This window comes from Carcharodon carcharias, chromosome 13 (genome assembly GCF_017639515.1).
Source record: "Carcharodon carcharias isolate sCarCar2 chromosome 13, sCarCar2.pri, whole genome shotgun sequence".
Classification (NCBI taxonomy): Eukaryota; Metazoa; Chordata; class Chondrichthyes; order Lamniformes; family Lamnidae; genus Carcharodon; species Carcharodon carcharias.
The window spans coordinates 103,168,606-103,625,621 of record NC_054479.1 but is presented as its reverse complement, the minus strand read 5'-3'; the positions used below and the strand labels follow the sequence as shown (position 1 = coordinate 103,625,621).

At 40.9% G+C, this 457,016-nt stretch overlaps 3 protein-coding genes across 27 annotated transcripts; all 3 read right to left on the bottom strand.

Annotated features, from left to right (window-relative positions):
* Positions 1–44,945: 44,945 nt before the first annotated feature.
* apaf1 (apoptotic peptidase activating factor 1) lies at positions 44,946–261,427 on the bottom strand. Of its 19 annotated transcripts, none has more exons than XM_041202763.1 (31): positions 261,295–261,427; positions 254,514–254,691; positions 249,501–249,690; positions 238,618–238,815; positions 232,468–232,651; positions 231,476–231,588; positions 225,101–225,232; positions 221,104–221,180; positions 219,656–219,782; positions 213,476–213,714; positions 208,179–208,346; positions 205,709–205,840; positions 198,975–199,088; positions 181,016–181,200; positions 178,510–178,636; positions 177,349–177,474; positions 177,053–177,184; positions 171,879–172,004; positions 160,192–160,359; positions 154,000–154,128; positions 151,718–151,843; positions 145,953–146,072; positions 144,045–144,170; positions 139,349–139,456; positions 133,352–133,477; positions 116,833–116,952; positions 109,029–109,157; positions 97,701–97,826; positions 94,650–94,793; positions 50,244–50,418; positions 44,946–45,799 (listed from the first exon to the last, which is right to left on the bottom strand). In XM_041202763.1, exons 2-31 carry the CDS (start codon positions 254,649–254,651, stop codon positions 45,753–45,755), a joined length of 4,152 nt encoding a protein of 1,383 aa, XP_041058697.1. In that variant the 5' UTR covers positions 254,652–254,691; positions 261,295–261,427; the 3' UTR covers positions 44,946–45,752. The 19 variants fall into 19 exon arrangements, 11 of the variants coding, with proteins under 11 accessions (XP_041058697.1, XP_041058698.1, XP_041058699.1 ...); XR_005944817.1 differs by lacking the exon at positions 50,244–50,418 and adding an exon at positions 92,406–92,481 and having other exon boundaries at positions 45,684–45,799; XM_041202764.1 differs by lacking the exon at positions 50,244–50,418.
* A 3,981-nt stretch (positions 261,428–265,408) lies between these two features.
* ccdc87 (coiled-coil domain containing 87) lies at positions 265,409–374,949 on the bottom strand. Its single transcript, XM_041203112.1, has 20 exons — positions 374,877–374,949; positions 362,228–362,423; positions 355,593–355,741; positions 354,587–354,837; positions 352,120–352,360; positions 351,932–352,025; positions 331,539–331,630; positions 331,049–331,218; positions 324,283–324,412; positions 321,420–321,626; positions 319,438–319,554; positions 313,602–313,738; positions 305,584–305,689; positions 296,525–296,625; positions 295,544–295,659; positions 293,829–293,836; positions 291,059–291,229; positions 276,797–276,911; positions 265,970–266,112; positions 265,409–265,570 (listed from the first exon to the last, which is right to left on the bottom strand). Exons 2-20 carry the CDS (start codon positions 362,406–362,408, stop codon positions 265,409–265,411), a joined length of 2,691 nt encoding a protein of 896 aa, XP_041059046.1. The 5' UTR covers positions 362,409–362,423; positions 374,877–374,949.
* A 13,227-nt stretch (positions 374,950–388,176) lies between these two features.
* LOC121285947 (T-complex protein 11-like protein 2) lies at positions 388,177–429,971 on the bottom strand. Of its 7 annotated transcripts, none has more exons than XM_041202911.1 (11): positions 429,887–429,971; positions 425,714–425,777; positions 424,015–424,181; positions 421,188–421,320; positions 409,370–409,490; positions 405,184–405,404; positions 404,814–404,950; positions 403,786–403,976; positions 399,952–400,133; positions 392,072–392,244; positions 388,177–390,395 (listed from the first exon to the last, which is right to left on the bottom strand). In XM_041202911.1, the coding sequence occupies exons 3-11, from the start codon at positions 424,172–424,174 to the stop codon at positions 390,154–390,156; spliced, it is 1,560 nt and encodes a 519-aa protein (XP_041058845.1). In that variant the 5' UTR covers positions 424,175–424,181; positions 425,714–425,777; positions 429,887–429,971; the 3' UTR covers positions 388,177–390,153. The 7 variants fall into 7 exon arrangements, 6 of the variants coding, with proteins under 6 accessions (XP_041058845.1, XP_041058844.1, XP_041058846.1 ...); XM_041202910.1 differs by lacking the exon at positions 429,887–429,971 and adding an exon at positions 428,535–428,793; XM_041202912.1 differs by lacking the exon at positions 429,887–429,971 and adding an exon at positions 428,408–428,504.
* Positions 429,972–457,016: the final 27,045 nt, after the last annotated feature.

Sequence of the window (457,016 nt, the reverse complement as noted above, 5' to 3'; positions counted from 1 at the left end):
GTTGAACACTTTCATTTTGTTTCAATTTTACTGTGAAGCATTGTAAAATGCATTAGTAATTCAGAGGACAGCATACCTGGTTTTGAAATGAACATCCATTTCCAATTTTATATATTTTTTTAAAAATTCATGTCGACAATTGTTTGGTCTTTTCTGCACGGATGTGATTTTCTGCTTTTCTCGCATGTCCCAATTCTTTGTTACACAACATGACTGCAACAGGAGTTATTACTGGTTATTTTAAATGCATGTATTTAATCAAAGGAGTGTTAATAAAGCCAGTTGATAATATAAACATTAAATAATTTACACACTCCTAGTTCAGCCATTTAATTTTTTATCCCTAGCACATCTTTCAGCTATTTCCATCTCTTTTACCTTGCCCTTCCTTTCCAATTCAGAAAGCGTTACCATTCCCTGACTGACTGTCAGGAAGATATAATAATTTTCATAATGCTATTTGGAATTTATTGTAAAGTAGAGTAATAATGGGGTCTGTGTCTATGTATGTGTGAGTGGTGTGTTTGTGTGTGGGGGGGACTTAATTGAATCAGAGAGCTGGTCTGAAGGCTTTGATGTAAGAAGAGGAGCTAGGTTTGAAATGCTAAATAGGTAAACATGGGTGAAGTTTTAGAATGTGAGGTGTAAAGGGAATATTTGCAGTTTAAAATGAACTAGAGGAGCTTGAATTCAAAAGAGGGGGTGAAATATTTTACCTAGCCAGGAGAGGTTAAGAAACAGTGTGTTTATTTTTCCCAATGATTACTGGTAAAATTGGTACTATGATAGATTTTTATTATTAGAGAGATAAAGTCCAAAGACATAATGCAACAATAAGAATTTGCACTCCAAGTGGAAAATATGATTAAAGGAGAGAAGGCTATGTGCAAGGAAAAGCATTTTTAAGATCAAACGAGTGTGAAAAGCCTCCAGCCTCTAAAGTCTCAAGTTGCTGTCTACATGAACTAAAATGAAGAAAACACACTTTGAATTCGACTGTTCAGGGTAACGTGTTACTTTGCAAATCTATGTGCATACTTTTAAAATCCATGTGTTTTACTGTTGTCTTAACAGAGATGTAACTGAGAGTTAGGTTAACGAGGAGAGCTGTGAGTTATTATAATAGTAATTTGTAAACGTTTGTAGGTGCTTAAAATATTTTTTTTTATTAATAAAGGTTTAATTTAATTTTATAAGAAGCCTATAAGACTCGGTAATCTTGTTACTACTGAATGCAAGGCGCGCATCTCGAAATAAGTACAAATTGCAAATAGTTGTGGCAGCTGCTTCAAAGTTTCCCTCTAGGATTTGAGCAGCTTGGGATTCACCATCCATCTGCCATAACACTGAGACAGTGGGAATGTGACCGGATGGCCTGTGCTATTTGACTGGTCTTAGGAGTTGCTTGATCTGCAGAGTGGGGAAGTGCTTGATAATTCCTCTCATGGAGACTGAGAGTTCATTGAGTAGAGAAACATGGAGCTAACTCATCACTGTATTCAAACAGGTTTGAATCTAAAGAAAAAAACATTGTCTGGAATTGTTAACATAAAATGGATGGAAATAGGTGAACCTGAAAATCAGATTAGAAATCACCCAATTTGTCTTCTGACGTTGCAAAACCTTGTTCGTACACATTAACTCTAATTTACTTTGGAAATTAATGCTTCTCCATTTTTTCTGGTCTCTCCATTCCTCTCCCAATGCACCTATTAGGAAGTAGACACATTATGAGTGCAATCTTGTGGTGGCTCCATTATTCATGTTTTCCTGCCTACCTCTTTGCCTTTTCTGTACAGTGATATAGCTGAGCCTAGGAGTCCAGCAGTGTGGAGTGGGGGTGAAATAGTGGTCATGTATCAATACCCATGGTGCTGAAAATCAAATAGAACTAAAATGAATGACTAAATATTTATAAATATGTTTTTGTTTATGTGTGTGTGTAGAATGTACTTTGTAACCCCATGAGACCCCTATTTTCACAGAGTAGTAAAGTAATTGGTTCTGATAATTGTTCTCTGAGCAGTAATAATCAGTGATAACATGCCCCATTTGATATATGGTCATACACATTGCAGAAAGAAATGTGAAACAAGGATAGATGATCAATGACTGCCATTGGCTGAGGTAATTAGCTGTGATCATTGGTCATTCACTGAAGTTATCAATGTGAAGCAAACATCTCAAGAACTCTCAATTATTAGGTTGAAACTACTTAGTTTAACCCTGTGTGACCCATTCATAAAATCACATTTGGAATGTTAGCCTAAATTTTCCAATCAGCAATACTTGATCTTTGGACATAAGGGCGGGGGTGTGGTGGGGTGGAGTGGGCTGTTAGCGGTGGGGGAATGGCTGTTTAAATGGGTTGTTGGGTGGACAATATGGCCGAGAAATGTCTATTTGCATTTTGTGCATTTTCAGTGAGGGAATTGATGGGCACAGGAAGCTTTTGGGCTGAATTTTTCCCCTGTCAGGGGGGTTGTGCGAGGGCAGGTGGGAGCGAGCGTGAACCCAATTGGGTGCACGCCGCCATTTTACGTGAGTGGGCCAATTAAGGCCTGGAAGTGCTGAGCGCTCCCTGTGCAGGCAGGGAGATTAGTTTATGTTATGAAAAATTTAATTAAAGAAATTCAGTGATGGTAGTGCCATTGAACATCAAGGAGCGATGGTTGGATTCTCTCTTTTTGGAGATGGTCATTGCCTGATACTTGTGTGGTGCGAGTGTTACTTGCCACTTGTCAGGCAAAGCCTGGATATTGTCCAGGTCTTGCTGTATTTGGGCATGGACTGCTTCAGTATCTGAGGAGTCGCGAATGGTGCTGAACATCGTGCAGGGGCCCATTGTGAATTCCCACAGATTGCAGAATCAAAGGACCTAGCAGGGGTGAACAAAACACAGTAAAAAGACAGAAATTACCTTTTAAAGTCGGCAGCAATCAGGATCAGCATGAGCATTCCAGAACACAGCTGGAAGAAAGCTGCAGATAGGGTCCACAGCCGATGCCATAACATGTAGTGGCCGAGCTTGAATGAATGCAAAATGTTTTAAAAATGAACGCTGAGCTTAAAAATCACCTTCCAAAATATTCCTCCAATTTAAAAGTTCACTAGATGCCTCAAACTTCTTGTTTTAAAGGTTTTCTGCAGAGAGAATAAGTTTTAAAAGACGACCCTGTCACGGCAATGGGATCCTTCTGAAAGAGATAAGTGTGGAAGAACAAAGAGAAGAAAAAAAATGGTTACTGCGCAGCCATTTTTAAAGGGGCAACAACATTTAAACATATCTACCAAAACAGACTTGGATAGCAAAGTAACATTACCAGGCCAATTTAGGCTAAGACAAGAGTCAAACCAGACCCAAAATTAGGTGTCGTGGAGAAGAAATTTTTTTAGGTTATAGGAGTACATCATGATTAAGTAAGAAATCAGAAGAGACACAAGTTAATATCATTTTTATAATTGCTTAGTGTAATTGTGGATGAAGTACCCAAAGACAAGGTAAAGATGAATCCTCAACCACATTTGATGAGATATTAAAAGCCATTGATAAATATCTTAAACTCTGAGTTGTGGAGAGTACTGACCTTAAAAAGGTCTGGAACACTCCCAATAAAGCACCAAAAGAGCAGAGATACCCTAGGGCCAGGGAGACAGGAGATCCCAGGGAGGATGAGACAGGAGTCCCCAGGTGAAGGGAAGCAGGGGACCCCAAAATGAGGGAGACAGGAGATACCAGTGCAAGGGAGACAATACCTAAGCAAACCATAAGATGGTCACAGATCATATCAGTGCAATGAGGTGCACAGGTTTAATGCAGAAAGAAGAGGCTGTGAAGCAGCTGAAAGGCTTAAAATTGAGCTTTTGAAAATGCCAATATATTACCAAACTGCAACTGCAGGGGGCAATGCAAAGTGAAGAGATGGCTGTGAATGAAGGAAAGCTATCTGATGTAACCCAAAAGAAACAAGGCCTACAAAAATAAAATGAAACCATTCCACAGGAGAATGTTTGTATCAAAGCTGAGTTGGAAGAACTCAACCAGAAGTACAGCTAGGCACAACAGCAGTTAGAAAAGGTACTCAAAGAAGTCACTGCCCTGAAAGACTCTTCGAAGAATCAATATGTGGCCCTGGAAAAACATGCAGAGTTTAAAAAGATATTAAATACTACCTCAGAAAAGCTGCTTTGGAACTATCAGTAGTGACAAAGCAACGCACTGAAGCACAGTGTAAATTAACAAGATGTCAAATGCAACAGGAGTGCATGAGCCTTCAACAGCATGAAGAAATGAAGACTGTCTGGAACAGCAGATTGGAAGAAAAGCAAAAGAGGAGACTGTTGAATTACAAGAAACCTCAAGATGAAGCAATTGAACGTCACAAAACAAAGCCAAGCCTGTTGAAGGACCTTCAGAAACTACAAGGATCCCTCAGATCAAAACTTTTCTTCTGGAAAATTACAAAGAGAAACAAAATGTATTTAATGTCACTCTGAACGAACTGAAGAACCAGTTGGCAGAGAAGACTCAGCAATATTTGATATTCCAGAAGGAAGCCAAGAGTTACAAGAAAGAGACTGAAGAGCTGAAGAACCAGCTGAATAGAAAGGAGGAAGCATTGAAAGGAAAAGCCATAGAGCTTTCTAAGCAGCAATTGGATAATGAAGCCACAAGTAGCACAATTATAGAACTGAAAAAGTTAAGACTTCACTGTAGACAGACCTGACCAACAGTGAAACCAAAATGAAGGAAAAGGACAAAGCTTTACTGCAGATGGAAAAAGAAAAGGCAGAAATAAGATTGGCAAATGTAAATCTGCTGCTGAAGATCAAGGAACTAGAAGGAAAAGCATTGGATGCCTCAAACTTAGAGAACAATTGAGTTGTTGAGAAATGAAATTACTGAAATGAAAATCAAGAACCTAGAATGTCAAGAAAAATTTGAACAGTTGCAGGAGAAAATATAAGTAATATAAATATAATACAAAGGAGCATGAGGAGTATCAGATACAAATAGCAAAATTAAAATTAAAGAATGTGAGCTTGAAACACAGGAATTAGGCTCTGCAAACAAAAAACTGTTCACCAACTTTCCACGGATGAAAGATGAGTTTGCTAATGGAAACAATAACAAAGGAGAACACTGGAGTGTCACTCACAGGAAGTAGAACATGTTAAGAAGAACATGGAAGATGAGATGCTCAGTATGGAAGAGTAATTCCAGACTTTGAAAGCAGAAAAGGAAAATTTTAAGAAACAGATTGAGGATCTAATGAGTGAATTGAAAGAGCTGAGGAGCAGCCAGAGACCATGGAAGAAATATCCTGAAAGAACTGAATGCCCAGGTGAGGGTTATTAAGCTTGTATAAGGTTTCCACAGAATACTCTGAAACAAAGACAGCTGAAATCACCAGAGTAGTTGTTGAACTGAATGAAAAGATTCATGATCTTGAAAAAGAATTGGAAAATAAGAGAATAAATAAACATTTGGCTAAAATTGTGAAACAAATGGAAATGAAGATTCCATTTTTGAAATGTAAACTTCCAAGGAGAGTATGATGGACTCCACAGAAAAAGAAAACCTGCGTCCACTCTATGAGTGAATGGAGCAAACATCCCCTTTGGAAGGAACGTGATACGTCCATGGTATCCAATCAAAGAAGACGGATTGAAAAAGAGAAACGCAACTCAAAGGAGTGCAAAATGCAAATCAAATGGTGACACCCAGTGCCAACAAAGTCAGCCCAAAGCAACTGAGACTGCCACTCCTCCAAATGTGAAAAGAATGGGATCTGGAACAATCGTCAAGCCTCCAAACTACCTGAATTTGTAAAGTTGGAGACTTGAGGTGGGGAGAAGGGGTAGCAAGTAAGGAAGATTGTATTGTAAATAATATTGGGTAACAACTTGGGAGGAGGGGACAGCGTGCTTTTGGAGCAACATGATCAGCATCATATTCCTTCATTTGTTCTTTTCTTTCAGAAAGCACAGTTACGGGAGGATTTTTGTGGAAAAAACCTTTTTGGTTTTATCACAGGTGTTCGAAAACAAGGGGGCCGACCACATAGTGATGTAAAGAGTCACATGATAATAGACTTTGTGTAGAAGAATCTGGAAGAAGCTAGCATGGAGACAACACCCATGCAGGGTTATACCTTGGAGATGTATATAGTTATGAGTTGTTAATAAACACTTAATGTTTAACCATGCAAGCCTCCAGACCTCTCATGAGACACCAAACAACTCTTACAGCAGCTTTTGTCTGAAATTAGTTGAAGGTGAAGTCCCAATGATGTAACTTGGATGTCTGCAAAATTGTTGTGTGTGTGTATGTGTGTGCATGTATGTGTGTCCAATGCTGACTCACTTATCCAAGCAAACAAAAGAACCATCTAAGATTGCTTAGGAACTGAATACATGCTTATTTAAAGAGCAATTTAAGAAGATTGTTTTTCAACATTCTAAGACAATTCTCAATGAATTTTCTTGTTTTTTTAGTAATTATCATTTAAGTGTGTTCATGAGCCAACTGTTCTGATGCAACCTTTTTTTCAAACATCTGTGATAGAACTGCAAAGGTTTTTTCCACAGAAATCCTCCCATAACTGTGCTTTCTGAAAGAAAAGAACAAATGAAGGAATATGATGTTGATCATGTTGCTCCAAAAGCACGCTGTCCCCTCTCACTGTTACCCCTTAGTGCACTTGTACTTTTGGTCTCTCATGCTCGCTACCAACTGATCCATGAACCATATTTCTAGATGCAGGCACATGCACTTGACTATGTCTGAGGAGAGCTTTCTTTTATCAATTCTGCTTGATGAGAGGGGCTGTGACAAAGGTATATCACCCAATGGAGCCTGAATTGTGGGCAGAATCTAGGGTAGGAACAGCCCTGTCTGGTGCCATGAACCTTGTCTTGGAACTTTTACATGACCAAACCCTTTCAAATCACCATTGATTCCACATCAGTCAGAATATGGTCCACCCAATATTTCAAGCAGGTCGTGGAAACTCTAACAACTTGGTGGTATTAGATAGTTTTCACTTCATCAATATACATGTGATGACTGTCACTTTAAGATCAGTTCAACTGAGTAGGGTCACGTGATTTGTTCAACTAATGTGTGGTTAGTGCAGGGGGAATAAATTCTAGGGAAGGGTTTCCTAGGAAAAAGATGGCTAGACGAGGGGCTGGCTGGATGCAAGCAGCCACGGAAGCTCTCTTGTAAATAAAGTTCATTTTGTTTGACAAATAAGCTTCCCAGAGTATGTTTCTACAATACAGATGGTGTGGGACTACAGGACTAGAATGATGCAGGTGAACATGTGCCATCCAAACAGCAGCCAAGACGTCTTCACTTTTCACCAGCCGCAGGTGCTAACATTAATTAATGTAGAAACTTAAACCAGGCAATTTAAACCAAACAATTCTTGGTAGTTAGCTGTCAGTCACCATCACTGATGCATTCTCCTTGGTAATACCACATGCCAACCAATCAGCACTCTCTTCACATACAGTATAAATTGTTCTTGTCCCCTTATATTAGTACTCTTCTGAAGTATCCTGATGAGTGCAAGACAAAAAGCTTAGACATGTCTCTTTTCCAGCAACACTCAAGTTCTGTACTGCCAAACAACTATATAAACAGTACTTTTGATTCCCTTTAACCTATAACACCATATATATTATATATCCTATTTCAGATAGTTCGTATCATTAATATAAATCACAATGAATCAGTGCTTCTCTTATATGGGTTTCAGAAATGAGAATTGAAATTTAAAAAGCCCTTAAAAAAATCGCCTGGTGTGACAGTTATCTCCTGCAGGAAGCTCAGAAAAATTCCTGTGATTCACTTAATCTGACAGTGTGCTTGACTCTAATGTTATGTAAGAAAGTCTACAGTTCTAATTTACAATTCCAAAATACAAAATCACACTTCCTGAATCAATTACTCAGCAGGGAGAAGCAGGAATATCAAGTACACATGAAATGATTAGTACCTTTCCTTTACTCGACATTTCATTAATTTATGGGACCTTCACTATAATTTGATAATATTGAACAATTGTAATATATATTTTTTGATTGGAGTAATATTAAAAGATTACCAGCTACATTTAGTGAAAATAAATGAAAGGTTATGTTAAATGAATAATGGATTGTGGTGAGCTGTCTGCACAGGAATAGATAAAAGTTATATCAGAATGCTGTCATTTGAATCTCCATGAGGACTTATTTCAAGCAACGAATAGCTACTTAATGTTTAACTCTCTGTGCTGCCAAATGCTGCCTAATTGCCAGAGGTCCTCAGTCAAAATAGTTAATATATATAATTCAATCAGAGCTGCAAAATCAAAATTAAGTATGATAGAAGCTGAACTATTGAATTATTTCAGAAACAATGACACTGGGGAGTTTGCAGATCTAATCAAAATGTTAATGTTGAGAAGTCTAAGTAAACAACACACATTTGGAAGTTAACATTCTGAAATTGAGTTTCTCCCTGAGCTACCAGATGCGTCAAAAGGTATTTTTTGGCTTTTCATGTGGTCTGTGCATTGATTTGTTCATTAAAATTTGAATAAAACCCTTCGAGGTCTGAATTTCTTTCATAGCTTTTCACACTTATCTGTCAGCAGACAACTGCAAAAGCAATTCAGTACATTTCTATTTTGTTCTAATATTGTGAAGGTTGAAACTGCATGGATAGCCAGAACCATTTCTTCATTGAATGATTATTTGGGATTTTAGACTTCAAACGATCAGATTTAACTTTGGTTCATGATACCGATATATGAACTATTAGCCATTGGCCATATTACATTGAATTACTTTAAATTTGTGACAGGCCATCAGCCTAAATGTTTACGCTCCACTTTCTTCCACAACAGAAGTTCTAACCATGGGTTCACAGCCCCCTTGAGCTCCATGACAAGATTTCAAGGGTCTGCCGAAACTATGACAGTTGTAAGTGGAAAGTCCTATCAACGAGTCACAGATTATGGAATCAAGACCGTGTCTCACTCTGGCTGCAGGAACTGTTTCTAAATAACCTGCCAACCTACATTGCCCTTGGTGATCTTTCTCCAAACATCAGAAATTTCATCAGCAAAGCTGTTCTGATTCGTTAGTTGAAAACAGACCTTCACTCCTCCTCACAGGCTATATTTTCTATTTTCTGTAAGTTTGCTTCCACCTCTGTTTTTATAACAGATGAGGATTGGATTAGTTGTACCTCCCTCTAAAACTTGCTTTTAACATGTAATAGTAATTATGGTTTTATTTAGTGTGTAATGTATCTTTAAGAATAATACTTATCAGGCAATATCACATGATCTGTAGTAACCAATAGGAGAATAGTGTGGGCTACCTCAGCAGCCAGCGTAAAGATGGAGTTGGAGTTGAAAACACATGTGTAGTTGCTGCTGAGTATATTGTAAGTAAGCTTAAAGTTTCCACCCAAGAAGTGTCTGCACATTAATTCTATCATTAATGGTACAACTCAGCCACCCTACAATAAACTGGCGATGAGGATAAAACAGGATTGAACAGAAAAAATCAAGTTAAAAAGAAATTGGCGCTGTACCTCATCCAGTGATTTTAAGTAGCAAGCTCTGTTAAAATTGAAGAGATTATCACCTCTTAAAATGGCAAAATTTGGAGAATTAATCCTTTTGAACCAGCCACAAGATGATTGGTCTTGATACATAAAACGCCTCACATTCTTTTATTAAGCGATCGAGATTATGGGGGAAGAGAAGAGGCAAGCGATCCTCTTGAGTACTTGTGGGAGCAAAACTATGGTTTGAATCAAAATTTGATGGCACTCAATGCCCCAGATTCAAAGAATTCCAAAGAATTGGTAGACCTCATTGACCTCACGGTCACTTTCAATCTAAACCCTCAATCATGATGCAGAGGTTCAGGTTTAATTGGCGAAATAGGGCCCTGGGTGAGACAATTAAATGCTATCTGGAAAATTTGAAGCAGCTAATGGAACATTGTGAGTTTGGTATGACTCTGAACAACATGCTCAGAGATTGTTTAGTACGTGGAGTGAAAGAGGACTCTATTCAGAAAAGATTATTGTCAGAAGTGAATCTGGATTTCAAGAAGGTGCTAGAGATAGAGCTGGCCATGGAAAGCACAGGAAGAGATTCAAAAGTAATACAGGGTGCGCAAAATGGAACTGTCCTCCACGTTGGGTGGAAAACCTCAGTCGCAAGTGGCACAAAAAAGCAAGACTCTGCCAAGAAGTGTGAAACCCCTGCTAGCCAAAGAATGAAGAAAAATAACTTAGCAGCAAAATCAAAGAATAATTTTAGTATAAGTGGAAGCAAGCAGTCTTTTAGTGATCGACAGTTTAAAAAAATTGAATGCTACTATTGCCATAGAAATGGATATATGATGAGGCAGTGCAAGGAAAGATTCAAGCAGGCTTGTAAACAAAAGAGGAAACCCAATGAAGTCTACAATGTAGAAGAGCCTGAAACAACAAATTCAGACATTTACTCATTGTTTAACCTGAAAGTTGGAAAGACAGAATCAATATTTGTCACAGTGGAAAAATGGCAAACCTGTTAAAATGGAAATGGACACGGGAGCTTCCATTACAGTAATTGGAGAACATACCAACAGATACTTGAATAATGATGAACATTAATTAAGTTTAGAAGAAACAGCCGCCAAGCTAACAACATATATGGTGAAGACACTCAAGTAAAAGGCATATGCAGAGTAACTGTCCATTATGGAAGCCAATCAGCAAAGCTACTCTTGATGGTGGTAACAGGTGAAGAGCCAAACTCTTGGGACAAAATTGATTAAAGGAGATTAAGTTAGAATGGGCTGAAATTTTCCAGTTGAGAGCATGTGGGCTACCAAAGCTATTTAGGAAGTACACCACTGTCTTCAAGGACGAGCTGGGGAAAATCCAGACTTGCAGGCCAAGACTGATTGTGGATCCAGAAGCAACCCCTCGCTTCATGAAGGCGAGACCGGTGCCATATGCCCTGCGAGAAAAAGTTGACATTGAACTGAACAGACTAGAGAAACTGGGCATTATACAACCTGTTCAGTTTTCAGAGTGGGCAGCATCCATAGTCCCCATCCTTAAACCCAACCAAATCATCCAAATTTGTTGAGACTACAAACTGACAGTTAATAAAGTAGCTAAGCTAGACAGGAACCCCATTCCAAAAATTGAAGACCTGTATGCCAAGTTAGCAGGAGGAACAACGTACACAAAGCTTGAAATGATTCATGTTTATCAACAACTAGAGTTGGATAATGCCTCCTGGGAATTTGTCACAATTAAATACCCACAAAGGGTTGTACCAATATACACGATTGCCTTTAGGTGTCTTCTTTGCTTGTGTCACCTTTCAGAGAACAATGGAAAGCTTACTGCTGGGACTGCCCCAGGTTGTAGTCTATTTGGACAATGTATTGGTGACAGGATTCACTGAAAAAGATCATTTAACAAACTTAGATGAAGTCTTAAAATGTTTGTTGCAAGCTGGAGTGTGTTTAAAAAAAAAGTTCACATTCCAAGTGAGGGAAGTAATCTATTTGGGTCACTGAGTAGATTCACAGGGCCTCCACCCAGTTGAGGAGAAAGTGAGAGCCATAAGAGAGGTATCTGCTTCAAAGAACACCTCAGAGCTCAAATCATTCCTAGGAATGATCAACTATTATGGGCGATTCTTACCAAATTTGTCTACAGTGCTGGCCCCCCTGCATTCTCTACTCAGAATAAACCAATATTGGTCTTGGGCGGCACCCCAGAAAGAAGCTTTCATAAAGGTGAAACAATTATAGCACTTGTCCAGTCTATTAGTGCATTACGACCAGACAAAAGAGTTGATGTTGACATGTGATGCAACTCCCTATGGAGTGGAGCAGTGCTCTCTCATCGGATGGACAATGGCACAGAACGCTCACCACAGCAGAAAAGGGATACTCACAGATAGAAAAAGAAAGCCTGTCCATCATCTTTGGTGTCAAGAAATTTCACCAGTATGTACACGACCGCCATTTTACAATCATTTCAGACCACAAACTATTGCTAGGATTGTTTAGTGAGGACAAGGCTATACCACCCATAGCCCCACTTTCATACCTAGGCCTGGCAATCAAATAGCAAACACTAATACCCTTAGTCGTTTGCCTTTATGAGAAAATGATGAGCACATCCCAGTTCCACAGGAACTTGTTTTACTCTTAAATTTCTTAATTCCTCTCCGGTTTGTGCTCAACAGATCAGAGATTGGACAGGTTGGGACCCAATCCTATCTCAAGTACGAGAACAAGTGCTATATGGTTGATCACAGGAACCCATATCTGACTAAATGAAACCATACTTCAATACAAGACATGAAATAACCAGCCAGGATGGCATCTTATTGTGGGAAGCAAGAGTGATAATTCCTCCAAAGGGAAGGGACCCACTTTTAACTGAATACACAGTGCCCATCCAGGAATTTCCTGAATTCAGACCATAGCACGGAGCTGTCTATGGTGGCCTGGAATGGATGGTGAAATAGAGTTTAGTAAAGCACTGTGTGCAATGTCAGCAACTACAAAAGTTGCCAGTGACAGCTCTATTACACCCCTGGGAGTGGCCAGGTAGACCCTGGATGTGGTACACATTGTTGCCAGGGAAGATCCAATGTAGCCAATGTTTCCGCTCATTGTCGATGCCCATTCAAAATGGTTGGATGTATATGAGGTGAAGTCATCAACGTCGGTTGCTACAATTGAGAAACTACGTCAGAGTTTTGCCATTCACGGACAACCAGAAGTAGTTATTTCCGATAACGGCACGGCATTTACAAGTGTTGAGTTTCAACGGTTTATCAGCCTTAATGGTCTCACTCATGTAAAAACTGCACCATACCACCCTTCCTCAAATGGACTGGCCGAAAGGGCGCTTCAAATGTTCAAGGCAGGCTTGAAAAAGCTAACTGGTGATTCCTCTCACATAACAACAGGTGTCACACCTGTGGAATTGTTGATGAAACGCCGTCTCAGGACAAGACTGAGCTTAATAATGCCAAATTTAGAGGGGAAGGTGGAAAGGAGTCAGGGAAGCCAGAAAACCAGACACGAGTAGCATAGTCACGAGACGAAATTTACCATGGGAGAGCCGGTATACGTGAAAAATTTTGGGGAAGGACCAAAGTGGTTACCGGGTGAAATAAGTGCAGTGACTGGACCTCTATCTTACCATGTGGAGATGGAAGGCCAGATCATTTGTAAACATGTGGACCATTTAAGGAAGAGAGAGACAAATCACCAAGATTTGGTTCCACCATTGACCATGACTGCGTCTGCGTTTCCTGTTGAGGATACTCAACCCATGACTGACATGTCTGATGTTCCTGTAGGAGTTGAGGATACAGAACTGCAAGTGCCCACCAAAGCACCAGGTGTTCAGGCAACTCCAGAAAAGGAGGTTCCTGACAAAGAATCCGAAGTTGTGGAGCTGCGACATTCCACATGTATTAGGAAACCACCTGAAAGACTGAACTTGTAAATTCCTTACCCAGTGTAAATATTGTGTGTCTTGAAAAATATGTACTTGTAAATATTTGTATAGCTGAGTTAAAGGGGGAGTAATGTAGTAATTATGATTTTATTTAATGTGCAATGTACCTTTAAGAATAATACTTGTTAGGCAACATCACATGATCTGTAGTAACCAATAGAGAGTAGGGTGGGGCTACCTCAGCAGTCAGTGTAGAAATAGAGTTGGAGTTGAAAGCATAGTTGCTGCTGAGTATATTGTAAATAAACTTAAAGTTTCCACTCCAGAAGTGTCTGCAAATCAACTCGGCTACCCTACAATACATGTGCTGATTTTTATCAATCATTTTCTTTAGGAGGGAAACACAAATTTTCCCCTCCATTTATTTATTCTTCTCACTGCCGATCATTTCTACATGTTTAATCTCTGTGTTCAGCATTTGGTCGTCACTGATATTTCTCTGTTGAAGAATCTGAACACTGTGTCAGGATTTGCCTTCACGAAAAAAACACGTGCTTTTTATTTTTCAATTGATTTTAGCTTCTGTCTCCTCAATGTCCAACTCTTGTTATATATTCAATCTAATCACTTGTTCTTTTCCTAGGTTAAACAATCTCCCCTTCTTCCTCACATTGGATGTTCTATTTCACTGTGTCTGAATAGTTTAGAAAACTGCAGATTTATCTGAGTTTGCATTTGTACTAAGATGTATCCATTAAACACAAATGGCTCCAAAAAATATATGAATGGATAATAAAGTCATGGCATATTACAAGTGCAAACAATGCTAGGTGTAGTACAGGAACTCCTGGCTTGATGGGGAATCTATATAATGATTTCTGATGAAAGGTCACCGACATGAAATGTAAACTTTGTTTCTCTCCACAGATGCTGGCTGTCCAGCTGAATGTTTCTAGCATTTTCTGTTTTTATTTCAGATTTCCAACATCCACTGTATTTTTTCCTTTGGCTTTAGTTTTCTTTCTTAGGTGAGTGTATGATTAGACATATATGGTTGCATAACCTTGGAAACAAAAACCAAACCTGTTCTGATGTGATGGTAGAACAACATGGATGTTTGGCAATGCGCCCTGTTAGACGGGATATTGACAATGCTTGCTGTGCAATACAATGATGAATTGCTGGGTAAATCCAGAAACTCAGTATGATTGGGATTGTTGCTGTTATAGATTCCTGTATTATGCTCAGTTAACTGCCCTGCAGAATTGAGTGGCAATACAATAGCTCCAACATCTGATGGGAAAAAATAAAATTGGCCAGGATATGCACTCCTGATTGCCGTCCAGTTGACCCATGCTCGAAAGGGTGTATGTGTGGATATCACATGAAACAAGATCATGTTGGCTATGGTGCAACTGAATGCAGTATGTACCTTCTGGAGCATTGGCAGCATTGGTCCTTTTTAGTGTAACTTACATAGACAAGGCTGGATTTTTAGTAATGGCATTGATGAAAACAAACAGCCAGGTCATGATGAACATTGGTCATTTCATGCTTATCCGATTGTCAAAGATATCTTCATGTCTTGCCAAAATTGTTCCTTAGCACCAGCAATAAGTTTCTTATTAACTAAGTAAAGCAAAGATGATAATACATGTTTAATTACATAACTAATTTCTATAGAGATAAAAGACATCCTTATGTTACAGGAAGGTCCGTAGAATTTTTGTAACATGGGAAGGAGATGTCAGCAAAAAAAAGTTGAGAATCCTGCTCCTCATGGGCTTCCTCCCACCCTACTTCATCTAACCCTATCTGTATATCCTCTTTTTATTTCTCCCTCACATACTTAGCTTCCCCATAAAGGCATCTGTGCTATTCTCAACCACTTATGTGGTAATAACTTTCATTATCAATTATCATTAATAGGACAGTGAATGTGGAGAATATCTCTTGCAAGGTTGTGCCCGCAGGCACCTTGATGACACACGTGGGCTCACCGCACTCATATCATACAGGGGTACCGACGCCCACTGGAAAATTCAACCCAATGTTTCCCTTTGGTGGAGTTGGAAGGGACTGGTTGGGCCTCTGTTCATGGTGGGCCTGGTGGTATAGAGGGATTGGATGTCCATGGTGAAAAAGAACAATTAAGGCCAGGAAACTGGAAACTGTTTAAGTAGGGGAGGGCATCAGAAGATTTGTGCATATAGTTTCGAAGAGGACCAGGAGAGAGAAAAAAAAAGGAAGAAATAAAGACCATGGGGCAAGAACGGGCTAAGACAGAGGTCTACCTACAGTCCAATTTGTGTATCAGTGGAAGGAGATAGAAGCGGATGTCTGGGACTAGGGGGTATATGATTGAAAACCATAGAGAGGTGAGAAGGGAGGAAAAGTTTCCAGTAGACAGTCACTAATCTTATCTCATCTCTTTAATCAGTTTGAACAACATCAAATGCAATTTTTTTCAACACTTCAGCACATTTTTGATAAAGTCTTATGCTCCTATTGTGTGACTAGCTGGGATGTTTTGTTTCAGTAGTAATTAATGTTATCATCATTTAATGTAACTTTTATTTATTATTGTAGAAGTTGTTGAAATGGGAATTATCTAGTTAATAAGAAATAGTGATTTTATTCAGGAGTTGCAAAGTTGCACTTACTGTGGAAACCATTCCCTTTGTGTTGTGGCACCTCTTTGTCAGTTTTTGAATGTAAACAAGAAATTAGAGAGCTTTAAGTACAAAGGTTCATTCTGCTGCTGCCCACAATGCATTGGAGTGTTGCATTATTCACTCCGTGTTTTTCATTATACACAAAATTTAACACAGCTGGCAGCTTCTCCACTCTGCATAAACCAAGACAGGCTTCTTGAATTCTAATTGACTAAGTACAAAGCTAGAAAAATGTAGTGTTGGTGAAAATTGGAAACCCCTTGATTTTGTTCAGTTCCCCACTGCCTCCCCACCACCCACCCCCAGTGTTTTCATTTAAAAAAAACACGGGGCAAAATTTTATGGCCCTGCTGCGGCGAGGGCAGGGCTTTAAGATGCGGCGAGCTGTTCAAAAGTCCATTGACTTCAGCGGGACTATAAAATCCTGCCAGCGTAAAATTCCGCCCCATGGAAACATGATGTTTACCTGGATAATTATAGAATTTGATTTGTCCAGCACAGGCAAGTTATCTAATTGTGTGCTAAGATGTTGGGTATTTTGTGAATTTGCATTAACAGAGTGATCATTAGTTTTTTTTCTTGTTAATTGTTGTGAAGCAGCAATTGATGTGAATTGTGCCAATTTGTACCACATTGCTTTCATTTTTCCCAATAAAAACTAGTGCTGAAGTATTAGTGGGAATTGGAATGATTAGGGACACTGTTATGGATACTGCCCAAAGGAGTCTTCCAGTAATCTCTGTAGCATGAGTGTAGCATCAAGTCTCTCCATGCTAATTATTTTGTAAGAAGGGGAGCAGAAATAGCACGTAGCAAGCGAATTGATGGCAAAGGACACAGACTTTCTGAATTTGCTGCTAACCAATGTATCAATAATGCCGCAGATAACCCTAAACTTCAGCAAGAGAGTATGCACAGATGCTGTACTTGGATGCAGATGTGATCACTGACCTATATCAGCTCCTAGACTCTGACTTTCGGTCAAAAACTAATATCTAGCTGATACTTGGTGCACATCTTCCCACTACCTTAAATATTTATTGTGTTATGATCCCTTTAGGTAAACCGTTAAGTAAAATAATGAACTTTACTTGAATGACGTCCAACTGAAGAAATTACCAACAAGATTCGACTCTTTGTAGCTTTTACTTTAACACAAATCAGAACTAATGCAGATTAATGATGAATTAATAGACAAATGATACTTCAAATAAAAATGCAAATTTCACTACAAATAGTTAATACAACAAAAATATGTCTTACAGAATCTCAAGCATTTGCACCATTCCCTGCACAAATGTGGTGCCATGTACAATCTCACAGTCTTTCCAACTTAGGATCTCTCGCTTTACCACTCAATTGATTTGGCTCTCAAGTCGTGTCCTCCACCTGCACTTTTCAATCCAAGATCCCTGGACACAGTTAAAACCAATAAGACTCATGTCTATGAGCCCTCTCTCACTCAGGTCACATCAGTCCTGATGACATGATTTTCCAGAGATCCTTTCCAACTGACCAACCAACAATACCCGGTCCATGAACTGGTCCTGTGATATAAACTCTCAGCTCTTTTGCATACCTGAGCTATTCACACCGCTTTTAGGATTCAGTCCCTTTTAGCATGCTTATACATCACTTCCACATGAGCTTCTGGAATTCTATTTTCTTCTTACTGCCAAACAGAAAACTAACCTTTTTTGCTTGGCTGCTCCTAAACACACCAGAAGTTTGATAACTGTGGCCTGATGCAGTAGTTCTCTGTGTCTACATCTGTGTGCTGATCATCTTCTGCCTCCAGTTCTTCTTTGTGTCTGCCAGCCATATAGCTTTCATGTGTTAACTTCCTTCCTGTGGGTACTGATTGCTGGCCAATGGTAACCAGGTCACATGGACCAGTATTTCTTATTATTCAAGAAAATTACAATTGATCCCTTTACAATTGATGCAAACATTCTTAAAAACAATTACAAATTCCACAGACAATTTTAAGAAATCACACATTTTCCTTTTCTACCGCTTTTGGGTCAAAGAGTCTAGATAAAGTCTTATCAATGTTGGTTTGAAAAAAAACCACTGATGAGATATCTGGATGTTTGTCCTTTTTGTTGTAGTCAGTGACTAAATTTCCACTGATTCTGATTTCAATACAGTAGAATAGTCTGTTTTGCACACTTTTGAAAACCTGAGTGTATGGTACAAAAATAGAGACTAAAGTAGGAAGGATGGAGGAGAAGTCACTGTTGTTATTAACAGAGGACTTTTTCAACACATTTGTGCAAAGCAATTTACGAACGTACAAATATACGAACATATGAATTAAGAGCAGGAGTAGGCCGCTCGGCTCCTCAAGCCTGCCTTGCCATTCGATAAGATCATGGTTGATCTAATTGTAACCTTAACTCCACATTTCCATCTTTCCCCGATAACCTTTCACCCCTTTGTTTATCAAGAATCTACCTAGCTCTGTCTTAAAAATATTCAAAGGCTCTTCTTCCACTGCTTTTTGAGAAAGAGACTCATGACCCTCTGGGAGAAAAAATTTCTCCTAAACTCTGTCTTAAATTGGTAACCCTTTATTTGTAAACAGTGACCCCCTTGTTCTAGCTTCTCCCACAAGAGGAAACGTTCCTTCTACATGCAACCTGTCAAAACCCCTCAGGATCTTATTTCTTTCAACTAAGTTACCTCTTACTCTTCCAAAGTCCAGCGGATATAAACCTAGCCTGTCCAACCTTTCCTCATAAGACTACCTTCCCATTCCAGGCATTAGTCCAGTAAAACTTCTCTGAAAAGCTTCCAACGCATTTACATCCTTCATTAAATAAGGGCACCAACACTGTACACAGTACTCCAGGTGTGGCTTCACCACGTACAACAAAAGTATAACCTCTCTACTTTTGTATTCAATTCCCCTCACAATAAACAATAACATCCTATTAGGTTTCCTAATTATTTGCTGTACCTGCATATTAACCTTTTGTGATTCATGCACCAGGACACCCAGATCTCTCTTCAGCTCAGAGCTCTGCAATTTCTCACCATTTAGATAATATGCTTCTCTTTTATTCTTCCTGTCAAAATGAACAATTTCACATTTTCTCACATTATACTCCATTTTCCAGATCTTTGCCCACTGATGTAACCAATATATCCCTGTGTAGCCTCCTTATTTAATTTCCTTCCTATTTTTGTGTCATCAGCAAATTTAGCAACCATACTTTTTGTCTCCTCATCCAAGTCACTTATATAAACTGTAACATGTTTAGGCCCCAGCATTGATCTTTGGGGCACATCACTCTTTATATCTTGCCAACCAGAAAAAGACCCATTTATGCCGACTCTCTGTTTCCTATTATCTTGCCAATCTTCCTTCCATGCCAGTATGTTACCCCACTATACCATGAGCTCTTATTTTCTGCAATAACCTTTGATATGGCACCTTATCAAATGCCTTCTGGAAATCTAAATACTGTGTGTCTACCAATTTCTTTTATCCATAGCACATGCTACTTCTTCAAAGAACTCCAATAAATTAGTTAAACATGATTTGCCTTTCATAAAACCATGTTGACTCTGCCTGATTACCCTGAATTTTTCCAAGTGCCCGCTATAACTTCTTTAATAATAGCTTCTAACATTTAAGCTAACTAGCCTGTAGTTTCCTACTTTCTGTCTCCCTCCCTTTTTGAATAAAAACTTGCATTCACTGTTTTCCAATCTAATGAAACCTTCCATGAATCTTGGGAATTTTGGAAAATTAAAACCAACGCATCAACTATCTCACTAGCCACTTCTTATAAGGCCCTAAGACCATCAGGACCAGGGAACAGTCAGCCTACAGCTCCAACAATTTGCTCAGTACTATTTCCCTGATGACTGTAATTTCCTTGAGACCCTCCTTTCCTTCCATTTCATGATTTACAGCTGTTTCTGGGATCTTACTTGTACCCTCTATAGTGAAGGCCAATGCAGATTCCTGTTCAATTCATCTGCCACCACCTTATTTTCCATTATTAAATCCCCAGACTCACTTTCCATAGCACCAACATTCACTTTGTTGAAAACAAAAAATAAAAAATACCTGGAAAAACTCAGCAGGTCTGGCAGCATCGGCGGAGAAGAGTACAGTTGACGTTTCGAGTCCTCATGACCCTTCAACAGAACTAAGTACAAATAGGAGAAGGGTGAAATATAAGCTGGCTTGGCGGGTGGGGGGGTGGTGGGGTGGTTGTTGGGACAAGCAAGCAGTGATAGGAGGAGATAACCAAAAGATGTCACAGACAAAAGAACAAAGAGGTGTTGGTATTATCTAAAAGAATGTGCTAATTAAGAATGGATAGCAGGTCAAGCAAGGTACAGATAGCTTTAGTGGGGGTGGGGTGAAATAAGACTAAAAGGGCATAAAAAGTATAGATTTAAAAATAGTGGAAATAGGTGGGAAAAGAAAAATCTATATAAATTATTGGAAAAAACAAAAAGGTGAGGGAAGAAACGGAAAGGGGGTGGGGATGGAGGAGGGAGTTCAAGATCTAAAATTGTTGAACTCAATATTTAGTCCAGAAGGCTGTAAAGTGCCTAGTCGGAAGATGAGGTGCTGTTCCCACCCCCTTTCCATTTCTTCCCCCTCCTTTTTGTTTTTTCCCCCTCCTTTTTGTTTTTTCCAATAATTTATATGGATTTTTCTTTTCCCACCTATTTCCATTATTTTTAAATCTATACCTTTTATGCCCTGTTAGTCTTATTTCACCCCACCCCACTAGAGCTGTACCTTGTGTGTCCTGCCATCTATTCTTAATTAGCACATTCTTTTAGATAATATCACCACCTTCAACACCTCTTTGTTCTTTTGTCTGTGACATCTTTTGGTTATCTCCTCCTAACACAACTTGCTTGTCCCAACAACCACCCCCCCCCCACCTCCACCACCTTTAAACCAGCTCCAGCTTAAATTTCACCCCTCTCCTATTTTTACTTAATTCTGTTGAAGGGTCATGAGGACTCAAAATGTCAACTGTACTCTTCTCCGCCGATGCTGCCAGACCTGCTGAGTTTTTCCAGGTATTTTTTATTTTTTGTTTGAGATTTCCAGCATCCACAGTTTTTTTGTTTTTTTCACTTTGTTGACTTTATTCTTTTATAAAATAGAAACAGTTCAGTTTTAACTTTTTTAAACCAGAAATTCTTACTGTCTGCTTTTACATTTCTAGCTAGCTTTCTCTCATACTTTAATTTTTCCCTCCTTATTAATCTTTTAGTCATACTTTGCTTTTTTTTAATATTCTGACAATCTTATGACCTGTCATCCATCTTACCCAATTATATGCTTTTTCTTTAAGTTTGATACTATCTTTAACTTTTTAAGTTAACCACAGATGGCGTGTCCTCCTCTTGGAATTTTTATTTCTCATTGGAAAGTATCTATTCTGTGTATGCTGAAATATCCCTTTAAATGTCTCCCACTACATCTCTGTTGACCTTTCCCTCAACCTAATTTGCCAGTTCACTTTAGCTAGCTCTGCTTTCATGCCCTCATTATTGTCCTTATTTAAGTATGTAATACCAGTCTTGGACCCATTCTTCTCTCCCTCAAACTGAATATAAAATTCAATCGTATTATGATCGCTTCTCCTTGGGGCACTTTCACCATGAGGTCATGAATTAATCCTATCTCATTGCACAATACCAGGGCTAGTATAGTCTACTCTCTGGTAGGCTCCAGAATGTGCTGTTCTAAGAAACAATCCTGAAAACACTCTGTGAACTCTTTCACCTAGGCTACCTTTGCCCATCTGATTTTTCCAGTCTATCTGTAGATTAAATCTCCCATGATTATCGCCATGCCTTTCTGACAAGCTCCCATTATTTCTTCCACTATACTCCATCCCACCATTGAGTATGTGAGGGAACCTGTACACCAGCCTCACAAATGACTTCTTGCCTTTACCATTTCTCATTTCTACATAAACCACTTCTACATCGTGGTTTCCGCAACCTAGGTCATCGCTTTATATTGTGCAAATACCATAATTAATTAACAGAGCCACCCTTCCAAACTTCCTGTCCTTCCTAAATGTCATGTGCCCTTCAATATTCAGGTCCCAATCTATGTAATCCTGTAGCTATGTCTCTGTAATAGCTATCAGGTCATATTTACTTATTTCTATTTGAACTTCAGTTCATCTGTTTTGTTTTGAATGCTATGTGCATTCAGATACAGAGCCTTTAGTTTTGTCTTTTTTATTATTTTTGTAACCTCTAGCCTTATCTGCTGATTTACTCTTAAATTTGTACTCTCTATCCCTTCCTGTCATGGTGTGTTTATTATTTCCCATACTAGTACCTTGCTCCCTTGCCTTGTCTCTACTCTTTGATTCACCACATCTTCCCAAATTTGATCCTTTGCACCCACTATTTAATTTAAAATCTTCTTTACTTCCCTAGTTATGTGGCTCACTAGAACACTGGCCCCAGGATGGTTCAGGTATTGACCGTGCCAGCGGTCCAGCCCCCACTTCCCCAGTACTAATGCCAATGCCCCACAAACCGGAATATTCCAGAGATTACCTCTGAGGTTCTGCTTCTTTATTTAGTACCTAGCTCCTCATAGTGACTATACAGAACCTCTTTTCTTGTCCTGCCTATGTTGTCGTTACCAACATGGACCACAACGTCTAGACCCTCCACCCTCACTCCAAGTTCCTCTCCAGCCCTAAGCAGATGTCCTGAACTTGAAATTTATCACCATTTGGGTTCCTGTGACCATTTTATTTTGTTTCCTGATTAACATCTGGATGTGCTATCTTAAAAGCGGCAGAGAGGTTTAGGGAGGGAATTCCAGAGTCTTGGTTATGTGCTTTGAGAAAGAATTGATCTCATCTGTCCCTAGAAAGCCACCATGCTGGGTTGTGCAGGTACAAGTGAATGAAAGGTGATTCAACTATGTGATGGGCAATTATTTTAGCAGCATCAAGTCATTTAGGATCACCTACTTCCTTGGTATAGCAGCTACAATGCCAGATCTCAGTAAATCAGTGTTCAATATGGTGATGAGGCACTAAGCTGGTAAATTAGTTTTCTCATTTGAAGCTTGTTCATAAAAAGGCACATTTGTGTTGCTTTGATTAATAATGAGGTAAATTTCTAATGCCTTTATCTTTCCAAATTTGTTCACCAGCTCACAGAGGGGAAAAAAAATTGAAATATGGCTCCTCACACGAAAAGGTTGGGCACCGTCTTATCTATGGGATACACCTGCCTTGTGTAGATCAGGGGCAAAATTTTACAGCCCCTCCCGCCAGTGGGATTTTCTAGTCCCATGGTAGTCTGTGGACTTTTGAATGGCTCATCGCATTTTCCAGCCGCTCCCCACTGTGATGTGGCTGTAAAATTCTGCCCCAGATGTGATAACAAAGCCTTAAAGTTAAATGTTTTTAAATGAAGGAACATTGTAGCTCCAATAGGACAGAGATGATATATATCACAATTGATCATTCACCATATCTTTGTTCTCTCAGCAAATAAAAACACACCATTTGTCCAATCACTGCCCAGTTCTAGTGGAGTGATTTAAGTACCTATTGCCTTTTGAATGAGGAGTCAAAACGATTGCAAAAGTGATCAGCATGGAGAAAGGTTCACCAGGAATAATGAAGATTTTAAGCAAAATTAGGACTCAGTCTCTCCCCCAAGGTGTAAATAAAAAGATAAAAGATTTCACATATTCATATAAAAGATTAGAGTGAATTGTTTGCCATTGCTGAGACTGTGATTCAACACTGAACCTACACTTGAACTGAACCAGTTGAAAATAAACTCCATATGATGCATATTTTCTTCAGTTATGATTTTGATTTACAATAAAATCATCAGAAAATAAGTCTGGCTTTTTTTGCAGAATTTTTTTCTGGAGATTGCCTACTTGCTGAGAGCTGAGTCTTTCAAAAACAACTTGCATTTATATGGCACCTTTAATGTAGTAAAATGTCACAAGGCTCTTCACAGGGCCATTATCAAACAAGCTTTGGCACCAAGCAAATTTTGACCATCAAACCACATATGGGAATAGGAGAACAGACAGCCAAAAGCTTTGCCAAAGAGATTGGGTTTAAAAAGCATCTATAAAAGAGGAAAAAGGTAAAGAGACAGAGAGATATAGGTTGGGAATTCCAGAGTTTGGGTTGTTGTGGCATTTTGGATACTGTTTGGTAGGTCTTAATGAAGTCTTTGTAGTTTTAAGTATGTATTTATTAACTACAAGAGCTATGTACATATTTACAGCAAAGGGTTAAAGCTAGGAGCTGTCTCCAAGTTTTCTTATAAACATGTCTCTGTCCCCTATGTGCAAGTTATGTGTTCTCTTACATCACTGTGTGGGCGGTACCTCGTTAGCCCTATATGTGCCAGACCCTTCTACTACAGGGTCTCAGCAGTTGACAGCATGACCAACAATGGTGGAGCAAATAAAACCAGGTAGGCAGTGTGACAAATCAGAGACAGTGGTGGTAGAGAAGGTGAGCAAGGTGATGGTGGAGCTGGATAGCATTGTCCGTATGAAACCTGACATTGTGCTTTTGATGTTGTTACATGTAGATGAGGAATAGGAGAGGACCAAGGATAGATCCATGAAGGACTCCAGAAGTAATGGTGGAGGGGTGGGAAGAGAAGCCGTTGCAGGTGAGTCTTTGGCTGCATTATTATTGGTTCTCAAATCTGTTAAGCTCTAGTTTATTTGCGTTTTTAGCAGAGCAGTGTCTGCCGTATCCATTCTCATTTTTAAAGCTGTCGCTACGAAAATACTTCAAGGTGGATCAGACAACATGTAATCTTAACAGCTATTTCATATCTGTCAAAACACTTAACATGGTATTATTGAGGTATGTTGATCTGCTATAATTTAATACTTCCTTTTATATTGTACATATCACATCAAGCATCTCAATGGGCTTCACACAATTATTTTTGAAATTGTTTGCAGTTGTTATGTGGTCAGGAGTGCTGTCACAATGTTTATTCCTGTAACATTTGCTAATACATCAAAATCAGATACCACACTGTCAAGAAATAGTCTGGGTTCTGACTCACTTTGCCTACTTTCTTAATAAATGCCTCTCAGTGAATGCAGATTTCTTCGCTGCAAAAACAGCCACAGGCTAGTGTCAGTTTTATAAAAGAATGACTTAAAAAAAATAAACTCCAAGCTGAAAAGTGTCAATAAAAGGTTGGTGGTATCATGGCCCACTCCAGGACTTCACATAATTTAAGCTGATGTCTCATTGAAGCACTGAAGTAATGCTGCATTGCCAGAGGTGTTGACCTGCAGATGAGACATTCAAAACCCAGGGCCCCGTTTGCCTTATTGGTGGATGTGAAAGATCAATGGCAGTGTGAAGAGAGCAGGGAATTCTCCTGTGTCCAGGCCAACACTCCCCATTTAGGGAACACTACAAAAACAAATTGATGTGTCCTTCATTTGATTGCTGTTCCTGGGATCTTGCTACTTACACATTATTAACAACCATTCATTGACTAGAAGTTACCTTTTGACTGTGAAGTGCTTTGGGGTACAGCCAGCATAAAGGTACCTATATAAATTCCATTCTTCCTCAGCTAATTCTGCTTTGAAGGGATCAAATTTCATAAGCAATTGCAAATCAACATGCCAACCACTAGTTCAAAAGGTGATTCTAAATCTGTTGTGCATCTTTATTCTGTGTGCTAGACAGATTAAGAACCCCACTGAGAAGGTTGACATTACAATCAGCCAGAGAATCAATGACAATGTCAGGTTTTTTGATGTATTGCCTTGTGATAAAGTGCATCTTCCCATGTCAGCAAGTTAACTACTATGGACTAGTCAACACATCCTTATGGATTATTTCATCCTTTCAATTAACACCTTACTCAACCCAACTCAATTCTGTTTGTTTAAATGTTTCCGAAGGGAGCATTGCACAGCTCTGGTGATGCAGACCTGATGTTGCATGTCCCCAACAATGTTCTTGTTCTGATTCAGCCTCTTCTCATTTTTGACCTGTGTTTATAGCAAAAAGTGGGTTATCGTAATGAAACTTGGGATTTAATGCCTGCATCCTTATTTGTGCCATTTCTGGATTGGGCTGTTTGGGTTTAGTGATTAAGTCCCTGATTGTGTTATATAGAAATTAAGTTGGAGGCCTTCCATGTTCTCTCTCCCAAATGGCAAAAACTACAATACTGACCAACCAGTATGCACAGGGTAAAACAACTCTCTTTCAAAATTATAACTAGTTTTGACATGGGAAATAATTAATTACTGATGCATGGTAATAAGGATGTTATCGTTACAAAAATCAAAGGGGAAGTTTGATGATTTTTTAACCCCACATAGTGCCACTATTAGAACACAGGATGCTTTATCACAAGCAGCTATTAAAGAGACATTTCTGATGCCTTCAATGTCCTATGGCACCCTTGCATTATTAAGTTAATATTGAGGCATTTTTAAATAATACAGGAATGTGGGCTTGGACAGGGTAAATAAGTTTGGAACAGGTTTTGGTTACTTTGTAATTGTTAACTATAACCATTTTATTATCTAGGCTTAGAGAGCAGTTAAAATAATGGTGCAATTATATGTAAAAGCTTTGCAGTGGAAGTGCTGATGTAGCACTCTCTGCTATTGAAAAACTTTTCTCCTCTTCCAAATCAACCTTAGCATCTGGCTGCATGTGAATAAGTGTTGTGCAGTGTTCTGAATTTTTGAAATTCAAATAGCATACATTAAAGTGTCTTCCTTCTCTCAGAATATTTCATTCAGCCTTATGAACTGTCAAGTTCTCTTTAATATGTTTTTACATTGAAAGAGTGAAGAAGGTAAACTTGTGGACTTCGCTGTCATGATCTAATCAATCACTATAATGGATTAAGTGCATCTTTCATTACCTGCACTGTGCAACTCAATATCTATGGGACATCTGTAAAACCCACAAAAGATTAAAAAGGTTGATAATTACATAAATAAAAGGACACGTTCGGATGAAAAGATAATTTGTATTAGAAACTGCAGTTAAGCAGATGAATAGCAAAATATTTGGATTGAATTAATTAGATGGAAATCTCTTGAGTCTCAGGAGGTCTTGTGGTGCAGTGGGTAGTGTCCCTGCCTTTGAGCCAAAAGTTCCAGGTTCAAGTCCCACACCAGAACTTGATGACCAAGGAAGGTGCATTCATGATGTGGCCAAACAGGTTGAGTATCAATCTGCAAATCCTTCCAATGCACACCAGTTGCAGGCACTAAGAGTGGGAGAGATTCCTGGTCAGCCATATGATGGATGGAAAGAAAATTGGAGCCACTACCTTCAGTATTCATAGCTCCAGACTACAACATGCATGTAAAAGTGCCATGGCAACTCAGAGTGAGTATATTTGTACCACACCTCTTGGACCTGAGCATCACCTTTTACCAAAATGCCATTTGCATACTCTTCCATAAAGAATCAAGATATGTCCCCATGCCAGTCATTCCTCAGTTACAGGTGAAAGTGAACAGTGGCCAGGGAACAAGAAGCACCTGGTGGACTGCCAGTTGTACCTCAGTTAAGAGGAAAGCAGAAGACAGACTCCCAGGTCCATGCCATTTGGCATCCACTCTCCAACAGTAATGCCTAAGTGGACCTGAAGGTGTGCCAAGTGGCTGCTAAATAATTTTCCTCAATAACATTTATTTCCTATTGGTGATTGGGAATTTACCATGTGGAAAATTACAGATGTAATCCTAACACTCTTGTCATATCAATTCTACTCTTTCTTCCTTTTTTTAAGATAAAATATTTTCAAATACAGTGTTTAAAAAAATGCCACATAAGCTTGGTCACTGACTTTTTCAACATCTGCCTGATCAGACACATTGTACCAGCCTTAGTTGAATGAACTGGGCCTATCTTCTGGAGCCATGAAAACCACCACCAGGTTATAGGAAGCCCTTGATATATAAAGCAGGATCACTGCAGCACCCACTAGAGTGTCCTGACAAACAGAAGTTCCCTTTGACTCAAGATATACATTTGCTGATGATATCTTTGCAATTTTGAAGATGCATACTGCTAATGAAATGGCATAAAGCACAATGAGACTGTTATTGATGAGTACTCGAGCAAACACATTCCATTTCAACTGGTTTTCTGGTACATTTCCTTGGACAGGCTCTGCACACGTGAAGTTCGTCACCAGAGGTTGGTGCAGTTATGTTACAGGACCAACACAAAGAAGGAGCCCTGATCACAGCAGCTCCCCTGCCATTTCAAAAGAAAACATCAGGATGTTAATCTATATTCTTAAAAAGAAATTAAACCTTTTGTTTCATCTCCGAGTCTAGTGGCAAAAAAATTAAATTAATCCTAACACAGTTGATTGAATTGTTACAGGAGTAATTACGTAAATGTAACCTAACAGTCAAATTCATGTTTTTACATCTAACTTCATGATTCTGATTTCATCGTCTGTTTGGCTGTTTTGGTGACTGTAAGTTAATAAGGTATCATGTGATTGTGGAGAAATGCTGCAGTGATGTATAACCCTCTCTGAAATTAATTGTGTGTCTGTGTTGCTTCTTTATTATGTCAATATGTATCAAATTTGTTTACAAGATATCTGGTTATGTCATCAAAATGCTGAGCAGTTCAAAAAAACAAAGGCAGTTTTTCTCATATGGTGCCAACTACCATTTCCAATGCAGTTGAGGCCTTTCTACTGATGCGAAAATATAAGCTAGTCAAATCCTCCAAGTAAAATTCTTATGTTTGTACAGTCTTGTGCTTAAATGCTTGGACAACATAAAATAAATGGATATAATTAATTTGTTAAATTGCAATTTGTACAAATCTGGCCTGGGCTTTCCAGCCTGGAATCACCTGTTTCCTGGTAGATCCATGGTGAACAAAGCTAGAAATGTACTTGCTGGCCGTCTCCGGCACATCTCTGTCCCCCTCCCAAGATCCATATGGGAATATTGGTGAAGTTAAATGTGCCCACTGTTATGAATATTATTAATTTTAAGTTAAATTAATATATGTATTTGTGTGTTAAGAAATGTAAAAATGGTTTCAGTTTAATTTAGGTTTTGCTTATGAACCTTGGGTGACTGGGAGTCTGGATAGACTCTGGACAAGGCTTCATGTTTTTTAGGTTTGTTTATTTGTATATATACATTTTTAATGAGGTCTTACAACCCCTAATGTTAAAGAGATAGGTTCAAAAGGGTTGAAAGTTCAGTGATCCTGAAAAAGAAAGTGGAAAAGCTTTACTGTTGCCTAACGACAGTGATCCAGTGACACAGGCACAGAAAAGACAGGAGTTGAGAGAGGGGGTGTTCAAAATGTGTGTCAGAGAGAGAAGACGGGGATTTTAATGTCTCCGAGAATAAAAACTGCAAGGCCAGTGGGACAGTAGTCAACTGAATAATCAGTTACAGGACTCAGTAAAGCGATCAGTTTAGCAGAGGTGCTACTGGAAAACTAAGTAGGGAACTCATTTATTTGCTCTGCAGTTGAAGAAAAGTGAATTTAGAGAGTGGTTTTTGGGTGTCTTGAGGAGAGATACGAGTTGGGTGAGAAGCATCAAATGAATGCTCAGGAATTCACCAGAAGAAAACCATTTGCAACTGTGCCAGTCCCAAACAAGAAGCCTTTGTATCAAGCTAGTGGTAGCTCTTCACTGGTTTATGTATCTGTAGAGATATTGTTGGCGTAGGAATTTGAATCCTCTTGTGTTTGTAGTGACATCTTTCCAACATTTTTGTCTGGTATAATATAGTTCACTTTTCTTGTTTTAATAAATGTTTTATTCTTTGCATTAAAAGTTCATCAGCAGACTCCTGTGAATTTTTCAGTAACTTTCCTCCACAGTTTCTTAAAAAAAATGTTCAAATCTATCAAGCCAGGTTTCACTCTGGGATCAGACTTGTTCAGTATTAACAGCAGCTGGGATTATAACACCACCCAATTTGTGAGTGAGAACTTGCAAATCTCAAACTAATGAGGAAAACACAACCTCCCATGGTCAGGTATTGGCCATAGGGGCCTCAGGCCTAATGGAGAAGAGGTGTCTGGCCAAAGATTCCACCTAAGAGAAAGTTTAAAAATATATCCACTGGCAGCGGGCTGGCTGCCTTTTTCCTGCTGCAGTAGGTTCCAAGACTTCTCAAAACACATTTCTACCTCTAACTGGCTGCCAGATCACTTGGGTTAATGGCCATGGGCTGAAAACAAAGCTGAGGTTGAGAGTGCAGCTTGGACAGTGCAGGATTCCTGTATTGCTGAAGATTAACCCAAATTGGTTGGAGGGGCGAGAATCTTCTTGACCTTCAATAAAAATAATCAAAATACTAAAAGTATTTTAAACAAAATAACATTTATTAAATTAATAACTATTACTCTACCAAAATGCCACCAAGCGCTTCAGACCTTACCCCGCCGCACCACACCCGGGTCGTTTTATTCACCCGCTACCACACTTAGTGCAAATCTGGGAAAACTCTGTCCATTGTGTCAGCACCGTTATAGGTCAATCCGGATGACTCTGAAATGTTTGTCTATGAGACAATGAATGGGCAGAAAGTTTGGAGATATATGAGGAATAGACAAGATATGAAGATAAGAAACATGCTGCATATAAACGTTCATTATCAAAAAAAAATGTTGTAAGTATTCACTAAAAGTACTGGCAACACTTCTGTTAATAGGGCTGATCAGACAGACAAACAAAACCAGAAAAAAACTGCAAACACTCAGCAGGTCAGGAGCACAATTGCTGCTGTCTTCTGATTGGCTTTTCAATTATGCATCTATTCCAATGCATTTAAATACTCATAAATCCAACCAAGTAAAATAGCACATTGCAAAACATGAGCTAATGGAAACCAAAAACATATTTGGAGAACAAAGAGGAACTTCTATCCAACAGCAGTTTTTCGGGGGTGGGTGCAGAGGGCAGTAGGGGGTGGGCAACAGCCTATTGTCAATTTGGCACGTCCTCTGGATAGTTTAGCTGAAACCGAAACTGAAATGAGAGTGAGGATTTTATTTCAGAACAGTTATAAAAAACAAGGAATCAATATGACTTTGGTGTAAATGGGAATGTGACAACGAGTTCAAGAGAAATCTCAGATACCACAGCTAAGAAGAAAAAGAACAAGAATAGTAAGGACATTTTAACATGGGTCTGTCACTACACAATAGACTGACATTTTGCTTTGACACAAATTGTTGAGAGGTTCTTTCTAATGGAGAAAAGTAGCACCTGCTTCTAAGAACTGTGTAATGTATTCATCTGGGGCTAGAGGCTTTGTGAAGCATATTCCAATGACCTCTTGAACACACACATTAATATGTGGAGCATTAATTTGTGCCAGTGCAAACCAAAATGCAGTAAATGTATTCAAATTACTTGCTGAATCAATTGCCAAAACAACCAATTAAATGTTCTTGTAAAAGAAGTAGCCGATTCCCTATGGATACATTGGAAACATAAAAGAACACGGAGGCTAAAATCTCTCTCAATGTGAAGTAAAATAATTTAATGAGCTGAACAAAGTGTGATTAATTGTTCAGAAATGTTATTCCCAAAGTTAGTGTCATTAGTTAGTGAAATTGAGCTTCACTCTGCTGCACTAGCTCTCGTCAGTCACAAGCACCAGCAAATTGTAGTCATTTTTCAAATCAAATTGATAGTCAACAATGTGACCGTTACCAAAGGAATATAAAACTATCTTGCACTGATTTCTGTGCTGTAATGATAAACTTTTAAAAAGCAGATATTGTGATTAGCTTAAGATTTAAATATTGCATGTTAGGTAACTAGGAACATTTATGTTTTGAAATTTGTTCTGGACTTCATGCAATTTACCATTGTGCAGATCAGTCAGTAGGATTTGTTCTTTTTAAAAAGGACAGTAAATAAGTTAATTTTAATTTCTTTTAAATCAATTGTTTAAATAAATGTTTAAATAAATTGTTGAATAAACGGTAATAATTACATCTTAACTTAAAACAGCCATTTCTGAATTAGAGTGTTGATATGAATTTGTCCTTGGTACTTGATACAATTGCAACATCATTGTCAGCACTGTTGTCAGACTCCAGAAAAGTATGAGTGGTCCAATGTTTATACCCCTGTCATTCATTAGTGAAATTAACTTGGAGAATAAAATTTATAAACAATTAATCACAATGTATTCAGCTGATTAAATTATCTTTCTTAATTTTTAGCTTCTATGCTTCATGGGTAATAGGTTACTTCTCCTGTGAGAATATGTAATTGTATTTTTTTTAATGATCTTTTGGATGAAATCAATTTAGTAACTCAAAACTTTCCACAGCACGATATATGGCTGGATTCAAAATTAAACTTTGAAAATTGTAATTTATTAAGACAGAGAATTAAGAAGTAAGATCTTGTTAAATAAAAACTGGGGTGCAATACCTAGCTTTGAAGAGCTGAAACAAAGTTCCTATTTTTAAATAATCTATACTATTTAATTTACTGAATGTTGTAATTGTTTCATCATTTAAGGAAAGTTTATATTTTAAAACTTTTCTGGCATCAACCTATGCATTTTCCAATTAAACATAAATTAGAAATTAATTAAAAGACTGATTACTGCCTAGTGGTGTAGTAATGACTGCATTTGGACATATTTATTTGGATGGGGAAAACAAACGCTTTTGAAGCATTGATGTTACCGTCACATTCGCGGTCCTGATTAGAATATCAAACAATCATGTCTCGCATTGTAGTATAATTTGCATATGGCACTTTGATGTACTTTTCATTTTCAGCTGTTTAAGAACTAGTCAGAGTTAACAGATTCGATATTGCTTCTTTGAATTTACAAAACTCATTTGCATTCCGGGGACAATTAATACAGGAAACTAATTTCTGCCACAGTTAAATCTACTAATTAGCACGTTGAGTTACAATTATTCCCATCATTCTTGGATCCCAACATACAAGGCATTTTTTTTTTTTTATTTAGACCCAATTTTCCTTCCTAAAATGAGGTCTGGGCTCCAGTGGAAATAGAGTTCACAAACTTGAGTGTGATTGAAAATGTGCTTAAAGTTTGAGGTCATTGTCCTGTGCCTTCCTTCCTCTAGAATAACAAAGGCAATAGATAAATCAAGCTGACATGAAGCTCCAAATAAATTAATTTCTTAGCGTCCATTTTGTTTCCTTTGCCATGCCATATTGCATTGAGTCCACTCCAATTCCAAGTGTCAAAAGTATATTTTTTAAGTTGCAGTTATTAATTCAAGATTTTTTTTCCGACTGCGAGCTGGAATTTACAAGCGCCTATTAATTGAAGAACCTTTCTCGCACCAACAATCAACCTTAGGAACAGGAGTAGGCTGTTTAACCCGTTGAAGCTGTTCAGCAATTCAGTGAATGAGGGCTGATCTTTGGCCTGAACAATTAGAGTCCATGCCCTTAAAGGGACAGGCCTCACTAAACACAGCTGCACCTTAGAAATAATGTGTGCACTACAGCTTTCAAAAGCACCATACCTGAAAGAGTTACAATTTGGCATCTCGACTCAGCATTGGCAAAAAATGATGCTTTTTAAAAAATGAGGACTCATGCTAATTAAAATGTATCTGGTACCAATAATCAAAGCATTGGTCAATTGGCTTTTTTTAGTGTAACTACTGAGTTCAAACTGGCAAGTACCAAAAATGACCAAATTACTTTAAAAAAGTTAGTTGGGGATTGATAAAAACTTAACAATAAATTAATACAAGTTCATTGAGAATTATATAATTATATTATTATTCAGAGTTACCTGCACAATGCTACAAATTGCTGGGAAATATAATCTTGGGGAAGCTATTGGTTGGGAGCCAAGGACTCAATTTTCAGTCCTTAGCTTCCATCTTATAATCTTTATCATGACTTTTATTGGCCTTTACAGCACATGTACATCCTGGAATCATATGGCTCTTGCATGCATACATTTTAACCTTTTTTTAGTTAGTTATTAGACATATAATTCACTATATGTTTTCACATGCAATTTTCGGCCAAACATAAAATTTCATCTTGTCAGGAATGGGCAATTTATATCTGTAAAAAAGAACTTTAGCTCAGTATGCTTGTAGAAAATGCATATATTTCTTTTGGCTCTAATTTTGGCACAAACCTGCATGCACAGTGTCATAGATAGTCCAAGAAATTGCATTCAGATGGATAAGATTGTTTTATCTAAGACTCATTGAGAACCTGAATTAATTATTTTTTCTCTTTGTCGTATTTCTGTATTTGTTATTTAAAAACTATGGGTATGCAAATTCACGCACACTTTGTGTCGGGTCTAACCAAGGAGTTTTATTATGGTGCGTCACGCAATGAGCTTGGGCATAGCAAAATCTAACTGGTATACTGGCAATTTCAGAGAGGGTACACAATTAGAATTTTTTTCAAATTTATTCCTTCATGTGATGTGAGCATTGCTGGCTAGGCTAGCATTTATTGCCCATCCCTAATTGGCCTTGAAAAAACTGATAATGAGCCACCTTCTTGAACTGCTGCACGCCACGTGCTGTAAGTACACCCACATTGCTAGTAGGAAGGGAGTGGATTTTGACCCTGCATTAGTGAAGGAGTGGTGATACAATTCCAAGTCAGGATGGTGTGTAACGTGGAGGAGAACTTGCAGGTGGTGGTGTTCTCATGTGTCTGCTGCCCTTGTCCTTCTAGGTGGTAGAGGTCATGGGTTTGGAAGGTGCCATTGAAGGAGCTTTGGTGAGTTGCTGCAGTGCTTCTTGTAGATGGTACACACTGCTGATACTGTGTTGCTTGTTGAGTTAGTGAATGTTTAAGGTGGTGGATGGGGTGCCAATCAAGCGGGCTGTTTTGTCCTGAATGATGTCGAGCTTCTCGAGTGTTGTTGGAGTTGCACTCATACAGGCAAGTGAAGAATATGCCATCACAGTCCTGACTTGTGCCTTGTAGATGGTGGACAGGCTTTGGGGAGTCAGGAGGTGAGCTACTCTTCACAGAATTCCCAGTCACTAACCTGCCCTTATAGTCACTAACCTGCCCTTATAGCCACAGCATTTATATGACTTGTCCAATTCAGTTTCTGGTCAATGGTAACCCCCAAGATGATGACAGTGGAGGATTCAGCAACAGTCATTGCCATCTGAATGTCAAGGGAAGATGGTTAAATTTTGAAAATGCAACATTTGTCACATTTATAATAAAAAAGGTAATGATTAGCTTGTTTTGGCTTAAACACGTTAGAATCAGTTGAAATTCTGAGTAATTATCATTTTAGAAACTCATCTGTCCTGTACAGTGATGATTAGCAGTTTTGTAAAATATGCAATTTGTTCACAGCATAAAAGAACAAGTGTCCACACTCATTACAATTAAGCAAACAGCATGTCATTACAAAACTGATATAAGTTAAACAAATCAACAAAACTAAAACAGCATTTTCAAAACTGGAAGGGGTGACATGCTGGCAAACGCCTTGCTGTACCATTTCACAATTCGTAATGTCCTTGGAGGTGTGAACTGCAGATATACTAAAAACCACTACAGGGAAAGGAACTCTGATCTGATGTACAGGAACTCATACATAATCCATCCTATTCACACTTTAATTTATTAAAATATATAATTTTGTTGGTAATGTTTATGATTGAGAACCTTTTGGATGCTACAGGCCATGTGCTTAATTCTAGAAAGTGGGCATCCAATGAGAGAAAGACAAATAGTGGTACATCTATGAAGATGTTAACATAAAACCCAAGTATCTTTATTGTTAGGAACATGGGAACAGGAACAGGCCATTCATTTCCTCAAGGCTGTTCTACCATTCAGTTAGAACATGTCTGATCCATAGCTTGACTGCATTCACCTGACTTGTCCCCACATCCTTTAATATTCATGCCCCCAAAAAATTCATCAATCTCAATTGACACTTTCAAATGACCTACCCTCTTGTTAACTAGGCACAATCTTTCTCCTAGGAAGGAGCCTAACACTGATGGAAACAATGCCCTGGGGGTTGTTCAAAGTAGTAGGAAACAGTCATTACTCTGTTCAGAACATGGATGGATTTCTTTTAGGTGTGGACGCACACATATTCCAGAAAGATGTAGAGAGGGTGGGGGTGAATACAATCTGAAGAGTGATTTCAGAATCAGGAAAATGAATACTGGACACATTTATTTTGTAACTGGTGAATCCATGGGTAAAATTAAATTAGGAAATGGAAGCCATTGCAAATATTGTTGTACAGAAAATTACCAATACTGGCTTCACAGAATCTCAGAATTGTTACAGTGCAGAAGGAGGCCATTCAGCCTATCGTATGTGTGTGTGTGTGTATGTGTGTATATCCATGTGACTATTAACTTTATCCTGAATAATTGTTTGTTTCCCCATCACCGAAGTTAAACTGACTGGTCTGTATTTGCAGGGCAGATTTTTACAATTTATTTTGAACAAGGGCACAACATTTGCCATTCTCCAGTCCTCCGGCACCTCCCCTGAATCCAGGGAATATTGAAAGATTACTGCCAGTGCCTCAGCAATTTTCACTCACTTCCTTCAATATTCTTGGATGCATCTCATCCGGTCCCGGTGCCTTATCAACTTTAAGTACCAACAGCTTATCCAATATCTCCTCCTTATCAATTTTAAACCCTTCTGCTGACAGTTTCCTTCTCTGCCACCATGGTCTGAGCAGCATTTGCCTCGTAGGTAAAAACAGATGCAAAGCATTCATTTAACACCTCAGCCATGCCTCTTGCCTCCATGTGTAAATCCCCTTTTTGGTCTTTAATTGCCCCTACTCCTCCTTTTACCACCCTTTTACTATTGATGTGCTTATAGAATATTTTGGGATTTCCTTTTATGTTTTCTCACAATCCCTCTTTGATTCTCGTGTTTGCTTTTTCCACATCCTTTCTGAACCTTCCATATTCAGCTTGGTTCTCAATTGTATTTACCACATGACACCTGTTGTAATCACACCTTTTCTTCTTTAACTTAATTTCTATATCCTTTGTCATCTAGGGAGCTCTGGATTTGTTTGTCCTACCCTTCCTTTTTGAGGGAACATACCTTGATTGTGCCCAAACCATCTCCTCTTTGAAGGTAGCCCACTGTTTGGCTACTGTTTTTCCCACAACCTTTGGTTCCAGTCTATCCAGCCCAGCTCCATTCTTGCCCCATTGAAGTCCGCTCTCTGCCAGTTGATTATTCTTACTCTGGATTGACCAATGTCATTTTCCACATCATCCTAAACCTTATGATATAATGATCGCTGTCCCCTAAATGTTCTCCCACTGTCTCTTGATCTACTTGGCCCACCTCATTCCCAAGAACCAGGTCTAGCAGTGCCTCCTTTCTTGTTGGACTGGACACATAATGCTGTAGGAAATTCTCCTGAACACAATCTAGGGACACTTGTCCCTCACTGGCCCTTACACCACCACTATCCTAGTCTATATAACAGGGGACTTAAATTCCCCCATTATAACTACACTATGACGTCTACACTTCTCTGTAATTTCCTTGCAGATTTGTTCCTCTATATCCTTCCCACTAGCTGGTGGTCTATATATTACACTGAGCAATGTAATTGCACCCTTCTTATTCCTTAGCTTTAGCCAAATTGATTCTGTCCTTGAATCTTCTGACACATCCTCTTTCTCCAGTACTGCAATACTCTCCTTAACCAAAAACGCCACCCCCTCCTTTTTTCCCTTTCCTACCTTTTCTGAACACCTTGTAACCAGGAATGTTTAACACCCAGATCTGCCTTTCCTTAAACCAGGTCTCCGTTATTGCCACAACATCATAATCCTACAAGGCAATTTGTGCCTGTAACTCCCCAATTTTATTAACTACACTCCGTGCATTCACACACACGCAGTGTAACCCTGATTTAGACTTCATTACTTGTTTCCTTACTCTGAGTCCATCTATTAATTTACTATTCTTTATTTTAGTGCTATCTGCCTCTCCCAGCATTCTGTGCACCCTGGTATTACTTTCTAATATTCTCCCCTGGTACCCACACCCCTGCTGAGTTAGCTTAAACCCTCCCCAGTAGCATTAGCAAAATGCCCTGCAAGGATCTCAGTCCTGGCTCTGTTTATGAATAGTGTGACAAACACAATATAAGACCCAGAAGTGGATAGAAAATCATTTGAAATAGAATTTTATACTAGACTTGGAGTGTGGATATTTCAGCAAAGAGTTTCAGTGGCTCAAATGGCCTTTTATGGCCCCTTGCTTTTCTTAAGTTCATAGACCGTGCTTATAGATAACACTTCTCATTCAGCGCGATGTGACAAGGAAATTTACTAATAAAATAAAAATAAATTACTGCAGATGCTGGAAATCTGAAATATAAACAGAAAATACTGAAAAAACTCAATAGGTCTGGCAGTATCTGTGGAGAGAAACAGTTAACGTTTTGAGTCCATTTGTTCTTATTCTTACTCAATTTAGTAACACATTTGTATACTTGTGGGCAATTTCTGTTTCATTGCATAAAATGGGGAATCACTTCGAAATAAAATTAACTTTATATATCGTGTCGTAATTTAGACAATGTTAGCTGACCTATAAAAGGGCATTACAAGCTGTTTTTGTATCAATGTTGGATACCCTCTGGGTATTTCTTCCAAATGACCATTCTTTCTGTCGCAGGTCAGATAACAACAATAATTTGAATTTATATAGTGCCTTTAACATTGTAAGAGTTCGCAGGATGCTTCACAAGAGCATTATCAGACAAGTAGATATTAGGACAGACCGCCAAAAGCTTGGTCAAAGTCGTAGATTTTAAGGACCATCTTAAAGAAGGAAAAGGAGGGAATTCCAGAGTTTAGGGCTTAGGCAGCTGAAGAAAAAGTTCCCAAATGTGGAGTGAATAAAATCCAGGGTATGCAAGAGTCCAGAATGGGAGCAGTTCAGAGATCTTGGAAAACTGTAGGGCTGAAAACGATGATAGATATAGAAAAGGCTGAAACCATGAGGGATTTAAAACCAGGGATGAGAAGTCAATGTAGGTCAGCAAGCAAAGGGATGATGGGTGAACAGGACATGGTGCGAGTTAGGATCCAGACAACAAGGTTTTGGATGAACTCAAGACCTGAGAGGCAGCGTGTTCAAGGACTTTGGAGATGAAAAGGGAGGTTGGAAAATGCTGTCAGGGTATTGAGATTGATGCAACATCCCTGCACATGCAGTTTCTAATAGGTAACATCAGATACCCTGACTACCTCTAGCCCAGAGATGCTAAAGCCATCAGTGCTTTAACAGTGCTCCAAATGTCGTGGGCAGCTGACTTGGCAAAGATCTACAATTGAAATTGGGGATTTTGTTCGGTGAGGCTTAATAGTGCACAATTGCCCACTAGGCCATGCTAGAAAGTCAACCTAGATTCCTGCTTGCACAGGAGAAAAATATAATTCATACACAGCTGCAATGATGCAACAATAATGAACTTAAAAGGAGGATGGGATAATTTAAACTATACATACCACATTAATTTGTTTTTCATCAACTCTACAAGTACTAATAATGGCTGAAAACCAATAAAAGTTGTAGATTTTTTTTTAGACATTAAAAAAAACCTGGTCTCTGTTGAGGTAACACATTTCTAAGCACTCATTAAAATGCTGTCAACTTCCACAACATTTAATCACCAAGATTATATGCAGGAGTATTAGTGCTGATTAAAGCACAAGGCAATAGAATGCTCATTCCCTGCATGCTCGTTTGTGAAATAATTTGCTGCAGGATATAAGGAAGGAATTAATGAAAGTTGGTTAAAATCTGGCTGGGCATTTTAAGATATTGCTCAGAGACAGGTTTAATGTAATAGAAATTATAATAAAACATCTCATGGTCAGCCCTTAATATTAAGTGATGAACCTGTGTAGTGTTCTGCAATTAGGTAATGTTGGTTCTTTTATAGTTTTAAAATGTGTTTAAATAACAAAAAGTCCAGTTTTCATTGGTGTGTCATGGAGGAAGAACGTGGCAGTTATATGCAATGATAATGCAATTTATGCAAATTTCTGGTAAGGGGCAATAAGTAATGAGTTTGAAAGAAGCTATTATCTTCAATTTGTTTTAGCCATTTGAGAAGTCTTAAAAATGCTTCTTCAAACATGAGGTTATTTGTTTATCTCATGGTGTGGTTGCTTTGAGGCCTCAAACTGACGACAGAGATGTGAATCCTGTTCACATGGCACTTGTGGGTGGAAGTGGTACCACTAAAATCTCTCATTAGGCATTGCTTCTGCAGGCACACTCACTGCATTAAAACTTCAGCTCTAAACAGTAAAATCAACAACTGTAAACCTGATATGGATAAATATAGCTTGTACTTATACATACTATTGCAGGCATAAATTGTCCATGCTGTAAGGCCATTCTTGTTGCACACCAGTGGGAATATAGGTAAAAATTTCATCTGCCTCAACTTTCTGAATGTACCACAATTCCACTGTTAAAGAACACATCTGCAAATTTAAAAAGTAAATTTAAAATGGAATTATAAGAAGTTAGAGGAGCAGTATCTTTTAATTTTGACATAAAACATTTTTTAAATGAAAAACCTAGCTGAAATACAAGCATTTTCCAGCAGTTCACTTTTTCCTGACCAACTCTGTGATCATTAAAAATTGACAGTATAGTGTAATGTGAGATAGTACTGTGGAATAAGGTAACAAAGGAAGGATTTGCAGGACTATGAGGAAAAAGCAGGGGAATGAGATTAACCTGATACTGCATCTCTGTCAAAGAGCCACACAGGCACGATGGGCTGAATGGCCTCCATCTGGGATGCATGATTCTATGAATTGAGTTCTGAACAATGTTCCTGACAGGTTTCAAAGGATAAAAGATCAATGAAAGTACAATAAACAATATTTCTCAACATCAATTGTCCAGGTATGGAGCATGAAGCAATTTCTAAGCTTTTTCAACTGCTTGAAATACTCCCACAAGACATATTGCTTGAAAATGAAGCGGAAGAAAACCAATCAATCACATAGGGTGCCACAGTCCTCATCTGGTTATAAGTTTGATCAAATGAGAACAAACCATATGGGGGCCATTTTTTAATGTCTCTAAGCATTCACCTACAATATCTAGATTATGTATCAAAATACTGACTTTATAAGTATGATGAATGTAAATATCAGTAAGGCCAACTCCTATATACCCATATGCTTTTTGTATGCAACATACAGACATACCTCTCTAGCCTCTCTTTACACAGATGTAATTTGAGAGCTTTGAGTGCATATATTCATAAAGTGTGGTCACAAAAGAGGATGTTCCAGTAACTTAGAACTATAGTTTGATAAGCCCCATAAACACCTGTAAGGTCTCCATAGCAGTTTACTGATGAACCTGAAAACTTCAGGAAAAGCAGATTACTCTAAGGGAGCAAATTAAGCAAAGTTCAGTGAAATGTGAGCTTGACTGAAGGAAGTTGCAAGGCCAATGTTGTACTTTTAGTTAGAAAAAAAATTACAAAAACTATTCAAGTTTCCAGCTATACTGTTCACTTACCTATACTTCTTCGTTAATTTTGTACAAAATTCTTGCTTAAATGCAAATTTTATTGGTCCCTTCAACTAGAATAATGGCACGGATCTCAGCAAATTGTGGCGTCCTCTTTTCCAGAGTGAATCTTTCAATGGTTTAGAAAAGGTATGCATTCTCTGAACATTTAAATCAACTCTGCTAAGTTTAAAAAGTATTCAGCAGGCCCTATAGACTCTCCTAAGACTTAGGAGAAACAAGGTTTGACACTGTTCTGGTGTTTAACTGCCTGTGACTTGTAAAGGAAATATCAATTTTTCCCCTAATATTGCTGTGGGGTACTGAAGCAGGCTTATGGTGACTGTGTGTATGTTTGTTTGTGCATGTGTCTAGTTTAATTAAACTGCAATCAGACTGCAAGATTGGAATTATCAAAAGGGATTAGGTGTAAAACAGGCATTTGAAATAGAGATGGGTAAGCTAAAATAAAGGCTCAGTAGATACAGTGTGATTGGAATTTGCATTTTTAGATAAGTTGAGAGGCTGTTTGATTTTCAAAGGGACATGATAAGATGTTTATAACTGGCAAGATAAATAAGAAAAAATTATTAAGTTAATTTTTCCCGCAAGTGCTGGTTGTAATGACATGCAAGATTTCTATGCTCTGGGAAAAACAACTTCCAAAGACAGGTTGAAACAATGGAATTTACAGACCAAAAAGGAGGGAATATATTTAAAGAAGGATTGAAAGGTGTGGCCATGTGAGATCTTGAAAGGTACACTGTGTGAAAGACTTGTGGGAAAAAGCCTCTAGTCACCCTGGAGAAGTTTGCTGTTCCAGTAACCAAGGTTTTGTTAAAAGCCTTTGGTGTTCCATTGTCAAGTAAAAGGGAGAAAAAAAACTGCGAAATACCTCCCTTATAGCAATAGTGGGTTCTTGTGCTAATATTGCTGCATGTTTTATAGATTAAGAATCTATTTGGACTGTTGCCTGAAAGGGGTGTGTAGTTGGGAATCTAGTTAAGTAGAAATCTTGTGAGAACTGTTATAAAACTAAGTGTAATTGTGTAACTGTGGTATTGTGTTTTTTAAGTTTTCTTTTATTATGTTAATAAAAGTTTTAATTTAATCTTTAAAATCTCTAAAGGTGGTAGTGGACTCATTACTTCTGACTTCAGTGCACAAACCTTCTCGTGATAAATGCAAATTACAAAATTGTTGAGCTAGCCTGGCCAAGTTTCCCTTTGGGATTTGGTCAGCCTGGTAAATACCACCTGCCATATCATAACAGATGCTAAATCCAAGTGCCATGAGACAGCTTTTTCTGGGGTTCTCAAACAATTTGCTTATAATCAGTTAGTGTTCAGCCAATTCCACTGCCTTTTCTACTTACAATGGATACTTGTTTCTGTATACCAGCATATTACATGTTTTTATATGGAAGTCTCTCCCAAAATATAATACAATTTAAGAGGTTTATTTTTCAATGCTATGAAAGTTGATCTACACTGCAATCTCACCATTACTACAAGGTGAAAATTCTAAAATTTAATGGATCTAAAAGATAACAGCACATTGAACAGCCACTTTCCAAATAGTTATGGAAAATTTGCTGTTTCAGGTTATTCTGGCACTTATTTAACTTTCTGAAGAATACTATTAATCAAAAGTACCAAATGTAGGATCTTTTGCTTTCCTCATTTATCCATGCACCATAAAATTTTACCAAAATACAACCAAAAAATAATATCCAGGCTTGGGCTGACAAGTGGCAAATATCATTTGTGCCACATAAATGCCAGGCAATGACCATCTCCAACAAGAAAGAATCTAATCATCGCCCCTTGATGTTCAATTGCATTACCATCACTGAATTCCCCATTATCAACATCCTTGGGGGTTACCATTGACCAGAAACTGGACTGGACTAGCCATATAAATACTGTGGCTACAAGAGCAGGTCAGAGGTTAGGAATCTTGCCATGAGTAACTCACCTCCTGACTCCCCAATGCCTGTCTAACATCTACAAGGCATAAGTCAGGAGTGCGATGAAATACTCCTCACTTGCCTGGATGAGTGCAGCTCCCACAACATTCAAGAAGCTTGACACTGTCCAGGGCAAAGCAGCCTGTTTGATTGGCACCCCTTGCGCAAACATTCACTCCCTTCACCACCAACACACAGTAGCAGCAGTGTGTACTATCTACAAGATGCACTGCAGGAATTCACCAAGGCTCCTTAGATAGCACCTTCCAAAGCCACAACCATTACCATCTAGAAGGACAAGGGCAGCAGATAGATTGAAACACCACTACCTGGATGTTCCTCTTCAAGTCGCTCACCATCCTGACTTGGAAATATATCTCTGTTTCTTCACTGTCGTTGGGTCAAAATCCTGGAACTCCCTTCCTAATAGCACTGTGGATGTACCTACATCACATGAGCTGCAGCAGTTCAAAAAGGTAGTTCACCTCCACCTTCTCAAGGGCAACTAGGGATGGGCAATAAATGCTGGCTCAGCCAGCAAAGCCCACATCCTGTGAATAAAAAAAAGCACCAGGCCGCCTTTGTGGAATGGGGTTTTCCTTTAGGCTGTGAATACAGTTGATGGTACTATATTATCTACTAAAACTCATCATTTATCTGAAGTTAATTTTCTCCCACTTCAGGAATCCTCCATGTCATGCATTTTATTGCACCTGAGGCAATGATTTACTACTGAACCAAACATGTGGTGCTCCAGGCTCGAACTCGTTTTTTTTCATCATTTCTTTCACTCAGATTAGGTGAACAACTGAGGGAGACTGTGGTGTGATGGTAATATCACTGGATTGGTAAACCAAAGGCCAATGCTAATGCTCTGAGGACATGGGTTCAAGTCTCAACATGGCAGCTGGTGGAATTTAAATATAAAACTAGTGTCAGTAATAGTGACCACGAAACTATCATCATTGTTGAAAAAAACCCATCTGGTTCACTAATGTCCTTTGGGGAATGAAATCTGCCAACCTTACCTGGTCTGGCTACATATGACTCCAGACCCACAGCAATGTGGCTGACACTTAACTGCCCTCTGTAATGGCCTAGGAAGCCAGTAAGTTCAAGGGCAATTAGGGGTGGGCAAAGTTATTCCAAAGAAATATCAAAACTCAACAAAAAAAAAGTTACTATACCCTTACTATATCATTTTTACAAATAAAGACAGCATAAATATCTTAAATAGTCATGAAAATTTTAATTGCATGAAGTATGAAAATAAAATCGGTAGAAACAGGCAATTGAAATTGAATTACAAATATGAACTCAATATTCTATGAATTAAATACTGATATCATTAATCGTAGACCTTTTATTCAGGACTGAATTATAACAACCCTCTGAACACTGTTTCTGAAGACTTATTGAAAAATTTCAGAAATTTAACAGAACATCCTTTTCTAACAGGTGAAAAGATGCAATCATGGTCTGCAGAAAAGTCAGAGGGTTTTTTTTTGAACAGTACCAAGCACATATCGCAAGCCGCTTAGGTACTCTAAATCTTTGTAAACTGATCATACTCTCAAAATCTCTGTAAACTGCTTATTGTGCTCCAAATTTTAATGTGCACTGCCACAGAGTCTCAAAGCAATAAAACACCAGCAGTGGAATCACAGAACCCAGAGCTTGTGAATAACAGAAAGAAACATCACACACTGTTCTTGCATGCGGTGCCCTTACGGCACACTTCCCATAAAGCTGAAATCTCCGACAAATTCCAGTGGCTCAGTAGCAATTTTTGTATGAAAAATTAGAAAATACAAAAGGTTCTCATTCCATATCTTGCTTTGTCTGAATGTTTAAAGAAAGAATTTTTAAGTGCAATAAGTTACAACCTCTTCCAGTGGTACCACAAAGGTTTTTTCTTCTGTTTTTTCAGAGTAAGGAGTTTCAGTTTATCATTTTCAAGATGTAGAGTATTCCAATGTTATCAATAGTTACATAGGTCTTGAAGTCAGATGAAACATGTATGGACTTCAGGTTTGTCCCATTAGTGTAGAATGTCTGCAGAGATTCTCCAGTATTCATATCCCACCACTGTAAAAGAAATATAGTGATTTTAGCTTTTACCATTCACTTTTATGAACAAATGCTATTTGTACTTGGTAACACAAAGCTTTTACTGTTTCATTTTGAACTTAGTTTTTCAATGATAAAGGGAGAGGCAATAAGGTAAAAGACCAAGATCCACAGTGCTGGATGGTCTCATCTATCCACATGCTTCACAGTTCCAAGGCAACAACAGTCCAAAGCACATGGCGATTGGGAGGGAAAAAACACCAACAAGGAGTGGAAGAATTCATGCTCTATTACTTTGTGCAGTGTGTCCTGGAATGCAAATGGTCGGCACCAACTAACACTTTGCTGACAAGGTCTGGGCTCAGTTGACAGCAAACTTCAGCGTGGTTTGTTTCAATCTGAATTGGCTGGTTTTGGTTTTATTCGGAGCCATGGACCAAAAGCACAGGTCCATCACTGGACTGCAAGGCTCTCAATAGTATGCCAATCTCAGCCTGGACTCTGAAAGATGCTGTAGGTGTCAATTAAAGGTAGTTTAGTTCATCTAAATATTTAAAAGAATCTATCTTTAATAAAACATACTTTTAAATACATGCCAAATTTAATTTGACTACAAACATATGAACATGTACAAATACAAACATATTAATTAGGAGCAAGAGTAGGCCACTTGGCCCCTCGAGCCTGCTCTGCCATTTAATAATGTCATGGCTGATCAGATTTCTCCACATTCCCACTTACTGCCTATAGCCTTTCACTCCTTTGTTTATCAAGAATCTATCTACATTCAAATATTAAAGACTCTGCTTCCACTGCCTTATGAGGAAGAGAGTTCTAAAGACTCACGACCCTCAGAGAAAAATTCCTCCTCATCTCTGTCTTAAATGGGCAACCCCTTATTTTTAAAAAGTGACTCCTGGTTCTAGATTCTCCCACAAGAGGAAGCATCCATTCCACATCCACTCTGTCAAGACCCCTCAGGATCTTATATGTTTCAATCGAGTTGCCTCTTACTCTTCTAGACTCTAGCGGATAGAAGACTAGCCTATCCAATCATTCCTCATAAGACAACCTATCTATTCCAGGTATTAGTCTAGTAATTCTTCTCTGAACTGTTTCCAACGCATTTACATCATTCTTTAAATAAGGACACCAACACAGAGTACTCCAGATGTGGTCTTGTCAAAGCCCTGTATGACTGAATGACCTCCCTGCCTTTGTATTTAATTCCCCTCACAATAAACGATAACATTCTATTACCCCTTTTAATTACTTGCTGTACCTGCATACTAACCATCTGCGATTCATGCTCTAGGAAACCTAGATCCCTCTGCATCTCAGAACTCTGCAATGTCTCACCATTTAGATAATATGCTTCCCTTTTATTCTTCCTGCCAAATGGATAATTTCACGTTTTCCCACATTATACTCCATTTGCCAGATCTTTGTCCACTCACCTAACCTATTTCTATCCCTTTGTAGCCTCCTTATGTCCTCTTCATAAATTACTTTCCTACCTATCTGTGTCATCAGCAAATTTAGCAACCATACCTTCGGTCTCTTCATCCAAGTTATTTATATAAATTGTAAAAGGTTGAGGCCCCAGCACTGACCCCTGTGGCACACCACTCATTACATCTTGCCAACAAAAAAATGACCCATTTATGCCTACACTCTGTTTCCTGGTAGCTAGCAATCTTTTATCTACGCCAATATGTCAATATGTTACCCCCTACGCCATGAACTTTTATTTTTTGCAATAACCTTTGATGTGGCACTTTATCAAATGCCATCTGGAAATCTAAGTACAGTACATCCACCGGTTCCTCTTTATCCACGGCACATGTTACTTGCTCAAAGAACTGCAATAAACTGGTTAAACATGATTTCCCTTTCACAAAACTATGCTGACTCTGCCGGATTACACTGAATTTATCTAAGTGCCCTACCATAACATCTTTAATAATAGCTTCTAACATCCTCCCTATTCCAGATATTAAGCTAACTGACCTGTAGTTTTTTGCTTTTTGTCTCCCTCCCTTTTTGAATAAAGGAGTTACATTCACTATTTTCTAATCTAATAGAACCTTCCCTGAATCTAGGGAATTTTGGAAAATTAAAACCAATGCATCAACTATCTCACTCGCCACTTCTTTTAAGACCCTAGGGTTAAACCCACCAGGACCTGGGGAGTTGTCAGCCTGCAGCAGCAATTTGCTCAATACCACTTCCCTGGTGACTGTAATTTTTTTTTTAGTTCCTCTCTCCCTTCCATTTCCTGACTTACAGCTATTTCTGTGGTTACTTTTGTCCTCTATAGTGAAGACCAATGTAAACACCTGTTCGATTCATCTGCTATCTCATGTTCCATTAATTCTCCAGCCTCACTTTCTAAAGGACCAATGCTCACTTAGTTAAATTTTCTTTTTTTAAATATCTACAAAAACTCTTGATATCTGTTTTTATATTTCTAACTAACTTTCTCTTGTACTCTAATTTTTCCTTCCTTATCAATCTTTTAGTCATTCTTTACTGATTTTTATATTCTGTCCAATCTTCTGACCTGCCATACATCTCCTCGCAATTACATGCTTTAAGTTTAATTTTTTAGTTAACCATGGATGGAGGTTAAAAAATGAAAATTATGAAATCATATGTACTTCTGACAAGTCAGATAAATTCAGTCTTATAGTGGATGTGTGAAATGAAAACATTCATGAGCCAATGTTCATTATCATTAATATTTCACATTTTATGTAAGCATCCCCACATGCTTTTTCAGGTATAAACATGTTATAATAGTGATAGCATTAATGAACATTTTAAAATAAAACATACAAATTTAAAATTTATGTTCAACGTATTAACCGTCCTTCTGATGAATCACTTTAAAATCTGAAATGGAAACTTGCAGATGCAACAGCCCATTATTGAATAATGCACCACATAGACAAATGTTCAGGATGTCCATTTGCTTCTGGGAAAAATGCCAGGTTTTCTAAATGATTATTTTGTCTAATGTTTCAAGAGGGTTAAAGTCATAGTCGGCACATTTCAATAAAATACAGGGCTTGCATACAAAGTGACAAAAAAGGTAACTCAGGATGACTAAGCTGATTTTCCAATGGTTTTTTTTAGGATTTTCTTTTTTTCATTGCAATTGACATCTATACGAGAACATTCCAGGTTCTTTTTGTAAAAGAGTAAACTCACTCTTATTTTCCTATTAGCTGTAACTGGTCCTGGTAAACCATGATGCTACTTTTAAAAAAAAACTAGTAAGATGTTGGTCTCGTGCAGCGCTGCCTGACTAAGTAAGTACTAAAATACAAATCAGAAGCGGTGATGTTGACACTGATCAGACAGATCTGGAGTACCACTTGCATGATTGGACTGCAATATCTCAGCAACAATATTACTGTCCTTGTAAGAGTGTGGTGTAGGTTGACCATGATGATGCCAGGTTTCAAAAATTTAAGCGACGAGGAAAAAAATTAAGAATTAATTGGATCTGCTGTCTTCAGAAAAAGTAGAATTCACGAAAGAACGAAGCATAGATGTTTCATGGAAAAGAGGAAATCCAGTGATATAGTTAATAGGCAGGGAGCTAGTGTTGAGATTGATCAAGAGGACAAGCTTCTTGTGCTAAACGGTTTCTTCCCATTCATGGAAGAATCCTATGTTGCCAAACACTGGAATAATCGTTATGCCATTGCATTTGGGTGAATGCGAACAGTGTCTGGATAAACTATGGAAGGCTTAAAGAACAAGAGAATCTTTTTTGATGTTTCAAACCTATATGATTATTTAAGATTTAAGACATCAACCCTTGTCAGGTCTCAAAAATAGAAAGAACTTGCATAAAAATTCCCCAAAATATTTCTCAAATAGATTAAAAGTATTTTCTGAAGTGTAGTCACTGTTATAACGTAGGAAACACATTAGCCAATTGGTGCAAGCAAGGTCTCACAAACAGCACTGTAATAACTATCAGATAGTTTGTTTTCATGGTATCGGTTGAAGGGTAAATGTTGGCTCGGACGCCAGGAGAACAATGCCATGGGTTCTTCTGTGCTTACCCGAGATCAATTCAACATCTTATCTAAAAGATGCTACCTCCAATGGAGCAGTCTCCCTCGGCTTTGCACTTAACTGCCGGCCTGGATTATGTACTCATCTCCAGGGACTGGGAGGAAAGGTAATATACCAAGACATTCGAGAAGGGTAAGGAAATAACCTTATTCTCCAATTTTCTGTATGCAATGCCACAGGAGATTGATGCGTGCCTGCATGTTACGTATGTATCTAGGTCATTTATATTCTTGCTAAATCTGCTTTCAACTGCTGCTTCAACAAGGCTGGTTGATATTTCAAGATATCAAAATGTAAGCAGTACATAATGACAGGCTTGGACACTTAACGCACATCATGTATGCATCACGTTGCAAGGCTGCATACAAACCTAACATCAGACTATGATTCCAACTCATTCCATTCATTTGTCTTGTGTTGTCCATTGGTATTTGAATCATTCTTCGTAACTCTGGAGTCTGGAGGCCAGAGTGAGTAAGCACATTTCCCTTCAACTCCTGGAATTTGTTTTTGATCCTGGAATTTGTTTTTGATTCTAGACTGGACTAAGAAATATGAGAAGTAAATTTCAGTGCAAGGTTCCAAATCTGGCTAACTGCCGTCAGTCTCCAAAAATTGCTCATTAATTTAGGACAAGAAATTGTTGATCTCACTCAGAGGCAGGTGTGGGACAGAAGTCATAACATTGGTGCAGACTAGAGAACTTTAGCCTTCAACTGGTCATGTGAAACCTGACCAGGGGATGCTCGATGTGGAGTCTGGGAGCAAAAGGTATTCCAACAGATAACACTGACGTCCACTAAATCTCACACTAAAAAGGAACCTATTTTCTAGTTTCACATTTTTTTAAATGGTCAGTAATGTAAAATTACAAATATCCAGCATTTCACAAAGAATTTCTTGCTAAGTACCAGCAAAATGGACAAATGCACAATTTTGTGAACTGAGATTAATATTGCCAAAATATTGTGAAACATGAATGCTCGTTTCGTTGCTTTAGCTATAACCAACACAATTGCATGAACTAATCAACAATGAATACTGAGATACTGCTCAGCCAAGTAGAAGAATTAAGTTGGTTCCTTGTCTAGTTACTGGCATTTTAAATTATTCGGTTAAAAGTATTTGTGCTGTTCTGATTCTCATTGCAATGTATTGCAAGCAAACTGCAGGGTCTAACATGTACAGGAGAAATACAGCAACATAAATATGGCTGACACTGCTTGGGATTACATTTACTGCTGCTTCCAACAAAGGAGCTTTATTATACATGCCTAACAACACTTTGTCAAAATTAAGTATGACAGCTCTAATACAATTCTTTCCCATGAAGCATTTTCAAAATATATGATCACTTTGCTGCACAAAATGAATGCAGCATAACTTATGCCATAGGTTAGTCAGACCTTACTGAACTGCGTCAACATTGACATTCTATAATGACAGGCTCTTTCAATCTAAAGATCGTTTACCCAAAGATGATAAAATCATTCTCTTAGAAGGAAACTGCTCTATATGTCAGAACAGCATAAGTAGTTCATCAAATAAATGCCAAACTGAATCCATGCAAACTAAGAAAAATAGCCATTATTTCTAGGAATTCACACCTGGGGTTATTTCTGCTGTGCAATTTTATATAATGGTGGCTGTCAGCTACTGAGCTGCAAATTGATGCATTGATGCTAACACACAGGTGGAAAGGAATTTCACATTCAGCTGAGCAAGGCTCCTAAAAAAATAACGCAGCCTGCAGCGTGGAACCAACATGCTGTGGATCTTAAAGATTTGTTTCCTAATGGCAGACCCTCTGGCAAGTTATTCATCATTAGGTTTGCTCATACCAATGCATGTTAACTTATTCTGACCACCTAAAAGGAGAAATACTGGGAGATATTTCATTCTTCCAATGAACCGTCTTCTAGCATTATTCCAACATCTGGAAAAGCCAGAGGGGATTGTTAAATCCTACTCATAATTCATGTTAAATTAAGGTAATTAAAAAATTGCTGTCACCACCTGTAAAAAAACGATATATAAATTCAACCACTGCTGAAATGCATTAAATGTACTATCATATTCTTCTAAGTGAAAGGTGACCAAGTACTTCCTTTGCTGTCCAATATGGTTTCCCTTCCATGGTAAAAGACAGTGTCAGCAAAAATAATCAAGTTATCAAAAGAATATTAGAAACAAAACTGTGTAAATGAATGGAGATTATTGACCAGTTGCTCAGGGATCATTCAGACTGTGCTCACCGGATTTCAAGGTTTATTAATATGCAACACAGCAATTAGTGCAGTACCCTATCCAAAAGAAATAGTGCCATTTTAATGGACCCATGTGGCTTGAAAATGTAATAATTTTCATTATATTATTGTGATTTATTGTAGAAGTGGGTTAATAGTGGAGTTTGGATTAGTTTCTCTGTGTGTATGTGTGGGGGATTTAATTGAATTGGAGACAGCTGGTCTGGAGGCTTTGAATCATCAACAAGAAGCTAGGTTTGAAATGCTAAATACGTAAACATGGTTGAAATTTTAGAATGTGAGGTGTAAGAAACATTTTCAGTTTTAGATAAATTAGGTTAGTTTGAATTTCAAAGGGATGGTAAGGTGTAACACATAGCCAGAAGATGCTAAGCCAAACAGTATGTTTATTTTTCACAAAGGTTACAGATAAAATTAGTACTACGAAATATTTATATTCTGAGAAAAGTAAAGTTGCAAAATCATATGGGAACAATGGAATTTGCATTAAAAGGGAGAAACATGTAAAGGAGATGAGGCTGTGTGTCAGGGGAGAAAGAATTCTAAGATCTAACAAGTGTGAAAAGCCTCCAGCCTCTCTGCATCAAGTTGCTGTCTACAGGGTCCTGAAGCTATGAAAACTCACTTAGAATATCACTGTCCAGGGTATCATGTTGCTTTGCCTGGGTCTGTTTAAATCTATTTGTATTTACTGTTGCCTTAATGGAGGTTTAGCTGGGAGCCAGATTAATTAGGGTTTTTAGTATTTATATTACCGTAGTAATTTGTAGACTTGTGCACTTGAAATCTTTTCTTTTGTTAATAAATGTTTAATTTAGTTTTCTAAAACCTCTGAAGTCATGGTAGTCTTATTACTTCTGAATTCAGGGCACGCATCTCAAAATAAAATACAAATTGCATAACAGTTGTGACCACGTGATCAAGTTTCCCTCATGGATTTGATCTGCCTGGCACACATCTGCCATGTCATAACACATGATCAATCTCAATTTACTATGCTAGTCTTTTTTATTATGCAAGCTGAACCTTTGTAGGATTCAACAGGTAGTGAGGCATTGGGCAAATGATTTAATGGGGTAACTTTAACTTAACACAAAATTAAATGCATTGCCCATGATATAAAATGGGTTACTATTCCTCACAATCATGGTTACCGAATATGCCAAATTGTTTGCAAAATACAGTATCTGGGATGTCAGGGTTTTTACTGATGTTTTTGGACTGGAGTTGGTGATTCCATCCATCTTCTTGTGATTTGGGGAAAAATGTGCTGCTCTTGATCTATTCTATTTTTTTTGCCTCTCAATCTTCAGTTGAACATTTAAAACATCCCATAAAAGTTGTATATTAAGTTTCCTCAGTAACAATGATGGGTTATCTGAACTGCAATTCCTGGGTTTAGCTGTCTCTTTTCTCAGTATTTGACCTAATATGGGAGCATTATTAATGTCCAATAATATGTGAACACTTATTTCATGTTCAAGAAATTTTTCAAAAGTTTTTTTTAGAGACAGTGTTTAAGTGTACATTTCTTTTAATAGAAATAAGCTCCTTAATATTCTTCCCCATTTTTCACAGAATCATAAAGTGCAGAAGAGGCCCTTCGGCCCATCATCGGCACCGACACGTGAGAAACACCTGATCTACCTACCTAATCTCATTTACCAGCACTTGGCCCATAGCTATGAATGTTATGACGTGCCAAGTGCTCATCCAAGTGCTTTTTAAAGGATGTGAGGCAACCTGCCTCCACCACCCTCCCAGGCAGCGCATTCCAGACTGCCATCACCCTCTGGGTAAAAAAGTTTTTCCTCACATCCCCCCTAAACCTCCTGCCCTTCACCTTGAACTTACGTCCCATCGTGACTGATCCTTCAACTAAGGGGAACAGCTGCTCCCTATCCACCCTGTCCATGTCCCTCATAATCTTATTCACCTTGATCAGGTCGCCCCTCAGTCTTCTTTGCTCCAACAAAGACAACCCAAGTCTATGCAACCTCTCTTCATAACTTAAATGTTTCCTCCCAGGCAACATCCTGGTGAATCGCCTCTGCACGCCTCCAGTGCAATCACATCCTTCCTATAATGTGGAGACCAGCACTGCACACAGTACTCGAGCTGCGGCCTCACCAAGGTTCTATATAACTCCAACATGACCTCCCTACTTTTGTAATCTATGCCTCGATTGATACAGGCAAGTGTCCCATATGCCTTTTTCACCACCCCACTAACATGCCCCTCCGCCTTCAGAGATCTATGGACACACATGCCAAGGTCCCTTTGTTCCTCAGAACTTCTTAGTATCATGCCGTTCACTGAACACTTCCTTGTCAAATTACTCCTTTCAAAGTGTATCACCTCACACTTTTCAGGGTTAAATTCCATCTGCCACTTATCTGCCCATTTGACCATCCCTACATCTTCCTGTAGCCCAAAACACTGAACCTCACTGTTAACCACCTGGCCAATCCTTGTGTCATCCACAAACTTACTAACCCTACACCCCCACATAGTCATCTATGTCCTTTATATAAATGACAAATAATAGGGGGCCCAGCACAGATCCCTGTGGTACAACACTGGACACTGGCTTCCAATTTGCTCAAGGACCTCGCAGTCTCTCTCCCCAGGTTCCATACCTTTATCCTCATTCTCTTGGGTGAAGATGGATGTGAAATATTCGATCAACACTCTATCGATGCCCTCTGGCTCCACCCATAGATTGCCCTCATGGTCCCTAATGGGGCCTACTCTTTCCCTGGTTATCCTCTTCCCATTGATATATTTATAGAATGTCTTAGGATTTTCCCTACTTTTACCAGCCAGGGCTTTCTCATATCCCCTCTTTGCTCTTCTAATTGCTTTCTTAAGCTCCACCCTGCACTTTCTGTACTGCATTAATGCATCCTCTGATTTGCTTCCTTTGTACCTGCTAAAAGCCTCTCTTTTCCTTCTCATTGTATCCTGAATATCTCTGGTCATCCATGGTTCTCTGGGCTTGTTACTCCTTCCTATCACTCTAGAGGCAACATACTGAGCTCTTACCCACCCCATTTCCTTTTTGTATGCCCCCCACTGCTCCTCTGTAGATTTCCCCACAAGTAGCTGTTCCCAGTCTACCTTGGCCAGATCCTGCCTTATTTTACTAAAATCCGCTCTCCCCCAATCCAAAACATTTTTTTGCAACTCGTCTATTACTTTGTCCATAACAAGCTTAAATTGTACTATGTTGTGGTCGTTATCACTAAAATGCGCCCCCACCACCACCTCAGCCACCTGTCCAGCTTCATTCCCTAGAATTATGTCCAGCACTGCACCGTCCCTTGTTGGAACCTCTACATATTGACCTTTAAAGTTCTCCTGTACACATTTCAAGAAATCCACTCCATCCAAACCCTTAACACTATGTCTATCCCAATTAATGTTGGGAAAGTTAAAATCTCATCTGCAAATTGTGCACATATTTGCTCCTCAATTTCCTGCTGATTATCTGGGGGCTCTATAATAAACACCTAACAATGTGGCTGCCCGTTTTTTATTTCTAAGCTCTACCCACAAAGTTTCATTCGATGCCCCCTCCAAGATATCATCTCTCCTTACTGCAGTAACTGACTCCTTAACTGATAATGCAATGTCTCCTCCTCTTTTACCCCCTCCCCTGTCTTGCCTGAAGATTCTATATGCTGGAATATTGAGCTGCCATTCCTGCCCCTCCCTCAATCATGTCTCCCATTCTTTATGGTAGGAAAATACTTATTCAGAGTATTCTGAAATGTCTGCCACTGATTTTATATTGATCTATCCCCTAGCCTAGTATCCCAGTTCATTTCAGCTAGCTCAGCTCTCATCCCCACACAATTGCCCTTATTTCAGTTTAAACTACTAGTCATAGGCCCGCTCTTCTCCTTTTCAAACTGGATGTAAAATTCAATCATATTGTGGACACTGCTACATAGGGGTACATTCACTCTGAGGTCATTAATTAATCCTGTCACATTACAAAATACCAAGTCTAACATAACCTGCTCTCTGGTTGGTTCTAGAACTTGCTGCTCTAAGAAACTATCTTGAAAGCAATCTCTGAACTCCTCATCCAGCCCACTAATGCTAAACTGATTCTTCCAGCCTACATGCAGATTAAAGTCACCCATGATTACTGCTGTCCCTTTATCACAAGCACACAATATTTCTTTTTATATGTTTTGTCCTACATTGTGATAACAGTTAGAGGGCCCGAAGACCTCTTCCACTAGTGACTTATTTCACCTACTATTCCTCATATACACCCAAACCGACTCTACATCCTGAACCAAGGTCATCTCTAACTATTGCACAAATGCCATCCTTGATTAACATTGCTACCCCTCCACCTTAACCTAGCTTTCTATTCTTCTTGAATGTCATATGCCCCTCAATATTCAGGACCTAATCCTTGTCATCCTGCAACCATGTCTCCATAATGGCTATAAGATCATACTTATTTACTTCAATGTGTGCTATCAATTTGCTTACTTTGTTATGAACGCTACACACATTCAGATACAGCGCCTTTAGTTTAGTTTTTTTGTTACCTGTGTAACATCCAGACTTGATTCTTTGTGCATTCTTAGGCTTTTTTCTCTCTATACATTCCTTGACCCTCATTTTCCATGTTACTATTTTCCTCCCTTACCTTGTTTCTACTCTTTGATATATCACACCTTTCCACATTTGAGCCCTTACCCCCACTATTTAGTTTAAAACCCTCTCTACTTCCCTGGTTATGTGGCTCACTTGGACATTAGTACAAGCACGGTTCAGGTATAGAGCATCCCAACGGTACAGCCCCCACTTTCCCTAGTACTGGTGCCAATGCCCAACAAAGCGGAACCCACTTCTCCCATACCAGTTTTTGAGCCACGTATTCATCTCTCTAATTTTAAGTACCCTATGCCAATTTGCATGCGGGTCAGGTAATAATCCAGAGGTCATAACCTTTGAGGTTTTGCTTTTCAATTTAGTGACTAGCTCCTCATACTCTCTAGGCAGAACCTCTTTCCTAGTTCTACCTATGTTGTTGGTATCTACATGGACCATGACAACTGGATCTTCCCTCTCGTACTGCAAGTTCCTCTCCAGCCCTGAGCACATGTCCCAAACCCTGGCACCAGGCAGGCAACACAGCCATCTGGATTCTTGCTCTTTGCTGCAGAGAACAGTGTCAATCATCCTCACTATACTATCCCCTACTCCCACTAAATTCCTTTTGTCTCTCTCCACTTGGGTGGCTTCCTGTATCATGGTGCCATGGTCAGTTTGCTCATCCACCTGCAGCCCCTGCTCTCCTTCAAACAAGCTGAAAGAACCGCAAACCTATTGGACAATTGCAGAGGCTCATGCTCCTGCATTCCTGTCCTGTGGGTTCCCTTACCTGCCTCATTCAGTCATGCTCTCCTGTCCCTGGTCACTGACCAAATCAGAAGTGGTGTGACTGCCTCCTGGTATAAAGCATCCAGGTAACTTTCACCCTCCCTGATGTGTCACAGCCTAGGCAGCTCAGCCTCTAGCTCAATGACTCAGAGCCGAAGTTCCACGAGCTGCAAACACTCACTGCAGAAATGCTTGTTCTGGATCACAGTGTTATCCCGGAGCTCCCACATGCTGCAGTTTTGACACATCACTTGTCCTGCCATCCTTAATGTGTTTTAAATAATTACTTAATGATATTATTCACTTATTTATGTTACTTTTTAATATATTTTATTAAGTTTACCACCAATGTATGTATTATTTTAAAGCCTAGGGCTAGAATAGAACTTATCCACTTACCAGATACTCACCAAACAGCTAGCTCCTTTCCCTGTAGTAGAACAAGAAACAATTCTTACAGAATGAGAAAGATAGAAAAAAGAAATGAATATCTCCATCCCCCCTTCAACGAACTCCCCCACTCACCAAACTCCAAGTCTGCACTCAGTTTCTACAGGTGCACTTGTTTGCAATTGTAAGATCTGTAACTACATCACATATGATCTATATAGCATGTGTCCAGCTACACTGTGCTTGAAGAAGACTGTGCCCTCAAACGCAGACTCTCTACTGTTGTCCCTTGTCACCACCATCTGGTCTTACTCACTTGTGAAGTGTGAGTTCCCAGGTGAAAACCCAATTATCTACATTAGTGGTCCCATAAAAACGCAGGTATCTGAGCTGCTGTACAGCTGTGGGATTCCTGTCATGTTGCACACTTGCAAGAACTAATCTAGTTGAAGATTCATTGTTGGCCATTTCCATTGACTGCTGCTGCATGCATGAAGGAACTGCCGGGGATAAAAGGCATGAATTAGTCCTAACGAGGTAAGGATATGTGGCAAGTTATCATTATGATATTTCACTCACTGTTGAAATCAAGTCAATGTGGCCAAGTGCCATGCGACATGTGAATGGCTTGTATTTCATTGTGTCACCAGGTAGGCATGAGCTCACCTTGTCCCCATCTCTGAAAGCCCAAAATGCTGAAATCTCAGTGATTTTCAGTCCCTCCTCCTCTGCAGTTGTCAATTGGGAAATCTGTCAGTGTGTGACCTCGGATTCTCTCCCTCTCCCTGGTGACCTGTGCTCTCTTCTCCTGCGAGCAGAGGAAGCACTGTCCAATGAGCAAGAGTAATTGCATGAGTTCTTTTGATGGATGGAATACATTTGTTGACGATGACCATAAGGGAGCGGCATGAAATCACAGAAGGATCAGGGTGACTGGAATGGTGGTTGGATAGATGGGGAGGTGAAGAAGGGCATACCCAAGGTTCGTGGATGTGAGGACTAATGGTGTGGCTTGAGAAGATGAGAGTTAGGGGTTTGGGTGATGCACAAAGTAGGTAGTAGGTGAATATACAGAGGTACTCACCTTTCCTGACATGCTTAGGTCATTGAACTGCTTCCTTCACTGAATACAGGAGTGTGGCATTCCAATCCTTCTGCCGAGCCCCTCCCGCCCACCATGCCGCCTCCATCTATACCTGCTTGGTATCAGCTACAGACTTATTCCTCCCATTGCTAGGAAAGGGTATCTCTTTCGTACTCCTCACAGCATCATATCAAGGGAGCTGTCAGTTAAGCACATAAAGCAGCCTTTGACTCTCTGGACTCCATTGTGAGACTTCCTCCCCTCTACCTGTCAACTTCAGTTGCTCCAACATTCATGTTTGGATTCTCCCTTTAAATACCAGAGTTTTAAAACTCTAGTAAAGGTTTTAAGCCTTTTTAAAGTTTGATGCTAGTCCCCAGCCTGGCCACTGCCACTGATTGGACAAGAAACCCAGAAGCAAAATAATAATGAGGTGGCTACATTAAGAAGTCATTGACGGATGCACTGAGCTTACTTCTTGATTTCCCGCTCCCAGTGCCTCTCCCAATTAATATTGGAGCCAATGTTTTAGAACAGGAACAGACCTTTAGGAAGAAGAGACAGGGGAGCACGATCATTTGCCAACATGAATGCTTGTTGACCGACAACCAATATCTGAGGAATCCACCCCATTTCTCATTGACATGCTGCCCCTCAGTGACATCCTCTGAAAGCACATCAGGTTCCACATGTAGCTGATGACACGCAATTCTACCTCATCACCACCTCTCTCAACTCCAGCACTGCCTTTGATTTGTCACGCAGCTTGTCCATGGACAAGAAGCAATTTCCTCCAATTAAATATGGAGAAAACCAATGCCGTTAGCTTCAGTACTTACCACAAACTTTGTTCCTTAGCTTCCATTCTATCTCTCACCCAGGTCACTGTCGCTGAGGTTGAACCAGTCAGGCATAACCTCAGCATTCAATTTGACCCTGAGATGCACTTCTGTATCCATATTCTCTCCATCAACAAGGCTGTTTCCATCTCCGTAGGATTGTCCATCTCTGACTCAACCTCAGCCCATATGTCTCTCAAGCCCTCATCCATATCTTTGTATCTGCAGTTTGGACTATTCCAAAGTGTTTCTGGTCTGCCTCATATCTCCCGGCCTCCACATCCTAACTCGCACCAAGCCCCATTCACCCATGGTTGCTGACTGATGGCTCTTGGTCCAGCAACACTTCAAATTTAAAACTTTTATCTTTGTGTTCAAATTTTCCATTGCTTCACTCTCTATCTCTGTAACTTCCTCCAGCCCTACAGTCCTTTGAGGACTCTGCACTCCTCCAATTCCGGTCTCTTGTACATCCCTGATTTCCTTCACCCCATTATTGGCAGCTGTTCCTTCAGCCATCTAGGCGCTAAGCTTTGAATTACTAAAAATCTCAATCTCTCCATAATGTTTTTTTTCTTTGAAATGTTACTTAAAATTTACCCCTCTCACCAAGCTTTTGGTCACATGTCGTTTTATCCCTGAAAAGGCTTAGTGTCAAATTTTGCCTGATAACGTTTCTGTAAAGCACCTTTGGATGTTTTACTATGTCAAAGACATTATATAAAATCAAATTGCTGTATGAATAAAAGGGGTAGACTCTTGTATCCCTGTATAATGCAAAGTGATGTTTTCATTGTATTGGAATGAAAGGAGATCATTATCCCTCTGCAATCCTTCATCTATGAGTAACCTGATCTTAAATCACTGAAAATGACTTTAAAAAAACTATACCGAGCCATTTATTAGTTTCATTATTGTAGACTAATCGGTTTCTTAGCAAACTAAATATTTTTGAATATGTAAAAACGTTGAAAATGTGCCCACTGATATCTGGGTACCAGAAAGCAAGCTCAATTTGAAGAGCCATCTCAAATGGTTGCAATAGGCAGAAACCTGCCACCTTCATCATTTCAATCTGGGGGGCATGGCCAGTTTTGTAAGCAGGGCTGGTTTGGGAGCAAAATGATTTTTAAACCAGCATTATTCAAGATCGCAAAGACTCGATTCGTGTTTGATTTAACTTAAGTTTAAAATTTCATAGCTTTTGTTCTGATTTGACTAATTTCACCAAATTTTGTGCTGAGGAAACAAATGGAAACTATACCCCGGAGACTGAAAGGGGATCACTCCCTCTCACTGCAGAATGTTTGGTAGTGCTTTTGTAGTTACAGACTGAAAGGAGTTCATCACTGTAAAATGCAGAGTGATGTTTTCACTGTAATGAATAAATGTACGATGCTGAGCATTTTTTTTGTTGTAACCGCATCAAAGAGGATCACTCCCTGAGTCACTCTACAATGCAGAGTGATTTTTATTCTAACAGAATCAAAGGAGATAACACTGCCTATCTCTCTACAATGAAGAGTGACGCTTTCTTTGTAGCAGAGGGAAAGTGATCACTATGACTCACAATGCATGGTAATTTCACTAACAGACTGAAAATGATCGCTCCCTCAATCACAGCAGAATAGAATGCAGGGGAATATTTTCATCGTAATAGAATTAAAAAGACCACTCTCTATAATTGGACAACGCAAACAAGTCACTCTGTATCAAAGCACAATTCACAGTGATATATTCACTATAATAGGGACTCACTTTCTACATAATGTACAATGCAGTATAACAAAGTCACTGTTATATTTCTGAACAATACTAATATTCTGGCTTTTGATGGTTCATGATGAAACAGGTGGGCAAACTGACTAATAGCATCAATTGTAGTTCATTCGCACTTGCTTTCCTATCTATAGCCTGTTGTGTCCTCGTCTGCAGGTCTAAATATCTTTATGCAAGAAATAGTGTCGATTATCTAATTTGTCCCTTTAAAACTAATCAAACTTTAAACATTCCAATAGGCCAGACCTTCAGCAGAAGTGAAGTTATAGTAAGAGCTCTCAATACAAAATGCCAATTCAATGTCAATTTTTTTTAAGGGACCCAACAAAATATTTCATTGTCCACCCCATATCAAGTTTTAATTTTACAACATACTCTTGGGAGTCACAATTTTCTTAATTGGGTCAATCAGGTCAACGAGAAAACTCTATACGTAATGCTCTGAAATCTTAAATAAGTTTCTCAACATACTTCAGTTAGTCTATAAATATTTTATCAGAGCCTTATTAAAATACTGTGCTCTCATTTTGCATCTTGCTGAACTGGGAAACAGGCTTCCTATGTTGCAAAGAATCAGAAAATGTATGAAACATGCTGAGGATGCATTATAAAGCATCTAGCTTCCATTTTTACAATTTGGAAATTTTTCTTTTGAAACAGTTCAGTTAATAGCAATCCAGAAGATATCAATCTCAGTCCTTGTTCCACCAAAATTTGATCCCTTGATATATTGAGGTCTTTTTGTGGTTTACAGTTTGTATACTCTGCAGTAAGGAGGATCAGGAAAGAAGGGCCCTAGAGTAATTGACTTAAAAGGTTTAATTTAAAGGGATAAGTCATGGCAGGAGCACTCAAAGCAGTGGTGTGCTCCCCGTGCTCCATGTGGGAAGCCGGGGACATTTCCAGTGCCCGGGACCAGCATGTGTGCAGGAAGTGTGCCCAGCTGCAGCTCTTGGAAGCTCGGGTTTCAGAGCTGGAACGGCGGCTGAGGACACTGTGGAGCATCTGCGAGTCTGAGAGCATCGTGGATAGCACGTTTAGAGAGGCAGTCACATCGCAGCTGAAGGAACTTGAAGAAGGAAGGGAATGGGTGACCACCAGGCAGTCCAAGAGAAACAGGCAGGGAGTTCAGGAGTCCCCTGGGGTCCCGCTCGTAAATCAGTATTCCGTTTTGGAGGCTGATGAGGGTGCTGGTTCCTCCAGGGAGTGTAGACAGAGCCAAGCTTCTGGCTCCATAAGCAGCCTGTCTGTACAGGAAGGGAGGAAAAGCAATAGTAATAGGGGATTCTATAGTCAGGTAAACAGATAGGTGCTACTCTGGCCGTCAACGTGACTCCAGGATGGTATGTTGCCTCCGTGGTGCCAGGGTCCGGGATGTCACTGAGCAGCCGCAGGGCATCCCGAAGGGGGAGGGTGATAAGGCAGAGGTCATGGTACATATTGCTACCAGTGACATAGGTAGAAAGAGGGATGAGGTCTTGCATCAAGAATTCAGGGAGTTAGGCAGTAGATTATAAGTAAGACCTCTTGGGTTGTAATCTCTGGATTACTCCCAGTGCCACGTGTTAGCGAGCTCAGAAATAAGAGAATAGCGCAGATGAATACGTGGCTTAAGAGTTGGTGCAAGAGGGAGGGTTTTAGATTCCTGGATCACTGGGACCATTTCTGGGGAAGGTGGGACCTGTACAAGTGGGACGGTCTACATCTGAACCAGAGCGGGACTAACATCCATGCGGGTGTGTTTGCTAGTGCTGTTGGGAGGAGTTTAAACTAATTTGGTAGGGGGAGGGGACACAGAATGTTAGCAGAATAGGGACACATCATAATACAGTAAAACAATCAAGTCAGAGAGAGTACAGCTCCAATAAGCTTCAAGGGAGTAAGGCAAGGCTGGATGGCCTCTACTTTAATGCCAGGAGTATTACAGGTAAAACGCTTGAGTTAAGGGTGAGGATTGACATGTGGAATTGTGATATAGTAGCCATCACTGAGATGTGGTTGAGGGAAGGGCAGGATTGGCAGCTCAACATTCTGGGATATAGAATCTTCAGGCGAGACAGGGGAGGGGGTAAAAGAGGAGAAGGTATTGCATTATTAGTTAAGGAGTCAGTTACTGCAGTAAGGAGAGATGATGTCTTGGAGGGGGCATCGAATAAAGCTTTGTGGGTAGAGTTTAGGAATAAAAAAGGGACAACCACATTATTAGGTGTTTATTATAGACCTCCTGATAGCGGGAAATTGAGGAGCAAATTTGTGCACAATTTGCGGAGGTGTGTAAAATCAATAACAATAGGGTAGTTATATTAGGTGATTTCAACTTTCCCAACTTTAATTGGGATAGACATAGTGTTAAGGGCTTGGATGGAGTGAATTTCTTGACATGTGTACAGGAGAACTTTTTAGGTCAATATGTAGAGGGTCCAACAAGGGACGGTGCATTGCTGGACCTAATTCTGGGGAATGAAGCCGGACAGGTGGCTGAGGTGGTGATGGGGGAGCATTTTAGTGATAGCGACCACAACATGATACAATTTAAGCTTGTTATGGACTAAGAAATCGACAAGTTGGAAAAAAATTGGATTGGGGGAGAGTGAATTTTCGTAAAATAAGGCAGGATCTGGCCAAGGTAGATTGGGAACAGCTACTTATGGGGAAATCTACAGAGGAGCAGTGGGGGGCATTCAAAAAGGAAATGGGGAGGGTACAGGCTCAACATGTTCCCTCTAGGGTGGTAGGAAGGAGTAACAAGCCCAGAGAACCATGGATGACCAGAGATATTCAGGATATGATGAGAAGGAAAAGAGAGGCTTTTAACAGGTACAAGGGGAGCAAATCAGCAAATGCATTAGTGGAGTACAGAAAGTGCAGGGTGGAGCTTAAGAAAGCAATTAGAAGAGCAAAGAGGGGATATGAGAAAGCTCTGGCTGGTAAAAGTAGGGAAAATCCCAAGACATTCTATAAGTATATCAATGGGAAGAGGATAACCAGGGTAAGAGTAGGGCCCATAAGGGACCAAGGGGGCAATCTATAGGTGGAGCCAGAGGACATCGCTAGAGTGTTGAATGAATACTTCACATCCGTCTTCACCCAATAGAATGAGAATGAAGGTATTGAACTCAGGGAGAGAGACTGCGAGGTTCTTAAGCAAATTGATATAGGGACTGACAAGGTATTGGAGGTGTTGGCAGGCTTAAAAGTGGACAAATCTCTGGGTCCGGTTGATTTGGGTCCCAGACTGCTGAGGGAGGCAAGGGAGGAGATCGCAGGGGCTCCGACCCAAATTTTTAATTCCTTTCTGGCCACGGGGGAGGTGCCAAAGGACTGGAGAACAGCTAAGTGGTTCTGCTATTTAAGAAGGGTTGTAGAGAAAGCCTTTGACAAGTTCCCACATGGGAGACTTATAAAGAAGGCAAATGCACATGGGATACAGGGTAATTTGATAAGGTGAATTCAAAATTGGCTTAGTTGTAGGAGGCAGAGGGTGATGACAGAAGGATGCTTTAGTGACTGGAAGCCAGTGTCCAGTGGCGTACCACAGGGATCTGCGCTCGGTCCCCTATTATTTGTCATTTATATAAATGACATAGATGACTACGTGGGGAGTAGGGTTAGTAAGTTTGTGGATGAACACAAAGATTGGCTGGGTGGTTAACAGTGAGGTTGAGTGTCTTGGGCTACAGGAAGATATAGATGGGCAGATAGGTGGCAGATGGAATTTAACCCTGAAAAGTGTGAAGTGATACACTTTGGGAGGAATAATTTGACAAGGAAGTATTCAGTGAATGGCATGGCACTAGGAAATTCTGAGGAACAAAGAGACCTTGGCGTGTGTGTCCATAGATCTCTGAAGGCGGAGGGGCATGTTAGTGGGCTGGTGAAAAAGGCATATGGGGTACTTGCCTTTAACAATCGAGGCATAGATTACAAAAGTAAGGAGGTCATGTTGGAGTTGTATAGAACCTTGGTGAGGCCACAGCTGGAGTACTTTGTGTAGTTCTGGTTGCCACATTATAGGAAGGATGTGATTGCACTGGAGGCGGTGCAGAGGAGATTCACCAGGATGTTGCCTGGGATGAAATATTTAAGTTATGAAGAGAGGTTGGATAGACTTGGGTTGTTTTCGTTGGAGCAGAGAAGACTGAGGGGCGACCTGATCGAGGTGTACAAGATTATGAGGAGCATGGACAGGGTGGATAGGGAGCAACTGTTCCCCTAAGTTGAAAGGTCAGTCACAAGGGGGCATAAGTTCAAGATGAGGGGCAGGAGGTTTGGGGGGGATGTGAGGAAAAACTTTTTTACCCAGAGGGTGGTGACGGTCTGGAATGCACTGCCTGGGAGGGTGGTGGAGGCGAGTTGCCTCACATCCTTTAAAAAGTACCTGGATGAGCAATTGGCACGTCATAACATTCAAGGCTATGGGCCAAGTGCTGGTAAATGGGATTAGGTAGGTAGGTCAGGTGTTTCTCATTTGTCGGTGCAGACTCGATGGGCCGAAGGCTCTCTTCTGCACTATGATTGTATGTGATTCTGTGATATGGCATTTGTCGATTCTAACCTATTGATTTCAATTTGTCTCTTCTGCTGCTACTTCTTCCTAACTCTTTGCAGTTCTTTCATGGTGCCTGGGCAGTCGGCCCCTGAGCAAGCTCCTCAGTGCACACATCTATCCAAGATAATTTTCTGCCTTCCATTGCTCTTTCTCACCCCAAATCCTCTCTTCTGCTGCTCAAGTCCCGCTGATTCTAATTTTAGCCCAAACTTCAAGTTAACTGCTAATTTAACTGTTTGTTAGTTCAAACCCCATCCCCTGACCTAACATCGAGAGGTCTGATAACAATCTGGACATAAATGGATTTTCACTCAAATCCGGTTTAAAATACCTGGGGTTCCCTGGGAATCAGGAGCGCATTTCTGTGCTGGTCTACACCGGGTAAACAGTAAGACTCTGCTTCTGTTTATAATCTATTCTGCTTTGATTTCTAAGTTAATGTGCAAAAGAATCTGGAAAAATATAGATTGCCTTTCAAGCTCGGCTTCAAATTGCTGGACTTCTCTCAACAACAAGACGACAGTTATCGTCTGGGTCATACTGTTAACAATATGCTGAGTATGAAATTAGCTTGAAATAGGTAAGGAAATGGGTTAGTGTTTTAAGTACATTTTTACTGGAAATCACAAAGTTTTACTGTCATGGAAACCAGGCCAGAAAAATCATAATTCTTAGATAAGATGAACTAGTTTGAACAAAGAGCCATAGTTAGATATATTCATTATTGTGCAGAACAGACTGGACGTGACTGTGGCGACGCTTTGACACCCTGATAAGGAATAAGAGCAGCTGCATTGAATAATCATTTTGAATGCCTGTCAGCAGGTCTTACAAACAGTCTCAGACATAAATGGCTGATAATGGAATGAATAGAACTATTTGGGGAGTTAGCATGGTACCAGAGATGGGGACTAGAAACTGAACTGGACCAGACATTTAACTACTGTGGCCACAAGAGCAGGTCAGAGGCTGGGAATTCTGCAAGGAGTAACTCACCTCCTGACTCCCCAAAGCTTGCCCACCATCTATAACGCACAAGTCAGGAGTGTAATGGAATACTCTCCACTTGCCTGAATGAGTGCAGCCCCAACAACATTCAAGAAGCTCGACACCATCCAGGACAAAGCAGCCCGCTTGACTGGCACCCATTTACCACCGACGCACAGTAGCAGCAGTGTCTACTATCTACAAGATGCACTGCAGCAACTCACCAAGGCTCCTTTGACACATTTTCCAAATCTGCGACCTCTACAACCATCACCTACAAGTTCCCCTCCAAGCCACACACCATTCTGACTTACAGCCATATCGCCACTTCTGTACTGTCCCTGGGTCAAAATCCTAGAACTCTCTCTCTAACAGCACTGTGGGTGTCCCTATGCCACACGGACTGTAGCGGTTCAAGAAGGCAGCTCACCACCATCTTCTCAAGGGCAATTAGGGATGGGCAATAAATGCTGGCCTCACCAGTGATGCCCACATCCCATAAAAATGGTGGTGCAGTGGTAATGTCACTAAATTAATAATCCAGCAGCCTGGGCCCTGGATGGAATTTAAATTCAATTAAAATATCTGGAATTGGGCAGGAAGCTGGCATCTTTCATCAATTGTCATTAAAAACCCATCTAGTTCACCCATGTCCTTTAGAGAAGGAAATCTGTCATCCTTACCTGGTCTGGCCTACATGTGACTCCAGAACCAGAGAAAGGTGGCTGACTCTTAACTGCCTTCTGCTGCTTAGTTCAAGGGCAATTAGGGATGGGCAAAAAATGCTGGCCTTGCCAGTGATGCCCACATCCCATGAAAGAATAAAGAAAAATATAAAGTAATAGTATAGGAGTAGTCTGGGAAAGACAGCTCGAAAGGTGGTATGGAAAAGATAGGGCAAGATACATGTGAAAGCCCATGGGCTAATGGAAAGTAGATTATCAAAGTTCAGACAAAGGACTTAAATGTCTGACAAGGTATTGTGAAATATAGTAAACATTCATAGACCAAAAGGCCTTGACAATAATCCATCTAGGCATCCTCTCCTGAAAAAGGGTATAAATTAAAAGACTTTGGGAATGGACTCTGAAGGAAGAGTCTGGTTAAACAATCCCGAGGGGTTCATGAAGCCAAGAAGACTCGAGCACCAAGAACTGAAAGAAAGAGCTATTCGTGCATGCCAGCTTCCTGCCCTTTGAAGGGTCATGAGGACTCGAAACGTCAACTCTTTTCTTCTCCGCCGATGCTGCCAGACCTGCTGAGTTTTTCCAGGTAATTCTGTTTTTGTTCTGGACTGATACTTGCTATTTGTCACAGTCATATGTTCTTGCTGTATAACTAGCAATGTTATAACCTGCCTTAAACTCTTATTAACACTCAACATCCCATTATATTGGTTCACTCAAACCCTGATTGAATAATGTTGACACTCTAGTAACATTCTAGGTTTAATTCAAAGGTTCACAAAAGTGAAAATTCTCACCACTGGCTAAACCATGTTTCTGTAACCTGTGGCTCTGGAGCCAGATGCGGCTTTTTTGCAGCTTCCAATCTTCTTCAGTTAGATTATATTAACAGGAATTAAGCCTAAAAATAATTAAATCAAGCAAAGAAACTGTGTTTTTATTGTGGGGATAAAAAGCTAATCATCATGCTCTCAATAAACTTATTTATGTGGTATAGTTACACCATGCTTATGGGTTATGCGTTTGGTTTGAGGAACAGGTATTATAGTTGTGAATATTATTGTTTTTAATATAGCTGAGATGATAAATTATTCTGAATGTGCCAATAAAAGCTTTCTTTAAACATGAACCAATAGTCGAAAATATTGTCTAATTTCGACATCTTAAATTATAGTTTGTCTTACAGGTGACTTTATGGACAAAATTTGAGTAAAAGCAAGTCAAAAAGGCAATAATTCAGAGTTAGGTCCGTTTTGATTTGTTCCCTTATACATAAATTCAATTGTGCCTATTTTATTTATTAAAATGCAAATTATACATTCTGCCGGAGACACTTAACAATTTGCCAAGTATTTGGTTAGAAATGCCAATTTTTTGTCTTGCGGCACCCAATAACTTTTCCTTTCAGCAATTGTTTTTTAAAAAGACTCTTCAGGTTAAAAGACTACTGACCCTTGGCCTATACCATAAGGTCCAACTTCCATCTCTGATCTGCTGCTCTTTCGCAATATTTAAAGTGACTTCGATCAGTTTACTGCCCTTGTCCCACCCCTGCTGGAATTGAGGCACTTCAATCACTTGCTGAGCCTGTGACTGGCCACTGATTATATTGGCCTTGCAGCTTCCTTCCTCGCCAGGAAAAAAAACACTTGGCTGGGCGAAAACAAACCTCTGCTGCTTCTGGATTTTATAGTATTCTCCAACTTCGCCAACATCTTTCTGCTCCTGCAACTGACTCTGAACTCCTCCTGCATCCTCATTCCCTTGAAAATAGAGGGGGGTGATCTCCAACAATAGGTTTGAGGAGTTCAGGGGCTTAATCAATAAGGTCAAGACTGATTAACTTTCTGCCACACCCCTCCCTTCCACTAGTCCACTGGAACAAACTTTCTCTGATTCTCTCCCCTGCCCTGAACTCACAGCTTTCCCTCATTCCTCTTCTAACTCCCTTCAAATCCTCTCCGAAATCAGCTTGTCCATGAGACCCATCTCCTGCTCCCTTGACCCTATTTCCACTAATTGCTGACCATCCAACTTCCCCTCTTCGTCCCCATGTTAGCTGATATTGTTAATGGTTCTCTCCCTTCAGGTGTTGTCCCTCTCTCCTTTAAATCTTCTGTCATCACCCTTCGCTTCAAGATCCCAACGTGCGGCCCTACTGTCCTTGCAAACTAGCACCTCATCTCCACCCTTCCTTTCCTCCAAAGTCCTTGAATGTGTTGCAACTCCCACATCTGTGCCCATCTTTCCCAGGATGCCATGTTTGAATCCCTCCAATCAGGTTCCTGCTCTTGCCACAGTTGTTAAACAGCTCTTATCAAAAGGCAGCAGGGTTTGGGAGATTAGATTAAAATTTGGAGAGAGTCTTTCACAGAATTACACAGTGCAGAAGAGGCCCTTCAGCCCATCTAGTCTACACAGGCATGTGAGAAACACCTGACCTACCTACCTAATCCCATTTACCAGCATTTGGCCCATAGCTTTGAATGTTATGGCATGCCAAGTGCTCATACAGGTATTTTTTAAAGGATATGAGGCAACCCACCTCCACCACCCTCCCAGGCAGTGCATTCCAGACGGTCACCACCCTCTGGGTAAAAACATTTTTCCTCACCTTCTCCCAAATTTCCTGCCCCTCACCTTGAACTTATGTCCCCTCGTGACTGACCCTTCAACTAAGGGGAACAGCTGCTCCCTATCCACCCTGTCCATGCCCCTCATAATCTTGTACACCTTGATCAGGTCGCCCCTCAGATTTCTCTGCTTCAACGAAAGCAACCCAAGTCTATCCAACTTCTCTTCATAACTTAAATGTTTCATCCCAGGCAACATCCTGGTGAATCTCCTCTGCACCCCCTCCAGTGCAATCACATCCTTCCTATAATGTGGTGACTAGAACTGCTCACAGTACTCCAGCTGTGGCCTCACCAAGGTTCTATACAACTCCAACATGATCTCCCTACTTTTGTAATCAATGCCTTGATTGATAGAGGCAAGTGTCCCATATGCCTTTTTCACCAGCCCACTAACATGCCCCTCCGCCTACAGAGATCTATGGACTCACACGCCAAGGTCCCTTTGTTCACTGAATACTTCCTTGTCAAATTACTCCTTTCAAAGTGTATCACCTCACACTTTTCATGGTTAAATTCCATCTGCCACTTATCTGTCCATTTGACCTTTGACCATCCTGTCTATTTCTTCCTGGACCACCCGGCCATTCTTTGTGTCATCTGCAAACCTACTAATCTTAGACACACACACACACAAACACACACACACCAGCCCCCCCACCCCCCGCATAGTCATCTAGGTTGTTTATATAAATGATGAATAATAGGGGATCCAGCACAGATCCCTGTGGTACGCCACTGGCTTCCAGTCACCAAAGCAGCCTTCTGTCATCATCTTCTGTCTCCTGCAACTAAGCCAATTTTGAATCCGCCTTATCAAATTACCCTGCATCCCATGTGCATTTGTCTTCTTTATAAGTCCCCCGTGTGGGACCTTGTCAAAGGTTTTGAGCCAGCAAGTTTCAAACAATTAAAGTTAGCTTTAACATGTCACTGATCAGTCACACCTATTCTGACTAAGACAATGTAATTTATTTGAGCTCAGCAATGGGTATTGCTAAGTCGGACTGGTGAGATTTCATTTCTGGAGTCAAAATTGATAAAAAGGAGAGGACAAACCCACATTAAGGGTCAGTTAGGTCCAATATGGGTAGTGAGAAGAAAGATGTTGGCCTTAGCTGGGTTCTGAGATAAAACCAGTTTATTAGGTAGATGCTGACTAGGCAAATCAAAAAGTAAATATTCTGCTTGCTACTTGAGCTATTGCAGTGTATGTACGTTATTTTTATGCTGTTGCAGGAAACATAGGATATGTTTCAAAGTACCTGTAATAGCTAATTTTATTGAGCCATTACTTCTGTAAAATAAACCAGCTTTGGTCACTGACCTTGTCTTATGAGTATTTGTCAGATCTGCTTCATGAAAGATTGGACAGTCACATGTTTGTACTGTATGTCAACTGGGAAAATGTTGTTACAGTCCCTGAACGACGCAAAACTCAGGAGTTTACAGAGTAAAGTTACAAAGTGACAAGTTTGCATTGGAAGTTTCCATTACAAATGTTGACATAGGAATTTTTTAAACAGACAATGTTGACACAAAGGCATGACAACAACATGACAACAGGAAGTACAGTTTGTAGACAGGAACTGCATGTAGATGTTGAATTTTTATTATGCAAAATTTTCTTCAAAACAGAAGATTTTCTTTCAATATTGGACTGAGAATCACAAACCATCAGTGCGGGTGAACAATCACGGCATGATAGTACCACTGCACATATAAATAAATCTCATCTTCCTGAAAATGTCAATGCCATGCTTACACAGAAGCATATGCATATATGTAATAGATGGTATCGCATATCTATTTTGAAACAGCTAACACACAATTAGTGAGCGCGTACATAAAGAAGCAATATTTCTTAATCAACAGGCCAAGGTCAAATGCTTTCTCCTACTGATACTGCATATGAACCTAACAAGACTAAGAATTGTCACAAAAAATGACATTATGATTCCTTAAACCTGATGTTCAGCTGCATCAATCTGATGACTGCAGGGAACTGCTCCAAAGTCAGACAATTTTGCAGGTGGCAATCTTTTTGAGTGATAGGTCTCACACTGTAGACCCAAGAAAGGATTAAGTCAATAGCTTAGCAACTTTTCACAGCTACCCAAGTGCAAGACAAAAATTGATTTAGACATCTCGCTAAAGGCAAGGAAGATTACACAGTCATACTATAATTGATTAATATGATGCTGACATCTCTAGGTGTTGGAAGGGGTGGAGGGGGGCTTGTGGAGGAGAATATCAATAGTTTGAAAATGTTTATATAATCATATTGATCCAAAAGGTTTTTTTTTGTTTGACAAGGTCACATTTATACTGGTGAATATACAACAGAACTATTATAAATGTATTATTCACATTATAATGAATGGTAGTCCAATGCAAATTGTTGGTTTGTTTTGTGACCAGTTTTGTTAGTCAGAATATTGTTTGGCTTCAAACCTTTTTTATTTATAAATTCCCCCGGCAGCTCCTCGGTTTAGTAAATCCTACTTTATTGTAGTGTGAAATTGAAAGCATCATATTCCACTGTTTTACTTGGGAGGGGGTTGGGGTGGTGGTGGTGAGAAGCTGTTGTTGTTTAATAATAAATGTTTAAAAGTAGAAAACATCCTTGTTCATTGTATTAGATAATTATGAAAACATGCAAAGGGTGAACCTGTCCTTCTCTGTGCAATACTTCAGATTCAAAAAGTCAAGACTGCATTTCTACTCACAATACCGGATAAATGGACCTTGTGCTGGGGATGGGCAAATCAAACCACATATTTAAAGCTCAATAGTTTGCCTTTACGATAATAAGAAAAAAATAGAAATAAATTGTGTTTGGTCAGTGGCACTGCCTGTAAAATAACGATTAACTGTATAGTTAATGTGTAATAAAAAACTAGTGATAAATGAATACATGAGCTTCCCCCATATTTAAAACTAGAATGCATATTCCTCACCCTCACACATCCCAGGTTTTATTTTACGATTAGAACAATATTTTGACTAACAAAGCTGATCACAAAACAAACCAACAATTTGCATTGGACTACCACTCATTATGGTGTGAATAATACATTTATAATAATTCTGTTGCATATTCACCAGTAAAAATGTGACCTTATCAATCCAAAAAAAAAACCTTTGGATCAATAAAATTATATAAACATTTTCTAAGAATATCCTAATTTTGACTACCAGCTTTATAAATAGTTGATATCATAGATCAGACATAAAATTGAAAGATATTTTTTCATCATGGAAAGAGAATCAATTATTCAATCCACATTTCTAATCATTTTTGTAAGACTATCCTGGCTTGAAAATGCAATTGTGGTTTTGTGACTAGGAATTTAAACGTATTCCTTTTTACGTCACTGATTATGTGTAACTTCAAAATAAATTGTTTCTTTGCAAAAATAACAAATCGTACTAAAGTTGATTATTGCAATCAACTCTTACTAAAAAGGTACTTTGGGAATGATCACACATAAAGGGAAAGTAAAGTCTGCATTGGTGAAAAGATAATAATCAATTATATCTGTTTTCTATTCTATGTGGTTCATAACATTTACATCAATTACAGGGGTTAGCCTCTTTTTAAAAAATCCCTTTGCCTTCTTTCTGTTTTTTTAGTTTCTATTTTCCTTCTTTTTAGTTTTCTGCAGCATTTCTCATAGGAGAGGATGATCTGCTTCCAGGCACATTCCAATGTCCTTTCAAACTAGGGGATGTACAAACAGTTTTTTCCGAAATAATTCTGAAACTTTGCCCTCATTCCCTTCATTTGCAAACATTCAGTGCAACCTAACAAAATGATTAAGAGCTTGACAATGAAGACTTGAAGGAAAACTCTACAGTGTCAGTAACAAGAATAAAAAATTATTATAAAACTTAGCAGCAACTCCTGGAATAAATGATGCATTTTATTTTTGAAAACACAGCAATGCAGTGAATTACCAATTACTCTATGAATGGTGGCATTGTTGAAGGATGAATGATAACTAGAACAAGGCAGAGCCCTCCATTTAAGTATTGTCAAATTTAACCTCTGAGTCACAAACTCAAGGGCCTTAGTTTAGCATTTCAGATAGGTGCCTCAGCAATACTGCACTCTCTCAGCACCGCAGTGAAAGCTAGTGTCAGCTTGTTTCAATTGGTGCTACGCATGCCTCTCAGTCAGAAGGTCCACGATGGGAAGACTTCATAGCACCATCTGTGGAGGAGCTGGGCGTTCTCTCACAATCTTGGCCAACATTCCCTGATCAAATTTCAAAGTGGCAAAGGAAATTCATGGGAGGAAAGTGTGGTGTGATTCATTTGGGACAAAGAAATAGGGATGCCACTTATCGCCTGGAGTATAAGAATCTAAATTGTGAGGGGCGGTTATGTGTACAGGAGAAAAGGGGTCTGGGAATATATATACGTATTATATTTCTTTAAAAAAAATCACATTTGAAGACTGAGGCACTGCAGCTTTAAAACTCTATGGAATGCTTGCTAACTTTTAAATGCATAACTCACTTGTAACTGAGAACTAGTTTCTGCATGTCCCAGTGCACTACTAAATATAAATTGCTAATTAGAGATCACTCATTTTAGCAATTTTAAAGAAAAAAATTATGCTCATTAAGTTGAAGATTGACAGTAAAGGAAATGGAATATTCTCTTTTCAGCATACAGTGAAACTAACTCAATACCATGTACTGTTCCTCCGTATTGGCTTACATAAAAAGTTGAAGATATCTGTTACACCATAAGATCACAGTAATGAGGACTTTAGCAATATGCATTCTAGACTGGATTATGCTGGAAATATGTACAATTGTATACAAACAAGAGCTCAGTAGTGCAAAATGATGTGTGGAGTAGATGTGCAGTTGCATCTTGCCATATCAATTTAGCTTCAATGAACAGATAGCTTAAGCTTCAGCATGTAGAAAATTATGCTTATGACCCTTATATTCATTGTGTTTTTTCATACATACCAATTGTATTAGCATTTTGAATAATCTCATTAGATTGCAATCAGCCTTTAATTCTGTTAGCATTTTTGTAGCAATCAAGACCGCTAGGTATCTGTTCCTTGTAATGTGAGCTCAGGGAATGGTATGTAGTATAACTCAAGTTTACAGTTGACGAAGTATTGTTATGTTTGAAACCTTGTTAAACTTCTAATTGTAATCGTAACCAAAGAACTGTTTAAGCTGATCAAGTTGTCTGTGTAAGAGAGACCCGTCATGTGGCCTGGGCTATTACCCATGAGCCAATCACAGAGGCTGTCATGCACCCATTCCTAATATGGTAGCAATGTGCCACATGGACTTAACCAGTACATAAGCCCAAATAGACTAATCAGAGCTATCATACACCCTGAGAACCAATCATTGGGCAAAAGAGGACAGTGCATGAAGAAAAGAGGACACAAAAAGCAGGTAAAAGAAAAAAGTTTAAAGACCCTGGCACACAGCACAGCAGAGAAGGATCCACACTGAAGCAAGTGAAAAGATGATGACAGCGTCAACTGTGCCCTTGACTTGCACAGGAAGTAAAGACTGATTGTGACCAGTTATCCAGCATCCGCAGTTTTTTTGTTTTTACCATTGCCTGGTTTGTTAAGGTTTGTTGCATGTTAATGCTTAATACATTTGCCTGAACACTGAACTAAAGTATCTTTCTATTGTCTTTTTGTCTCTTCCACAAAACCTGTCCGTAAAACATACAATCATGCAATAGTCTGAAACTCAGATGAGCAGTTTCTTCTGTGCCAAGTTCCTACACACTTCAAAGTGAAGCTGCCTACTTAGGGCTGAATTTAAACACTTTGTTTTGTGAACTTGCACCCAAGGAATACTAGAATAGATTCACTCAAGGCTAAAAACCCAGCAGCCAAAGAAAACTATTAAAGCATTTTATAATGCTCAATGTTGATTATGATCCATAGGTGAAAAAAAAACTGCCAACCCACAGTATCACCCAACACAAAAAAGTTTGTTTGAAGCAGTATCCAAACAAACATTATTGAGTCATAAAGTGATGCATATCACAATGCCTATTCTAATAATCTGCTGAAGGCAAAACATTATGCTGGATTAAAAAGGATCACAAAAATAGTATTCACTGCAATAAATTTAACATTGGTGTACCAACAGTTAACTAGGTATCACAAAGCACTGGGCACTATCACAAATACATCTGGGCAGGAAAGGAAGAGAGATAACTCAAATGGACAGCTTGCATACTTCACTTGTAATCAAATGGAGCTTGAAAGAATATCCCATTTAATCATTTCCCTTGGCAATGTGCACAGTTGTCAGTAGAAGGTGACCTTCATCATCTTATGATTAGGCTAAATCTGAAGTAATAACATTGTGGTGTGTAGGGTACGCTTTCGTACATTTTTGTCTGGGCAAGTTATTTTGTATAAAGCAAAAAGGAATATTTACAAATTCATATGTAGACAATTAATAAATTAATCTTTGTATGTCTGAGAACAGAGCAAGGGTTAATGAGTAAGGCTATTTCAATATGTGGGTACATACTTTGATCGATTAAAACCTCATTTAGTGACTGTGAGTTGACTGCCATCACTGAATCCCCCACCATCAATATTTTGGGGGTCAACAATGGCCAAACTTAACTGGACCAACTATATAAATACTGTGACTATAAGAGCAGGTCAAAGGCTAGGAATTTTGCAGCGAATAACTCACCTCCTGACTCCCCAAAGCCCGTCCACCATCCACAAGACATAATTCAGGGGTGTGAGACAGAATGCTCTTCACTTGCCTGAACGAGTGCAGCTTCAACACCACTCAAGAATCTTGACATAATCAAGGACAAAGCAGCCCAGTTGAGTGGCATCCAAGTTTGGTAATTGTTGACCCCCAAGATATTGATACCTTAAAAATTCATTCCCACCACCAGTGCACAATAGCAGCAGTGTGCAACATCTAAATGCAATGCTGCAACTTTTAAATGTTTCTCAAGCAGCGCCTCCCAAACCTATGACCTCTACTGCTAGAAGGACAAAGGCAGCAAAGTACATGGGAACACCAAGATCTCCAAATTGCCTTCAAGTCACAGGCTACCCTGACTTGGAAACATATCGCTGATCCTTCATTGTCATTGGGTCAAAATATCAGAACTCCCTCCCTAACAGCATTGTGAACAACACCACACAGAGTACAGAATTTCAAGAAGGCAGCTCACTAACATTTTCTTAAACACAATTAAGGATGGGCAAAAAATGATGGCCTTAAGAAACAGGAGCAGGAGATAGCCTGCTATGCCATTTAATAAGATTCTGACTAATCATGAAACTCAATTTCACTTTCTCACCTGGTTCCCACATCCCTTGATTCTCTTTGAGTCCAAAAATCTACCAATCTGAGCCTTGAAACTACTCAACAACTGAATGTCCACACCACTCTGCGTTTGAGAATTCCAGAGATTCAGAAACCTTTGTTCGTTTCACTCCAAAATGGCTATCCCTTTATCCTGAGGCTATGCTCTTTGGCTCTAGACTCTTGTCAACAGCTAGGGGAAATAGACTTTCGGGCCTAAATTTTCAGCCATGTGTCAGGTGCGCAAAGGCAGGAGAATTCCTGGTTCTGCAAACCCAATTTCTAAAAATGTCCCGGGGAGGTGGGGTTCCCTGGTGACCCCGGAACAAGTGCTCAGGATGCCAGGTGCGGAGATGGGATGGATGGAAGGTATGCCTCGATACTCCGGCACTGTGTTGAAGTTTAATATAAAAAACACAAAACATAAATTCTCCCCAGCCCTCACCACCCCCCCCGTACCCCATCCATGCCAACCCACACAACCACATGCCCTCTTCCCACTCCCATGGCCTTTTATAGCCCCTATGCCAACCTATGCCCCTCTGCCCATTGCCATGGCCTTTTGTAGCTCCTATGCCAACTTAGTGTCAACTCATGAACGCCCACACGCCACTCTTTTCCCTAACACCTACCTTACCAATTCACCTAGTATCCACCATGGGCAGACCTCAGGACCCATGTGGAGATAAAATAAAATTCTATTGCAGACTTAAAAAAAATTACTACATTTACATTCCTTAAACCATGTTATCCCTTATAACAACAAATATTTCACTCAATTGCATAATCCTTTATAAAGGCAAGCATTGGAATTCACAGCCCCATAACCAAAAGTCCATTACCACTTGGAGCTGTCAATCAAACTGTTAAAAGGCAGGCATCCAATTGTGGTAACTGACCACTGTGAAATCAGTCATGCAGAACTTATTCAGCAGATGGAACCCCCTAAGGCTTATGTCAACAGGCAAGAATGAAAGAGCCACTGCTTTAAATGCTTTGACGCCTTGACAGATCGTCTCCACACTTTTGACAGTTCCAATGCGCTTCACAGTTCCAATGAGTTTATACTTTTTACTAACATCTATGCCTAGTTTTAGTAATCCCAAAGGGCATCTTACTACCCCCAAAGGGCACCTGTCCTCTCCAAAAGAGCACCCTGGCTATCCAAACAAATCAACAAATACTGCTCCTACCAGGTCTAATCTGCACATGTCAGGTTTCAGACACCTCTCGCGCTAAAATCATGAGGGGAGGCAGCTGCTGAATTTTATGGGCAGCTGCCTCTATAAAACGCGCATGCCCAAATCCCAACACGGGCCCATTTTTGCCACTGTGAAAATGGAAGGTGTGATATTTGGGGGTGGGACTTCCAGATTTGGGTCTCTTCCACCATTTTCACCATGACGGAGAAGCGCTCTGTCATGGTGAAAATCTAAGCCTCAGGATCTTGTATGTTTCAATGAAGTCACCTCGCATTCTTCTGAGCTCTAGAGAGTAAAGGTTGATGTTACTCCTCATGCACAATCATCTCATCCCAGAATCAGAGAAACTCTCTCATATTGGGACCACTCTTCCCCAGAGGATCTCTTATTATGAGATTATTAATTAACCATGTTTCATTACACAAACCAAGATCTAAAATATCCTCCTCCCTGGTTTGTCCTATGGTGTACTGTTCCAGGGAACAGTCTCGAAAGCATTCCATGAACTTGTCCTACAAACTACTTTTGCCCTTTTTATTTGTACAGTTTATATGAAGACTGAAGTTTCTTTATGATTATTGCATTGCCTTTGTTACAACCTCCTCTTATGCCTTGATTAGATGTTCTATTCAACAGTTTGGTTATTATTAGGGGGCCTATAAACTTCTTTCACCAGAGTTTTCTGATCCATGTTTTTTCTTATCCCCACCCATATTGATTCTACCTCCTGCTTTTCTGAGTCTAGACTCTTCTCTATTGTACATAGGTCATCCTTTATTATCAGAGCTAGCCACCACTCCCCACCTCCATGCCCCACAACCCCTCTTTCCATTTTGTCTGTCTTTTTGAAATGACAAGTATGTTTGGTTACCATGCAACCAGGTCTCTGCAATGATTATTCAAAACTTCTGTCATTAATTCCGGTATCTTGTTACGAATGCTTTACGCATTCAGTTAAATTATCTTTAATTTTAACTTCTAATACAAAAATAAAATACTGCAGATGCTGGAAATCTGAAATAAAAACAGACAATGCTGGAAATATTCAGTAGGTCTGGCAGCATCTGTGCAGAGAGAAACAGAGTTAATGGCCAGAATCTTGCGGAGGTGACGAAGGTCTTGGCTGATTGCTGGAGAGCCGGTGGGCACCACCCCCCCCCCCCCCCCCCCCCCACCACCCCCCCACCCCTTTTAGGGAAGGCCTGCTGCATCTTGTTCCACTCAGGCACTTGACAGGCCAGCAGCGGGCTTTCCCTTGGGATCAAGGGCGTCAGCTGAGGGCTGCCGGCCAAGCAGAGGCTGGCAGCTCTACTGAAGGTCAGCACTGGGGAGGTATAACACCCACCATGGCCTCGAGTTGTCGCTGGATCCCAGGCCAGAGGTGAGTGATGGTGGGAGGGGGCTCACAGGGGAGGGGGGCTGGCAAGGGCAGGGGAATGGCTTTCAGCTGGCAACCCCTCCCCCACCCTTCCTGAAGCAGGGTCCCTCGATCAGGCATCGAGTGCCTTGGAGCAAGGGACCCTGTAAGAAACCCGACAGGGTTTGCTCATCATTCTCCCTGCATGGAGGAGACTCGTTGCTGGGTGAATACCAGCTGCAGCAGGATAAGACCCTAGAGAGGGCATTAATTGGCCACCTAAGGGCTTCAATAGGCCGCAAGAGGATAGGTAGTCCACGGGCTCTCCTGCCACAGACTTAATCAGGGTGGAAGTGGGAAGGTACCTACCCGCCACCCTCATGCCTGATTAAATGCAACCCCCCCACCACTAAACTCACCAAATGGGAGAGAAAAGATTCCACCCAATAAAAAGAGTCATCGACCTGAAACATTAACTCTGCTTCGCTCTCTGCAGATGCTGCCAGAGCTGCTGAGTATTTCCAGCATTGTCTGTTTGCATCTTAATTTAACTTACTATTGCTCTCCTTTTTGACCTTATCTACTGATGCACTATTACCACTTAACATTTCATCCCTACCTGTCACACTCAGCTTTTCTTTACTATTGCCAGCAAAGCTCACATCCTGAGAGTGAATAAAAATAGCCTTTATTTTATTTAATTGACAAAACTTCCATTTATATAGCACCTTTAATGTAGTAAAAGGTCTCAAGGCTTTCCATTTAAGTGTTATCAAACAAAATTTGACACTGAGCCACATAAGGAGATATTAGGGAAGATGACCAAAAGCTTGATCAAAAAGGTAGGTTTAAAGGAGCATCTTAAAAGGAGGGGGATGTTGTAGAGAGGCTTAGGAATGGAATTCCAAAACTTATGGCCTTGGCAGCTGAAGGTTCAGCGCCAATAGTGGTACGATTAAAATCATGAATACTTAAGAGGCCAGAATTAAAGGAGAACAAATAATTGGAGAAGATTATAGAAATAGGGAGGAGGAGACCATAGAGGGATTTTGACAACAAGTATAAGATTTTTAAAATGGAGGCAACATTTAATCAGGGGCTAATATAGGTCAGCAAGCACTACTTACTCAATATTTAACGCCCCAAAAAAGATAGGCTAAAATACACATTGTATTAGTGAAGTCAAAATCAATATATGTAAATGCATGTACAGATATTGAAAAATTATTAGGAAGGCAAATGGAACGTTAGCCTTTATTGCAAGAAAAATGGAGTATAAAAGTAGGGAAGTCTTGCTACACAGTACAGGGCATTAGTGAGACCACACCTGGAGCACCGTGTACAGCTTTGGTCACCTTCCAGGGATATACGTGAGTTGGAAGCAGTTCAGGGTAAATTCATTGGGCTAATTCCTGCAATGAGGGGTTTGGCTTGGGGAAAGGTTGAGCAGGTTGGGCCTATACTCATTGGAGTTTAGAAAAATGAGGTGATCTTATTGAAACATAAAAGATTCTGAGGGGGTTTGACAGGTTAGATGCTGAGAGGATGTTTTCCCTCGTGGGAGAATCTAGAACTGGGGCACAGTTTCAAAATAAGGGATCTCCCTTTTAAGATTAGAGATGAGGAGGAATTTCTTCTCTCATAGGGCCGTTGGTCTTTAGAATTCTCTCCCACAGAGAGCAGTGGAGACTGGATCATTGAACATATTCAAGGTTGAGTTAGATTTTTGATCGTCAAGGGTCATGGCGACAGGCAGGAAAGTGGAGCGAAGGCCACAATCAAATCAACCATGATCTTATTGAATGGTGGAGCAAACTCGAGGGGTTGAATGGCCTACCCAGCTCCTATTTCTTACGTTCTTAATTAAAAATATCAATAAATAGTGGTGAGTAAAGCTGATCTTATTTTACATCTCCAGATTACAGTCAACCTTCAATGATCGCTACAAGCACAAATACTTGAAAACATTGTACTGGATGCCAATAGTCAAGGCACAAATTTCCCACATGCGCCAATAACCCTATTTGAGCAAGATATTACTGGCTCTGGATTTGAAGTTCTCCATATATTTCTTGATACCATTCAGTATGAAACTAGTTATTTTGTATTCAATAATCTTGAAATTATTCACTCGGTTTTGTTAAGCAAATACTTTATAATTGTTTGGGAGAGCTGGGGAGACATAAATATTTACAGTAGTGTAACAAATTTGAGTAATTTGGATATTTATATAATCAAACATTTGCTTCAGATATATGTACAGTACCTCATATCGTTCACCTGACAGGAAAAAGATTAACCAAATTGGGACATTTATTTCATATGAAGTTTTATACACAAAAGATGCGCTGAGTAGATGACTTCCAAAAAGGTCCTATTGAGATTACATTTCTATCAGGCAATTTGCATCCAACAACATCTTTTAAATTCTTGGTCCACCTTCAAGGTACCTTTATTATTCTACGATCAAAAAACCCTTGCTCCATTCTGCAGGCTGATAGTCTCCTGTATTTCATTTTAAAATCTAATGAGGACAGTAGCCTCCATCTTAATCCTTGTTATTTTGAAATCACCATATGTAAAACAGAGACTGGATTCCTGTGTTTTAAGAAGGAGAACCAACGAACTCACTCAAATACTTCTTTGAAAATTATTTCAGTTTTAATCTTGTTTCACTAAGATCAGGTTTTAGTATTGGAAATATGGTTAATATTAATAGACACAAAATATTGAAAAAAAATCACAAAAATTAATATTACCTGCACAGTTACCAGTTTGTTTTTGATGCATCTTAACTATATATTCCATGCGTAGTTCATAGGTCATCCCCAGAGCTATTACTTTGCCAGTTGAATCCAACAATAGACAATAACTTCCTAAATGCAGCTGCATCACCATGTAAGCTGGTTATGCACTCTAATGCCACTCCTTAATAAAATTACCATATTGTATCTAGAACTGGCAGTCAATGGTGCATTAACTCACCACAATATTTGTCTATGATTGACAGGAAGTCTGGCAATTCACAGAATGCGTTTGTAAGACATTATCCCTCTCTGACCCTCCTGGGTCTGGCAAAAGTTGTAGTTTAGGAATGGTCACAGTGCTTTTTATAGCACTTACCCCTTTTTAAACATGTTTCTGGGGATAGATTATAGGAATTTAAACTGATTGAGAATTTCCATGATCATTTTCTGCACTTGGTTTTGCAATCTGATTGGCAGCTTTTAACATAACATACCACATAGCTAAGACAGGCCAATTGGAAAGGAAAGAAGACAACAAATGCTACATTCATGTAGGCATAAAACATTAGTACTGGTACGTAGAAAATTTATTAAATATTTGTAAACTGATTTAATACACAAATGCTGCAGAATAAATCTCAAAGACTGACAGGCAAAGAGCGAAAATAAATTTGGTTTAAGACCAATTGTTATAAGCTTATGTCTGCCTTAGCTGTCCTCTTGAGTACAGCAGTGTTTGTCACTCCTGTAAATAATTCAAGTGTTCATATCCAGGAGCATGCAAACATGATTTAATATTTAAATGTATGATCGCAGGATCCAGGGGTGTAACAATAAGGCCATCCTGAAAGGCAAGCTAAAATATTTTAGTGAAACCCAGCTGGATACAAATCACCAAGCACAATTCACAGGCAGCAAAACAACATAGAGAAAAACTAACTCTAAGCAAATGCTACAACCTTGGCTCAGTTCTAATTCTCTCCTCGAAAGCATGTGCGGCCTGGTTCTTGATTGAGATATTGTCTTTCTTTCAGCTTATTTCTGACTATAAAAAACAGGACCTGCATTTTTAGCTTCCAGGTTTGAACAAAGGGTTATGTCTCTCAGCTTTTCATAAACATTTAGACACCCCATGTGCTTGTGTTATTTGTTTCTAAATGTGTAGTTATTTATTTTAAAACACAACACTCAAATACAACTCAAAAGTCCAATCCTCTCTATGAAGGAAAAAGATGATAAATACAAAACATGACTGAACTTGTGTTCTATCTCTTTGGCTATAAACCCTTACTTGCCTTCTTTACTGCTGTCACACACAAATTACTTTAGAATGCTCTCCTAAACTGGATCTTGTAGTATGTTTCTTCCTCCAAATCACTGGTTTACACCATTTTATCATCTTTTCGGCTTTATTTTTGTCCTCACTGACAAATCATTTACACACAATATAAATAATAATTGATCCGGCACAGATTTCCAAGCCCCAATGCCAAATCATCTTTCACTGTGATGCTGCTTCGTATGGAACTGCCTTTTGCTAACTTTGATTGGGACCATTCCTGATCCAGCCCTGACTTGAGGGCAGTTTTAGTGCCTGAACATTGTATTTCCTTCTCTTCTTATATTGGCATTTTCATTCCTGGCACCTGACAGTTCCCAAAGATCAAACAACCTAATTTATGAAGGCAGTGGATTATTAGAAAGGCTAGTGGTATGGGAATTTTGCATCAGGATATCTGGTGGTGCTGTATTTGTACTGACACCCTTAGTACTGATTACATTAGGTGAGCCAACCTTCAGATCTTTGATTTATTAGAATCTGGAAATAAATCCAAACACCTCGAAGCACAAGTACCAGTCATCAACTTGGTCTCAAAAGCTACGTCTGGTAGGAAACTTGGTAAAGCTCTCTATAAGGTTGTAAAAATGATCAATATCCTTTTGGATTAGACAAATGCCTAAACAGAATACCCTGGATGCAATTAGGAGAACCAGGCACAGTATGGACAACGGAGTCAGGTAGTTTGTTTATGACTGCCAGATGACTTCCTTGATGTACAATCAACCAGAAAGGACTCAAAACACAAAGCTATAAAACATTGTATAAACTGGTAATTAAGAATTAATCTAAAGAGGGTAGATTAAAAGATTCTACTGTTGTGAGCAGGAAAGATCATCATGAAGGACAAGACCTAACTGTCCTTGCACTAATGTTGACTGGAGAATGTTATTTTAAAACATATATGTTATTAGTTATCATTTTAAACAAGCTATCAGAGATCACAGGATGTTTAATACTAATGTTCAAAATGTTTAAATGTAATATGTTTGACGTTTATGTTAAGGGACAACTCGCTCACCAAGGTGTCAGCCTTAACTCAGTTGTAGCACTCTTTTCTGAGTCAGAAGATCATGGTTTAAGTTCTACTCCGGAAACCTGAACACATAGTATAGGCTGATAGTGTAGTACTAACAAAGTTCTGCACTGTCATACATGCCACCATTTGGACAAGATGTTAATCTGAGGCCCTGTCTTCCTGCTCAAGTGGATGTAAAAGGTCCCATGGCGTTACTTGAGTACAGGATACCGCCCAGTCCAATATTTATCTCCCAGTCAATACTGCTAAGACAGATTATCTTGCTGTGGTTTGCGGAACTTGGCTCTGCATAATTGGTTGCAGAATGGATGTACTTAAGAATTACTTAGTTGGTTGTAAAGTACTTTGGCATGTTTAAGGTAGCGAAAGGTGCTATATAAATGCAATTTCTTTCAATACCAGAGTTGCCTGGTGTATTAATTATATGAATGATGTCATGGTGTATGACCAAAACAGAAAAATTTTTTGGAAATACATGCCAGAGCAGACAATTTTTGCGTAGAAAACAGATAAATTAACTTTCCAGGTGCAGAGCCTTTGTCAGAGTTATTGGTTCTGGCCACAGATATTGACTGATCTAATGAGCGCTTCCAAAATTTCTAGTTTCTAGGCCAAATTTACGTTACCGCAATTGGAGTCATTGTTAGTTCCAAGTCATGCACCACCGGCAATGACAGATTGTGCAAAAATGCAACTTCCAGATCTGTGGGGCAGAAAAACCATGAAACTACTGAGAGAAAAAAAATTATAGCTTAGAAGTCCTCAAATTATAACACTGATCTGCCAACATCTTTTTTTAAGAAAAGGAACCATCACCATGTCAGTCACAAAAGACTTCGAGTAACTTCAACTTTTTTCATTCTCCCTTTTACTAAAAATCCTTTGATTATAGTAACATAGGTAATAAGAGTAGGCCATTCGGCCCTTGAGTCTGCTCCTCCATTCAACTAAATCATGGCTGATCTTCTATCTTAATGCCATTTTCCCACACGATTCCCATTTCCCTCAATATCTTTAATATCTAGAAATCTATCAATCTCTGTCATGAATATGCTCAATGGCTAAATCTCCATACCCTCTGGGGTAGAGAATTCCATAGATTTACCACCCTCTGAGTGAAGAAATTCCTCCTCATCTCAGTCCTAAATGGCTTACCTCTTTATCTGAGACTATGTTGCCTGGTCCTAGATTGCCCCCAGCCAGGGGAAATATCCTTCCTACATCTGGCCTGTCTAGCCTTATAAGAATTTTGTATGTTTCAATGAGATCACTTCTCATTCTTCTAAACTCCACAGAATACAGGCCCAGTCTCCTCAATCTCCCCTCATAGGACAATCCTGCCATCCCAGGGATCAGTCTGGTGAACATTTGTTGCACTCCTTCTATGGCAAGTCTATCGCTCCTTAGGTAACGGGACCAAACTGTACACAATATATAGAATAAAAGTAAAATACCGTTTTTATTTCAGGTTTCCTGCATCTGCAGTAAGTGTTGGAAAAATTCAGCAGATTTGGCAGCATCTGAAGAGAGTGAACATCCTTTGAATGTTTGTAGTGATCAAGTTGGGGGATATTTGCTTCAGCATTAAGTGTTCGCTGATCAGGTTTGGCACAACAACCTCAGTGAAATTCTTGTATTCTGCCACAATCTGAGGAGAACATTTCCTAGAACATTCTCAAAGAGATTGTATATTTTAAAGACAGGTAAAAGTGTAGTTTATCTGTGGACGGACTCCCACTCAGCTGGGTTGCAGTACTCAAATTAATTTCACATAAAGCCCTTGTGGCTAGCATAGGAGTATTCATCTGTGTTTGGGTCTTTAAACCTAGATGCCAATGATGAATCAACAAGATGGTAACTCGCTGCACAACCTAAACACTCTTAACCCCTGCTAATTTGGCTTTTGGCGGCTGATCGCTTCTCATCTTGCAAAATAATTTTGTTTACAACAAGTATTGGCATCAAATGACCTCATTTGATGGGCTTATTAAAGATGATGACATATGCAAAGCAATAGACATTAGAATTGCCCCATCTGACATCATTACAATGGATATCAACACGATTCTTTTCACAGCTCCATTTTTGAACAGCTGTAAGTTTGAATTTTCTGATTAAGTCAAGCACAGTTATAATTAGACCCTAATAGCTAAACTATTAGCTAATTAAACCAATGATTAATGAGCAAACCTAACAAGAGAAGAAATGCTGCCATTGTCTTTCTGTATGCTATAGCAAGTGAGGTACCATTTAATTACTTAGGTCTATGTCAGCTCCTACAATGGCCTGGTGACAAAAGGCACCACCCAGTCTTAAGGGAAATGAAACATGAATATCTTATGTGCTGCATCAGCTGATGAAGGGATTCGATACAGAGATGCTGTTCTCCCAGAGGAATTCAAAACAAAGGGGCACAATTTTAAAATTGGACCCAAGCTGTTCAAGGATGAAATCAGGAAGCACTTTTCCACACAAAAGGTAGTGGAAATTTGGAACTGTACTCCAAAAGGCCATGGATACTGAGGCAATTAAAATTTTCAACACTTGAGATTTTTGTTTAGTAAAAATCATGGGAAATGGAGCAAGGAATCGAGGAACAGATTATGATCTAATTGAATCAGGTTTTCAGGCCTGAACTTCCAATTCCACTTCCTATGTCAGCTACAAAGAGAACAGGATTGGGCTGAGAGCTCTTCAACTTAGAACACAATCAGCTTGGGTTCCTGCTCCCAATTACTGTCAGGCTGGAAAGTGCAGGTGCACAAAGCGGTTGAGGACAGGGGTGGGTATCTGTCATAATTGAGCAGCCTAATGGAAAATGGTCACTTGGGCAAATGTTAAGAATGTGACTGGTGCCAGAGAGCCATGTCCAGTAAGTAAGAAAGTTGAAAACAAAAACAAAAACAGAATTACCTGGAAAAACTCAGCAGGTCTGGCAGCATCGGCGGAGAAGAAGAGTTGACGTTTCGAGTCCTCATGACCCTTCGACAGAACTTGAGTTCTCAAGTTCTGTCGAAGAGTCATGAGGACTCGAAACGTCAACTCTTTTCTTCTCCGCCGATGCTGCCAGACCTGCTGAGTTTTTCCAGGTAATTCTGTTTTTGTTTTTGTTTTGGATTTCCAGCATCCGCAGTTTTTTTGTTTTTATTTAAGTAAGAAAGTTGCATTTTTTCCAAAATAATTGCAACAAAAGATGAACATATATAAGAGGATTCAATGTCACTCAATAATTGCATCTAAAACATCGACAAAATGCTAGTAATCTGCAGTTCCCTTGATAAAATCTATATGCAAATATTTTCTGTTCATCAGAATTTTCAGTGTTACCATAGTAACGGTAACTATGCAGTATTTGTCCAGACCACACTATTAGCATGATAACACTGATAGGATAATTCTCAGCCATGACTCCAACAAAGTTTTAATTAAAATTGTAACAGGACATAGGTAATGTGCATAAATAGCATGGACTCTGCAGGGTTGCTCGGGACCATTACAAAGGCGACTGCCTCAATGTGAAGCATTTATTCAAAAGCTAATTAGGTGATTAATGGACAAGAATACTCTATTAACAATATCTCATCTACAAACAGAATTAATTATACCACAGGGCCATGTCTTACAACAGCATGTTGTGATCTAGATTTTCTCTCAACTGACATAGAACTCAAACTCTTCCTACTGAAAAATAAAAGATGCACACAATGGAGTACAGTTGGATTACAATTTCTTCTTCCAGGCATGAAGAAAACAACTGTCATTTCTTTGTTGCATTTAACATAGAGAAAATATCCAAAGGTGCTTTACAGATGCTTAAGGAAAAGGAACAAAAGGCAGAAATATGAGCAGAGGTGACCAAAAGCTTGGTTGAAGAGGGGGGCTTTAAATGAGGCAGTGATGTTAAGATAGGAATTCCAGATTGTGGGGCATAGGTGGTTAAAAGGAAGGCTACCACTAGTGAGACAAAAGGAGGAGTGATGTACAAGAAGCCAATAATAAAAGAACAGTGAGTTTGTGGGGCTGGGTGGTTACAATATTGGAGGAAGATGCAGGTGGGATGTGGGCTATAGACAAGGTTTCAGCAGCAGAGGGTTTGAGGCAGGGTTGTAGGCAGGTGACCTTAGAGGTAGTATTTGCAATGGAGAAGGTTTATTGCGGGGCAAAAGGAATGGGTTCCAAGGTTGGATGTTGGACAAGTAGTCTGATAATAATAGAGACAATGATAAAGGTGAGAGTGGTGATGCACAGGTAGAATTGGATGTTGTTAGCATACATGTGGAAGCTGGTTCTTAAGTCATGGAACATCACATAGGTAAAGAAAGAAAGGAGGCTAAAGAGAGATCTTTGGGGATACCAGAGGTAACAGTATGGGTGTGCAAAGAGAAACCATTGCTTAAGGTACTCTGGCTGTGATCAGATAATAAGAATAGAATCAAGTGAGGATAGTTCCACTGAGTTGGACAATGGAAGAAAAGCATTAGAGAAGGATAGTTTGGTCAAGCATGTCAAAGTGCAATGGGATTGAGGACTTTGGAAAAATAATGCAACATTGCTGCAGTCATTTGTGACTTTGATCAGAGCCATTTAGGTTCTATTGCAGGTCAGGAAGCTAGAGGGATTCAAAAAGTGAGTTATGGGAAAGATGGGCAACAGATCTCGGTGAGGGCAACTTGAGAGGAATGGAAGGATAGAAATTAGGCAGCAGTTTTCAGGGACACAGGAATTTTTGTGAGGGAGGCATGGGAGTGGTGGTGGTGTTGTTAACATGAGGCCAGCAAAGGTCATTTGATGGGCAGCAATTTTGCGAGAACTGGATCAGGATAATAGGAGGTTGGTCAGAGAGGGCATGAGGGGAGATGAGAAAGAAACTAGAGGAGGTAACAGCAGGGTGCTCCTAAGGGTGGTTTGACTTGATGGGAAAGAGAAAGCAGCAGAAACAGCTGAAAGGAACCTCTCAATTGTAGTGGCCCGGAAGTTGTCATGAAAAGATAATACTTTTCATAATGTTATTGTGATTTATTTTAAAGTAGGAATAGTGGGTGCATGCGCGTGTAGTTGTTGGGGGGTACTTAATTGAATTAGAGACAGCTGGTCTGAAGGCTTTGATGTATCAGAAGAGAAGCTAGGTTTGAAATGCTAAATAAGTAAACATGGCTGAAGTTTTAGAATGTGAGGTGTAAAGGAAAATTGTCATTTTTAGATAAACCAAAGTAATTTGAATTTCAAAAGAGAGGGTGAAATGTTACACTTTGCCAGAAGAAGCCAAACAGTGTGTTTAGTTTTCCCAAAACTTATTGATAAAATTGGTACTAGGAAAGATTTTTATTATTAGAAAAGTAAAGTTGCAAAGACATATTGGGACAATGGGATTTACATTAAAAAGGAAGAAACATGTACAAAGGAGATGAGGTTATGTGTAAGATGATGGAATTCTAAGGTCAAACAAATGTGAAAAGCCTCCAGCCTCTATGTACCAAGCTGTTACCAATAGGAACCTGAACTAAGAGAATTTGCTGTGAAAATTCTGTCCAAGGTATTGTGTGCTTTGCCTGGGTCTGTTAAAATCTATTTTGTGTTTACTGTTGCCTTAATGGGGGTGTAACTGGGAGTCAGATTAATTGGAGGAGCTAGGAGTTATCATAGTAATAGTTTGTAGACCTATGCATGTGCTTAAAATTATTTCTTTTATTAAAAAATGTTTAGTTTAGTAAAAAACCTTGAAGACTCGGTGGATTTATTACTACTGAATTCAAGGTACGCATCTCGAAATAAAAATACAAATTGCAAAACAGTTGTGGCAGTTGTTTCACATTGCCCTCTGGGATTTGAGCAGCTTAGCATTTACCATCTGCTGTGCCATAACAGTGCAGAAAAGGAAGCTGGGGAGTCATCTCAGTTCTCCATGATTCTGGAGTGGTGGGTAGCATTGGCAGAGGAGAATAAGGCCCATTGGCACTTGATGTGGTCCAGCTAGATTTGGTAGATGGATGGTTAAATGTACCAGATATTCTCACGTCTTTGATCTTGAACTTGAGCGAACATGGTTATAGGGTTTAAAATTCCTTCCCTAAATCTTTCTGCCTTGCTCTGTATTTAAAACCTTTCTTCTGACTATCTTCTTGACTTCTTCTACTGCATTCCTCCTGCCCCTCCCCATGCACTACCTTTTGCAATGTTAAAGTTGCTATAGAATCCCGATTTGCTGAAATTAAAGTAAATATCATTTTGCATGTCTTTCTTGCGGTCTTTCTTGTTTCTGCTTTTGAACAGCAGATTCTGCCATTCACACGTCCTCTAGATACATCCTTTGTTTCTTTACTTGCACCATTACCGGTCCCTTTGATCCTGTACCACCAACTCTTTTGTCATTTAATCTCTCCCGTTTTCCACCCCATCACAGGTCCCTTTTATTCTAGTAAAGTTATTGACCTGAAACTTTAATTCTGCTTCTCTCTCCACAGATCCTGTCCAACCTTGCCGAGTATTTTCAGCAACTTTTGTTTCTGTTATGATTAAATATCAATTTTGTTTAAGATCCTTTTATAGATCTCAAGGTTTGGAACCACATTCTTGGAAGAACTTGTGATATGAAAAAAGTAGCTGCAAGGCCACAAGGTCTTTCTTTGTCCATGTTGCACTAAATATTTGGAGTCAATGTAAAGCAAGCAATTGTGACTAGAATGGTATTTTCACTGCCTAACTGAGTGAAAAGTCATTCAAGTGATGGATTAAAATGTCAATACACGTGGTGTGAGAATATGAATTATCCTTTGATAGTTGCCAGCTTTGTGAAATATTCTTGAATTGAAAGGTTGCACTAACTCTAGGGAGTGCTCACTCCCATTGAACAAACATTATCTGCGACATTAAGATACTGGCCTTCTGTCACTGACATTCGAGACTTTCAAAATTCAGTTGAATATTTTCAGGTTTATGATTTGGAATGTTCCCATTTCTGAAAAAAGCACAGTGGTGATCTTAGCATCATGAATGCAATTGCCCCGATTTAAACATACAGCAATTCAGAAACTTTCCTTGGTGGTTATAATCCGCTTAGTATTGTACAGTCAGTGTTTCTAACTCCAGATTATAAATCATTGTGCAGCAATCAGTGCATTCAATCACTCTGTTGTCAAATGGGAAACCTTTTTGTAATTATAAAGTGGCCCAAAGCATTTTCATTGTGGAACCAGCATATTTTTACAGACTGTTCTCAAAATGACAAAAGATGGATTATTGTTATGAATCCCTCCATGAGGAATTGGAATTTTCATGAATAAGTAATGGAGGGTGGGGGAGAAGTCTGTCCTAAGGTAAGAAAAAGTAAAATTACCTACCCTATTTTTCAAATTAAGTTACAATCCACATCCATGAATAGTCATTGGATGGGGGAAGAACACAAGGACATCATATATATAAGACTGATCTGTGCTTCCAGTATAGACATTTGACCGTGACTAAATTTCATCTGCTCAGGTGGTGCTGAAAATTTGCTTTTAAAATGTTAGCTGTTTTAAAATAAATATATTCTGGAGAATGGAATTTTGCTAAACAAAGTCATCATGCTGGTAAAGTCTGGGGATAAGGCCAATGCCAGTTAGCCAACTGAACTCCTATCATGTAAAAGAACAATGTTTAATTCTTATAAAAAATCACTAACTAATGATTTTCTTTGTATGTAGTTATGGTCCAAAACCAAGCAAATGAATCCTTATCTTGCCAACTTTCTACACAATTCCTTTTTAGTATACAAATCCTTGAGCGCCATTCTTTCTTTGATACATTATTTAGAATGAAACCACAGCACTGAGTAGCACCTGGCAATTCTATTGGCGGGGGGGGGGGGGGGGGAAGGGGAGGCGGTGTGAAATAACAGCCAAGTTCCAACCTGTGCTTGCAGGACACCCTTATATATACCCTCTTTTGACAGCTTTCAGGAACAAGAAACAATGTCAGGTTGCTCCCTGTATCATGGGTCACTGAGGTCAACGACAATGAGAGTACAGCAGGGCAGCTAACTACACAGAGACTGGGAAGATCTGGTGCTGTGCTGCTAACTCAGCTCCTTACTGAATAACTTTGTTTATACATTGAAGGCACCATGTTTTATGTCAGAGATAACTACCAGTTAGCCTAAGGAGTACGTTAGAAACAAACACAGAAATTTTAAGTTTCAAGCAGCCACTTTGAGATGGACTCTGGACACATCTCATCCTTTAAACTACTCTGTTCTTCCATTCTCCATGACTTTCCAGAGATAGGCATCTTCTAAAAGGTAGTGTGTTTACCACCTCATGACTTAGTGTAAGTTTACATTAGACTCATTTTTCTTAATAATCAAATAGTCATAAGAGAATCTGGATTTCTGTTCCCTTTACTATCTTGGAATGAAGAGTATTTGGAATTGTTACTGCTCACTTCTAATGGAATGATTGTGTGCATCTATTCATCAGTGTTTTTCAGTGTATTGCATTCTGATGAACTGACAAGTTATTTTCAAGGGAAATTAGGGATGGGCAAGAAATGCTGGTCTTTCCAGTGATGCCTACATTCCATAAACAAATAAGAAAATGCATTACACCACAAATCCTCAAATTAAAGGTTAGCGAAAATGTGTTTATGATTTTAAATCTGCTGATGATACCCAAGTAGCCCTGAGCAAGGATTGTATCAGTAAGTTTGCTGGTGGGCATTAACTCACCCAGTAAATGCCATAAATAACGGCTGTACTTTTGAGGTATCTTTAACAAGCTGGCATAGATCTAAACAAGCTCTATGGTGATGGAAATCATATTATTATTAAGAAATTTAAAAAAAAAATTTGCTGCATAACAATATATCACAAATAAATGATTAAAAGCTGACTTATCAGTTCTATGTCCATGGAACGAGATATTAAATTCTCATACAAGCTAGATTTGACCATCTAATTAATAATGAAATGTGTTTCAAGGCTGTAATTGTGCCCAAGTTGAAAATAATTAAAATAATCTGGCTTCTGGCTAAATTTACATGTAAGTCAACAACAAAAAAACCTAATAAAGAAACTGTTTAAAAAAAGTGTTCAAATAAAATGTTTCTTTGATACCATGTTTCAAAAGTTTCCACTTTATTTCCTCTTACTTTTATGTAGCCACCAGTGGAGACCAACATCTTACTGTTGAGGGAGAAGTGAAGATCCGTAACCCAGCCTCCATGTTTGGAATCTTTGTTCTCTGATTCTTCTGAACAAATGTGAAGTAAAGAACCATCTTGCACCCTCCAGATCTAATCAGAGAAACACAAAAAGAATTCCATTCCAAGATTAACTACTTTTTGCTTTCTCACCTGCTAAAGCTGGGCTTCAGATTTAAGCAAGCAATCTGCAACTCTACTGTGCTGCTTGGTCTAGTTCAACAACTTTAATAACAAAAACCTGCATTTGCTTTCATTGACAATTTCCCGGGTGGTTGTGAATATGCAGTCAGAGGGTGTGCTATACATTTATTGAAGCATTGCACATTTGAATAGTAGAGGGGTCTATATTTTTTCCCGCCATTGAGCTCAGAGAAAAACCTAATCAATCTTTGAATAAATCAGTTTAGATAATTTGTTACGTAGCATTTTGGAGTTAAAGGAGACATGGAAATTTGAGCACTGCTCCCAAAGGTAGTTGGTCTCAAATATCTTAATGTAAAAAAAGTTTAAAGAAAAAGTATCAACTTCCAACAATTTTGTACTGTATCTGCAGCTTCTTTCATCTTATTGTAATGTACCTTGGCAAAGTGCAGCTCAGAATACCAGGATCCAAGGAAAAAGCCAGCCAGAAGTGCAGTGAGCTGATTCAAGGTAATTTTCCATGGCCAGCTCATGTGAAGAATCATTCATAGATCCTGGTGCAGTTTTGGCCCTTTGCAAAGAGCTGGTAAAACTTCGGGGTGGAGGTGGAGAGAGTGCAAAATTGCACTTCTGTTGAAATTTAAAAGTGTTAGGAAATAGAGATAGTTTAAGTAAGTTATATTTGTATTTTAAATGTGCTAGAAATTAGTTTTAGCTTTAACGTTTAAGTTTGATTTGTATTTTTGTATCTGTGTGTTAAGAAAAGGTCAAATTATGTTTTAGTTTTACTTTAAAAGGTGCCTGCATTTTGATGGAGAGTTTTATGACTGTTGCAGCTGTTAAACAAACAAGAGTAGAGAAACTGAGCCTAGCAACAGGGGTCCAGAGAGGCACGTCTCTCCCACAGACACACAAGAAACTAGAAACAGCAGTTTGATTTGGAAGCTGTTTGAGTTCAGTTGGCTTTGAAAACAACTGCCAGGAGAGACTGGAGCAAATTGGACAGTTAGCCAATCCCAAGCTAAAGAAAAAAACCCCAGAATCCAGGGGAGTGGAACAAGAGAAAGTCCCAAGCAGACCTTCTAGTCAAAGGAAGGGCCCGAATCTAGAAAAGATCCTGTTAAGTGAAATTAAGATTGAGGAGCAGAGAAAGTCTCCAAGCTTCAAGCTTAAAGAGATAAAGGCTTGTGAGAGGCCAGAAGGTCCAAAGAGACAACTGAAGGTCTGTAACTCTTTGCTATGGGCATTGAAGCAGCGGTTTACTGTTGACAGTTGAGTCTTCGAGAGAGAGTGCATGAAGGAAAGGTTGAATGCATATGGTGACCCAGGGGAAAGGAACATCAGAAGGGGAGTTTGAAACCTTGGAGGTGAACCCATGCAGAAGGTGCCTGAGAGAAAGCGTTGGTTTGGGAGAAGATTCCAAAGCGAGTTCTTGGAGAGTGGAGATTGGAAACCCTCATGTGAAAGACGGAGTTCAGTGATACTGATTGGCTCACGGTGTAACAAGCGTCTGGGGGGAGTTGAGGTGAGATCCATAGCATCCGTCTAGGATGGCATCTGTCACCTGGTTTCAGAGTGTAGTGTGTCTGACCACGGGTTGCCAATTGGTTTACATGGACTGTGTACTTATGGTGAACATTAAAGTATAAGATAGCCTTGGTAACTTGTGTTACCCTTACAAATCTGTATATATCTGTAAAGGTATAGTTGTGGGTGAAGAGATATTGTAATATAGTTAATCTTTTCTTGTTTAATAAATGTTTTATGTTTTTGTAAAAAGTTCATTGGCTGACTCCGGTGACTCTGTTCAGTAGCCCCTCTCCACGTATCTGAACAAACAAATAAAAGTTAGGATCTATCAAGCTGGGTTCTACTCTGGGATCAGGCTTGTCCAGTGGTAACCTCAGCTGGGGATCATAACAAAACCACTTTGGATGAAAAAATTCTAAAAGTATCTGGTGAGGCCTAAAAGGCATTTCAACTGGTTTGCAGCTGCTGTCAAGCCTAAAGGGAAAGAACAGTGCAAAAAAAAGTGAAAAGTATTCCAATTAAAAGACACAAAAGGGGTGAAGCAGCTTTCAAAGCCATTTGCAGTGCCATACCAGTTGCTGAGTAAGAAAGACTTTGGTCTCTACTGGTGGCACAATCCTGCCACAGCGACCCTAATAAATCAGAGCCCAGAGCCATGTCCAAAATAATACACTCCTGCCCATGTTTACAGTTTGTGGGTACCGGAATATAGGCAGAGTTTTGACGTTGCGCTACTTCACCTGTCTGGCAACCCTTGTTGCTTCTCCCTTAGAAAAACATAAAAACAGAATCCCCAGTCTAAGCTAAACAAAGTACAGCATTGCCACAATCTGTGGTATAAAGCCTTCTCAACAACTTGACCAAAAATTTTACTAAAACAATATGTTAAAAACTAGTCTTTGAAACCAAAGATTTGCTTTCTTCTGTTCCTTTAAATCAAAACTGCTTCCATCCAACAGACTAGCATTCCTGGGTGTCCGTTGTCTATGGTAGCTTTATGAATGACTGTAGGTATCTAATAATTGCCAAGAAATTACAAGACCATCATTATGATGTTATTCACCTCTCCATTACAATATTGACATTAAGTTGCCTCCTTTTTCTTTCAGGATGTTTCTGTGTTACTCAGCAATGTAGGTCATGCACATTACAGGCAGGGATCCGGGAAAATTGATCTTTGTTCCTATGATTTCATTTACAGGGTATAGTCCCAGCATAATTGTGAACATTCAGGAAACAAATTTATTTCCTATAACATGGTTTGGTTTACGAAAGTAAACCCATAAAAACAAATATTTTTTAAAAATCATGGTAAATGATAGGTACCCTGATTTCACCATTGTCATCTCCAGTAGCCAAGGACTTATTATCCCAAGTGAACTTGCAGCTCCTGACACAGGCATTGTGACCAGTCAAAACATGAAGAGGCAATGTGCTGTTCAGGCTCCAAATCTTAAAAAAAAATCACATACATCCTATGTTACAGATGAAATTAAGTTAATTGACTGATAGCTAAGTAACTGACACCATCTTTTATAAAATGTACAAACAAAACAGGAAATATATTGGCTCAAAGTTTCATTTAAAGTTTAATTACAATAGTGACTGAATGTCAAAAGTACTCTATTGGCTGTAAAGACGCTATATAAATTCAAGTTGTTGATGTTGCAGTGGTACTGAAATCTAGTGGCAATTGAACATTATCAAGCAAAAATTGATAAGGAAATATCAGGGCAGATGACCAAAGGCTGGGCCCAAGAGGTAGATTTTAAGAAGCACCTTAGAAGAGAGAGTGTGGGGAATTCCAGAACTTAGGGCAGTGCCTAGACTCCCATAAGATACCAGTTAGGACCTTTAGTTTAGCTGTTCAGAGCGGATACTGATTGCAATAGCCAACATCAAGGTGCCAATGTCTAAGAATGATTTATGTCACCTTTATTAATGAATTCTATTACATAGCTTAAATTTTACTTTTTGAATTTTACACTTCAACACTATGGAACAGTACATAGTCATATAAAATAAAGTACATTTGGTACACAGTTGGATTACTCTTTACCAGCTATACGGCCAATGATTTAAAATGTTTAATAGATGTTTTTTTAAAATTATGAGGAGAGATTACACAGACTAGGGTTATACTCCCTGGAATTTAAAAGGTTAAGAGATGATTTGGTCGAAGTTTTCAAGGTATTAAGGAGAACTAATAGGGAAGATAGAGTGAAACTATTTCCAGTAGCTGGGGAGTCTAGAACTTGGGCACAAAGCCTAAAACATAGTCAAGCCTTTCAGGAGTGAGGTTAGAAACACTTCTCATCAAAACAATTATAAAAGTTTCTAACTCTCTTCAACAAATGCCAGTTGGTACTAGGTCTATCGTTAATTTTAATCTGAGATTCCTTGTGTTTTGTCAACTAAAAGTACTAAGAGATATGGGGAAAAGGCAGATATATTGAGTTAGGTCACTGATCATCCATGATCTAATTGAATGGCAAAACAGGCTCCAGGAGCTGAATGGCCTCCTCCTGTCCTTATGTCAGCTAGTTTTATTACGGAAAGCAAAATCAATATTCAACACACATATTAATAAGAATCCTGATGGTTTTAAAACATATCTTACTTATATATTCTTCTAAAGTAATGCAAATGGCCATGTTATATTCTATAAGCAGCTTTGACATTTTTGAAATAATAAATGCTTGCATTTTCTGAGCCATATTTAGGTTCTGAAGGGATGCAGTAACTCTGCATAATGTATTATTTTTGCAACTGCAACATACATCTGTTACAGTTGAGCCTTGTAATAGCACTCCTCAGGTTTTCAAGTAAGGTTGCACATGATATGTATCTGTAATATTCTTTATTGACTTGAGATTTTGAAAAACAATTTCCTTGCAGTTTTCCAACTTTGCTCCTTCCCAAGATAATCTTGTGATACACAAAACAGAAGGCATGAAGAAAACACTTGGCTAATTATATCAATTACAATTGATGGCAGAAATTATAGAATTCATGGAAGAGAAAATACCAATTCATGCATTACGGTATGAATTTTAACATTTAAAAAGTCAATAAAAGCCTTCCTTTGCATGGCAGATAATTATTAAAATTAATTTTCATTCACTTTGAAATATCACTTCTTTCAGGGATAATGATATGAATTTTGTTTTCATTTCATTTATCTTTTTCATCCATTCCATCTTTCCTTCCATAATTATTTTGGTTCTTTCATCCTTCAATAGTATGCTCCTTATATAGATGAAAGAGTACTTCACTACTAATAAGATAAAAAGTATCATTTAATCAGGGCCATGGAGAGAAATCATGGGCTCTGGTGCTTTTCCTATTTCTGGGCCCCTTACCACCCCACCCCCTTTAATCATCCCCCTCACAACTTTTGGGTGCCTTGAATTGGGAACCATAGTCACAGCGGGATTGAACTGTTATAGCTTTAGCAAAGTTTCTTGGATTTTGTACCCTATGCCTCTATTTATAAAGCCCATTGAAAGCTCAAGGTTCAGTATGATACATTGTATAACCACAGCTTTGTCAGACAATTACAACATAACTTGGTTGTTACATTATGCAACCAGCTCCGCTTCTTTGAACCTGGCCCTACGCAATATCTGGACAGCAACACCCAAAGGACATGAACCTCGCAAGCACCACAGACAACAATCCCATGTACAAATGAGAATATTTTGAACTAACAGTGACATATTCTATTGGCGCATGACTCCTGGTTTCTTTTTCAAGTTTAAAAATTGCAAAAAACCTTCCAGTAAATTAGCACCAACCAACTCACCTGCAACAATTGGCTATTTCTATCCATACAAGTGGGCTTTGTTAACAGCAAAATTACACTTTGCATTGAGTGATAAAACATTTTCTCATTTTAAATTGAAACCAAACACACTTACAAATGCCCAGGATGGAGCACATAATAGGAAAGCAAAATACTGTAAATGCTGGAAATCTGAACTATAAACAGAAAATGCTGGAAATACTCTGCAGGCCAGGCAGCATCTGAATAGAGAGAATCAATGTTTCAGGTCCATGATCTGCACTATTTCTGATGAAGAGTCACTGACCTTGGTTTCTTTCTGCACGGATGCCACCATTTGTGCTGAGCATTTCCAACACTTTTCGTTCCTATTAGAGCAAAAACAACTCCTTTTGCCAGCCCTCCAAAAAGTGATCAGACTTGTGAGCCCTCATTCCCCTTCAGCAAGAAATCCAGCAGCAGCTGCATGGGATCTGGTTTGGCACAACACCGAACATGATTTTTTTTAAAAAAATGTTAAGGTGTGAAAAAAACATAAATAACTTACTGAGCAAAAAAAAAGTCAAAGCAATAAATTAATAATTAAAAAAATGAGTAAACAATAAAAACAACCATTAAAAAGTGCCAAGCAGTGGAGCGAACTAATAAAATCTTTTTGCCCTTTTCTCTTAAGAAACAGAGCTAGAGACAGAGCGACTAGGCCCCAAGTCCTGATTACCAGGGAACAGGGAGGGGGCCAGGGCTGAGCTAAGAAGCTGGGTTTAACTAACACTGACATTATGTTTGCCTCTGGTGGTGCACAGCCCAAGCTGGCCATGGCGGAATTCATATGACAGTGGTGGTTGGCTTTAAGCCGGGGTTTTTCTCTTCTGGCCCGGTGTGTGGATAGGTTTTTGAGGATGGAGAAGGTGGGTGCATGTGTGTGTGCCCACACTAAGTAGCCTCTGTCTGCATGTATGCGCACGTGTCCTGCTCACTCCCAGTCTGAGGGTTCTCTTTCGTTCTCACAGACTTTCACCTTCCCTCCCTTTCCCCTGGGCCCAGCAAGTTTGGAGATTAATATAGCTGAGGAGGAGTTCAGGATGGTTGTGAAGGTGGCAGGACACACTTCATGTCCACCCTGTCCAACACTCCAACTGCCCCAGGTCTCGCTGTCACTGCAACAGCTAGTATTCCTTGACCTCCCTCCCCTGCCTGCTCCCCCATCTTGATGTGAGGGCAAATGCTGTGGTCCTTTAGTGGGCCAGCACCTGCACGAGAGGGCGAAAGTGCATCCAAGGATGGACTACATCACTTAGAATGCATCCTTGCTGACAAAACAAATGGCTGCATGGACTTGGGCTCTTGCTCCAAGTCAACTGGATTTTGAGCACTGGAGCTTTGTCCCAGAGCGAAGAACCCACTGCGTGCTTGTGTGCCAGTATATTGAGGCGTGAGACAGCCACTTGAGAGGGGGATGGAGCTGCTGGCAAAGGCAGAAGCTGCGAGTTGAGCCCAGGCTCGCTGAAGGCATGTGCCCCGGTGTTTAGCACCTTGTGCGCCCCCTCATCTGGGTCTTGCATTTAATACATAACAAGGTGCTCATAATTAATTTGCTCCTACAATCTCTCATAATAAGTGTTAGTTTAATTTTATGTACCATCCAGGTTTACCTGGTTGAGTGTGCAATGTATATGGCTTCATGCAGATGCATTCATATAGTTTTAAATAAACGACACAATTTGTACAATTCTTTTAACAGTAGATAACCAAGCTCCTCTTCATCTTCCAAAGGAAACTTCTTCCACATTCCACTGGATACACCCGAGATCAATGTACAAAATCAAATGGGCATCAAATTTGGGGATGACATAGTGGTATTGTCATTGGACTAGTATTCCAGAGACCCAGGGTAATGCTCCGGGGACCTGGGTTCGAATCCCACCACGGCAGATGGTGAAATTTGAATTCAATAAAAATTTGGAATTAAAACCATTGTTGATTGTTGTAAATACCCATCTGGTTCACTAATGTCCTTTAGAGAAGGAAATCTGCCATTCTTACCTGGTTTGGCCTACATGTGACTCCAGACCCACAGCAATGTGGTTGACTCTGAAACGCTCTCTGAAATGGCCTAGCAAGCCACTCAATTGTATCAAAAATGTTACAAAGTCCACAAAAAGGAATGAAACCAGACAGATCACCCGGCATCGACCTAGGCACCGGAAAAGACAACAGCAAACTCAGCCTGTTGACCCTGGGGGCTAGCGCCAAAATTGGGAGAGCTGTCTCACAGACAAGGAATCATACCTTACAGATAACATCCCAGACACCACCATCACCATCCCTGGGTGTGTCCTGTCCTACCAGCAGGACAGACCCAGCAGAGGTGGCAGCACAATGGTATACAGTCAGGAGGGAGTTGTTCTGGATGTCTTCAACATCAAATCTGAACGCCATGAAGTCTCATGGCATCAGGTCAATCATGGGCAAGGAACTCTCCTGCTGATTACCATGTTCTGCACGACCCCCTCAGCTGATGAATCAGTGCTCCTCCATGTTGAACATGTTGGAGGAAGCACTAAGGGTGGCAAGGGTGCAGAATGTACTCTGGGGACGTGATGGAGAACGTAGGATCATCAAGAGTGGCTCAGTTGCACCACTACTGACTGAGCTGGCTGAGTCCTAAAGGACATAGCTACGGCAGGTGGTGAGGGAACCAAGAGGGAAAAACATGACCTCATCCTCACCAACCTGCCTGCCGCAGATGCATCTGTCCATGACGGTACCAGTAGGAGTGACAACAGTACAATCATTGTGGAAATGAGGTTCTGCCTTCACATTGAGGATACCCCTCCATTGTGTTGTGTGGCACTACCACCATGCTAAATGGGATAGATTTCAAACAGATCTAGCAAATCAAGACTGTGCACCCATGAGGTGCTGTGGGCCATCAGCAGCAGCAGAACTGTACTAGAACACAATCTGTAACCTCATGGCCCGGCACACCCCCAACTCTACCAGTACCATTAAGCCAGGGGATCAATCCTGGTTTAAGGAAGATTGCAGGAGGGAATGCCAGGAGCAGCACCAGACATCCCTAAAAGTGAGGTGTCAACCTGGTGAAGTTATAACACAGGACTACTTGCGTGCCAAACAACATAAGTAGGAAGTGATAGACAGGGCTAAGCGATCCCGCAACCAATGGATCAGATCTAAGCTCTGCAGTCCTGCCACATCCAATCGTGAATGGTGGTGGACAATTAAACAACTCATTGGAGGAGGAGGCTCCACAAAAATCCCCGTCCTCAATGAAGGGGGAGCCCAGCACATCAGTGCAAAAGATAAGACTGAAGCATTTCCTACAATCTTCAGCCAGAAGTGCCAAGTGGGTGACCCATCTCAGCCTCCTCCGGATGCCAGTCTTCAGCCAATTCGATTTGCTCCACATGATATCAAGAAACAGCAGAAGACACTGGATAGTGCAAATGCCTTGACAATATTCCGGCAATGTACTGAAGACTTGTGCTCCAGGGCTTACCGTGCCCCTGGCCAAGCTGTTCCAGTACAGCTACAATACTGGCATCTATGCAGCTATGTGGAAAATGGCCAGGTATATCCTGTACACAAAATGCAGGGCAACTCCAACCCAGCCAATTACAGCCCCATCAGCCTACTCTCAACCATCAGTAAAGTAGTGGAAGGGGTCATCAACAGTGCTATCAAGTGGAACTTGCTTAGCAATAACCTACTCCCTTATGCCCAGTTTGGGTTCTACCACAGCCACTCAGCTCCTGACCTCATTACAGCCTTGGTTCAAACATGGACAAAAGGGCTGAACTCCCGAGGTGAGGTGAGAGTGACTGTTCTTGACATCAAGGAAGCATTTGACCGAGTGTGGCATCAAGGAGCCCTAGCAAAACTGGAGTCAATGGGAACTGGGGGGAAAACTCTCTGCTGGTTGGATCCATGCCTAGCACAAAGGAAGACCATCAACTTCCTGGGGGTCACCATAAACCAGATACTGAACTGGGCTAGCCATATAAATACTGTGGGTACAACAGCAGGTCAGAGGCTAGGAATCCTGCGACGAGTAACTCACACCTGACTCCTCAAAGCCTGTCCATCATTTACAAGGCACAAGTCAGGACTGTGATGGAATACTTCCCACTTGTCTGGATGAGTGCAGTTCCCACAACACTGAAGAATATATCATCCAGGACAAAGCATCCTGGCTTGATTGGCACCACATCCACAAACATTCATTCCCTCCACCACCGACGCACAGTAGCAGCAGTATGTACCATATACAAGATGCACTACAGGAATTCACCAAGGCTCCTGAGACAGCACCTTCCAAACCCACAACTACTATCATCTAGAAACTCAAGGGCAGCAGATAGATGGGAACACCACCACCTGGACGTTCCCCTTCAAGTCGCTCACCAACCGGACTAGGAAATATATTGCCGTTCCTTCACTGTTGCTGGGTAAAAATCCTGGAACTCCCTTCTTAACAGCACTGTGGGTTTACCTTTGCCACATGGACTGCAGTGGTTCAAGAAGGGAGCTCACCAGCATCTTATCAAGGGCAACTAGGGATGGGCAATAAATGCTGGCCCAGCCAGCAAAGCCCACATCCCATGAATGAATTTTTAAAAATGAAGAAATTTCTTGATATAAGCTTCATGTAAAAGAAAACCAAGTTTATTTTCTTTCACAGGATGAATATTTGGCAATACACAAGCTGCTGTAATATCTGCAATAATTATGTTTTGTGAAAAGGACATATACATTTAATTGAAAAAGCATGTGATAGGTGAAGGGTGCTTCTAATTAACAAGTGAAGGTAATCCTGACAGATATGTAGTTATCATAGTCTCCATATAACATTATAGCCAACTTGCGCTCTGGTTTCATGTCAATGACACAGAGTCAAATTAGGTAAAGCAAAAAGCAAGATCTTTTTAGCAGAAAAGGTCCAAATAGTGGTATTTCATAAAGATAAGATTGTTCCAGATTCTTTGAATTCACCTTTCTGAAGTTGTTCTAAAACGCAGGTATTGCCTGGGCTAGAAAACCTTCAGCATTTTCTAATTAACTGAGACTATAGGTCAATCCAGTGTGGAAACGATAGCAGTTCAATAGTATAAATCTTCATGACACCGGAAATCCATCGGCTCTTTATCAATAAGGGGTTATAAGAATGATTCATGATTTCTCTATCCATAAGTTTCTCAAAGTGAATGAAAACAGAGGAAAAGGAATTTAATTATTGCAGAACAGGTTCCTCTCTTGCTTGATGACAAGTGAAATTGTTGCATTGTTATTTAACTACAGGCTTGTCAATGACAAGAGCAAAATTCTTGTATCTTAGGAGACAGGGAAAGAACTTAACTTTAACTTACTTATGTCTTACAGGAACCATTTTAGAGTCAGCAAACTTGAATCAAAATGTAATAAATGTTATGGACAGAATGCGTGTGTGGTCCCTTCCAGTCTGTAATCAGGATGTTTGCATGTAAGGTGTGAATACTTGCTTACCCTCAGTGATTTAAAAAAAAGAGGTTATTTATTATTACACACACTTGCCCCGGAAGTTCGTAATGCAATGTCTCAATCACTCATCTCACTCACACTATTACACACACAAAAGTTAAATACAGATGAAGTTGAAGCTGTAATTATCAAAACAGAATTTATAACTCAGTCTTTATATCAATGCAGACCTGATATCTCCTTGGTTGAGTTGATACTTTAGTTGGAGTGAAAGTCTTTTAAAAACAAAGGGTTCTCATGAAGCTGCGAAGTCTCTTCTAGATGTATAGCTAGGAGGTTGGTTCTCAGGTGGATTTGGATGCTGGAACAAATACAGTACTTTGGCTGCATTATAAGACTTTCAGCAATGATGGTTCAGCTGTTTCAGATGTTTCCTGGTGCTTCAGGTGTTTCTCTCTCACACATCTTTGCTTTGTTCAGGTTGTATTTACTGCAGTCCCTGACAGTTAATTTAAGTCACATGACTGCAGGGTTAACACTTCTGGGATCCAGACCGCCATGATACAATAGCAGTTGACAATGGTCATTCACTCTTATCTCTGCCCCAGCTTGAGCTCAAATTTGTTCAATATGGCGCTCTGCGGCCAAAGTCTAGAAATTTCATATTCCTCAAACGGTGGTCCTTCCTCACACTTTGAGATGTTTAAACTTCACAGGTGGCTACAAGTACCCTTATTCAGGTCCATGTTTAACCAAATGCTGGCCACAGAATCGAATACTGTCCACAGTTCAAATGTTCCAAAGTCGCATGTTAAGTTGCAACCATCTTAACAGAGTTTGGGCCACTTTCACAAAGTATGATCTTACAGTCCACAATATCCTCACGCTTTAAGTGAGCATGACGTGAACATCTTCCCATCCTAATGGTGGTCTGTCGACAAAGTAAGTACTGGTAGTGACAGCTATAACTTATAGCCCAGGAGTATATTGTCTTGTTGATTCCACCACAAGTCCATATTACATGAACAATCTAGTCACCTGTGGCTTTGCTAACCATTTATAACTTCAGTGGGCATGAAGGGTTAGCTGTAGCGATCTCAAAGAGTGCTCAATCAAAAAAAACCTCTCTAGGGAGGGCAGGAAATGAAAGGGCTGGGCTGGAATGTCTTTGAAATTAATATCATCCCAGGGTTGACTGTCAATGGGTACCTTTGAAATGCCTTTTCTTATTAGCAATTCTGTAACATTGAAAATCTCAAAGTTTCAGAATAACAGCCCTTCAGTTATGTAGGAGACTGGAGAAGCTGGGGTTGTTCTTTCTCTCGAGCAGAGAATAATAAGCAGAGATTTTGTAGAGCTGTTCAAAATCATGGGTGATTTAGATAGAATAAATAAGGCGAAACTATTCCCAGTGGCAGAAGGGTCAGTAGCCAGAGGGCACAGATTTAAAACAATTGTTGAAAAACCTAGAAGCAACAGGAGGAGAGTACTTTCTTTTATGCGGTCAGCTGTTGTGATCTGGAATGCATGCCTGGAAGAGTGTTGGAAGGAGATTCAACAGCAACATTCACAAGAGAATTGGATAAATACTTTAAGGGAAAACAAATCACAGGGCTATGGGAAAAGAGTAGGGGCTAATTGGACATCTACCCAAAACTGGTGTAGGCACAATGGCCTCTTCTGCGCTATATCATTCTATGATTCATTGTGACTAGTCTGAATTTCTCTATGTTCACATCTGTTCAAATATCTATTTTTAAAATTAGTTAATAATTAAACAGTGTTTTTTAGGTTTAAAAAAAGGAATAGAATTCTGTTGTTTATCAACCAGAACAACTATTATACAGCAATGCAGCAGTATTGATTTCTGACAGCAAACTAGGTAATGTGTTTATTGCCTACATAATTTGATCAAATAATTCATCCAAAGGAAATAAAAAATCCTTTAGGATTGCTTACTGCATCCAAGTTGATCTGTGATTTTGAAAACTTGCACAGTACTTCAAACTACAGTTTGCTATTTGGGATGTACAGATCATGAAATGTTCCCATGTTCAGTAATGTATTCCTTTGAAGTTCCTACCCAGAGCAACTAGATATTTGTCTTGCAGGTTTGATTTGTTTATATTGCACCTGTAAAACCGGAGACAAAATCTGCCAAATTTCAAAGATAAATCCAAATTGGATCGATAAACCAAGTTGCGTCATGCTCCAGTCATTGCAGAAGACGTCTGCCTTTCTCCATCAAATTGCAATTCTGAAGGTCTGAAGTAATGGAAATATTCAAAATTAACTTACAAGTCATAAATATTTCAGCTGATTGCATTTGGAGAAGCCAAAACATGGCTTTAAATTGCCAAATTTATGAAGGGCTTGATTCTGAAGTTTGACCTGAAAGGTCACACTCTGAACCCTGAGTAAGTTTTATTTAACGTGATTCCTGCGGATGCAAATTCTAAACATTGTTACTCTTTTTCCTGTCCTCTATGAGAACATTGGCTCTAAACACTCTCACTTTGATTAGGATGCTGAAGATCATGTAGATTGAAGAGATTGCATTCCATTGAGTCCTTAGAATTCAGATCAAAAAAGCTCTTTAAAATAAATTCTCTTTCCTCTGGGGCAGCACACTTTTGATCTAATGTACATTCATGAATTTATATAAAAGATGTTTCTTCAGCATGCTCTACATGTTAATAGATTACAAAAGCCATTAATGTAAAACACTGTGTGTGAAGAGTTTATTAAGTTTTAGTTCTGCAACTTGACTAGAATATACCCATGTACAAATATACACAATGATGTTGCCACAACTGTATCTTTCTGACTAGTGTGTGTTTATATATGCTTTCTTTTTCACATTTCTGTATTCCAAAACTATTATAGTTTCTACATCCATCAAGCAGTGGAATAAGAACATTTCAGTCCTAGTATTGTCAGAATCTTCCATTCTCAGATCAGTTATAGTGTGGCCAAATACAGTGCAGAAGTTGCCTCCACCCCTATAATGGATCTTAAACCAAATAAAATTATCAGTCCTTTACACTGGTGTGACTTTTCCACTGCTGATGCTCAACCCTTTATGCACGTCACAATATTAGCAGAATATCAATTCAAGTACAACAATGAATTATCAGATTTAAAATCTGTGAACAAATTACTTTAGCTAAGCGCATGATATGGTACAGCTAGAAGTGCTGATTCACAGAAATTAATCTCTTTTGTCGCCTGCATTGCTCACAAATTATTAGGTTACATTGCTATCATAAACTTTCCTATTGTCCTCCAGTCTCAAGCAAGTTATCCCATGCACAGAAACTAGATTCAACTATTTTTGAACAGATAATGTCAAGGTATTTAGTTCAGACTTTAAAACAAAAATGAACACCAACCTTGGCACTTTTATCTGCAGAAGCAGAAGCAATTTCACTGCCACTGGATGATGCATCACATGACAGAACTGTTGCTCCCTTATGAGCATCGTAGTTCTTCAGCAATTCTCCAGAGATGTAATTCCATACCTAAATGTTAAAAGTAATTTAGTGCTAAAGTCTGATGTAACCTTGAAATAATGAAAATTAGAAAACATTCTGTACCAGATCTGCATTAACCAAATTATCACTTAGATTTACATGAGAATCACATAATTTATCTCTATTTATGTTAGATACCCCAAACTAGTCCGAGTCAGCACAACTAAATGTTAACTTAAATAAAGTTGTACAGTCCAATAAGGCTTGTCCAATAAGACTCAAAGTAAAGTTTCAAATGTCCCAAAAATCAATTAGTACCTTAGAGACAAATTCATATTTTGGATGAAACTATTACTGTAATTCTATTCTTTACACAAACACTTTGTCATTTTGTTACAGCAAGATAAAAATGAAAGAAAAAATTCTAATCCCGTGAAAAGGTAACAAGCAACAAATAATTGGTTACTTTATTTCAAGCATCTTTGCAAATAAGGTTCAACTGATGTAATCCACAACACAATCTTATTGAGAATATGAGGCTGAATACTATTTATATTCTAAGGTCTGTTCAGTTCTTGTTTCACTGTCCCAAGCATATGTACCTCTTCATCTTTGGTCAAAGCGGTAATTCAAAATAAAGGCTTGAGCGAGTTAAATGAGAGCTAACCTGAAAAATACAGTCATACGATTTGATTTTTCAAAAAGAAAAACCCTACATTGTCCTGAATTTTGCAGCATTCACCATTCCTAAGGAGTTAATCAGTCAGCAATATCCAGAGTACACGCATATGCAGTTAGATGCAAAAATCAGGTCGTTTCTGTCCAAGTTGCCCTGCTCTTCCACAACTCGTGTTACATAAGTATCTCGCTAGGAAATGAAGCATTCAAATGCACAGAATGGAATGAAGTTACGGTGCTTATGTAATAGATACCCACCAAGAAAGTTGGGGTTTGTTAATTCAAGTGCATGTGAAACTTTAATGGTGTTTTAAATCATCATTATTGCTAAACAAACTCTCCACCACTGAAAATTAATTTTTACAAGTGTGGAATTGCATTGCTAACAATTTAAGTTGTTTGAGATGTTAAAACATTTTACATTTTCCTTGTCACTTTTTATCTTTCTTCCTTAATCTTACCTTCCCAGTCTCTTAATTTCCTTTCAGTACATGAGTTTTTCATTGAATTAAATATTCTAACTTGCACTTCCTGTTTTAGACTTTGCATGTCTCAGTGAGCATCCTTTAATCTGATTTGTTAAAGAGACACACAGTCGCTTTTCCTGTTCACATTATTCCTAGATCTGCTGTAGAAGGTGACTTACTGTTTTGGTTTTCTAATTGCAGCAAGCTGCAGTGTAAAAGCCCATAGAAAATTTGCGAGTAAGTGTAACAAAGGTCTGGCATTGTTCATTTGCTGCTGACTACAAAAGCTGGACCAATCTGTAGATGACACATTCTTTAAGCTTATAGTGGCTGCCAAACAAGGTTTCAATGTTTCCAATACTGGGCACAGGAACATAGGAACATGAGAATCTTGGCATTTAGCTTTAGTTTCCATTTCTCACATTCAGTCCTTTTAGGTAGCAAATTCCACAAATGCCACACTTTCATGCCTACTCTAAAATATGGGGATGATGATCACCCAATTGAAATTCTAGATACCTCTGATTTTTTTGTTATAAATTTCATATTTTGATGTACTGAAGTTAAGCAATGTATTTTTCAGATTAATATTTCAGCATGCATGGAGTTTTTATTTTACAAAGTACCAGTAATTACCTATAAAAGTCTTAAGGTTTGCTGGCAATGTTCAAAGTCACATGTATTTTGGACAGGCTATGTTTTACTAGATACTGAGTAAATTTGGCTTCCTGTCTACATTATTTCAATAATGCATAAACTTACTCAATCTATGTCGTATATTTACAAGGGAGTTGCAATAATGCTTTAATTACTTTAAAAGTCACTGTTTTAGCCTAAAAGTTGTTGAAGTTTTTAATAGCCTGTGAGCATTTCATGTTTTACACGTCCTGAATAAAATCTTGTTCGGAACGTCACAATGGTGTTGTTAGTTAGAACTTATTACAATCATGCATCATGCATGCTTTCTACAATCTAGGATATAGAGTTCCTTTTCTATTCATGAAATAAACTGAAAGCAGAGGAAATAATTAAACTAAAACATTAAAAATAAGAACATTCTTGGTTTTAGACAGGCAGACCCTTATGCTATTACATGCAGAAGAACTTCACACACCATTTAAATTATAAATAGAATCTTTTGTACAGAAATTCTCTCCTCTCCTCTGGTCCCTCCAGGCTGCACAGTGATTAAGTAACCTTTACCCTTTGCAGGAAGATGGTGGTGCAATGGTAATGGCACTGCACTAATAATCCGGTGACCCAGGCTAATCCCCTGGGGGCATGGATTCAAATTCCATCACGGCAGCTGGTGGAATTTAAACTGAATTAATAAAACCTGGAATTGCAAGCTAGTCTCCGTAATGGTGACAATGATTGTCGTACAAACCCATCTGGTTCACTGATGTCCCTTTGGGGTATGAAATCTGCCATCCCTATCCTGGTCTGGCCTACATGTGACTCCAGAACCACAGCAATGTGGTTGACTCTTAACTGCCCTCTGAAATGGCCACTCAGTTCAAGGGCAATTAGGGACGGGCAACAAATATAGGCCTTACCAGCAGTACCCACATTCCATGAAAGAATAAATTAAAAAAAGACCCTCAAAGCAGCATAGCGAAGGACTTGGGGCCTTGGGGAAATATGACCTGACCTTCATTTGGGGGAGCTTTGCAACCATTTAACTTATAAATAGAATCTTTTGTACAGAAATTATCTCCTCTCCTCTGGTCCCAAAAGACAAAAGGGGGTCAGAAGAAGAAATTCAAAACAAACCCCTACTAGTTTCAAAGACGGTTCAACAATTGGTAAGGGTTTTGCCAACTGGACCACAAAATTGTTTCTACGAAATGAAATCAAACACACTGTTATGAACCGATGCAGTTGGTAAAGCGGAATTATTTAAAAACCCCCAGAGGGAAACTTTAAACAACTGCCATAACTAATAATTTTAAATGTTATGTTTGAGACGCGACTCTAAACTCAGGAATCAGACCACTAGAACACTAGATCTCGAGGTTTTACATTAAACTAAATGAAACATTTTATTAATTTACACAAGTTAAAATATATACACACATGGCTACAAATTACTATCATAACTTTTAACAAATTCCCAAACTAATCTCCATTAAGGCAACAGCAGCCCATAGACTTAACCAAAAACCAGGCAAAGCATTTTCACCTTATGAATTCAAAATATGCTTCTTTTCATTGTGGAGCCAGTTGGAGGATTGCAGCTGCCTTTTGATCTTACATTGTCTCTGCCTGCACATCCAAAAATTACTGAAGTTATACCAGTCACCACTGATTGAATTAAAATTCTCATTGTCGCACCAGTCTCTTTGAACTTTACCTTTTAACAATGAAACCCCATTCATTGTACCAATTTTATTAGTAATCTAAACATATTGCTTGGTATCTGTTAGAATGGCGTCAAGTTTTCACCCCACTTCTTGAATGCTCTATTCAAAAAACACAAATGCACGCTATCTCGCTTCCATATCAAAACTGGTACATATTAAAGCTCCCAGACTAGCTGGCTTTAATCCAATTAAGACTTCCTGCAGACTAAACTTCTGTTTTAAAAGAAAAATATTTTCCAACATATATACATTAATAGCCTCATGACACACACAAAAAACACCAACTAATAAATGTACAAAATTAACTTAAATTATCATTAATACTTCATGGAGGAGCAATCTACATGATTTTATAACAATGCTTTGAGTATACGAAACAAGTTTGCAGAAGCAGAAATATAAGTGTGGTTAATAAGGTGAACTTCTGGTTAAACCAAGATTTGAATTTGTGAGATACCGCCTGCATGCACCATAAAGCGGATAGAGGACAAAACATATGGATAACAGTGAACATCGCATCCACAAAAAGAAATTAGGTCATAAAGTATAGGAGCAGAAGTAGGCCGTTCAGCCCACTGAGTCTGCTCTGCCATTCAATGAGATTATGGCTGATCTGATAATCTTCAACTCCACTTTCCTGCCTTTTCCCCATAAACCTTGATTTCCTTACTGATTAAAAATCTGTCTATCTCAGCCTTGAATATATTTAATGACCCAGCCTCTACAGCCTCTGTGGTAAACAATTCCACAGATTCACTACCCTCAGAGCAGAAATTCCTCCTCATCTCTGTTTTAAATGGGTGACCTCTTATCTGAGATTATGCCCTCTGGTCCTAGACTCTCTCACAAAGGGAAACAACCTCTCAGCATTTACACTGTCAAGCCCCCTAAGAACCTTATATGTTTCAATAAGGTCACTTCTTGTTCTTTTAAAGTCCAATGAGTACAGGCCCAACCAAATCAACCTCTCCTCATAAGAAAATCCGTCCATACTCAGGACCAGCCTAGCTAACCTTCTCTGGACTGTCTCCAATGCCAATATATCTTTCTTTAGATAAGGGGACCAAAATTGTTCACAGTATTCTAGGTGTGTTCTAACTAGCGCCTTGTATAGTTTTAGCAAGACTTCCCTATTTTTATACTTCATTCCCTTTGAAATAAAGGCCGGCAAGGTACTAACATGGATAGAAGATTGGCTGTCTGGCAGGAGGCAGAGAGTGGGGATAAGGGGGTCCTTCTCAGGATGGCGGCCGGTGACTAGTGGAGTTCTGCAGGGGTCAGTATTGGGACCACAACTTTTCACTTTATACATTAATGATCTAGATGAAGGAACTGAGGGCATCCTGGCTAAGTTTGCAGATGATACAAAGATAGATGGAGGGACAGGTAGTATTGAGGAGCCGGGGAGGCTGCAGAAGGATTTGGACAGGTTAGGAGAATGGGCAAAGAAGTGGCAGATGGAATACAACTTGGAGATCATGCACTTCAGTAGGAAGAATAGAGGCATAGACTATTTTCTTAATGGGGAGAGAATTCAGAAATCTGCAGTGCAAAGGGACTTGGGAGTCCTAGTCCAGGATTCTCTTAAGGTTAACTTGCACGTTGAGTTGCTAGTTAGGAAGGCAAATGCAATGTTGGCATTTATTTCGAGAGGACTAGAATATAAAAGCAGGGATGTGCTGCTGAGGCTTTATAAGGCACTGGTCAATATTTAGAATATTGTGAGCAATTTTGGGCCCCGTATCTCAGGAAGGATGTGCTGGCCCTGGAGAGGGTCCAGAGGAGGTTCACGAGAACGATCCCAGGAATGAAAGACTTAACATATGAGGAACGTTTGAGGACTCTGGGTCTATAGTCGATGATGTTTAGAAGGATGAGGGGGTATCTGATTGAAACTTACAGAATACTGAAAGGCCTGGATAGAGTGGACGTGGGGAAGATGTTTCCATTAGTAGGAGAGACTAGGACCCGAGGGCACAGCCTCAGAGTAAAGGGAAGACCTTTTAGAACAGAGACGAGGAGAAACTTCTTTAGCCAGAGAGTGTTGAAACTAAGGAATTCATTGCCACAGAAAGCTGTGGAGGCCAGGTCATTGAGTGTATTTAAGACCGAGATAGATAGGTTCTTGATTGGTAAGGGGATCAAAGGTTATGGGGAGAATGGGGTTGAGAAACTTATCAGCCATGATTGAATGGCAGAGCAGACTCGATGGGCCGAATTTTTGCTCTTATGCCTTATGGTATAACTTTACATTTACCTTCCTTTGGATACTGTTACATGTCACCTGGGCAAGAGGTTAGGCAGGGAATGTTTTCTGTAGACCAAGACAGTCTGGAATAAAGGTCATTCATTACGCATGATTGAGGGCTATTTCAATTTACTCAAACGGTGATAGGAAACAGCAGCAGGGCAAAAAATAGAGAACCATGTTTCAAAAATTATTGTAAATTGCTTCCTTTCTCAGCTTGCTGGGCAGCTACTCCTTAGTAGGGATTCTATTTCGGTACACAAGATAGGGAAGTAGTTTTGATTAAATGATCATATCACTAGAATAGAATGTTCATGAAGGAATGTAAAAAAAAGTGACCCAAAAACATTGTTACTTAAAGGGGAAGAACTGGACAGGTCATTATATATGTTTATTAACTGCATTGCAATAATAGTTAGGATATCTACAGAATAAATATAGGAAGGAATGAAAGAAACGTTGCTGGAGTTACAATCAAACTCCTACTGGCCAGATAAGAAATTGCAGTGTAGTAACAAAGATAGTATCAATGGTAAAGAAGGCAGCACTCAAGACATACAAAGAAGCTGGCATTCAGGGAGATTGGATAAATGAAGAAAGCAAACTAAAGCATGTGAAAAAGACAGAGAAGCAAGAGAAAGGCTTAAAAGATTTTATTCAAATATATGCCCATAAACAAAGGGAGACAGAAAATAGTGGCCCACTTAAAGATGATAATTGGATTGGTGGAACCTAGAGCAAAGAAGCAGAATAATGAAATAATAACTTCACTTCAATAGTGTGCATGAAGAAGCGGAAAATTGTACACCAGATAGTAAGTTTCTAACAAGGAAAAAGCAGATAGATAATATGCAAGCTGCAAAGGGAATGGTCACACAATGCTAGGTGCTCTCAAAACTGGAAGTACCTGCCCCAGAAAATGTACACTCATTACTTAAAATAAATGGGGACTGAAATTAGTGAGGTTTACTACACTTGGGAGTAGTTCCTGAGGACTAGCAGGTAGCTAACTTTGTTCCTTAGAAAAGGTGAGACATGCCTGGAAACTATGGCAGCGTATGTTAAATATCTGTTGTCGGGTAAGTTCACATGCTCCAGATGCATGATCAGCTCCAACAACATCCAGTGCTGAGGTCTTATTCAGTTAACATGTTCTTGCAGTGCTTTGTAAAACTCAGGCTATACATTTCAAAATCAAAATAATAGTTCCCAATTCACTACTATCCAGAATAACTATAGAACTCAGTTTTGGTTCCAGAATGTGGTATGCCTCCTACTCCCAGTACAGCATATCCACTTCACAGTTCTTTCAATCAACCCCAGGGACTCGATAGAGGAAGTCTTCAGCTGTTAATTTCCTACTCTTTGCTATGCTTCAAATTAAGTGATTCGGGCATTCATTCTACCCTCTAAATTCTGGGAGCTTGAGCTGAGCCCAAAATAATAGGATTAAAGTTTTCTCTCTCTCTCTCTCTGCTGTCCATACTGATGCTACATGACATAAATTTGGCAGCTTCTAGTGCACCTGGGCCCATGGAATAAAACATCTCAAATCCTGGTCCAATTGGCAAATGCTCAGATAGGCCACAAGGATGCAAAGTATGGTAATCAGAAAAAAAGTTACACTGGTATAGTATTGATTCTCTTCTGGAGCTGTATTAGGCTAAATTTTCGTAACAAGAATAATGGGCCTCAAATATACATGTGGACATACTGCATCTAACACCTGAATATTCAAAGTCAACACTGGGTGATAAAACATAAAAACACAAAATTTCCAAGAATCAGTGTCAATTTTATATACACAAAATAAAAAAGTGTCATGTAAAGGACCTTACATTTAAATTACTTCTCCCTAAATGGTCGTTTCCTTAGCAATATTACAAAAAGTAAAAAAAATGCAACATATTTTGCTTTTATATGTTGAAGTCCAATTAAAATAACATTTTTCACTATTTATTCCTTGCCTTCACAGTCCCATCAAAGGACCAGGACAGAAGTTGTGGTTCTCGCAACAGCTTAAAGTTTTTCACTTGTTCGGTGTGTCCTTCAAGGACTTTGCATTCCTCTGTGCGCCAATTCCATATCTATGTTTAAAACATAAAGAAGAGATTAAACATGAAACTTCTCAGTATAGCTCAATCCCGAGGCAATCAATGTTCTTCAGTCAACTGGGAAAAAGATAGTTTTCCCATTTGTTCATATTTACACTCTGCCCCAGCACAATTTTTATATTCATGTTTACTTTAGAAATGGTTGTTGAGTAACCAAACCACTATCTTGGGGTGGATCCTGATAATCATTTCCAATTTTATTCTCTCCCTTTCTCATCCCAATGCTATGTAATGGTTCACTGTGCAGAAAAGAGATCTTGCTAACCTATTCATTCAGTGAGTTACACAATAATAATGAAATCTACCCTCCAGAAAAACCTGTACTTATGAATCCCAGTTGAAACTGGAATTCAACTCAGGATACCAATGCTCAAGGCCATCCCCTTGATCAACTTGGTTCAGTCGGTAGCTCTCGAGGCTGAGAATACAAAAAGGTGCTACATAAAAGCGATTTGCTCCTTCCTCCATTACTGTCTCAGTGCATTCAGATTGTTTTTTTTGAGAAAAAAATGTTGATAGTTCTAATCACTTTTAAAAAGTGCAATGCAATTTTCAGAACCTACTGAATTGACAATGGCCCAGATTTTGCAGTAGTAATGACAGTGAAATCATCAAGGCTCGCTGTCTTTGTCCCTCTGATATGGACAACAATTTCTAGAGTCCATGCGCAGCTAAAGTGGAAAGCTGGAAGTTGCTGTTAGTGATACCACACTTCTCCGGAGGGTGCACTTTAAAGTCCCCACCAGAATGTAATCAATTGGAAATTACTGAACTGATGAGAACTTCCAGTCTTGCTCTCTCTCCTCTTCTTGCTGTAAAAACCCTTGAAAAAGGTAAGCCTTGTTGAATGAGGTGTAACTGGGTTTTTAACAGCAGACTAAGTTAATGATTACTGTTAAACAGCGTCACCGGCTCTGAAAACGTAATGTTATACTTGTTGAATGCAAATTTCTCAGATAAGGTAAGAAATTCTACATTCGCTGCCTGTGCAAATACTTCATTCTGATTAGGTAGTTACCTTGCTTGAGGGCACTGCTATTGCTGGATGCCTGGAGTTATCCTTGGCTTGGTGCCAGATTCACACTGATGTCAGGAGAGAGGGAATCCATGTTACAGAGTGGACCTTTGTGGAGAGCTTTCTCCAAGGTCAGGGAAGAGTGTCATTGCTTCACCGTTGACTGTGAAATCAAGCCCAATGCCTGAATTTATATTGAATTATTCATGATATATGCTTTAACTAACACTTGCATTCAAAAGCGATAAAACAAATTCCACATTTTAGAGAAGATACATCTAAATGCTTAAGGCACATTGCTCTAATTTGCATTGCATATCCTTCAGTGCTCTGGCATACATCATTTCTGATGCCAGATACAGCTTTGTTCAAAAAGATTAAAACTGTAACTTTTTCACAGCGAAACTGGAATTACAAATATAAATTTACAATGGAATGTAATCGCTACATTCCTATGTACTAAAAGAAATAGAAATAAATAGACTGCCTACAGTGATCTAGCATTTTATTTTAAAATCAGTTTTTGTTTTAACATTACCTTGACACAGATCTGTAATCTAGGCTCAGCGGTCAAATTCACATGGGCAATAAATTGCTGAGTGCCTCAATGACTACTTTATTTGTACATACGCACATGCTGCTTATATTAGACACAGTGTACACATAAGCACCAGAATTTCATGCATGACATGCCAGCTGTTACAGAAGTGTGTAGAGAGAGAAATGTGCTGGTTGAAAAGCAGACAGAGTCCAGTGCCAGTTTATTCAACTATATATTCACTTCAGCACCACTATGAAACAGTGTAGGTCAAACTTGCCCAGAAGTTAATTTAGAATGTTCCTAGCAGTAAGCAGCAGCTGGATTCTGGAATGAATCAATCAGCGTTCCAGGCAAAAGAATACACAATAAATGGGAGGATACTGAGAGGTATAGAGGATGTGAGGGATCTTAAAGTAAATGTCCACTGAAGGTAGCAGGACAAGTCAATAAGGTGGTTAAGAAGGCATATGGAATCCTTCCCTTTATTAACTGAGGCACAGAACGTAAGAACAGGGAGGTTATGTTGGAACTATATAAAATATTAGTTAGGTCATAACTTGAGTACTGTGCGCAGCTCTGGTCACCTCATTAGAGAGGGTACAGAGAAGGTTTATGAGGGTGTTGACATGACTGGAAAATTGCAGCTATGAGAAAGATTGGATAGGCTGGGGTTGATCTCCTTGAGCAGAAGAGGCTGAGGGGAGATTTGATTGAGATGTAAAAAATTGTGAGGGACCTGGATAGAGTGGATGAAAAGGGCCTACTTATCTTAGGAGAGAGGGCAGTGACTGGGAGGGCGTAGATTTGAAGTGATTAGAAGAATTAGAGGGGAGATGAGGAAAATGTTTTTCACCTAGAGAGTGGTAAGGGTCTGGAACTCACTGCCTGAAAGAGTGGTAGAGGTAGAAACCCTCAATTCATTTAAAAAGTGCTTGGTCATAGATTGGGACCTGAATATTGAAGGGTACATGACATTTAGGAAGGGCCAGAAGCTAGGAAATGATGGAGGGTAGCTCTGTTAATTAATGATGGTATTAGCACATTCAAAAGGGAGGAAGATGTCAGGTGGAAATCTTTGGACATCCTAAAGATGACTAGGATGCTGCCTGACTTCAGAGTATTTCCAGCATATCCCAGAAGACAAGGCATCTGGTTTCTATTGCATTTGAGTAGAAATAATACTTTTCTCCACTAAAATCTGCATTATAATCTTGGGTTCACTTTATTAATTGAATTAAGGGGTGACTTAAGTTCAAGAAACCAAGATGAAGAACAATTTGGGTAGAGATGAGAAATGATAAAGGCAATTCGTCACTTGCGGGAATTGTGTACAGGCCCCCCCTAACAGCAACAGTAGGGTAGGACAGGGTATAAAGGAAGAAATAATGGGAGCTTGTCAGAAAGGTACAGTGATAATCATGGGGGATTTTAATCTGCACATAGACTAGGAAAATCAGATGGGCAAAGGTAACCTAGATGAGGAATTCATAGAATGTTTTTGGGTAGTTTCTTAGAACCACATGTTCTGACACCAGCCAGAGAACACACTATACTAGGCCTGGTATTGTGCAAAGAAATAGGATTAATTAATGGCCTCGCCTAGGTAGTAGTGATCATAATATGATTGGATTTTACATTCAGTTTTAGGAACAGAGAAGTGGGTGCAAGACTAGCATTTTAAACTTAAATAAGGGCAATTATGAGGACATAGAAGCACAGATAGCTAAAGTGAACTGGCAAATTAGGCTGAGGGATAGGTCACTAGAGATGCAGTGGTGGATATTTAAGGGGATATTTCAGAATACACAGAATAGATACATCCCAGTGAGAAAGAAAAAGGGGAGGACCCACCATTTATGGTTAACTAAAAAAGTTAAGATATTGTCAAATTTAAAGAAAAAGCATATAATTGTGCAAAGATTGGTGACAGGTCAGATGATTGGACAGAACATAAAAAATAGCAAAGAATGACCAAAAGATTGTTAAGGAAGGAAAAATTAGAGTATGAAAGAAAGCTAGCTGGAAATATAGTACAGATAATAACAATTTCTATCAATGTTTAAAAAAGAGTTAACAAAGTGAACATTGGTCCTATAGAAAGTGAGTCTGGGGAATAATGGAAAAGTAAGGAGATGACAGATGAATTGAACAGGTTATTTGCATCAGTCTTCACTATAGAGGAAACAAGTAACAACTCAGAAATAGCTGTAAGACAGGAAATGGAAGAGAGGGAGGAACTTGGGAAAATTACAATCACCAGGGAAGTGGTACAAGACCTCAGGTCCTAATGGATTTCATCTCAGGGTCTTAAAAGAAGTGGTTCATGAGATAGTTGATGCATTGATTTTAATTTTCCAAAATTCCCTAGATTCTGGGAAGGTTCCAATAAATTGGAAAATATTGAATATAACTCATTTATTCAAAAAACGAGGGAGACAGAAAGCAGAAAACTACAGGCCAATTAGCTTAACATACATCTGGGAAAATGCTAGAAGCTATTATTAGGTATTATACTTGGAAAAATTCAGGGTAATCAGGCAGAGTCAACATGGTTTTATGAAAGGGAAATAATGTTTAACCAAAAAATTGGAGTTATTTGGAGAAATAACATATGCTGTAGATAAAGGGGAACCAGTGGATGTACTGTATTTAGATTTCCAGAAGGCATTTGATAAGGCGCCACATCAAAGGTTATTGCAAAAAATAAAAGCTCATGATGTAAGGGGTAACATATTGGCATGGATAGAAGATTGATTAGCAAACAGGAAACAGGGGTTAGGCATAAATGGAGCAAAAACAAAAAGTGCTAGAAAAACTCAGCAGGTCTGACAGCATCTGTGGAGAGAAAGACAGAGTTAACGTTTCGAGTCTGTATGACCCTTCTTCAGAACATGTTCTGAAGAAGTCATACAGACTCGAAATGTTAACTCTCTGTTCTTCTTTCCACAGATGCTGTTAGGCCTGCTGAGTTTTTCCAGCACTTTTTGTTTTTGTTTCAGATTTCCAGCATCTGCAGTATTTTGCCTTTACCTTAGGCATAAATGGGTCTTTTTTTATTGGCACAATGTAACAAGTGGTGTGCCAAGGGATCAGCCTTGGGACCTCAACTTTATATAAATGACCTGGATGAAGATATGGTTGCTAAACTTGCTGATAACACAAAAGATAGGTAGGAAAGTAAGATGCAAAGTAGACACAAGGCAGCTACAAAGGGATATAGATAGGTTATGTTAGTGGGCAATGACCTGGCAAATGGAGCATACTGTGGGAAAGTATGAAATTGTTCATTTTGGCAGGAAAAATAAAAAAGGAGCATATTATCTAAATGGAGAGAGATTGCAGAGCTCTGAGATGCAGAGGAATCTAGGTGTGCTAGTGCATGAATAGCAAAAGGCTAGTATGCAGGTACAGCAAGCAATTAGGAAAGTTAATTGAATGCTATCATTTATTGTGAGGGGAACTGAATACAAAGGTAGGGAGGTTATGCTTCAGTTATACAAGGCATTGGTGAGACCATATCTGGAGTACAGCGCACAGCATTGGTCTCCTTATTTAAGGGAGGGTGTAAATGTGTTGGAAGCAGCTCAGAGAAGGTTTACTAAACTAAGACTTGGATTGGGTGGGTTGTCTTATGAGGAAAGGTTGGAAAGGCTAGGCTCATGTCTGGAGTTTAGAAGGGTAAGAAGCAACTTGATTGAAAAATAAGACCCAGCGGGATCTTGACAGGTTAATGTGGAGAGGATCTAGTACTAGGGGCCACTGTTTAAAAATAAGGGGTCGCCCATATAGGACAGAAATAAGAATCTTTTTCCTCTCAGAGGGTTGAGAGCCTTTGGAACTCTCTTCCTCAAAAGGCAGTGAAGCAGAGTCCTTGAATATTTTTAAGACAGAAGTAGGTAGATTCTTACTAAGCAATGGGAGGGGGGGGTGGTGTGAAAGGTTATTGGGAATAGGTGGGAAGGTGGAGTTGAGGTTACGATCAGATCAGCCATAATCTTATTAAGTGGTGGAGCAGGTTCGAAGGGTCAAGAGATGTACTCCTGCTCCTAACTTCATATGGATGTGCACCTGAAATGTTGTAACTTGCAGGGCTTCGGACCAAATGCTGGAAAGTGGGATTAGGCTGGGTGGCTCAATTTTTCAGCCGGCACAGACACGATGGGCCAAGTGGCTTCCTTCTGTGCCGTAAACTTTCCATGATTCTATGATCGCATAATTCTGGGGACCCCATTATTATAAAAGCAATAAAATAAGTATAGCAGATAGATTATGATGTTGCAAGAAACAAGGCCTTCCAGACAAGCGATTGGAGAAGTTAAGACTATTTTCTAGCAGATTATGAGAAAGTTGAGGGTGATCTGATAGTGTTCCCAAGCTTTTGAAGTTTATAAGTAGTGCTAGATTGTCTCACTGACCAGTTGAAACAATAATGAAGATAATAAACAAAAATAAAGGGAAAGAAGAACAGATTGTTTTATGCACAGTGGTTAGAATTCGGAATTCTGTGTTACAAAACTGTTGAAGTAGAATCTACACATTTGTTTAAAAGAGAATTAGATGACTACTTGAAAAAAGGAATGTTAGTGGTTTTGGGAAGCAAGCAAGATTAGGCCAACTAGTTCTTGTGGAGAAACACTTGACGGGCTAAATAACCTCTATAACTTTGCTTTATTAAACCGAATTTTCACCTACTTGCTCCCATTTACAATTGGCAGTATCTTCAATTATCCACTCAAACGGAAATTTATTGAATGGAGGTATATAATTTATATTGTTAATTCAAAAAGACATTAGAACTTCAGATTTAAAATTTGGACTGAACCGAAGGAAAACCAAGGCATCCATTTAAAACAGGACCCTTCACTCACATCAGACAGGACAACTGTTATCAAGACTGATCTATTTTTGTAAATACTGTACGTATAATTGTGAACACCAGATTCATAATAAAGATTCAGACTATGTTAATTCCATTGTAAAACAGTATCGAGGCTGTAAGGAATCCATCTTTTTATTTCTATTGGACTGTTGTAAAGAGCATATCTTTTGATTTTCTGCTGGGAGGTGGATTTTAAAATTACAATGGCTGCAGGTTGAAAGACATGCCCACTGGAACAGGATGTGAGATATATACAAAGTTGCAGTCCTGGAATGCTGCAGAGTGTGCCATGAAAGACAGGATGCTGCCTGAAAGGAGTCCTGGACCAAGGGAGCTGCCTGACAAAAGCATTTAATTAGCTCCTGGCCAGGTTTTGTGTGAGAAGCAGTGCAGCTGAATAGCTCCTAGTCTGAAAAGGAACAAGACCTAAAACCTTTCTCTTGAGTGTGGAAGTTTCCAGTAATTCCACAATAATAGCTAGCTGGCTTATCTTCTCATATCTCTACAACCTGCTCTCTCTCTCTCTCTGAAAACCCCTGTCAAGAGGCAAAAGGGGAAAATCACTGTTAAAGACATTGAAAAGACAAGTGCTCAACCAAGTGAACTAAATGCTGAAAGTGCTGGAAGACCACCTTGTGTCATCAACAAGAACTGAAAGGAATTTGGAAGACATTGATCAAAATCAACCCAACGAATCCTGTACTCCGGAATTGGTGCTATCGAATTGTTTTATCCCACCCTTAAAATCCATGTTTTTGTGTGTCTTGCATGTGTATGTATAGGGATTTAAGAAAGGAGTACAATTTAAGTTATAGTCTTAGAAATTAGCAGGTCATATTTCTTTCTTTTGCTGCTGGTTAACGACAGTTTGTTCAATAAACAGTTACTTACTTATTAAGTTTACGAACCTGGTGCTTGTATCCTGTTAACCTAAATTAAACAGTTAGGTAGAATTGGGGCAATCTGGTGGTTTGATCAAACTTTTTCACATTTTTCGCGGCTCGGGGAACAGTGAGGCTTGATATTACAGTGCACTGTCCCCAGTGAGTCATGACAAGGCTAATACAAGAACCATTATTAAAAATATCAGTAGGGCTTCACTTATTTGCTTTAGTTTCAATTTCCCTTATACAGTAAGCTGCCAAATTGGAATTGCAATGCAAACATCAAGACTTATGAGCATTATAGAGAAAACCTGAAGCAAGAATGAAGACATTAAAAATGTAAGGAGAAAATAAGTCATCAGCAAAAAGTGCTTCTACTGGTACACAGTGAGCCTCACAGAAATATTTCACTCAACCATATTCAACAAGTATCACTAAAGCTGTTCGATACCATATTTTTACGAATCTCCCCATAAAATTACCAAGCACAAAATGTTTGTTCATACTTTTACATGGTAAATTGTAAACTATATTAACCTGCTAAATAAACACAACCGAGGAAAGGTAAATTAATGAACTGACTCTGTGAATTATCCTATCCTGTGTCAGGGATTAAATGTTACTTCAGGGATAACTACATACTTCAAATCCAATTGAAGAATATTTTTGAGTGTTTAAATTTCCTTCCTCTTAACTTATTTCTTCTCAGTTATGTGGTTTTGTTAAACTGTGCAGACCAACTTTCCCAGTTCTCTATCAATGTTGTTCTTAACTGGTCTATGGAAGATACACACATCTCCTGAGATTGATTCTCTATCACAATCCACAAGTTACAGAAATGGACTTGATGGGCCAACTGACTTTTTCTCAGTTTTGTGCTTTCAGGACAGAAAAGTGTTATAAATGTGAGGTTTTAAGATTATTACATTTTGGAATCTCTCTTTAATTCAAGGTAAAATGGAGTCCTAAAAAGTCATGTGATCTGCTATGAGTACCTCTGGACAACAAGCCTGCATAGTTTGGTTACCATGGGGTGCTGCGGACCCAGGTCAGATATTATTGAAACATATGTGCCAGGTTTAACACCTGAAACCAAATGCAGAAGCAGGTGTTTTTGCAAACCTTCTGTCTCAGAGTCATTGAGAATGGAGGGAGGGAGAGACAGACAGGCAGAGGAGGGAGGGAGGGAGGGTGACCCAACCGGCAGAAAGGGAAGGAAGGAGGGAGAGGGAGGGAAGGGGAGGGAGACCGAGCGAGAGGGATGGGGGAGGGAGGGGGATGGGGGAGGGAGGGGGGGAAGGGGCTGGGGGAGGGAGGGAGGGAGGGGGATGGGAGGGAGGGAGGGGGATGGGGGAGGGAGGGAGAGGGACCCAACTGTCAGGGAGGGCGACCCGACCGGCAGAGAGAGGGGGAGAGGGGGAGAAGGAGGGGGGGAGAGAGAGAGAGAGAGAGAGACCCGACTGGCAGGGGAGGGAGGGCGACCCGACCGGCAGAGAGAGAGGGGGGTGGGGGGACAGGGAGGTCGAGCAACCCAACCGGCAGAAAGGGAAGGAGGAAAGGAGGGAGGGAGAGAGGGAGGGAGTGAGAAGGGGAGAGAGAGAGAAAAAGGGAGTGAGAGAGAGGGACCCAATTAACAGGGGAGAGAGGGAGGAAGAGAGGAAGAGAGGAGAGAGGGAGAGAGAGAGAGAGGGCGAGCGACCCGACTGGCAGAAAGGGAAGGAGGAAAGGTTGGTGTGGAGTGAGAGAGGAAGGGAGGGAGTGAGTGAGAGTGGGGGGGAGGGGGGAGAGAGGGGGAGAGCGCAAGAGAGGGAGGGAGAGAGAGGGACCCAACTGGCAGGGGAGGGAGGGAGGGCGACCCGACTGGCAGAGAGGGAGGGAGAGAGGGAGAGAGAGATGGAGGGAGGGAGGGGGGTGGGGTGGGGGGGGGGTGACCCAGGAGGGAGAGAGAGCCGAGTGGCCGAGCGGGAGGGAGGGCGAGCGGATCAGCCGAGGGGGAGGGGCAGACAGAGCGACCAAGAGAGGGGGAGAGGGAGAGAGAGAGAGAGAGAGAGGGGGGGGGTGGAGAAGAGAGATAGAGATAGACAGAGAGAGAAAGAGAGACAGGCAGAGAGAGAGAGAGAAAGAAACGGGGAGGGGAGACAGGGAGGGAGAGACAGAGAGAGAGAGAGAGGTGGGAGGGTTGGAGAGTGAAGGAGAGAGAGAGAGGAAGAGAGACAGGAGGGGAAAAAGGGAGTGGAAGAGAGACAAGCAGGGAGTGAGACAGGGAGAGAGAGATGGGGAGGCAGCGAGAGAGAGAGAAAGAAAGAAAGGGGGGGAGGGGAGACAGGGAGAGAGAGAGGGGGGAAACAGAGAGAGAGAGAGAGAGAGAGAGAGAGGGGGAGGCACAGAGAGGGGAGGCAGACATGACAGCAGCCATTATGGTCTGAAGAGGGAAAAGATTGTTTGCTCTGTTAGTTACCAGGCAGAATGCCGGTGAAAGCTTGGCTACAAGTTGAAGAGAAGGAACTTTGAGCGAGGACCTTTAGGGAGGCGGTAGCATAGTGGTATTGTCACTAAACTGGTATTTCAGAGACCCAAGGTAATGCTGTGAAGGAGGGTCATACGGACCCGAAACATTAACTCTGTTTCTCTCACCACAGATGCTGCTAGGCCTGCTGAGTTTTTCCACCATTTTGTTTTTGTTTTAGATTTCCAGCATCTGCAGTATTTTGCTTTTACCATAATGCTCTGGGGGCCTGGGTTCGAATATCACCTCAGCAGATGGTGAGATCTGAATTCAATAAAAATCTGGAGTTAAAAATGATGACCATGAAACCATTGCTGATTGTTATAAAAACCTGTCTGGTTCACTAATGAACCCACTCTCCCCCAAATATTACTCAGCTAAAGGTATGTACTTTTACTGGGAATCTCTTTCCCAACCCACAACTGTGTAGGAGAAAGAAAAGCTTTTTTTTAAAAATCATGCAAATTTTACACCCTTGTTCAAAAAAAAGGTTATAACGATAAGCCCAATAAATATAGGTCAGTCAGTTTAACATTGGCGGTGAGAAAGTGAAACAATAATCCAGACAAAGTCTCTTGGATAAGTGTGGAGTAATTCAGGAAAGCTATCATGGATTTGTTAAAGGCAAATCGCATTAAACCAAATTGACAGTTTTTTGATAAGGTGACAGAGAGGGTTGATGAGGTTAATGTGGTCGATGTAGCGTATACGGACTTTTTCAAAAGGCATTTGATAAACTGGCACATTATAGACATGCCTGGTAGGTTGAAGTCCATGGAATAAAAGAGAAAGTGGCTGTATGGATACAAAGTTGGCTGACAGACAGGAGACAGTTGTTTTTTGGACTGGAGGAAGATGTACATTGGGGTTCCCCAAGGTTTGGTACTAGGAGCACTGATTTTCTTGAGATAAATCAATAACCTAGAATTTGGGTGTGTAAGGCACGATTTCAACATTTGTACATGGCACAAGACTTGGAAGTATTGTGCGGTATGTGGAGGATAGTGACAGACTTCAAGAGACATAGGCTGGTGGAATAGGCAGGCATGTGGCAGATGAAATTTAATGCAGAGAAATGCGAAGTGGTACATTTTGGTAGAAAGAACGAGGACAGGCAACATGAAATAAAGGATACAATTCTAAAGGGGGTGCAGGAACAGAGAGATCTGGGGGTATATATGTAGAAATCTTTGAAGATGGCAGGGCAGGCTTAGAAGGCAGTTAAAAGGCATATACGATCATTGGCTTTATAAACAAAAGGTATTGAATACAAAGATAAGGAAGTTATGATGAACCTTTATAAAACCCTGGCTCGGCCTCAACTGGAGTATTGTGTCCAATTCTAGGGACCGCATTTGGGAAGGATGCAAACTTTTTAGAGAAGGTGCAGAGAAGTTTTATGTGGATAGATTGGGGAAGCTGGGGCTGTTCTCCTTAGAGAAGATTGAAAGGAGATTGATAGAAATGTTCAAAATCATGAGGGGTCTAGACAGAGTAGAGAGAAACTGCTCCCACTGGAGGAAGGGTCAAGAACCAGAGGACACTAATTTAAGGTGATTGGCAAAAGGACCAATAGCGACATGAAGCAAAACTTTTTTTGCACAGCAAGTGGTTAGGATCTGGAATGTACCATCTAAAATGTGGTGGAGGCAGATTCAATTGCGGCTTTCAAAGGGGAATTGGATAAGTCTCTGAAGTTTAAAAAAAATTGCAGGGCCATGGGGAAAGGGCGGGTGAGTGGAACTTGCTGAGCTGTTTTTGCAAAGAGCCAGCAAGGGCACAATGAGCCAAATAGCATCCTTCCGTGATGTAACAATTTTATGATTCTGTATTGCTGGATGTCTCCTCGCCTTAATCAATATCCATATATGTACCTACGTCATACAAGACAGGACAGTGAGAGTTACATTCTCCTGTTGCAGTTTGCAATTCTCAAATTTCTCTGAGAATAAATCAATTTCCATGAATTAGCCAAAGTGCGAATTATTTACAATGTCAGCTGTGTGGTACGATAGCTTCAGTTACTCCCCAGCTTCAGTTGCTGGCTTTCCAATGGGTCTGAGAAATGAGCTATTGCTAAGTTGGGACCGTAACTTACATTAGTGTCTTTGCATTATATTTCTTAGGGGTGAGCTCTTTGCTGATAGGAAGGAACAGCCTTGCTAGGGTGGAAAAAGGGGGTAGTTTGTTAAATTGAACTTATTTTCCTTGGTGGTGGGGTTTTCAAGAGCATTGGTCTTTGATTCCCCAATGTTTTGGTAGATTAGAGTTGTGACAAAAGGGTCCTAACACCTGACCCATCAGGTTCCTTGATCTCTTTCAGAATCTTGCTATTCACCCTCCAACAGCCAATAAGAGGTCTGAAGCCTTGTCAGCATTGTTTCGTTATTGGAAATAAGCTATGATGCCGAATGCAAAGACAGTTCCAATATGGAATCCCTATTTAACAGCAGTCTGACTGATAAGTTACTCAACTTCAAAGAAAGGCATGAAGGAAGATTATCCATATACTCTAATTCTTTGAACTGGCTATAGTGATCATTGGTGACCTGCATACATCACACATGCGGTGCAAAATCTCACAACTGAAGCATCTACTCTTCAAAATGACACAAGATGCTGCCTGCTCTAAAATCTGACGCACTGAGGGCAATTCTTATTAGATTTTTTTTCTATTATTTGGAAGAACAGAGAGAATAAAAATGAGTCAAAAATTCAAACGATTACTGCATATCGAGAATAATTCTCAAACGAATCAAGATTTTGAAATTACAGCCAGGCACATCAGTCATTTTATGCACAATAGGAAATCTTTCACTGTGAAACCGGATTAAAACAACAATTTAATGATTTTAAAGTTAACTTGTAAAATATAGAAACTGAACTGACCATACCACAGTGGAAACAATTAGCAGCAATTGCTGAATACAATCAACTTTCGTAGGAAAAACATTGCACAACGTTCTTGCTTTGCTAGTTCTTCTAAAGCTTCAGGCATGGAGTCAGAATTGGATTTTTAACTAGTCAACCCACGTTTATGTTGTAAATAGGGATACAAATTTAGAAAATAAATCTCGTATTTTTGAAGGGGTTCTTGTACCAAGTCCACATTGTTAGATGGCACTGCACTTAAGAAGCTCATGAGTTGGAGACAAAGTTACAATATGTAGCTGCAACTCCTTGACAAACATGATTTGAGAGTAACTGTTGAATTATTGAACAATTGATGAATTTATCCTCTAAAGTGGAGGGAGCTACAATTCTTCTTTCTGAGGTGAAGGCATTGTTTGTGGGAACTGCACCCCCTGACCCCCCCAACAAGGAAAGAATTTCATTCAGTGCTTTAACATACACTATTTGCTGATGTCTCTCAGGAAAGAGACATGTTGAGATACGAGTCACCAATGATCTGAATCTAATTGAGAAAAGACACTTCAAGGGTTTCTGTTCATACACAGGTGCAAAAGAATTTGCATCGGACACTAAACATTTTATTGCCTTAGGTCAGGCCGCTACATACTCAATGCTTCTAAGCAGTGGTCATACAGAGAAATAAATGCAATTACTTAGTTTCCCCCCCCTGGAAAATACATAACCTTCATCAAACCATTGTTCTTGTTTCTCACTACAAATTGAAAAGGAAAATTCAAGATCTTTCTAGGCCTCTAGTCATACTCTGAGATGATTCATTATATCCTAATAACAGTTATTGTGAACAAGGCAGCCACAAATGAGGTAGTTCCTACAAAACACCAAATGCCAACTTGTTTACCAACTATGCCCCATTGTCCAACTTTCAATTGCTATCTTGCACCCATTATTTCAAAACCTATTCACTATGTTTTCTTCAAAGAGGCAGGAATCACATCTCAACAGCAGTTAGCTAAATTGTGCATTGACATATTAAGTATTCAGGGAAAGAACAATTTAACGATTTCATCCATGGCTACAATACAAATTCACATACCATTCACGGATTAAAAAGAAAGTGAAAACTAATCCTATGAGAATAAACTATAGTGTATCCTACACAGGTGGAGAAGGCAGTTCTGACTTATTGCAGATATTTTGCTAATGTTACACTACTTCTTGAAGTTAGAGGAGGGTAAATTTTTAATGCACCAATGTGGCAGCATTAAAGGCCTAAATGTCTTTCTTTATGTCTACCAAGTTGATTAGTATCAACCTTGAGCCCAGCACTACAAGAGGAAGCAGTATTTATTTTTTTTCTCAATTTCCTGAATTACAAAAATGCAAGATAATAATGTTTATGTACTCAAATGGTTGATCAAATATTTAGATTCTTTATGATGTTGACATCAGGGCTACTGTTGTAAAAAACATTTATATTTTACAAAGAAGTAAATTTTGATCTGTGATTTTCCAACATTCTCCCAAATGCTGTAGGAACATCTGACAAAAACTAGAACTTTCAAACTTGTTCTTAACAACCGAAGAGCTGAATGAAGTCCCCATGTGGGATCATTTTCTACTGTTCAAAGGCAATGTACCACAGTTTAAGGGTTGGCTATGAACCCAATTTCAGATTGATTTTTCTACCTGCATGAAGCAGTCTTCCCATCTGGCTGATGTCTTTCTCATCACTTATCCTTCTCAATTCAAGCTGCAAATTTCTGCACAATGATCAATGACACACACTGACCAGTCAACATGGTACTCTAGATGCTCAACTTGTCACATAGTTAAGGTAAGTGGGATGAGACTGATCACAGATCTGGGACTTAAAGTTGCAACCTTAAATTCAGGAAGCAAATGTCCACTTGTTTATGTCAGGCCACTGGATCAAACGGTTTCTTAAATGTCATCTTTTCATTTTTTGTCCCAAGTACACTGTAACGTCATCCATGGGATGCTTGGGACCAAATCATTCCTGGATTTTGGAATTCTCTGGATTATAGAATGACTTTAGAATGCCTAAACACAAGTTTGTGAATCAGAAAACACCATAGGAGTAAATATTGGCCTGAAACATAAAACAGTGATTGAACGTCATAAAGCAGTTTTACTTATCCAAATACTGTATCGTCAATGTTTCTGCTCTCAAAGTACTGTACTAAAATGGTGTCATCAGTTGCTCGGGTCTGCTCAAGAAAATTCCGGACAACTGATGTTTCTGAGCAATAGATTTCTGGATTGGAAAGGTTACAGTGTAACAATACTGAGAAGTGCAGAGGAACAGATGGGCATTGGAGTGCAAGTTCACAGATCTCTCAAGGTAGCAGGACAGGTAGATAAGGTGGTTAAGAAATCAAACGAGATATTTTCCTTCATCAGCTGAGGTATAGAATATAACAGTAGGGGGGTTACGCTAGAACTGTATAAAACACCAGTTAGAAAGCAGCTGGAATACTAGCGAGGGTACAGAGGAGATTTAAGAGGATGTCGCCAGAAATGAAGAATTTTAGCTAAGAGGAGAGATTGGATACAAACATGTGAATTGGGAAGAGGAGTAGCCCTTGAGCCTGCACCGCCATTCAATAAGATCATGGCTGACCTGACTGTGGTCTCAATTCCACATTCCTGCCTATGCCTGATAACCTTTCACCACCTTACTTATCAAGAATAGAGGTTGCATTGCTCTTTTTCGCCTGGCACATGCACAAGGGGTCAAATGGCCTCCTATTGTGCTGTTCATTTTTTCTTTTACTACAAATAATTGCACTGCTTGTCATTCAACTACTTAATCTATACTAATTTTTCAATGTATGTCACACTCGCCTTATTTGGGCATCACCACTGTGACACAAAGTTACACCTGAATCTCCACTCTTCCTCTATTTGGTGGAACTTAAGTTCCAACAGCTGTTGATCTGTGCAACTTTACCTACAGCATGCAGGGAAATACATTTCATCCTTCCTGTGGGCAAAGATATAGGAGATCCACTGATACTATGTGGACTTTAAAAGTATGCAACTAAAGTTTATATTATCCCTAACTTTCCACATAAAACACAATATGAGTACAGATATTTGTTTTCCTAATACAATGTGTTTAGTTCTCATTCCCCAAGAATTTCAGACAGCAAGCCAATACATGATTCTGAAGAACCAGCTCAATCGACAATTGTAATAATTCATGATAATTGCACATGAATTCCTGTCAATCAACTGGGGTGATATTTACATGCAGCGCTTGTTAATTAAAACTAAAATTCTGATTCAATATTTTCAAAGTACAGATAAGATTATTTAACTAGTCTTCCTCATATTATAAATTCCCCACCACAGCGTTTTAACTGTCTCCTGAATAATTCCAGAACTTTTACCTTCATTACAGATCCCAGAAATCTATTCCAAGTATTTATCACTCTATGTTAAGAAGTGCTTCCTGCTTTCAGGTCTGAGCTTGCTTTTTACCAATGTTGAGCACAAAAACATCAAAGTTCTGCACTGTCAAGCTAAGTGGTTAATACCATAAGGGTGAAGACAGAATCTATTTTTCTATTTAAAAAGATTCAAAAAGGTTCAAATGAGACAGGAGTATACCTATACAGAATAAGACTTTCAGAACAAAGGTCTTTCTTACCCTTATTGTGGCATCATCAGAACTTGAAATCAGCATCATCCCATCAGGTGTAAATTGACATCGTTGGACACATTCTGTGTGACCTATTAAGGTCTTGAGGATTTTACCACTAGGGAGCTCCAGAACCTTAGGGGAAAGGATATATCGATGATTTAACATGTTTTATCACAACAGAAGAAATGATGAGGAGCAGAGAAGAATTGGAGCAAAATGGTTAAGTTTTGCAGCATTGAGTCAGTTAAATGATGCACTGTAAAAGCTATGATTGCACAAATCAAATAATAGTCTATAGTATTAGCAAACTTTGCGTGCTGCAAAAATGCTAAGTGTTGCTGAGAGCCTGACGGCTTTCCATTTTAATTTCCCAATTTATCTGCTCTGTGCTTTGTGTTTTTAACCAAAGCAACTGCAGTACAATATCCTCAAATACAAAAACAAAGAAAAACTGTTCTGCAGGTATAAGTTTTGCAAAGGTAACAGTCTTTATTGGGAAGGTTGCAATTCACATTTCATTTCATGGTTTTCCAGTTGATACCATTTTGGGACAAATGGTTCAATTTCTATATGCCAATATAGCAATTATTTGCAAATATTGCAGCTAATGTAACTCAAGTAAGAACGATTTCACCTATGCTTTCCTTGCCAGCATCTATAATACCTCACCATTTCTTGTGGCCTTGTTGTCTCTGAGCAGTCTCTGAGACATGATTAATTCCAGGCAAGCTCTTGGCATTCACATCTCACGTGGTTACAATTCCCTTCACAAACATCAGTTAATCCAGGACTCTGCTGGCTGACTGATCTCCTGCACAAATTCTTGCATTCCAGTCAGCACTATGCTTGGCAAGCTCCACAAATGCAATGTGCCAAAAAAATAAATTCAGAATCCTTGTCCTCAAATCTTTCCATGACCTTGTCCCACACCATTTGGAGAATCTTCAATACTCATTTGTTACAGCCTCAAATTCCTCTAATTCTAAATTTGTTTGTTGCCCACTCTCTTGTCCTTCATTTGAACATTACTTCGTAAACAGGCAAAATTTATACGTTTAGATTTTAACCTCAAAACAGTTTTAAAAAATTACAAGTAAGTCGCTTGCCATTTACTATGATATCACAGATGAATCAATTGACACTGAAAATTGATTTAAGGGCAGTAATTCCTTTCTAATCATTGAAGCATCCCTGCCTGGCAACAAGATCCCACCATGCTAAACCAAATGGCAGTAGCAGCACGGTTCTCATCACATTCAACATCAGGCTCTTTCCTAACCCTCATTTTAGTACCTCAGTCTCTCATTTCTCATATAAAGTCTTCATTCATTTACCATCACAACAATCCTCTTAATTTATTTTCCAACACTTTCATATTTGTTGAGTTCATTCTACACTTTAGTTCCCCCAGTTGCCTTTCCTGAATATTCTGCCCGTCTCCTCCCTTAACCTCACCTTTTACATGGGCTCTTGAACACATAACTAAGTCAATGCCATTTGGTTAGCCTCGCCCTCTCTCATGGCCTCACAAGAACATTAAAGTTTTGCACTGTTGCAGTCAGTGATTCTACACTTTTGAGGAAAAAGCTGCTCCATAACTATTGCACCAATTCACTAACTGCCAATTGACCCCTGCCCATCAGAACGTCGTTGCTAACCAACTTTTGCCTTGGATATCTTCAGCCCCAAGTCATGCACTGTCTCCCATATCTGCTTACTCCCAATACTGTTCCTATTTTTACAATCAGGTCCAGGGGCTAGACAATTGAGTACACTGGGCACAAACTTGATGCTGCCTTGCAACGCCAAATCTGGCTAAGGGACACACTCCACAGCCATCTCTGATGTCAGCTTCCTGTGCCATCAACTACCAATCTTTCACCTCAACTTTGAACCACCTCTCCTTCACTACTCCATCGTTTCTTCATTTCTCTGCCTGCCATCTTGGTCTAATTTCCAATCAACTACGTTGCTTGGCTCTTATGCTCACAACATAATTTAAACACTCTAACTCCCCATTTTAAAAATGTCATCTTTACCCATATCCCATATTATCTTTACTCACGTTATGTCTAACCTCTGCTTCTTGCCTAAATGTAGTCTACTACTAGTTATACTCTCAAATCTCTTACAATTCTCTGTTCGAATCCCTGCAGTCTAGGTTTTAACTTGCCTGCAGCACTCAGAATGCCTGAGATAAAGTTGCCAAAAATATCTTGTAGTGATGGTTGTGACACATTATCCCTCCTTGCCCTTCCCAGCTGTCAAACTATCTGTCCCACGTTTTCATGAATAAACCAGAACTTCCTCCAAATTAACACACGAGACACCAAAACTAATCACTTGGATTTTGTGGTCAGCGGCAAAGTATCGACACTCACCATTGATCTTCAAGAAAGCTGCCCACAAAAATCTAGCGATCTCAACGTCAGTTTTAATGTGCTGCCACACCAAAGGGATCTTCTGGAGTGCAACAGCACTCAAGGAAGCAAGCAGGGTAAGAAGCCAATCACAATAAAGTATTCTCCTAGACAGCAAACTAGGAAGTTAAAAGCTCTATATCTTTTAATTTTAATTTTCAGATAGCAAATTAAATGATTATAATCGGATTAAGGTGAAAGCTAAAATGAATAAACTTAAAAAGAAAATCCCACAATTATAAAATTAACTTTTCAGGGCCAATGGGAATGCTTAGGAGTAATTATGAAATTATTATTCTGTTAAAAACCTCGCTACACTTCATTCAACAAGTTGTAACTTTTTCAAGGGTTTTTTACAGCAAGACTAATAGCTTAAGAGCGGAGTTTCTCATCAGTTCAATTGATTCCCATTTATTGCAGTTTTGCATGGGGCAGGGGTGACGGTTGCCTCAACCGTCTAGAATCATTGACTGCAACTTCTGGATCTCCACATTATTCTGTGCACGTGTGGACTCCTGAAGTCACAGTCAGTTTCATTAAAATATTGATGGTGAATGTTGAGAGTTTCACTGTCATTACCACTGCAAATCCAGGCCAATGTTTTCAAGCCTCCCGAAACATGTCACACTTGCAATTCTCACAATCCCCATCCTTGGGGGCTCAGCCTAAACTGGGACGAACATAACCAAATCACCCTTTGCAATCAGTGTTGGGTTTAAACCATATATTATGCATTGCAAAGTGCCTGTCTCTGTCCTACATTACCAGCATTGCCTCAGAAGCCCTAATGTTGAACATTACCCTGACCAATATCTACCCTTCAATCGTCATGACTAAAAACAGATTATTTTGTCATTACAACATTGCCGTTTGTAGGAACATGCTACGCAGAAATTGGCTGCCACGTTTCCAACATTTCTACACTGGTTATACTTTAAAAAAGCACTCAGGGTTGTCTTGAGGTCATGAAAGGTGCTGTAAGGTGCAAGCCTTTCTTAGTCTACATCTTTGTCACTTCTAGGCTCAACATCTCCAATGTCCTTATCATCAGCCTCCATCCTGGATGAAACTGTTCATCATTCAAAACTCTGCTATCTGTTCCACAGTCTCCTCTCATCTGCTATCTCCATCCTCACTGACCAACACCAGTTCAACATCCCCTAAATGGATGAATTTTAAATCTTCGTCTTAATCTACAAACTCATCCATAGTTTCACCCATCCTTCCCTTTTCCGGCCTTATACCTCCTTCCTGCAGCATTCACTGGCTGAACATTCAGCCACCTTAGTTCTACCTTCTAGTACTCTTTCACCAAATCTCTCTGCGTGCTATGTACTTTTCCATCTTTACAACCCTTCTCAAAACATATTCTTCTCTCCTCCTCCTAACCCCCCCAACCCCACACACACACACACACACACACACACACACACACACACACACACACACACACACACACACACACACACACACACACACACACACACACACACACACACACACACACACACACACACACACACACACACACACACACACACAGCAAAGGAACGGGGTAGGCCATTCAGCTCCTCCAGCCTGTTCCACCATTCAACAAGATCATGGCTGTTCTGTGACCTAACTTCATATACCTCCCTCTCCCAATGTCCCTTAATACTAACAAAACTCTATTAATCTCAGATTTAAAATTAACATTGACCTAGCATCAATTGCTGTTTGCAGAAGAGAGTTCCAAATTTCTACCACCTTTTATATGTAGAAATGTTTTCTAATTTCATTCCTGAAAGGACTGACTCTAATTTTTGGACAGTTCCCCCTAGACACAGACTCCCCAACCAGTGGAAATTATTTCTCCCGATCTATTCCTCTTAATGTCCTGAGAACTTCGATCAAATCAACACTTAGCCTTCTAAATTACAGGGAATAGAACTCTAGTTTGTGCAATCGGTCCTTGCAATTTAACCCTTGGAGTCTAGGTATGATTCTGGTCAATCTACCCTGCACTCCTGCCAAGGCCAATTTATCCTTCCTAAGGTGTGGAACCCAGAACTGCTCATATTACTCCAGGTGTGGTCTAATTAAGGCTTTATATAGCTGAAACATGACTTCTGTATTCTCTGCAAAACTGAGTGCTTATTCCTTTCATCTTTGATGCGATACACTCGATCATTTCTTAAATTTAACGCTTTATGTGATTTTAATCTGCTGTTGATAAAGATAGGCACATATCAAATTCATAAAACAATTACAAAATTGACTTTAGGTCTGCTAAAACCTGCTTACTACTAATGCAAAATGTCGTTAGAGCACTGAAATGAAGTATCTTGCGAAAATGTTAATCAGTAACATGTTTCTTGCAGTTGCATGCAAAGTTCAAAGACAAATAAAATTTGGTAGGATGTCTTCATATTTGAGTGATGCAGTTATCTGACAAAATACATACTGATCATTGAAGAGGAGAACAAACACTACATGCATTCACTCACTGCCCATAATTTCATCTTTGTTTAATGGAAATCAGTTAAATTCTGACTTCACAATTGCTAAGTTATAGTAATTATTTTCAGGTAGTTTGGGAGAAAAAAAAACTGGTTCATAGCTACTGAAAACAACAAATACATTTTTAGAAATCAAGATGCGCCAGGACTGTATTTTGGTAGAAGGGAATTTGGATCTCATAAGTTCACTTTATAGTTGTTGGTTTGCATCATGCTTGTTTTATCAAGAACTTTCATTGTAAATAAATGAGTGACAAAATAAAATGATTTATCTTTGCCAAAGTAATTAAACATTAATTCCAGTCACTGCACAGATAGCTTTGCTGATGTTAACAAGTTTTCCATTTCTGAAAGGTCAACATTTGCATTGTTAATTAAAGATTTATTCTCCATCCCTCTAATCATCATCAGCAAGGCCTAAATGCTACTTCTGCACACATCAGCATTCATTATTGTATTTACCACTTATTTCTTGGAGGAAATCTTTTATGGATGATCACATGTTCTGGCAACTGAAGGCAAGAACAATTGACACATGCTTTCACATACCCATGTTAAAGCTTAGTGCACTATATTAAAAACAAAATATATTAAAACTAAACAAAAAATTTCCCCCCAAAACAGAGGCTTAAGAAAAGTAAGACCTCAAAAAATTCAAAAAAAACTTTCTTCAAATCAAAACACATGACATTCATTGGAAAACAATTCCCAGCTCTCCAAAGAGAAACAAATTGGGTTACAAAACAAGCTTATTACTCCAAATTTTAACAAATGTTTGCTGCTGCGTGTTTCCAATTCATATCCCTGAAAGCACCCAAAATCTTCATAAGCATTTCAAAAATATATAGGTGGGGAATAACATGTCAAATTTGAGCAATTTGTTATTCAGTGTTTTTTTTTAAATTCATCCTTCCTTATTCTCAGTTAATAGCATAAATTTTTCACAGCAGCTTCACTTCAATACAAGAATTTTTAAAAAATATTTATTTACCCCAAACCACTGAGGTGTCATTCTCAGCAACACTCAGAAACTGCACTGATGGGGTAGCTTTTAGCAAGTATATGTGCTTAAATTAGCTCTGCACCTTTACTCTGCCATTTTCTAGCCCTATTGCTATCAACAGGCTGTGCTGGAATTGCTGCCTCTTCCGCCCAATGTTCTGTAGGACGTTCTTGACCGACTTCATGCCTACCTACAACATTAACATATAAAAAACATTGAAGCCATTAACAAAAGGCTCAAAATTAAGCACCAATGTGCATGCAGACATACACACACAAGCTTAGCTACTGGACACTTTTGCATTCAGATCTTTACTCAATATCAGTGTCATCTAATCAGACTAGTTCTATAGTAGAAATTAATACTGAAAGCAAAAAGTGTGCTTGTTTTGTAAGTAGTTTATCTCTCCCTGTTTCTGATCTCTTTCCGCTTGCTTTCTTGGCGAGATGCTTCTGACCCTAGTAGCAAATTACATTTCCTGAATGTACACACACACACACTCACCATTTCCCCACCAATGTTAAAATTTAATAACAGAATTAAAAATTAATTATTGTTCTTGTTTTGGATAAGTAAAAAGTTAATTCATGCAGAGTTTAAAAATGTTTTGAGTTTACTCAAACAGTTTAGCACTATTCAGCATATATATCTTTTATTTGAAACAGTGGTGAAGATGACAAAATAATGCAATGCAGAAAGCACTGTACTATTTAAAGTAGCAGCTGCATTTTCAATAAGCTCTATATCTTAAAGCACTGTGATGAATTATTATTCCACTTCAGTTACAAATGTGGAATTACAGCTTCAAATAGACATTAAAGCTTTGAACATATTCAGGCACATTTGCAGAGACAGCTCAATAGATATAGGAGACTTCATAATGTTAAGCTTTCCACAACTAAGGGAACTGCATGTTTGATTAAGGAAAATATTCAAAACACAAGCTTTAAATAAGTTCACAAATGGAAATAACACTTGTATCATGATGACTTATAAAAGACTTCCATTTATGATGTGTGGTCTGCATTTTATCAAGTCAAAATATTGATTTTATTTTAGCAAAAATAGTGTAAAGTACTAGGAAAACTCAGCATGTCTTGCAGCATCTGTGGAGAGAGAAACAAAATTAACATTTTGCATTGAATATGAATCTTCAGAACTGAAAGGGATACTATTTTTACTGATTGCTTGAGGAACTGCTTAATAGAATTTAAATAACGCAGCAATGGTTTCTTTGTACCATGTGGAAGGAAGGTTTTTAAGTCCACAGCCTGAGACAAAACAATTGCTATAAATCTCTGCCACAGTGAAATGTTACCCTGAGAACTTTGCAGGTTCACATAATTAAGGGTGGTCATGCTTTAAGTAATCATCACTAGGAAGAAGACTTTTTTTTAGGCTTTCCTTCCTCCCATTCCATGAAGTCAAACCTAAAAGGCCTATTTCAAGATACGTTTTAGACTAAGAAGTGATCTTTCTTGAATACTGTCATTTTTGAACTACAGAATATTACGCACTCAATGCCAGTATTTCAAAGGGGTAGTAGTTGGTCGTCTCATATCACTGCAATCAGTAGACAACTTAAAAACCACAAAGAATCCTCGTTTTGTAGATTAAAGCTACTGTTACAAAGTTAGCTCACTGTTGTCATGGTGTATAGAATGTACATCTAACTCCATTTCCTTGCTTTTCATCATGACATCCAAAAAGATGATCTTTTGAAGGGCTTTTCAGTTGAAAGCTATTTGAACTATGAAAGCTGTTTTAAGGTTGATTTGTATTGCTTCGAGTAATCTTCTCCTTCAGAACAATAAAAGATCTCTCACATATGTAAGTATATATTTGCCAAATTAATGAATCTAAAATCAAATGGATCAAACTACACGGTGAAGGGTTGGATTTGTAAAATTTATAGGAAGATCAAATTCCAAAGACTTTCACTGAAGTGAAATAAATATTTCTATTTATTTGAAGACATGCTCTTCAAAGGACTTATATTTTCTCCCCTTCCCCTCTGTTTCATTAGTACACCAATGTTCAGCACCTACTGAACAGGCAGCATGACAAACCTACCATCAGAGCTCCTACCATGTGACTCTTCCACCTCATTATTCCTTATGAGAAGATAGAAATAGTAGTAGGCCATGCAGCCCCTGGGGCCTGCTCTGTTATTCAATTAGATCATGACTGATTGGTACTTCAACTAAATTTGCCTGCCTAAATTCCACAGTGCTTGATACTGTCAACAACCTTAACAAAAATCTATTGACCTCAGGCATCCACAGCCTTTTGTAGCAGCTAAGTTTCTCTGTACCTACCTAGTGAATCCTTTTAAACCCCTCAATCAGATCATTGATTAATCTTCAATACTCAAGGGAACATAAACTAAGATTATGCAACCTGTCCTCATAACCTTATCCGCCTTACTATCTCTTGGGTGGTTCAGTGTCAGGTTTTGTTTGTACTCCCAATCTCTTTGCTCTTCTACAGTTTGTAGTTTCTCACCAGAAAATATTCTGACTTATCCTTCTTAGGTCCAAAGTAGGCAACCTCACATTTGCCCACCTTAAAATTCAAACTAGTCTTGCACACTCACTTAATCTGTGTAAGTCCCTTTGCAACTTCCTTCTCCCAACTGGACTGCTTACTTGTGATTGTTGGTGTCATCTAATACCGTAGATATTCAACTCCTTATTCCTTTAGCCTAATCATTAATAAATAAATAAAGTTGCAGACCCAGGATAGATCGCTGGAAACACAACTTGCCACATCCTACCAATCTAATTACATATTCTTTATTTCCACACACTGTGTCCTGGATGCCAACTAATTTCCAACTCCAGTCAAAAGGCTACCTCTAATTCTGTACACTAACAATAATCTTGTGCGGAATCTAATCAAATACTAGTCCATATAATTACCATCCACAAACACTCCTTTGGCCAACTTGTTAGTAACCTCAAAAGAATTATCTTTGTCACCCATGACTTACCTTTAACAAAGCCACATTGGCTCTCTGATTCATTCACTTTTGCTCAAAAGCTTGCTCACTCACTCCTTAAAGACAGATTTATGTAGCATCCCCACAACTGGCATTAAAACTAAGGCAGTAAGTGACCTTTCAATTTATCCACAATTATGGTTAGGTAGAAATATCGTCAAAACTATATTGCTCATCATATATAAGACGTATAAATGTGAATGATTACCAAGCAGGACTGACAGACAAAAACAAAGCACATGAACGACAATGTGAAAGACCGTACATACACAACGATAAATTCTGCTCAGAATTCAAGGTATAACTTGATCAACAACTAGATTTGTCAAGAAGGATTTGGATTAAGATAACTATTGCTGGACACACAAACTCAGAAACAAAAGAAAGCTAAAGAAACCAATTCACAAGGTGAAACAGTGACAGTCTAAAATTAATTATATAATTTTTAAAAAATTGTATATTAAGGCTTACTAAATATATCCTTAATTGACAAGAAGATACCAATGTTCAAGTTACAGATATGTATCTATAAAGTTGCATAATTATTGATTATCAAGTTAGTGAAACTATTTTTTTCAGAATTGGGAACAATATATTATTAATGGTGACATAAATACTTTCAGGTAGCCGGAAACAACTGGGTGCATGATCAATGTTAAATAATCTTCCTGTGCCTGTTAAAACTTTGTCTGTTAGTTTTAACAAAGGTACACTGTTTAATTTACAAGTAATGGCTGCTAATCAGTTAACAACACATTGATGTTCTTCTCTGGGTCTCTCCACACCTCCTACTAGTTTTATTTTCATGGAATTTATTTAAAATGAATAAATAACTTTGATCAAAACTTCTGTGCAATTCAGGGTGGAATTTTATAGACTTAGTTCTAACATTGGCTAATAAAGGTGCTTCACGGAGAAATAATAAGATCACACTAGCCTGAAGGATTCTCATCAATTTTTAACCAAGCAAAATCAAGTCTGCCACAGAGACGAGAGCAAACAGAATATCAGGTCACCAAGTAATCTATAGAATTCTTAATGCAATTGTATAAGACCCATGAACTGTTTGGCACTGAACAAGAGCAACACACTGGACCACATAGTTTGGATATGGGCTTACACACCTGCTCCTCTGATTCAGAGCACACCATGGAGGTAGAGGGATGGCAGGTCAGCACCTTGCCCATTAGAGAAGGACAAAGTCAACCTGGGCTGGTTCTGTACACATCCCAGCAGCTGGCAAAACTACAGGAACAGATTGTCAGCTCCCCTATTGACTTGGAAATAGCATGTGGAAGGAGAAGACACAGAACGAGGTAAGAGGTAGTTTAAAAAAGCAAAGTGAATGTAAAATAGCAAAATGTGCAGCAATAACCATAGCAAGATGAGAAACTACACTGCTATAAAGTAAAATTAATAGCTTTTTTTGCCATGCTACAGTTTTATACATGCTTAGAACAATTTTGTAAAATGACTCAACAGCAAGTTCCAGAAGATAGAAATCTGGAAAATGTCTCCATATTAAAAGCCTTTGTGAAGGTGTTAATCCATCTTGAGTGGATACTCAACTCAGTTTCCCATGGCGATGTTGAATGTCACCTGAGTCATGCATTCATTCAGACCTTATAGCATCATCACATAGGACTATCAAGGTCAGCCAATTTTTATTTGTAAGCAAGAAAATAGATTTGAAGGTTAATGCCATGGTTATAAATACAGAAGCCACAATTCCCAACTGGCACTGAAAAGGCATTCACGTCAAATCCAACAATTCTACCTTTAAGATTCCATCTCCACATCCAAATGCAGCCAAATTAATGTGCTGATCAAGGCAGCAACAACGAATACGTGAATCCTGGACCTCACTCTGGCACATCACATCACCAGTTTTTCCATTTATTAGCTGTTGCAAATACAAAAAAAAAGTTAATATTGAAGTGATTTTTGTCTCTAAAAGGCAAAATGAAGATGACAAAAAATCCAAAATGATGCGAATACCAGTAGGGTTGTAAACATGCCTGCTCCTAAACAGACGGGAGCAATATAGAACAGATTCCATAGACAGGTGCTTAATGCTCCTATTAAAGTCCAACTGATTAAACTACTGAAGTAAAAGATGATGACGCAGAACACTAATTTTATTCAAGAAATGGAAACAGCAGATGGTGGTGGTGAGATAACATGGCTGGAAAACAAGAAAATGATGGATGATAAACCTGCCAATCATTAGGGTGGAAAAATAATACGTGGTGCATCACACCTTAATTCAGGTTTGTTTGTCATACAATTTCATATCGTAACTGGTTTAAAGAATTCAAAAACTTAGCTAGTTGTCCAATTCTGCAGCCCAAAGACCATTTAATGTAAAATTCCTCTCCCACCAGCCCCAAATATACTTGAAATATCTGCAGGGAGTGGTATAAATGAGAGGGTGAAGCTTGGGGGTTAGACTCTCTTCACTCAGCACAGGGTGCTGGTAGAGGCAGTCTCCACCCTTGGAAAGGGGCTTGGTTTTTTTTCTTTTTGGGGCTAGGATTGTACCCTATTTTGCTACAATCTGTATTTCAGACTTGCTCAACTTTGTGTCTCCAATCTCTTTGCCTCTTCTTTGGCTTGTTTCCCACTGCCTTGGTTTTTCAACTGCTCTTTGCTTTGGTGTAATGGCAATGTAACTGGACTAGTAATACAGAGGCCCAGGCTCTGGGGGACATAGGTTCAAATCCCATCATAGTAGCGGTTGGAATTTGAATTCAATTCTAAAATCTGAAATATAAAGCCAGTCTCAGTAATGGTGATCATGACAACTATCATCGTTTGTTGCAAAGTGAACACTGATATCCTTCAGGGAAAGAAATCTGCCATCCTTGCCCTGTTTGGCCTACATGTGACTCCAGGTCCAAAGCAATGTGGTTGACTCTTAATTGCTCCCTGAAATGCCCAAGCAAGTCACTTAGTTCAAAGGCAATTATGGACGGGCAACAAATGCTGGCCTTGCCAGCAAAACCCACAATTCAAAAAAGAATAAGGAAAAACAAAATCTCTAACACCCTTTTGTGTTCTTTGATACCAAGATCATCTAAGCCTCACTTAAATGCTGTCTAGATCTCAAAGGTATTTACTCTCACTCCAGTCATGAGTTCAACACTTTTGTCCATGTTTGGACCAAGACTGTAATGAGGTCAGGAGATGAGTGGCTCAGGTTATTGCTGTCCAAGTGCTGCTTGATAGCACTGCTGATGACACCTTTCATCATTATGCTCTTGATCCAGAGGAGGTTGATGGGGTGGTTAATAGCAGGTTGGATCTGTGGACTGGAAACACGTGGCCAATTTTATACATTGTCGGGTAGATGCCAATGTTGTTATTGTACTGGAAGAGCTTGGTTAAGGTTGTGGCTAGTTCTGGAGCTCGTCTTCAGTACAATTGCCAGGAAGTTACAGGGCCCAAAGCGTTTGCAGTATCCAGTGCATTCAGTTTCTGATATCACATGGAGTGAATTGAATTAAATTGGCTAAAGACTGACATCTGTGATCATGTGGGCCTCAGGAGGAGGCCTAAATGGATCATCCACTTGGCACTTCTGGCTGTAAATGCTTCAGCCTTCTGAGCTACCCCATCATTTAGAAAGGGAGCTACTGAGAGACCAAAACATGATCTTTCTATTAGAAAATAAATAGTTGCTTACCTGTAAACATTTTTTATTGTCAGATACTAAAACAGTGACTTCACCCTCTTGGAAGACTGCATCCATATCTTGTACCAAGGAAACAGCAGAGGAACTATGCACTTTATTGGTGTCCCATAGCTGTCAAAACAAAATGTAATATAAGGTGTAATAACAAGGAACTTATTGCATCCTTTACTACTATAATCTATTCTCAAAATACAATGTAATCATTTTGCTGCAACAAAATGACATTAAGTTTCATGAAGAAGCTTAGAAGATATTAAAGCAATATTGCAAGGCTCAGCACCACCTTGATGGTGTGTAATTCCTTTGATACCTACGAAAAAGTCAGAGGAAAGAAAACAACATTGCAATTTTTGTGTTTACACAAGACAATGTATCACCATGAAACAGAATGGTTTAGGTGGAAATTACTAATGTGTAACAGTTTGAAAGTGATGCATGTACATCAGTGTACAACTGACAGAAAGTTGTATGAAAACAAATCACAATCAGCACTTGCAGGTTAGTGAAGAATCTACCATTAATCAACAGCCAGTGTAGAACTGAGCTTAGAAAGAGACTGAAGACGGAAATGGTTGTACTCCATTATACTTCATTAACTTCAAAGTACAGAAGACAACTTATTTGCTCAAGTTTATTTTGTTCCAAAAGGCTCCTTCCAACACCTGCCAAATAGCTAAGTTTTGAAATGTTAATAGAACACAGTAAATAATACATATACAACAATATCTTCCATAGGTAGATACTTATATTTAGTCCAAACAGGACCAGCTTTTATTTCAAGTGATTTCCCAGACAAGTCAGACTCCATTCAATATTTTTGGCCTTGATGAAAATTTGAATGAAGGTAGTGATATAATTTAGGTTTCTTCAAAGTATAAAGGTATTTGGAAACAGCAGTATTTATTGTTAGAAAACTATTGCACTGCAGACCATTTCAGAAGGGATGGAGCACGGTGGCTTAATAACTCCTGATCTAGTTGTTACAAGGCTGATGTCATTGTGTTGCTGGAATGTAGTCATAATAAGGAAAGTGACACTGAGTTCTTGTGCAACTGAACAAATGAAATGTATTCCCGATGCAGCAACAGCTCTACTTTATAATATAACTTGTTACAAACTGTCAATAATACCATCATATGGCTGCTTTCCAAAATTAAATGTAAATTAAGTTCAAAACATTTTTCAAGAATATTTTGGAAGGGAAAATAAATGCCCATCAATCTCAAGATCGCACTGTGTTGCAATTATTTTTTTTTTTTGAAAATGAGTGCAATGTTCAACTAATGGACTAGTAACCAAGGAGGAGTTAAACATAGGGATAATATTCTTACATTTGAAGCACTGTGAGACCATAGTCTATATTGGTTAGCAAGGACAGGGGTGGTTGGTGCTGGACAGGATATAGGCAGCAATTTCAGATGATCTAAAGTTTGTGTAATGTGGAGGGGTGGATGCCAGCAGGAGATCATTGGAATTGTAGAATAGAATCACAGAATGGTTGCAGCACAGATAGAGGCTATTCGGCCTATTCAATCCCCACCTTTTCCCTGTTACTCTGCAACTCTGTTCCCTTTGGATGTTTATCCAATTCAATTAGTTAAATTAAAGAAAATAAACATTAATTTTTATGTTTATATTTAAGGTTTTTAGGTTACAAAGGTCCTAATAAAGGTCTAAGTGCCAGATAGGCAGAGGTAGGGGCAATAAAACAGAGGTGAAAATATCTCTATCTTTGCGATGGAGAGGGTAAAGGTTTAGAAGCTTAGTTCAGGGTAGAGTAGGACACTGAGACTATAAATAATCAGGTTTAATCTCAGACAATAGTGAGGCAGCAGGAGACAGCTAACCTTAAAAGTAATTATCAGTGGATGTTGTTCACTGCTCCATAGCAGCAACATTTGAACTCAACTATAAATTACAGATGGAAACTAATATAACCACTGATCACTGTAATTTTTAAAATCCATTGTCTTCTCTCACATTTGACGTCAAGCAAGATAAAATTATTTGTTCACAAGTGAATGAAGTCTTGTTGGCACAATCTTATCTGTTTTTTTCTTTTCTTATTTAATATTAGCAGATTTTTAGCAGCAGTTATTACTCATCCATAGTTGCCCTAGTTCAGAGTTTATTTAAGAGTCAACCACATTGCTGTGGGTCTGGAGTCACATGTAGGCTATGTGACCAGGATAGGAATGGCAGATTTCCTACGCTGAAGGGCATTAGTGAACCAGATGGGTTTGTAATGGGTTATTAATTCCAGATTCTTATTGAATTCAAATTCTACCATCTGCCGTGGTGGGATCCCAGAGCATTATCCTCGGTCTCTGGATTACTAGTCCAGTGACAAAACCACTATGCCATTGCCTCCCCTGTATTATTAAACCATCCAGAGATCACTATATACACATCCTGAGAATGAGCAAAGCCTTGCTCCAAACTTCCTAGGTGGGAGAGGAGTGTACTCATACAAGAAGATCAAGAATAACAATCCTTTCCAAGATTGTTTTTTCCAAGTGCCAATAGTGGAGTTCCTTCAGCAATTTTATAAATGCCAGATATTATCGGGTCACATCACAGACTGATTTACTGTTCATCTCAGGAATATTGAAGCAGAGCTTAAAGAAAAGTAGAGTTTTCACAAAACCTTAGTGGCTAAATGCACCATCACCTTGTCTGTGGCACTGAGGCTTTCAGAAACAAAGGTCAGCGTTTGGATCCCTCATCTGTTCTGAGTTAGCTGATTTCATAACTGGCCTCTGCTTCCTTAGGAACACATCAGCCAGAGTCGCTATCATCCAATGATTGCTACTGGAAAGGATTGGGTTTGACTGTGATGGCTCAAAGGACAAATCATGATCATTGTCTAAGCTCACATTTAAAGAATATTCAACAGGGTGAGGTATAGAATGTCTGTTATACCTATAGAACTATGTACAAGGTGAGAATTCACATTGAAGTGAGGAGAAGATACATTCAAAAGGTTGCATTTGTGAACTCTAAATAATTAAAGATTTGCAACTTTAAAAATACTCTAGCATCTACAAATATTAACATTCACCATTAGAAGGTTACGGAATTTAAATCACAAACAAAAACTCAGCAGGTCTGACAGCATCTGCGGAGAGGAAGACAGTTAACGTTTCGAGTCCATATGACTCTTCATCTGAACTAAAGAAAAATAGAAATGAGGTGAAATATAAGCTGTTTAAGGGAGGGGTGGGACAGGTAGAGCTGGATAGAGGGCCAGTGATAAGTGGAGGCAAAGAAGAGATTGCCAAAGATGTCATAGACAAAAGGACAAAGGGGTGTTGACGGTGGTGATATTAGCTAAAGGATATGCTAATGGTGACATTAAGGATAGAAAACAGGGCGAGCAAGTGACAGATGGCCCTAGTGGGGGCGGGGTAGGGGGAAGGGATCGAAATAGGCTAAAAGGTGGAGATAAAACGATGGATGGAAATTAATTTAAAAATAATAATAGAAATAGGTGGGAAAAGAAAAATATTTTAAAAAAATATATAAATTTTTAGAAAAAAGTTGGATCGGAAAGGGGGTGGGAATGAAGGAGAGAGTTCATGATCTGAAGTTGTTGAACTCAATGTTATTTCCGGAAGGCTGTAAAGTACCTAATCAGAAGATGAGGTGCTGTTCCTCCAGTTTGAGTTGAGCTTCACTGGAACACTGCAGTAGGCCAAGGACGGACACGTGGGCATGACAGCAGGATGGTGTGTTGAAATGGCAAGCGACAGGGAGGTCTGGGTCATGCCTGCAGACAGACCGAAGGTGTTCCGCAATGCGGTCACCCAGTCTGCGTTTGGACTCTACAATGTAGAGGAGACCGTATTGGCAGAAGCAAATACAGTAGAGTAAATTGAGGGAAATGCAAGTGAAGCGCTGCTTCACTTGAAAGGAGTGTTTGGGCCCTTGCACAGTGAGGAGGGGGGAAGTAAAGGGGCGGGTGTTGCACCTTCTGTGGTTGCATGGGATGGTGCCGTTGGAGGGGATTGAGGTGTAGGAAGGTGATGGAGGAGTGGACCAGGGTGTCCCAGAGGGAATGGTCCTTAAGGAATGCCGACGGTGGGGTGAAGGGAAGATGCGTTTGGTGGTGGCATCAGGCTGGAGTTGGCGGAAATGGCGAAGGATAATCCTTTGAACGTGGGGGCTGGTGGGGTGATAAGTGAGGACAAGGGAGACCCTATCATGATTCTGGGAGGGAGAGGAAGGTGTGAGCGCGGATGCGCGGGAGATGGGCCAGACATGGTTGAGGGCCCTGTCAGCCACCGTGGGTTGAAAAGACCTATACTCAATCACAAACTTATTTCAGAAATTAGCAAGCTAACAATCTCATTGCTTTGCTTAATTCAGTGTGCATAACTCAAATGGTTACAATGGTATGAAACAATATTAATCTGTATTGGCACACAAAGCAACCATTGTAATCATCCCAAATACAGAGTAGAGATAATAAAATTTCAAAAAGGGCTGATGCATCTGCACCTAGAAAACTGTGCACCAATCTGATTACAGTGAAGATATACTGGCATTGGAAAAGCTACAACGCGACACAACCAGAACTAATAACTTAGATTACACACTGGGGATATCACGAGAGGTCAAGGAAAACAGGATACTTATATTTGAGAAAAGGAAGTCCAAAGGAAACCCAGGTATTCGTAATTCTAAAGGGCATATGCAAATTGAATGCTACCATATTGGACATACTCAAAAGCTCTAAGGTCGGAGGTATAGCGCTGAATTTTCCTCGTTCCTGAAGGCAGGCTGAGAGGTGGGAGAGCCGTGAAAATAGGAGGGGGCTGTATTGGGATAGCTCCCTGGTGCATTCCCACCTCCAGGTAACCGTCCTAGGGGCAGGTTTGGAAGAGATGGGCTGCCTGCTGCATGGAGGCTCGCAGTCAATTTACATCACTTAAGCCCCATTTAGGGGCTATTTTGTGGCCTCTGCAGCATTTTGCAGGTGATGGAGTGGTCCCTGCCACGTGTTGAGGTTATTGGCTGAATGGAAGCAGCCTGCTGGGGCCAGGAGAGCTGGAGTCTCCATGCCACAAGGAGGGAGGAGGTGGGATTGGTGAAAAGCCAGAAATGCAGCCAAGGGAGTTCCTCTCCAAGCTAATTACTAGAAGTCCGGATGCCAGTAAGTTGATGATTGACGTGTAGGCCAGTGAGGGAGCTGAGATGCCCTCCTGGTCCTCAACCCTCCTGTTGGAGCTGACAATGCTCTAGAGTTGCTGGCCCTCTGATTGGGCCAGCAGCATCAGGTGCCTGCCCACTTTCCTGAATTGGACAACAAGCTTGGAGGCAACCAATTAGGAGGCAGCCTCTGGGGAGATTGTTCCATCAGTCTCACTTCCAGTAAATGTCGCCTCAGAACCATATTTGGTTCCCATTTTGGAACTCCATACCCTGTGATAAAATCCAGCCCACAGACTCAGATTCAAAAGAGAGAAGGCGAAGAGATATTATAAACTGTGAAAATGTTAATTAATGAAATAGTCTGCAGATTGTGCTGACAAATACAACAGTAAACCAGATAGATATCTGGCTAAGTGGCTGTGGGATAGGAGAAAGAATAGCGTTTGGAACTTATAAACTCTGGGACCATTTTTATGGACCACTTCCAGAACTGTGCAATTAATGTTTCTACAGTAATCAATACCACTCAATGAAACTCTGCATGCATACTTATTTATCACAGCACCCATTCCTTTTCTGAATTACATAAAAAAATTACATACTCTAACAGTCTGGTCATCTGAAGACGATAATAATGCTGAGCCATCCAATGAAAATTGAACACAATGAACCCAGCTCAAGTGTCCACTGCAGTCAGCCACTCTCTTACGCAACTCCAAGTTCCACAGCTAGAAGAAATTGAACAGAAATGTAATTGCAAGTGCTGTTTTATCATTTCCACGTCACAAATAAAATAGCAAATAATCGCCTGCGATTTTGAATCAACAAGAAGTGGGCTTTGAGACATCATCTCTCTTTATTAAAGAAACGTCTCTGATTATATAAGTAGGCTTCAAAGTGCCATATTATATATTTATATATTTGAAATTTTATTCAACTTGTTACAATCAACTTTAAAACATGTTTAAAAAATATTAAAGGATAGAGTGGGTGACATTCTGAAAAGCAGAATTCATTAGCGGTTGAGAAAAGGGCAGTTATATTTGCCATGTCCCAAGTTAATAAAGACCTTTAAAATCATTTACTGACATAGTGACCTTGATTATTAACTATGACAGGGTTGGGTGGGCAAGGGAAGGGCTGCTCAAAATTAAAAGCCAAGAAATGCATCCCTAACCCCATAACCTGCCATGTTCATGCTCTTTTTTGCTTTTATGGTGATGTGTCATGCAAGTGTCTCACTCCTGAAAAGTGGGACACTTCATTAGTATCTTTAAATCAGACTCCAAGAATGCAATTGAAAGACTGATTTAAATTTACCAGTTACTACGCCCACTTCCTAGGCACCTGTTGGCTCAAGAATGCATGCAGCTTTTACAGCATTTCTTGTGGGCCAGGAAGAACAGGAGCGATCCCCCAGCCTTCCATGGAAGCCATCGGTCTCCCTTTTGCTGATTATCGTCTTTCTCTTTCTTGCTGAGATCACCAAACTCTCCCCGCAAGCCTTCCTATCTTAAGGCCCCTCCCTCCTTGTGAAGGCCAGATACCATCTCCAATGGTCCCCCGGCTACGTTCTCCAGCCACTGCTTTTTCCATCTGACAGGCAGCTAATCTGTCAATTTAGCTGACTACTGGGTGGGAAACAGAAAAGAAAATGATGAGGGCACCAAAACAAAAGCAAAATACGGCAGAAGCTGAAAATCTGAAATTAAAACAGAAGAAAAATGGAAGCGCTCAGCAAGGCTGACTACATCTGTGGAGACAGAAACAAAGTTAATATTTCAGATCTTAAGATGAAAGGTTAGCGATCTGATACATTAACCGCTCTTCTTTCCACAGATGTTGCCAGACCAGTTGAGTGTTTCCAGCATTTTCTGTTTTTATTCAAAAAATAATGAGGTCCTGCTCTTAAATTCAGCAGGATCTCTGCACCTCCAGCCTCGCTGGCTTTTCCCCAAGTTACCCCGTACCTCCCTATAAATATCAGGGCTAGTGCACTGATATTATATACTTGGATTTTAGGAAACCATTTTGACAATTTCTATGTCTGTGATTGGTGGCTTGAATAAGGAGTCATAAAATACAGGGCAACATAAAAGGTAACTCAGGAAGTTTAGGTTATGAGGAACTATTATGGAGATTGAACCTGTTTAGTCTTTGGAAAAGAGATTTGAGGGGACTTGCTTGAAGTTTTCAAGTTTATGAAATCCATTGCTAAAATTCTTCAATGTATACCATGAAAGAAGTTAAAGGTTCAAATGCCAGGGGACCCAAGTTTAAACAGAAAATGACTAAGCCAGAAATACAAAAGAACATTGGACAGAATGTTTTAAACTCAAAGGATAATAGGTTTAAAAGCTCCAAGGCAAAGCTGCTGAAGCAGACAATGTGAATATTGGAGAAAGGGACACAATGAGAAGATTTGTCCAGGGTGGATAGAGAAGATGAATGGGTAAGGATGATTCTTGGAAAAGGAAAGCCAATGGCCTTTTTTTTCCCTTAGTCCTGAGATGGTCATGAAAATTTGACTCCCAAGCAGAAAAAGTTCAGTATCCAGCCATTTCTCAATATGTCCCCTCCCATGCTTGCTGTCCTACCACTATGGTCTTGGGCACATCTCCCACCTTGCTAATGGTGCCTAAGTCTTTAGCCTTATCCTTTGGAACTCCCTCACCACGTAAACCACTCCATTGCTCAATGTATGTCTCTACCTTCAGCGATCGTCTCAAATATTAAACCAAGCTTCAATCACCTCACTAAACTCTCCCACAAAGGTTTGGACTCCATTCCCTTTCTTCATGATAAGGGTCTTGGAGTGTTCCATTTACATTAAAGGCACTATATAAATGCAAATTCTGCAGGACCATAGGTTCTATCCACTTACCTCTACAGAATTGTGTGACAAGGCCACTGCCAGTAATGGGCTGGTAAGAGAAACATCACAAGACTGAATAGTGCTATAGCTACTTGTCATTAAATCAGCTATAAGATCGCCAGTCATCACATCAAAAACCTGAAAGATAAAATAAAATGCTATAGGAACAACAAACAAGTTGCAAAGCAAAAGAATTTTTGACACCATGAAAACAAATCAGCAATTAGAAATAGTGGAGGCAACACAAAAATCTCTCCACATCAAAATCATTTCAGCACATGTATATAAGTAGCCAAGAAAATGTTATAACAAACAAAAAATATTTTTAGTATCGGACCCAATTTCCTCTGGCACCACTTTGAATACAGAAGTGTACAATATGTGTAGGTGGTTTGGTGAAACAGCAGGTTGCATCATATATATATATATATATATATATATATGGAATTAAATTCATGATCCATCACATGACGTTACCAATTTCAGCTAGATAATCACAGCAAGCTTATCTGCAAGTGGTTTCAAAATAAATTTGTGGAGGCTTCAGGGCAAGTCTTTTGCTCACGCTTCTTCTCAGCAGATGAACCAATACAGTGAGTGGGATAAAATATGTTCTTAACAAACATCACAAATACAGAGGGTACTGTATTTGTGCTATTTTGATTCTGGGTTTTTAATTAGCACTAGAAGTTTGGCATTTTACCATAGTTCAAAGTTAACATGATAAATGGGAGTTAGAAATTCAAGATTGATCTCTGATCACCTGCTTTGAGTATATTAGTTTACAAACCAATCAGAATATTGTATACATCGTACAAAGAGAGGAAGGTAGTGTGGAGTTCACAAAGAAAAAAAATGCATTTTACTAAAATAACTATGTAGTTGCGATTAAACATAACAATTCTCTACCTATATTTAGTTGCACATTTTATATAATTGGGGTTATTGATGCTTTTCAATTAAAAAAAAATTCTTCCATTTATTCGTTTCCTAAAGCAAAAAAAAAGCTAAAATCGATAAAATTTATTCACAGCACAATTTGGGAGAAATGGGCCAACTCAAAAAGTATTGCGCACAATATTATGTATAGAACAATGCAAGTGTGTATTAGTCAGGTGCCAGAATAGCAGGATTCTTTTTTTGTAAACTGTAGCTAAATGGTAGCAGCTTTAAAGTAGACAGGTTCTATAATTAACTGATTACTTAGCTAATTCTAGAATGTCTACTTTCAACAGTAATTACAGTACAGCCAATTGAACGATTGCTGTGCAGAAGAACTTGCTTGTGTAGTTTAGCCCTTCACTAAGCACTGTTCTTCTATGCATTAAATTTTAACTTTTTTAAAACCATTTCTTTATTACAAAGTACTGTGAGTCATAAAATGAAGCGATGATATAAAACCGATTTAGATTGCTCTGCCTGTTGTAAGAGCATTTTTACAATTCCCTTATCACCCATCTGGAACTAAGTGACTCATATAAGAGAGCAAGAGGAAGGAGAAACAGATCAAAATTAGGGTGATAGAAAATATAAAATTAAGGGACATTTTTACATTTATTTGTTTCTTGAAATCATTCTCTCTGATATGATCTATACCAATAGACTTACAGCAAATATACACCAATTTACCAGAAGATGGTCACATTATCAATTCTTACAAGACAACATGCTTGGACAAAAAGCACAAAGCAAAATATTTTAGCTCTTAACTTTATCTGTCCAATCACATCAACACATTGAGCGATTACTTGCCCAGAAACAGAATGAACATTCATGGTAGCGGATTCTTGTATTCTATTTCTACGAACAGTTCAGTTTAGTATATATATCAGTCATCAAGGTCCAATGTTTTCTTACGTAAATATGTCAATACTTTCTTGCAATTAGCTCTCTCTCTCTCTCACACACACACTAGATATACATTGTTATTCCTATCACAGAGTAAAGACCAATGAGGCTATCAGTGCTCACCATTAGTAGAGTAAATTGGACAGCAACTTCTGGCATCTGTGCATGTGCAGTAAAACATGACAATCAGGTTGCTGTCCAAATTTCCCTGCTCCTCCACAAGTTTCATGATGTGAAGACTCGGCATTGAAATACATGAAGAGCCTGAAGCTGCACTGTGGCCCACAAGTTACCGACTAAGCATGTCAAAGTTAGGGCTCGTGCATTCAGGTATGTGAATTTTTAAAGGTATGATAAATCTTAATTAATATCAAATAAGCCCTTTGGCCCTTAAAATTTAATTTTACAGGTACTGAGTCAGAATCATTTAGAATTTAATTATTATTGGAGATTTAAGTAAAAGAAAATTTTACCTTTTCCCCGAGTCTTTTATCTCTTCTAATTCTATTCTTTATTTCCCTCTCCTTGTTTTGCTTTTTGTATATTATTTTGCATTGAATTACACACTATAGTTTATACTGGGTCAAAATCCTGGAACTCCCTTTCTAACAGCACGTGGGCATACCTACACCACGTGGACTGCAGCGGCTCAAGAAGAGGGTTCACCACCACCTTACCAACAGCAAATAGGGGCCGGCATTAGATGCTTGGCTAGCCAGCAATGCCCACATGCCATAAAATGAATTTTTTAAAAAACTTCCTGTTTTAGACTCTGCATGACTCAGCGACGAGTTTTCAATCTGATTAAAGAGATACACTGGGCAAAATCGTGCCAGATTTGCAAAATGCCGTGTTGCCATCTGGCTGCAATGGCAGCTTCTCATGCTGCATCATCCCAGACTCACTGCAATATTTATGCATTCCTGGGAAACACGCCATTTCAATGGTGGGCAGACTCCGATTCGCCCGCCACGCCATCACCTCGCTGCTACATCATGCTAAGCGCCATATTTAAAGTCCAGCCAGCTTTTATTCAACACTGGCATCTACCCAGCAATTTGGAAAATTGCCCAGGTATGTCCTGTCCATTAAAACAAGACAAACTTAACCCAGTCAATTACTGCTCATCAGTCTACTCTTGATCATTAGCGAAGTGATGGAAGAGGTCATCAATAGTGCTATCAAGCAGCACTTGCTTAGCAATACCCTGCTCACTAACGCTCAGTTTAGGTTCCACCAGGGCCATTCAGCTCCTGACCTCGTTACAGCCTTTGTTCACATATGGACAAAAGAGCTGAACTCCAGAGGTGATGTGAGGTGAGACATCAAAGCAGTATTTGACTGAGTGTGGCACCAAGGAGCCCTAGCAAAACTAGAGTCAATGGGAATCAGGGGGAAACTCTCCACTAGCTGGAGTCACACCAAGCACAAAGGAAGATGGTTGTGACTTTTGGAGGTCAGTAATCTCAGTTGCAGGACATCACTGCAGAAGTTCATCAGTGTTGTGTCCTAGGCCCAACCATCTTCAGCTGCTTCATCAATGACCTTCCTTCCATCATAAGGTCAGAAGTGGGGATGTTCGCTGATGATTGCACAATGTTCAGCACCATTTATGACTCCTCAAATACTAAAGCAGTCCATGTCCAAATGCAGCAAGATCTGGACAATATCCAGGCTTGGGCTGACAAGTGGCAAGTAACTTTCACGCCACACAAATGCCAGACAATGACCATCTCCAACAAAAGAGAATCCAACCATCGCCCTTCAGCATTCAATAGCATTACCATCACTGAAGCCCCCACTTTCAACATCCTGGGGGTTACCATTGACCAGAAACTGAACTGGACTAGCCATATTTATATTGTGGCTACAAGAGCTCAGAGGCTAGGAATCCTGTGGCGAGTAACTCGCCTCCTGACTCCACAAAGTCTGTCCACCATCTACAAGGCACAAGTCGGGAATGTGATGGAATACTCTCTAATTGCCTGGATGTGTGCAGTTCCACCAATACTCCACCAATGAAGTTTGACATCATCCAGGACAAAGCAGCCTACTTGATTGGCACCCCACTGACACTCATTCACTCCCTCTACCATTGACCCACAGTGGCAGCAGTGTGTGACATCTACAAGATGCATTGCCAGAACTTACCAAGGCTCCTTAGACAGCACCTTCCATCTGGAAAGACAAGGGCAGCAGACACATGGAACACCACCACCTGGATGTTCCCCTCCAAACCACTCACCATCCTGACTTGGAAATACATCACCTTGCCTTCACTGGTGCAGGGTCAAACTCCTGGAACTCCCTCTCCAACAGCACTATGGGTGTACCTACACTACATGGGCTGCAGCAATTCAAGAAGGCAGCTCACCACTACCTTCTCAAGGGCAATTAGGGATGGGAAATAAGTGCTGGCTTAGCCAGTGACACCACATCCCATGAACGAATAAAAAAAATTCTAAAATAATGACCCATCTTGATAATGCCAGCCTGATGTCACCTAAACAGCAAAATAAGTGGTGCCAGACTTTTCTCAGGGTACTTTAAGTGCAAAGGCATTCTGACCTTCTGACATTCATTTACATTGCTGCACCCTCTTCAGATGTAATCAGGTGCAGACCCAATGTCATGAAGCTATTAATGTATATCATATTACTGGAATTTTTTTAATAGAGGGTTAGTCTGTGGGTGTGTCTTAATTGGATTAAAGCCATCTATCTGGGTGCTTTGATGTATAGTAGTTTTGAGATGTAAGAGAGATAGAGTGCATTTGCATTTTGTTGAATGGAACATTCTAGAAGGGGAGTGAACTCTGGCACATAGCTAGCAGAGACCAAGCAATGTGTTTATATTATTAATAAAATTAGTACTTTGAAAGGTGTTTTATTGTTAGAGTTGGAGTTCAAAGGGGCTGGTGACACAATGAGAATTTACATTCAATGAGATGTGCTGGATATAACCGATAGCAGTTTCGTGGCATGGAGCAGAGGCAATGTAACATCAAAGCCTGTAAGCCTACCATTGCTTCTGCAAAGGAGCCAAAGTGAAAGGAATCTCATTTTGAATTCGTAAAGTGAAAATGCTTTGCCTGGTGTCTGGTTAACTCTCTGGGTTACTGTTGCCTTAATGGAGATTAGTTTGGGAATTTGTTAAACGTTACGGTAGTAGTAATTTGTAGCCATTTGTAAATATTTAACTTGTGTAAACTAGTAAATGTCTCATGTAATTTGATATAAAAACCTCTCGAGAACTGGTGGTCTGAATCCTGAATTTAGAGCTGCATCTCAAGCATACCACTTGAAAATATAGGTTATGACAGTTGTTTAAAGTTTCCCTCTGTGATTTTACAAGAACTCAGCTTTATCAACTGCTGTGTCATAACACCAGACTAAAGCCAGATTGAATGCAATGGTACTCAAGAGAAAAACAGGAGCAAAGGAACAGTATTACTTTCCCCCTGTACTGCATCTATTTTTTCAGATGCTCATTTGAATACGCAGAAGAAAATTGGGTGTATTATGCTTTATGACTGGAATTAAAGGGACATCCATAAATCACATTTTGCTCACATCAAGGTGAGGCTGTGAAGTATTGGAATGGGGTGTGGTAGGGTGGAGGGGAAAGAAAATAGGATTTAGCCAACCAGATTAGTTTTGGAGACTAGTTGGATACAATCTGTTCCTTCATCCTTCCCTTACCAATTCCTGCACATTGCAGCATTTCACTGGCTGATTGCATGTATATTTCAAGGCATTTCTCAGAGGAGTGTCCCTTTTCTAATCCATGTACACCTGGTCAGCTGTCCCATGACAAGAAAAGGTACAGGAGCATTTGTGCAATGTTAGTTCCAAAGCACTTAGAAACCAAACACATGAATTATGTTCATTTCATCAATTCTGAATTGTATGGAAGCAAAAAAAAACAGAGCAGCATAGCAACTAAACTAAAAGTGCAAGTTTACAGCAAATTAGGCCAAGCACAGCTAGGGAACGGTCAAGAAGAAAAACAATTTGGAAGAAGAACAATAATACCAGAGGGAAGAAATGAAGTCACGGAAGAGCAGGAATGTTTTGAAGCCTAAAGTGTAAGCTTGGAGAGAGAAAAGACTTCACTTCCCTTCATGACATATTGAACACCACACGCAACAGTAATGTCTCAAAAGCCAGTCCGTTGACATCTGTGGGAAATATTGCAAGAAATCCATTGCACATTCAGCCATTAAGTTGGTTTAAATTCAGCAGGAGTTATTTTCACTTTTTAACCTATTATTTAAGCAGCAAATCCCAATATAGTAATGAAGCACATCATTCACGTTAGTAACATCAAATGCCACATTCAGAGAACACTTACAAAAATAATATTTTTTGCAGCTGCCATGATTTGAGCACCATCAGATGACCATGTGCAGCACTTTAACAGCACCTCCTCCTCTTCATCATCATCATCTTCATCTGGTTTCCGAAATTGTTCATTTACATCAAAGCACTTCCACTCATTTGCAGAGGAAGTGTTCCATAGCTGCAAAACCAATAAAACAGTATTGCTACATCAGCAACAAAATAAATGCAGTTGATTTCAGAATGAATCAATTTTCAAAGATGTTTTTAAAACTTGAAAAGCTAGACGTGGATATATACATGAAGAAACCCTGCGGAGATTCTGTAACTGCTGGTTGCCATTTACATCAGCTACTATAAAAGCTGCCCAACTGAAAAATGACCAGAATGGCATCACATTAAACACAAAGTGGTATCACAGGGATTCTCCTCCTTGTCCACCATAACTTTGATGGAAAAGTTGCAGAAGCCCCAGGAAAATGACCTAAACTCTATTTTTCTGGGTTTTCCACTACTCTTCAAGTTACAGCAGATGAACTGGAGAATCCCATGGAAATTAACCCTCAAGAATTCTGTGGGGTATTTAAAGGTTTTTTAGGGTGAACAAGGCTCTCACTTTCTCAGAGATCACCCTCACCATTCATTTCTCATGTTCCATTTCTCCCAAGAAATGCATTAAATTCCAAATTGAATCCATCTGTAGAATCTGGTTCAATGGTCTTCTTTGGTAACTTATTCCAAAAATTATTATCCTTGGGTTCCATCTTCTTTTTGCACTTGTAATTTCCTAAATTTTAATTCATGCTTTCTGGTTCTTGCACCTATTATTGTGAATAATTTGCTTCCATAGATTCTGACAATTCGCTTTATAGATAATTTTGGAAAATTCAATTAGATCCCTCTGTAGTCTCTGCTTTTTAAAAGAAAACAAGTCCAATGTCCTTACTTTTTCCTCATACAACTTGCATTCTTAATAGTCGACCAGCTTCACTGGTTGCTTCTGCATCCTCTGGAGGACAATAATATCCTGCCGGTGATCAGGTAAACAGAACTACTAACAGTAGACCAGATTAGGGTGTAACAACTGCTCTATACAGCAATAGTTTTATGCTTACGATCATATGAGCCAGCTTTTTGAATGGTCTTATCACTACAGAATAACTATGTTGGTAGTTTTATGGATTTATCCATAGTAACCATTAGACCTCTTTCCAGATAAAAGATGGGGTACTTCTGCTTTATTTAACACTCTCACTTTTGGTTCCTTGCTTGCATTGCAATTACTTTACATTTATCTGCAGTGAATTGTGCCTTTCATCTATTTACCTAGTTACTTTGAAGGTCGTAGTACTCATTATTTAGCCTACCCTTTATTGTGGTTTCAGTAGCAGATTTTTAGACTTTGCATTTTTTTCCATGTCCAACTGAACAGAATATACTAAATTATCCAAGATTCCTCATGCATAGCTTATTTCTAGCCTTAAATTTCCCATTTATTATTTTACTTTATAGTTGCTCATGTTTTCTGTGTTTAAGTCAATTTTCAATCCAGTGCTATGCTTCACCACCTATTCCATAATTCTTCAACCAAACCACTGACTGTCAATATATAAAATCATCCGACTTTCCAAAAAAACCAGGTATATAATAGCCACAGTATTTCTTCTGTTCATATCAGTAATGTCTTCAAAAGTCTCTGGCACGTTATACCATCACTACTCTTCCCTGATTCCATTCTTTAGTAAATTGTGCCTTTTCATCTGTTGACCTACTAGAGTTCTTGTTTAAGGCCTCTGCTGAACTGATGTTAAACTTATTGGTTTTTCTTATTTGACTTTAAGTAATAAAGATATGCAGCCCATATTCTAATCCTCAAAACTCACCTGAATTTAACAAACTGTATTACCTAACTATTGTCTGTGTATTGATGAATCACACTGTGATCTTTTGCTTCTCTGTCTGTCTTTTCTACATTCTATCCTTCTGTCTCTTGTTTTAACTTCTGTCTCCCTCTATTGCATTGCATCTGTCCTATTAACATGGTTGATGGGGGGTGTAGGGGGAGTGGGAATGGTGCTGGGGTACAGGTGCTAATTGGTTGGAGGAATGTAGAGACATGTAGGCAAGTTTTGAATTTTAGGTGATGGGGGGCTGGGGGGAGGAAACCTGATGAGGCTTGCGGGCCAGTTTGGAGATGAAGGGTGATACATTAAATTACAAGGTGATCAAAAAGTAAATGAGCAAAGTTCTCTCCTTTTCAAGGTGTTTGTTTTTGTAGCTGCTAGATCACTGCACTCCCTTTTACCTTCTCACAAAAACCTGCTTACCCTGTATTGAGTCTCTAGTGGACTACTGTGATCACATTCAGCTTCTGCTCCATCTGTTCCATCTCCACCTTTCTTCTCACATTCCATATACCCATAGACCTTCATCTGGCGGCATCATCCTCATACCGGTTTCCCTCATGCATTATTAAGTCCCCTGTTGGTTTTATTTCCATTGTTTAAAAGCATCTGCAGGTGATTCCCTGCCCCGAGGTATGATGTGGTGGGCATCACAGAGACATGGCTGCAAGGGGATCAGGACTGGGAGCTAAATATCCAAGGATATACATCCTTTTGAAAAGGAAGACAGGTTGGCAGAGCGGGTGGGGTTGCTTTGTTAGTAAGAAATGAAATTAAATCGATAGCAAGAAATGACGTAGGGTCAGATGATGTAGAGTCTGTGTGGGTAGAGTTGAGGAACTGCAAAGGTTAAAAAAACATAATGGGAGTTATATACAGGCCTCCGAACAGTAGTCAGGATGTGGGGCACAACATACACCAGGAGATAGAAAAGGCGTGTAAGAAAGGCAAGGTTACAGTGATCATGGGGGAATTCAATATGCAGGTAGACTGGGAAAGTCAGGTTGGTAGTGGATCCCAAGAAAAGGAATTTGTGGAATGTCTACGAGATGGCCTTTTGGAGCAGCTTGTGGTGGAGCCCACTAGGGAACAGGCAATTCCAGATTTAGTGATGTGTAATGAGGCATATTTGATAAGGGAGCTTAAGGTAAAGGAACCCTTAGGAGGAAGTGACCATAATATGATAGAATTTACCCTGCAATTTGAGAGGAAAAAGCTGGTAACGGTATTACAGTTGAATAAAGGCAACTACAGAGGCATGAGGGAGGAGCTGGCCAGAATTGACTGGGAGATGAGCCTAGCAGGAAAGACAGTGGAACAGCAATGGCAGGAGTTTCTGGGAGTAATTTGGGAGACACAGCAAAAATTCATCTCTAGGAAGAAGAAGCATACGAAAGGGAGGACAAGGCAACCATGGCTGACAAGGGAAGTCAGGGACAGCATAAAAGCTAAAGAGAAAGCATACAATGTGGCGAAAAGTATTGGGAAACCAGGGGATTGGGAAGCCTACAAAAGACCAACAGAGGACAACTAAAAAAGTAAGGAGGGAGAAGATTAAATATGAGGGTAAACTAGCCAGTAATATAAAAGAAGATTGCAAAAGTTTTTTTTTAGATATATAAAGGGTAAGAGAGGCAAAAGTAGACATTGGGCTGCTGGAAAATGACACAGGAGAAGTAGTAGTGGGGAACAAAGAAATGGCAGAGGAACTGAATTGGTACTTTGCATCAGTCTTCACGATGGAAGACATGAGTAACATCCCCAAAGTTCAAGAGAGTCGGGAGGCAGAGGTGAGTATGGTGGCCATTACCAAGAAGAAGGTGCTAGGAAAACTGAAAGGTCTGAAGGTGGATAAATCACCTGGACCAGATGGATTACACCTCAGTGTTCTGAAGGATATAGCTGAAGAGATAATGGAGGCGTTAGTGGTGATTTTTCAGGAATCACTTGAGTCAGGGAGGGTCCCAGAGGACTGGAAAATCGCTAATGTAAACCCCTGTTTAAGAAGGGAGTGAGGCAAAAGACAGGAAATTACATGCCGATTAGCCTGACCTCAGTTGTTGGTAAGATTTTAGAGTCCATTATTAAGGATGAGATTTCAGAATACTTGGAAGTGCATGGTAAAATAGGGCAAAGTCAGCATAGTTTCATCAAGGGGAGGTCATACCTGACAAATCTGTTAGAATTCTTTGAGGAGGTAACGAGTAGGTTAGACAAAGGAGAGTCAATGGATGTTATCTACTTGGACTTCCAGAAAGCCTTTGACAAGTTGCCACACAGGAGGCTGCTCAGTAAGATAAGAGCCCATGGTGTTAGAGGCAAGGTACTAGCATGGATAGAAGATCGGCTGTCTGGCAGGAGGCAGAGAGTGGGGATAAGGGGGTCCTTCTCAGGATGGCGGCCGGTGACTAGTGGAGTTCCGCAGGGTCAGTGTTGGGACCACAAATTTTCACTTTATACATTAATGATCTAGATGAAGGAACTGAGGACATCCTGGCTAAGTTTGCAGATGATGCAAAGATAGGTGGAGGGACAGGTAGTATTGAGGAGGCGGGGAGGCTGCAGAAGGATTTGGACAGGTTAGGAGAATGGGCAAAGAAGTGGCAGATGGAATACAACGTGGGGAAGTGTGAGGTCATGCACTTTGGTAGGAAGAATAGAGGCATAGACCATTTTCTAAATGGGGAGAAAATTCAGAAATCTGCAGTGCAAAGGGACTTGGGAGTCCTAGTCCAGGATTCTCTTAAGGTTAACTTGCAGGTTGAATAGGTAGTTAGGAAGGCAAATGCAATGTTGGCATTTAGTTCAAGAGGACTAGAATATAAAAGCAGGGATATGCTGCTGAGGCTTTATAAGGCTCTGGTCAGACCACATTTAAAATATTGTGAGCAATTCTGGGCCCTGTATCTCAGGAAGGATGTTCTGGCCCTGGAGAGGGTCCAGAGGAGGTTCACGAGAACGATCCCAGGAATGAAAGGCTTAACATATGAGGAACGTTTGAGGACTCTGGGTCTATACTCGATGGAGTTCAGAAGGATGAGGGGGGATCTGATTGAAACTTACAGAATACTGAAAGGCCTGGATAGAGTGGATGTGGGGAAGATGTTTCCATTAGTAGGAGAGACTAGGACCCGAGGGCACAGCCTCAGAATAAAGGGAAGACCTTTTAGAACAGAGATGAAAAGAAATTTCTTTAACCAGAGAGTGGTGAATCTATGGAATTCATTGCCACAGAAGGCTGTGGAGGCCAGGTCATTGAGTGTATTTAAAACCAAGATGGATAGGTTCTTGATTGGTAAGGAGATCAAAGGTTACGGGGAGAAGGCGGGAGAATGGGGTTGAGAAACTTATCAGCCATGATTGAATGGCGGAGCAGACTCGATGGGCCGAATGGCCTAGTTTCTGCTCCTATGTCTTATGGTCTTATGGAACCTGTCAGCTCCCCATACCCTGGAATTTCCAGCAACACTCCAAAGGCTTCTACCAGTATTCAACCCCTCCTCAGCGAATGCTACACTTCTGGCTTCCTATATCAGTGACAGCAAACCAGCATAGAGCAGCCAGTAAAGCAAGGAATGGGAAGGATTTGCAGCTCAGTGTGGAGAAATGGATAAATAAACCAGCTAAGTGAACCAACATGTTATGGGCAATAGGGCTGGAAAGGAAAGAAATGAAAGGGCTTTAAAATCGCTATCTACAAGGCAAAAGTCAAGACTGTGATGGAAAGCTCCAACAACACTCAAGCAACTTGACACCATCTAGGACAAAGCAGCCAGCTTGATTGGCACCTCATTCACCACCTGAAACATTCACTACCTCCACCACCATTGCACAGTAGCAGCAGCGTATGAGGAGTGCCAGGAGATCAGTTTAGAACAGCGAGGAGTGCCTGGAGATCAGTTTAAAACAGCGAGAAGTGCCTGGAGATCAGTTTAAAACAGCGAGGAGTGCTAGGAGATCAGTTTAGAACAGCGAGGAGTGCTAGGAGATCAGTTTAGAACAGCGAGAAGTGCCGGGAGTTCAGTTTTAAACAGAGAGGTGAGCCGGGAGTTCAGTTTAAAACAGCGCGGCCAGCCGGGAGTTCAGTTTAAAACAGCGCGGAGAGCCGGGAGTTCAGTTTAAAACAGCGCGGAGAGCCGAGAGTTCAGTTTAAAACAGCGCGGAGAGCTGGGAGTTCAGTTTAAAACAGCACAGCGAGCCGGGAGTTCAGTTTAAAACAGCACAGCGAGCTGGGAGTTCAGTTTAAAACAGCACAGCGAGCCGGGAGTTCAGTTTAAAACAGCACAGCGAGCCGGGAGTTCAGTTTAAAACAGCACAGCGAGCCGGGAGTTCAGTTTAAAACAGCACAGCGAGCCGGGAGTTCAGTTTAAAACAGCGCGGAGAGCCGGGAGTTCAGTTTAAAACAGCACGGCGAGCCGGGAGTTCAGTATAAAACAGCACGGAGAGTCGGGAGTTCAGTTTAAAACAGGAAGGAGAGGCAGGGTATCTTCACCGTGTCTCTTTTGATTGGCCAAGTGGTTTAAATCAGGAGATGTTATTACCACTGAAGAGTAGAGTTAAGAAATTCACTTTTAAGATGTTTAGCATCCAAATAAATTAATTAAATAGAATAGAGATGGCTGGGCAGGCCATGTGTTGCAGCTGTAGTGTGTGGGAACTGGTGGATACCGGTACAATCCACGGTGACCACATCTGCAGCACGTGTTGGCTGCTCGAGGAGCTTCGGCTCAGGGTTGATGAGCTGGAGACCAAACTGCGAACACTGTGACACATCAGGGAGGGGAGAGTTACCTGGACACTGTTTCAGGAGACAATCACACCCCTTAGATTAATTACTTCAAATCTGGACTGTGGTCAGGGACAGGAAGATGTGACTGAGTGAGACAGGTATGGGGATCCAGAATTTAGCTTAGGAGGAGCCTCAGCCAGTGCCCTTATCCAATACGTATGGGGTTTTTGCTCCCGGTGTGGACAAGGGCACAGAATGCAAGGAGGATGAGCGAACTGACCGCAGCACACTGGTACGGAGCGCCATTCAAGGGTGGGGTGGCGGGGGGGGGGGGGGGGGGGGGGGGGGGGGGGGGGGGGAGAGAAATGTGGTGGCAATAGGGAATAGATTAGTTCGGGGGTAGATACTGTTCGCTGCAGCAAAGACAGAGTCCCGACAGTTATGTTATCTACCTGGTGCCAAGGTTAAGGACATCTCTTCTGAGCTGGAGGGAACTTAGAATGGGAGGGGAAGGATCCAGTTGTCGTGATCCATGTAGGTACCAACAACATAGGTAGGACTTGGAAGAGGTTCTGCTGAGGGACTACGAGCAGCCAGGGGCTAAATTAAAAAGCAGAACCACAAAGGTAATAATCTCTGGACTACTACCTGAGCCATGTGCAAATTGGTGTAGGGTAAATAAGATTAGAAAGGTAAATACATGGCTCAAATGCTGGTGTGGAAGAAATGGGTACTGATTCATGTGGCACTGGCACCAGTACTGAGGAAGAAGAGAGCTGTTCCGTTGGAACGGGCTTAATTTGAACCATGCTGGTGCTAGTGTCCTGGCGAATTGCATAACTGGATTGTAGATGGGACTTTAAACTAATTAGTGGAGCAGAGGGTTCAACTGAAGAGAAGTTTAAAAAATCAAAAAGTAACGAGACAGCAGAGATGTAGGACAATGAAGAAGCGAACAATAATCTAAGTGTGACAGGAAGGGGCAGCAAACATAAGCAGAAGAATGCAGCAAAATTACAACCAGAATGAATAATAATGGTTAAAAAGTCAAAGCTTAAGGCTCTTTATCCGAATGCATACAGCATTTGTAACATGATAGGTGAGTTGATGGCACAAATAGAAATAAATGAACATGGCTTGATAACTGTTACAGATTCATGCTTGCAGGGTGACCAGGACTGGGAGCTCAATAGTCAAGGGTATTTGACATTCTGGAAAAATAGGCAAAAAGGAAAAGGAGGTGAGGCAGTTTTGTTAATAAAGGAAGATATCAGTGCGGTGGTGAGTATTAATATAGGTGCAATAGAGCGTGATGTGGAATCAGTTTGGGTGAAATAAGGAATAGCAAGGGGAAGAAGTCAATGGTGGGAGTCGTTTACAGGCCCCCGAAGAGTTGCCTCATTGTAGGAAAAAGTATAAATCGGGAAAAAATGGAGGCATGTAAGAAGGGCGCTATAGTTGTCATGGGTGATTTTAATCTGCATATTGACTGGACAAATCAGATTGGCAGGGGTAAAATGGAAGACAAATTTGTAGAGTGCATCAGGGAATTTTTCTTAGAGCAATATGTTGCAGAACCTACCTGAGAACAGGCTACTTTAGATCTAGTAATGTGTAATGAGGTGGAATTATTAAGAGATATTGTAGTTAAGAATCCTCTCGGGGGTAGCAATCATAACATGGTAGAATTTCAAATTCAGGTTGAGTGCGAGCAACTCGGGTCTCAAACCAGTGTCCTCAACTTAAATAAGGGCAATTAGAGAGGTATGAAGAAAGAGTTGTCTAAAGTGGGTTAGGAAAGTAGGCTAAGGGGAAGGTCAATGGATGAGCAGTGGCAGACATTTAAGCAGTTTTTCATAACACTCAGCAAAAATTTATCCCGGTCAAAAAGGACTCGATGAGGAGGATGAACCACCCATGATTAACAAAGGTAGTCAAGCAGAGTGTCCAATCAAAACCTAAAGCATAAGGCAAAAAGTAATGGTAGGCCAGAGGATTGGGGTTTTAGGAACCAGCAGCAGATGACTAAAAAGCTAATAAAGAGGGAGAAAATTGATTATGAAAGTAAATTGGCAAAAATATAAAAACAAACAGCAAGAGCTTCTACAGGTATATAAAAAGAGAGTGGCTAAAGTGAGCGTGGGATCCTTGGTGGATGCGACTGGAGAATTGATAACAGGGAAATGGCAGATAATTTAAACCAATACTTTGCATTGGTCTTCACGGTGGAGGACACTATAAACATCCCAAAGATATCAGATAAGCAAGGAGCTAATGGAAGGAAAGATCTTGTAAAAGTCTCTATCACAAGGGACAAGGTATTTGACAAACTAATGGGAACAAAGGCAAACAAGTCACCAGGACCTGATGGCCTGCATCCAATGGTTTTAATGCAAGTAGCTGCAGAGATAATGGAGGCATTAGTTGAAATATTCGAGAATTCACTGGATTCTGGGACAGTCCCAGAGGATTGGAAAACCGCTAACGTGATGCCCCTGTTCAAGAAGGGAGGGAGACAAAAAGCAGGAAACTATAGGCCAGTCAGCCTAACATCTGTCATTGGCAAAATGCTAGAGTCCATTATTAAGGAAGAAATAGCAGGACATTTAGAAAAGCTTAACGCAATCAAACAGAGTCAACATGGTTTTGTGAAAGGGGAATCAAGTTTGACAAATTTGCTAGAGTTCTTTGGGGATATAACAAGCAGAGTTGATAAGGGGAAATGGTAGATGTAGTGTATTTGGGTTTCCAGAAGGCATTTGATAAGGTGCCACATAAAAGGTTATTGCACAATATAGGAGCTCACGGGATTGAGGGTAATGTATCAGAATGGATTGAGGATTGGTTAACACACAGAAGACAGAATCAGGATTAATGGGTCTTTTTCAGATTGGAAAACTAGTGGAGTCCCACAAGGATCAGTTCTAAGGCCTCAACTATTTACAATCTATATTAATGACTTGGAAGAAGGGGCAGAGTGTAATGTATCCAAATTTGCTGATGATACACAAATAGATGGCAGGGCATGTTGTGATGAGGACATAAGGAATCTTCAAGGGGATATAGATAGGTTGAGTGAGTGGGCAAAAACTTGCCAGATGGAGTTTAATGTAGGAAAGTGAGAGATCATGCACTTTGGTTGGAAGAATCAAAAGACAGGCTATTATTTAAATAGAGAGAGGCTCCAAAAAGCGCAGCACATCTGGGTGTTCTTGTACATGAAACACAAAAAGTTAGCATGCAGATGCAACAAGTAATTAAGAAGGCAAATGGAATTTTGGCTTGTATTGCTAGGGGGTTGGAGTCTAAAAATAGGGAAGTCTTGTTACAACTGTACAGGGTGTTGGCAAGGCCACACCTGGAGTAATATGTACAGTTTTGGTTCCCATATTTAAGAAAGGATATACTGGCATTGGAGGCAGTTCAAAAGAGATTCACTAGGTTGGTTCCTGGGATGAAGGGGTTGACTTATCAAGAACGGCTAAAGAGGTTAGGCCTTTATTCATTTGAGTTTAGAAGAATGAGGTTGTGATCTTGTTGAAATATACAAGATTCTGAGGGGGCTTGACAGGATAGATGTTGAGAAGACGTTTCCACTCATGAAGGAATCTCAAACTAGGGGGCATAGTTACAGAATAAGGGAGCACTCATTTAAAACTGAGATGCAAAGGAATTTCTTCTCTTAGAGAATAGTAAATGTCTGGAATTTTCTACCCCAGAGTGTTGTGGAGGCTAGATCACTGAAAGTATTTAAAAAGAGGTAGATAGATTTTTGAAATATCGGGGAGTTGAGGGCTATGAGGAGCTGGCACGAAAGAGGAGTTGAAGCCTGGGGCAGATCAGCCATGATCTTATTGAATGGCAGGGCAGGCTTGAGGGTCCGAATGACCTACTCCTGCTCCTATTTTTATGTTATGTTTTACTACTTACACGATGCACTGCAGCAACTAGTTAAACCTCCTTCGATAGCTCCTTCCAAACGCGCAAGCTCTGCCACCTAGAAGGACAAGGGCAGCAGATACATGGGAACACCATCACTTGAAAGTTTCCCTCCAAGCCCCACATTACATCCTGACTTGGAGCTATATCGCCGTTCCTTCACAGTCGCTGGATCATTATCCTGGAATTTCCTTCTTAACAGCACAATAGGTGTCCTGACACCACACAGACTGCAGCGGTTCGAGAATGCAACTCACCACAAACTTCTCAAGGGCAATTGGGGTGGGCAACAAACGTTGGCCTAGTCAGAGATGCCCATGCGCCGTGAAAGAATAAAAAAAGTGCTTGCACACTATTAAAGAGTAACCAAAGGTCCACAGGCAGTAGGAAGAGGAGTGACAGAGGTCAAAAACAAGGGAAAAGCAGATCCTGGGAAGTCAAGCAGAGGGCCAGTGGAGTCAGGGAAGGGAGGAGCAGAAGCCAGGTAGGATTAATCTAAAACATAGTTTTAAAATAAAACTTTCACCAGGAAACTGGCTCAGGCAAGCTAAGAAGAAATATTTAAATAAAACTTTGTTGCAGCACCACCTAGTGAAAGAAAACGTAGGAAACTGAGCTTTGAAATGCAGCAGCCCACTAATGTTGCGAGGATTGAATGTTTGATGCCAAGCATGCACACAGTTTAGTCAATATATAGGTGTTATGTTTAGACAGGAAGGAGTTGGTGCAGCAAATGCAAAGCGCATGCTAGATGCAACCTTTGCTGGCACTGGTATGCGTACTCCTTGTCTGGAATTTTGTAACCTAACCTGACAACATTTCCTGAGGAAAGATACTGTTTAATAATAATGACACTTTTTTTTCTCCACAAAATTCATAGCAAAGTATACTCATACTCCAAATCTAAAAACCAGCAAATCCACATTACTCCACAAAGTCTGGATGAATAAAGATGAAGGCACATCAAGCATTTTATCTATTTCTAATCTCTACTTCTCTGCACTTTAACTATTTGCAATTATTTTTTAAGGGTTGAATTGAAAAGGAGCAATGCCATTCCAATAAAGTCTACAAATGTACGGTATAAAATGCAGCTTTAACTGTGAAAGAACCCAAGATGATGCATACCTTCACTGTTCCATCATTTGAGCAGCTGGCTAGATATTGGTCATCAGGTGAGAAACTGCAATGGTTAACATAATCCATGTGACCAAACAGTGTGTTCCTACAGCTTGTCCCTTCCAGGTCCCATATCTATAAAATGCAGAAGAGGAGTAACATTAGACTCGATAGAAAGTGAAAGAAAATATAGTTTTCATTTCGGCATTACATTAAAACCATTTTACCCTTTTCATTTATCCCTCTTCTCATCTTGAAATAGTTTAAAGCCAAGTATGTAGAAAACTTGAGCTGAATTTCATAAAAAAGCTACTACTGTACAATGCATTGTCCTTACTAAAATAACTTTTAGAACAAAGATGTAAGAGCAGCATGCTTTAAAAATTCACAAGGCAAAAACTACAGTGACCTGGAACATGCTCAGCAACCAGTAAATAAAGTCTCCCATCAAAAACTAAAGCTAAAAAGATGCATGTAATACTTCTAGAAACCAAAATTGCTTTACATTTCCTAAATTATATGAAAGTCTGCAAAAAGCAAGTGCATTGTATGGTGGTAAGGATCCAGCAATCTCACCATCAGAAATAGCTTACAACACCCAACTACGTAACAAATTACCATGCACCAGATCACAAATAATGATGCAGTATGTACCTGGTGATATTAACTCCATGAGAAACTAATACAGCAACAGAAATGAGGCATTTTAAGTGCATGCTACAAAAAGTCTAATTTATATGTGGTATACAGAAAATAGTTCTGAATCAATTAATGGCACTGCGCTTGTTTATAGTAGTCTCTTTATCTGTTAAATCAACTAATTGTGCTATTGGCGTTTTAAGTCATTCATTACTCCATAGCCATTTTTAAATGTATTTATATAAACTTTCTGAAAATATCTATCATATCAGTTTAACATTCATACCAGTTACTTTGATGGAATTAATAACCAGAAGCAAACATAATTAGCTGTACAACAATAGCCCAATAAATAGTCAGCATGAATGCATCAGGCTTCTTTGAGGAAATTATACTCCAAGTACCTTGGACAAGGGAAACCCATAAGATGTGTTGTACTTAGATCTCCAAAATCTTTTGACAAAGCCTACACTAAAGCTGAAAGCATTGGAAATTCAAGGCAAAACATGCATGTGGATAAGCAATCAACTGAAAGAAAGGAAGCTACAGGTATTTCTGTATGTGCATTGGTGGGGGAGCACTGAGCAGTATGCCTCTCTTTCAGATAGAGGGCTTCTACTGATTCTAACCTACATTATTGATTTAGGTACAGAAGCTCAATACAAGCTCTTCATGTTTTCAAGAGATACCAAACTAGGTTGCCAACAACCTGAGTTTATATAACATGTCTGATGTAGGAAAATATCCCAAGTGCTTCGGAGAAGTGAACTCAGACAAAAACAAGCTACAAATTATGTAAGAGATATCAGGAAGGGTGATCAAAAGCTTGGTTAAAGATGTTGACTTTAAGGACAGCTTTACAGGAGGAGAGGGATATGGAGAGACAGAAAGAGAATTCCAGAGTAAGGGACCTTGATGGTTAAAGGCATAGTCACCGATGGTAACGTGAAGGGAGGGATGCATAAAATTTCAAGGTTAGATCAGCGGTGTTCAAGAGGGGGTTGCACAGCTGGAGGAGGTTGCAGAAATAGGGAGAGGTACAGAATAATGAATGGATTTAAACATAAAAATTTAAAAATGGAATTGTTGCAAGAGCCAACATAGGTCAGGAAGGATAGGGATGATGGGTGAGCAGGAGATGGTGCAGCATAGGGTTAGGCAGCAGAGTTTTGATGAGGTGACATTTGCAGATGGTGCAGGATGGGAGACCAGGCAAGTGAGCATTAGAATGGTCAAGACTGAAGATGACAAAATAGCAAAATAACCAGATTACAAAAACGGCGAGGGGTGGGTAAATTCTGTAAATCTAGAGGCAGATTAAATAAATTCAAGCCATTATTAAGTGACAGTAAAAACCATACCTCATGAGAATACTATGGACTGTGTAAAGATAACTAAAAGGATAACAATGATTTACCGGAATGAGATATGGGTGCAATACTGCAGCAATGCAGCAACTGCTACAAAGTCAATGATGACACAAAGATTGGCCGGGTGGTTAACAGTGAGGTTAAGTGTCTTGGGCTACAGGAAGATATAGATGGGATGATCAAATGGGCAGATAAATGGCAGATGGAATTTAACCCCTGAAAAGTGTGAGGTGATACACTTTGGAAGGAATAATTTGACAAGGAAGTATTCAATGAATGGCATGGCACCAGGAAGTCCTGAGGAACAAAGGGACCTTGGCGTGTGTGTACATAGATCTCTGAAGGCAGAGGGGCATGTTAGTGGGGTGGTGAAAAAGGCATATGGGGCACTTGCCTTTAACAATCGAGGCATAGATTACAAAAGTAAGGAGGTCATGTTGGAGTTGTATCGAACCTTGGTGAGGCCACAGCTGGAGTACTGTGTGCAGTTCTGGTCACCACATTATAGGAAGGATGTGATTGCACTGGAGGGGGTGCAGAGGAGATTCACCAGGATGTTGCCTGGGATGAAACATTTAAGTTGTGAAGAGAGGTTGGATAGACTTGGGTTATTTTTGTTGGAGCAGAGAAGACTGAGGGGCGACCTGATCGAGGTGTACAAGATTATGAGGAGCATGGACAGGGTGGATAGGGAGCAACTGTTCCCCTAAGTTGAAGGGTCAATCACAAGGGGGCATAAATTCAAAATGTGGAGGCAGAAGGTTTAGGGGGGGGATGTGAGGAAAAACTTTTTTACCCAGAGGGTGGTGACGGTCTGGAATGCACTGCCTGGGAGGGTGGTGGAGGCGGGTTGCCTCACATCCTTTAAAAAGTACTTGGAAGAGCAATTGGCACGTCATAACATTCAAGGCTATGGGCCAAGTGCTGGTAAATGGGATTAGGTAGGTAGGTCAGGTGTTTCTCATGTGTTGATGCAGACTCAATGGGCCAAAGGGGCTCTTCTGCACTGTAATTCTGTGATTCTGAAATGAAACCAGGTGGACCACCTCGCATTGACCTAGGCACCAGAAACGAAAGCAGCAAACTTAGCCCTGCAAAGTCCTCCTTACTAACATCTGGAGGCTTGTGCCAAAATTGGAAGAGCCGTTTCACAGACTCATGCTCACAAAATCATACCTTACAGATAATGTCCCAGGCACAAATATCACCATCCCTGGGTATGTCCCACCAGCAGGACAGACCCAGCAGAGATGGCAGAACAGTGGGTAGGGAGTTGCCCTGGGAGTCCTCAACTTTGATTCCGGATCCCATGATTGTACACCCCCAGTGCTGTTAGGGAGAGGGCTCCAGGGTTTTGACCCAGCAACAGTGAAGGAACAGCAATATAATTCCAAGTCAGGATGGTGAGTGCCTTGGAAGGGAACATGGATGAGAGGTGGTGTCACCATGCGTCTACTGCTCATCCTTCTTGTTGGTAGTGGTCATGGATTTGGATGGCGCTGTCTAAGGAGCCTTGGTGAGTTCCTGCAGAGCATCTTGTAGATGGTACACACTACTGCCACTGTGCATCGGTCAATTGCTGCCCTATTGGTCAGCTCTCAATCATCAGTAAAGTGATGGAAGGGGTCATGAATAGCATTATTAAACATTATCATGTTCACCACCTGACTCCCCAAAGCTTGTGCACCATCTACAAGACACAAGTAAGGAGTGTGATAGAATGCTCTTCTCTTGCTTGAATGAGTGCAGCTCCAACAACACTGTCCCTGGGTCAAAATCCTGGAACTTCCTTCCTAACAGTACAATGGGTGTACCTACACAACATGCACTGCATGGTTCAAGAAGGTAGCTCACCATTACCTTCTCAAGGGCAATTAGGGATGGGCAATAAATGCTGGCCTAGCCAGCAACACCCACTTCCCATGAATGAATAAAAATAAAACAGCACTTGCTTAGCAGTAACCTGCTCACTGACGGTCAGTTTGAGTTCTACCAGGATCACTCAGCTCCTGACCTCATTACAGCCTTGGTTCAAACATGGACAAAAGAGCTGAACTGCAGAGGTGAGGTGAGAGTGACTGCCCTTAACATTAAGGCAAGGTTTGAACAAGTGTGGCATCAAGGAGCCCTAGCAAAACTGGAGTCAATGGGAATCAGGGGAAAAATCTCTGCTGGTTGGAGTCATATCAAGCACAAAGGAAACTGGTTGCGGTTGGAGGTCAGTCATCTCAGCCCAGGGCATCACTGCAGGAGTTCCTCAGGATAGTGTCCTAGGCCCAATCATGTTCACCACCCGACTCCCCAAAGCTTGTGCACCATCTACAAGACAAGTAAGGAGTGTGATAGAATGCTCTTCTCTTGCTTGAATGAGTGCAGCTCCAACAACACTGTCCCTGGGTCAAAATCCTGGAACTTCCTTCCTAACAGTACAATGGGTGTACCTACACAACATGCACTGCATGGTTCAAGAAGGCAGCTCACCATTACCTTCTCAAGGGCAATTAGGGATGGGCAATAAATGCTGGCCTAGCCAGCAACACCCACTTCCCATGAATGAATAAAAATAAAACTTCAAACTGTCATTCAAAAGCAAATGAAAGAAATACAACAATGTAAATTCTATTTCTTTTGAAACAGTTCATATATTCTACATTCCTGTTTTTTTTTTTACATATTCTACTATGCTTTTCTGCTATGTATTATTACAGCTATATATCATTATATATGAATGAAGCCAAATCATTGTAGCCTGTGTGCATTGATCTGGTGGTGTTATTTTACAGTTTCAGAAGTGATGGGAGAATGTGGTGGATGTTGCATGACCTACCAGCAATAGACTAGGATTAGGTAATTATTTTGAAACCTGGACATGTTATCATGATTATGCCAGTAAATAGGGCATAAGTTTTAAGTCAAAAATAAACTTGGTCTGCTCATGGTAAGTATTGTCCAGCTACGTACATGAATTAAGTGTTGGAGGAAGAAGGTCCAATACAGCTACACCTTAGCAAGAGTAATAGATAATGCATTGTTTGTTAAACACAACTCATCATTGCAAAACAGTGGCTTCATTCGACTTACAATGAAGCAGAGCCACAGGAATTGCATTTGGATTTATAACAACTATACATCTTCAGAGTAAAACAAACCAAACTCAAAAGATAACTCACTTACTTTCAAAAACTTGTCATTAGAGCAGGTTGCCAACAGAATCCTATGCTGTGAATGCGAAAAACGACAATGATTGACTTGTTCATTATGTTCATGGTACGTCTGAAATAACTGCCCAGTTAACACATTCCAGACCTAAAGAGAAAGAACTTTCATTAGTTTGTTGGTAGAGAAGGCCATTGCCATCATTGCAGGACTATTAAGAACCATACTGCAACACAGCACACTGCAAACTGCTTCTAAGCACAAAACCATGACTCAGAAAAGCAAATCATCAACTTCTGCTGATGGTCTCCTACCTTAACTTTTGTATCTGATGAGCAAGTGGCTATAAACTTGTCGTCTGGTGAAAATGCACAGCACAGAACTTCATCATCATGTGCAAGGACTTCCAAAAGTTTCTCACCCGTTCCACTTTTAAAAATCTACATCATAATTTGAAAAGAGAGAGTTTTGAAACACAATTTAATTTTTGTCACTAAATCAGTCAAATATTCTTAAACATGATCTTAGAACACACACACAGAAGGCCATTTCAAAACTTTCCATGGCTTCAACTAAGAGATTTATATTCTTGACTCAATTAGCACTTGACGCTTACATCGAGTAATATACTAAATGGTGAGTTGTAGAAAAGGAACATTACTGCTTGGGCAAAGTAAAAGTAAAGTATTGTTCCTTATCATACAGCTCTGGAGGGAAATAGCTTTTTTTATTTCATTGCAACTTCTGCATGGAGGCATGTTTTGATTTTTAAAATCAGCAAATGACAACTCAGTAGAGGGTTTGGCAGTAAGCACTTTGATGGAATCAGTGAGAATTTGTATCTTTTGTCCTACAGTGGTTCAATTGCATAATGGTTATGTCACTGGATTAGTAATCCAGAGGCCTGGATTAGTAATTCAGTGGAGTTAAAATGTCATTTTAATAGATTGAAAATTTGTTTTCAGCTTTTTAAAAACTGGGAATAAAAAGCTGATACCAGTGAAGGTGAAGCTGGATTGTCACAAAACTCCAACCAGTGCACTGGTGTACCATAGGGAAAGAAATCTGATGCCTTTGTCCAGCCTGATGTATGTGTGACTCAACTCCCACACCATTATGGCTGACTCTTAATTTCCTCCAAGTGGCCTAGCAGCCTAGTGGTTTAAAAAAAAGTGGGAACTTCTTAAGCTTCATTTTGAAATTTTATACCGACTACAGAGGCGGCAAATTCCAACTGGTGAGGAATTACTAACTTTCTAAGTTGGGTTTGGGTGATAACATCTACGTCACAAGCTGTTTCCCAGGATTAACAGCTCCTCGCTTTTGGGCTGTTTTAAGGTTGCGCCTCCTCCTCATCCCAATGCAGCCTCTCCAGAACACTCCCCATCACTGAAGTCGCCAGAGCAGTCCAACTCAAAATAACTCAGAGATGGGTGAAGTAATCAAATTTTGTAATTTTATAGGCAGTTATTTACCTGCAAGGTTTTATCTGCTCCACAAGAAGCTATCTTCAGTCCATCACAAGAAAAACAGGCATGAAAAACAGCATCACTATGAGGTCGAACAACAAGACGAGACAAGTTCTGCAAGGTCTTCCTGTTCCTATTATTTGAAAATATTTATTAACCTACAGTCATGATGTACCTAAAAAAAGGTTGTTCTGGCCATTTCTAAACACTAAGAAGTTCTGAATCACCAACTTTGTATTTCAGAACAAATGCACATCTGAAGGTGGTGAAGAGGTTTTCATGAGAGGATAAAATTCTACAAAGAGTTCCAAAACAAAAACAGAATACTGTGAATGCTGGAAATCGGAAATAAAAACAGAAAATGCCGGAAATACTCAGCCGCTCAGGTCTCGTGTGGAGAGAGAAGCAGAAGTTAACGTTTCAAGTTGCTGACTTTTGATTGGAACTGGGAAGTAAGGCATATAACAGGTTGTCTAGAAGTACAGAGGCAGGGAAAGGGAAGAAGGAATAAAACAAAAGGGAAGGTCTGAGAGAGGGCGGGGGGCAGGAGAGATTGAATGACAAAAGGTTTCATGGTGCAAGGCCAAAGTGGGTGGTAATGGGACAAGTAAAGAAATGGAAGATGGATCTAGAGCTGTGAATGGAAAAAGCAGAATCATTACCAAACAAAGCAAAAAATACAAAAAAAGAGAAAAACATAACTAGAAAAGGGGCACAGGATATGATGAGTGTGTTCCAGAGTTTGGGGGCGGGGATGGGTTTCTCCCACAGCAGTTGGAGAACAGAACCCCCATTAGCTCCACAAGGTTGGCCAGATGGAATTAAGTGGTCCTCAGACATTTAACTCTTCCTCGACACTGAGGAACCCAGGGGCAGAGATCCCGTCCTGTAAGAGTTGCCGACTAATCAGAGGCCGGCAACTCTTTATTGCCATCAGCGCCACAGGAACCGGTGGCAGGTGCTGGTAATGCACCCACCAAAGGCCCAGGATCAATGAGGGACTCCCAGGTGAAAGGTCAGTGAGGGTGGTATGGGTGTCGCAGGAGAGAGAACATAGGGGTCAGAGGCAAGGGCAGAGGAAGGCTTTCGGTGGCCCCTGCACTCACTTCCAGATGGCCTCTGGCAAATCTGACAGGGTTTGCCGGGTGGTCTGTGTGAGTTGCGAGAGAGCTGTGTGCCTCCCATTTAATCCAAGCCACCACTAAGTTGCTTCAGGCTCAGGAAAACCAGGTGTCTGTTGGCTCACTAATGCACCTAATTGACATTCCGCCACTGACTAACAGGATTCCTACATCAAGCCCTTCCTGCCACCAACTTAATTGGGGACAGATTTCCCAACCCTGGGAATCTGATGCTCAACTCTCCTGCTCCCTCCACCATCATGCCCGCTTCCTCAATTAAATTTCGACAGGGAGGGAAAGTGGTCCCGGCCAGAGTTGAAGAACAGGGTGTTAGAATGTTGGGCTGGAAGAAATTGAAGAGATAGGCAAGGAAAAAGACATGGTCGATTTATAGATAAAGTGTAGGTATTATCAAGGAGGGAAGCTAATTGAGGTCATCAAGGATGGGTAATGGGAAGCAAGATTTAGTGTGGGATAGCATAAAAGCAGATATAGTTTACGATGAGTTGGTGTTTGAGAATCTGGTAAAGGAAACATTGTAGAAGTCAAGCCTTGATCAAAGTGGTCCCAGTGTGCAGGCAGGACAAAAAGAGGATTGAAGGTTTTCAACGAGTATTGGAAAAAGTGAGCACAGAACCAAAGACAGAAGGGTCAGAGTGGGAGTGGGGCAGAGAATTGAGGTAGCAAGCACCACAGAGCTCAGGGTCACACATGTGGACTGAAGTTCCTGATCACATCACTCACAGACACACATGCAGTCTGTGTTGGTATTTAATCTACACACTTGCAGTAGTAACCTCATACTTAGTTTCCAAATCCAAATCCCTTTATTCTTCCTTCCTTCAATTATCTATCCATCCAATTCTTAATGCTGATATGGTCTTTCTTCAACCACCAATAATTTGCTATGTTCCAAGGAGTGTGCTGTTACCCTTCAAGCAAAAAAATCGTGCAGTTTCAAACCATTTGTTCCAACATCACTTTGGTTCAAATTATGTAATTTATTCCTGGAAGTTTCTTTCCACTATGGCACCCATTGTGATAAAGATCAGGTGTAAGGGTCAAGATGGCCCTCCTTTAGCAACTTCTGATGTCATCTGAACACTCCATTGTTACTGGGCTTAACACCCTCCTTAAATTAACCTCAAATTGCCTACAAGTTACATGAGTTTACCTTAACTAAAATGAATTTATTTACCGTAACTAAAATGAATTTACCTTAAGTAAAATGAATTAAAGGCAGTCCCAAAACATAACAATCAAACAAACCTCATAATTGGTAATAACATTTTGAAATAAATATAATCCTTTTTGAAGAATATATAGGACAAATTACAATAATATTCGCTCAGTTAAGCTTTTTTTTAACATTACCACCATCGGATACTAACATCCACTCCAAGTATACAGCTCCTTTTTTGGCTCGTTCCACAGCCTGGAGTTTTGCCTGCCGGTATACTTCAGAAGAATCAGGCTGACAAAGACCCAACTGCACAATATCTGGGAAGGGTTTCTGCACAAGGAGATGGCCTTTCAAAGACAAGAATTCTTGAAAATTCTCCCGCACTGCACTGTTCTGTAAAGGAAATAGTACATCAGTTTTACCTTTAAGTATATAACCAATAAAACACTGATTTCTGAATGGATTACAAGTTAAAATGCTCTGTATTGTGAACCTTAAATCTCAAATTCAACAGAAAATAATAACGTCATATCATTTGAAACATGGTCATCATATTGGCCTGGAATTTGTGTAAAAGTGACAGTGAAACCGTCAGCCTTCACCATCATTGTTCCTCATGGTTTTGCACTTTCCTCTTCATTTGTTTGTAGGAGTTTCCCATTTTCAATTTCAATTTGTCAAGCATCACCATTCTTTCCCCCTCTGGATTTACATCCCTCTAACCTTCCTTCAATGCCTCCTTCAGCAAGTTATCATGCTTAGAATAAGGCCAACCCAACCTTGTTGCCTTTTATTGATGATATTCACTATATTTCTTCCTCCACCAAGCTAAGAACTTCTTCACTGCGCTTGTGTTCGTCCAACTGACCCGCTCCATCCTTCCTAGTCTTTGGATTTCCACTTTTTTTGAGGTCCAAGCTTTAGTCCTGAACAACAAGACACTAAATGACAGTCTCCATAATTCCCTTCTGAAGATTGCTGCTCATTCATATGCTAAACAACTCTTAAGTTTGGGAAATGCATTCTTTGCTATTCCAGCTCTGCTTTCTTTATGGCAATAACCATCTTCTGACAAGATGCTTCCCAGGTACTTAAATTGTGACACATGTCCCAGCTGTTGACCATTTATCTTGACCTCTGCTTCCCCACCATTATTTCTTCTAATCTTCAAAATTTTTGCCTTTTTTACATTAATTTTCATTCTCTAAGCCTTCACACCATTTCAGTCATGTAGGAAAATTTGCAAATGACCAGATTTAACTGAACTGGCTAGCAGAAAATCTACAAATACCGACGGGTAGAATGAATAAATTGGTGAAAGCTTATAGAATGAAAATCCAGCTGATAAAACTGTTAAAATCTCTTGTTCAAGGGGCCCATGAGAAATAAATTATAATTGTATCGACCAGGTTCCTAGTGGGCAAGGGCCACTCTCAGGGCATAAAGAGGGTTGGGTTGAGTATATGACTGGGCAAATTATACATGTTCTGTGCAGAGAATAGAATTGTTAGGCTGCATGGTTTTTTTTATTACATAATTTTCTTCTTTTTCTTATTGTCCTATTTGAATCCTTATTGAATCAAATATGGCTCAAAAATGAAAAGACAACATTGCCCAATTCTTTTTTAAAATAATTATGTTTCTAAACAGAATGAAAGCTTCCCAAGGTCAAGGCTTAAGGGAGAAAGCATAGCTTATGGTCAGTGAAGCTTAAACACTAAGCTGTGTTCTAATCATGTTTCTCATTTGGTAATTGGATGTTGTGAACCAAATTTTTCAACTTTAATCACATTAGGTGCCAGTCAAAACTAGAACTCCTATTCCATAAAAAGAAATTAACAAACCTATTCAAATCTGACCTTGCAAAGTCATTGTGCTCTGAACAAGCTAGAAACGCTTCACTTTGGTCTTTTTCCATAGAAAATCTGAGTAGTATTGCTTCAACAGCCATTCTAACATAGCTCAAATTCAAACTTATGATCAACTAAAATATATTACCTGGTCATTACAATATTGCTGTTCGAGAGAGCCTGCTGTGTGCAAATTGTTTACTGCATTTCCTACAGTACAAGAGTGACCACACTTGAAAAGAACTTCATTGGTTGTGTTTTGAGATGTCTCGTATTGTGCCTTTCTAACCCAGGAATTCTGCATATTTATTGAATCTGATCAAAAGTAAATAGGCTGTTTGCAAATCTGTCAGTTTTTGCTGAGATTATTAAAATTAGAAAATATATTGACTGTTTAATGTTCAAAATTTATCATTGACAAGTCAAAGAACGTGATTAGTAATTTAATAGGATTTTTTAATGATACAGAAATTAATATCCCCATCTTAAGGTTAATTGGATGCTAAGTAATACTGATGGTGTCATCATAAGTACATTGCTAGGGCCAAATATCCATAGTTTCTACCTGATCCTACTGATGTCATCCTGAGCTATTTATTCTTTGCAAAGAACAGCCTATGACCAAAAACATGCACATTGCACACTGCCAGTCAAATATATAGAATTATTTTCAAATCTTTATTTTCAACATATTGCAGGCAGTGCTTTTTCCCATATTAAATTTAGTTATTGTTAGGATCAGGTTATGCTGATGTTCCCTTGGTAACCCTGATTCTTAGCAGCATATGACCTCGTCTGTTGTACTGAGTGACAATCACAGTCTCTACACTCAATCATATTACAGTGAGGGGGCAAGATGGAACCCAGACTTCTCTTCATATATTTGTCAATGTCAAGACAATTAAGAACTAAACTGAAAATATTGATTGTCAGATCTGATCATCTCAAACACAGTAAGATCACACTCTTGTATACACAACCATTTAAATGTAAAAGTCATTTGTAAACCTAAGGATATTTACTAGTATGAAAGGCAATCGACAGATATCTTGGACATTAAAACAGACAATAAATAACTTAAATCTCATCATTGTGGAATACAGTACTCAATTTCACAACCAAAGTATTGTACAATTTAAAATTCATCATATGTGGTTATCTCCAAATTAATACCTACACATTAATTTACATCTCACTTGAATTTAAATAAATTCATCTTTTAAACAGGAATTTCAATTGCATCTTCAGTTTATTAGTTACTGCTGCCAGTGAATATACTTTTATTTCCTGAACATTCATAGTAATAAGATTATAACTGTTGCAAGTATTTGAAGCTGGATTGAAAGTATAGTTGCACTTATTGCAGTTCAAACTTATTCAGAACCATGATGCACATGTTGAAATATTTAGCAGTCTCTCCTTACTTTGCATTTCTGATTGATTATTCAGGTAATTACTGCAAAATGTTTTGTGATATATGTTTATCCTTTAACACAGTACAAGGGCAGGTTTCATTATAGCATTGGCGCAGGGGCTCTCCCCACTGACAAGAAATTTGTTGACTGTTCTCTCTAGTTACTGGACCACTGATATAAATGTGGCAGGCAAATGGGAAATGATAGATAAGTATGACAAATCTAATTATAAAAGCAGATTATTACAGCAATACACCATTCACAATTTTTGCTATCAATATGTTATGCAACTTTATTTCCGTTCGTATCCTGGACGTACTCTTCATATGTGAATGACAGATATTCAGCTGCATCTTGTCGTCCTTAAGCAACTCTCAATTTAACCACAACTTGGACCTTGAGGCAACCATCGTAATTAGTATCACTTGGCAGCTTAACAAGTTTTGAATTACTGGAGACATTTACTGAACTGAAAGTCGTATTAATCAAATCAGATTCAATAAGGAAGGCACTACAGACAGCATTAACAATTTACAAAGGACATTACCATTTCTAAGTTGAAACATTGACGATTTCCATCATCAACATGCCTATGCAAAAACTTCACGCTCTTGTATGACTGCATTTTCAATAAACAAAATATCAAACAGCTATCCATATTCCCCCAGTCACTCTGCATAATGTCTGCAGTCACTACCCCATAGAAAAAATGATCACAATGTTGCTGGTTGCCTTTTGGCAATTCAAAAAACAGGAAACTGTCCAGTTCATTTGCCTATCTCAACTTCTGCAACATTGTGCACAATGCGCTCGATGGTCACTTTCATTCTAGTCATACAGCTTCTCAGCATTATCCTACAGCAGTACATTCCTTAGCCTGGCAACGTGCAGACAGCAGGCCTTGGCTAGGCAGTTACACAATTGTCATTTATATTGATAAAACTGATAGGCTTACTTTGCTTAAGTCTCTTATCCAAGTGTTCTCAAAGTGATCGTACACTCCCAGGCCTCAGCTCTTAACCTATCACCCTCTAGAACAACAGAACCAATGCCACTATCTCCAGCAATAATTTGCAGAATTCTGTACATGCCAAACTGCTAGGGTTTTTCCCCTCTCCAATCACAGGCATATCTCCATTCAGTGCACTATCTTTACCTGAAAGGGAGAGTTAACGTTTTGAGTCGATTGACTTTTCTTCAGAGCTCTGAAGAAGAGTGATACGGACTCAAAACGTTAACTCTGTCTTTCTCTCCACAGATGCTGTCAGGCCTGCTGAGTTTTTCCAGCATTTTTTGTTTTTGTTTCAGATTTCCAGCATCCGCAGTATTTTGCCTTTACCTGAAAGGGGTCTGGGATCAAAACATAAACCATTTATGACAGAGGAAGGCTTAGCAAGAAGTACAGAATGTACATTCAACATCACCATCTGCAGCAGAATCCGTGAGCATCACACAAGTTCTTCAAATTTCACAGTTCTACTGCAAGGACTATAAGCCACCCTCACACACAATTTAGTCTTGCTCTTAATTCCGGTTAATGCTACAAGAGACCACAAAACCCACAACTGGCCTCAAAATTCCAAACAGCTAATGCTTCTTGGGTCTACCTACTGGAGAGTAAATGTTCCTCCACCCCAACCCCAAAATCTCCAAAAAGGAACAAGACAGGTCTTGTTACGAGCTTCAAGAAGGTGCAGTCCTTTTCATTATAAACCTATGGCTAAAGCCCTCTGGCACATACCTCATTGCAAATGAGGATTTATAACTGGCAAATAATCTGGAGTCTAAGGGGGCTCTCTTGCTTTGCCAACATCCATGTCAATTAGAAGCAGTTATGCACAAAAAGCAAGCCAAGGACAGACAGCAACCCCAAATAAAAGGGCTATTTGCTGCCAGGACCACTTCCTTCAGTGTTTAATTATAAGTGAAGTTTAGCTTCCCAGGTTGCTGTGCATATCAATCCCAGTAAACGCATTTTCTAAATGAAGTGTCAAACATGAGACAATTACTTGTCAAGCGTGACAAAAAAAAACAGCATTTATTATTCCATTATCCAGGTGCCAAGTTAATGTCTTGAACACTAAAACACACAGTTCCGAAGAAAGATCATATTGCATTCAAAATATTAACTCCATCTCTCTCTGTATAGATGCTGCCAAACCTGCTGAGATTTCCAGCACTTTCTGTTTTTATTATACTGATTTGAACATGCTGTTTCGAGGGGAGAACAGTTTAAAATAAACCGTAACCTGACAGGGGGAAGCTGCTCATCCAATCCAATCGAAATTCAACAAGGCAATTTGACTTACTAAACCTAACACTGTTAAACCATAATACCTTACTGCTCTCAATGCAAACACACTAGACACTAATATATCAATGCACTCCTGCTAAGAGCACGGTGAAATCAAAAGGGGAATGGTTTCAAAATGAATACATTTCCTTCAATTTTCAAGAATTCACATTCCCAAAAAGAAACACAAATGATTCAAAATATACAAATTCTATTCAACAGGAGTTCAGAAAACAATGTCACAGCCACTGACTGAAGGCTTCATTCAAAGCTTTGGCTACCTCTAAAGGCTTAAATTTATATTAGGCATTGCAAAATGTTTCATACATATTGGAACAGTTAGCTCGGCAAATGTGACAAAGTCGGGTAAACAGCAATAAGAATATCATCAGTTAGCCTGCATTTAGTAGTGGATTTAGGGAGGAGTATGCTAGCCAGGTGCTGCATAACTTTAGCTTCATTACATTATGCTCTGGTCACTGAAAGCTCGAGCTTAACAATTGGGTGGGTGGGGGGGCAGTGGGGGGGGGGAGGAGGAGGAGGAGGTTGGGATGAGAGCTGGATAGAGGGCCAGTGGTAGGTGGACAAAGAGGTGTTGAAGGTGGTGATGTTATCTAAAGGAATGTGCTAATTAAGGGTAGAAAGCAGGACAAGCAAGGTACAGATAGCCCTAGTGGGGGTGGGGTGGGGTGAAGGAATCGAAAAAGGCTAAAAGCTAGAGATAAAACAATGGATGGAAATACATTTAAAAATAATTGAAATAGGTGGGAAAAGAAAAATCTATATAAGTTATTGTAAAAAACAAAAAGGAGGGGAAAATAACAGAAAGGGGATGGGGATGGAGGAGAGAGTTCATGATCTAAAATTGTTCAACTCAATATTCAGTACAGAAGGCTGTAAAGTGCCAAGTCAGAAGATGAGGTGCTGTTCCTCCAGTTTGCGTTGCTTCATTGGAACATTGCAGCAGGCCAAGGAAGGACATGTGGGCATGAAAGCAGGGTGGAGTGTTGAAATGGCAAGTGACAGGGAGGTCTAGGTAATGCTTGCGGACAGAACGAAGGTGTTCTGCAAAGCGGTCACCCAGTCTGCATTTGGTCTCTCCAATGTAGAGGAAACCGCATTGGGAGCAACAAATGCAGTATACTAGGTTGAGGGAAGTACAAGTGAAATGCTGCTTCACTTGAAATGAGTGTTTGGCCCTTGGACAGCGAGGAGAGGGGAAGTAAAGGGGCAGGTGTTGCATCTTCTGCAGTTGCATGGTGCTGTGGGAGGGGGTTGAGGTGTAGGGGCTGATGGAGGAGTGGACCAGGGTGTCACGGAGGGAATAATCCCTATGGAATGCCACCGGAGGTGTGAAGGGAAGATGCATCATGCTGGAGTTGGCGGAAATGGTGGAGGATGATCCTTTGAATGTGGAGGCTGGTGGGGTGATAAGTGAGGACAAGGGGGACCCTATCATGTTTCTGGGAGGGAGAAGAAGGCGTGAGGGCGGATTCGCAGGAGATGGGCTGGACACGGTTGAGGGCCCTGTCAACCACCGTGGGTGGAAAACCTCAGTTAAGGAAGGAGGAGGACATGTCAGAGGAACTGTTTTTGAAAGTGGCATCATCAGAACAGATGCGACAGAGGCGAAGGAACTGAGAGAATGGGATGGAGTCGTTACAGGAAGCGGGGTGTGAGGAGCGTAGTCGAGGTAGCTGTGGGAGTCGGTAGGCTTGTAATGGATATTCTGTCGAAGGGTCATGAGGACTCGAAACGTCAACTCTTTTCTTCTCCGCCGATGCTGCCAGACCTGCTGAGTTTTTCCAGGTAATTCTGTTTTTGTTTTGGATTTCCAGCATCCGCAGTTTTTTTGTTTTTATCATTGTAATGGATATTGGTGGACCGTCTATCACTCAGAAATTGAGACAGAGAGGTCAAGGAAGAGAAGGGAAGTGTCAGAGAAAGACCACGTGAAAATGATGGAGGGGTGGAAATTGGAAGCAAAATTAATAAAATTTTCCAGGTACAGAAGAGAGCATGAAGCAACACCGAAGTAATCATTGATGTACCAGAGAAAGAGTTGTGGCGGGGGGGGCCGGAGTAGGACTGGAACAAGGAATGTTCCACATACCCCATAAAGAGACAGGCATAGCTGGGGCCCATGCGAGTACCCATAGCCACACCTTTTATTTGGAGGAAGTGAGAGTTTAATGAGAAATTGTTCAGTGCGAGAACAAGTTCAGCCAGATGGAGGAGAGTAGTGGTGGATGGGGATTGTTCGGGCCTCTGTTCGAGGAAGAAGCGGAGAGCCATCAGACCATCCCGGTGGGGGATGGAGGTGTAGAGGGATTGGACGTCCATGGTGAAGAGGAGGCAGTTGGGACCAGCGAACTGGAAATTGTTGATATGATGTAGGGTGTCAGAGGAAACACGGATGTAGGTGGGAAGGGACTGGACAAGGGGAGAGAGAATGGAATCAAGATAGTGAGAAATGAGTTCCGTGGGGCAGGAACAGGCTGATATGATCGGTCTGCCGGGACAGTCCTGTTTGTGTATTTTGGGTAGGAGGTAGAAGCGGGCCGTCTGAGGTTGGGAGACTATCAGGTTGGAAGCTGTGCAAGGAAGATCTCCAGGGGAGATGAGGTCAGTAACAGTCCTGGAAACAATGGCTTGATGTTCAGTGGTGGGGTCATGGTCCAGGGAGAGGTAGGAGGAAGTGTCTGCGAGTTGACGCACAGCCTCTGCGAGGTAGAAGTCAGTACGCCAGACAACAGCAGCACCACCCTTGTCAGTGGGTTTGATGACAATGTCAGGGTCAGACCTGAGAGAACGGAGTGCAGCAGGTTCAGAGAGAGACAGGTTAGAATGGGTGAGAGGAGCAGAGAAATTGAGACAACTAATGTCACAGTGACAGTTCTCAATGAAAAATTTTCTCAATTTCTCTGCTCCTCGCACCCATTCTAACCTGTCTCTCTCTGAACCTGCTGCACTCCGTTCTCTCAGGTCCAACCCTGACATTGTCATCAAACCCACTGACAAGGGTGGTGCTGTTGTTGTCTGGCGCACTGACCTCTACCTCGTAGAGGCTGTGCGTCAACTCGCAGACACTTCCTCCTATCTCTCCCTGGACCATGACCCCATTACTGAACATCAAGCCATTGTTTCCAGGACTGTTACTGACCTCATCTCCCCTGGAGATCTTCCTTGCACAGCTTCCAACCTGATAGTCTCCCAACCTCAGACGGCCCGCTTCTACCTCCTACCCAAAATCCACAAACAGGACTGACCCAGCAAACCGATCGTGTCAGCCTGTTCCTGTCCCACGGAACTCATTTCTCGCTATCTTGACTCCATTTTCTCTCCCCTTGTCCAGTCCCTTCCCACCTACATCCATGATTCCTCTGACACCCTACATCATGTCAACAATTTCCAGTTCCCTGGCCCCAACTGTCTCCTCTTCATCATGGACGTCCAATCCCTCTACACCTCCATCCCCCACTGGGATGGTCTGATGGCTCTCCGCTTCTTCCTCAAACAGAGGCCCGAACAATCCCCAGCCACCACTTCTCTCCTCTGTCTGGCTGAACTTGTTCTCACACTGAACAATTTCTCCTTTAACTCCTCTCACTTCCTCCAAATAAAAGGTGTGGCTATGGGTACCCGCATGGGCCCCAGCTATGCCTGTCTTTTTATGGGGTATGTGGAACATTCCTTGTTCCAGTCCTACTCCGGCCCCCTTCCACAACTGTTTCTCCAGTACATCGATGATTACTTCGGTGCTGCTTCATGCTCTTGTCTGGACCTGGAAAATTTTATTAATTTTGCTTCTAATTTCCACCCCTCCATCATTTTCACGTGGTCTATCTCTGACACTTCCCTCCCCTTCCTTGGCCTCTCTGTCTCAATTTCTGGTGACAGACTGTCCACCAATATCCATTACAAGCCTACCGACTCCCACAGCTACCTCGACTACAGCTTCTCACACCCCGCTTCCTGTAAGGACTCCATCCCATTCTCTCAGTTCCTTCGCCTCCGTCGCATCTGTTCTGATGATGCCACCTTCAAAAACAGTTCCCCTGACATGTCCTCCTTCTTCCTTAACCGAGGTTTTCTACCCACGGTGGTTGACAGGGCCCTCAACCGTGTCCAGCCCATCTCCCACGCATCCGCCCTCACACCTTCTTCTCCCTCCCAGAAATATGATAGGGTCCTCCTTGTCCTCACTTATCACCCCACCAGCCTCCGCATTCAAAGGATCATCCTCCGCCATTTCCGCCAACTCCAGCATGATGCCACCACCAAACACATCTTTCCTTCACACCCCCGGTGGCATTCCGTAGGGATCGTTCCCGCCGTGACACCCTGGTGCACTCCTCCATCAGCCCCTACACCTCAACTCCCTCCCACGGAACCATCCCATGCAACCGCAGAGGATGCACACCTGCCCCTTCACCTCCCCTCTCCTCACCGTCCAAGGGCCCACTCATCTCAAGTGAAGCAGCATTTCACTTGTACTTCCCTCAACTTAGTCTACTGCATTCGTTGTTTCCAATGCGGTTTCCTCTACATTGGAGAGACCAAATGCAGACTGGGTGACCGCTTTGCAGAACACCTTCGTTCTGTCCGCAAGCATTACCCAGACCTCCCCGTCGCTTGCCATTTCAACACTCCACCCTGCTCTCATGCCCACGTGTCCTTTCTTGGCTTGCTGCATTGTTCCAGTGAAGCTCAACACAAACTGGAGGACAGCACCTCATCTTCTGACTCGGCACTTTACAACCTTCCAGACTGAATATTCAGTTCAACAATTTTAGATCATGAACTCTCTCCTCCATCCCCACCCCCTTTCTGTTTTATCCCCCTCCTTTTTGTTTTTTCCAATAATTTATACAGATTTTTCTTTTCCCATCTATTTCAATTATTTTTAAATGTATTTCCATCCATTGTTTTATCTCTCTACCTTTTAGCCTTTTTTGATTCCTTCATCCCACCCCAAGTAGGGCTTTCTGTACCTTACTTGTCCTGCTTTCTAACCTTAATTAGCACATTCCTTTAGATAATATCACCACCTTCAACACCTCTTTGTCCTTTTGTCTGTGACATCTTTTGGTTATCTCCACCTATCACTGGCCCTCTATCCAGCTGTCTTGTCCCAACCCCCCCCACTTAAACCAGCTTATATTTCACCCCTTTTCTAACTTTCCTTAGTTCTGTTGAAGAGTCATGCGGACTCGAAACATTAACGGTGCTCCCTTCTACAGATGCTGCCAGACCTGCTGAGTTTTTCCAGGTGTTTTTGTTTTTGATTTCCAGCATCCGCAATTTTTTGTTTTTATCTTCATTTGTAATTGCTGTGCTTTTCTTAAACTAACAATGCTGTTGGGTCCTACTGCATTTTGTCAAATTAGGAGGAGCACTGGGAATAGTTCTTCCAGGTCTGCAAAACAGTAATGTGGAAGCAGGAAGAATCAGAGCTAATACAAAGTGAACACTGCCTGCAGTAGTGAGAGCCACCGAGGCTGGGAGTGCTTTCGTTAATTAGTTTCGCTCGGCACAAAATCTGTAGTGTGAGGTCCTATTTTACAAATCTGAAACTATCAAATTTACACTGAACGTACATCTGTCCAGACTACTTCAGTGGGTCGAAGTTCTACAGCGTCTAAAATAATGTTTTTCACCAGTACTAGATGTGAAAAAAAGTAGCCAATTATCAAATCCAGTAGAAATTCAAGAAAACATCTTGACTCATGGAGGAGAAAATGTTTGTTTATAACACAGGGGTCCATTGTGTTCCTAACATGCTAACTATTGAAGAACAATGAGAGACAGTAAGGAGGAATGGGCAATAAATACTGGCCTAGCCAGTAATGCCCACATCCCATGAATGAATAAAAAAAGTAGTTCATCAAGTTTAATGAAAATCAAAAACTTTGAATTACAGAGATGACAGACTAGCAGACAGCACAGTTCTGCACATCAACAGCTGTCAAAGGAACAAGAAACTTTTGGAAGTTTTCCATTTAGGACATTTAAGAACACAAATTAGTTTTAGTCATTGCACCAATTAGTTAAAGTTTCAAAATCCACAGAGCAGTGAACTGTTCCTAATTTAGTTATTTATAAAGGAAACTAATAAACTGAAATAATGCAAATTGGGGAATATTGAATGTGGTGAATTTTGAATATGGTATAGGAACACAGGAAATAAGAGTAGGCCATTCAGCCCCTTGAGCCTGCTCTGCCATTCAACTAGATCATGGCTTATCTTCTACCTAAATGCCATTTTCCTGCACTATCCCCATATCCCTTGATATCTTTAATATTTAGAAATCTATTGATCTCTGTCTTGAACATACTCAATGATTGAGCCTCCACAGCGCTCTAGGGTAGAGAATCCAAAGATTCACCATCCTCTGAGCAAAGAAATTCCTCCTCATCTCAGCATATATAAAAATATATCGACACATATGCACATATTATATTGTTTATATAATAGTATAATATGCTAATATGTCAGGAAGATTAATAACTAGTGTAATAATTACATTAGCTATATAAAGCCATGTAAGCATCACTGAGCATTAATTAGCACCCCACCCTCATCAATTATCTCCTTTCTTAAAAGTAGATTTGTGCCTTTTTATTGTAGCATATCACCTATCATGTGTCAACCATGGAATGGGTGGCTGACCACGGCACTATTGCTCTGCAACCAGATCCAAAGAAGTACAGAGAGCAGCCAGAGCATCTCGGCAAAGATATGTCTGAGACCAGGAATACTCCGCAAATGCAACCACAAGTTAGAACTTTCATCCTGTGATCTGGTGCAGAGCTCCGGAGAAACAGCACAGAAACAGGCCATTTAGCCCCACAGTTGCCACTGACCTTCCTTGTGATCAAACAGCACTAATCATATTTCCATAACCTGTTCCAATAAAACTTCAAGCTACTATCCAGTCTAATGTTGAATACTAACACAGTCTCTCTGTCTCAACCATTAATCCTGGAACCCCCAATTAATTACAACGACACATTCAAATTCCCAGCTTTCCAGCCTTTGGCCCTCCATTCATTAAGACATTTCTGCAGCTATGGATCTGTTCAATCACACCCTCACCTCCACCTTTAATACCCCCATTAAAACCATTATTCTCACTCTGGTGTTGCCCCAGTGCAACCCTCATCTCTGCTCCCTCAAGTTCAAGGAACACAGTCTCAAATACTTATGGTAGACAACTAGTTTAGCTATTCACCACCAGATCTGACTGGAAGACAAAGCACTATCAGGTCATGCTTTTGCTTGCCAAAACTGCTCACTACTCCAGTACTATCCTGCAGTGCAAAGATAACCCAACTTCTCTTCTCTATATAAAGCATCTTCACAAACACCTACCCCCTTCCTCCTCTACCCACACCTCCAAAAGCAAGTGCACGGAGCACATGGATCTCTTTGGCAGTAAGATTGAGATGATCTGTTCAGCTGCCTCTGCTGCCCTCCTTTCACCTACCTATCAAGCCAAACAGCCCTCAATGTTCCCACATTCCCTAGTCCTGAACTCTCACCTTTCTGTAGTTCCTTTTCCTTCTCCCCTTAGGTTCACCTTTCTCTAGTGCATTTTCCATCTCCCCTTAGGTTCTCTCCTGGCTCAACTGGTTCATATGGCCCACCTCCTGCTCTCTCAATCCTATTCCCACAAATTTACTGACCATTCAACATCTCTTTCTAGCCCCAATGCTAGTTAATATTGTTAACAGTTCCCTCTCCTTAGATATTGTCCCCCTCCCCTTAAAATCTGTTGCCATCAAACCCTCTCTGTTCTTGCAAACTGCCACCCCATCACCAACTACCCCTTCCTCTCCAAACTCCTTGAACATCTTGTTACCTCTTAAATCCACACTCATTTTTCCCACAACTCGATATTTGGGCCTCTCTGATTAAGATTCCGCACCAGCGATAGCACTTAAACATCCTTCAAAGTCTCAAATAACATCCTATTTGACTGTAATCAAACTATCCCACCTCATCCTTCTCAACCCACCTGCAGCCTTTGACATGATAGTCCACATCATCCTCCCCCAATGTCTTTCCCGCATCACTCAGGTGGGTGGGACTGCCCTCAACTGGTTTCATTCTTAACTGTCCAGTCATAACCAGAGAAATGACTGCAATGGATTCTCCTCCCGCTCCTGTCATTGTCTTCAGTCTCTACCTCAAACAGTTTGATAGCCAGACGCCATCACTCTCCCTCGTCACTGTCTGAGGCTGAACCATACAATTAGGAACTATAGTGTCATATTTGACTTGAAGGGGTGTTTCCAATTACATACAGGTTCCATAGCTAAAGCCACCTATGTAACATCGCCTACCTCCATTCCTGCCTCGCTCACCTGCTGCCAAAAACCTCATCCATGTCTTTTTACCTCTAGGCTTGACTATTCCAATGTTCTCCTGGCTGCCATCCTCCATAAACTTGAGCTTATTTAAAACTCTGATGCATGTAACCTAACTCACACCATGTTCAGTTCATCTTTCACCCCTGTGCTTACTGATCTACACTGGTTCCCAGATCATCAACACCTCAGTTTGGCCCTCCAGGGCCTCACTCCTCCCCATCTCAGAATCCTCTTCCATCAGCACAACCCTCCAAGGACTTTGCAATCCTCTAATTCTGGCCTCTTGAGCATCCAAAATTGTAATCGTTCCCCTGCTGGTTGCTGTGCCTTCAGCTGCCTATGCCCCAAGCTCTAGAATTCCCTCCTTAACTTTCTGCCTAGCTCTCTATCTAGCCTCCTTTAAAACCTACATCTTTGACCAAGTTTTTTGTTACCTGTCCTTATATGACTCAGTGTCAAACTCTGATACTAATGCTCCTGTGAAGCAACTTGAGAAGTTTTATGATGGTAAAGGTGTATATAAATGCCAGTTGTTGTTGAATTCCCATTTCTTCTGCCCTCAGTTCCAAATCTCTTGCATTTAATTGTGTATTCATGGACCCCTTGTTCTTGACCCTTAAACTTTTGGACAATCTTCTTCTCTCTACTCTGTCCCATTCTTTCATCATTTTGAACACTTCTGGTATACCACCTCATAACCTACATTGTTCTAAAGAAAACAGAACTACAATTTCAAGTGTTTCTTTGGACTTATCATTTCCTTCTAGCAGGCAACAATCTAGTGAATCTGTGCTGCACCCTCTGTGAAGTCTTAACATCCTTCCTGTAATGTGAAATCATAATATTGAAACATTGCACATTAACTGAGAACTTCAAGTTTTGTATAGGCTCATCACTATGTTTTGGTTTTTATATTCTCCCCTCAAGTTAGAACAGACCTGTATTATTTTCCCTCATAGCTGCACCAGCACACGATGCTGCCTTTATTGTTCTGTGAGTTGTACTCCCAAGTCCTTCTGCTCTTCCACAGCACTGAACCTACTTTTGAGTATAATTATTGCCGATATATTTTTTTTAAATCTAAAAACGCATCCCCTTACATGTGCTGACATTGAATTCCATCTGCTACTTTTTAACCCATTCCCCCAACATATCAATGTCCTTTCCAGTTTCCTTTGGTCTTCAAAAGAATTAACAATACCCTTATTTTGGTATCATCTGCAAATTTCAACACTACTCCTTCCATACCTACATCCAAAGCATTGATATACACAGAGAGAAGTAATCCCACATCCAGAGCTGGATGGGCAGCTATATACACTTCAAATCGCTCCACAAAAGCTACCCTGAACTCCCAACTCGATACTCAACCATTAGTTGCTTTAGCTATGGATTTATGCCAAACACACTGCCCCTTTGCAAGGAGGAAACTTGTTAATTTTATACATGTCTTTTAGATTGACCATCCACTCTATGCCACCATATTATCCATTCCTCTCAGCATGTTAAAGAGCTGAAACATGTTTCCTCCATTTCTTTGTAACAAATAATTTTGAACACAGTTCCAGAATCATGCTCATTGTTATTGGGCTCATCATTGAGCACTGCCAACAAATCATTGCCCTTTTGAAGGCAAGGTGCCAACATTGCACACAATATTTCCAAATTGGGCTCGACAGTGTTCTATCTAAAGTTATAACCATACAGTTATAGAAATTTCAATAAAAGAAACAGCAAGTTAACTCATTGTGCATGACTCAGCATATAGGAGCTATTGAATCCCATATAGAATAATGGATTTTATTTATAATTAAAAGATACATTTTATTGCTGCAAATTAACTGGATATTTTCAGTGAAGTCAATGGTCACACTAATCCACCTTATCTTATCCACCTTTAGCAACATACTCCTTGTTGCATGTCTTCATCATATGCATAACTCTATATTTTCTATATTCATATTCACATTGAAGTCCATCTGTCTTATATTCTTAACCCAATTGATCCATGCCTACCTGAATTCTAATCAATCTCCCTTAAAATTATCCCTTGATCACAACACTGTTGTGTCACAACAGTTTTATTTATTACAAAGATCAACTGCTTTCATTTTTGCTGTATGAATAGTGTAAACAGCAATGAACACAAAACAGAGTTCTGCAAAACTCTACTGGTTACTGTCACATCTTTCCTCATTTATTACCACTCTTCTAAATATTGGGAAAAGTTTTATTATCTTCCAGTTTTCAGATATTGATCTTGTACTTATGAAACTCCTTCAAATACAAAGCAGAGTCTCTTGCATAGGAATTCTGGTACAGAAGGAAGCCATTATGTCTATGTTGTTGCTAGATTTCAAGAGACATGACTTAATTTCATTTTCTTGCTCTGCGTCCTTTAAAGTATTCTTAATAAGAACAAACTTGCATTTATATATTCTCTTTTATGACCTCAAAACTTCCCAAAGCATCTCATAGCCAGTGAAGTACTTTTGAAATGCTGTCACTGCCATAATGTTGAGAAATGCAGTGTTATGATCTCTGTAGAGACCTTTAACTTCTAAAAAGAGATTCAAACTTCCAGTTGATAGCTGAAAGAAAAGCACAAGATTTCATGTTTTGAAACTCTTACTGTAATACCTAAAAAAAAATCTATTGACTTTGTATGCAACTTATGCTTGAACTACAGAAAGTGACATGCCCCTTGTATCCTTATCACCCATTTCACTCTATGGAATTACATTCCTTTTAGCAAACAGTCCACGGTTGCTTCCAGCTTCCAACAAATGAATACATATTCGCCATTTCGCCGAGTAGTAACTTTAAGTTTGATCATCTCCAGGTTTTTTCCTCAGTTTTTGGAGAGTTTCTTAAATCCACCACCAACAGTAAAGCCTGTTCCAATTATTCTTCATCCCCCAGCAATGCCAGCATGAATCTCCCGGAATCCTTAGGTGGCTGCTGGATGCATTTCTTCAACTAGAGGCCGTCTCCCTCCTCCATCCAGCTTTGGTAGCTCATAAAGCCAAACAGCCATTTTCCTCTGCTGACCACAGAACTACTGCCTGGAGTTGATATCTGTGATAATCACTGATACGCAGGAAAGCCTGTAACCTGATCTCAAACATGGTTTTCTCTACCCCATGGCAACATGAAACACATTAACCTTGTATCCAGGTAGAAATTCTAATTAGCTCCTTGAGAGACCAGCCCTCTTTCACCTTAGAAGTAAATAGGCAGTTTACAGAACAATTGATTACAAATCAGTATTTTAAACACCTCTCTGGAACTTTGGGAGTCTCAAAATCTTTCTATGGTGAACTCAGAGACTGCAATCATTGTCTCTAAGTGTGGATATCTTGCACTTTCTTCTCAGTAAAACAATCTAAGCTTTCTTTTGATCTCTAACAATTTAACCACCTATGCTTAATGTCAGGGGAAACCAGAACAAGTTGCATGACCTCTTTCATTTACTCTAAATTTAAAGCTACAGTCCAAAATCAAAATAATCTTATAAACCTCATAATTGTAACAGCAGCAACTAATCTGCACGCAGCAAGGTCCCACGCATGACAATGAGATAAATGATCAGGCAATCTGTTTAATAAGGTTTGTTGAAGGTTAAATGTTAGCCAAGATACCCAGAGAATTGAAGCGTTATTCTTTGAATAATGCCATGGGATCTTCTATGTCTCCTGAGAAAGCAAATGGGCTTTGTCTTAGTCTCTCACCTAAAAGATGGCACTTAATAGTGCGGCGCTCCCTTAGTTCTGCACTGAAGCATAACCTAGATTATGTATTCAAGTCTCAGGTGTGAGGTTTAATTGATGACGATACTTCGAGATGTTTAAAAAATGTTCATAACCAGCTAATGTTAAATCTTATTTCCTAATGTTCTCAATGGAGCCTTTGTTAAATTTCTGATTTAATCCATTGTTTGGAAGCACAAGAGAATTCCACTAACACACAACTTAAAACAACAGGCAATGGTAAGATGTAAACAACAGAGACCGCTGGAAATACTTAACAGATCAGGAAGCACCCGTGGGAGAGAAACAGATTCTCTTTTCTCTGTCTAAAGATGTTGCCCGAGATTTTTTTTTCAGATTTCCAGCATCCACAGAATTTTGCTTTAATAATTAGACCTGAACCATTGCTTTACCAGCCATCTTAACAAGAATTTAGCAAATGCTCACACATGCAGCAGATATCTCAGGTCACTGTAAAACGTACCTCTTCATCCAGTATGTGTCTATATTCCACAAAGTCATTTATCAACTGGGCTGGGCCCATCAGTTCAGTCTTGGCCTTTATCCAATCCATTGAAAACATGAGTAAATAGAGTTCCTGTGAAAAAAAACATTTACAACATTCAGCATGTTTTTCTCTGATAACACAAAGGTAAAATAGAATCCATACTCGAGAGATCAAAGGGCAATCCAGGTCATTAGTTCCAAGGAAGACAACCTACTTAGCACAAATTGCTACTGAAAATATTTAGATTGACTAAAAAGGCATGGGATAAGTGTCTAAACTGCTGCTGGCATTCAAAACTGCTCAACCAAGGTGCAAGAGTTTAATTAATTTTGTGCAGTTAAATGGGGCACCTTGTATATTGTACTCCATCTTTTGGGAGGCAGAAGCAGAGGTTACTGACAAGCTCACCTAATCTGGATATAGCCTCCTGTTAGGCAATCTCAGAATGCCACTGACTTAGATCATAACAGAAGTCATAGTCCACAGCACCCTAAACTATCACTGAAGGAGTGAGTGATGACAATTTTCATGGTGGAATGAAAAACAGGGAAGGGAATAAAGTACCATAAGATGTAGGAGCATAAGTAGGCCATTCGGCCCATCAACTCTGCTCCACCATTCAATGAGATCATGGCTGATCCGATAATCCTCAACTCCACTTTCCTGTCTTTTCCCCGTAACCCTTGATTCCTTTACTGATTAAAAATCTGTCTATCTGAACCTTGAACCTCATACTTAACGACCCAGTCTCTAGAGTCTTCTGCAGTAAAGAATTCCATAGATTGAATGCCCTCAGAAGAAATTGCTCCTCATCTGTTTTAAATGGGTGTTCCCTCACTCTGATATTATGTCCTTTGGTCCTAGACTCTCCCACAAGGGGAAACAACCTCTTAGCATCTACCCTGTAAAACCCCCTAAGAATGTTATATGTTTCAATAAGGTCGCCTCTCATTCTTCTAAACTCCAGTGAGTACAGGCCCAACCTACTCAACCTCTCCTCATAAGAAAATCTCTCCATACCCGGGATCAACCTGGTGAACCTTCTCTGGACTGCCTCCAATGCCAGTACATCTTTCCTTAGATAAGGGGGCCAAAATTGTTCACAGTATTCTAGGTGTGGTCTAACTAGTGCCTTGTATAGTTTTAGCAAAACTTCCCTATTTGTATACTCCATTCTTTTTGAAATAAAGGCCAACATTCCATTTGCCTGCCCTAATACCTGTTGAATTTATATGTTAGTTTTTTGAGATTCATGCACAAGGACTCCCAAACCCCTCTGTGCCGCAGCTTTCTAGTCTTTCTCCATTTAAGTAATATTCAGCCCCTCTACTCTTTCTGCCAAAGTGCATAACCTCATATTTTCCCATATTGTATTCCATCTGCCAAGTTTTTGCCCACTCACTAAACCTGTCTATATCCCTCTGCAGACTCCTTGTGTCATCCTCACTACTTGCCTTCCCACCTATTTGCGTGTCATCCGCAAACTTGGCGATAGTACATTCACTTCTCTCATCTAAGTGATTAATATATATTGCAAATAATTGAGGCCCCAGCACCGATCCCTGTGGCACTCCACTATTTTACAGGTTGCCATCTTGAAAATGCCCCTCCTATCCTAACTCTCTGTCTTCTATTAGTTAGCCAATCCTCTATCCATGCTAATATACTACCCTCAACACTATGGGCTCTTAGCTTATTAAGTAGCCTTATGTGCAGTACCTTATTGTACGCCTTCTGGAAATCCAAATATTTTACAACTACTGGATCTCCTTTATCTATCCTGCTTGTAACCACCTCAAAGAGCTCTAATAAATTTAATAGGCATGATTTGCCCTTCATGAAGCTATGCTGACTCTGCTTAATTAGATTAGGTATTTCTAAATGCTCTGCTATTACATCTTTATAATAGGCTCCAACATTTTCCCAAACCTCAGTCAAATTTCTACATTTTCATTAATTATATTCAGTTACAATGTAAATGGGCCCTAAAACAAAACACATTATTTTATTATGAAAGCATCCAAAATACTGCGGATGCTGGAAATGAAATAAAAACAGAAAATGCTGGAAAATCTCAGTAGGTTTGGCAGCACCTGTGGAGAGAGAAACACACTTCATGTTTCGAGTCTGTATGACTCTTCTTCAGAGCTAAAAGGTCAGAGCTAAAATAGAGTCATATGGACTCAAAACGTTAACTCTGTTTCTCTCTCCACTGATGCTGCCAGACCTGCTGAGTTTTTCCAGAATTTTCTGTTTTTTATTATTATTATACAAGATTTTATTAGCCCAGTTTATTAGATTGACTCTTGTGAACATAAGCCATCAGCATAAATTTTCTCTATTTCTCTATATACTCTATTTCAATAGACTATAAGCAAGATTATACTTTTACTTGATTAAGTTCTAATTACTCCAGTGCACTATGTAAAAATTAGGAGGGCTGATCTGTATTCATTATATTTTAATAGTTATGGGGAAAGTTGAAATATTCACATCAAAAGCTGTTATAGATTTAGCCTTTCTGCTGAAAACATTATATTACTGAGATCCTAACTCTGAAAAAGCAAAATTATTAATCAATAAAATGAGAAATTTAGTCCAGTAATTTATTTGAAATACCAACTCAATTTCTAACAGAAACTTTTCGTGCAAAAATTATCTTCTGCTGTAAGGTTCACTATAATCTCTATTTGAAGCATGCAGATAGATTTTTCCATTAGGAAACTGAATTTAAACAGTTAATCATATAGATAACTTTTACTCAATTAAAGATCCCACCCAAGATTAAATCAGATGTCGTCCTTTTTTTTTCAAAAATGTATTTTATCCTTTTCTTGCTGTCAAGAAAACAAGAAATTGTAATATGTTCTTCTGGTAATAGCCCGGAAATATTTTCTTATGTACTGGAAGTCAGGCTGTAGTTGGAATAAGAGTTACAGGGATGACAAGGGTCTAAAGTCAACAGTAAGAAGTGATTTTTATATGTTAATGAACCAAGAGGAATTTCAATCAGAATTTTATGTAAAGCAATAACAGTAATAGCTTGAACTGAGTTGTTTTAGTTCAAAGTGGGATATATGCAGGTTTAAAAAGGTGTAAGGAGTGAGGTAAAGATAGGGTAAGTTTGTTTTTACAAGTCTAAGAGCTGAAGTAAAGGACAATTTAATCAATCCTGGGAAGAAAGCATTTCTGAAAAGACTGGTTGAAACAATAGAGAGATCAAAGGGAAGGAACACATTTAGGGAAATACTGAAGCTTATGTGAGAGGGTAGCTGCTTAGATCTCTCAGAAGGCAGCACAGTAGCTGGTCAGAACTAACAGAAGACAGTGTGAACAAGGCCAGACCTAAAGACCCAGTTGCTGTCAGCCTCAGAGGACACCCAAAGGGTAAAGCACTGTGTGGTAAAATTACTACACTTGTATAAATTTTAAAATTTATAAGGATAGCTGTTGAACAGAAAAGGGAGAGGCTAGTTCTGAGGGTAAAGTTAAGTTAAGATTTGTGGAACTGTTTTAAAGTACTGCTTATTGTGTGAAACCATTCTTGTGTTTAAATGTAAATGTATTTTTTTCCTTTAGAACATAAGAACATTAGAAATAGGAGTAGGCCATTCAGCCCCTCAAGCCTGCCCTGCCATTCAATAAGATCATGGCTGATCTGCCCCAAGCCTCAACTCCTCTTAGCCCTCAATTCCCCGATATTTAAAAAATCTATCTACCTCCTCTTTAAATACTTTGTGATCTAGCCTCCATAACTCTCTGGGATGCAGAATTCCAGACATTTACTACAGTTTGTCTTTTAATAAATGCTTACTTTAATATAAAATCATCACAAGTAGTCAGGGAAATCATTTCCTGATTTCAGAACCACTCCTCATACTAGAGAAAATGCAAAAAACATTTTGGCTGCCGTTGTAAGTTTCCCTCTGGGATTTGAGCAGCTTAGCATTCACCATCTCCTGCGCCATAACATTGTCAAGTCACTCACCAACTCTGGCAGAGAGAGAGAGAAAGAAAAGGTAGGTGGGGGGAATCTTCTCCCAAGCCTCTGATAAAATTGCCTTTTAGTTAGTTGCTCGGAATATGACAGAATTGCCTAGCAAAGCTTTATCTTCTGATTATTTCTCTACAGGAAAACATAGTAACTGACTTTGGTTGGAAGATTGAAGATTCAGACCCCAGCTGTCACTTAATACCTCTACGTGCCAGAGAAAATCAACTCTGTATCCTTTGTCTCTTGTACATATCCATACTGCAACTTGCATTTATATGATCATGCTTATATATATTTGTTGCAAAGCTGCATGAATATAATTAGGGTTACAAAATAAATCAAGTACATAATTGAACAGCATTTAAACTTCACTTTAATAATGCCATCTTGTGAATGGACAAAAAGAAGCAAGTTAGCTTAAAACTTCCCTTCCTCAACTAACTTCAGAACAGTTCATAAAGTTAGACATGCAGGTATGTTAAATGTGCTAAGACATAATGGCATACATTCTGATGAGATAAACACTCAAATAGGTTAACCTGTACAATACCTAATGGCCTGGATTTTGAATTGAGAACAATTAGGCTAAACCATGCCTCAAAGAGAATTCATTGGTTGAAGAGCCAGGCTTCTCGCAGATGTAGAGAATAGTACTGGATCAGATAACAGCAAATCAAAAGCTCACAAAAACTCTATGACAGTTGTCAGTCTAGTGAACGGGTCTGTTTTTATTTCAGATTTCCAGCATCTTTTGGGGCTGACCACAAAATCCAAGCCAATAAATTGATAATGTTTCATTTCAATAAATCAGTTTCACCTTATAACAAAATGCAACAAATACAACAAAAAACAACATACACAAAATCAAAGATATAAGCAAAATACTGCAGATGCTGGAAATCTGAAACAAAAACATAACATGCTGGAAAAACTCAGCAGTTCTAACAGCATTTGTGGAGAGAAAAATAGTTAAAGTTTCGAGTCTGTATGACTCTTCTTCAGAACTAAAGAGAAGTGAACATGTGATGAAATTTATACTGTTTAAGGGGGGTGGAGCAAATGAAGCTGGATAGGAGGCCAGCAATAGGTGGGGGCAAAGGAGAGATTGGCAAAGATGTCATGACCAAAAGGGCAAAGGGGTATTAATGTAGCGGTACTAGCTAAGGGTGGTGCTGATGGTGGCATTAAGGTAAGAAAGCAAAATGTGATAATACCAGGACAAGGGTAAGCATTCTGCAAAGAACAATATGAAGAAATGACAGATGGCTTTTGTGGGGGTGGGGTGGGGTGGGTGAGGGGTGATTGTGAGAAAAAAGATTGAAAATAGGATAAAAGGTGGGGATAAAACAATGAACAAAAATGAAAATAAATAAAAATAAAAATAAGTGGATAAATAACAAAAGAAACATCAGGCTGAAATACATTTGTAAAAGAACCAAAAATTATTATTCAGGATCCTAAAAGCTTCTGACAAACTGGGGGACAGAAGTAGCACTAAAATCTAAATTCATTGGAGGATGTAATTTCATTTAAGTGCATTGCATTTTCTTCCAAAAGGCATTTTTAAGTTCCCCTGATTTAAATACCTAGATGGAGTTAGTTAAACTGCACTAGCAGTTAGCTAGTATCGTCCCCCAAATTTAAAAAAACATTTTTAGCAGTTTAGAATTAAAACTGGCAACACAACACTGTTATAATACAGTAAAGCACTGAGACATTAGACCAAAAGATTCTATGAAGCAACAGGCACACTGATGGGAAGTGCTGAGCAGAAAACAAATGCTAGATGGGAGAGGGAAATGGAGGTTAGGGGGATGATTACCTCCTGCCCCCATTTTTTTAAACACCTTTTGTAGCTGTTTTAAGGAGGCATTGACAGATTCTTGGAAGCTGGTGGATTCTGGTTTGGATTTTTCCACAGCAACAGAAATAGGAAGAACAGCTTAAATATGTCCCCAATAAAGCTAATAGCAATTAGCACATAAGTATTTGTTGCTCTTCAAAACTTAATTTAATTAGTGGCTCATGGTTCATAGCACTCACAAAGTTTTAAGTTTTTTAAAAAAGGTTCCAATTAGAGGGAGATGTTTGAAACCTGCAGTCCTCCAGTTCTTACCTTTTTAGCGTGCCAGATTTTAACCATTCCATCAAAGACAGCCATACCTTCAGCTGCTGAGGCTGCAGGCTCTGGAATTCTCTCCCCAAACTTCGGCTCTCTTTTCTCCTTTAAAACAGTCCTTAAAACTTACCTCTTTCCTGTCCTAATATCAGTGTTAAATTTAGCTTGATACTATTTCTGCGAAGTGCCTTAGGACATGTCACTATATTAAAGGCACTATATAAATGCAAGTAGTTGTTGGTCGGAGCTATTTGTCAGACTGCCCCTTGAGAAATAACAGATGATATATTAGGATAAACATGGAAAAACAAAATGGGACAAAGAGTAACAATTAGTGTTTTGAATTACATAAACCATGTTACAGTAAAATCATCAATTTGTTACACAGCCTAACTTTCATAAGAGATGGAGCAAACAGTCAACTGAAAGCTTCCTCTGCCAATCATACCTAATCATGGTAGACTTGTATGGCCACTATAAATACACTTTCTCGCTATGGACTTATATTGTTACTTCTGTAATTCTCAAAATGGAACAGTAGTCTTTCAGTTGATTTTTACAGATTAAGACTAAGGTAATTGTATAGTCTGCACTAACCTTGTCCATATTCGCTTTAGCCATATGGTTAGCCAGAAAACTGTACCAATACATACAATCTTCATCAGAAGGTGATGGAAACTGTCTTTTGTACGTCTTCTGATATTGACGAACCATTTTTGCATGTAAATCCTGAGAGAAAAGCAAATATGAATAGAAGCCAACTCAACAAATAATTTCAAAATATTTTAATAAATCACAATTAAGCCTGTAAATAGGTAAACATCCCATCCACCTATTTCTCTGTTTAAATATACATAGGGATGCTATGACAACTGTGTACCACAACTGTGACTTTCAGGTACGAGAGCATGCACTGCATGAACATTTGAGTAGTCTGACCACCAGTATATAAAAAGTTCCAGAAATCGGGTACCACAAAGCCAATCCGACACCATCACCCATCCCACCCACAGTCATCTCCCAGACCCTTCCGCAATCAACGAGATTCAGCAAGGCAAGAATCAAGCAAGACCCAAGCCAAAAATGTTTTGGGCCTTCTGGCATATACTCTAGTGAGAGAATAAGTGGGCCTGGGCAGTAGATTTTAGTGTAACTTGGCCAGCTTTGGGGAGTTTTCACAATATTTTCTCAGTAGTAAGCTAACAAGGTCAAGGCACTATTTTGTACTAACACTGGGCTAAAGAAGCCATTTTGCATTCTGTACTTAATAATCACTTTCAAGAATTAATGTATAATTAGTAACTAATCAGAAACAGATAATTAAATAAGTAGTGAGCTTTAATGAGTAACTGAAGAATAAGTAATTAGCAATAGTTATTAAGGCTGGTTAATATACTAATATTTGAAGTTTAAAGCATTAATCTGCTGCAAACCAATATTTCTAAACATACTGCTATTGTCTGTAGGAATAGTGAACAGTCAGGTACTGTCCTTGACTGCCTGGGCCAGGTGCAAGAGAATGAATGGAGACCTGTACAAATTCAGATAAGAGAAAGATCATGAACAGTCTCATTGTTCCAATCCATGGAGCAATGTATGTAAATGGCTAAATCCAATAAAATTAACCCAGTCACAGCAAATGACCGACTGGCTAATTACAACAGGCTTGATTAGAGATGAGGTAATGGTAATTCAGGGGTTAAAAGTAGAGGTTCCAAGAGACATCTTTGCTAGCTGATGTCATATCAGAAAGGATAGATGTATCCTCTGTGGCATCCCCTAGGGAAGGGTGGTAAATTCAGTCTAAGGTTTGCCTAAATCTGCTGATCCTGTTGTTTGAGAGTTGGAAAGGATTGAGCGAGTTAAGCATTTAAATTTCACCTTCAATACAATATTTCTTAATTAGAATCTATTCAGTCTAGAACTTCTGTATTAATAGTCTTATGGATTACTTTATTATTCAATTTTAAAATACACCTTCTAATTTCACCACTGAAGAGGGTGCTGGCTGTTTGGAATTCACTGCCTGCTTTGGTGGTGGAGGCAGAAGCCCTCAACTCATTTAAAAGGCACCTGGATCTGCATCTGAAGTGCTGTAACCTACAAGGCTACGGACCAGGTATTGAAGGTTCAGGAGAGATGTGAAAAAGCAAATACGAGAAGCAAAGAGGGATTATAAAAAAACACTGGCAGCTAACATAAAAGGAAATTCCAAAGTATTCTATAAGCACATCAGTAGTAGAAGGGTGGTAAAAGGAGGAATAGAGCTGTTTAGGGACCAAATAGGAGATTTATAGATAGAGGCAAGGGGCATGGCTGAGGTGTTAAATGAATACTTTACAACTGTCTTTACCTATGAGGTAGTAGTTAGAGTTTGGAATGCACTGTCTGGAAACGTGCTGGAGGCAGGTTCATTAAGGCATTCAAGAGGGCATTGGATGATTATCTAAATAGAAACAATATGCAGGGTTATTGGGAAAAGGCAGATTGGCATTAAGTAAAAATGCTCAGAGAGATGGTGCAGAGAGATGGGCCGAATGGCCTCCTTCTACACCATAACAATTCTGTGATTCTGATTCTTTTGCGGTGGGCACAGACACAATGGGCTGAATGACCACTTTCTGTGCTGTAAATTTTCTATGGTTCAAAGTTTCATAGTCTACCTATTACGGTTAAAGCCTTAAAAAATAACAAAGGTAACTATTGGTAAATTGATTTATGATTAGTTTCGGGTGCTCAAGTTATACATCCCAAAATCTTAATCTGATCAAAAAATCTTAAAGGAGGCACAACCTCTCCGGGCTTTCACACTAATTTCAGCCAGAAATCAAGGATCAGTCCCATTGCGTCTCTTGTTGATCAAGAAAGAAAATGTAATCTTGCAATTGTAATCTGCATGCATAATATCCAAAACAGTCTATAACATCTCATGTGATACCGATATTTATGATTACACATTTGCTAAAAGATTTGCTACTTCCACTAAGAAGCCAAATATACAACATGAAGCAATGAGAAAATGATCATGGGGAAAAAATAACTTATGTCTTAAAATAAGAAAAACTACCGGAAGTCGTTTGCGATTCTGTTCAGTCAGGAAGTCCAATTGTAAGTCATGCAGGTAATACTGAAAAGAGTTCCCATTGCGGTCACAGAATAGTAAAGATTTGTTGACAAAGACTTGTAAGATGTCTTCTACTTCTTCTGTTTCCAACGCCCACAGAATACACAGAACCTGTTTCGGCATGAAAATTCACAGCAACAAATGAAATTTACCACAGAAACAACTACTTGTATTTGTATAATGCATTTAACATAGTAAAACGTCCCAAGGCACTTAAAGCGTTATTAGACAAAATATGACACCAACATAAGAAGAGTGTAGGCTGGATGGCCAAAATCTTGGTCAAGGAGATAGGTTTTATGAAGAGGAAAGAGAAGTAGAGAGGTTGAGAGGTTTAGGGAGGGAAATCCAGAGCTTGGGACCTGGGCAGCTGAAGGGGCAGCCATCAATGGTGCAAGTCATTGAAACCAGAGAAGGTGAAGTGCCCAGAATTGGAGGAAGGCAGATACCTCTGAAGGTTGTATGGCTGAAGTAAATTACAGAGATAGGGAGGGGTGAGGCTGTGGAAGGATTTGAAAACAAAGATGTCAATTTTAAAATCAAGGCATTGCTTAACCAGGAGCCAATGTAGGTCAGTGAGCTGATGGGTGAATAGTATTTGTTATTATTATTTATCAGCAATTAACAGTGTGAACATTCCCCAGTGCAAATTATTTCCAAAGAGCCATCAATGAAATCTCCCATTTCCTTCAATCAGAACTGGCCATGCAGTCTGTGCCTTATGAAGCTATATGATGCCTCTCCGTTTGGTCAAAAATAATTAAAAAGAGTGCACATAAATGTAAAAACTTCTGAAATTGATTTAACTGAGAGCATTCCTGTGGCAAAACATGTACTTGTTGAATATTTTAACTTGAACTTTATACAAAATACAGAAATAACCGGTAAGGGACCAACTACAAATAGAAAGCCATTGATTCAAGCTAGACAATTTGGTCAAGGCCCATACAATGGTTGTGAGAAGTGCTAAGTGTTTAATCAACCTAGGGTGTTACATTGGCAACGGCAAATCTGTTTCAGATTCAAAGATTGGCTACATTCAATATTGACGAATGGACATTTGTTCTAATGAAATTACAAGAGGTGTAGACACCTGTCACTTTTGTTTCAGGAAGCCTGCAGGGATCCTTAATCATTGATGTGGAGCATAAAATAAGCTCAACTTGAGACAGTCCAATCAAAAAAGACTTATCATCCCCTTTTAAAACAGCCAGAAAGATGAAAGAATCGTACTGTTAACTTACATTTACCCAAGTCTACCAAAAGACAAGGAGATTGTTGATTGTGTCCATGTTTTTTTTGATTGATGGCTGTTTGAAAAGAGGTCAAGAACATGATTCACTGAAGCTCCCTAAACCCCTAAATAACAAACAGATTGGAGATTGTGTTCTGACGCAACAGAATTATATTGCCAGCCAACATACAGCCAGTCATACCTGAATCATGAGGTCAACAGCTGCAAGATGGTAGCTGGCAAACAAAGTTAGGCTAGATTAAGTTTAAGGTTTATGCATAGAAAGAAAGCAAATAATATCTTTGTTGGTTTATGCACCAAAGAGAAATGCATATTTTGTGTTATACTGAATACTGGCCATTTATTTACCTTATGTAATTAAAACAACTTGTTGGTCCAAAGATAGTGTTGTGATTTGGTAACAATAAACATCCAATCCATCTTTCAGGAAAAATACATGAAGATGTTACTACAAGCAAGAGTAAAATAGCTATTTTGTTCTGTTGAGCTTGCAGGAATAGATAAATAATATCTACTGTTAAATATAAGAGTTAAAATGGATTTCATTCTTTTGATATGAAACTTAAAATGGTTTCAGTCCTGAGGCTGGCTGGTGCTTAGCAACCAAGAGCCCATGTGCCATGCTGCTGTTACACACGCTACAGGGAGAAGCTTCAAGATGAAGAAAGATTTCATTGTCATTAAAACTATAGCAGACATTTCTACTGGATGAAAGCAGAGGGAAAAATTGAGTTTTTACGAAGAATTTAATAAACTATTGCGTGTTGTAAAATGCTGCTTTATACACTGTGGGCATCTCACCTAGCTTTGGTCAATCCTTTTAATATGTAATATCTGTATAGTAGTTTTTTTAGCCAGTGCAACTCTGGCCTAGCAGGTGATATTTGCACTGATTCAGTCTGATGAATTACATAAATCTGCATGCACGTTTACTGTAACTAGGCTAATAGTTAAGGGTAATAGTTAACCAGGGGCTGTTCTATCAAACAGAAATACAGAAACTACCCAGCCGGTTTGGCAGCATTTGTTGAGAGAAACAGAGTTAATGTTTCAGAATTGTTCTGAAGAAGGGTCACTAACCTGAAACATTAACTCTGTTTCTCTCTCCACAGATGCTGCAAGACCTGCTGAGCATTTCCAGAATTTTCTGTTTTCATTTCAGATATCCAACATCTGCAGTATTTTGCTTTTTTATTTCTGTACTGTCAGATGCTTCCCAATCAAGAATAACAGGGGTCACTTATTGGAAGTATGGTCTGAACATTGAAAAGGATGGCTATGTTTTAAAAATGAACCATAACAATAAGATTAAGGGGAAATTCAGCTGAATGCACTTTTCATTTAAAGAATTTATCATTGATGTTTTTGAAAGCCATTTTCCTTTGATCCATCTGCAGTTCACTGCTATTTTCCAAAGGGCTGTCAAAGGATTGATGTAATGAAAGTCCCATTGCTCATTAAAACAAAATTTCAAAATGATTTGGCACGGTAAAGTGATATACTTCTATAAATATTAATAGGTATTATTCTACAGATATTTCTACTCATCCCACAACATACCGCATGAAACCACTCATTACTTATCACAGCTTCCTGCTCAGTGGTCTAATGATGCCATCTGTAAATGAGCATCACAGGGAAATCAATAGGCTTGTGTTCATTTCAAATATTCTGAACAAATAAACTTAATATGCAAAAGCAAATTTTAGTCTACTGTAATAGCAATCAGCCAACTTTCTTTTCATTCCATCACTGGGTGTTGGCATTGGTGGCAATGGTGGCATTTATTGCCCATTCAAAATCACCCTCAAGAAAGCAGTGAGGAGCTGCCTTCTTGAACTGCTAAAACTCTGGTGAATGTACTCCCACAATGCAATTAGATAATTACAGGACTTTGATTCATCGATGATGAAGGAATGGTAATGTATTTCCAAGTTAGGATAATGTGTGAGTTGGAGGGAAATTTACAGCTGGCAGTGTTCCCATGCATCTGCTTCCTGGTCCTTCTTGGTGGTAGGGGTTGCGAGTTTGGGAGCTGCTGTTGAAGAAGCCTTGGCAAGGTGCTGCTGTGCGTCTTTCAGATGGTACACAATGCTGCCATGGTGCGCCAGTGTTGGAGGGATTGAAGTGTTGAAGGTCCTGGATGGTATCAAGCTTCTTGAGTATTGTGAGTTGCAATCATTCAAGCAAGTGGAAAACATTTCATCATTGGCTTGTGCATTGCAGATGGCAGAAAGGCTTTGAGGAATCAGGAGGTGAGTGACTTGCAACAGAATTCCCAGTCTCTGACCTGCATTTGTCACCACAGTATTTATGTGGGTGGTCTAATAAAGTTTCTGGTTAATGGTGATCCCTAGGATGTTGATGGTGGCAGAATTGACAATGTTAATGCCATTGCATGTCAAGTCGAGGTGGTTAGATTCTCTCTATTGGTGAAGTTGTTTGGCATAAATATTACTTGCCATTTAGCAACTCAATTATCGAATGCTTTTGAGGTCTTGCTGCATTCAGCACTGACTGCATCAATATCTGAGGTGTTGCGAACAGAATTGAACACTGCAATTACTACATGTTCCCACTCCTGAACTTATGATGAAGGGAGGTCATTGATGAAGCAGCTGAAGATGGTTGGGCCTAGGACAGTGCCTTGAGGGACTCCTACAGCAGTGTCCTGAGGCTGGGCTGATTGGCTTGCAATAACCACAACCAGCTTAACTTGTGCTAGGCATGACTCCAGCCAGTGGAGATCTTTCCCCCAACCCCAATTCCCATTGATTTCAATTTTAGTGGGACTCCTTGATGGCACACTCAGTCAAATGCTGCCTTGAATACAAGCGCAGTCACACTCGCCTCATCTTTTTTGTCTGGTTTAAAGCTGTAATGAGGTTTAGAGCCAAGTGATCCTGGCAGTTATTGCTGAGTAATTGCCAGTTGACAACCCCTTGCATCATTTTGCTGATTATTTAGAGTAGATTAATGGTGCTATAATTGGTTGGATTGTTTTTTTGTGGGCAAGACATATATGGGCAATTTTCCACTTTGTCTTGTAAATGCTGGTGCCGTTGCTGTTTTAGAACAGCTTGGCTAAAGGCAGAGCTAGTTCTGGCATACTATAGCCGAGATGCTGTTGAGGCCCAGAGCCTTTACTGTTTCTAGTACACTCAGCTGTTCCTTGATATCGAATTGTATTCGAAGTGTATCGAATTGACTGAAGACTGACTTCTGTGATGGTGGGGACTTCAGGAGGAAGCCGAGCTAGATCATCCATTTGCTGACTGATGCTCAGGGTAACTCAACTCCAGACCTCATTACAGTTCGCATGTCTATGTCTTGTCCATCAGTAAGGGTGAGCCATGGAAACACAAGTCTAGGCTTTCCGGCAACACACATCAGTCTTCCAGCTGTTCTGGAATGGGATGGGGGGCTGGGAAAGTTCTAAAAGCCACATTTCTGTCATGGCCGGTGGCATAAAATTCATCTGCTTATGTACAAATCACATTGTAATGCCATCTGTACTCCCCATCATTTGCCTTCTTGGAACACTGAACCCAAGCTCAACAGATCAGTCAAAGCATCCAGCATTCACAGATCATCGAAGATGCCCTCAAGGTTTACTTGAAATGGAACTGGTGCAATTGCTTTCAAAATGTTGGCAAAGCAAAGGCACCAAGAGCAGCAACCAGAATTTTATTGATAAACCTTTAAAAATATTAAGGCAGCAAAAGCCTGCTGCAGCACCATTTCTGACCCAACTCCCTGGCAGAAGTCAAGGAGCCTGCCTCTAACATGCAAATAAGCCAAGGCCAGAAAGCTGTTCAGGGCAAACTGAATTGCCAACCCCTACAGCCATCACTAATCAAAAAGCATAGGTCTTAATTTTTAAAAATACATGCATAAATCAGCAGGCAATAAAAATTAAGCCAATCTAATTTCCCCCAGATCAGCAATCAGGTTGAATTGATAATGCATATTTCCATTACCCTACCTTAGTTGGCACTTTCACATCTTTTGCAAGTATAGAGAGGTCTTTGTAGTATTCTTTATAGTCCTCCTTCAACACCTCAATGCTTACTGCCATGGCCTCATCAAGTGCTTCATAGTCATAGGAGGAGGATTTGCGAATTCTTTTGAACTGTTTATTCTGCAGCTGGTTGAGGTAATAGTTCCAGCGTGTTGGAAATTCTCGCAGCAGTGCACCAATGAGGGAGACGATGAGAGGAGAACCTGCGAAACATTAATATGCATTTCTATTTGCTTACAAAGTTTATTTCAAAAATATCAAGTAAATCCACTTTATAAACTCTTGGCCAGAGACATTTCCAGCCATTATTAATGCTGGTAAACAGTACATTATTACACTGTCAGATAGAATCTTGCCATCACAATTACTTTTAAAAGAGCTATGATCAACCTTACAGGTTTTCTTTCACTTATTTATTTAAACAAACTGAATTCTGATTTTCATCAGAGGAACTTGTAGATTGATTAGAAGAAATTTCCAAGCCTCATGATGACAGTTAGTTGAATTAATTAAGTGATTACAGGCCACTTTTATTAATACAGGAATGCAGCCAACAGTTGGTAGCTGACTCCTTTCCACCACCTTTCTCAGCTTTTTCAAAGTCTAACCACCTCAATGTTCAAAGGATCAATGACATCTTCAACTCACAAAAATGTACATTGACAAAAGTGTCATCAGGTCATGGTTGCCAGCTTCAGTCAAATAAATAAGGAACACAGGAATAGGAGTAGGCCATTCAGCTGCTCAAGCCTGCTCTGCACTTCAATGAATAGCCATTCCCGGCATTTACAAGACAATGGACAGCAACTCCATTGGAGAAGCAAAAGAGCATGAGCATCCTTTAACGGATCTAAACTTACGGTTAAAAGAAACAAACATGGGTTGGCAGCACGAATTGGACCATTCCAACGATAGTTCAATGCTGAATACAGCTGATAAATGGCCCATGGAATGGAATGTCAAGCCAGACTTGAGCACAAACATCAAGGTTGATATTCCAGTGCAGTCCTAAAGGAGCGCTGCACTGTCACAGGTGTCATCTTTCAGTGAGACTTTAAACCAAGGCCCCAAATGCCCTCTTGAATGGACATAAAAAAATTCTATGGCACTCTTCTGAATAGCCGGGCTATTGGCCGGTTGCCAATATTTAGCCCTGAGTCAACAACAACCAATATAAAATTATCTGGTCATTAGCACATTGCTGTTTGTCAGAGCTTGCTGTGCACAAAATAGTCACTGTGTTTCCCACATTACAACAGTGACACTTCAAATAGTACTTCATTGGCTTTAAAACGCTTCGAGACATCTGGTGGTCGTGAAAGGCTCTAAGTAAATTGAAGTCCTTATTAAAGGTGTAATTTAGGCAGAGGCCCATGGTCATAGCAGATTCAATCAAGGCATTCAAAGGAGATTTAGACTGTTACGTGAAAAGGAAGAATGTGCAGGGTTACAGAGAGAAGGTGGGGAAGCGGTACTAGGTGAATTGTTCAGAGAGCTGGTTCAGACACAATGGACTGAATGGCCTTCTTTTGTGCTGTAACAATTCTGTGATTTTCATAAGAAAGCACAGGACAGGATTTAAAAAACAATGCAGTCCATGTGATCAGTTTCTAAAGCTAAAATTTCTCAATCACCTTCCCTCAAATACTTATCCAATCCTCCCTCAGGATTTTCCACACTATCTGCTTCTCTAGGTAGTTCATTCCACAAGTTCAATATCCTCTATGTAAAATAATTAAATCCCCAACTGTCTATTCATCTCTCTTTTAAGCTTGAGCACGAGCTCTATGGTAATTCCAAACAAATCAGAAATTGACTCATTACATTAAGAATTTTGATAGTTTGAAGATGCATCCTGACCCTTCACTTCTCCAGACTGAACAATCTTTGGTTCTTCAACCTCTCCTCAAATACAAAATCTTTAAACCAGGTACCAATTTAGTTAACTTCTCTAAACTGCAACCAGCGGCTGTAAATCTTTGCTGTAGTTCAGTTGTCAGAACTGCAAAGTACCCCAGGTGTGGCTATACTAGTGGCCTAAAGAGAATGACTAGCTAGATTAGTGATCTATCCTTTTGATTATAGATCCTAAGATCACAGGATCAAGGGTCATCACAACCTGAAATGTTAAGTCTGTTTCTCCCCACAGATGCTGTCTGACCTAACTATTTATTTCAGATTTCCAGCATCTGCAGTATTCCACTTTTGTCCTAAGATTTAGTATGATTTCCTGACTGTTGCCACACATTAGACTGCTATTTGTAAGGAGCTGTCAATGCGCTGAGTTCACTCTGTATTTTGTCCAGTGGTCTACAGTCATTTTGTTTGTGCTCCTGTTATTTATTTCCTTCCTTGCTTTTGTTATTTAAAGTAAACATCTGCCATTCATCAGCTGACCTTCCTAACTCATCCAGGTCACATTGTTTTGGATTACTGAATCCGTGCTGTTTCAAATCTCCTCCTCCCAATCTCATCCTCAATATGGTGCCTTCTGCAAATTTGGACCGCACCATTAACCCTCTCTATGTCACGGGAGGCAATCTTTTAAATTACAAAGAGATTAAAAACTAATAACCTGAAAGAAGTCCAGCATTTTAAAAGGAAGATTTCTTCATTACACAGTTGCACCCAGGAGAGATTGGCATTAGACTGAAATGCATAAAAGGGAACAGGCATGCAGGATGCCCTATTCAAACCCACACAAAAGCATCAAACATCATTAATTAACTGAGCCAATCAAGTCACCTGTGTTTGCTAATTCAAATCCTTCATGTAGTTGGGACTCAGCAACTTTAGCTTGCCACTATCTCCCAGTTTGACCAGGACTCATTGCTCATGTTTCCACTGAATGTCTGCCATAGTCAAGCGTTACTATTGGAATCTTCAACTGCTGATACCCCCAGGAACCATAACCCAAGAAAGATTCAGTGCCAATAAAAGCAAACAACTGCGGATGCTGGAAATCCAAAGCAAAAACAAAAATAAAAATACTTGGAAAACCAAAGATTCAGTGCTTTCAAGAATAGGGAAAGGGGACAAGAGAAAATTGGAACAGGAGGGAAAAGAGTTTGAATCATAATTCTTTGCAACAACTTGATTTTTGCTAAAGGTGCAAGACAGCCAGATCAGCCCCCCACCTCTCCTCCCCCCCCACAACCTTTAAGGCTAGTTGAAAAGTTTTATGTAATTGCACAATGTTTTTATTCATTTTTTCAGCAATTCAGTAAAACATTATAGTACAAAAACAATTCCTGGCATTTGATTAGGTTTCATCATTAATTTTCAGGATTATGATTTCACAACTTACACTTTCAAACCAGCCAATCCAAGCAGCACAGAATTTAGTGGAACTGCCAGCAATCCAATGATTGAAACGAGTAAATGTGAATAATATATCAAACTCAGTATCAGGGCATCATGGTGTCAGCAAAGTACAATTTGTGCAGAACAATATTCCAATTTAAAGGAAGCAAAGTATGAGCAAGCAGTAAAATTATGCATTACTTGGAGCAAATTTTCTCTTGTGTTTAAGTGCTTCCAGTAGTGCAATTGTTAAAAATAATGATCAAAACTTTGTTCCACGAGGATCTATCTAATGGAAAAATGGCTACCTTCACTTCCAAAAGTAGAAAATTTAAAATTTGATACTCCAGTGTTTGCTAATCTTGAAAAGGTAGATGTAGGAGAAGATGGTGGAATGTTAAAGCAAATTGCTATAAAGTTGATTTAATCACTGTTACGGAATGGTTAGCTCTCAAAAAAAGCAATTAAACTGGCTAATAAAAGAAACAAAAGTCAATCAAATTATTCAGCTGACGAATGAACTTGTGTAGCATCTCATCAAAAAGCACTTTACAGCGAGCAAGTTCATTTGTGAAGAGGGAAAATTTCAAATATCACAACTGTGACAAGTGAGTAACAAAGGGGTTTCTTGCCCAACAACATAGATGTAGTGATTATGGATCAGGATATTGCAGTCGAGCTGGTGGAGAAGAAGGAGCAGAGGACATATGACTAACTTTAAATGCACCAGATGGATACATTTAAGATCATAAGAAAAGGGAGCAGGAGTAGGCTATTTGGCTCTTGGAGCCTGCTCCACCATTCAATAAGATCACGGCTGATCAGATTGTAGCTGTAACTCCACTTTCCTGCTTTTCCCCATAAGCTTTGACCCACTTGCAATTCAAAAATTTGTCCAGGTCATGAATATAATCAATGCCCCACTTTGAAGGAGAATTCCAAAAACTAACCACCCTTACAGAAGAAATTCCTCCCCATCTCTGTCTTAAATGGGAGATCCCTTATTTTTAAATTGTGCCCCCAGTTCTAAATTCCCCTTTGAGTCCAAAAATATCCTCTGTCAAGCCCCCTCAGAATCTTATATGTTGCAATTAACATCACCTCTTGTTCTTCTAATCTTTAAAGGGTAAAGGCCCAAGTTGCTCAACCTTTCCTCATAAGGCAACCCTTTCATTCCAGGAATTAGCCTAGTGAACATTCTCTGAACTGCTTCTAATGCAAGTACATCCGTCCTTAAGTAAAGAGATCAAAATTGTGTATAGTACTTCAGTTGTGTCCTCGCCAATGCCCTGTACAGTTGTAGCAAGACTTTTTTTAAAAAATCACTTACGGGATGTGGGCTTCAATGGCGAGGCCAGCATTTATTGCCCAGCCCTAATTGTCCTTGAGAGGGTGGCGGTGAGCTGCCTTCTTGAATCTCTGAAGTCCCTGGGGTGTAGGTACACGCACAGTGCTGTTAGGGAGGGAGTTCCAGGATTTTGACCCAGCGATAATGAAGGAACAGCGATATATTTCCAAGTCAGAATGGTGAGTGGCTTGGAGGGGAACTTCCAGGTGGTGGTGTTCCCATGTGTCTGCTCCCCTTGTTCTTCTAGATAGTAGTGGCCATGGGCTTGGAAGGTGCTATCTAAGGAGCCTTGGTGAGTTCCTGCACTGCATCTTGGAAATAGTACACACTGCTGCCAATGCTCATTGGTGGTGGAGGGAATGAATGTGGAAGGGGTGCCAATCAAGCGGCATGCTACTTTGTCCTGGATGGTGTCAATCTTCTTGAATGTTGTTGAAGCTATACTCGTCTAGGCAAGTGGAGAGTATTCCACCCACTCCTGACTGCTGCCTTGTAGATGGACAGGCTTTGGGGTGTTAGGTGGTGAGTTACTGCAGGATTCCTAGCTTCTGACCTGCTCTTGTAGCCACAGTATTTATATGGCTATTCCAGTTCAGTTTTTGATCAATGATAACCCACCAGGATGTTGATAGTGGGGGTTTCAGTGATGGTAATGCCATTGAATGTCAAGGGGTGATGGTTAAATTCTCTCGTTGTAGATGATCGTTGCTTGGCACTTGTATTGCATGAATGTTACTTGCTACTTATCAGCCCAAGCCTGGATATTGTCCAGGTCTTGCTGCATTTGGACTTGGACTGCTTCAGTATCTGAGGAGTCATGAATTCTGCTGAACGTTGTGCCATCATCAGCAAACATACCCACTTCTGACCTTATGATGGAAGGAAAGTCATTGATGAAGCACTTGAAGATGGTTGGGCCTAGGGCACTGCCGTGGGGAACTCCTGCAGTGACGTCCTGGAACTGAGATGATTGACCTCCAAAAACAACAATCATCTTCCTTTGTGCTAGATAAGACGCCAACCAGCGGAGAGTTTTCCTCCAGATTCCCATTGACTCCAGTTTTGCTAAGGCTCCTTGATGCCACACTTGGTCAAATGCTGCCTTGATGTCGAGGGCAGTCACTCTCACCTCACCTCTGGAGTTCAGCTCTTTTGTCCATGTTTGAACCACAGCTGTAATGAGGTCAGAAGCTGAGTGACCCTGATGGAACCAAACTGAGCATCAGCGAGCAGGTTTTTACCCTACTTCCCTACTTTCATACTCCATTCCCCCCTTGCAATAAATGTCAACATTCCATTTGCCTTCCTGATTACTTTCTGCATGCTAACTTGTTGTATTCATGGACAAGGATACCCAGAGCGCTCTATGCTGTAGCATTCTATAGTCTCTGTCCATTTAAGTAATATCCTGCTTTTCGATTCTTTCTGTCAAAATGGAAAACCTGACACTTTCCCCACATTATATTCCATCTGCCAAATTTTTGCCCACTCACCTAACTTATGTCCCTGAGCAGATTTTTTTGTATCCAGCTCTGATATAGTCAGCTGCCTGGGCATAGCCAGGGAACAGTGGATAAGGATGGTCAGTGCAGTAATGAAGGAGTCAATGGTGCCATCAACCTGATGAGACATTAAACCAAAACTTTTCCTCTCAGGTGGATGTAAAATATTTCACATATCTATTTGAAAAACAGGAGTACAGTGTCCTGCCAATATTTATTTTTGTTATCATCACTAAAACAAGGATGATCTTATCGCTTATTTCATCCCTATTTGTGGGGTCTGTCTACCACGTTTCCTACATTACAATAGTAACATTTCAAAAGTACTTCTTTGGCTACACTGAGATTGTGAAAGGCGCTATACAAATGCAAGTTTGTTCTTTCTTTTCACAATGAAACCTGTATCTTTGATGAGCAACTTGTCCACAGAGAAACAAACCAACCATCCCCATTAAGGAGGTACCTGAAGCTATGTAATGCTATGCATCCTGAATATAAGTTATGGCAGGAACTAGCTGCACATCTGTCACTATAGACTAGGAGACAGGTGCACTAGAATCTGACTGTCCTAATCTCTACCAAGTGTATACGGCAGTTCTATAACTTTATTAAGAATTATTTTCATGTAAGATTTTATGTAGATATATTTTATAACCGCAACTTTCTTTCATGTGCACACAAATCCTGTGCTACTATTGCACATTAATTCCATGACTTACTTTTGTGCTCAAGTCATGTACTTTCTTCTGGACTTTCTGCCAATTCCTCCAATGATGGAAATAGAATTATCTCAATGCAAAATTTATTCTTATGCCTTGCCCTTGATTTGCATGGTAGGGTGCTAGATAACTACATTAAAAACATGCCTGCATCGCTTCATTACAAAGGTTATCAAAATTTACTGGGTCAAATGGTAAATCAGCTTTTTCTGGGATTCCAAATGAATTTACAGGTACATAATAGCACAGCACCTGGCACAATGAAGAAGATGCTCACTTCTTGATCACTTCCAGACAGTCCAGTAACCATTTCTAATTTCTGACAAATCATACCATCAGAAAGATATTCCAGCAGTGACTGTGGACTGCATTAGCTGTAACAAGTTTCATTTAATACAAAGGGACCAAAGGAAGCACGGATCTCAAATCTGACAATTTCAACAACTTTTAAAAGATTTTCCAGACCATTTGCACAAGCAAACTAAACAATTGTGATGGGGAAAGCAGACCAACAGTTTAGAAGAGAGTGCCCATCTTCTTAGGGATTCCTTTGTATGGGGTTGTAATCCTAAATACAGGATGCAGAGAACTCAGAGAAAAAAGCTGACTCTAAAGCAAGTCAACAATAAAACACAGGTGATGGTAATCAAAGCTAGTCTGCCTAAGAAGTTTCCAGAAGTCAACTTTCTCATTTGTATCAGGGAACAAAAAATAACTTACATTGTGGTGAGGAACAACACATTTTCTCTTGGTCCTTTTCATCGGTATCTCAGCATGACAAGCTTTCCAAGGCAAAACTGAAGAATTTTTATTTAAACCTTTTGATGAAAACCTAATCGAATTCATCATCCAGTTTGTATTCAATTCATTATCAAAATCATATGAACTGAAATGTGGTTATGAATTCAGATACAATTTGGCTGTATTGAGAAAAGTAAATTACCGATAATTTGAACATAGAAATAAGCTACAACAGATATGCATTCAGTATAGCCTGTCATTTTTGAAATGGGTCTTTTTTTTAGACAATCTCTATACTGAGTTTGTTTTCTAAAACAAAACCTTGCATTTATGTAGTGATACAGGAGCAGAATAAAGCAAAATTCGACACTGAACCACGTTCAATGGCATTAAGACAGATGACTCAGAGTTTGATGAAACGGGTATGTTTTTAAAAAATGAGGAGGAAAGAGAGGTAGAGGGGTTTGGGGAGAGATTTCAGAGCTTAGGGCCTTGAGAGCTGAAGGCATGACCACCTTCAGATGAACAATTAAAATCAGGGTAGTTCAAGAAGCCAGAATTAGATGAGCACAGATATCTTGGAGGGTTGTGGGACTGGATGAGATTTCAGAGATAGCAAGGGGCGAGGCTATGAAATGATTTGAAAACAAGGATGAGAATTTTAAAATTGACACACTGCTTGACCAGGAGCCAACGTAGGTCAGCAAGCACAGGGGTAATGGTGAATGGGACTTGGTGCGAATAAGGACATGGGCAGCAGAATTTTGGATAACCTCAACTTTACGGAAGGCTGAATATGTGAGGTCAGCGAGCAGTGGAATTGGAATAGTCAAGTCATGAGGTGATGAAGATTGCAGCAAAAAAATCAGCTGAGGCAGAAGTGGTGTCAGGCAATGGAAATAGGCCTTAGTGATGGCACACAAAATTGTTTCATAACAATGTTGGCCTTAATAAACCTTTTGAAATTTCTCCATTAACTTTTCTTCAATTATTTTGAAAACAATTAAGCAGATATTGCTGGAAGTGTATTCAGCAGTTGGGCTAATTAAATGATACATCCTAGGAAACTCAGACTACAGAACATGCCTTCTAGTAACAGCTGCAGCTTTGTGTAAAATTGAGTCAGTCTGGGGGAAGGTGTGGCCTTAAAATAAAGGCTTTAATGAAGGTATTAAACAAAAAAAAAGACAAATCATGGGGTAAACATTAATGATGGTTATATGACATCTATTATTTACATTTTCATTTTGATGGAAAACTTGCTTTGGGCAAGATAATTTTTTATGAGGGGAATATTTAGACAAAAATGTCACTTCTTAATGGACTTGGAAGTTGGAAATAGGAAGAATAAAGACAGTTGGTCACAAAGGAAGAATCCACTTAAAAACAAGACAAACTATAATAGATCAGGAGTGATTTCCTGTATGAGAAAAGGGGGCAACATTTAGGGGAGACAGCTAAGCATGAGTAAACAGTGTTAAAAATCACAACAGAAGTGTTCAAGTAGAGCATGCAATAAGAAAAAAACTTTAATTGAGTATGGTAGATGTTTACAAATACACACCAATGGAACTCCTGTGGCTTTGCTCATGGTGAATTGGAGCATATGCTGTTTGAATGTGTATGAATTAATTATTCTACTGCTTAATTACTGTTACGTAAACAGTGGGTTAGGTCAGTTTATAATTGCTTTTCGGGCAGCACAACCCTGACTTGATTTCTTTCAAACAAAAAGTATGTTTGCTAAGAATACTCAAATTACAGACATTTATGCTATTACATGCAATGATCACTTTTCTTTCTTTATACTTAATTTGAAGTGTAACATGGAAATTTAAATTTAACACTTCAAAATGTGAGACAAGAAATTTGTGCTAGAAGTATAGTTTTTACAGAACTAGGAAATCTGATCACTGTTAGTCACAGTAAGGACATACAATGAACTGTCTCATAAGGGCAGGAACATTTTACCATATATTGTTATGTTACTCTGCCACTGACGTCAAGAATTCTGTCTCTTTAAGACCACAAGGTCCAATTACTTTTAAGTTCATAATAAGGTCAATTAAGAAGCTGCGGCCATTCAGCCTCTGAGTTCATTTATTTAAATAAGACCCTGAAATGCAGGATATGATGGGGGTACACTAGTTTGTTAGGATAGGAAAATTATATAATGTAAAATGGAATGTATTATTCTGCTGCAGTGTTTGTCCCCCTTACAGCAAAAATAGTCAAATTAATGTTAAGTAAACACTGGATGTGTTCACTCAAAAGTTAATTTTTTAGGCTGAACCCTAACATTAAAGGTGCACCAAGAACCAGCGTACTTGGTGGATCTGGTAATAAGATATGTTCATAAGAATTCAATAAAATCACAGCTGATCTGATTGTGGCCTTAACTCCATTTTCCTGCCAGCACCCCTTAACCCTCGACTCCCTTGTGGATCAAAAATCTGTCTAACTCAACCTTGAATATATCCAATGACCCAACCTCCATTGAGCTCTGGGGAAGAAATCTCCAAAGAGTAATGACCCTCAGATAAATTCTTACTCATCTGCACCTTATTTTTAAACTGTGCACCCTCATTCTAAATGCCCCCAAGAGGGAAAACATCCTCTCAGCATTTACCCTGTCAAGCCCCCTCAAAATCTTATGTTTCAATAAGAACCCCTCTCATTCTTCTAAACTCCAATGAGTATCGGGCAAAGCTGCTCAATCTTTGCTTATAAGGCAACCCCTTCGTCCAAGGTGTCAGTTTAGTAAACTTCCCTGAATTGCTTTTAATGCAAGTATATCCCTCTTTAAAAAGACCAAAACTGCACACACTCCAGATGCAATGCCCTTTACAGTTGTAGCAAGACTTCCCTATTTTTATACACCATCCCTCTTGCAATAAATGCCAACTTTTCATTTGCCTTCCTGACTACTTGCTGCACTTGCATGCTAACTTTTTGAGATTCGTGTACAAGGACACCCAGATCCCTCTGTATTGCAGCATTCTGCAGTCTCTCGCCATTTAAATAATATTCCGCTTTTCTATTCTTCCTGCCAAAGTGGACAACCTAATTTTCCCACATTATATTCCATCTGCCAAATTTTTGCCCACTCACTTAATCCATCTACATCCCTTTGCAGACTCTTTATATGCTCTTCACAACTTGCTTTCTGACCTATGATGTGCTATCCTGGGGTGCTTTTTCTATATGTTACAAATGACTACAGGTGTTTCTTTAAGCATGACATAGAAATTGGCTTTAGACAGTGTGATATCTGAAATATAATGAATGGTAAATGCATGTATATGTAAAGAAAAAAGAAAATTTTAAAAATTATACTCCCCCACAAAATGCAATGATATCAGAGTCCACATTATGCCATTCAAAGCATGTCATTCAATGTCAAATCTAATCAACCATACCTGCACTGGCAAAATCCTTGGCCAAAATTAGAATGAAACTGTGAATCACATGCGTCTATATTAAAAGCTGCACAGGGAGACATACATTTCAAAGATATATCACCTCATGAATGATTTAAATCATCTAAAGCCTTTAAGTATTCTTACCACAAATTACAAATTGTCTTACTTCTTATACTAGATTCTAGATATGTAACTACAGTGCAGAAAGTAAGCATATTACAATGCTACAATGTCACAAGTAGCTGGAATTAGGTTTGGCTATATTAACATACAGGGTATTTCAAAGTTGAAATACAGATTTAACATACTGCCATTCAGTGGCAAGAATAAAAATTGCAGCAGCAAGGAAAAATAAATAACGGAATCCAGTACAGCATTGCAATTAACTGTTTTCTTTCAGCTCCACAATGTAAAAGTCCCAGGTACAACCTATCATTCTGACCATAGTTTCAGTCATGTCCATGCACACTTTCAATTCTCCTTGGTGCTTGTTTCTCAACTGTAAAGCAATCTGGGATGTTTTATATGTGCCAGCAGTCCATTAAGAGACTTACCTTTGCATTCCTGTACAATGCTGTGCGCTTGTTTTGGCAGTGAAGCCACCTTTGAGTTAACAAAACGTGCCAGTATTTCTAATCCCTTGTCATTGCTCAGACCACTTTGTACAGACATGGGGAAGTTATTACCTGCAGAACATTAAAAAAGTTTAATGAGCATTTTACTGCAGGTCGTACTTATCAAATTAGTAAAGCTAATTAGCAACATTGATAGCTACCAAGGTGATTCAACATTTCCAGTGATAACTGAGATTCTCATTCAATATCCACAGCATTAGAATGGTCATTCTCCATTTATTTTCTAATTTCCTCCTCTGAAGGTGGTAATTAATGCTGAGGCGCAGCTCTTTCTGTAGAGCCATCGTCCAGTACTCTATGGAGCCCTTGTAGAATCTTAGAAATCACAATGCAAGGGGCCATCAACTGAAGCTTTCAACTCTAATCTCATTTTATTATTTTTTCACAGCATCTTTTTTGTATTCTCTCTTTTTAAAAACTTTTCAACCCCCTTTTAAGCAGCCACTTACAGAACAGAATTCCAATATTCCTAGCATTATATTTTTTCCTGACCTTTTCACTGCACTCTTCTAACAGAATCCTGAAAGGTTAACTTTGCTATTGATTCACCAACTAGTGGAAATAATCTTTCACCATTCAAACTCTAAAGGCTCTTCAGCATTTTGAAAAAAAGCCCAAGATGGTGAAGTTTGCCATAGGAGATGGCTTTGGTCTTTGCAATGTTTAACAGCAGGAAAATGCAATTTGTTCAAAACCAGATATCTGATAGTACACTAGCTAGCCATTCCCCGTCTCCCTGGAGTCCTAAAACCCCGGAAGTAGAATGAGCTTCTGAAGTTTAGAAGAATAAGAAGTGCTCTCATTGAAATGTACAAAATTCTTCGCGAGCTTGAGAGGCTGTTTCTCCTGGCTAGAAAGCCTGGAACTATAAGTCAGAATCTCAGGATAAGGGTTTGTTCATTTAGGACTGGTGTGAGAAGAAATTTATTCACTCAGAGGGTTATGAATCTTTAGAATTCTCTACTCCAGAAAATACTGAATTATTGAGCATATCCTTTCTCCTTCATGTACTTATTTAGCTTCTCCTTAAGTACATCTATACCATACCTGACCTGCCTCACCTACTCCTTGAAGTACCAAGAGATAAAAACAAAAAACTGCGGATGATGGAAATCCAAAACAAAAACAGAAACAGAAATACCTGGAAAAACTCAGCAGGTCTGGCAGCATAGGCGGAGAAGAGCACAGTTGACGTTCCGAGTCCTCATGACCCTTGGGATCGTCAACTGTGCTCTTCGCTGCCGATGCTGCCAGACCTGCTGAGTTTTTCCAGGTACTTCTGTTTCTGTTTTTGCCTTAAATACCAAGTTCCCTATTGTAACCACTTTCTGGGTAAAGAAGTTTCTCCAGACACTAGAACTATTCTCACCTACAATTGGAACCAGTTTCTCTACTTCTGCTCCATCAAACCCTTTCATTACCTTAAAGATCTCTACCAGGTTACCCCTCAGTCTTCTTCCTAGAGAAAAAAGTGACCACGTCCTGTTCCTCAAAGGTATAACCTCTCGGTTTAGGTACTATTCAGCAAGTCATTAGTTTATCTTTTCCCTCTCCCACATGCACTGCATTCAGATAAAACCTCAAACTTGCTGTCAAAATAACAATGAACCAAATCATGCTTACCACTATTCATGCCCAAATCACACAGCAGCTTCAGTTAAGAGATGTACAGTTAAATTTGAAAATCCAAAAGACGCTGTCAGAGCTCTACAGTTTGTTTTGCAAAAATGAAGTATCTGCACAATAAACACGAACTAAGTTCACCACAGTAAGTTACTACATGCCCATTTCAGCCAAATACCCTTTTAATTACTGCCCATCAAATTCTCTGGCGCCGAAAATAATGTCATATAGAGTCTCATTTCTTCAAATTACTTGGAGGTTTTTTAAAAATTAAAGAAATTTTTCTACTTTTTCTTTGCCATTTTTCTCTTAATCCAATTTCTTTCCCTTTTTTCTCCTCTTTAATTCTTATATCTGATTTAATATTAAATTCTCCTAATCTAATTTATACTTCCTTATTTGTTTTCTTTCATTCATTTACAGGATGTAGGCTGGGCCAGCATTTATTGCCCATCCCTAATGGCCCTTGAGAAGGTGGTGGTGAGCTGCCTTCTTGAACCACTGCAGTCCCTGTAGTGTAGGTACACTCAGTGCTGTTAGGGAGGGAGTTCCAGGATTTTGACCCAGCGACAGTGAAGGAATGGCGATATATTATCAAGTCAGGATGGTGAGTGGCTTGGAGGGGAACTTCCAGGTGGTGTTGTTCCCACATATCTGCTGCCCTTTTTCTTCTATTTGGTAGTGGTCATGAGTTTGGAAGGTGCCGCTTAAGAAGCCTTGGCGAGTTTCTCCAGTTACCTTGTAGATGGTACACACTACTGCCACTGTGCGTCAGTGGTGAAGGGAGTGAACATTTGTGGAAGGGGTGCCAATCAAGCTGGTTGCCGCTTTGTCCTGGATGGTGTCAAGTTTCTTGAGCGTTGTGGAAGCTGCACCCATCCAGGCAAGTGAAGAGTATTCCCTCACACTCCTGACTTGTGCCATGTAGATGGTGGACAAGCTTTGGGGAGTCAGGAGGTGAGTTATTCGCCGCAGGATTCCTAGCCTCTGACCTGCTCTTGTAGCCACAGTATTTATATGGCTAGTCCAGTTCAGTTTCTAATTAACGGCAACACCAAGGATTTTGACAGTGAGGTATTCAGCAATAGAAATGCCATTGAATGTCATGGGGCGATAGCTAGATTCTCTCTTGTTGGAGATGTTCGTTGCCTGGCACTTGTGTGGTGCAAATTTTACTTGCGACTTGTCAGCCCAAGCCTGGATTTTGTCCAGGTCTTGCTGCATTTGGACATGGACTGCTTCAGTATCTGAGGAGTCACAAATGGTGCTGAATGTTGGACAATCATCAGTGAACATCCCCACTTCTGATCTTTTGAAGGAAGATCAGTCATTGATGAAGCAGCTGAACATAGTTGGGCCTAGGACACTACCCTGAGGAACTCCTGCATGATGTCCTGGAACTGTGATGATTGACCTCCAACAACCACAACCACCTTCCTTTGTGCTATGTATGACTCCAACTACTGGTGAGTTTTCCCTTGAAGTCACTCTCACCTCACCTGCACTGCTCATTAAACAATCTTCAATCTGATTGTTTAAGGAGATAAACTATTGCTTGACCTCTTGATTCAGATCCCGGGTGCAGGACAGAGGCTGCATCGTGGTATACATCTCACATCCAGCAACTTGCAGTGCAATATCATGGAGATTAAACAGGTATGGCTAAGCCGAACAAACAATGGATGCCATTCACTGACCAGTTTCTGCAAATTCTGGTCTTTTGATTACATTTTGTATATGTACAATACCTTATAGCGATTTGTGTACATGGACACTTGAATCAACATCACCACAGCTCTTTCTCTCTTACCATTAAGAAAATATCCCAATTTTCCAAATATTCCATAGAACCAAAGTGGATGAACACACTTCCCCACAATCTCACCAATCAGGGATCCATCTTGTTATCCCTATCTCCCAACCAACTACCCACCCATGTCACAAAGCTAAGCATCAATTCCAGTATCTAGTATATTGAGATGGATAGAAAACTGGTTGGCAGACAGGAAACAAAGAGTAGGAATAAAAGGGTCTTTTTCCAAATGGCAGGCAGTGCCTAGTGGGTTACTGCAGGAATCGGTGCCAAGACCCCAGCTATTCCCAATAGATATTAATTTACATGAGGGAATTAAATGTAATATCTCCAAATTTGCAGGTGACACAAAGCTGGGTGGGAGGGTGAGCAGTGAGGAGGTTGCAGAGATGCTTCAGTTTGATTTGGATGAGCTGAATGAGTGGGCAAATACATGGCAGATGCAATATAATGTGGATAAATGTGAGGTTATCCACTTTGGTAGTAAAAACACGAAGACAGATTATTACCTGAATGGCTATAAATTGAGAGAGGGGAATGTACAACGAGACCTGGGTGTCCTCATACACCAGTCGCTGAAGGTAAGCATGCAGGTGCAGCAGGCAGTAAAGAAGGCAAATGGTATGTTGGCCTTCATAGCGAGAGGATTCGAGTACAGGAGCAGGGATGTTTTGCTGCAATTATACACGGCCTTGGTGGACCATACCTGGAATAGTGTGTGCAGTTTTGGTCTCCTTATCTGAGGAATGATGTTCTTGCTATAGAGGTAGTGCAGCGAAGGTTTGCCAGGCTGATTCCTGGGTTTGCGGGACTGCCATATGAGGAGAGATTGGGTCGGTTAGGATTATATTCGCTGGAGTTCAGAAGAATGAGCGGTGATCTCATAGAAACCTATGAAATTTTAACAGGACTAGAGAGGGTCAATGTAGGAAGGATGTTCCCGATGGTGGGGGAGTCCAGAGCCAGGGTTCGCAGTCTGAGGATATGGGGTAGACCATTTTGTACTGAGGTGAGGAGGAATTTCTTCACCCAGACAGCAGTGAGCCTGTGGAATTTGCTACCACAGAAAGTAGTTGAGGCCAAAACATTGTATGTTTTCAAGGAGTTAGATATAGCTCTTGGGGCAAAAGGGATCAAAGGATATGGGGAGAAAGCGGGAGCAGGCTACTGAGTTGGATGATCAGTTGTGATCATAATGAATGGTGGAGCAGGCTTGAAGGGCCGAATGGTCTACTCCTGCTCCTATTTTCTATGTTTCTATGTCATCTAACAACACTCCCTTATCCACTATGCCAGTAACCTCAAAATATTCACCAGGATTCATCAACCACAACTTATCCTTCACAAACTCATGCTGACTCTCCTTGATTTCTCTTGTATTTGATAATAGATTCCAGTAACTTACCCATAATATACTGACAGGGTGTAGTTATAGTACCTGCCTTCCCCCTCCATCTCTTTTTAAATAATACACTTATGTTTGCAATCTTCCAATCAAAAAGGCAAAATTGCAGAATCAAGGGGGTCTTGGAAAATTATGGCTAATGCACCTGCAACTTCCTCATCTATTTAATATCCTCGGGTGAAAACGATCAGGCCCTGAAGAATTTTCTACCTTAAATGCTGTTATTTTCACCATTACCATTTTTAAAAAAAACTTTTATTAAATCCATTAAATTCCTCCTTTTGGCTTATTTTTAGTTTCCCTTGTACTGGTGGCACTTTGTCCTTTTATTGCACTGTAAAAACGGATACGAAGTACTCATTTAATAGGTCTGCTATTTTCTTATCCATTATGAGCTTGTCTATACCTTTCTTTAATGGACCATTCTTATTCTCTTACAAAAATTTTGCTGTTAGCTCTGATATCACTTGAATTTTTTTTTCAAATTCCCGTTTTGTACACATTACTTTCTTGGCAGCTCCTTTTTTTCAGTATGGTTTTCACAGTCTGCTGGATTTCTACTCTTCCTTGCAAGTCTTTTCCTTTAGCTGGATTCTGTCCTTGATCCCATAGTTAACCAACAACGGTGGACCAATCTAAGTGGAGCCTTCGTCTTTTAAGGAAATATCCTAGTTTTGCACCAAATAATTCTTTAAATACTCCCCACTGTCTATGACCATCTCATAAAGCCCATGACGAAGCATGAAAATAAGCTGTGTTCAATTGCAATCCATACCCCATCTAATCTGAAGGAAGACCTTGATCAGTTCATTCCCATTCATCTCTTCAATATAGAAACATTTCCTACAAGATAACCCACAAGAATGGATCACAGTCTTAGAAAAAAATGGTCAAGTCCCAATCACAGAAAATGGCCTAGTCTAAACAGCAAGATTGCAGATAAAAGCCTCAAGATCTGGAACAGATAAACCCGTAAAAGGCGAATGCCGACATAAATTACTCCCTTCAGCTTCAAGTATATCACTGCCTGCTTTGAGCTATATGCATTTCTATCTTGATAGCAAATACAGAAAGATTTGGCTGCCAGATAACAAAACAAGAACGAGAAGAAATACAAAGATCAGTGCATGGAGAAGCAGCAGTTACCAGGGAACACTGCTATGCCTTCTGGTTATGCCTTTCTGCCAGACTTCTAGACAATTCATCTGGAGACCAGTAGGACCATTAGAAACCACTCTGTTCTCCAATATTCATCCACAAGCTGTTGGCCATACACATCTTCAAAACTCTCAATATTTAAATGTGTAAAGCAACTTAATTAGCTTGAGCATATACATAAATCAAATAAACAAACTTTTTACAACTTTGTTCTTTAAAACTTAAACAAGTTTGGAAGAGCCACAAATTACAGGATCTGTGAAAAACAATTATTTTAGGAATAAAACCTCATTACCTGTAACTGCTTCAGTGATGTTCTTATCTCTGCTGGTGATTAGAACACGACATTGAACATCAAAACACTTCAGCACCCAGCTGTCCCAAACATCATCCAGAACTAAAAGCGATCTAAATTAGATTAAAAAGAGAACTTCAGGGTGTGCAGAATGCTTCACACCCAATTAATTGCTTTAAGCTGTGACAGTTATTAATTACATTGGAAAGAAACAGATTTAACAAGTGTAGCTTTCTAGATGTACATTGTCTTCTAATAACAACAAAAAGGTAAGTTGCTCTTCATCCTCTCCAACTTTGATGTATTACCTATTGATGCCACATATTTTTTTCTGAGAAATGCATTTAGTAAACACCGGCACATCAGAACACAAATGCTTTTAAACCAGTTTTTTACTCTGGAATTTATTTATAGTCGTAATGTACACATTTCATAGTTGGTTCTAGCTGTTTTGGTGAAGCATAGTGAAGTGTGTCAGTACTGAGCAATGGAACACTTCTGCGCTGCCTATATTTAGTGCCAACATTAAGTTGTTCCAGATTAGACAAAATACAGGTTCAAGCCAACTGAGCTCAAAAAAATACACAATAAATCAACTCAACTTTCTATAACAGAGTCTTTCTCAAATGGAATAGTAGATTCTAAGCATTTCTGTACTATGGATGAGGAGCTAGGTTGTGACTAATCAGGTTCATAACACTATGATTCATTGTCAGTAAACAACTTTCATCCCATTATTGTCAGCCAGATTCAAACCCAGATCCCAGAGCTGAAGGAAAGTGAGCTAAGCCATTGCATCAATCGTTCTGTTCCCAAATCAATCTACATAAAATAATCTAAAGTCTATTTTTGCACCAGACAAAGCACATTATCCAATAATTTACCTGCACTTAACATTTTATTAGTGATGTATACTAGGTTGCTTAGAACAAAATACATGCCAGATTTCAACTCATGTTTTCACACAAAAAATATATTTTCATCTCACCTACCTGGGGTATTTACGTGCCATCAAGAAACGGAGTCGGTCTCTGGCTTCCTCAGTGTTAAGAGGCGGACTTGGATAAGTATGGGATCCCTGGTTAAGTCGACTGCAGAGATTCTGCAGTTTAACAAGAATACCTGCACGATCCTGTTTTCCAACTGCTACCCAGTGCACTCCTCCAGGAAAACATTCTGCCAAATTACAGTTCCAAAAGATTGAATCAAATTACTGAACATGTCAAAGAAAAGTCTAACAATGCTGCAGAAGTATGTATCAATTGAAATTTTACACTTGAATATTAACAATGGTAATAATGCATTTGCTTATTTAGGAAATGACACTCCATGTATGGTCCGGTTTTCAAGCAAAACTTTTCCCATCAACAGTAACAGCACATAAGTTACATATTGAGTATTTTTCTTCTCTCTTCAAGCAGGTTTCCATTAATACATCCACCAAAGCCACAACTGTTCTGAACCACATAATTCTTCAGGTAAGGGGGGTCAGCACGGTGGGGCAGCACTACAAACAAGCTCACTTTATCCTCACTCAGCATCATAAGCACAACAAATGAGGGTTTCTAGAAGTAAATTATGTTTGATCAACAATTGTTTAGCTACTTTGTTCTTCCTCTCATCCCTATAACTTCCAAAATATTTACGCTGTAAGCCTAAATTCCAGTGTCCATGATTCATCTATGGCAATTTCATCCATGTAGTGTTTCCTGGGGGGAGGCCTTGTGGTAGCGTCCCTACCTCTAGGCCAGAAGATCTGGGTTCAAGTCCCACTTCAGGATTTGATAGCCATAGAAGGTGCATTCATAAAGTGGCCAAACCGATTGCTTATCAGCCTGTAAATCCTTCCAGTACACCTGATGGCAGGCAGTAAGAGTAGAAGAGTTTTCCAGTCAGCCACACTGCAGAAGGAAATAGCAAACCATTGCAGTACTATGCCAAGCATAATCATGGACCAATCCAATGAAAGTCCTTGTCCCAATGGAAGTCCATGGTCGCCAACGCCCTCTTAGGGCATGGTACTTGAAGGAGGAGGAATGTATCCTGGAGTAAGTGGCAGGTACAGGCTGCAAGCATCCCTTCCACCTCATGGATGTCAAGGCACAGACCATTTTGCTGAGAAAAACAAACAGTGGAAGACCCCAGTGTGAAGGCCAAGCTGCAGCAATCCACCTGACCTATTCAAAGGCCACTGACTCCTCCTTTCTACTCCTTGTTAAATCCTGTTACATGTGTGAACATAAGATACCATGTAAAGCTCCTCTGCTGCACTGGTGTCAGGAGACGGAGTGTTGGCTAACCTTTGTCACCAAATGGAAACCCTATGACTTGCCTTTGATTTTGAAAGGCACCTGGCACACTAGACTGCGGCAACATAAATGAGTCACATCAATTCCCTGAATACTTGGCATGAACGAGATCTAAGTTGTGTCTGTAGTTGCAAATCAATTGAATATTCAATAAGTAAAATCCCTTTGGGTTAATTAAATGATGAGAGTTCACATTTGACCTCATATCGTAACACCTGTGCAGTGAAGGGCTCTTGAAAAACCTTCAATGCTATAAAAATTCTTTCACTCAACTGCCTGGCACAATGATCAAAGCAGATGAATTGAGATACCATAACACAGAAAACATTGGACACTTGTCTTATGCAACAATGCAGTCCTATTGGCATGTTTAAATGCTTTCTAACTGCTACCCAAAACTGGGCTGTCAAATATCTTCAGTATCAAAATGCTCAACACATTTTCATTTGGGATGTTGCAGTGTTGAGATTGAGAAATGTGTGCACGGTTTTTTGTGCAGCCACTTTGTGGGTGTTTTTACACTAGGATTTCAGTGAAGTGTAATGGTGGGTGTGTGAAATCTTTCACATCAGTGCAATTACAGATTCCGTTCTTCCAGAATGTTGTTGAAATCCATCTCATTTTGAGTCAAATAAGCCGAGAGCTATATTTTGGTGTCTGCAAGTAAATTGCTATTGTGGTGTCAGTGGGAGCAATTTAAGGCAATGAGCTAAAGACATTAAGGTGCATTGGCCTATGTGAAATAAGTTTATGTATTGCTACCAATATACTAAAATCAGTCTAATGACATTATTATTACTATTATTAACAAGGAGTTGCAATGCAATTACAAAGCTGTTAACACTTGCACATGATCCAAGAACTGTGTTTTACCATTTAATAATGAACACACCTTAGCCATTAGGCTAGGTTTCAAAGATCAAACATTCCCTACATTCCAGAGCAAAGATTGGGAGAGGGTCAGAACTACATTGAGACACATTGCCCACAACTTTAATATAGGATGTGCCTAGTCAGGTGTCAGCGACGGCTCAGTAGGTAGCAATACGTTGCAGAACCTACCTGGGAACAGGCTATTTTAGATCTAGTAATGTGTAATGAGATGGGATTAATAAGGGATATCATAGTTAGGAGATAGCGATCACAACATGGTAGAATTTCAAATTCAGTTTGAAGGCAAGCAACTCGGATCTCAAACCAGTGTTCTCAACTTAAATAAGGGCAATTACAGAGGTATGAAGAAAGAGTTGTCTAAAGTGGGCTAGGAAAATAGACTAAGGAGGAGATCAGTGAATGAGCAGTGGCAGACATTTAAGCAGATACTTAATACCGCTCAGCAAAAATTTATCCCAGTCAAAAAGAGGACTCAATGAGAAGGATGAACTGCCGTGGTTAACAAAGGTGGTCAAAGAAAGTATCCAGTCAAAAACTAAGGCATACAAATCAGTGAAAACTAGTGGTAGGCCAGAGGATTAGGAATTTTTTTTTTAGGAACCAGCAGCGGATGACTAAAAAGCTAATAAAGGAGGGAGAAAATTGATTATGAAAGTAAATTGGCAAGAAATGTAAAAACAAACAGCAAGAACTTCTACAGGTATATTAAAAGAAAGAGAGTGGCTAAAATGAGCATGGGACCCTTAGATGATGCGACTGGAGAATTGATAACAGGGAAATGGCAGATAATTTAAACGAGTATTTTACATCGGTCTTCTCAGTGGAGGACTCCATAAACATCCCAAAGATATCAGATATAGAAGGAGCTAACGGGATGAAAGATCTTGTACCAGTCTCTATCACGAGGGACAAAGTATTTGACAAACTAATGGGACTAAAGGCAGACAAGTCGACAGGACCTGAAGGCCTTCATCCAAGAGTTTTAAAGGAAGTGGCTGCAGAGATAGTGGGGGCATTGGTCGAAACATTTCAGACCTCATTGGATTCCGGGATGGTCCCAGCGGATTGGAAAACTGCTAATGTGACGCCCCTGTTCAAGAAGGAAGGGAGACAAAAAGCAGGAAGCCGTCGGCGAGTCAGCTTAACATCTGTCATTAGGAAAATGCTAGAGTCCATTATTAAGGAAGAAATAGCAGGACATTTAGAAAAGCTTAACACAATCGAACGGAATCAACATGGTTTTGTGAACGGAGAATCATGTTTGACAAATTTGCTAGAGTTCTTTGAGGATATAACAAACAGAGTTAATAAAGGGGAAACTGTAGATGTAGTGTATTTGGATTTCTAAAAGGCATTCGATAAGGTGCCACATAAAAGGTTATTGCACAATAGAGGAGCTCACGGTATTGGGAGTACTGTGTTAGCATGGATTGAGGATTGGTTCACACAGAAGACAGAGTCAGGATTAATGGGTCTTTTCTGGGTTGGAAAGACGTAACTCATGGAGTGCCACAAGGATCAGTCCTAGGGCATCAATTATTTACTATCTATATTAATGACTTGGAGGAGGGAGCAGAATGTAACGTATCCAAATTTGCTGACGATACAAAATTAGGTGGGAAGACATGTTGTGATGAGGAATCTGAAACAGGATATAGATAGGTTGAGTGAGTGGGCAAAAACTTAGCAGATGGAATTTAATGTAGGAAAGTGTGAGGTCATGCACTTTAGTTGGAAGAATCAAAAGGCAGACTAATATTTAAATGGAGAGAGACTCCAAAAAAGTTCAGCACAGAGGGATCTAGGTGTTCTTGTGCGTGAAACACAAGAAGTTAGCATGCAGATGCAACAAGTAATTAAGAAGGCAACTGGAATTTTGGCCTGTATTGCTAGGCAGTTCGAGTTTAAAAATAGGGAAGTTTTGCTACTACTGTACAGGGTGTTGGTGAGGCTGCACCTGGAGTACTGTGTACAGTTTTGGTCCCTGTATTTAAGAAAGGATATACTGGCATTGGAGGCAGTTCAAAAGAGATGCGCTAGGCTGATTCCTGGGATGAAGGGGTTGACTTATCAAGAGCGGCTAAACAGATTAGGCCTTTATTCATTAAAGTTTAGACGAGTGAGGGGTGATCTTAGTAAAATGTACAAGATTCTGAGGGGGCTTGACAGGGTAGAGGTTGAAAAGATTTTCCACTAGCGTGGGAATCTTGAACTAGGGGACATAGTTCACAAAATAAGGGAACACTCATTTAAAACTGAGACGTGAAGGAATTTCTTCCCTCGGAGGGTAGTGAATGTCTGGGATTCTCTACTCCAGAGAATCGTGGAGGCTAGATCACTGAAAGAATTTAAAGAGGAAGTAGATAGATCTTTGAAATATTGGGGAGTTGAGGGCTATGGGAAGCTGGCACGAAAGAGGAGTTGAGGCCTGGGGCAGATCAGCCATGATTTTATTGAATGGTGGGGCAGGCTTGAGGGGCCGAATCGCATACTCCTGCTCCTAGTTCTTATATTCTTATTCTTGCCTCTTAGTCAGAAGTTTCAAAGCTGATACTCCATTATAGCACTGAGGAAGCGCTGCTCTATTAAAGGCACCATCTTTCAGATGAGATGTGAAACCAAGGCCCTGTCAGCCCACTTGGATGGTAAAATGTCCTACTATTTATAAGAGGAACAGGGAAGGTCGCCCCAATTTATCCTTCAATCAGCATCACAAAAACAGATATCTGGCCTTATCACATTGCTGGTCATGGGAGCTTGCTGTGGCAAATTGGCTGTCATGATTTCTACATTGCAACAGTACATCATCAAAACAGCTAACCCTCATTTAGCACTCCTAGCATGTTCCGAAAAAATGGCGGGCTAAACAAAAAACCAGGCAAAATGAAACTCACTTGACCATAAGAAAGCAAATAATAAGGTTGGGGTGTGCTCCTGACCTGTAATTTTTACATTAAAAACTTATTGGCTGCCATGAACTTAACTGGCCCAAAAATAATCTTTCTACTTACTACTCACCTCCCACTTACCCCTTCCCACCTCCCTCTCGTAACATCCCGCCACAATGTTTGCTGCCCCTCCTGCTCTCTCCAGCCAAGGGGGAAGCAGGAAGGGGATTGGGAGAGGGAAGAAGTGAGCTGGAGATTGCGAAGGGGTCGGGAGAGGCAGAGAGTGGGAAGAAGCAAGGGTGTCGATAGAGAGGCGGTGAGCGAGAGGCAATGAATGAAACAGAGAGGACAGTGAGTGGGAGGAAAGGTGTCAGGAGAAGGTTGGTGAGTGGAGGGAGTGGGAAGTCAGGAGAGAAAAGCAGCAAGTGAGGGGGTCGGGAAAGGGACGACAAGCAGGATGCAGTGAGGGGGGGAGGGAGAGGGAAGCGGCAAATGGGAGTGAGGAGGCTGGGAGATAGTAAACAGGCGGGAACGAGGGGGTTTCATGGGGGGGGACTGCGAAGGGGAGATAGTGAGAGGGGTCAGGAAGTGACAAGAAGTGCTTAAAAAATACAGACTGGACATGTGCAGTTACAACAAGGTTCTTGGCACATGCGCGTCACTGTGGGCATACCTACACCACATGGACTGCAGCGGTTCAAGAAGGCAGCTCACCACCAAGGGCAATTATGGATGGGCCATGAAAGATGGCCTAGCCAGCGATGCCCATGTCCCATGAATGAATAAATAAAAACCAAGCTAAAAAGAAAGACAGGCTAACGCCGGTGCTATTCAACTAAGTTCCCTAATTTATAAACAGTGCTCAAAACAAAAACGCTCTATCAGAACATGTTTTAAATGGGGGTGGGGGGTGGTGTTGGATATCTAAATATTAGTTATAAAGTGCTTTGGAGTGTCCTGTGGTCATGAAATATTTATATAAATGTGTTTTTTTTTTAAAAAGAGGCAGTAAAACTTAAAAAGTGTGATATTTCTCAGCAACAACACTTACCAGTTATAACTCTGTGATTCCTTAGGGCTTCGGCTGCTAATACTGACTTCCCACAACCTGCCATCCCATATATAGTGATCCATCCAGCATATTCTTCCAGTTTATAGAGTGCATTTCGAATGGATTGTACAATCTCTGGCCGATCAACAAACACAACAGGGCGCTGAGGTACACCACCTTCACAAAGTATAGTTTGAACTGGAAAAGAATCAGACAAAATTAGATATTCTCTTTATACAGATCACTGATATGGCAAAATTAAGTACCAGTCAATTGTTGGAACACCCCAAACATATATTGATTTCAGATGCAATTGTTATTTCTGCTGTTTCTTTCACTTTTAGCACATATCTGAATTTAATGACATGGTTATATGCCCGTTTGGTGTTCGGAACAAAAATTGCTTAATTAGTGAAGAGCCTGAATGATGGTAGAAGAAGTCAATCTGGTGGCTCTCTCTATACATAATATAAATGTGTTTCATTCAAGGATCCAAAGTGAAATTTTGCAATATCAACAGAAAATGCTGGAAATACTCAGCAGGTCTAGCAGCATCTGTGGACGGAGAAACAGCTGGCGCTTCAAATTGTTAACCTTTCATTTGAAAGGTTGGTAATTTATTTATTTTTTTTTACACAGAATTGCATACCAATCCATTCTGTCAGATGATGTAGTTTCCTTCCTGAAGGCACTTATCTACTAACAGTTAACTAGTAGTCAGGGAGACAAGGCGAACGAAAAATGAACAGAATCAACATCCGAAGATGAGCAAGAAAAGGCAAATAGCATAACCTCTGGATTGATACCAATATCACCAAAGATCTGGTGAGCAACCCGACAGTAGAACCTCCAGAGTTCGACCTCCTTCAAAAACCTTCCTCTCTATGTAAAGACATCACATCTCCTCCACAAATGGACAGTGCAGCATGCAATTATAGTCACCTGGATCAGACTGGTCACATATTTTGAATGAACGTGGCCTAAAAATTTGCTGTATGATTTATGGCAATCAATCTAATAACAGTGCTGTGGCTTGGCTGTCCAATTTGTAATTAAGCTTGTAAAACTGCAGGATGTCACATGCAAAAAGATGACAACTACATTTATCTGCTGGTGCACTTTGGGCGAAGAGTTGAAATATTTATCTTTAATATTATTATGATTTTCTCTTTCATTGTCAATTTTTCTACTGCAGTTCTGTTTTTCCCAAACTTATCCCTTTACTCAAACCCATTCTCTTTGACTTATTTTTCATCCAGTATCATTCATAACCTCTTCCCCTTCTATTGGTGCCTGGTAGATACAGTAATACATGGACAACTTGTTCAAAAAGGTATCAGACATGCATTTGGACTGAATGAACCCTATCAAACCCACTACCGTTGTCACAGATCACCATGAATGCTTTTCCTATTAAGTTGAGAGTTCAGGCAACACCATATGAAGATTGATTAACATATAATAGATTCAATTTTGTGCAGTTTATTCCATGCTACAATTCATCTGCTAGAAAAAGGTTTCAAATCCTCTAGCACAGTGGGAGGTGGAGACTTGTACAGCTGGAGGAGGTTAAGGTGATCACATTACTTCTGACAACGACTGGCCAGGGGCCAGGAATAGTTGCACATACACACTTAGCTTGCACTAAGGTGACAGGAAAGAAGTGAATACATGAAGAATTTTAAGTAGTAGGATTTGAATTTTAAATTTGAGTCACTGACTGACCTACATTGGATCCCAGTCAATGAGCATATAGATTGGCAATACCTGGCACATGTTGGAACCGGGAAAGCAAAGGTTTTGGTGAGCTGAAGTTTACGGAAGATGAAGGGTAGGACACTGGCCAGGGGAGTAATGGAACATTCAAGTCTGGAGGTGAAAATGACTTAAATAAGGGTTTCAGTTGAAGATAAGCTGAGGTAGAGGTGAAGGTGCACAATGTCATAGAAGTAGAAGTCTTCATGATGGAGAGGTAGATGGTGAGGAACTTTTTAAAAATCCAGCATTGCAGCATCTGACTTTCTCCTTATAATTGATGTTAAGGTACACTTTTGGGACAGAGTGTTTAAAGCTTTAGCCTGTACCATGCCGTATTGGACACTGAGAGAGGCAGTCAAAATAGGAAACTGCTGTACTATCATAGCACTGACAACGTTCATCATGATAAAGGCAAATCACCAAAAATATCAACAGAAGGGAGTAGCTGTATAGATAACCAGGTTAAAACAACAGCAAGGAAAAGACATATTTAAAGTTATACCTGACAGAGCAACTATTTTTACTTTAGTATAATTTTCCATCTAAATAATCCTAGGCTTCTTAGATGACTCAATGCACCATTGATTCTGAACCATACAGAACAAGATCCCACGTTGAACTCTGGTCTATACAGAATTAACTAATTTCAGCCATGATAATAATGGGAGCACAACAAATATCTTCAATGTCCCTAGGCTAGGGGCAGGAAAGGAAACAAAACACTTCAATGCTCCCACTCCCGATTCCAACACAGTGACTTGCACTGAAAGTGCATATGCATAAGTCACCTGAAGAAACGGTCAAGCTCATTCTCATGCTTAATTGCTGACATTCACTTGTCCTACATGAAAAACTAGTAAATGGAACAAGGTACAGAAGAACTGGAGGTATATATTGATCTTTTAAGCTTACAGAAGTAACAATCTCAACATGATGTTACATCTCTTATCCAAAAATTTTACCAGCATCAGCATGACAGCTAAAGGGAAAACTGGAGAAAAGATCTGACATGCATCCAAAGTGGAAAAAAAAATGGATACTTTTAGAAGGCCTAAGAACAATGTTCTTGAATACACCCAAAAGCATTCAAAGATGTACTCAGCAGCAAAGAAACGCTGCTCACTGTTTACTCCACTGACAACTGCCCACAGACTTTTCATGAGCTTGTCAGCTGAAATTTCCTCTCATCCGGTGCTTGTTTCAATAGAGATCTATAGCTTCAATGAACCAGTCAAGAAACAGTGAGGGTCTTCAACCAGAATGAAGAATCCTCATTGAGACATGCAGAATTTAAACCTGGAAGCATAAAGCAGGAAATATAAATGAGATTTAAATGAAAAATAGAAAATGAAATAAAGATGGAATTGAGAGAGAAGAGACAGGCAGAAAGACAAAAAATTATTTTTGCTTTATATATTTTTAAATCCGCAACATTAATTTTCTTCTGAAGGAATGAGAGTCCACAATCGTACAATTAACTTATCAGGGCCAGAGGGGTTCTTCATTAATAATTAATAATTACACCATTAAAAACTCACTGTTGAATATACCCGCCTTCTGTCTGGAATTAGTGGGCAAGTATAGCAAATTTATGCCTTCACAGTCATTTCAATGTTGAGCCCGTCCATGGGAGGACTGCAACAGCGCACCCTGTGGAGTAGTAGGTTATCTATGATAACCACCTCTGGATTTCTACATTTGACTATGCATGTATATACCCCAGAAATTGCTATCAAATTTCCTTCTTTACAACAGCCAGCATTAATAGCCTCACCATTATTCTCACCACAAATTCCAGATGAATAAGAGAATTGTAAAGAGTGTGACTTAAAGGAAAAGTCTGATTAGGATATATGCGATCACTGTGTGATGTCCTGTGCTGCTGTTCTTGAATGAATTCAGCCAAGATAAATGGGTAGAAGGCCTATTAATTTGCCTACTAAAATCTGATGAACCTTATGGACATAAATCAACAAATACAACTAGCTAAGAGCCCTGCATCACATGTAGGCAGTGTAACTGGTTCAGGATTGTGTTTACTCATGAAAAAAAGTTGAAGAGCCTTTTAGGAAAGGAATCTTCCCATTCATATTAGGCTAGTTCAGGCATTCTTCATTCAGATCATCTTCTTGGAGAGTGGCAAACCACCTAAATAGTATTTATACAATGGCGGTGATTAATCTTGGAGACTACAGTTTTCACAGCATCAGATCAGACCCTGCTGCAAAGCATGCATCCCACCAATGAGAATCCCAAAGCACTCAGATGCACAATTGCTAAGCTTTACAATGATAAAGTAATGCCACCCAGATGTAGATCTTTAGGGTGGAACTCCAACTTAAAAAGGTAATTCATTCCACTTTCTTAGATTTCGGTCACGAAGCACTTAGATCTTCAACAATGCTAAAGGGTAATCAGTGATGTGGCACTGTACAAAGAAGTATCTCTCTTTCCTCCCCCCACTTCCCAATAGACAATTGCCTGCACTCTCCATGGCAACAAGAACATAATTGACGCAAGGAGGCAAGAAACCTCCATTAAAGGATGGCAAAAGCACTCTAGATCAGAAAAACAACTGAAGGACAGGAAAAGAATGAGTTTTATACATATAGCCTTAACATTCAACTGCATCAGTTAGATTATCTACCTTTGATAGTCTGACGTTTTTATTCATTTATCTAATCCACGTAACAAGCAAATTACACCTCAGTGGTACAGAAAACAGAATTGAAATCACTACATTTTAAAGGCAACTATAGAGCACACAAGCAATGAAGCATTTGCCATCCTGACCTGCCAGAACAAAATAACAATGACTTGCAAAAAGATACAGATTTTCAATTCAGTTGCTTGCAAATAAGAATCAAGAGAAACCATTTCCAGATCAGCTTAAAATTTATCACTTAGTTATTTTAGAGCTTTTATCTTCTCCTGAACAATTCCAAGTCCTGAGGGTAGATTATATCCCCAACGACCCAGAAATCTTACCTCCTCACATGATAAGTTTAGTAACGACTTGAATTGTAAGCCGCATAAAGAGATGTTAGGACAGATAACCAAAGTCTTAATTAAGGAGATAGATATTGAGAAGTATCTTAAAAAGGAGAGAGAGGTTATGAGGCAGAGAATTACAGGGGGCAAAACAGCTGAGGCACAGCCAAAGATAAAGCAATGAAAGTCAGGAATGCGCAAAAGGCCAGAACTGGAGGAGCACAGAGATCTTAAAAGGGTTGCAGGGCCAATGAAAGTTACAGAAATAGGTAAGGGTGAGGCCATGGAGGGATTTGAAAACATAGGATGAGAATTTTTTTAAAAAGAGGTGTCACCAGACTGGGTACCAAGGCCAGCAAGCACAGGGGTAAATGGAACTGGGTGCGAGTTAGGATACAGCAGCAGAGTTTTGAGGTTGGCTAAGGGACAGTGGAATAGTCCAGCCTAGACGCAACAAAGGCATGGGTAAGGGTTTCAGCAACATATGGGCCGAAGCAAGGACAGTGACGTATGATGTTATGAAGATGGAAGCGGGCGGTCCTGGTGACTGAGTGGACATGAGTCAGAAGTTCAGCTCAGGGTCAAAAAGGGCACATAGTTTACAAACATTCAAATGTATAATTAGCATGCCTTTAAAATTTCTCAAAGCATTTCACAAGAGCATTTATAAAGAAAAATCCTACACCAAACCAGGTAAGGTGATATTCAGGCCAAAATGACCAAAAAGCATGATAAAAGAGGTAGGTTTTAAGGAGCATCGCAAAGGAAGAAAGAGTGGTTTAGGGTGGGAATTCTTGAATTTAGGGCCTAGGCAGCCAAAGGCATGGACACCAACGGTGAGCTAATTAAAATCATGGATATACAAGAGGTCAGGATTAGAGAAGCACAGGCATCACAGATGGTTATGGAGCTGGAGGAGTTTACAGAGGGAGAGAGGGGTGAAGCCACAGAGTAATTTAAAAGCAAGGATGAAAATTTTAAAATCAAAACATTGCTTAAGTGGGAGTCCATGTAGGTCAGCAAACACAGGGATGTTTGTTGAACAGGATTTGGTGTGAGTAAGGACACAGGCAGCAGAGTTTTGGATGGCCTCAAGTTTACAGAGGGTAGAATGTGAAAGGAATGCCAGGACTGCGTTGGCATAGTCAAGTCCATCAATAACAAAGGCACGGATGAGTGTTTCAGCAGCAGGGATGTACTTCAGTGCTACATAAAAAAGTGCACGAATTAAGCACTTTAGTCAAGTTTTAAATCAGATTTAAGATAGATGTCAAAATCACAAAAGGCAACATGAGAAAACTTTTTTTTAAACTGAGTGGTTTGAAGTTGCATTGCCTGAGAGGATGATGTTGGCAGATTCAATTGTGACTTTTTAAAGAGAAACAATAATCACCTGAAGAGGAAAAACGTGCAGGGTTACTGGGAAAGGCTAGGGTGCGTGGAAAAGAGTGGGACTAGCTGAATTAAATTGCTCTTGCAAAGAGCCAGCACAGTCTGAATGCCCTCTTTGTGTTGTAACCATTCCATGATTCTAGAAGTGTGCAGCCAAACAAGATTGATCAGCAAGAATACGATTTTGTGTCTGCACCATTTCCAGTCAGTGCCTGTCAGCTCTGGTTTTAGATAGTGATCATAGGTATCCAGCTGATACAGATTATTGGGTATCTGCAAGCAAATCAATGAAGCCATCGGCAGCTGCAATCAGTGAACCAATCTGCTTCCTTTGTTACTTTCCATGGCTTGACCCTTCCCTTTCTCTGTAATCTCCTCCAGCCCCACAACCCTCAGATTTCTGTGCTTCTCTAATTCGAGCCTCTTCAACATCCCTAAGTCTAATCGCTACAGCATTGGTGGCTGTGCCTTCAACTGCCTCAGCCCTAAACGCTCCAATTCTCTCCCTAAACCGTTCTGACATTCTACCTCACTTTCCTCCTTTAGGACACTCCTTAAAGCCTACCATTTTTTACAAAGATTTTGATCATTGCCCTAATATCTCCTATGTGGCTCAGTGTCATATTTTGTTTGCTAATGCTCCTGTGAAACGCCTTGGGACATGTTATTACAATGAAGGTGTTACACAAATGCATGCTACTGTAATGGAACAAAATTTGTGACAGGAGTAGGACTCACCTTAGCTTTTCCAAGCTATTCATAACCAAATGGCAAACACAGTATGGAGATACTGAGATGACAGCACAATTTTCATACTGTTGAATGTGTATCTTGCACATGCATTGGTTTAAAATTCACTGAAAAAATTTTAAATGGCTGATCAGAGATATGAGCCTATGTGAAAGGCCTAGAGCAGTTCTTTGAAGAAGCCTTATTTTGTGTGCAATTCAGTAATTAATTAAACAACCTATAGTGGCACTTGCAATTAGTTTACTAAATAATGTGAGACAGACGGGAAAGAGGAAAAAAAGAGGGAGAGTGACAACGATGGCCCAGTAATTATAAATTAGAAAAGGCAGAGATTTCAGAGATACTGGTCATAATTTTCCAATCCTCCTTAGGTACAGGGTTGGTGCCAGAAAATTGGAGAGATGCAAATAATACACAACCTTGTACAAAAAAGGGAGAAGGACAAGCCTGGCAACTACAAGTCAGTCAGTTTAATGTCAGTAGTGGGAAGCTTTTTAGAAGCAACAGAAAAATAATCGTCATTTAGAAAAGCAGACTAATATTAGGGGCAAATCATGCTGGACTAACTTGATTGAATTTTTTGATGAGATAACAGAGAGGATGGATAAGGGCCGTGCAGTTGATATCGTGTATATGGTCTTTCAAGAGATGTTTGATAAAGTACCACATATTAGTCTTGTTAGCAAAATGGAAGCTCATGGGATAAAAGGAAAAGTGACAGCATGGATACAAAACTGGCTAAGGAAGTTGTGATGATTGGCTGTTTTTCCGACTGGAGGGAGGTATACAGTGGTGCTCCCGTGGTTTAGTACTAGTGTATAAGTGTTTAATTTACTGCCACTTCTCTTCCAGGAATACCCACTTGAAGTTCTGCTCTACTCTGACCAGATTTCAATTTCTCTCTTTTACCTTCTTCACCTTCATTGCTTTCTACTTCCCTTTTTGTGTTTAATCAGGTATCTACCAAACTCACTTCCACAGCCACATCTCTTTCCTCAGCAACTGGCTCCGGCTCTGACTGATTCCATGGGGATTCAAACTGAAATTCCACCCTTCGTGTATTGGATCCACCCACGATTACAGATATCTCCAAGACATTCAATGTTCCTCAAATCTCTGTTCTTGCTACATCCTGAGATTGAAATCCACATTAAACAACATATGAATTGTTGCCACAAATACCACATTGACATACTCAACTTCTGTTCAGCAGCACCGACCATCTCAAAATTGTCCTGCTCTGCAGTTTCATTTCATCCTTTGTCTTATCCATGATTTAACAAAAATCATTTTTCTTCTTTTCAGGTGTGAAGAATCACAAGCTTCAACAATTCATGGGCAGCAATGTCCATCCAGATCCTTCTTCCCCTTCACTTCCCTTTGACCTTAATCCTTCTTCTAATGTCACCACTTGACATGTATTCACAATACCCTCTGCCCTCTCGCTCTCTGACCCTGTACCACTTGTTCTCAGCAAAAGCATCAAGCTTCATCCCCTTGCTCTCTCACCTCAATGAATTTCGAACTTAGCACGACATTTCTTCTGTCACTTATACCTACACACTAACTTCTTTGGCCAGAAGTCTTCTCCCTGCATAGCAGATCCTTTTACCCATCTCCAGTATTCTCCCTCCACCTGGAACCCCTTCCTTGATCTTTTCAGTGAGAACTGCCGGCATGACAGTGGCCATCTTAATTTCCTTAGTCCCCTCACTCACTCTAACCTGTTTTCCTTTGAACTTGCTGCACGCTATTCTCTCAGGTCCAACCCTAACATTGTTCTCAAACCTGCTGACAAAAGTTGTTGCCTGGCAAACCAACCTCTACTTTGCAGAGGCCGAATGCCAACTCTCAAACTTCCTCCTACCTCCCCCTGGATTATGACCCTAGTACTGAACGTCAAATCATTCATTTCATTTCCAGGACTTTCACTGGTTTTTCCTTCTGTGGAGATCTTCCCTCCATGGTCACCAACCTTTTGGTTCCCCTACCCGAACAGCCTGCTTCTAATTCCTTCCCAATATCCACAACAGGATTGTTTTGGTAGACTTAACATGTTCCTGCCCGTTGAATTGATTTCTTCCTAACAACCTATTTTTTTCTCCCCTTGTCCAGTTTCTTCCAATGCCTTCTGTCACTTTAACAGTTTCCAAGTTCCAGAATTTAATTGTCCCCTTTTCACTTGCTTGGAAGCTATTACATTTCTAACTTCTCCCAGTTCCAATGAAATGTCATCGAACTGAAATGCTAACTCGGTTTCTCTCTCCACAGATGCTGCCAGACCTGCTGAGTATTTCCAGCACTTGGTTTTCATTTCAGATTCCCAGCATCTGGAATATTTTGCTTTTGTAAGGTTAAGAGGTTTGATTGAGGCCCTTAAAATCATGAAAGGTTTAAATAGAATAAGTAAAGGGAAGCTGTTTCCAATAATTGAAGGGCTGATAATCAGAGGTCATTGTGATTGGCAAAGTGATTAGTAAAAGAACGCGAGACATGTGGAAAAACATTTTACATGCCTAGTCAGGATTTGAAATGTACTGCCTAATAGGGTGGTGGAAACAGTTTCATTACAAGTTTTCAAAAGGGAATTGGATAAATACTTGAAGAGAAAAAAATCTGGGAAATGGGAAAAGAGTGAGAGTGGCATTGCTCTTCGAAAGACCCAGCACATACTCTGTGGGCCAAATGGCCGTTTTCTGTCCTGTGATTCTCAGTGATAAGAGAGAAATCCTCTTGCATAATGTTTGAGTTTCGACTTGTCACACCACTACATATGACAGGACAATCAATTAAAGCTCCATAAGTATTACGTTGAACATATATGAGCCTTACTGACACTACGAACAGAATGAGAATCTTAAACTTGATATGATAGTTTCAAATGCATTAGACAAGCTCATGAAAAATGAGATTCAAACTCCAAATAACCGATCAAACATCTTTATTTTCCCAGTCAACTTTCAGAAACTACACAACCACTCAACAATCCCCAATTCTCAGGAAGCCAACAATCAATCAGTTACAACGGGAACACTTACCAAAGTAGCTGAGACCTCAAGGAGGTAAAGACTTGAAATCTGTATTGCTGAGATGTCACAATCCAAAAGAATCAGATTCATCATCATGTAACCACTAACAAAAATCCTTTACACTTTAATGCTATAAGCTTTTAAAATGGGTATTTCCCATAATGCTAGGTTATCAACCCATCTAAAACAATGCAACCTGTCAGCTGATCAACATTATTTGCCTTTAAATAGAATTAAGAATGATTTTGAGACTCAGACACATGTTTTGATTTCACTTTTTCCCTCCTTTGGTCTTATGAGCAATTTGCCTGCCCCTTTTGTTCAATTCCCCTCTCTTGTCTCAGACTCAAAATCACAGCAAGATAATTTCTCATATTCTTGCTACTGCCTGCAATGTGGATAAAATAGGTCAAGGTCTCAATTAAATTTTCAACAACAATGCTATTTTCGGATATCCTAAACAAACGTAAGCCTTGTTGTGGAGTAACAAACTATTTTCCTCCTCTCCAGAAGATATCTCACCTAGCAGCCCAGCAGGATGCTATTTTCATTGTATATACAAAATAAAAGAATAAACTATCATGTAATGCTGCAATCCAAACCCACAATGACTATAGTAATGTAAATGTATACCCCAGGACATATCACTTCAATGTCAACTGCTCTGTAATTTCTTCTCCATTGAGCAGCTGAACTCATTGGCAAAATAAAAACACCAGAGCACTAAGAATTAGGAGGCCCCTCTTAAGTATGGGTATTAAGTGTTAAATAACCCCCAAGATAATCTGTGCCATATCTGCACTGAAAAGTGATGAAACAACTTTAAGGTGCTGGACAGAAGAAAAATTAGCAGCTTAGTTAAGCACCCACATTTTTTTTGATCAATATCCATCACAATAAAAGGCAAACATTTAACTACAGAAAGAAAACCTGAAAAGTATATCATGCACAAAATATACTAACCATAAGCTGTCAAACCAACTGTAGAACTTTTATTTGTAGATGTGGAGATAATTGGAAGACAATCTTGAAGTAATGCAGCAAGTTCCTTGTATCCTTCATTCAGCAACGCATTGTAGAAAGATATGACAGCATAATTATCCTTTTCAAGAATTATACTTAGAAGTGAAGCAGCCCGTTCTTTCTGTGTAGCCTGGAAAAAAAAAATCATAACTGAGGATTCATCTTCCAGCAAAACACATTTTAAAATGCATCCCAGAATATCAGCATTGCAAGCAAGACAAACAGTTATTATCCATCCCTCGTTGCCCATCAGAAAGTGGTGGTGGGTCACCTTCAATGCTTGTGATGAAGGTATTCCCAACAGTGCTGTAAGGTAGGGACTTCCAAGAATGAAGGAATGATGATAGGTGTCCAAGTTGATGTGTGATTTGGTGGGGGGGCTTGGAGGTGATTTCTGTTTATAATTCATTCATGGGATGTGGGCATCAATGGCAAGGCCAGAATTTATTACCCATCACGAATTGCCGTCGAGGTGGTGGTGTGTCCTTCAAGGTGGGAGGTGTGTATTTAAGATGGTGGATGGACTGCCAATCTTTAGTGCTATCAGCCCATAACAAATCGAGGTGACTTCATTGTTGAAGAGATCTTAAGTGTCACAATTTTCATAGGAAAAAATAATTTATGCTTGAAAATTAATTCCTAACTGAACATTATGAACATCTTGCAACTAGGGCCAAGATCTTCTGGTCTCCAGATAATCAGAGGCCAAAACTATCCTGGAGGATGCTCCACGGGGCCTCTTGAAAGTCCAACGCAAGGACTCCACAGGAATTGCCTGGGATGTTTCAACTTTTGATGGGCAATTCTCCTGTTCCCCGGGACACACTGAAAAAATCCCCAACTCATTACAGTCAGAGACTTCAGAGGGTTCCAATTTACTTACCTAGATAGTTACCCAGGAAATATTAGACACAAAAACACCATGTCTAATGCCTGGGTAACCGTACAAATGACCCCCTGGCCCCAACTCTCCACTGAGCCCACCCGGCTCCCAACCCAAGTCTCCAACTCCAACCCTAACGTTCTGACTTGCCCACCGCCACCAACACTCTCTCCACCGACCCTCCGACTCTACTGCTGACCTTCCAACTCTACCCTAAGCCAACCTGACCTCTCTACCACCACACACAACTAGCACTCTGCCACCCTGCCCACAAACCTCACTCATTCACTAAAACACTGAAAAGCTATTTAAATGTCCCAAAGCTTTTCAGCGTGTTCATTAATGAAGAGTTACCAAACTACAGCAGCTAGTGCCATAAAAAAGGGGATATGGCTTGGCTTTCTCTGATGATCCTGCACTACGGAGGACAGGTACACTCCACATTTCCAAAGCAGCCTGGTTTTGAAGTCCGGTTCAGAAATGTGGCATTCCATCTTAGTGCAAAAAAAAAACAGGAGCGGAGTGGCAAGCCGACGGTGATTGTCACTCATTGGAAAATTCAGGCCTAACTTTTTATAAGTAAATCTCAACGCACGTTAGCAACAAAAATATATTATATCATACCCAAATGTGTTATTAAAATTTTTTTCTACGGCATGTTGGCGTCTCTGGCTAGACCAGCATTTATTGCCCATCCCTAATTGCCCTTGAGGTGGTGGTGGTGAGCTGCTTTATTGAACCACTGCAGTGGGTGTAGGTACACTCTCAGTGCTGTTAAGGAGTAAGTTCCAGGATTTTGACTCCAACAGTGAAAGAACACCAATATATTTCCAAGTCAGAATGGTGAGTGGCTTGGAGGGGAACTTGCAGGTGGTGGTGTTCCATGCTTCTGCTGCCTTGTCCTTCTAGACGGGAGCAGTTGTGGGTTTGGAAGATGCTGTCTAAGCTTGGTGAGTTCCTGCAGTGCATCTTGTAGATGGTACACACTGCTGCCACTGTGCATCAGTGGTGGAGGATGAATGTTTGTGGATGGGGTGCCAGTCAAGTGGGCTGCCTTGTCCTGGATGGTGTTGAGCTTCTTGAGTGTTGTTGGAGCTGCACTCATCCAGCCAAGTGGAGATTATTCCATCGCACTCCTAACTTGTGCCTTGTAGATGATCACAGGCTCAGGGAAGTCAGGAAGTGAGTTACCCGTCGCAGGATTCCTAGCCCAACCGACTCTTGTAGCCACAGTATTTATATGGCTAGTCCAGTTCAGTTTCTGGTCAATGGTAACTCCCAGAATGTTGGTAATGGGGGATTCAGCAATGGTAATGCTATTGAATATCATGGGGCGATGGTTAGATTCTCTCTTGTTGGAGATGGTCATTGCCTGGTACCTGTGTGCACATGAATGTTACTTGCCTGGATATTATACAGGTCTTGCTGCATTTGGACATGGACTGCTTCAGTGTCTGAGGAGTCGCAAATGGTGCTGGACATTGTACAGTCATCAGCGAATATCCCCACTTCTGACCTTATGATGGAAGGAAGGTCATTGATGAAGCAGCTGAATATGGTCGGGCCTAGGACACTATCCTGAGGAACTCCTGCAGTGATGTACCGGAACTGAGATGACTGACCTCCAACAACCACAACCATCTTCCTTTGTTCCAACCAACCAAGATTGTCTCCTCAAATTCCCATTCACTCCAGTTTTTCTAGGGGTCCTTCATGCCTTATTCAGTCAAATACTGCTTTGATATCAAGGGCACTCACTCTCACCTCACCTCACCTCTGAAGTTCAGCTCTTACGTCCATGTTTGAACCAAGGCTGCAATGAGGTCAGGAGCTGAATGGCCCTGGTGGAACCCAAACTGAGCATCAGTGAGCAGGTTATTGCTAAGCAAGGGCTGCTTGATAGCATTGTTGATGACCCCTTCCATCACTTTACTGATGATCAGGAATAGACTGATGGGGTAGTAATCGGCGCAGGTTGGATTCATCCTTTTTTTGTGTACAGGACATACCTGGGTAATTTTCCACATTGCTGGGTAGATGCCAGTGTTGTATCTGCACTGGAGCAGCTTGGCGAGGGGTGCAGCAAGTTCTGGAGCACAAGTCTTCAGTACTATTATCGGAATATTATCAAGGCCCACCGCTTTTGCAGTATCCAGTTCAGCCGTTTCTTGATATCACGTGGAATAAATCGAATTGACTGGAAACTGGCATCTGTGATGCTGGGGACCCCTGAGGAGGCAGGGGTGGATCATCCATTCCATTGGGCACTTTTGGGTGAATATTGCTGCAAATGCTTCAGCCTTATCTTTTGCACTGATGTGCTGGGCTCCCCCATCTCTGAGGATGGGGATATTTGTGGATCCTCCAGTGAGTTGTTTGATTGTCCTCCATCTTTCATGCCTGGATGTGGCAAGAGTGCAGAGCTTAGATCTGATCCGTTGGTTGTGGGATTGCTTAGCTCTGTCTATCGCATGCTGCTTGGCATGCATGTAGACCTGAGCTGTAGCTTAAAAAGTTTACACCTCATTTTTAGGTATGCCTGGTGCTGCTCCTGGAATGCCCTCCTGCACCCTTCATGAGCAGGATTGATCCCCTGGCTTGATGGTAACAGTAGAGTGGGGGATATACTGGGCCAAAAGGTTACAGATTGTGGTTGAGTACAATTCTGCTGCTGCAGATGGCCCACAGTGCCTCTTGGATGCCCAGTTTTGAGTTGCTGGATCTGTTCAAAATCTATCCCATTTAGCACAGTGGTAGTGCCATACAACATGATGGTGGGTATCCTCAACGTGAAGACGGGACTTTGTCTCCACAAGGACTGTGCGGAGGTCACTACTGCCAATACTGTCATGGGCAGATGCATCTGCAGCAGGCAGATTGGTGAGGATGAGGTCAAGTGTGTTTTTCCCTCTCAGTGGTTCCCTTACCACCTGCTCAGACTCAGTCTAGCAACTATGTCCTTTAGGACTCGGCCAACTCAATCTGTAGTGGTGCTACCAAGCCATTCTTGGTGCCGGACATAGAAGTCCACCCTCAGTGCTTCCTCTAAGTGGTGCTGATTCTTCAGTTGAGCGGGTGGGCGGGAGGTACATGGTAATCAGCAGGAGGTTTCTTTGCCCATGTTTAACCTGATGCCATGAGACTTCATGGGATCTGAAGTCGATGTTGAGGACTCCCCAGGCAACTCCCTCCCGACTGTATACCACTGTGCCACTACCACCTCTGCTGGATCTATCCTGCTGGTGGGACAGGACATACCCAGGGATGGTGATGGTGGTATCTGGGACATTATCTGTAAGATATGATTCCGTGACTACAACTATGTCAGGCTGTTGCTTGACTAGTCTGTGGGACAGCTCTGCTAATTTTGTCATAAGCCCCTAAATGTTAGTAAGGGGGACTGAGTTTGCCATTGTCTTTTCCGGTGCTTAAGTTGATGCCAGGTGGTCCGTCCAGTTTCATTCCTCTGATTTCATTCCTTATAGACTTTGCAGCTGTTTTGATACAACTGACTGGCTTGCTAGGCCATTTCAGAGGGCATTTAAGAGTCAACCACATTGCTGTGGGCCTTGAGTCACATGTGGGCCAGACCAGGGAAGGACGGCAGATTTCCTTCCCTAACGGGCATTAGTGAACCAGATAGATTTTTATGACAATTGACAATAGTTTCATGGTCATCATTAGACTTTTAATCCAGATTTTTATGGATTGAATTCAAATTCCACATGGTAGGATTCAAACCCGGGTCCCCAGAGCATTACCCTGGGACCCTGGATTAGAGGTCCAGTGATAATACCACTATGCCACTGCTTCCCCCACATTAATGCCAAAATGTGTTGCGCTAATATTAACACCAGTGTGTAAAAAATAGTACAATCTATTGGATTGACTAATTAGTGATGACATAAGATTTTTTTCTGTGTGCCAACACCAAGGAAATAAATCAATTTGACAGCATAGCAAACAGTGACTGCACATGAGCTTTAGCACAAGTGTAGATAAACTCTGAACACGCCGATGAGCAACCCTGCCATGCACATTATTAACAACACCTTGCTATAGTCAGTCACCTGGCTTTTAACCTTCTGTTCATCATCTAGACTCAGAACCTCTTCACTTATTAGATGGTCCATAATGTACGAGGTCTTGATATCTTGCTCAAGTGCAGAGCGATTTTGTAACAAACAACTGCGGGTTCGTTCCTCCATGATAACAATGGTTTCCACCTGAAGCAGCCTTATTATATCCCTAAAAATAATGAGAGAAATATTGTAGTAGCACAGAAAATATTTAAAAATCGTCAACATTAATATGAAGTTGACAGCAAGTAACAAATGTATTATCTGTTCGCAAGATTGGGCCCATTATGTTAGAAACATAGGAGGAGTAGGCCATTCAGCCCCTCAAGCCTATTCTGCCTTTCAACTAGATCATGGCTGACATTCTACCTCAACGTCATTTTCCCATACTATCCCCATATCCCTTGATGTCTTTCATACCTAGATATCTATCAATCTCGGTCATGAATATGCTCAATGGCCGAGCCTCCATAGCTCTCTGGGGTAGAGAATTCCAAAGATTCACCACCCTCCCAGTGAAGAAATTCCTCCACATCTCAGTCCTAAATAGCCTCTCTCTTATTCTAAGACTGTGTCCCTTGGTTCCAGATTCCCACAGCCATGGGAAACATCCTTCCTGCATCCAGCCTGCTGAGCCTTATAAGAATTTTGTATGCTTCATTGAGGTCACCTCTCGTTCTTCTAAACTACAGAGAATACAGGCCCAGTCTCCCCTCGTAGGGATCAGTCTGGTGAACATTCGTTGCTCTCCTTCTATAGCAAGTATTTCGTTCCTTAGGTAAGGAGACCAAAACTGTACACAATACCCAATTATTAAACTTTCATGTTTCAAGTTGTGAGGTTATTATCTGAAAATTGGCTAACAATCATTAGCAGATCTTTGGATCATTGCATTTCTTTTTTACTTTTGGAATGAAGTAAAATAAACTTTAGCACTTCCTCACTGTGTTTTACACTCTGCCCAATTTTAATAATCTGGTGATGTGACTTACTAACTTTAATGCTGTAACTTTATTTGAATGTTATTCCCTTACCCTCAATAAAATTCTCTGTCGTTGACCAAAAACATTCGGTTGAAGAAAGGTTTTGCTCCCTAGCGCAGTCACAGAATTAAAATGCATTTCAAAAATTCAAATCTTCTGTACTGACATTGTTCAATTTAAAATGTTATGAAGTGAAAATGCCTGCAATGGCACTTCAGTTTCTTTCAGTGATGGTAATAAACATGCTATTTACTATTTATCTCCTCTGTTCCTATGCTGCACACTATTTTATAGCGGACAGAGCAATCTGGCCATTTTCCGGCTCCTTAACCAGTAACGGGTACATCAGTAAGGAGGGAAATGACTTGCCTTCTAATTTTCCCTTGCACATGCCACCCTCCATGCCTTACCTTGAATGGCAACAATAGGAATTCATTGTATGGTAAGATTACAGAGGTAGCCCATGCCTAACACAGAGCAGCATGGCACATCAATATTGTACTACACATGTTACTTTTCCTACTAATTTGATATTCAATTTGTCACCAGTGTTCGTTACTACACTACATTTCAATATAAAAAGGGAAAGACTTGTCTTTCAAAATCTCAGGATATTTTTAGGCATCTCAAACTAAGTATTTTTTGAAATGTATTCACTGTTGTAATGATAAGTATAGCCAAGGTTCCACAAACATCAATGTGATAAATTACCAGATAATTTGTGTTTAGCAATGCTGAATTCAGTACACCAGGAGAACTGCCCCCCACCCTCCTCCCATCTTCAAATAGTTCCTTTGGATTTGTCCAGCCGAACAGGCTAAGGGGGCCTCATTTACCCCATCTGAAAGATAACTCCTTTGATAGTACAGCATTTCTTCAGTATTGTGCTAAAGTGCAAACATACGCGAGTCTCCAGAATGAGGCATGAATCCACGATATTCTGACTCAAAGATGAGTGTTATCACTAGCACCCAAACGTAATACTGTTAGGAACAATGTATAACTTCAATTTATATTTGTGTGTTAAGAAATGTGGACCATGGTTTCAGCTTCATTTAGTTTTTTTGTGAGCTTGGTGCAGGGAGGTCTGGAGGGATCTCCTAGCAAAAGAGTCAGGTCTTCTGCAGGCAGGAATTCTAAGCTCTCTGATAAGAAATACTGCAAGGCTGTTGGGGACTGAGTTTAGGGAATTCATGTGTTTGCTCTTCAGTTGAAGTAATAGTCAGATAAGAATGCAGTTTTGGGTGTCTCAGGGAGGGGTACCAGCTCCAGAAGGAGCATCTAGTGAATGCTCAGGAATCTGCCGGAAGAAAAGCATTTGCAACTGGGTCAGCCCAAGCAAGGAGCCTTGGTGTTAAGATAGTGGTAAATCTTCACTAGATTTGTGTGTCTGTAAGGGTATTGCCAGGATAAAAAGAATAGTGTGAGTTTGAATAATTTTCCTGCATTTATATTGAGATCTTTCCAAACTTTTTGTCTGGTGTAATATAATTCATTTTTCCATGTTTAATAAATGTTTTATTCTTTATGTTAAAAGCTCATCAATAAACTCCTGTGAATTTGTTCTGTATCTTTTCTCCACAGTTTCTAAGAAACAAGGTTAGGATCTATTAGGCCAGGCTTCACCCTAGGATGTGACTTGTCCAGTGTCGTAATAATACTAAAACATTAAACAAAAGTGAAGAGTGCACTCAGTAGAGCACATACCTCCACCATGCTGTGTTAATCCAACGTTATTACATATAGGCAGTTCTTCCTTAAGGCTTTTCCCTGTCTGGTTGATGTTCTGTACCTACAAAGCTAAAAAAATTTGCCTTTTCATTAAGAGCTTCCATCTCACTGGGGTGGTGGCAAGCCAAACTACATCCAACAACTTGCTCTGAAAACTCTGCTCACATTTTGACAGCAAATGCCACAACAGCAGATGAGACAATCCACAACGTTCTAAAATACTCATCAACATTCTAAATAAAACAACTCACAAAATTCTAAAAAAATCAATTCACCCCATCTCCTAATGTTAACAGATCCTTTAAAAATTCCAGGATCCAGATCGTTACCAAAAACAAATGAGTTCTTTCTTGGGCCATACCTTGTGTACCAAGTTTCAGTGCAATCTGTCTATGAGATATATTGTTTACAAACAGACCAACAAACTGGGTAAAAACATCACCTCGGCCCACCTTCAATGGTGGAGGGAAAAAAAACAATGTTGTGATACAATTCAACAGAATATTTGCATGCTCTACAACAGAGTTCTAGTAAGCTGTCTTCTGCCACATTACATCGTAAGCTAAGCTTTTGCCCTTGATCACGCTAAATAAAAAAATATTTAAAAAATATATATTTTTCTTGAATTTAATCTGGGGAAAATATCAAAAACCAGAAGTACGCTTTTGGCATATATTTCTTCTTCCTGACTTCCCACTTTTCAGGAGTAAACTCCCAACACCATCCAAACACTTGTAAATATGCAGCACAATCCAGGGCTGGGCTGCAGATCTCAAGTTACTCTCTGATGCACTTAGAATACCTGGGTTGCCTTTATTATTTGGCAGATAGTGCAATGAAATACCTTAGCCACAGATGAGTCCCTAAAGTTCAATCATATATACAGGTTGTATTTTGACGTGAATGGGGATACATTAATGTACCTGCTTTCTAATTTCAGATCTAAATGGTCCAATGATCTCATCTACTGTTGGTATGTTAGGTCACTCATTTCATTGCTTTATAAGCAGCAAGCACATCCACATATAAATTGCGATTCCTAAATTTTGTTGCAGCTAACATTCACAATACGAGTATTGAGATGCAATTTCATCTGCATTGTCAATTATATAAAATTTCTGACGGTTATTTTAGCTCTTTCTCAATTTTCTATGAGTGAAAGCAACCACAAGAATTCAAGTCAAAGAATCATAGAATAGTTAAAGCTCAGAAGGTATCATCATGTCCTATCATGTCCATGCTGGCTCTCCCAAGAAGCAGTTCACAAATTGCCACTTCCACCCTCTCCACATATCGCTGCACATTCCTCCTTTTCAGACATTTAGAAAATGTAGAAAAATTTATGGCAGAGGAGGCGGCCACTCTGCCCATCCTGTCTGCACCAGCAAAAAAAGCCAGCCAGCCTAATCCCATTTTCCAGCCCCTGGTTTGTAGCCCTGGGTGAATGGAGCATCAGGTACATATCCAGACACCTTTTAAATGAGATCAGGGTTTCTGCCTCTACTATCCTTTTAGGTAGCACCCTCTGAGTGAAAAGTGATTTCCTCATCTCCCCTCTAATCCTTTTACTAATCACTTTAAATCTATGCTCCCCCTGTTACTGACCTCTTGTTAAATGAAATAGGCCCTTCCTATCCACTCTATGCAAGGCCCTCACAATCTTGTACACCTCAATCAAATCTTCCCTCAGCCTCCTCTGTTCCAAGGAAAACAACTTCAGCCTATCCAATCTTCCCACATAGCTGCAATTTTCCAGTCCTGGCAGCATCCTCTTAAATCTCTTCTGTACACTCTTTAGTGCAATTAGTCATTGCAGAGTTGCTTACATATTCTTCAGCTTACTGTTGCATTAGAGATTGAGGACAATTTTTGCTATTTTCTTTCACTTTGAAGAAAAATTACTTGCATTTGTATAGCACTTTATATCATCAGGCTACTCCCAAAGCACTTCACAACCAATAAATTACTTTTTCAAGTCCAGTCATTGTTGTAATGTAGTCAAACTAAACAGTCAATTTGTACTTAGCAAAGTTCTACAAACAGCATGAGGTTAATTTATTGATTTTTGGTGGTGCTGGGCGAGGGAAGAAACATTTCCTATGTTGGATAAAAGTTTTGTATGAATGCCAGAGATGCAGGTGGAAAGGGTTAACCAGCACTACTGCAGCAGACCTGATTAATTCGCTAGAGACTTGTTAGTGTATTATTGCTTTTTTAAAAAATTGTTAAAGTTTTACATAGAAAATAGGAGCAGGACTAGGTCATTTGGCCCTTCAAGCCTGCTCTGCCGTTAAATATGATCATGGCTGATCCTCTATCTCAATGCCATACTCCTGCTTTCTCCCCATACCCCTTGGTGCCTTTAGAGTCCAGAAATCTATTTCCTCCTTAAATAAATTAAGTGACGTGGGCTCCACAGCTTTCTGTGGTAGAGAATTCATTCTCTGAGTGAAGAAGTTTCTCCTCATCTCAGTCCTAAATGGCCTACCCTGTATCCTGAGACTATGACCCTTTGTTCTATACCCACCCCTTGTTCTATATCCACCCCCAGCCAGAGGAAACATCATCCTTGCATCTGGTTTGTCCATTCCTGTCAGAATTTTATATGTTTTAATGAGATCCCCTCTCATTCTTCTAAACTCCAGTGAATACAGGCCTAGTCAGCCCAATCTCTCCTCATATGACCATCCTGCAGTAGGTTAACTAGTTTTAAACCACAATATTTTGAAACAGCTAATCAATATCAGGAACGATTAGAATGGAATCTGTAGAAACAATAGGAATAATATGGAAATGCCCTTTGAAACTGCCTGAGGTTAGCTGTATGACCAGAAAAGAATGACTTCTAGAGTTGAATGGCCATTGGAAAGGGAAAGCATAAGTCAGGTCTAAGGTAGGTGTCCTTTACTAGTGTTGATCTCAAAGACATCAATTTCTGTTCACAGACTTGTGATAAAGTTCATGGGAAAAGAAAGAAACAAGAGGGACTTATAGCAGAGCTGTCACACAGCAGGGATAAGAAAGGGTACAAATAGGTAAAGAGCCTTCATATAGACGGGGAACCTTGGGAAAAAGAAACCTCCTGAAGAAAGAAAGGATAGCCTCCGAAACAGAGATGTTCACATTGTTCCATTGTTGAGGCTGCCCCACAGCAGAAATGCAGCACAGATTCCTCTTAACGCCATCGTCATTTTCTTTTGTTGCTGCTGCTTGAAGCCAATCATAAATACAATAAAGAACTTATGAGAAACTTCTTTACCCAGAGAACAGTTAGAATGCTCACAAAAGCCAGAAGTAATTGTTCTGCTACTCTAGTCTTGACCTGGAATGGAACAAATTTCTACTGGTTATTCTATACTTTCGAAATTAGATTTCAGTTAAACTGGCCATGGAAGAACAACAGTTCAAGCGTACAGGAAATTACCAACCACCTTTCCCAAGCTTCAAATTCAGACACCATTAGAAAGTAGTGGTTAGGCGCTACACTATTTAGACCACATCACTGGCATGACATTAGTGCTCAATACAAATGTGGCTGTCACCAGCAAGGAGAGGGGATCTGGTGTTCCACTGGCGACAATGGGGAAGCTGACATAGTATTAGATCTTTCTGCCTTCCCAGTTACACGTTTCTGACAAAAAAATCGTCTGCATAGAATGTATTCACTAACCTGGGGTCTTTCACACTTCCTGCTCCAGGGTCACATTGGATTACACCCCAATAACAACTTCTCCCTCATCTCTGTGGTATTATTCACACCTCTGTCAGGGGATGAAGTGCCACCCAAGGTACTTAAACACATAATCCAGGCTGACATCCCCTGTGCAGTTCCTACAATAGTGACTATACATCAAAAAGTAGCTAACTGTTGTAAAGCGCTCTGAAAGGCTCTGGATAAATTGCAAATTCCTTCCCCATAGACCAGGAAATTAATCCCATCACTTTAAACTTCACTGAAGACCCCAGGGCCTTACTGATTCTCCTCAGGAACAAACACACAGAGGATGAAACTTGGGAACAATAGCCTTGACCGGCCCCGGGCTTCCTCGGAAACTTACCTCCGCGGTGATTCCCTGGACCAATATCGCGCCCACAGTGCGTCCCGGACCGCCCCTAAACGGAGGGGCTGCGCCCCCTTCACCCGGGGTCAACCTCAGCTCAGCTCAGCTCCCTCCGGCCGCTGCTTCCGGGTGTCTGCGTGCGCGCCCCGTAGTCGGGGCTGAGCTGCGTGCGCGCCCCGTAGCCGGGGCTGAGCTGCGTGCGCGCCCCTCCCCCTCCCCGAGCAGGTTGGAAGCGCGCGCACCCTCCCCAGGCAATGTTGACTGCACCAGGGGCAGGCCGGGGTTTAGTTTAGCAGCTCTCCTGGAGCTGATCGAAATGCTGGGCAAGGCAGCCAGAAACTGCAGCACTCAGCTTGTCTTCCTCTCTTTCAGGTGACTGAACTGCTCCCTCTCTCCCCAACATTTCATGCTTTAATTACAGATCTTTATATTTTTTTAAAACGTTGGGCTCCATTTGTCCTCAAATCGAGAAATTTGACTGGCTACATGACAGGCATGACAAAAATACATATTATTGGGGCATCTTCTGTGGTTTGGCTCACAATAAGTCAGAGAGAAGATGCACAGTTTTATCCTATATATCACAAACAAAAACCTATATTTAAAATGATAATACAGCCCAAGGCACTTCACAGAAACATTATAAAGCAAAATTAGACACAGCTACTCAAGGTGATATTAGGGAAAATATTGTATAATATTTTATAAAGTATGTAGATTTGCAGCAATTAAGTCAAATTGTGTTTTAATTGCACAGATGGTATTTTTGGAATCAAATTCCATGACTGTAAAGGGAGGTGCCTGGTTCCCAATTCTCCAAGATTGGCGTGGATCTCCAGGAATTGAAGATCAATCTCCAGGAAACTGCTGTGTGCAACCTTGGAGAAAAACCATGGGACATTAAGAAAGTTTTTTTGTGTCATTTTCTTTGAACATTTCTCTTTACCAGATCTAAAAATACTGAAAACAGAGAAAATAAAAGGGCCACTTGGCTAACAGTCAAGCATCATCCGACTGGGTAATGAGTCTTTTTGCTTCCCAGTTGACGAAGGAAGGCACTGCATCGCAAGGATGGATGTGTTGGCTAATTAATGGGGGAAATTCATGTTATGAAACCTCCAGCAATACATTTAATCACAGTTGGCAACCCTATCCCTGGATCTGGGAGGAATGGGGAAGGGTAGTTCCAGGATGTGTTAAGAGTTAGAGTGGTCCTAGGATGAGTGAGTGATTCTGGGTTGTGAGAGGTCTGCAACTGTTAGTTTTACCTCCATTCACATGGCTGGCCGCATGCTGGTTTGCTGGCATGATCCCACTGCCAGGCTGTTTTCCTGGAGGCAGGATGGGGATCAAAAGTGGCAAGTAGCTTAAAACCTTATTAAGGTCTTTTGAATTTTCCATTTGGCCTGCAGGCCCCTGAACATCAGGGACTGGGCCAACTGCCTGGTGGCAGCCTCCTGGTGGCAGAAGGGGGAGCCAGTGTTCCAGGCAGGCTTTGAGGCCCTGCCCATTTACCTGCCACAGCTGTGGCCAGAGGCCAGCTTTTAAAGGGATTCCTTCCACTTAATGTCAGCCCGGTTGCTGAGGGAATTTTTAATTTGAAACTTAAAAGTTGCAGAGGGGACACCTCAAGGTAGAGGCATAATTGGACAGCGAGACTGCTCTCTGGCCACTAATTGGTCAATTTGGGGAACATGAATACCAGATGACTGTTTCCCACACATTGCAGGGTTGTGACCCCCATTTGATCCCTACATCAAGCTTCCATCACTAAACCAAATGCCCTGAGTCTCTATTTGTGTGAAAACTGTAATAAATGTCCTATTATATGTTTATTTATGTACTGGTTTTACCACAAATTTTTAAAAAGACCAAAATTCATAGGAAGATGCAAGGGAAGTTGTATGAGATTTTTGGTAGCTAAAAGGCATGTAGCAGGACCAGCTGTCTCAATTTCTCTGCACCTCTCACTCTAACCAACTTCCTCTGAACTTTCAACACTCCTTCCCCCCCCCCCCACCCTCAGGTCCAGCTAGACATTATTATTAAACCTGCTGACAAGTGCAGCACTCTTGTTGCTTGGCAAAGACATTTACTTTGAGGAGACTGAACACCAACCATCCAGCACCTCCTCCTACCTCCTTGGATCACAATCCCGCCATTGAACATCAAACCATTGCTTCCGAGACCATTAGTGACCTCGTCTACTCTAGAGATCTTTCCCTCTGGCTTCCAACTTCATAGACCCTAACACCATAGAGCCTTCCCAAGATCCACAAATAGCATTGTTCATTGTTGCAACCTGGTCTTTTCTCATAAAATTTCTTTCTTTCCAACACAACCCTATTTTTTCTCCCCTTGTGCAGTCTCTTCCGACCTATCCACAACTCTTTCCACCCTTTTGCCACTTTACAATTTCTAGTTTTCTGACTCTGATCATCTCCTTTTCACCACTCCCTCTTCACCTTCAACCCTGACAAGGGCAGCCTAAGGGGTGTCTAAAAGAGCGCAGCAACAATGGACCTCTGTGTTTCAACACATGCACGGTGCTTAATTTTCATTTATGGAGAGAGCAGTGGAAGCAACTAGTTTATCTCAGCAATAAAAAATATACCATATGATGTTCTAAAAGTTACCAGGAACTACCATGGACTGCCTATGCACTTACAAAATATGGATTTCCACCAGACTGGATTTAAGTTGTAGCCATTGAGAACTTGAAGCAGCATGAGATAGTTTCTAACATCATTTGGCTTCAGTTAATTTGGGTATTAACTAAGGAACTGACATCTGAATTACCCATCACCATTCTCACTGGTGATCTGAAAACGCTCCCGAAATGATAATTTTTCCTTGAATAATGTTTTTAAAACAATTCATTCCACACCATTCTTACAAAACAAATTTTAGTGCAGAACTTTGACAATCTATGTCTAGTACATATTGTGCAAATACACTGACAATGAAAATACAATGAAAGCTGAGCTGCCATACAAAAATGTTAAATTTAATTGGATATTTTTCAAGATATTTGCAACAGATTATTTTTGTCCATGTATGGGTTAAATTCAATTTTATCTACGACAGACATCACACTTAATACATCGACTTTTCACTGTGTGCCAGTCAATATTAGATTGTATGGGTCCATAAACATTTTCTTCTCGCATATATTCATTTGTCTGCTGTAGGAGGCATGTACATTAAATGGTAATACGATTGAAATGGAAATGAATGATACACATGGAAGTAGAGAGAAGACTGGAACCTTGGGAATATGATCATTCTTCCAAAGTGTCTGTCAACAGAGGTAGTAGGTGCAAGTAATGCAGAAGTAAAACAAAATGCTGACTTAAAAAATCCAGGTTGCAAACTTGAAGCCCAGACATGGAACTGAGAAAGAAGCAGCTATTTTTGCAGTTTCACTACACACACACAGTCAGGATAACAAAATCGTCCAAAGTTGACGGTGGAGGTTTAAACAGTCACAGTCCTCATCAAAAATGCATTACAAGGCATAGTGAAGAAGTTACAAAAGCATCCAGCCTCACCAATAAGCAAAAACAGAGAATCCAAATAAAGATAAATGCTTGACTTAAAACAGCGATGGGATGCTAGAGAATTTGAAAAAAAAATAGCTGGATCCATGGGAAAACAATCTTGGCAACATTAACTAGGAAAACCAATCTTAAAAATAGAACCACTTTAGAAAAATTAAATATACTAAGGGCTATTATACAGGATGAGGAAAATATATATTCCATTTAACAAAGCTTATGAAGACCTGCATCATAGTAGTTTAACAGGGAGATTAGTTAAAAAAAAATTAAAAAGAGGAGGGAAATCAAGAGTCTAATAAAGATAACTAAGAGAGCTAGAGCATAAATCTTCATTACAAAGTCTGAAAATTGCACCCTTAGAAAAGTGCGCAGCACCAAGAATCAATGAGGAAAACACAGAGTATAACAACATTGGGGAAAGACTGTTATTTCTGCATTATAGTGATTCTTTTCCTGAAACCTCCATTATACATATTCGCAAGAGAGCAGAACTTCATTGGGAGAGGTGTGGTGAGGTGGACGGATCTCTTCCAAAATATACAAATCCTTCACTAATCTGCTAAGCAGCAGGAACTGAACTGAAGGGGAGGATATTTAGGTGGAATGGGTCTGTTGGCGGAGACTCTCTGAAGAATACATTTCCGCCGCTCCTGCTGCAGCCAGTACAGCATCTCCACTTTGTCCCGCTGCATTTTCTCTATATATGGCCGGCCCTGTAATCAGAAATTTGAGAAAATATCATTCAGAGGCAATAGCAAACATTGAGCACAGGAATTAGCATAAAGCTACAAAGTTGAAGGAAAACTAAGTGAAAAAGAATTTTCCAGTCCTTATTTATTAATCTCCATAATAAACTAGCTTAATCTAACTGTTAAGCAGAATGTCTTAGAATTAGCCTTAACAAAAAACAGTCCCAAGTACTTGAACAAACAAAATTGCTATGCAAAAGCTTATATACAGGGCAAACATATTTAATTCAAATAATGATGCCCAAAAATATTTCTTATTTAAATGACATATCCAGTGCAAACATAGAAGTTCCTAGCACAAAACACATCTATTCTTACATAGAAAGCAAAGATTTTGTTGCTATCATAAACTGGCATTTCTACCTTGAAGGTAACTACATCCTCAAAATTGTTTTTGATTTTCTTTAAAATTGTTGACAATTGACTTTCAATTTGTGACATATCAGAATAAAACTTATCCCTCTCTTTGGACTCCTTTAATCTTGCGCTTGAAGTGCCCCAGTAACCTGTAACACACAAAACACAGAAATAGTGCAGCATTACCACCAATTTTCTCTAGAAGAGTAGAATTTATTCAGCTTTCTCCCCATAGCCTACATATTCCAAAGTTTGAAATACTTATCCAGTTTTACATTTCAAAAGTACTTCATTGACTGTAAAGCACTTTGAGACCTTGGCGGTCATGAAAAGCATTATATGAATGCAAACCTCTCTTTTTTTCTTTTATTAATCCCATAAAAGCTGCAATGGATTCTGCTTCAACTGGGTAAAGACATCTTCTCATAGCTTCCTTCACTTTCATAATTGATAATGTCTTTTCTCTTTATATGTGCTAAATGCCATGAATGTTGCTGCTTTTTCTGCTTTTGGCTGTAAGATTTTTGTTAAGTAATGGATGATAAAATTACACAGATTTCTGAAAGTACTGTTAAGAAAAATTGAGTTAATTACTGGGATTACTGGAAATGCTAGAATAACAATTTTTGTTAAATATATATGGGCATGTTTTCAACTAACTACCAGAATAAAAAACTGACATTACACTGCCCAAGTGTAAAACTGACGCTGCACAGCCTAAGTATAAAACTGGAGTTGGATTATCTGGGCATCAAAGTTCTGTTATTTTGCTCAGATGTAAAATTGATATTACACTGCCTGAATGTAAAACTGGAGTTATGCTACTTAAGTGTAAAACTGGTTTGGTGCAGAAACCGCCTGATTTTTAAGGCCATCAATTTCATTATTGAGCTGATTAAAGATCTAGCTTATCCAGGCCTTGACATCTATTTGATAGGCAGCTGAAACTCTCAAAGCTGAAGTATTTAGAGTTGGAGAACAGAATGTTAACTTGAGAAATTCAGTTCTAATTTCAGGGTCATAGAAGAAGAAACCCTCAGAGCTGATTGAAATGTTGGAAGACAGCAATCGGGGATTAGAAGAGTCAACTGTGGGGCTCACTTCCCATTCTGTTCCTTAGTTTTCCATTATCTCAGCATCAGATTTGTATTTCAACTATTCTACTGGCATCCAAATAAAATTGCATCTTCTTGCGAGTGAAAGCCCCAGCTGACCATTATGGACCTGCATCCTCATCCCCCAAACAATCATAGAATGTGACTGTAAAGAAACAGGCCATTCAGCCATGAAGTCTGCATCAGTTTCAACTATCTCAATACTGAGCCATAGAAATCACATGAATTTTAAACAATCTAAAATGTTCAGATTATATATAGCTGTCTGATCAATCAGTTTTGGTTTCACTACAGCAATCTAGAAATACAGAATATTCAAATTGTCAGGATTGGCCCAGTGGGACTACACATGCCTCTCAAGCCAGAAGGTTATGGATTCCAACCCCTCTCCAGAAGCTTTGAGTTCAAGAACTCAGCCAATGATTTCAATGCAACAGTGAGAGAGTGCTACACATCTTTTAGATGAGATATCAAACAGACAGTTTCCCTCTCAGGCGGACATAAAAGATCCTACGGCCCTATTCAAAGGAAAACAGGGGAGTTATCCCAGTGTCCTGGCCAATATTTATCCCTAAACCAATGTCTAGAAGAAATAATCTGGTCATTTATTCCATACTGTTTCTGGGGCTTTGCTGAGCACAGTTTGTCTGTTGCATTCCCTGTACTATATACATTGACTTTACTTCAGAATTGCTTGTAATGCACTTTAGATGTTCTGAAGTCATTTAAAGCATTATATAAATGCACTTATGAATGCTGGACTTTAAAGGCGGTAATGTTTTAAACTGTTTCCTTTAATTCAATGGGAGGGGATCTCCTACAAAATCGACAAACTCATATGACCTGGTTGCCATGGAGCAAGGGCCCAGGTCAAAACTTATTCAAAGTAAGGTGCAAACTTTAACTCCTGGATACAAAGGAGGAGGCAGTTGGTCTTGCTGCATACAGACTCACAGACTCTCAGGGTCAGTCAGAAAGAGAGATTTGTGGAACAAGACTCATAACAGGTACTGCTATACCAGTTAGAAGAAAAGGGCTGTCTTGAGTTAATCACCAAGCAGAATACTGGTGAGGAAAGATCCCCTGTTTGAAGAAACAATACTAATGGATTGTTAAAGACCAAGTAGTTATCTGTGGGTGCCTTGCTACTGGAAGCCCATTTGATTATGCTCAGAAGATTGAGTGAAAGGACTTTGTTTAAAAGGATACTGGAAGATTCACCCTGGTGGGGCAGGGAGAAGAGATCATGTTAAAGCTAGGAGGAACTTGAGGACTAAGATTTCATTTTTGCTTAGAAAACGGTATAATATATAAAAGTGGCTTGCAGTTTTCTGTTGTGTTCATAAGTTAATGGGGAATACCTTTATCATGGTTTAGTGTATTAGTTGCCTACTACGTAATGTTTAGTCTATGTTGATTTCAGTTTGTTTGTTACAGTAAAAGTCTTAAAACATGAAATCTTGTCATGCCATTTTTTGCATTGGTCACTAGAAAATTCATATCTCTTTTTAGAAGTTATCAGTCTCTAGGGGGATTGTAATAATCCAAATACTTCCTTTGCTACAATAATTGTGTTCAGACACCTTATGGCAATAATCCTGAGGCTAAAAATGAAGAGGAATATCCAGCTTTTCTTTCAATGGAGCAGCCAGAGCAATGGACATGTTTTTGACATCACTAAGCAAAAATGCACAAAACGTTCATCCTTAACTTCAACAAACTTAATAAGTTCGCACTTAGCATGACGCTGGACTCTTCTTCCATCGCCTTCATCACTTCTTTGGGTAAGAGTCCTCCTTGCCATTCAATGGATCCTTTCACCTGCCTCCAGTATTCTCCGTCAACCTGGACCCCTCCCTCTGGCATCTTACTTGCTCTTGATCTTTTCAATGAGAACTGTTGGCATGACATCGGCCATCTTAATTTCTCTGCTCCTTTCACCCACACTGACCTGTCTCCCTTTGAACTTGTTGCACTCCATTCTCTCAGGTCCAACCCTGACTTTGTTACTAAGCCTTCTGACAAGCGTGGTGCTGTTGTTATCTGGCATACTGACCTCTACCTTGCAGAGGCTGGAGCGCCAGCTCTCTGACACTTCTTCGACCTCCCCCTGCACCATGATCCCACCAACAAACATCAAGCCACTGTTTCCACGACTGTCACTGACGTCATCTCCCCTGGAGGCCTTCCCTCCACAGCTTCCAACTGTATAGTCTCCCAACCCTGCACAGCCTCCTTCCCAAAATCCACAAACAGGACTTTCCTCATAGTCATACGGACTCAAAACGGTAACTCTGTTTCTCTCTCCACAGATGTTGACAGACCTGCTGAGTTTTCCCAGTATTTTCTGTATTTTTTTTCCAACATTCGCAGTATTTTGCTTTCATCTGTGCAGGTAAACCCATCGTTTCAGCTTGTTCCTGCCCCACTGAACTAATTTCTTCCTATCTTGACTCCATTCTCTCTCCCCTTGTCCAGTCACTGCCCACCTACATTTGTGATTCCTCTGATGCCCTACGTCATATTAACAATTACCAACTGATCTTCACTATGGAATCACTCTACACTTCCATCCCCTACCAGGATGGTTTGAGGGCTCTCCACTTCTTCCTTGAACAGAGGCCCGAACAATCCCCATCTAACACTAAGTTCCTCCGCCTGGCTAAATTTGTTCTCTCGCTGAACAATTTCTCCTTTAACTTGTCTCACTTTCTCCAAATAAAAAGTGTGGCTATGGGCCCCAATTATACCAGTCTTTTTGTGGGGTTTGTGGGATATTCCTTGTTCTAGTCCTACTCAGGTAACCTCTCACAATTCTTTTCCAGTACATTGATGAGTGTTGGTGCTGCTTCATGCTCTCATCTGGACCTGGAAAAATTTATTGATTTTGCCTCCAATGTCTACCCCTCTGGCACTTCCCTTCCATCCTTGACTTCTCTGTCTCTATTTCTGGTGATAGACTGTCTACCAATATTCATTACAAGCCCACCGACTCCCACAGCTACCTCGACTACAGCTCTTCACATCCTGCATCATGTAAGGACTCAATGCATTCTCCCAGTTCCTCTGCCTCCATCGCATCTGTTCCGATGATTCTACCTTCAAAAATGGCACTTCTGACATTTCTTCATTTTTCCTGAACTGAGGACCCCCCACCCCCCCCATCCCCTGACTGTGGTTGAAAAGGCCCTTTACCGTGTCCAACTCATCTCACACACCTCTGCCCTCACCCCTTCCCCTCCCTCCCACCAACAGGATAGAGTTCCCCTTGTCTTCACTTTTCACCCCACCAGCCTCTGCATTCAAAGGATTATCTTCCACCATTTCCACCATCTCCAGCATGATGCTACCACCAAACACATCTTCCCCTCACCTCCCCTATCAGCATTCCGTAGGGACTGTTCCCTCCATGACACCTGGGTCCACTCCTCCATCACCCCCAACAGCTCATCTCTTTCCGATGGTACCTTCCCATGTAATCACAGAAGGTGTAACACCCAGCTCTTTACCTCCTTCCTCATCACCATCCAAGGCCCAAACACCCCTTTCAGGTGAAGCAGTGATTCACTTGCACCTCATTCAATTTAGTCTACAGTATTCACTGCTCACAATGTGGTCTCCTCTACAATGGGAAGACTAAACACAGACTGGGTGACCTCTTTGCAGAAGATGTTCACTCAGTCCCCAACCTTCCTGTTGTTTGCCATTTCAATTCACCATCCTGCTCTCATGCCCACATTTCCATCCTTGGCCTGCTGCAATGTTCCAGTGAAGGCCAATGCAAGCTGGAGGAAAAGCATCTCATCTTCTGATTAGGCACTTTACAGTCTTCTGGACTTAACATTAAGTTCAACAACTTCAGACCATGAACTCTGTCCACGATTTTGATCTTTTAAAAAAAAATTTCCCCAACCCCCTCCCCCACATAGGGCCTTCCTAAGTTGTTCTTATGTTTTGCTTTCATAGAGTGCTGACCTTTAATCTACTATCTTATCTTTATGTCACTATTAGCACCTTCTTTAGTCTTTAACAGTACTATTAACACTCCCTTTGTTTTTTGTCCATGATATCCTTGTCAAATCTCTCCTGAGCTCCCACCTATCCCTGACCCTCTATTTGACTCCACCTGCTCCACCCCGCACCTCCACCCCCTACCAATTCAATAGTATAAAATCCATCATATTTCTTCCTCTCTTCAGCTCTGAAGAAGTCTTATGGATTCGAAACATTAATTCTATTTCTCTCTCCACAGATACTGCCAGACCTGCTGAGTTTTTCCAGCATTTTCTGTTTTTTATTTCAGATTTCCAGCATCTGCAGTATTTTGCTTTTATTCATCCAATTTAAATTATTCATAAACACAGGTCTAAGTTTTCCGTTAGGCGGGTGGGCGGAGCTGATGCTGACATGTGTGGCCACAGACCCGATCGCCGGTGATCGGGGCCATGCTGCTATTTTGAGCGGGCAAGCCAATTAAGGCCCGCCCAACGCATTTCCGACTCCCATGGAGAGCGAGAGTCTTAAGTTTGCGGCGGGCGTGTACAGACCCCCGGGTCCAATGGCGACCCGGCAGTCTGTATAAAAAAAGGCCAGGCAGCCTCCTTTAGGCTGTTCACAATGGCCAACTGCAGGTGGCACCACAGGGGGTCTGCACAGCAGGCCAATGTAGAGGGAAGGCCAGAGGAGGAGGGCAGGCTGCAGTGTGTGGGCCAGGAGCAGGGCAGGCTGCAGGGTAGGCCAGCGGGGGGCCAATGTGCCCCTCACTTTTCCAATCATGCCTTGCAGTCTGGGGGCAACCTGCAGGAGGTGCAGCTAGGCGCATACTCATAACTCCAACGCATGTCCTATTCACGGTGATGAGATGGTGGAAGGGGTGCCTCAAGGTCTTGTGGCCAAGAGCTATCTGGTGCCCTCAGCGCCGCACCTAGTTGCGCCTCCTTGCCATGGGAGCTCAGGTCTTGTCCTTCTGAAAGTGATGGATGCAGAATGGGTCCAAGATGGCTGTTGAGGTGGGGGGTTGGCTGGGGGTGGGGGGGGCGGTGTGTGTGTGTGTGTTGGGAGCAACCATACTATATTTTTGTGACCGATCACCAGTTGCGTGGACAAGAGGCACTGGAAGCCTCAGATGGGCCACTGTGGTTGGGGTGCAGCGTGTGCGTGCAGAGTACATGAGCGATCAGCCCCAATAAATGGTCTTCTCTGTTTTGCAGGAGAAAATTGTGCATAATGCGCATGAACGTTTGTGCATTGGAGGTGGCCAGGCCCAGCTCGTCATATTGATCCATTTTGAACAGAAAGCCCTGGAGCTAAAAACACGCCATGCGCCCAGGTCCACAAGTGTCGGTGAGGCTGGGGTGGAGTGGCCAGGTATTTGAGGCCCACAATCCTATCTGTCTTCCCACCATCCAAAGCACTGATGATTGTTGGAATCATTAACGTGGCTACACTGCTCATTCACAGACTGATAGAGTCAGACGTGTGGGTCATAGAAAAAGGTACCTCGGCCCTTCAAAGGTGCACGTGTCTAGCACCTTCCAAAGTCGCCTTATCCCATTTCTGATCACTAATCCCCATTCCCTTGTGTGCCATGGCATTGCTACTGCACATCCAAATACTTACTATGTCTTAGGAGGGTTTCTGCCTCCACCACCCTTTCAGCCTGTCCGTCCCACATTACTCTGTCCAGAAGTTCCTCATCACCTCACCTATCAACCTCTTGCCCCTTACCTTAAATAAATGCCACCAGGTTAGTCATCCCTCTGCCAAGGGGAAGTGTTGCTTTGTGTCCACCCGATCTATGCCCCTCATAATGTTATGAAGCTCAATAATGTCACCCCTCAATCTCCTGTGCTCCAAGGCAAATTTCACCGGTGTATGTTATGTGTCCTCGTTATTCCAACTCTCCAGGCCGGTATGCACCCTGGTCAGTGACCTCTGCACTCTCTCCCCTCCAATCACATCCCTCCCGTGAAGCGTTGATCACAACCGAACACAGAAGTATGGCTGTGGTCTCGACAGCGTTTTCTGCATTTGCAACATAACCTCCCTGTTCCTAAATTCTATTCCTCGGCTAATAAAGTTAAGTATGACTTTCACCCTCTTAAATGCCTTATGTTCCTGTCCCGCTACCTTAACGGTCCTGTCGACATGCCCAGCAAGGTCCCTCTAATCGTCCTTACTTTCCATGGTCCTACCATTCCTCGTGTATTCCCATACCTTGTTTGTCCTGCCCAAGTGCATCACCTCTTGCTTATCCACATAACATTCCATAAGGCTTTCTTTTGGCCATCTAACCAGCCTGTCTGTATCCGCGTAATGTTTGGGCCTCCTGCTGACTATTTGCCACCCTACCAATGTTCATCTCCTTAGGTTCTGGAAAGTTGAGCGTATTATGAGCCTGGGGGAAAGGGATGAAGTGTGTCACTGTGTGCATGTTAACTGATCCACTGTCCTTGTTGTTAATTTCAGCATAATCAGAGCCTGGCCGCCAGGAGGAATTGCAGATGGCCCTTCTCATACCTGGGGTCCTGAACTGTCACCTGTGTCACACCATTTCAGTGAGGCAGGCACCAGCACAGAGACTAGCACTTCGGTGGGAATTGTTACATCGGCTAGTGTCCCAGGGCACAGTGGAGAGGGCACTTCACAATCGCTGGAGGAGATGGCAGAGGCAGAGAGTGCCGATGGCGCCAGCAGCCGGAGGATTGCAGGGGACAAGGCACATGCTGAGTCGGGCCGTGATGATGTGCCTCTAGAGTCGTCCGCCATGCAGCAACTGCAGGAAATGTGGCCGGGTGTGCAGGAGCATCTGGGAGTGTTGCATGAGAGTATGCTTTGCTTGGTCTCCGTGGTGGAGGAATCCACGTGGAGCCTGAGTGATGCCATGAGCCTCATGTCAGAGCATCATGCTTCCTCCATAGAGAAAGTGGCGACTCTCCTGGAGAGGGGCTTCCAGCAGAACAATCAGCTTCTCCTGGGGATACGTTCGGACCTGCAAGCCCTCACAGCACTAGTGCCACAGCTGGTCATTGACAATGTGGGAGATGGTCTGGGCACCAAGCTTCCCAGCTCTGTGCCCATCCATCTACGGTGCGCAGGGAGGTCCAAAGCAACCTCATGTTGGCGCAGCAGCTGCCTCTCGTCTCTGTGGGCTCCTCTCAGGACGCTCCAGATGAGGGCAGCAGCTCCTCCACCCCTCTGCCAGTGACCATTGCATCCGTTGAGGCTGCGACGACTGGGGAGATGCCAGTTGTGGAACTGGCCACTCCCTCCCAGGTGGGGCCAGCACAGGCTCCACGGGCCAGAGGACATCCGCCAAGGTCTTCGAGGCCAGCAGAGTCAGCAGGCTGTCCCAGAAGCCACTCCAAGAGATGGGGCGGCACCCAGACGTAGCACCCATAAACGTAAGCATAAGGTACCTTAGGCACATCACGGGTTTCTCACTGGTGCTTTTGTGTTGGCCCTAGATTAGGGAATTATTATTTTTTGACGTTGTAACAACATTTGTATTTAATTTTGTTGGACTATATAATGGATTAAAATAAAATCCACATGTGTTACCATGGCTGGGGGTGGCTCCTTTGTGCGGCATTTGTATGTTTCACAGACATGTCATGAATGTTTGAGTGGACATTGATGTTTATGCGCAAAGCCCTTAGTTGCAGCTGATGAAGTGGCAGATGGAGCACTTAAATGCCACATTTGGATAAGCTAGGCAATGCTGGTCCTCCAGATCCATTTGTGTAGAGCTAGCTGAAGGTTCGTTGGATTAAAGTCTCCCTCCCAAGTGTCCCTGCCTCCTTGGAGTAGTGCCGGATCAGCGTTCAGCTCCTCATTATTGCCCTGTGCTTCCTCATCCTCTGAACCGCTGCTAGAGTCATCATGTGCAGCCGCATCCACTGCATCAAGGTCTTCCACTGTGCCCCCCCTTTCCAGCGCAAGATTGTGGACAGCGCAGCATGCTACCACTATCACAGACACAATCTGGGGGGTACTTGAATGTGCCCTCTGAGCAGTTCAGGCATCAGAAGCGCATCTTGAGAAGACTGATGGCTCTCTCCACCACAGCCCTTGTGGAGCCGTGGCTCCTGTTGTGGCACTGCTCAGCTTCTGTTCTTGGATGGCAAAGAAGCGTCATGAGCCACTTTCTGAGGGGATAGCCCTTGTCACCCAGCAGCTATCCATCAAGCCGAGCTGCAGCACTGAAGAGAACTGGCACCTGGGAGTGTCTGAGTATGTAGGCGGCATGGGAGCTGCCTGGGTACCTTGCACAGACTTGTAGAATCTGCATCCTGTGATCACACACTATCTGCACGTTCATGGAGTGGAAGCCCTTCCTGTTGACGCCTTGATGGCCACGTGTGTGCAGTCTATTGCACCCTGGATGCGGGGGGAGCCAGCAATGGCCGCGAAGCCTCTGGCTCGCTGTGCCTGACTTGCCTGGTCGTAGTGGAAGTGGATGAAAGTCAATGCACGCCTGAACAGAGTGTCTGTGACCTGCTTGACAGTGTGGACACTGATTGGGAGACACCGCAAAGATCACCCACCAAACCCTGGAAGGAGCCAGAAGCATAGAAGTTGAGGGCCACAGTGGCATTCAGAGCTACTGGCATGGGGTGTCCGCCCATACAGTTAGGGGAGATCTCATGGCCATTCATCTGACAGATGTACTATACTGTCTCCCTTGACAGTCGGAGCCTCCTTTGGCACTGCACCTCAACATATTGAGGTAGCTGCTTCTTTGCCTCTATACCCTGGCAGCAGGATAGTGGCATCTTCTGCGGCCCCTTTCACCTTGGACTACCTCTTGGCCCTGTGCCCCTTGTGCCTGAGCCTGTACTTCCAAAGGTGGCTCCCCTGGAGGCTGATTGTCCACTTCTGGCCTCCTCCTTTTCTAGCCTTCCCTCCCTCCTCAGAGGAGCTGCCTCCAGTGGACATGTCAGAGCCCATACCCAGGGTAAAGGGAGGTCTCCGGAAAGCTGCAGGCCCAATAAAGATTACTGACTGCAGAGTGCTGAGCTGAAGGTTCTAAATACACAGAAAGCTGTGGGAATTCGTTCTGAACTGCTACAGATCACACTGGCAAGTTTAAAACACTTTCTGCTAATAAATACTTCACAAACCAGATTGACGACCCCACTGAGCCCTCCTATCCTGCCCGTGGATGAGTTTTATTAAAAAGTCGCTTACCCACCTGCCCGTTGCGCCAGTGCGCCAAGATCGCACAGGTGCCTGAAAATTGGCGTTGATTGCCGAGGTAAGGGCCTGAACTGGCCCATTAATTAATGGCAGGCACGCGTCGCACTTCATCGTGTGCCCGCCCAACGAAATATTGCAATGGCGCACGGTGACACCGGGACTCTCGCCCTTCATCACCACACGTCATTTTACGTGCTTACGTGCAGGGTCCAGACCCCGCACGTCATCCTGAAAATTCTGCCCACTGTCTTGAATATTTAAATTTAAATTGTCCAAAGAAACAAACAATTCTTGGCAAATCATATTTATCTATCCCCACGCAAAAAAACATTCATCAGTTGGAAATTTCAAAAGACCGATATCCAATATTATTCAATCCTAGATGTCATGAACATAACATATTTCCACAAAGTTATCCAACTCCTGTAGTAAACTCTTTATCACAATATTGAACAAATCCTGTTTCTGCACATGATGGTTTTATGAGACTTTTTGTAATTTGGCCACTTCAATAACCTACCCTTTGCAAAGAATCGGTTAGGGTTCGATGCAAATCTCTCAAATTGTTCAAGTTTACTCAAAATGTACTCTCGTTCTTTAATCAGTTTCACAGCAGTTTCCCATGCCTCCAGAGCCTGCAACAAAAGAAGGAACAATTTGTAGTTCCTAAAGTCATAACATCATACCAAATAAACAGAATTTACATATGGTTAGCACAATAATCGGAAAGACAACGTGCTTGATAACAGTTGACTACGTATTTCTTTCAGCATAGAATGTATTTTAGATCACCACCATCCCTGAAGCTACCTTAAACATGGCCAATTCTTCCCATTTCCTATCATGAATTTAATTCTCTAGTATCACTGAGCACTTCAAGAATGTTGCCCCTGTGGCCATCTGTGGTTTAATAAGAATTAATTGGTTTGCCTTAATGCTAAACATGCTCTCTCAGCACAATAGCACTGATTTATGGAATTTGGATAAGGATAAAACAGTTTTTAATTAAAGAATATGGTAGCTGCACTGTGTGAAATTAAGTTGCATCATATACAGAGTCACCATGACAGTTTCCATAGTAATGGGACACATACTAAAAGCATTCTGAGGACAAACTAATTAGTATTGGCACTCAGCACAACAGGAAGGGCTTTGTCACAGGCATTCAACTTCCAGTGTCAAATGTGCAAAAGCACTTATGAAAATACATTCGTGTCTGTGTCAAAAGTAAAATCACGCCCTTAGGCATTCTGGATTATATAGTCAACAGCTGCAAATCAGGTCACCATTGGATATTTTCCATAACTTTTTTTTGCGTGGAATTGAAAGACAACTATGGTAAGAAACTTAGAAGTATGCCAATATTAAACAGTCACTATTGCATGACATTGCACACCATGTCAAGTGTAATCTTTAGCTCAAGTGGGGTTAGAGTGAAAGGAAGAACTGCAACACCAAGGCCAGAAGAGCTTTAGAGCGCAAGGCTGCAGAGGGAGTGGGGTGGTCTGGCTCGATATAGAGACAAAATACAGAAGAGTTAGAGGTCTTGAGCTGGAGGGGCAGTAGAGCATGGTGGATGCTTCGTGGGAAAAGAATCAGATGAACAGATGCATAGAGGTAGAGGCTGCAGGAAGGAGAAGGAAGGTATAGAATAAATAGAGACAGCAGGGTGAGGGAGTAGAAAAAAGTTAGAAATCAGGAACAGACAAGCAGGATAATGGAGCAGTTAGAGAGTGGAGGAGGAGATAGAGCAATATGGAGTTAACAATATTTTGATCTTTGGGAGCAGGACTACAGTAATGTCAACCCCACTCTCTCATAAATCAATCATGAGACAAACTATTCTAATCAAGAGAGTTTGTATAAAATCACAAGTTCCTATTTTTTCACACATAAAGCAATTTAGATTAATAATTGATTTATAAACCTAACTAGTGGCTTATTTAATCTCTAACAGGTCAGATATCTTTACAAAACTGCATTACTGCATCTGAAAATGCTCTATAAAAAAATTAATTAAAAAACCTACCTATTGGTCACACATGTGTTAAAGAAGGAGCCACCCAGCACCACAGTCACTTTTGGCTGAAACAGCTATCTCCTTATAGGATGACAAACCCACACTTCATGCATTAATAAATTAAAATACATTTATCACAGTGGAATAACAACTGTCACCTCTAAATTTATGGGTGTTAGTGGCAGTTAATACAAACATATGAATAATAACTGACAGGCACTCAGTCAAATGATGCATTGTCTGCAGCTCAGAGCTGCCCCCTTTTAAGTGTCTGAATGACTTCAAAGATTGACAATATCTAAGTACAGGACAGACAAAAGAAATCATAGAACTATGGCATACATGATGGACAATATGCTAAAATTATTGTGCAAAAGAGCCTAGGAAGCAGGTGATTAATCACAAAGTTTTGTAAATAAAAATCCAGAACTGTTTGATGTCAGTGCTCATGTAGGCATTAGTATTTTGAAATTGTACAGTTCCACATTCTGTGTTTGAACTTAGTAAAAAGAAACAGTAATTACGGTTTAGTTTTCCTTTTTAACACAAATTGACCTTGAAGGAAATTCTAATGAGACTGAAGGAAAATAATAGAATAAATCAGATTTGTAAAGGTAGAAGATTCACTGTACAACGCATGGAGGTAATGTTTTTGAGAAAGCACAAAACAACAGATACAGGAAACAAAGTTTCATCAGGAGAGAGGGAGGAAGATGCCCTTTAGTGAAATCTAACTAGGTTTGTGATTAAACTTGCTAGGCTTGTACGAGGAATTAAGCTATATTTTGAGCAGATAATTGCATTTCGGGGGGTGGGGGAGTAGAGTTGGAAAAGTTATATTTAGATCATACAAAGGAACTGCATTTCTTTCCTCCTCCACCGTCTGTGTATCTCCAAAAAAGTGAACATACTGAATAAGCAGAACCTGTTTGTGAATACAGAGAATCAGCAGCAAAATATTTTTTTATCAATAGACTTGACTCTGAATAAATGATCTAGGCTTGAAGCAAGGATAGAATTCTAATGTAGCAAGCCGCTTCCCACTTACTCACACACAGAAATCTTGATCAACAAAGCCTCTGAAACATGATTAAAATGACAGTGCAGCCACGATGCAACAGATGGGTTTACCCGCACCCGTGATCTGATTCTTACTCAGTCTCATGGTTGTACGCATTGCCGAGTTGCTGAGGAAGAGGCTGACTCAACGTGGTCCCTACTCGGCTTCCTGAGAAAACGTCAGCAGCAGAAAAATTGCAAGATTTCACAGCATCTTTCAGGACCACGAGTGAGGCTGGATTTGGCTGAGAAATCGTGTCAATTTGAGAGAGTTGGTATGTCTGTCAAAATACTCAAAATGGAGCAGATGATTGGAGGTGGAGATGGGGCTGGGTGGCTGGTGGAAAAGCAGGTCAGAGACTCCATTGGAGCTGATCAGCAAAGATGAGGTTAGCAGGTGGTGGTAGAGAGGAGGGCAGGGCCACCAATGGATTGAGGAGTATAAAGGGCTAAGAATGGATCTGGGGATACAGGGAGAAGTACCGAGGCAGGCACAACAGAGACCTGGGGTAGACTCATGATCACAGGACTAGTAGAAGAAAGGAGGCCTGAAATATCCAAAAATGAGCTCTAGGAAACTGGTAAGATGGCAAAACATTAAGAATAATACTCTTAAAAGTAATATTTCATTCTAATTTGCTAATTACTGGCACACTGGAAGCTAAGAAATTTAAATTGTTCCACAACAACACTCGGTGGTTAAATCAGGCAACTGTATTTGGATCCTGCTGCTGCTTGTGTCTACCACTGCCAGGAGATATGCTGTCATGTTTTGTCACACTTGTCTGTCTTGCGCCATCCTCACACATCCACTGAAGCTCGTCTGCAACTGGTCTGTGACGTCCATCATCCAACTATGCCTAGATCGACCAGTCTTTCTGCTGCCCTCCACTTTGCCCTCTAGAAGAGATCTCTGCAGCTTTTCAGCTTTGACTAAATGGCCAAAATACAGACATTTTCTTTTCTGGATGTCCACTTTTTAGAGCACTTTTGCTCTTGCAATTTCAAGTACCTCTTCATTCTCATGGTCTGTATATGGAATTTTTAGCCTACATCTTAGCAGCCACATTTCAAAGGCCTCTATTTTCTTTCAGGTTTCCGAGGCATACAGAAAAATGGATAGAATGTAGCATCTTATGAGTTTTTTTCTTTGTTACAAGCTTGAATTTTCTTGTTGATAACACATCCTTCATCTTCACATAATTAATTCTGGCTATCCCTATCCTTCAGACTTCTGCATCACATCTACCATCTTCCCCTAACATTTGTCCTAAATATACAAACATATCTATTTGTTCCAGTATGACACCATCCACTTCAATCTTCACTCTAGTTTCTTCTGATTTATTCTTTCTTATTGCCATTGTTTTTGTCTTTCTGATGTTCATACTCAATCCATATTCTAAACTTCGAGATTATATTTGAGCTATGATATTTTGTAGGGCCTCTTCCAATTCTGCAAATAGTGCTGTATTGTCAGCATACCGCAAGTTTGTTTATGTTCTTACCTCCAATTTTTACCTCTGGAAGTATATCTAATTCTCTGAATATTTGTTCTGTGTACAGATTGAATAATTTTGGTGATAGCACACTGCCTTGTGATACTTCTCTCTTCACTTGAAACACATCTGATTGCCCATCTTCTAGTCTGATGCTCACTATTTGGTCCCAGTAATGGCTGTGGATAAATCTCACATCTTTACTGTCAATGCCATATTTCAACAGCACATCTTTACTGTCAATGTCACATTTCAACAGCTCATGTGTCAACTTTTGGTGATAAACAAGATCGAACATTTTTTCATAGTCGATGAAGCCGATTCAAATGTTCTTGCTTACTTCTAGATATTTATTGAAGATTGTTCTTAGGTTAAATATTCCCTCTCTTGTTCCTACTCCAGGTCTAAATCCAGGCTGCGCTTCATCAATTTCTGCTTCAAATATTTTATTATTTCTTTCCATTATGATTTTCAAGACCAGTTTAATGAGATAGCTCATCAAGCTTATAGTTCTAATTTGGTTGTGCTCCATTGCTTTAGGTTCCTTAGGTAACTTAATGAATACTCAATGTCTCAACTAACTTGGAATGTATCCTTTGGTGTATATTTGATCAAAAATTTCTGTTTTAACTTCTAGGTCTGTTTCTCCAAGGGCTTTTAGATGTTCTACTGTTGCTTCATCTATGTCTGGAGCTTTTCCTGGACTCATCAATTTCAAAGCATTCTTTACACCTGATATCATAATGTTTGCTCCATCGTTTTTCTCTAGATCTTGAGGACTCTCTTGATTTAGATCATCATACAATTTACTTATATATTATGTCCATCATTTTGCTGCTGCATCTCTTTCAAACAGTATTCTACCATCTTTGTCTTTTATGCACCCACTATCTGTTGTTATCCCTTTCTTTCTGTCAAAGATTTCACCTTTGGATGCATAACTCTCATTTGTGATTTCTTTCCAGCTCCAATACTTCACAACATATCTCTATATAATTTCTCTTTAGCCTGCCAATATGTATTCTTTATTTTCTTTTCAATTTCATCATACTCGGGTGTATTTCTTTTCTTTCCCCTTTCTATTGTCATTGCTGGTATCTCATCTGTCATTCACTTGTTGTCTCTTTTACTTTTCCATTTTGATAATAGTTCCTTTGCAGCATGTTGTACACTCTCTCTTTCATTAGTTTCCATTTGCTTTCTACTTCTTGTTCTGAGACCCCTGTCCAGATTCCTAAATACTGAGACATTCATACTTGTTTTTTTTTACTCTAAGGGTGGAATTTTCCGAGCCCGCTAGCAGTGGGCATGATAGGTGGCATGCATGGAAAATATGGCAGGACCCACTTCATGATGGCGTGAAGGCAAGTTGTGATCTTCTGCTTAGCCCGCCAATGGCGGGCCGTGTTTCCTGCCATTGGTCATTGGGGAGCTAATTGCAATACATCAGCATATAATTAAAGGGCCATCCCGCCAGGCTCTTCGAACCCCACCATTTCGTTCGTACACATTGGCTTGCTTTCCGGGAAAGCACGCCGATGTGTTTGACAGCACGCAGGCGACGTGCACTTGGCGGCCTTCACTTTGGGGGAACTGAGGTGAGTGAGCAGCAGCGTTCTCCACAGCTCGCCCGTTGTTTACAGGCCTCAGTGGTGCCAGGGGAAACTAATGCCTGGCCCTGCAGGTAACTGCTGAGGGGTGGGGGGGGTGCCTGGGGGCAAGTGCTGACAAGCCTCAGAGGTGACTGCTGAGTACAGCCATGATAACCACGTCTTTCTCTCCTTCATGCTGTAGGAGGACCACATCAAGATCATGGATCCTGGTGACCCAGCTGTATGCCTGATGGCCTACAGGGATCATAGAAGACAAAGGAGAGAGCGACTGAGGCACATGGCCATGCAAAGGCAGGAGCAGTAACCTCATGAAGAAGGGGCAGCAGGGGTTCCTGCACATGCTGCCTAGGAGCGACAACGAGCCTTGGCTGGTCGCTGCCTAGTGACACCCAGGCTCTATACACGCTGCCTGCCATTCCTGCAGTTGACAGAGAACCAGTGTCACCGATGACTGCGCCTGTCTAAGGACTGGATGGCTCACATCTGCCACTCACTGCAGGACTTGGCGCCAAGGGGACATAGAGGGCATCCACTGCCAGTGGCTGTGAAAGTGTCCGCAGCACTCAATTTCTATGCCAGTGGCTCCTTTCAGGGCTCCACAGGTAACCTCTTTGGGATTTCACAATCCGTCACCCACAAATGCATCCATGAGGTCATGGATGCCATCTTTTCTATGGCACACAACTTTGCGCATTTCGCCCGGGCCTGGGACAGCCAGGGTGCAAGGGCCATTGGATTGACCCTGATCTTGGGATTCCCACGGGTGCAGGGTGTGATTGATTGCACTCATGTGGCGCTCAGGTCTCCATCACTACATTCAGTGGACTTCATCAACCACAAGGGCTTCCACTCATTGAATATGCAGCTGGTATAAGACCACCAGAAACGCATCCTGCAGTATGTGCATGGTTTCCAGGGAGTGTGCACGACATCTACATCCTGAGTTGCTGCAGTCTTCTAGGTTCCACAGAGGCTGCAAGGTTGGCTCCTTGGGGACAAGGGCTACCCGCAGAGACTGTGGCTGATGACACCCATGCGGCAGCCTTAGAGTGCAGCAGAGTGAAGGTATAATGAGGCTCATGTTGCAGCTCGCAACCTGGTGGAGCAAACCATCGGGATGATGGAGGTGAGGTTCCAGTGCCTGGACCAGTCTGGCGGAGCCCTGCAATACAGTCCACAGAGGGTGTCACGCATCATCGTCGTCTGCTGCGCCCTTTACAACCTGGCACTGCAACAGGGTGAGGAACTGGCTGAGGAGGAGATGCAGGAGCTGCATGTCTCCTCTGATGAGGAGGACGCTGACAGGGATAAGGGTGAGGGGGTCCTCGGTGATGATGACGAAGGGAAGGAGGATCTCACACTGGCTAGATGAGGCAGGAGCACTCGGGAAGCGCTCATAGCTGCCAGATTTGTGCAGGATGATGACGACATGCAGTGAGGTGTCCCCGTGGATCCTCACATCGCAGTTGTGAATGTTTGACTCCAGTCTGGCTTATTGCAGGACCAATACCCTCTGTGAGAATGCTCCTGTCATGGAGATGTAGTGGAGGCCCTAATAGTCGTTCAAACACTGGAGGATGATGACAACATGCAGTGAGGACACTCCATGGATCTTCACATAGCCTCTGAGAATGTCTGACTCCTGTTTGGCCGAGGGCTGCTCGCTTGCGCTCCATGATCTGGGCCACCTCAGAGATGCAGCCATGAAACTGTAGACGCATCTGATGCTGTGTCCGCCTTCAGCACCTCAGCCCTTCAGGAGCTGGTACACAGCATCACTGGTCGCAGATGCTGATGTGACAAGGGACTACGCCACTTTAAAGGTGCTGAGAGCACACAGAGAGAATGACAGAACTCTGTGGCTCCTGCCCACTACATTCTGGCAGCAATAGCCAGCACTGCCAAGGTGCAGGCATCAGTAATGTTTCCAGTGAGCGTGAGGCTGGACCATCACTGTGGTCTGAAGGCCGCACAGAGCGCAGGGAAGAGGCCCTGGACTGAGACACCTGCCTTTTATCTTGTGCAGAAAGGTTTCACATCTGAGTGACAAGAACACTGCTCATCAGAACAAGGAGCCACAGGCAGGGTGACATTCTTAGGAGTTTATTGACAACAGTGAACAGTATGTACAAGTGATCAACACCCATAGCCAGGCCGTGCAACTACTTTTCCCTAAATTTCCTAACCCTGCTGCTATGTCTTGGTGCTCCCTGGACATCCACAGCCGAGGTGGAGGCAGCCTGCTGATTGCGAAGCCCTGACTGTAACTTTGGTGGGCGTCCTTTGGAGGTCCGAGACCTGGAGGGCCCTGGCCTGCTTTCGGGATCCTGCTGTGTGGCGGTGGCACCCTCCTCAGCCTGTGAAGCAGGATCTGCGGAGGTCACAGGAAGAGGGGAGTCAGATGGGCTGGTCACTCCCAGGGTCACCTGGGTGGATGGCCCAGAGCATGTACCTGCTGATCCTCCTCCCTATGGGTGCCCAAGGGCCCCTGGCCGCCTCGTGAGTGGAAGGCGTACCTGGAGTGAGATCGAGCTGCACAACACCTCTCACATACACACCGTTGGAGGCCAACTATGGCTTCAGTGATGGAGTTAAGCCCGTGCAGGAGTGACGTCCTGGACCAAGATCTCCACACTGGCCGCCATCCTGCCAGTGTTGGCCTCAGTGTGTTGCAATGCCGGCGCTATCACCTCAGCCTGAAGGCGGGCGGATGGACTCCTCCATTGTGCCTTGCAATCTGAGGAGTTCAGTGGACATCCCTTCCTGATGTTCCCGAGCTTGCCTTTGCAGCTCCAGCAACTGTGACATGACCGAGTCCAGAGGCTCGTCATTTGACTAGGACTCAGCAATGTTCTGGCCTCCAATAGTCCTCTGAGTGCCAGGGTCCTGGGAAGTCCCTGCCTCCGCCTGCTGTGGATCAGAAAGTGCGAGGTGCACACCAGGTTGCGATCCCGAGGCTACTCTAAAACTAATCTCATTGAGGTGTGTGTCTCTGCACTGATGGAGTGTAAGGGTGGGTGCTGTGACGGGACTTCAGGGAGGGTGCCTTCAGATTCCTCTTCAGAGGTTTCTTCGGGGCTTGGTTGGAGGCCCTGGGTCATGGACTCTGTTGGCTGTTTGGCAGATGTGCCTGCAAAAGCAAGGGGAGATAATTAGTGCTTGGCAGTGGCCTGTGAAAGAGCACACATCAGTCATGGTATGGTTGTCTGATGGATGTTGCACTGCTGGATCCTCACTTGGTAGAGCACCTCCGACATCACTGTCAACACAAGACCTGGTCATCGCTGGCCAGCTGGATGGCTGTGTTTTCGAATTCTGTCAGAACTTTGATTTCTGGCATCCCTCCACCTGTCTGCGACCTTTCCCTCCTGTTGTGAGCCAGTTTGTCCTAAATGGATAGAGACGGGGAGAGTGTATCAGGACGCCTTCCGGGCCAGATGATAAGTATGCCTGGCATGTGTGATGGTGAGTAGTCCCATGGATGGGATGAGGACAATGGTGGTGTGTGAAAGAGTGAACAGTGATGTCCCTTGCACTGGCAGTTAATGAGGGCCCTGTGGATGTGTAATGGGTTTGTGAGCGTGAGTTGGGAGAGATGAAAAGAGTGACTTACCCTAGCGGAACGGAGAAGATCATTCATCCTTTTGCAAGCATCCAGCAGTCACTTGAGGGACCCGTCGTTGAAGCGGGGGGGGGGCTGCAATCTTTTTGCCTTTGCTGGCCATGTCTCCCAGGCAGCAGGTGAGCTGGTGGCAATGTGCGCTTTGCTGGCAGTTGCCTTTTAAAATGGCAGCTGGCATGATGCAACAGCAGGGTGATGGACAGCGGGCGAATGAGATCCTGCCCACCATGGAAACGGTGTGTTTTGCAGGAGTGAATACATAATGAGGTGGGTTCAGGAAGATACAGGGTGAAAACCCACCATTTTCACCAGCGGGTAGGACTCCATTTTATCGCACTTAGTGCAATTCTGGGAAAATTCCGTCTTAAGAGTGAATGCCTCTCTCAGTTCTCATCCTTCAACATTTCAAGGTCTAAATGGTTGCACATCTTTTTCTTGTTTGGTATTTTCAGTTTTAATTTTTGCTACAAGGAGACAATGATCTGAATTTATATGAATATTCTTTATATGGTTTCTAAAATACTGCTTCACCATCACATAATCTATTTGATTTCTCTACACATTGCCTGGGCTTCACCAAGCCTACAGTCTTCTTTTTGGCTGTTTATAGAAGATGCTTGCCAACATAAGATCATTTTCTTAAAAAATTGTTATTTCGTTGGGCAAGGGATTTTCCTTCCCTGTCACTATTTACAACAGAATCAGTTAGAGGGGGCCCAACCTCTTCTGTATCTCTTATTCATCGACCATAATTTTCCTTGACTAACTATGAGGTCCCAGACTTTACACAGGTGACTGGCCACATTGCCTCACCGAGCATCATGACTGGTTCCTTGGGTGCGTCACATACCTTATTGGTCTCTGCCTCCTGAGTTATTGTCCTACGAACTTGTTAGGATCTTTTGCCTCTTCCCCCATTCCCAGATTTTGTGCACATTAGAAGGGGTGAGATTCCCATAAGACATGAACCAAAGCTTATGGACCCCCTCACTTAGTTTTGCATGACAGCTGAGTCAAGATCCTGGGGTTTAACCATTGAGGTGCACAATCAGCTCCTTGGAGTCATAAGTGAGAGTTTGAGAATTCTGAGACATTAGTCTCCCCTATCCACACCCATATTTACGTGGGTGTGTGGCTTGGCAGGGGATGGAGGATACTAGGGTACCAGCCCTCACAAACATTTTCCATAAACCCCACGGTCAGTATAAAACAGCAGTTATTGCATTTCACCAGTGTTGCGTTTGACAGGAAAGTTGTGACACATTTAATGGTGAAGATACCAGAGTGCCATCTACAGGTATTACAGATGGATGCAGTCACTTTTATAATGTGATACTGCATCGGAGGACATTCATGTTTTCAATACGATGTACGTGCCATGCACCAAACTTATTATATAATGAATAGATAAGGTCATCAGCACTGTATAATTATTTCATTAGCACAAACCTATATTTCGGAGTGATCACATGTCATTTCAGGTAACATAAACAACAGCTGGCATTTTTGTAGCATCTGTATCTAGCCCCTCTTCTTTAAATAGGTCGTCATCAATGCTCTCCTCAAAAATACCAACCCTTGGCCCCATTGTCCTTCCAAACTACCACCCCATCTCCAACCTTCCGCTCGTCGCCAAAGTCCTTGAACGTGTTGTCGACTCCCAAATCTGTGCCCATCTTCCCTGAAACTCTATGGGTGGGATTTTCCAGTCCCACCAGCAGCAGGCATCATCACGGGCAAGGCAGGAAAATTTAGAGAACAGCCAAAATATGGTCAATTGACTTTTGGCCGTTCTCCAAATTTTTCCATCCCGTCCACAATGATCCCCACAGCTGGGGCGAACCACATAATGATGGCATTTGTCTGAAGGGGGAGGCATCCCAGATTGGTAATCCAGAGACACAGGGCAATGCTCTGGGGACCCGGGTTTGAATCCCACCACGGCAGATGGTAGAATTTGAATTCAATAAAAATCTGGAATTAAAAGTCTAGTGATGACCATGAAACCATTGTTGTAAAAACCCATCTGGTTCACTAATGTCCTTTAGAGAAGGAAATCTGCTGGTCTAGCCTACATGTAACTCCAGATCCACACCAATGTGGTTGATTCTTAAATGCCCTCAAAGGCAATGGGATGGGCAATAAATGCTGGCCTAGCCAGTGATGCCCACATCCCAAGAATGAATAAGTAAAAAAGAATTTCTCTGTCAGGTTTCTGACCCTGCTACAATACCAAAACTGCTCTTACCAAGGTCACAAATAACAATGACTCTGACAAAAGTAAACTCTCCCTCCTCATCCTTTTTTGATCTGTCAACAGTTTGCTACAGTTGACTACATCAACCTCCTCCAAAAATCTTGCCACTGTCATCCAGCTGGGAAGGACTGTCCTCACCAGGTTCCATTCTTATCTATCTAATTATATCCAGAGTTTCACTTGCGAAGGTTTATCTTTCTGCTCCCACATCATTATCTCTGGTGTTCACCCCCCCTCCTACTTCTCATCTACATGTTGCCCCTTGGCAAGATCAGCTGAAAGCACAGCATTAGTTTTCACACGTATGCTGATGAAACCTAGCTCTACCTCACCACCACTTCTCTCAACTCCTCCTCTGTTGTTAAATTATCAGATTGCTTATCCAGCATCCCGTACTGAGTCAGCAGAAATTTCCTCCAATTAATTATTGGGAAGACTGAAGGCATCATTTTCAGTTCCCGCTAAAAACTCTGTTCCCTAGCTATCAACTCCATCCCTTTGCCTGGCAACAGTATGAGTCTAAACGAGTCTATTTGCAACCGTGGTGTCATATTTGACCCTGATATGAGAATTCGACCACATATTCGCGCCATCATTAAGATCTCCTATTTCCACTTCTGTAACATTACTCGACTTATTCCTGTCTCGGCTTATCTGCTGCTGAAACCCTCATTCCTGCCATTGCTACCTCTAGACTTGACCATTTGAAAGCACTCCTGCCCTGTCTCCTACATTCTATTTTCTGCTATCCTGAGATCATCCAAAACTCTGCTGCTTGAGTCTTAACTAGCAGCAAGTCCCATTCATCCTGTGCTCACTGACCTACATTGGCAACATCTTAATTTTAAAATTCTCATCCTTGTTTTTGAATTCCTCCTTGATCTCGACCTTCTCTATCTCTGTAATCCATTCCAGCCCCACAACCCTCTGAGATATGTGCAGTCATATAATTCTGGCTTCTTGAGCATCCCTGATTTTAATTGTTTCACCATTGGCAGCTGCACCTTCGGTCGCCCAGGCTCTAAGCTATGGAATTCTCTTAGTTTAGCTCTCCACCTCATTATCTCTATTCCAGGAAGGACAGAATTGCTCTGGGGAGAGTGCAGAGGAGGTTTACAAGAATGTAGCCAGGGCTTGAAAATAGCAGCTATGAGGGGAGATAGGATAGGCTAGGATTGTTTTCCTTAGAACAGAGGAGGCTAAAGGGTGACCTAATTGAGGTGTACAAAATTATGAGGGACCCAGATAGGGTAGACAGAAAAGACTTGTTTTCCCTAGCTGAGGGGTCAATTACCAGGGGGCATAGATGTAAGCTGATTGATAGAAGGATTAGAGGGGACATGAGGAAAGTCTTTTTCACCTGGAGGGTGGTGGGCATCTGGAACTCACTGCCTAAGTTGGGGTTGAGGCTGAAACACTCAACTTATTTAAAAGTACCTTGATCTGCATCTGAAGTGCTGTAACCTGCAAGGCTATGGGCCAGGTGCTGGAAAGTGGGATTAAGTTGAGCAGCTAACTTCTTTTTTCTCTTTTTGGCTGGCGCAGACATGATGGGCTGAATGACCTCTTTCTGCACTGTAACTTTACTATGGACAACATTTTCCCCCCATCGGGAGCGGGCGTCGGGGGGGGGGTGGGGGGGATTGGAGCCTTCGATCAGCATCCCCCGTTGGGGGCGCACCACCATTTTAGCATGTCTGCCAGGAAGCACTATGCGCTCCCTGTGCGGGCAGTTGGGGGGAGGCCGGGGGGGGGGGGGGGGGGGGGCGGATTCCCTCAGCCGGAAGTGCGCGAAAGAGCACACAGGTTTCGCTGAGGCAGAATGCTGCCTCAGGGAGATTGGCTCCAATTCAAATGTTGAAATAAAGATAATAAAAACAATTCCCTGCCATGTCCACTCATATGACACTGTCACATGAGTTGGGACATGTCCAATACTTTTATTTAAGCATTTGATAAAAATTTAATTATCCTCATGAAACCTCATCCTGCCCCTGGATGAGGTTTCATGCTTTTTCCAAGGCCCGGGTCAGCGAGTGGGCCCGCCCCCGCTCGCCGACCGGAAGATGCTAGCCTATGATTCTATCTTGCTCTCTTCCTTTTAGGCACTAGTTAAAACCTACCCCTTTAACCAAGCTTTATGTCATCTGACCTAATATCTCCTTATGTGGCTTGGCGGCATATTTTATTTTACAATGCTTCTGTGACATGCCTTGAGATGTTTAATTACATTAAAGGCATTGCATAATAACATGTCACAAAGGCTGCAAGGTCCAAACAGCTCTGGGTGCACCAAGACTGACTATACTCTGGTTAAGTACAGAAGAGGTCTCAGTAAAAAATATTTTTTTAAAAACATGCAAAAATCTGCTATCAAACTCCAGAAATCTCAATTGCAATCAGGTGACTTCATCCGATCAGCACCAAAACATTGGGGTGAAAATCTACACCAGTACATTATTCATAAATCCAGGAAACATGTTTGTGTTGGTCTTTTGCAGCGAGTACATAGCTTTGAACTGAGAACCAGAAGGTTTCAGCGGACGTACCTTAGAAGCGGCGCAAACGATTGAGGAAATTTGTGCGCAGCAATGCTTCACCATATAAACATCAAAAGTTAGATACATGCAAATTTCCTTCAAAAAGAACATATATGCCTCTGTAGTTATGGCAAAAGATTCTAAACCAATCCAGCACTGTCCTTCCATATACCTTTGAAACAAGAGCTTTATGTTTATGTGAGCTGTATTTAATGGCCATATCAAGACGCTCCGAGTCAGGGATGCGCAGAGCGGTCCAAATACATTGCAGTCTGTTCTGGATATCGTTTAGATCTTCAATATTAGGTACTTTCCCAAGCTGCTTCTGAATCTCTACATATTCCTATTATTGGAAGGGAGAGTTGGAAGAATTAAAAAAATCAGGTAGAGGTTGTACATTTTTTATACACACTTCAGCCATTTTTATGAAAAGGCCATGTTACTCTACTAAAAAACTTAGCTTTACCCATTTTACCCTATTCTGAGCCATTTGTCGCTATGGTTTGCTCTTAGGGCATCAACAGTAATGTTCTAGGCTTGCCATTAGGAAACAGCAGTCATTGTTTTAGGGGGTGGGTGGGATGCGGGAAATGGGACAGAACAAGATCTTCTGATATTTCATCCCTCCAGTGAGGAATTACTGGCGACAATGTGGCTGGGATCATGAATTCAGAAAGTGAGGGTTCAAGATGAAGTTATTACATATCCAGATGATGAAACACAATTAGAATCAGTCCAAAAAGATTTTGGAAAGGAAAATCATATTTGACAAACTGGATAAGAGTTCTTTAACAGACGTGATAGATAAAAAAAATGTAATGGATAGAATGTACATGGGTTTTTACAAAGTACACTATTGAAGAAGATTAAGTATGGAATTAGGAAAAGGATGGTCAATTGAATGAAAAACTAGTTAGCAGAAAACAAAGAGTAGAACAGTTTCTGATTGGAAGCAGTTGCAGTGTTCCAAAGGGGCTCTGTTCTGAAAGCACATTTTCATTGTTACATCAAAAATTCGACTAGAGGCAGTGACGTCCACATTTGCAGATAATACTCAAGTTTTAAGAGGCATTGCAAATGATTCCGAAGACTAAAGGAAGTTGCCAGGCAATATTAATGAGATGTCAATATTTAACAATAGGTGGTTGAAGGAGATTGTTCCAGTGAACTTGTCTCAGTTCATTTAAAGCCACAGCCTGCTAACAACCACCTATGTAGATTCACACATGAAGCATATTTACTTGAGATAAGCACTAGAGGGTGATCAGTGCCATAAAACTATAGCCTAGCAAGATTCTGCAACTTCAGGAGAGCAGATGGGGAGAATCATCCTCACTAGTCTTTGGAGGTAATAAGGCAAGTTGAGAAAGCTGTTAAAAAAATGCCTTTATTAGTAAAGGAAAGCAGTACAATAGCAAGGGAGTTATGTCAAACCTTTATAAAACACTGGTTGAGCCTCAGATGTAGTACCGTGTTCAATTATGGGCACCACATGTTGGGAAAAAGGTCAAGGCTTTGGAGACGGTGCAGAATAAATTTACTGGAATAGTACCAGGGATGAGGGACTTCAGTTATGTGGAGAGACTGGAGAAGTTGGGGTTGTTCTCCTTCGAGCAGAGAAGGTTGAGAGAAGATTTGATAGATATGTTCAAGATTGTAAAAGGTTTTGAAAGAGTAAATAAAGAGAAACTTTCCAGCAACAGAAGTGTCAGTAACCAGAAGATACAGGTTTAAGTTGGTTGGCAAAAGAACCAAAGACAACAGGAGAGTGTGACTAATTGCATAGCTCCTTTAAAGAGACAGCAAAGGCAAGATAGGTCAAGTGGCTTTCTTCAGTACTGTATGATTCTATTCTTCTAGAAGTGAATAATGGAATTTGGGGAAATTAGATTATGACTACTGCTCACATGGAAAATAGACACCAGCATGGGCCTCTTTCTATGCTGTTATTTATTTGTAATTCTCTGAGAACAAGACTTCCAGCATGCAGCAATGCAGGACATGGTCCCAAGCTGGCCTATTTCTTCAGTAACCTCCTCCATTATAAAATATAACTAAAACTTTTTCCAGCTTTCCTGATCCTTTTAAAAAATGAACAGTCAGAGCTACTAAAGTTAAGTGCTAATAAAATCAAAGGCAATGATGATCAAATTTAATCAGCAAAAACAATATAAGTAATAAGTGTCACTGACAATTGTCTCTGGATGCAAACAATAACTTTGAACAATTGTCTCTATAATTGAGAGTATACAATTACAGCAAGTGGACAACTGCATTTCAACTCACATCTCTAAATCATGAATTTTAATAACCTGTATCTATATTTTCTAAGCTTGGATAAGCAGAGTGCACCTTTATAGGGAAAGGAAGGAGATGCATGTCCCATGAAGCTTTCCCAAATTCTATTCTATTCTGTCCTATTCATGTGGATTTTTTAACAATTTTGTTTGAAGCCCTTAGGTACAGCAATGTGTCAGCATACATAATGAGAGCCCAAAAGATTAAAACCATCTTGATGATAAATTAGATGATACAAGTGGATCAATTATTGAAGAATTGAAAAAATGCAAATGTATAGCCTCAACAGCAATAGGACAGCAATGATATCTTCAACTACAATAATCCACGAAGACTTTACTACTAAGTCCCAGAAAGATCATGGCCACATTTAGAATAATTCAAATCCTTACACGTTGCTACATTGTCAAGCTGTTCCTGAAGTGAGAAAGTTGATTAATATTTTGTGATTGCCATGAAAATGACACATGTATCAACATATAGGTTTACCTAAAGGATGTATGCAATATCTGTGCTATTATATTCCTCCATATGTTATTTCAAAGCACTTAGTCCTACTGGCAGGTGACCATCTGCATTATAACAGGATGTAAAATGATATGACACAAAAGTCATTACCTTTTCACCTGCATGGACAATCTTACCTTGGCAACTGCAAAAGCAAAGCAAAAAAAATCAATAAAAACAAGATTAAAATAAAAGGATTCTACATTAAGGTTTAGCAATAAAAATTCATGACAGCACTATTAAGGATATATGATAGGAGACTACAAACAGAAATAACAGAATTTGCACTACATCAACACATAATTTATATTCCCCAGTAATAACATTTACCATATTAACAGTTGGAATTCTAATATATAAAATAACTTAAGCACAAAAGTACAAGAATGGAATAATACACTGGAGAACAGCATTTACTTGAAATAAAGTGCCCAGCGATGTTGGATTCCAGATAACTGATTTCCCCAATTTCACATTGGATATCATTCCTATGGGATCTGGAGTTCAACCAAAGATCAAGCTTTACTGATGCCAATAGGTTGGTTTGGCATAATAGAGTGTGTGTCTTGTGTTTCAAAATATACAGTCCTTGAGTTATAACCGCAAAAATTAGTTACACATCAGTTTTTAACTCATCTGTGATTTTCTTTTGTTCAACAAAATCACCCTCCCGACCACCTGCTTTCAGATACACACGCAGTTCTTCAACCATCGTTACTCATACGTTTTCACCTTATCAGGACTTAGCAGGATGTTAATAGCACAAACATCATAGCAATCAAGCATGCACAGCACAGTTTATTCTGTGAGAAACCCGGAATGCATGCAAAGCAAAATGATTACGGAAATCTGAAAACATTTTGGCCTAGAAAGTCATTGGCGTGTGGCTGCAATAGGCTAAGCATCGAATATGGTGGGCAGCATGGACACTCCTCTCCTGCTCCAAAAGTGTGCCGTCCACCATAATGGATTAGGTTCCTCCATAAGCATCCAGGGTGCATGCCAGAAATGTGCTACTAAATACTTAAATAAGGCCCATGCTGCTACCAGAAGCACATCCGCTTTGCAGTACAACCCTGAGCGGGTATCTAAATTTGAGGATGCATGTTGCACAACTTTGCCATCATGAGGGGCAAACCTTTACAAGCAGCTGGGCAGCAACTAATGTGGCAGGGGGAGGGCCAGCAATAGGAGGCGAAGGAGCAGTATGGAGAAGAGGATGATCACGTATGACCTCAACCTCTAGTGCCTCTCCCCACCAGAGCTCACAGAGACAAATATGTCGAAAAGCGTTTTATCTAAATAAACCCATCCCTCCCCAATGTGCCAACATCCTACATTAATCACTATTTATCTTTCAATCCTTTCCTTCTGTTCCCATTCATGGACTATGTCCTTACTTAACTATAAAGGCAAACACCAACACAAATATTATCATATGGTCCATGGTGGACAGTCCATGAAGTCCCAACACTCGTTATAACGAAACACCTCCACTCTCTAAGCCTTGATGTAGGTTCCACAGTGTACTGTCATTGTCTGGTTAATGCCCATCAGTCTTCCTCCAATAGCTTGAGTCTTTGAAGTCAGCATCTGAATCCTCTGCAACAGACCAAGTACACATTCACTTCCTCCAGCCGGTGAGCAGCTAATCCCCTGCCTTGTTTTAATGAGATCTCAGCCCACTGTTCATATGATTCCTGGGGTTGGGAGCAGCACTTTTTCACAACCACGATCAAATTTCTGGGCCATGTCTCTAATGAAGTTATTCTAGGAAACTTTCTATCATACAAGGATAGGCTACAAACTTTCTTTTTTAAGACAAAAAGGTTTGCTGGGACTGAAATGCTACCTTCTGATGGAGGTTCTTTTCCCAGGCCTCCAATCATTACAGTGTTAATATTCCATGATCCAGCGGTAAATTCCTCTTTTACAAGGCGCATTTCTGCAATTTCCATTTCATCTTTCCTGTTTTTGAAAAGGAAATAGATAAATTAGGTCCTTCCTCCTGCTGTAGTGATTGTAAACAAAGCTCATAGTGGCCCAAATTTTGCAGTGGTATTGATGCCAAAGCTATCAGTATTCACCATCATTTACACCACTGAAAATGACAAAAACTTCAGTTCTTTGCACATGGACAGAATAACACTGAAATTCATAGTTGCTGTCAGTCATTCTAACCTCCTCCAGGGGGTGTGCTATTGAGCATCTCCCAGAAAGCAAACCCAAAGTAATCAATGAATTCATGAAAACTTCCAGTTTTGTGCTATTAATCCTGTTGTAAAAACTCTTTAAAAAGTTACACCCTATTTAAAGAGTTGTACCTGGGTTTTCAATAGTGTACTAACTTCAGAATTGCTGCTGAATACCAAACAATTTATAGCTATGAAATGTCAAATTTCTCCATTATGGTAAAAACAAAATTTGCTTATATTGATATTTCAGTTTCCAATTAAATCCAATTATAATAATTCATTTTGCTATCTGAAAATTTAAATTGAAAGTGAACGATAAAATGCTTTTAACTTGCTGGTTTGCTATCTGTGAGAACGATTCAATGTGATTGGTTTCTTACCCTGCTTGCTGACATTACTGCTGCTGCACACCAGCTGATCCCATAACCTAAATGCCAGATTAAATCTGATGTCAAGAAAGGGAAATTCCATGCTGGATCTTTATGATTTCCTTTCTTCGAGGTCAGTGCCAAATGCCATTCTTTTGCTGCTAATGGCACAATCTAGCCCAATTTGATCATTATTTTAAATTATGATTGTTAATTCTAATTTAAAATGCTCTATATCTGTGAAAAGAATTTTAAACAGAAGCTGTTTACCGTTTCAGCTCTGCTTCTCGAGCAATAAGTATTTTTCTTGCCTCATCTCCTTCATCCTCACTGTCATATAAATGAAAGGCAACTCCTAAGTAGTCAGTGCCCTGTAAAAACAAAAGAAGGCAAGAAAGCTCTGATTAATTCTACTAAATCCTAGCCATTAACATAGATATTAATGTATTGTTTTATTCTGATTTTGCCTTTCACAGGTGATTAAATGGTTCAGAAGAGATTAGAGAATAGCCAATGACCAAGAGTTGTCAAAGCCCCAAGAAGCAAAATTTATAGAATAACAAGAGTCCATTTTTACCATATGAATTAAAGTACAGTCAAAACAATATAAAATATCCAGTCACTGCCCTTATTATGTTTTAGGAAGTCTCAGTACCATTATTAGACATAAAATAGAAAGACTTTTAGAAGTTACAGCACTGTCAGACTCTATTGAGTACCAATAACATTGGATGTATTGTACAAACTATTTTTCAATCGAAAGAGACACAAATTGTACAATTTTAAAAAGGCAAATAAGTTTATTTTTTATATATTATATACTGTGCTGTATTGAGTAAGTGCCGCACAATGAAAACGTCACCCACAAAATTCAATAATGCCCAAAAACTGGCACAGGGATCATGATGTGCAATTACCCCATGTCCATTGCTTTTGATGCAGACAGCAAGCAAATTTCGCATGGACCTGCTTATTTGCATGATTTCAGTATGCTGGCTGCACCCCTGTGCAGAGGCCTCAAAATCATGAGAGGTTAGCACAAGTTCAAGTTAGCCTGCAATACTTGAAGACAGCAAAGGGGAGATGCACTTTGACTGCAGCAGGTGCTGGAAGTGGCTGGGAAACAGTGCCTGGCGTGCAGGAAGAATGTCAAAGGCACAACAAGTGAGAGAACTGGTTCCAAGGTTCTCAAACACAGTACTGGTGACATTGGTGCAGAAGATGGACAGAAGAAGAGAGGTCTTTAATCCACATGAGGCCAAGGGGCCCACAGACAGAGGCTATGATGTACTAGCAGTCTAGCCCCAAAAGTCTGTATGCAATGTGAAATAAGTTCAATGACTTCGTGTGGTCAAGGTTAGTGAATGTGTCTTCAAATGTCATATCCCAGCAACTGTACCACCAGCCTCAAACTTTGCTCATGCACCACATCCCCATCACTCATCTACCAACAATCTCCATCAATCACGACTAATATGCCATTTGTACAACTTGGTGTACAAGCCTCACACTCACATCTTACACATACTGTCAGCTAATCAACCATGACAGCCACATTACCAAAACGCATTGCATCAGACTCACTCACACTTCCCTCCAGGACCAGGGAGAGAAATCATGGGCCCTGGTGCTTCTCCTGTTTCTGGGCTCCTTATCATCCTGGTTAAACCCCTCACCAAAATGGCATCTGGCACATTTTGCATCAGAATCATGTGCATGTGCCAAAAACTCAATTTCAGAACTTTTAAGGGGCCTCATAGCACCCCAACATCCAGTCCTTTCTGTTTGTAAATCTTGGTAAATTCAAATTGAGTGCAGAATTCCCTACATAACTACATCGACTACATCACTCCAAAAGACAAGGCTGAAGAATGCACACCCATCTTCAGCCAGAAATGTCAAGTGGAGGATCCATCTTTGCCACCTCCAGAAGTCTCCATCACAAATGCCAGTCTTCAGCCAATTCCATTCACTTCATGTGATATCAAGAAATGGTCAAGTGTACTGGACACAGTGAAAGCTAATGGCCCTAACAATATCTCAGCTGTAGTACTGAAGACCAGAATTAAAAATAATTTTTTAGAGGTATTAAAAATTATTTTCTAGCATCATTTGAAACTGCAAGTTCCACCTACATTTAAAGAAAATCATTCTTCGATGGTTCATTTCTGTATTTTTATCTATTGAATGCATTTATTCAGATTGATCCTTTAAATAATTTAATTACACAGATTGCTTATGAATATGAAGTAATAACATTTTCATTATAAACACAAACTTAAGCACAAAATAATCCTGCCAATGATAAATGGTCATTATCAGTAATAGGTAATAAAATTGATTCTAAAACAGATTAAACTGCAATACATTATAACAGGACTTACAACACTCTGGTGTGTAAGAATTTAATGGATGGATTTGCAAAGCAGGCATTTTACATCCTTTTACACCATCCAACAAGATATCAAAGTAGTTTCAGTTCAAGTCTGTAGCAATTCATAATGCTTATTGACGGCTATCAGCTGATGCAAGAACCATAGTGGTTTAGCAATACATAAAGATAAATTAATTCTGCAGCAAAACAGGATTCTGCTTTTAGCTTTTCCATAATACTTTTGCCCATCCCCAAGAATGGAAAACTGCGTGCAGACTCTACTTCATCTCTCATTTTCATAAAAAAAGTCCATTTACATTTTAAACAAATTATTTTACTTGCAGTGCAGCACTGCTAACTCTCTCTGCTCTGCACTCCCCCACAATAGTTGGTGATATTTCCAGACCATTGCCCAGCCTGTGCTCAAAACACCGGAACTTATTTTTTGAGGACTTAACTATGGCCAACACAAGAAGTTAGGGCTCATAGATTTTCCAGTATGCCCCAGATCCAGCCCCCAGCATAGTCAGAAAATTATTTACATTATCTGGACTGGCCATCGTATTTGCTACAGATTCCACATTTGTTAGCAGCTCCAATCTAGTTGTCAAAATAATCATCATTGGTCTTATTTCCCCTGTCAATCCCCCATTTTCCCCCGAGGTGGCAATGCTCTACGACACAGCAAGTGCTCTATCTAGTGGCCTGGTTAAGAGCCAGTAAATCTTACCCACCAAGATCAGTCTTTGTGATGGCCACAGATTTTAGCTGCTTTGCTGCAGTCTTTGCTAACAGCATCTTCCCCAAACCCTTCTCACCGCCTCATCTGAGCCAGTGCTTCATGAATTAACAAATATCTCACACTGCCTAGATGGAAAAGACGTCCCTTGTGCCGGCACAGACTTAGGCAGCCACACAGCGCAATAGTGCCTTGTTATCAAGTACACACGTGTTGTCTTCTTTGTGCCCACTTGAAGACAGGAGCCTGAGCCCCCTTAGAGCACAGGTCCCAGTGTTTTGCACCTTGTGCACCCCTCTCTCCTAGGCCTTGCTTCCCTCTCTCCTGAACACGATGGTGGGCAGCTACAGACAGCAAGGATTAACTGGTAGGGGAGAGGTATGGCTGCATCTGGGGAGGTGGTGGTGTAGTGGTATTGTCACTTCACTAGTAATCCAGAGACACAGGGTAATGCTCTGCCTGAGCTTGAATCCCACCATGGCAGATTGTGAAATTTGAATTCAACAGAAATCTGGAAATAAGAGTCTAATGATGACTATAAAATCATTGTCAAACTTAGCATTGACCTTGGCATGGATACTCATACTCATGGAATCGTACCTTTGTCATTAAGCTATGAATGCAAATAATATTAATGGAAAATGTTTTTCTTTCAAAATAGAGATTTAGTCTGTGGGTGTGTCTTAATTGGACTAAAGGCAGCTGGTCTCAGTGCTTCGATGTGTAAGAGAGGTAAAGTGTATTTGCATTTTTTGAACCTCTTGAGAACTGGTGGTCTGATTCCTGAATTTAGAATTGCATCTCAAACATACCACTTAAAAACAGGTTTTGATAGTAGTTTAAAGTTTCCCTCTGGGATTTTTAAATAACTCAGCTTTACCGAAAGGCTGTCTCATAACAATCTAACAGACAATGTCCCAGACACCACCACCATCACTATCCCTGGGTATGTCCTGTCCCATCGGCAGGACAGACCCAGCAGAGGTGGCAGCACAGTAGTGCGTACTAGAGAGGGAGTTGCCCTGGGAGCCTTCAACATCATCTCCAGATCATGAAGTCTCATGGCATCAGGTCAAAAATGGGCAAGGAAACCTTCTCTGATTACCATGCAGCGCCACCACCTCCCCACTTGGCTGGAGTCATACCAAGCACAAAGGAAGATGGTTGTGGCTGTTGGAGATCAATCATCTCACTTCCAGAACATAATTGCAGGAGTTCGTCAGGGTAGTGTCCTAGGCCAAAACATCTTCAGCTGTTTCATCAATGACCTTCCTTCCAACATAAGGCCAGAAGTGGGGATGTTCACTGATGACTGCACGATGTTCAGCACCATTCACGACTCCTCAGATACTGAAGCAGTCCATGTCCAAATGCAGCAAGACCTGTACAATACCCAGGCTTGGGCTGACAAATGGCAAGTAACATTTGTGCACACAAGTACCAGGTAGTGAGCATCTCCAACAAGAGAGAATCTAACCATTGCCCATGACATTCAATGGCATTACCATCACTGAATCCCCCCACTATCAACATCCTGGGCATAAACAGTGACCAGAAACTCAACTGGACCAGTCATATAAATACTGTGGCTACAAGAGCAGGTCAGAGGCTAGAAATCCTGCAGTGAGTAACTCACCTCTTGACTCACCAAAGCCTGTCCACCATCTACAAGGCACAAGTCAGGAGTGTGATGGAATACTCTCCACTTGCCTGGATAACTGCAGCTCCAAAAACACTCAAGAAGCTTGACACCATCCAGGACAAAGCAGCATGCTGCTTGATTGGCACCTCATCCACAAACAGTCACTCCCTCCACCACCAACGCACAGTGGCAGCAGTGTGTACCATCTACAAGACGCACTGCAGGAACTCACCAAGGCTCCTTAGGCAGCACCTTCCAAACCTACGACCACTATGATCTGGTAGGACAAGGGCAGCAGACACATGGGAATACCACTACGTGGAATTTCCTCTCTAAGCCACTCACCATTCCAACTTGGAACTATATTGCCATTCATTCACTGTCGGGGTCAAAATTCTGGAACTCCCTCCCTAACAGCATTGTGCATAAAGCTACACCACATGGACTGCAGCGGTTCAAGAAGGCAGCTCACCACCACCTTCACAAGAGCAATTAGGGAACGGGCAATAAATGTTGGCCTAGTCAGTGACACACATACCCCATAAAAAAAATCTCCCTGCCCCAAATGGAGGGGACAGTGATGGCCATCTTTGGAGTGGTTATGTCTGAAGCTGTGGCAAACAACATGGCTGAAAACATCAAAAATGATGGCATCCTCATTCCTAACTCTGCTTCTCACATCTTAGATCCCTCTCATCCCACAATCCCTTCTGGTTTACAAGCTGCAGCTGATACATGCACCACTGCTTTCCCCGTCCTCCCCTCAACACAGCCTTTTCCATTCAGATACCCTAGAACTATCACCTTATCAGATGGTGGTGGAGAAGGAAAAACTTGAAGAGCAGGAAAACAGTAATGGAGATAAAACAGTGTCATTCGCTCTCAAGCTTGCAGCCACCAGCTCAGATACTGACACTGCATGTACTGCAGAGGTGGGATCTGCATGTGGTTAGCATGAGTGCATTAAGGGTGAAAGCGTGACACAAGCTTTATAGGAGGTGAGGTCACATACGAGTTCTGCAGCAGAGTACTCAGGTGAGGACTTCAATGGGGCCGTCTTCAGAAAAAGGCGCATAGAAATTCTTGGTGTAGTGTAAGGCCTGCAGTCATTACCTAGGAGCATGGAGTAGTCTCACACTAACTTTACACATGGCTTTGCGCAGAGGTTGGAGCCCATCATTATGAGCATGGGAATGCTCATAATTCCAACTCCACTAACTACACTTATACAAGCAACCATGATGCAGCCTCTGATGGCAATGTCTCAACTTCCATTGCAGCACAATCAGAAGCCACTCAATGTCTGGGTGCTGCAATAGAAGCTCATACTAAAGTCATGCATATTTAGCCAAAAATGTTCTGGCTGCAGCCACTGTGGCTGCAGATACAGTTGTAATATTGCTTTAAGAATGATGTCCCTTTAAAAAGTTCAACATGCAGATAGCCAGGTACCTTGATGTCATCATGTGCCAAGGAGCCACGGCCTCTCTCTGTATTGTAGTACCCTAGACAATAGCTGTGTCTAGGGATTGCTCTGCTGCTTATACTGATTTAGCTGTAAATAAACCCCACTAAAGATCCTCAAGTAAACTGAATCCACATACCTCATTTGTGTTACATATATAGCATGAGGATATCACTTGATACCAGTGATCAGAGGGGTATGCAGGATCTCATTAAAGTCCAGAAATCTGTATTCTAACACTGGTGTATTACCCCAGGAGTGTGGCAGCAGTGCTGTTGAGCATGACCTGGTGCGCTTGCTTAGGGAGATAGCATTAGTCCTCCCACCTCTTGCACACAGTAAGTGGCCTTGCTGTTGCCCACCAGCCAGCCCAGGCTGCTGCCAAGATGGTGCAAACCAAAGTGGCGCCTTCTAATATACGAGTTGCACAAATTGTTCTGCAAGGCCATCTGCAGTCTTCCCCACTCGAAGTCTGAAGCCTTTCACCAGCCATGTTGCAGCCAGTGGAATAACTGCAGGAGTACCAGGACAGGCAAAGCTGCATGGAAGAAGGCACCAAAGGAATGCACGAGGATGATTAGTTAATTTTGTATATTGGAATATTGGATGGTTTGGTTGAGAAAGGTTCTTGGAAATTTTTTAAGGTGGCTTTTATTTCAGTATTGTGGCCAAGTGGATGCTGTGATGGTCTGCAGTAGAGAGAAGGTCAGTCATGGTATTGCTACTGAATGGGGAATTGGATTGCTTACGCTGATACTAGTCAGATAAACCAATCATGGACACTCTGGCTGGAAATAGCCTCTGTGTTTTCCCCCTCCCTTCCTCCTCAGCTACTTGCCTAATGGCAAAGGCTGTGCCCTCATGATGGCAAGGCAGTGTAGGATACAGCAGACCGAAATGAATTGTGACACATGCTCTAGAGAGTATTGCAGGGCTCTTCTAGAGCAGTCCAGGAATAGATATATTGCTTGAGCACTCCAGTGGTCTGCTCAATAACATTCTGCATGGCTGCATGCTACCTAAGTGTGCATGGGTTGCACATCTGAGTCATGAGCCAACTGGTTAGTGGATAGCCCTTGGGGTGTCCATTGTTTCTTGTGCTGGCTCAAATGCCGATGGCTTAGCAAAGTGGCGTAGAATAATGACATCATGACTGGTGCCAGGATACCTGGCATTGACTTGCAAGATGCACCGAGTATGATTGCACACCAGCTGGACATTGAGGAGTGTTTCCATTTGCAGCTGCAGTACTTCTCTGAATTTACATGCAGCACTGCAAAGTGATGAGTGTATAGTTAATGGCACACTGCACCATGGGGAAGCCTGCTATCCTGGCAAAGCCGCATGTTCAATCTGCCTTCTTCTCTTTGGAAAGGGAGAGTGCAAAGAATTCCCCTTTCTTTGCATACAGACTTTCAGTCATCTCACTTATACAACAGTGGACAGCCCCCTGTCCCAGCCTGGAATGAGACTGACATGCAGAAGTTGAAGACCACAGTTACCTTTACCGGTGTTGGCTATTATGACTTAGCCCTGCTCTAAGGTTACAAGTCTGCCTGCACAGATGGAAAATTCCTGTGAGCACATCCTTAATAAAATGAAAATATTGCATACACTTCTTCATTGAGATTGAGATATGAGAATTGCTCCCTGAAGATACTCGGTGAATAGAGGCTCCTGTTAAAGCCCGTCTGCCCCATCCTCCTCCACTCCCTTCAAGCAACTTATCCTCCTTTGTGTTGCCTCTGTTCATTCACTCTGTAATGCTCCGGGCCAAGGGGGCTTCCTTCATGCTAATGTAACAACTGTGACCGAACTTCTGGCTATTAATGAAATATGGCAGGTCCTGAGGATTTGAAAGATGATATACAAATGCAAGTCTCTATTTCAAAGCGAATATTAGTGGAAATAAATGGGCATGATTCAGGAGTAGGATTAGTTTTACTTAAACCAGTATGAAGACAAATGCTAGGCAATGTTTTGCCACATACACCTAATTCACAGTAGGTAGATTAATAAGTTTTTGCATAGATAAAGAGTGAATTCACACTAGAAGTTTAACTCTACTGTGAAATCGTTAAAGCATTTCATTGGCAATGACCTTAATGCAGTGTAAATCAGGTGCTACAGCCTAAGCTGACTCCAAAGCAAAGGGGAGTCTTACTTTGTTTCATTCCAATGTCAGATAAGGACCGAACTCCAAACTCAGACTGGAGTTACCCCAAAGCTGCAACTTTGCTCCAATGCTGCACTTCACATGTAACTACAACCTTATAATTAAAACCAGGAAAAAATAAGATGAAACTCTGAAAATCAAGGTTTATTATTATAACATAATTTAATTTGATAAATGATGACTTTAAAAATCAAGATAAGTAATTGAAGTTTGAACATCAAATCTGGAAAACAGCATTTTCTTTTACTTTGGTCACAATGTTGGTATGATTAAAATAAATCCTCATTTATCCAAAATATTTAGGAGAAAGGAAATTAATTTGGATGAACGAGTAGCCCGTTACACTCAAAGACAAACTCGTTATAATAGGACTACAATTCAGAGATAGAATTACAACAATATAGACAAGATTCTCCACCTGGTGTTCACATCTAATGAGGCTCTATAGTGGAGATGTTGCTTTACTGAATTTATTCTCTAGTACTATGGCAGGGAGGTATAAACAGAATACATGTTAAAACACTTTGCCAAACAGTGCATTTTATTACATCTGGAATTGATTAAAGTTGATGTTCATCCTTAATTAATATTTAATGCAATTTTTGAAATGGTTCTAGTTAACGCAAAGGGATTTGATCAGAACCATCATAGCATTGGGGGGGGGTTGCACAAACAGAACAGTCCCACTCTTTCAGTTAACTCTGACATTGAGCTGCATTTCCAACACACAATCAAAGCACAGTGTCAAAGTGGACTGCCCTGTTTGCTTTTTTTTTCATATAACAAGTACATCAAAAATATACAATCAAGCTTTTTCCCATTTAATTTTGGGAACGGTTGCAAGTATAGCAAAAATATTCTTACAAAAAGGATTAAAAACACTACTTCATTATGATCTTTTGACAACTCTAGGTCAACAATCCAGCAACATACCTGTGTAGAAATGTAGTTTAAATAATCGTGCACTGGAAAAACATTTTTGGACTGATCCACAGATTCAAGTGCAGATTCTTCAGCTTCTTTCTTTATTATTAAGTATCTGTAAAAAGTTCAAACAGATGATATAAACAAAAACGTGGGGTACTTGATTCTCCTTAAAAAGTTGATGCTGCAAAGTGGCTGCATTTTTTGGTTTGTATTATTAATAACTAGAGATTAGGCCATTAAATTGTACTGAGGTATGCAGAGCACTTCAGGTACATTTACAGTAGTATTCATTTTAAATAAAACCCCAGGCAGTTGAGGGACTGGGTGAAACAACTGTTAGAATGCAGCACATGTTGATTCGGGTCTTGGGGCTGTTGTGTTGATGAGAGGGACAGTAAGAATGGGCCCCAAATTACTCAGCTTTTTCTCCACTTCCAAGCACAATTTGAACATCATTTGCTCTGACTGGCAAATGTCGCATTTGTGTGTCAACCACATGTTTATCATGGGGAGGGCTGCACTTATGGGATACAGTGATTGTTTTGGCTGGTTCCTCTGATCAGTGGTCTCCTGGCATGGTTCTTGGTTACTGGTATGCACAACCTGATACATCATCATCTACGCCATACATCAGCATATCCATTCTGTTCACCCTTATACACCTCCCCCCCTCCCAACAACTGTGTGATCTACTTTTTAACAACAATATGAAACTATGGGCCTGAAATTCCATGGAGTAGCAATCAGAGTCGGATTACCACTCCGCTTCTAGTTTCTTATCTTGAAGCCCAGGCGATCCTTTCTTGCCTGACTCAGGCTGGGTGAGGGCAACGTGCCCCTGAGGCCTTCATTCGAGGGCTACACAGTTGGATGCAGGGAAGCCATGGCCCCCTTTTTATGGCACTATCTGCTGTAACTTACCTGTAAAGCAGCTAAGTTTAAAGCTCCAGCCACTTTCAAACCAGTGAAAAGATAAGTTTGTAAGGTAAGTGAGTAGGATTGGTTGGGGGGAGGTTGGGTGGTCAGTAGCAGGGGGTTGGGTGGGGAAGGAAGGGTCTGGTGGTTAGTTGGGAGGGGGTATCAGGTGGTTGGTGGGTGGATGGGGGTTGGATAGTCAATAGATGGGGTGGAGTTCAAATGATCAGTGGAGGGATCAGTTGGGGGTGAAGTCAGGGTGGTGCAGTTGGGGGGAGGTTGTAGTCAGTGGGTCACATGCGGGTTGGGGAGTTGGGGGCATCCAGTGGGGGGGGGGGGGGGGGGGGGGGAGGAGTGTGAAGGGTAGTTGAGGATTCCATGGTGGGTCAGGGGGTGGTGGTGGCAGGTTCCATGGGAGGTTGGGGGTGTGGGATATGTCCCATGGGGGGCTTAGGGGGCATGGGTGGAGTCCCATGGGGGGCCAGGGAGTTGGAGGACTCCCATGTGTTCTCACGGGGATGTGGGGAGTTTCTATGGGGGCTGGAGTGCGGGAGTCCCACAGGGGGTGTGGGGGGAGTCTTGAGGGATTCAGTTTCCCACAGTATTTTCATCCTTTAGGGAAGATGTCTTGGAGGCACACTGGTCTTTTTCCTTCCTGAGGACATTAGCATTGGCAAAATATGACAGCAACTTTGCAGCATTTCTGGTAAGTAGAGTGTGGACTTCAGGATTACTGAACTGCAAGGACAATGAGTCGTTTGTGATGAAAGATTGATCCAGGAGAAAAGACTGAAGGTCATCTATGTCTGGACTCTCTGGGACTAGGAGAGAAGAAATCAGGATTTTCTGAGGAATGTTTTACTCTCTTGAAGCACACAGGGAAAAACCTTTAAAAGATGAATGATCTTCAACTCCAATGAAGATTCGCACAGCTGTATCATTCAACGCTGCATTGAAGATGGGAAAGCTATTGAAGATCTGAGATTCCGATGAATCTGAATGATGAAGGAAAAAAATAAGAAAATTCCAATAAGGAAAAGAAGAAGAGATGATTTACCGATGGTATTTCAGAAAGAATGTCTGCTTTGAGTAGGCAGTGGTAAGAGAGCCACACTTTTCTCTGCATGCAGCTGCTCCAGCATGGGCAATGGGAAGAATTTTTGAGGATATGTAGATAAGACAGCATCATTTTCTGTAATGGGATGAATTTCAATGACAAATGAAGACAAATTTCCTGTAGACAAATAACTTGGAGACAAGTTTGCTGTACAGGATTGGAAAGCTTTAGAAGTTCTGAAGATTCTGCCCCGGTTTCTGTATTGACGTACGGCTCTAGAGGGAAGAGAGTTTTCAGCTGAGACTGAAATATGGGCCTGAATTGACTTTCACCCCTGGAAATAGGTGCTATCATCTCGTTGGCAATATGATCGTCCATGAACTCTGACATGGAATCAGGCAAGCCATTCTCTCTGGAAGTTTCTTCATGGATAATGTGAAGATGGATGTTATTTTTAAAAATATTTTGGGGAATATGGTGGTATTCTGTAAAAAAGGCTGTGAATGTGATTAATTAAACTGGGGAGAAGGTTAGTAAAGAAAGCTTATCCGTGGGAACTGAGAGATGAAAGGTAAAGGTGCTGGATGCGTGGATTTGTAATGAAAGGCTACGGTAAAGTTAAATGTACAAGTAAATAGGTTGGGTTTTAAAATTTGCATTAGGTAATAGGTAGGGATTTGACTTTTCAGCTGTTAAATTTCAAAGGATAGTTTAGAAGTGAAAGAGACGTTTACAACTTACAAAGGTTTCACAAGTAAACAAGGTTATTCAATTTTATTTGACCCAAAAGTGGAGGCAATAGGAAGACATGAAAGATATTTATATTTTGGAAAACTTGAGTGCAAAGAGGTGCTTAGAACAATGGAGTCTAAGGTGAAAGGGAAAAAAGATATTTAAGGAAAGATGTTTAGTTGAGTTGTGGTGGCTGTGTGGAGGAGATGTCCTGAGACCAGCCCTGTGCTGAGAAAAGTTGTGAATTTGAAGCAGCCATCCAGTTTCAAGCCAGAAAAAGAATTTGTTTTCAGAAAGCAGTCTGTTTATGAACTTCCGTCAGATTTCCACAGTAGAGTGGAAGAGAGTGAGAAGTCATGTGGTATATTTTACTACAGTAACAGCAGTTTTTGCCTTGGGTAATATTACTGGATTTTTATGGTTAAAAATCTATAAGGGAGCTGTTGCCAAGTAGTTTACTTGGGTGTTCTGACCAAGTGGGATTTTTTTGGGGGGGGTGGGGGGATGTTTTGTAAGACTGTTTTAACTGTGTAATTTTAATCTTGTGTGTTTAAGGTTTTTTTTTCTTCTTGTTAATAAATCCTTTAATTTTAAAATCCTAGAAGTGTTACTGGGATTCTATGCTCCTGGGATCAACAGTTTTCTCCTCATTTCCAAAATACAAAAAAAACAAAGGTTTTGATTATTAAGGCAAGTTTCCCTCTGGGATTTGGCTTGCTCAGCCAATAACATCGGCTGCATCATAACAAAAACCAGCGGTAGACTAGGTAGCACATTGGTAGATTCAGTGGAATAAGGATCTGAATGCTACTCAGCCACTAGAAACACAGCTGACTCCTCAAAAAAGGCATCAGAGACTTCATATGGTGTGCCTATCATTTGGAATGATGGACCAGCCTTTAGGACCTTATCCTCCAACAGATTATTCAGTGCTGCAACAGCTTCTTCTTCATTACTTCCTTCAGGGAAGAACCAACTCAGGTCCAGCAGATCTTCATGCGGATGGCCACCATCTGCCGCAGTGCTTTACGTGTCCACTACCTCTGGCCTAGCTTCATGAAGAACTGAGAGATTCATAACCTCAATTTCCACCTGGCTCCTAGTGGATACTGTCTCTGCAATAGAAAGAAACTCACTGCTGATTGAAAAAGACCTCCTCAGCACCTGTAGGTTCTAAATAAAAGGTTGAAGATTATTCCATGAAAGACATTGAGTTGCTCAGTTGCTGGTCATCATCTAATTTTTCCAGAATTCCTAGAAGTACGCCAACATCTCCACTCAATAAGGATGTGCATTCATTGTAGACAACATAGATACAATCAATGATCACTCACCCCTTGTAAAGAAAAGAAACAATAATCCTGCCTTTGATTGGAAGGTTTATGCCAGCTGGGCCTTGCAATTGATGTCTGATGGATAAAGGGGTATTGACTGAAGCCAGTCTAGATCATCAGCTGGTATGTTAATGCCAGCTCCAGTATAATTTTTAAAGGTGGCATTGAAGCCTTTAACTTGCACTGTATCTGACCGATTGTCTTGACGAAGACCATTAACTTCTCCTAGAAACTTTATAATTTTGCCACTGTCTTTGATTTCCAATTTCTTGGATGGACTGTGTTTCGTAAACATTTTCTTGTCTTCTTCGTTGATTAAAGTTGCGGGATTTGCAGAAAATGCTTGAAATGTCCAGTCTTCTCATACAGGAGGCATTCCATGTCAGTTGCAGAGTAGTCCTGGTGTCTATGTTGGCTCTTCGCACCACAACGTAAGTATCTCAAAATAGCTGCCACTGTGGAGTTTCCTGCCCTTTCACCCAGTTTGGTGGGCTTTTGTATGGGTGGGGCTGCTGCCCATGGGCCTACCCAATCAGGAGTCATACGAACATACGAAATAGGAGCAGAAGTAGGCCATTCAGCCCCCCAAGCCTGCACTGCCATTCATTAAGATCATAGCTGACCTGTTTGTGTTTCGAATTCCACATTCCTAACTAGCCCTGATAATGTTTGATTCCCTTGCCTAACAAGAAACTACCTCTATCTTAAAAATATTCAATGACACCACCTCCACTGCTTTCTGAGGCAGAGAGTTCCAAAGTTGCACAACCCTCTGAAAGAAAAAAAAATTCTCCTCATCTCTGTCCTAAAAGGGCAACCCCTAACTTTAAAACAATGTCTTCTACTTCTGGACTCACTGACAAGAGGAAACATCCTTTCCACGTCCACCCTGTTAAAATGGTTTAGGATCTTATATACTTCAATCAAGTCACTCCTCATTCTTCTAAATCCAGTGGAAACAAGCCCAGTCTATCTAACCTTTCCTCATAAGACAACCCACTTATTCCAGATATCAACCTGGTAAACCTCCACTGAACCGCCTCCAACGCATTTACACCCTTCCTTAGATAAGGTGACCAAAACTGCACACAATATTCGAAATGTGGTCTCACCAATGCCCTGTATAACTGCAGCATAACATCCTTACTTTTATGTTCAATTCGTCTGGTAATAAAGGATAGCATTCCATTTACCTTCTTAATTACTTGCTGTGCCTACATACTAACACTTAGTGACTCATGCACTGGAACACCTTGATCCCTCTGCAGCTCGGAATTCTACAGTCGTTCTCCATTTAAGTAATACTCTGCTTTTTTGTTCTTCCTGCCAAAGTGAACAACTTCACATTGTTCCACATTATACTCCATCTGCCATATTTTTGCCCACTCACTCAACCTATCTATATCTGTCTGCAACCTATGTCCCTTTCACACATACTTTCCTACTTATCTTTGTATCATCTGCAAATTTAGATATGATGCCTTCACTCTCCTCATCTAAGTCATTGATCTAAATTGTAAAAAGTTGAGGCCCCAACACAGACCCCAGCCATGATCATACTAAATGGCTTAGCAGATTCGCAGGGCTGAGTAGTCTACTCTTGATCCTATTTCCAATATTCAAACATGCTGGAGGCCTTTAAGTCTGCTAGCAGCAACATGCAATTTCTAGCCTAGCAATAATACAACCTAGCAATAATTCAGTCTAGCAATAATTTCAAATCACAAGAAGCCAAGGGCTCCCTGGGTATATGCAAACATCCTTTTCCTGGAAACGTGCACAGCGCCAGCAAACTAATCAGGTGGGTGCTCTTCACACACTATCTTCATTTCAGTCTTATGGCCCATCATAAAATCTGAACCAATCTAATCCAACCCCATTTCTAACTGTATTGGCTTGATCTTCCACGGAGTGGCAATCATCGCCAAACTTTTCCATGTCTAGATGCTGCTCTACATTTCTTGTCAAGTCTGCCGAGCCCAGCTTCTTAAGAAATGCAGAGCACAGCGTCCCTCAAAGAACTCCATCACTGCACTGTAGTGTCAGGGGCAACACAGGAAATGCCCCCATTTTACGGCACCAAGTTTAGAAGTTTCAGTGTGCATGTTAGCAAATGGGTGAATGAGTGAATGGGTGAACGAGTGAATGGGCAAATAAGTGAATGGGCAAATGAGCTAGGCAAGTGGGTAAGTGGGTAGAGTAGGAAGGTGGGTGGGGTGGCAGGTGGGTAGATGGTTGAGGTGGGTGAGTCATGAGGTTGGTGGGTCAGGTGGAGAGAGGTAGGTTGCAGTCGGGTCAGGTGGGGAGGGGTAGGTCGGGGGCTAGTCAGGTCTAGTCATGGAGGGACAGAAGGAGGTGGTGTAGTCAGGCGGTGGAGGGTATTCGGGTCAGGTTGGGTTGTGAGGTAGTCAGGGGGATACTAGGGTTGGTTCGGGGGGTTGTCCGGTAATAGCCGGGTGTAGTCCCGCAGGGGATCATGAAGTGTAGCCGGGTTGGGTTGGGGGTTAGTTGGTGGGTCAGTTGGGGGGTTGGGGGAGGAGTCAGGGATGTGACTGAGGGGTTAGTTCTGTAGTTACCCAGGAATTAGACTAGGTTTTAAACTATTTCACAATACCTGGGTGACTATCCAGGCAAGTACCGCAAAACTGTCCAAAGTCTCTAACTCTGGAGTCAGAGACATTCGCGGAGCGTCCCAGGAAGCCAGGGAACTTCCCATCAACAGTTCAAACTTCCTGGGCAATTCCCACAGAGATCAGCACGTGAGAAATTCCGCAGGGGCCCGACACACATCTTGGATCCTAAGTATGGTCTCCGACAATCCGGAGACTGGAAGACCTGGGTCATAATCTTCCTTTTTAAATGCTTATCCAATTGCCTTTCGAATTAGTTATAGTCTCTGCCTCAATGGTCAAGTGGGATAAAGCATTCCACAGTCTGATATTCTTCTGAGTGAAAACCGTTCTTCAGATGACCATCCCCACCCACCCTCAACCCCTGTGTTCCTCCAGTGGTTATATTTAGTCTATTCCTCTCATGGCTAAGACATCAACTGCACACAATGTCCAACTGCAATGTAACCAATGTTTCATACAAACTCAATATGATAAGGGCAATTGTGCAAAGTAAACATAGAGATATGCATTTATATTATTTCAGGTGGATTTATGGATATTAAAATGAAATTATTCTCCTGTAAAAGGATCCTCTTGCAACTTGCTACCACTGCAACATTAAAACATTCATTATGGGCAGAATTTTTCGCTCGGCGTCTGGGCGCACACCCAACATGCTCGAGCATAAAATTGCGCATGATGGCTTCAGGTGAGTGTCCCGACGTCATTGCGCACTCGCGTATATTTCAGTCAGCTGGCATGCTCTAAACTCAGAAGCACGCCTGCCGACAATTAAAACAGCTATTAAGTCCATTAACAGTGCAATTAACTGGGATTTTTCGCTGCCCGTCCAACATTACGGTTGGCAGGCAGGCGAATCAACCAGGCAGCCTTTGCATTTTTCAGGAAATCTCATCCAAGGGCGGGATGAGGTTTCTGTCACTAGACAAAAAAAATTTAAATTTTTGCACAGAATTTTCACGTTGTATGTGTTCAGATGACTGTTTCTGATGCGTGGGCATTTTTTCTGGATTTATTGGATCCGAATTCTTCAGCTCCCTGCGGCAGCTCTCTGCCTTCAGGGGGCTTTCTATGAGTGTTCCCCCACACCCGCGCTGACCTCAGCACTCACCCTCCTCCTGCCCCCACCCAGCAGTGCTGAGCATTTCAGTTCACTTTTCATGCTGGATGACTGTTAATTGGCCAGCCAGCATGAAATCGCAGTCGTGGGGCTTTCGCGGGCAGTGGGCCATTTCTCGGCTGCTCCCGGGCCTGCCAACCGCGCCTGCCCGCTGACCTCAAAATTCTGGCCTATGAATTCCCACAATAGTATCACTAATTTACAAAGCAAACAAAGTGACACGCAAGTCTTACCTTTCAGTCCCTTCCTTAGACTTCAATAATTTCAGCTCAGGATTAATGGCACGTTCACTTTTCTTCCTGGACAAAGCGAGAGATGCAAAACACTTGGAAAGATCTACATCCATTGCTGGAGAAGCTACCACAGGATCCTAAAGAACAGAGTTCAAACATATTTAATATATGTCTGTGTTGCTTTGATAAAATACTCTCATTCATTTGAATCCATTTTGTAATACTGATTCACTCAAAAGTGCTTTGAACTGCTGCCAATAGATTCCCAAAATGCAGCTCTTTCAAGGTGAGCTAAATGTAGAACTACAGACTCACAAAAATTGGTTCCCTGTAAGATCTGCTAAACTCATACTTCCTGGCAGCTTGTATTAATAAGTCCTAGTAGTTTGACATTTGGCTTGCATGAAAAAAATATTGGCAAGTAAAAAACCCAAAGATGTTTTATAAATACAAAAAGATAAAGGAGAAAGTAAGGCCAATTAGATATCAAAAAAGGAGCCAGTGTGTGCAGAAAATGTGGGAATGCTCCTTAATGAATACTTTACATTTGTCTTCACAAAAGAGGGGAATGATGAAGACAATGACCTAGATTTTGCATGTTTGAGATTGACATGGAACTATCAGCGTTCATCTTCAGTCCTCTGAAGGCAACCATAACTTCAGGAATTAGCAGATGGATATATTAACGTGGAAATCCTGAAGTTGCGAAACATCACTCAATGCTCCATCCCATTATGCACTGCGATTCCACACCTCCTACCAACCCTGACCCAAAAGCCAGCAATCACTGACTGCAGTTGATGTGGTGAGAATTTGCCCTTTTCCATTCTCAAATTGCTGATAGAAACCCAGAAAAAGTTATACATTGTTTAATCGGCTCTAACTGGGTTTTTAATAGCAACGTGAATAATAAATTTTGCTAAACATTCCAGCTCAGAAAAAATAATTATATGCTTGTGGAGTGCTGTTAAATCTTTCCACTATCATTAGTTGTTAGGTTTTTAAATTAAATTTTGAAATGATTTTCAAAATATTTCAGCTTTTATCTTCACTGCATGTATATGCTCCAATCTTTGGCTGGGATTTTCTGGCCCCGTCACGGTGGGACTACCATGGGAGATTCGGCGGCCCAGCCAAATGTCCATTGGCTTTCAGCAGGACTGGATGATCCCAGTGGCAGGTGGGGCTGAAAAATTCCACCCTCTACTTTACCCTCTGTAAAATTTTTAAAAAGCAATTTGATTTTTATAATTTCCATTTCTTAATTGGTTGTCTGTGGGAATTCTTTAATGAGATTGGCTATTTGGGCAGCTTGATACATCAATGTAAATCCATGTTAAGAATCCACATTAAAGAAAACCACAATCCATGGGATAATAGCAGTTAGAGGACATAGAGGGGAAAGAGTTCCTAGAGTATTTTTAGGAAAATTATGTACAACAGTATGTTTCCAGTCTAACAAGAACAGAGGCACTGCTAGACTTGGTACTTGGGAATAAGATGGGCCAAGTGGATCAAGTGTCAGTAGGAGAACATTTAGGGGACAGTGATCATTGTATCATAAGGTTAGGATGACTATGGAAAAGGGAAAAGAACATCCAGACTAAGAATAATGAATTGGGGGAAGTCAACTTCAATGCAGTAAGAATGGACCTGGGCCAAATCAATTGGAGTCAAAGCTTGGCAGGAAAAATAATAGCTCGGCAATGGGCTACCCCGCCCTGCTCCTCCGGACTCTCGCTGATTAATACCCCACCCTGCTCCTCTGAACTCTCGCTGATTAATACCCTTTCCTGCTCCTCTGGACTCTAACTGATTTATACCCTGTCCTGCTCCTCCAACCCCTCGCTGATTAATACCTTGACTTGCTCCTCCGAACTCTCGCTGATTAATACCCCGCCCTGCTTCTGCAACCTCTTGCTGATTAATACTCCGCCCTACTCCTCCGGACTCTCGCTGATTTATATTCTACCATGCTCCTCGAAATCTCACTGATTTATACCCTGACCTGCTCCTCCAATCTCTCGCTGGTTAATACCCCGCCCTGCTCCTCCGAACTCTCGCTGATTAACACCCCACCCTGCTCCTCCAACCTCTCACTTATTAATACTCCGCCCTGCTCCTCTAAACTCTGGCTGGTTAATATTCTGCCCTGCTCCTCTGGACTCTCACTGATTTATACCCCGCCCTGCTCCTCCAAACTCTCACTGATTAATACCTTGCTCTGCTCCTCCAAACTCTTGTTGATTTATACCCTGCCCTGCTCCCCTGAACTCTCACTGATTAATACTCCACCCTGCTCCTATGGACTCTCGCTGATTAATACCCACCCTGATACTTTAAACTCTAACTGATTAGTACCTGCCCTGCTCCTCCGAACTCTCAATGATTAATACCCGCCCTGTTCCGCTAAACTGTCAACGATTTATACCACGCCCTGTTCCTCCAAACTTTTGCTGATTATACCCCGTCTTGCTCCTCCAGACTCTCACTGATTAATACCCTGCCCTGCTCCTCTGGACTCTTGCTGATTAATATCACACCTAGCCCCTGTGGACCCTTGCTAATTAATGCCCAACCTTGCTACTCTGAACTTTCATTGATTTATACCCCACCCTGCTCTTCCAAGCTCTTGCTGATTGATATCCCACCCTACTCCTCCAAACTCTTACTGATTAATACCCTGCCCTGCTCCTCTGAATTCTCACTGATTAATACCCCGACTGTGCTCCTCCAATCCCTTGCTGATTAATACCCCACCCTGCTCCCCTGATCTCTCACTGATTAATACACGCCCTGATCCTCCAAAATCTTGCTTTCTCTTGCTGACTTACAGCCCACTTACTACTGAGAATTTGTCTTTGTTCTCGCTAATTTATACTTTTCTCTGCTCCTCCGCACTCTCGCTGATTTATAGCCCCACCATGCTCCTCTAAACTCTCACTGATTAATGTCCATCCTGTTCCTCCAACCTCTCACTGATTAACACCCGCCCTGTTCCTCTGAATTCTCGCTGATTAATACCCCACCCTGTTCTTCCAAACTCTCACTGATTTATACCCGCCCTGCTCCTCTAAACTCTCACTGATTAAAACCCACCCTGTTCCTCCGGACTCTCGCTGATTAATACCCCGCTCTGTTCCTCTGAACTCTTGCTGATTAATACCCCGCCCTGTTCCTCCGAACTCTCAGTGATTAATACCTGCCCCTGCTCCTCCAAACTCTCACTGATTAATAGTCCGCCCTGTTCCTCCGAACCCCGTTGGTTAATACCCTGTCTTGATCCTCCAAATTTTTACTTTCACTGATTTACACCCCGTTCTGCTCCTCCAAAATCTCTCTTTCTTTTGCTGATTTATAGCCTGCCTTCTCCACAGAATTTGTTTTCTCTCACTAATTTATACCCGCCCTGCTCCTCCGAACTCTCGCTGATTTATACGCGGTCCTGCTCCTCTAAACTCTCACTGATTATTACCCGCCCTGCGCCTCCAAAAAGTCACTTTCTCTCGCTGATTTATAGCCAACTTACTCCTGGGAATTTGTGTATTCTCTCGCTAATTTATACCTTGCTCTGCTCCTCTGAATTCTCACTGACTTATAGCCCTACCCTGGTCCTCCAAAATCCACAAACAGTACTGTCCCGGCAGACCAATCGTGTCAGCCTGTTCCTGCCCCATGAAACTCATTTCTTGTTATCTTGACTCCATTCTCTCTCCCATTGTCCAGTCCCTTCCCACCTACATCCGTGATTCCTCTGACACTCTACATCATATCAACAATTTCCAGTTCCCTGGCCCCAACTGCCTCCTCTTCATCATGAACGTCCAATCCCTCTACACCTCTATCCCCCCACTGGGATGGTCTGATGGCTCTCCACTTCTTCCTCGAACAGAGGCCCGAACAACCCCCATCCACCACTACTCTCCTCCGTCTGGCTGAACTTGTTCTCACACTGAACAATTTCTCCTTGAACTCCTCTCACTTCCTCCAAATAAAAGGTGTGGCTATGGGTACCCGCATGGGCCCCAGCTATGCCTTTCTCTTTATCGGGTATGTGGAACATTCCTTGTTCCAGTCCTACTCCGACCCCCTCCCACAACTCTTTCTCCGGTACTTCGATGATTACTTCGGTGCTGCTTCATGCTCTCGTCTGGACCTGGAAAAATTTACTAATTTTGCTTCCAATTTCTACCCCTCCATCATTTTCACATGGTCCTTCTCTGACTCTTCCCTTCCCTTCCTTGACCTCTCCGTCTCAATTTCTGGTGATAGACTGTCCACCAATATCCATTACAAGCCTACCGACTCCCACAGCTACCTTGAGTACAGCTCCTCACATCCCGTTTCCTGTAAGGACTCCATCCCATTCTCTCAGTTCCTTCGCCTCCATCGCATCTGTTCTGATGATGCCACTTTCAAAAATAGTTCCTCTGACATGTCCTCCTTCCTCCTTAACTGAGGTTTTCCACCCATGGTGGTTGACAGGGCCCTCAACCGCGTCCAGCCCATCTCCCGCGCATCCACCCTCACACCTTCTTCTCCCTCCCAGAAACATGATAGGGTCCCCCTTGTTCTCACTTATCACCCCACCAGCCTCCGCATTCAAAGGATCATCCTCTGCCATTTCCGCCAACTCCAACACGATGCCACCACCAAACACATCTTCCCTTCATCCCCCTTGGCCGCATTCCGCAGGGATCATTCCCTCCGGGACACCCTGGTCCACTCCTCCATCACCCCCTACACCTCAACCCCCTCCCATAGCACCTTCATGAAACTGCAGAAGGTGTAACATCTGCCCCTTAACTTTCCCTCTCCTCACCATCCAAGGGCCCAAACACTCCTTTCATGTGAAGCAGCATTTCACTTGCACTTCCCTTAACCTAGTCTACTGCATTCGTTGCTCCCAATGCGGTTTCCTCTACATTGGAGAGACCAAACGCAGACTGGGTGACCACTTTGCAGAACACCTTCGGTCCATCCGCAAGTATTACCCAGACCTCCCTGTCGCTGATCATTTCAACACTCCACCCTGCTCTCATGCCCACATGTCCGTCCTTGGCTTGCTGCATTGTTCCAGTGAAGCTCAACGCAAACTGGAGGAACAGCACCTCATCTTCCGACTAGGCACTTTACAGCCTTCCGGACTGAATATTGAGTTCAACAAATTTAGATCATGAACTCTCTCCTCCATTCCCACCCCCTTTCCAATTTTCCCCTTCCTTTTTGTTTTTTCCAATAATTTATATAAATTTTTCTTTTCCCACCTACTTCCATTATTTTTAAGTGTATTTCCATCCATTGTTTTATCTCTACCTTTTAGCTTATTTTGATCCCTTCCCCCCACCCCACCACCACTAGGGCTATCTGTACCTTGTTCATCCTGCTTTCTACCCTTAATTAGCACATTCCTTTAGATAATATCACCACCTTCAACACCTCTTTGTCCTTTTGTCTGTGACATCTTTTGGTTATCTCCACCTATCTCTGGCCCTCTATTCCAGTTGTTCTTGTCACACCCCCCCCACCCCACACACACACACACACACACACACACACACACACACACACACACACACACACACACACACACACACACACACACACACAAAACCAGATTATATTTCACCGCTCGTCTATTTTTACTTAGTTCTGTTGAAGGGTCATTCAGACTCGAAACGTTAACTGTGCTCCTATTAGCAGATGGTGTCAGACCTGCTGAGTTTTTCCAGGTATTTTTGTTTTTGTTTTGGATTTCCAGCATCCACAGTTTTTTTGCTTTTATATTGGATAGTATTTGGCAATGGATCCACAGAGCAGAATGAATATTTCCTACCTGGTCAAATAACAGATAGTCATCTGGGATCGCATTCAAAAGCTCCTTGTAGATCTCTTGAAGTTCATCACCATGGGACAAGTTATCGTCCAACTGTTTTACCATTTCTGAGTCAATCTTTAAGGAAATTACAAGAAATATGCTGGTGTCATTTAACTCTCATTTCTTGAACAAGTAAACTCAACCAGTATTAACATGGAATGTTGCACTGAATTTCAAGGTTATTGGTTTGAACAATCAAAATGTTTGCACATTTCAGGCACTGTTATAACCACATGAGAAAATATTCCTGTCTGAAATTGTACTAAATAGCATTATATACTACGCAGAAATTGACAAGACTTGGCTTTACACATGTTATATATATATAGAATGAGATGTCAACCTTTACTCAGTGGCAGTACTCTCACCTGAGTCAGAATGTTGTGGATTCAAGCCCCAATCTAGGTTTTGGTTAATATTTAGGTTAACATATTAGTGCAGTATTGAGGGAATGCTGCACTGTCAAAGATAGCATCTTTCAGATGAGACGTTAAACCCAGATTCCATTTGCTCTCTGGGGTGGATGTAAATTATCCCATGGCACTATTCAAAGATCAGGGTAACCTGGTCAATATTTATCCCACAATCAACATCACTAAAACAGATTATCTGGTCATTGTCACAATGCTGCTTATGGGGCCTTGCTGTGTGCAAACTGACTGTCAAATTTCCTACAACAGTGACTACTTCAAAAGTGCTTCTTCAGCTGTGAAGCACTTTGGGATGTTCTGAGACATGAAGGTCACTTTCTAAAGGAAAATATTTCTTTATTTAATAATATGTGCTAATTTTAAACTATTGGGCCAAATCTTGCTAGGGTGTGATATCTCACAATCTGCGCTGTTATTCAGAACTTTCTCTGCACACTTCAGCGCAAACAATTTTGTCCTCTAACCTGCTGGAAATGCCAATTGATAATGGGCTGGCAATGGTAATCAAGCATCTGGATCCTCAGTGCTGGGTGGGACCAACAATTTATCTCCTTAACCAGTGAGATTTGAGAATTGAAAAAAAAAAACAGAAAAGGAGGAGGGTGAATTACAGCCAAATCAGGGTACAGAAAGATAAATAAAGAGAGGGCAAGAATTGGATTAAGAGAAAGAAAAATAAGAGGCACAGAGGAAGAATAAGTAAAAAATATAAATTAACATTTGACATTTTTTAAATCCCCAAGAACAATTTACCACCTGAAGGAATGAGATTCCACAAGTTCAATTATTCCCTTTTTGGGCAGAGAGGTTGATTCGCATTGCATTAACAATTATTGCATTGCTGAAAAAAGCAACAAGCTGTCGAAGCTTTTTGTCTTGTACTCATTAGGAGAAATGCAGGAATGCCAAATTTCTAAGAGAACAATGTATACTGCATGAGAAAAGGGGTGCTGATTGGTTAGCAAGTCAGCTCTGATTGGTTGAGATGTTGCCATGGTGTATACACCTGGGAACTATGGCAATGTCTCAACCAATCAGAATTACTTACAAACCAATCAGCACCCCTTTCCTCAAGCAGTATAAATAGGTGTTTCCTTTAAAATTTGACATTCTTGTGTATGTCCTGATGAGTGCAAGATGAAAAGCTTCAACAGCATGTCTCTTTTTTTTAGTAATAATCAAGTTCTGTTTTACCAAGTGACTAATTATCATATTATTAAAACAGGATTTATATTGTTAATTACCAGTCTTACCTTTGTGATGAGTTTATAGGCAATTCTTGTGCAAATCCAGCAAGCTATTTAAAATAACAGTGAATTAAGGGTGAAATGTCATGTGTGCAAAGTAAAAGAAGGTTTAACATAACCAACGAGAAAGTTTTGGAGATTTTTCTTCAACCCCTGAACTTTCAGGATGATCTAAACATTAATTAACTCATCATTATTTTTGCAGCAAGATCTGGCCCCTGTTTTAATCAAAAACAATAATCTTCTTAAAATGTTAAAATACCTCTCCCTCAATGTGATTGTATACAGTCGGGTATGTCTGGAGATAGACTGGGTCCATAAACATTCTGTCCGATATTCGAACATCCGCTGTTCGTGCCATCAACCTTTTGGACACCTTGATACTGACAGTGGCAGGCTGTGCATGCTCGGTCTCCTTTTGTTGAATTCTCTTCTTTAGTTTTTCTTTTTTCTCTTCTTCCTCAAGTTCCTAAAAAATGCAGAAATCTCTTCCATACATTTGTTGAGATACAAATTCATCTAGGTATTCATGAAATGCGTAATAGACTTTCTTTTTCTTTTCTCCATCCTTACTTGTAGCCAGGTTATTTATTTTAATTAATTTATGCTTTTATTGGGAAGTGGATTATAAATAGATCTTGGGCAAATGAAGACTAATAAACAGCTCTTATACAACATACTCCTCCAATGTTTCCTTGTAGGGTAACTTATTGAAGGTGATCTAATCAAAAGAATATTGTATAATCTTGCGCAGTTTAAATCTCAATTTTGAAATATAAATTTTGCTAAAACATTCTGATGATTTGGACACCATCCATTAAGTCATGCATACAATGTACATTATTAAAAACAACTGTATTACACACTTGCCTTGAATATGATAGGAATAGTTAATGATGGAGATGACTAAATACATCACAAACCACAAAGTTTCCGTGCTGCTGGGATCATTAAAAGTGTACAATGCATCTAGCAAGGCTTGAATTAATGAAGATATAAATATTATCTGTGCAGTGGTTTATTTGCATGTGTGCACTGGGGACAAGGGCAACCTTTGCACTCAACAAGGTGCAGGATAATAGTGCTGGGAAGTGGAACAATTTTATCATTATGGAGGATCAAACACAGAGCTAGGTACAGCCAGCAGTAGGGTAGAGCTTTTACTCTGTCCTACTATCGTGCCTGAATCTCAGCTTTAAAAAAAATCACCTGCCTCTTACTTTCCACAGCAACCATCTTGTCACCCTCCTGAGATTACCACTTTTGTGCTGTCATTGGTCCACTAGGAACGGCCAAAAACCGCAAAAGATAGTCTTTATAGCAGTCTTGGATTTTAAAAACAACTGCAATGGTGAAAAGGTGGTATTTAATTCATTTTGACACCCAGTCCGCAATAAAACAGAGATGAGAATTTGTTGAGAAGTTTTCCACAGAAGATTATGTGATGTGGTACAGAATGGCTTGTTCATCCTCTTTGCTTTCTTCTACTCTCAAACACTCACCTTTCACTTCTGGAACATTCAGCCAAGATGGTGGAATAAAACATTCTCTCTGATGGTTGTAAAGGCCCAATAAGACATGCATTTTGGCAGTTTCAGGTCAGTTTCCAGGCAGCACAAGCCTATAGCACAAAACAGACCCTCATCTGGCACAAACAGTCAATCTACCTCAGGGAGACAGCAAGGATGACTGCTATGAGCAACTGAAAAAAGAACAAATATTCTTTTGAGTAGGAGTCAAGGTGTATTGAGATGGAATAGTAGAACTTTCATTGTGTATCAAGCCATGCTATGTCTGATGTTTATGGTGGGAGGGAGAACGTTGGGAATCATAATGGTTTTTTGCAACATAAGTGTACAGGACAGGCTCAATGGGCCAACTGGTCTTTTCCTGTTCATCATTTAAGTATATTCACAAACATGTTCATAATCAAAGTATCTCAGCAAAGAAAAAACATTTAAGACAGATCTGCAACTACCAGAATGATCTTTCACTAAATACAGCTAACACAATATTTGTTTCTACCATATAATTTGTAGTTATGTACTGTTACATAGAGGCTGATAACTTTTCAAAAGTTAATTAAATTTCCAGTGACTAACTGAAATGATCACATGACAAGATTTCAAGTTTGAAAACTTTTACTGTAACAAACAAACTAAAAGCAACATTGTTTAAATACTAGTCAGTAGGCAGCTTATACTCTCAACTACAGAACAGAGATTCCCCATTTAACATTTAAGGCGGCTGAAAATCTCACGCCATAGTTATATGTTATGTTGTCCCTTAAACGGACATTTTATTTTCCCAGAACCAGTACAAAGTTATTCTCAGTTCCCAGTGGCTTGCTTCTTTTCTTTCCCTTTCCAGCAGATTAACTTCTAATTCCAGAACTGACTTTCACTGTGAGGGTTACAATGGATATTCCTTCATTCTAGCCCAAGGTAGGCAAATCCTCCAGCCTCCTTTAAATCCTCACAAAATCAGTCTCTTCAATCTGAATGTAAGCTCCCACCCACATTCTGCGCGGCGAACGATAAGAGTCAGCATTTTCTCTGTTTCACATGCAGGACTGGCTGCCTCTATCTTCTGCTCTGTCCCTCAGATGGCTGCAGACTGACTTGTGTCTCTGAGGTTTAATGATATCTTAGGAAACCCACAACTGCATACTACAGTGGTTTTCTAATTGATAGTTCCCCTTTCAAAACCCATTTCCATGGCAACGTGAATTACGTGGGCCTTGTATCCAAGTAGAAATGATAATTCACTATCTTCTAAAGTCTCAGCTCCTTTCTATCTTGGAATTAAACCGGCAGTGTAAAGTATATCCATTTATAAAACCTGACATTCTTAGCACTTTCCTGTGACAATTGGGAGACTAATGGTCCACCCATGGTCAGCACAACCACACTTACCATTCTCTGCTAGTGTGAACATCTTGCACCTTCTACTCAGTAAGTCAACTTGGGTCCACTGTTGCCATAGCAACCAAGCCACCCAGGCTTGTGGTCGGGCAGAATTCAGAGCAGATCACATGACCCCAAGTCATTCCTCTATTTTACCTTAAATTTAAGAGACAGTTCCAAGACATAACAATCCTATAAACTTTATATTCGTAGCATTACCATCAGTATTTTCTCTTGCTTATGTTTTCTTATTTCATGTGTGTTATCATATGTGAGTGCTTGAATCAGAGGAGGAAGAGTTGTTTCAGGATCACTATCTCCCTCATCTACAGTGGAAATTTCCAACAACCTGTAGAAACACAATAAATGAGTTATATAAATTATTTTCATTGACTATAAAAATTAAATTCTGTAATTAGGAACATGGCATTGGATGTCCCAGTTTTTGGTTGACCCAATGACATCATCCTATGGCAGTTGGGTCAGACCTTCCAAGAACTTCTTCCCTGTGGGTGTGCGAACGGGGTTTCTGGCGATGTCAAGTCACCCATTCTCACTGCCGTTCTTGCTCAATGAAATTAGTCTTGTAAACAAAAACTTTGATCCAGGTCCAATGGGGTAGGGAGGGCAAATGTGATGCAGGTCTAAGGTCGGGAAAAGGGAGGAAGCACTTAATGTAACTCTAAGCAGAAGTGAGGCTGGTGGAAAGGAAAGGGAAAACATGATTCAAGTCTAAGGTGTGGGGGGAGTAGCATAAACCAGGCCTATGAGGGAGGAGCATGATCCAAGTCTAAGGTGGGGAGAGCATCAATAAAGTCTGGAAGGGCTTACAATCCAGATTATCTGGTGTGAGGGGTGAGGTTGGGAGGGGGAATAGTTGGGTTATGATTCAAGTCTTCAGGTCAGGCTCTCGTGATACATATATACTAATGTAAAAGATAACACCCAAAGCCTACTACTTTAGCTGATGCTGAAGTTGTGGGCAGGGTTCTCAATGAGTACTTTGTCTCTGTCTTCACTAAGGATAGGGATGATGTACACATTCTAGTTAAAGAAGAGGAATGTGAAATATTAGATATGATAAGCATATTGTGAGAAGATGCACTGGAGGGACTGACATCTTTTAAGGTGGATAAGTCACCAGGGCCGGATGGATTGTATTCCAGGCTATTGAAGGAAGCCAGGGAGGAAATAGTGGATGCTCTGAAGATCATTTTCCAATCCTCATTAGATACAGGTGAGGTACCAGAGGATTGGAGGGTGGTCTGCAAGCACTGTATCATTATTTAAAAAGGGTGTGAGGGATAGGCCAAATAATCATAGGCCGGTCAGTTTGATATCAGTGATGGGCAAATTATTAGAATGAATTCTGAGAGACAGGATAAACTGTTACTTAGAAAGGCATAGATTGATCAGGGATAGTCAGCATGGTTTTGTTAGAGGAAGGTCACGTCTTACTAATTTAATAAATTTTTTTGAGGAAGTAACAAGGATTGATGGGGGTAGTGCAGTGGATGTCGTTAACATGGATTTTAGTAAGGCATTTGACAAGGTCCCACATGGCAGGCCGGTCAGAAAAGTAAAAGCCCATAGGATACAGGGGATTGTGGCGAGTTGGATCCAAAATTAGCTCAGCGACAGGAAGCAAAGGGTAATGGATGTTTTTTGCGAATGGAAAACAATTTCCAGTGGCGTTCCACAGGGCTCAGTGTTGGGACCCTTGCTGTTTGTTGTATATATTAATGATTTGGACTTAAATGTGGGTGGCATGACTTGGAAATTTGCAGATGACACAACAACTGGCCGTATAGTTAGTAGTGAAAAGGATTGCTGTTGTCTCCAGAATTATATCAATGGTTTGGTTGAGTGGACAGAAAAGTGGCAGGTGGAATCCATTCCAGAGACGTGTGAAGTAATGCATTTGGGGAGGGCAAACAAAGCTAGGGAATACACAATAAATGGGAGGATATTGTGAGGGATAGAGGAAGTGAGAGACCTTGAAGTGCATGTCCACAGGTCTCTGAAGGTGGCAGGACAGATGGATAAGATGGTAAAGAAAGCATATAGAATCCTTTATTGGACAAGATATAGAGTACAAAAGCAGGGATGTAATGCTGGAACTGTATAAAACCCTGGTTAGGCCACAGGTGAAATTTGTGTACAGTTCTGGTCGCCACATTACAGGAGGAAATAATAGCCCTGAAGAGAGTACAGAGGAGATTTACAAGAATGTTACCAGGGCTTGAAAATTGCAACTATGAGGAAAGATTATATAGGCTGGGATTGTTTTCCTTGGAACTAAGGAGGCTGAGGGGCAACCCGATTGAGGTGTACAAGATTATATTAAAAAAAACCTAAAGTGCTATGACCTGCAAGGCCACGGACTGGGTCTTGGAAGGTAGGATTAGAATGGGCAACTTTTTTTAAAAAGTTTTATTTTTTGGCCAGCGCAGACATGTTGGGCTAAATGGTCTCTTTCTGTGCTGTAACTTATCTATGGTTCTACTTTGCAGCCAATAAACCAGAAAACAATGGCCCGGATTTTTCAGTCAGCAGCAAAGCAAAGGTTATGGGTTCCAAATACATGCCAGCTGTAGTACTGGAGATTTGCACTCCAGGCCTAGCCATGTCCTTAGCCAAGTGGATCCATTGCAGTTACAAAACTGCCAAATAGCCGAAAACCTGGAAAATTGCCCTGGCCTGTCCTATTTACAAAAAACAGTGCAAATCCAATCTGGCCAATTACCACCTCATCAGTCTACTGTCAATCATCAGCAGAGCAAGGGAAGATGTCATCAACAGTAATATCAAGCAGCACTTACCTATCAATAACCTGTACACTGATGCTCAGTTTGGGTTCTGTCAGGGCCATTTGGCTCTGAACCTCATTATAGCCTCAGAGTGAACATAGGCAAAAGAGATTCCAGAGATGAGTTGAGACTGCCCTTGACATTGAGGCAGCATTTGATGAAAGTGGCATCAAAGAGCCCTAGTAAAATTGAACTCAATAGGAATCGGGGTTGGTGGGGGGGCCTGGTGGGGGTGTTGGTGGTAACTCTCCGCTGGCACACATAGCAAAAGGAAGATAGTTGTGGTTGCTGCAGGTCAAAGATCTCAACCCCAGAACATCATTGCAGGAGTTTCTCAGGCTAGCATCCTAGACTCAATTAATTTCAGCTACTTCATCAAATGCACTCCCCTCCATCATAATGAGGTCGGAAGTGTGGATGCTTGTTGATGATAGTACAATGTTCAGTTCCAATTACAACTGCTTGGTTAAGCTTGGCCTAAATAGCCAAGTGGTTATGGTACTGGGCTTGTAACCCCAAGATCAAGAGTTCAAATCTCACAATGGCAAACTATGAAACAATGTAACTTCATCTGAAACAGATGGAAACGTGTTTGTACTCGAAAGAGTTACAACTGCTTGGTTAATGAAGCAGTCAACGTCTGCATGCAGCAAGACCTGGACAACATTCAGGCTTGGCTAATGAGTGGCAAGTAACATTCACACCACAAAAATGCCAGGAAATGACCACTTCCAGTGATAGAGAATCTAACCATATTCCCTTTATTTTCAATAGTATTACCATCACTGAATTCCCAATGTCAACATCCTGGGGTCACTGTTGGCCAGAAACCTAATTGGATGAGCCACACAAATACTGTAGCTACCAGAACAGGTCAGAGGCTGGGAATTCTGCGGTGAATAATCCATCTCCTAATTCCTCACAGCCTGTCTACCATCTACAAGCTGCGTTCGGATTGTGCTGGAATACTCCCTGTTTGCCTTGATGAACGCAGCTGCAAAAGTCAAGAAGTTCAACAACATTCAGGAAAAAGCAGCCTGTTTGAATGACAATCCATCCATCACCTTATGCAAGCATTTCCTCCACTGGTGGTGCACAGTAGCAGCTGTGTGTAACATAAGCAAGATGTAAGGCAGCAACTTGAGACAGTTCCTTAGACAACACTTTCCAAACCTGCAATCTCTACCACCTAGAAGAACAAGGGCAAAAGGGGCATGGATCCACTCCAGGTCATGCACCATCCTGAATTGGAAATATAACATTCATTCAAAGTTGTACAGTCAAAATCCTGGAACGCACTCTGTAACAGCATATTGGGTATACCTACATACATGGACGATAGTGGTCCAAGAAAGTGGCTCACTACCTCTCAAGAGCAACTGGGGGTGGACAATGAATGCTGGTCTTCTTGCCAGCGACATCCACATCTCTGAATGAATTTTTAAAAAGATTGGGACATGCATGGGATTAAAGTATAAACCGAAATATCATAAACAAACAAAAAAAATGTATTATTTTAAACATCTGTGAAATTTTATCATAAGAGAAATTTGATATTTCACAAACATAAAATTAATTTTTCAGGGTCAGAGGAGTTATTCAGAAGAAATCATGAATTGGGTAAACTATTAAAATCCAAGCCACTCTTCCTTCGACATGGCATAACTTTTTCAAGGCTTTATACAGCAAGACTAATAGCATAAAAATGGAAGTTTATATCAATTCACATGATTTCATAAGATGCCCGACTATGGGGATTTCAACAGCCGATTCTGTGGGGCAGGGAATCACGGACAACAAATTCTGGATTTCCACATTTAACTGCGCATGTGCAGAGGCTAGAAGTTTTTAGTTTCACATATTCACATATATAATGACAGCAAATGGTGGCAGTTTCACTGTCATTACAGTCACAAAATCAAGGTCACTAACACAATCCATGACCCACATACAATGTCTCATTAGTCACCACAGCTCTTCCCGAGTGCTTAGTTTTACCAATTGATTAGCAAAAGTGTTGATCCAAGTCAACCCAACAAAATCATTCATCTTCACCTGTGTCAGCATCACAATGACATCACTCAATGCATGCCCTAATTGGTTGGTTAGCCGGTGGTGTCAATTCTGATGACATCATCCTCATTCATTCTCTCCACAGTTGTTGCTGAATGTAACTCGCCTCATTAAACCAACTTTTCAGCTCAAATAACACAGATTTGTCAAATTCAGCATCTGGCAAATGGCTACAGGATCCTGCATGAGTGTGCAGTGCCCATTTATGGAGTTCTATTTATGAAAAGCAGAAGAGGGAAGAGAGGGAGGCTACTAGAGCTGGGGAGGAGGTTGAGAGGGAGATAGTTGAGGGCAGGCATGTGTTGGGGAGGCCAAAGAATTCCTTTCTGGAGGTGGAAGGGGAGAGATCAAGTTCATCCTTAGGACCCCTAGAAATTCTGTTAAAGAATAATACTAATTACCCCTGCCTCCTGCTAGATCCGTCCAGAGGCTATGACAGTGGAAGAGCCATAATCTGAGTCATTATTGTAAAACGTAAGTCAAAATGCTGATGAAAATTGCCATCTCAGGGATGGGACCTGAGTCTGACTGGCACTTCCGGGTCCTGATCCACGCGGAACCATAGAGTCCTGGGCTGTGCCAAGCTGCTGGGTAATGGGCTCCAACAAGCCTCTGGGCTAGACAGTGAGGATTTGGCCCCTGTAAACTCCAAAGCATGAACCTTGATGACACTTCTCACAGTTTTTGCCCAATATCTGAGGCTACAATGATATTATTGACTGTAAATTAAATCTTGGGAGGGAATGTTAAAGAATGTTTTGTTTAAATTTAAAAATGCTAATGAGTCACCTTAGGGTTTATTTAACTTGGATGCCATAACAGAACATGACAGACAGAAGTATATACAACATTTTTTCTCATTGTGCTTCACAGAATTATTCACAAAACAGTTTGATAGTTTCATCGTTAGTAAAAAAGAGCATATCTTATCAAATATACAACACAATTGAATGTTATTTAGGAATTAAACTGAGCAAAACAGATATTAAAATTGATGGTCTTTATTTGCTGCTCCGGTCTCACTCTATAGCAGGTTTAACTGAACTGTTTTACTCAGGCAGCAGCCTCATGTCAATCAGAGTCCTACAACATGCATAGGGTTCTGATTTGTTTTCAATTACCTACTGAACCTGTTAGAGAAGAAGTAGGGACTCTAAAAGTTCCATTTTAAACTCATCTTAGCGGAGCACAGAGAGCAGGAGATCACTGCTCTCAATCCAAACAGGACATTCTGTGCCTGTGTTGTTCCAGGCAGTCTTCCATGTTGCATGCCTACATCCTCCCGACTCAGATCTCCACATCCCCTACCCCAACACCCAACTTTTGCAATTACCTCCAGGCAGCTCCTGATCTTTGCTTGCCAACTATCCTCCTCTTGCCCAGGGTCAGCGGGATGTAAATGAAGCTAATTATAGCTGAGGCCTGAAGGGGAGTGGGAGGGGGGAGGAGGCCCAGGGATGAGGAGTTTGGTGGTAGAAGGCGGAGGGGATGCAAGGCCCAGGGGAGGGCTGTGAGGTCCTGGAGAAGGGGAGTGGTGCCCAGAGAAGGAGGAGGCTTAGGGGAGGTGGGATTCGGGAGTGGGGAAGGTGGACAGCTGATGCATTCTGCTGGCTCCCTGCCTGGCAGTGCCAATTCCACACTCAATTATTTCTTTCCATGTATGTATAAAAGATAAAATGTTGATACGTGCATTTTGTTTTAGCCAAGTTGCAATTCTCCTCCACTAAGGTCGTGAACAAGTTCAGCACAGAATTTCTTGAGTACCGAAAGCCCTTCAAGTACGTCACTTAAGTGACCATTCTACATGCAACAGAGTAAACACGAGTGTCAGGGTTTTCAATCTTGGATTGCATTACAGTCGGCCCGATAGCTTCTTCCTGACATCCTCCCCAGACAACGGCAGAGACCTCTATGGTGCATTCGAGTCTTATTAATTTAGTGGTTAAACTTCAGCTAAGAATGCTCTCAATATCTGAACACCAAATAACAAAAACACGACTCATCTATACAAATTATACTTTTCAGGAATATTTTGTAAGTAAGAAATCAGGTTTTGCTATCACTCTGCTATTGTCTAATGCAGTCAATATAGTGGTGCTTACTTCTGGAGATCATCAGCAATTGACAAATATTTTTGATCATTTCTTTTGGCTTTTGCGGCTTTGGAGAAATTCTGCAAGAATGTGGTTTGGGAACCTTTGGTATAGCACAAAATATCTTGTTCCTCTGTAAAAGATTTTCCCACACTCAGGTTTGAATTGGATTGAAAATTCTGAAATGAAAATAGAGCGTATGTAGTTAATCATTCTAATTCTAATAGCTCCCATTCACTACTGCGCATGTTCAAATTAATAAAAGTGACAAGCATCTCACTATGAGATAGTAATTCGGCATATTTACACTGCTAGTTCACAACTTCTAAGTCCCAGCAGCAACAATAGTCAAAGCTTTTCATCAAATTTCTCAACAAGGAACAAGCCAATTGTCTTCCAGTTTTAAACTCCTCTAATATCTCACTGTCTCCAAAGATGAAACAAGAGCTAAAAAGGGCTGGGAATATGATTTTAAATTGGTTATCATCATTAATATTACCTTTAGAGACGCATGGTGCTCTGGTTGCAAGTCTTCTGTCAAATATTGTTCTTTTTGCTCTTTCGGAAGATTAGCAGTTCGCACAGCGGCAACTGTAAACAGAGGAGAAAATGTTAATCTTGGTTCAACATTTGTAAAGATACTGCTTGAAAAATATTTAACAGTCAGTCTTAAGTTAGATTGTCCAGAGACTAAGGGCAGAAATTTCCCAGGAGGGTTGTGTGGGGGCGGGCACAAACCCGATCGGGGCCACACCGCCATTTTACATGGGCGGGCTGATTAAGGCCTGCCCAGCGTGATGCACGCCCGGAAGCACTGAGTGCTCCCTGTGCGGGTGAGGGGGATTCGCTGAGTCGGGGCCTGCGCTCTTTCGCAGGGTGCAGAAATCTCCCTGAGGCACGGAGGTGGCTCAGAGAGATTAGTTTAAGTTCTGAAAAATTTAATAAAGGAAAAGCAAAATTTTAAGGACATTTCCCCTCATGTGAAACTGTCACGTGATCTGGGACAAGTCCATTAATTTTTTCAAAAAATTTTATGTAATTAACAAACCCTTCACGAAACCTCATCCTGCCCACGGATGAGACTTCATGAAAAATGCGAAGGCCGCCTAGGCTCTTTGCCTGCCCACCAACCCTAAGGTTGGACGGGCAGCATTCTTAACAGCTTTAATTACTTTCCTAATGGCCTTAATAGGCCTTTGACAGCTCGGCGGGTGCCCGCCCCGCTCGCTGACCTGAAAATTCTGCCCTAAGTAATAGTTGAGCTGAATTTTCTCAGCAATTGAGAAAGGACCAAAAGCAGGAGCTGGCACCAGTGGGAACTGAACTCAGGAGCAGCATTTTACCAGCGGTGGCCTGAGACTATTGTCCAAATAAAGACAGTGACCTGCCTTCCAGACCTGCCAGCTGCAAGATGAGGAGAAGGCGGCTCCATGGCTACGCACCTCGAAGACAAGGTAAGTTTATTTTAAAGAGCCGGGACCAAGCAGGGAGGTCCCAGCGACTGGGTTGCGGGTGAGGAAGCAAGGTCACTGTCAAGCAGCAGCCATATGCCAGCAGGAGATGCACCTTCATAATCCATGAAATGACCATAAAGGAGGACGACCTTCCCCCCACCAGCAACCCACTGGGAGGCTGCTATGTATTACCTAGCAGTTTCCTCTTACGAGGTGAACCTATCCATCTCCAGCAAAATGGCAGAGGGGGTGGGAAGTGGCCCTCAATTTGGCACAAGTGGCTCAACTTACTGCTTGGTTGGCAGCCCACCACTGGTAATATGTCATGGCAGCGAGAGGGCATCAAGTTCCCTCCCAACATCTGTCCAACCCAAATTACCAGCCCTCCTGCTTCCCAGCCCATCGCCATAAGGCTGATAAAATTCAGTCTAGTACATCTACTTCCAACGGAACACAGGACCAGGAGTAGGCCATTTAACCCCTCAAGCCTGTTCTGCCATTCAATGAGATAATGGATGATCTGTGACCTAATTCCATGTATCCACCTTTGCCCCATATCCCTTAATGGCTTTGGTTAACAAAAATCTATCAATCCCAGATTTAAAATTTACAATTGATCAAACATCAATTGCTGTTTGTGGAAGAGAATTCCAAGCTTCTACCACTCTTTCTGTAGAAGGGTTTCTTAAACTCACTTCTGAAAGCTCTGGCTCTAAATTTTAGACTAAGCCTCCTTGTCCTAGCGTCCTGAGCACCCAGAAATAGTGAATGGGATTTCCCCATCTGTGCTCTAAGTATAGTGGCGGGCAGGAAAAGTGGTGTTTTTTTTTGCCCACCAGGGGCTATGACATGTTTTCGCGCCGTATTGTCCACTCCTTGCTTCATTAATTATGCAACAGGAAACGTCAAATCGTGGGTAGGTGGCGTCTGATTTGCCCGTCCTGTCGTGACCACTGCAGTTCTTTCCTCCAGGTGTCATATTTAAACTGCACCCAGCCTTCTCAATGTCTCTAGCCCAGGTAAGCCCCAGGGAAGACATGACACCGAAAGGCAAGAAGAGTGCTGCTCCCAAATTTAGTGATGCTTTGCTGGGCCACCCTGCTGGAAGCTGTCAAGGCTCACCAGGATGTCCTGTACCCCAGTAATGGCGAGAGGAGGCCCAACATTGCCACCACTCCAGCTTGGAAGGCAGTGTCTTCGGCGGTCAGTACAACTGCGAAAGGTCTGCACTCCAATGCAGGAAGAGAATGAATGACCTCATCCGTTCCAGCAGGGTACATCAACTATCTCATTAAACTTAACTCACATATTCACAAACCCATCAGGCATTTGCAGGATGACACTTCACAGGGATCTCACACAGTGCCAGCTCAAGGAACATCACCCCTCACTCTCTCACACACACCTTTGCATCTTCATCTGGGCTCTTATCGTGTGTAGATTGTGTCCTCATCCCATGCACTGCTCCACTCACCAGCCACACAACCCTTTTCCTTGACATGTGTCCTGCTCAAATTCTCCATTTGTCTTTGTGCAGGACGATTTCACACACAGTAGGTGGGAGAGGTCCACTAGGGATAGAGTGGCTGAAATTAAGGCCCTCACTTCATACCAGGAGTGTGCCATCTCACTGGCAATGGTGAGATTGGCGGCACACACCTAAATGAGGACCCTGCACTAGCTTTTCCTTCAGACAACCATACTATGAGTCCATTGTGCTATCTTCCAGTTGCTTGCCATACTTACGTTATTTCCACTTTCTTTCATAGGCACCTCTGGAAAGTGCCCGAGGGCATCAACCAGCCAGGCACTCATATCCAGCCTTGACAACACCTCGAATGAGGGCGCAGAGGAGACCACTGTTTAAGACTCATCACAGCGCTCACCCACACTCTCCACCAGCGCACACTTCAGCAGGACCTAATTGCAGATAGCTTCAGGGTCGCAATCTGGTGAGTACAGCACACAATCTGGTGGAAGCAGGGACATCAGAGGTAGCCAGTCTTTGGAGGATTGCTGGAAGCCAGGATTCTGCTGAGTCCAAGTCTGGTGACGAGCCTCCAGACTCAGTCCTAACTCAGTTGGTGGAGCTTCAGCAAAAGTCAGAGGAATATCAGGAAAGGTTGTCTGTCAGCTGCTTTCCACAGATTGCAACATACGATGGAAGAGTCCGTCCACAATTAACCTGAGGTGATAGTGTCGGCCCGCAATGCACTGAGGTCAGCACTGGTAGAATGGCAACTGCCATGGAGACTTTGATCCAGGGCATAGGTCCTGCACTGCATTTCATCCATGTAGGCAATGTGGCATCCAGCAGTGGCTTCACGAGAGGGAGACAGGGCAACTCGATCTCATTCCAGTTGCCCCTTCTCCTTAAGGGGTCAGCCAAGGGCCCTCGGCTGCCCGTAGGGAAGGGGGCCAGCAGCTGACACCCCGGGGCCATCCACCTGGATGACCCCAGGAGTGTGTAGCTGATCCTAATCACCTCTTCTTGTGACCCCAACAACTCCTGCTCCACAGGCTAAGGAGAGTGCACCTGCCCCACAGCAGAACACCCAAAGAAGACTGGGGCCCTCTAAGTCTCAGGCCTAAAGAGGATACCTGCCAAAGTAATCACAGGCAACAGGGCATAGCAGTCAGTAGACTGCCTCCACCTCTGTTCTGGATGTCAGGTTGCACTAAGACGTAGCGGTGGGGTTTGGAAACTTAAGAAATATTAGGAGCATGACAGTGGCATGGTGTTAACCAAATCACAGAATCACACAGTGCAGAAGAGGCCCTTTGGCCCATCGAGTCTGCACCGACACGTGAGCTGACCTACCTACCTAATCCTATTTACCAGCACCTGGTCCATAGCCTTGAATGTCATGACGTGTCAAGTGCTCACCAGGTACTTTTTAAAGGATGTGACGCAACCCGCCTCCACCACCCTCCCAGGCAGTGCACTCCAGACCGTCACCACCCTCTGGGTAAAAAAGTTGTTCCTCACATCCCCCTTAAACCTCCTGCCCCTCACCTTGAACTTATGTCCCCTTGTGAGTGACCCTTCAATGAAGGGGAACAGTGGGTACGCCACTGGACACTGGCTTCCAGTCACTAAAGTATCCTTCTGTCATCACCCTCTGTCTCCTACAGCTAAGCCAATTTTGAATCCACCTTATCAAATTACCCTGTATCCCATGTACATTTGCCTTCTTTATATGGAATTTTCCCTATCCACCCTATCCATGCCCCTCATAATCTTGTACAACTCGATCAGATCGCCCCTCAGTCCTCTCTGCTCCAACAAAAACAACCCAAGTCTATCCAATCTCTCTTCATAACTTAAACGTTTCATCCCAGGCAACATCCTGGTGAATCTCCTCTGCACCCCCTCCAGTGCAATCACATCTTTCCTATAATGTGATGACCAGAACTGCACACAGTACTCCAGCTGTGGCCTCACCAAGGTTCTATACAACTCCAACATGACCTCCCTACTTCTGTAATCTATGCCTTGATTGATAAAGGCAAGTGTCCCATATGCCTTTTTCATCACCCCACTAACATGCCCCTCCGCCTTCAGAGATATATGGACACACACACCAAGGTCCCTTCGTTCCTCAGAACTGCCTAGGGTCATGCCGTTCATTGAATACTTCCTTGTCAAATTACTCCTTCTAAGTGTATCACCTCACACTTTTCAGGGTTAAATTCCATCTACCACTTATCTGCCCATTTGACCATCCCGTCTATATCTTCCTATAGCCCAAGACACTCAACCTCACTATTAACCACCCGGCCAATCTTTGTGTCATCCGCAAACTTACTAATCCTACCCCCCACATAGTCATCTATGTCGTTTAAATAAATGACAAATAAGAGGGGACCAAGAAAGTTCCCTGTGGTACGCCACTGTACATTGGCTTCCAGTCACTAACGTATCCTTCTGTCATCACCCTCTGTCTCCTAAAACTAAGCCAATTTTGAATTCACCTTATCAAATTACCCTGTATTCCATGTGCATCTGCCTTCTTTATAAGTCTCCCATGTGGGACCTTGTCAAAGGCTTTGCTGAAATCCATATAAACCACATCAACTGCACTACCTCATCTACACACCTGGTCACCTCCTCAAAAAATTCAGTCAAATTTGTTAGGCATGACCTCCCTCTGACAAAGCCATGCTGACGATCCCTGATCAAACTTATCTCTCCAAGTGGAGACAGATTCTCTCCTTCAGAATTTTCTCCAATATTTTCCTTAATGCTGACATGAGACTCACTGGCCTGTAGTTCCCTGGCTTATCTCTACAACCCTTCTTAAATAGCGGAACCACATTAGCTGTTCTCCAGTCCTCTGGCACCTCCCCCGTGACCAGAGAGGAATTAAGAATTTGGTTCAGGGCCCCTGCGATCTCCTCCCTTGCCTCCCTCAGCAGTCTGGGACACAAAACATCCGGACCTGGAAATTTGTCCACTTTTAAGCCTGCCAACACCTCCAATGCCTTGTCACTCCCTATATCAATTTGCTTAAGAACCTTGCAGTCTCTCTCCCCGAGTTCGATACCTTCATCCTCATCCTCTTGGGTGAAGATGGATGTGAAGTATTTATTCAACTCTCTCACGACGTCCTCTGGCTCCACCCACAGATTGCCCCCTTGGTCCCTTATGGGCCCTACTCTTTCCTCTTCCCATTGATATACTTATAGAATATCTTGGGATTTTCCCTACTTTTACCAGCCACAGCTTTCTCATATCCCCTCTTTGCTCTTCTAATTGCTTTCTTAAGCTCCACCCTGCACTTTCTGGACTCCACTAATGCCTCCGCTGATTTGCTTCCCTGGTACCTGCTGAAAGCCTCTCTTTTCCTTCTGATCGTATCCTGAATATCTCTGGTCATCCATGGTTCTCTGGGCTTGTTACTCCTTCCTTTTACCCTAGAGAGAACATGTTGAGCCTGTACCCTCCCCATTTCCTTTTTGAATGGCCCCCCTCCACTGCTCCTCTGTAGATTTCCCCACAAGTAGCTGTTCCCAGTCTACCTTGGCCACATCCTGCCTTATTTTACTAAACTCCACTTTCCCCCAATCCAAAACATTTTTTTGCAACTTGTCTATTTCTTTGTCCACAACAAGCTTAAATTGTACCATGCTGTGGTCGCTATCACTAAAATGCTCCCCCAACACCTACCTCAGCCACTTGTCCGGCTTCATTCCCCAGAATTAGGTCCAGCACTACGCCGTCCCTTGTTGGACCCTCTACATATTGACCTAAAAAGTTCTCCTGTACACATTTCAAGAAATCCACTTCATCCAAGCCCTTAACAGTATGTCTATCCCAATTAATGCTGGGAAAGTTGAAATCACCTAATATAATTATCCTATTGTTATTGTTTGTACACACCTCTGCAAATTGTGCACATATTTGCTCCTCAATTTCCCACTGACTATCTGGGAGTCTATAATAAACACCTAATAATGTGGCTGCCCCTTTTTTATTCCTAAGCTCCATCCACAAAGCTTCATTCGATGCCCCCTCCAAGATATCATCTCTCCTTACTGCAGTAACTGACTCCTTAATTAATAATGCAAACCCTCCTCCTCTTTCCCCCCCTCCCCTGTCTCACCTGAAGATTCTATATCCCGGAATGTTGAGCTGCCAATCCTGCCCCTCCCTCAACCACATCTCAGTGATGGCTACTATAACACAATTCCATAATTTTTACCAAAGTAAATAGAATCGCACCCATTTCACATCTCCTCCTATGTATGCCTCCTCTTTCTGATGAGCTGCGTTGTTGTCTATCAGGTGTGACACCATAGTTGTTATCTCCACTCATTGAAGATGTTGAAACCATCTGCTGGATGTTATCAGCTTCCATATCCCAGTGTGTGTGTCTGCTCTCATATCATTTAAAACATCAATGATGCCCTGTCCTTAATGTCAAGTCTGCTTGTGTAAGGAACTTAGTTCGCATGATGTGCTAGTTCATGTTTTGTTCATTCTCAGCTGTTTAAAACTGAGGCTGAGGTGTTCACACATTTTGTCTGCATTATTGTAAGCTAAAGGGTGAAGGTCTCATGTCCATGGAGAGATGTGTAAACGCATGGAGAAGGGTCATATATCCTGACATTCCATTTACTCACTGTCATCTGGCAGGAGTTCCAATCTATGAGCTCTTATCAAGACCTTGTGTGTGGTCCTGTCTGCCTTGTACGTTGACGACTCTCTGAATGCACATCTGCTAAGCTCAGCAATAAGTGTGAGCACCTTCCCACCTTAAAGTGCCAGAGCACTGCCCCTTGAAGGCACATTATTGTGCTGGCATTCAATCCTACAACCATCAGCCTTTCTCTCCTTGTAGTTATCTGCATTGCGGCCACAAGACCCTTGTCACAGCATAGGGATGCAGAGCTGAGCCATACATTCTGCGTAGCATCCCCTCACCTATACCCTCACCAAGGTCATTGATGGTAAATCCAAATGGTGATGTATTGTGGTCAGTGGAGCCTTGCAGCATGCTCTGGAAGCGCATGTGGTGGCTTTTGACAATGTTGAGGGCAGCAATGGGATGCGAACCAGGATGTAATGAATCTGATGAGTATTCTTTATTACCAACAAAGTGTTACCTTGAGGGCTTCATGAGTTCTTTGCATTTTAGGGTAGACAAAGGTCAGGGCTGGCCATGAGGACAGACTGTCTGTTTGAACTTCGTGATCTCCTCAGGCGGTTCAGATCCATGGAAAAGTCAGGATGGATACACCTCTCTGTCCCTAACTGAGAGTGCCAGATGTCAATGTGATGGAAAAGAAGGTGGCACAGAGGACTAGGTGATGTTAAAATGGAGTTAGATCTAGGTAGTGTCCTCAGCTGCATTGGACCACCACCATTGAAGTAACACAGGATGCGTTGTCCCAATGTTGCAGATGGATCTCCTAGAGGAGCTTGGTCAGACCAAAGGCATACATCTAAGAGTCCCCTGAGGCTTGTAGAGCAGCTCCTGTCTCTACTGGGTGGCCGTGATAACTGGGATGCTGCAGAGACACTTGAAGAGGCAGTAACTTCTGCCATTTGATGCCAGAATGCCCTCCTTCAGATTGAACCTCATGTCAGTAAATGACACATGTTCCCAAGGCTTCATCATCTTCAAAGGAACAGGACAATGGTTTGCCAGATGGGTAAGTACTCACTCTCGGATTGAAGTGTATGGTTGCACTGAGAGGGATAGCAATGCTCATGTTCATGTGGGCCCATGAGAGAGTGCGCTTTTCCAAGGGTACTCACTGCAACTCGTCATCATCCTCAAGGAATCTGGTGGGTATGAGAGCCTTACGTGCATGCCTGCCTCATCTGGCCTGTGCTATGGCCTTTTCCCCTGCTGCCTCAACTTTCTTGAATCCGCCCTCAGCATTTGCAATTTCCTCCTCATCAAAGGAGACTTGCAGCTCCTCCATGTCGGTATCTGGCAAGTCCATCCCATTTGCAGCAGCAGGTTTTGCCGTGCACAGCAGACCACGATGATCTGTGAGGCTCTCTGGGGAGTGTACTAGAGTGCTCCGCCAGATCTGTTGAGGCATCAGAATCGCATCTTCAAGATGCCAATGCTCTGCTCTACCAATGTTCAGGGAGCGTTATCAGCATTGTTGTGCCTTCTCTCACCAGGATTTTGTGGCTGCCACAAGCGTGTCATCTGCCAGGTCTTTTATGGATACCTTTTGTAACCGAGGATCCAAACCTCGATTCTGTGTGGTCCCTCGAAAATGTCAGGGATCTGTGATCTATTCAAGATGTATGAGTCGTGGCAGCTTCCTGGGTATCTTGCGCAAACCTGCTTTATTGGTTCCTTGTGATTGCAGACCAGCTGAACATTGAGCGAGTGGAAGCCTTTGGCGTATTGGATTGCTTGTTGCCAGGGATTATAGCCACATGAATGCAGTCAATGGTACCCAGCACCTGTGGGGTTCCAGAGAGTACCTAACTATTTTAATCCCATTTTCCAGCACTAGGCCCGTAGCCTTGTATACCATGGCATCGCAAGTGCACATCCAAATACTACTTAAATCTTATGAGGATTTCTGCCTCTACCACCGTTTCAGGCAGTGAGTTCCAGATTCCCACCACATTTTGGGTGAAAAAATTCTTCCTCACATCCCCTCTAAACCTCCTGCCCCTTACCTTAAATCTATGTACCCTGGTTATTGATCCCTCCACCAAGGGGAAAAGTTCCTTCCTGTCTACCCTATCTATGTCCATCATAATTTTATACACCTCAATCATGTCCCCCCTCAATCTCCTCTGCTCCAGGTTAAATAACCCCAGTCTATCCAATCTCTCCTCATAACTAAAACTCTCCAGCCCAGGCAACATCCTGGTAAATCTTCTCTGCACTCTCTCTCCAGTGCAATCACATCCTTCCTATAATGCGGATTCCAGAACTGCATGCAATACTCTAGCTGTGGCCTAACCAGTGTTTTATACAGTTCCAGCATAACCTCCCTGCTCTTATATTCTATACCTCGGCTAATAAAGGCAAATATCCCATATGCCTTCTTAACCACCTTATCTACCTGTCCCGCTACCTTAATAAACCGGTAGACATACACACCATGGTCCCCCTGATCCTCAGTACATTCATCGTGTATTCCCGTGCCTTGTTTGTTCTGCCCAAGTGCATCACCTCACACTTACCCGGATTAAATTCCATTTGCCACTGATCAGCCCATCTGACCAGCCCGTCTATATTCTCCTTTAATCTATGGCTATCCTCCTCACTATTTACCACCCCACCAATTTTCAATTTTGAAAATGTATTTGCATCTGTCATCTCACATTATTTGGTCTCTCATACAGCCTCGTGGAAGATGTAAGGCAGAGCAGTGAGATGTGTTCAGATAAAGCTCCTAATTCATATATCTCTGCAGACTCATTAGTATTTTGTATTTGTGCAACAATACCAAGAATATTGTAATACAACCCTAGATTGCATAACCTCTCCTCATAATTTAACCTTGGAGTCCAGGTTGGTAAATCTACACTGCACTCCCCCAAGGTCAATAGATTTCTTTTTAAGACTTGGTGCCCTGAACTGCCCTGTACACCAGGTGTGTCTAACCACTGCTTTGTATAGCTGCAGCATAACTTCTACCCCTTGTGTTCTGGTCCTCTATATATAAAGGCCAGCATTCCATTATCCTTTTTTATATTTTTGTAACAATTGATATTTTAATGATCAATGTAACTAGACCCCTAGGTCTTTTTGAAGCTCCACTGTTCCTAACTTTTCACCATTTAGAAAGTACCCTATTCAATCCTTTTCAGGTCCAAAGAAAATGGTGTCACATTTGTCTACATTGAAATCCATTTGCCATTGTTTTTGCCCATTCACTTAATCTATTAATATGTCTTTTTAACCTTGCTGTTTACAATGTTGCCTTCTGTCTATTTTAATGTCTTCAGCAAACTTGAATATTGAGGTCCCAACATAGATCCTTGTGGGACAAGGCACATCCTACCAACTATAGTACCACCCCATTATTTCTAATCTCTGTCTCCTCCCACTCAGAAAATTTCCTAACCAAGTCATTTAATTGCCCTCAATTCCATGAGCTTCAACTTTTCCTAACAGTCTTGTGCGAGAAACTTAATCAAATGCCTTCTGGAAGTCCATATAAATAATATCAATAGACATTCCACTGTCCACTACTTCAGTCACCTCTTCAAAACATTCAGTCAGTTTCGTCAGGCATAATCTACCTTTTACAAATCCATTTTGATTTTCTCTGATCAGCTGAAAATTTCAAAGTGCTCAGTCCGCTCTATCCTTAATTATAGACACTAGTAATTTCTTTACGACAGATGTTAGGCTAACATGACTATAATTCCCTCATTTTCCTCAGTCACCTTTCTTAAATAACAGTGACGTGTGTAATTTTCCAATCCAAATCAAGACAACTTTGGAAGATTATAATCAGGGCACTTGCAATGTTCTCACCTACTTCCTATAAAACCTTGGGATGGAAATCACCTGGTTCTGGGAACTGTCACTCTTTAGTGCCATTATTTTCTTAATTTATGTTTTACGGATATACATTTTGATGGGTCCCTGTCCCTAATTCAATACTAGTTTCCTTAGGGTGTCCAACATGCTGACCTCTTCCTCTACTATAAATATTGATGTCCATGATGTAAAGATTCAACATATCTGCCATTTCTTTATATTCATTGACAATATCACTTATCAGTTTTCAAGGGATGCACATTGCTTTTGACCACTCTCGTTTCCCAATATAATTGGAAAAAGGTTCTGTTGATTTTGATGTCCCTTGGAAGATTCTATCTATACTGCCATTCACTATTTTTTGCTATGTGCTATATTTTGTATGTTTGTACGTTTTTTCTTTTAGTTTTATGTTGTCCATTAGCTCTTTAGTTGTCCATGGTTATTTTTTGCTAAGTAGAGCGCCCGCCACTTAGGAGTATAAAGTGATTCTTGGCAGGATTTTCCCCTCAGTGCACTAAGTACGTGGTGCACTAAGCATGAAAAATGGTGTTTTATCCAGCCGGCCACAATGGTGGGTTTTTGCATCATATCATCTGTTTCCCGCCACATTAATTATTCACCCATGAGAAACACGCTGGATCGTGGGCTGGCAGCCGCTGACTCGCCCGCCCCGCCATGAGCTCACCGCTTCCTCACTCTGGGCACTGTATTTAAACAGCACCCATGCACACTTTTTTAATGTCTGCAGCAGAGGTCTGCTCCATGGAAGACATGGCTCCCAAAGGGAAGAAGCATGCTGCTCCCAAATTCAGTGAGTATCCTCCCTGGAATGCCTGCTGGATGCATTTGAGGCCCGCCACGATGTCCTCTACCCCACTCAAGCTGCAGGAGATCTACCAACCTCACCACTCTGGTTTGGCAGGTGGCGGCAGCGGTGGTCAGTGCCAACGCAGCACAGAAGAGGTCAGTCACCCAATGCAGAAAGAGGTTCAATGATCTCATCCATGTCGCCAGGGTAAGTCAACCATCTCATCACTCTCAACTCACACACTCACAAACCCATCACACATTCACTGGCATCTCACACACTGCCAGCTCAAGGGACATCACCACCCACTGTCTCACACAGACCTTCAGATCGCCATCTGCACTGATCTCCTCTGGAGTTTGCGTTCTCATCCTGTCCATGGCTGCACTCACCACCCATATATGTCAGGCATCCTTATCATCTGCACTGGCGTGCATCCTTCTCACATCCTCCATCTGTCTTTATGCAGGACAAGCTCGTATACAATTGCAGGGAGAGGTCCCAGACCAGGGGTAGAACGCCGGAACACAAGGACTTCACTGCCTTCAAGAACAGAGCCATTGAGCTGGCCGGAGAGGAGGTAGACCTTGCCTAAGCTGACAGTGAGGATCTTGCACCAGCTCATCTCTGAGACAACCATACTGTGAGTGCATAAACCTGTTTAGAGTTGCCTGCCTGCACTAATTATCTTTAATTTCTTTCATAGGCACCTTTGCCAAGTGCCTGAAGCCCCCACCCAGCCAACCCTTAGCTAAAACCCCAACAACACCTCAGATGAGGAACCTGAGAACACCCTTGAAGACCCTTCACAGCGCTCACCCACACCACCCAGCAGCGCAGAGACACTCACCTCTGTGGGGCCTAGTTCTAGAGCAGCCTCAGGGTCACAATCTGGTGAGCACAGCACACAATCTGGTCCACAGCAGGCAGAAGCAGAGACATCTGAGGTTGCCGACACTCGGGGGATTGCTGGAGGCCAGGAATCTGCAGTGTCTGAGTCAGATGATGAGCCTCTGGACTCACTTCTAAATCAATTGGTGGAGCTGCAGCGATAATCACCGGAACATCAGGAAGGGATGTCCGCTGCAACAGACGATGGAGGAGTCCATCCGCTTCACTCAAAGGTGGTAATGTTGGCATGCCAATGCACCGAGGTCAATACTGGTAGGATCACAGCCACCATGGAGCTCTTGGTCCAGGACATCAATCCAGCAACATTCCACTGCATAGCCATTGGCGGGCATCCATCAGTGGCTACATGAGGTGGGGCAGGGGGGGGGTGTGGAATGGGACATGTAGATCTCACTCCAGTTGCCCCTTCTCCTGAAAGGTCAGCCAGGAGCCCTCAGGCACCCACAGGGTGGAGGACTAGAAATTTGACATCCAGGGCCATCCATTCAGGTGACTCGGAGTCTCCAGCCAATCCCAACCCCTCTTCCTGTGACCCCATCACCTCCAGATCCCCAGGCCAAGGAGGGCCCACCTGCGCCACAGCAGAACTCCCAAAGCAGGCCAGGGCCCTCCAGAGAATGCCCACCAGAGTCATCACAGACAACAGGGCGTAGCAGTCAGCAGGCTGCCTCCACCTCCACTGTGGAAGTCGTGGAAGCACCCAGACATAGCAGTGGGATTAGGAAAGTTAAAAAAAAATTAGGAGCACAACGGTTGCATGGGTAGTCACAACATGTATATCATGTTAACAAACATAAATAGAATCACACCCATTTCACAACTCCTCTTGTGTATGTTTCCTTTTTATGATCAGCTGTGTTGCTGTTAATCAGGTGTGTTACCATAGTCCTTCCCCCCACTTAATGCAGATGTCGCTATCATGGGCTTCTCATCTATGTAGTGGGCTTCCATATCACCACAGTGTTTGCCCCTGTTTCGGATCATTCTCAACATCAGTGATGCCTTGATATTAACATTAAGTGCGCTTGTGGAAGGAACCTCGTTGACATGCTTCACAGGGTCATGCCATGTTTATTCTTGGTTGTGTTAGATTGAGGCAGCGGTGTTCTCCTATCTCATCTGTATTCTTGAGAGGTGACAGTGTACTACTCCCTGTAGTACAAGAGATGTGTTTATGCATGGAGAAGGGTCATATATCGTGCAATTCCATGTATTCTCTGTCTCTCAGCAGGGTTTTCATGCTATGAGCCCATAACCAGAACTCGAGTGTGCTCCTGTTTGCCAACCGCGTTCCCAACTTTCTGAGTGTACATCTGCTAAGCTCACCAATAAGTGGTGGCACCTTGCCACCTCAAGATGTCGAAGCTCTGACCCTCTCAGCCACATTATTGCTAAGGCGCTCTAAACTATCACCTTGAGTGTTTCTCAAGCTGTATTTGTTTGTATTGTGGCCAAAAGGCTCTCGTCACAATGTTGGGAACAGCACTGTGTGCCCCAACATCTAAACACTTGCCAAGACAAATGATGCTCATTGCAAGATATATGAGTCATGGATGCTTCATGGGTATCTGGCGCAAACCTGCACTATGGGTTTGTTATGGTCACAGATCAGCTGTACATTGAGCGAGTGGTAGCCTTTCCTTGTCATGTATTGGAGTGCCTGTTGCCAGGGAGTTTTTATAGCCACAAGAGTGCAATCGATGGCACCCCGCACCTTTGGGAATCTGAAAATCCAGAAAAGCCCAGTGCCCTGGCATCCTGGCTTGCTTGATTTCTGTCAAAGTTGACGTAATTGTGGGTCTTGGCAAAAAGGGCACCTGTGATCTCATGTATGCATTTGTACATGGATGCTCAAGAGATCCTGCAGGGGTCCCCAGTGGGGTCCTGGAAGGAGCCAGTAGTATTGAAGTTGAGTGTGGCTGAGACTTTCAGGGCCACTGGAAATGGATGCCTTCCCAATCCCAGTGATGCGAATTTCTGGAGAATGTGGCAAATGAGAGTCACCCTTCCCTGGACATGCAGGGACGTCAGCATCACTGTCTCTCGTTCATCTGCAGATAAATCATACATGTTCTTGCGAGCCGCCTACACTCAACGTTTCTGTGAGCCTCATCCTCCGTATCTGGAGGTGGCCCTGCTGCTCCTTGGTCTTGAGGGTATTGCTCCTATCCTTGGCGAGAGAGGTGCCTCTGTTGCAAACTTCTCCTTCTTCTCTCCTGCCTGTATGCAATTATGCAGGCAGCAATAAATTTAGGCTCTGTCTTCCTGATGGTCTCCTCTCTGCAGGATCAATGAGAAACAGAAAAGTGTCAGCATTAGCCTCCAAAGGTCCTCTTTCTGTCAATGACTCATCAGTGAATGTGAGTTCAAGGGCTTTGTTCCAGTGTCAGCAACTATAAGCCTCTGAAATGCTGGCCAGTGTGGGTTGCGTTTCAAGGAGCTCCTTCCTCCACCACTACCACTCCCTCACCTTTAGATGACTGACTGCCAAGCGATTGTTCTGGCCAGACACTTGGATGTACTGCTTGCAGCCCAGGTGCTGTGATCCTGCACTCTAATATTACACTCCTTAGAATAAACATGAAGGAAAATGCTTAGTCAGGAAATGAGATTATTTGAGAGGGGCCTGAAGCTTCTCTTCTGTGAACATGCCAATGCCACGATTCAAACATTCATCTGCTTGTCTAGTCACCCAATTGCTCTGGAGTTCATTATTGCTGTGGGGAATTCCACGCTGTCAACAAGGAGTCAATACAAGGAGATCGATTAATGCCACTCGCATGAATTCACATCATTGTTTCACTTTCCTGATTCCCTGCATTGTCATTGAAAGGCTTATAACATAAGAACATAGGAGCAGGAGTAGGCTATTCAGCCCATCGAGCTTGCTCCCCCATTCAATATGATCATGGCTGATCATCCACTTCAATGCCTTTTTCCCACACTATCCTCATATCCCTTTATGTTATTAGCATTTAGAAATTTAGAAATCTGTCAATCTCTACTTTAAACATACTCAATAATTGAGATTCCACAGCTCTCTGAAGTAGAGAATTCCAAAGATTCACAACCCTCTAAGAAAAAAAATTCTCCTCATCTCAGTTCTAAGTGGCGCTTATTGGTTATTATTTTGAAATTTTTGAAATTTATTTTGAAATTGTATCCTCAGGTTCTAGATTCCCCAACCAGGGGAAACACCTTACCTGCATCTACCCTGTCTAACCCTTTAAGTATTTTGTAGGTGGCAATGAGGTCACATCTCATTCTTCAAAGCTCTACAGAATAAGGCACAGTTTCCCCAATCTTTCTTAATAGGACAGTCCTGCCATCCCGGGAACAAGTCTGGTGAACCTTTGTTGCACTCCCTCTATGACAATAATATCCTTCCTAAGGTAAGGGGACCAAAACTGTACACAGTACACCAGATGCCAAGGTTATATACAATTAAAACAAGGCTTTGCTACTCCTGTACTCAATCCTCTTGCATGAAGGCTAACCTACCATTAGTCTTCCTAATTGCCCACTGCACCTGCTTGTTAGCCTTCAGTGTTTTATTAACGAGGACACACAGGTTCTTATGTACATCTACACTTTCTAATCTCTTACCATTTAAGAAATGCTCTGCACATCTATTCCTCCTAACAAAGTGGATAACCTCACATTTTTCCACATTATATTACATCTACCATGTTCCTGCCCTTTCACTAAGTCTATCCAAATCCTCTTGAGGCCGCTTTGCACCTTCCTGACAACACACATAGCTTCGTGTCATCCGTGAACTTGGAAATATTACACTTAGTCCCCACATTCAAACCATTGATATATATTGTGAACAGCTGGGGCCCGAGTACTGATCCCTGTGGTAGCCCACTAGTCACAGGCTGCCAACACGAGAATGACCCGTTTATTCCTAATGTCTGTTTTCTGCCTGTTAACCATCTTTTAATTCATGCCAGTATATTATCTCCTATCCCATGCGCTTTAATTTACTAACCAACCTCCTGCAGGGGACTTTATCAAAAGCCCTCTGAAAATCCAAGCATACTACATCCACTGACTCCCCCTTTTCAATTCTGTTAGTAACATCCTCAAAAAACTCCAACAGGTTCGTCAAAACATGATTTTCTGTTTATAAATCTATGTTGACCATGCTGAATCAGATCATTACTAACCAACTGTCCATTTATCACAATCTTTATAACAGATTCTAGCATTTTTCCTACTACTGATGTAAGGCTAACAGGTCTTAGTTTCCTGGTTTTTTTCTCCCTCCCTTCTTAAATAGTGGGGTCACATTTGTCAACTTCCAATTTGCAGGAACTATTCCAGAATCTATAGAATTTTGGAAGATGATTACTAATGCATCCACTATCTTCATAGTTATCTCTTTCAACGCTCTGGGGTGTATATTGTCAGATCCAAGGGACTTATCAGCCACAGACCCATTAATTTCTCCATGCAGCCTTCTTACTAATACAAATTTCTTTCAATTCCTCATTCTCCTTAGTCCCTTGGATCTTTAATTCAGGGATATTTCTTGTAACTTCCTCACTGAAGACAGACATAAAGTAATCATTTGGCTTCTCTGCCATTTCTCTATTCCCCATTATATATTCTCCTGATTCTGCCTGTGATTAACCCACATATGTCTTAGCCAAACGTTTCCTTTTTACATACCTATATAAGCTTTTATGGTCCTCTTTTTGTTTTTTGATGGTTTACATTTATATTCTATTCTCCTTTTTTAAATCAGTTTCTTCTTCATGTCTCAGCTGTGCAGTTCTCCATATTTGGAAATGCACAGTTCACCTGGGTGCCCCTATAATCGACCCCCCCCCCCCCACCCCCAGTGCATGCACCTACCCTTCAATCTGCCCTCAGAGCACTCACCAGCAAAGCTGCTCATTTTAGTTTTATACTGAGTCATTGCTGCAGGTTGGAAGATGGTGGTGCTGAGCTCACACTGCCAGACCAGCTTGGACTCTCCTTGTGTGAGTGGGAACCCCTTCCGGAGAAGCTTAAGGTTCAGGTTTCCCTCTCGAAGACACTTCAATCTTATCCCTGTATTCCTTAATCCCATCGTGATTGTGGTGGATATCTATTTGTTAGCCCCTGAACATTCTGGATGTGCCTACCCCTCCCCATCTTGAGGCCACTTGCACAGTTAAACATATACCCCATGCTCCCCCAAACTTCAGATATCCCCACAATGCCTTTTCACCATCTGTAGGCTGCAGCTGCCTCCCCTGACTAAGTGTGCCATCTGCAGCCCAGTATGATGCCAGAAACCCCACGGACCGAGGTGCGTGATGTTACAACAATACCTTGTGCACAACATGCTGGGCATGACTGAGACTGGAATGACACGCTCTCCCCCTCCCTGGACTGGGACAAGGACAATCTTTGCAAGGTCAGCAATGTAAACTGAGGCACTTTTTCACTCAGCGATCCTCCCATTCTGGCCCCAAGTGTCTTATGTCATTCTGTAACATACTCTGTCCCCAGCCTGGTGCTGAGGACGGTAACCCCCAACACCCCCCCCCAAGTGATGTGTCTGAGTACAACCTTCCCCACTCAGATCCCCCAGTAGAGCCCTTGCCCTGCAGCCCCTACCCATACCTGTTTTACCCCTTCCCCAGTGGAGTCCTTGCCCTGTAGTACATTAAAAGCCAGCCCCGCCTTACCGCTGGTCTGGTAGGTAGACACCTGCCTGTGACAACCCCCTAACAGTGATGTGGTGCTGCCTGCAAAGCCTGGCGCAGATTACCACGAGTGCTGTGCGATGCAAGGTAGGTGAACAAACTTCGAAATTGCCAGCAAAGTTCAGATTGCCAGGTGCATGTTGCTTATATACCATTGTGAAACATATCATTTTAATTGCACGCTGGCATGCCCTGATGATCCAGCATGATGATTCCGGCGAGCAGTCTTTACAATGAGAAGCAAATTTATTGAAATTATGTTCCTGACGTACTGTGGCAGGAAATGCGTCCGCCATTGAAGGCTGCAGCGCACAATCGCAAACTAGTTTCATGGTGACGTGAAATGGATTTCTGGCTTTCCCACGATATTTTACAATCCGGGTTGCCATGACACCCAGTGCGAGCAGGAGGGGAAAATCCTGGCCTCTGTTTTGAACACCTTCTGTTGATCTATCTTTTTAGCCATTACCAGATTTGCCCAGCTACTGTGTCGAACAGAGAGACAAATTTATTCCTAACCCCTTCAGTCTTTGTTTCATCTCCATAACATGGATTTTTCAAATTTGTTTCCTACAATTAGAGTCACCAGCTCAAATTCAAGTATCAGGAGCTCCCGACCAATACCAGTTCTTACCACTTTATAACATGTATGAATTAATGCCACTCTCTATGCCACCCTGAAACCTGTATGTTCTCCTTGTGCTAATGAGAAAGATAAACAGCATTTATGTAATTTTAAAGGCTTTTCTTTTAATACATTTTCATCCTTTACCTAGGTTTCCCCAAGGTTTCAGCCAAATCACAACTGAGGTTGTATCAATGACATCTGTTTCTAAGACTGCCAGTGTTACACTTGAGGCAGCCACTAAGTAACACACACAAACTGCCCAGAGTGGCTGACCTTCAAACTTGTCTTCAATTTTTATGAAAAATTACACCTTCTCCACTTGGCAATTTCCCTAATGGCATGTTCAATTTTAAAAACACAATGTGCGTACAATCATCATCCTACTAATCCATAGTACAGCTGTTAGAGTAGAGCAGACCACAGCACCATGTGGCTTAAAACATGTAATTTATAAAATGTTTAGATAGAATCATTGTTAATTGTATGTCAATTGGGTTTAATTATGTGCAGTGGAGGGCATTAATTGGAGTTTCACTTAAACAGATATAAAGATACAGTCACTGAAACTGGGGTGGTAGTTGATTTTAGAGGTATATTCATGTAATGTTTCACTCTGTAAATAAACATTAGACTGAATAAAGATTGTCTCCAGTACTGTCCTTCACCAACTGTCTATCAGGAATAGAACAATAATGGCCCAGATTTTGTGCTCAGCAGCAAAGCAAGGACGCTCGCCACTGACCTCAAAAAAAGCTGACCACAAAACTTCAGCAATTTTTCTGGTGAGAACTTTCCTCTTTCTGATGGCAATCTAAATCTGGCGTTTAGTGTTCAGCAGCAGTGATAATAGCAAGCAAGGAACCAATCACATTGCGTATCCACACGTAACAAGCCAGTAAGTTAAAAGCATTTAATATACTTGCCTTTTAATTTAAATTTTCAGTGAAATAAGTGATTAATCAGACTAAAATAAAGAAACTTTTAATCTTTTAAATATGGAATTATTCATCAGTATGGAGTAATATGACAACACACAAATATAAAATTAACTTTCCAGAACCAGCATAATTTTTAGCAGTGATTCTGAAGTTAGCACGCCATTCAAAACTCAGCTACACCTCATTCAAAATATGGTGTAATATTTTCAAGGCTTTTTATATTGAGACTGATTGAGTGGAATTTTTTGTCAAATCATAACTGCAATGGGGATTGCAGTCTAGGGGGGCCTCAGTAGTTTACTCTCTGGAGAAGTATAAAGTTAATGACAGCAGCTTCTAGATTTCCACATTATTCTGTGCATGTGTCGACACCCGAAGTTGCTGTCTGTTTCAGTGAAGTAATGATGACAAATGCTGATGGCTTCACCCTTATTATCACAGCAAAATTTGGACCATTGTTGAATACTTACTCTTCATTTGTCTATGATCTACAGCTGATTCAATCTTATGAGGTAACACATTATAAACTTGTGTCTTGTCTAGAGATGGCATATTTTCATTGATCTGTAAAGAAATATTGCACAATTGTGGGAACAAAATAGTTAACAACATTTCGTTAAACAAAAAATTACAGTTCACATTCTAATATATAACTAACCTCTTGAAGATCTCTTTTTATTGTTTGTTCTTGTGGTTTTGATGTTTTCTTGGGTCGGCTGAGGTTGAAGAGATACTTTAATGAAAAGTGGGCTTCAGAAGACATTGATCTGTTAATCATATGTTTATATCTTCCTAAATACTCCATTTCAGAAGCTTCATCATCATCATCATCATCTGTTGGTTTACGTAAAGCTTTGATTTCTCTTGAAATCCGACGTTTTATAGCTGGTATATTCAAACTTTAAAAAGAAATCATCAGAAAAATAAAGTTGAAAACAGAACTAAACTCCAATATTTAATTAATTTCTTTTAATATATTAGACTTATTCTTTGCTCCATGCTTTTTCTCTCTCCTCTGGTCCTAACACGCTATCCCCATACTCCTAAGCCTTTTGGCTTGGTACAACAGCTAAGACTTGTGGAAAAATGGCAGAAATAACTTGCAATTCCTGAGAGAATACAGCTGGAATTCCTTACCCTTTATCCCTACACTGTATACTCTGTCTACAGTATTATTTTGCACAAGTTTATTTAAAACTTGACTTTGGATAACATATTTCATATATATAACTCTAAGGTATTCAGAATGCTGGAAAGCTCTACCGATGGGGATAATAGTGCAGTAGTTATGTTACCAGAATAGCAATCCAGAGGTATAAATTCAAATCCCACCATAATGAATCGTGATAATGAATTCAATACACATGGGAATAAATGGAGCTAGCACAAGAAAAAGTAACCAAAGTTGCGAGATTGGTGCAAAAACCCAATTGGTTCATCATTGTCTTCCAGGGAATGAAGGTTGCTGCCCCTACCTGGTCTGACCTACAAGTGATTCCAATCCCTTTCAGATTCACATTTAACACTTCCTGAAGTGGCTTAGTTGTACAGAATAAGCACCAGTGGGAAGGAAACACTACCACCATAAGAACTGGTCGAAGGAGAACAAATAGGACTAAGCAACCAATGCAACCATCACCCATATCCCAAGAGTGAAGAAAAAACTTGGCTTACTCATCAAAGTAAGTTGTGCATGCAGTTTCTGTATTACAGCAGTGTTTCTCCTTCCCTGCGCTTCTTGAATTTTCTCTACTTGTTTGTCTCTATCTATAGCCCATCAACAGCAAATGTATTTTAAGCTGCCATACATCATGGAAAATTATAAACAAAAACAGAAATATCTGGAAAAACTCAGCAGGTCTGGCAGCATCGGTGGAGAAGAGCAAAGTTGATGTTTCGAGTCCTCATGACCCTTTAACAGAACTACAGAAAGGTCATGAGGACTAGAAACGTCAACTTTGCTCTTCTCCGCTGATGCTGCCAGACCTGCTGAGTTTTTCCAGGTATTTCTGTTTTTGTTTTGGATTTCCAGCATCCACAGTTTTTTGTTTTTATCTCTATGGAAAATTATAACTCCAGCTGAGTGTTCTAGCATGTTCAGTGAGTGGTGCCAAAGGCTAGACAGTTACCACACAGTTGTCACACAGATGTGAATCAGTAAAATGGAGGGGGAGGTGGGTAGGGAAACAAATCCACAATATTTTTATCTGAGCTAGCCACCTTCAGGAAAGTTAGCTCCTCATACATAACACAGTGAAATAACACACACAAACCTTGCGCACATTTACCTTTCAAGCAGTTCCATTACTTGCGAAAACATAAAAGCATAAATGGGAAGATGCTTTATATTAATAATAATCAACTAACCAACATTATCTTCAAGTAAGTTCTGAATTAAGCTAATTTCTGTAAACACATTCTGGTCACCAAGAACTGAGGGAGACAAACAAGTGCTTGGAGGCTGGTGTTGAGGAGAGTCACAAAGCTCACCCCTGCTGACAACAAATGAAGTTATGAGGAAAGGCTAGAGAAATTCTCTTATTGGTGAGGAAGCAGCCGAGATATGATTTTATACAAATGTACAACATAATTAAAGGAATGTAAAAAATACATCTCAAATAACTAAATTTAAATTAGATTGTGAATGAAGCAAAAGGGGACACAGGCTCAGGCTGGTAAATTTAGCATGATATCAGGAAGTACTTCATCAAAAGAATATTCAGCACTTAGAATGGACTTTGGGAAAGGGTCATCAAGCTAATAACCCTGAAATCATTTAAGAAATAATTAGATGGAACAAGATGGATGAGTTAAGATGAGCCAAATGACCTCCTTCAGCCATAATCTGTAATGTGCTGGTTTAATTATTTGTTTTTGATTTGTAGCAAACTGAATGTAAATAATAATTACTGGCAACCATATACTTTAACTGTAGGAGAATAAAATGTTTTGCAATTTCCATAATTTATTACAAATCTACTAGTTATGTAAATACTTATTGCATTCTGTGTACTGGAATTATTTTCTAAAGACTGATTTTATGTAATAAAATTAAACTTTGGGAATGAATACAAAGAAGGACATTAAAACAGTAAAGCCATGCTTAGTTATGTTGAAAAACTTACTACTTGGTGCAGTCAAGAGTGAGCTGAGCCTTTAGCCTACTAAGGTTAGCCTCATCGGTGAATACAAAGCGCTGTCTCACTATGTCCACCATCTGAAGATAGTGAAGGAATAACTGTTCACACACTGTGATGATATGTGTAGTAATTCGTCGGCTGAGTTCTTTGTTTTCCACGTTTGTCAGAGTAATGTCATGAGCACAGTGCACAAACTCCTCCCAAAGCAGCTTTACATCTGCTACAATCATTCCTCCCTAAGAATAACAATGCCAGCTTGAAATTAATCTGTTCAGAAGCAGATTTCCAAAAATAATACTATATAATTAGCTCTAGAGGTACTTGTATATGTTATATTAAAATATACTTCGCTCCCAAAAATTATATTAATAAATGCAACTTCTAATATGAATGCTGACAGACAAACCAAGAAGGTTCAACATTCGATTGTGGCTTTGTAATGTTATGCAAATCTGAGCCATGTAGGGACTATATCACTGGTTTCAGAGTCGCCACAGTGTTAGCATAGGGAACAGCTAGGGTTTCCTCTCTTCATCACTGTCCAGCAAGTTCACGAGAAATTATGTTAGACAATAACAACATCAGGCTCAGCTGTGATGGCTCTCATAGTCCAACAGGCTACCAGCATTGCAATCTTGGTTCACAAATGTCCAGATAGGTAGCTATTGATGGGCTGCCAATAGCCATCAACTGAGCAGCTACTTTTGGTCAGAGGTGGAGAGGGGCTATAGTAAGGAGACCAAAAAAATCTGTTGATAAAGAAATCTAACATATAATATCAAACATTAAAAGAAAGTGAATAAAATGCAAAAAATGCAAATGCTGGAAATCTGAAACAAAAACATAAAACAGAAAATCAGCATCTGTAGGGAGATCAGAGAGTTAACATTTTATGCTCAAATCTTTTAACAGGATTCTGCTGAAAACCTTCAGCCCAAAGCGTCAAGCGGTGTTGATAATTAAAGTATCCTTTTAAAAATGATCCACCTACCAGTGCCTGTTGGGTTGCTATAGAAACAGACATAACTTCTGATTTTGCAGCAATCCTCCTTTGAATCAATTGACAGAGATCGGTAAGGGAGGCTGGGGCCGACTGCACACTTTGATCAATTGGAGTTACTGGACGCTTTAGCTGAAACACTTCAAGGACATAATCAAAAATGCATACAACCAATATACCAAATCATACCACCTAAATTTTACAAAGATACTCGGTTTTTCAGTTATCCTAAATGCTACATTTGTATTTTGAGTACTAGTTTGATATAAGCACCTTTTGAGAGTGGTTTCGGAAAATAATAGGTGCCCTGTTTGCACTGTTCTCTGCTCAAGCAAAGTCTGTGCATGCAGACAGACATTATGGCTTGCCATGTGAGAATGCAAATTACTAACATCAAAAACTTTAAGGGAGTACCTGATACACACTGGTTGCAGGTGTGATCTTGCACCACTTCTGATAATTCAGCTGCCTTGAACAAACCAATTGATACATCAATATGATGCAAAATTGATTTCAAATTGATGCAAATTCTTCAATGTACTTGCCCTGTAACTTTTAGGATTCTTATTCATGCTATATTTAAATACCTCTTCAAGGGTTGTTAACTCTGGTTGGACATATTCCTAGAGGTTTCATCACATGACCTCCTGCCTCTAACCACTCTGCCACAAATGCTCTTGTCATTGCTCACCTAACATGGCCATTTTCATGGTACTGTCATAAACACTTTAATCACAGAAAATGGTTCATCTTCAAGGACTAAGGGCATTCTGGGAGAATTTGTGTCTTAAAAGACACCATCCCTTAAAGGGTTAATGCAGGACTCTGATTGCTGTTTCTGGAAAAAGCATCCTTTTTCACGAAGGGGGAATGAAGACCATGTAAAAAAAACTGTAAACATCTTGGCCCTGGTGAACTGTGTAGAAAGGGTTACATGGTTTTTATGGCTCTGAAAAAAGCCATGCCTACAACTGTGTTTTTAAAGTGGGTTTTGGTTTTACTTTGAGAAAAGAAGGGCCAACTGCTCGAGAAGGAAGATAATAGCCTTTTTGCAGTCCAGAGCCAGTCCACAGCTGGAAGTGAACATAAGCTGCTCCTGAGATGCTCTACATGCTGGAATAGAGTATCCTCAAGTATTCCATGAGTCAGTCTGAAAAGTAGTGCCAGGGTCACTGATTGTTTCACGGATCAGTGTTGAGAGACTAACCGTATAATCCGGATACCATTTCAAGAACTCCACCGTCTAACTTTTGCCTTTGAACCATTGACTTTTAATTTTTCACTGAATTCCTCCATTTCTATTTTTATTTCATTGTTTGTTTCAGTGTATGTGTGTGTGTGAGACTTAGGGTATCTCGAAAGAATAACTAGTATAATGTTATATTCCGTACTGTATGTTGATAAGCTTTGTCTTTCTATTCGACAAAACTGGTTTCATAATAAACTAATAAGTTTGTTGTTTATTGAAAAAAGACTGGTTAAAGTCTCTTTTATTCTGAGTACCAGTAGGGAGGGTAAACAATTGACCATTTTGGTGAGTAAATTAAACTTTTAAACTAATGGTATGACCTGTGGAGTAATGGGACTAGATCAACTGCACACTCCTCCCATCCAGGTTGTAACAGTGTACCGGCCAAATGGAAATTGAATAGACTCCTCATTACTGATTGGTAGCTCCAAAAGCACTTAATTGGCTGCCAAGTGCTTTGGGATATCCTGAGGTCATGAAAATTACTATATAAGTGTAAGAATCAGTTTTTTAAGTGAAGCATCTTTTGTTCTGGGGCAACAATTTGAGCCCCTGCTGGAGCCAGGAATGGAGGCAGGTACGTTCTAAAAACATCACACATGCCAACATGCCAATTCCCTGGCTCCATCCCCCTTGGTCATTTTCCCAGAGGCGGGATGGCAGGGTCAGCAGGGCTACCTGCCCACAAACAGTGGTGGCCAATTGAACAAGTTAACGGCCACTTAAGGCCAATTGGTGGAGGCCAACTGGGATTTTCCAGGCCTCCAGGTTTCCACAGGCAGTGCGGGGGGAGCAATTTAGCTTCCTGGAGGCAGCCTCCCAGCAGCAGACCGAGGGACCAGTGTCGAGGTAGGCTTAGTAGCCCTCCCTCCCAGCCTGGGTTTAGCAGCAGCCACAGCAACCCTGTGAAGGGTCTCTGTGGTGGTGATTCGACTGCAAAAGACATTTATTATTTTAACTTTGAAAAAGCTGGAGAGACAGCACCTCCATTTTGGGGCACCCACTTTCTCTCACTTACTTATCATGGCATCCTGATGCTGCTTTCAGGTCAAGGAGCCATTTATTGGTGCTCCCACTTCAAGAGACTGGCCATCGTCTGGCAATCTGAATTGGATGGCCCACAAGCCATTAATTGACCAATAAAGGAAAACTTACAGTTGAGTGACTGATTCCTACACACAGGGCAGAAATTTTTGCTCAGCGGGCGGGTGCACGCCCGACCCGCACGCGTGTGAAATGATGTGCATTGACATCGGCTGAGCTTGCCGACATCAATGTGCAGTCGCACAATAGTCCAATCGGCGGGTGCATGTCGGAGTCAGCAATGCACCCACCGACAATTAAAAGGCCTGTTATGGACAGTAAGTAATCAATTAACTTAAATATTTTGCTGCCCATCCAACCTAACGGTTGGCGGGCAGGCGAAAAGGCCAAGCTGCCTTTGCATTTTTTTGGAAACCTCACCCACAAGCGGGATGAGGTATCCAAAGGCAAATAATAATAAAATAAAAGTTTTAAACTTTAATTAATAACATGTCTCTGCTCACGTGACAGAGCCATTTGAGGGGACATGTTTTATTACTTTTTTATTTTCTTCATTTTCTTTCTTAAAAAGTGCTGTCTCAGGGAGATTATGAAGCGCTCACTCATGCGCATTTGTGAAGTTCGTGCTCGGCCCACTCGCCCTCCTCCACCCCAACACCCCTCCGCACCCCCCACCCCCACCCCCACCCCCACACCCGCCCACACAGCATTTCACACTGGGCATGCCTTAATTGGCCCACCAGCATGAACTCGCGGTCCGGTCCCGATCGCGGGCAGCAGTTGGCTTCCCAACCACCCCCGCCCACCCCTGCCAAGGGCAAAGTTCTATCCACAGTTTGGGCTACTCACTCCCATTTGAGCCTGACAGTGGGGTTCAGAAGCCCGCAGGAAAATCCTGCCCCTAGAGTAAATATGCTACCAGTTTTCCCAAGCAGTTAGATCTATTCTCAGTGTCCATTTTGTTGCTGCATTTCAACGCCAAGGGCCATTAGATCCTGAACCCTAATTGCAGAAGGACTTTATTGTACAAATTTGTTCATAAGATTTTGGGTAGCATAATTCAGCTACCATCAATTTTCATAATGCTAATTGTTAACAATTATTCTATTGACAAAGACTTAGACTTGTTTTCTTAAATTTGGTTAGTTAATCAACTATTCTCAAAAATATCCGAGATGATTAAGGGTAAAAAAATGATGTGGCTTGTTAAAAACACCCTTAAACTGCAGAACAGCTCTCACTATTAGATTTACATTTTCAATGATCTAATTCATTTCAAAAGATAGTATTTATTTGCTAATATAGTTGATTCATTTACTCAGTGCTGGTAGACACCATAATCCATGTTTTGATTCACTGCTTGAAAAAGGAAAAAGGAATGGTCTTGAAGACTCAGAGGTTAAGTGTCCTGGAAAGGAATTAGCTTCAATTCCAAATGTTCAAATGACCACAATACCCCTTATTAAAGCAAACAACAAAATAATCATACATGCTTCCTGCTTCTGTTCATAATACAATAAGTACTAGACTATCTGGTTTGTCAGATGAGCTCAGGATCAGGCTTTGCTGTGATATCCTCCATTATTGAACAACCTTTCTAATGATCACTGCAACGAGTCTCCAGTTAATATCTTGCTGAGCAGTGAACAATGCAGTGCTTTCTTCTACGGTAGTTATGAATATGCTAATTTTAAATAAAAATTACATTAATTTTAAATAAATTACACTCACTTAATATCCACCATGGGCAGACCTTAGGAGCCATGTGGAGATGAAAAAAGTAAACTTTTAACAATCTAAAACAGCTCTCCTGCACAATTAATAGTAAAAAAACTGCCATTCAAGAAAGCCATTCAAAGCGTCTAAATATTTTCAATTGGTTAATATCTTATAAAAACAAACAAGCTTCAATTCAGACACCACATCAAAGCCAGCCAAATTCCTTTAACAGCCTATTTATACTGGCAATAAAACTGTAAACTCAGAAATTTCCTCACTCAGTAGACACACCTTCATTTAAAGAGCCTCATTAGATCCAATTTTCGCTCTGATCCTTGGTGGCCACAGGGGCAGGCGAGTGCCAAGGCGGGCTCGTTAGAAGGTCTGCATAGGTTTTCTGGGGCTTTTTCCCGTTGTTTTAGAAGCTGTTTGGCCCTCCAGCCCTCAGACCCCTTCACTCCCATGTCACCCTCGTGCCACCTTAATGCCAACTCATGCCCCACCAAACCCCCATGGCCCCTCATGCCCCCTTGCTGCCTGCAGAACGACTCACTCAATATCCACCATGGGTAGATTTCAGCAGCCATGTAGAGATGAAAAAGGTAAACTTCTAACAATCTAAGACAGCTCGCCTACACAATTAAAAGTGAAAAACTCCTATTCAAGAAAGCCATTCAAAACGTTTAAATATCCTCAACTGGTTAATCTCTTATAAAAACAAACTTCTATTCAGACTCCACATCAAAGACAGCTAATCCTTTAATAGCCTATTTAAGCTGTCAATAAAACTGTGAATTCAGAATCCCGCGCTGAGATAATGTAAGCTTTTGAAACTCAGCCAAGCATTCACAACGACATAATAATAGCCCATGGGGAAATGTCAAAACAGAAGTCTATTGAAACTACACAACTGAAAAGAAAAGTGTTTTTCTATTCCACACCAGATAATCTGTCATTCAAAACAGTCTAGTTGAGGTTTTTTTTAATTCTCACTGATAGCTTCAGCCTGTTTTCTTCATGTTTAAAGAGTGGGTTAAAGAAAGGCGTGTAACATCTTGGGGGGGGATGCTCCTGATGTGCACAAAGCACCCCCCCTCCCCGAAGGGCTTACCCCCCTACCTTCCTGCCTTTTAATCAGTTTTGTTAAACTCCCGCCCGCATGGCCATGCTAACTTTATTATGACGTGGGGAGTGTGATATTCAGGTCAACTGGTTTGTTAACAAGTTCATTTGCACATTAATTATTTTTCAAAATGGTGGGAGGATTGCTGATTTTGTTGCCTGCCTAATATTTTATGGCAAATGGGTCAGGAAGGGAGGGAAGGTGGTTGGGTAGCCACCTGTCATATTTTATGTGCCACACCCCCCGCCGAAAACATGCCTGACAGGGAGGTCATAAAATCTAGCCCTATGACACTTAAACAGAGCTTATCTGCCCTTCAAGAGTGTTTACATCTATTCCATCAATTCTTAACTCACACACTACACTCCCACACTAAATCCCTTGCAACAGCCAAAATGGTGTCTGTTTAAGGAAACCACTAAGTTCAAATAGCCCTGCTGCGTTCTGGTTTCCTTCCTGTGTGATTCATGCCCTGCTTCCTTCCCCATATTAGCAAAAACTGGATCTGTCGAAAATGAGGGAGGAACTTTTCATATCCAGGACCCGCCCGTTGGGTTCAGAAGTCCATGGATTCTTCCCGGCTCTACGAAAATCCAGCCCTTGATCAGTGTTTTTATAACATGAATAAATATTTGGGGAGTAGAGTTCTAAGCATATATACAAGGATGGCCTGATAAATGCATATGGTGCTCCACTATAACATCAACCCTAAAACTGTCTGATAATAGCTGGGTTATTTTCCCAAAACACTTCCTCTTAATTCTAAGGAACAAATTCTGCTCAGCAGCCACTCAAGGGCAACTAACAAATGATTTTTAATTCTTTTGACACGGCTACATTATACTGGCAATTGGGCAAAATATGCAAATTGTTTTCTTATAAACACACCTGGTACAAGTATTGGGGACTGTTTACAAAGCAGGTTAAGGGAATTCTGTGAAATGCTCTGCCCAATATTTATCTCTCAAACAGCTTCACAAAAATGATCTCATCATTATCTTAATGCTGTTTATGGGACCTTGCTGTGCGCCAATTAGCTGCATATTTCCAACATTGCAACACTGACTACCAATGTTCCTTCTAATTTTTGTTTCAGTGGCCCATTTGTTGCACTGCACAGTCCCTTAAAGATCGCCACATGGCTGCACATGTACACATCTAAAAGGAAGTGTTTCTTGTGTGAGGCCTGTTTGTTCCCAGCGCATTAGGTTTTGGCGTGCTGAGAACTGCGGTCCAGCGCAGCTTACAGGGAACATCAGTGACTACACTTCATACGTACTTCATTGGCTGTAAAGTGCTTTGGGAGATGCTGAATTCATGTGAAAGGTACTTTGTAAATGCAAGTTTATTCTTTCTTTGTCTCTAACCTCACTCCCTCTCCCACAGCACTGCACAGCAGAAAAGAGAAAAAAGAATTTTTTGTTATACTGCCAAAATATATTTCTATCTCAAAGAAACCGACATCCATTAAGCCATAATATGTAGGAGTACCTGGCGGTTTTATGGGTTCTGTGCTGGATGTGAAGAGACTTAGAGGTTCAAGTATGTCTTTATATCGTTGGTGGAGTTCCTTAGCTGCAGCTATGCCTTGAACCATAGAATATAAACCATTTTTATTTGATAGCTTGTTGCTTTTAACTTCCATAATTGTTCCACCAAGACTTTTAGTCATCATTGTAGGAAATCACTGTTGAAAAGAACATAACCAAAATGTATTTTGCATATGGTCGAAATTTCACAAGTTGGCAATTTAAAAAAAGTAAACTATCCTGCCTCATGTTCACACCATTTGTAGGGGTGAAGTCAGCTTCCGCATATATATATTGGCTCAGCTCTAGCTATCCTTCACCATCCTCAATTTGAACTGCACTGTTTGACTATTGTTCAACATCATCATTTCTGAACTTTACCCAACTTAATGGATTTCAAATTGCTGGTGGTTTTTGGTTCCACGATACCAGGATTCTTCAAGTGCAGACTTGTTGAGTTTGCAGACTTGTTGAGTTTACTTTACTAGGAAGATCCTTGGCTTCCCCAATGTGAGGTGGCTATTGATGGTTGGTGTGACGAGGACACTGATTCATTGCTATCCAAGATATATATATATATAGACACACACACACACACACACACACACACACACACACACACACACACACACACACACACACACACACACACACACACACACACACACACACACACACACACACACACACACACACACACACACACACACACACACACACACACACACACACGCTTTAGGGTAATGGAGTGCCTAATCTTACAGCAGATCAAGCCAGCTTTCAACAAGCAAGAAGCACATTTGATCAGGTCCTTGCATTAACCACTTTCATTGAAATTGGCTTTCAAAGGAAGCTCAAAATAGGGGCAATTTTCCTTGACCTCACTGCAGGGAAAGAGCCTGGCACATTGCTCTATTTGTCAAAACACCAAGAGTTCTCCCTCCCTGTGTTACTGAAGCCATTGAACTGCTCCTCCAGCACAGGCAGTTCAGATTTCATATGAATGACAAGACTAGTGCCTGAAGGAAACAGACAATGAGCTACCCAGGGGGTTGTCTTATCCTCAACCCTGTTCAATTTGTACACCAACGACCCAGCCGGTCCTGGAAGTTTATCTATGCAGACAACATTGCTGTGACATAGAGACTCAGACTTTCCATAAGTGGAAGACACATTAAACAGCAATATTGCAAAGCTTGCCAACTATTGCAAATCATGGTGCCGACAATCGAGCACCAATAAAACAGTCTTCTTCACAATGCTAAGAGGGGACTGAGCATCACCCTGGATGGTCAGAGACTGAAGCAGGGTCCCCACCCTGCTTATCTAGGCATCACCCTTGACAGAACCCTAACATCACCTTATCAAGGCTGTAGAAAAAAATTAAATCTGCAATAACCTCCTCAGTAAACTGGCTGGTACCTCAAGACCCTAAGGACCTCTCCTCTTGCCATCATGTGCTCAACTGCAGAATACTGTGCACCAGTATGGTACCAATCTGCCCACATCAAACTAATCAATGTGCAACTCAACTTCAATAATGCACATCATCATAGGTACTCTTCAACCAACTCACCTCTCCTGGATCCCAGTGCTGAGCAACAATGCTCCCTACTCCTGACATCAGGAGGGTAATTGCAACAGCCAAGCTACTGGAGAAGGTCTACTCCAACACAAGCCTGCCCTTATTCAATGACCACCTCAACCCACCAGCAGTATGCTTTCCTTAACACCATCTCATACTTTTAAACTCACCGCACCAAGGAGTAACAGCTGAGGACCTATGGCAGGAGGATTGGCAGGGTAAAAGATCCACCAGAAACCATTTGCTCATTGTAGATCCTACTGCTTGTCCACCTGGCTTTGATCTCCCACGGTGACTATGGGACCTTTTAACTCATTCATGGAATGGCCAAAACCTCTGCGCAGCCACCCAACATCAGTGGGGTCTCCAAGGCCATCCAGGCTGCAGCTGTGCTGCAGTCCAAACAATGACTCACATTATTGAGGAACGTCCGCTGACTAAACTTGAAGATGAGATTAAAGAACTCCATCCAGCCACCGACAAGGCTATTGCTTAGTTCTGTGACTATGTACATGCTAAATAATAAATACCCAACTTAATATTGAAGACTGAAGCAAAATGTTAAGACCTGTTTTAATATTTGAGCACATAACTAGGTTGACACTGAGCAAGTGGTGCAATTTCTGAGATGCTTGTTCAAGACAGACTTCAAGCTGACAGCCATCTTCCTGATCATGTGGATATAAAAGATTCCATGACATTAGTTAAGAAGAGCAAGGCAGCAGAGTAACCGGCCATTTATTCCACTGCTGCCCGGTGGACTTTGCTGTGCACAAAATATCTGTCATATTTGCCTACAAAGAACAGTGATTACATTTTTTAAAGTTTTGAGGTCCCTAAACCCTTCCACTTGTTCTCCTTTAGGAGCCTCTTTAAAAACCACCTCTTCGACCAAATGTTTGGTCACCTCTCCTACTATCCCATTCCTCAGCATTCAATTTTGCCCAATCATGCCTCTGTGCAACAACTTGGGATATTTTCTACATTAAAGTACTATATAAAAGCAAGTTCTTCCTTTCTTTCAGTTCCCACCAAAAACTCCGCACCCTAGTTCCCACTCTATTCCCCTTCCCTGACTGCTTACTCGGGTTGAATACAATGGTGTACAATCTTGTTATGTTCTGGAGTTCAGCTTTAAATCCATCACGAAGTGCTCCTCCTTTCCACTTCAGCATCACTCAACCCTACATTTGCCTTAACTACACTACAACTAACTACACTACTACTTCTCCTTCATTAACTCCGTGGTTCAACATCTATTATATTTACCTCAGCAGCCTCCCATAATCCACCTGAAACTCTCACTGTTTCTAAAGCCAACTGCCTGCACCCTATAAAACACAAAGTCCTACTCATCTATCACTCCTGGTCTTTGTCAATTCCTGAACCCAGTATATTAAATTCAAGATCTTTCTTCTCATTTATAACTCCCATTGTGGCTTTGCCTCAATCTACCTCTGCAACCTCTTCCAGATTATGCCCTCCACTCCTGCAACTCTAGTTTCCTTTGTATGATCCCTGCCTCCAGCTCTAATAACAAAGTCTTCAGTTATTTGCACCATATTTTCTAAACTGTGAAACATGCTTCCTAAATTCCTTAGTCTTACTACCATTCTTCCTTTTCCTCGAAACCTACTTTTTTGACCATACCTTGAATCACGACTAAATCTTCTACTGCTACTCAGTGTCTGTTCCACTTCTGTAGACTGCCTTAAGATGTTTACTACTTCAAAAGTGCTATATAAATGCAAATTGTTATCATTGGGAATTATTTGCCACTTTACACCTTGTTTTTTCAAACCATAAATCAGTAGACTGCATTCTCTGGGCCATCCATCTGCTCCTCTTCCTCTGCAATGTCATAGAGTCGTTGAGTCATAGAGGTCTACAGCACAGAAAAAGGCCCTTCAGCCCATCGAGTCTGTGCCAGTCAAACAATTGCTTAACTATTCTAATCCCATTTTCCAGCACTAGGCCCAAAGCCTTGTATGCCATGGCATCGCGTGCACATCCAAATACTACTTAAATCTTATGAGGGTTTCTGCCTCTACCACCTTTTCAGGCAGTGAGTTCCAGATTCACAAAACCCTCTGGGTGAAAAAATTCTTCCTGTGGAACCCCAGTGGACACAGGCATCCAGTCACAAAAACACCCCTCGACTATCACCCTCTACTTCCTGCCACTCAGCCAATTCTGGATCCGATTTGCCAGATTGCTGTGGACCTTCATTATCAGTCGCCCATGCGGGACCTTATCAAAAGACTTGCTGAAGTCCAAGTAGACTACATCAAATGCATTGCCCTCATCTACACATCTGGGCACCTCTTCCAGAAATTCAATCAAATTGGTCAGGCATGACCTCCCCTTAACAAAACCATAATGACTGTCCTTGATTAATCCCTGCCTCTTCAAGTGAAGATTAATTCTGTCTCTCAGAATTGCTTCCAATAGTTTCCCCACCACTGAGATTGGACTGACTGGCCCATAGTTCCCTGGTTTATCCCTTCCTCCCTTCTTGAATAACGGTACCACATTGGTTGTCCTCCAGTCTTCTGGCACCTCTCTTGTGGCCAGAAAGGTATTGAAAATTATTGCCGCACCCCTGCTTTCTCCTCCCTTGCCTCACTCAACAGCCTGGGATACATTTCATCCAGGTCTGGAGATGTATCTACTTTTAAGCCTGCCAGACCACTTAGAACATCCTCCCTTTCTATGCTAATTTCTTTAATTATATCACAGTCCTTCTGCCTGATTTCCATACTCACGTCGTCCCTCTCACTTGTGAACACCGAAACAAAATATTCATTTAGAATCCTACCTACGTCTTCCAGCTCCACACACAAATTACCACCATGGTCCTTAATGGGCCCTACTCTTTCCCTAGATATCCTCTTACTCTTAAAGTACTTGTAAAATAACTGATTTTTCCTTTATTTTATCTTTCCAATGTTTTATCATGCCCCCTTTTTGTTCTTCTAATTTCCTTTTTAAGTTCCCCCCTACACATTCTATATTTCTCTAGGGCTTCTGCTGTTTTGAGCCCTCGGTACCTGCCATAAGCTTCCCTTTCTCTCTTTATCCAATCCTGTATATCCCTCGACATCCAGGGTTCCCTGAATTTGTTGGTCCCACCCTTTATCTTTACTGGAATATGTTGGCCTTGTACTCTCCCTGTTTTCTTCTTGAATGAGTCCCACTGCTGTGATGCAGATTTACCTAAAAGTATCTGCTCCCAGTCCACTCTGGCCAAATCATATCTGATCTTATTAAAATTGGCTTTCCTGCAATTTAGAACTCTGATTTCGGTCCCATGGTTGTCTTTTTCCATAATAACCTTGAATCTAACGGAGTTATGATCACTATCTACAAAATGCTTCCCTACTGATAGCTCTACCACTTGCCCGGCTTCACTCCCTAAAATTAAGTCCAGGACCGCCCCCTCTCTTGTAGGACCTTCTACATACTGGCTTAAGAAGCTCTCCTGGATGCATTTTAAAAATTCCGCTCCCTCTAAACCTATCACTCTATGATTACAATCTAGCTTTTTTCTTCTTTTATGGATGTGGGAGGTGCTAGCAAGGCCAGTATTTATTACTCATTGAGAAGGTGGTGGTGTGCCACCTTCTTGAACTGCTGCAGTCCATCTGAGCAGGTGCACCCACAGTGCTGCTGGGAAGGGGGTTCCAGGATTTTGATCCCGCAACAGGGAAGAAATGGCAATATAGTTCCAAGTCAGGGTGGTCTGTGGCTTGAAGGGGAACTTGCAGATGGTAGTGTTCCCATGTATTGGCTGCCCTTGTCCTTCTAGGTGGTATCTAGATACCATGGGTTCGGAAGGTGCTGTCGAAGGAGCCTTGGTGCGTTGCTACAGTGCATCTTGTATATAGTACAATCTGCTGCCATTGTCCATCAGTGGTGGAAGGAGTGAATGATGAAGGTGGATGGGGTGCCAATCATGCGGGCTGCTTTGCCTTGGATGGTGTTGAGTTTCTTGAATGTTGTTAGACATGCATTCATCCAGGCAAGCGGAGAGTATACCATTACATTCCTGATTTGTATCCTGTAAATGGTGGACAGCTGAACCATGCTGGGGCTGATGTCTGTGCAAGCCAACTAACTAGGGAAGTAGAGAGGGTTTTAAGCTGAATAGCAGGGGCAACGCACCAAGGCTCCCTCGACAGCACCTTCCGAACCCATGGTATCTAGATACCACCTAGAAGGACAAGGGCAGCCAATACATGGGAACACTACCATCTGCAAGTTCCCCTTCAAGCCACAGACCACCCTGACTTGGAACTATTTTGCCATTTCTTCCCTGTAGCGGGATCAAAATCCTGGAACCCCCTTCCCAGCAGCACTGTGGGTGCACCTGCTCAGATGGACTGCAGCAGTTCAAGAAGGTGGCTCACCACCACCTTCTCAATGAGTAATAAATACTGGCCTTGCTAGCACCTCCCACATCCATAGAAGAAGAAAAAAGCTAGATTGTAGTCATAGAGTGATAGGTTTAGAGGGAGCGGAAGTTGGGAAGATGTAGAAAACCAAACAATAGAGACAAGACAAGAGAGAAGGTATTAATATGGGAAATGATAAACAGACTATGACAGGAAGGACAGAGAGTAAAATCTAAGAGTAAATCAGCAGATAAGACTAGACATTACAAAAACAATAAAAGGACAAAACTAAAGGCTCTGTATCTAAATGCATGTAGCATTCAAAACAAAACAGATGTACTGATAGCACAAACAGAAATAAAAAAAGTATGATCTGACAGAGACATGGCTAGAGGATGACATAGATTGGGACCTGAATATTGAAGGGTTATGACATTCAGGAAGGACAGGAAGTTAGGAAAAGGTGGAGGGGTGGCTCTGTTAATTAACGATGGTATTAGCACATTAGAGACGGATGACCTAAGTTCAGGAAACCAGAATGTAGAAGCGGTTTGGGTTGAGATGAGCAATGACAAAGGCAATAGGTCACTGGTGGGAGTGCTGTACAGGCCTCCTAATTGTAACTACACAGTAGGACAGAGTATAAAATAAGAGATAATCGGAGCTTGCTAGAAATGTACAGCAATAATCATGGGGTATTTTAATCTACATATAGGGCAGGATTTTCCCCCCGTCAGGGGGGAAGTTGAAGTGTGGGCGCCAATCGGCACCCCCAATTGGGGGCGTGCCGCCATTTTACGTGGGCGGGCCAATTAAGGCCTGTCCGGCGTGACGTCTGCACGGAAGCATTATGCACTCCCCGTGCCAGCAGGGAGGAATCCCTAAACCTGAGAGTGTGCTCTTTCGCACATGCTCACGAAAGAGCGCACTCATCTCCCTGAGGCTAAGTGCTGCCTCAGGGAGATCGTCTCTACAGTAAAAAATATTAAAAATAGAAAAAAAAATTCCCTGACATGTCCCCTCATGTGACATTGTCACATGAGTTGGGACATGGCCATAAATTTTTTAAAAACTTTAATTAAATTTTTTAAAACCTACATGAAACCTCATCCTGCCCATGGATGAGGTTTCATGCCTTTTCTAATTCCCGCCTGGGCTCCTGGTCTGCCCGCCAACCTTAAGGTTGGACGGGCAGGTCCATTAATTACTTAACTGACTCTGTCAATGACCTCAATTGGCTATTGACAGGTTGGCGGGTGCACAGCTGATTTTGCTGCACCCCCGCCTACCTGAAAATTTTAGTGGGGCACAGTGATGTCAGGAAGTCCGTCCAATGTCACTGTGTGTCATTTTACGCGTCTGCGAGCTGGCCCCAACCCTGCTCGCCAACGGGAAAATCCTGCCCATAGACTGGAAAACTCTGACAGGTAAAGGTAGTGTAGATGAGGAGTTCATGGAATGTTTTCGAGATCGTTTCTTAGAATAGCACATTCTGGAGCCAACCAGAGAGCAGGCTATATTAGACCTGGTATAGAGGAACGAGATAGGATTAATTGAGAACCTCAGAGTGAAGGCACCCCTAGGTAGCAACGATCATAATATAATTGAAGTTTACATTCATTTTGAGGGAGAAACAAGTGCGTCCAAGACTAGCATTTTAAACTTCAATAAGGGCAATTATGAGGGCATGAAAGCAGAGCTAGCTAAAGTGAACTGGCAAATGAGGTTAAGGCATATGTTAATAGCAGTTCAGTGGCAGACATTTAAAGGGATATTTCAGAATACACAGAATATATACATTTCAATGAGAAAGAAAAATTCCAAAGGGAGGGCCCACCATCCGTGGTTAACTAAAAAAGTTAAAGAAAGTATCAAACTTACAAAAAAAGCATAGAATTACACAAAAACGCAGGTCAGGAGATTGGAAAGAATATAAAGAACAACAAAAAATGAAAATGCTAGAAGCTATTATTAAAGATGTTATAGCAGGGCACTTCAAAAAATTCAAGGCAATTAGGCAGAGTCAACACGGTTTTGTAAAAGGGAAATCATGTTTAACCAAGCTATTGGTGTTCTTTGAAGGAGTCACAAATGCTTGGATAAAGGGGAACCGGTGGATGTACTATACTTAGATTTCCAGAAGGCATTTGATTGAGTGCCACATCAAAGGTTATTGCAGAAAATAAAAGCTCATGGTGTAGCGGATATCATGTTGACATGAATAGAAGATTGGTTTGCTAACAGAAAGCAGAGTGTTGACATAAATGTGTCTTTTTCTAGTTGGCAAGATGTGATGAGTGATGTGCCACAGGGATCAGTGCTGGGGCTTCAAGTTCTTGCAATTTATATAAATGACTTGGGTGAAGGAAAAAGGTGGCTAAATTTGCTGATGACACAAAGATAGGTAGGAAAGTAGATTGTGAAGAGAATATAAAGAGGCTACAAAGTGACATAGATAGGTTAAGCGAGTGGGCAAAGATCTGGTAAATGGAGTATACTGTGGGCAAATGTGAAATCATTCATTTTGGCAGGAAGAATAAAAAAGCTTATTAACTAAATGGTGAGAGATTGCAGAGGTCTGAGATTCAGAGGGATCTGCGTGTCCTAGTGCATGAATCACAAAAGGTTAGTATGCAGGTACAGCAGGTAATTAGGAAAGCTAATAGAATATTATCATTTATTGTGAGGAGAATTGATTACATAAATAGGGAGGTTATGCTTCACTTATACAGGGCACTGGTGAGACCACATCTGGAGTACTCTGTACAGTACTGGTGTCCTTATTTAAAGAAAGATGTAAATGCGTTAGAAGCAGTTCAGAGAAGGCTTACTAGACTAATACCAGGAATGGACGGGTTGTCTTATGAGGAAAGGCTGGACAGGTTAGGCTTGTATCCACTGAAATTTAGAAGAGTAAGAGGCAACTTAATTGAAACCTTTAAAGATCCTGAGGGATCTTGACAGGGTGGATGTGAAGGGGATGTTTCCTCTTGTGCAAGAATCTAGAACTAGGGATCACTGTTTAACAATAAGGGATAGCTCACTGAAGACAGAGATGAGGTGAAAATTTTTCCCTCAGAGGGTTGTGAGTCTTTAGAACTCTTCCTCAAAGTGGGTGTAAGCAGAGTCTTTGAATATTTTTAAGGCAGAGCTAGATAGATTCTTGATTAACAAGGGAGCAAAAGGTGATCGGGGGAGGCAGGAATGTGGGTTTGAGGTTACATTTAGATCAGCCATGATCTTATTGAATGGTGGAGCAGGCTTGAAGGGCCGAGTGGCCTCCTCCTGTTCCTAATTCATATGTTCGTATGATAGGACCTGGGGAGTCAGGGGGTAAGTTACTCACCTCGGAATTCCTAGCCTCTAACCTGCAGCTACAGTATTTATATGGCTAGTCCAGTTCAGTTTTTGGTCAATGTTAATTGGATGTTGATAGTACAGAATTCAGAGATGGTAATGCCATTGAATGTCAAGGGGCAATGGTTGAATTCTCTCCTTTTGGAGTTGATCATTGCCTGGCACTTGTGTGATGCAAATGTTACTTATCACTTATCAGCCCAAGCATTAGTATTGTCTAGGTCTTGCTGCTGGGAACAGACTGCTTCATTATCTGAGGAATTGAGAATGGTACTGAACATTGTGCAATTATCAGTGAACATCCCCACTTCTGACCTTATGACGGAAGGAAGGTCATTGATGAAGCAGCTAAAGATGGCGGGGCCCAGGACACAACCCTGAAGAACTCCTGCAGTGATGTCCTGGAACTGAGATGACTGACCTCCACAAACCACAACCATCTTCCTTTTGCTAGCTATGACTCCAACCAGCGGAGAATTTTCCCCCAATTCCCACTGTTTTCCGAGGCCTCTTTGATGCCATGCCTGGTCAAATGCTGCCTTCATGTCAAGGGCAGTCACCCTCACCTCAACTCTGGAGTTCAGCTGTTTCATCCATGTTTGAACCAAGGCTGTAATGAGGTCAGGAGCTGAGTGATCCTGGCAGAACCCAAACTGAGAGTCAGTGAGCAGGTTATTGCTAAGTAAGTGCCATTTGAAGCAATGTTAATTACCTCTTCCGTCACTTTACTGATGATGGAGAGTAGACTGATGGGACACTAATTGGCTGGGCTTGATTTGTCCTGCTTTTTGTGTACCTGGGTAATTTTCCACATTGCAGGGTAGATGCCAGTGTTGTAGCTGGCTGGAACAGCTTGACTAGGGTCACGGCAAGTTCTGGCGCAGAAGTCTTCAGTACTATTGCCAGAATATTGTCAGAGCCCGTAGCTTTTGCAGTATCCAGTGCCTTCAGCCATTTCTTGAAATCACGTGGAGTGAATTAAATTGGCTGAAGACTGGCACCTATGATGCTGGGGAACTCAGGAGGAGGCCAAGATGGATCATCCACTCGGTACTTCTGACTGAAGAATTTTGCAAATGCTTTAGTCTTATCTTTTACGCTGATGTGATGCGCTGCCCCATTATTGAAAACAGGATACCTGTGGAGCATCCTCCTCCTGTTAATTGTTTAACACTACTACCATTCACAACTGGACTGCAAAGCTTAGATCTGATCCATTGTTTGTGAGTTCACTCAGCTCTATCGCATGCTGCTTACGCTGTTTGGCATGCAAGTAGTCCTGAGTTGTAGCTTCACCAGGCTGACACCTCATTTTAAAGTATGCCTGGGGTTGCTCCTGACATGCCTTCTTGCACTCTTCATTGAACTGGTTTGGTGGTAATGGTACAGGCCATGAGGTTACAGATTGTGGTTGTATACAATTCTGCTGCCTCATGGATGCCCAGTCTTGAGTTGCTCGATCTGTTCAAAACTATCCCATTTAGCATGATGGTAGTACCACACAACACCATGGAGGGTATCCTCAATGTGAAGACAGGATTTTGCCTCCACAAGGACTGTGTGATGATCACTCCAACTGATACTGTCACGGTCAGACGCATCTGCGACAGGCAGATTGATGAGGATGAAGTCAAGTATATCCTTCCCTCTTGTTGGTTGCCTCACCGCCTGATGCAGAGCCAGTGTAGCAGCTAGGTCCTTTAGACTTGGCTAGCAGTGGTGCTACCAAGCCACTCTTGCCACCCTCAGTACTTCCTCCAAGTGGTGTTCCAAAATGCAGAAGCACTGATTCATCATCTGAAGTGGGGGGAGATGCTGTACGTGGTAACCAGAAGGAGGTTTCCTTGCCCATATTTGACCTGATGCCATGAGATTTCATGGGGTCTGGAGTCTATGTTGAAGACTCCCAGGGAAACCCCAACCACTGTGCCACCACCTCTGCTGGGACTGTCCTGTCATTGGGACAGTGGTATTGGTGGTGTCTGGGACTGATTCCATTTCTGACTGCATTTAAGAGTCAACTACATTGCTGTAGGCCTGGTGTCACATGTAGGCCAGACCTGGTAAGGACAACAGATTTCCTTCCCTAAAGGACATTAGTGAACAAAATGTGTATCAGATGGGTTTTTAAAAATTCCTTCATAGGATGTGGGCTTCACTGGCTGGGCCAGCATTTATTGCCCATCCCTAGTTGCCCTTGAGAAGGTGGTGGTGAGCTGCCTTGAACCGCTGCAGTCCATGTGCTGTAGGTATACTCACAGTGCTGTTAGGAAGAGAGTTCCGGGATCTTTACCCAGCAATGGTGAAGGAATGACGATTATATTTCCAAGTCAGGATGGAGAGTGATTGGGAGGGGAACTTCCAGGTGGTGGTGTTCCCACCCACCTACAGCCCTTGTCCTTCTAGGTGAGTGGGAAGTATTCCATGACACTTCTGATCTGTGCCTTGTAGATGATGGACAGACTTTGGGGAGTCAGGAGGTGAGTTACTCACCGCAGGATTCCTAGCCTCTGGCCTGTTCTTGTAGCCACAGTATTTATATGGCTAGTCCAGTTCAGTTACTGGTCAATGGCAACCCCCAGGATGTTGATAGTGGGGGATTCAGTGATGGTAATGCCATTGAACATCAGGGGGTGATGGTTAGATTTTCTCTTGTTGGAGATGGTCATTGTCTGGCGCAAATGCTACTTGCCACTTGTCGGCCCAAGCCTGGATATTGTTCAGGTCTTGCTGCATTTGGACATGGACTGCTTCAATATCTGAGGAATCACGAACTGTGCTGAACCTTGTGCGATTGTGCAATTTTTTGACAATCGAGAATGGTTTCATGGTCATCACTTTTAATTCCAGATTTTAATTGAATTCTAATTCTATCATGGAATATTTATAAAGTAAATAGATAACTCCATATTCAGTCCAGAAACAGTACAATACAGAACAAAAACAAAAATACCTGGAAAAACTCAGCAGGTCTGACAGCATCTGCGGAGAGGAACAGTTAACGTTTCAAGTCCGAATGACTCTTCAACAGAAACAGTACAATACAGAACTGTCTGCAAACGTCGGAAACAATATGCTCAAACTGTCAATTTCTAGTAATCAAATTAAGCATTATCTGTTACTATAAAAACAATGTGAACACAAATGTTAGCCATCTACGTTGTTACTGTATTATGTGGATATCATCAACCACTATCCCTGAGGTGCATCTTAACTCATCATGCATCCTCACAGCCACATACAACTGAGAATAATGGTAAGAAATGTCCCCTTACCTGAGGGTTCAGCTGGTGTGTATGAAACACACAGCCTGGCTCACAATGCTGACAATCCATGTTTAACAGGACGTTGCTGCCTCGTCTGTCGTCTCTGCCACTGAGGCGGGAACTCTTTATCCAGCGTTCTTTATCAGTCTCCCTCCGCCTCCCCACTCTCCGCAGTGCGGCGGAGGGATCCCAGTGAGAGAGAGCCGCCCGGTTGCTAGGATAAGGCCGTACACAGAGCGCTGGGCCGCCAGTTATTCGCATCCAGGGAGAGGCGCAGCTGAGGCTCATGTCAAATATCACATTGAGAAATATCCGCAGTCTCATTTTTAATTCATGGTTTCAAACTGATCCTTGCGAAAGGCGAGCTTTAATGTAGCGCAATGCAAACGGTCTTTTTACACCACGCGCATGCGCACGCGCTCACAAATAGCACTATTCCCCCCCCCACCCCTCCCCAGAAAAGCAGGGAGTAGAGCTCATCTCCATTGGAGATCTTCCCATATGATCTCCAGCCCCCATACAGCCCACTTCCACCTCCTTCCCAAGATCCACAAACCACACAGATCTGATAAAGAAGGAAAAGTACCCTTCACATCCTCATTGCTGCAGATGTAACTGTCTGCAGCAGCATAGGAGCAACCACTGCAGAGTCCTTGTGGAGACCCAGTCCCAGCTTCACACTGGGGGCACACTCTCCCATGTTGTGTGGCACTATCACCGTGCTAAATGGGATAGAGTCCGAACAGATCCAGCAACTCAAACATAATAAAACCTCCCAAGGCACGTCACAGCGACATTATGAAACAAAACATGCTGTATAAGTAGATATTAATTCAGATGGCCAAAAGCTTGGTCAAAGTGTGGTAAAGAAGGAAAGTGAGGTAGAAAGGTGGAGAGGTGCAGGGAGGGTATTCCAGAGTTTGGGCCGAGTCATCTGAAGGTGCAGCCACAAATGGAGAAGAGGTCAGAATTGGAGGAGCACAGCTATGTCGGAGGGTTGTGGGGCTGGAGATTACAGAGAAAGGGAGAGGCAAGGCCATGTGTGAATGAGAGTTTTAAAATCAAGGCAATGGAGGTCAAATAGCATAGGCGGTATAGGGGAACAGGAGTTTCTGAGAGGGCACAGGCAGTAGAGTTATGGATGATTTCAAGTTTATGTGGGGTGTAATGTGGGAGACCAACCAGGGGTGCATTGGAATACTCAAGTCCAGAGGTAACAAAGGCACGAATGAGCCTTTCAGCAGCAGATGAGTTAAGATTAGTAAAGTCGGGCAATGTTAATGAGAAATAGGCAATCTTGGTAGTGATATAAATATATGGTCGGAAGCTCTTCACAGGGTTAAATATGACACCAACGTTGCGAACAGACTGGCTTAATCTCAGATGGCTGCCAGGGTAAGGGATGGAATCAGTAGCTAGGGAACAGAATTTTGATTGGGGATGAAAAATAATGGCTTCAGTTTTCCCAATATTTAATATGAGGAAATTTCTGCTCACCCAGAATTGGATATTGGATAAGCAGTCTGATCGTTTAGCAACAGTGGAGGAGTCGGGAGAGGTGATGATGAGATGGAGGGTATCATTTGCATACCTTGAAACCTAACACTACTTTTGGATGATGTGGCCAAGGGACAGTATGTAGATGGCAAATAGGAGGATGCGAAAGATAGATCCTTGGGGCACACCACAGGTAATGATGCAGGAGCAGGACGAGAAGCTATTGGAAGTGATTCTCTGCCTATAATTAGATAGAAAAGTTCAGAAACAGGTGAGACCAATCCCACCCAGCCAAATTACTGTGAAGAGATGTTGAAGAAGAATGGTATGGTCAACCATATGCAGACAAGTCGAGAAGTACAAAGAGGGAAAGTTTACCTTTTGTCACAGTCACAGAGGATGTCATTTGCGACCTTGATAAGAACTGGTTTGGTACTGTGGTTGAGGCGGAAACCTGATTAGAGGGATTCAAACATGGAGCTCCGATAAAGATGGAACACATTCAAGGATGTTCCCAATAATTAAAGGTAAACTAATGTAGGTGAAATGATGTACGAAGCTTCATCACTCAGATTGTGTGCAGACGGTTGAAGTGCAGCAGGAAATCTAACTCATTTAAATTACAGTAGCTTTGTTGCACTGTAAATACTGGGATTGAATAACTCTAATGATTAAATAAATCACAGAAAAATTGGTAATTGCTTGGTATATAGTAGAAAACATCATAGCAAAATATTCAAATCTTAGCAACAGCAGTACTAAAACAATTGTCATGGCTCATAAAATGCATTGCTGAGGTCCAAGATATATTTATTTTGCAATGACATGAATGTGTATTTTCAATAAAACCAACACAGTACAGTCTATAGTGTATAAAAAAATCTTGTGAATACACACATTTGCTGTCCACAAATTTCACTTCCTTTTATCATCAATCTTGGTCATACTTTTTATGTCAACGTGCTATGTAATCTGTCAATGAAAATACCATCATAATCGGATAAAATGTGAATTCCTTATGCAAACAAGTTTAAGTAACAGCATAATTCCAAGTTGCGGCAATTAAGTGGCATTGTAATTTCACTGCACCCTGCATCACCTGCATGTTAAGTTTTTTTTTATTTTTAGCATCCGCTGTATTTTGTTTTTGGTTTATGTATCTGTGTTCATACCTACATGTTATCTTTTATCCTATTCTGAGGTGTGGTACACTTCCTGCTTTCCCCTCACTTGTCTGCATTAAATGATCTTCTATTGCTACCTCAATGTTTCTTGCAAATCATCATCCCTACCTGATTTAAGTGTTCCTCATCCATTCTATGCCAGTCCATTTTATTCTGCAAGGATTCTCAGCTCTTTATGAACGTAGCTTTATTGTGCTAATACCATTTTCACAACCATTCGTTTATCTTCTAAATATTTTTGTGAACTTCTCTCATTTCCCAAATACTAGAGATTTGTATTTATCTAGTGCTTTTTATGAACATGGGACATCTCAAAGTATTTTACAGCTAATGAAGTACTTTTGAAGTGTAGTCACTGTGGTAATACAGGAAGCACAGCTGCCAAATTGTGCACAGCAAACTGCCTCAAGCAACTATGTGATAATGACCAGGTAATCTGGTTTTTGTGATGTGGGTTGAAGGATAAATATGGGCCAGGACACCAAGGATAATTCTCCTGCTCTTCTACAAAATAGTTTCATATGGAATCTTTTACATCCACCCAAAGAGGCAGATGGGACTTCGGTTTAATGGCTCAACTGAAAGATGGTACTTCTGACAGCGCAGTACTCCTTCCTTGAATCTGGAACCTTATGACTTAGAGGCAAGTTTGCTATCAACTGAGCCACAGCTGCCACACATGTACACCAGAGGACATTGATTTGCATCCACTTCTTTAATGTTAAGCCAATCCTCATGTGTGGCTTTTAGAACTCATATATTCATAATTTAACCTGACATGGAAAACTTCCATTGGGTCCTTATCTTTCCCCTTCAGTATCTCTTCCAACCCTTCAATAAAAGAATATACTAGCACCAGGAAATCAGCTCACAATCACATGGGTATTGACTTGGCACCATACTTGTCCACACACTTTCCTGAGCAAAGAGTTGCCGAACATCTCTCTGAACTGGAAAGTGCATCTTTCTCAAAGCTGTATTTTTGGTTAATCTATCTTTACTTCTAGAAACTTGTTTTGGTTTTGCAATATTTTTGAGAGTACCTGCTATCTGTTCATGGTTTCAGGGCTTCCTACCTTTCGCCAATCTTAATCTCTCCACGACCTTGGCTGCTTTTTCTTCTTTTTATGGTTTCTGGCAAACTCACACCTCTTTGGTGTATTATTGCCACCTACTGTAGTGGAGGAAAAAGTGCAATGCAAATTTAAAAAAACTAAATTCTAAGCACTAATCCTGTGAAATTTAAAAAAGACAACATAACTTTACAAATAACCCAATACCAAAATCTAACTGCTAAAATACTAAGCATCGTATCACACTATATACCCTTCTGTTGTAAATTAGACTGCATTGTTCCCCTTTCAGCTGCAAAGTTGGTACAGTGTAATAAAACATACTCAGCCGGTGGCAGGAATTTTTCCCCACACTCGTGACACAAACAATCATGTTTTCCTATTAAATACAGGGACTTATTTAACCCACAGTGCCCAATCCTAATCCTGCTCATAATCACCTCATCCCTTTTACATTTCCCAGTGAATTTACTGGATAACTTCACATTGTTTTGAATTTGATATAAATGTCTTCCATTCTCATCCATATTCCATAATATGTTGCCATAATGCAAATAGTTTATCCTTCATAATAGATTTAATTTCCATCTTCCCTAATGAAATCCCAATATCTGGAATCAAGTGATTTATAGAACTTTTAGCCAACGAATCTGCTTCCTCATTCCTTACCACACCTCTATGTGGCGGCATCCATAAAAAAAACCCACCACAATACCCAAGTGTTGTATGTTACTCAATAAATGAAAAATTTAAAATGTAAAATCCTGTCTGGATTCAGAAAAACAAGATTGCTGATGATGAATCTGAACAAATGACAACTTTCAATGGTTTTACTTCCGCTACCTACTCTAAGGCCAACATAATTGCCATCAACTGAACTGAAAATACTGATAAATTGTCAGATAACCTTTGGCAATCTTAGCATTAAATTCAGGAATAAAAATTGCTGAACCTGTCTTTCCTGCCAAATGATCCTTAGAACCATCAGTATAAAGTTGAATATAAACAAACCAATTCTTATCTATATATTCTTTTACAAAAGTAAACAAATTAAAACCTATACTATTTCCTTTAAGTTTGTCCAGTATTGTAAAAGTCAACCTCTGGATATTCAAAGTACCAGGGTGGTTCTAAGGACCAGCATGCATGTACACATATTGAAAACTTGCAGGCCCAACTCTTTCACTAAATCACTTACTCTTTTCCCCAAATATTTCCCCCTTATTTCCAATCCATGCTCCCAACTATCCCGAAGGACACATTTTGTTAAATGATTGTCTTTCTGCCCTACCAAGTTCACATAATAGTTTAAACCCATCCACCTTCTCCTCAATTCAAGAGGCATTTCTCCATTTTCCACCAGTAGAGCAATTGCTGGAGAAGAAATAAAAGCACCAGAACAAATTCTCAACGCTTGATACTGATTTACATCCAATTTATACAATAAGGTTTTTGCCGCTGATCCATATGCCTGGTATCCATAGTCATTCAATGATCATATCATTGCTTGATATATCCTTAATAAAGTTCCCTTGTCCGCTTCCCAATCATATCCAGCAATATATCTCATTAAATTAATCACTTTTTTATACCTAATGACTAATGTTTCAATATGTATTTTCCATATCTGAGTACAATCAAACCAAATTCCTAAAAACTTAAACACCTTTACCATCTCAATTGGTTTATGACATAGATACAAACCATTGCCATCCAGATTTTTCTTTCTTGTAAAGAAAACTGCCTGAATTTTTTATTAGGAATTTTAAACCCTACTGCCTGGACTAGTACTCCAATGCCCTTAAAGCTTCTTGAACTTTATTCAGTACATATTTAACATTTTTGCCTCTTTTCCAAATTACACCATCATCTGCTTACAATGACAGTCCCATATCCTTCCCAACATTATCATATATATATGATTAATCATAATATTAAAAAGAACCAGACTAACCACACTTCCCTGTGGGGTACCATTCTCTACCACCACTGTATCCAACAACTCCATGCCCACACTCATCTGTATGATATGATCTACTAAAAAATCTTGTATCCAATTAAACATGCATCCTTCTATACCCAAATCTTTTACCTTAAAAAAGCCCCTCTTTCCACAGCATATCATATGCTTTTTCAAAATCAATGAAGACTGCTATAAGGATTTCTTTATTATATAAAGCTTACTTGATATCAGTATCAAACCTCATCACTTGATCCAGTGTGGAACAAAATTTCCTAAACCCACTTTGATACGGTGTCAGAAGCAGCTTGCTCTCTAAATAATAAGAGTCGACCGGTAATCATGCGCTCCATTATTTTACAAGTATTGGGTGTCAATGCCATGGGCCGATACGATGATGGACTAGATAAATCTTTTCCTGGCTTTCCAATTGACACTATAATAGCATGTTCCCAACTCTTAGGCACAGTACCCTTTTCTCATACTAAATTTAAAAACTCAAGAAATACTTCTAAAAACTCAACCCCATGTTGCGAAACATTTCATAGCACATTAGATCCCTCTCAGAAGTTGTATTTTTATTATTGCTAATTGCCTGTTTCAGCTCATTTAAAGTAGACCAATCATTTACAGGATTGTCCTTATTCATTCTCACTCCTCCTGAGAACATCCTGATTTTTCTCAAGAAAAGATATGTGAAACCAGAACATTCAGAATCTAAATTACTACTACTATGTACCTTAGCAAAAGCCTTTGACAACATATTTGCCTCTTCCAGATTGGTTTTAGCAACATCATCTCCATCTACCAATACTACAACAGTTTTGATCTTACAAATTCCATTAATCCTCCTAATCTTCTTCCAAACATCACCTGTTGATGTATCCCTCCCTGCACTATCACAATAACTGCTCCAATACTTCTTTTTCTCACACCTAATAATTCGGCAAGCTATGGCTTTCTTCCTAGTATAATCCAATACTACTTAAATGTATAAGCTTTTGTGTACCAACTTGAAAACTTTAAGGCACAAATCTTTTCTTCCATATTCCTTTTATAAATGGAATAGACACTTCTGCAGCACCCGATACTATATCACATAAGTCATTATTTAAAGTGTCCACATTTTCTGTAAATCCTAGACCTTTAACGCTATCTGCATGCCTCTTCCAAAAAAACCATCCACTGTGCTCTCCAAAAACACCACTGTGAACTCACCTTAGTTATTTTTTCATTCAAACGCAACCCTACTCTTCCCCACATAGGAAAAGGATCACTTCCAATAGTAGTGTCTTCATAAACATCCCATTCACATCTTCCTGCCAATGCATTGGAAACCAGCATTAGGTCCAGGCACGTCAAAATGTTTTTACCAGCGTTTTTTCAAATACTCCTCCCACCATTCAAACACACCAGATTACAATGCTCAAGTAAGTTTTCCACCACCCTCCCATTTCTGTCTATATGACCACTACTCCACATCAGACTATGTGCATTAAAATCCCCACACCACATAATAGGCTTTTTGAGACACGATATCAAGACTTCTAATTCTTCAAAATTAAGATCTTTACAAGGACTATAAAAATTAACCGAAAGAAAACTATCTGAATGACACTAAATTTCAACAACATTGCATTCTAAAGGAGTATCTAAATTAATAATTCTACAATTTATTGAATTTCTAAGAAAAAGAGCACATTCCCCCCTCCATCACCCACAATCATATCTTTCAAAACTGCCACGTATCCCTGGATCACAAAATCTAAGCACGGTTTTAACTGAGTTTCTTGAGTACATATAATATCTGGCTTTTCAATTAAATCAGCTTAGAATTGTTTAAACTCTTGACCATTTGCAATCAAACTTCTAGCATTCCATTGTAATATTAAAAAACCCAACATGAAATCAACTAACCGGAGAGGACTGAGATGGTTGCATTGTATTACCTAATAGGAGCACCCCATTTATTTTCGCAAGGGACACACCATGAACATTCAGGTACTTCTCAGCACACTTAACAATAATCTTCATTTTCTTTGTTTGCTTTGGGTTTGTGCAGTACAATTGATCACTGCAGTAACAAAGGCTAAGAAATTATCTTTACTGACCACCAAAAGGTCAGATGATCTTGAAACCTTATTGTGAGTCACAACTAAAGGTTCTGTTGTATTCCTTCCCCTATCTCTCGAAATACCTGCCTCTCCTATCACCTTCCCCCTCACAGTTTTTATTGCCTCTGCATAAGTCAGCTTACCCTCCACCCTCAATTTCTGTATCTCTCGTGCTTTAATATTTTCCTCACACACACCATAAGCAGCACTGTTTACTCCCACAGTTACAATACTTAACCTCCACTCCTTCCCCACGTTTTCCATAATCGTGAGCTCCTCTAGACCTTCCACATCTCTCTTTGCCTCTGCCCAACTACTACAGATCAATCCTCTGACAATTAAAACAGCGCAATGGAGGAGGAAGAAATGGTCTCACTGAAAACTTAAATATCCCAAGTGCACCTTTTCAGGCAGCACCTCTCCTTCAAACTTCAAAATAACCAAATTAGCTCATGCTCTGAATACACTTAACTCCTAAAACTTTCCCGCCCCAAACATTTCACATTGCATCTTCCACGCTGATATTAAACTTCACCCCAGCGATCACCCCTTGTACAATTTTCCAGTCTCCCAGAATAAAGCTCTCCACCTGTTGTTTTCCTAAATATTTAATTTTCAAAGCCTTATTCCTTTGCTGAGAATCTCGACAAAAAATCAACAGATTACCATCTGATAAATCTTTAGTAAACTTAATATCTCCAATTTCATTCTTAAGGAAAGTTGCCAACTTAACCAGATTTGTTTTAGCCAAACCTTTATCTTTAGATGTACTTCTATCGCTTCTGTTCTCTTTTCTTTCCTAAAAGAACTTGCCACAGAATCTGTAGATGTCTTACTCTCCTTTTATTTCTCTGAACTTCCGTCCATTTTCCACTTCCTGCTTCCTCACTACCAGTGAAAACACTGTCTCCGTCACTCCCCTCCATTGCATTTCCTCCTCCCCCTTTGGTTGACATGGTTCCCCACCACCGCATCAGCCTCAAACCGCATCTCCCAGTACTGCCTTTGGTACCACTACCTTCTTTCAACTTGCATGCCTCTTACTAATTGTACTAACCCTCAACACCTGAATGTTCACTCTCAAGTTCTATTGTTATCTGAGCAATAACACTATCTGGCTTGACTCACTTGTCAACTCAAATATGATATATTCACTCTCAAAACTTTCTTCACTGTCTGCCCATATAGTTTCTTTATCTAGCTCTATAATGCCAGAACTCTTTTTTTCAAATTTACAATTAAAAACAGTTTTTGTATCCTTTATCTTCTCAACTGCTGCATTTTGTTCTCATTAGTGAACATCCCGTAAAAAAAAAGCCTCATGGTCTCCATTTTAAATTGTCTTGTCTCATCTGCTTCCCCTTCCTATTTTTCTCTTGTTATCAGCTTTTATTTAACCTTTTAATTTTAGTCTTGCAATAACTGCAACAGAAATGCAGGGAACAGCACCAAGCCTTGTACATAGCCTTCTTTAACCTCGCAAAAGCCTTCGACACTGTCAACCACGAAGGATTATGGAATATCCACCTGTTTCGACTGCCCCCAAAAGTTTGTCACCATCCTCTGTCTGCTCCACGATGACAATGGATCCTGACCAATGGATTCACGACAGACCCAATCCATGTTCCGACCGAGGTCAAGCAAGGCTGCAACATCACACTGACACTCTTATCAATCTTCCTTGCTGCAGTGCTCCACTTCACCATCAGCAAGCTCCCCGCTGGAAAGAAGTTAAACTACAGAATAAACGGAAACCTGCTCAACCTCCGCTGCCTGCAGGCCAGATCCAAGATCATCCCATCCTCTGTCATCAAACTACAGTATGCAGATGATGCTTGCATCTCCACACACTCAGAGGCCCAGCTCCAAGCCATTGTCAACACCTTCAGAGGCATATGAGAGCATGGGCGTTACACTAAACATCCTAAGACAAAGGTCCTCTACCAACCTACCTCCTCCACACTGCACTGCACCCCCACCCCCCCCACCAATTCCTGTTTATTAAAATCCATAATGAGGCCTTGGACAACGTGGACCACTTTCCACATCTTGGAAGCCAACTGTCAACAGGGGCAGATATTAACGACGAGGTTCAACACTGCATTGAGCGTGCCAGTATAGCCTTTGGCTGCCTGTGGAAGAGACTTTGAAGACCAGGACCTCAAACCCAGCACCAAGCTCATGGTTGACAGAGCAGTAGTGACACTTGCCCTCTTATATGGCTCAGAGATGTGGACTATGTATAGCAGGCACCTCAAAACTCTGGAGAAGTGCCACCAGCGCTGCCTCTGCAAGATCCTCCAAATCGATAGGCACAACGACATCAGTGTTCTCGCTCAGGTCAACATCCCCAACATCGAAGCATTAACCATGTTCGATCAGCTCTGCTGGGCAGGCCACGTCATTCGCATGCCTGACATGAGACTCCCGAAAGAAACGCTCTACTCGGAGCTTTGACACAGCAAGCAAGCTCCAGGAGGGCAGAGGAAATGCTTCAAGGACATCCTCAAAGCCTCCTTGAAAAAGTGCAACATCCCTACCGACATCTGGGAATCCCTAGCCCTAGACTGCCCGAAGTGGCGGGAAAGCATCTGGAAGGAGCTGAACACCTAGAGTCTCATTGCAAAGGGCTAGCTGAAGCCAAGTATCTACAGCAAAAGGAGCATGTGGCAACCCAGGCACTGCCCCACCCGCCCGATCCCCCTACCATTGTCTGCCCCGCCTGTGACAGAGACTGTAGGTCGTGCATTGAACTCTTCACTTACCTGAGAACTCATTTTTAGTGTGGAAGCAAGTCATCCCCGACCCTGCGGGACTGCCTAAAAAAGAGGAAATTTAGTTTTTTTTACCCTAGGTGTTGATTTTGTCTGTTTGATATCCCTTTTAATTTGATATTTTGTTTTACTTTTTACTTCCCTCTGATATTACTTGTGTTATTAGGCTGGTTTCCCATATATTCTATGTCATACAGATGTTCTTTCACCTTAGCTCCTCTCCAATGCACACATATAACCTTAATTTTCTGGTTGCCTTCCCATTGAATCTAGTTATTTCTTTACTAACATTTAAGAAAGTAGACATATGGATTTATTCTTCCCCCATTTCTTTACCAAAACTTCATCATTTGGAAGCATTGGGGAAGTGAGTGTTTCCCAGACACAAGTAATTGCTCGCAGTCAGAGCTCACCTTTACCAATTTCAATAGCTTGCAGTGGAGTCGGTGGTCCTTTTAATTTACTTTTGTTAATAAACATGTTTTTCAATATGTGTGTCATGATGTTTACCATGCATTTGAAACTTTCTGGGACCCTCCACCAAGCAGCTGCCATTTTAGTGGGCTGGAAGTGGAAACTTTTGCATTACCATATTACATTTGTATATGAAATTGCCCATAATTTAGTGCTAAATTTATCATCACACTTAAAAAGAGCAGTGTGCAAAGAAATTAAAGCAGAACACAAAGCTGACACACTAAGGCTACTAAGATTTATTTTACTGTTCCTTATGCTTAGAAATACTCAGCACAAGAGGCAACTGCATTGATGACATTCACCTTGACAAACCCTTATTTCATTTTTTTTTAAAGTCAGCACACCAGAATCTAATCAGACATGTAGCCAATCTCAATAGAAATGTTACAAATTTTCAGTAATGTCCAATTGGGTGCCTTTTCTTAGGGATCTAGTTGTTGAGTAGACCAGGAGTAATTAATGATCTGATAGTGAAGGCACCCCTAGATAGCAGCAACCATAACATGATTGAATTTTACATTCAGTTTGAGGGAGAGAGCAGTGGGTCTGAGACTAAGTTATTAAAGTTAAAGAAGGGCAATTATGAGGGCATGAAAGCTAAGCTGGCTAAAGTGAATTGGCAAATTAGGTTAAGGGATAGGTCAATAGAGATACAGTGGCTAATATTTAAGGGATTATTTCTGAATGCACAGAATAGATACATTCCAACGAGTAAGAAAAAATCCAAGGGACAGAAACACCATCTTTGGTTAACTAGAAAGTTTAAAGATGGTATCAAATTTAAAGAAAAAGCATAATCGTACAAAGACAGAAGATTGGACAGAATATAAAGAACAGCATAGAATGACTAAGGAGGGAAAAATTAAAGTATGAGAGAAAGTTAGCCAGAAATATAAAAACAAACAGTAAGAGTTTTTATAAATATTTTGAAAAGAGTTAACAAAGTGAACATTGGTCCTATTGAAAGTGAGTCTGGAGAATTGATAATGGAAAACAAGGAGACGACAGATGAATTCACCAGGTATTTTGCATCAGTTTTCACTACCGGATACAAGTAACATCCCAGAAGCAGTTATAAATGAGGAAATGGAAGTGGGGAAGGAAGTCAGGAAAATTACAGTCACCAGAGAAGTGGTTCTGAGTAAATTGTTAGAGCTGTGGGCTGACAAGTGCTCAGGTCCTGATGGACTTCATTGTAGGGTCTTAAAAGAAAGTGTCTGGTGAGATAGTTGATGCATTGGTTTTAATTTTCTGAAACGTCCTAGATTCGGGGAAGGTCCCATTCGATTGGAAGATAGCAAATGTGACTCCATTATTCAAAAAAAGGGAGCGAGAAAAAGCAGGAAACTACAGTCCAATTGGCTTAACATCTGTCGTATGGAAAGCACAAAGGCAAACAACTTGAGGCTTTCCTAGGCTAGATAAGCTCTCTTAATGGTGTACAGACATGTATCTTCCTGCTCTCTTGTTAAAATAAATACAAATTTCAACTTGAGCAATTTTAAATTAAATAATACTTTCACATTTAGCAAAACAAGTAACCCAGAATCTTGCACAGCTGGTTTATATATGTTGTCTCTTTGTACGAGGAGATAGGTTAGAAACATCAACACATGAAAACTCTCATGGTTATGGAGTCACCTTGTGGACTCTTGCCCCTCTTAACAACTAAACATTATAAGTAGAGATTTAGCCAGGGAGTTAGCTGATTGGTGTTAGCCATGACTCAGTTGATAGCACTTTTGCCTCCAAGTCAAAAGGTTATGGTTTGAAGTCCCACTCGAGTACAAATATCAAGGCTGACACTCCAGTGCAGAACTGAGGGAGTGCTGCACTGATGGAAGGATGAAACGTTAACCTGAAGCCCCATGTGCCATCTCAGGTGAATGCCAAAGATCCCATGGCACTATTTGGAAGATCCAGGGTTAGTCAATACTTATCCGTCAATCACAAACAGATTATCTGGTGGTTAACACAATGCTGTTTGTGGGACCTTGCTGTATGCAAATTTGTAGCTTTGTTTGCTCATTACAACGTGACTGTACTTCATTGGCTGTAAAGTAGTTTAGGATTTAAACTCATGAAAGGTGCTACATTCATGCAAGTCTATTTTTAAAGACAATGCAGGAGCCATGAAATTCATAAGTTATCACATGTTCTCTGCTTTGCCTATATTTGAGATGTGAGAAAATTGCTTTCAAGATTATGAAATATAGATCTTAAAACAGACTTCATTTAAAATTTTATTAAATATAAAACTTCATACTTGGATATAACCTCATTTTTTATCCAGTATTAGTTCTGCCAACAACTAAGAAGAACTGAGATGAGACTTGAAGTATAGCAAATGGTATGACAGCACTATGATCTCCCATCCAGTTTTGGAAATTCTTGTGCTTTTGTTCTCAATTTGACTGAGACTTATCAGCTTTCCTTTCCCTCTACAGATGTCCTTCAGACTGGTACTGAATAAGTCTTGCATTTCATTTCCAGGTATCCATCTCACCTATTTAAATTAATGTCATTGTCCAGGAGTTTTGTTCCTTAAACAATTGCCAGTAATGGATAAATCCGTAGGAGTGTTGGCCTCAGAGTTGAATTTGGGGTATGATAAACAAAAGCATAATTGCAGCTATACTTGTTTATTTTGCACAACAATAAAAGCTAGTCATGTTATCAAGTTAAGGGCTAATCTCAAATTTTGTTTGGTTCAACAAATAATGGGATAAATTTAGGTTAATATTGGACACAGTGTAGAGAAGAAAAAGTGTGGGTATAACTGAATGCCCATTATGGATTCCATCTCAATTTCTTCTAATTAAATTCTTGCAGTATAACCATGCAGATTGATTTTCCTCTCTGCATACTATCAAGCTGGTGCTTAATTTCCAGACTGTGAATATAGATGGATTGTAAAGGGAATTGCAACTTTTAAAAAAGGCTTTGAATGATTTTAAATTGTAAATATGAATTATCTGCCCACTACTGAAAACTTAAAGACCACACATAAATGAACTACACGTGTTCATTCAGTGGATATATGGGGAGTGTTGGTGGTGGGGTGGTGATGAAAGCACATTTTGCTTTGGTCAGGAAAGTTACCCAAGAAAAGCTATAGCTGAACAACAGCCAATATTACTTGAGCTCAGTTCCTACCAAAAAGTACATACCGAAAATTTGCAAGTTATTGGCTACAAACCTACAACTGTAAAATGCAAAAAGCACAAGTGCTTGATTTAAAAACAGGTTGCTCATGTCAGTTAACAGTAAACTTAGCACCAGTTTTACAGTCAGCAGTCTGCAACACAAATGACAAGATTAACAAATACAGTTGCGCAACACTGTTCCAACAAGCTTAGATCTCATGTTAAATAAATCAAAAAACATGCACAGATCAGTCTACAATGAAGAAAATACATCTACACCAATGTTTAAATTGGCATTACAAGTCCTGTTCCAAGCAAGTGAAACTAGAAACCACATTTACAGAGTAAAAGTTTATGCAACAAGGCTAAACTAAACACAGGCAAAATACATTTAAGAATACAACTAACAATTAAAAATAATTTTATGATGAAGCTACCTTCAAGTTTCTACTGATTGTAAAGCCCAAGGCCTGCTCCTCAAGCACCATTAAACCCCAAATAGAGAAAAGTGAACAGCAAAATGTTGAGGGCCAATGAATAAATGCGAGGAGTTGCTGCAGATATTTTAAGTTCTTCACTCAATCGAAAACGGATTTCATTGGATTCTTCCTTCAGTCATTAAACCAAATTTTATTTTCAGTCTTTGCAAACTATATCTTGCAGTTGGCATCATATATAAAAGTATTAATTAAAAAACAATATTTTGATTCTCATAATAGAAAAATACTGAACAATTTTATAATCCTGTTAAAATTTATCTTTAAAATCAGGGCACAAATTGAAACTGACAACTAATTTTTCAAAAATCTAGTGAAGCCGCAATTATTTAGTAAAGATACAATGTATAAATTTAGTTTCAAATGATATTAAATAAGTTCATATGATATAATTGGCTTGCTTTGAAACACAGTAAATGTTTATATATTTGCAATTATATATTTGCAATTATCTAAATGCATTTAAGTGATGAGCAGACTATACAGTCAACATACAAAGATGCAATACAAAAAAAAACACTGCAAGCCAGACTGTGTGTGCTCCCATTTATTAACCTTCTCCACTCAAGGAGAATGTGATGCTGTAGTACCTGCCAATGTTAGATTATTGAACAGCAGTTTTCGCAAAATGCCCGAGTAAAATGGCCCATACACCTGTATGTTGTATTTAATTATACAAACATACTGGGATCCAATCTCCTCCAGTTCAGCTTGTATGGGTGCAAGACCTCCTGGAACAACTGAAACAGTCTTCTGCAGATTTGGAATGCTGAGCAAGTTTCTTATGTACTGTTCAATACGATTATCTGAAAATTAATTAAAACATTCACCTTAAAATATCATGGGAGCACAGAATGTTGGACCATGTTGAAAGTCATGTTTGAGCCACAATTTGCACCCATTGACTATGAATGGATTAAAATCAAGCCCAATAGCTATTGTGCAAAATGTGCAAGTTTACATAGTTTCAGATTACACTTAGAAATTACTGAAAGCATTGGCTTGTACATTTGCCAACATAATTTCCCCTTCACCTCGTATTCATTCCAAAGGGACAGGAATATTAGAGGCTTGTAAGCATATAAGCTGGTAAGCATACAAGCAAGACACCATGTAAAAAGTCTAAATGGAGAGCTAAAATTTTGCTTACCATCCTCTTCACGTCCCCTGATCTTCTGCACTCTTCCCGTCACACAAGCCAGGTATGTTCTTTAATGTACTCTATCTACATAACTGCATACAAGGTCAAAAGTCTAGTGGGCTCAATTTATCAGTCTCCATTCCCCTTCACTTTTTGATGGTCACATACCTGTTGCTCTCTATTTTTTTTTAAAACATGGATGAAATTTTCCAGATCTAACTTGTTTCCCCACTCTTCAGGGTTTCTAATAGTGCAAACTCTCATTGGACAGCAGGTTTTGATTCATGGAAATACGAGTTAATCCCCCTTTTTGGCTATCACCAAATAGTACCCATCCTAAAAGGAGGTTTAGACACTGCATGAGATTCAAGAATCCATTTTGCTCAGGTCTATGGGGCTGGAGCCATAGAAGTGAATCAGTTAGAATATTTGTAAATTCCTGGTTAAGCATCAAACTTTGTACTGTCTCCACCATTTACACCAACACCACTAACCTAAAAAAAAAATCAAGAAAATTATGCCGTTCTATTTCCTGATTACTTTGGGCAGTTGAAGCTGCTATTCACACCTTGCTATTGTATGATTTGCTGTCATTTGTCTTATAAGTCCTTTTAGGCAAGAGATAAGGTTAAGGGGAAATTTAATGGACGTGTTCAAAATTATTAAGGGCTTTGACAAGGTGAACAAGGAGAAAGAGTTTCCAGTGGCAGAATGGTCAGTTATCAGAGGACATGGATTTAAGGTAATTGGCAAAAGAACCATAAAGTAAATGCGGAGTTTTTTTTATATATAATTGAATTGCTGTACTTTGAAATGCACCATCTTAAAAGAAAGAGTGGTGTAAACTGATTCAATAGTAGTTCTCAAATGCTTGAAATTTCAATAAATGCTTGAAAGGGAAAATTTTGCAGGGCTTTGGAAAAGAACAGGAGTGTGGGACTAATTGATTAGTTCCTTCAAAGAGCCAGCAGAGGCATGGACCAAATGGCAGCCCTCTCTGCTGTAACATTCTATGAAAAAAGGGTATATTTCCTAATTACTATTGCAGAGAATCGCCATAAGAAAGAGAATCAGGGTGGAGATCTGAACGCAAATGCCAGAGCTGATAATCCCTAAATAACAATGGGTTAAGTTTGAAATTTTTTTCAAAGTCAAAACTTTGTTTGAAATTGATCTTTCCTAATTGCAAAAATGTGTTTGTTTTGTTATCATGTCCACTTTCAACTGAATTCTAGGACACGATTAAGCTGGGAAATAAAATGTTCCAGAAAAATCTTCATATTTGGAGCAGCTAATGGAGTGAAAAGTTAATACACAAGCAAAGCTAATTTTTGTACTTACTGATAAGTGTACGGACAGGGTTGCTCTCTTCCGCAATGCTGCAGATCTGACCTGTGAGGTTTGTCTGATTTTCATTATTAAGCACAGGGTAACCCCTTTCAGTCAAGGATTGGTTTATTTCAGAACAAACCTTTACACTTATGGTCTTAAGTGTTTCTTCAAGATTGAAATTTCTTCACAGTATAACCAATAAAAAAGAAGAATAGTCAGGTTAGCATTTGGTGCATTGGTCGTCAAAATGAACTAATTGATCTTTAATGGTTTTCCATACAGTGAGCCAGACCAAATGTGGTCTTCAGGCAACAATTTAAAACAGAAAATAATTGGAACTTGGCAAGCCGATGTAATTCAATTATAAACACATGTATTTGAGCCTTATTTTTACATAACGCTTTGTTTTTTTTTTTAAAAAGCAAAACTTACAAGCAATTTGGAAAGCACATCTACAAAGCTAGTTGAAGCATTGTTTCTGTTAAACAGGCTGAGGAGATGTGTTCCAAAAACTCTATGCTACAGAGTTACCATTGGCAGGAAGGTGCAACTACATCACAACAGGTTTACAAAGGCAATCCCATAAATGTGGATTATTTATATGTAGGGAAAAGGGTGACACAGTAGTGTAACAATTAAGTCAGGCTTTGTAGACAGTATAACAGATTGAGGAATTTTAAAATCCTGTGGATAGCTGATTATAACTGATGAAATCATCATATTTATACTGCTACTCCTGCCCAGAAGAAAGCTGTGTGCACACATCCTTATGTGCAGAAATACAGTGCATCCCAGCATTTAAAATGATAATGGTTAAGAAGTGCATTTAAAAATATATATAAAATCCACAGGAAGACCAAGGGACCCATTTATAACCAATTTCAACATCACATACTATGTTAGATGCTATGTGCTGTCATACCCAAGTGCTTTTCCCCCCAGAGACGCACTCACCAATGGACTGCAACTCCACTACTGCAATATAAACATATCCTCAGTTACCAAATTCAACACCTCTTCACCCATAAAATTGTACAGGATATAATGCATACTGTACTTAATCTTGAGAGCATTTTGTTGCAAAACCAGATCCCTGCTTTAGATGTTTTTAGAATTGCTGCATTTCGCTTTATTTCAGTCATGTTAAATATTTAAGGCAGGATAGGGATAGATGCCATTTTTTTCACATTTCATAATGTTAAAAACTGTTTAAGAAAAACAGACAAGATAATTTCCTAAGTGTGATGATTCAGTTTGTTGGAAGACAACATATTGGACACAGCAGCAAGGAAAATTAAGCCTAACACACCCTTATACTGAGATATTGATCCCACACATTCTGCTGCAACAAGGACATGAAAGGTAGTTAACGGCAATAAAATCATTCCCTAGTTATTGCTGTACAACTCCATGCAGTCAACTCAAAGGTATAATTAGCTGAGACCTGAAAGTAGTGTGCAACCTAGATTGGTGAGAGAAAAATCAAATATCATTTTCATAATTTTCAAATTCAAAGTTTGCATAATTTTTTTTTTTTACAAAGCATGTTTTTGTAATCTGGAATGCATTGTCTGAAAAGGGTCCTGGAAGTAGATTCAATGGTAAAATTCAAAGAGAATTGGATAAATACTTGAAGGGAAAGGCTTATGGGGTTGGGGAGTGAGGCTAATTGGACAGCTCTACCAATGAGCTGGCACAGGCATGATGAGCTGAATGGCCTCCCTCTTTGCAGTATTATCCTACAATTCTGTGATTTGTTCCCTGGACTGTTATTCTAGAAAATCATGTTTACATTCAGATGTTAAAAAAGCAGTAAACTGAATGCAAATTATTTAAAAAGGCAATGATTAGGGTAAAAAAAAAGACTTGCATTTATGTAGTATCTTTTTAAATTCCAGGACATTACAAAGCATTTTGCAGCCTATAAAGTACTTTTCAAAGTTAGTCACTGTTGTAATGTAGGAACTTCAGCAGCCAATTTATGTACAGCAGGATCCCACAAACAGCAAAAGTGATAACGGCCAGGTAATTTGTTGTTACATGTTTTTGGCTGAGGGATAGATATTGGTCAGGAGACTGGGAATAACTCCCCTGCTCTTCTTCAAAATACTGCTATGTCAGCCCAAGTGATAGCAGGTGGGGCCTCAGTTTAACATCCCATCCAAAAGACAGCATGGGATTTTGTGCCCTGTCCTCTGGAGTGGGATTTGAACCCGCAACCATCTATCTGACTCAGAGGCAAGAGTTCAACCACCTGAGCCATGGCTGACACATTCTTCATGTCTATGATCAGAGGTTCCTTTCAAGTTTTATAAAAAATTTATACAGAGACACAAATTAAACAAGAAAAACATGCATGAGAAGAACATTAAGAATATAAGCAGAGTTGTCAGCACTCTAAAGATGGCTAAAGTGGATTTCATTTGTCTAAAGCACAGGGCTACCTATATGACCTAAGTCGACATCATCTTCTTACCATGTCCCTCAGGATTGAGGATGACACTCTGGTGCTTACACTCCAATTCGATGAGTTCAGAGATGGCTGGTAAGTCCAATGTGCAATCTGCAGACGCTGCCAAGTGTGGAACAGGTGATGCTTGAAGGGTTGGGTATGTGGGTTGTTTGGAGGTTTGTGCTCCCTCTGAAGCTTCAACTTCACCTCTGCACATTCCCAACAAAATCTCTTGATGTGTTTGGTGCCTTTCTGAATGAGCCTTCTCCATTTTAGTCGGTCACAAGCCAGCATCTCTCTTGAGGCGGTGAATATGTTTACCTCTTTAGAGATGCTTTGAGGACTTTCCTAAAGCATTTCTGCTGTCTTCCTGGGAGTCTCCTGCTGTGACCGAGTTCAGAGTGGAGCAGTTACTTCAGGAGTCTGGTATCAGGCATACGAACAACATATACCACCCAGTGGAGCTGGTTTTAGGTAATTAGCACCTTGATGCTGGGCAAGTTGGCTTGGGAGAGGACGCTGTTGTTTGGCTGACTTTCTTGCCATTGGATGGAAAAGATCTTATCAAGGCACCGCTGATGGTACTTGTCAGAGGCTTGAGATGCCTGATGTAGGTTACCCGAGTCTCCGAAGCATATGGGAGCATGGGGACTTCAGAGGGCATAGAGCTTTAGTACATAGATGACATTCGTGTACACACACACACACACAGAAAATGAACTTCAGGTCATTGTCAACTGCTCTTCCGAAACAGTTGAGAAAAATGGGCCTTTCACTAAACAACCGGGAAACTAAGACCCTCTTCCGACAGCTCCATAGCAAAACACCTCCCTCCATTGATTAAGATCAACGTTATGATCCTGGAAAATATGGACCATTTTCTGGAACTTGGGATCCTCCTCTTAAAGTCTGATAAAGACAAAATTCATCATCGCTTCCAATGTGTCAACTTAGCCTTTGGCCAACTGAGAAAAACAAGAGTAAAGTACCAGGATCTTAAACCCTATACTCAGGTCATGGTTTACTGGGTGTAGCGATGACCAGACTGTTTGAACAAACGCTTAGTAATTATGGACATTAACGACCTAATAGTTTGCTCACGATTGCAATTTACAATCACTCATGTTCAGCTTTCAAAAAAAGTCATAGTTTTTAATCATATTAATTAGTGATTGCTTTCAGCCCTCTGGCATCTTTCAGTCAAAGGGTGTACAATAATATATCACCTTAGGGGCTATCAGGCAAGTCCATTTTTATGCTACAGATAACCACACACATGCAATTTCAATAGAAGAGTGGTCAAGTGGCAGAAGCTGGAATCCCAAATTACTGACACCATGAGCATAGGTGTAGCACCCTGCAACCGTTGCTAAGATTAGCTAGCTAAAGTAGCAGACCAGATATTGTACATAGAACCATCCTGTTCTCCGTCGCACAATAATCATATGATGCATTCAAGCCATGGAGCCAATAGAACACTTCTGAATGATTGTCATCAGATGTATTTGATATGCCCAAGTTTTAATATTTAAAATTACTGAAGTTATGGCCTCTGCCAGAATATTGTGTCCAGTTCTGGCTACCACACCCTTTAGGAAGGATATCACGCCCTTGAAGAGGCTAAAGAGGAGATTTACCAGAAACGCATGAGGGACTTCCGTTATATGGAGGGAGACCGGAGAAACTAAGATTGTTGCTGAAGGAGACAATGTTATGAGGAGATTTAATAGAAGTGGTAAAAATTATGAGGGGCTTTTAAAGGGCAAACTGTTCACTGCCAGGAGAGTTGGTAATCAAATTGTTACACTCTGAAATATATTGCTGCAAGTGTTGGAAGCAGATTCAATATAAAGATTAAGAAGGGAATTAGATATACACTTGAAAAGGAGAAATTTGCAGAACTATGGGAAGAGAGCTAGGGAGTGGGACTACCTCTTCAGAGTGTGATAGGTTGAATGGTTTCCTTCTTTGCTTTATGATTCTATGAAATTGGAAAGATACTATCATTCTTTGGAATGTAATGTTTACTTAAGGGTGGTCCAGTGTCATACTATATATAGTTTATTTATTTAGGCTCTGCCCATGAATCATGTTTTCCACATAGGCAGTGATGCATTTTACACTAACCTGCCGCACCCCAGCCCAGATTTCTTGCATTTAGAATAAAAAATAAATCAAGAAACCAAAATTCTAAATACTGTAGCTACCCATCTCAGAATTTTCCCTCAATAGCGTGCAAGCAGGTTCACATCCTTGACTTTAACATGGCATGAACTAATGTCACTAACTGATCAAAACAGATATAAGACCATAAGACATAGGAGTAGAAGTAGGCCATTCGACCCATTGCGTCTGCTCTGCCACTGAATGAGATCATGACTGATCTGATAATCCTCAATTCCACTTTCCTGCCTTTTCCCCCATAACCCTCATTTCCCTTACTGATTAAAAATCTGTCTATCTCAGCCTTGAATATACTTAACGACCCTGCCTCTAAAGCCCTCTGTGGTAAAGAATTCCACAGATTGACTACCCTCAGAAGAAATTCCTCCTCATCTGTGTTTTAAGTGGGTACCCCCTTGCTCTGATTATACCCTCTGGTCCTAGATTTTCCCACAAGGGAAACAACTTCTCAACATCTACCCTGTCAAGACCCCTAAGAATTTCATATGTTTCAATAAGGTCACCTCTCATTCTTCTAAACTCCAGTGAGTACAGGCCCAACCTACTCAACCTCTCCTTGTAAGAAAATCCCTCCATCCCCAGGATCAACCTAGTGAACCTTCTCTGGCCTGCCTCCAATGCAGTATATCTTTCCTTAGATAAGGAGACCAAAACTGTTCACAGTATTCTAGGTGTGGTCTAACAAGTGTCTTGTATAGTTTTAGCAAGACTTCCCTCTTATTATACTCCATTCCCTTTTAAATAAAGGCCTATATTCCATTTGCCTTACCTATTACCTACTGAACTTGTATGCTAGCTTTTTGGGATTCATGCACGACACCCAAATCCCTCTGTGCTGCAGCTTTCTTCAGTCTTTCTCCATTTAAGTAATATTCAGTTCCTCTATTCTTCCTGCCAAAGTGCATAACCTCACACTTTCCCACATTATATTCTAAAAGCCACATTTTGCCTATTCACTCAACCTGTCTATATCCCACTGTAGACTCCTTGTGACATTCTCACCACTTGCCTTCCCACCTATTTGTGTGTCATCCGCAAACTTGGCGATAGTACATTCATTTCCCTCATCCAAGTCATTAATATATATTGTAAACAATTGTGGCCCCAGCACTGATGCCTGTGGCACTTCACTAGTTACAGGTTGCCATCCTGAAAATGCCCGTATCCCAACACACTATCTTCTATTAGTTAGCCAGTCCTCTATCCATGCTAATGTACTACCCCCAACACCATGGGCTTTTATCTTATTAGGTAGCCTTATGTGTGGTACCTTATCGAATACCTTCTGGAAATCCAAATATATTACATCTACTGGTTCCCCTTTATCTATCTTGCTTGTTATCTGCTCAAAGAATTCTAATAAATTTGTCAGGCATGATTTCTTTTCATGAAGCCATGCCAACTCTGCATGATTAGGTTAAGCATTTCTAAATGTTCTGCTATTACATCTTGTGTGATAGACTCCAACATTTTCCCTGGTGATGACAGATGTTAAGCTAACTGGCCTAAAGTTACCTGTTTTTTGTCTCACTCCCTTTTTGAATAAGGGTGTTACATTGGCAGTTTTCCAATCCTCTGGGACTTTTCCAGAATCTAACTCTCTTGGAAGATTACTACCTGTGCATCCACTATCTCTGCACTTATTTCCTTTCATATCCTAGGATGCAACCCACCAGGTCCAGGGGCCTTATCAGCCTTTAGTCCCATTAGTTTCCATAGTACTTTTTCCCTAGTGTTAGTTATTGTACTTGTTTCTTCCCCCCGCCCCCAACTTTTGCCCCATGATTATTTAGTATTTTTGGTACGCTATTAGAGTCTTCAACCGTGAAGACTGAGGCATCTCTTCTGCCATTTCCTGGTTCCCCATTATTACTTCCCCAGGCTCATTCTCTAAGGGGTTTGGCCTCTCTTTTCCTTTCTCTTACTATCTGTTTTTAGATTACCCTCAAAGTTTATTTTCTCCCTCTATTATTTTTTGGTCATCTGTTGGTTTTTAAAACTTTTCCCAATCTCCTGGCTTACCACTAATCTTTGCCACATTGTATGTTTTTTCTTTCATTTTGATACTATCCTTAACTTCCTTGGTTAACCATGATTGATTTATCCCCTTCCTACAATCCTTCTTCCTCACTGGGATATATCTTTGTTGTGAGTCATGAACTATTTTCTTAAACGTCTGCCATTGTTCATCAACAGCCTTTTCTGCTAAACCCCTTTCCCAGTCCATTCCCGCCAACTCTACCCTCATTCCTTTGTAATTACCCTTATTTAAGTTTAGCACAGATGTTTCTGAACTAAGTTGCTTACTCTGAAATGGAATGCTAAATTCCACCACGTTATGGTCACTGTTTCCTAGGGGATCTTTTACTCTGAGATCATTTATTAAACCTGCCTCATTACACATTACCAGATCCAAAACAGCCTGATCCCTGGTTGGATCCACAACATATTGTTCTAGGAAACTGTCTCGAATACACTCTCTGAATTCTTGCTTGTGGCTTCCTCTGCCGGTTTGATTTTCCCAATCTATATGGAGATTAAAGTCACCCATGATTAATATGCTGCCTTTTTTTTTAAACCTACCTTCATTATTTCCTGATTTATTCTATGTCCGACAGCATAGCTACTATTAGGAGGCCTATAGACTACACCCACCTGTGTCTCCTTCCCTTGTTATTTCTTACTTCAACCCATATAGATTCCACATCTTCTGATCCAAGATCATTTCTTGCTGTCGTACTTATTCCATCTTGTACTAACAAAGTTACCCCATCACCTTCTCCTTCCTGCCTGTCCTTTTGAAAATTCACATACCCCTGGATCTTTAGTTCCCAGCTTTTATCTCCTTGTAACCATGTCTCCGTAATGGCTACAAGATCATATCCATTAATCCTTATTTGTGCCATTAATTCATTTATTTTGTTCTGAGTATTATGTGCATTTAAGTAAAGAGCCATTAATTGTGCCTTTTTACTATTTTTCCCCCCTTTAACCCTATTTGCTGCTTTTTTATGTTTGTACACTCTGTCCCTTCCTGTCACACTCTGGGTATCATTACCTAGTTAGCTGCCTTGCAATGCCGCCATATCCTTTTGCTTTTTAAGCCTACTTATCCCCTCTCCAGAATCTTCCCCCGCACCCCTTTCCCCCCATTTAGTTTAAAGCCCTGTCTAAATTTTAGTAGCTCATTAAATTCAAAAACAATTACTACATTTACTACATTAAGATGAAGGAAAAATAAAATCAAACTCACTTGTCATGCATGCCCTCAAGTAAGACCATAATAACTCGCTTTAATTTGTCTGCAAACTCAGGTAGGCCTGAAATGGTTGCCCCCACCATGTTGTAGATAATCAGTATTATATAGGCCACAAGCCTTTGCAGGTTCAGTTTCTGTTGCAGTTCTTGGAGACGTGATCGATCAGTCATCAGAGTCTAAAAGAAAATCAAAGATAGTTTGAATGCCATGAGCTTGAATGTTTTATTGCAATTAGTTTCTGTGGTTTTGTGATCCTACAAAAAGATGCTCTCCCAATACAGTACTACTGCTCTCTATATCCATGAACTGCAATTTAGCACAAGGGTGAATACTTTTGGCGAGCATATATCTGCAAACTTACTTTTTCCTTCCCACTGCCTGATCTTAACAGGCCATTCAACTGTAGCCAAAGAACCAGCTCCTGAACCTTTACCACTGCTGCTTGGATCAGCCATGTGGAGATGCACAAGCTTCTGACTTTCCCTTCCTTCAGTATACACTGCTGCATTGTAATTTGACAAAAAAAATTGATACAAATGGCAAGTTTGTGGTCTAGCACACCATGCCATTCAGTGTTAGGGTGCGGACGAATACCTACAACTCTCCCACAGCCAAAACTTGAACTTGCTGTGTATTCAGGTGAGATACTTACGCAGTACAGGAGTGTTTTAAAAATGTCTCCTTTCAGATACTTCTTTATATTGTTACAATCCATTTAGGGATTTAAAGAAGAAATCTAAATACCCTGCAATTAACCAACAGAACTACGCCATAAGAGTTCATGTTTTTTTTAATGAAAACAACTTTTATTGTCTATATTAAGAAGAGAAATTAAAGTAAGCACCACTAATTTAATATAGCTTATAAAGATTATGCCACAAATTTAATTCTGCTTTTACTTCTCCCCCGCCCTTGGCTTACGAAATCTTGAAAGTTCAAATCACTTTTCCTAGGACCAACCCAAAAGATATGCCACAGTCTTTCGGAATTTACTTTAATTCTCCTTAGTTTTCCAGCTGTTCCTTGAGATACCGTTTACACAAGAATCCTTCCATTAGCTTTTGGCTAAATGATCCTCCAGTTTTCCTAGTCTGCTCCCACAGTTTCTGTATAGCTCCTTCAAAGCTAACTATTCGAGCTGACTGCTTTCTGCTACAAGGCTCTGAGGACCACTATAGCTTTCTTCTAACAGCTGCAAGCTAGAGCAAATCTTTCAGCTGTTTCTCCCTCACAAAACCCAAACTGAATTGCCTACTTCTATCAAACAAACACACACAGATAAATTAAGCATAGAAACCTACCACTCCAACACACCGTCTCCATTGTGATGTGGCATGCTCTTGGATGCTCTCAAACACAAAAAGTAAATAAATCATTTCATCCTTCATGCTGCTGTTTGATTCTGTAACCTATATAAATAATTTATATTGCTAATGGAGTTTTACGACCCCCTCCCCCAAGAATTTCTGGCACTGTTAAGGAACTCTCTTGTTTACAACCTGGTTTTAGCTTCTTTTGATCTGGGAACTACATACATAATTTATTTTTTTTTAAAAGGGCAAACCTTCTGGCTGTATTATGCTAAGATAGAAGACCCCCTCATGTTTATTGCTTTCACAACTCTATCCATTGCCTTGTAAGATAAATAGGTTAGCTTTTAACTGTGATTAACTACAAACTTGTGTGAATCACATTTACTTCAGGGTTGCTCACTAGTTTCTCAGTTGCCCTTATTTATCTATACTTAAAACTTTGGTTTTAGGGACTAAAAGTTATATTCTAAAATATATGAATTATGAACTAGATATTCACAACAAAATTGCCAATGGCCAGAAGGTGCCATTGCCAGGGATCTGGAAGCAGTTCACTTGATTCTCATTAAGAATGACAGGTCTATCAATAAATTCATGTTAAAATGGGCTGGGAAAGGTAGCAAGCCAAAATTCATTCTTTTTCCTCAAGACAAAAAAAGGAGGAAAATATTTCTAAATATCATGCATAGCATTTGTGTCTGTGTGCATCATTAAATTTAGTCTTTTTGATTCTTTGAAAATAGGGTTTTTTTTAATTGCACCTATTGAGCTTTTGATTTGCATGGAATTTCTCTGCATCTACTCCACATCTGCCAATTCCATTATTCGATGATCCTGCTCTCATCCCCATGAGAACCCAAGTACTGGCCCCCATTCACAGGTGGATGATTGGCTCCTCCAGGTCACCCTTTCGTATTGCGCTGCTCCAGTTTTCTGCTCTGCTGCTTCAGGTGCCCTGGCCATCCCATCAAGTACTCTTAAGTTTCATATTCAAGTATCTCTTTTTTTTGAAATTGCCACAATTGCACTTTGCTTAACGCAAATATGCATATACAACTCAAAGGGTTTCTACAGAAACTGAAGTGACCTGCCACAAAATTTAACTGGTTTGCCATATGAATGGACCAAAGGAACCAAGGGATTTGGTTCTACTACAATAGAAAGATAGGATTTGGCAGGGCAGCGGAATTTTGGGTTAGGCCCAATAATTACATTCACCAAACCACCAAATAAATTTGGTGGATTTTTACTGATAGCCTGAAACGTTCAGGTTTGATGACAGCCACAGATAGGTACCATTATAAACACAAGAGCATCACAAAATGACAGACTCAGAAAGAACGCACAGATTGTGCAAAGCAAAGATTCCCTCACCACTCCCTCCCTTGCCTCCTCCAATGAAACATTAAGGAACACTTGCTATTTTGTGTGTTCCACATAAAAGGCAAATCACCTTTAATTAACCATCTTTTATTTGGAATGAGTCACAGCTTCATAAGTGGAGTCAGCATTACTTCAATTATGCAGACGTTCTGAAGAATCCTCAAATCTCAACAGGCACAGATGGAATAGCTATATATTTATTATCTTCCTTAGAAATGTAAAGAGATTTATAGGGCTAGAAGAAATTTGTCTCAGCCAATGGCGCAAAACGGGACATATCAGATCAGCCGCCTATTATATACAGCCCCAATATTTCATTAATTAGCTGCAGTGGAACTGAATATCAAGTGCTATGTACACTGGGTGGCTGATCTAATATGCCCTGTTTTGTTCCAGAGAAAAATTTCTAATCCAGAATGTTATCCGCTGTGGAGCGAAAGAATTTGATTACAACTGTGGAAATGAATTAACTGGCTGAGGGTCCAAAATTTTCAAAGTAATCTGGCCTGGGGTGAAATATTCCTCTCTGGGGAGTGTTCAGAGTGGATCAGCGAATTGTTTCTATTTAGGATGCATTCCATCAAGTCAAGACAAGACAACTTCATTCCCATATCCTAATGGATGGAAAATGTCTATAGGAGAAGTTGTGCTAAGACAAAGACAGAATGGAGAAAGTCCAGTTTCTGCAGCATCACAGGTCGGAAGGTATTTTCTAGTGACAACTGATCCCTTGTACATTATTCCTGGATTGAAAACAAAACCATCAAATGGTAGACTCTTAGATTCCATCCCATTCAAAATGCCATTGCACCTCTGCTAGCAGAAGAAGGGGCAGTGTCTTACATTCAAAATCAGCTCAGTTTTTCCTCGCAAAACTATTTGGACCTTCAATTTGTTAAAATATCTCCCCAGAAGAACAGGTTAGGGTTTGTCAGAATAAAGTTATTCCCATCCTCCTCCACACCTCTTTAAATAGTCAGACTCTAAAGGGTAATCTCAGTCAGAAAGATCCTGGAGAGCTCTTAGAGTTCCACTTAGGTTCCTCCAGCCCAATTGCTTGCTACAGCTTGGGAAAAGAATCTCCATATTTACAAGAATTTCAAGACCCATTGTTCAAAAATCTAGCATTTACCTCAGGTACTGGCTTATTGTCGTAGTCCCACTGCAAGAATTTTACATAACCATTGTTTAGCACAGAAGAGGGGCTTAGGGAAAGACTGGAACTCCTGTCAGCATCAGAGGGTGATGTGTCTGAGGAGGACACAGGGGCTGAAACTTCAGCAATAGACTCCTTTAGCCACTGAGTTGTATAATCAAGAGCATCTATAAACAGAAACATTCATGTTTTAGAAGAGTTTTAAGCACTGCGCAAAAATAGGGCTAGTTATTAAATATATGTTAATATCCTGCAGAATTAAAACTATTTTTAAAAAGTAAAAAATGTCCTCCAGTTTTGTAAACATGTGTTATTTCAATTCAAATGGGTTAGTAAGACAACCATTATCTTCACTGGGCATTTGCCAATTTCTGCATTCTCAAGCCATACATAAACAAAAAAATAGAGTGTGCAAAAGCCATTCAACTGAAATACACTCCTATTATAAACTGTTCAAAGTTTACCCCACCATAGAATCCATCCCATTCAATCTCAAGAGGAAGTTCTGGATAAATACTCCCTTTTTTAAAACAAATTTTCTGATATTTATACATACCTTATCTGTATTACCATACCATATCTGTATTATTCAAATGTGGACTAGCGTTCTTTATTAGTAACACTGCCTCCTAGTAGCACAGAAATAATTACATTCTGTGGGATATTGCCCCTTTACACCTTTACCAAATAACATCCCAGATGTTTTTAATATTATTCTGTATTACCTTAAAATTTATTTACATTCAAAGTCAGCTACCATTCCATATCGAGGAGGATGTCAAGTGCCTTGCTCTTGGAATGAATCTGGCCATATCCCAAATTTATTCATATAAATGTCTGCTCAATCTCCCAGATAATCAAAAATTAATTCTGCATGATATTAGTAAGAGCCAGATAGAAAAAAGTAGGCAGTGTGCCTTCTGATTTGTATCTTACAAAAAAAAACTGTTGATTAAATATTGTATGTTTACTTGTTTAATCACCATAACATCTACCAAGCTTACTTGGCTGTTTGTTGAGAAAATCCTGGAACTTGCTTCGCTCATAGTCAACAGAACACTGCTGGATGTGCGGTCGGATATTTTGAATGGTGAAGTTGATCATATCCATCGTCATCAAATCAAGAACATGAAATATCTCTCTAATGAAGAGATATACAAAGCTCACTAAAAAAATTTTATTAGAGAAGTATGCCAGAAAAAGTAACATTCTGATCACAAATGTATAATGGGTTGGTCCTCATTTTAAAACGAATACATACTAATCGTAAAGAGGAAGGTTTTCAACTTCTTACATAAACTTAAAAACTTCAAAAATAGCAGCTTGTAAATCTATCACCCATCTCCCCGACCCTCATGCAGGAGATTTATTTACCTGAACAGTGGCACTATTTCAGTAACCGATTTTAATTTTTTGACATCATCATCCCGAACCGGGGCACAGAACTTTCCCATTAATGTGATTATATAAGCAGCCAGTTTATGAATGTCAATAGCATTGTGTTCAGCCTGCTGTTGGATTAGATCTAAATCCAAGACCTCGGAGATCTGGTTCCGAAGTCTGTTTTGACCAGGTATCAGAAATGAAAGTAATATCTAAATGATTAAAAAAAAGTTACACAAATTAAAAAGCTTGCATCTAGTATTTGGGATCTACAACACTAGATTCACTGGTGTTACATTTGTAATGTAACACACACATTTTCGGCTCATTTAGGTGTCTTCAACACTTATCCTGCAATTAAACTGAGATTTTGTACTCTTTTTCCACGTTCTTATTCTTGGCTATTTTCAGTGGTGGTTTGCCAATGCCTTCCACTGTGGTGCCAGTTTAGAATAGGAATGTGGAATGGATGAACCATGAACAGGAAAGAAAACTAGAGAACCTAAAGCAAAAAATGGAAATAGGAAAAAAAAAGAAATTAAACTTCCTAGGGTTACATGAAGTACAGTGGACAGGAGAAGGCGACTTCATGAGCGATGAAGGGAGAATGATATACTCTGGAGGAAAAGGAATGGTGAGCAGCTGTATTACTAGACAAGGAAGCTGCCAAATGCATGAGTGAAGTGAAGTGAAGTGCAAGTCAGGTAGACCAATGCTAAATGAAACTAAAGGGGTAGCCATTATTGAAGTACATATGCCCACAAGTGAATATTTCTCTCATGGGATGTGGGCATCACTGACGAGCATGTGTTGCCCATCCCTAATTGCCCTTGAACTGCATGGCTTGCTAGGCTGTTTCAGAGGGCAGGTGAGAGCCAACCACTTTGCTATGGAGTCACGTGGGCCAGACTGGGTCAGAATGGCAAATCAAACAGGGGAGCAGAAAGAGCTATGTGATCATTACGGCAGATTGGAACAGTATTGTTGGAAAAGGAAGAGATGGCAAAGAAGTAGGACCATATGTTCTTGGGAAAAGAAATTAGCAAGGCCAAAAGCTGGTCCATTTTCGGAGAAGACTCATGATAACAAACATCTGGTTTAGGCATCATAAAAAGACAATATACATGGAAAATGCTTGGTTATACAGAAAGATCAGCTAGACTATATAATAGTGAGACAAATGTACAGGAACAGTGTTAGGAACTCAAAAACTCAGGCAGGAGCCAAAGTAGAATCAGATCATAATCTTATGAAAAAAGAAACAGTATTCCAAGTGAAGGAAATCCAAGGTGGGAATATGCAGAAAACAGTGGAACCCAGAGAAGCTGAAAGTAGTAAATGAAGTAAATGAAGCACTAGGTAGAAAAGGTGAGAATACCACCAGCATGAATGAGCAATGGAAACAGATTAAAGAACCTGTCAAGGAAGGAGGGACACATAACATAGGAATTTTAAAGAGAAAAAGGATCAAGAAGTCATGGGTTACAACCACAATGTTGCAAAAGATGGAAGAAAGGAGAATATGGAAGAATATAAATACTGAAGATACTGCTGAAATATAGACACTTGAATAACAAGTTAAAAAGAGGCAGAAAAGGCACGAGAACAATGGTTAAAAGAGCAATGCAATGTATTTGAAGAATTGGATCAACTCAGAAGGGTAGACCTTATTTATGCAAAAGCAAAGGAGAATAGTGGCACTCAGCATAACGGACTGAAAACAACACCAATGCCGAGTAAAGAAGATTCTTATTATTAACAAATCCTGAAGAACTATATGCAAAAAAAAAACAGAAAAACCTGAAATGACCGAGCTAGAATAGAGAGTAATGTTGATTTCAGGAAGTGAGATAAAAACTGAAAAGTGGCTGAAATAGATGAAATACCTGCAGAGTTGATTGCTAAGCTGTACTTATCAGAAGAATCAGGATTTCAGCAGACAATAATGATCACCGTAAGAAAGAAGCCAAAGGCATGTCGATGTTCTGACCTCCATACAATTAGTCTGATTGCCCACGCATCGAAGGCTATGTTGAGAATTGTAACAAAGAGAGTGGGAGGGAAGGTACAGAACTACATCGGAGATGATGAGTTTATATTCCAGGGAGGAGGAGCAAAAGAAGCAATCAGCATTATAAGATTAAAGAGTAAACACAGTTTAGAATTTGGACAGGGATTATATGTTTTGTTTAAAGATTTTGGAAAAGCATTCTATCAGGATGACTGGATTAGGCTCCAATAGTGCTGAAACACATTGGAGTAAACTGAAGAGGTAGACGACGCATAGGAAATCCATACATGGGACAAACAGCAACAGTAAGAGTGGGCAATGGGGAGTCAGAACCATATGTAGTTTGAAGAGGAGTTCAAAAGGGTGTTGTTTATCACCAGTCTCTTCAATGTCTATGTGGAGGCAATCATCAAAGAAGCTTTTGAAGGCAGAATCTAGCATTAGGGGGTGGAGCGAATGATAACAACAGTTAATGCTTGTAATACTCCTTCTGTGCCAATTACAAGAACTAGTAGACAGATTAGTAACAGCAGGCATGAATTTTAGAATGAAAGTGAACATTGACGAAGTCAAAGTGATGCATACCTCAATCACCATGAAATATTCATTTATTCATAGAAAGAAAAGAACTAGGACAGGTTCAAGAATTCAAGTATTTAGGAAGCATAATATCTCCAGATGCAAGGTGCAAAGAAATAAGAACAAGGATAGCAATGGGAAAGGCTGAATTTGATAAGAAGAAACAGCTGCTAAACCAGAAAGCTAATTAAACAACTCAAGAAACAACTTGTAAAGAGCTTGATCAGGCGTGTTTCTGTATGCTCATGAGGTTTTGACCTTACGGAAAGGAGACCAACTTGCTAAATAGCTTTGAAATGTGGGTTTGGAGGGGCGGGAATGGAAAGGACCAATTGGACAGAAAAAGTAACAATTGAAGAAGTGCTGCGGTGAGTGAATGAACAAAGAAATTTGCTGAATGTAATAGGGAGAGAGTGAGTTTTGCTAGTGCACACATCAAGAGGAAACGGACTTGTAAGAGATGTTATGGAGATAAGATTCACGAAAAGGAAGAGAATGTCCATGTTGGATGGCTTGAAAATTGAAGGAGTTTATTGGCAAATGAAAAGACTGGCACAGTATAAAAAGAAATGGAAAGACAACTATGAGCCAAGGACCTTCCTTCAGGCAGAGCTCACGATGAAGGTGACTAGTGCACTAATTGGGTGCAGTTTTAACTCTAAACTATTTATTCATTCATGGGACGTGGGTGTTAGTGGCTGGCCAGCATTTATTGCCCATGCCTAATTGCCCTTGAGAAGGTGGTGGCAAGCTGCTTTCTTGAACCGCTGCAGTCCATGTGGTGTAGGTACACACACAGTGCTGTTAGAGAAGGAATTCCAGGATTTTGACCCAGGAACAGTGAAGGAACAGCAATATATTTCCAAGTCAGGATGGTGAGTGACTTGGATGGGAACTTCCAGGTGGTGGTGTTTCCATGTGTCTGCTCCCTTCTCCTTCAAGATAGTAGCAGTCATGATTTGGAAGGTGCTGTCTAAGGAGGCTGGCTGCAGTTTGTGTCTGATGGGAAACTGCTGACAAAAAGAGGGTCAGAGAGAAACAAAATTGAACGCAAATTATTAGGGTGGTGGATATAATTCTGGAGTTAGGGTGTGTAAAGAGTTGCTTTAAGGGGAAAAGTGCAGAACATGAGCAAAGAATCAGAAAACTTCAACACATTTTATGATAAAAGCAAAATAATGCTTATGCTGGAAATCTGAAACAAAAACAGAAAATGCTGGAAAAACTCAGCAGGTTTAGCAGCATCTGTGGAGAGAGAAACAGTTAATGTTTTGAGTCCATGTGACCCTTCTTCAGAGCTACTGTTTAAGAGGGGTGGAGCAGGTGAAGCTGGATAGAAGGCCAGCGATAGTTGGGGACAAAGGAGAGATTGATGGTCATGGACAAAAAGACAAAGGGAGCGTTAATGGTAGTGTAAGAGTTTATAAAGGTGCTGATATCGGCATAAAGCTAAGAAAGCAGAATGTGATAATAGCAGAACAAGGTAAACACTAAGAAAAACAAGACTAAAACCGTTGTGATGTACACAACCCAGATGAAACCCAGTTTCAAAAAATACAAGTAATATTGAAGCATTCATTCTTTTACCTCTTTAATTTCTCCCAAAAGTACAAGGGCATGATGGTATTCAGGAGGATCCTGGTTCAACTGAGCCTCCAGGCAGTCCCAGAATGCTTTGTGAACTATTTCTTTAACTTTCCTTTGTAAGCTGTATTTAAAAAATAAATCAGTGGTCTAAGATGGATTAGTTAACACTTAACTTACATTTAAATTATGCAATAGTACACTAAATGCTTTTGGGGCTAAAGTAGTAGAAGAATATTGGATAGTTTCAACATGCACTTTAGAAATCAACATAAAGAGAGATTTTGACCTATAAATTGGATTGCGTCTGAACTGGAATGCAATCCATGTGCACTGCACACTACAAACAGTAAATAAGGCTGGCAGCACAACCACAGCAAATTTTGCTCGTTGCTGAAGAGCTGCGAACTGAAGTTGTAACCCCTTGGGAAATCACCAGTTGTAGTGGGTGGAAGAGGAGGGGCGGGCACTACCCCACTTCCCAGCTGCAACAACTAGGAAGAACTGAAAAATGATTTGGTGCTAGAACAAAGGTGGGAAAGAAAATAATTTCAAATGGAGAATTGGAAAGAAGAAAATACCTCCACGAAAGCAGCAAAATGCAATCTGTCTAGGAAAGATTACAAAAAATAAGTTAGAAAAGATCATGATAGCTACCTTATAAAAAAGGGTGTTCAATACTGCATGTCTTTTCTATACGAGTCAGTCACATAGTCAAGTTTTCACAGTGTGACACAGAAAGTCTGTCCATCAAAGCCTGCTAACATTGCAGAGAATAAAAAAAAGCCATTTTTCCACTTGAAGAAACTTGGCACAATAGCTATTAAAGAAGAAACTAAAAAACAAAGTGCAATCAGCTCCACAGGCTCGTATCCAATATTTGAATAGCACTATTTAAAAGGCATCCATTAACTTCAACAGGCACTTGACTAACTTTCTTGGATTATGTACAGTTTCACCTAATTGTCAGTCAAATTCAGTCTCGAGACTCTCAGGCAGTTCTCTTCTACCAAGTCTCCTCTGGGCATTAGTCATCTGTAATCAACTACAACAGAAGTTGAAAGGTTCAATCCCTGATCCAAGCTGAACTTTATTAAAATGGCAGTATGAGCACTTTACTTAACTTCAGTGCCCATGAAGAAGGGGCAGGGTTCCAATTCCTATCATTAACCAGTGGCTTTTACGAGAAATGTATATCAAGTGAGAACAGAATTGAGCTCATTTGGTTTCTGCCACATCCCACAGTTAAGTTGTCTGTTGACCTGTGCAAGATCAAGTGCACAATGGGCCATTTGGGTAAGGTACTGCAGAACAAACAACACCCGAGCACAAGTCAGACCTTCAGGAATGATCTGAAGAATATTGATGAGAAAAAGTGGTTTTAAATACCCTGCCCACAGCCAAATTGTTTAAGTGTGGTAAGATAATTATCATAGCTGGAGGGTGTTAAGAGATCCAAACACCCTCTTTGTACCAGATTGGACAGTCGCATACACAATAGAAAATAACCATCAAAAATGGGGTGCTTAAATACTAGACAGCCATCAAAAATGGAATTCAACTAAGAGTAGTATGGAAATTAGAGTTGAAGCATTTCTTTTAAAATAGCAACAGTTTTAAGAATGTAAGAAATAACAGGAAATGACCAGACGGCCCATGGCCCATCAAGCTTGGTCCACTATTCAACATGATCATGGGCTTCAACTCCACTTTCCTGCCTGCTCCCCATATCCCTCATTTCCTGAAAGAGCAAAAATCTGTATATCTTAGCCTTAAATATATTCAATGATGGTGCATTCACAACCTGCTGAGGTAGATAATTCCAAAGAGTCACACCCTTTTAAGGTGAAGAACCTTCTCATCTCAGACCTAATGATCGACCCCTTATCCTGAAATTATGCCCCCTTGTTCTAGGTTCCCCAGCCAAAGAAAACAACGCATCAGTTTCTACCCTTTCAAACCCCTTCAGAATCTTGTATGTTTCAGTGAGATCGGCTCTCATTCTTCTAAACTCCAGAGAACGTAGACACAATTTTCTCAGTCTGCTGGGAAGGCAGTGGCATAGTGGTATTGTCACTGGACTAATAATCCAGAAACCCAGGGTAATGCTCTCGGGACTTGGGTTTGAATCCCGCTACAGCAAAAGGTGGATTGTGAATTGAACAAAAAAATCCAGAATTAAGGGCAGAATTTTGCCCTCAGACGGCGGGTGGGCCCCACCAGCTCGGCGGCGGGCGTACAGCCGACCCCCATCACCGAAACTGGGCCTGCCACCGTTGAGTGGGCGGGCCAATTAAGGCCCACCCAGCGGCCTTCCCGACAGGAAGCGCTATGCGCTTCCTCTGGGGGGGGGGGGGAGGGGGGGAGGGAATCCCCATCTGTCAAAGTGCGCTCTTTTGTGCATGTGCGTGAAAGAGCGCACTGCTCCCTGAGGCAAAGTGCTGTCTCAGGGAGTTTACTGACAGGTAAGAAAAATCAAAAAAGAGAAACATTAAAATTATTAACATGTCCCTCTCATGTGACAATGTCATACGAGATGGGACATGTTAATAAGAAACAAAGTTTATTAATTTTTTAAAAAACGAACATGAAACTTCATCCCACCAGTGGATGAAGTTTCATGAATAATCTGGAGCCTACTGGGGCTCCTGGCCTGCCCGCCAGCCTTAAGCTTGGACGGGCAGGTCTTTAATTATCTTAATTAGCCTGTCCATGGCCTCAATTGGCCATTGACAGGTCAGCGGGCAGACAGCTGATTTCGCTGTCTGCCCACTTTCCTAAAAATTTAAAGGTTCCTCCTGACATCTTCTCGCGTCATTTTCCCCTCGGCGAGTGGGCCCCGCTCCCAAATCGCTGAGGGGAAAATCCTGGCCTAAGAGTCTAAAGATGGCCATAAAACCATTGTCAATTGTTCTAAGAACCCATCTGGTTCACTAATGTCCTTTAGGGAAGGAAATTTGCTGTCCTTACCTTGTCTGGCCTACATATGACTCCAGACCCACAGCAATGTGGTTGACTCTTACAAAGAACAAAGAAAAGTACAGCACAGGAACAGGCCCTTCAGCCCTCCAAGCCTGAGTCGATCATATTGCCCGTCAACTAAAACATTTTGCACTTCCGGGGTCCATATCCATCCTATTCATGTATTTGTCAAGCTGCCCCTTAAACACCACTATCGTACCTGCTTCCACCACCTCCTCTGGCAGCAAATTCCAGACACTCACTACGCTCTGCGTAACAAAAAAACTTGCCCCGCACATCTCCTCTATAGTTTTCTCCTCTCACCTTAAATCTATGTCCCCTAGTAATTGACTCTTCCACCCTGGGAAAAAGCTTCTGCCTATCTACTCTGTCCATGCCACTCAATTTTGTCCTGTTGGTTTCCAGACTGATCTGTCTCTGGCTGATTCTTGGAGTAATAACATTTGTTATCTAAGGTCAGTTGTAATCATGTGACCACATGATCAATATTTCTATTGTCCAGACAAAGGATTCAAAGTTAGAAGCCATTGCTACACAGTGGGGGATGAATGGTGGCTGATCACACCTGCTTTTGATAAACTGGTTTCTCTGCACTTCTCTTTGTTAATTGTCAAGCTCGCAGACACAGTCTGGGGGCTATCGATTTTGAGTTTCTGTTAATACCTAATCAATAAGAGGTGTAAATTTGCAAGTGGTTTTGCATTTTGAATATCTTTTCAAGGGAAGGCACTCATGATCATTTACATTTTAAGAACATTCCAGAGACCTAAGTTAATTCTTTGCCTGTGCAGAAATCACAAAAGGTCACCTGACCCTCGGCGGTCATCTTTGTAGCACATTGCCCTCTTTTTGAAGTTAACTAAGAAAAGTCCACATTGAATAACATCCATATCTTGAAAGTTAGAAATATATCTTTACTGGGCATGACATTGCTCAATAACTCTTCCAGTGTAGTCATAATATCTTGGATAACCTAGATTCACTGTGCTCAACTGGATATACTTATCACAACCACAAATTAGAGTTGCTTTGAACTGTATTGTGCCAAGATGCAAATGGGCTTGTCTGCAGCATTCCATCTTTGACAGGATACAGGTTTTGCAGAACTTCACGCTGGTAACAGGGACAAGTAGAGTTACAACAGCCTAGCAAATTAAAACAATTCCAATATAATGAGTTCCAAAAATATTTTCCTCCTTATGTGATTATGAATTCTCCTTAGTTACAAAATCAACTTTTACAATTTGGGTCTGGCATGAATAATATTGGGTTAAGTGGATTAAGGAGGAAAATATTTTTGGAACTCATTATATTGGAATTGTTTTAATTTGCTAGGCTGTTGTAACTCTACTCGTCCCTGTTAAATGCCCTCTGAACTAGGGACGAGTAATAAATGCTGGCCTGACCAGCGATGCCCACATCCTGTGAATGAACAAAAAAACGCCTCTCCTTGTAGAACAACCTTCTCACCCCAGGGACCAATCTAGTGAACCTTCACTGTACTGCCTTCAATGCAAGTGTATCCTTCCTTAAATATGGAAGCCAAAATTGCACAAAGAATTCCAGGTGTGGTCTCACCAGAACCTTGCACACACGTAGTGAAACATTTTTTATTCGTGTACTCCAATCTCTTGCAATAAAGACCAGTATGCCATTTGCTTTCCTAATTGCATGCTATATCTGCATGCTAACTTTTGTATGAGTACACCCAAATCTCTCTGAACGTCAACATTTACAAGTTTCAAGCCTTTTAAAAACAAACGTTTTGCTTTTCTATTTTTATGACCAAAGTGAATAACTTCACACTTCCTCACATTATACTCCAACTGCCACCATTTAACCTGTCTATATCTCTTTGCAACCTGTGCCCTCTTCATAAGTGACATTTCCGCCTAGCATTGTACTATAGCTTAGATACATTGCTCTCCTTGTCTAAATCACTAACAGATTGTAAATAGCTGAGGCCCCAGCACTGATCCGTGCAGCACTCCACTAGTCACAGCCTGCCAACTTGAAAAATGCCCCATTTATCTCCACTCTCTGCTTCCTATCCATTTGCCAATACTCCATCCATGTCTATATAATCATCCATGAGCATTCATCTTTAGTATGGCAGCTTAATGAATTCCTTTTGGAAATCAAAGTATATACTACATCTACTGGTTTCCCTTTAGCTATCCCAGACAAAGCAGCCCACTTGGTTAGAAACACATCCACAAACATTCACTTCCTCCACAGTGGCAACAGTGTGCACCATCTACAAGATGCACTGCAGGAATTCACCAAGGATCCTTAGACAGCACCTTCCAAATCCAGGACCACTACCATCTAGAAGGACAAGGGCAGCAGATAGATGGGAACACCATCACCTGGAAGTTCCCCTCCAAGTCACTTGCCATACTGACTTGGAAATATATCTCGTTCCTGCACTGTCACTGGGTCAAACAGCACTGTGGGTGTACCTATACCTCTATACCACATGGACTGCAGCTGTTCAAGAATTTAGCTCACCACCACCTTCTCAAGGGCAACTAGGGATGGGCAATAAATACTAGCCCAGCCAGAGAAACCCATATCCCATGAATGAATAAAAAAAAACCCTACTAGTTACATCATCAAAAAAAATGCTAATAAATTTGTCAAACAGGATTTCCCCTTCGTAAAAATCACATTGACTTGCTTTAATTAACAATGCACTTAGAAAAGCATGGTGTAAGACTTCCTTAACAGATTTCAGTACTTTCCTGATGATTAAGGCAAAATACTGTGGATGCTGGAAATCTGAAACAAAAAAAATGCTGGAAAAACTCAGCAGGTCTGACAGCATCTGTGGAGAGAGCTCTGAAGAGTCATACGGATCCGAAACATTGACTCTGTCTTTCTCTCCACAGATGCTGTCAGACCTGAGTTTTTCCAGCATTTTTTGTTTTTCTTTCCTGATGATTGTCAGGCTAACTGGCCTGTAGTTCCCCATTTTCTCTCTCCCTCCTTTCTTGAATAGTGGTGTTACATTTGCTAACTCCAATCTCCTGGGACCATGCCAGAACCTAGGGAACTTTGGAAAATCATAGTTGCAGAGATTGTGGATCTGCTATCTCTTTTAGACCATCAGGTCCTGAGGATTTGTTGGATTTTAGTCCCTCGAATTTCTCCAGTACTTTTTCTCTGCCAATATTAATTTTACTTTAATTTCCTCACTCTTATTAGTCCCTAGGTTATCCTCTATTTCTGTATGTAACTTCTGTCTTCTACTGTAAAGCCAGACATTAAATATTTGTTCAATGTCTTTGCCATTTACTCATTCCACATAATTTCTCCTTGTCTCTGCTTCTAAGGGAACAATGTTTACTTTAGCTACTCTCTTCCTTTTTCTATACTTGTAAAAGATCTTATAATCAGTTCAGGTTAAGACTATCCCTGTGGTACAGCACTAATCTTTTCCCAGTACTGGTGCCAGTGCCCCATAAATGGAAACCCCATCTCTCCTACATTAATCTTTGAGACATGCGTTCAACTGTCTGATCTTATTTAACTATGCCAACTTTCTCGTGGCTCAGGTAGCAATTCAGAGATTATTACGTTGTAGTTTTAAGACTCAGAAGTTTGATCCTACTCATTATACATGGTAACACGTGCATTGATGCTGAAGATGTGGGCAGCATTCTCAATGAGTACTTTGTCTCTGTCTTCACTAAGGAGAGGGATAACGCACACATTCTAGTTAAAGAGGAGGATTGTGAAATATTAGATACAATAAGCACAGTGAGAGAGGAAATACTGGAGTGACTGACATCCTTGAAGGTGGATGAATCACCATGGCCAGATGGATTGTATCCCAGGTTGTTAAAGGAAGTCAGGGAGGAAATAACAGATGCTACGAGGATCATTTTCCAACCCACACTACATATAGGCAAGGTACTAGAGGATTGGGGGTCTGTAAACATTGCACCATTATTTAAAAATGGTGCAAGGGATTGGCCTATAATTTTCTGGCCTTTGGTGGTGGGCAAATTATTGGAATCAATTCTGAAACACAGAATAAATGGACACTTGGAAAGGCACTGATTAATTAGGAATAGTCAGCATGGTTTTGTTAGAAGATTGTGCCTTACTAACTTAATAGAATTTTTTGGGGAAGCAACAAGGAGGACTGATAAGGGTAGCACAGTGGATGTTGTCTACGTGGACTTTAGTAAGGCATTTGACAAGGTCACACATGGCAGATTAGTCAAAAAAGTGAGATCTTATGGGATATAGAGGAAGGTAGCAAGTTGGATCCACAATTGGCTCAGTGACAGGAAACAAAGGGTAACAGTCGATGGATGCTGTTGAGAATGGAAAGCAGTTACCAGGGGCACTCCACAGGGCTCAGTATTGGGGCCCTTGCTGTTTGTTGCATATATTAATGATTTGGGCTTAAATGTGGGTGGCATGATTGGGAAATTTGCAGATGACAAAAACTGGCCGTGTAGTCGATAGGGAAGAGGATAGATGTTGTCTCCAGAATGGTTTGGTTCAGTGGGCAGAAAGGTGGCAAATGGAATTCAATCTGCAAAAGAGGTAATGCACTTGGGGAGGGCAAACAAAGCAAGGGAATACTCAATACATGGGAGAATATTGAGGGGTTGAGGAAGTGAGAGACCTTGGAGTGCATGCCCACAGGTCCCTGAAGGTGGCAGGACTGGTAGATAATATGGTAAAGAAAGCATATGGAATGCTTTCCCTTATTGGATGAGGTACTGAATACAAAAGCAGGGATGTAATGCTGGAACCATACAAAATGCTGGTTAGGCCACAGTTGCACTCTGTGTACAGTTCTGGTCACTGCATTACAGGAAGGACATAATTATTCTGGAGAGTGTACAGAGGAGATTTGTAAGAATGTTGCCAGGGCTGGAAAATTGCAACTATGAGGAAAAATTGGATAGACTAGGGTTATTTTCCTTAGAAAAGAGGCAGCTGAGGGGTGACCTAATTGAGGTATAGAATGTTATAAGGGGCCTAGACAGGAAAGACCCGTTTCCACTAGCTAAGAGGTCAATTACCAGGGGGCATAGGTTCAAGATGGTTGGTAGAAGAATTAGAGGGGGCATGAGGAAAACCTTTTTCACCCAGAGGGTAGTGGGCGCCTGACTAAATTGGTGGTTAAGGCTGAAATGCTCAACTCATTTAAAAGGCACCTGAAGTGCTGTAACCTGCAAGGCTATGGACCAGGTGCTGGAAAGTGGGATTAAATACGAGTGGCTGGTTTCTTTTGTTCACTTTTGTCTGGCGCAGACATGATGGGCTGAAAGTCCTCTTTCCGAACCATAACTTTTCTATGGTTCTTGGTCTATCAAAATGTCATGAATTTTAAAAAAAGGAACCAAAAACAGGTTTTATAAAGGGAGAAATGAAAGCAATTTACCAGAAATAAATGCAACAATTCAAAGCTAACATCAATTTCTAAAAACAAAAAATGCTTGAAACAATAAATATGTCAGGCATTATCTATAGAGCCGGCTGGAAGGTATGGTTACTTCAGGTCAATGACTTTTCAATACCTAAAGTCATGGATCTGGAATGTTCACCTTACTTTCCCCTCTCCATCATTGCTGCCTGACCTGTTAAGTGTTTCCAGCATCTGTAGTATTTTCCTTCTCATAGATTTTTGAAAAGCCAGTCAGACCTAGTGTTTACTGGAATGACTTTAAGATTGGTAGATAATAGTAATGAGTGCGTCCCCTATGTAAAGTAAAAACAAAGTGAATGTCCATTATATAGATTATTGAGTGGTATATTAGTATGGCTATACGTCTGTAATCTTGGGGCACCCTAGTGACTGTACAGTGGCTTAAGGAGAAGCCGCTACAGGAGATGGAGGGAAGAACAATTAAACATACACAAGTCTATGGATTATTCCACACCAACAATATAATCAATTCATCCTCTTTTTGACTGGACCCAATAATCTTGGCAGCAGTCCTCTCAATTTCATCAGTGGCACATAAACGTTAAAAAAGACTGTAGGGGGAAAAATGCCACCCAATTCTTCAGCAGGGAGGAAAGTCCTAGTTACTCATTTAATTCTGTTGATTGTGGTCTCACAGGCAGGCAACCAGCCATGTATCTCAAGAATGTTGCAGAGGATGAACTATGTTTATCTACTGTTTAAGCCCAGAAAGGTCATTAGAAAGAAGAGACATTTAATCCTTGGTGTCTGCTGGCTCAGTACCAAGGAATAATTGCTTCTGTAAGCTTCTATAAAAAGGAATGACACCAGAGAAGCATTGAACTCCAATGTACCAAACCCTCCTGTTATTAATGTTCTCAACTAGTTCCTGTAGGAACACACATTTGGGTAGTGCATTAGCTTTGATACTGGACTAGCAATGTAGAGGTCACCACCTCAAATTTGCACCATGACAAATTGCATATGTAATAAATTTGGTAATAAATCCAGCCCCAGTAAAAATGACCATGAAAGCAACCTGGGAAGAGAACCTGTCACATTTAACTGATCTGAGCTACACATGCATCCAGTCCCACAATATGCAATTGGCAGTCAATGTCACTCAGCTGTAAAACAATTTCTATAGAACACAAAGAGAGATCCATCCACTATTTCACCAGTAGCAATCCAGAATATGACTCTGCAAAGATCTGATCACTAACATCTAGGAACTGGTGTGCAAGTTTGGAGAACTGACTCTGACTAGTCAAGCAGCAGCCTGATGTCTTAAACACGTACCCATCAGTCAATGCTAGAGTCCAGGAGATATACTCCTCCATTGGCAGTATAGACAAGGTGAGGTCAGTGTTATACAGATTGGTAGGAACCCTCAACGTATACTCTGGACCCATGAAGTTTCACAGCTTCAAATCAAAGGCACCAGGGAAACCGCCTGCTGATTAGGACTTATAGCCAGTCACAACCCTGCCACCATCACCACCCACCTCCCAACCCTTCCCATGCTCCTCAGGGTGAATCTGTACTCCTCAATGTTGAATATCACTTAGAAGAAGCAAGAGAACTTGAGAGTGCTGGTGTTCCCATGATGTTGTTGGTATATGATATTGAGATTCATGGTAGAAGAAACGCAGGGCTGGGAGGTTCTGTCAAAGTAATCCCATTGAGTAGCTGCTTTACATACTGCAGCCGGTGCGCTGCTGGTGAGAGCTGAATATTGGGTGCAGTGACAGAGACACTGATCAAGCATTTGTCGTGGATTGTATCAAGCTTCGAGTGTTGTTCTGGTCTCACCCATCTCAGCAAGTGATGAGTATTCCAACACACTCCTAGCTTATACCTTGTACATGGTGAAGAGGTTGTGGGAGGTCAGCAGATGGGCCACTCATCAGGGATACCCAGCCTCTACCCAGCCCTCGTTGTGACATTGTTGATGTGGATGGTCTGAACTGAACTTCAACTCAAGAGATTAAAAAAAGAGAAATTTTAAGCTCAAAACAGGTATTTGCATTTTTAATACTTTTGGATCAAATTATAACACGGTCACTATTTTGAGAGCTTGCTAATCTGAGCATTATTTTCAAAGACAGAAAATAAACCCAAAATATATATTCAAGCTTGGTTTTTAGCTGAATTGCATCATAGAGAAAGCTAAACCAAAATCAAACTGTTATTGTAATACAGGCTGTTAGGTTTAAAAGGTTTGCACTCAATCCTCTTAAAAAGTAAAGTTAATAAAAATGAAAACAGGATCCATTAGAATGCATGACATCCTCAGGAGAGCAGTACTTAAAAATCATCAACATGTTTACCATTCAAGGATCTCAAATTTAAGTAGATCTCAAAATAACTGCTTTAAAACTGGCACACATTTTTTTAGAAGAAATTCCACTTGATATTTTACATTGTACTAGGGCTACACTTCCAGGTGACACTAGTGTGTGTCTTGTGCAGTCAGTAGCAAGCGGAGGGTGAAATGGATATGGGTGCCTAAACTTGGTTACCAGGCAGATACAGTACATTTTAGTGAGGCATTAACCCACCAGTTTTAGCGTGTTGCAGCTTTTTACACTTGGAGTTGGTTGCACGAGACCCACACTTGTGGGAATGGACTGCTACCTCCAAACTCTTGCCCTTTCTGAGGCATGTATCATCTCTGCTAACTTATATCTGGATTGAAAGTATCACCTCAACGTTAGAAGATTTTAAAGTAAGATATATTCTTCAGTGTTGGATGTACTTCACATTTAAAATTGTTTATTCTTTCACCTAACCTGAAGTAACATTAACCTTTAAAGCCAAAATGTGAATCTGGCCCTTTTGACTGGGAGTCCAATGCTCCATCATTTAAATGATGTGTCATAATCCAGGGCTTACATGATAAATTATAAAGCAGATAGAGCAACCTAAATGCCGTTCTTCTCCCATGAATAGAAATGCATTTCCATCTTAAATTAGGCTTGGGTTAACTGAAAAAAAAAACTCATTTTGTTTTCTCCAGACCCACTTCCCTGCCCTCCCACTTTCCATGTGTAATTTTCTTGACATTTTAGAGAACAAAATTAGAAACAGTGCAGTGAAGTTTGATAGCACTTTCATATTGGCATCTTTAAAATTCAAAATAGAACCTGATTTTCTGTGTTGAAACAGAGTATAGTGCAAATGAATAGGTGGTACAACCACTAAGAAACATTGTGAGCTGCGCCTAACACTCAAAATCAGCTGCATGTGAAGAGCTGAATCAATATTGGCAAGGTGGGCAGACCAAACCTTGAACATAACTAATCCTCATCCTACACCACCTGAATTACAACACAAGTGGATAAAACAAGATGAATAAGTTTATATACTCATTATCCCAACTCACTGAAACTTGGTAACTTTTCTTACCTTTGTGGAGGAAGGTCAATTTGTTTCATTTGAAAGTTGCTATTCATGACTATTTCATGAGCCAGAGTCATATTTGACAATCCTTTTGCAGTCTCCATCAGGTCGTCAAAAGAAACCATTTTAGGCGGACTTGCTGGAGTGACAAAAACAAAAATAGCTTTGGCGACTCATACTCAGGGAAATCTTCAGTTGAAATATGCATCTGTTCATAATTACTATTTGTGTAGGAAAAGACGTCTTACTCCGCTTGGTAACATCTACAATTTAGTACTTACCATTAAAGTTGGGTGGGGAGGAAAGTGTGGCCAAAATTCAAGCTTAGATTGTTTTGTTCTTCCAAAACTACATGCTAAAATTTTCCTATGTGGCAACTACCACATTCACTATTCCACAGATAGATCTTTACTCTTCACATGTTCCCCAGTTTCCCAAAACTCTATTCCCACTCAAGACTCAGCAATGACCATTATATACTTACGCCTAAATGCTCACCTTCCTTATCTAATGAAGTAAATTAGGAGGCTGGCTAGCAGAACAAGTTAAAGGTATCATCCTTTTACTTTTAGAAAAGGAATCTGAATCCCATCAATGATGGGATGGGATCTACTGGCAGAGTCCCAAGTTAAATGAGTATTAAGAAATAACAGTCCCTAATTGCTAGCTATCCATGTCAGAAGACTGCTTTCAATTAGACAAAATTAATATTGTTCAAAAGGACCATAAGGCTACACTGATATGAGAAACAAATATCATACCAGCATTGTATATAATACTCCCCTAAAATTGAAGTTTAGGCATCTCGAACTGAAATAGAAGGCACTTCATTTTGTATTTGGTTTATGCTGAAAAATGTGGAAATTTTGGATAGCCATGAGCAAGAGGAAAATGAATTAATCACTTAAGAGATTGGGCACTATCATTCAACATTTAAACTTCAGCTTCAGAAGGTATGATGTATATACCTTTAGGAGCATTGAGAAGACAGCGTTTCAATCTAAAGAATTAGCCCTGACTTCTGAATCTCCTCCCTCACCCTATGTTTACTCTGAGTTCTTTATTTCTCTACTGATTTCAACTTCATGCTTTAAATAACCCAGGCCTTTAATCTCCAGGCAATGGGCAGGATTTTCTGTACCTGCTCACCACCGGGATCTTCCGGTCCCGCTGCAAGTCAATGGACTTCCGGCTGGGGTGCCACCTCGCCCACGACAGGTCCCGCCCGCAACGGAGCCGGAAAATCCCGGCCAATATTGCCAAAGTCCAAAGAAATTGTATTGAATAAAAAAAAACTTAACTGAAAATTAACCTTCTACTGCCAATTTGGCTTAAAAGTAAGTCTGATCACTGATGATTATTCTCAAATTCACTGTACAGGAACACAGTAATTCTCTCGATATCTAGAAGAAATTACAGCAGCAGCCCTTGGTACTTCTGAGGCCTTTATTGGAATGCAGCATTCTGACCTTGAATGGGAAACTGGTCTTTTCTTGTGGGGAAATGCTAATTAGATGCATGACATCCTCAGGAGGACATAAACATTAGGCCACAATAAAACAAGCTCCATTTTACTTCAAGCCTATACAGGTGGACTTTAGGTAAATACACCTAGTGGTATCAATAATGAGGTGGACGTCATTAACCATGTGCATGGACTCATGCAGGTGTCTTCAATAAGCACTGCTCTGCAGAAGGCACCATCACCTCCCCACCGAGCTTGGCCTGAATAGCCAAGCGGTTATGGTACTGGGTTTGTAACCCCAAGATCAAGAGTTCAAATCTCACAATGGCAAACTATGAAACAATGTAACTTCATCTGAAACAGATGGAAACAGGTTTACTCAAAAGAGTATCAAGAGTTCAAATCTCACAATGGCAAACTATGAAACAATGTAACTTCATCTGAAACAGATGGAAACAGGTTTACTCAGAAGAGTATCACCTCCCCACCAAGAGATAAGGGAGAATCAAATCATTTTAGACAGACAAAGAAACTGATGGGTTACCTTCATTATGATGTTACAGTCTGTAATGTTGCAATTGGACTGTGAATGCTGTTCAGTGATAAACAAGCATTCAGCTTCTTGAAATAAAAACTGAAAAATGTTGGAAATACTCAGCACATCAAGCAGCATCTATGGAGAGAAAAACAGTGTTCACTTTTCAGGTCAATGACCTTTCATCATTCATGCAGTTTTGATGAAAGAGAATCAACCTGAAACATTAGCTTTGTTCCTCTCTTCATAGATGCTGCTTGATGTGTTCAGTATTTCCAGCATTTTCTGTTTACACTCTAATTTCCAGCATCCAGAGTATTTTGCCTTTGCATTCAGGTTCTTGGTTTGGTGACCTATATTGGGATGAAGCAAGTGGGGAAAATTTCTGATGTAAGCAAATGCTCGAAAAAGGTTAATATTAGTAACCTCACTGTTCCTTTAACCCAGCCATGGAATATTTTAACCCCAGCTGGCATTTTAATGACAAACAAGCCAAAACTCAAATTCAATATAATTCAAAACAATGTAGACTAATTAATGCAATAGTGTGGTCCAATGGCTAGAACATATGAACATCCAATCCAACTGGGTTGTTTAGAATCCATGTAGATACTGTATTAATCTAATGCGTTTGAACATATTTTAAAATATATTGGTAAACGGACACCACTCAGTTGTACTTAAGCCAAACGTTAGGTGCTTCTTGTATAGCACAATAAAGAAGGTTGCGTGCAACCAAACTAGGTGGTGGTATGATGGCTTCAGATACAAAAGATACTTTGTGATAGATAATGTAACTTTTTTTTAAAAAACAATGAGCTAAAAAGACCTACAGGCTGGAGAGCTGGGTTTGCTAGAAGAATCACTACTGAAGCTTTGTCGAGCATATTCATAGTCACTGGAAGAGTTGACACTATCTGATCGCTCGCAAGATTCAGTGTCACTGTTTAATGATTCATCATTCAAGGAATGTTTCTCATTACTGAAAGGCATCTTCTCACTGTAAAAACAAAATTTACTAACATAGAAATCCATTATTGAAAACTACTCATGCGCTTTTTGGATTCATCTTTAACACATTTAATTGGGATTTTGTAAAAGAAATGATAAGCATTTGAAATAATAGACCAGCCTAACAAAATGATAGCGACAAAAACGCCAAGTGTCATTGTATGTTCCTCAGCCAAAAACTAGCAATCTCCTACCAGGTGCAGGGAGTTAGTCGACCTCCAAATCTAAACAAAATAAAGCCCGAGTAAACTAGATCAGTATACAAGCAAGCGTGCAGCATTGCAGAAAAATTATCACAAGTTACCAAGTCAAAGAGGGGCAAAAGTATAAGAAAGTTAAAACTGTACTTTTCTTGACAAAACAAATTGGCCTTCCAAGGTAACACTCATGTAAAAGAAACACAGCATCTCTTACTGCAATAGTTTACAACACTACACAGAGTGCACCAATTAAGGATGGGTAATAGCTGCTGGCATTAAAGTGATGCCCATGTATCATTAATGAATAAAAAAACCTCTCTCCCCTCTCTGTTAATCTTTATTTACAGCATGGTGCTTGCTCTCTCCTCATCTCTACACCACAAGATGCCCTCCCCACCCAGGAGTCTCACATTATCTCATCTCTGAGCAACAGCAGTCCCAGGTAATATTAGCAAAATCTAATAACATGATAGAAAGAAAAACTTAATCTGTGAAAAAGAGGCTGTAGGAGTGAAAGTGAAGCTATTCTCGCTCTTGCCATTTGTAAGTTTCAGCCTTTCTCCCATTTTATTCTAGTATACATTAGTCTTTTTTTTAAGTACTTGTACGTTTGCTTCTCAGATGCATAGAGTGGGGCAGAATAGTGAGCTCTGTTGTCAGCATGATTCAAGCATCACAGCTCTTCTTTTCCCCACAATGGGTTTGTGACTGATGGTACTTGTCCCATCTTAGACGATTAGAGATGGGACTAGAGAGCAACACAGGAAAGCAAGCAGCAGAATGTCAGAACTGAAAAGGGATCCATGACACACAGTTAATAAGAGAGCATGTGGTGAACAGGGATGGTGGAGTGAAAGCAGGATTCATCAGTTCCCACATTCTTTATTAGAACACCGAGCCCCAGGGTCAAGAACCTTCCAATAACCCTAACTCCTGTTTTTGATTTGGATCTGAAAGAGCCAAACAGGATGAGGAAAATTTAATTTATTTATTTATTTTTACACATCAAGTGATTAGGGCCTGGAGTGCACTGTCTATGGAGCAGAGGTAGATTTAATCAGAGTTTTCAAAAGGGAATTGGATGACCATCTGAAGTCAAACAAAAAATGCAGGCCATAGGGAAAGGGAGGTGGGTGGGACTGGCTAAATTGCTCTTGCAGAAAGCTGGCAAGGACTCAACAAGCTGAATGGCCCCTGTGCTGGGACTATTCTATGATTTATCTGCTCAGTAGTGGAAGGTTCACCCAATGTAGAAATAACAGTTACTTTGCTAATACCAGTCTGTTACTCCTTTTCCCTCCAAAATGAAAATATTGCTTACCTTTCAAGTTTAGTAGCTTTACAACAGGATCACAAATCACTCAAGTGTATGAATTGAAGTGCACCTTAAAAATAAATGAAAAATTGATCAAACCTACAAGCTTTTAAATGAAAAAAATCAAAACTTACAGAATTTACCTTTGTTACATTTGACCATAGAGAATACAACATAAGAACATAATAAATTAGAGTAGGAGGAAGCCCTACAGTCCCTTAAGCTTGCTCTGCAGTTCAATAAAATCATGGCTAATCAGAGCTTGGCCTCAACTCCACTTTGGTCTATTCCCCATAATCCTCGAATTCTCCTATAATTCAAGAATCTGTCTATCTTAGCCTCGAAAATATTTTATGAAACCAGTCCCCACAGGTCTTCGGGCTAGTGATTTGCAAAGATATACAACCAGAGAATAAATTCCTCCTCATCTCTGTCTTAAATGGGAGATCCCTTATTCTGAAATTATGCCACTCAGACCTAGATTCCACCATGCAGGGAAACATCATCTCGGTATCTACCCTGTCAGACTCCCTCAGAATCATGTTTCAATTAGATCACCTCTCATTCTTCTAAACTTCAATAAGTATAGGCCCAATCTGATCGACCTTGTGAGACAATCCCTTCATCCTAAGACTCAACCTAATGAACATACTCTGAACTTCCTCCAATGCAAATATATCCCTTCTTATATAAGGAGACCAAAATTATATGCAGTATTCTAGGTGTGGACTGGAGAAATAAAGCTACCACTCAATCAGTTCCAATAAGTTAAAATTGTGGGTAGGATTTGAAAGTCTCTTGAAAACATGAAAAGTGAAGTAGCCAGGAGGATCTTAAATACACCATATTCATGTAGAGCTTAATTCATGATTGGACATAGTCACCAGTTAGATTAAATTGTGGCAGCTATGTGTCAGTTAGCAGCACATTCGCCTCTAAGTCAGAAGTTAGTGGGTTCAAATCACACTCCAGAACTTCAGCAAAAATATGTAAGCTGACACTCCAGAACAGTACTGATGGAGTGAGTTTTCAATGAGACATTAAAACATCTCTCAGGTGAACATAGACGATCCCATGGCAATATTTCAAGGATGAGCAGGAGAATTATTCCTGATGTCCTGGACAATATTTATCTCTCAACCGACAAAACAAAAATAGATTATTCAGTTAGTATCACATTGCTTTTTGTGGGAGTTTGCTGTGCACAAACTGTCTGAAGTGTTTCTGACATTATAGCATTCCAAAAGTAATTAATTGGCTGAAAAGCACTTTGAGACATCATGTGATCATAAAAAAGTGCTACATAAAAGCAAGGTTTTTTGTTTTCTTTTTAGGTATACCAAAACAATTTAACAGTAGTGTCTATCATAGTAGTGTTTTATCTCTGTGTCTATCATATGTTGCCTCAATTGACAGTCTCAATCAGAACTAGATTTTAATGAGAGGCTTGTACATTTTCTGTTGTCAAACATTATTCTCAGTACTAAATTTCCCCTAATTTCAAGTACTGTGGTACAGCTCCACAAACACCAGTCATGCATGAATCTTGGCAGTGAATATCAGCACCCTATTTCACCATGAAAGCATCAGCGCAAACCAGATTGTACCCACAATTCAATGAAGGCACATGGAGGCATTATAACTATGTCTCACTGTGTCCTCCACTGAGATCTGTACATTTCCAAATAGGGTCATTGAACATCAATCAGAAACAGGACCCTGCCAATCCTTTCCTGGCTACCCATGGGCATGGAGGCTAATGTATGATCTTTACTGCAGCCCCACTGAACTCAGTTATTTCAGCAGAAATCAGGAATCAAACTTGGAATCTTTCTGGTTTTATGGGCCAACCACTGATAGTTCTCCCTATCTTTTAAGAGGTGACTGTGAGACAGGGCATTCCATGTCTCAGTTTAAAAGTGACAACAGTTCAGGGCAATAGACTTTATATGGAGGTGATAAAAGATCAAACCTAATTAAAAAGGGATACCCTGGGAGTATATTTCTAAGCATGCTTAAACTACAATTCAAATCTCACTTGCCCATAAATACCCCAACACAACTTCTAAAGAGTCTTTCTGTATGCCAATCTTCTCACTGGACATTTCACCTCTAGTCATTTCAACTGCAGAATTATCTGATTTAAGTGTTTGTTTATTACTCTCTACAGTTGATTTAATAGCACTGAATCCATGCTGTAGAAACTGAACTAGGATAGTCAAATTAAACGTCTTGCATCGGCACGCACTCTCTCTCATTTTCTCTTATAGATTATGTTTACATATTTAACTGCCTATGCAAATGTCATTCTGCAATTGGACCCTCCTCCTAGTGAAAGTGCTAGAGTGCAGCCACTGGCAGGAAGGTGCAATTACAAGACACTTTGGATAATAAACATGATAGTTTTGTATCTGTTATGACTTCCTAAGGACATAATGTCTGACATTAAAATGGGTACCGATAACTCCCACCACCACCAACGCCCCTCCGCCTAGTATCCTATGCTCAATCTGAAAAACACACTTAGTTTTAACACAATGTACATGTCCATTCCAACACTTTACTGAAATTCGAATAACATAGCACAACCCGCAGTTTTTTGTTTTTAGCACAAATGAGCACCTCCTGGTTTTAAGTACAAACTATATACCGTATTTAAGAAATATACACTTAACACTCTTCCGGCCGTTAGATAATTACTTTCACTCAGTCATGCATGACCTTTATGGTTGAAACTCAAAAATTCAACTTCAGAAAGCTGCAGCTTAGGCAAGTACCCGTGTAAACACAAACTGCTACAAAGGCTGTTTCAATAAAGGAGGCAAACCGGAATTGCAGCTGAAAATCCTGGAGTAGCCCGAGGAATGAGAAAGGTCATTGAAGGGAATGCAATGCCGGCTCTCGAGAGGCTGCTTCCTGCACTCGGTATAATAACACGGCCATAGATGGGCGGCTTTGCAGAGTTGATGCTGGCTTTTAAAGCTCCTCTTTCCACGTCATGTAGGCTCTCATGTGATCAGAGCGACCACAACAAGGAAAAAAAACACACACACCAGCATCTCCATAGACAGGGCAAGGGTTGGAGAAAATTCAAGCACTAACTAACCCGAGACTACGTGGGGGGGGGGGGGGGGCGGTGTTGCAAACATATCGCCTCCCTGAACAAACTCCTGGTTTTAGGAGAATTACCTGGAAAAACTCAGCAGGTCTGGCAGCATCGGCGGAGAAGAGAAGTTGACGTTTCGAGTCCTCATGACCCTTCGACAGAATCTGTCGATGCTGCCAGACCTGCTGAGTTTTTCCAGGTAATTCTGTTTTCGTTTTTGTTTTGGATTTCCAGCATCTGCAGTTTTTTGTTTTTATCCTGGTTTTAGGAGTTACTTTAACTGTGCAGTCCCGGGTTAGAGTGAGAACAGCAGCACCGATAGAGACCCAGATCCGGGTTCGGGCAGCTGGACAGAAACAATACTTGGACTCCGGGTTTAAGGGGGCTCCAGTTGACACTCCAGGTTTAAGGGGGAGTCCGGTTGTCACTCCAGGTTTAAGGGGGCTCCGGTTGTCACTCCAGGTTTAAGGGGGCTCCGGTTGTCACTCCAGGTTTAAGGGGGAGTCCGGTTGTCACTCCAGGTTTAAGGGGGAGTCCGGTTGTCACTCCAGGTTTAAGGGGGGGTTCCGGTTGTCACTCCAGGTTTAAGGGGGGGGTTCCGGTTGTCACTCCAGGTTTAAGGGGGGGTTCCGGTTGTCACTCCAGGTTTAAGGGGGGGTTCCGGTTGTCACTCCAGGTTTAAGGGGGGGTTCCGGTTGTCACTCCAGGTTTAAGGGGGGGTTCCGGTTGTCACTCCAGGTTTAAGGGGGGGTTCCGGTTGTCACTCCAGGATTAAGGGGGGAGGGTGTCCGGTTATCCCTCCAGGTTTAAAGGGGGCTCCCAGTTTACAGGTTGTCACTCCGGATTTTAAGGGGGCTCCGGTTGTCATTCCAGGTTTAAGGGGGGGTGGTGGTGTCCGGTTATCCCTCCAGGTTTAAAGGGGGCTCCCAGTTTACAGGTTGTCACTCCGGATTTTAAGGGGGCTCCGGTTGTCACTTCAGGTTTGGCGGGGGCTCTCTCAGCTATTCCTGCCTTCGGGGACTCGTCCAGTCCATTGGGCCGGCGGACTCAGCCTGAGCTCCTGCTGCTCTTACCCTGGCGGTGAGAAGGTTGAGGAGCCGCCAATGTTCTGCCGGCTGCTCGGAGTCAGTATCTGCTCTTCCTGCCCCTCCCCCTGGCCGGAGCTGCAGCTCCTCAACTCGGCCTGTTTGTTGACGGATGTGACGTGAGGGTTGAAGACGTTACATTGTTGCTAGGAGAGGGGATCACGTGATGGCCCGGGAAACCCTGTTTCCATGGTAACAGACAAATGCTACACCGCCCGGCTTCTCCCCGCAGCGCTCTGGAAACCTCAGCATGTCCAACAGAGCGCTGCCTGCCTACTGTTAACAGTCCATCAACCACCACTTGTGAACTGTCATCCCAATATTAAAGTTTGCAAAAACTAATTGACAGGGCCCTCCACCATGTCCCGTCCACTTCACGCAGTTCTGCTTTCACACCTTCCCCTCCCTTCCAGAACCATCCTCGCCCTCATCTTCGACCCCACCAGGATCCGTATTCAACGGATCACGCTCCCCCCACCCCCAACCATTTTCACACCTCCAAACACATCTTTCCCCGCCCTCCCCTTTCAGCATTCTGAAGGGACTGTTCTGTGCGCAACACCCTTGTCCACTTTTCAGTCACCCCTAGCACCCTGGTCCCTTCCCTATGGCATTTTTATGTCCAAGCAATGGAGATGCAGCACTGTCCTTTCACCTCCTTCCTTCTCTCCATCCAAGGCCCCAAACACTCCTTGCAAGTAAAACAGCAATTTACTTGTGCTTCTTTCAATTTAGTATACTGTCTTCACCGTTCAAGATGTGGTCTCCTCTATATTGGGGATACCATACGTAGACTAGGTAACCGCTTTGTGGAACACCTCCGTTCAGTCCACAAACATGACACTGCACTTCCTGTCATTTGTTATTTTAATTCTCCACCTTGCTTTTACTCTAACCTCTCTGTCCTTGTCCTGCTACAGTGTCCCAATGAAGCTCAATGCAAGCTTGAGGAACAGCACTTCATCTTTCATCATGGCAGCCTACAGCCTTTGGACTCAATATTGAGTTCAAATTTAGATCATAACCCCTGCCTCGGATCCATATTGCTCTATGTGTTCTTTCGTTTGATTTGGCTGGCTTGTTTCTTTATATCTTCATGTTGAGTTCAGGTGGCTGCTGTAAAGACATTCATGTCTCATCTGGACATAACTTTTGTCTCTTTACTAAACTCATGACCATTCTTATTGGCTCTTGTGTCATTAAATCTGTTGTTAGTTAATCTCTCCTGCCTTATCACAGACCTTCCCTTTTGTTCTTCCTGCCCCCTCCCCCTTCTACTGGCTTAAAAGCTCTTACATTTCTACCTTTCTTCAGTTCTGATGAAAGGTCATTGACCTGAAACATTAACTCTGTTTCTCTCCACATATGCTGCCTGACCTGCTATTTCTAGCATTGTTTGTTTTTAGCTACAATTCACACTTGGTCAAGAAATGCACATTGAATTGTAACAAAAATACACACTTGTTTGTGGAACTGGACAACTTGTACCATCTAGTTGGGAAGGAAATGTCTTGGTTGCTGTCGCTTGCACCATGGTCACAAACTTCCAGCTGAATTCATTTGAAATTAATTCAAGGATTTATATTTGGGAGAGCTTTCCACTGCACTCCACCCATTCATGGCACAGGGATACAAAAGCCACACAATACATGGACTGTATTACTAAAAATCAAAGCTTACACACACTTATCTGAATAGAGGTCTTGTTTTCTTTATTTTCTCATCCCTCTCAGCTGGAGGAATGGCACCATCCCCTGGTGGTGCTAAACTGATAGCAATGTGTAATGTTCTTCTAAAAGTACTGGTGCCAGCTTTTTTTTAAGGCCTTTGTAGAAATAGCAACTTGTTTACAGCTATGTATATACCTCTGTCACATTTTTGTACTGTTGTGCTGTAGGATAAGAATACTACTTTTATTGGTGTTAATGGAAAAGCATGTACGTCTCTTCCTAGAAAGAGATATCAAGGAAAAGATAAAAGGTCACATAAAAGTCAGGCAACATCAGAAACGGGAAGCATTATCAAGAGTCAAAAGGAGAGAATGGAATCAGGATGAGAGGCTTGCTCAGTAGTTCTGCTGTGAGCTAAAACAATGGGTCAGTTCAGTTTGTCAGTTTGATCAGAGAGCCAACATGAGTAATTCTCAATCAAATCTTTAATTAAAGATGTTACTTTATATCTAGATGGAGAAAATAATTAAATGCCGCCAATATGAACATCAGAAAGGAAGGTTATGCTTACAAATCTAATAGAATTCTGAAAAGGTGATAAGATAGGGTGGGTAAGTGAAAATGTAATGAACTTAGATTTGCAGGAAGCCTTTGGAAAGGTATTCGATGGGAGAGGACTGAAGAAGACTATGGAATTAGGGAGAACAGTGAAGAATAGTATTTTAAAAATGGTTAGAAGGGAGGAAACAAGACCTTTTCTCAAGTGTGGGAGTGGGTAGCAGCGTTCTTTGTGGTTTGGTTCTAGAATTGCTTTGTTCACCGTGCATATCACAGGCTTGTCCAACATTTTTGAAGGGGGGGGGCCACGTTTCAAAATTTTTCTTATTCAAGGGGCCGATGAGCAAAATTTGGAAAATAAAGATTACATAACGAACTTACGAATTAGGAGCAGGAGGAGGCCACTCGGGCCCTACAGCCTGCTCCACCATTCAATAAGATCATGGCTGATCTGAATGAAACCTCAAACCCACATTCCTACCTATCCCCTGATAACCTTTCACCCCCTTGTTAATCAAGAATCTATCTAGCTCTGCCTTAAAAATATTCAAAGACTCTGCTTACATCACATTTTGAGGAAGCGAGTTCCAAAGACTCACAGCCCTCTGAGAGAAAAAAATTCTCCTCATCTCTGTCTTAAATGAGTGACCCTTTATTTTTAAACAGTGAACCATAGCTCTAGATTCTCCCACAAGAGAAAATATGTTCTCCATATCCAACCTGTCAAGACGACTCAGTGTCTTAAAGGTTTCAATTAAGTCACCTCTTACTTTTCTCAATTCCAGTGAATACAAGCCTAACCTGTCCAGCCTTTCCTCATAAGACAACCCGTCCATTCCTGGTATTAGTCTAGTTAGCCTTCTCTGAACTGCTTCTAATACATTTACATCTTCCTTTAAATAAGGAGACCAGTACTGTACACAGTACTCCAGATGTGGTCTCACCAGTGCCTTGTTTAACTGAAGCATAACCTCCCTACTTTTGTAATCAATTCCCCTCACAATAAATGATAACATTCTCTTAGCTTTCTTAATTACCTGCTGTACGTGCATACTAACCTTTTGTGATTCATGCATTAGGACACCCAGGTTCCTCTGAACCTCAGAGCTCTGCAATCTCTCACCATTTAGATAATAAGCTTCCTTTTTATTCTTCCAGCCAAAATGAATGATTTCACATTTTCCCACAGTATACTCCACTTGCCAGTCCTTTGCCCACTCACTTAACCTATGTCACATTGTAGCCACCTTACATCCTTTTCACAATTTACTTTCCGATCTATCACTAAACATGAATTTCTAAAGAAAAACTGAAGTATGTAAAGAAACAGCTTACTGAACAAAAACAATCAAAAAATCAAATCAAACATCAAATTGATAAAAAAAATGAGTAGTAAATAAAGCTGAGTATTAGAGTGTGATAGAGTAAGTGTGTGTGCCTGACTTACTCCCAGTCTGAGTGTTCACTCACTCACTCGCACCCACTGTGAGAGTGGATGAGAGTGCAAGTATCACGGTGAGGATGAATGAGAACCTTGAGTCTGGGAGTGAGCCAGACTTACGCACACACTCTCCCCCCCATCCCCACACACACAATTCCCCCCTCACTCTCCCTCTCTCCCTCACACACTCTGGGCAGGATCATCCCAGAATGCACAAAGTTTGGTCGTGGGCAGGAAAAAAGTTATTTTACCCACCGGCCGCAAAGGCGGGTTTTTGCACTGTATCATCCCATTCTCACCTCATTAATTATGCAGACACAGGAGACATGCCATCTCACTGGCGGGCTGCCTCCGATTTGCCCGGCACAACATTGCCACACTGCTTCCTCACACAGGGTGCCGTATTTAAATTGCAGCTGTACACAATTCTCAATGTTTGAAGTCCAGGACTGCTCTGGTGAAGACATGGCCCCAAAGGCCAAGAAGATTGCAGCCCCCTGATTCAGTGACGCATCCCTGAGATGCCTTCTGGATGCCGTGGAGGCCCGCCGCCCCTCTGCCCTTGCTCTGGCTGCAGGAGGCCCGTCAGTCTCACTGCTCCATCTTGGAAGGCAGTGGCAGAGATGGTCAGTGCCAATGCTGCACACAAGAGGTCAGCCATCCAGTGCCTGAAAACAAATGAATGATCTCATCCATGTCGCCAGAGTAAGGCAGCCATCTTACCACTCTAACCTCACACACTCACAACTCATCACATATTCACTAGCATCTCACTCACTGCCAGCTCAAAGGACATCACTACTCACTCTCTCTCACAAACCCTCACATCTCCATCTAGCCTCATCTCCTCTAGAGGCTGCCTCCTCAGCCCTTACCATCTTGAGGCCACTTGCACAAATCAATATGTGCCCTCACACACACCCTGGGATACCACCCCTTCCCCTATACAGCCCTCGCCCTGCAGCCTCTTCCCTTGCCTGAGACCACTTCTCCCCCTTCCACAGGTAAGCCCTAGCCCTGCAGCCATTGAAAAGCGACCCTTGCCTCACGGTTGGTTTGGTAGGTAGAGGCCTGCCCGGGAGCCCCTGTAAAAGTGACGTGGCCTGCAAAGCCTGGCGCCTATGATGGCGACTGCTGCCCGAAGCAAGGTAGGCAAACAAACCTCGACTGAAGTGCAGCTCGCCAGGTGCACGTCGCTTATATACAGTTGTGAAACATGTTGGCGTGATGCTGGATGATCCAGCATGATGGGGTGATTCCAGTGAGCATGGCTTATAATTAGATACCAATGTATTAAAATGGCACTCCTGATGTGCGGCAGTGGGAAAGGTGGACCTCCATTAAGGGGTGGAGTGAATGATTGTAAGCAGGTTTCATGACGGCGTGAATCCAGTTTTTGGCCTTCTCACCATATTGTTCCTCCCCCTTCCCCCTCCCCACCTCCCCCACCCCTCCCCCCAGACCCGCCAGGATGCCTGACACCAACGGGCCGGAAAATTCCAGCCTTTCTCTTTCCCTCCCCCTCACACACATTCTCTCTTGCGGTCACACTCTCTCTCTCTCTCTCTCTCCCTCACACTCTCTTTCCCCCTCACACACACACTTTCTCTTGCCCCCTCACACACTCTCTCTTGCCCCCATAACACAATCTCTTTCTCTTGCCCCCTCACACACTCTTGCCCCCTCATACTCTTTCTCTTCCCCTCACACACTTTCTCTCTTCCCCCACACTCACACTTTCTCTCTTCCTCCACACTTTCTCTCTTCTCCCACGCTCTCTCATCTCCACAAATACTGCCAGATCTGCTGAAATCTTCCAATATTTTGTTTTATTTCAGCTTTCCAGGAACTGAAATAATTTTTTGTCCTTTATTAACAGCTTCTTCTTATGTGTCTCATCCTCTGACTGTATTCTTTTATATTTTTCAAATTAGCCTTTGTAAACTCTTTGTAATAACTTCTCTTTATTTGATGCTCTATCTGTAATATTTTCTTCTCCTTTATTTTTCCACTTAATTTCAGGACCCCTTTAAATATTATTTGGTAATTTACCAATATAACTATTTCTTTACTTTTTCTTAAACAGACGAGAGTATAACTTAATTTAGATATATTTCATTATATGAATATAATCTACAATCCTCATCCTTCTATATCTTTAACAACAGCCTTCCTTTAATGCTGTGGCTCATTGACCATCTGATGAATATAATTACAAAGTTATTGTGGCCAACAGATGTCAATTACCTTCCTATTGTCTCAAGCTCCCTTACTCACCTCCAGCTTTGTTAAAACCAACTGTTTATTGACTGTACTTTTTAAAATTGAAAAATACCCTCACTATTCATACCATTTCTAAATATATGTCTGTATAGTCAAATAGATGTCAGCGTATATTTTTACACAAATCAACCCAGTTTGTACCTTCAAATGGGACAATGCTCTCATTCACCAGCTGTTGCTTCTACTCAATGAAGAGTTGTTGGTTTAATAATTTATTCACTAGAACTTTTAACCAAGTGTCTTGAACCATGTGTTGCTGTTATGTGAAGCTTATTATATTTCAGCTGAAGAGACATCAGTGTTCCTGGTTCACACAGTAATGCATTCCAGTTAATAATCCACCACAGCATCCTTCAGCAGCACCTTCCAAACCAATGGCCTCTACCACCTAAAAGTACAAGATCAGCAGATGTATGGCAACATCACCACTGCAAGTGCCCCTCCAAACCACACACCACCCTGACTTGGAACTATATCGCTATTCCTTCATTGTCACTGAGTCAAAACCCTGGAACTCGCTTCAACACTTTGGATGTACCTACACCACATTGACTGTAGTGGTTCAAGAAGGCAACTCACCACCACCTTCTCAAGTGCAATTAGGAATGGGAAACAAATGCTGGCCTTGCCAGCGACACTCACATTCTATGAAGAATAAATTTGAAAAAAGCAACATTGGCACGGCTACCAGCATTGGGAAAACCCTGTGTATGAGGTTTTCAGTTGTAAGCCAAGAGATTTCTTCCTCTTCCCATTAACATGCAAGCTGACCGAGAATGAGAAAAAGCAACACAAAGTTCTATGATGATGAACCTATGCAAGGGTACAGAGTGCAAGTGAAAGCCATGAAATAAAACAATAAGCCAACAGTTTCAATAGAATCCTTTCACTTGCATTACAGCCTATAAGAAACTTGGCTGTAAAGCATATTCTTTTTTTCTCTTTTTATCTTGCAGCAGAAATAAAAGGACATCGGAGTTCAAAACAGGAAATTACAGTACTGGTTCTGTCAGTGCGAATAGAAAGATTGGCTTTTTCTGTGGCAAACCGACACATATTGTTGATATGCTGTTTTCTGTGCTACACTGCATTACTGGTGAAACTCTGACTTCATGCCACTGAGGCAAAAGATTGTAGTCTCACTTATTTGACTGTTGCCAACGTGTTTCTGAGTGTTGTTCATACTGACAGCAGACCATCATTGCAGTGGGTCTCTAAATATTGCAATCCTACATATACTGTTGCATACAAATGGCTCTTTATTTTAAAGGAAAGTAGGCTATGTATACACAACTCCATAATGAATTGATTCTGACCCTTCAGTTACAGCTTAATGTTATGGACAGAGGCAGTCAGTTCAAGCAGCAATGTGGCCCTCTTATCACCTGTCCATCAACAGAAACTGTTTTGACTCCATCCCATTCTCTCAGTTCCTTCGTCTCCTTCACATCTGTTCTGATGATGCCACTTTCAAAAACAGTTCCTCTGACATGTCTTCCTTCTTCCTTAACAGAGGTTTTCCACCCACGGTAGTTGACAGGCCCCTCACACCGTGTCCGGCCCATCTCACGCGCATCTGCCCTCACACTTCCTCTCCCTCCCAGAACCATGATAGGGTCCCCCTTGTCCTCGCTTATCACCCCACCAGCCTCCGCATTCAAAGGATCATCCTCCGCCATTTCCGCCAACTTCAGCATGATGCCACCACCAAACACATCTTCCCTTCACCACCCCTGGTGGCATTCAGCAGGGATCGTTCCCTCCAGGACACCCTGGTCCACTCCTCCATCACCCCCTACACCTCAATCCCTTCCCACGGCACCTTCCCATGCAGCCGCAGAAGGTGCAACACCTGCCCCTTTACTATCCATCTCCTCACCATCCAAGGGCCCAAACACTCCTTTCAAGTGAAGCAGCATTTCACTTGCACTTCCCTCAATTTAGTCTACTGCATTTGTTGCTCCCAATGCAGTTTCCTCTACATTGGAGAAACCAAACACAGACTGGGTGACTGCTTTGCAGAACACCTTCGGTCTGTCCGCAAGCATTACCCAGACCTCCCTGTCGTTTGCTATTTCAACACTCCACCCTGCTCTCATGCCCACATGTCCGTCCTTGGCCTGCTGCATTGTTCCAGTGAAGCTTAACGTGAACTTGAGGAACAGCACCTCATCTTCCGACTAGGCATTTTACAGCCTTCCGGACTGAATATTGAGTTCATCAATTTTAGATCATGGACTGTCTCCTCCATCCCCACCCCCTTTCGATACCCCCTTTTTTCCCCAATAATTTATATAGATTTTTCTTTTCCCACCTATTTCCATTATTTTTAAATGTATTTCCATCCATTGTTTTATCTCTACCTTTTAGCCTATTTTGATCCCTTCCCTTCACCCCCACTAGGACTATCTGTACCTTGCTTGTCCTGCTTTCTACCCTTAATTAGCACATTCCTTAGATAATATCATCACCTTCAACACCTATGTCCTTTTGTCTATGACATCTTTTGGCTATCTCCACCTATCACTGGCCCTCTATCCAGCTCTACCTGTCCCACCACACCCCCCGCCCCCTTAAACAAGCTTATATTTCACCTCTTTTCTATTTTTACTTAGTTCTGTTGAAACGTCATACAGACTCGAAACATTAACTGTTCCTCTCCACAGATGCTGCCAGAACTGCTGAGTTTTTCCAGGTATTTTTATTTTTGTTTTGGACTTCCAGCATCCGCAGTTTTTTGCTTTTATCTTAGTGTTTTGAATTAGTTTGTTTTAAAGAATAAGCAGTGGTGTATTTTTCCTAACCCCTCGATTTTTGTCTGATCCAATTTTACTAATAATCCCACAGCAAATTTGAGTCAGGATTAACTCAGCAAGTTACTTTATTAGAAAACACACGAGAAGGAGTATTAGCAACGTTCCACTCCATATTCACACAGTAAAGGGAGGGCTATAGAAAAGGAGGTTATATAATACACGGACCTCACAGAGAAAAATAATATTGGTTCATGTGAGTTCCAGAGGTCCAATGTCAGAGTCCAATGAGGAAGTCTTTCACATAGGCATTTGATGGTCAGCTGGCATCAGCTGGTCTTACAACTGGTGTTGTAAGACTCACTTTTTCAAGTGGTGTTGATGCCGCAAGATGAAGTCGGCATGTAGAGTCAGGTTAGATGGGCCAGTTGTCAATCTACACAGAATTGCTTCTGTGTGGCCTGCCAGCTGGGTGTTAAACAGCAGACTGAGTATGCAGCCCAGAAATATAATATTAAACTGTTCCAGGGCCAGAGTCTTCAGTCACGTGACCTTCCTCCTCCACAATTACTTTAAAAGGGATGTTTATCCAACATCTGGAAGTGGCTTTGTGTTCAGGGCTAATAATGTCTCAGTCAATATCGGTTGAAAGGGGTGTCATTTATGTTGAGGGCCTGGTGTTTGGGAAGCCATTGTCTCAGTAGACCACTGACTCTGCTAGCAAGGTTGGCTTATCAAATGTAAATGGCATTCCTGTAAGTCCCTTTGAAATTGGCCTGGACAGTTCCAGGTTGTCTGTTAGTAGCTCAGTAAGCACAATGAGGTATGACATTCCAGAAACTGAGAATTTTTTTTTTCTGGAGAAGACCTGTTTAAAAATAAGAAATAGCAATAAGGATAAGGTTCTTAAATATATACAGTGTTGGGTTTCTTTTCTGTGTTGGAGGAACCTTAGTATATATGCTATGTTATGTGATAGTAGTAGAGGGCGGTGTTGTTCATTTTGGAGGCAGATGCTTATCTGCTCCTCAACTAGTCCAATTGACCTGAGCTCTCCAGTGTTGGTTTTTCCCTTTATAATCTCAATTCATATCTCAGTGCTAACCATACTCAGAATGGATATGAATGCTTCTACCTGAGTTGTAAGCTTCCTGCTCCAGACCTCTCACTTTCTGCTCAGTGTCCTGTTGTTCTGTGAAAGCAGTAGATGGTGCTCTGGGGCACAATTTACTGATTTGGTCCTTGCCTGGTTCCTTCTATATGTCCTGGAATTACCAGTTCCCATTCTTGCATCATCGATTGCACAACAATGGCAGTGCTGGATCAGAAACCAGCATGGGAAAGAAGGTCCACAGTGTCTTAGACAGGCAGTCAATGGGAATAAGCCAGGAATAGTTGGGCAATTAGGATCCTTTTAGCTAGCCACTATGTTTGCCCACCCTCCACTATCACCCTGATTAAAGATTAATCGCCTGGACATTGTTGGGGGCAACCCAGGAAAAAATAATCACAGGGACAGAATTAAAACTTTTGTTCTTTTGTAATTATCTTTGAAAACTTTTGTTCATTATTTATAAAAACATCAATCATAGGGAAAAATGGATATTGGATTGACAAGAATCATCTGATCAGGTAACAAAGAGTCTATTTGCTTTCCAGTTGGTGTGGGAAGGTGATGCACCTCAACTATGGAGTGTTGGGTGACCAATGGCAAGACTGGGAGGGGGGGAGGGGGAAGGGGGGGGTGAGTGGGGCAGTTGGAGATCATATGATAACACCTACAGGGATATGTCCAGCCGATTATTGGCAAATCCAGTAGCTGCTTCAACTGCTCAATATACTGTACACCTCCTGTTAAAACTCATGATTAACTTGTGCGGTTAAACTTAAACCAGAAAAGTTTCAGAGTTTACAACTGTGCTCTTTATATCTCTGTAACAAAACAATGTATCTGGCAATCAAACAGACACATCTGGGTCACATGGAACATCCAGAGAACTTCCTCTATTTAACTACAGATACAAAGTTAAGCTAATACATTGCTCTCCTCAAAACAAAACAAACTTTTTAATCAAAATACTTTGCCAGTAAGAATGATACAAGGTATATCCTCCTTTAGGTACCATGCTCTAAGAGGGCATTAGCAATCATGGACTTCCATTGGATTGGTCTATGATTATGATTGTTAAATACCACAGTGGTTTGCTGTTGACTTCTGCAACATGGCTGACCAGGAATCCCTCCTACTATCAGGTGCATTTGAAGGATTTACAGACTGATAATCAATTTGTTTGGCCATGTTATGAACACCTTCCATAGTCATCAAGTCCTGAATTGGGACTTGAACCCAGAGCTTTGGGCCCAGAGGTAGGGACACTACCACTGCACCACAAGAGCAATTTATATAGCAAGTATAAAGTTCACCAGTAGCTACAAATCTAGTTATATAGGGTGGAATTTTCCGGTCCCATCTGCTGTGGGAATCATCGCAGGGAGCGGAAAATTTGACCGCCCAGCAAAGGTCAGTAGACTTTGGGTGGGAATTTCCATTCCCATAGTTTTTGCACTATTTTACTAAAATTCGCTTTTGGAAAGGTGCCATCAGATTGGAAATAAGCAAATGTAACTCCTCTATTCAAGAAAGGAGGGATACAAAAGGCAGGTAACTACAGGCAAGTTAGCCTAACATCTGTCATGGGGAAAATGCTAGAACCTATTATAAAGGAGTTATAGCAGGGCACTTAAAAAATCTTAATACAATTAGGCAGAGTCAACATAGTTTTGTGAAAGGGAAATCATGTGTGACTAATTTATTAGAATTCTTTGAGGAAGTCACAAGTAACGTGATAAAGGGAACCCTGTACTCGTGGTGTTCTTGGATTTCCAAAAGGCATTTGATAAGGTGCCAATCCAAGGTGCCAATAAGAGTTCATGGTGTAGGGGGTAACATATTATCATGGATAGAGAAATGGTTGGCTAACAGGAAGCTGAGAGTTGAGATAAATTGGTCATTTTCGGGTTGAAAAGCTGTAACCAGTAGAGTGCCACAGGGATTAGTACTGGGGCCTCAACTATTTACAATCTACATAAATGACTTGAAAGAAAGGTCCAAATGTATGGTTGCTAAATTTGCTGATGACACAAAGATAGTTAGGAAAGTAAATGGTGAGGAGGATGTATAAGTCCACAAAGGGATTAAGATAGGTGAAGTGAGTGGGCAAAAAAATGGCAGATGGAGTATAATGTGGGAAAATGTAAACGTGTCCACTTTGGCAGGAAGAATAGAAAAGTAGTATATTATTTAAATGAAGAAAGATTACAAAACTCTGCAGTATGGGAGATCTGAGTGTCCTGGTACATGAATCACAAAAAATTAGTATGTAGGTACAGCAAGTGATTAAGAAAGCAAATGGAATGGAATATAAAATTGTACAGTGCACTGGTGAGACTACATCTGGAGTACTGTTACAGTTTTGATCCCCTTATTTGAAAAAGGATATAATTGCATTACAAGCAGTTCAGAGAAGGTTCACTCGACAGATTCCTGGAATGAAGGAGTTATTTTATGAGGAAAGGTGAGACAAGTCCATTGGACTTTAGAAGAATGAGAGTCAATCTTAATGAAACATATAAGATCCTGAAGGGATTTGGCAGGGTGGATGCTGAGAGGATGTTTCCCCTAGTGGGGGAGACTAGAACTAGGGGACACAGTTTAAAAATAACGGGTGTCCCAATTAAGGGGGAGATGAGATTTTTTTTATCTCAGAGTGTTGTTGATCTGTGCAATTCACATCTCCAGAGAGGGGTGGTGGTAGGCTCATTATATATTTTTAGGACTGAGTTTGATAGATTCTTGATTGACAAGGGAGTCAAAAGATATAGGTGTCATACAGCTATTAATGTATATAAAATTACTGGAAAACATTTTTCTTTTAAAATAGAGGTTTAGTCTGTGGGTGTATCTTAACTGGATTAAAGCCAGCTTGTCTGGGTGCTTTGATGTGTAGTTTTGATATGTAAGTGAGAGTGTATTTGCATTTTTTTTAATAGAGCATTTAAGAAGTGGGGTGAAAACTGACACCTATCTGGCAGATAGGTTTATATTACTAATAAACTTGGTAGTATGAAAGGGGTTTTATTGTTAGAGAGGTTTAGTTCAGAGGTTGGTGATACAATGAGAATTTGCATTCAATGGACTGTGCTAGGTATAACTTCAGCAGTGTTGTGAATGTAGAGCAGAGGCAATGTGAGATCAAAAGCAGGTGTAAGCCTTCACAGGAACCAAAGTGAAAAGAAACTCATTTTGAATTTGTAAGGTGAAAATGATTTGCCTGGTGTCTGGTTAAGTTTATGGGTTGCTGTTGCCTTAATGGAGATTAGTTTGGGAATTTGTTGAAAGTTATGATCGTAGTAATTTGTAGCCATGTGTATATATATTTTAATGTTTGTAAATTAATGAAATGTTTCCGTTAGTTTAATGTAAAACCTCGAGAACTGGTGGTCTGATTTCTGAATTTAGAATCGCATTTCAAACATAACACTTAAAATTATAGGTTATGACGGTTGTTTAAAGTTTCCCTCTGGGATTTTTTAAAACTCAGCTTTACCAACTGCTCGGTCATAACAATTGGGAGTTCATCCGGGATAAATTAAATTCCTAATTGCTTGATTGGTTTGGAATTGGTGAATCTTAAGGTTATGAGTACGAGCCCATTGAATTCAGGAGTTGGTGATGTATTTTAGAAGTGGTGAGGCTGCAAGATGGCTTTGGCAATTGCTAAGACTTGTCTGGGAGTAGAAGAGATAACTGATTGGGTTGGAGAAAATAACCAAAAGTAAGCTAACGGAGTTGGCAGATAAGTTAAAATTGGGGTTACCTGAAAATGCTAGGAAATCAGATATAATTAAGAGTATGGCACAGCATCCACAGTTGGAAGTGAAATCTGACACTAGAGAGTCACAGCTGGAGGTAGTGAGACTTCAGTTGCAAATGAAGAAGTTTGAATTAGAAGCAAGAGAAGTAAAAATTGTGAAGATGGAGAAGGAGGAAAGAGAGAGAGAGAGAGAATTCCAATTGAAAATGTTGGCAGTTAGGAAAGAGATGCCAGTAGGTGAAGAAGGATTTATCTCTGGATTAGAGTCCAGTGGGGAGATGTTTAAATTTGTACAAGCTCTTCCAAAGTTTGGGGAAAAAAATATTGAAGCATTTTTAGAATTTCATTTGAGAAGCTAGCTAAACAGAGGAAATGGCCAAATGAAAATTGGAAGTTATTATTACAATCTAAGTTGTTAGGTAGAGTGCCTGAGGTATATGCTTCGCTATCAGAAGAAATGTCGGTGAATTATGATGTGGTTAAAAGCTATTTTAAGTACATATGACTTGGTTCCTGAAGCATACAGGCAGACATTTAGGAATTTGAGAAAACAGCCTGGGCAAACTTATATTGAGTTTGAAAGAGTAAAACAAAATAATTTTGACTGGTGGATACAGGCACTAAAAATAGAGACAACCTATGCAGCTCTTAGGGAAGTCATTCTTTTAGAACATTTAAAGATTCAATCCCTTTGGTAGTGAGAACTCATGTGGAGGAATAGAGGGTTGATTCTGTAAAACAAGCAGCAGAGATAGCTGATGATCATGAGTTAGTTCATGGAGCTAAACCTTTTTTCTGTCACCCTTTTAAATTGGCAAAGGATAAAAAGTGGTATGGTGAAAGGAAGGCAGGTTGTCAAGGAAGAGAAGCAGTAGCTGGAAGTTCCCAGGAAGTGTTTGCTCAGAATAAAAGGGAAAGTGCTGAAGGTAGAAGTGACATTCAAAAATTGAGGTGTTTTCATTGTAATAAAGTGGAGCACACGAAGTTAGTTTGTTGGAGATTGCAGGAAAAATCTGTAAGAAATTTGGGGTACAGAAAGGCTCTGGAAGTAAAAGTACTGTGAGTTCTGAGGTTCCAGCACAGGAGAAACCAATGGTTTGTGTACAATGAAATAGGGAAAATCAGTGAAAGGTAAAGAAGTGAGAATGTGTTCACAATTTACTCAAGAGAATTCTGAGGAGCAGCTTGCAGAAATGTTTAAAGACTTTGTATGTGAAGGAAAATTCTTTCCATGTGTACAGGGTGGAGTAGGTAAAGATGTTAAAATTTTAAGAGACACAGGGGCTAATCAATCATTAATGTTGTGGGATAGTGATATTTGTTGTTCTTTGCAGGAGAAGGTAATAATAAGTGGGGTTCATGGAGATGCTAAATCTATTCCATTGTGGAAGGTAAATTTAAGGAACAAATGGAAGACAGGTGAAGTTATAGATGGAGTGGTGGAAAAATTGCCTATTGCAGGGGTTCAATTTATTCTAGGTAATGATATAGCTGGACTGCAAATGTGGGAGATGCCTATGGTAGTTGAGCAGCCTGTAGAAGTGCTTTCAACAGAAGTGCTGCAGAAGGCACATCCTGAATTGTTTCCTGATTGTGTTATAACGAGATCAAAGGCCCATAGGGAACATGTAGATAAACAAGATTAGCAGGCAGATAAAAGCAAAAACCTGCTGGAAATCCAAAACAAATACAAAAATACCTGGAAAAACTCAGCAGATCTGGCAGCATCTGCGGATAGGAGCACAGTTAACGTTTCAAGTCCGAATGACCCTTCAACAGAACTAAGTAAAAATAGAAGAGAGGTGAAATATAAGCTGGTTTAAGGGGGGGATAAGCAGGCAGTTCAAAAGCAAGGAGAAGGTGTCCAATTAGCTGGCACTCTTGCTCACTGTATTTGATAACATTGTTCAGGAGAAAGGAATGCAGCACACTTCAACTGAAATGCTTAACTCAAAGAGTTACAGAAAAATGATTTGTAATTAAAACACAGTTTATTCAGAAACTGAAGCAAAATATATTACAGTATGTTATTATCTTCAGAAGGTATTTTGATGAGAAAATGGAGGTTGGATCATGTTTCAGCAAATGAAAGCTGAGGGAGGTCCATCAGATTGTTATCCCATTAGGGTATAGAAATGAGATTCTGAAGATTGCTCATGAAATTCCAATGGGGGATCATTTAGGAATTAGGAAAACACAGAAAAAGATACAGAAGTTTTTTTTTAGCCAGGGTTGCATAGCAATGTAGTCAAATTCTGTAGAACCTGTTATACATGTCAAATAACTGGAAAACCACAAGCAGTGATTAAACTGGTGCCTTTAATCCCAATACCAGCATTTTACCAGGGTCATGATTGATTGTGTAGGACCCTTCCTAAGACTAAAAGTGGAAATCAGTATTTATTAACAATAATGGATGTGTCGACCAGTTTTCCTGAAGCGATACCTTTAAGAAATATTAAAAATAAGAAGATCGTGCAGGAGTTAATTAAATTTTTTGCAAGATATGGTTTACCTAAGGATTAACAATCATATCAAGGGTCAAATTTCATATCACTGCTGGTTCAGGAAGTAATGAACAGTTTGGGGATAAAACAGTTTAAATCAACAGCTTATCATCCAGAGTCACAAGGGGCTTTGGAAAGATGGCATCAAACTTTAAAAACTATGATAAGAGCATTCTGTCATGATTATGCACAGGATTGGTATTCATTAAGTCCATTTTGGTTATTTGCTATTAGAGACGTTCCTAATGCATTGACTGATTTTAGCCCTTTTGATTTCAGGTCTCTCCACAAATGACGGTTTTCTGTTCTGCATGTGTCTCTAGTTCCTCTTAAAACGGTCCCATCTTGAGTTCTTGTTTTAGAAATGGGTAGCAACTAGCTGTTGCACTTGTGCTGCTCTCTATTTCTCTTTTCATCTTGGTCAAATTCTGAAAGCATCTCCTTCTCTAAGGTTTGTGCTATCTTTACTGTAGAACTAGGCCTGTTTGGTGTTTCTAAGATATGGCTTCTCTCTTACATAATAAACTACCCTTCATTTCAAAAGTCAGCTTGCTTATTATGGAGGGATTGTGGTCATTTATAAATCTTTGAGCTGATCCATTCCTAACAGAACTCAAGATGGGAAGGTGTTCAGAGGAGTCAGAGCTATTTATATAACACAGAGAAAAGGAAGACTAATATTCATCCTGCATCTTTCACAACTTCAGTATGCCCTAAAACATTTTACATTACTTTTTTTCAGTGCATAGCCATATTACACACAGGATCACATAAATAGCAATATGGTAACGGCCAGATGTTTTGCTGACTGAGGGATAAATATTTACCAGGACACCAGATAGAACTCCCTTGCTCGTATTCAAAATAGTGCCTTGTGAATTTTCAATGAGAAGTCAGACAGGCGTCTCATCCAAAAGGTGGCACCTTGAACAGTATCACACTGGAGTGTCAGCCTACATTTTGTGCTAAAGTCTCTTAAGTGAGACTTAAACTCACAATCTTTTGACTGAGAGGAGAGTGTGCTACCATTGGGTCACCACTGAGAACCATCATTTGTGGAGAAACTTGTGAATATAGTTACCTAACCTAACCTTTAATGAACTACCTCTGAACCTATTATCTTGATGGCCTGTTTTCTATCCCTGATAAGGAATATTTTGTTTGTATAAGCCTTTAAGGTTTAGTGAGCATTGGACTGTTCGATTTCCAGCATTCATTTTGACTATTGATTACATTTCGAGGGCACATTTAGGGCTGTTCTGAGGCCTGGGCATTTTTCCACATCTCAGACCCTTGATCAACCTTCTCTGCACTGTCTCTAGCAATTGAATGTCTCCTTGTTTCTTGGTGATCAGAACTGGATATAATTCTCAAGATATGGTCTGACTAGATTGGTCACAATTTCTTCTGATTGCTCTGCAATGGCTGGACATGGTAATTACTGAATCTGTCATGAATCTTGGATCTCTTTCAACTTTATTGGTAGTTATTTCAAAACCATTCATGAAGTATGCATGTTGCCCATTTTTGATTCCCACATGCAATGCTTAACACTTTACTGCATTAAATTTTATCTAACATAGTTCAGCGCACTCATGTATATTGTTTAACTCATTCTATGGTTTCTGGGCTGCCTCTTCAATTTAACTGTTTCCCACTAGAATGGCATCACCTGCAAATTCAGAGAAATCACACTGAGTTTCTGAATCAAATCATTGGTGTAAACTAGACTAGAAACAATCATGTTTCCTACATTGAGCCTGGGCACACCACACAGTATTCAGTGACCCACAAACCACCACCAGCCCCCACCACATTAACCAGTACTCATGCTACTCTTTTGCAGTTTTCTACCCTTCAGCCAGTTTGTTTACATCAATATGTAGGTTTTGTCCTGAATTCCAGCAATTTTGAGCTTAATTAGTATTTTGTCTTTTGTAAGTGAAAAGGGACTTGCACTTATATAGCGCCTTTCGTGCCTTCAGGACATTCCAAAACACTTTACAACTAGGAAAGTACTTTTGAAATGTAGTCACTGTTGTTATGTAGGAAACTTGGCAGCCAATTTGGGCATGACAAGTTCCCACAAACAGCAATGTAATAATAGCCAATTAATCTATTTTAGTGATGTTGATTCAGGGATAATTTGCCAGTAAGTATTCTGTGGATTATTTCCCCTGACCTTCTTCAAAATAGTGCTGGGGATCCTTTAAGTGCAACTTAGAAGGTAGGCAGCCCTCAGTTTAATTTCGCATCCAAAAGACAACACTTCAGACAGTACAGTGCTCCCAGGATGACCTTCCATCCCGGGTTTTCTGGGCTCCTCCCTTAATTGAGGCTAGCGTCGTGTGTCCTGGCTTGTATGTTCCTGGGATAGCGTGTATCATATATTGCAGGCATTTAAATTTCATGCATGCGCAGTATGCAACTTTATGATTGCACTGCTTCCAGTTGCCTAATTGAAAAGGTTTGCCAGCTCCTCCCACACCAGCCCCCACCCCCCGCCCCCCGCACCCACTCACACACATTTACCAGAACCTCCATCAACCCTCTACCACTGCTCCCCTCCCCACCACTTTCTCACAGGTTCGCCAGCAATCCTTGCCTACTCATAAGATCCCCATTAATTTTTTGCCTGAGAGTTGGTCACCCTGAGCACAACCTCAGTGCTACAAGGACCAGTCTTAAGGCTTCACTTAGATATTTTGATATCGACTTGCACCTGGCGCAACCAAATAAAAATTGGTGAAGCCCCTTTTGAAAGCAAATGCATATCAGAGTCAGAGAGAAAATGCAAAGAGAGGAAATCCCGAGCCAGCAACTTGCCCAAAACTCAATTGAGTGCAGTATCCTATCCTATTTGCAGGAGAACCTTCTGGGTTTTGCTAGCGTTTTAATGGGGTGCTGTTGGGGAGGCTTTAAACTAACTCAGCAGGGGTGTTGAAACCAGGAGAAAATATCCGAGAGGAATACCAAGTGCACAGAATATTAGGAAAGATAGATAGCCCTAGAGTAGGGAATAGTAGGTTAATAGGTGGAGTCAGAGTAAAGGAGAAAGTAATAGAGTCTAAATTTGGGTTACTGTGCACGTATATGAGTGCATCAAGTGTGGTAAATAAGATTGGTGAGTTACAGGTGCAGAATGCCATGTGGAAATATATTATAGCTATAACAGAGGCCTGGCTCAAAGAAGGGCAGCACTGGGTATTAAATATTCCTGGGTACAAGGTGTTCAGGAAAGATAGGACAGGAAGAAAAGGAGGTGGTGATATTGATTAAGGAGAGCATTGCAATGCTGGGGAAAGAGGATGGCCCAGAGGAGTCAAGGACAGAATCTATTCGGCTGGAGCTAAGGAACAAAAATGATGCAATTACATTGCTTGGTATAGTTTATAGACCACTAATGAGTGGGGAGGATGTTGAGGAACAAATTTGCAAGGCAATTACAGGAAGGTGCAAAAATTATAGAGTACTTATAATGGGGGACTTTAATTACCTGAATATAGACTGGGATAGTATTAGTGTAAAGGGCAGAGAGACGCAAGAGTTCCTAGAGTATGTTCAGGAAAATTTTCTTCAACAGTTTGTTTCCAGTTCAATAAGAAAGGAGGCATTGCTAGACCTAGTTCTTGGGAATGAGGTGGGTCAAGTAGATCAAGTGTCGATAGGAGAACATTTAGGGGACAGTGATAATTGTATTGTAAGGTTTAGGCTGACTATGGGAAAGGACAAAGAGCAGTCTGGAGTAAGAAAAATTAACTGGAGGAAAGCCAACTTCGATGGGATAATAACAGGTCTGGGCCAAATAGATAGGAATCAAAGGTTGGCAGATAAAAAGATAGCTGACCAAAGATCTACTTTCAAAGAAGAGACAATTCAGGCACAGTCGAGGTATATTCCCTTAAAAGGGAAAGGTAGAGCGAACAAATCCAGAGCTCCCTGGATGACAAAGGAGATAGAAATTAAGATAAAGAAGGAAAAGTGTGCTTATGACAGGTGTCAGGTAGAAGCTACAATTGAGAACCAGGCTGAATATAGAAGGTTCAGAGGTGAGCTGAAGAAGCAATAAGAGAAGCAAAGAGGGAATATGAAAAGACACTGGCAGCTAATGTAAAATGAATTCCCAAAGTCTTCTATAGGCATATAAATAGTAAAAGGGTGGTAAAAGGAAGAGTAGGGCTGTTGAGGGACCAAAAAGGGTATTTACACATGGAAGCAGAAGTTATAGCTGAGGTATTAAATTAATACTTTACAGCTGTCTTTATCAAGGAAGAAGATGCTACCTAGGCCACGGGAAATGTTGAGGTAATTCAAGGGTTTAAAATTGAAAAGGAGTAGTATTGGTCAGGTTATCCATACTTAAAGTTGATAAGGCGTCAGGACTGAGTGAGATGTAGCCAAGGATGCTGCGAGAAGCAACAGTGGGAATTGCAGAGCTACTGGCCATAATTTTTCAGTCTTCCTTAGACTCGAGGTGGTGCGAGAGGACTGGAGAATTGCAAACGTTAAACCGTCATTCAAAAAAGGGTGTAACAATAAGCCCAACAAATACAGGCCAGTTAGTTTAACTTCAATGGTGGGGAAACTTCTCGAAACAATAACTCGAGACAAAGTTAATAGTCACGTGGACAAATGCAAGTTAATTAAGGAGAGCCGGCATGAATTTCTTAAGGGAAAATCATGTTTAATTGATTTGCTGGAGTTTTTTGAAGAGGTTGATGAGGGAGATGCTGTTGATGTGATGTACGTGGATTTCTAAAAAGCATTTGATACAGTACTGCAGAACAGACGTGTGAGCAAAGTTATAGCTCATGGAATAAAAAGGACAGTAGCAACATGGATGTGGAATTGGATGAGTGGCAGGAAAGAGAGTAGTGGTTAATGGATGTCTTTTGGGCTGAAGGAAGGTTTCTAATGGAGTTCCCTAGGGGTCAGTGTTTGGGACCCTTGCTTTTCCTGATCTATATTAATGACTCAGACCTTGGTGTACAGAGGGCACAGTTTCAAAGTTTGTGGATGATACAAAACTGAGAAGCATTGTGAAGTATGAGAAGGATTGTGTAGAACTTAAAAAGAACATAGGAGAGTTAGGGCAATGGGTTGACAGGTGGCAGATTAAGTTCAATTCAGAGAAATGTGAAGTGGTTCATTTTGGTAGAAAGAACAATATAAAAAGAGAGACAATATAAAATGGGGGGTACATCTCTAAAGGGGGTGCAGGAGCAGAAGGGCCTGGGTGTATATGTGCATAAGTCAATGAAGTGGCAGGTCAGGTTGGGAGAGTGGATAATAAAGCATAGAGTATTCTGGGCTTTATTTATAGGGCCATAGAATACAGGAGCAAGGAGGTTATGTTGAACTTGTACAAGTCACTAGTTCAGCCTCAGCTGGAGTATTGCATCCAGTACTGGGCACTTCACTTTAGGAAGGATGCAAAGAATGCAGAAATCATAGAATCTTTACAGTGCAGGAGGCCATTCAGCCCATTGAGTCTGCACTAGCTCTCTGAAAGAGCATTCCAGCAAGTCCCATTCCCCTGCCTTACCCCTGTAACCTTGCACATTGTTTCTTTTCAGGTAACAATCCAATTTCTTTTCATAAACCTCAATCAAACCTGCCTCCACCACTCTCTCAGGAAGCTCGTTCTAGACTCCAACCACCCACTGGGTGAAAAAAAAATTCCTCACACCGATTTTACTCCTTTTGCCAATTATTTTGAAACTGTGCCCTCTAGTTCTTTATGCTCTCTAGTGATTCATGAGAATGGTTCCTGGGATGAGGAACTTCAGTTATATAGATTGGAGAAGTTAGGACTGTTTTCCTTTGGGAAAAATAAGGCTGAAAGGAGATTTGATAGAAGTATTCAAAATCATGAGAGGACTGAACAGAGTAGATCGGGAGAAACTGTTTCCACTCGTGAAACAATTAAGATTGAGAGGGCACAGATTTAAAGTGATTGGCAAAAGAAGCAATAGTGACATGAGGAAAAACTTTCACGCAGCAAGTAGTTAGGGTCTGGAATGCACTACCTGAGAGTGTGATGGAGGCAGGTTCAACTGAAGCATTCAGAAGTGAATTAGATTGTTATTTGAAAAGAAAGCATGTATGGAGAGAAGGCTGGAGAATGGAACTAGGTAAGTTGCTCATTTGGAGAGCTAGTGCTGACACGATGAGCCAAATGGCCTCCTTCCGTGTTGTAACAATTCTGCGATTCTGGAACAAAAACAGAATTACCTGGAAAAACTCAGCAGGTCTGGCAGTATCGGCGGAGAAGAAAAGAGTTGACGTTTCGAGTCCTCATGACCCTTTGACAGAACTAAGTCGAAATAGGAAAGAAGTGAAATATAAGCTGGTTTAAGGTGTGTGTGTGTGTGTGTGTTGGGGGGGGTGGGTTGGGTGGGAGGAGAGAAGTGGGGGGGGGGTGGTTGTAGGGACAAGCAAGCAGTGATAGAAGCAGATCATCAAAAGATGTCACTGACAACAGAACAAAAGAACATATCGGTGTTGAAGTTGGTGATATATATCTAAACGAACGTGCTAATTAAGAATGGATGGTAGGGCACTCAAGGTATAGCTCTAGTGGGGGTGGGGGGAGCGTAAAAGATTTAAAAATATTTAAAAATAATGGAAATAGGTGGGAAAAAGAAAAATCCATATAATTTATTGGAAAAAAACCAAAAGGAAGAGGGAAGAAACAGAAAGGGGGTGGGGATGGAGGAGGGAGGTCAAGACCTAAAGTTGTTGAATTCAATATTCAGTCCGGAAGGCTGTAAAGTGCCTAGTCGGAAGATGAGGTGTTGTTCCTCCAGTTTGCGTTGGGCTTCACTGGAACAATGCAGCAAGCCAAGGACAGACATGTGGGCAAGAGAGCAGGGTGGAGTGTTGAAATGGCAAGCGACAGGGAGGTTTGGGTCATTCTTGCGGACAGACCGCAGGTGTTCTGCAAAGCGGTCGCCCAGTTTGGTCTCTCCAATATAGAGGAGACTGCATTGGGAGCAACGAATGCAGTAGACTAAGTTGGGGGAAATGCAAGTGAAATGTTGCTTCACTTGAAAGGAGTGTTTGGGCCTTGGACGGTGAGGAGAGAGGAAGTGAAGGGGCAGGTGTTACATCTTTTGCGTGGGCATGGGGTGGTGCCATAGGTGGGAGTTGAGGAGTAGGGGGTGACGGAGGAGTGGACCAGGGTGTCCCGGAGGGAACGATCCCTACGGAATGCCGACAGAGGGAGTGAAGGGAAGATGTGTTTGGTAGTGGCATCATGCTGGAGTTGGCGGAAATGGCGGAGGATGATCCTTTGAATGCGGAGGCTGGTGGGGTGATAAGTGAGGACAAGGGGGACCCTATTATGTTTCTGGGAGGGAGGAGAAGGCGTGAGGGCGGATGCGCGGGAGGTGGGCTGGACACGGTTGAGGGTCCTGTCAACGACCGTGGGTGGAAAACCTCGGTTAAGGAAGAAGGAGGACATGTCAGAGGAACTGTTTTTGAAGGTAGCATCATCGGAACAGATGCGACGGAGGCGAAGGAACTGAGAGAATGGAATGGAGTCCTTACAGGAAGCGGGATTTGAGGAGCTGTAGTCAAGGTAGCTGTGGGAGTCGGTAGACTTGTAATGGATATTGGTGGACAGTCTATCACCAGAGATTGAGACAGCGAGGTCAAGGAAGGGAAGGGAAGTGTCAGAGATGGACCACGTGAAAATGATGGAGGGATGGAGATTGGAAGAAAAATTAATAAATTTTTCCAAGTCCCGACGAGAGCATGAAGCAGCACCGAAGTAATCATCGATGTACCGGAGAAAGAGTTGTGGAAGGGGACCGGAGGAGGACTGGAACAAGGAATGTTCCACATACCCCATAAAGAGACTGGCATAGTTGGGGCCCATGCGGGTACCCATAGCCACACCTTTTATTTGGAGGAAGTGAGAGGAGTTGAAGGAGAAATTGTTCAGTGTGAGAACAAGTTCAGCCAGACGGAGGAGAGTAGTGGTGGATGGGGATTGTTCGGGCCTCTGTTCGAGGAAGAAGCTAAGGGCCCTCAGAACATCCTGGTGGGGGATGGAGGTGTAGAGGGATTGGACGTCCATGGTGAAGAGGAAGCGGTTGGGGCCAGGGAACTGGAAATTGTTGATGTGACGTAAGGTGTCAGAGGAATCACGGATGTAGGTGGGAAGGGACTGGACAAGGGTAGAGAGAAGGGAGTCAAGATAACGAGAAATTAGTTCTGTGGGGCAGGAGCAAGCTGACATGATCGGTCTACCGGGACAGTCCTGTTTGTGGATTTTGGGTACGAGGTAGAAGCGGGCCATACGAGGTTGGGCGACTATCAGGTTGGAAGCTGTGGGAGGAAGATCCCTCTCCCTGGACCATGACACCACCACTGAACATCAAGCCATTGTTTCCAGGACTGTCACTGACCTCATCTCCTCTGGGGATCTTCCTTCCACAGCCTCCAACCTGATAGTTGCCCAACCTCGGATGGCCCGCTTCTACCTCCTTCCCAAAATCCACAAACAGAACTGCCCCAGTTGACCGATCGTGTCAACTTGCTCCTGCCCCACAGAACTCATTTCTTGTTATCTTGACTCCCTTCTCTCTACCCTTGTCCAGTCCCTTCCCACCTACATCCGTGATTCCTCTGACACCTTACGTCACATCAACAATTTCCAGTTCCCTGGCCCCAACCGCTTCCTCTTCACCATGGACGTCCAATCCCTCTACACCTCCATCCCCCACCAGGATGTTCTGAGGGCCCTTAGCTTCTTCCTCGAACAGAGGCCCGAACAATCCCCATCCACCACTACTCTCCTCCATCTGGCTGAACTTATTCTCACACTGAACAATTTCTCCTTCAACTCCTCTCACTTCCTCCAAATAAAAAGTGTGACTATGGGTACCCGCATGGGCCCCAGCTATGCCAGTCTCTTTATGGGGTATGTGGAACATTCCTTGTTCCAGTCCTCCTCCGGCCCCCTTCCACAACTCTTTCTCCGGTACATTGATGATTACTTTGGTGCTGCTTCATGCTCTCGTCGGGACTTGGAAAAATTTATTAATTTTGCTTCCAATCTCCATCCCTCCATCATTTTCACATGGTCCATCTCTGACAATTCCCTTCCCTTCCTTGACCTCCCTGACTCAATCTCTGGTGATAAACTGTCCACCAATATCCATTACAAGCCTACCGACTCCCACAGCTACCTTGACTACAGCTCCTCAAATCCCGCTTCCTGTAAGGACTCCATCCCATTCTCTCAGTTCCTTCGCCTCCGTCGCATCTGTTCTGATGATGTTACCTTCAAAAACAGTTCCTCTGACATGTCCTCCTTCTTCCTTAACCGAGGTTTTCCACCCACGGTCGTTGACAGGACCCTCAACCGTGTCCGGCCCATCTCCCGCGCATCCGCCCTCACACCTTCTCCTCCCTCCCAGAAACATGTTAGGGTCCCCCTTGTCCTCACTTATCACCCCACCAGCCTCCACAATCAAAGGAGCATCCTCCGCCATTTCCGCCAACTCCAGCATGATGCCACTACCAAACACATCTTCCCTTCACCCCCTCTGTCGGCATTCCATAGGGATCGTTCCCTCCAGGACACCCTGGTCCACTCCTCCATCACCCCCTACTCCGCAACCCCCACCTATGGCACCACCCCATGCCCACTCAAAAGATGTAACACCTGCCCCTTCACTTCCTCTCTCCTCACCGTCCAAGGGCCCAAACACTCCTTTCAAGTGAAGCAACATTTCACTTGCATTTCCCCCAACTTAGTCTGCTGCATTCGTTGCTCCCAATGCGGTCTCCTCTACATTGGAGAGACCAAACGTAAACTGGGCGACCGCTTTGCAGAACACCTGCGGTCTGTCTGCAAGAATGATCCAAACCTCCCTGTCGCTTGCCATTTCAACACTCCACCCTGCTCTCTTGCCCACATGTCTGTCCTTGGCTTGCTGCAGTGTTCCAGTGAAGCCCAACGCAAACTGGAGGAACAACACCTCATCTTCCGACTAGGCACTTTACAGCCTTCCGGACTGAATATTGAATTCAACAACTTTAGGTCTTGACCTCCCTCCTCCATCCCCACCCCCTTTCTGTTTCTTCCCCCTTCCTTTTGGTTTTTTTCCAATTATATAGATTTTTCTTTTTCCCACCTATTTCCATTATTTTTAAATCTTTTATGCTCCCCCCACCCCCACTAGAGCTATACCTTGAGTGCCCTACCATCCATTCTTAATTAGCACATTCGTTTAGATATATATCACCAACTTCAAACTCTATATGTTCTTTTGTTCTGTTGTGTGACATCTTTTGATGATCTGCTTCTATCGCTGCTTTTTTGTCCCTACAACCACAACCCCCCTCCACTTCTCTCTCCCCCTCCCCCTCACACACACACACCTTAAACCAGCTTATATTTCACTCCTTTCCTATTTCTGCTTAGTTCTGTTGAAGGGTCTTGAGGACTTGAAACGTCAACTCTTTTCTTCTCCGCCGATGCTGCCAGACCTGCTGAGTTTTTCCAGGTAATTCTGTTTTTGTTTTGGGTTTCCAGCATCTGCAGTTTTTTTTTATCTCTGTGATTCTGGATGCAGGTCTATCTTAACAGTCACCAAATACCCACCAGATCTCCACCAAAATCCCAAATGATGAAGCCGTTTATCTTCACCTCAAAGATTGAACAGGTTATGTTCCTTTAGGGAAGGAAATCTGGAGTCCTTACTTTGTCTGGCCTGCATGTGACTCCAGGCCCACAGCAATGTGGTGACTCTTAAGTGTACTCTAAAATGGCCTAGCAAGCCACTTAGTTCAAGGGCAATTAGGAATGGTAATAAATGTTGTCATGAAAGAGTTAATAAAAAGATAGATACATTTAAGGGGAAGTTAAACAAGCGCATGAGGGAGAAGGGAATAAATGGTGACAATGATAGATTTAAATGGAAATATACCGGAGGAGGCTTGAATGGAGCATGGGCTGGTTCAGCCGAATGGCCTGTTCCTAGGGTCATTCGGACTCGAAATGTTAACTGTTCCTCTC

Excerpts from the sequence above, each read along its gene's own strand:
- ccdc87 (XM_041203112.1), bottom strand. The coding sequence starts at position 362,408 with ATGACTAAAAGTCTTGGTGGAACAATTATGGAAGTTAAAAGCAACAAG. Across the intron at positions 319,555-321,419 it reads ACAATCACATTGAGGGAGAG|ATTGACTCAGAAATGGTAAA; the intron begins GTATTTTAACAT and ends ATTTCCTTAAAG. Across the intron at positions 265,571-265,969 it reads AGGATGTAGTTACCTTCAAG|GGCCGGCCATATATAGAGAA; the intron begins GTAGAAATGCCA and ends TTCTGATTACAG.
- apaf1 (XM_041202763.1), bottom strand. The coding sequence starts at position 254,651 with ATGGAGGAACGAACCCGCAGTTGTTTGTTACAAAATCGCTCTGCACTT. Across the intron at positions 172,005-177,052 it reads CTAATGACAAGTTTTTGAAA|ATATGGGACCTGGAAGGGAC; the intron begins GTAAGTGAGTTA and ends TGCATTTTATAG. Across the intron at positions 144,171-145,952 it reads ACAATAAAAAATGTTTACAG|CTAATAAATGGAAAAACTGG; the intron begins GTAAGCAACTAT and ends TATTTGCAACAG.
- LOC121285947 (XM_041202911.1), bottom strand. The coding sequence starts at position 424,174 with ATGCCTTTCAGTAATGAGAAACATTCCTTGAATGATGAATCATTAAAC. Across the intron at positions 405,405-409,369 it reads TTTTGGGAGAAATTAAAGAG|ATATTACTTTCATTTCTGAT; the intron begins GTAAAAGAATGA and ends TTAATCATTTAG. Across the intron at positions 403,977-404,813 it reads TTTTCTCAACAAACAGCCAA|ATGCTCTTGATTATACAACT; the intron begins GTAAGCTTGGTA and ends TTCTGTTTATAG.